A 576716-nucleotide genomic window follows, 5' to 3' on the forward strand; every position below is an offset into this window, starting at 1 on the left:
CGAAAGAGCGGTCCAAACGTTCAAGTGTGGCATGAACAAGCAGACCTCGGGGTCTCTTGACGTATGTTTGCCATGCTTCCTTTTCTGACACTGCTCCATGCCGCATGCCCAATATCGGTGGAAAGGGACGCAGCAGCCGAGAGCAACTGGGGCATGCCCGACCGGTCCACGTGTGCAACTTTGAAGTTCCAAGTGGGTTCCTGGCATTATCATTCAGCAGACCGGGCTGTCGTACCGGGTTTGTGTGCAGGACCAGGAATTGAACTGGCACCTCGATCACCTCCGCCGTAGGGGTCCTGTGATAGGAAATCCCCTTTCGGATGTAGCGGGTCAACTCCAGGCCGCCCTGGCACCGGCGGTTTTGCGAGCGCCATTCCACAGGGGACTTGAAGTTGAGAGGCAGGATGTCGATAATTCCGACATTGCAATAGAGGTACAGTTGTCAGACGTTTACGGTAGGGTGTACCCTGACCAACCACCGACAGTGGTGCGGCTGCGACGTTCGACAGGGAAATACAAAGAACAAAGAAAAGTACAGTACAGGAACAAGCCCTTCGGCCCTACAAGCCTGTGCCGACCATGCTGCCCGTCTAAACTAAAATCTTTTACACTTCATCATCATAGAACTTTTCCGGGGTCCGTATCCCTCTATTCCCATCCTATTCATGTATTTGTCAAGATGTCCCTTAAATGTCACTATCGTCCCTGCTTCCACCACCTCCTCCGGCAGCGAGCTCCAGGCACCCACTACCCTCTGTAAAAAACCTTGTGCATCTCCTCTAAACCTTGCCCCTCGCACCTTAAACCTATGCCCGCTAATTGACCTCTCTAGCCTGGGAAAAAGTCTCTGACTATCCACTCTGTCTATGCCCCTCAAAATATTTGATGCCAGCACGCTATACGCTGCCTGGCCCTGCTCTGACAACACCCCAGAGGCAGCCACGAGCGAAGAGATGCAGAGCTCCTCCTTTTGTCGGATGCGTTTACGGACTGGGGAGGGGGCGGGGAGAAATGTTGTAACCCCCATGGAACTAGGCTGATTAGGCTCCCCATGAGTATGGTGGAGTATGAGCATCCCTACTGAAGGGCGGGGCCCCCTTCTAAGCGGGAGAGGAAATCAGAGTATTTAAACCCAGCCCGAGTGTGGATCAAGCGCGTGAGTTGCTGGCGGGACCTATGCACTTTCATACTTCTGCTAATCAACCTTTCGTTCCCAACGCTTCCCACGTGGCTGCTTGTGTGAACTCAACATTCCCCAATAAGACTGACTTCAAACCCAGCAGGTTCAAAATCTAAAGTTTGGCTCTGCCATGTGACTTCCAGTAAGTCAGAGCCTTTGCCTTTCAGTTTCTTCACCATCAATTAAAACCATCACAGTTCAAAACAAACAAACAGATCTTCCTCACACACCATGTGGATCAGGTGATTTCTTGGAAGGCAGATTTGCTCCCTGCCCAAGGTGAACCTGTGACCTTGTTTAAAAAAATCTCCAGGTCAGCATTCAAATGTCCAGATAATGCAATGTCTTTCCATATTTAAAAACAATATACCTTCTCCCAACAATCTGGAGGATTAAATTTCTGTGCATTGAGCATGTGCCAATATTGTGTTTACTATATATTTTTACACTCAATCAAATTCTATAGAATCGTCCGTTTCATGTACAATTCCGTCTTTCATTGTTCTTTGTAATGTCAAACACCATTTAAATATTAACACTGTACACTTTAAAGACATCGAAGCAATGGACTGAGTGGGCAGAGGTCAGCACACAGTATCGGACCAATTCCATTCTCTTTCAGCAAGTCTCCGCTGGTTGGTTTGGAGGAGCAGAAGGGGACCTGAGACTGTGAAGCCAAAAAGGAAAGTTAAGTCCTGCTGTTATTCCCATGATAGGGCAATAGACCTTTGGAATAGTGTGTGACACAAAATTAGATTCAACAATTGCTGCTAAACTGTGAGTCAGCATGTACCTCCACACAAAAACCACCAGGTGTCAGTGCAGCTGTTTTCCTACTGCCAAATGATTGCAATTCTGAGGACTACTTATAAGTGGTTTGTGGGATCCATTAGTCTGAAGTTAGTCATGTTTGAGATTTTAATTTCAAAAATATAGTGCCAATCCCTTGTCTGAATAAGAGTGATTCGATGGCCTTTGATTGGTACCATTTTACCTGCCTAGTACTCAGCTGGTGTCTCACACACACAGAAAATACAAAATTCAGCCGTTACTAAGTTTCGAGTGAAATAACATCCTGGGCCAGAATTCCAAACATCTGACTGCTGTGTAAAATTCAAACAGCAACCTGGGACATTTAACTCCTGTTAGACCCCTGCAGACTCTGGCTGGATGTCTTCAAAAAGCTGTTTCAACTGGTTTGTTTCAGCTTCCCTCTTGTCCTTAGACAAGTCTGCACTGCTTTAAATACTATGAATTGATTTTTTTACTATCCTACTGTGGCAGGAAAATACATTACTTGTGGACTCAGTGTTAGCCAGATCGGAATTCCACTCAAAAGCCTGCTCCATATGTCTGAATGTCTTAGCTCCATCCAGCAAAGACATCATCTCCCCAGGCTGAACACATATTAACTCCGCAGGGACTCTCAAATCAAACAACAGTGCATTAGCCAAGTCTTTTACCACGGTCAATTTCACCTCTGGCTCCGAAAAGCTTTCTGGTCTTGCAAAACAAGATTATTTTTAAAAACATGACTACTGCAGTCAAAGACTCCTTAACCCAGACTTTTGCCCTTAAATTGCCAAATGTTTATAATCCAATGTATAATACCATACTACAAATGTCACAATGTGGAAATTATTTTAACTGTTAAAAGTGAAAAGCTTCAACAAAATGTCTGTTTTCCAGAATACTTAAGTTCTGTACGACCAAAGGACTATTAAAATAAACTTCATTAATGGAATACAAACTATTTCCATTTCTGCAGGTTGTGAGGTCGGTGTCATGAACATACGAGTGTCATTTATTATGCCCTAGGCTCTCAGTATCCCTCCCTACTACCTTATTATGGTTGAGTGCCATCCAGAAAACAATTATCTACTTGCCACAGTAAAGTTTGATAACACTTTTGTCCTTTGAAAACATAGTATCTGCCTCTCACTTGATAAATCTGTGGACAGCAGACTGACCAAATTGGCATCTGTCTTTTCGAAGTTTCAAAGTGTGAAAGCTTAGTGCCATGGTAACATTCACAGCTTTAGAAGAGTAGTTCACATGATAATTATCTCCAGGTTAGTTTCGAACATGTGGCAAAACTTGGTGATAGCCTTCCCGGGAAGCAGTAGTGGCGAAGTCACCTCTCTTTTGAGAACCCCAGTTGGAGTGTTGGGGTCTAATGGTGTTGAGGTACCTGGTAACTGGATGCGACCATCTGTTTTGTCGTCATATCAGTAGGAAAGGTATCTAAGAACCAGCATTTTAAAACAAATTCCAATTAAGGGGCAATTTAGCGTGGCCAGTCCACCTACCCTGCACATCTTTGGGTTGTGGGGATGAGACCCACACAGACATGGGGAGAATGTGCAAACTCCACACAGACAGTCACCTGGGATCTGGTTGCTAACCACTGTGCCACTCTAAAAAGCAGCATTTTCCCATGTTAGATACCGGACCAGACCCCAAATTATATTAGGAAGGCAGATGAGAAACCCAACAATTTTTCAATTTGTAAATCTGTGGGGAAAGGATAGCTCATCCCAGAAGTAATTCCACTGACAAATAGAGATCTTTTATAGGAAAACAAACTTTATTTTTAACACAGGATTAAACACATCAACATCATAGAAAATAGCTTTACAATTGACAGTTGAAACAAGTCTTAAAATAAAAGGAAACACTTTAACTACTAACTTATACATTTTCTACCTCCAATTAAGCAAAGCCCATTGCAGATCAAAAGCAACGTGTAAATAAACTTAGCAAATACAGGAATACATGCTGTACTATTGTGTAGATATTCCCTTTCAGAAAAGCACAACCTGAAAGTCCTTCTCTCTTTGTCAGACTAAAATATCCTACAGCTAAACTGCTCGCTACAGACCTGGCTCCTCCCATTAATTACATCATGTCTATCCCATTAACTGTCTCAAGACCATCTTAAGACGAAACAGAACCCCTGAATTATCTATTGCACCCCAGGGTGCAATATTCCACATGGACCTACAGGGGTGGGAATGCTTGTCTTGTCCCGTTCCTTGCGGAGTACGAGCTCCCCATTGGGGACAGGGTATCTCAATTAACCAATGTATAAAAAGATCGGCCAGTAAGGCACCAACGAGCGAGGAACCCGGTAGGGATCTACCAGTTAGTATTCAAATTGTTTGTGTTAATAAAACTTTGTCTCTTATTTTACTCTGTGTGGGCTCCCCATATCCTTAGTAAACAGGGAACCTTCCAAAATACACAATAGCCCATATAGGTAAACAAATATATGGTTGGAATGATTACCTCACTTTTACGATACATTAATTACAGCCCTAGCAGACATACATTGCTTGCGTGTAGGTTAAACCAGGACTTTTAAAAGTATTACTGCAACTGATATATAATATAATCTATATAAAAAGTTTGCACATTCCTCACACCAAACCAGAATAATATCATGATGCATGGCAAGGTAAAACAAAATTGAGACTCAGTAAGGGACATTCCACTGGGATCAGTTCTGGCACCTTTGTTGTTCGTAGTGTATATAAATGATTTGGAAGAAAATATAGCTGGTCTGATTTGTAAGTTCGCAGCCGACACAAAAATCGGTGGAGTTTCGGAGAGTGAAGAGGATTGTCAGAGGATACAGCAAGACATAAACTGGTTGGAGTCTTGGGCGGAGAAATGGCAGATGGAGTTTCATCTGGACAAGTGTGAGGTAATGCACTTTGGAAGGTCCAATGCATGCAGGAATTACACAGTAAATGGTAGAACTTCTGCGAATATTGACAGGCAGAGCGATCTGGGCAAGCATGTCCACCGATCACTGAAAGTGGCAACGCATGTGGATAAGGTGGTCAAGAAGGCATACAGCATGCTGGCCTTCATCGGTCAAGCATTAAATATAAAAATTGGCAAGTCATATTGCAGCTGTACAGGACCTTAGTTAGGCCTCATTTGGAAAATTGTGTACAATTCTGGTCGCCACACGACCAGAAGGATGTGGATTCTTTGGAGAGGGTACAGAAGCAGTTTACGAGGATGTTGCTTGGTATGGAGGGCATTAGCTACAAGGAGAGGTTAGCTCAGCTCTGTCTGTTGTTGCTAACTTTTGGTTGGCTCTTAATTTGCTCTGTTTCTATAACCTTTGCTCTAGAGTCGCCAGGTATCTTTATGATACTGCCACGAGGTTCAAGTTCAAGTACTGATCAATAACTCAACACACCAATTAGTAAGATTCAAATCAAAACACATTTATTATACACAGTAAATCACTAGTCATGCATAAAACTCTACTTTCTAGACTATTCTTTATCACTAAAACGCCTATACTTAGCTTTGGAACTGGCCCACCAGGTCAGGGGAACAAATGGCTTTTCGTTCGATCTGAGTCTGAGGATTCAAAAGCTGGTATGGACTGGTAGCTAGGAGCGCCTATCTCGCAGCGTGCGTTGACTGGAGACTTACTTGGTTTATGCGGCAGCTTAGACAGTTCACTCTCAAGGGTTGATTCGAGTTGCTGAGTGACCCTGCCAAGAAGGACGAATTGAACTTGGGGACTCTATTTTATAGTCCCCAGGGGCTTCCCACCCTTTGGGGCGGACCCCGTATCTGGTTCCAAGTGATTGGACTACGTTCCGATCACTAGGATCGATTTCTCCAATACTGAGTTCCCTAATCGCTGGGCGGTCCCTGAGTGTCCGTTGGCCTTCCTCTGTCTTGGCTCCTGCTGGCGCCGAGGAGTCTGGCTTGGCCTTATTTACCTGAAATGTTTTGATTGTTCCTGGGGATCGTTCATTAGTCTGCAGATGGCTGAGTTTCAGTGCTGTCTGGGCTTTTGCAAGTTCTAATACACAGGAGACTTTGCACTTGCTAGTTTTTGCCTGTGTTGGCTGAATTTCCCTTTAGTCTTTGTGGATCTCCATTTTAAGTTGGGAAGTGGCCAACCGAGGTGGCTACACTGTTCTCACTGGAATGACAAGAGGTTGAGAGGCGACCTGATAGAGGTTGACAAGATTATGAGTGGCATGGACAGAGTGGATAGTCAGATGCTTTTTCCGAGGGTAGGAGAGCCAAGTACTAGGGGACATAGGTTTAAAGTGCGTGGGGAAAAGTTTAGAACAGGCAGCAAGTTTTTTTACACAGAGGGTGGTAAATGTATGGAATGCACTGCCTGGGGAGATGAAAATCGCTTAAATGAAGTTACTGTGAAAAGCCCCTAGTCGCCACATTCCGGCGCCTGTTCGGGGAGGCTGGTACGGAAATCGAACCGTGCTGCTGGCCTGACTTGGTCTGCTTTAAAAGCCAGCGATTTAGCCGAGTGTGCTAAACCACCAGATGGTGGGAGCAGGTACAATAGCAGCATTTAAGGGGCATCTAGACAAATATATGAATAGGGTGGGAATGGGAGGTTACAGTCTCTAAGTGCATACAGTTTTAGTTTAGGCAGGTACCATGGATGACGCAGGTTTGGTGGGCCAAAGGGCCTGTTCCTGTGCTGTATTGTTCTTTGTTCTTAATAACTTAAATTACAGAACATGGTCAGGAATTCACCCATCTAACATTTACATTTGTATTTTGTGACTCCATGGACTGTGAGATTAAATTAGGAGAACATTAGGGTCACTCTAGAGACAGTGGCGTAGTGGTTAGTAATCCAGAGACTCGGTAATTCTCAGGGGACCTGGGTTTGAACTCCACTAGAGCAGTTGGTGGAATTTGGATTCAATATAAATCTGGAAATACAAGTCCAATGATGACCATGAAACCATTGTCAATTGTCGTAAAAACCCATCTGGGTCACTGTCTGTGCGGTGTCTGCACATTCACCCCGTGTCTGCGTGGGTTTCCTCCGGGTGCTCCGATTTCCTCCCACAAAACCCGAAAGACATACTGTTGGGTATTTTGGACATTCTGAATTCTCCCTGTGTACCCACATAGGCACCGGAGTGTGGCGACTAGGGGCTTTTCACAGTAACTTCATTGCAGTGTTAATGTATGCCTGCTTGTGACAATAAAGATTATTATTAATGTCCTTTCGGGACAGAAATCTTTCGTCCTTACCTGGTCTGGCCTAAATGTGACTCCAGGCCCACAGCAATATGGTTGACTCATATATGCTCTCAGGGAGGGGCAAGAAATGCTGCCCAGCTGGTGACACCCACATCCCATGAACAGATTTTTAAAAACTCCAGAGATGAATCAAGTATGATGGGAAAAATGTTTTACTTGTAATGTTCTTGTGATCAGTGTGAAAGCTGTCATCTAGTATTTGCCTGCTTTTTATAACAAACTCAATGGGGTCAATTGGCTTACAATTGCTTTGATTACCAGATCAATAATATTTTTAAAGTTGATTATAAATATTATGATATAATTGCTAACTTCCTATGTTTAATCCTCATTTGTTTGTCTCTGTGAAACAATTGTTGCAGTGGTTGTACTTGCAAGTCTGATGTTTGTTTAGTATCAGCTTGTTACAGATTTACATTACAGAACACAATGGAAAAGGCTTTGTTTCATTTCTCATGTTTGCCAATACAAACAGTAACAGATGGCAATCATTCAATTTCAATTTGCTGATTCGCATCTTGCCTTGCAATCTTCCGAAGGCATCCTTGGATCAGTGCTCACCTGCATCAGAAATCGATTTCAACTCCCACTCCAGAAACCTGAGCACAAAAGTTTGTCTGACACCATCGAGGAGCGATTAATTCGATGCCCCGTCATGCCCTCTCAGGTCGGTGTAAAAAGATCTAAGAGCACTTTTTGAAGAGCAGCAGGAGATGTCCCCATCAGTGTCTACTCTTAACCAACATCAGGTTATTTGATCATTATCTAATTGCTGTTATTGAAACCTTGCTGTGCAAGAATTGGCTGCCACATTTAGACTCATAGTACAGACCTACAGTACAGAAGGAGGCCATTTGGCCCATCGATTCTGCACCAATCCTCCAAAAGAGCATCCAACCTAGGCCCATGCCCCCACCCGATACCCATAACCCCACCTAACCTTTTGGACAGTTAGGGGTAATTTAGCAAGGCCAATCCACCTAACCTGCACATCTTTGGAATGTGGGAGGAAACCGGAGTACCCGGAGGAAACCCATGCAGACATAGGGAGAATGTGCAAACTCCACACAATCGCCCAAGGCCAGAGTCAAACCTGGATCCCTGGCGCTGTGAGGCAGCAGTGCTGACCACTGTGCCACCGTGCTGCCCCATGCATTATAACAGTTATCATATTTCAAAAGGTACCTTAATGGTTGTAATACTCCTCTTTCTTTAGTGACTTAAGCAATCATGAAAAAAGTTGTAATTAGCCAGTCTGGAAAATATTAAAATTACTGAGCTAGACCACCACCGTCTCAAAATTTGGTTCCAACTCCATCTACAGGTTTGCTGACAATACGACCATAGTGGGCCAGATCTCGAATAACGACGAGTCAGAATACAGGCGGGAGATAGAGTACCTAGTGGAGTGGTGTAGCGACAACAATCTCTCCCTCAATGCCAGCAAAACTAAAGAGCTGGTCATTGACTTCAGGAAGCAAAGTACTGTACACACCCCTGTCAGCATCAACGGGGCCGAGGTGGGGATGGTTAGCAGTTTTAAATTCCATGGGGTGCACATCTCCAAAAATCTGTCCTGGTCCACCCACGTCGACGCTACCACCAAGAAAGCACAACAGCGCCTATACTTCCTCAGGAAACTAAGGAAATTCGGCATGTCCACATTAACCCTTACCAACTTTTACAGATGCACCATAGAAAGCATCCTATCGGGCTGCATCACAGCCTGGTATGGCAACTGCTCGGCCCAGGACCGCAAGAAACTTCAGAGAGTCGTGAACACCGCCCAGTCCATCACACGAACCTGCCTCCCCCACCATTGACTCCATCTACACCTCCCGCTGCCTGGGGAAAGCGGGCAACATAATCAAAGATCCCTCCCACCCGGCTTACTCACTCTTCCAACTTCTTCCATCGGGCAGGAGATACAGAAGTCTGAGAACACGCACGAACAGACTCAAAAACAGCTTCTTCCCCACTGTCACCAGACTCCTAAATGACCCTCTTATGGACTGACCTTATTAACACTACACCCTGTATGCTTCATCCGATGCCAGTGCTTATGTAGTTACATAGTTGTTGTGTTGCCCTATTATGTATTTTCTTTTATTTCCTTTTCATGTATTTAATGATCTGTTGAGCTGCTCGCAGAAAAATACTTTTCACTGTACCTCGGTACACGTGACAATAAACAAATCCAATCCAACAATCTAAAACTAATATCGCAGTAGTTTTGGTTTCAAAACCAAAGTAAAACATCTCATTGACAAATGATTTATCACGAACAAATAAATAACATGCAACTATCTCATTCACAATGTGTTACTGTAATTATGTTGCTTTAAAAAAAAAAGAATTTTTATTCAAATTTTCACAAAATATCAACAACAGAATACAGAAAGAAACAAACCAACAACCCCTCCCCCCCCCCCCGGGTTGCTGCTGCTGCTGACCATCTTCTAACTCTCTGCCAGGAAGTCTAGGAATTTAATAAACCCCACCATATCGTTGATCCAGGATTCCACGCTTGGGGGCCTCGCATCCTTCCACTGAAGGAGAATCCTTCGCCGGGCTACCATGGACGCAAAGGCCAGAATACCGGCCTCCTGCACTCCCGGCTCCTCTGCCACCCCAAATATTGTGAGCCCCCAGCCCGGCTTGACCCTGGAACCTACCACCCTCGACACTGTCCTCGCTACACCCTTCCAAAATTCCTCCAGCGCTGGGCACGCCCAGAACATGTGGGTGTGGTTTGCTGGGCTCCCTGAGCACCTAACACACCTGTCCTCGCACCCAAAGAACCGGCTCATCCTTGCCCTGGTCATGTGAGCCCTATGCAGCACCTTGAATTGTATGAGGCTGAGCCTCATGCAAGAGGAGGAAGAGTTCACTCTCCCCAGGACATCCGCCCACGTCCCCTCGTCAATCTCCTCACCCAACTCCTCCCACTTACCCTTTAGCTCCTCCACCGAGGCATCCTCCTCCTCCTGCATTACCTGATACGTTGCCGAGATCCTCCCCTCTCCAACCCACACCCCCGACAGCACCCGGTCCTGGACCCTGCATGGCGGCAACAGTGGGAACTCCACCACCTGCCGCCGAACAAACACCCTTACCTGCATATATCTGAATGTGTTCCCCGGGGGGAGCCCAAACTTCTCCTCCAGCTCACCCAGGCTCGCGAACTTCCCGACCACAAACACGTACCCCATCCTTCTAATACCTGCCCTGTGCCAGCTCAGGAACCCTCCGTCCATCCTCCCGCGACAAACCGGTGGTTCCCCCGTATCGGGGACCACACCGAAGCCCCCACTTCCTCCCCTGTCACGTCTCCATTGCCCCCAAATTCTGAGGGTAGCTGCCACCACCGGGCCCGTGGTATACCTCGGAGGAAGCGGCAGCGGTGCCGTCACCAGCGCCTCCAGGCAGGTGCCCACACAGGATGCCATCTCCAGCCTCTTCTATGCCACCCCCTCCCCATCACCCACTTACGCATCATCGCCACGTTGGCGGCCCAATAATACCCACAGAGGTTAGGCAGCGCCACCCCCCCCAACCCTGCACCTCTCCAGGAACACCCTCCTCACCCACGGGGTCTTCTGTGCCCACACAACCCCCAAATCGCTTCTATTAACCCGCCTGAAGAAGGCCTTAGGGATCAGGATGGGGAGGCACTGGAACAGGAACAAAAATCTCGGGAGCACCGTCATTTTAACTGACCCTACCCGCCTGGGAGAGTGGCAGCATGTCCCACCTCTTAAACTCCTCCTCCATTTGCCCCACCAGTCTCGCAAAGTTAAACTTATGCAGGGCCCCCCAACTCCTAGCCACCTGGACCCCCAGGTACCTGAAACTCCTCTCTGCCCTTTTTAGTGGGAGCTCACCAAACCCCCTCTCCTGGTCCCCTGGGTGAACAACGAACACCTCGCTTTTCCCCATATTGAGCTTATATCCGGAGAAATCCCCAAACTCCCTGAGGATCCTCATCACCTCTGGCATTCCCCCCACTGGGTCCGCCACATATAATTGAAATTGAATTGACAATTGAAAATCGCTTATTGTCACATGTAGGCTTCAAATGAAGTTACTGTGAAAAGCCCCTAGTCGCCACATTCCGGCGCCTGTTCGGGGAGGCTGGTACGGGAATTGAACCGTGCTGCTGGCCTGGCTTGGTCTTCTTGAAAAGCCAGCGATTTAACCCAGTGTGCTAAACCAGCCCCAGCAAATCGTCCACATAGAACAGCAAATCGTCCGCATAGATCGACACCCGATGTTCCTCCCCACCAGCCCCTTCCAATGCCTCGACTCCCTCAATGCCATGGCCAGGGGCTCAATTGCCAGTGTAAAGAGCAGGGGGGACAGGGGACACCCCTGCCTCGTCTCCCGGTGTAACCGAAAATACTCTGACCTCCTTCTGTTCGTGGCCACACTCGCCACCGGGGCCTCATACGGCAACTTAACCCACCTGACAAACCCCTCCCCAAACCCGAACCTTTTCAGCACCTCCCACAGGTACCCCCACTCTACCCTATCAAAGGCCTTCTCCGCATCCATCGTCGCCATTATCTCCTTCTCCCCTTCCACCGCCAGCATCATTATAACATTCAATAGCCGCCGTACATTCGTATTCAGCTGTCTCCCTTTCACGAACCCCATCTGATCCTCGTGAATGACCTGCGGCACACAGTCCTCTATCCTCGTGGCTAAAATCTTCGCCAACAACTTTGCATCTACATTTAGGAGTGAGATCGGCCTGTATGCCCCACATTGTAGGGGATCCTTGTCCCGCTTTAGGATCAAGGAGATCAGCGCCCGAGACATCGTCGGGGGGCAAAGCCCCTCCTTCCCTTGCCTCGTTAAAGGTCCTTACCAACAGAAGGCCCAGCAGGTCCGCATACTTCTTATAAAACTCGACCGGGACCCATCTGGCCCCGGTGCCTTCCCCGTCTGCATGCTTCCTATCCCTTTGACCAACTCCTCCAACCCAACCAACGCCCCCAGCCCCGTCACCTGCCCCATCTCCACCCTCTGGAATCTCAACCGGTCCAGAAAGCGACCCATCCCTCCCTCCTCCAGTGGGGGCTCGGACCGATACAGTTCCTCGTAGAAGTCCCTGAAGACCCCATTGATAGCCACCCCACTTCGCACCATGCTCCCTCCCCCATCCTTAACTCCCCCGATCTCCCTAGCTGCCTCTCGCTTCCGAAGCTGGTGCGCCAGCACCCGGCTCGCCTTTTCTCCAGATTCATATACCTCCTCCTGCGCCTTCCTCCACTGCGCCATCCTGATGGTCAACAGATCGAATTCGGCCTGGAGGCTGTGCCGCTCCCTAAGCAATCCATCCTCCGGGACCTCTGCGTACCTCCTGTCCATCCTCACCATCTCCCCCACCAGCGTCTCCCCCTCTCTCTTCTCCCTTCTCTCCTTATGGGCCCTAATGGAGATCAGCTCTCCCCTGACCTTCAGCGCCTATTATGTTGCTTTTTTTAATGGTTAAGCAGGTAACACACTTTAAAGCAAGTCCTCTAGTTTTTTGCCAAAGGTGACCAGAAATCCTTTCCATTTGGGGTCCGATTGAAAAAGAAACTGTGGGATACTGCAGACCAATAGATGTGCTGGTTTCACTGTCACTGAATTGCTAAAAGGATAGAATATATATGAAAATTATATTAGTGTATCTCTAAACTCACTTTACCTAAAGACTACTTGATCATGACTCCCAGTATACAGGGTCTGGGAAAACAATGCATTAAAATGCACACAAGGTAGACTGACAATGAGAAACAGGATAGTCGCTTTGTATTTCCTTAATTACTTTTGCCATTGCTGAATCGTCAAAATCAGCATCATGGGGGGTCAATAGTGACTACAAATCTAACTGGAACAGCCACATAAATACTGTGGCCACAAGAACAGGTCAGACGTGAGATATTCTGCTGTGACTTACTCATCTCCTGACTCTTCAAAGGATTTTCACCATCTACAATGCAAAAGTCAAAACTATGATGGAATTCTCTCAAGATGCCTGGATGAGTGCAGCTCCAACATCAGTCAAGAAGCTCAACACCATCCAGGGCAAAGCAGCCCGCTTGACTTGCAGCCCATCCACCATCATCAACATTCACTCCCTCTGCCACTGACACATACTGCCAGCAGTGTGTACCATGTACAAGATGCACTGTAGCAGCTCACCAGGTCTTCTTTGACAGCACCTTCCCCTACCACCGAGAAGAGGTGTGGTGATCCTCAGGTTAAATCACCACCAGTCAGCTCTCATAAAATCAACAGTAGAACGAGGCCATTCGGCCCATCGAGTCTGTACCAGCTCTTGGAAAGAGTTTAAACCCATGCCTCCACCGTAACCCAATACCCACCCTAACCATGTGGACACAAAGGGGCAGTGATGCAGGCCAGCCTCGGGTCCGTACTGAGGGCGCAGGCACACTGAGGCAGTTCAGCGGCAGGGCCGTCCTGAAGGTGCAGGCGCAGTGACGCAGGCCAGACGCAGGTACGGATTGAGAGCGCAGGCGCACTGAGGCAGTTCAGCGGCGGGTCCGTCCTGAGGGCGCAGGCGCAGTGAGGCAGCTCCAGTGAAAGCTATGCTCCGGGCGCGCAGGCGTGATTCGCTGCATTCACTTTCCTCCTCTTCCCCCCCACCCCCGGGATATCCCGGCGCATGCGCTTTGGACACCTGGCGTTGGCGTCACGCAACGGCCCCTCTCAGGGGGAGGGGGCGGGGTAATTGGAAAAAACACCGAGCGGTTTGGGAGAGGGAATGGGGCCGAAAAGCGGTCTCCCTGACCGGGACACAAAGTCCCCGGCTCCTCTCCGCCACTTCACCCCATGCGACAAATAACAGAGGTGCGGAGCCAGGCCCAGGCCGTCCAGTCAGCCGCTTGCCGGCACCGCTAAGGTAAGAGGCGGCGGGGAGTCCGCGGATGCGGCAGGGCGGGCGCTGGGTCCCTGCCCCCGGGATTAGACAGCATTCACTCTCTCACTCAGCCCCGATCCCGGCCTGCCCCGGTAAACAGGTGTCTGCACTGGTGGAAGAAACTGGCAGCTCATTGATAGGTTCAGGTCTGTCTGAGTGTCTGTCTGACTGAGTGTCTGCCTGTCTGACTGAGTGTCTGTCTGTCTGAGTGTCTGTCTGACTGAGTGTCTGTCTGAGTGTCTGCCTGAGTGTCTGCCTGTCTGACTGAGTGTCTGTCTGAGTGTCTGCCTGTCTGTCTGTCTGACTGAGTGTCTGCCTGAGTGTCTGCCTGAGTGTCTGTCTGTCTGACTGAGTGTCTGCCTGTCTGACTGAGTGTCTGTCTGAGTGTCTGCCTGAGTGTCTGCCTGTCTGTCTGTCTGACTGAGTGTCTGTCTGAGTGTCTGTCTGAGTGTCTGCCTGAGTGTCTGCCTGTCTGTCTGTCTGACTGAGTGTCTGACTGAGTGTCTGCCTGTCTGACTGAGTGTCTGCCTGAGTGTCTGTCTGAGTGTCTGTCTGAGTGTCTGTCTGAGTGTCTGTCTGAGTGTCTGACTGAGTGTCTGCCTGTCTGTCTGTCTGACTGAGTGTCTGACTGAGTGTCTGCCTGTCTGTCTGTCTGACTGAGTGTCTGACTGAGTGTCTGCCTGTCTGTCTGAGTGTCTGTCTGAGTGTCTGACTGAGTGTCTGCCTGTCTGTCTGTCTGACTGAGTGTCTGCCTGTCTGACTGAGTGTCTGTCTGAGTGTCTGCCTGAGTGTCTGCCTGTCTGTCTGAGTGTCTGTCTGAGTGTCTGCCTGAGTGTCTGCCTGTCTGACTGAGTGTCTGTCTGAGTGTCTGCCTGAGTGTCTGCCTGTCTGTCTGTCTGACTGAGTGTCTGTCTGAGTGTCTGTCTGAGTGTCTGCCTGAGTGTCTGCCTGTCTGTCTGTCTGACTGAGTGTCTGACTGAGTGTCTGCCTGTCTGACTGAGTGTCTGCCTGTCTGACTGAGTGTCTGTCTGAGTGTCTGTCTGAGTGTCTGTCTGAGTGTCTGTCTGAGTGTCTGTCTGAGTGTCTGTCTGAGTGTCTGTCTGAGTGTCTGCCTGTCTGTCTGTCTGACTGAGTGTCTGACTGAGTGTCTGCCTGTCTGTCTGTCTGACTGAGTGTCTGACTGAGTGTCTGCCTGTCTGACTGAGTGTCTGTCTGAGTGTCTGACTGAGTGTCTGCCTGTCTGTCTGTCTGACTGAGTGTCTGACTGAGTGTCTGTCTGAGTGTCTGACTGTCTGACTGAGTGTCTGCCTGTCTGACTGTCTGACTGAGTGTCTGCCTGTCTGTCTGTCTGACTGAGTGTCTGTCTGAGTGTCTGACTGAGTGTCTGTCTGACTGAGTGTCTGCCTGTCTGTCTGAGTGTCTGTCTGTCTGACTGAGTGTCTGTCTGTCTGACTGAGTGTCTGTCTGTCTGACTGAGTGTCTGTCTGTCTGACTGAGTGTCTGTCTGACTGACTGAGTGTCTGTCTGAGTGTCTGCCTGTCTGTCTGAGTGTCTGTCTGTCTGACTGAGTGTCTGTCTGTCTGACTGAGTGTCTGTCTGTCTGAGTGTCTGCCTGTCTGACTGAGTGTCTGCCTGTCTGACTGAGTGTCTGCCTGTCTGACTGAGTGTCTGCCTGTCTGACTGAGTGTCTGCCTGTCTGTCTGAGTGTCTGCCTGTCTGTCTGAGTGTCTGTCTGTCTGTCTGAGTGTCTGCCTGTCTGTCTGAGTGTCTGTCTGTCTGTCTGAGTGTCTGTCTGTCTGTCTGAGTGTCCGCCTGTCTGACTGAGTGTCTGCCTGTCCGACTGAGTGTCTGTCTGAGTGTCTGCCTGTCTGACTGAGTGTCTGCCTGTCTGACTGAGTGTCTGCCTGTCTGACTGAGTGTCTGCCTGTCTGACTGAGTGTCTGCCTGTCTGACTGAGTGTCTGCCTGTCTGACTGAGTGTCTGCCTGTCTGACTGAGTGTCTGCCTGTCTGACTGAGTGTCTGCCTGTCTGACTGAGTGTCTGCCTGTCTGACTGAGTGTCTGCCTGTCTGACTGAGTGTCTGCCTGTCTGACTGAGTGTCTGCCTGAGTGTCTGTCTGACTGAGTGTCTGTCTGTCTGACTGAGTGTCTGACTGAGTGTCTGACTGAGTGTCTGTCTGCCTGTCTGACTGAGTGTCTGTCTGAGTGTCTGCCTGTCTGACTGAGTGTCTGCCTGTCTGACTGAGTGTCTGTCTGAGTGTCTGCCTGTCTGACTGAGTGTCTGCCTGTCTGACTGAGTGTCTGTCTGACTGAGTGTCTGTCTGTCTGACTGAGTGTCTGTCTGTCTGACTGAGTGTCTGTCTGTCTGACTGAGTGTCTGTCTGTCTGACTGAGTGTCTGCCTGTCTGACTGAGTGTCTGCCTGTCTGAGTGTCTGCCTGTCTGACTGAGTGTCTGCCTGTCTGTCTGAGTGTCTGTCTGAGTGTCTGTCTGTCTGTCTGAGTGTCTGTCTGTCTGTCTGTCTGTCTGTCTGTCTGTCTGAGTGTCTGTCTGAGTGTCTGTCTGAGTGTCTGTCTGTCTGACTGAGTGTCTGTCTGAGTGTCTGCCTGTCTGACTGAGTGTCTGCCTGTCTGACTGAGTGTCTGTCTGTCTGACTGAGTGTCTGTCTGTCTGACTGAGTGTCTGTCTGTCTGACTGAGTGTCTGTCTGTCTGACTGAGTGTCTGCCTGTCTGACTGAGTGTCTGCCTGTCTGAGTGTCTGCCTGTCTGACTGAGTGTCTGCCTGTCTGTCTGAGTGTCTGTCTGAGTGTCTGTCTGTCTGTCTGAGTGTCTGTCTGTCTGTCTGAGTGTCTGTCTGTCTGTCTGAGTGTCTGTCTGAGTGTCTGTCTGAGTGTCTGTCTGAGTGTCTGTCTGTCTGACTGAGTGTCTGTCTGAGTGTCTGCCTGTCTGACTGAGTGTCTGCCTGTCTGACTGAGTGTCTGTCTGTCTGACTGAGTGTCTGTCTGAGTGTCTGCCTGTCTGTCTGAATGTCTGCTTGTCTGACTGAGTGTCTGTCTGAGTGTCTGCCTGTCTGACTGAGTGTCTGCCTGTCTGACTGAGTGTCTGCCTGTCTGACTGAGTGTCTGCCTGTCTGACTGAGTGTCTGCCTGTCTGACTGAGTGTCTGCCTGTCTGACTGAGTGTCTGCCTGTCTGACTGAGTGTCTGCCTGTCTGACTGAGTGTCTGCCTGAGTGTCTGTCTGACTGAGTGTCTGTCTGTCTGACTGAGTGTCTGTCTGTCTGACTGAGTGTCTGTCTGTCTGTCTGAGTGTCTGTCTGTCTGACTGAGTGTCTGTCTGTCTGACTGAGTGTCTGTCTGTCTGACAGGGTGTCTGCCTGTCTGACTGAGTGTCTGTCTGAGTGTCTGCCTGTCTGACTGAGTGTCTGCCTGTCTGACTGAGTGTCTGCCTGTCTGACTGAGTGTCTGCCTGTCTGAGTGTCTGCCTGTCTGACTGAGTGTCTGTCTGAGTGTCTGCCTGTCTGACTGAGTGTCTGCCTGTCTGACTGAGTGTCTGCCTGTCTGACTGAGTGTCTGCCTGTCTGACTGAGTGTCTGCCTGACTGTCTGCCTGTCTGACTGAGTGTCTGCCTGTCTGACTGAGTGTCTGTCTGAGTGTCTGCCTGTCTGTCTGTCTGACTGAGTGTCTGTCTGTCTGACTGAGTGTCTGTCTGAGTGTCTGTCTGAGTGTCTGTCTGAGTGTCTGTCTGAGTGTCTGTCTGAGTGTCTGTCTGAGTGTCTGTCTGAGTGTCTGCCTGTCTGTCTGAGTGTCTGCCTGTCTGACTGAGTGTCTGCCTGTCTGACTGAGTGTCTGCCTGTCTGACTGAGTGTCTGTCTGAGTGTCTGCCTGTCTGTCTGAGTGTCTGTCTGCCCGTCTGTCTGAGTGTCTGTCTGAGTGTCTGCCTGTCTGACTGAGTGTCTGCCTGTCTGACTGAGTGTCTGTCTGTCTGACTGAGTGTCTGTCTGACTGAGTGTCAGTCTGAGTGTCTGTCTGAGTGTCTGCCTGTCTGTCTGAGTGTCTGCCTGTCTGACTGAGTGTCTGTCTGAGTGTCTGCCTGTCTGACTGAGTGTCTGACTGAGTGTCTGTCTGAGGGTCTGCCTGTCTGTCTGAGTGTCTGTCTGCCTGTCTGTCTGAGTGTCTGTCTGAGTGTCTGCCTGTCTGACTGAGTGTCTGCCTGTCTGACTGAGTGTCTGTCTGAGTGTCTGTCTGTCTGAGTGCCTGCCTGTCTGACTGAGTGTCTGTCTGTCTGAGTGAGTGTCTGTCTGTCTGAGTGAGTGTCTGTCTGTCTGAGTGTCTGCCTGCCTGAGTGTCTGCCTGCCTGAGTGTCTGCCTGCCTGTCCGAGTGTCTGCCTGTCCGAGTGTCTGCCTGTCCGAGTGTCTGCCTGTCCGAGTGTCTGCCTGTCCGAGTGTCTGCCTGTCCGAGTGTCTGCCTGTCCGAGTGTCTGCCTGTCCGAGTGTCTGCCTGTCCGAGTGTCTGCCTGTCCGAGTGTCTGCCTGTCCGAGTGTCTGCCTGTCCGAGTGTCTGCCTGTCCGAGTGTCTGCCTGTCCGAGTGTCTGCCTGTCCGAGTGTCTGCCTGTCCGAGTGTCTGCCTGTCCGAGTGTCTGCCTGTCCGAGTGTCTGCCTGTCCGAGTGTCTGCCTGCCAGAGTGCCTGCATGCCTATCTAAATGTCTGAGTGTCTGCCTGCCTGTCCGAGTGTCTGCCTGCCTGTCCGAGTGCCTGCCTGCCTGTCCGAGTGCCTGCCTGCCTGTCCGAGTGCCTGCCTGCCTGTCCGAGTGCCTGCCTGCCTGTCCGAGTGCCTGCCTGCCTGTCCGAGTGCCTGCCTGCCTGTCCGAGTGCCTGCCTGCCTGTCCGAGTGCCTGCCTGCCTGTCCGAGTGCCTGCCTGCCTGTCCGAGTGCCTGCCAGCCTGTCCGAGTGCCTGCCAGCCTGTCCGAGTGCCTGCCTGTCCGAGTGCCTGCCTGCCAGAGTGCCTGTCTGTCAAAATGCCTGCATGCCTATCTTAATGTCTGAGTGTCTGCCTGCCTGTCCGAGTGTCTGCCTGCCTGTCCGAGTGTCTGCCTGCCTGTCCGAGTGTCTGCCTGCCTGTCCGAGTGCCTGCCTGCCTGTCCGAGTGCCTGCCTGCCTGTCCGAGTGCCTGCCTGCCTGTCCGAGTGCCTGCCTGCCTGTCCGAGTGCCTGCCCGAGTGCCCGCCTGTCTGTCCGAGTGCCTGCCTGTCAGTGCCTACCTGCCTGTCTGAGTGCCTGTCTGTCTGAGTGCCTGTCTGAGTGCGTGTCTGTCTGTCAGTCTTTCTGAGTGCCTGTCTGCCAGAGTGCCTGTCTGTCTAAATGCCTGCATGCCTATCTAAATGTCTGAGTGTCTGCCTGCCTGTCCGAGTGTCTGCCTGTCCGGGTGTCTGCCTGTCCGGGTGTCTGCCTGTCCGAGTGTGTGCCTGTCCGAGTGTGTGCCTGTCCGAGTGTGTGCCTGTCCGAGTGTGTGCCTGTCCGAGTGTGTGCCTGTCCGAGTGTGTGCCTGTCCGAGTGTGTGCCTGTCCGAGTGTGTGCCTGTCCGAGTGTGTGCCTGTCCGAGTGCCTGCCTGCCAGAGTGCCTGTCTATCAAAATGCCTGCATGCCTATCTAAATGTCCGAGTGTCTGCCTGCCTGTCCGAGTGCCTGCCTGCCTGTCCGAGTGCCTGCCTGCCTGTCCGAGTGCCTGCCTGCCTGTCCGAGTGCCTGCCTGCCTGTCCGAGTGCCTGCCTGCCTGTCCGAGTGCCTGCCTGCCTGTCCGAGTGCCTGCCTGCCTGTCCGAGTGCCTGCCTGCCTGTCCGAGAGCCTGCCTGCCTGTCCGAGTTCGTGCCTGCCTGTCTCAGTGAGTGCCTGTCTGAGTGCCTGCCTGTCTGTCTGAGTGCCTGCCTGTCAGTGCCTACCTGTCCGAGTGCCCACCTGTCCGAGTGCCCGCCTGTCCGAGTGCCCGCCTGTCCGAGTGCCCGCCTGTCCGAGTGCCCGCCTGTCCGAGTGCCCGCCTGTCCGAGTGCCCGCCTGTCCGAGTGCCCGCCTGTCCGAGTGCCCGCCTGTCCGAGTGCCCGCCTGTCCGAGTGCCCGCCTGTCCGAGTGCCCGCCTGTCCGGGTGCCCGCCTGTCCGGGTGCCCGCCTGTCCGGGTGCCCGCCTGTCCGGGTGCCCGCCTGTCCGGGTGCCCGCCTGTCGGCCGGTCCGAGTGCCTGTCGGCCGGTCCGAGTGCCTGTCGGCCGGTCCGAGTGCCTGTCGGCCGGTCCGAGTGCCTGTCGGCCGGTCCGAGTGCCTGTCGGCCGGTCCGAGTGCCTGTCGGCCGGTCCGAGTGCCTGTCGGCCGGTCCGAGTGCCTGTCGGCCGGTCCGAGTGCCTGTCGGCCGGTCCGAGTGCCTGTCGGCCGGTCCGAGTGCCTGTCGGCCGGTCCGAGTGCCTGTCGGCCGGTCCGAGTGCCTGTCGGCCGGTCCGAGTGCCTGTCGGCCGGTCCGAGTGCCTGTCGGCCGGTCCGAGTGCCTGTCGGCCGGTCCGAGTGCCTGTCGGCCGGTCCGAGTGCCTGTCGGCCGGTCCGAGTGCCTCCCTGTCTGAGTGCCTGCCTGCCTGAGTGTCTGTCGGACTGTCTGTTTGGCTGTCTGCCTGTCTCAGTGACTGTCTGCCTGAGTGTCTGTCTGCCTGAGTCTGTCTGCGTGTCGGTCTGGCTGAGTGTCGGTCTGGCTGAGTGTCGGTCTGGCTGAGTGTCGGTCTGGCTGAGTGTCGGTCTGGCTGAGTGTCGGTCTGGCTGAGTGTCGGTCTGGCTGAGTGTCGGTCTGGCTGAGTGTCGGTCTGGCTGAGTGTCGGTCTGGCTGAGTGTCGGTCTGGCTGAGTGTCGGTCTGGCTGAGTGTCGGTCTGGCTGAGTGTCGGTCTGGCTGAGTGTCGGTCTGGCTGAGTGTCGGTCTGGCTGAGTGTCGGTCTGGCTGAGTGTCGGTCTGGCTGAGTGTCGGTCTGGCTGAGTGTCGGTCTGGCTGAGTGTCGGTCTGGCTGAGTGTCGGTCTGGCTGAGTGTCGGTCTGGCTGAGTGTCGGTCTGGCTGAGTGTCGGTCTGGCTGAGTGTCGGTCTGGCTGAGTGTCGGTCTGGCTGTCTGCCTGTCTCAGTGACTGTCTGCCTGAGTGTCTGTCTGCCTGAGTCTGTCTGCGTGTCGGTCTGCCTGCGTGTCGGTCTGGCTGAGTGTCGGTCTGGCTGAGTGTCGGTCTGGCTGAGTGTCGGTCTGGCTGAGTGTCGGTCTGGCTGAGTGTCGGTCTGGCTGAGTGTCGGTCTGGCTGAGTGTCGGTCTGGCTGAGTGTCGGTCTGGCTGAGTGTCGGTCTGGCTGAGTGTCGGTCTGGCTGAGTGTCGGTCTGGCTGAGTGTCGGTCTGGCTGAGTGTCGGTCTGGCTGAGTGTCGGTCTGGCTGAGTGTCGGTCTGGCTGAGTGTCGGTCTGGCTGAGTGTCGGTCTGGCTGAGTGTCGGTCTGGCTGAGTGTCGGTCTGGCTGAGTGTCGGTCTGGCTGAGTGTCGGTCTGGCTGAGTGTCGGTCTGGCTGAGTGTCGGTCTGGCTGAGTGTCGGTCTGGCTGAGTGTCGGTCTGGCTGAGTGTCGGTCTGGCTGAGTGTCGGTCTGGCTGAGTGTCGGTCTGGCTGAGTGTCGGTCTGGCTGAGTGTCGGTCTGGCTGAGTGTCGGTCTGGCTGAGTGTCGGTCTGGCTGAGTGTCGGTCTGGCTGAGTGTCGGTCTGGCTGAGTGTCGGTCTGGCTGAGTGTCGGTCTGGCTGAGTGTCGGTCTGGCTGAGTGTCGGTCTGGCTGAGTGTCGGTCTGGCTGAGTGTCGGTCTGGCTGAGTGTCGGTCTGGCTGAGTGTCGGTCTGGCTGAGTGTCGGTCTGGCTGAGTGTCGGTCTGGCTGAGTGTCGGTCTGGCTGAGTGTCGGTCTGGCTGAGTGTCGGTCTGGCTGAGTGTCGGTCTGGCTGAGTGTCGGTCTGGCTGAGTGTCGGTCTGGCTGAGTGTCGGTCTGGCTGAGTGTCGGTCTGGCTGAGTGTCGGTCTGGCTGAGTGTCGGTCTGGCTGAGTGTCGGTCTGGCTGAGTGCCCGCCTGTCTGAGTGCCCGCCTGTCTGAGTGCCCGCCTGTCTGAGTGCCCGCCTGTCTGAGTGCCCGCCTGTCTGAGTGCCCGCCTGTCTGAGTGCCCGCCTGTCTGAGTGCCCGCCTGTCTGAGTGCCCGCCTGTCTGAGTGCCCGCCTGTCTGAGTGCCCGCCTGTCTGAGTGCCCGCCTGTCTGAGTGCCCGCCTGTCTGAGTGCCCGCCTGTCTGAGTGCCCGCCTGTCTGAGTGCCCGCCTGTCTGAGTGCCCGCCTGTCTGAGTGCCCGCCTGTCTGAGTGCCCGCCTGTCTGAGTGCCCGCCTGTCTGAGTGCCCGCCTGTCTGAGTGCCCGCCTGTCTGAGTGCCCGCCTGTCTGAGTGCCCGCCTGTCTGAGTGCCCGCCTGTCTGAGTGCCCGCCTGTCTGAGTGCCCGCCTGTCTGAGTGCCCGCCTGTCTGAGTGCCCGCCTGTCTGAGTGCCCGCCTGTCTGAGTGCCCGCCTGTCTGAGTGCCCGCCTGTCTGAGTGCCCGCCTGTCTGAGTGCCCGCCTGTCTGAGTGCCCGCCTGTCTGAGTGCCCGCCTGTCTGAGTGCCCGCCTGTCTGAGTGCCCGCCTGTCTGAGTGCCCGCCTGTCTGAGTGCCCGCCTGTCTGAGTGCCCGCCTGTCTGAGTGCCCGCCTGTCTGAGTGCCCGCCTGTCTGAGTGCCCGCCTGTCTGAGTGCCCGCCTGTCTGAGTGCCCGCCTGTCTGAGTGCCCGCCTGTCTGAGTGCCCGCCTGTCTGAGTGCCCGCCTGTCTGAGTGCCCGCCTGTCTGAGTGCCCGCCTGTCTGAGTGCCCGCCTGTCTGAGTGCCCGCCTGTCTGAGTGCCCGCCTGTCTGAGTGCCCGCCTGTCTGAGTGCCCGCCTGTCTGAGTGCCCGCCTGTCTGAGTGCCCGCCTGTCTGAGTGCCCGCCTGTCTGAGTGCCCGCCTGTCTGAGTGCCCGCCTGTCTGAGTGCCCGCCTGTCTGAGTGCCCGCCTGTCTGAGTGCCCGCCTGTCTGAGTGCCCGCCTGTCTGAGTGCCCGCCTGTCTGAGTGCCCGCCTGTCTGAGTGCCCGCCTGTCTGAGTGCCCGCCTGTCTGAGTGCCCGCCTGTCTGAGTGCCCGCCTGTCTGAGTGCCCGCCTGTCTGAGTGCCCGCCTGTCTGAGTGCCCGCCTGTCTGAGTGCCCGCCTGTCTGAGTGCCCGCCTGTCTGAGTGCCGGTCCGAGCGCCCGTCCGCCGGTCCGAGCGCCCGCCCGCCGGTCCGAGCGCCCCTCTGCCTGTCTGAGCCTCTGCCTGTCTGAGCCTCTGCCTGTCTGAGCGTCTGCCTGCCTGAGCGTCTGCCTGCCTGAGCGTCTGTCTGTCTGAGCGTCTGTCTGTCTGAGCGTCTGTCTGTCTGAGCGTCTGTCTGTCTGAGTGCCTGCCTGTCTGAGTGTCTGCCTGTCTGTCCGAGTGTCTGCCTGTCTGTCCGAGTGTCTGCCTGTCTGTCCGAGTGTCTGCCTGTCTGTCCGAGTGTCTGCCTATCTGAGTGTCTGCCTATCTGAGTGTCTGCCTGTCTGAATGTCTGCCTGTCTGTCTGAGTGCCTGTCTGTCTGAGTGCCTGTCTGTCTGAGTGCCTGTCTGTCTGAGTGCCTGTCTGTCTGAGTGCCTGTCTGTCTGAGTGCCTGTCTGTCTGAGTGCCTGTCTGTCTGAGTGCCTGTCTGTCTGAGTGCCTGTCTGTCTGAGTGCCTGTCTGTCTGAGTGCCTGTCTGTCTGAGTGCCTGTCTGTCTGAGTGCCTGTCTGTCTGAGTGCCTGTCTGTCTGAGTGCCTGTCTGTCTGAGTGCCTGTCTGTCTGAGTGCCTGTCTGTCTGAGTGCCTGTCTGTCTGAGTGCCTGTCTGTCTGAGTGCCTGTCTGTCTGAGTGCCTGCCTGTCTGAGTGCCTGCCTGTCTGAGTGCCTGCCTGTCTGAGTGCCTGCCTGTCTGAGTGCCTGCCTGTCTGAGTGCCTGCCTGTCTGAGTGCCTGCCTGTCTGAGTGCCTGCCTGTCTGAGTGCCTGCCTGTCTGAGTGCCTGCCTGTCTGAGTGCCTGCCTGTCTGAGTGCCTGCCTGTCTGAGTGCCTGCCTGTCTGAGCGCCTGTCTGTCTGAGCGCCTGTCTGTCTGAGCGCCTGTCTGTCTGAGTGCCTGTCTCTGAGTGCCTGTCTGTCTGAGTGCCTGTCTGTCTGAGTGCCTGCCTGTCTGAGTGCCTGCCTGTCTGAGTGCCTGCCTGTCTGAGTGCCTGCCTGTCTGAGTGCCTGCCTGTCTTAGTGCCTGCCTGTCTGAGTGCCTGCCTGTCTGAGTGCCTGTCTGTCTGAGCGCCTGTCTGTCTGAGCGCCTGTCTGTCTGAGCGCCTGTCTGTCTGAGCGCCTGTCTGTCTGAGCGCCTGTCTGTCTGAGCGCCTGTCTGTCTGAGTGCCTGTCTGTCTGAGTGCCTGTCTGTCTGAGTGCCTGTCTGTCTGAGTGCCTGTCTGTCTGAGTGCCTGCCTGTCTGAGTGCCTGCCTGTCTGAGTGCCTGCCTGTCTGAGTGCCTGCCTGTCTGAGTGCCTGCCTGTCTGAGTGCCTGCCTGTCTGAGTGCCTGCCTGCCTGAGTGCCTGCCTGCCTGAGTGTCTGCCTGCCTGAGTGTCTGCCTGCCTGAATGTCTGCCTGCCTGAATGTCTGCCTGCCTGAATGTCTGCCTGTCTGTCCGAGTGCCTGCCTGTCTGTCCGAGTGCCTGCCTGTCTGTCCGAGTGCCTGCCTGTCTGTCTGTGCCTGTCTGTCTGAGTGCCTGTCTGTCTGAGTGCCTGTCTGTCTGAGTGCCTGTCTGTCTGAGTGCCTGTCTGTCTGAGTGCCTGTCTGTCTGTCTGAGTGCCTGTCTGTCTGTCTGAGTGCCTGTCTGTCTGAGTGCCTGCCTGTCTGTCTGAGTGCCTGCCTGTCTGTCTGAGTGCCTGCCTGTCTGTCTGAGTGCCTGCCTGTCTGTCTGAGTGCCTGCCTGTCTGTCTGAGTGCCTGCCTGTCTGTCTGAGTGCCTGCCTGTCTGTCTGAGTGCCTGCCTGTCTGTCTGAGTGCCTGCCTGTCTGTCTGAGTGCCTGCCTGTCTGTCTGAGTGCCTGCCTGTCTGTCTGAGTGCCTGCCTGTCTGTCTGAGTGCCTGCCTGTCTGTCTGAGTGCCTGCCTGTCTGTCTGAGTGCCTGCCTGTCTGTCTGAGTGCCTGCCTGTCTGTCTGAGTGCCTGCCTGTCTGTCTGAGTGCCTGCCTGTCTGTCTGAGTGCCTGCCTGTCTGTCTGAGTGCCTGCCTGTCTGTCTGAGTGCCTGCCTGTCTGTCTGAGTGCCTGCCTGTCTGTCTGAGTGCCTGCCTGTCTGTCTGAGTGCCTGCCTGTCTGTCTGAGTGCCTGCCTGTCTGTCTGAGTGCCTGCCTGTCTGTCTGAGTGCCTGCCTGTCTGTCTGAGTGCCTGCCTGTCTGTCTGAGTGCCTGCCTGTCTGTCTGAGTGCCTGCCTGTCTGTCTGAGTGCCTGCCTGTCTGTCTGAGTGCCTGCCTGTCTGTCTGAGTGCCTGCCTGTCTGTCTGAGTGCCTGCCTGTCTGTCTGAGTGCCTGCCTGTCTGTCTGAGTGCCTGCCTGTCTGTCTGAGTGCCTGCCTGTCTGTCTGGCTGTCAGTCTGTCTGGCTGTCAGTCTGTCTGGCTGTCAGTCTGTCTGGCTGTCAGTCTGTCTGGCTGTCAGTCTGTCTGGCTGTCAGTCTGTCTGGCTGTCAGTCTGCCTGGCTGTCAGTCTGCCTGTGTGTCTGCCTGTCTGTGTGTCTGCCTGTCTGTGTGTCTGCCTGTCTGTGTGTCTGCCTGTCTGTGTGTCTGCCTGTCTGTGTGTCTGCGTGTCTGCCTGTCTGCGTGCCTGCCTGTCTGCGTGCCTGCCTGTCTGCGTGTCTGCCTGTCTGCGTGTCTGCCTGTCTGCGTGTCTGCCTGTCTGCGTGTCTGCCTGTCTGTGTGTCTGCCTGTCTGAGTGTCTGTCTGAATGTCTGCCTGTCTGAATGTCTGCCTGTCTGAGTGTCTGCCTATCTGAGTGTCTGCCTGTCTGAGTGTCTGCCTGTTTGAGTGTCTGCCTGCCTGTCCGAGTGTCTGCATGCCTGTCCGAGTGTCTGCCTGCCTGTCCGAGTGTCTGCCTGCCTGTCCGAGTGTCTGCCTGCCTGTCCGAGTGTCTGCCTGCCTGTCCGAGTGTCTGCCTGCCTGTCCGAGTGTCTGCCTGCCTGTCCGAGTGTCTGCCTGTCTGTCCGAGTGCCTGCCTGTCTGTCCGAGTGCCTGCCTGTCTGAATGCCTGCCTGTCTGAATGCCTGCCTGTCTGAATGCCTGCCTATCTGAGTGTCTGCCTATCTGAGTGTCTGCCTCTGAGTGTCTGCCTGTCTGAGTGTCTGTCTGAGTGTCTGACTGAGTGTCTGCCTATCTGAGTGTCTGCCTATCTGAGTGTCTGCCTATCTGAGTGTCTGCCTATCTGAGTGTCTGCCTGTCTGAGTGTCTGCCTGTCTGAGTGTCTGCCTGTCTGTCCGAGTGTCTGCCTGTCTGTCCGAGTGTCTGCCTATCTGAGTGTCTGCCTATCTGAGTGTCTGCCTGTCGGAGGGTCTGCCTGTCTGAATGTCTGCCTGTCTGTCTGAGTGCCTGTCTGTCTGAGTGCCTGTCTGTCTGTGTGCCTGACTGTCTGAGTGCCTGTCTGTCTGAGTGCCTGTCTGTCTGAGTGCCTGTCTGTCTGAGTGCCTGTCTGTCTGAGTGCCTGCCTGTCTGAGTGCCTGCCTGTCTGAGTGCCTGCCTGTCTGAGTGCCTGCCTGTCTGAGTGCCTGCCTGTCTGAGTGCCTGCCTGTCTGAGTGCCTGCCTGTCTGAGTGCCTGCCTGTCTGAGTGCCTGCCTGTCTGAGTGCCTGCCTGTCTGAGTGCCTGCCTGTCTGAGTGCCTGCCTGTCTGAGTGCCTGCCTGTCAGAGTGCCTGCCTGTCAGAGTGCCTGCCTGTCAGAGTGCCTGCCTGTCAGAGTGCCTGCCTGTCAGAGTGCCTGCCTGTCAGAGTGCCTGCCTGTCAGAGTGCCTGCCTGTCAGAGTGCCTGCCTGTCAGAGTGCCTGCCTGTCAGAGTGCCTGCCTGTCAGAGTGCCTGCCTGTCAGAGTGCCTGCCTGTCAGAGTGCCTGCCTGTCAGAGTGCCTGCCTGTCAGAGTGCCTGCCTGTCAGAGTGCCTGCCTGTCAGAGTGCCTGCCTGTCAGAGTGCCTGCCTGTCAGAGTGCCTGCCTGTCAGAGTGCCTGCCTGTCAGAGTGCCTGCCTGTCAGAGTGCCTGCCTGTCAGAGTGCCTGCCTGTCAGAGTGCCTGCCTGTCAGAGTGCCTGCCTGTCAGAGTGCCTGCCTGTCAGAGTGCCTGCCTGTCAGAGTGCCTGCCTGTCAGAGTGCCTGCCTGTCAGAGTGCCTGCCTGTCAGAGTGCCTGCCTGTCAGAGTGCCTGCCTGTCAGAGTGCCTGCCTGTCAGAGTGCCTGCCTGTCAGAGTGCCTGCCTGTCAGAGTGCCTGCCTGTCAGAGTGCCTGCCTGTCAGAGTGCCTGCCTGTCAGAGTGCCTGCCTGTCAGAGTGCCTGCCTGTCAGAGTGCCTGCCTGTCAGAGTGCCTGCCTGTCAGAGTGCCTGCCTGTCAGAGTGCCTGCCTGTCAGAGTGCCTGCCTGTCAGAGTGCCTGCCTGTCAGAGTGCCTGCCTGTCAGAGTGCCTGCCTGTCAGAGTGCCTGCCTGTCAGAGTGCCTGCCTGTCAGAGTGCCTGCCTGTCAGAGTGCCTGCCTGTCAGAGTGCCTGCCTGTCAGAGTGCCTGCCTGTCAGAGTGCCTGCCTGTCAGAGTGCCTGCCTGTCAGAGTGCCTGCCTGTCAGAGTGCCTGCCTGTCAGAGTGCCTGCCTGTCAGAGTGCCTGCCTGTCAGAGTGCCTGCCTGTCAGAGTGCCTGCCTGTCAGAGTGCCTGCCTGTCAGAGTGCCTGCCTGTCAGAGTGCCTGCCTGTCAGAGTGCCTGCCTGTCAGAGTGCCTGCCTGTCAGAGTGCCTGCCTGTCAGAGTGCCTGCCTGTCTGAGTGCCTGCCTGTCTGAGTGCCTGCCTGTCTGAGTGCCTGCCTGTCTGAGTGCCTGCCTGCCTGTCCGAGTGCCTGCCTGCCTGTCCGAGTGCCTGCCTGCCTGTCCGAGTGCCTGCCTGCCTGTCCGAGTGCCTGCCTGTCTGTCCGAGTGCCTGCCTGTCTGTCCGAGTGCCTGCCTGTCTGTCCGAGTGCCTGCCTGTCTGTCCGAGTGCCTGCCTGTCTATCCGAGTGCCTGCCTGTCTGTCTGTCAGTCTGTCTGGCTGTCTGTCTGCCTGTCTGTGTGCCTGCCTGTCTGTGTGTCTGCCTGTCTGTGTGTCTGCCTGTCTGAGTGTCTGTCTGCGTGTCTGCCTGTCTGTCTGTGTGTCTGCCTGTCTAGGTGTCTGCCTGTCTCTCTGTGTCTGTCTGACTGGGTGCCCGCCTTTCTGTCTGGGTGCCCTCTCGCCTGTCCGAGTGCCCGTCTGTCCGAGTGCCCGCCTGTCCGAGTGCCCGCCTGTCCGAGTGCCCGCCTGTCCGCGTGCCCGCCCGTCTGGGTGAGTTTGTGTGTGTCTGGGTCTCTGTGTGTCTGTGTCTCTGTGTCTCTGTGTGTCTGGGTCTCTGTGTGTCTGTGTCTCTGTGTGTCTGTGTCTCTGTGTGTCTGGGTCTCTGTGTGTCTGAGTCTGTGCGTGTGTCTGAGTCTGTGCGTGTGTCTGAGTCTGTGCGTGTGTCTGAGTCTGTGCGTGTGTCTGTGCGTGTGTCTGAGTCTGTGCGTGTGTCAGAGTCTGTGCGTGTGTCAGAGTCTGTGCGTGTGTCAGAGTCTGTGCGTGTGTCAGAGTCTGTGCGTGTGTCAGAGTCTGTGCGTGTGTCAGAGTCTGCGCGTGTGTCAGAGTCTGCGTTTGTCAGAGTCTGTGCGTCTGAGTCTGTGCGTGTGTCTCATTCTGTGCGTGTGTCTCAGTCTGTGCGTGTGTCTCAGTCTGTGCACGTGTCTGGGTCTGTGTGTGTGTGTCTGGGTCTGTGTGTGTGTCAGAGTGTGTGTGTGTCTGGGTCTGTGTGTGTGTCTGGGTCTGTGTGTGTGTCTGGGTCTGTGTGTGTGTCTGGGTCTGTGTGTTTGTCAGGGTCGGTGCGTGTGTCAGGGTCTGTGCATGTCAGGGTCCGCATGTGTCAGGGTCTATGCGTGTGTCTGAATCTATGCGTGTGACAGAGTCTGTGTGTGTCTGAGTCTGTGTGTGTGTGTGTCTGAGTCTGTGTGTGTGTGTGTCTGAGTCTGTGTGTGTGTGTGTCTGAGTCTGTGTGTGTGTGTGTCAGAGTCTGTGTGTGTGTCAGAGTCTGTGTATCTGTCTGAGTCTGTGTGTGTCTCTGAGTCTGTGTGTGTCTCTGAGTCTGTGTGTATCTGAGTCTGTGTGTATCTGAGTCTGTGTGTGTCTGAGTCTGTGTGTGTCTGAGTCTGTGTGTGTCTGAGTCTGTGTGTGTCTGAGTCTGTGTGTGTCTGAGTCTGTGTGTGTCTGAGTCTGTGTGTGTCTGTGTGTGTCTGTGTCTGAGTCTGTGTGTGTCTGTGTCTGAGTCTGTGTGTGTCTTGAGTCTGAGTCTGTGTGTGCCTGAGTCTGTGTGTGCCTGAGTCTGTGTGCCTGAGTCTGTGTGTGTCTCTGAGTCTGTGTGTGTCTCTGAGTCTGTGTGTGTCTCTGAGTCTGTGTGTGTGTCTGAGTCTGTGTGTGTCTTGAGTCTGTGTGTGTCTGAGTCTGTGTGTGTCTGAGTCTGTGTGTGTCTGAGTCTGTGTGTGTCTGAGTCTGTGTGTCTGAGTCTGTCGTGTCTTGAGTTTGTGTCTGTGTCCGGGTTTGTGTGTGTGTGTTTCTGAGTCTGTGTGTGTTTCTGAGTCTGTGTGTGTTTCTGAGTCTGTGTGTGTCTGAGTCTGTGTGTGTCTGAGTCTGTGTGTGTCTGAGTCTGTGTGTGGCTGCGTCTGTGTGTGTGTGTGCCTTGAGCCTGTCTGTGTGTGTGTGTGCCTTGAGCCTGTCTGTATGTGTGTGTGTGTGTGTCTGAAAGTGCCTGAGCTTGCTCGTGTGTGTGTATGTCTGAGCGTATGTGTGTCTGCCTACCTGTCTGTGTCTCTGTCTGCCTGAGCCTGTCTGCCTGCCTGCTTGGGTCTGCCTTGCCATCCCGAGTCTACCTCTCCCACCAGAACCTACTTCACCCACCCGAGTCTACCTCGTCTGCCTTGCCTGTCTTATGCTTTGTGTCTATCTGTGTGTCACTCTAAACCCTTCTGCAAGACTGAGCCTGTCTGTTTGAATATGTGTGTATTTTCCCATGCACGTTTAACAGATGTACACTTGGCTGGCTCTGCCGTTACATTTGTGAAACTATATCCTTGCCTTTTCTATCCACTTATGCGTGTCATATTGGATGGCTACCTTTGAGAGAGGGACTGCTTGCTTGAAATGACATGTTTGTGTGGGATGTCGGACAGATGTGCTAATATTGACATGAGTTTGAGACTGAGTTTGTATGTGAGGCGATGGGCTCCAGGGCCTCGATCCTTTTGATGCACGGTATTCCCGGTCGGGAACTGGGAATTGGCTATGGTAGGTCCCTGGAGGAATTTACCGAGGAGCAGCCCATTACCAGGCTGCCTACAGGAATCCTGTTTGGTTATGGGTGGTGGGCGGCAGGAGGATCATTGGGAGTGCGTGAGCCTCTGGGTGTTTGCAGTTCCTATTGAGAGTGATAGGGGCTGCTGCTGCAGTTGCAAGATTGAGTGGGGATTAATACAGGGTAGCACAGTGGTTAGCACTGTTGCTTCACAGCACCAGTGACCTGGGTTCGATTCCCCGCTGGGTCACTGTCTGTGCGGAGTCTGCACGTTCTCCCCGTGTCTGCGTGGGTTTCCTCCGGGTGCTCCGGTTTCCTCCCACAAGTCCTGAAAGACGTGCTTGGTAGGTGAATTGGACATTCTGAATTCTCCCTCAGTGTACCCGAACAGGCACCGGAATATGGTGACTGGGAGCTTTTCACAGTATCTTTATTGTGGTGTTAATGTAAGCCGACTTGTGATGCTGATAGAGATTATTATTATATGGAAGTGCCCTCTGAAGAGTTGTAAATGTTTCAATAGCCACAGCTGTCAGGCCATTGTCGTGGAGGAGCATCCCTTCACAGAATGGCCTGAGGTTGTGGCCCTTCACAAAAGCCATGCTGGGCTGCTTTGCAGGATGTGCTCTACCGTACCCCCGCCTGCTCTGCCACTGGCAGGTACCCACCATGCCATCTGCATGCTCCAACCATTTGGGGCTCCCGTCTGCTGTCTGGAAAGTCCAGACGACATGCGAAGCGAAGAGTGCCCATGATTGGTGCTTCAATTGACCCAGTTGGCTTTCTGCTGCTGGCTGATAAGTTGCTGTTGCCTCCCAGAGCCCACTTCCTTAAAAATGGCCCAGGAGGCAGGAACGTACTGACATTATGGCATGCCAACAGGTAGCATGGAATTGTCCACCTCTAAACCCACCTTGCAATGAGAATCCAGCCCTAGGTGTCTCTGGAGTGTTTTGTCTGTGTATGATTTGCTGCATGAGTGACATATACAGCTGTCTGTGTCTATACCTGCAAGGATGTGTGTACAGCTGCCAATGAGGGGGAATGGAACTGTTTGACAATCTGCTTTCAACCCTTCACTGGGCTGGATTTTGCCACGAGCATCAGGAACTGACATCAGGGTCATTTCCAGGTCATGAATCCACTCGAGGCAGTTGTGTTTCTTCTGGTTGAATCTTACAGGAGGTGGCCAATTAGGAGCCTGCCTCTGTGTTCACAATCAAGTTAGGTTCTGGAGGCCGGAGCTACAGACAGCAGCGTCTACTGTAAGGAAGGCCAGCAGCATGCTGTGTGACCAGTGAGTGTGCTACTGAGGCCCCAGCCACTAGGTGAAGCTGCCATCAGTATCAGAGAAATGACTGAGGCCTCAATAGGCCCGTCACAATCTGAGACATCCATCGCCACAATTCCACACTCAGTGGTAAGGTTTTGACATGGGAAGCAGCAACCTTGCCATTTTCTGCTGGGAATACTTGGACGTCTTTCAGCTTTATGCAGTCTTGACCTCGACTGCAGCCACCTCCTTTCATTCTGCCGGTAAAATTGCAGTATAGTGTTAAAGTTGCTGATAATTAGCCACCCAGCCATCTTAATTGGGATCCAAACACTGAGGTCAAACCAAACCCACTCCAGGTAAAAGCATCAGGATTTCAGAACTCTTTGGTAAATTAGCCTGACGCCTTCTTTCCAGGTTCAACTGCACCTTAATAATCCCCTCTCGTGGCCGGGAAAAATAATTGAACCCATCATGTTTGACTGGGTACCTTGCTTTCATGAGAGTAAGATTGAATGTTTGTGTCTTTTTCTATCCACGTGAGGATGAGAGACCATCTTTGCCTGATAGTATGACCATGTGGGAGTGAGTGCAGTTGTGATTCTGCTTGTCTATGGGAAGGATTTAACCTTTGTGAGAATGACATTTACAGTGTTTGATTGCCTGATCTTGCACACTGTGGTGGAATAATCTTTTGAGTTCTTGTGTGGCGCAAGTGAGACTGTATGTTTGAAGGAGACAGGAAGTACATACCTCGTGAGAGAAAGAAGTGTTTTGCCAATTAGCTTGTGACAGTAGTAAGTATTTGTGTGTGATTTTGCATCTATTATGTATGTGTGTGTGCGGAACCAAGTAACTGAATCTGCCTGGCTGTGTCTTTGTATGTTACTTTGTTTGTCTTTTTCCATGCATGTCTTCCTGGCTCTGTGCTTGTGTGTATCTGTATGAAAGTTAGTTGTGCATCCGCATGTGTATGAGAGAGACTACGTCTGTGCAAGGGAGACTTTGCACTTACCTGCACACTTGGCTGTGTGAAAGAGGTTATGTGCCAGTCAGTCTCTAAATGAGACTGTACAGCTGCATGTGTGCGTGTACTTGCTTGTTTCCACATGCAAAATGTGAGACTGTAACTGACTGTGTCTGTGCCTACCTGACACTACGCAGGAGTGATCCACTCTTCCGTGCTTCGTTTACATGCCCGTGTAAGAGAATGATACTGTGAATGAAACAGAGAATGTGCATGTCTGGATATGCCTGTCTGAAACTGCATCTTTGTGTTTGCTTCTTTTTGTTTACAAAGATATGATTTCATTTGTCAGAGAGAGAGAGAGAGAGAGAGTGCATGAAACTGCCCACCTTTGGAAGAGTGTGAGATTGCATTCTCGGCTATGTGAGAGACAGCGAGGTAGGGAACCTGTTTTCCTGCTTGCATGTGAATGCGAATAAGATTGTAAGCACTGATTTTTTTTGTGTGTGTGCTCATGTGTCAATGACTTTGCAAGGAAGGTACGAGTAAATGTAATTAGCTGGTCAGATCTTATTTTGAATATTGCCGAATTTCACGTGAGAAGTACATTGGCTATAAAACCTTATATCTGGCAAAACTCTGCAGCATGACGGATTAAGTAAACAACATATTCTGTAGTGCTGCAAGTGAAGGTGGATTTGGTTGAAGTATTTCAAGTAGTAAAGGGAATTGTGAGTAAATGGGGAATGGTTCTCTATTTGGGTAACAAGGGGGTATGTGTAATACTTCAACTAAGCTGGTTCGAAGCATATCCTGGGGAATATTCTTCATGCCTAAGGGTTGTGGGAAGGTGAAACGCATTGTTGTAGAAAATTGTGGATGCAGAATCAATTGACATGTTCAAAAGAGGAAGCTACTTGGAATTCAGGATGTTAAGGGATATGGAAGAAATATGGAACCTACCTGAGCTAGCTGGCCGGGTGATTTCTGTACCCATGTTCTTCGCCTTCCTGAAGAAAACAAAATTCTCCTTTTCCTTTGATTTTCTTTGGGTTCCTCAAGCCCTAAACTAATAAGTAACTGACAGTAAGTGATACTACGTCGTCTTCACAACTGTTGTGGTGCACAAGGCCCAGTTAATGGAAAGTATGCAAGGTGTCGCTATTTCTCTCTACCTGCTCTCATTTGTGAGGAGACTGACATCTTGACCGAGGGCTTTCACATGTTAGAGCTGGGAGGGAGAGACCATATCTTTGTCTCGTTGCTCCAAGGTGCTCGAGTCCACTGTGCCACCAGCTCACCTGGATTCCTGAGATACAATTGCTCTCTTAGCAATTCTGGCAGAGCAGAGCACGCATATTTCTGAAGCAGGTTAGAATCGTGCTATCTTTTACAATCTCCGTAGCGAGCTAAATTTGTCTTTGTATCAACCCATATAACCCATATAAACCAATGTTCATGAGCCATATGTTCTATTTCAGAACATCCTTATTATCTGGTTAGTCACCATCACATGGATAATTCATTTTTGCGCATAAATGTTCCATTTAAGGCTCTTTCAGTGTAAGGAATAAAGTCTTTGTGAAATGACGCTATTACAGCACATTAGTTGCTATTGGAAGCCTGAGATTAATGAGGAAGGTTTTGTGCAAACACACTGGTTAACATTCCACCCACAGCCGGTGTGAGACTATTGCAGCACTGTACAGGCCCTCACTCTGATCTGCTCTTGTAAGTGTGCGTTTGAATTTTTTTTTAATGTAATGTGATACTTTTCTTTTGTGCTTTATGGATGAAGTCTAGAACAGCTGTGTTTACAGTTTTAATAAATTGCTTCAGAATCAATAATTATCTTCAAATTGTTTTAACTTAAGAGGCACACATTAAGCTATTTTGGAAATGATTTTTCTTCTATTGATCTTTATTTTAAAATCTAATTCTAAAATGCACAATGTTTTGAGTACATCTTAGTGCCCCATAAATAACCTTACAATCTTACAAGACAGAAACAGGCCCCTTTTTTCTCACTCCTTTACTGGTATTTTCTGCATATGAGGCACTTGAGTTGAAATCTGTTCTGCTTGTTCCCGATTAAACCTTTAAATTTCTCGTTGTCAAGCAACTGTCCAATTTGTAGTCGACAAATTCAAAGATTTGCTTCTACAACTTGATGGAAAATTCCATATTCTCATCACCATCTATGCAAAGCTGTTTTTACAATATCTTTTCAGTTATTTTTGCAACCATAAATTTGTACCCTCCTGTTGCCAACCACTGGAAATAATTAATTGCTTTCCTCACCATATCATAACATTGCTGAATCTTGAAGAACTCTATCATCTCTTTACCGTCACAATTTTTAAGAAGTTGTTACTTCTCTGTTCTCTTAATAATCGTAACCCATCTTCCTTGTCATGTCACATTTCAGTGGCAACGATGGATCCATGGGTAGTATTCTTGCCTCAGTTAGAATGAAGGCTGTGGGTTTAAGTCCCACTTAAGAATTTGAGCACAAAATCTAGGCGTAACAGTCCAGAGCAGTTTAGAGGGGGTGCTGCAGTATCGGAGTTGCTGTCTTTTAGACGAGAGGTTAAATGAAAGCTCCGTCCATCTTCTCAGGTGGACATAAAAGATCCCGTGGTACAATTTCAGAGATGAACACCCTTGGTGTCTTGGTGAAAATGTAACCCTCGACCAATGACCATCTTATATTGCGGCTTGTGGGTGTCACCTTTCTTGCGCCACAGCAGCAGCTACACTTCAGAAAGTGATCCAATTGGCTGACTAGCTCTTTGGGATGCCCTAGGTTGTAAAAGATGCATTAAAAAATGCAAGCTTTTCTTCCTTCCAAGTGAATGAACTCTGCATCTTTTATGTGCTTTCTATAATGCGACACTCCAGACAACTGCCCAATATTCTTGTCACGTTACATGATATTTCAAATACACACCTCCATGATGTTCGGGTTACAAGTTTGGGCTAATGCTTATGATTGAAGTCCTGCTCTCAAGCTTAAGACAGCAAATGCATTGGGAGATCTGTAGTGTTTTATAGTACGTACCAGCAGTGCCAGTTGGGCTCCATAAGCAGCAGTCAGAAGTAAATGTGTTTTAGCTTGTGTTTTAGGCTTAGTGTAGCACTGAGGGAATGTTGTATTGATGAAGCTATCATTCGTTAGTTGATAGAGTAAACTGAGATCCTGTGTGCATGTATCAGTTAGATTAACCGATCGTTGATCTCACTGACTGTAGAACTTTGCTAATGTAGAATGACTACTTCATTTGTCCACTTGATAGTTACCGCACTTCAAACTATTTGATTTGAAAGCGCTCAGAAATATTTCAATCTGATAATGCACGATACAAATGGAAGGATTATTACAGTATTATAGAGTCATAGAGAGTCACAGTTTTTCCAGCACGGAAAGAGGCCCTTCAGCCTATAGTGTCCGCACCGACCATCTGGCATCTATCCACTCTTGGCCCATAGCCTTGTATATTGTGGCATTTCAAATGCTCATCTAAATACTTCTTAAATATCGTGAGGGTTCCCACATCTACCACCCTTTCAGGCAGTGAGTTCCTGATTCCAACCACACTTTGGATGAAAATATTTTCCCTCATCTCCTATAAATCTCCTGCCCCTTATCTTAAATCTATGCCCCCTGGTTATTGACCCCTCCGCTAAGGGGAAAAGTTCCTTCCTATCCACCCCTCATAGGTGTTGTCCTATGGTTGAATAGCCTACACATACATCTCTCAAACCTCACCTGTAACTAATATGCAGTTTGATGGGGTACCAGAGGGTGACGCACTCCTGTGGAAATAAATCCCACCGCCAGAAGGGTAGAGAGCAAAAATAATGAGGGTAAAGAAAATCAGCAGCGGAATAGATTTCCAAATCTGATTAGAAAGCTAGTAGTTTAACTTCAACAGGTTTCTCCAAAATTTGGGAGCAGTGCATCTATTGAGGAACATTTGCCATGATCTGGAAACCACGTATCATTGCCTTTAATTTGCAAGTAGTAATAGGATTGCGTTGGGGAATTTAGAGCCCTCTACTTTCTAAATGTGACTGAACTGGGAATTATTTGTGAGAATGGAACATTTCAAATGCTTTCTTAGAAAGGATCCTTTTTCTTCAGTCAGTGTCTTTTATTAGTGTCTATTTCTAAAAGATTTGCTCTTGCTTAATTGAAACCAAAAGCATGTACTTTGTTAAACATTTTTTGTTCTGTTGAAACCTGCAGCCGTTACAGTCTGAAGGTTTGAAATTTAGGGATAATTTCTGAAATAATCAACTTATGATAGCACAGTGGGTAGCACTGTTGCTTCACAGCTCCAGGGCTCCAGGTTCGATTCCCGGCTTGGGTCGCTGTCTGTTCGGAGTCTGCACGTTCTTCCCGTGTCTGCATAGGTTTCCTCTGGGGGCTCCGGTTTCCTCCCACAAGCCCCAAAAGACGTGCTTGTTAGGTAATTTGGACATTGAGTTCTCCCTCTGTGTGCCTGAACAGGTGCTGGAATGTGGCGACTAGGGGCTTTTCACAGTAACTTCATTACAGTGTTAATGTAAGCCTACTTGTGACAATAAAGATTATTATTATTAGTAGAATTATGGTAACTAATTTCTGATTGCGGAAGGCATGGTCTCAAATTTAAACATATTGTCTTGTATCCAAAACTCTGCTTGCTGGTGGTGTGAGAAAGTAACCTCATGAAAGCAAAAATGAATTGTTCGATTGTGTTTTGGAATATAATGTGATGGGGAACTTTTGCATTACAAAGTCCAATGGGGCCTGGACCATTTGTTTGCCACCATTGTGTCTTAAATCCAGTTTGATAGAATTTATTAAATTTGAGTTGACCATGTTAAATGATCATTGCGTGTTTCGGAGCATTTCAGATTGAATCCAAATTGGGCTTCATTCTTATTATAATGCACTCCACAAGAGTTAAGAATTCTGAGCATTATGACCAGGTGTGTGGTATGATGAAGTTCACATGTGGCCGGCTTCTGGAATCTAAAAAAAGTTGGGACTCAGAAGTGCAGATGCTGGTGAAACAAATTGTTCATGATGAGTGTGTGTACCAATCTTGGCAGTTAGTCCTGAGATCTCAAAAAGAAAACGAGGTGGTGGCGTAGTGGGATTGTCACTGGACTAGTAAACCAGAGACTCAGAGTAATGGTCTGGGGACCGGGGTTCAAATCCCGCCACTGCAGATTTGAATTCAATAAAAATCTGCAATTAAAAATGTCTAATGCTTACCATGAAACCATTGTCGGAAAAATCGATCTGGTTCCCTGATGTCCCCTGGGGAAGGAAATCTGCCATCCTTACCTGGTCTGGTCTACGTGTGACTCCAGACCCACAGCAATGTGGTTGACTCTCACCTTCCCCCTGAAGGGCAGTTAGGGATGGGCAATAAATGCTGGCACAGCTCCCGACACCCACGTCCCATGAACAAATAAAAAAAATATGTATGAACTCGATATTTTGTGATTCAGGGTTGAGGTACTTAAAAAGGAAGAAAGGGGCTGCGCAGGGCTATGGAAAAAAGAGCATAAATGTTGAACGAACATGATGGTACTTTCAAAGCAATAGCAGAAGCATGATGGGACATATGGCCCTCTTCTGTGCTTTGCGAATCTGTGATTTGAGTCAGAACACCTCTTTTATTTTATTTTTTTTTAAATTTAGAGTACCCAATTAATTTTTTTCCAATTAAGGGGCAATTTAGCGTGGCCAATCCACCTAGCCTGCACATCTTTGGGGTTGTGGGGGCGAAACCCATGCAAACACGGGGTGAATGTGCAAACTCCACACGGACAGTGACCCAGAGCCGGGATCGAACCTGGGACCTCAGCGCCGTGAGGCAGCAGGGCTAACCCACTGCGCCACCATGCTGCCCCAGAACACCTCATTGACTTTTCATGACGATGCTTATGGACAATTAAAACAACCTTTTCCGTCCCTCGCTGCTTCTCATTTTTTCCCCTGTCCACCTATGTTTTTTCTCTTGCATCTCATTTCTTTATTCTTTCCCCGAGCCCAACATTACCCAGAGCTTGCTGAATAGGACATCTCGGTACAGCATCTTCACTCCACTCTCCTTGAGAGAAATTAAGAATAACAATGAATTAGGACGTGCTCCAATTAAGCACAACTGCAGACATTGAATAAGTCGCTAGTTGAAACTCGGGTCGATCAATGCCCACTACTTTGATTGTACAAAGAACGTTCTGTTGGCTGTGAGGCACAGTTTGAGGGTTGTTGCAAAGTTTTCTTTCTCCATTATAAATAAGAAATTACATTTTATAGCTTGGGTGGGAAGCAGTATAGATATCTCTCTCCTCCCCTGCTTTACCGCCAAGAATAATATTGTTCAATTGCTATTCCAAATGCGCGGAATGGGAAACCAACACTTCACCTACCAACCGGGTTTCTCAAATTGCTTCATTTTAATATCAAACGTTGTAACATATTTCACAGTGAAATTGACTTTCAAACCGGGAAACATGGGGAACATGGTTTTGAAAAGGATGCAAGGATCCTCAATAGGGAGATTGTGATTTTAAGAAAGGGTACAGTTAAAGAGTTAAAGACATATTTCTGATGAAGCAAGCTCTGGTGTGTCCAATTGAATAGTTGGGATAGAGCTTTGCTGGTAGGTGTTGAGCTATTTCTGGTGTAAAACAGCAGGTCTTGATATTTTAGTTTCATTAAGGCATTTAATATTTTTAACTATATTACGACATCATCTGAACTGGTACTACATTTTGGTTCAATGGTATTTGAAATTCTGCTCTGCACTTTCTATCTAAACTCCACAATAACACAGCATGGCAAATCCCTATGTTAAAAGTATAATATGTATGCAAATTACTGAAATTATGCACCAAATCCAGTACCTTGATTACCCAAATGCAAAGCTGAAGGACATCTGCAGATACATTTTGGACGACTTGATTTGAAGAAAAGCATATTGTTTGTGAAAAGCAAAGTACTGCTAAGTTATTTTTGTTGATTATATTTTATTGCTTTTCCTTTTCCAAGTAATGTTAGAAATAATCATGTTTACCAAAATACCCGACCCCCTTTTAATACATACATAAAATATTGACTTCAGGAATTGGAAGATTCAATAATATTCAAACTACACACACAATCAAATATACACAACCTGGGGGTGGTGGGGTGGGGGTGGGGGGAAATAAGACATAAAATAAAACAAACTAACAGAAACTAAAGATTATTATTTCTTGGCTCCGATCAGTTCACTTATTCCTTTTCTCCAGCTGCACTAACAAATGGGCACAATTTTGTATGTTTTCTCAATCAGTAGCTCTTCGTATTTTAAAATATGAGCAGGTTTCTCCACTTTTTACATGAATGGTCATTCCAAATTAATCTTTCCACGGTTGTGTTTTCCCATTGAGAAGCATCTACCAATAATTTAGCTTTCCATGCCAATTTGATGAATCTCTTTGCTTTTATTCACAAGGATGTGTTTTCTTCTTCAGTGTGCTCTCTTGTGCTGGTTATAATTCTGAACTTACTGGCAACCCTCTCGATTCTGCCAAGTGGCCACTCTTCAACTGTGATGTCAGCAGGCGTGCCAATCACAGAGGGCATCATGGCCAAGTTGAATTTTGTTCTTGCCAAAGTCCACATATGTGCACTTTTCAGCAGGAATCAATAGCAATTGAAAGCAGGAATCATGGTGCCTTTTCTTTCTTCCTTGGTCTGCCCTTGGAGCACAGTGGTTAAATGTAGCATCTCACGCACAGAGGCTCATTGTAGCACGCTTGCTACTCTCTCTTTTTCTCTCTCTCTCTGTGGTAGACCCTTGAAGCATGGAGGACATTTGCCAGTCTACAGCCCGTGGCAAGAACCTGTGTGTGGAGTCTTTTAACGTGGGGAGGCTGGGTTACAGTTGACTCTTGCTCTTAATGCCTTCCGTAGACATATCGGAAGGATTAACAGGCTGATAATTAACTGGTTTGACCACATTATGAACATAGCTTCTGTGCCATCAAGTTCTGGAGTGGGATTTAAACCAGGAGCTTCTGGCTCAGATGCAGGGATGCCATCTACTGCGCCACAAAACCGTGCTACTATCTAGACAGTCAGCTCAACAAGATTGAGGATTAAACCTTATGGTCTACATGGCTTAGTGTGTTGAACCATTGGTGGAGTTGGAAAGAACCTTCTGCAATCGTATGCTATAACATTATTTGTGTGGTGGAGATCCATATTTATATTTACATATTGATCCTTATTCAATTAGACTGTGAAATTATTTATGCTACGGCTGCACAAAGGGAAAAAATTCCCCAATGAATATCAAAATAGTGCATCATCTGCATCCCTCTCAAATATTCAAAAGCTTCATTTTCCTGGAGCACGTGGGGCACAATGATATGTGTTGTCCCCACGCTACTGGATGCTCCTGTTGTTTTCTGTTTGAATATGTAAATTCTAATGGCAAATCATTCCGCATTGGCTGGTGCACTCCCGCTATCACATAATAAGTCACTGCACTTAAAGGTGATTCATTTGCATTTAACATGCGTTGTGTGTTTCTGAGTGACACGATGATGTACCATATAATTGAAAGTCTTTTAACTGGCATCTTTATCCTTTTGTTATAGAATGAGGTTTGCCTACCTTATGAAATTTTCTAAAGCTCTGAGATCAGAGAGCTACCTACCTGCTTCAGGCCATTTGGCACATTGTGGTGGAGTCTCAACATCAGTTAACATTGTTTTGGTGTTGCTGTTCCTCTTATAGGGCACGGTCTGTTACTGGCACATATTCATCAAGGCATTCGGATACATTTGTGGGGGAATTGCTTCAGTGGCAATGTTATAAGTGCTGTTGAAGGGCGGCACAGTGGTTAGCACTGCTGCTTCATGGTGCCGAGGTCCAAGGTTCGAATCTGGCTCTGGGTCACTGTCTGTGTGGAGTTTGCACATTCTCCCCGTGTTTGCGTGGGTTTCGCCCCCACAACCTAAAGATGTGCAGGGTAAGTGGATTGGCCACGCTAAATTGCCCCTTAATTCGAAAAAATGAATTGGGTACTCTAAATTTATTTTAAAAAGAAGCACTGTTGAAAGCTGGTGGGTTTTTCCAGTCATACACCATTTTTCTCTCTCATGGACCATATCTTTAGTGGCCTATTCCTTTTCCTATCTAACATAGTGATTGGTACATGAAGTGGTGGAGGGCGCAGTGTGCGCACAGAAGAAAAGAAAGGTGGAAGAGAAAAAGGTAAAGCAATAGAAAAGACAAAAACAATACAGACTTGAAGAGGAATAAAGAAGAGAGAACAAGGGGAAAAGGAGAGGTTTATTTGCTACCGTCAACTGAAGGTCTTTTATTGCAAATTATGCGTTTAGAGAAAGTGAAGCGGAGATAGATTTTGTTTCAAATTACCCAAATTGATTGATCTGGTGGGAAGTGGGTGCAATGTCATTGGGTTTTCTTCACTCATTCCCCCTCATTCCAAGTGTTATGGCTTCCATTTGCTCCTGGAAATTAAGGATACAGGGACTAAATACTGTGTAAGAAGTTATATACATATTGAGCTTCAACAATCTTATAACTGAAAATGTCACAAACCTCTTGATAAATGGCTCAAATGATGATTAAAATAATACGTTTATTGTGTAAGTTTTGTTTTTGAAATTTCAACTTCCTTTTTGTTTCTGCTTCAATTTTTAAAAATACTAACCAAGTATGGCTTAGTCCTCTGCATTAAATTTCCGAAACATGATCATGAGGATCTCAAGACAGCAGTACTTTATAGCACTGCTGCCTCACGGCGCTGAGATCCCGGCTCTGGGTCACTGTCCGTGTGGAGTTTGCACATTCTCCCCGTGTTTGTGTGGATTTCACCCCCACAACCCAAAGATGTGCAGGCTAGGTGGATTGGTCATGCTAAATTGCCCCTTAATTGGAAAAATGAATTGGGTACTCTAAATTAATTTTTTTAAAAGGCAGCAGTACTTTCAGTTTACACTTCGCAATTTCAGAATTTTTAACAAATCGAAATTTATCAAAATGGTAAACGATGATTTAATTAAATTGCGAGTTCTATATTTCACAGAAAACAGTGCTTAAGTTTCACACTTTAAAAACCCCCCAAAATTGTCATATTGTCATTTGTGTTCCTAAGATCTTTATAATAGCCCCATCGTATTCCATTAGGCATTGCTGAAGTGATTGATATATTGCATCTATTTGACATTAGTAAGCTATGAATAGTTTCATATTTTGCCCTTTTTCTGTTTCACGTGTGAAGGTGTACAGGAAAATGATGACATACTTGGCTGACAGGAGCCAGGTAGGAAGCTACAGAGCAAATTGGAAAATTGTTATTGGGAGAATTTACATGAGCTTTAGAGAAGCAGTTTGTTGAATTTATATCGTAGAGATTAAGCACACCCAGAATGGGTTAAATAGTAAACACAATGAATATCTGATCTATATTGGCCAGGAATGTTGTGCTTTGGATGAGATGGTCTCAGTTCGAGAGGGCAGCACGGTAGCACAGTGGTTAGCACAGTTGCTCCAGGATCCCAGGTTCGATTCCTGGCTTGGATCACTGTCTGTACGGAGTCTGCACCTTCTCCCCGTGTCTGTGTGGGTTTCCTCCGGGTGCTCCGTTTTCCTCCCACAGCCCAAAGATGTGCAGCTTAGGTGGATTGACCATTGTAAATTGTCCTTAGTGTCCAAAAAGGTTAGGTGGGGTTACTGGGATAGGTTGGAAGTGTGGGCTTAAATGGGGTGCTCTTTCCAAGGGCCGGTGCAGACTCGATGGGCCGAATGGTCTGCTTCTGCACTGTAAATTCTATGATTCTGAATTTGCTCAGTACCTCTGGGTTAAAGATGTAAATGCGTTTGCTTGGCATGCAGTGGGACCACGATGCCTGACCAGTGAACGAAGACAGAAAATGAAATAAGATTTGCATTTATATACTCCATTACGTGCCCACCAGTGCCATTGAAGAATTGTAGTCATTGTCGTAATGTAAACACAGCGGACAATTTTGCATTCCGCAAACTCCCACAAGCCCCAATGTATAAATGTCCAGATTTGATTGTGCTCTTTCGTGAAGGCATATATAATTAAATAGCTTGCTAATGTGCATTGTCCTGGTGTACACATTAGTAATGTCCACTTGAGTGGCACAGCAGGGAGGCATGTGTGGAGTCATACCTGATTTGTTAACTTGCTTTCATTGAAGCATGAGGTTTCTCAAAAAGTGGCATGCTAGATCTCTTTTGCAATATACTTTGTGTGTAAATTCTGTTATATTTTAAGAACTTGCATTTACTATAAATAGTGTCCTTCATGTCCTCAGACATCCCAAAGTGCTCCAGAACCAAATAAGTACTTTTGAAGCTGGTCGCAGTTGGAATGTAAGGGCATGCAAATGGAGCAGATAATCTTCTTTCGTGGTTTAGGTTGAATGATAAATTTGGTCAGGGCATTAGAAGAATTTGCCCCTTCCACATTGAATTGAGCCATGGGATCTTTTACATTCAGTTGAGAGGGCACTTGGTGCTTCCGATTAGTATCTCATCTGAAAGACAGTACCTCTTTTGGCGGGGCACTCTCTAAGTACTGCACTGAAGTGTCAGCCTAGATTATACGCTCAAATCAGTAACTTGGGTCTGGAACGCTCAACCTTCTGATTCAGACAGGAGTGCTACCATATAGCCAACATTGACGCAAAGTTGGATTCTCTGTCTGTACAGAACAATTGTTGTTTTCCATTGCGACGAGAATACTATTATTTTATATGGATTTAAATCTGTGGTTGAACTATTTACAAATAAACCCTGCAATGTTCAGTATTTCTAGTTGAATCGGAAATGCCATTGGTTTACTGGTAAGCTCTTTTATGGTTCGGGGATCTTTCAAAATTGTAGGAATCTTGTTATTGTCATTCTCGTGAATATTCTGCAGTTTACTTCATTATGACCCAAGAGTTGTGAGTTATTAAGCACACTTGCCACTTGGACCTTCCTTTCTTGTTAAATAACAAGAAATCAGAGCACAATCAAAAAAACTTGAGTTTGACTGTGTGTTGCAAGTTAAGTAAGTAATTTCTGAAAAATGATTGATATCATAGAATGGTTGCAGCACATAGGAGGCCATTTGGCCTGTTGTGTCCATGAAGGGTGTGTGCAAAAGCAACTCCGCTCGTCCCATTCCGTTGCCTATGCACTGTAGTCCTGCAAATTAATTCTGATCAGATATTATCTAATTCCCCGTTGAAAGCCACAATACTCTAAATTATTGACCCTGGCGCTGTGAAGCAACAGTGCTAACCACTGTGCTACCGTGCTGCCCAATTGGATCTACTCCCATTTCACACTCAAGTGGTGCATTCCACATCCTAACCATTCATGGTGCAGAAACAAAATTCTCCAATGGGAACCGTTTCTCTCAATTTACTCTGCCCAGACTCCTCGTGATTTTGATGATCTCTATACTGCACCCCCCCCCCCATCTTCAATCTAACCATGCAACTGTAGTCCAGCATGGTAGGGCAGCATGATGTCACAGTGGTTAGTACTGTTGCTTCACAGCTCCAGGGTCCCAGGTTTGATTCCCCACTGGGTCACTGTGCGGAGTCTGCACGTTCTCCCCGTGTCTGTGTGGGTTTCCTCCGGGTGCTCTGGTTTCCTCCCACAAGTCCGGAAAGACGTGCTGTTAGGTAAATTGGACATTCTGAATTTTCCTTCTGTGTACCCGAACAGGTGCCGGAATGTGGCGACTAGGGACTTTTCACAGTAACTTCATTGCAGTGTTAATATAAGCCTACTTGTGACAATAAAGATTATTATTATTTAGTCCCTCATTCCCCTCATAAATCTTTTCTGCACCCTCTCTTCACATCTTCCTATAGTGTGATGCCCAGAATTGGACATCACCATGCAGTTGAAGCTGAACCAATGTTTTATACAGTTTGAGCATAACTTCCTTGCTTTTGTATTCTGTGCATCTATTTATAAAGTGTAGGATCCTGTATTCCATATTAATCACTTTATCAACCTGCACTGCGACCTTCAATGATATGTCCACATATACCCCAAGGTCCGTCTACTGCTGTACCTCCTTTAGAATGTGCCCTTTAATTTGTACAACCTCTCTTCGTTCTTCTTAGCAAAATGTATCGCCTCACAGTTCTCTGCATTAAATTTGATTTGCCAGTGTGTTCCACAAGCCTGTATATGTTTTCAGAGCTCCCAAAACATCCAAGTTTTGTATCATCCATTAATCTTGAAATTGTACCCAAGGTCATTAATATAGATCTAGAAAATAATAGTTCTAAAAACGCCAGGGAACACCACTATGTACCATCCTCTAGCCTGGCAAACAACTGGTCCCCACTACTTTGTTTCCTGTTACTCAGCCAGCATTCTATCCGTACCTTCTGTCACTTTCATTTCATGGGCTTTAACTTTGCTGACAAATCTATGATGTGTCACAATCTCAAACACTTTTCAGAAGGCCATGTGCACCACATCAACTTCATTCCCCTCATCAACCACCTCTGTTATCTTTTCAGAAACCTTAAGCAAGTTAGTTATAAACACAACTTGGCAGAAATAAATTTGTGTACGCTTTCCTTAATTAATCCACATTTGTCCAAGTGACTCTTAATTTTGACCTGAATTATCATTTCAGAAAGCTTTCCTAACGCAGCTGTTAAACTGAGTGGCCTGTTATTGCTGGCCTTATCCTTCTTTACACCCTTTCTAGAACAAGCGTTTTGGGCCAGGGTTTAGAGAACACCAAAGTATATCATGGAGTTCACCTGACCTACAACTGTTTATAGATTTTGGTTATGAGGAGCACAAGGGCCTACTCTTCAGGTGTTATGCAACAGAGGCCTTGAGCACTTTTAATCAAAAACAAAGTTTATTCTACAAATTCAGTTAACATTTTATAAACACACACAATCAGCATTTTTATCAACTACAAACATGCATCCCACACACAGCTACAGTACTCTATATTTAACCCTTAATAACTTCCCTTTCTCTCATTCACTCAAGGAACAACATCCATAAATCAGACAATCCCTTTTTCACAAAACAGTAGGTTTGAATTCTTTACAGAAAACAGGTATCACTTTTAAATTATCAAGCGATCTGGACACCTTCTAACACATAGAGAGAGAGACCAAAATAAACCTTCTTTGGCTGAATGCAGCTCCCAACTGTTTAAACCGAAAGTAAAACACAGAGCCACAAACAGCTCCCAGCTCAAAACGAAAGTAAAAGACAGAACAACAGCCCAGCTCCATCCACACAATGCCATCACTGAAGCTATTTGATAAACACACATTTCCTAAAGGGACATTCCCATGACACAAAGGTGCAACACTCTGACGCCACTAAGGAGGATTGGGAGATTATGATCAGCCTCTCTGCAATTTCCACCCTTACGTCCTTTAATATGCTTGTGTACATCTGATCTGGTTCTGGAAATTTACCAACTTTCAGTACCACTATTTCTAATATGTTCTCTTTATCAATTTGTAGCCCATCCAATGCCTCAACTACCTTCCCTTCCACTGTGGCTTTGGCAGCATATTCTTGATAAAGACAGATGCAAAGTACTCATTTAGTAACTCAGCCATGCCCTCTTACATGCATGCCTAAATCTCCTTTTAGGTCCCAAATTGGCCCCAATCCTCCTCTTATTACTTTCTATTATTTCACTTTCCCTCTGAACTTTCTACATTCAGCCTGGTTCTCACTTGTATTATCAACTTGACATCTGCCAACTTTCCTTTCCTGGCGTTGCATACTCTGCATAAAAATCTTTTTATTTGATTTTTAACATTTTAAGCATGCAACCCAACAAAGCAAAACCCCACAATAAACCCCCGCCCCCCCCCAACACCACTAACACCCCAATAAACAGGACGTCAGCCAGGCGAAGGCTAAAACATCTGCCCCCGCTCCCGTCTGCAGCTCAGGCAAGCCTGACATCCCAAATATGTCCCCTAGGGGACTGGGTCCTAAATCCATAGGCAAGATCGCTGACATGGTGCTAAAAAATGACCTCCAAAATCTCTCTAACTTCAGGCAGGACTAGAACGTATGTACATACAAAGACCCCATATGCTCCATCGCCCCCTCACTATCCCCTTCCACTCCACAAACGTAAACCTCTCCAACACCGCAAACAAATACATCCACTCTACACGGTCAAACACCTTCTCCGTGTCCAGCACCACCACCACTCAGTCGGTTCCCGCCCCGTATGGGGAGAGCAACAGATTTAACAAACGGCGCACGTTTAAAGACAACTGCCTACCCTTTACGAACCTTGTCTGATCCTCCCCAATTACCTAAGGAAGGCACTCTTCCAAACTAACAGCCAGCACCTTGGCTAGGATCTTGGCATCCACATTTGGCAGAGATATCAGCTTATACGACCGGGTCCTTGTCCTTTTTTAATGACAATGAAATGGATGCCTGTCCCATCGTCTCCAGGAGTGCTCCCTTAACCACAGCACCTTCGAACATTTCCACCAACAGCGGCGCCAACCTATCCAAAAAATTCTTATGAAACTCTACTGGAAATTCATCCAGCCCGGATGCCTTGTCCCTTTGCATCTTCCCAATCGCCGCCCGAGCCTCCCCCATCCGTGGGGCAGCACGGTATCATTGTGGCTAGCACAATTGCTTCACAGCTCCAGGGTCCCTGTTCCGGCTTGGGTCACTGTCTGTGCGGAGTCTGCACATCCTCCCCGTGTGTGCGTGGGTTTCCTCCGGGTGCTCCGGTTTCCTCCCACAGTCCAAAGATGTGCAGGTTAGGTGGATTGGCCATGATCAATTGCCCTTAGTGTCCAAAATTGCCCTTAGTGTTGGGTGGGGTTACTGGGTTATGGGGAAAGGGTAGAGGTGTTGACCTTGGGTAGGGTGAATATCCGACTCGGCCCTGCCCTGGCGGCTCCGACCTATACAACTTTTATAATACTCCTCAAAAGCCTTGTTCACCTGCTCTGGCATCACCACCAATTCCCTCGCCCCCATCCCAGATCCAAACAATCTCTTAATCTTTTTTCAATTATTGTCACAAGTAAGCATACATTAACACTGCAATGAAGTTACTGTGAAAGCCCCTAATCGCCACATTCCGGCGCCTGTTCGGGTATACTGAAGGAAAATTCAGAATGTCCAAATTACCTAGCAACACAACTTTTGGAACGTGTGGGAGGAAACTGAAGCTCCCGGAGGAAATCCACGCAGACACGGGGAGAACGTGTAGACTGCGCACACCCGCCGAACTGCCTTCCATGTGGACAGAAGGTCAAACCATGCCTGCAACTCCTTCCTCCTCATCAGGAGTTCCAGAGTAGGATCCTCCACATACTTCCCAACTACCTCCAGAATTTCTTCCACCCCTCTGTGGTGCAGCTCCCCTCTGCCCCCCTGTACACCTGAGCCGTAAACGAGATGATCACTACCGCCTTCAGCGCCTCCCAGACCCCTGATGGCGAGACATCCCCGTTCGTGTTAAACCCTACATAGTCACCAATCACCTTTCCACTCTTTACACAAATGTTCGGATCCGCCAGCAGTCCTACATCCAACTTCCACGCTGGCCTCTGTGCCGGCCCCTTCTCCAGGAGAATACTCTGCTTCCCTACCCCCGACAGCAGAGACTTCCCCATAATAAAGTCAACCCATGAATACATATTATGCACTGACGAAAAGAAAGAATACTCCCTACCCCATAGATGCAAAAACCTCCATGGTTCCACTCCCCTAATTCCTTCAAAAACGAAGCCAACATCCCCCCACCCCCACAATCAGTCGTGATCAATATTCCTGGCCCTGCCCAATAAGTGGGAACAAACCCTACCCTTGATCACCGTCAGCCAACTACCCAACTCACCCCCCCCCCACCCTTCCCAGAAGCCCCCCAGCCACTTTCTCTTGAAAGCGCCTGTCCCTGCATAGTCCTCAACCCCCCACCATTCACACCTCCCAGGCCCATTGAAACCTTCCACACAGGTTCCAACAGCTGTGGCCCCTTCCTCCACCTCGCTCCCATTCACTAGCCAACCTGCGTGTACTAGTGAGGTGGCCCCTGCCAGAGCCCCCCCCCTCCCCACACACACACCCAGTCTCTCCAGCATCCCCACAAAACAGACCCTTAAACAGAAGGAAACAAATCCCAACGTATAAGATCCAAACAAAGCCCATTCCCGGTCCTTCAGCCTTCAGGAATGCCTCCTCAACCGTCTCGAAGTAACTCATAACTTAGCCAGGTAGACCACTCAAAACTGCATGTTGCTCTTGTACAACGCCGCCTTGGCCCTACCAAAGACCGCCTACCGTCTTGCCAGCTCTGCCGTGAGATCTTGGTATATGCCAATACCAGTGCCTTCTCACCTCACCTCCCGATTCTGCTTCGGCCATCTCCGCACTTTCCCCTTCCCCTGGTAGCTATGAAAGCAGACTATCACAGGTCTGGGTGGCCCATTCGTCCGGCTTTGGCCGGAGCGACAGGTGAACTCTATCCAGCTCATAGAGAGACAGGTCCTCCTCCTCCCCCTACCACTTGCCGAACATCTCTGCAAAGTTCTCCGTCGGCTTCCAACCCTCCAGCCCCTTGGGCAGTCCCACGATCCACAGATTCTGCCTTTGTGACCTGTTCTCCAAGTCCTCAACTTTGGATCTCAGCCCTTTATTTTAAAAGAATAATTTAGAATACCCAATTCATTTTTTTCAATTTAGCGTGGCCAATCCACCTATCCTGCAACCTTTTGAGTTGTGGGAGGAAACCCACGCAAACACGGGGAGAATGTGCAAACTCCACACAGACAGTGACCCAAAGCCGGGATCAAACCTGGGACCTCAGCGCCGTGAAGCAGCAGTGCTAATTCACTGTGCCACCGTGCTGCCCTGGATCTCAGCCCTTTATTACTCTCCTGCACCTTCCGCAGCTCCTCACCCATCGATGTGAATGGGTCGCTGTGCTGGGAAATGCCTCCTCCACTCCCTTCAGCACCTCTCCTTGCTCCCGCACCGCCCTTGACGTCTTCCTCAAAGCCTCCTTAATCGGGGCCAAGGTATCATCCGCCAACTCCTTGAGCGAGGCCATCATCTCCTTCCGATGCATATCAAAATGGTTGGCGAACTGATACTGAAACTCCACTTCCATCACTTCAACCAGCCAGCCAGCGTGTCCACTGTCATGGGCGCGGCCCCATCCGGCGAACTTGCTCCCGCCAATTTTTCTCCCACAAAGTTCTGCACCGAACCTGAGCTCTCAGGCAGACTTGCACCTTTTTTCCTCGTATTCTTCTGGTTTTCGACATCCTTTCGTTGCCGCAACCTTTCTAGAGTTCAATCACATAAAAAATTCCCCCCAAATCTGGGTGAGAAAGACCAAAACCGAAAGCTCCAGCAGGAGCCGCCCAACGTGCGACCTCCACCTACATGTCGCCACCGGAAGTCCACACTGGAATGTCTTCAGCTGATGAATCCGAAGATTACTTCTGTTTATTGCAGCAAGACTAATCGTAGAAGTATATTTGCCTTGCTTATTGTTGAACTTTTGTAGATTTGAAGAGGGATACTGTATTTAAACGAGTGCTTGGCTGGCAGTCAGATTAAAGGCTGTGGGTAGAACGTGATTGAAAACTTTTCACAAAGCAGGAAGAAATCTGATGGTAAATGGGATGCATTTTGGGAAAAGTTTTCTCCTTCCATCGCACTGTTTAATATTTCAAAGTAACCAAGATGCTGTCCTGAATATTCAAATGAAGAATTTCACTGTTTCGTAGGCACTGTAGCACAGTGGTTAGCACTGTTGCTTCACAGCGCCAGGGACCTGGGTTCGATTCCCAGCTTGGGTGACTGTCTGTGCAGAGTCTGCTCATTCTCCCCATGTCTGCGTGGGTTTCCTCCGGGTGCTCCGGTTTCCTCCTACAGTCCAAGGATGTGCGAATTGGTGGATTGGTCATACTAAATTGCCCTGTAGTGTCCAAAGGTTAGGTGGGGTTGCTGGGTTACGGGGATAGGGTGGAGGTGTGAGCTTAGGGTGCTCTTTCACGGGCTGGTGTAGACTCGATGGACCGAATTGCCTCCTTCTGCACAGTAAATTCTATGGTTTCACTTGAAGATGGATTTTGCAAAATGCCCCCATTTTCTGCAAAATGCGATACTATGAAATTTATTTTTCCAATGGAACCTTTATACACGCTGTGTTAGAAGCTGATGATTACCAAAACTAGTGAGGTGAGAAGGTTTATTCATTACTGTGAACAACACTGGGTCAAATGCCCATTTGCAGCTTAGAGTAGTACTGCTAAACTAATTGCAGAAAGCTGCAGGGATTCATCTTTTGTCTTTGATTCAGGACTCGGCGCATATTGCAAACGGACAAATTATGCAATGGAAATGAATGCCAAATTGTTCACTGAAGTGTACTGAGTGGGTTTAACTTGGAACTGAAACATAGGTACTATACAGTACACTAACAAAACATCTATTGTCTTAAAAATATATTGAAGGGCTCTATCGAGCACTTTCTGATGCTGGCAGACAAGCTAAGTCATTGATCTGGACGCTTGTCAGTAAGCAGCATTGCTATTAAGGTTCTGCGTTATTCAAGTTTGAGCACAGAGATATTAAGGGAACAACTTTTCAAGGAAAAACTTGGATTACCATATTGCTTTTGTGCGTTTCGGTCTGACAATGGAAGCTGAAATTTGATGATTATGCCATTGGCATTTATTAAAGTTATAACACAAGGCCTCACTTGATTTATGTCATCCTCTCTGGCATCACTTTTTATAATGACGGGCCTGCGTTTTGTGTTTTCATTGGCCTTAAGGCTCTTAGACACTCAGTCTCCTGAGAAGAACATTACAAAGAGTTTCTTCAATGAAACACTTAATTGATGTTCTTTACTACGATTTTTCATTGTTTAAAAAGAACTCGTAAATATTTTTAACCAGGTCTGATTTTTTTCCCCCAGTAGTTCCTTAGATGTGTATTAAAAGAGAATTATGTTCTTTTGAAAATGATCCCACAATATTTGATTATACCTTAAATACCTGTCATGCTATCTGTTCAATCCATTCAAGCTGCTGGACATAGACCAAAGTCATCCAACTCTATTTCCATTACCAACCTTTTATATTGAAGCCGCTTGGGGGTGGATGGGACAGACATAAAGCATGAAATCCCGACAGTGCAGAAGGAGACTATTCAGCCCATCGAGTCCGCACCAGCCTTTCGAAAGAGCACCCTACCTAGGCCCAATCCCCACCCCATCCCCATAATCCCACCCAACCTTTGGATACTTAGGGGCAATTTAGCAAGGCTAGTCCACCTAACTTGCACATCTTTGAACTGTTGGAGGAAACCAGAGCACTCGTAGGAAACCCACGCAGACACAGGGAGAATGTGCAACCGCCACACAGGCAGTCACCTGAGGTCAGAATTGGAACCGGGTCCCTGGCACTGTGCCACAGTGCTAACGACTGTGCTGCCCGGGGAGAGTGGAGGCTATTCATCTTGACCCATCTTTCTGTTTCTTCCAGCTGGGTACAAAACAGAATTGATAGGTTTTGGAGAGCAAGTTGCTGGGCATCTGAAATTAGTTAGAGACTCCTGCAGAGAAAAATGAAAGTTAAATAAAATTTGATGTAGCTTTAGTTTGAGATGGGGTAGACTTAGACAGATATTTCACATGTAGAAAATATTATAATGATTTGGCAATAAGTTTCAGTTGAAGAAATGGCCTATTGTTTACATATTTACGGATAAAGCTCAGGGCTGTGAGCCAAGGTAGTTTTAAAGGCAACATTCAACATCTTGGACATGAAGAGCATTGATCTGTACCTTGCCCAGATCCTGTATAATTCAGAATTGCTAAATATGGTTAATGTTATCGACAGCCCTGAAGTGATAAATTAGCAGGTCAAACAATTTGGTCTGTTCCTCATATACAGCCTCTGATGCTGGTCTCATGGGGAAAGTCAGTTTCTATTTTAAACTTATTTCAAAATCATTTGCATTTCCATATTCTAACACACTCACTGCCAGAAAATCTAATTGGTATCAGATTGAAGACCGCATGATTTTATGTCATTTTGGGAATTTTGCAACATTGTTTTGATAGAATTTAATATGGAGCATTTGAATTACCAGCCAATAAAAATGGAAAAACAGTTTTTGGCAGTTGTTCCAGTCCAGTTCCTCGTCATGCGAGTTACACATGGTGCGATTACACTTAAAAGATTTAGTAAACCTTGCCGCAGTGCCTTGTTATATCTCATGTCCAAAAGAGCTCTTCACACCATAAGTTATTATAGTGCAGTAATTTGGAATTGCATCTTTTAATGTTTGACTGTGTTTACAAACTATTCTTCTCTTTAACCTTCTATTTTCCAAATTCGTTGAACAACACAAATTTGGGCCCAACTTTCCCACCGCTCCATGGTTGAACCTATTGAATCCACCCTCATGCCTCAGCACTGAAAGAGCCCTAACTGAAATCGCAAAAAAATGTTTGGTATTTGTGCAGAAGGTGTATTGTCCTTCCTTATACTTCCGAACATCTCTTGTCTGACAGAGAGGATTACCCACTGTTACCTATTCAGTTGTAGCCAGAGAGCTACCCACAATAACTCTTTTTCAGCTCCCACTCAGAGGACCCAAAATCTATCCGTAGACCCTCAAGTTTTCCTCTACGTCCTTCTTCTTGGCAACAGCATTTGCATGAAGACTAATGGCACCCAGCTCTACTTCACCACCATCACCACCTCGCAATCCCTCCATGTCGGACATTCAGCCCTGGAAGGGCTGCAGTTTCTTTCAATTAAACTTTGGGAAGACAGAACCTATTGGCTTCTGGCACGAACACGGCTCCCATGCCACCACTTCCATACACTTCCTTGGCCGCTATGTCAGACTGAAATGCCAGTCAGCACCCTCTGGTTCATTTGACTTTAGGCTGAGCTTCCTCATGCATAGTCTCTTCATAAAGGCTGCCAAGTCCACTTCCATATTAAGACCTATCTCCTTATGTCACTCATCTAATGCTGAAATCCTCTTCCGTGCTCCTGTTACCACTAGACTCGATTATTCTAAAATCTCCTGGTTAGCTTTCCATTTTCCTTCCTCCACAAACTTGAATTCAAGCAAAATTCTGTTGCTTGTATCTCAATCTGCTCCAAATTGTTACTTCCAAATTTACCTATCGACTCTATGCTTGTGGGCTTAAATTGGCCCCTGGTTTACCAGTGCCTCAAATTCAAAAGTACTTTATTGGTCATAAAGGCCAAGGAATGTCATGAGGTTGTGAAAGACACTAAATAAATGTAAGCTCTTCTATATCCAAAGACGAGAACCAAGGAGTTCCAAAGAAGAGTCCTATTGGACTTGAAACATTCTTTCTGTTTCTCTCTCCACAGATGTCGCCAGATGTGCTGAGTTTTTCCAACATTTTCTGTTTTTATTTCTCTTCTATATCCCTTTTGGCTGGTTGTTAATTTTTATCTGATTGCCAAGGGATGTTTGGCACCATATAGTATCTCCATGCTTTATAAGGTCCTTTTCAGTTTTTTAAAACATCTTCTAGATTGGCGAATGGAGGTAATAGAACTAATTGTTTCAGGAAAAACTGGATGCCGTAGCTGGGTGATGGAATTGTTAGGTTCTGTTGGATGAAGGAGCAATGATGAGCCAAACAAATTTACTTCTTGGTATTTGTAATGTATAGACCGTTTTTGTATTTAGCTATAATCTGCAACAAAAATTGACTCAAGTCTTCAAGAAATTTGGACATGTATACTTTGTTTTGTACTGTGACCTGTCAGTGTTTACACCTTGATTTATTTTTTATTTTATTTTTCCAATTAAGGGGCAATTTAGTGTGGCCAATCCACCTATCCTGCACATCTTTTTTGGTTGTGGGGGTGAGATTCACGCAGACACGGGGTGAATGTGCAAACTCCACACGGACAGTGACCTGGGGCTGTGATCGAACCCAGGTCCTTGGTGCCGTGAGGCAGCAGTGCTAACCACTGCACTGCCCTACACCTTGATTTATAATGTCAATTTTGTTCTATTTTCTGGCAAATTTCTATGTCATTGCCAGGTTTTTGATGGATATGCGCTCGATACCTTTCTCTGTGCGAGTGAATGTTCCTCATTGCTGCTCATGGTGAGCCAGAGGATGTGTTGTGTAAAGCAGGAGCAATAGAATATAATTAGGTGTTTTATTAAGGCTAAAGGTGTGATTATTTAATCCTGCTATGTTGAAATGATAGTGACTTCACCTATGAATCGGGTTGCAGATGAGAACTCTGGGTTTATTTAATTAATAGGTCAATTAAATTGAAGATTGTGTGGAACCTACAAGTTTTTGGACAGAAGCATTGCTTTGTATCTGCAAGAATAATAACTAAGTGCATGCAGTAACAGCCCTAATTATAAGACTTATTGTTTAAACCTTCCTATCTAACTTCAAGCTACTCTTCTGTTGCCATATTTGCACGTATCCGTGTAGTCTGCTGCAGTTCGTTGGAAAGTGGAAGTCAAGGCTGCAAATCAGTCATGTAGGAAGAATAATGCAATCAGTTGTGATAGATTTGTTTTTTGCTTATATTAGAATAAATTTGCAGTGATAGAAAAGCGTTACATTAAAGAATGTCATGCATGATTTTTTAATACAGGATAATAATAGCATTGCAAGCTATGAGTCACAGATATGCTGCTTTATCTAATCTAGCATTGAATATATTATTGGGGGAGGCTGGTCTATAATGTTTCAGTAAATTTAATTGTATTTTGGGTACCAAAATAGATGGGGCTATTTGCATTTTAAGGTTGAGATAATTTAATTAAGTTCACATATTTATTGGAATTATTCTATATATGTCTAGTACTGAATTGTATATCTTTTTTTAGGGTCAAGATGGATGAAGATAATGGGGTAGATGTTACCTGTTGCTGGGGGCCAGGGGAAGGCAGGAATGGAGAGTAGAATCTTTATTGACTCTGCTTCCCCCTCAAAGTTTTGTAAAATAGTTTCCCAATCAGCTGTGAAAGTCTTGCATTCAAAGTATGTACTATGTCTTTACTGTAATTGTCGACTGTGCCTGGAATTTTCTGTGTATTTGTGCCCAGTTTCACAAATCAAATAAATGGGCCAAAAGATCACAGTAATTAGGTGTGAGTTCCACATCGCAAGTACAATACCCCTAGATCCTGATATTTTATGATAATCTGTAGATCTTTCTACCCGAACGCATGATTATGTAACAAAGACTTCCCTGACTAAATATTGTGGTATCTGTTTGGGAGTTCTACCCCAGTATAAAAAAAGTTCCCAAAAGCCAAATTCCCATCTGTGACTATAATAATAATAGTACGAAGTCTTACAACACCAGGTTAAAGTCCAACAGGTTTGTTTCGATGTCACTAGCTTTCGGAGCGCTGCTCCAGCAGCGCTCCGAAAGCTAGTGACATCGAAACAAACCTGTTGGACTTTAACCTGGTGTTGTAAGACTTCGTACTGTGCTCACCCCAGTCCAACGCCGGCATCTCCACATTATAATAATAATATTCTTTATTGTCACAAGTAGGCTTACACTGCAATAAAGTTACTGTGAAAAGCCCCGAGTCGCCACATTCCGGCACCTCTTCGGGTACACTGAGGGAGAATTTAGAATGTCCAAATTACCTAACGGCATGAATTTCGGGACTTGAGGGAGGAAACTGGAGCACCCGGTAGAAACCCACGCAGACACAGGGCGAACGTGCAGATTTCGCACAGACAATGACCCAAGCCGGGAATCGAACCTGGGACTCTGGCACTGTGAAGCAACAGTGCTAACCACTGCGCTACCATGCCGCTAACTAGTAACTAGCTTGAAGTTGTTGAAGTAGTATTTCCTTAAATGTGGTGATTTCAGAGTCGGCCATTTTGTCCCTCAAGCCTGCTCAGCCATTCAATAAGATCATGGCTGATCTGTTTGCGTTTCAAAATCCCATCTACCCCCAATAATCTTTGATTCTCTTGCCTAATATGAGTCTATCTACCACCGCCTTAAAAATATTCAATGATCCCGGCTCCACCGTCTTTCGAGGGAGGGAGTTCCAAAGTCGCACACTCCTCTGAGAAAAAAAAATCCTCATCATCTCTGCCCTAAAAGGGCAACTCATAATTTTAAAACAGTGAACCCTAGTTCTGGATTCACCCATAAGGGAAGCATCCATTCCACTTCCTCTTTATCAAAATCATTTCAGTTCTTTTATACTTCAAATAAGTCACCCCTGACTCTTCCAAACTCCTGGAAACAAGCCCAGTATGCCTCACTTTTCCTCATAAGGCAACCCACTCATTCCAGATACCAATCTAATAAATCTCCTCTGAACCACCTTCAAATTCAAAGCATTTATGTCCTTCCTTAAATAAGGAGAGCAATTCTGTACATTGGTTTCACCAGTGCCCTGTATAACTGGACTTAATACTCTGCTTTTTAATTCTTCCTGCCAAGGGGAACAGCTTCACATTTTCCCACATGATACTTTATCTGCCATATTTTTGCCTATTCACTCAAGATATTTATATCCGTCTGCAACCTCCTACTGTCCACTCCTCAACATACTTTCCTTCCTATCTTTGTGCCATCTGAAATTTTAGCTACCATGCCTTCAGTCTCCCCCTTTCTCTCTCTCTCGCCCCCACCCCACATCTAAGTAATCGATACAAATTGTAAAAAGGTTGAGGCTGCGGTACTCTACTCGTCACATCCTACCAATCAAAAAAAGACTAATTTGTGCATACTCTCCGCTTTCTGCCAGCCAACCAATCTTCCATCCATGCCAATATGTTAACCCTTACACCATGAGCTTTTATATTCCACAATATCGTTTGATGTGGCACCTTATCAAATGGCTTCTGGAAATGCAAGCACAGCATGCCTACAAGCTCCCCTTTATCTCTTGCGTTTGTTACCCCATCAAAGAGCTCCAATAAATTGGTTAAACATGATTTCTCTTTCACAAAACCACACTGTCTCTTCCCAATTACCTTCAATTTTTCTACATGCCCAGCTATAACTTTTTAATGATTGATTCTAATATCTTTCCCATGACAGATATCAAACTAACTGGCCTATAATTTCCTGTTTTCTCTCTCCCTCTCCTCTTGAATACAGGGGTTATATTTGCTTGGTGGGGGGGGGTGATTTCTATGAAATTTTAATGATGGGAAGTGCTCTAGATTATAGGACCACAGCCCCTCTTGCCTTGGAGGTGGAGCTGGGAACCAATTCTGAGGGACCAGTTTTAAAAGAATAATCTATGGATAAATTCAATTGTGACAGGAAAATGGGATACGTAAAGTAAATTAATTACTTGCAAGATAGACTGTTAGTGTAGATCGATAAGGGATGCATCCATAATACCTGTTCTGGCTAGACAGCTGGCTCGTGATGAGAGTGAGACCAACAGTGCAAGTTCAATTACCATTCCGGCTGAGGTTGTTCATGAAGGCCTTTTCAACCTTGCTCCTTGCCTGAGGTTTGGTGATCCTCAGGTTAAATCACCTCAGATTAAATCACCACCAGTCAGCTCTCCCCCTCAAAGGGGAAAGCAACCTATAGTCATCTGGGACTATCGCAACTTAACCTTTACCGTGCCTGTACATCATCCCAATTCTGATGAATGGTCATCAAACTGAAATGTTAGCTATATTCTTTCTCCATAGATGTGGCCTGACCTACTGAATATTTCCAGCATTTCTGTTTTAATTTATGGTATGTAATAGACGTCGTTCCAAGTTGAGCTAAGTTGCGTTCTTGTCTGTTTTGTCATTAACCTATATCTTTAATGTGCCTCTTTATTTACATATTGGATTGGATTGGATTGGATTTGTTTATTGTCACATGTACCGAGGTACAGTGAAAAGTATTTTTCTGCAAGCAGCCCAACAGATCATTAAGTACATGAGAAGAAAAGGGAATAAAAGAAAATACATAATAGGGCAACACAACATATACAATGTAACTACATATGCACTGGCATCGGGTGAAGCATACAGGGTGTAGTATTAATGAAGTCAGTCCATAAGAGTGTCATTTAGGAGTCTGGTGACAGTGGGGAAGAAGCTGTTTTTGAGTCTGTTCGTGCGTGTTCTCAAACTTCTGTATCTCCTGCCCGATGGAAGAAGTTGGAAGAGTGAGTAAGCCGGGTGGGAGGGATCTTTGATTATACTGCCCGCTTTCCCCAGGCAGCGGGAGGTGCAGATGGAGTCAATGGATGGGAGGCAGGTTTGTGTGATGGACTGGGCGGTGTTCACGACTCTCTGAAGTTTCTTGCGGTCCTGGGCCGAGCAGTTGCCATACCAGGCTGTGATGCAGCCCGATAGGATGCTTTCTATGGTGCATCTGTAAAAGTTGGTAAGAGTCAATGTGGACATGACGAATTTCCTTAGTTTCCTGAGGAAGTATAGGTGCTGTTGTGCTTTCTTGGTGGTAGCGTTGACATGGGTGGACCAGGACAGATTTTTGGAGATGTGCACCCCTAGGAATTTGAAACTGCTAACCATCTCCACCTCGGCCCCGTTGGTACCCAGTCCTTAGCAATAGTGCAAAGAAGTTCATTGAGACTGATGTCCACTCTGACCGCTAGAGCCTTGAGCATTGTTGATGAACCAGAGCTTTTCTTTCTTGAAAACATAGCTCACAATGGATTGCCTAGACCTGAATGCGACAAGACAGCAATTGTGAAAAACGATTAATCGATGCATTAAGGCCTCAGATTAAGTTTCGAAGGACAAAAGTAAGGCAGGCATCAGGATACATTTTTTCTATGAAGTGTAGCAAACAGCTGAATGAATCGTGGGCTTGGTGGATGAGATGATTACATTGGTTTGCTAAAGTAGGAATTTTGAGTTTTCAATATTTCACACTGCATTAAAAATATATTTGAGTATTTTCATTCTTGGTTCTGTAAAGTTGCCGAGAGTTTATTATCAAAAGGTTCCTGTCCTTATAAAATGTTATTCTTCAGATTTGTTCTGCTTGCAATTTAGTTGCAAATCATTTATAATATTGTTTCGTATAAGTAAGCAAGTGACTATGCTGTTAACTGAAACTGGAATTTAAAAAAAATTTAGAGTACCCAATTATTTTTTTGTTCCAATTAAGGGGCAATTTAGCGTGGCCAATCCACCTAATCTGCACATCTTTGGGTTGTGGGGGTGAAACCCACACAGACACGGAGAGAATGTGCAAACTCCACACGGACAGTGATCCAGGGCCGGGATTCGAACCCTGGTCCTCAGCGCTGTAGTCCCAGTGCTAACCACTGCGCCACCGTGTTGCCCTAGAAACTGGAATTTTAATGTAGATGTGCAAATGTCATGGAATTAGCCTCCCCTATACCTGCTGCATCCTTTCAAGGAGTATGATGAAGGAACAAAAGCAGTAGACTTTGTTTTACATTTAGAGTACCCAATTCTTTTTTTCCCCAATTAAGGGCAATTTAGCAAGGCCAATCAACGTGCCCTGCACATCTTTGGATTATGGGGGTGAGACCCACGCAGACACGGGGAGAATGTGCAAACTCCACACGGAAAGTGACCCGGGGCCGGGATCGAACTCGGGTCCCTGGTGCCGTGAGGCATCAGTGCTAACCACTGCACCACCATGCCACCCTAAAAGCAGTAGACTTAATTTACATGTTTGTTATCATTCCCAACTTGGACTAATAAGGATATAGACAAGCTAAACTACTCGTTAAGTCATTAGGACTAAAACTAAATAGGTAAAATATTGATAAAGAAATATTTAAATGTTTATTAAATTATTGAAATGCAGTTTTTATTGGCAGTATGTGTATTACAAAAGTTATATATAGGTTTAACATCTAACGAATCAGTCAATGTGAGTTTTAAAATATTTTGTCATGTGCGAACAGCCAGACAATTGTGGGGAATTGATAAGATTCCTATTCCCAGCAGGTTTAATGTCTGCCATAAATCTGGCTGCCCTTAAATCATAGCATGCCTATTTCAGTGTTTCTATTCTCAAGAATTACTGTAAGCTTGTTGTTGGTTTAAATTTGAGCAATTTTCTAGTGTTGCACATAAAGGATTGAAACTATTATCAGCACAAGACAGTTTCAAATACAGACTGCTCCAGCCTCACTTAAAAGTAACCTAGCTGTGGTCATGTTCATTTGTGGAGGGTGGAGGTGGAATAATTCGTTTGTGATTTTTGTTTTCAGCAAAAAGTCCCAAGTAAGTGGTCCCATTGAACTATGATAAAATATATAAAATGTGAACTTGGCTATATGTGCAATAGTTCAGGCTCCACACGCCCCGTCAGAAAGTTGTAATTCTACACCAGTTTGTTAATTGCTAGCTAAGGTCATAGTGAGTGTCTGTTGCTCTGTAGTAGTGGGCCAACAGGTTCTACCACTGGAAAAATGGAAGGACTGGCCAGGAACAACAGACCTTTGTCTAAACTTAGCTGTCCCAAGTGCACTCAGAGATCGAATGGACTATCAACAAATGATCCAGTGCCTGAAAATGTACCTCTACATGGTTAATGGGGAGGGTAGAAAAATGGGAAATTGACATTTTCGTTTTGCATATGTTAAAATTGAATGACCATTTAGTAGTTGTTAATGGAGCTATGGTATTCTGTTTATTTATACTCCTTAGTTTCTAGTAATGTGATAACCATTTATCATATATTGGAATACAAATGTTATTCCATGTGGATGAGATAATAACTTGAGTGACATTATTGTGCTGCTAAGAGCCACTGGCAGAAGTGGAAGAAGAAATCAAACCTTTGTGCACTTGCTTGCTACACCATCCAGTGGCAGCAGTAACCATGGTAACTTGAGCCTAATTACTCTGTGATTTCTGTGGTGCTTGAACTACAATAAAAATTTGTTCAGTGCGGCTGACATAACCTATCAATTGAGTATCCTCATGGTGGTTCGACATCCCCCGGCATCCTACCTGTCACCATGGCAACTGACTGTACATATTATTACTATACAATTCAAGGTACAATATCAGCACCTGGAATACATGCATACAAAGATATGGTGAGAGCGGCACCGAATGAGTATTGGCACTTTATTAACAATGGACTCATCATTAAAACCTTGTATCACTGCTGTACAGATCATTTTTTGACTTGGACAGCTAGAGTCAGCATCAAGCACCTCCAGACCAGAAATAACATAGGCCACAGCAGAATAGTCTGATCAATTGGTGTGGGATTGCTTAGCTCTGCCCGTAGTATTTCCAGCTTGCATATGGTCCTGTGTTGTGGCTTCGGTAGCTTGGCACTTCATTTTTGAGCATGCCTGGTGTTGCTCTGGGCATACTGTTTGTACACAGCGAGTAGGGCATTACCTCCAATTCTGGGCACCGCACGTCATGAAGGACATTTTTGTATTTGTAGAGGAGATTTACTAGAATGATATCAAGAATGGCAAACTTCACCTGTGAAGAGCCATGAGAAACTGGATATGTTCTACTTAAGAGTAGTGAGGTTGAGGCAAGATTATAATAATAATCTTTATTAGTGTCACAAGTAGGTTTACATTAACACTGCAATGAAATTACTGTGAAAATCCCCGAGTCGCCACCCAGAGGAAACCCACGCAGACACGGGGAGAATGTACAGACTCCGCACAGACAGTGACCCAAGCCGGGAATCGAACCTGGGACCCTGGCGCTGTGAAGCAACAGTGCAACCACTGTGCTACCGAGCTTTAATTTAGGGATTGAAAGCTGTGGGGTTTGTTAAATAAATACAAATATTTTCACTTGCAGGAGGGGGAGGGCTGGCAACCACAGTACACAGATTTAAGATGATTCGCAAATAAGACCGGGGAAAGATGAGGAAAAACATTTTTATGCAGCATGTTGTTAGAATCTGGAATACAAGAATGTCAGAAGCAGAGAAAGTTAATAACTTTCAAGGAGGACTTAGATTTAGTCTTGAAAAGAAGACATTTGAGGGGTTGTGGAGAAAGAGAAGGATAGTGGGGTTAATTGGGTGGCTGTTCGAAGAGTCAGCTCTTACCCATTGGACCAAATGGTTGTTTGTTACACTGCATAATTCTGAAATTCTCAGCACTTGCATTCTGATAAATTCCAAAGTATGAAGCGTTTTAATTTTCTGCTACACTCACTTGTCCTTCCATTTCTGGATTTTATCAGAATCTGTATTGCTAACCTTTTGATTTAACCAGTAGATTTTGACTTTTCGGCTCCCTCTTGCATAAATTCACATTGTCACTTGAACACTTGCCTTGTCGCGTTTACCCTGATTAAGGTATGAAAAAGCTAATTAATTCTTAGTCATAGGAGAGTGAGCTAATTAAGTTGCTGTCACATACATAGTCATTTAGTATGCTGTTGGTCTTCCTGTGTGGCTGTGTTGTGGTGCCCAACATTTTTGCAAGCACGCAGGACAGCCTCAATGTTTTGATCAACGTGCATGCACAGAGTAGTCATGTCATTACCATGCATTGCAAAATCACTGCAAGATGGGGAGTCGGTGGTATGTGTGCAGAGATGGTGATGTGGTGGGAATGCCACTGGACTAGTCCAGAGACCCAGCCTAATGGTCGGGGGACATGGGTTTAAATCCCACCATGAATTCAAATTCAATTAATCTGGAATTGAAAATCTAGCCTCGGTAATGGGAACCATGACAACTATCAGCAATTACTATAAAAGCCCGTCAGGTTCACAAATTTCCTTTATGGAAGGAAATCTGCTGTCCTTACACAGTCTGGCCTACATGTGACTCCAGGCCCACAGCAATGTGGTTGCCTTGTAACTACCTTCTGAAATGGCCGAGCGAGTCGCTCAGCTCAAGGGCAATTAGGGATGGGCAATAAATGTAGGCCTTGCCAGCGACCCCCTCACCCCATGAAAGAATAAAGACGTCAAAAAAAGATCTCTAAGCTATGATTGTCTCAATAAGATAACTGGCGGTCTGGGAGGCTCACTGGATAGTCTGCCTCAATACCAGTCTGAAAAAAAAATCCATCAAGTTTGTGCTGATGTGGCTGCATTTCGAGAGCTTATGGCTGCACAACAATGCATAGACATCCTGATTTTCACTTGGCGGTTGTCGTAGATAGTCGTGTCGACAAATGGATGACCTGTTTTATAGTATTTAAATTTATCCTCGATTAACATGTAAAACCCCGCTTATTGAAATGCTAATGTTGTATGGCACCAGTCCCTTTGTTTTGAAGCTTTAGTCAGAGTACTGGAGCTCTGTTACAGGGATGCAGCCAAGTTGTTGCTGAAGAACTCAACTCAGTCACAGTACTACTTCAGTGGAATTTAGCTGCCACTTCAGGCTGCAAATCTTACAGTTTAAAACTTTACATATCACAAGATTGAACTGAAAACGCAGTTCCTCGGTGCAGCTGAATTCTGAAAATCTTCAAGAATAAATAGCGTTGTGGCTTAAATGGTGACAAGGTCCCAGTTTCCAAGTGGAGGAAAGAAGTCATGAATTGAGCCCGAAAATGTCCTAAACTCTTCATAATATCACCCAATCTCCGTGTCAATTAACTCCACTCTGCCAGTCAATGAGTTGGGATGGGGTCTTAAGACATGGCTGATGTAGGTGCCCAAAGGGCAGCACGGTAGCATTGTGGATAGCACAATTGCTTCACAGCTCCAGGGTCCCAGGTTCGATTCCGGCTTGGGTCACTGTCTGTGCGGAGTCTGCACATCCTCCCCGTGTGTGCGTGGGTTTCCTCCGGGTGCTCCGGTTTCCTCCCACAGTCCAAAGATGTGCAGGTTAGGTGGATTGGTCATGATAAAATTGCCCTTAGTTTCCAAAATTGCCTTTAGTGTTGGGTGGGTTTACTGGGTTATGGGGATAGGATGGAGGTGCTGAACTTGGGTAGGGTGCTCTTTCCAAGAGCCGGTGCAGACTCGATGGGCCGAATGGCCTCCTTCTGCACTGTAAATGCTATGATGAGGTGGGCAGAATTGCCCAGTCATCTCCATATTGAACACAAGTTGTGCTACTGTGTGCAGCCATCTGCTAACTGATTCACTGGGGTTGGCTGTACTGCAAAGAATGGTAGAAGCCAAGCACAAGATTAAAAATGCAGTCAAAAATTGTGAGCAAACATCTGTGTGTATCGAATGTTTAGCCTGACAAGAGGATGTTGTACATCTGTGGTTTTAACTATTATGTTAAATAATAGTTAGAAGCAAGTACTATGTTGTTGATTTGTTGATCATGCTCCTGATTTCTGGCTTTGGTGGGTAGTACCCAAGAATGGTGAAGTTATACAAATTGTGTAGGAATTACATGTTTCTGCAGGCAACACGTGGATAGTGGTGGGAAGGAATGTTTTAACAGGTAAGATTGTTTAAGTTTCAGGTATATCTTGAAGAGGAAAGAAGAATAATTCTGTGCAAAGTACTCAACCATCTGAATTTCAAACATTTTGTGGTAGATGTTCCATGTGAATTTTCCAACAAGCATACTTTTCTTACAAAATAAGAGCAGAGGTAGGCCATTCGGCCCTTCGAGCATGGTTGATCGATTTTCGTTGAGTTCGCCATTCCTCACCTACCCCCCCCCCCTCAATAACACTTGATTCCCTTGCTCAACAAGAATTTATCTACCTCTGTCTTCAAAATATTCAGTGAATCCTCTTCCACCGATTCTGAGATAGAACATAGAACATAGAACAATACAGCGCAGTACAGGCCCTTCGGCCCACGATGTTGCACCAAAACAAAAGCCATCTAACCTACACTATGCCATTATCATCCATATGTTTATCCAATAAACTTTTAAATGCCCTCAATGTTGGCGAGTTCACCACTGTAGCAGGTAGGGCATTCCACGGCCTCACTACTCTTTGCGTAAAGAACCTACCTCTGACCTCTGTCCTATGTCTATTACCCCTCAGTTTAAAGTTATGTCCCCTCGTGCCAGCCATATCCATCCGCGGGAGAAGGCTCTCACTGTCCACCCTATCCAACCCCCTGATCATTTTGTATGCCTCTATTAAGTCTCCTCTTAACCTTCTTCTCTCCAACGAAAACAACCTCAAGTCCATCAGCCTTTCCTCATAAGATTTTCCCTCCATACCAGGCAACATCCTGGTAAATCTCCTCTGCACCCGCTCCAAAGCCTCCACGTCCTTCCAATAATGCGGTGACCAGAACTGTACGCAATACTCCAAATGCGGCCGTACCAGAGTTCTGTACAGCTGCAACATGACCTCCCAACTCCGGAACTCAATCCCTCTACCAATAAAGGCCAACACTCCATAGGCCTTCTTCACAACCCTATCAACCTGGGTGGCAACTTTCAGGGATCTATGTACATGGACACCTAGATCCCTCTGCTCATCCACACTTTCAAGAACTTTACCATTAGCCAAATATTCCGCATTCCTGTTATTCCTTCCAAAGTGAATCACCTCACACTTCTCTACATTAAACTCCATTTGCCACCTCTCAGCCCAGCTCTGCAGCTTATCTATATCCCTCTGTAACCTGCTACATCCTTCCACACTATCGACAACACCACCGACTTTAGTATCGTCTGCAAATTTACTCACCCACCCTTCTGCGCCTTCCTCTAGGTCATTGATAAAAATGACAAACAGCAACGGCCCCAGAACAGATCCTTGTGGTACTCCACTTGTGACTGTACTCCATTCTGAACATTTCCCATCAACCACCACCCTCTGTCTTCTTTCAGCTAGCCAATTTCTGATCCACATCTCTAAATCACCCTCAATCCCCAGCCTCCGTATTTTTTGCAATAGCCTACCGTGGGGAACCTTATCAAACGCTTTTCTGAAATCCATATACACCACATCAACTGCTCTACCCTTGTCTACCTGTTCAGTCACCTTCTCAAAGAACTCAATAAGGTTTGTGAGGCATGACCTACCCTTCACAAAGCCATGCTGACTATCCCTGATCATATTATTCCTATCTAGATGATTATAAATCTTGTCTCTTATAATCCCCTCCAAGACTTTACCCACTACAGACGTGAGGCTCACCGGTCTATAGTTGCCGGGGTTGTCTCTGCTCCCCTTTTTGAACAAAGGGACCACATTTGCTGTCCTCCAGTCCTCTGGCACTATTCCTGTAGCCAATGATGACATAAAAATCAAAGCCAAAGGTCCAGCAATCTCTTCCCTGGCCTCCCAGAGAATCCTAGGATAAATCCCATCAGGTCCCGGGGACTTATCTATTTTCAGCCTGTCCAGAATTGCCAACACCTCTTCCCTACGTACCTCAATGCCATCTATTCTATTAGCCTGGGGCTCAGCATTCTCCTCCACAACATTATCTTTTTCCTGAGTGAATACTGACGAAAAATATTCATTTAGTATCTCGCCTATCTCTTCAGACTCCACACACAATTTCCCATCCCTGTCCTTGACTGGTCCTACTCTTTCCCTAGTCATTCGCTTATTCCTGACATACCTATAGAAAGCTTTTGGGTTTTCCTTGATCCTTCCTGCCAAATACTTCTCATGTCCCCTCCTTGCTCGTCTTAGCTCTCTCTTTAGATCCTTCCTCGCTACCTTGTAACTATCCATCGCCCCAACCGAAACTTCACACCTCATCTTCACATAGGCCTCCTTCTTCCTCTTAACAAGAGATTCCACTTCCTTGGTAAACCACGGTTCCCTCGCTCGACGCCTTCCTCCCTGTCTGACCGGTACATACTTATCAAGAACACGCAGTAGCTGATCCTTGAACATGCCCCACTTATCCAGTGTGCCCAACACTTGCAGCCTACTTCTCCACCTTATCCCCCCCAAGTCACGTCTAATGGCATCATAATTGCCCTTCCCCCAGCTATAACTCTTGCCCTGCGGTGTATACTTATCCCTTTCCATCATTAACGTAAACGTCACCGAATTGTGGTCACTGTCCCCAAAGTGCTCTCCTACCTCCAAATCCAACACCTGGCCTGGTTCATTACCCAAAACCAAATCCAACGTGGCCTCGCCTCTTGTTGGCCTGTCAACATATTGTTTCAGGAAACCCTCCTGCACACACTGTACAAAAAATGACCCATCTATTGTACTCGAACTATATCTTTTCCAGTCAATATTTGGAAAGTTAAAGTCTCCCATAATAACTACCCTGTTACTTTCGCTCTTACCCAGAATCATCTTCGCCATCCTTTCCTCTACATCCCTTGAACTATTAGGAGGCCTATAAAAAACTCCCAACAGGGTGACCTCTCCTTTCCTGTTTCTAACTTCAGCCCATACTACCTCGGAAGAAGAGTCCCCATCTAGAATCCTCTCCGCCACCGTAATACTGCTCTTGACTAGCAGCGCCACACCTCCCCCTCTTTTGCCTCCTTCTCTGAGCTTACTAAAACACCTAAACCCCGGAACCTGCAACATCCATTCCTGTCCCTGCTCTATCCATGTCTCCGAAATGGCCACAACATCGAAGTCCCAGGTACCAACCCATGCTGCCAGTTCCCCTACCTTGTTTCGTATACTCCTGGCATTGAAGTAGACACACTTCAAACCACCTACGTGAACACTGGCCCCCTCCTGCGACGTCAAATCTGTGCTCCTGACCTCTATACTCTCATTCTCCCTTACCCTAAAACTACAATCCAGGTTCCCATGCCCCTGCTGCATTAGTTTAAATGGAGGGTTCCAAAGTCTCACAACTCTCTTGAGAGGAAAAACTTCCCCCCATCACTGTCCTATCATGGCGACCCCTAATTTTAAACTCGTTCTGGACCCACCTACAAGAGAGAGCATCATTTCCACATCTACCTTGTCAATACCATATACCTCAATCAAGTCACCCCTCACTCTTCTAAGCTGGAGTGGAAACGAGCCCAACCTTCATGGGACAACCCACTCATTCCAGTTATCAATCCAGTAAACCTCCTCTGAACTGTCTCCAACGCATTTGCATCCTTCCTTAAAAAACACCAAAACTACCCATAGTATTCACGATGCAATCTCCCCATATTCTTGAAACCCTAAAAATGAACAATTGGAAGTGGTTACTTACATTTACAAGTGTGGCAGAATGACTGCTTTCTTTAGGCCCCAATAAGCTTATTTAGGCTCCAATAAGCTTTACGCAGCAGCCATAACATGAAATAACCGTACCAGAGTCACAAACGACATCCTCTTTAAGCGTGATCATAATGTAATATCTCTCTTTGTCCTTTCCCACTTCTTTGCAACCTTTGATGTGGTCTGTCACACATCCTCCTTCAACATCATTCATTTTCTACATTCTATGCTACAGAAGTGCAATTTCTTGTAAAGTCGAGCATGCGAATAAACCAACATTGCTGTAAGTATGCCTACATAGTTACATACAAAGTTATTTTGCTCAGCTCATGGAAAATAAAACAGAAGGTATTGCCACTTAATGTTTACCTCTTTTTTTTCTGGGTCTGCTCTTGGGGTGTCGCTGAGGCTGCCAATGTCACCCTCAGAAGTGGTGGTGGTGGTCTTTCTGCTTGAACTATTACAGTCTTTGTGATGATTATTCCCTCACATTGGTGTTCAATAGGGAGTACCATGATGTGAAGCTGTTACAATAATGGAACAGTGACAAGTGCCCAAATCATAGTGATGTGTGATTCGGAGAATACGTCAATATCTACAGTGTGTTTTATTTCTTTCTGCTGCAGAAGCTGGTACCGGCCGATACTCGTGATAACACCAAGCTGACTTTCAACAATTACTGATTCTTAAATATAGCTGATAGCTATTACTGATGTTTCCTTACTTTTGAATAACTTATGACCACATTAATAAACAGCTGACTGTCATACATACTTTGGAATAAATTATACAGCCTGCATATTCCAGAGCCACCTGGCTTTTCCATCAACTTTTCAGGCCATTAAATAAAACTTGCAAGAATGAAATTAAGCTTGGTCCAAGACTGTGGTTGCAGGTGGATCTTAAATTCTTATCTTCCTTGCAGGGAATAGGTAGAAAACCATAACTAAACAAAACAAATAGTTTTGTCATGGTTACAATTTCTACTGTATATGCAATATCCGTGGAATTTCTACATTGCAGAAGGAGGCCATTCCTCCCATCGAGTCTGCATCGACTCTCTGAAAGAGCACCCCACCTAAGCCCACTCCCCCACCCTATCTCCTTAACCCCATCTAAACTGCACATCTTTGCACACTGAGGGGATTTTTTTGTTTTTAGCATGGTCAATCCACTTAACCTCCACATCTTTGGACTGTGGAAGGAAACCCACGCAGGCACTGAGTGAATGTGCAAACTCCACACGCACAGTCACCCAAGGCAGGAATAGAACCTGGGTCCCTGGCACTGTGAGGCAGCAGTGCTAACCACTGTGCCACCTGCTGCCCAATATCACAAGAATGACAGCAGGAAAACAGAATTTAAGCGTGCAAACCTCGAATTAATTACCAATTTCAGTGTTATCTTGGTAAGAATAAAGGAGTTATTCCTTGTCCCATTTGGACAACAGAATTTGTTGCAGGAATATTCTTGTGTTCCACGAATAGCAATTTCAATACAGCCGATGTGTGGCCAGCAGGATCGAAAAATGATTGACCAGTGGAGCACAGACAGCTTCCTCCAAAACAAGATTATATGGGGGTAGGTTTGTGAACAAAATGGGGAAATAAATAAGCTGGAAAAATGTTCTTGGTGTTCAGAGTTAAAATGTATACTGGCATGGACACAAATGCAGCAAATGAAGAGATTAAAATGTAGTTGTGTACTTTGATTATTCCACATGGTAATATGATGGATTACGGTCAATATGGTTTTTGGACAAGGAGAGAAAAATACTTTCTCTGTAATTGAATGATGGCAAATAATGAAAACTGAAAAGGTATGAGGGTCAACAAAAAGAGTCCAAGGTACACACTGAAAACCAAACAGTGGAAGCGATTCACTCTTGGCAACCAATAGCTTGGAGCACAAACTGAGTACTGAACTTAATATAGTTCCTGCCTTTCTTTGTCTGATACACCTTTTAAGATGAATAACTTCATGGAGGCAGAGGCTTTTATATTTTATCGCTTCGACCTTTTGAATGGTGTTGCAATTATCTTAGCAATCTGCAAAGTAAAATAAGTAAACAAGTTGGTGCTTTTACTGAACCGTTTTACAAGGAACTGGAGTCTTGTCAGTGTTGCTGTGGTCTCCTTGTGTGTACCTAATAACCCTCTTGTAAGGAAAGACTGGTGAATTATGTCTTCTGCTCAAAACTGCACTACATATTTTCCTATGGTTAACATTAGTGCTTCTGATAAAGATTGTGGGCAGATATTATCTGAACTGATCGAGTAAGATTTACTACTTTTAAAGATCTTTGGGATGAGATGTGAAGAATTGGCAGAAAGTAAAAACCTTTTTGTTATTTTACAGTAAGTTTAAAGTATTGCCATTTCATGCACTTCAAATAGAACTTTTTTCAATCTATGACAAACTGCATATTTAAAAAAAGAAAACTATAATTTGTATTTGCTCCCAAGCATTTGTCTGTAAATTTATGTAATCTTGTAGAGGGATTCAGATTAATGTAAAAGCATAAATTGAACCATTTCTATTTGTCACCGATCATAATTTCTGTGTGTTTGGTTTTATATATATTATATATACATGGGGCGACACTGGCACAGTGGTTAGCACTGCTGCCTCACGGCACTGAGGACCCGGGTTCGATCCCGGCCCCGGGTCACAGTCCCTGTGGAGATTGCACATTCTCCCCATGCTGAGTGGGTCTCATCCCCACAAGCAGGGTTGGCCATGCTAAATTGCCCTTTAATCGGAAAAAAAGAATTGGATACTCTAAATTTAAAAAAAATATATATATATTTATATATATATACATTACAGCAGTTTCTAGGTTATTTTTGTAACAATGGGTGTTATGGCAAGCATATGGCAAATGTACACTAGGTTGCAGATTGGTCAAAAACTTTTCAAATTCCCCTCTCTTCTGGAACTTTGCAATAACACTTGCTGCTGAGAAGACAATTGATGTGTTTTTAGCCGACACTGCTTTGCGTTAGGCCATGAATGACTACCAAAAACGGGCTTAAGGAGTAACAGCAACACAGCTGCCATGGGGAGTTTGATAGCACTGGGCATGATTATATTGAACTTGAACCGGTAAAAATAATATTTCTCTGTGTTCATAACTAAATAATTGTTTTTGTATTTGTGTTGTTATGCCGCGGGTTGAGGTATCAGGCCTGGTAGAGTATTGGTTTCGCTTGTATAGTTCAAATCTGAACCTGTATGTTATGTGATCTTCAATGATGAGTTTTGAACATACCATCCACCTGAATTATGGAGATCATTGTGGAATAAAACCTTTGTATATTCACTTTTCCCATTTAAGTAAATTTAAATTTGAATTCCACGTGCTTTTATTTGCCTAAGTTATCCAGGTGATGGGGCTCAAATTACTTTCCTACCAGCTGTAAAAACGTAGTTTGATCATTTATCAAGAACGTGCTCTTGTGCGTATGGTTCAGTGGCTCATTGGAGCCATGAATATCAGTAGGCGTTCATTATTTTAAAAAATAAAAGAATTATGAAACCAGTGTTCACCTTTGACGTAAATATACTGTGGGAAAAAAATATTTAATTTTTTTTTCTTACCCATAAGTTAGGATGTTCTCCAGTTTACCACACTCCAGGCAAAATACAGATTTGTAGAAGCTATTTTTTATTTCCCCTCTAGTCTTCATATGAAGAAGATGCCCTCGCCCCAGCCCTCATGGCGCCGAGGACCCGGGTTCAGTCCCAGTTTACTGTCCGTGTGGAGTTTGCAAATTCTCCGCGTGGCACCCCGCACAATCCAAAGATGATGTGGAGATGCCGGCGTTGGACTGGGGTGAGCACAGTACGAAGTCTTACAACACCAGGTTAAAGTCCAACAGGTTTGTTTCGATGTCACTAGCTTTCGGAGCGCTGCTCCTTCCTCAGGTGAATGAAGAGGTCTGTTCCAGAAACACATATATAGACAAATTCAAAGATGCCAAACAATGCTTGGAATGCGAGCATTAGCAGGTGATTAAATCTTTACAGATCCAGAGATGGGGTAACCCCAGGTTAAAGAGGTGTGAATTGTACCAAGCCAGGACAGTTGGTAGGATTTCGCAGGCCAGATGGTGGGGGATGAATGTAATGCGACATGAATCCCAGGTCCCGGTTGAGGCCGCACTCATGTGTGCGGAACTTGGCTATAAGTTTCTGCTCGGCGATTCTGCGTTGTCGCGGGTCCTGAAGGCCGCCTTGGAGAACGCTTACCCGGAGATCAGAGGCTGAATGCCCTTGACTGCTGAAGTGTTCCCCGACTGGAAGGGAACATTCCTGCCTGGTGATTGTTGCGCGATGTCCGTTCATTCGTTGTCGCAGCGTCTGCATGGTCTCGCCAATGTACCACGCTTCGGGACATCCTTTCCTGCAGCGTATGAGGTAGACAACGTTGGCCGAGTCGCACGAGTATGTACCGCGTACCTGGTGGGTGGTGTTCTCACGTGTAATAGTGGTATCCATGTCGATGATCTGGCACGTCTTGCAGAGATTGCCATGACAGGGTTGTGTGGTGTCGTTGTCACTGTTCTGAAGACTGGGTAGTTTGCTGCAAACAATGGTTCGTTTGAGGTTGGGGTTCAGGGGCCACTGTCGTACTGAACAGAACGGACTACTGCAAAGAAGTATACCGACAACTGAACAACCAAGAACACTACAGACAGTTACCCGCAGATCCGACCAAGCAACACATCCGCCAATTTAACAGACTGATCAAGACCTTGGATCCAGATCTTCAGAGCACCCTACGTGCTCTCATCCCACGTGCGCCCCGCATTGGAGATCTCTACTGCCTCCCGAAAATACATAATGCCAACACACCAGGCCGCCCTATCGTTTCAGGCAATGGGACCCTGTGTGAGAACCTCTCTGGCTACATCGAGGGCATCTTGAAACCCATCGTACAAGGTACACCCAGCTTCTGTCGCGACACGACGGACTTCCTACAGAAACTCAGCACCCATGGACCAGTTGAACCAGGAACATTCCTCGTCACAATGGACGTCTCGGCACTCTACACCAGCATCCCCCATGATGACGGCATTGCTGCAACAGCCTCAGTACTCAACACCGACAACTGCTAATCTCCAGAAGACGCAATTCTGCAACTCATCCGCTTCATTCTGGATCACAACGTCTTCACCTTCGACAACAAGTTCTTCATCCAGACGCACGGAACAGCCATGGGGACCAAATTCGCACCCCAATACGCCAACATCTTCAGGCACAAGTTTGAACAGGACCTACTCACCGCACAGGACCTTCAACCGATGTTATACACCAGATACATCGATGACATTTTTTTCCTTTGGACCCACGGCGAAGAATCACTGAAACGACTACACAATGACATTAATAAGTTCCATCCAACCATCAGACTCACCATGGACTACTCTCCAAAATCAGTTGCATTCTTGGACACACTCGTCTCCATCAAGGATGGTCACCTCAGCACTTCGCTTTACCGCAAACCTACGGATAACCTCATGATGCTCCACTTCTCCAGCTTCCACCCTAAACACATTAAAGAAGCCATCCCCTATGGACAAGCGCCCCGTATACACAGGATCTGCTCAGACGAGGAGGAGCGTAACAGACATCTACAGACGTTGAAAGATGCCCTCGTACGAACGGGATATGGCACTCGACTCATCGATTGACAGTTCCAACGCGCCACAGCAAAAAACCGGACCGACCTCCTCAGAAGACAAACATGGGACACAACCGACAGAATACCCTTCGTCGTCCAGTACTTCCCTGGAGCGGAGAAACTACGTCATCTTCTTCACAGCCTTCAACACGTCATTGATGACGATGGATATCTTGCCAAGGTCATCCCCACACCCCCACTACTTGCCTTCAAACAACCGCGCAACCTCAAACGAACCATTGTTTGCAGCAAACTACCCAGTCTTCAGAACAGTGACAACGACACCACACAACCCTGTCATGGCAATCTCTGCAAGACGTGCCAGATCATCGACATGGATACCACTATTACACGTGAGAACACCACCCACCAGGTACGCGGTACATACTCGTGCGACTCGGCCAACGTTGTCTACCTCATACGCTGCAGGAAAGGATGTCCCGAAGCGTGGTACATTGGCGAGACCATGCAGACGCTGCGACAACGAATGAACGGACATCGCGCAACAATCACCAGGCAGGAATGTTCCCTTCCAGTCGGGGAACACTTCAGCAGTCAAGGGCATTCAGCCTCTGATCTCCGGGTAAGCGTTCTCCAAGGCGGCCTTCAGGACCCGCGACAACGCAGAATCGCCGAGCAGAAACTTATAGCCAAGTTCCGCACACATGAGTGCGGCCTCAACCGGGACCTGGGATTCATGTCGCATTACATTCATCCCCCACCATCTGGCCTGCGAAATCCTACCAACTGTCCTGGCTTGGTACAATTCACACCTCTTTAACCTGGGGTTACCCCATCTCTGGATCTGTAAAGATTTAATCACCTGCTAATGCTCGCATTCCAAGCATTGTTTGGCATCTTTGAATTTGTCTATATATGTGTTTCTGGAACAGACCTCTTCATTCACCTGAGGAAGGAGCAGCGCTCCGAAAGCTAGTGACATCGAAACAAACCTGTTGGACTTTAACCTGGTGTTGTAAGACTTCGTACTATCCAAAGATGTGCAGGGTGGGTGGATTGGCCACGCTAAATTGCCCCTGAATTGGAAAAAATGTTTTAAAAAATATTTCAATGATATACTCCTATTCTGATTCAGAGTTGCACTTCTCACATAACCCCCATAATACCAAGTATTGTAACTTCAGAGAATATCATAGAAATTACTTATTTTTACACATATATCACCTTGTGACAAGTCCCATTGCATCATATATGAAACTTTGCTTCTTGAATGATGCCCCAGTATATTGTAAATCACTTGCTAATAAGTAGATTTTGTGTTAACTGGAAGAGTAATTCAGTAATCCAGTGGTTTCATTTTGTTTGGCTTTGGTATATATTTAGAGGCAGTTTTTAGATAACATTGTATTGAATTTCATTACAGAAAGAAGCATGAATGACACTACTGTTACACTAAGAAATCGGAAAGTTGCAACCTGAATCTTCCCAGACCAAAGCAGAATGTGGTAAAAGCAGCATGGCTGAGGATTGTGTTGGTGGGTACTGTATTTGTTGTTCATGTTTTGAATGTTTAGCACAGCTGCAATAGATTTAAAACAGTATGTTACTTAGTGCAAAGCTATGTTTAAATGATGCAAGGTTAGAAATTCATACTGCAAAAACTAATTGATATTTCTGTTTGATGAAATGATGGCATATTTAAATAAGTATTATTTCTGTTTTGAAGGTTACAATCCACATTCAGTGCTGGGAATTATTTTGTGTTCCCAGGAATGGGGAGTGCTGGCAAGGTTGTTAAGGTGCACCTCAGTTTTAAAATTTTCATCCATGTTTTCAGATTCCTCCATCGACTCGCTCCTCCCTAAGTCTGTAATCTCCTCCAACTCCATAACCCTCCTAAATATATGCTCTCCCCTAATCCTGGCCTCTTGGCGGCACAACAGCACAGTGGTTAGCACTGTTACTTCACAGCACCAGGGTCGTAGGTTTGATTCCCGGCTTGGGTCACTGTCTGTGTCGAGTCTGCACATTTTCCCGTTTCTGCGTGGGTGTCCTCCGGGTGCTCCGGTTTCCTCCCACAAGTCCCAAAAGACGTGCTGTTAGGTAATTTGGTCATTCAGAATTCTCCCTCCAAATACCCGAACAGGCGCCGGAGTGTGGCGACAGGGGGGATTTTCACAGTAACTTCATTGCAGTGTTAATGTAAGCCTACCTGTAACAATACTTTTGTTGCTTTGAGCTTCACTGCTTGTTCAGGCAGTGTTCGAACAGAAAATCAAACAAATCTATGTTTGATGCTCCTGTATTATAAAAACTGTTTACCATAGTTTGTGATGAAGGCATAAGGATGGATTTAATTATGTAGGTAAATAAACTTAATGATAATTTGGTGAATGCTGATAGGATCACCGCTATGTATTTGTTCCCTTTATTCACATAGTATGAGTAATGTATTAGCAGAGTTTGAGATGCTAAGGCCAAACCTGATTGTATACAATGAAATACAATGTTCTAACTTGCTCCCTTTGTCCAAGTGCAGCTTATCCTATGGAGTCATGTTTCGCAGATTACTTTGCGAATGAGAAAGGAGACCCATGGGTAAATGTACTGTGTACAGTGGTGCCTTGATACTCTGCTACAATGAGGAACAAAGACTTACAATTATGTAGTGCCATCCACATCCTCGAGATGTTGCAAAGCACTTCCCAGACAATGCGTTATTTTTGAAGTGCAGTATACCCTATTCTAAGTGCGGTCTCATCAAAGCCCTGTCCCATTGTAGCAAGACTTCTTTATTCTTGTTCTCCAATCCTCTTGTCATTTGCTTCCCAGATTGCCTGCTAACTTTTTGAGTCCCCTATAAGAGTATGGAGTCTTCGGCGCCACTGTGCCGCCCCTGAATTTATTTCATTTTATTAATTCTATTCTGGATGGATGTGGCGGTCGATGCCGAGCAGGCGGCAGCCGTGACAGAGCAGAGGTCTCTGCACATTTTAATAGGGAGATGCTGTCGAAGTCTGTGGAAATAGATTCTTTCCATTAGTCCTGACTGTGGACATTTACATCTCTTTTTTTAAAGCACCTTCCTGACCGGGTGAGAAGCAGCACCTGGAATGGTTGCTGCTGAAGTGCAACCGAGAAATTGACCTGGAAGTGCCTGAGTCTCTTGCTCCAGAGCTGCAATTACAGTTCTGTTCAATTAGGAAATGTTTGCCAATTTATTTATCTTTTTATGTAAATCCATCAACAGTTGATACAGTAAACATGCGGGGAGGGATAATGCACAATAGCCAGAGCCAGAGAGAATGTTACTTTTTCAGTGAAATTATTTTATGCTTGATGCTTGTCTGCCAGTTTTGAGGTGATTCTTAAATGAGGATCGTCTCTTTTTAAAATTTTCAATACATGTCTGGGATGCTTTTGTTAAATTTTTGTTTTTAGAAATTTAGAGTACCCAATTTTTTTTTTTTCAATTAAGGAGCAATTTAGCATGGCCAATCCACCTATCCTGCACATCTTTGGGTTGTGAGGATGAGACCCATGCAGACACGGGGAGAATGTGCAAACTCCACACGGACAGTGACCCGGGATCGAACCCGGGTCCTCGGCGCCGTGAAGTTAGCAGTGCTAACCACTGTGCCACCGTGCCACCCAACATGTATTGGATGCTAAAAGAATAGATGGGTCTGTAGTTGGATTCTTTTATTACAATATTGAACACAGAGGCTTCCCCATCTGCCATGTTCCATAAATTGGTAATAAATACAGTAACTGCACAAACCAATGCTGCCCTTGCATTTCTGAAACCTATCTACCCAACTCCCATTGTAATGTAAGTCGTCCGTTTGTGATTTCACCGTTTGCGAGGTTTCACTGGAGCGTAAACACTTTTAACTTTACGTTTAAGTTACAAAGTAGCCAGAACCTTCAAGGGACAATTACGTACGCATTAACCGTCTCAAGTTATGCTCCACACAGTGTCAAACTTAAGAGTTCATGGCACCAGCTGTCACAGGGAGACTTTCGTGTTGGGCTCTGGTTCCAGATTTATGCCACATGTTTATTGGTGTTGCAAAATGGAAGCTGTTTTCAACAACATTGAAATTGTAGTGTTGTGCACAAGTTTACAACACGAGCTAAACCTTTATGTTTGCATGATCTTTGGATACAACTGCATGATGCTGATGGCACCAAGCCACGTGATCCGGTGTGCAGTTTAGAAATAGAAAATAAACAGATCTAGAGAAATTGTAAACTGGTTAACCAAATGCCAGATAGTATTTAATATGGAGAAGTTTAAAGTAATTAATATTGGCTCAGGGCCCTGGGCTGTATATAATGGATAAGTATTCATTGTTATGGGCGGCATGGTTGCACAGTGGTTAGCACTGCTGCCTCACAGCTCGTGGGACCTGGGTTCAATACTCGCTTTGGGTGACTGCCTGTATGGAGTTTGCACTTTCTTCCCATGTCTGCGTGGGTTTTCTCCGGGTGCTCAAGTTTCCTCCCACAGTCCAAAGATGTGCAGGTTGGGTGGATTGGCCATGCTAAATTGCTCATTTGTGTCCAAAAAGGTTAGGAGGGGTTATTGGGTTGCGGGGATAGGGTGGAGGTGTAGGCTTAAGTAGGGTGCTCTTTCCAAGGGCTGGTGCAGACTCGGTGGGTTAAATGGCCTCCTTCTGCATTGGAGGGAATCTATGTTTGATATGGAAAAGGCAAAATATTTGTGAATTAGGTAAATCAGGTTGAGATGCATCTCTAGTCGCAAATCAAAGGAGTTTATTATAAATCACTCCAATAATTGCTGAGGCTATATCTTCAAAATCCATGGATTTACTAGAAAAATTATTAGTAAAGAATTATTCAGATAACTTTAAAACTTAAACCTCCTATTTATAAGAATTTGAAAACATAGAATAATATTTACTGAAGAAGATGAAGGGATGAAGGGGCAGCACGGTAGCATTGTGGTTAGCATAATTGCTTCACAGCTCCAGGGTCCCAGGTTCGATTCCGGCTTGGGTCACTGTCTGTGTGGAGTCTGCACATCCTCCCCGTGTGTGCGTGGGTTTCCTCTGGGTGCTCCGGTTTCCTTCCACAGTCCAAAGATGTGCAGGTTAGGTGGATTGGCCATGATAAATTGCCCTTAGTGTCCAAAATTGCCCTTAGTGTTGGGTGGGGTTACTGGGTTATGGGGATAGGGTGGAGGTGTTGACCTTGGGTAGGGTGCTCTTTCCAAGAGCCGGTGCAGACTCGATGGGCCGAATGGCCTCCTTCTGCACTGTAAATTCTATGACAGGGTAAATGCTGGGAGCAAAAAAAAAGGATTTACTAGGATGTTGCCGGGACTTGATGGTTTGAGTTATAAGGAGAGGCTGGATAGACTGGGACTTTTTTCCCTGGAGCGTAGGAGGCTTAGGGGTGATCTTATAGAGGTCTATAAAATAATGAGGGGCATAGATAAGGTAGATAGTCAACATCTTTTCCCAAAGGTAGGGGAGTCTAAAACTAGAGGGCATAGGTTCAAGGTGAGAGGGGAGAGATTCAGAAGGGCCCAGAGGGGCAATTTCTTCACTCAGAGGGTAGTGAGTGTCTGGAATGGGCTGCCAGAGGTAGTAGTAGAGGCGGGTACAATTGTGTCTTTTAAAAAGCATTTAGATAGTTACATGGGTAAGATGGGTATAGAGGGTTATGGGCCAAGTGCGGGCAACTGGGACTAGCTTAATGGTAAAAACTGGGCGGCATGGACTGGTTGGGCCGAAGGGCCTGTTTCCATGCTGTAAACTTCTATGATTCTTCTATGATTCTATGTGATTTTAAATGATGAGAGGAATGTTTGATATAGATGGTAGTTTTTAAATCAATTTTGTTTGTGAGACTGAGAAACATAGGTTCAAATTCAATCTGAGAGATTTTTGGTCGAGCTATTAATGGAAGCCTCTTGAATATCTCATTTATCGAAGACCCTGAAGAACCATATTACATAATCCAATTGGCTGTCGTGCTTTTACATAAAGAAAGGCTGCTTGTCATCGTCCCTAAATTTGCATTTTGCTACTTTAAACCTGTTTCCCCTGCTTTATTCTAAACCAATTTACCGCATTTACTGATTCTGTAGACTATCTTAAAAACCTCGAGGATCAGTTCTGAGATCTCTTTCTTTTTTTAAATAAATTTAAAGTACCCAATTCATTTGTTACCCAATTAAGGAGCAATCTAGTGCGTCCAATCCACCTGCCCTGCACATCTTTGGGTTATGGGGGTGAGACCCACACTGGGAGAATGTGGAAACTCCACACGGACAGTGACCCGGGGCCGGGGTCAAACCCGAATCCTCGGCACCTTGAGGCAACTGTGCTAGCCACTGTGCCACCGTCCCGCCCTTCTGAGACCTTTTTCAAGGCTGAAAGGCTCTTGAGTTTCTTCAGTCTTTACTTTAATGAGAGACCCATTAGGAATCATCCTTATGGCTCTTTTATGCACTGCCTCCAATCCAGAGATTTCACAACAGAGTTGCAAAAGTTGCAAATCTTTGAAAGGGTTTGATTGGCAAGCAATGAGTAGGGAAATGAACTCTAACATAGTCCTCCTCTTTACAAAATGTCTGGAGCATGACCTTGTCATTACCAACAATCTATTCTACCAGAGCGACAAGAACAAAACCTCATGGCAACACCCAGACCCAAACACTGATATCTGCTCAACTGCATCATTGTTTAAATAAGGGACCGCAGTGATGTCCACACCAACTGTGCCATGACAGGTGCCAACGATAACTGCTGAACAAATCACCAGTTTATCAGATCTATCATCTCCATCAGCTGGGCTCCCAAACAACAGGAAACCGGCTACAAGAAAATGAACACCAAATGCATAAAGAACTCCCTGAGTGGCTCGTCTTAGTCATTCACTGCCAACCTCCAGCCACCAGGAGCTACAGTGTGCTCTTGGTGCCTGGTCGACTCTACGGTCCACCATAACAAACACCTGTGAGGAGGAAACATTGTGACTGGTTGGATGAAAGCGAGCAAGATGTATAGAACCTAACTAAGCCTAAATGCAAAGCTTTCGCAGACTGGAAACTTCACCACATCTCGAGAAAAATAGCATTCCACAGGTGCCTGAAGGCAATGTTGTAGCATGAAACCTATGACATAAGAAACAAATGGTGGATAAAAAGAGTACGAGAGATCGAACAACTCACAGATACAAATGGCATATGTCATTTCTTCAATGCTGTCAAGGTGACCTCAAGCCTGAGTGTTCAAGGGCCTGCTGAGAGACTAGCACACCAGCATGGAGAGGAGCTCATAAAGGACAGGCAGGCAGTGCTTGGCAGAGCGAATGTTTTGAAGAATTCTTCATTGACTTGAATGCAGGGAGGTGGTGGCATAGGGGTATTTTCACTGTACCAGTAATCCAGAGGCACAAGTAATCCAGGTTCACATCCCACCACGGCAGATGGTGAAATTTGATTGCAGATTAAAATATGGAATTAAAAATCTAACGAAGACCATTAACCCAGTGTTGGTTGTCATAAAAACCCACCTGGGTTATTAATGCCTTTTGGGGAAGTAAATCTGCCATCCTTACCAACATGTGACACCAGATCCATAGTAATTAAATGCACTCCGAAATGGTCGAGTAAGCCACTCCATTCTAGGGTAATTAGAGATGGGCAATAAATGCTGGCCCAGCCAGCCAGCGATGTTCACATCCCAGGAATGAATGAAAATCACTTGATTCCTCAATATCCCGTCTGTCTCCGTCTCTCTGGGCCACCATAGTCCAGAGAAAAGTTGAGAAACAGCAAAGTAGAGGGAATCCCTGCTGAAATTTTGAAATACCCCTGACAAAGCTGTACAACTTCATAACCCCTTCATCTGGGAAAAGGAGTGCCCGCCATGGGAATCTCAGGCACGCTGTGATGGTGACTGTATACAAGAAGTGAGACAAACCTAGTTGGAATAACTACAGAGGAGTCTTCCTGCTGTCTGCCACATAGAAGATCATTGTCAAGGATCCTCCTCAACTGCCTACTCCCAGTGGCAAAGAGTTCCCTCCAGAGTGGCTTTTGTCCATCGAGAGGTGCCAGAGAAATGATCCTCATTGCAGAGCACAGCAAAAAATTCAAGGAACAGCACCAACTCCTGTAAACCTCACAAAACACTTTGACTCTGTCAGCCCTGAAGGCTCATGGAGTATCCTCCTCAGGTTTGGCTGCATTCAGAAATTTGTCACTCCGCCTACTCCATGATGACATGCAGGTCTTGATCCCCACCAGTGGAACCACTCCAGATCCTTTCTCAAAGATGCCCGAGGTCGAACGAGGCTGTGATATTGTACATGTCTTCTCCATCTGCTTGCCTCACCTCCAGCAAATTATCCACGGGCATGGAGATAATTTACAGAACAGACAGGAAACTGTTCAACCTACAATCTGCCTGCAATCCAAAACTAACTTCATTAATTAAGCTTCAGTGTGCAAGTGAGACTAATGGTCACTGTCGACCGCTTTTTCAGAAGTATACGAGAAAATGGGCATTTTGATAATCACCCGAAAAAAACTAAGATCCTCCAGCCAACTCGTACAGCATGACATCTCTCCCTCTTGATTAATATTAACGGTGAGATTCTGGAAACTGTGGGGCATTTTCCATATTTTGGGAGCCTCCTCTCGACAATGGCAGACAGAGATAACCCAATCATCGCCCCCAATGTGCCAGCTCAGCCTTCGGCCAACTGAGGTAAAGAGTATTTGAGGGTCAGGATCTGAAACCCGAGATTACGGTCATGGTTTATCAGACAGCAGTGATGCCTGCACTTTTACACGCTTGGGACAGTTGGATGACCTACAGACCTGAAAGCAATGGAGCACCGTTCATAGAATATGTGTTTTCACTATTTTCCTTCCAATGTATGGTACTTTATGTCTCAATCAATTCATCGTCTATGTACATATTTTGTCCACCTTATTCTGTATTGTGTCCTTCATTTACACTCATTCATTTTTCATGGAAGAACATTGTAGAGGGCATGTCGCTTGTATCTTTATTAAATGTTTGCTGTAATGTGCTCATACTGTTCTGAACCTATTTGCATCTTTTATTATAATTTCCGTGTTACCTCTTGAAACTGAAAGAATTTCTCGTTGTTTCATCTTGTGTTCATTTTTGTCTGTCTCTATTTGCACTTCTGACCATATCAGCATATTCTGATATCCATCCTACTGATCCCTCTCATGTTTTCCTTTGAGGAGCTGTAGAGCTAATTTTTTCCTCATTATTTTGCTTTTGATATGTTAATCCATTTGCACTCCTGCTTTATTGGTGCTTGTTGATTCCAGGTATTTGTGTACCCTGCATGCTGCACTTTGGGTCTGCTGGATATTTCATTTCTTCTCTACTAAAGAGTTATTGAACAGTCTACACAAGCTACTAATGTTGTTATCCACTCATTTCTTTGATATTCATGAATTTACGATAGTTTTGTATTGGAGGTGTAGAAGCAGGTAGAGGATATGGGCTTTCTGAAGGTGGTTAGTTATAGAATACCTACAGTGCAGAAGGAGGCTGTTCGGCCCATCGAATCTGCACCGACCCTCTGAAAGAGCACCCCACCCAGGCCCACTCCCCCACCTTATCCCCGTAACCCTGTAATCCCTGGCTACCAAGGGGCAATTTAACGTATCCAATCCACCTAACCTGCACACCTTTGGATAAGAGTGGACTAAAGGAGCATGTGATTAGTTGGTTTTGCATCTGGATGTTTTAAATGCAAAGTATTCAATTTCCAAACAACGACACTCCTTGTCTTGATGAATATGAATGTCACAACAAAAATTTAACATTTTATGGAGATTTTAACTTGGATCAATAACTGATGGGTTAATGAGCGCTGTGAACCCAGATCTTTGGGTCAACAGAATACAACAGTTCAGAGCTAAACAGTGAATATCCTAGAATTTCCAAATGATTGCATTGCATCATCTTGGAAGTTATAGCTATTCGCTTCAAAAGATTTCCAAATGCCCTCCAGTCACGGTTATGAAGGCAACCATAATAACCAGTATATACTTAGGATTTGTGCGGAGTGGTGTCAGTGAGTCCTAAGGGCGAAGCTTGAACAACATTTTACACAAGAGTTGTGATCTGGAATAAATTGCCGAAAGGATAGTGGGACCAGACTCAGTAGTAACATTCAAAAGAGAGTTTGATAAACAGTTGAAGGAGAATAATTTACTGGGCCATGGGGAATGGCAGGAAGTGGAATTAATTGGACAGCTCCACCATCGATCTGGCACTGTCATGATTAGATGAATGGTCTCCATCTGTGCTGTATGATTCTAAATAGTATCTGATGTGTTGGAAAGCACGGGATTAATTCACTTAATGGGCATTTCTCATTGCATGCTTTATTTCCATGAAATTAAATTTACTGAATGAATGGATAGAACTTTGAGTTTTTCCTTATGATAGAATAAAAATGAAATTAAATATACAACTCTTGCAGGAAAAAAGGACTGGGAATAATAAAATGACAACCTAAAAATATCAACAGTTCAAATTGAATGAAGTGGGATTTGTATTGGCTGGTGGTAGAAAGTATTATATTTGCAGCAGATCAGAATTCGTTTGGATGAAACGCCCTCTTGCTAGCTTGTTTTCTGATGTTGTTCCAGCTTGTGATGGCAAGCAGTGTTCCTGTTATATATCTGAGGATCAGTGCATATAAAGGATGGTTTTCAGCTTCTGCCTTTTATTTAGATCAGGGCTGAATAAAGGCATGAAGCATAGTCACTGAGTTTGAATAAGCGTACGTGCCTACTTCCTGTCTGCTTGTTTGATGTGCCTGCCAATGTATGACGAATAGTCTCTGGCAATCAGATGAACAAGAAACTGTTAGATTTTGTTCGAAAGGTGCTCAAAAGGTCCATTTTGCCCATTTAATCTTGAAATTCAAAACACAGAGGGAAGGTTACTTGCCGATTTTGCCTCTGCTAGCTCTTTGCTCGAGCAATCTAACCAATTTGATTATCCTTATAGTCATGCATCTTCCTTTTGTTTTAAATATTTATCTACTTTCCCTCAAAAGATGAAATGATCTTTGCCTTAACTACAGTCTATGATAAAGTATTCAATAATTTAATAATCATCACAGGTCTTCCTGCCAATTCAGAAACACAGAATTCCTACAGTGCAGAAGGAGGCCATTTGGCCCATCAAGTCTGCACCGATCCTCTGATAGAGCATCCTACCAAGGTCCATTCCCCTGGCCTATCCTTGTTTCCCCTCCTAACCTGCACATCTTTGAACACTAAGGGGCAATTTAGCGCGGCCAATCCACCTAACCTGCACATCTTTGGACTGTGGGAGGAAACTGGAGCACTCTGAGGACCATGCAGACGGAGCGAATGTACAAACTGCACACAGACAGTCACCCAAGACCAGAATTGAACCCGGGTCTCTGGTGCTGTGAGGCAGCAGTGTTTACCACTGTGCCACAGTGCTGGACAGGGGAGTGTGATCTTTCTGCATTTGAACCAAACTCCCTATATATCATAAACGTTAGCTCAAAACATTAGCTCTTTCTCTCCCTAGAGATACTGCTGACCTGCTGAGATTTTCCAGCATTTTCTCTTTGGTCCCTACATATAATTTTGGTACATGTTAGCACTTTACCGTCTTTTGTTGCTGTCAAGATGTTACTGCCTGATATAATATGTCAATTTGCACATGCAGAATGGACACTTGGTCACATTTGCTCTGGATGTATACGTCTAGGGCACACAGCTACATTACAAGAGACTGATGACACGACTTACATTTAGATGAGCACTGCTGTTTGGCCACTCACCCAAGATCCAACCTGTAGTCTAAATAGCTCTTCAAACTTCCTAATTACCTACATTTCTGGGTCTCCACTGTGTGCAAAATGTTAAATACTTACTGAATGATTGATTGATTGTCACATGTACCGAAGTAAAGTGAAAAGTATTTTTCTGCGACCACAGAACGCACATAGTAGACAAAAAGAATAATTGACAGAGTACATCAACAAATAGTGATTGGTTACAGTGCGGAACAAGGAACCAAACAAAGCAAATGCTTGAGCAAGAGCAGCATAGGGCTTTGTGAATAGTGTTCTTACAGGGAACAGATCAGTCCGAGGGAGAGTCGTTGAGTCTAGTAGCTGTCGGGAAGAAGCTGTTCCTATGTCTGGATGTGCGGGTCTTCAGACTTGTGTATCTTCGGCCTGTTGGAAGGGTCTGGAAGAGGGCAAAGCCTCGGTGGGAGGGTCTCTGACAATGCTGTCTGCCTTCCTAATGCAGCGGGAGGTGTAGACAGAATCAATCGGAAGGTGGCAAGCTTGTGTGATGCGTTGGGCTGAGTTCACCACACTGCAGTTTCTTGCGATCTTGGGCCAAGCAGTTGTCATACCGGGCTGTGATGCAGCCGGATAGGATGCTCTCTATGGCACACCTGTAGATGTTTGTGAGAGTCGATGCAGACATGCCAAATTTCTTTAACTTCCTTAGGAAGTAGGGGCGTTATTGGGCTTTCTTGACTGTTGCAGGGGAACTGAGTGTATTCTGTGGAGGTGGCAGATTGAGCAAATGAAATCCTGAAGGAAAAAGCGTCAATAGCTACATAGTGTTCAGGAAACAAATTTTGTATGAACTAGAAATACTTGACAAAATATAAAGTGTCTATCTCTGTAGACTTCCTGTTTGCTTCTGTATCTAAATTGGACAGTGAATCCTGTTAATGGTCTATATAGTCTAGTATTGAAATCACACAAGATTAATTCATGATTATATCGCCCTTCAAGCATGTTTTCAAGCAAGTGGATTCAGTTTATTCCTGCAATTATAGAACATAGAACATAGAACAATACAGCGCAGTACAGGCCCTTCGGCCCACGATGTTGCACCGAAACAAAAGCCATCTAACCTACACTATGCCATTATCATCCATATGTTTATCCAATAAACTTTTAAATGCCCTCAATGTTGGCGAGTTCACTACTGTAGCAGGTAGGGCATTCCACGGCCTCACTACTCTTTGCGTAAAGAACCTACCTCTGACCTCTGTCCTATATCTATTACCCCTCAGTTTAAAGTTATGTCCCCTCGTGCCAGCCATATCCATCCGCGGGAGAAGGCTCTCACTGTCCACCCTATCCAACCCCCTGATCATTTTGTATGCCTCTATTAAGTCTCCTCTTAACCTTCTTCTCTCCAACGAAAACAACCTCAAGTCCGTCAGCCTTTCCTCATAAGATTTTCCCTCCATACCAGGCAACACCCTGGTAAATCTCCTCTGCACCCGCTCCAAAGCCTCCACGTCCTTCCTATAATGCGGTGACCAGAACTGTACGCAATACTCCAAATGCGGCCGGACCAGAGTTCTGTACAGCTGCAACATGACCTCCCGACTCCGGAACTCAATCCCTCTACCAATAAAGGCCAACACTCCATAGGCCTTCTTCAGAACCCTATCAACCTGGGTGGCAACTTTCAGGGATCTATGTACATGGACACCTAGATCCCTCTGCTCAGCCACACTTTCAAGAACTTTACCATTAGCCAAATATTCCGCATTCCTGTTATTCCTTCCAAAGTGAATCACCTCACACTTCTCTACATTAAACTCCATTTGCCACCTCTCAGCCCAGCTCTGCAGCTTATCTATATCCTGTAACCTGCTACATCCTTCCACACTATCGACAACACCACCGACTTTAGTATCGTCTGCAAATTTACTCACCCACCCTTCTGCGCCTTCCTCTAGGTCATTGATAAAAATGACAAACAGCAACGGCCCCAGAACAGATCCTTGTGGTACTCCACTTGTGACTGTACTCCATTCTGAACATTTCCCATCAACCACCACCCTCTGTCTTCTTTCAGCTAGCCAATTTCTGATCCACAACTCTAAATCACCCTCAATCCCCAGCCTCCGTATTTTTTGCAATAGCCTACCGTGGGGAACCTTATCAAACGCTTTGCTGAAATCCATATACACCACATCAACTGCTCTACCCTCGTCTACCTGTTCAGTCACCTTCTCAAAGAACTCAATAAGGTTTGTGAGGCATGACCTACCCTTCACAAAGCCATGCTGACTATCCCTGATCATATTATTCCTATCTAGATGATTATAAATCTTGTCCCTTATAATCCCCTCCAAGACTTTACCCACTACAGACGTGAGGCTCACCGGTCTATAGTTGCCGGGGTTGTCTCTGCTCCCCTTTTTGAACAAAGGGACCACATTTGCTGTCCTCCAGTCCTCTGGCACTATTCCTGTAGCCAATGATGACATAAAAATCAAAGCCAAAGGTCCAGCAATCTCTTCCCTGGCCTCCCATAGAATCCTAGGATAAATCCCATCGGGTCCCGGGGACTTATCTATTTTCAGCCTGTCCAGAATTGCCAACACCTCTTCCCTACGTACCTCAATGCCATCTATTCTATTAGCCTGGGGCTCAGCATTCTCCTCCACAACATTATCTTTTTCCTGAGTGAATACTGACGAAAAATATTCATTTAGTATCTCGCCTATCTCTTCAGACTCCACACACAATTTCCCATCCCTGTCCTTGACTGGTCCTACTCTTTCCCTAGTCATTCGCTTATTCCTGACATACCTATAGAAAGCTTTTGGGTTTTCCTTGATCCTTCCTGCCAAATACTTCTCATGTCCCCTCCTTGCTCGTCTTAGCTCTCTCTTTAGATCCTTCCTCGCTACCTTGTAACTATCCATCGCCCCAACCGAAACTTCACACTTCATCTTCACATAGGCCTTCTTCTTCCTCTTAACAAGAGATTCCACTTCCTTGGTAAACCACGGTTCCCTCGCTCGACGCCTTCCTCCCTGTCTGACTGGTACATACTTATCAAGAACACGCAGTAGCTGATCCTTGAACAAGCCCCACTTATCCAGTGTGCCCAACACTTGCAGCCTACTTCTCCACCTTATCCCCCCCAAGTCACGTCTAATGGCATCATAATTGCCCTTCCCCCAGCTATAACTCTTGCCCTGCGGTGTATACTTATCCCTTTCCATCATTAACGTAAACGTCACCGAATTGTGGTCACTGTCCCCAAAGTGCTCTCCTACCTCCAAATCCAACACCTGGCCTGGTTCATTACCCAAAACCAAATCCAACGTGGCCTCGCCTCTTGTTGGCCTGTCAACATATTGTTTCAGGAAACCCTCCTGCACACACTGTACAAAAAACGACCCATCTATTGTACTCGAACTATATATTTTCCAGTCAATATTTGGAAAGTTAAAGTCTCCCATAATAACTACCCTGTTACTTTCGCTCATATCCAGAATCATCTTCGCCATCCTTTCCTCTACATCCCTTGAACTATTAGGAGGCCTATAAAAAACTCCCAACAGGGTGACCTCTCCTTTCCTGTTTCTAACTTCAGCCAATACTACCTCGGAAGAAGAGTCCCCATCTAGCATCCTCTCCGCCACCGTAATACTGCTCTTGACTAGCAGCGCCACACCTCCCCCTCTTTTGCCTCCTTCTCTGAGCTTACTAAAACACCTAAACCCCGGAACCTGCAACATCCATTCCTGTCCCTGCTCTATCCATGTCTCCGAAATGGCCACAACATCGAAGTCCCAGGTACCAACCCACGCTGCCAGTTCCCCTACCTTGTTTCGTATACTCCTGGCATTGAAGTAGACACACTTCAAACCACCTACCTGAACGCTGGCCCCCTCCTGCGACGTCAAATCTGTGCTCCTGACCTCTATACTCTCATTCTCCCTTACCCTAAAACTACAATCCAGGTTCCCATGCCCCTGCTGCATTAGTTTAAACCCCCCCAAAGAGCACTAACAAATCTCCCCCCCAGGATATTTGTGCCCCTCAGGTTCAGATGTAGACCATCCTGTCTGTAGAGGTCCCACCTTCCCCAGAAAGAGCCCCAGTTATCCAAAAATCTGAAACCCTCCCGCCTGCACCATCCCTGTAGCCACGTGTTTAAATGCTCTCTCTCCCTATTCCTCATCTCACTATCACGTGGCACGGGCACCAACCCAGAGATAACAACTCTGTTTGTTCTGGTTCTGAGCTTCCATCCTAGCTCCCTGAAAGCCTGCTTGACATCCTTGTCCCCTTTCCTACCTATGTCGTTGGTGCCAATGTGGACCACGACTTGGGGCTGCTCCCCCTCCCCCCTAAGGACCCGGAAAACACGATCCGAGACATCACGTACCCTTGCACCTGGGAGGCAACATACCAAACGTGAGTCTCTCACGCTCCCACAAAATCTCCTATCCGTGCCCCTGACTATAGAGTCCCCAATTACTAATGCTCTGCTCCTCTCCCCCCTTCCCTTCTGAGCAACAGGGGCAGACTCCGTGCCAGAGGCCCGTACCCCATGGCTTACCCCTGGTAAGTCGTCCCCCCCACAAGTATCCAAAGCGGTATACTTGTTTCTCAGGGGAACGACCGCAGGGGATCCCTGCACTGACTGTTTTTTCCCAGTCCCTCTTACAGTTACCCACCTATCTCCAATCTTTGGTGTAACTAATTCCCTGAAGCTGCTATCTATGACCCCTTCTGCCTCCCGAATGATCCGAAGTTCTTCCAACTCCAGCTCCAGTTCCCTAACTCGGTCTTGGAGGAGCTGGAGATGGCAGCACTTCCTGCAGGTAAAATCAGCAGGGACACTAACTGCATCCCTCACCTCAAACATCCTGCAGGAGGAACATTGCACTCCCTTCCCTGCCATTCCTCTAACTTTCTACCAAGATCTGGCTAACAACTAAATTAAATTTTTATAAAAAATAATAATAATATAATAAAAATATGGTACTTACCTCAGACCAATGGGTTTTATTATTAGGTTAGAGGAGGAGGGCGGGTGGGAGACACTACACGTGTAGTGTCTCGGGTTTCCTCTCCACCAGAATTTATTGGTGAGGGTCTTCCCAGACGTCCGCGGGTCGACTTCCTGATCCCGCCTAAAAAACTAATTAAAAAAAAAAAAGAAAAATTCTCAGCTCCTGCTGAAATTGACTAACCAGCCAGCTCCACTCCCGCCGAAATCGACTGGCCTGCCCCTGCAAAGACAAGTGCTTTTAAAGGTTGACTTACCTCCCAGCAACCTCCTTCCGCAATGCTCCCGCTGAAATTGACTAACCAGCTGCTCTCACGCCGCCGAAATCGACTGGCCTGCCCCTGCAAAGAGAAGTGCTTTTAAAGGTTGACTTACCTCCCAGCAACCTCCTTCCGCAATGCTCCCGCTGAAACTGACTCACCACTCACCAGCTGTTCTCCCGCCGAAATCGACTGGCCTGCCCCTGCAAAGAGAAGTGCTTTTAAAGGTTGACTTACCTCCCAGCAACCTCCTTCCGCAATTATTTGTAATGGTATGGCATCATTGGTCCTCCCTGCAAATCTGCTGTACTGTCAAACACACTGAGGTACTCCAATTTGGGATTAGCAGGAGTGAGCATGTAGACAGGCTGATCTCTCAAAATTAACCATCCAATCAAAAAGAAAATCTCGGATCATTACTGTGAAGTTTTTCTTTAGAAGCAACACAATCCCAATGCGTGATCACTGTTACTGCGTACTGATCAAGGTGACGTTGTCTATGCCCAATCAACAAGGATTTGATGTGCATTCAGAGCCATCGTCTATATTCCCATGTTGGTAGAAGTGGCTGCAATGTTTCAAAGGCGCAATGGTCGATTTCGCAATCATAGAGGAGACACTTACTCCTGAGCAAAACTACTACAACTCCGCAAAAGATTAACTACTTCACGCCCAAGGAAACACCAATGTACGAAACAATTGTCTTCCAACATACTAATCAAGAAACAAATAAGACAATTGATCGGTATTGCAAGCAATTGAGGCAACTAGTAACTAAATGTGACTTTGGTAACATTGAACACATCAAACCAGAAATCAAAACAAAAATAATCAAAGTGAACACTTTTAAGTGCTAGAAAATCTCAACAGGTCGAACAGCATCGGAGGAGAGAAAAACACTATTGACGTTTTGAGTCAAATATTCTTTAGTCGTCGGTTTTCCTGCCTCCACAGATGCTGTCCGGCACTTTCGCTTTTTATTTCAGATCTCCCGCATCCGCGGTGTTTTGCTTTCATTACAAATTATCAAAGGTTGCTTCTCTAGACAACCATGATGAAAAGCACTCGAGAAAGACAGAAAGCTGTCGGAGCTGACGGGGTTTGTGAGATCACGATCGCTTTCAGAGTCCAGAGGTACTGAAATAACTACGACATCCCAAGTTGAACTCCTGTGAACACAGTTCATTGCTCAAATGCCAGGGAAACACCTACAAAGCACCAACAGCAGTGTCACAGAGATGCGACTAGTTCAAACAATGTTTCCACAGTGATGGTGCTTATTCACAAAGGACCCTTCTATTCACAAACGGTGTGTGAAACTTGTGGAAAATCCAACCACTTTTCTCATGTTTCTCACTCAGCAGCAAAATCAACCACTGAGACCAATGCCACCTGTAGAGTACCATATGTACCACAACAAACGGGCAAGGGAATGTAGCCAATGTCATGGCTGATGATCCGGAATACACATACCAACATATCCTCGAATTGCATGTTGACCACTTCACTCAAATCGGCAAACTGAAAGGTGTTGCATTCAAGCTTCATGTAGACCATAATGTGCCCCTACTCGTGCATCAGAAGTGACAAATCCCATTTCATGTCAGAAAGCAGGCAGAGAAAGAACTCCAGCGCTTACTTGACTTTGATATTATTGGTAAAGTTGCATATGAGTATACCCCATGGGTCTCAACCATAATAATAATCTTTATTATTGTCACAAGTGGGCTTACATTAACACTGCAATGAAGTTACTGTGAAAATCCCCTAGTCGCCACGTTCCGGCGCCTGTTTGGGTACACAGAGAGAGAATTCAGAATGTCCACATTACCTAACAGCACGCCTTTCGGGACTTGTGGGAGGAAACCGGAGCATCCGGAAGAAATCCACGCAGACACAGGGAGAACGTGCAGACTCCGCACAGACAGTGACTCAAGCCGGAATCAAACCTGGGACCCTGGCGCTGTGAAGCAATAGTGCTAACCACTGTGCTACCGTGCTGCCCTAAAACAAGCCCCATGCAAGTCATTAAGAAGCTCGAGGAGAACCAGATTAGAATCTGCACTGCTCTGCAGTCACCAAACCAAGCCCATACAATGAGAAAGGTACTTGATATTGGCAATCAATGATATCGTACCCAAACTTGATCTCAATGCCAGTCACCATCAAATTGAGCTTGCAGAGGAATCGAGATATCTTGGTGTTCTCCACTCACATTGGACTTTTTCGATGCAAGAGGCTCAACTTTGGAGTCTTTTAAACAGCTGAGGTATTTCAGCATGTAATTCAGTCTGCACTTCAAGGACTTGAAAGCATGTTGAACATCAGTGAGGTCATTCTCATCTACAGTCGCACTGAAAACGAACACGTGGCACGCCTACAATGTCTTAGTGACTAAACTCACCTTGAACAAATACAAAAGCTTGTTCGTTCAAAGCAGAATCTGATTTTTCAGTCATGTGTTCAACAGTGAAAGAGCATGACTTGATCTGTGGGAGGTTGAAGCCATTGTAAAATGCTGTGGACCCGACAAACGTGCAGGAAGTGTTGAGTTGTGAGGACTGATCACATATTGTAGTTGCTTAATTCCTGACCTTGCTACATTATCTGCATCCCCACACCTCCCCCTCTGCACTTTACGCGATCTGACAAAAGAGACCACTAAGTGAATCATACAGACAGGCTGTGCACCAGATCAGATGTCAGCAATGTTGCAAGTTGCGTAAATGCGTATTTTGACCTGAGAAAACCACCCAGCTAGTTGTGAATAGAAACCCAACTGGCCAGGTGCAATTATTGTGCAGAAAGTCAAGGCAGGCAACCCATTAATCGATGCAATGGCAAGCAGATCACTAATGCCCCTAGAGCGATGTTATTTGCAGACAGAGAGAGAAGCAACCTCTTATTACATGGGGTTCTTACGCCTTCATCGCCACCTGCATGGAAGTGAGTTTGAAGTAATAACTGATCGCAGACCACTGAATAGCTTGTTAAACAATCCACATAGCGAAACATCCACTCAACTAGAGTGTTGGCTACTCAAGCTACGGCTACTCAAACTACAAGAGTACGAGTTGCATGTTAAGTATCAACTAGGCCAGCTCAACCCAGTGGATTATCTTTTGTGACATCCATTGCCGGCAGCCAGTCCAACTAGGTATGAAGGAAAATTTGTTGAACAATATCTGAACAATATGTGAGCCTAAATGTGATGCCAAAGTCACTAACACTAGCTGACATCAAAACGCAATAAACAAAATGAGACATTGCATCTGTGTAATAACGGCTATAGAATTATTAAACTGCAAAGACATGACTCTTAAAAGATGTGTTCGCATGACTCTAGAAATAAAATCGCTCACCCACTGCAAGGTCTTCACAATGTTACAAATGAACTTGCCATTACAGCCACATGGACCTTGTGCTATGAGCAACTTCATAGAATCCATATAGTGCAGAATAAGGCCATTTGGCCCATCGAGTCTGCACCGACCCTTCGGAAGACTACCTAGACCTTATTCCTGCAATCCCACCATAAAGGGCAATTTAGCATGGCTAATCCACCTAGATAAGGCTGACACATTTGCAACACTCTTCAGTCAGAAATGCCAAATGGATGATCCATGACTGCCTCCTCCAGAGGTTTGCAGCATCACAGATGTCAATCTTCAGCCAATTTGATTCACTCCATGTGATATCAAGAAACAGTTGAAGGCACTGGACATTTATCGATATTATGGGCCCTGACAATATTCCAACAGTAGTATTATGGGCCCTGACAATATTCCAACAGAGTGAGTGAATATATCGCTATTCTTTCATTGTCACTGGATTAAAGTCCTGGAACACCCTCCCTGCACTGTGTGTGTACCTGCACCACGTGGACTGCAGGGGTTTAAGACGGCTGCTCACCACCAGCTTCTCGAGGACAATTCGGGATAGGCAACAAATGCTGGCCTAGTTGGTGACACCCACATCCCATGGATGAATTTGAAGATAAATTCTCCATGGATTAGGACAGGATTGAGGAAAGTTACCACTTATGATCAATTTCTGCTAAAACAATGTGCAACTGAATGTTGGAAGGGGTCAGGGTTTAGTCTGCTCATTTATGGCTTATGTGGCTCTGCTGCAACTTTTGAAAAATGTTATTAAAGAACAAGATAATAGAAAACCACTGGTTGACTGCATATTGTACAGTTTCCATTGCAGTTGGAAACTTTCGAACTAGGTTTGAACAATACATGATTGATTTTTTTCAAATCAAATCAGACTGAATAAATAACCGATTCAACTGAATTAGCGGGCAGTCTGATGGTTCCCGCAAGTCACTTCTTTCGATAAAATGTGGACTCCTTCCAGTTAGCATTATAATTGCAGTCCTCTGCACACAATACTAAGCCACTGAATACTCCAGAAGCACTGACATTTTGGCTTCCGCTGTACTGGGCAAGCTTACTGTAAAATACGTTTGAATTGAAAAAAACACTTTTCAAATTATTTAAGAACCAATGTGTAGAGAGGAGCAAACCCAGGTGTTGTTGGGTGCTCTGCTTACCTGAGAAGCAGACATGGCCTCCCAATGCATTTGGATAGTCATTAATTATTGTGTTGTGCAATGCATGTCATACACAATGAGATATTGGCTGTGTATATCACAATTCAAAATTGTGTAAATAATGGAATTTGTGCCAAGATTCAACTGAACTGTGCTTTCATTGTTTATGCTGTCTTTTTTTGTTTATACATCTTACTACTATTGAGGATCTTATAGAGTCACGTTAACTGGAGAAATACTGACCATTGCAATTCCAGTCAGACGTCGGAAAAGACATCAATGGTAGGCATAAAAAGTCTTGGCGTCAGAGTAATTATCAAATCAACTTTAATTTCTAGTGCTGTCTGCCATCACCGTTGTTATCAAAATTACCCACAGACTGTTTAACAGACTAAAATCATCAGCCGTATTCAGCCAAGTTTCTCTTTTGTATAAATAATGCAGATGAAATCCTTTTGATATTGGTGCATTTCTTACCGTGTTGCTCAACTTAGTCTGAATCTTTTTAATGCAAACTTCAAATCATGTGCTTGCAGCCCTTGGGCAGAGTGTGTTTCAGGGGGTGAAACCACTCTGCTAACGTTTGGTAAAACTTAATGTTGGAAAACAAAATAGATCTCAATAGATTTGCCGTATGACATACTTTGATTTGAAATGCTTTTGCTGTAGTTTGGCCGTTATAGCCTTAATCCAGCATTTTTACACAGCTCAGAAGTTCCAAATTTTCTGTTTTTTAAAAAAAAGTATATTGAGTAGGATCAATTTAGAAGCAGACACGACATAGTTACAAATAATCGCACACATAAGGTGAAGTGAAAAAGAAAGCAGCTCAACATACCTGGGAACAGAATGGGACAGACAAACAACATCACAACTGGATTGGTACTTCATTGAGGGCTGTTTAGCACGGGGCTAAATCGCTGGCTTTGAAAGCAGACCAAGGCAGGTCAGCAGCACAGTTCAATTCCCGTACCAGCTTCCCCGAACAGGCGCTGGAATGTGGCGACTAGGGGCTTTTCACAGTAACTTCATTTGAAGCCTACTTGTGACAATAAGCGATTTTCATTTCATTTCATTGGGCGAAACCGAATATTCCCGCGATCCCACCAGAAACCAAAGGAAGAGCAGGATAAAGTCATAAAAAAGTGCCAGGACGGTGTGCACCCTCCAATGTCGCACCTCCGCAACCCTAACCCATACCAACCCACAAATCCCTCAGCTCCAGCACCATCCCAGGGATCAGTAATCCAACTGCACCCATGCAAAAGCCAAGAACGAATACATCAAAAAAAGAAAATCCACGCGAACCCCAGCTTTAAGGGAAATGACACACTTACCCCAGAATGCAATCTAACCCCCATCCAGGTCCAGAAGAGAGCCAACATCAATCAGATAGCCAGGAAACTATGAAGGGATGACCGGCAGGAACAAGTCCAAGTTGTCTCAGACTCCAGGTCTCCCCTAGAAGAAGAAGAAGAAGAGAGAAAAGACATGAGCTACCAGAAACCAACTTTTCAGATATGAAGAACTTCGGACCCAACCCAGGTCCTGACTCATCACAGCCCTTGTGGAGCATCCAGCAACCGAAGGGGATGAGACAGCCCGACCAACTAGCAAACAAAACGCCCCGAAAGGGAACGACAGGATAACCATGGGGCCCAAAACTTGACAAAGGATAATCACTCTGTACACAGTCAAAGGGGGAGCCCGCACCAGGGAGAACGGGGATGACAGGACTCCTCATGAAAGGTGCCTTGGGAGTAAGGATCGACCACCCTCCTCTCCCACGGCAGCATGGAACACACCCCACCAAACAGGCCCGCCCAGGAGAAAAGCCAGTGCCCCGGTAAAACGAACACTCCAAGTGAACCCATTCCTAATCCGTCAGAACACAGAAACCCAGGGCAGCACGGTGGCGCAGTGGTAGCACTGCAGTCTCTCGACGCCAAGGTCCCAGGTTTGATCCCGGCTCTGGGTTTGCACATTTTCAACGTGTTTGCGTGGGTTTCGCCCCCACAACCCAAAGATGTGCAAGGCAAGTGGATTGGCCACACTAAATTGCCCCTTAATTGGAAAAAATGAATTGGGTACTCTAAATTTGTAACAGTAAAGAACACAGAAACCCAGCTGGTCTGAACATGGAGAGGATTAAACCTCACTTCCAGGCAGCTCAGGGGAAAAACAAAAATAAGGTGAGAGATGCAGTGAAGGACTTGGTCTTCGAGGCCTTCTAAACGAGAAAAAGAAGAAAGAGAAAGAACCATCAGAACTAATCACGCAGATAACAGGGAAACAGCATCCAACCCAGACCCTACACTTCTCGGGCTACTGCTCAATAGATGCCAACGAGGAGGAGAACTAACCACCCAGTCAACACTGGGGCATCGCACCTACTCCAGGGAACAAAGGATGTCACCTCAGTGCATGCAGCACTCAGCCCACCCCAAGTCTCCATGTACCGGGGGGGGGGGGGGGTTGCCAAACCCAGCCTCACCAAATCCTCCCCTCACCCGCTGAAGGTGTCCGCAGGAGAGAGCACTCGGGGATAACAGGATACCGACCATGGTGTTGTGCCTGACCTAGCCCAGTACCATCCTAAAACAATAGCAAAAGAAATTATGTCCCCAGGACCTCTCACACAACCCCAAAACGTATACCCCAGCGAACCCGCACCTACCCAACCCAACTAGGGCAAGGCGCTACTCGCACTTAAATAAGGCAAGAAAGGATAATACTCCAGCCTAGCCAGGAGGGGACCCCAGTCCGGAGAAAGAACCATCAAGGCACCCATCAATTGGTGCATCCTGGGAGCAAGGGTCGATCCTCCTCCCCCGTAATCCAAGAGCCCCCCCCACCGCCAAACAGAGGCGACCCATGGACCCCCTCCTCTCCCATTCTCACCCTTCTCTCCCATTCTCGACCACGGATAACACCTCCACTTCAGTCTGCTCTAATAACAGACAAGACACTCATCAGTCCGCTAGTACTGAAGACAGCTAAAGAGAGAGAACCATGTTTTGAGGAAAGAAAATATGCTGCAACTGTACAGGACCCTAGTGAGACCACATTTGGAGTATTGTGTGCATTTATGGTCACCTCATTATAGGAAGGATGTGGAAGCATTGGAAAGGGTGCAAAGGAGATTTACCAGGATGCTGCCTGGATTGGAGGGTACGTCTTATGAGGAAAGGTTGAGGGAGCTAGGGCTTTTCACATTGGAGCGAAGGAGGATGAGAGGCGACTTAATTTAGGTTTATAAGATGATGAGGGGGATAGATAGAGTAGACTTTCAGAGATTATTTCCTCGGGTGGATGTAGCTGTTACAAGAGGGCATAACTATAAGGTTCGTGGTGAGAGATATAGGAGGGATGTCCGAGATAGGGTCTTTACTCAGAGTGGTTAGGGTGTGGAATGGACTGCCTGCTGTGATAGTGGAGTGGGACACTTTAGGAACTTTCAAGCGGTTATTGGATAGGCACATGGAGCACACCAGAATGACAGGGAGTGGGATAGCTTGATCTTGGCTTCGGACAAAGCTCGGCACAATATCGAGGGCCGAAGGGCCTGTTCTGTGCTGTACTGTTCTATGTTCAACCTGAAGGAAGAGTCGGACAGAACCCAGTTCTCCCCAGGATAACAAAAAGTCTGTACAGGCCAATGAATGATAAAAGCATGAATTCTTAAATTCAAATCAAAGAGTAAAACAAAATCTGGAACGAATTAGCTTTAACTAGGGGAGCTATCCACGATCACAGTGAGGGCGAATTAACCCCACCAACCCCAACCTTCCACCCTCTCCCCGCTCTGGCTCTACTCATCTTCCCTCTAAACAAAGGGGGTGATGGCAAAGAACACCCCTCTCCCTCAACCACAAGGATCATAAGATACTACAAGCATGATTACATTTAGGATTAAAACTGTACGCACACCCCATTTTCCATATTCGACTAAACATGAATTTGCGTAATCAGGATAACCAGCGGTACAGGTCACCGCCCATATTGCACATTCCCCTGGCAGGAAAAAGACAGCATCAAGCAAACAAGGAAGTGATTAATAGGGATCAATGTCCAGGATCTGGCGGGGAAAAAGACAGCATCAAGCAAACAAGGAAGTGATTAATAGGGATCAATGTCCAGGATAACAGCTGAATTGCAGGGCATTCCTCAGGAAAAAGACATATTGCCGGACACAAAAGAAAGCAAAAGCCAAGGATAAAACAGGATCAGTGAGCTTCAGGGTCTTTCAAGGATTCCAGTGACCGAAGCATGAGACACCATTACTTCCACCACGCTGTCTCACCAATACCCAGCCCGTCAACAGCCTAGACCCTGGATGGGGGGGTTCAGCCACCCTCAACCCCTCAGGACGAGCATCAGGAACTGGACAATACAGGACAGTGATCGGTAGGCCAAACCGACCCCAGGCCCTGAAGACAGGATATGTTGTGCTTCACTGACTCTGATGCCCCCAGCCTCCAAATCAAGATTATGAAACATGGCAGCCAATTTTCAAACTCACTCAGGGACTCTTGCGCCACCTCTCGCTAGAGACTGGGCTCAGTGGCATGCCCCTCTACAGTCCCCTATCCTTCTCCAGAACCCATCAGTATGCACGACAAGCCTTGCAACAGGAACTCGATAGTATGGAGATGGTCCCCCACCAGGGAAAGTGCTATCTCAAGTGTAAGAACCACCTTGTGCGCCTCCATTGCCTCCATGAAAGTACGCCACAACTCTTGGAAGGCAGTGAGTCTTGATGACCTGCACTGTAGAGCCAGGCCAACATCTGTTTAATATTGGATGGAAAAGGTTTAGTGATCTAGTAAGACAGTGACAGTGTAAAGAGTGTGTTCAGAGTTTTCTTGCACGAGTAGTCTGAAGTGTGAATAATGTTTTTAGTGCAAATCCATCTCCAGAGTTTTCTTAGATCTTGAGCTGGGATGCATACAATACTGATAACATTGCTGATCTTTTGTCATACTAGTTAATTGCTTTTAACTTGTGCAGACTAATCTAGAAAGAATCAACAATATGTACTACTTCATTACAAAATTTGGGTACCCAAGCATGTCAATATATCTGACCTGTTAATTCTAAAAGAGACACAGATAAGCAAAGATTAGCAAATGAAATGAAATGAAAATCGCTTATTGTCACAAGTAGGCTTCAGATGAAGTTACTGTGAAAAGCCCCTAGTCGCCATATTCCGGCGCCTGTTCGGGGAGGCTGGTACGGGAATTGAACCGTGCTGCTGGCCTGCTTTCAAAGCCAGCGATTTAGCCCTGTGCTAAACAGCAAGAACTTTTCTCTGTTTATCCTCTGCTGGACAAAAATGGACTGAGGGAGTAACTACATCTTTCGGATGACATCAACAGTAATGTACACTCCAGCTGCCATTAATGAACTACAGGTAAAAGGAATTTACAAAGATTAAGTTAGTCAAACAACTAAAATTAATGGAAATGTTTAAGAAAACTTTAATTGAAATTCTGACTTTGCTGAGGAGTGCTCACACTACACACAATAATACTTTAGCTCTGCTAAGTTAAGGTAATTCTGTTATCTCTGTTCTTAGTGATCAAAAGCCAGTCAGAATTTTAAGTCAGAAGTGCAAAGTTTTTTGGAGATGGTACATAAGTAACAATGCTTATGTGTAATCCAAGTGTTAAGTCTGGTGGGAGAAAGCAGAAATGTGGGATGTAGCTGAAAGTAAAAATTACCTTCAAATTAGTAAAGAACACATTCGGCCACTTCACTGAAGATATACCTCAAGAAAAACGTGTGCCTATGGAAGAAAACTGATAGATTATGTGCAATGTAAATTATAGATGTAAATAAACATTTGTAAATGCTGCATGCCTCTCTGCTGTCTAACCTGCAGAAGCTTAACTTTGAGAATTAGCTATCGTGATCCCTGAAATTCTGAATATTAATGTTCACTAAGACATTGCTGTAATTAAGTTACAATTTACTAAAATATTCCTTGGCTCTGATGCTCTAATGCTGGAACAAAGTTATTTAAAATTGCACTAGATGTGCTGTTGTACTTCTGAAACCAGATTGCTCATTGTTTGCAATTGTATTAACCTTGATTACGTGGAGGTATGAAATCAAATAGCTTTATTAATATATCAGATCATGATCTATTTCTTCCTTAATGACTTTGTGGTCAGCTAATGTTCTGTATTTTTGCAGTTTGCCGACCTGGATCTCTTTAATTTGTCTCTGTTTATGAGAGTCAATTGATCTGGATTAGGTTTCAGAGTAAAATCCTAAACAGAACTGCCAGCTTGATTTTCCAACAGACACTGATAACCCAGTTAAAGCTTCATATCTCTGCAGTGCCAGACTTGCAGATTTTGGAATGATGAATGAAAGTCTCTGTTTTTGATGTTATTGACAGAATGGTTCAGAAACCTATCTTCTTGTGGAGCCTTTAAAGTTTAAATAACAGTTGTCTTTGAATATCTTGGAATAATTTGTCCAGATAATGAAACTAATGAGAGGCCCTATAGTTGGAAGCATTGTAGCCTGTCTGAATTTGTTCATCACTCAGCGTACTGGTTTAGACATGTCCTCTGGATCTTAATGTACCCGACACTACCAAATCACCCGTGTGAAATAAAACAAGGTAAGACTTGCCTCTCACACACTAGATATATATTCTTCACAACAGTAATCTTGAGGTCCAAGGTGTCACCAAAGTTGCAGATTAACTTGTTTCTAAACACTTGCAATCAAAATTAGGATTGATGAAGAGAGTTCTGTGAAAATTAATGATCTGAAATTCGTTAATACAGCAGTGAGATTGGCCGATTGCCTTGGTTTTTTTTAATGTAGGGCACTGAGTCTAATGTAAATCTAATAATCATTGTGTGTGTGTCAGTGAAGTCATTGAGGGTCAAGTTGTGTAGTGGCATCATCAATTTTGGGACGCCTGATTTTAATCCTTTGAATGAAAGTGCTGTTGTAAGAATAAAGTGAATTCAGTTATTCAATTTTGTTTAAATGTAGCTGATAAAGAGCACAGTAACTTTTTAGCTTCAGAACATTCATCGCCAAGCCAGAAGGCAGCATATTCAAAGCCAAACCATGATTCATATTCTACTTCGCCTGCTTTTGATAAATTTAATGGTCTCAGTCACATCACTGGAACTATTGCATGACACGCCAATCCTTGTAAACAACAGACTTGCTTTGAGGAGCTGCCTCTGCAACATTGAATTGCAATTTTGTATATTTCAAGACATAATATTGAAGCGCAAAGTTGATGCAATACTTTTTAAAATGGTTAAAATATCAATAGTTCTGCATCAACATTCAGAAGCGTGTGCAGTTTAAAATTTGCCAACTCTGAATGGTAAACTGAACAATGATGGAAATCTTTGTTAATGATCTACATGTTATAGTTAGAACTTACAGTGCATGTGGTTGCTGACTCTGTTTTTCCACCACTACTAAACTTAACTGGAACATTGAGAATTCCAACATTACATTACGGTCCTGGTTTTTGCTGTTCCTAAATAAATTTGTCTCTGTTCCATTGGCTCACATACAAAATGCTTCACTTGGTGCAGGTGAGACAAGGTGTTTACTGATTAATCGACCTGTGCTCTCCACAGCTTATTCAACTATTTTGGTGCAAATCAAATAACCAAGGAAACTAAATCAAACAAACTGAGGGACGAATTAAAGGGATAGCCCCTCAAAGGCATGCTGCCGTAAACAAAAACAAGTCACAAGTGAAACTTGGAACATCAAACCAAAATGTGGGAATGGGGTTGATAAGGCACACTGGTTACTGCTGTGCCCCCCTGACACGGAAGGCCTTGACAGTGCCGGTGGATCCCGCATGCTCTCCTCTGCTGGGCCATGAATGTAGCCGCGGTAGATGGGCACACAGTCAGGTCAGATGACCCCCTCGGCCGCACGCTGCCTGGACCGGTTTATGGCCCGTTCGGCCAGGCTGAGGATCAGATTCACGAGGAGGTCGTCCTCCTTCCCCATTACCTCTTCACACTCTGTAAAGCAGCAAACTGCAACAGCCAGGAATTGAACCCGGGTCAACAGCTTGGAAGGTGGCTACACTCACCACTATAGCACAATCTAGATCTTATAGAGCTGACTAATTTTGTTGTTATCCATAGAAGGAAAGAATCAATTTGTGTCATTTAATAGAAATTTTGTGTATATAATAGCAGCATCACTCCGCTTTCACCTCATTGAAAATATATTTTTAGCTTTGCCTATTCATTTCTTCTCAATTTACCGAATTGTTTTTGCAGTAGATGTTTCTGTGCTTTTCAGACTGACCAGTTCCCATCCAGAACAAGCTTTGTATTGCCAGTTACATTTCACATGTGTAATTACATATTTGGATAAGTGAACTAGAATCCTGGTAATGTTTATAATTGCAGATTACTGTTAAAAAGGCTATGGAAGGTAACACTATAATAAAACCAAAGTGCTGGGGAAGTAGAGGTCACTCAGAATCAGAACAAGTCAGATTCCATTTCAGCCATCATTTTCTGATAGTTTTCTGTTTTCCAAAGATAGTTTTTCTCCACACAGTAATTTGGGCTGCTATCTGTAATATATTAAAAGCCTTACATATAGCATGCACTTCTGTCAGGCATAGCTCCTTTAAGTTATCCCATTTTAAAGCCAGACTTGCACTGACATAGCATCTTTCGTAACCTCTGAGTGTCCCAAAGTGCTTTACAACCCATCAAGTACTTTTTAAGCGTAAATGAATGTTGCCATAGTTCCCGAGGACTGTAGACTGCTCTCCACTTTTGAGAGAGAGCTGACTGGTGGTCATTTAACCCAAGGGTCATAAGAATATAAGAACTAGGAGCAGGAGTAGGCCATCTGGCCCCTCGAGCCTGCTCCACCATTCAATGAGATCATGGCTGATCTTTGTGGACTCAGCTCCACTTTCCGACCCGAACACCATAACCCTTAATCCCTTTATTCTTCAAAAAACTATCTATCCTTATCTTAAAAACATTTAATGAAGGAGCCTCTACTGCTTCACTGGGCAAGGAATTCCATAGATTCACAACCCTTTGGGTGAAGAAGTTCCTCCTAAACTCAGTCCTAAATCTACTTCCCCTTATTTTGAGGCTATGCCCCCTAGTTCTGCTTTCACCCACCAGTGGAAATAACCTGCCCGCATCTATCCTATCTATTCCCTTCATAATTTTATATGTTTCTATAAGATCCCCCCTCATCCTTCTAAATTCCAGCGAGTACAGTCCCAGTCTACTCAACCTCTCCTTGTAATCCAACCCCTTCAGTTCTGGGATTAACCTAGTGAATCTCCTCTGCACTCCCTCCAGTGCCAGTAGGTCCTTTCTCAAGTAAGGAGACCAAAACTGAACACAATATTCCAGGTGTGGCCTCACGAACACCTTATACAATAGCAGCATAACCTCCCTAGTCTTAAACTCCATCCCTCTAGCAATGAAGGCCAAAATTCCATTTGCCTTCTTAATCACCTGTTGCACCTGTAAACCAACTTTTTGCGACTCATGCACTAGCACACCCAGGTCTCTCTGCACAGCAGCATGTTTTAATATTTTATCATTTAAATAATCCCTTTTGCTGTTATTCCTACCAAAATGGATAACCTCACATTTGTCAACATTGTATTCCATCTGCCAGACCCTAGCCCATTCACTTAGCCTATCCAAATCCCTCTTCAGACTTCCAATATCCTCTGCACTTTTTGCTTTACCACTTATCTTAGTGTCGTCTGCAAACTTGGACACATTGCCCTTGGTCCCCAACTCCAAATCATCTATGTAAATTGTGAACAGTTGTGGGCCCAACATTGATCCCTGAGGGACACCACTAGCTACTGATTGCCAACCAGAGAAGCACCCATTAATCCCCACTCTTTGCTTTCTATTAATTAACCAATCCTCTATCCATGCTACTACTTTCCCCTTAATGCCATGCATCTTTATCTTATGCAGCAACCTTTTCTGTGGCACCTTGTCAAAGGCTTTCTGGAAATCCAGATATACCACATCCATTGGCTCCCCATTATCTACCGCACTGGTAATGTCCTCAAAAAATTCCACTAAATTAGTTAGGCACGACCTGCCCTTTATGAACCCATGCTGCGTCTGCCCAATAGGACAATTTCCATCCATATGCCTCGCTATTTCTTCCTTAATGATAGATTCCAGCATCGTCCCTACTACCGAAGTTAAGCTCACTGGCCTATAATTACCCGCTTTCTGCCTCCCTCCTTTTTTAAACAGTGGTGTTACATTTGCTAATTTCCAATCCGCCGGGACCACCCCAGTGAAATTTGGTAAATTATCACCAGTGCATTTGAATTTTCCCTAGCCATCTCTTTTAGAACTCTGGGATGCATTTCATCAGGTCCAGGAGACTTGTCTACCTTTAGCCCCATTAGCTTGCCCATCACTACCTCCTTGGTGATAACAATTCTCTCAAAGTCCTCACCTGTCATAGCCTCATTTCCATCAGTCACTGGCATGTTATTTGTGTCTTCCACTGTGAAGCCCGACCCAAAAAACTTTTTCAGTTCCTCAGCCATTTCCTCATCTCCCATTATTAAATCTCCCTTCTCATCCTCTAAAGGACCAATATTTACTTTAGTCACTCTTTTTTGTTTTATATATTTGTAGAAACTTTTACTATCTGTTTTTATATTCTGAGCAAGTTTACTCTCATAATCTATCTTACTCTTCTTTATAGCTTTTTTAGTAGCTTTCTGTTGTCCCCTAAAGATTTCCCAGTCCTCTAGTCTCCCACTAATCTTTGCTACTTTGTATGCTTTTTCCTTCAATTTGATACTCTCCCTTATTTCCTTAGACATCCACGGTCGGTTTTCCCTCTTTCTACCGTCCTTCCTTTTTGTTGGTATAAACCTTTGCTGAGCAATGTGAAAAATCGCTTGGAAGGTTCTCCACTGTTCCTCAACTGTTTCACCATAAAGTCTTTGCTCCCAGTCTACCTTAGTTAGTTCTTCTCTCATCCATTGTAATCTCCTTTGTTTAAGCACAAAACACTAGTGCTTGATTTTATCTTCTCACCCTCCATCTGTATTTTAAATTCCACCATATTGTGATCGCTCCTTCCGAGAGGATCCCTAACTATGAGATCCTGAATCAATCCTGTCTCATTACACAGGACCAGATCTAGGACCGCTTGTTCCCTCGTAGGTTCCGCTACATACTGTTCTAGGAAACTATCGCGGATACATTCTATAAACTCCTCCTCAAGGCTGCCTTGACCGACCTGGTTAGACCAATCGACATGTAGATTAAAATCCTCCATGATAACTGCTGTACCATTTCTACATGCATCAGTTATTTCTTTGTTTATTGCCTGCCCCACCATAATGTTACTATTTGGTGGCCTGTAGACCACTCCTATCAGTGACTTTTTCACCTTGCTATTCCTGATTTCCACCCAAATGGATTCAAACTTATCCTCCATAGCACCGATGTCATCCCTTACTGTTGCCCGGATGCCATCCTTACCTCACCACACCCCAGGCGAGGGCCAAGGTTGAGAAGTCAGGGCCTTCATGGATAACCTCAGCCGGTACGAGAATTGAATCTGCGATGTTGGCATCCCTCCGCATCGCAAACCAGTCGTCCAGCCAACTGAGCTAACCGACCCCCAACTTTTTAAGTACAATCGCGATTGGAATGCTTGACGCATATCAGGCAATTTGTGCACAGCAAGATGCAAGTAGAGTAATGATCCCCCCCTTGCTCCAGCGCATGTTCTCAATGCTTTGGAGAAGCCCCCAATTTCTGTTGTTATATGCCTATTGTGTTGATATCAGTCTATCAATCATTCTTGCCCTTCACCCAACCACCTGCTTGGCCAGTCTGCATTTATGTTTTTTCCCTCCTCCATCTTGTTGTCTGTCCTTCACTAGTTCCAGTTCTGACAAAGGGTGTATAATAAAATTGCAATTTATCTGTTCTCTCCGTGGATGCTGAGCTATTGCTGTGTTTCAATTCTCAGCAGGGCAGTTCTTTCCTTTTTATTTTTCCCAGTGGGTTTACTGTAATTTACAGTACTTTGTGCATTTATAATATCAGTAGTAATTAGTTAATCATGATCCAATTGTTTTCAAATCCCCAACTCCTCACTGTGAGCAACCGCATGAAAGTCTGCAAATACAGTAAGAGATTAGTGATCTAGAAAGAAATTAGGACCGAGTTGTTTTAACTGGTTTTCCATCATTAGTATTCTATTTTTAATTTCTATTTCAGTTTTTTCAACTTGGCTATTAAAATATTTGTTTAAACTAATCGACTCTGATAGGGCCCTACAATCCCTGAGTGTCCACACGCTCTATCTTCTCCTCATGCCAATAAAAATGTAAGTTCCCCTTTCGGAGCATCTGTAAGGAAAAGTTTATTTTGTTAGACATTGAGTATATTCAGGGCTGAGATAGATAAATAGTTTTCTGAACCTTAGGGAAAATGAAGGTATATGGGGACCATAGAATCATAGAATTCACAGTGCAGAAGGAGGCCATTCGGCCCATCGAGTTTGCCCCCACTCTTGAAAAGAGCACCCCACTTAAGTCCACACCTCCACCCTATCCCAGTAACCCCACCTAACCTTTTTGAACACTAAGGGCAATTTAGCATGGCCAATCCACCTAACCTGCACATCTTTGAGTTGTGGGAGGAAACCGGAGCACCCGGAGGAAACCTGTGCACACACAGGGAGAATGTGCAGACTCCGATAGACAGTGACCCAAGCTGGGAATTGAACCTGGGACCCTGGAACTGTGAAGCAACTGTGCTAACCACTGTGCTACTGTCCTGCCCGTACAAGTGGGAACGTGAAACTGAGGTCCAAGATTAGTCATGATCTTATTGAATGGCGGAGCAGACTCGAGGGGCCGTATGGTCCACTCCTCCTTTTTCTTACGTTCTTAGTTATGGCTGAGTTCAAAGGCGGCATGTGGCGCAGTGGTTAGCACTGGGACTGCGGCGCTGAGGAACCGGGTTCGAATCCCGGCCTGGGTCACTGTCCGTGTGGAGTTTCCACATTCTCCCCATGTCTGCTTGGGTTTCACCCCCACAACCCAAAGATGTGCAGGTTAGGTGGGTTGTCACGCTAAATTGCCCCTTAATTGAAAGAAAAAAAAATAATTGGTTACTCTAAATTTAAAAAGGAAAAGTTATGGCTGAGTTCTGAATTGGAGTAAGCATTTTAACATAACTTCTCGGGCTGGGTGCTGAAACATGGTTTCCCTGTTCTACCCCTCTCTCAGAGAGCGCTATTGGGAAGCTAACACCAAATCTCTTTGAGTATTCTCCACACACAGGAGTAAAACCTAACTTGGTCAGTTCTGGTAAAAAAAAAACGTTATGCATACATGTGAAAATATTGTGAGTGTTACCAAAAGGCAGACCCACCTGTGATCATGCACTCTACTACCCCTGCAAACCCCAGGGCCTGGTCCAGCCCGTTTACCACTGCAAAGATTGTATCCTTTGCTTCTCTTCTATTTCTCACCACTAAAAATGGACAGCACCTTGAGACTTTGTGCAAGGATAGGGTAGCATATAAGACAAAGTTAAACAGCTAGCACAGCTTTCAAATAGGGGAAATACTGCTTAACTAATTAATCTTGCGTTTTTCGAGTGAGGTCTAACATGAGCATATGAAAAGCCCTATCATGTATTGTACCTGGACATTCAGAAAGTCTTTGACCAAGTTACCCATAAAGACTGAGAAATCAGCTTGAAACAGTAGTTCAAGATCAAACCTGGAAGTGAAATTGGCAGAAGTATTTTTAAGGGAATTATGGTGAGAAAGGGATCTGAAAAGTATGAAATTAAGTGCCCCACACACTTTCTAATCGTATAAATAAGTTAAATGACTATAGAAACACAATGCAATTTGATTTTGTTTGTTGACCATTGACTTAATGGGCCATTGGCATCATTTTGCTGCGTCTGTGGCTTTCTTCAAGCCTCCCTGAGTGTGCATCTCACTCAATGTTATCCACCCATCTAGTTTTTCTTCTTCTATCTCTGTATTTAGCCTCAATTTCTTCTTCAGTTTTGCCAGGACAGGTTGTTGGCTCTTTATTTCCAGTTTTCATACTTGACTGTCTTTCTCTCTTTACTTGTACTTTGCAACCCTTCTGATTCCATAGGAACAAAATAGTAGTCTGGGGATGTATTCTTGTCACTGACTTTGTAGACCCAGTTTGTCATTGAATTTAGCTGCTTAAATGCAAGGAGTTGGTACATGGACTTTAGTTTTTCAGAATCGGAACTAAAGCAAGAAAAGTGTGTAAGTGGCTTTAGATCACAGAATTGATACAATGCTATTCAGCTCATTGTATCTGCACCAGTTCACTGAATGAGGAATTCACCTAATGTCATTCCGCCACCACCTCCCTATAATCCTGCACACTCTTCTTTTTCAGACAGAAGTCCAATTCTCTTTTGAATGCCTTGATTGAACCTACCCCTACTCGAGTAGTGCATTCCAGACCGTAACAGCTCACTGTGTGAAGAAGCTTTCCTCATGTCATCTTTGCTTATTTTGCCAACATAGAACATTACAGCGCAGTACAGGCCCTTCGGCCCTCGATGTTGCGCCAACCTGTGAAACCACTCTAAAGCCCAAATGCACTATTCCCTTATCGTCCATATGTTTGTCCAATAACCATTTGAATGCCCTTAGTGTTGGCGAGTCCACTACTGTTGCAGGCAGGGCATTCCATGCCCGTACTACTCTCTGAGTAAAGAACCTACCTCTGACATCTGTCCTATATCTATCTCCCCTCAATTTAAAGTTATGTCCCCTCGTGCTAGACATCACCATCCGAGGAAAAAGGTGCTCACTGTCCACCCTATCTAATCCTCTGATCATCTTGCATGCCTCAATTAAGTCACCTCTTAACCTTCCTCTCTCTAACGAAAACAGCCTCAAGTCCCTCAGCCTTTCCTCATAAGATCTTCCCTCCATACCAGGCAACATTCTGGTAAATCTCCTCTGCACCCTTTCCAATGCTTCCACATCCTTCCTATAATGCGGCGACCAGAATTGCACGCAATACTCCAAATACTACTGCCCTCTCGCTCTCAATCCTTTCATGCGTGGGAGCAGTTTCAACCCAGCTACCCAGTCAGTGGTCAGTAAGTTTGGCTTCAGTTCCAGTCAATATATGGTTGATGTTCACATACATGATTCCTGGAGGAATCTGCTTTTCTAATAACCCAACTTGAGCCTCTATAGACAGAACTATGACCTAAGCTCACCCAACAGGGCAGCACTTCCTTAGTACTGTACTGAAGTGATGAGTTTGATCTGATGGAAACAGCCTTCCTCTATATTGTAAAGTAGGACTACTGGCAAGTAATATCTAACATGAATGATGTTCAAGACCACCTGCCATTCATTGATTTTTGATAATCGCAAAGTAATGATTTGATTTCATTTTCTATATTTTAATATCAAGCACCCAAATAAATCAGGCAATGTATTTTACTATTTAAAAAAATACTTTGTGTATCCACTCATTTTGAGGTAGCACGAGTGCAGGGTTTTTCAAAGTGGGGGTCGCGACCCAGGGGTGGGTCACGGGTGGGTGTCGGGAGGGTCATGGAGCAGTCGGTTGTGTTGTTCCCACAGTGTTCCCAATCACGGGAAAAGCTCCCAACCACCGCTCCCGCCTTTTAAATTGAGAATGGCGGCCGCTGCCGCCCTTTTAATGAAAAGAAATGGCAGCAATGTGCACGTCACACGCCCTCTACCTATACTTGTTGTCAAGCATTCACTATGTATGTGCTTTTGGTACCAAATCAAGGAGGAGAGCTTCTTCCATTTTCTAGCTGCTGGAGAGCAAGGCAAGAGGACTGTGAAGATGATTCATTTTGTTACAAGAGAGGGATGGAATCTACTGGAGAGAGCTGCTCAGGAGAACCCAGGGCAGGACAGAGCAGTGCTAGTGTTAGCTCTGTACAGAGTTCCAGGGCCTCTGATTAACAACCTACAAAGAAGAAACTTAACTCAGGAAGAAAGCAGTATAAAAATGATTTCTTAAAGTATGGTTTGTCAACTGTGCCATGTAATTAAGGATGCAAAGCTCATGTGTGTTATATGCAGGGAAGTGTTGGCAAATGAGAGGAGAGTTCCAGATTTTGAAAGAAAAGTGGTGGGCGAAAAATTCCTTTTGAGGTTGAGATCCTTGAGTCAGTTATTAACTTACAGCTGACTCCAAATGAAAAGACTACGCTGCTGTACCTGACCTGTGACATCACTTTAAAAACACGGCAAAAGCCCATGAGGTTGTCAGCATTTTGGAGTACACTTCCCAAGAGTAACCAGTGCTGAGTAAAACAAGCATTTTGTTGTTATTGCCCTTCACGTCGACCTACATGTACAAGGTTAGATTTTGGTTTTGACAGAGATGAAAACGGCACAAAGGAACTGGCTAAAGTCTGCACCTGAATTGTGCATTGCCCTCTCCTCCTTTGAACCTGATTCAAGTGAGATCTGAGGACCAACGGGGCTCCCCTTTTACATTAAAGGCAAGTGAACGTGGCGTGGGTCGCGAAGATCGGCGGTTGGCAAAAGTGAGTCCTGGGAATAAAAGATTGAAAAACGCTATGAATGGGGACATGGGTAAACCATAATGCTACTGATCTTATTTTGCAAGCATAGGGTACAGAGGGTGATAGAGTGGTTTCACACTTCACAGCACCGTGACTGAACAAAGTCAAGGCCATTGGGAACGAATAGAGAGCAGTTGTGCATTCTTAACACATTAACTTATTCTTGCACATATGAAGTAAGGGCACATCCACCTGAATTAAGTGTCCTTTCATTTGTGCAAGGGCGATGGATTTTTTGCCCTATCAGTTCCCTCTAACCTTGTTTGAATCTAAAATGCAACTCCGTTTGTTTTTAAGGATCACACATATGCAAGATTGCTTAAAGCAAGACCTAACCTGTGGCAATCAGTTGGGAAATTTCCATGCCCATGAGGCTTTTACTGTCTAATTCCCTCGATTAAGGTGCTCCTTTCTCAAATTGTAATCTGTGTGATAGACACACACGTTATTCATAAGGGAATGGTGTATGCATGAAATGTGGCAGGAGAAAACTGGTGTCTAAATACTTTGTTAAATTTCTATGCAGGGTGCTGTAAAAGTAGTGCTGTAGCAGATTGCTGCACCTGTAAGTGTCCCTTCGTGTAAGTTTTATCCTCTTTTGTATTTATACTGTTACACTGAAGAAGTAATTGTTTTATTGTGTACTTTGCCCTCTCTGACAGTTACTGGCCACACAGACCCATGGGAAAGAACAACCACTGAGGTTCAGTGTGGCAGATTCATATGATGCCTTCTATGTTCAGGCATATTGTTTTCACTGGTGAAATGTAAAAGGACTTTGTAAATTGGGTCTCTTCCAGTTTCAGTCTTGCATTCTGGTACCCCACAGCAAGCTGGACTGCTGCCAACTCATCTGATTCAGTGTGTAGATAGCCACATGCAGTAAACTGAAGTGTTTGTCTGCCACCTAAAGCTTTGAACACCAGATCTCAGCAACTGGTCTATGTGACAACTGAGAACTGTTACCTATGAAGGAGCAGATATATATTGAATTGAAAAAGGCAAACAGGATGTTCTTCAATGACTGTTGAAAAAGATGTGTTTTAAGAATATATACAGTGAATTAATTTCCTCAAAAACTGATATTCTGGACGAGATGGAACGGCCAAGCTGCACCCGTGAAGTAGCTCGCCACGGCACAGCGTGGTCGACAGGAGCCAGGAGACGGTGGGGGGGGGGGGAGTCTGGGATCGCTTTGGGGGCTCCAGAGATTGGGACGCTATTTTTAAATGTTGTCCTGATCTCTCACTACACTGAGGAGTTCCGGTGAGCGGAGCTCCACAGTGCAGAAAATGGGGGCTATATGCGGCCTCGGCCGCATGTTCCCCGCTGATGCCCCTATCTAACCGGGTGACATTTTGTAACGTGTTTCTCGGTGCTCCGAGCACCGGGAAACACGCAGCTAAATGCAATTTTTATGGGACTTTATTCCCATTTAGTTAAATCCTGCCCTATATCTTTATTTCATTCACTTGAATGAAATTCAATGGGAACTAAAACATTTCACCGTGTTATCAATTTACACTGTAGATATTGTTTAGTGTTGTACATATGTTGGTTAAACTGTTGTGATCATTTTTCTTGAAAGGCTAGTGATATACAGTGGATGCATTGACATGTCTATATAGTGGTTAAATATATATATTTCATAGAATATACAGTGCAGAAGGAGGCCACACGGCCCATCGAGTCTGCACCGGCTCTTGGAAAGAGCACCTTACCCAAGGTCAACACCTCCACCCTATCCCCACAACCCAGCAACCCCACCCAACACTAAGGGCAATTTTGGACACTAAGGGCAATTTATCACGGCCAATCCACCTAACCTGCACATCTTTGGACTGTGGGAGGAAACCGGAGCACCCGGAGGAAACCCACGCACACACGGGGAGGACGTGCAGACTCTGCACAGACAGTGACCCAAGCCGGAATCGAACCAGGGACCCTGGAGCTGTGAAGCAATTGTGCTATCCACAATGCTACCGTATATATATATATATATATATCATTGCATGTTGACTTCAACAGAATTATTTAATGGCCAAATCTTGCTGGGGTGGACTATTTGTGGTGTGCCCAATTAGACATTTTTTCTCACTTTTCAGTTCAAAAATATTTGTGCCATAACTTGCTCGAAGCGCAAGCTGATGAAAGCACAAAGCGGGCAATGGAGCATCTGGGACCTTAGCGAGCGGTGGGACCAATAGTGTAACTCCTTGATGAGAATTAAGGATTGATAATTGACAATGGAAATGGAGAGTAAATTAGAGTCTAATCAGATAAATAAAGACAGAGAAAGGGATACTGGATTATCACAGAGAGTGTGAGAAAGGACAGTAAGACAAGAGTAAGTTATATGCTGAAATGTTACTGAATACTTTGCCATTCTGGGCCAGAGTAGTTCATTGACATTAACAATTATCACTTTGCTATTAAGGTTCCTGCACCCTTAATTAATTAGCTTTATGTGGCGAGTGTGTAAAGCAATTAATGTGCAAATCCACCAAGTTCTTAAAAATAATGGGTAGATTAAAACAATTGCAATCACCAAGGACAGGGTACTGAGAAAATTGCGAGAACTAAAAGTTGATAAGTCCCTAGGTCCTGATGGGATTCATCCGAGGGTCTTAAATGAAGCAGCTGATAAAATAGATCCATTGGAAATGTCCATCAGATTGGAAAATAGCATATCTGACTTCTCTGTTCAAGAAAGGTGCCAGACACCACAGGCCAGTTATCTTACATCTGTTATTGGAAAATGCTAGGATCTATTATTAAGGATGATTTAGCAAGGCATTAAAAAAAAATCTCAATGCAGTCAGGCATCGTCCACATGGTTTTGTGGAAGGGAAATCATGTTTGACTAAGTTATTGGAGTTCCTTGAAGAAGTAGCAAGCAACATGGATGGAGGGTGTAGCCATCTGGGATGGCCACGTCCCGATTACAAAATGGACACTTGCAAAGAATGCAGGGAAAATTGGACAATGCTAAGAAACAAGCAGGTGCAAGCTCTGTCTGTTGATTAGAACCTTAAACTCTCAGACAGGACAGAAACTACCAAGCAATCTACATACTAATGAGCCATCTCCGGGGACAAAAGGGAAACATTTAGATACACAATGTTAAGGCAGACTCCCCGGCGCCAGAAGAGGCTAAGACAAAGCAGACTAACAGTCACCAGGACACACCCAGCGATCAGGGAACCACCCCCCTATTGGAGGAAAATCGATACGACTGATTGAGAAAGACCCAATTAGTTGAGGCCAAGTTCAAGACCCGCCCAAAAGCGTGCAAAGCCCTTTTTGTATAAAAGATATTCCCCAAGGGAGAATCTTCCTCCTTTGGCTTTGGCTCTCAACGAAGAGAGAGACCAGCCCAGCAGCTACAGCAAACCAAGTAAGTTCCAAGTCAACGAACGCTATGCGATAGACGCTCCTAGTTGCTACCCTGTAAACAGCTCAACCCAGCAGCCTCAGAACCGAGCAACGGCCATTGTTCCTCTGACTGAGTGGGCACCCGAAGCTAAGTATAGGCTTTCATAATAGTGGTAGTTTAGTTTGTAGAGTGTATGCATGAGCAGATTTCACTGTGTGTAAATAAATTAGCATTGCTTTTGAACTTACTAACTGGTGTATCAAGTCATTGATCAGTATTCAGTTTTGAACCTTGTGCGGTGTCAAAAGATACCTGGCGACTCTTGAGCAAACATAATTAAACAGAGCCAAATTAAGAGCCAACCAAACATTAGCAACAAGGGGAACCTATGGATGTGCTGTACTTGGATTACGTAGAGGTTTGGTTAGCTAACAACGGACAGGAATTTGGCATAAATGGGTAATTTTTAGGTTGGCAAAATGTGGCTGCTCGAAGGGCTCCTGATTTGCAAGTTCATATGTTCTTAGGGCAAGTTTCCATTTGTGCAAAGCAAACAGTGGAATAGTGTAAATTGACTGTGTTGGCCATTCTCAACTCATTGTATCTCTTAATCCCTTGAACTTGCTGTCCGATTTGCAAATAAATAAGAGTTCATCAATAACACCTTTATTGTTCCAGCAACATTGGCTTATTTTTCTGGATAAGGCAGAGCAAAATTTATGAAATGAACTGAAAATCGCTTATTGTCACAAGTCGGCTTCAATGAAGTTACTGTGAAAAGCCCCTAGTCGCCACATTCCGGCGCCTGTTCGGGGAGGCTGTTACGGGAATTGAACCGTGCTGCTGGCCTGCCTTGGTGTGATTTCAAAGCCAGCGATTTAGCCCTGTGCTAAACAGCCCCTATGCTGTGGTATTTAACACATGCATTCTATTGTGTGGCGATGTACAGAAGTTAAAGTGGACCCTGTTAAGCTGTGCACTTGCATGCATTTGTGATGCAGAGCAGTGCCAACAGCACGGGTTCATTCCCATACCGGTTGAGGTTATTCATTAAGTCCCTTCCTTCTCAACTTGCCCCTTGCCTGAGATGTGGTGTCGCTCAGGTTAAATCACCGCCAGTCAGCTCTCAAATGGGAAAGTAGCCTATGGTCCTCTAGGACTGAGGTGACATTTACATTTTATTTACAGCTAGTTACGATGCTGTTACTTCTTCTCCAGAGAAAACTCACAGACTCCTGGAAGCAGGTTATCATGAAGCTGCTAGCACCGTGCATGAGGAGGTTGCTGTCCTTCATTGACAAACCTACTGTCCAAAAGAACAAGGAAGACTCATCTGAAGCTTTTGGCATTAATTACTGAATATATGTGTCCTCTGTCATAACGATGAATTCTTTGTGTAGAGAATTAAACATTTTAAGCTCTGGCTAGGCAATATTTTATTAAAACAACTTAAAAAATGTAGCATCTTGAAAATTATTCAAAATCATGTGGGGTTCGGGCAGAGGAAATAGGAGAAACTTCCTACTGGCAGAAGGGATTAGCAAAAGAACCAACAGCGAAATGAGGAAAAACCTATAATCAATTGCTTGAGAGTGTGGTGGTGGCACATTTGATCATGGCTTTCAAAAGGGAATTTAAAGAGAAAATAAATGCAGGGCTTTGGGAAAAGGTAAGAAAGTGGGACTGACCGAGCAGTGAGCTGGCAAGGAAAGGACAAACTAAATGTCCTCTTTTTGTGATGTAAGCATTCTATGATTCTACCTCTGTGGTCGGTAATTGTTAAATGTGAAGTCAAGGAGTCCAATTCTTATCAATTTCACTTGGTGAACAAGAGCCTTGGTGAATGTCAGTAATTTGGCATTGTGATAGATCTGATCCATCTCAGAGGTGAGGCTAATGCATTTGCTGCTGAAGCCTTAAATAATACCTGCTGAAGCCATGTAATCTTTAAACCTGTTTTATGAAGTAATATTACAAGTTATTAGCTATTGTGGCACCATAAGGATCAGAAATCATTATCTCAGGTCTACATGCTGGAAATGCACACCATGCCATTGAAGATGGCTGCTATTTGAAGTATTGAGAAATAGATAACGTGAATGTTTTCTTACATATCCATGAAGGAAAATCTGTTCACCTGTTCAAACACAGTCATCTTCCTCTTCTTTCAGGTGGTAAATTAATATGATAAAAGGCTTGCATGTTATCTTGGACAGTTTGTTAATGCATTTAAAATTGGAATTACAGCATTGTGCAAGATGTTACAGGTCACTGTTAAGCTATGTTAATGATATATTACAGAAGAAGTTATGTGGCTGAAAAGAGAGACATGTTGCTGAAGGTTTGTGTCTTGCACTGTTTCGGACAGACACAATAACGTCCTGATGCATGTAAGATGAAAAGCTCTTTTCTGCAATATTCAAGAAGAGGTTACGTTAGGTTTAACGTGCAATCTTCCCTTTTTGAGACAAAAATTACTATATCTTATAATTTGTGATTTAGAAGTGCGGACTATGCACAGCGACACTCTGTCCTCAGCTCCAAATACACATATATTTTGCACAGTGCTACTTTTAAGAAGTATTTGGTTAGTTATTCCATGATACTCTCAAAAAGCTCATCTACAAGTCAATGATTTAATGAACACAGTCTCACACTTGTAGAAGTGGATTGTCTGAATGATAATGTGTGATTGACCAGACTTGTAAAAGAACCATAGTATTGACCAAATGATCACTATTCTGGATTGGCATAAGCATTTTAAATGCTCGCACAATGGTTTAACAAGTGTTTTCTTCAGTTACGATGTTAATTTTTTTTTGTCACCAGTGGTATTCATATGAGAGGGAATGAGGGAGAAAATAGAGTTGTGATTAAACCGTGTACCCTGAACACCATCATTTATTGAAGACCTGTTTTGGTGTATTATTCACTGGTTCTTGCAGCTACTGTCTTTATTTCTCCTAAATTTGTTCTGCATACAGATTGGAAGAATGAAAGAGAGCTTTTGCTCCAGATAGGAAAAGTAGACATTCATTAAGATGGCATCTCTACCTATTTAAAAATATATTATTTGCTGTTTCATCACAATACTCAACGTTCAATATTTGTGGCATATTGAGTCAACGAGTGAACCTTTCATGGATGACGTGCTAGATTGCTTCTGTTGAGTGATCACAGCACTTCTACGTGTTTGTCCTTAGTCCCAATGGTTAGTACGTTTAGGGTTGCTACCAGAGCTGCAGGGATGTTCTTTAGATGGGTTACAGGAGGCTCCAGATATTTGGTATCAAAACATACATGGGGAATTTTGTTCACATATAGACTTACCACTGACAGTAGATCAGGAATGGGAAGCAGAATTGCTTTTGATTCAGCCCCAAGCAGTGTGTTGTTTTTCTCAAACCGACTGTGTCCTTCTGCCTCCACTTCAAAGGGATGCACTTGAAAGACTATGGCTAGGAAGTAGCTTTGGAGTTTTCCTATGTTAGAAGAGAATCACTAACGCGAAGGCAAGGTGCAGTCTGATTCTTGGTGAGCTTCTGGATGCGACAAAGTCCTTTTTGTCCCTCGAGATAGATCATTGGGCATAAGTAAACAATATAGTGGGTTGTGACCCCTCATTGAAACCTTGCCATTCAGTATTCTATAAACATCATGCAGCCAGTTGGATTTTTGATAGAGATGGTCATATACACATAACCGTGTTAGCTCAGACTCTTCAACTGATGCTATTCAAAGTTTCCAACCATGCACACAGGTGGGAATATGGTCATTTTAATTAATTTAATTTGTAATTTTAATATATCATAGATTGCAAAAGTGTACGTTGCTTCACAAATGGGATTCCCACTGTCATTGGATTGACTTTACTCTTTCCTTAGCATTTTTGGTACATTTATTTATGCAGTATGTGGAAGTAAATATTATGAATATATTACACGTGCAATTATGAAATTAATTGCATCTCTGTTGGTTGACAGAAATTTTCAAGGACGTGATTGGCTGCATGAATCCAGGTGATCTGTTATATCATTCTGACTTGTATCGACATCTTTAATGCATTAATATTTGCTGACAAAGACTACTTCATCTTGGTAACTGTATTTTCCTTGTGGGAAATCACATCTCTTTCACATAAGAATCAGTGCACCAAATGGAAGGAGCCATGCAGTTAACCTATGAGTTCTGGGCAATGTTGATGCTTTTGCTGATAAGTAGCAAGTAACATACCCGTCAGGCATCGACTCTCCAACAAGAGAGAATCTGATCATTTCTCCTTGATATTCGTTGGCATAACCATCACTGAATCCCACTATCAACATCCTACGGGTTAACATTGATCAGAAACTGAATTGGGCCAGCCATACCAAAACTGTGGCTACAAGATCAGGTCAAAGGCTGGGAATTGTACGATGTGTAACTCATCTCCTGACTCCCTAAAGCCTGCCTGCCATCTACAAGGCACAAGTCAGGAGTATAACTGGACGAATGCAGCTCCAACAACACTCAAGAAGCTCAACCCCATCCAGGGAAAAGCAACCAGCTTCACTCCCACCCCATCCACCACCTTCGACATTCACATCCTCCATCACCGCCGCACAGTGGCAGCAGTATGTGCTATTACCAGATGCACTGCAGAAATTCATCAAGGCTCCTTCGCCAGCAGCTTCCATGCCCGCGGCTTCTTGGATTGGATTGGATTGGATTGGATTGGTTTCTTGTCAGGTGTACCGTGGTGCAGTGAAAAGTATTTTTCTGCGAGCAGATCATTAAGTACATGAAAAGGAAATAAAAGAAAATACATAATAGGGCAACACAAGTTCTACAACTTAGAAGCTCAAAGGCAGCAGATGCATGGGAACACCACAACCTGCAAGTTCCCATCCAAGTCCCAGACTATCTTGACTTTGAACTAGATTGCCGTTTCTTCACTGGCACTGGGTCAAAATCCTGGTGCTCCCTCTCAAAAAATGTGGGTGCACCTACATCACATAGAGCGCAGGGGTTCAAGGCAGCTCACCACCACCTTGTCATGGGCAATTATGGATGGGCTACAACCGCTGGCCTTGACAACAATGTTCACCCATCTCATGAATGAATAAACAAAATAGAATCTTGGTTGATTTGGTCATTTTTGCACGTCTGCCTCCTTTGGAGTTGGTGGATGGGTATGTGGTGTTTGTAGGATATAGCATACGTGATGCCAACCCGCTGAATGTACATTCAATGAACAACTTGGGAATGTTGTGAAATAAAATGCAAAGGTCGTGTTTGAGTGAAAGTACTTTGCCATTGGATATTCAGTTTATGATTGTACCATGAGTTGAACTGGTAGCTATGCTATATATCATTCCAATTTTGCTTTAGTCTTGGGTGTTGTAAGTTTGGAAGGCACTTGGAAGCAGAACATATCTTTACATTTTCTACAGAAAATTTCTTTAACATACTATCAAAACCTGCTAGGCAGAAGAAAAGGACAACTATCATTTCAGTAGCTGGTTGAAGTTAAATCTTTATTGGTTTATGATTTTTTCTGCTGCAATATGCACAGGTGATGCCCATAAAACCACTTCTTCCCTGCTTATTAAGATAAGACAATGACTTAAAAATACGCAAGTCAAAAATACAACCCATTACAGAACTAGACTTCACTTTATAGCTTGAACTTTAGCCATTCTGCTGCTGCTTGTAGCTACTCCTACCAGACGATCTGCTGTCATGGGATGTCACGCTCGTCTGTCTTGCGTCATCCTCACACATCCACTAGTAGCTAAATCTACTTGCAGTCCGTAATCCAACTACATCCAAATCGACCTCTCTTTCTGCTACCTCTACTTTGCCCTCTGATCAGCTCTGATCAATTGACTGAAATACTGAGAATTTAATTTCTGGATGTCACATTTTAGTTATTTTTTCCCCCTCTTCATTTGCTTTATAGTCTGGGTATAGAGTTTTAAAAATACATACATTTGGAGTACCCATTTGATTTTTTCCAATTAAGGGGCAATTTAGCGTGACCAATTCACCTAGCCTGCACATCATTGGGTTGTGGGGGCGAAACACACGGGAAGAATGTGCAAACTCCACACAGACAGTGACCCAGAGCCGGGATCGAACCTGGGACCTCGGCGCCGTGAGGCAGCAGGGTTAACTCACTGCGCCACCGTGCTGCCCTGGGTATAGAATTTTAAGCGTGCATCTTAGTATCTATTTCACAGCTTCTATTTTCTTCCACACATCTTTACTCGTTGCTCACATTTCTGAGGCAGACAGGAAAGTTGATAGAACGCAGCATTTTATAAGTATTTTTCCTTTGTACAAGCTTGAGTTTTCTTGTTAACACTTCCGTTAGCCATATAAGCATGCGCAAGAACATAAATAACTTCTTATTGCTGAGAGGTGGCTGTGCTGTTAAACACTGTTTACAGAATTTTACTTAATAATAATCTTTATTAATGCCACAAGTAGGCTTACATTAACACTGTAATGAAGTTCCTGTGAAAAGCCCCTAGTCGCGAAACTCCAGCGCCTGTTCGGGTACACTGAGGGAGAATTCAGAATGTCCAATTCACCTAACAAGCACGTCTTTTCGAGACTTGTGGGAGGAAACCGGAGCACCCAGAGGAAACCCACGCAGACACGGGGAGAATGTGCAGATTCCGCACAGACAGTGACCCTAGCAGGGACTCAAACCCAGGTCCCTGGCGCTGTGAAGCACCAGTGCTAAGCACTGTCCTACCGTGCCGCCAAACTAAGCTACCGTGCTGCCTTCTTCCGCCTGCAATTATTTTATGGCCAGCTTTAAAATATCTATGCACTGTGTCCTGAGTAGTGCATGAGATTACTCAGCTGATAGATGTGGTGAATGCAGAGTGGCTAATGTTGCTTATCTTGGGTATTAATGTGTGCAGCTGCTAATAGTAATACTACCTTGAGTCCCAAGGTGCTGGGTTTGAGCCCCACTCCAGAGTCGCAACATGCAATGCAGGCTGGCACTTTGCTGCAGTTCTGTAGGAGTACAGCACTGTTAAATGGAATAACAAACCAAGGCCATATCTTCCCTCCTCAGCTTGATGAAAATGTTCCCATGGCATCATTGGAAGCGGAAAAGAGAAGCTCTTGCTATCCTCTGGCCAACATTTACTCCTGAAATCACACCATTGAAACAGATTATCTAGTAATTTGATATTGTTTGTGAGATGCTGGTTAGCTTCAATATTGTCTTATATTACAACAGCATTTACACATCAAAAGTATCTATTGTGGAGGAAGAGTTTTATGTCTGAAGTTGTATTCTTCTTTTCCAGGATCTACCTACAGTGTGCTGTCAACAATGCCTTCCGACTCAGAAAGCAGCAGCTCCCTCAGCAGTATTGGTAAGTTCTCACCCTTTCTCTGTGATTGTCCTGATTTTTCTGCTCATTTACTCAGTCACTTTGTCTTTGTCAAATGCAGACCAAATACAACCATGTGAATAGGTGGATGAGAAAGACCCATCCATCAGATGGTGCGGCCCTGTCCACTGTAATCATACTCCTACTGATGCAACTCTTCAGAGAAACAAAAACAAACTTGGCCAATCCAGAGCAAGCTGTGGGAAATTCCTCTCTCACTCTAAAACGGCCCCAGGAAACCACAGTTCTTCATGCTGCATCACAATTTAAACTACCCATCATCCAAAGCCTCTTCAACCGATAAATGTACTCTTTTTTTTTCAGAACTTGTGAAGCTCCCTTTTAAAGGATTGTTGTCGATTACATTGCATGCTCTGGAAGTTTGTTTTAGAAGGCAATAACTGTGCAAAAAATAAGTAGTTCCTGCCATCTGACCTAACTCCCTGTCTTTCGATTATGGTCTTGTGTAATTTTTGATCTTATTGATCATATCTGTTTAAAATAACCAATCAAATCTAACAATTTAGAAGGACTTGAAGATTCTGGAGAGGGTACAGAACAGATTTGCTAAGAATGGCTCCTTGGATAAGGAGACTGTTTGGATAGTCTGGGATGAATGGGGTTGTATTCCTTAAGGCAGAGAAGGCTAGGGACAGTTGTGAAAGAGGTGTTTCAAATCATGAAGAGTTGTGGGAATCAATCAGGAGAAATCTTTCCCAACGGCTGAATACTCAAATGTCACAGATTTTGTGATGGTGATTGGCAAAAGAACCAGAGGCGACATGAGGAAAACCTTTTTTTATTGCACAATGAGTTGTTTGGATTTGGATGTAGTCCTTGGTGGGTTGGTGGATATAGATTCAATAGTTAGACTTGCAAGGGAATTACACACATACTTGAAGAAGAAAAGAAAAGCAGAGATATAGAGAAAGAGTATGGGAGTGGAATGGACTGGATTGCTCTTCGATGCAGACTTGATGGGCCAAGCGGCTTGCTTTTTGCTGTACCGTTCTATGAGCTCCAATTAGTCACTCGAGACCTATTTATACATCTACCCTCAACAGTTTTATAAACGGGGGTACCAAGTATAAAATGCTAAACCAATACAAGTTTTGGCCAGACTACAGTTGGAATTCTGGGTCCAGTTTTGGGTGCTTTACTTTGCAAAATATATTGAGGCCAGTAGACATGGTATAGAAGAGATTCATGAGCATGATTTTAGGGCAGGCTGGTTCAATTTACGAAGCAGGAGCCAGATAAACTGGAACTCTTTTTGTTAGAACAAAGAAAATTAAGTGATGTAACAGTGGAGTAGAAAGTTACAAGAGACTTTGATCAGGCTGGAAAGTAAAACTTTCCGCTAATCATTGTGTTTGTATTTAGAGGACATTGATTTTCCATATTTCCATAATTACGAAAATTAAGGGAGTTTTTTTTTGCCTAAATGATTGTAAAGACATTACATTTTTGAACAGATAGAAGCAGAATCCATATTAATAGTTTTTTTTAAATGTCTGTGTATTGGAATTAATTTTCTTTTACAAAAAAAATCACATCAAACAAACAAAAGCAGAAAAACAGCTATAGATATCAATGTACATCAGGTACAACACAAAACAATACTCATTGCATAGTTAGGAACATATAAGACCAGATGAATCCGAGACAAAATCCCCAACGAGTAAATGATCTGTCTGCACTCAAACAGGAATACAGGGAACATTAAAGACTTGCATCTCACCCATAGCTTCAAAACCAAATGGCAGAAAAAGAAACAATACTCGAGAACCCCAGTACTAAGGGGAAATTGACCAATTGAATCCCCTCAAGAGCGGCTCCACCAAAAAAAACAGGGCTCCACACCAACTCCCTCCGGCCTCCATTCTATTAAAGCATTTCATCTCGAATCAATAATGCTGAAACATTGATCAACAACACGGTACAGAGAAAAAACTATGCAGACCAAGAAGAGACAAAAAAAAGAGATATGTACCAGGATTAAGAACAAAGATTGAAAGATAAGGCAGCACGGTAGCACAAGTGGATAGCACTATGGCTTCACAGCGCCAGGGTCCCAGGTTCGATTCCCTGCTGGGTCACTGTCTGTGCGGAGTCTGCACGTTCTCCCTGTGTCTGCATGGGTTTCCTCGGGGTGCTCCGGTTTCCTCCCACAGTCCAAAGACGTGCAAGGTAGGTGGATTGGCCATGATAAATTGCCCTTAGTGACCAAAAAAAAGGTTAGATGGGGTTCTTGGGTTACGGGGTTAGGGCGGAAGTGAGGGCTTAAGTGGGTCGGTGCAGACTCGATGGGCCGAATGGCCTTCTGCACTGTATGTTCTATGTACTGTATAAGCAGAGTCGGAGCTCGCAATAACGCAGCCGCTCCTGCGCTCACGGCACCTGACCCCACATTAATAATTTTTAAAAATGAAGTAGTTAAATATTTGGAAAAGAAAGATTGGTGGGGAATTCGCTGGGATTTATAACCGAGTGGAGCACTCTACAAAATGTAAAATTCTGTGATTTGTTACGATTTTATTTTATGAAAGGTCGATCTGCCACAGTGAATTTGTCACAGGATTTTGTTTTTACAAATTTTACATTGAAAAGTAAACATGCAGTATATTTTAAGATGAGTATTTCTTTTCTTATTATTTTCAAATCCAGTGCCCTGTAACTTTGCTATTTAACTAATGAACTGGAATGATTTTCAAAAAACTTTCTTGCAGGAAGCATCTATGGTTTGAACTTGTCTATTTATTGATGTTGGAAAGCTGTAACATCAATTGGTGTGCCTTTTTAAAAAAAGAAAGACCAAAGTTGATTCTTGCGAAATTATCGTTGAAAAATACTACGTAAGATAGTGGTCAAAGTAAATTCACTAAGATTATTTTATTTCAAATAAGCAGCTACATTTGAAAGTTGAGGCAATTGTGCAAACCAGCTGGTTGAAACACATTTGGGGAAAAAGCAAGTTGCAAAGTAAATCAAATAGAATGCATTTAACACTCTGTAACACTCTGTATAAAAGATCTTTTGGACTAAAGACCTTTGAAGAGCATGATGATTATATGCTATAATGATTATTCTTATTGAGAAGGGAAAAGTTGATGATAAATGTTACATTTTGACTTTGGGTTTTTGTGCAATATGACTTTTCCCCAGCAAAGTTAACAAACTCTCATTTCAGTAAAGTCTACAAGGGGTGATTATGGGAGGGGACAACTATATTGTGGTTATCTTGATTGTTCTTTTTAAAAGATTTGACAAAGGGCTTCATCTTTTATTCCAAAGTTAACAAAAGCTTTGGTATAAGAAATGTTGGTGTTAATATCTTATTTCTACAACTGCAAATACAAATATTGTGTGATGCCAGTAACTTAAGCAAAATGAAAAGAATAGCTTCTCTTTGAACTTAAACAGAAGAAAGCTAGTATTTATGCAGCACCATATCATATCTCAAACTCTTCACATAAATTTTCCAGAATGGTAACGCTGGGAACTGAAGCGCCCATTTTGTACCGACAACTTCCTGTAAACAGCGATAAGATTAATTTATCTGATGGCTGAAGGAGGAATTTTAGCCGAGATTGATTAAGGACTGAGCACAAAATATACACCATAATAGTTCCCATCGCTTATTATCCCTTTGCTTTATAATATACTTGATATATTATTCGCCTCAGAGAAGTTTTGGACTTGAAAATTTCTCGAGATTTGGCTTAATAGTCATGAACTGCAACAATTATGTATTTTTATAAGCTTGTGAACCAGCGGACTAAATCAATATATCTAACCTTCAGCTATGTCAAAATTTTTCTAAGCAGTTATCCTTGTTAGTAAATCAATCGAGGCCCCGTCTACATATCTCCGATCTTTTCCCCATCTGAAACAGGCAATGCTGGGCAACTGGAGACCACTGCCGGGAAGTGCCACTGGCACTCCTGTAAGATTGGAAACACCTCACAATCAGGGTTGAGCTTCAGGGGAGGGAATGTATGGGGTAGGAGAGGCTTAAACTTGTTGCACGCAGAGGACTGCTCTGTCTAACAGAAATAAGTTTTTTAAAAAGCTTGCCTTATTGGGCTTCTGGTCCTAATTTAACTTCCTGCCAGGTGGTCTTGGCAGGAAAGTGACAATTCTCTGTTTAAGCTTTAAGAAAAGTAGACTGATCCTGATTAGAAGAGCAGGTTAAAATTGTAGCCTGCTGGAACAGAGCAAGACCCAGCAGGGGAGTCCCTTGGGTGATCATCTACTTTCTACCACGGCAGGGCTAAAATTGCTCCTGAAGTGTTGTTTCAGCAAATCATTTGCATTTATTTTCAATTAGTTTTGATTGTGGAAATAATAAACACAAGTCTTTTGCTACCGTCTGCCTTGAATAGGTACAGGCACATCTGGGAAAGCTGCCTCTCCTCCACCAATACTCATGGATACCAGGCAGATGAGTGAGAAGTTAGAAGCAATAGTGTTCCAACTTCGGCAAGTCACTCGTGAACGGGATGAATTACGCAAACAGCTAGCACTTTCTTCTCCTGGGTCTACATTCGATGATTGCAGGTATGATTCTTGGACTCTTGCGTAAGTGAAGGTTCTTTAAAACTCGAAAGAGCAGTTTTGATAATGCATATAATTATCTGTATTTTTTAAGTGATCACGCATTTTGTAATACATACAGGAGACATTCCTTTCAAATGTAATTTCTTTACTATATTAGACTTGGTAGAGAGAATTGCAAATTCTACCTTGTTAATGGTTGCACTTGGAATCATGTGACACCTGCTGATCAGTATATTTTCTTGTGGTAAGTGAAGATCCAAAGAAACTCTAGGAAACATCATGCCCCACCTCGCCATATTTCTGCCTTACCCCGCCGGCAGGATGTTCCGTTACGCCGGCCGGTCAATGGGGTTTCCCATTGTGGGGCAGCCCCATGCCGCCGGGAAACCCACAGGCACCGGCAAAACGGAGCATCCCACCGGCACAGAATTCCGCCCCATAAATAGCATTCAGCTTACCCATTTTCACAGTCCTTGACCGTTCCATCTTGTGTGGCTTCTCTCTTCCCATTTCCCTGATCACAACCAATGCCATGTCTGACCAAATCCCATAGCTACTCCCTCTCATCTCTTCCTCAGTCATTCACGTGATGCATTCATATAGACTTCAACATTTCCTCAGCTTCAACTCTGTGCATTCGTTCATAAATGGTAAGATGGGAAGTTGAGCGTGAGAATTGCATTTGCTTACTTTACTTTTTAGATTGATTATTTGCTAAAGTAGTGTGTAATATGGGTGAAAACACCGGATTCAATGAATCATTAAAGAAAGACTGGTAACAAAGAATCGAGTTTGTCACCACGGTCAGCTCAATCAATTGGCATTAACTGCAGACATGCTGAAGAATGCAAGCCCTCCCAATAATGAACCGTTTCAATCGGGCGCATTGTGGTGAAAAGTAAAGAGAACCCACCTGTGTTCGGGACAGAGTGCTAGGTTAGATCAGGTACACCTAAATTGTGCCAATCCTCCTCCTCAGCAATTATCCTGATGAAATCAAAGCAACACTTGCAATCACGGGCCAAAAACCAGAAGCCGTGCTTTGATCTCATGCCAGAATTTCAAATCTTGGTGAAAGAGAGTGCTGAAACAAATGGTGGTCGACCGTTGTTAGCTAAATACACGCAAGAAGTACAATTGCTTGTCTAATGTGTCAGGCATTTTTAAATTAAAATTAGTGTATATGTCTAAAACGTTGTCATAGGAATGCAGGATTTAGGAGCAGGAGTAGGCCATTTGATCCTTTGACCCTGCTGCACCAGCTTTGATCCTGTCTGCCTGTATATCCCTAGTCTATCAAAAAAAAACCTCAGCCTTAAATAAGTTCAATGACCCAGCTTCCACTGCTCTCTGGGGGAAGAGAACTCTAGACGAAAAACCTCAGCGAGAAAACATTCCTTCTCATCTCCTTCTTAAAAGGCAAACCTCTTATTTTTAAACTGTGCCCCCAAGTTTAAGTCTCTCCCACAAGAGGAATTATCCACCTAGTTATCTACCCTATCAAGTCCCCTCAGGATCTTTTATGTTTCAATAAGATCACCACTCATTCCACAGCGAGACCTGTAGCCGGTCAGCCACTTCTATTGGATTACATCAGTTTCTCGATCACATAAATTATTTGTGAACTCCAGGAGCTGCCAGGCAAGAGTAAGACTTTCCAGTGCAAGCTTTGTGAGTCTTCCCAGGACAATTGCCTTGATTAACCAACTTGTGGAAAAGCACTGTTAACACTGGTAGATATTACTTCCTGAAATGCTATTTTGAGTTTCACATTTTGTTGGAAAGCAGAAAAATGATGTGCACACTTGCAATGGATATAATACTGCAGCGGATCAGATTTCTCAGCATTCGGACCATTATTTCAGGAGATGTCACTTGTGCTAACTGAATGTATTAAGCATTGATGGGGTATAAGATATGAAAGGCACTTGGTGACAGAAAAATCTAATTCTATACTGCAGTCTATAATGTTGTTCACTCAAGGTCAACTTTAAATTCAAACATAATTTTGGCAGGTGGATTTTCTGTGTTGGGAGTCAATTTTATTCAACTGGTACCTGGCGGGAGGGGGGGGGGGATCTTTGAGTGCTAACATTTAATTTTTGTTAGCAAAGGGTGTGCAGGAGTATAGGTCTATGGTGGGAAATTGCTGATCAGTCATGATCCAATTGCTCGAGGGACATAATGACCCACCTCTGCTCATAATATTCTTCAGTCTTCATTAGAGTGATTCCTTGATTTTGCTGCTGCTAATATCTTTTTTTTTAGACTTTTAAATCGATACTTTTATTAAATTTCAGTTTCACCATCTGTCATCGGCAGATTCGATCCCAGATCCCCAGAGCATTAACCTGGGTCTCTGGATTACTCGCCCAGTAACAATACCATTCCTCCAATGCCTAGCCCACAGTGTTGGCAGAATACGATGTCCAGTGTTGTGTTCTGTGATCTTGTCTTGCAATGATTCTACAGAACTGCTGGTTACTTAGCCAGAACGATGATTTATTAATGTACCCGTGGTAAGGTAATGATCAGAATGCTATACAGACCAAGTTATCACAGAGTTACATTAGACTCTCTTGGAACTACACTGACGTGCGACTGTCCTCGTTTATGCCTTACAATCTTCTGCTGGTAGATGGATATTACCTGACTGATGTCTGACACCACCTGCTGGTGGGAGGTCACACTGCTGAGTAATAATAATCTTTTATTGTCACAAGTACGAAGTTACTGTGAAAAGCCCCCAGTCGCCACATTCTGGTGCCCGTTCGGGTAAGCTGGTACGGGAAATGAACCTGTGCTGCTGGCCTTGTTCTGCACTACAAACCAACTGTCTAGCCCACTGAGTTAAACCAGTACATGTAACATTATGTACAGGCTTATTATCACAACTTGTAACTTCTCAAAATTATCGAGTAATTTAGTTTTTCAAACAAATTCTGATCTGCTGCTAATATCTTAATACTTTCTCTCAACAGACCCAGCCCAAAGCCGAGCCATGACTATGAGAGATTGAAGATGCAGTGCATGAAAGCCATGTCAGATCTGCAGGCTCTGCAGAACCAGCACACAAAAACGCTGAAGAAATGTGAGGAGGCGGTCAAAGAAGCGGATTTCTATCAGTAAGTGCAACATCAATTTGTATTTGTGCAGTACCTATGACGTATTAAAATGTCCCAAGGGACTTCACGGGGACATTACAAAACATAATGTGATACTGAACCACAAAAAGAGAGATTAGGGCAGGTGACCAAAAGTAGTGTAGAGGAGGAAAATGAGGCAGCGAGGAATGGGGAGAATATTCCAGCGCTTGGGGGTCTGGAAGGCTCAGCCAGCTATGGTGACATGATAAAAATTGGGGATATTCAAAAGGTCTGAATAAAGGAACACAGATAGGGCTGTGGTGCTGGAGGAGATTAAGAGCTAGAGCACAGCGAGGTAATTGAAAATGAGAATTTCTCATCGAGACGTTGTTTGAGCAAGCGCCAGTATAGGTCAGCGGGTACAGGGGTGATGGCTTATCGGGACGTGCTGTGAATTAAGAGATGGGCGGGCAGGGTTCTATATGACCTCAAGTTAAAGAGGGTGGAAGATAGCCCAGAGTGTGTCGGAATAGTCAAGTCCAGAGGTAACAAAGGCATGGGTGAGAGTCTCGGCAACAGATGAACTGAGACGGGGTGGACTTGGGGTGGTGTTGGGGAGATGGAAATCGGTGGTCGTAGTGCAGTCAAAGCTCATCTCTGAGCCAAATATGTCATTGAGGCTGTGAAGAGTCTGGTGATTACTCTTGACGGCATCTGCATTTGCTGAGACTTTCCACAAAAGCAAGGCTTTGCTTCAACCTCCTGCTGATGTCTCAAACAAGCAAGCTTGTAACTCCAATTTGGAAGTATGCAGCAATTTGTATATCTCGCCTTTTCATTAGAACCAGTGCAGGAGAGAAAATTGATTGGGGCAGGGCAAGATGTTTGAGGCGGGGGGCCCTGAATATGAAACCTGCAATGGAGCAGTAAGGCCAACAAGAGAACATAAGCAGTCTTAATTAAAATCATTTTAACATCAGTGTATTATCCCCAGCCATTTGAGAGTCTTCAGTGCACCTGCGGTAAACGCATGATGCATTAAATCATTCTTTATTAATGTAATTAAAAATTAATTATACTAAAATAAAATCTATTTTTAAGCGCTGTAATCCTTCAATAATTTCACTAAATAAATTTCAGTGCTAAGCCAGGAATTGAATTATACATATGACCTAAAAGATTAGATTTAGTAGAATGATCTGTGCAACAGCAAACCTTGGAACATCTCAGAATTTCTGAGAAATGAATATCTTTCAATGGAAAAGCTCCTTGGAGTATCGAAAAATACGTTTTTTTTAAAATAAATACGTCAGTGGAGTGGAATTAAATAAATAAATCATGGCAAAGCTCTGTGCAGTGTGAGATAATAAAATATGAACAGAAAAGTTATTGGGAGGGAGCAACATTAAATATATATCAGTAGAAAGCAGGAGAATCAAATTAGTAGCAGCATGGGCCGTTTGGCCAGTCACGCCTGCTCTACCATTCAATGAGATCCTGGCTGATCTGATAATGGCTTCCATGCAACGTTTATGTCTACCGCGGTACCCTTTTTCATAGAATTTACAGTGCAGAAGGAGGCGATTCGGCCCATCGAGTCTGCAACGGCTCTTGGAAAGAGCACCCTACCCAAGGTCCACACCTCCACCCTATCCCCGTAACCCCACCCAACACAAGTGCAATTTTGGACACTATAGGCAATTTAGCATGGCCAATCCACCTAACCCGCACTTTGGACTGTGGGAGGAAACCGGAGCACCCGGAGGAAACCCACGCACACACTGGGGGAATGTGCAGACTCCGCACAGACAGTGACCCAAGCCGGGAATCGAACCTGGGACCCTGAAGCTGTGAAACAATTGTGCTATTCACAATGCTACCGTGCTGCCCCTTTGTCTCTCATTAGTCAAGAATCAACCTACCTCTTCCTTAAAAACATTTTATTGGTCTCTGGGAAAGAGAATTTTACACATTCACAATCCTCTGTCTCAGAGAAGAAAATTCTTCCACATCTCCATTTGAAATGGGAGACCCCTTATTTTAAACGATGCCCCTCAGTTCTGGTCTCTCCCAAGGGGAAGCATCCTTTCAGCATCTATCCTTGACTCCCTTGTCTATCTAGAAGCTAACTCAGCCTTGAATAAATTCAATGACCCAGCTTCCACTGCTCTCTGGGGAAGAGAATTCTAGAGTAACAAACCTGAGCGAGAAGATATTTCTTCTCATCTCCTTAGTTTTAAACTGCCTCTGAGTTCAAGCCTCTCCCACCGAGTTATCTACCCTATCAAGTCTCCTCAGGATCTTTTATGTTTCAATAAGATCACCTCTCATTCATCTAAACCCTAACAAGCTAAATCTGTGCAACCTTCCCTCATCAGGGCAGCACGGTATCATAGTGGTCAGCACAATTGCTTCACAGCTCCAGGGTCCCAGGTACAATTTCCGGCTTGGGTCACTGTCTGTGCGGAGTCTGCACGCTCTCCCCGTGTGTGCGTGGGTTTCCTCCGGGTGCTCCGGTTTCCTCCCATAGTCCAAAAGATGTGCGGGTTAGGTGGATTGGCCATGCTAAATTGCCCTTAGTGTCCAAAATTGCCCTTAGCATTGGATTGGGTTACTGGGTTATGGGGATAGGGTGGAGGTGTGGACTTGGGTAGGGTGCTCTTTCCAAGAGCCGGTGCGGACTCGATGGGCCGAATGGCCTCCTGCATTGTAAATTCAATGAAATAAGAAAAACTCATTATCCCAGCAATCAGAGGCCACAACTGTACATAATACTCGAGATGTGGTCTCACTAATGCTATGTACAACTGGAGCAAATATTCCTACTTTTATACTCCATTCCCCTTGCAATAAATAACAACATTCCATTTGACTTCCTAATCACTTGCTGCACCTGCTTTTTGTGATTCGTGTATCAGACCACCCAGATCCCTCTGTACGGCAGAGTTCTGCAATCTCTCTCCACTTAAATTGTATACTCTCAGTACTCTTTTCCCTGGTGATTATAATTGTTTTAAGCACCTTGCCCCCTCTCATTTCTTGATTTATAACTATTTCTGAGATGTTATTTGTATCATTTACAATGAAGACAGATGCAAAGTATCTTTTCAATTCAACTGTCTCTTCCTTATTTTCCATTATTAATTTCCCTTATTTTCCATTATTAATTCCCCTTTTTTTCCATTATTCCTCTTATTTTCCATTATTAATTCCCCAGACTCACTTTCTAGAGAACCAATGCTCATTCTACTTTTTTTTCTTTTTAAAATGTTAATAACAGCTAATAATTTCTGGCTAACTTTCACTCGTACTGTAATTTCTTCCTCTTTTTTAAAAGTAACTCTTCCCGAACAGGCGCCGGAATGTGGCGACTAGGGGCTTTTCACAGTAACTTCATTGAAGCCTACTTGTGACAATAAGCAATTTTCATTTCATTTAATTTTTCATTTCATATTCTGTCCAATCTTCTGACCTGTCACTGAACTTTGCAGAACATTTTTTTTAAATTTAGAGTACCCAATTCATTTTGCCTAATTAAGGCACAATTTAGCATGGCCAATCCACCTAGCCGGCACATCTTTGGGTTGTGGGGGCGAAACCCACGCAAACACGGGGAGAATGTGAACTTTGCAGAACTGTACAGAATTTTTGTTTCAATTTGACACTATCTTCAGCTTCCTTAGTAAGGCATGGATGGTGTGTCATAGACATACATACAACCCCTACAGTGCAGAAGGAGACCATGCAGCCCCTCAAGTTCGCACCGACCCTCCGAAACAGCAGCTCACCCAGGATGAGTCCCCCATCCCCGCAACCCCACCTGGCTTTTGGACACTGAGGAGCAATTTAGCATGGCCAATCCACCTAACCTGCACATCTTTGGACTGTGGGCGGAAACCCACACAGACACGGGGAGAATGTGCAAACTCCACACAGTGGGTCACCCGAGGTCAAAATCGAACACGGGTCCTTGGCGCTGTGAGGCAGCAGTGCTAACCACTGCCCTTACCCAGGAGCTTTTCTCCTTCCAGATTGTATCTATGCTGAGCATTCTGAAATTTCTCATTCAAATGCCTGCCACCACATCTACTCATCCGTAATCTAATTTTCCGGTTTGCTTTAGTTAGGTCTTTCTTCCTACCTTCATAATGTCCTAAATTCATAAATTTAAAGCTCGAACCGTGGACCTCCTTTTCCCTCCCGTGAAGTATGAGGTAATATTCATTAGAGAAGCAAAACCACGAAGGGAAATGCTCTTCCAAGAGGCCGTTGATGTGGATCCCTGGATTCAGATTTATGTCCCAAAAAATAAAATATTGGGCAATATTTGTATTATGTTCCAATTGATGGGAGATGTGCTTGCAAGCTGCCATGCCGTATCTTAACCCACTTTATCACATGCTTAAACATTTGCCTTATTTTCCGTCGGGGGGGGGGGGACTATCACTGTAAAATGTGTGGGCATATTTCAGTAAGGTGATAATAACTGGCTAACCTCGTACATCTCATTTTCTGTCATTGCGGCCTCATTGCCGCTCAGTAGAAATCATATCCATGGTTGCTAGGCGATGAGCAAATGAAGGAAACACATTTGAAAAGGCAAGCATGTTTTATTTGAATTTGTTCTTGGGATATGAATGATAGTGACAAGGCATTATTTATTGTCTATTCGTACTTGCCTGGAGGGCATTGGGAGTCAACTACATAGTGCAGAATGTATAAACCAGACTGGGTAGATCCCTTTCCGCGACAATACAATAGCTTTCATGGTGATGTTTTCTGGTGTCGGCCAACAAATGACCAGATTTATCAAATTCAGTTTCACAACTTGCCACGAAGAGACTTGAACCCTTAGCCCCTGGACATTCAATCCAACGGCGTTTTTAACTTGGAGGAAAGTTATACGAATTACCTTGGCTACAAATGAAGCTCCACATGATTAATGGGAATCAAACTTAATATTTTAAGAAAAGGAAACAAAGAGAGCTCTCTTAGCTTAAAAGAAGTGGAAACCATTCCAGACAAAAGGTTTGAGGAGAACCATCATTTTCAAAAATTGAGGATCGCTTGAGAAAGGAAAGAGCCACATCTCGCAAACCCCCTTGATTTCTTTAAGTATGTCATCAATTAAAATTGACCACTGAGCACCTTGTATATAGTTTATTTATATCTTCAAATAATCTACAATAAATTCATTTGAAAGTCATTCCTGGAAGTTTAAACTTAAGATGTGTGACGAAAGAGATTGGATCAAAAAAAGTGAACAGCAAATAAACATGGAAAATGTCACGGCAGATAGCGGGGGGCAGGAGGATGGGGTTAGAACTGGGACTCTATCAATTTTTATATTTATGGGTGTGACCTGGGTACAGAAACGAGCCTGTGTTAAATTTGCGTGACCGAAATCAAGAATGCAGTTAATGATGTGAAAGAAGGGGTGGCACAGTGGTTAGCACTGCTGCCTCACGACACCGAGGACCCGGGTTTAAATCCGGCCCTGGGTCACTGTCTGTGTGGTGTTTGCACATCCTCCCGTGTCTCCACCCCCACTACTCAAAGATGTGCAGGGTTATTTGGGTACTCTACGTTTATATTTAAAAAAAGGAAAACAAAAATGATGTTAAAGAGAATTTAGATTAGCTGCATAATTGGGGGAAAAAATATAGAAAAGTAAATGTAGTAATAAATTTAAAGTCTACAAAGAGGCACATCTCATCAATTTCTGCAAACTGTTAAATGGTATGCATAAATTGAAACCAGAATATTACATTAAGGTAAATCGGGCTAATACATCCAGATTAAAGGCACAATTTAAAGGCATCAATTTAAACTAAGGCAAAATGCATTTAAAACCAGCGTTAGAAAAAATTATCTCTCGTAATTCTTTTAAGAGTAATCAACATTTAACATGATCTGCCAAGTGAGGTGACAGAACCAGCCATTAGGGATATTGAAAATGTGATTCAATGCTGGTCTTCCAGTGAGTTTATCAGAAGCGTAAGTATTGATGGACTGAATGGCATTTTCAGCTCCTTGACTTATTTCCTGTATTCTTCTAATGTCCCTGTGTGTTTCTGAAGTTCGTGAAACTGAGGTCAGAATTGTGGCAGAATTCATTAATTTAAACATCCCCTACAGAGAATAGATCACGTGACATCCTGAGTAAATCCATAAAAAGCTATTCTGAAATGCTGCCAATATTTTATGCAAATTGTGGTGAGAGACATCAAATTCAGCATGGCCAAAAGCCAGCAAATTCAATTTTTTGCTACAATTGCCAAGATATGGTTATATCTTCATAAAGAGTCTTCATATTTTGAATCCACATTTCCGTAGTCCTAGCACCTCAGATGGAAACTGTTTGAATTCTAATGTTACACAACTTCATTGCTAACAAAATCCTGATACGCTGTAGATCATTTTTTTAATAAACTGAAATGGGTGGGAAAGAAACATTGTTTGCTATGTGCAGAGTAACTAAATTCGAGAGAGAGAGAGAGAGACAGAAAGAGAGAGATTACTGTATGTATGTGAGATTGTGCATGGCCAATCTTTGTTTTGGATTTGTATGTATGGGGCATCTGTATACTTGTCCAGATAATGGTTAAAATTCATTGGAGACCTCATTCACCTTGGTAATGTGTTCCAATTATCCATTATTCCCGATAATTATTGTGCTTTTTTTCCATTTTGGAAGCTGTGGCAGCACGGTAGCACAGTGGTTAGCACTGTGGCTTCACAGCTCTAGGGTCCCAGGTTCAATTCCCGGCTGGGTCAATGGCTGTGCGGAGTCTGCATGTTCTCCCCGTGTCTGTGGGTTTCCTCCGGGTGCTCCGGTTTCCTCCCACAAGTCCCGAAAGTGCTGTTAGGTAATTTGGGCATTCTGAATTCTCTCTCTGTACCCGACAGGTGCCAGAATGTGGCGACTAGAGGCTTTTCACAGTAACTTCATTGCCTACTTGTGACAATAAAGATTATTATTATTATGTTAATATGTTAATTTGCTAGTGCAAATTCTCCAATTGTCAAAACAAGAAGCTATCTGGTTGTCAGGTCATTTTATCATAAATTATAGTTGCAAAATATTGCTCCCAAGTTAATATGGCACACAGAAGTCACAATTATTGTATTGCTGTATGTAGTGCTGTGTATAAACAAATCATTCAGATTGTTCATTGGCAAGTTCGAGTCGTCTCATTCCCTTCTGCTAGTTACAAAATAAAAGAAATCTATGCAAGACTTTTCCTTCAGTAATCTGTGACGCAGTACCCCATAATTATATTTTCAATTCCCTGTAATTATCCATTGTAATGTATTGCAAGTTCTCATTCGGTCAACTATAATAATGAACCATGGCATTATCTTAACCCTTTGATAACTTTAGTAGATTCTCAAATACAATGCCATTCAGCCTATCGTGCATGTTTTGAAAGATCTATTCAATAAATCCCACACCCTGCCCTTTCTTTATAGCCCTACACATTTTACCTTTGCAAAGGTATATTAAGGGTGCAAATTGAACTGTAATTAAATGTTCTTTAGTGTTGCTAAGTGTTACCTTGTTGAGTATGACAGAAATTGACTACTGTTTGCACACTGATCTGGAATCAATTATTTGGAACTGCTGTGGAGCTGAGACAGCATTAGCAATATTTACCTACACTAACTGTGTTCTCATCTTTTGCCCTATTCTGGGGCACCATTCCTCTGGGTCCATGGGGGCCTTGTCCATTCAGTGGTTATGCATATGTCAGCAACGGGTAGTAGCAGGGTCTAAAACTATTTTTGAGGGCTATTTTCGGGGAGGAAAACACTGCCTGTCTTAATTTTATTGAGGGCTACGTTTTGATTTTGGGGGCTTTTCCTTTGGCTTTTGGGGGCTCCTTTTTCATTTTCGCTCACTCCTTTACTAGGTGATGCAGTCACATGGTGACATTGCCTTCTATATCTGCGTTGAACATTTTTCCTCCTTTGGATAGATAGCACAACTACCAAATGGCCAAGGTTTACCGACCAGCCCGCCGCGTGGTTTTCGGCGGCGGAGGCGGCCCAACAGCGGGATTTTATGGTCCCGCTGTTGTCAACGGGATTTCCCATTAACTGCGCCTCCGTCCCGGAGTCCGCCGCCTTCGGTGGACCCGGAATATTCCACGGGCGTGAACAGGTGGTAAATTCCACCCTATAATCTTACATTCTTCATAACATTTAAGTTGTTCACAATAGTTGTTCAAACTGTTTATAAGATACCAGAAAGCAAGATTTTAGTACACTAGTATAATTTACACACTACTACAAAAGTAATAATCAATTCATATCCTTCCAAATCTCTACTATTATTACTTACTACTGTCAGTATGTGCCTTTGCTCACCAGCCTTCTGGCTGCTTCCAGCTCACTGGTCCTCCTGAACCATATCCTGCTATCCAGCCCTCCTGCTCACTGGCTCTCCCAATCCTCTCCCAGATGCTGACCCTATTATTGTTTCCTGATTGCTGCCCTTCTTGCTGCCTTTCTCCCAAGTCCTGTCTGTGAACGAAGGTTCAGGAGAGGGGCACTGAACAGGAGATGAATAGGTGCTGAGTGGGAGGAGGTTGAGAACGCCAGCGCACGTGAGGGGGGGGGGGGGGTTGGAGCATGTCCACCATCTGCGAGGCGCAAGTCAGGAGTGTGATGGAATACTCTCCATTTCCCTGGATGAGTGCAGCTCCAACAGCACTCAAGAATCTCAACATCATCCAAGACAAAGCAGCCTGCTTTAATGGCACTCCATTTATCACCTTAAATATTCCCCCTCCACCACTGATGCACAGTGACTGAAATGTGTCGTATCCACAAGATGCACTGCAGCATCTCACCAAGGCTCCTTCGATAGCACCTTCCACACCTGCAATCTCTGTAAAAGGGCAAGTGCAGCAGATGTACAATAACACCACCACCTCCTCCACAATAGTCCTCAACACCGGGGCCCCACAAGGCTGCGTATTTAGCCCCTACTCTACTCCCTGTACACACACGACTGCATGGCAAAACTTGGTTCCAACTCCATCTACAAGTTTGCTGACGATACGATCATAATGGGCCGGATCTTGAATAACAACGAGTCTGACGGGAGATAGAGAACCTAGAGGAGTGGTGTAGCGACAACAATCTCTCCCTCAATGCCAGCAAAACTAAAGAGCTGGTCATTGACTTCAGGAAGCAAAGTACTGTACATACCCCTGTCAGCATCAACGGGGCCGAGGTGGAGATGGTTAGCAGTTTCAAATTCCTAGGGGTGCACATCTCCAAAAATCTGTCCTGGTCCACCCATGTCGACTCTACCACCAAGAAAGCACAACAGCGCCTATACTTCCTCAGGAAACTAAGGAAATTCGGCATGTCCACATTAACCCTTAACAAGTTTTACAGATGCACCATAGAAAGCATTCTTATCCGGCTGCATCACAGCCTGGTATGGCAACTGCTTGGCCCAGGACCGCAAGAAAGTTCAGAGAGTCGTGAACACCGCCCAGTCCATCACACAAACCTGCCTCCCATCCATTGACTCCATCTACACCTCCCGCTGCCTGGGGAAAGCGGGCAGTATAATCAAAGATCCCTCCCATCCGGCTTACTCACTCTTCCAACTTCTTCCATCGGGCAGGAGATACAGAAGTCTGAGAACACGCACAGACAACTCAAAAACAGCTTCTTCCCCACTGTCACCAGACTCCTAAATGACCCTCTTATGGACTGACCTCATTAACACTACACCCTGTATGCTTCATCCAGTGCTTATGTAGTTACATTGTATATGTTGTGTTGCCCTATTATGTATTTTATTCTATTCCCTTTTCTTCCCTTATAATTAATGAGCTGTTGAGCTGCTCGCAGAAAAATACTTTTCACTGTACCTTGGTACACGTGACAATAAACAAATCCAATCCATCCAATCCATCTGCAATTTCCCCTCCAGTCATACTCCATTCTGACTTGGAACTGTATAGCCATTCCTTCACTGTTGCTGAGTCAAAATCTTGGAATAGCCTCTCTAATGGCACTGCATGTACCTACACTATGTGGGTTTCCTCCGGGTGCTCCGGTTTCCTCCCACATGTCCCGAAAGACATTAGGTGAATTGGACATTCTGAATTCTGTATCCAAACAAGCCCCGGAATGTGGCGACTGGGAACTTTTCACAGTAACTTCATTGTAGTGTTAATGTAAGCCTACTTGTGACAATAAAGATTCTTATTATTATTATGGTTGAGACCCATGGGTACACTCATGTGCAACTTTACCAATAATATCAAAGTCAAGATTATTATTATTATGTGTACTGCGCAGTTCAAGAAAGCAGTTCACCATCACCTTTTCAGGGGAAGTTATGGATGAAGAATAAATGTTGGCCTTTCCAAAATCACCACAAAGAGTAAATGAAAAGGGCTGGTGAGCCGGAAGGGGGGTCGGAAGGACCAGATGGGTGGGAATGCTTAAAGGGTTAGGGGTAGTGGTGGCAAATAATGCTGTGGGGAATATCTAAAGAATATACTGAGCATGTGCAGTTACATATGAGTTCCTCTATCTGTATGAGGGTGACTATTCTCTTGGTATTATATATTTTGTGAATTTTCAGTAATTTCTGTAGCTTTTGAGGCTGAATTTGCCCACCACCCCTGTGTATTTTCAGTGTAGTGAGATAGATTTCTTTCTTTGAAGGTGATTATTGAAAGAATCTGGTTACTGCTATGGTCATTTTCAAAATAATATGGTGATCGTTTGCTTATTTTGTAATTTGGTGCTAGTTTTGTTGGAGTTATAACAGATAAGACTTGTCTTTGAGGGTATTTTACATTTTGGGCTGTATAAAATTGACTTTAATCCAACGAGACAGCTGGTTGCTGGTGTGTGTAATGCATACAGGAGTAACCAACTGTGCAAAGGGTCAAAAGTAAGTTACAATACTTTATTGACCCTACAGAACCACTTCAACTTGACAGTTTGTTTTTGACTGTAATACTATTTGCAGTCGCTGGTGAGCAAGGGAAAATGCACTGCCAGCAAGTACAGACAGCCAGAAACAATGTCTACTTCTTGTTTATATTGCTGCCATGAAAACCACCTCTTTAGCTTTGTCTCACAGTTTCCAGTGCTGCAGGCATCAACAACGGCACTGAAGAGTAAATGCATCACACCGTTTCCTGTGGTTCACTGTGCAATTACATTGCCTACGAATGCAGCAGAGAGAGATACTTTACACACATGGTGCAGTTTTACACATTTAAATAGAAGAATGTGCACAGTTTAAGACTGAAGTTATTTTGAGACCTAGGATCAGTATAGTATTTTGTTTGGAAGTCTGATTTTTTTTTTGGTTTTTTTGTAACACTTAAACATGCCATGGGTTCAATGAAGAGTGCCAGAGTGCATGCCAGGAGCAGTACCAGACATACCTAAAAATGAGGTGTCAACCTGGTGAAGCAACAACTCAGGACTACTTGCATGCCGCTTGTATTAATGTGACCATTATAGCTGTAGAGGTACTTTGTAATCTGTATTAATTTTAAAATCTGTGTGTAATTGTTAAGATAATGGGGGGGAAATAAAGATGTGTTGCATCATAATCTCATTTTTTAATCTTTAGTAAATGTTTTTTCTCTTGATGTTAAAATTAATTAGCAGTCCTGTGTCTCTGTTCCTCCACATTTTATGAAAAACAAGTAAAAGTCACGGTCTTTTGAGCCAGGGTTCTGATCTGGAATCTTCCTGTCCAGTTATACCAAGAACTGGGATTGTAAAAAAAGGTGGGGGCTCTTGTGGGATTTCAAAACATGGAGAAAGGGTCATTGGATGATGATTAGTAGTAATTCGTTGGGATATTTTGAAACGTGGAAAGCAAGTTAGGATACTGAATAGTAAAACTTTGTTCTGAGATTTATTGTTAACAATGCCAGCAGCGTGGGTTCAATTCCCGTACTGGCCTCCCCGAACAGGTGCCGGAATGTGGCGACTAGGGACTTTTCACAGTAACTTCATTGAAGCCTACTTGTGACAATAAGCTATTATTATTAAATGGTGGGATCTGTGAACCCTTAAAGACTAAGTGCGGTACTGAGGTGTTGGGCATAGGAATTGGAGATACTGTGAGGTATGTTCTATAGGTTAGAATCCAAAAATGGCATTAGAAATTGCTATGACTTTCCTAAAGATGGAACATTTAACTCTGACCAGTTTACAGAAAGTAACCAAGAGTTGGTTAATTGGCAGATAAACTGGAATTAGAATATTTGCTGGGGTATTGAAAATTGAGATTATTGAGGAAAAGGATGTGGAAGCATTATTTATTTCTTTTGAAAAGGTAACTAAACAGACGAAATGGCAAAAAAGAATCTGGACATTACTTTTACAAAGTTGACTGGTAGATAGAGCTAGTGAGGTGTATGCGTCTGTGTCGGAGGAAGAGGTATCTGTCTATTATGATGTAGTCATGAAAACTAACCTTTGTGCATATGAGTTGGTTCCTGAGGCATATAGGCCAAAATTTCGAAATGCAAGAAAACAGCTTGGACAAACTCAGATTGAATTTCAGAGAGTGAAGCTAAATAATTTTGACCATTGAACACGGATGTTAATAGTGGAGACACAGATGAACCTCTTAGGTGTATTTTAGAAGAATTTAAAGATTCATTCCTTTCGTCATGAAATGCATGTTGAGGAACAAAAGGTTAAAACGGCTAGACAGACAGCAGAGTTAGCTGATGATTGCAACCTAGTCCAGAGAACCGAACTTTTTTCCCGTCATCCTTTTAAACACGAGAAGGATAGGAAGTAGGAAGGAGAAAATAAAACAAATAGTCAAGAAAGAGCTGCAACAGTTGGGAATGATGAGCACATTTCATTTCAGATTAAAAAGGAAAGTGCTAAAGGTGAAAATGAAATTCGGAGGCCGAAGTGTTTCCATTGTGTCAAAGTGGGACACATTCGGGCAGATTGTTGGAAATTAAATGGAAGACCAGTTGCTGTGGTAGGAAAGGAGGCACCTGAAAAGGAAATGGCTGTTAAAACTGTAGCAGTGGTACAGATGAAGCATGCTCCTTCAGAGACAATGAGAAAGGGGATAGAACTCAAGATAGTTCAGAAAATTATTTGTGTACTGGTGAAAGAAATAAGGCTGTTGGACATTCTGAATGTTTGGTTTCAAAGGAAGAAGTTTTCCTTTACTCAGCTAACAAAATAAGTAAACAAATTAAATTTCAAGGGATATGGGAGCAGATCAACCATTGATGGTAGCTGATGATATAATTTGCATTCCAGAATGTTTTCTGAAGGAAGAGGTATTAGTAAGAGGTATTAATGGAAGGGATGAACCTGTTACTTTGTGTAAAGTCTATTAAAAAGTAATTTTGTAAATGGAATTGATACAGTGGGAATTATTCCTAAATTTCCTACTGGAGGAATGGATTTCATCTGTAAATTATCAGACGCTTCAACCAGTTTATTAGTAAAAGTGCCCTTATTTGTGAGAGGAACAAAGGACAAACACATGTTCAGGATTCAACCCAAATTTATTCACAAACACAATAAAACAGTTGTCCTTCCAAATTATCCCAAATATTACCTGCCCAAGATTGTAAAAGTACCTGTAACGATGAACTTGATTGAGCTGCAGGTCCAATTCGCTGAGCCTCAGTGTCTAAGGGCCCTCGTCTGCGAAGGTGGGTCCCGCTCGCCTCCTCCATTTATCCTATGGTCCGCCGTCAAGTCTTCGTTGCAGAGGGTCTCTGTTTTTCCTGTTCTTATCCCCCTCTTCGTACCCTTCCAGAAGTTTCTCTGACCCTCAGCCAATGAGTCACTGGGCGGGGGTTGCAACACACAGTGGAGTTACCGATTGCAACTCTGCAGGACACCAGGGATACCCCACCCCCTTAGGGGTCCATCCTCCATGTGTCTTGTCTGCATGTGGTAGGCGGCATGGTGACACAGTAGTTAGCACTGCTGCCTACGGCACTGAGGACCCGGGTTCGATCCCGGACCTGGGTCACTGCCTGTGAGGAATTTGCACATTCTTCCCGTGTCTGCGTGGGTTTCACTCCCACAACCCAAAGATGTGCAGGTTAGGTGGATTGGCCACACTAAATTGCCTCTTTATTGGAAAAAAATAATTGGGTACTCTAAAAAAAAATTTTTTTAAATAAAAAAGTATTGTCTGCATGTAATCATATAAGATAGCGACAGGATCTTCAGTTAGAACTTGGGGAACTTTAGGCATCGGAAATATTTGTGAGGTATCATGGAAAATATCTCGAACAAGAAAAGGAGATTCTGGTAAATCAGAATAATTGGTTGAATGTAGAATTGAAAAGCAAAACAAATGAACTGTTCGAAATTTGTTGTGTGAAGAACAATGAGATTTTTGAACTTCAAAGCCAAATGGAGCAAATGAAGTGAGAAGAATTGTTCCTGTGAATAAAAACTCATTGTTGAATACCGAAACAGTTGAGCAAAGGACTAATCCAAGTAATATTACTGATGTATCAAGGTCAGAAGGAACAATAAGAAAACAACTGAAGTATCTGCAAAATTGGAAATTGAAAGGTCAGGAAGTACTGAAATTGCTTTCTGAGTCAATGACCAAAGACTCTGACTTAAAAATGCTTGTCATTGATACTACACAAGATATAGTAATTGGCTTCAATTCCAGTTGTGATTCTATTGTGCTTAGAGAAGGTTACGGCATGAAGAATAAATAAAAGGCATTGCTTAGCAAATGGAGGCTCTTTTAAAGTAGGAAGGCTTTTTGTTTTGGGTTCAGCTGAATTTATTGGCAGTTGATAACAGGACACCATGGAGTGAACTGCTCTCAACTCTGCCAGAAGAAAGGCTGGACACAACAGGAGCTGCGAAGAGGCAAGCTTCCCAAAGAACCAGTGACAGTCCAAATAAACAGGGAAGTGGGACAGAAGGAATATCTTAAGACTAACTGAAGTTCAGAGAACAGAGACAAAGGTATTGTTCAGAAGAATCAAGGAGAGTAAACAAAGTGTTCAGAGTTGAAGATACAATTGCAATAACCAGATTTAAAGTGGGACGCAGACTTCAGAGTAAATCAACTGTCTGATACCATTGCACTAAAGTCTAGGATTTGAGAGTTAAAGTAATTGTTAACAGTTTGCACAGCAGTCAAGGCAAAGTAATCCTAAAGTGGTTGGCGTAAAACCTGGGCTGGACTTGCTGTTAAAAGTGGAGAATAAGTTTTATTTTTAGGTGTCATTTGGAAAGCCTGCACTGCATTTCGGTATGCAAACCGCTGGGGAAAGCATTATGGTGAGGGACAATCTTAAAGTGTGTTTTTGGAGTGCAGTTTGGAAAATCTCATTTGACAATCATCTGGGAGGATTCTGAGGAGAAATCTACAGACACTAACTTGGGTTCAGAGCGGAGTATGTGTATTTGACCATGGTCATCTTTATGTGCTTAAAAGGGACTTTATATGTTAATGAGACCATTGTATCTTAAGATGTACTTTGTAATCTGCGTTAATCTTAAAATCTGTGTGTAATTGTTAAGATAAGGGGGGGGGAAAGTATCAATCCAATTTTTTCATGTTTTCATGTGTTAAAACTAATTGACGGTCCTGGTTTCCTGTTGTTAAAACTAATTGACGGTCCTGGGATTCGGTTCTTCCATGTTTTATAAAAAAAGAAAAAAGTTATGATCTTCTTAGTCAGAGTTCCAATTTGGAATCTCCCTGTCCAGTTAGAACATCAACATTTTACTTGAATTGATGTAAATTGAGAGAGGTGGATACTCAACGAGACCTTGGTGTCCTCGTACATCTATCGCTGAAAGTAAGTGTGCAGGCAGTAAAGAAAGCAAATTGTATGTTGGCTTTCATAGCAAAAGGATTTGGGTATAGAACTAGGGATGTTTTACAGCAATTGTACAGGACGTTGATATGGCCACACATGGAATTTTGATTTTTTTTTTTCCAATTAAGGGGCAATTTAGCGTGGCCAATCCACCTACCCTGCACATCTTTGCGTTGTGGGGATGAGACCTGCGCAGGCACTGGGCGAATTTGCAAACTCCACACGGACAATGACCTGGGGCCAGGATCGAACCCGGGTCCTCGGCACCGTGAGTCAGCAATGCAAACACTGCGCCACCGTGCCACCACATGGTGTCCTTATCTGAGGAAGGATGTTCTTGCTGTAGAGGGAGTGCAGCAAAGGTTTACCAGGCTGATTCCTAGAATAACAGTACTGTCATGAGGAGAGATTAAGTCGGTTAGGATTATATTAATTGGAGATTAGAAGAGTGAGAGGGGATCTCATAGAAACTTATAACATTCTAACAGGATTAGACGAGATCAATTCAGAAAGAATGTTCCCAATAGTGGGATGTCCAGCACTGGGGATCATAGTTTGAGAATAAGGGGTAAATCTCTTTGGACTGATGTGAGGAGAAATTTCTTCACCCAGAGAGTGGTGAATCTGTGCAATGCACGACCACAGAAAGTAGTTGACGCCAAAACATTTGTGAGTTCAAGAAGGAATTAGTTTTAGCTTTTGGGCCTAAAAGGATATTGGGGGGAGGAGGCGGGGGGTGCGGAATCAGGGTATTGAATTTGATGATCAGCCATGATCATAATCAAAGGCTCGTAGAGCCAAATGGCCGCCTCCTGCTTCTATTTTCTATGTATGTTTCTATGTATGGAACACATCTCATTTAGCTTGTCCATGTTTAGCTTGAAAAGTGGAGGCTATACTGTTATTTAATTGTAAATTATTTACAGTTATTGCATTTTGTTACCCATTAAACAATAGGTTTGATGGGTGGTGCAGCAAGGAAATCTTCCCGCTACTTATCAAAACACTTTTCTTCTTACTCCTTCAGCACATTGCACAGTCGCCTGCGAAATGATCAGTCACAACTCAAGGAAGAAATGGAGATCATCAAGAGGGAGAACACCCAGTTGCTACGGGAACACAATCATGTCCAACAGACCTGCGAGGAGCTGAAGAGGCTCCACGAGGAGGATCAGAAGGAGATCACTGACCTACGCAGTCAGCAGCAGCAAGTAAGAGTTGAGCATCCAATGAGGCATATTCTTCTGAACCGTATGATTAAAGTTGCCTCTCAGTTATCATCTATTATAATGAATTATATTTCAGAACAGTCGGGATCATCTGTCATCTATTTTGTTTAGAATTCCCCCCTCCTGCTGAATGTGCTGGTAGTGAATTGGAACAATGGGCAGAAGGCTGTCCAATGCCACATAAAGGGTAGGGAAGGAGTTTGGTCTGGAATTTTTCTTCTTTGGCTGCCAGTAATTATTTCTGTTACCTGGTAATAAGGCAAAGCCAAAAGACAGTCTTCAGCTACTTCCTTTTGGAACTCTGAAGGATTATTGATCATTTGTTCTGGGCTATGGAGTATCTTTCTGATGTGTATTATGTTTTTATCCTGAGCCAACAAGGTAGAGCACAATGAGGCTGGAAAATGTGGTGGGGTTGCAGGGACTGGAGCACTGAAAGGCTGAAGAGTAAGGGGACAGAATTTTGTTTTTAAATTTAGAGTACCCAATTCTCTTTCTTTCCAATTAAAGGGCAATTTAGCATCGCCAATCCACCTACCCTGCAAATCTTTTGGGTTTTGTGGGTGACATCTATGCAGACACGAGGAGAATGTGCAAACCCACACGGGCAGTGACCCCAGGACCACGATCGAACACGGGTCCTTAACGCTGTGAAGCAACAGTGCTAGCCACTGTGCTGCCCGTGGGGTGGGGGGGGGGGGGGCAGAACAGAATTTTAACAAACCTTGAGGGGCAATGCATTTTGCTTTGTGATTTTCCTTTCAATAGCTTATTAACCGTTAGCACAAACTCATAATGCATCAAAACAGTAAAAGAAAGAGTCTTAGTTACACTAATTTGCATCACAGCTGACACCCAAAGTGCTTTGAGAGGTCCATCGCTTCCATTTAAGAAGTTAAACATAACTCGCAAGCCCACTTTTCTACCAGGTTTGCCTGTTGAAAAGTACTGACTGGATGGCGTGCTGTGGGCATTTGAGAATTTATTTTCCTGGATCTCACTTCCAATCAGAAACTCCATCTGGGAGAGTCTTTGTTTCTATAATTAGAACATGGGATGACTTCACCAAGTGGTGATTAACAGCAAGATTCCTGGTTTTCAGTTTGTAAACACAGCCTCAGTCAGAGTACAAGGAAATGGGCTTAAGCTGCACTTTGGGAGTTGCATACAATCAGGGACATCGCTCCATTCTTGGGGTTGCGCGTAGGATGACAAGTGATGCAATCTGGACGTTCTCCTCCAATACCTGGTGAATCATAGAATCATATAATTTACAGTGCAAAAGGAGGCCATTCGGCCCATAGAGCCTGCACCAGCCCTTGGAAAGAACACTAAGCCCACACCTCCACCCTCTCCCAGTAACCCCACCTAAACTTTTTGAACCCTCAGGGCAATTTAGCATGGCCAAGCCGCCCAACCTGCACATCTTTGGACTGTAGGAGGAAACCGGAGCACCCGGAGGAAGCCCACGCAGACACGGGGAGAAAGTGCAAACTCCACACAGACAGTGACCCAAGCCGGGAATCAAACCTGGGACCCTGGAGCCCTGAAGCGACAGTGCTAAATGCTGTGATACTGTGAATTCATTTCATTTCCTGCTATCATTTTGTAAGAATGTACGCTACTTTAAGTCTCCTTTTTTGGGCACAAAACTGTTGGAAAAACACTCAAAATCCCAAAACCCCACAGGTAGGGGACAAAAGGTAATGGACAACACCTGTTCTGTTGAATAGTAAGTTTAGATCAGGCAGGTTTAAAAACCTGGAACTGCTGAAACATGTTCAATTAAATTGAAAATTGAAGGCCTTGGAAATCAGGGGCCATCAGTGAATGTGGGATTAAAATGAGAAAAATACTGCAGATGCTGGAATCTAAAATGAGAACAGAGGGTGCCGGAAAAGCTCAGTAGGTCTGGCAGCATCTATTAGGAGAGAAGCAGAGTTAACGTTTCGAGTCCTTATACTCTTCATGGGGTGGTAGGGCTGGCATAGCCTGACGTTGTGCCTGGGAGACTGTCGCAATAAACAAGGCCGGCAAATAAATTTAAAACAGTTTGCCATCTGAAAATGGTGATGGGGTTGGTGAATAGATAATGAATGTCTGACGCCTGGGAGTGAGGCTGAGTTCCGCAGCCTGAGTTCCACCTGCAAGTGCTCTAATCTATGTCATTAAAACACGGATCCAACAGACCTTGAGTCTTTGTCATAGCTCAGAGGTTTAAATCAGTCAAAGCAAAACTGAGGAGCTGCTATTGCTGATATTTAATTCAACCACGAAGCATTGTTGTTTGAGTGCATCATACTAATTGGTTCAAATGTCACTGCCATTAATTCACGAGATAGGGAAAAAAACACTTTGCAACAACAAAGGGGAATAAAGCTCAAAAAACTACCAATCGGAAACCACCACAAAACAAACCACTTGACTCACTCTAATTAAAAATGCTTTCAGTGAACCCCAACAGGGCCGGAGGGGATGAGGCACTTCTTAGGAGGGCTGAATTTCCCAAAGCTGGTGCTGGTAGAAGGGCTGGGGGCCCCGATCGGGTTGGAAGAGATAGTGGAGGATCTGAAGGCCATGCAGTTGGGTAAAGCCCAGTGGAGTTCTATAAAAAGTTCTCTGGGATATTGGGACCGTTGTTGATGAGGACGTTCAATGAGGCATGGGAGAGAGAGGTGCTGACTCCGACAATGTCACAGGCCACAATTTCACTGATCCTTAAGTGGGACAAGAACCCGGAGCTGTGTGGGTCCTACAGGCCGATATCCTTGTTGAATGTGGATGCCAAACTGCTGGCCAAAATTTTGTCCTCCAGGATTGAGGATTGTGTCCTGGACGTTATTGGGGAGGACCAGACGGGGTTTATTCAGGTTAGGCAGTTGGTGGCCAATATAAGAAGGCTATTAAACGCGACCATGGTAACCCCGGAAGGTAGGGTGGTGGAGGTAGTGGTCGCAATGGACGCAGAGAAGGCCTTTGATCGAGTAGAATGGGAATATCTGTGGGAGGTACTGGGACGGTTTGGATTTGGGCAGGGCTTTATTGACTGGGTCAGGTTGCTGTATCAGGCTCCTGTGGCGAACATACGGACGGATAGGACAACATCGGACCATATTAGACTGCACCATGGGACGAGACAGAGATGCCCCCTCTCCCCACTGTTATTCGCGCTAGCTATAGAGCCGCTGACAATTGCTCGGAGAGCCTCAAGGGGCTGGTCGGGGGGGGGGGGGGGGGGGGTAGCACTAAGTCTCGCTTTATGCAGACGACCTGCTTCTGTATGTATCGGACCCAATAGAGGGGATGGAAGAAATCCTGAGGATTTTTGGAGAATTTGGCCGGTTTTCGGGGTATAAGCTGAATATGGGGAAAAGTGAGATGTTTGCGGTCCAGGCGAGGGGACAGGAGAGGCGATTGGGAGAGCTGCTGTTTAGATTAGTAGGGGGAAGCTTTAGGTATCTAGGCATTCAAGTGGCGCGGGAATGTGACCGGCTGCATAAATTAAATCTGGCCCGACTAGTAGACCAAATGAAGGACGATTTTCGGAGATGGTACACGCTTCCGTTGTCACTGGCTGGGAGGGTGCAGACGGTGACGATGACGGCCCTCCCGAGATTCCTGTTTGTATTTCAGTGTCTCCCCATCTTTATTCCGCGGTCCTTTTTTAAACGGGTCAACAAAGTGATCACTGGCTTTGTTTGGGTGGGCAAGACCCCGCAAGTAAAGAAGGTAATGCTTGAGCGGAGTCGGGCAGAGGGCGGACTGGCGCTGCCAAATTTTAGTAACTATTACTGGGCGGCGAATATAACCATGATCAGGAAGTGGGTGGTGGGAGGAGGGTCGGCATGGGAGCGTATGAAGGCGGCCTCATGCAAGGGCTCCAGTTTGGAGGTGTTGGTAACTGCACCTCTGCCGTTCCCGCCGGCATGGTACTCCACCAGTGGTGGTGGCCCTGAGAGTCTGGGGCAATGGAGGAGGCAAGTGGGAGCAGATGGAGCATCGGTTTGGTCCCCAATCTGTAATAATCATCGGTTTGCCCCGGGAAGTATGGATGGGGAGTTCCGGAGATGGCGGAGAGCAGGGATTGAGAGGATGAGGGATATGTTTATAGAGGGGAGCTTTCCGAGTATGAGAGCGCTGGAGGAGAAGTTTGGGTTGGCGAAGGGAAACAAATTCAGGTACCTGCAGGTGCGGGAATACCTACGTAGACAGGTTTCAACCTTCCCGCTCCTACCGCTAAGGGGGATCCAGGACAGGGTAGTTTCCAGAGGATGAGTAGGAGAAGGGAGCGTCTCTGACATTTACAAGGAACTTATGGGGTCAGAGGAGACGCAGACTGAGGAGCTGAAGCGCAAGTGAGAGGAGGAGCTGGGAGGAGAGGTAGAGGATGATCTATGGGTGGATGCGTTAAGTAGAGTCAACGCATTCACAACATGTGCCAGGCTCAGCCTGATACAATTCAACGTTGTTCATCGGACTCACATGACAGTGGCCCGGATGAGCAGATTCTTTGGGGTGGAAGACTGGTGTGCAAAATGTGCGGGAGGGCCAGCGAACCACGTCCGCATGTTCTGGACATGTCCGAAGTTTAGGGGATTTTGGCAGGGGTTTGCAGATGTCATGTCCACGGTGTTAAAAACAAGGGTGGCGCTGAGTCCATAGGTGGCGATTTTCGGAGTATCGGAAGACCTGGGAATCCAGGAAGAGAAAGAGGCAGACGGCCTGGCCTTTGTCCCTGGCAGCCCAGAGACGGATGCTAGTAGCTTGGAGGGACTCAAAGCCCCCAAAGTCAGAGACCTGGCTATCTGACATGGCTAGCTTTCTCTGTCTGGAGAAAATGAAGTTCTCCAAGAGAGGGTCAATGTTAGGGTTCGCCCGGAGGTGGCAACCGTTCGTCGACATCTTTGCGGAAAATTAATCGTCAGCAGAAGGGGGGAGGGGAGGGGGTTAGTTTAGCTTAGAGTAGGGGGTTAATAAAGGTGGGACCTGTAAGGGAGGGAGAGAGACGGCTTTTGCACGATGTTCATAGATTCATGTACATTGTTTATTTTGTTGTTGTTGTAAAACCAAAAATACCTCAAAATGTTTCCCCCCCAAAAAAGGCTTTCAGTGGCTGGTGTTTTCACCTGGGCCCCAGTGCAAGCGTAGAATCCCTGCAGTGCAGCAGGAGGCTATTCGACCCATCGAGTCAGCACCGGCCCAAGAACACCCCATCTTGGCCCATGCCCCCACCCTATCCCTGTAACCCAGTAACCCCACCTTTTGGACACTAAGGGCGGTTTAGCATGGGCAATCCACCTCCCTTGCACATCTTTAGGTTGTGGGGGTGAGGCCCACACAGACATGGGGAGAAAATGCTGTCATGTGAGAGTACCTTTAAGAAATGGGTGTTTACAAATGGGTGTGTATATAAATATCTGTAGTGAGAGTACCTTTAAGAAATGGGTGTTTACTACTGCAGTGATGTCAGAGAGTGGGTGGAGCTGGGCTATCTGTCAGCTTTTTACTTTCATTTTAGGCTGTTTGCTGCAGGGTGTGTTTTAGTTTTATTTTCAGTGTTGGAGCTGAAGCCAGTCAGAGCAGGTGTACTGTTGATCTCTCTGCCATGAAAATACTATCTCTTGATCATTTGGTGAATTCAGAATTATAAATGTTCTCAGTACTGAAGTTAAGCCTGATGTCTTTCAGTTTTGAAAGTTTTTTAAGTCTTATGGGTATTAAAAGGAAAGCTTAAAGGATTACTTAGTGTTGTGTTGTATTCTTTGTGGGTTGTATTTGAATTGATGGTTGCTAAGATGTTCACTGTATGTTTTAAAAATGTTAACTTGAGTTCATAGAATAAACATTGTTTTGCTTTAAAAAATACTTTTCCATTTCTGCTGTACCACACCTGTAGAGTGGGCCGTGTGCTCCCCATACCACAATCTATTAAACGTTGTGGGTCAGATGAACTCCAGGATACACTTTGGGGTTCTCTAAACCCTGGCCCATAACAATGCAAACTGCACACAGACAGTCACCCGAAGCCGGAATTGAACCCGGGTCCCTGGCGCTGTGAGGCAGCAGTGCTAACTATTATGCCACCCACACATTTCAGCACACTGAAAAGATACATTTATACAAAAATTACTGCATGAAAAATAACGTAATTCTTTAAAATTTAACTCTAAAGTTCTCCTTTAAAATAATCCCCACTGAAGAAACAATGCCCAATTAGTTTTCAGCACATGTGCCAGTTTATTTTTCTGGGGCTTGGGTTCTGTTCCATACAATCAGCAGGGTGTCGTCAATTAAGTCTTCATCCTGGGAACTTGTAGCTCCTTGTGTTATATATATATTTTTTAATATTTGGAGTACCCAATGCAATTTTTCCAATTAAGGGGCAATTAAGCGTGGCCAATCCACCTAGCCAGCACATCTTTGTGTTGTGGGAGCATGACCCACGCAAACACGGACAGCGACCCAGAGCCGGGATCGAAACTGGGACCTCGGCGCCGTGACGCAGTTGTGCTAACCACTGCACCGCCATGCTGCCCTTATATTATTTATATGTATAATATATACATGTGCATCAGTGAGAAAATCTTTGATTTGATCATTTTCTTCCCCTCCTGTGGAGTACTAAATTTCCACCTCCAACACGATGCCACCACCAACTCCTCCCTTCCCATCATTTCCAGCATTCTGACGGGTTTGTTCGCTGTGCAATACCTTGGTCCATTCCTAAATCACCCCATCCCTTTCCCAGGGCAGCTTCCTATGCAAGCGTAAGAGTTGTCCTTTTATCTTTCTCTCCCCCCCCCCCCCCCCCCCCCCCCCCCCCACCTCATCATTTTCTCCACCATTGCACTTGCTGTATTTCACCAACATTGCTTCCTCGACTAAAACCAAAAACAGGTTTCCTGCATGCACGTAGGCCACCAAATTTTCTCATCACATTTCATATAGCCATCTGCAATTGTGGAACAAGTTGTGACAATTGAAAAGTGCAGTAAAGCACCAGATGAATGCATCACCTTTCTTTGCTTAGCAAGAACAATAACTTTGGCATTGGAGACAATATTGAGAACGGAGAATCTGGAGTTTTTGAGCAGAGAATATTAAACTGTTACTCGCATCTGAAACAAGTTTTGTAAAGAGATAAGTAAATAGTAATGCTGGTGCAGTTCCACCTCCTTTCAGTATTAGTAAGGTGTACAATATTTTCACCTTGTGTTGCTGCATTATAATGATGGGTGAACTACTATTGTGTTTAGATTGAATGAGACTATGATGACCATAAGAAACCACATTCCATTTCCAGAGGTCATTGCCATGGAAGAACTCCTTGTATTCTTACATGCCTAAGTGTACTTTTCAAGAGCTAAATGTTGTGATCCACCTAGCCAGCATTATAAAAAAAGCTTTATTTTTCAGTGGTGTTATGTATCTGAGAGAGACTGCCAAGTATAGCCACTTTAGGACTTAGTAGAATCCTGTTCTTTGTGAAAGAAGTTGAATAATTCAATGCACCATTTTTGTAGATGCTGAATAATGGGAGAAAGAATGGGTTAGCTTTCTATGAAGTGTCAGGGAAGATCTGTGCACAATAGACAATGCATTAATTTTAAATCACTCTTCTATTAAGAAGTCTGATCTATCAAATTGTAATTACCCTTTAAATAATTCATTAGAGAACGGCGCTGGTTGATATACTGGACCTGACATTGTTATTTTAATAAAATTCTATAATTACTCACAATCTGTGCTTTTGACTTTTTAGTGGTTTCTAATATTTAAAAAATATTTTCCTTTTTATGGATTTGGACATTTGTAAATACAGTTTTCCAGTTGGTTCCGAGGAAGGTTGTGAGAATGAGCCCTAGTGATTTGTTCATTTTGCTTCCTTCCCCACCTGTTCCTCTCCCTCTCCCACATATCCAGGCTCCACCTCAGGGGAATGTGTGTTGTTCATTCAAACATGGATTCTTTCCCACTTTGTGTGGTAAATTAGGAATTCCCATTGCAACAAATGATTTTATGTCCAAAATTATCTATCTGGAATCTTGCTTTTACCCTATTTCCTGATATTCTTCTGCTTCGATTTTAATACTTTTTCAGCTTTTACCTAAAGCTGTTAATTGACTCCAGTAGAAGACCATTGCTTAGAGAAACTGGAAAGTCTTGGTCTTTTACTAGATGGGGTAGGGAGAGTGTGACTGTGAACTGTCAAAATGGGGAAATGCTTCCAAAACCAGGCAGGTATGGGGGTGAACAGTGCATTGGTCAATTGTGGAAATGTGAAGGTTAAAGGCTCATCTATGATGGGATGAGAGAACTTCTGTGAAAAACAGGGGCGTGAGAACCTGATTGAAATGCTGACAATGGATAAAACTCTGATGCTGCTATTTTTCTGTTTAGTTTGGGTTAAAAACGTGTTTTAAAATGAGCCATAATGCACGTTTTTAAACATTGATAATTCAGACCTTTTCATTGAGAACTGCACGGGAAATACACAAACAAGGTGTTATCCTCACAGTTAGTCCATGAGTAGCCTGTTAGTGTAGCAGCTCCACCGAGAGATTACTGATGCTCATAGAATCCCTACAGTGCAGAAGAAGGCCATTCGGCCCATCGTGTCTGTACCGACTCTCCGAAAGAGCACCCTACCCAGGCCCCCGCCCTATCCCCACAACCCCATAACCCCACCTAACCTACACATATTTGGACACTTAAGGGCAATTTAGCATGGCCAATCGACCTAACCTGCAAACCTTTGCACCGTGGGAGGAAACTGGAGTACCCGGGGAAACTCACGCAGACACGGGGAGAACATGCAGACTCTGCACAGTCACCCAAGGCCAAAATTGAACCCAGGACCCTGGCGCTGTGAGGCAGCAGTGCTAACCAGTGTGCCACCCCAAGAGCTGGAATTTCCCAGGCTAACGAGAAAAATCATTCCTAAATCTTTTCTTTTCTTTCGGACTTACTTATGATTTTAACTGGGAGAGGCCCATGGGTTTGAAATTTGCATGCAGAATTTGCTTCCAGTCCAATTCTGTCACTGTTTTGCATAGTTTGCCTTGAATTTAGTCCAGTTTTGTAAATCAAATCCAAGCTCCTTCCATGTGTGGCTGCTTCATGACCACGCCATTAAAAACAATGGAGATTACTGCTTTAAACAAGTCCAGGAGTCAATCCAGACCTACATAACGGTGGAAATGTTACTATCAACTGGTGATGCAGAGTACCCATCAGTGATATCCAGCAGATAGGGGGGAAATACATGACTTTGCAGATCTCTCTGTGGCTGACAAAATTGAAAGACATGAAATCAGATTCTTGTAAGTATAATCTTTTTCTCTCTAAAATGCTCAGGACCAAAATACAAAGATCTGGATTTTCCTTCTCTTTGCACGTTACATATAAAAATCCACGTTGGAACAAATGGGTATTTTCTGAGTCCCATATGCTGATTATTCTGAAAATGCAATTTTTCTCTGCATTTAATATAATGATCTTTGAAAACACGCTTGGCTTAAAGGCTTTTTGTCATATGAGCTGAATTAGTTGGAAGGGTTACTTGGCTTGATGTGTTGAAACTTACACATGGACATAACATTAAATAGGGCAAAAGATACTGCCTTTAAGGTTGACATAGTGAAGGGCGGTGTTTTTATTCCTGATAGTGATGCATCAGCTTTGTTTTTAGAGGAGCTGCAGATAGATGACTTTTCCCTTCAGGCCTGAAACACTTAAAGGCCAAGGGAATGATTGAATAAAGCCTGCTTATTCAGGTTCACAGCTTCTATTCATGTAGGACAATGCTACTTGTTTGATGAATGCTTTTTAAGTTCAGATTAGAAAAAGAAAGCCTTTGCAAATTGAATGAAGTGAACATTTTGGAACTATATATAAACATTTAGCTGACACATCTCCAAGGGGTAGATTTTATAGAAAAGTTCATGGTTTGGAAAGAAAGAACTGAAGCAGCGATGTGGCAAAGGTTCTTGGAAATGTTAAGCCTGCGGTTCATTTGATGCAAGGAAAGAGCTTAGTTTGTAAAACCAGCTGCTGTACGTCAAAATAAGCAAAAGTGTGAGTGGAGTTGACTTTGTTTGACTAAAAAGCAATTCCTGAACTCCCAGTGAAAAGTAAACTTTCGGAATCAAAATCAGAGTTTGCAAACAGAGTAACCACTTGACAGGCGCGCAAGTCAAAGACCACTGTGAACTACACAAGTGAGGTTTTGTCCTTCCAGAGGTTGTTTTTCACATTTGGAAAGTTTCTGAAGTTACAATATAATGTTTTTCAGTGCTTGGTGCATGAATTACATATTTTTATCAATGCAAGTTCTTAATGCAAATCAAATCTAACCAAATTTGAGTCTATATTGCAACTTCGGTACAGTGCACATGAAGAATAACTAATTTCTTAAGTGTAAACAAAAACTTGGTGCCATATGTGATAGAAAAACCTTGATTAGTTTGCAGTGGATTATTTTGAGATAGTTTTTTATTGATCTGAAACCATGCAAAGTAAATCTTATAACATTGCCACTCTGTGAACAACAGGGCCAGTAAGTCAGTCAGAGTCAGATTGCCATGCCACTCCTACCTTCTTACTGGAAAACCTCTTTGCTCTGTGTCTTCTGAACGCCGGGCGAGAATGGCAAGGGGCAGCGCATTCCTGAGCCCCTCGGGCGAAGGGTGGCCACACACTTTGTTTATGGCTTTGACAGTTGGGGCGGGGGGGGAGAAGAGGTCAGGCAGATGGTTGGTGGGGTGTTGGAGGTCAGGCAGTTGGGGGAAGCAGGTGTTGGACAATCAGGGGAAGTGGGAGCCAGACAGTGGGTGGAGGGGGTGACAAACAGTCATGGGAAGGGGCTGTATGTCCGGGGATGGGATGTGATAGTGAGGGGCTGATGGGAGTTTGATTGGGGGGGGGGGGAGTAATCAAGGCTGAGGGAGTCTCTTGGGAGGTTTGTGGGTAGTTCCATGGTGGAGAGGGGAGTGAGGGGGGGTGTTGATATCCAGGGGTTGCGGCAAGTCCCTGGAGGTTCAAGGTATGTGTGTGGGAATCCAATGAGGTGCGAGTGTAGGGCTGTACAATAGTTACCCAGAAGATGGAATTTAATTCTAACTCTTTCTGGGTGATGTAACGCAGTTAGAACCATCCAAAGTTTGCAATTTAAATAGCATTTTCAGATGGTTCCCAATGCAGGACAATTTCCCGGTAGCCAGCTAGTGAACCCATGAGCAGCTATTGCAGTGAGTAGCCAGCGCCTGATTAGAAACAGCAGGAAAGTAAGTTTTCTTTGGTCCAGGCTAGGGCGAGAACGAGGCAGAGAGCAGATGGCGTAGTGGCCGTAGGGTTGAAAGAGCAGTGTGAGTGAGAGAGAGGTGTGTATGGTTTAGTAAGTGAGAGTGAGGTGCGTGCGAGGGAGAGCGAGAAGTGTGTGTGCAAGAGACCGAGAGGTGTGGGTGTTTTTTTAAAAACATTTTTATTCGGTCATGGAACGTGGGTGTTTATTGCCCATCCCTAAATTTCCTTGGGGAGGCAGTTAAGAGTCAACCACATTGCTGTGGGTCTGGAGTCACATGTAGGCCAGACCGGGTAAGGAGGCAGATATCCTTTCCTAAAGGATATTCGTGAACCGGATGGGTTTTTCCGACAATGGTTTTATTTCATAGAATTTACAGTGCAGAGGGAGGCCATTCGGCCCATCGAGTCTGCACCGGCTCTTGGAAAGAGCACCCTACCCAAGGTCCACACCTCCACCCTATCCCCATAACCCAGTAACCCCACCCAACACTAAGGGCAATTTTGGACACTAAGGGCAATTTATCATGGCCAATCCACCTAACCTGCACATCTTTGGACTGTGGTCATCATTAGACTTTTTTTTAAATTCCATTTTTTTATTGAATTCAAATTTTACCATCTGCAGTGGCAGGATTTGAACCCTTGTGCCCAGGTCTCTGGGTCTCTGGTGTATTAGTGACAATACTACTACGCCACCGCTTCATTGTGTGTGAGAGGTGTGTGTGAGAGAGAGAGAGAGAGGGGTGTGTGTGTGTGAGAGAGAGGTGTAAATGTATTTGTGAGCTAAACCAGCCCCTTCCATTAAAAATTAATTATAATAAATGTATAAATATAATAAGTATATGCATATAAAAAATAGAAAATACTTTTATTAATGTGTTTTTGCATGTTTGCACCTATTGTGCAAAAGAATCACTTTTTTGTGGTTTAACTTTTCAGTGTAATAAGAATGTTTCTTAAAGGTTCCGTCAATACTCTTGGGAGGTCAAAAGGGTTCCACGGCCTGAAAGGTTTGGGATAAACTAATAAGTGTGTTCTTAGAATTTCCTGCGCCTCAGAACCAGTTACAGGATTAGAGTGCATCTGCCAACCTATAAGTAAAATGAGTGCTGACATGTGGCTACATCCAAATTCAGATTGATAGTGCGACCATTTAATCGGACAAATCAGTCCCTCATGATTAAAATTCCAGTTCTTGTTCCCTAATGTCTTCTCAGCCTACTATGCAGAGGTTTTATGGCTTTTAATTGCTGACCAGATATTGCGCTCCTTTGTTAGTTATTATGAGGATAAATTGAGCATAAATGCTTGTTTGATAACTTGGAAATATATTCTCTCAATGCTATCAAACTATAATTTTGGTTTCTGCAGCACAGGGTCCATCTTTATTATCTAATCTATGTAAAATATTCCCAATTGTTGAAATTTGTTAACTACCGATATTTAAAACAGAGTTGCCCTTTGAAGCAAATTTGCATATTGTTAGACTATTCTGGTAAAGCAAATTTCCTGATTTAAACTATAGACCCTTCTCAATCCCTCGAGACTGAAATAGTATTTTCATTTCCTACTTTTCTGGTTCCAGTCGGGTTTGCCAAGCAGGATAAGCACACCCTGATTTATGGTTCCGCATCTTCTACTTGCTTCTTCTTTTACTTTTGGGCTAGGGTATCAACATTCCCAAAAGATTTTAATGCACCTTTAATAAGACAGGAATACGGTAGCCGCATCTTGAGATTTAAGTAAGTCATAGAATTCCTACAGTGCAGAAAGAGGCCATTCAACCCATCGAGTCTGCACTGACACATCCAACCACCGTGCCACCCATGCTGCGCACTAAAGAATAAATGAACTTTCATTTTTATAATAGTTTATTGCATCTCAGGAAATGTTTCAAAGCACTTCATGTAAGCCGCTTAAAGCTGTTTATAGTTCAAAGTGCTAAAGTTGCTGATCTGTTTTTAGTGTTTTAATTTGAGGGGGGATTGTTGGTTCGGGCACTGGATAAATATTTTTCTTTTTGCATAAATAATACTATAGAATTTTTAATGTGGTACGTATTAAATGATAAGTATCTCCATGTGTTTTCTGGAGAAGACACGAACAGCAAGCTTTCCCTAAACAGCAATAATCAACGGAGAATTAACAAATATTATCTAACTGAGATTAAGCGGTCAAATGACCAGTGTACCCAAAAACAAATAAATTCCCAACAATAGATGATATTTATCTTTAAATTCTGAGAGATGAAGATTAAGGACTGTGAAGTGTTGATAGTAACTAGGATGGAATTGATTAACAATAAGAAGGCTCAGTAGATTGGAACTAGGCTTATTTTCAAAACAGGGCATGATACAGGCCCAAGCGACTGCAAATCCACCAGTATTCATGAGTATTGGGTAAGATAATGGAATAGATTTTCAGGTAGAGCCATTATGAATTACAGAGTAAACCAAACCAACATTGATTAGGTTCAGATCCTGTCTGGCAAACCTCCGCAGACGTGACTATTATTGCTTCTCTGTGTGGCACTACAGCTGGTGCTTGACATCTCAGCAGGTCCTGAATTAACATCTTTAATTTAGGTGGGTGGTGCAGAAAGGCAGGCAAGGCAGTGAAGGAAAATCACTGCAGCAGAGAGAAATGAGAAAAATCTAAGTCACGAGTAACGGAGAAAATCGTGACTGAGAAAGATATAAAGAGAGGAAGGCACAATTGGAGAGACTGAATTGAGAATTAGGTCACCATCCAGTTCCCGTAATTTATTTCTGGGCAATTACTTGCGGGTTGGCCATTTCCCCGGGCTTGGCTGTCTTTGAGGAGTTGGAGATGATTTTTGTTTGCCAGAGGTCTCTTTAATTGACCACAGGTATTCCTTTTCCCTCTCCAAGGAGTTGGAGCAAAGGGGTGGCTAGCAAATGGGATGAGCTTTGCAGAAAATAGGGGCAAGCACATATGGGCCTGAAAGATCATTTTCTTTTTCTATAAATGTAAACTTAAAAATATTATTTTGTAAGAGGGTGGCACAGTGGTTAGCACTGATGCCTCACAGCACCAGAGATCCAGGTTCAATTCTGTGTGACTGTCTGTGGGGTTTGCACTTTCTCCCCATGTCTGGATGGGTTTCCTCCTGGTGCTCAGTTTTCCTCCCACAGTCCAAATTTGTGCAGGTTAGGTGTATTGGCCATGATCAGTTGCCCCTTAGTATACAAGGAAGTGCAAGTTAGGTAGGGTGCTCTTTCAGAGGGTTGGTGCAGACTCGCTAGGCCGAAAGGCCTCCTTCTGTGCTGTAGTTATTCTATGTTTCCTAAGAATGTAACTGAGATGACATGGGATGGAGGTCTGCTCTTTCTACTTGACGGAAGGTCATCATCTGATATTTATTGGTTCTGTCTTAACCCATTTACCACCTGATTTGGGCTGACAACCTATAATCCACATAATTTGCTGCAAGGTGCTGTGGAATGGAAAATCTGATTCAGATTTCTTGCAGATGTTTAACATGTTCACACAAGTGGTGTTCTGGATTCTGTGCAGAGTTGAAGCACATTATTGAAGTGCAGATGGGAACCTTCACCTGAAATTAGCTGTTCCTAACACTGGGGGCCCGATTTTAACTCTGCAATGGGTGAATTTTGAATTGGGTAAAATTGGGCCCTAATTGTTGAAGAAAAAAAAAAGTGTTCCATTTCCCAGGTACTGACATCCCTCCTTGAATAAAAAACATGCTCTAAACACTTTTAGTGCATACCACGCCTTCATTTTCTTGTTATACAGAATTCATATATTCATCATCACCGTACTTTGTCTATACTCACTTTAATATGTACACACAAGGGGAAAATATAGGAACATTTGATTGAGATCTGAAATCTCCACTTCCTGGTTTCAGGCATTTAGAGTGGGTTTGCCCTCCAGCCTATTGAGATAGTTAATGTGAGTCAGAGCTTTTCCACCATCCTTGGCATGAGTGAAACCTTTCAAGAGCCGCTCAAATTTGGAGACAGCTGCCTTTGTATTGTGGCGCAAAGTGAGATATGTGTTTACAGCAAATTAAGACCATGAATAAGCATTTTTGTCTAAACGGTGTACCATGTTAATGCATGGAGCTTCATTGTAGCTGACCAAATAAAAGAATTAAAGTCCAAAAGCTCAATGCAGACAGAAATTAATGCATGATTTGTGAAGTGCTGAGATTGTAATTGATGAATTATAGTTGATTTTAAAGGGACTTTATGAGGTGGAACTGGGGAAGAGCCTTCATTGAAATACTGTGTGTGACAGGCAGCTGATGCAGATACATCCAGGCGTTGGAAAATATGTTCACATTGTTTCTTTTCTGTAATTTTTTGTTTAATTTTGAGCTGTTCCCAGTTACTGAGCACCAGACGGTGCAATCACATCTCGATTGGCCACATCTGATCTGGCACCAGACCTTTAGCCTTGGTTGAAACTGCCGGTTAAAGGAATGTTTAGTTTGGCACGGGGAAGTTGACATTTGGACAGTCCTCTTATAGTGCATGCTGCCCTCTACTGCTTTGAAGTTGGTTACTGCACTGATTTAAGTGTGGCACCATCTGCTGTCTATTTTGAGACCTGCAAGTTTCACTGTGGTTATTGGGATAATTGCTTGCCCAAATTTATTTTTTTTCTTCCGTCCAGTATATTTTAACATTAGTGCATTGATGCATGTATGATTTGGTGTGAGTGACCTGAGCAATTCCAAACTTTAAAGTCCTATGACACAGTAATTCTCCCCAGTGTCCTGGCTAATATTTTTTGTTGTTGTTCTTTTAGTTTTAAGATGCGAGGGGCAAGGTTTAGAGGAATGTTTTTTACAAAGGGTAGTGGGTGCCTGGAACACGCTGCCGGAGGGGGTGGTGGAAACCGGGGCGATAGTGATGATAGGGACGTCTTGACAAATACATGAATAGGATGGGAATAGAGGAATACCGACCCCGGAAGTGTAGAAGATTTTAGTTTAGATGGGCAGCATGGTAGGCGCAAGCTTGGAGGGCCGAAGGGCCTGTTCCTGTGCTGTACTTTTCTTTGTTCTTTGTTCTATTTATCCCTCGATCAACATCACTAAAACGAGATTATCTGATCATTATCACATTGCTGTTTGTGTGAGTTTGCTGTGACCAAATACATTACAACAATTGGAGATGACACTTCAGAAATACCTCATTGTGAAGCGATTTGGGACATCCTGCAGTTGTGAAAGACGCAAGACATTATTTCTTCTTCCTTTGTTCAGTTGATTTTGGCAGAAACTCAGTCTCGTAACATCTGCAGAGTGGTAATCTGCGCCGGATTGCCACTCCCGCCAGATTTACCTTCACTGGGATTCTGATGCCCCTGTCTCGCCCAACCTTCCTCACTCAGGCTGGATGAGACAGGGTCAGCGAAGTGCACTCCCGGCTGTATCGGTGTGGAGTAACTGGGGCCAGAGAGGTAAGTCACTCTCCCTTTTAACAACAGTAGCTGCCATAAAGGGAAGGTTTATAGTGAGCAGTTAAGTTATAAAGTTTAGGGAGGGACTGTACAGGGAAAGACAAAGGTTACATGTGGAATTTGACCTGCTGACCACGGGTAAGGCAGAGGCACAGTGGAGGAGGGCACAGGGAGTGCAGTATGAGTATGGAGAGAAGGCGAGTCGGTTACTGGCCCAACAATTGAGGAAGAGGGGAGCGGCGAGGGAGATAGGTAGGGTGAGGGATGAGGAGGGAGAGATGGAACGGGGAGCAGAGAGAGTGAATGGGGTGTTTAAGACATTGTATGAGAGGTTGTATAAGGCTCAGCCCCCGGAAGGGAAGGAGGGAATGATGCATTTCCTGGATCAGCTTGAATTCCCGAAGGTGGAGGAACAGGAGAGGGCGGGACTGGGAGCACAGATGGATGTGGAGGAGGTGTAAAGGGGATTGGGAGCATGCAGGCAGGGAAGGCCCCGGGACCGGATGGGTTCCCGGTGGAATTTTATAGGAAATATATAGACCTACTGGCCCCGCTCTTGATGAGAACCTTTAATGAGGCCAGGGAAAGGGGGAAGTTGCCCCCGACTATGTCGGAGGCGACAATATCGTTACTTTTGAAGAAGGATAAAGACCCGCTGCAGTGTGGGTCCTACAGGCCCATTTCCCTTTTGAATGTAGATGCTAAGCTCCTGGCCAAGGTAATGGCGACGAGGATAGAGGATTGTGTCCCGGGGGTGGTCCATGAGGATCAAACTGGGTTCGTTAAGGGGAGACAGCTGAACACGAACATACGGAGGCTGCAAGGGGTGATGATGATGTCCCCACCAGAGGGGGAGGCGGAGATAGTGGTGGCGATGGATGCCGAGAAAGCATTTGACAGGGTGGAGTGGGACTACCTGTGGGAAGTGTTGAGGAGATTTGGTTTTGGTGAAGGGTTCATTGGATGGGTACAGCTGCTATATAGGGCCCCGGTGGCAAGTGTGATCACGAACAGGCAGAGGTCTGACTACTTCCGTCTTTATAGAGGGACGAGGCAGGGGTGACCCTGTCTCCGTTACTGTTTGCATTGGTAATTGAGCCCCTGGCCATAGCACTGAGGGGCTCCAGGAAGTGGAGGGGAGTACTCAGGGGAGGAGAAGAACACCGGGTATCATTGCTGGAACGGATAAAGTTTGCACTAAGGGGTTCGGCTCAGGGGTTCACCAGGCGGTGGCAACCGTTCATTAACTACCTCGCAGAACGATAAAGGAAATGGGAAGGTAACAGCAGCAACCCAGGGGGTGGGGGGGGGGGGGGGGGAGGGCCCAGGTGGGTCCTCAGGGGTGTTTTTGTAAAGATATTGGTACTTGGTTATGTATATTGAATTGCTGATTTTATTATTTGGGAGAGCTATTATTTTTGTTATGGCAGTTGCCATTTAGTTTATATATTATTTATTTATTTGTTAAAATACGGTCACGGTTATTTATATTGTTTTGCTGTTGTAAAAAGGGGAAAAACCTTTGTACTGTTTTGTTTGGCCGAAAAAGTTGAATAAAATATATTATTAAAAAAAATTTAAATTTTTTTTAAAAAGTTATAACGTTTAGGGAATGGGACTGAAGGGGGGGGGTCAGGTCAGTCAGGGAGGGGGTTCGGTTCGGGGGTAGGGAGGGTTCAGAATGGGTGGGAGGAGACTCGGTCGGGGATGGTGGGGATCCCCTGGGGTAGTCGTGTTTGTGCGGGGTGTCCCGTGCAAGGCTGGGTCTGAGTGTTTAAATAGTTACTCTGGAGTTAGAAGTGATTTTTTTTCCCTCTAACTCTTTCAGAGTAACTATCAGTAAAATTAGCAGAACCATCCAAAGGTTAGCAATTTAAATCGTTTCTGTCAGATGATCAACAGCCCAGCACAATTGTCCAGAGGACGTTAACGCTTCTGGGCGAGTTGTTGGTAAGCCCTTACGTGGGAACTTCCTAGAGGGATTCCCAGCATCATTGGGACGCTGGCGAACCAGGAAGTTAAGGCCATTGTCTTTTTGCCTTTATCACACTGGCAACCCCCCCCCCCCCCCCCCCCCACCTCCCACCCCAACTGTCTTGTGCCTCCTGTAAACTCATTAGAGGTTGGTTTGGAAAATGGGCAGCAGGTCTTCTGCGACTTTGGGGAAAACAGGATTTATGTTTTCCAAGTCTGCTTTCGATAGTCCTAAAGATGAAGGGAAGTACAAGACAGCCTATAGACAGAATAGCGCAACACACAGAGGTCAGTTTGGTGCCTCTGTCCCAAGACTCGGGTTAAAACGTACTGCAGATGTTGCAACTGCTTTAGATAATTTTACATTGAGGTTTACTTTGATTTTCCTAATTCATCTGGTTGCAGATTATGCATAATTAATGTCATTGTTGTTATCAAATACTAATACAAGCACCTCGTCTGTTTTATTTAAAAAAAACTCAGTTCATTACTTCAACAGATTGAATTTCTGTTTGGGATTGTTACTGTTGTTATATGTTTGATATCATGTGTCGAAACGTGACACTTGCATCCTCGGTTGTTCTCCTTAGCCAGGCACACACCTTTGACTGAGCTTGTGGTCAACGCAAAGAGCTGAGAATGGTTGAAGAAGCAATTTGTTTCAGTGGTATCATTCAAAATGCTGCAAAGATACCAGAGTTGGCATTTTTATGAATGAAAATGAATGCATTGAAGAGCTGATACTTTGTTGTAAAACCTTAGTCAATTTAGCCTTAACTGGAGGAGAAGGCAGCTTGTTCTGCTTACATTTTCAAATGTTTTAAGTGAGATAAAACACTGGGTTGTATAATGTAGCTGATAGATGGTCAAAACTGAACCAGACAAAATGCTGTAAACCGGTTAGCGATAACCCATAGAATGAGTATCTGCTTAAAAGAACCATAATGCGGCATAATATTTATTTGAAGACTTACGTCCAAAGAAATCTGATTTGCTCTGTTAATCTCGCAGTCCTTTTGCATCCGGTGTGAGTTCTTTACTCGAGTACATAAGTCTTTACTAGACCTTTGCTCTAGGTGTTGCTAATTTGTGAACATTGGCATTGTCGGCAGGCCTGTGGAATACATCAAAGATGCCCCTGATCCTGTTCCAAACTAGTTCCCACATGCCTGTTGCCTGATGTTGCCTGGTATGGAGGGCATTAGCTAGGAGGTGATGTTAGATAAACTTGGTCTGTTCTCACTGGAACAATGGAGGTTGAGAGGCAACCTGATAGAGGTGTACGAGATTGAGTGGCATGGACAGAGTGGATAGTCAGATGCTCTTTCCTAGGGTAGGAGAGTCAGGTACTAGGGCACATAGGTTTAAAGTGCGTGGGGAAAAGTTTAGAACTGAATTGCGAGGCAAGTTTTTTTACACAGAGGATGGTAAATATATGGAACGCGGTGCCGGGGGAGGTGATGGGAGCAGCTACGATCGCGGCATTTAAGGGGCATCTAGACAAATATATGAATAGGGTGGCAATGGAAGGATACGGACTCCGTAAGTGCAGACGGTTTTAGTTAGGTAGGTACCATGGTTGCCGAAGGGCCTGTTCCTGTGCTGTATTGTTTTTTCTTCTTTGTACATGGTGCACAATTCCTCATGCCAACTCCTGCTAGGAGTCTGTAGTGGCCAATTTGTCCTAACCAGGGCACTGTAGTCATTTGTGGGATCTCTACCCCAAGGTTGAGATCAGGCAACTCAACACCAACCAAGGAGAAAACTTGAGACCTTCCTGGTGCATGAAGACCAAAGCTGTTGTCTTTACTCTTCAGCCAGGAGGAATAATTTTAAGTAAACTATGGTTAGACTTGGACACACTTCATTCAATTTAATTCGAATTTTGTTTACCACTGACATATTTTCAAAGCTCTGGGCCCATTTTTTATTTATTTATATTTTGTTGCCAGTGCTATTGATTAACAGAGCAGGTAAGTTGGTGAGGGCAGAGCAGGAGTGAGAATATGCCTATTGAGTTTTGTCCCTCTAGAAAATCATGTTACGATGGACAACAGAGACTGCCATTTTTTCATTATATTCCACTCTCTATGAATACCAAGGCCACATTAACAATTGTTTTTTAAAAACATAAAATTTGTATGGGAGCTAAGTGGGAAACAGAAACTTGTTGCGATGTGGCCGATCAGTGGCAGAATAATATGCCACAATATCTTGTAAACGGCTGTTCAAAATATGTTGGACCGTGATGAAATCCACCAGCATTGTTAGAGCTTTTTAAAATAATAAGACACCAGAATAAGTAGCTCTTCAGATTTGGGCCAGAATGAATGGATTCAATTTTCTTTGGTTATTTGCAGGTTATGAGGGAAAATGGCTCATCTGAGATTCTAAATAAACTATACGATACTGCCATGGACAAATTAGAAGGTTTAAAGAAAGATTATGATGCACTAAGAAAACGGTACAATGAGAAGATTGCCAATCATAACACTGACCTCAGCCGTCTGGAGCGGGTGGAAGAGGACAATCGGCGCTTTCAGAAACAGAACGAGATGCTGATGAAGCAGACAGACGCTGCTGTTGTGGAGAAAACATCAATTCAGCAACAGTACTTATCTATATTGAAGAGGTGAAGGACTAATCTGACACACAAAATTTGTTGTATATACCCCTCCCAAGAAAATGTGGGGAGCGATTCTCCGAAATGGAGACAGAGTGCGTGCTGTCGTGAACGCCGCTGCGTTTCACGGCGGCGCGATACGGGCGCGGGCAGTAGCGATTCTGGCCCCCACAGGGGGACAGCACGGCGCTGGAGTGGTTCATGCCGCTCCAGCCTCCCTTCCCAGCAACAAATGGGCGCCGCGCCAACCCACGCATGCGCAGTTGGGCCGCGCCAACCCACACATGTGCAGCTGGGCTGCGCCAACCTGCGAATGCACGGCGACTTCCTCAGTACGCCGGCCCCGACGCAACATGGCGTGGGGGTTCAGGGGCCGGCTGCGTAATAAAATAGCGCGGGGCGTGGAGAGGCTGGCCCGCCGAGCGGTGGGCGCCGATCGCGGGCCAGACCCCATCGTAGGCCCCACCCCGATTAAGGAGCGCTTTTCCCCGCCCCACAGGCCGCCCCGACCTTACGCACAGAGTTACCGCCGGCTGCGAGCAGGGGTGAACGGCGCCGATGGGACTCTGCCGTTTCTGCACGGCCGCTCGGCCCATCAAGGCCGGAGAATCAGCAGCCCGGCCCCGGACAGCGGCCCGCGACCGGCACCGCGCCAAATGCGCCGGCGCAAATGGGGGCGATTCTCCGCTCCTCGGAGAATCTCCTGCCAGCGTCGGACCGGCGCTACGGGAAAAAATGGCGCGGACAGCAATTCTCTCATACGGCGCAGCATGAGAGAATCTCGCCCGTGGTATGAGGGAGGCAGAATATGAATCCATTATAAATTGCTCAAGGACAATCTTTGACAATCTAGTTTTTTGAGGCATGTTTAATATTGCATTTTTGGAACACTGAACTCTAAGAAGGGAGGGTGGTATCAGAGATTACATTGTGTAATGGAACAGGTGAGTGTGATGGTGTGATTATTTTTAGTATTTTTATTTTTGCAACTGTTTAGATGTCTTATCAGTTTCAGGACAGTGGAGAAAAACAATTGACTTACACCCTTAGCATATGATTTTATTCAATTGTGGCTTTTCAAGTTTCCAGTATATCTCTCCCGTCATCTCATTTTCAAAAGTAGTTTTAAAATGTATTTATTTATTACAATTAAGGGGCAATTTAGTGTGGCCAATCCACCTAACCTACACATCTTTGGGTTGTAGGGGTGAAACCCATGTAAACACGGGGAGAATGTGCAAACTCCACACGGACCCAGGGCCGGGATTCGAACCCGGGTTCTCAGCCCCATAGTCCCAGTGCTAACCACTGTATGTACCGCCCCTTCATCTCATTTCTTTAACTTAAACTTAGGAGATTCTCCCGTACTCCACCTGCCAGTGACCTACCATTCTTAAATTTGATGACAAAAAAACAATTTTTCAAAATTAAAATATACATTGAGTAATAGCAAAAATGTATTGCTATAGACTTGGTGAGTTTCACGAAGTCCAAATGGAACTTATAATTTTGAGGTGTGGTAAATGGTACATATGATATCAAGGAGTGGTTCTCGGTATTTTGCACAACAGAGTTCTCAGCCTTGGATATGTTGCTCCTGTGAGGGTTAGAGCAAAAGTTCACACTGCTGCTCATAGTGAAGGAGAGAAAATTCCACAGGAAGCTGGAAATTGTACAGGTTTGAATAAATGCTGCTATTGGTGTATGAGCTGCAGAGTACAGATTTCGGAGTTTTTTCACTCCTTAGGTGATCCTGTTTTTCTAAACAGAATGGCAAGCATTTTGTGAAAACCAACATAAAAACCACCCGTCTCTTCATAGTGCATGAAATATGATTGCAATAAGAATGCTGTTTGTGAGAGCATTCATCTATAAAGGCTATTTCTTCACTACAAGGATTTTATCATTAAATATTGTGTTTGGAGTGTAAGTGATAGAAGAAGTGGGGGCCGAGATTTAAAAAATGAAAAACTGAAATGATAATCCATTCTGAAATTCTTTGTATTTCCACTGAACCTTCTAAAAACATTATTGTTTGAAATGCTAAAGAAAAAGTAGAGAATACATATATTTGTTCCGGCAAAATGATCTTCGTGGTAATTTTAATTGGAAAAAAAAAGAACTTCTCTACTTTTGAATTTGTTTCTAAAGGTATGATTTAATACAGCACGAGTTGAGTAAAACAACGGTACAGAACAAAGAGCTCCAGAGGGAAATGGAACGGTTACAAAGTGAGGTGACTCGATACAAGACATTACAGCTGAAAGCAGTAAAGGATGCAGAGAAATACAAGGAAGAGAGGGACACGGTACTGAATGAATACCGCCTGGTTATGAGTGAAAGAGACCAAGTACACAAAGAGATTGACAAGCTACAGACAGAACTAGAATTGGCGCAGGGTCATCTAAAGAACACCTCATCAGAGAGAAAAGTGGCTGGTGAAGAACTTGAAGCTCTTCGTCAGGTAAGGCCAAACAGGATATCCTTTCAATTCGCCCCCAGTTTCTTTCCTTACTTCCTTGGATAGTCCATTTTTCTGACTATCCACAGTCCTTCACCTCGGTTTCTCTATATAAAAGAAGTGGTGTGATATTTTACTGTTTTGTTGTTCTCATTCATGCCACGCATTTTAAGAAGTGAATTGAAAATCAATCTATGGTAGTTTACTCAGGTTTCTGGATAGCTAATAGTCGCAAGTTTCTCTTTTCATCATTTCCCATGGTAAGCAGCTGTGGCCCAACAATTTTTTTCAATAAAACTCTTCATATATTATCAATTAAGAAAATTAGGTAGAGCAGCTTGTTGGAGACAACTTCAAAGGAAAGTGGCATCCTTATATCTTCAATCCCCGAATAAGCAATCTGCAGTTTCTGACAGTAGCAGTTTTGCATTCCCAAGGATATTGACTTTTCAACCTCTTCACAATTATAATTTGGGTGGAGTTTAATCTTTTTAAAATAGTTAGTATGTTAGAATAGAATACTCCAACCAGTATTGTTGAGAACTATCCGATCGAACGGTTGAAACCAACAATTACAGTATGGTTCAAAAATTATGTAGTGAGCTTTATCTTATTCTGAAACTCATTGTGATTAGTAAAACACGCAGCAGTCAAAATAAAAGCATCTAATTAGAGCCATAGAATTTGAAATTATTTTCGGCACTTATAATATCCAGTTCCCAAATTCAGCCTTGTGACATTAGAACATTGATTAAGGGAAAACAAATCCATTATTTTAGGTGTGCTACTTGCAGCTTAGCAAAGGCCTTTATTAAAATGTGGCTCAATTAAGTTATGACTCATTCCACTGACACTTACTACGATTTTGCATGAAAGGTATTTAGTTGAGAACTTTGAGAAGTACATACTAATATTTTCTGCTTTACTGAAGCAACAAATTTATATTAGCATTATCACATGACCTCCATCCTTCGTCACCTTCCAAAAATAACATAGCCTTGAAGCCAAACATTGGGGATCACTTTGAACTGTGCTGTCTGGGTTGTAGATCACCAGCCCATTTTAGGAGATGCCTGATTTTATTCCCGTTGAAATTAGAGGGATTTAATTGGATGGGTTTTGTCTCTTCTTAACTAATAAAGCTGAAAATTACTCAATTTTATTTGCATTGGCATCCCACGCCATCTCTTGCAGCCTGCCCAAACATTTTGATATATGCATTTTGGAGAATTTGCTATTTGCACTCGTGGAGTTGTGTTTGTCTTGTAATGTGGATGAACATTTGATTGCTGGTCTGTGGTCTCGTATCTACTCGTACTTGTTCTGAGCTAGTTGGAACTTCATGCCGGAGATATAATCATTCCAATTATTTTGTTGCAATTGTTCAAAGTTCCATCCGTTATCCACCCCATCCAAACTCATTGATGTATGTAGAGCCTTTAAGACACGGTGGGGTTTGAGTTAATCTCCGTACCATACATTGGACTGGATCTTGTTGGATTGGGAATTTCATGGCACAACCTGGTTGTTCGACACTTTCCTGCACCCCTCAGCTCAAATCTGTTTTTGACTTGCTGGAAGTGTGAGCTGATAACATGTGGCAAGGGCAACATGCTGTCTCGACCTCAATTCGTGGGGTGGGGGGTGGGGAGTGGTGGGGGGGCGAGGGTTGGGTTGGCACAGTATATCTCCTTAATCAGTGGAATTGAAAAATTGGAGAAGAAACAGATAAATGACAAAAAAGAATGAATTAGAATCCAATCAGATACAGAAAGAAAGATAAAGAACATAGAACGATACAGCGCAATAAGGGCCCTTCGGCCCACGATGTTGCACCGAAACAAAAGCCATCTAACCTACACTACACTAAGAAGGAGGCCTATGTGAAGATGAGGTGTGAAGTTTCAGTTGGGGCGATGGATAGTTACAAGGTAGCGAGGAAGGATCTAAAGAGAGAGCTAAGCCGAGCAAGGAGGGGACATGAGAAGTATTTGGCAGGTAGGATCAAGGAAAACCCAAAAGCTTTCTATAGGTATGTCAGGAATAAGCGAATGACTAGGGTAAGAGTAGGACCAGTCAAGGACAGGGATGGGAAGTTGTGTGTGGAGTCTGAAGAGATAGGCGAGATACTAAATGAATATTTTTCGTCAGTATTCACTCAGGAAAAAGATAATGTTGTGGAGGAGAATGCTGAGACCCAGGCTATTAGAATAGATGGCATTGAGGAATGTAGGGAAGAGGTGTTGGCAATTCTGGACAGGCTGAAAATAAGTCCCCGGGGCCTGATGGGATTTATCCTAGGATTCTCTGGGAGGCCAGGGAAGAGACTGCTGGACCTTTGGCTTTGATTTTTATGTCATCATTGGCTACAGGAATAGTGCCAGAGGACTGGAGGATAGCAAATGTGGTCCCTTTGTTCAAAAAGGGGAGCAGAGACAACCCCGGCAACTATAGACCGGTGAGCCTCACGTCTGTAGTGGGTAAAGTCTTGGAGGGGATTATAAGAGACAAGATTTATAATCATCTAGATGGGAATAATATGATCAGGGATAGTCAGCATGGCTTTGTGAAGGGTAGGTCATGCCTCACAAAACTTATCGAGTTCTTTGAGAAGGTGACTGAACAGGTAGACGAGGGTAGAGCAGTTGATGTGGTGTATATGGATTTCAGTAAAGCGTTTGATAAGGTTCCCCACGGTAGGCTATTGCAGAAAATACGGAGGCTGGGGATTGAGGGTGATTTAGAGATGTGGATCAGAAATTGGCTAGCTGAAAGAAGACAGAGGGTGGTGGTTGATGGAAAATGTTCAGAATGGAGTGCAGTTACAAGTGGCGTACCACAAGGATCTGTTCTGGGGCCGTTGCTGTTTGTCATTTTTATCAATGACCTAGAGGAAGGCGCAGAAGGGTGGGTGAGTAAATTTGCAGACGACACTTAAGTCGGTGGTGTTGTCGACAGTGTGGAAGGATGTAGCAGGTTACAGAGGGACATAGATAAGCTGCAGAGCTGGGCTGAGAGGTGGCAAATGGAGTTTAATGTAGAGAAGTGTGAGGTGATTCACTTTGGAAGGAATACCAGGAATGCGGAATATTTGGCTAATGGTAAAGTTCTTGAAAGTGTGGATGAGCAGAGGGATCTAGGTGTCCATGTACATAGATCCCTGAAAGCTGCCACCCAGGTTGATAGGGTTGTGAAGAAGGCCTATGGAGTGTTGGCCTTTATTGGTAGAGGGATTGAGTTCCGGAGTCAGGAGGTCATGTTGCAGCTGTACAAAACTCTGGTACGGCCGCATTTGGAGTATTGCGTACAGTTCTGGTCACCGCATTATAGGAAGGACGTGGAGGCTTTGGAGCGGGTGCAGAGGAGATTTACCATGATGTTGCCTGGTATGGAGGGAAAATCTTATGAGGAAAGGCTGATGGACTTGAGGTTGTTTTCGTTGGAGAGAAGAAGGTTAAGAGGAGACTTAATAGAGGCATACAAAATGATCAGGGGGTTAGATAGGGTGGACAGTGAGAGCCTTCTCCCGCGGATGGAAATGGCTGGCACAAGGGGACATAGCTTTAAACTGAGGGGTAATAGATATAGGACAGAGGTCAGAGGTAGGTTCTTTACGCAAAGAGTGGTGAGGCCGTGGAATGCCCTACCTGCAACAGTAGTGAACTCGCCAACATTGAGGGCATTTAAAAGTTTATTGGATAAGCATATGGATGATAATGGCATAGTGTAGGTTAGATGGCTTTTATTTTTAATTTCATTTTTAAAGAGATGGAAAGAAAAACTGGATTGCAAGAGAGAGGAAAGGAAAAGTAGGAAAACATTTTAAAATATGATGTTTTAAAAATCTCTAGCAACAATTGACTACATGTAGGAGTAAGATTGTCCCCTTTCTGGGCCAGCGAGGTTGAATGGTTGCCTTAAAAAAATCATGAAAGGTACTTAATGCTCTTTTTCTTCCTTTACTTTCTATGACAGTTTTAATGGACAATTGATGTCCAAACCCAGCAAGTTCTTCAAATTACAGGGAGGCCAAGGGCAAGATGCTCATTGTGCAAAGCAAATAACAGAGTGGAGTAAACCAATCAGCAAGTCCTGGAGATTCACAACTCATGGTTTACCTCTTAATCCCCGAACTCTGTGGCCGATTTGCATATCAATAATGAAATGCAACGTTAACACACCATTATTTTTCCAACAAGATCCATCCCAATGAACTGAAGTCATAGAGCAGATGCCATTCAAGTTTTGTTTTATTTTTTGGTGTCAGTGGACATTGTGGCAAACTAGAATGAATGGCAGGCACGCATGGCTATATTTCATGATGCAAACTGTAGTGATAGACTTGACTTCACTTGAGGTTACAAATGAGTGTGTTATTTTGTATCTTTAGGTCACAATGGTTGGGCAGGTTTGCAGCGCAAAGCAGTCAAGTGGCTTGAATAAGTTCCACCTCAATGTAATAAAATTGTCATATTGATGTGTTTCAATATTCAAACTACGTGATGGCAGTATATTGAATATTGAAATATAATGATTGGTCAGAAAATTGGGCATTTAATAAATTGCTGGAATTGCAAGTTTATCAAAGGATTAAAAGAATATGCTTTTGAAGTAAAATAAGAGATGGCACAATGATAAGTCCTCTGTGCGGCGCAGTAGTAAAAAATACCCCTGTTTCTGGGGTTAGTTGTGGTATTGACAGCCGAGGCAAGGGTCAGAAATCCCCCTCTATGACCATGGAAAGGGCCAGTCATTGTGCATTCACCAGCAGTTTGACAGCACATCAGCTTGAGTGCATTACGCACATGGCCTCTCAACCAGAGAGGTATACTCAGGAGGAAGACGTGAAATTGAAGGTGATTATTTATTGCTAAAATCGAAAGAGTAAAAAGAAATCCAAAAATAAAACACGGTCACAGATTAAAGGAGAGAAACAAAAGAAAAATCAAGCTGGCCTTTCACATAGCTATCAGAGTAGTTCAACCACTCAATATGACATTGTGCCTTTAAATGTTTGCAGGCATGAGATGTCAAACTCAATAACATATTTTGATTCACATTTCTCTTGAAAAGGGGGAGAAAGTTTAATGTAAAGTAATCCCTTCCTGACATAAACAACTGAATCCAACTAAAACGGTCACAGAAATGTTGCAGAGTGCATTGGCTGAAAATACAACTGTATTTGGATTCAAGGTGGGAGCACATGCAAGACAGTGTTTTTACATTCTTGGATTAAAACAGTGATGTGATTTGTGTGTTGCGACTAAATTTCAGGAGCTTCATTCTGCGTTGGTAGAACGAGATCATGCTATCTGTGAGAGGAATGAACTGCTGGAGAAATACTGCCATGAAGTGAAGGACAAAGCAGAAGCTCAAAAGGAGCTTGATCAGGCTTGTAAGGATATTGAGACTGTGAAAGAAGAGAGAGATGTTGCTAGGAAGGAAAGAACAGAAGCTATCATCCAGAGAGATCAGTTGCTGCGGGAGTACTACCAGGCCCGACAGGTGAATTTTGCCCTTGTATGGAGTTGTTTCGTTCACTGCTATCTATTATACCTTTCCTTTTAATCCTGAATACCCCATTGCATTTTTGCACGCATTATAAAAACTAGAAGTTTTAAATGTCGCCTTTTTAAAGGAGAATTTCAACTCTTGACAAATCACTACACAGATGTAATGTATTGCTGGTTTCTTAGAACTGGAATTTGCCTTTCAAGAAAATGAAAGTTCTGAAGTAGAACTAGAATATTGGCTATCACCACTGTCTTGTTCGTTATACCCCATTCTGCCGAGAGCATAAGGGAGCTGCTTACTATCAAGTACCTGGGAAAGGGGACCAGCTAATAGTACTGCAGAAATGCTGCTCAGTTTAGTCAGAAATCATCAAAAAATGTTGTCCTCCTTGGGCTAAATCCAAACATTGGCTGTCAGGAAATTTTGTCCGCAGTCATATTGGAAATGACAGAAAATGCAAAAACCAATGGGAAAATTCAGCAACCGTTATCTTTACCTTTGTTGAGTTACTGTCCACTCTGAGTACGGATTAAACTATACATATAATATATTGTATATATATTTATATATATATGGTAATGCAGGCACTACCTATCACTAATGCCTCCCTGTTGTGAACCCGCAAGCGATAGCAGTTCATATGTTCCAATATGTTTGGAAACACTCTTGCAATGGTTTAAATTGTTTTTCTAACCATTGGATATCCATTGTAACTGAACTGAAGCAACAGTCATTACCCACAGTTTACTAATATTTAAATGTTGGAATATCTTTCAGCAAGTGGTAACTTCTGAGTCAAAATATTGTGGGTTCAAGTGCTCTCCAGGAACCTGAGCCCAAAATCGAGGCTGATATTCCAGTGTGATACTGAGAAAGATACTCCCCAAAACAGGTTACCTGGCCATTGTCACATTGCTGTTTGTGTGACCACCTTCTGTGAAAATTAGCTGCCGTGTTTCCCACAATGGTAGCTATACTTCAAAAATGCTTCATTGGCTGTGAAGATGTACGGAGGTTGTGAAAGTCACTAAATAAATGCAAGTCTTTCTTCACAATAAATAAGTCAAATTGAGTAGGAGCCCATGACAGACCGAGTCCCCAAAGCTGTGAATTAGTCTTGGTTTGGAGGTTTCTGCTTTAGAAATTGAAGTTCAGATGAGAAAGCTTTGAACTGGACTATATTTCGCTGTAGAAGTAATGTAGAAGAGGAAAATAATACTTGTGACAAAAAGTTACAGTACTTATCTCAACTTCAGCATTGGCATGCATTGTCACTGCTTGAAAAGGATGATATTTATGGGTGTGGGTTTGTTTTGTTGTTGTAGTACAATATTCCTCCACTATGAAACACCAGATCTTCTTGAAGTCCCTTTCCCTGAGTCTTTGGTGCTGGCATTATCCTCATTAGCTGGTGTCCCTGGTCAATTTTCGACAATAGGCACTTGCTGAGGTTGCCTTCTTCCAACTCATGGTTTCTGACAATTGTTTTGATGGGTGGACAAGAGTGAGTCTTGTAGATGGAGTTTTATACCGTGTCCACGTCTGTCTGTGCCAGACACGGCATGAAAGCTTTAAATTCTCTCTTAATGGCTGTTTCCAAGAATTGTTGATTATGACTACAACAACTTTGTCCATCATATGATATTGAGTTTTACCAGAAGATTGACATCCTGTGCAACCTCTAAAGAGTGATGATAGCAGCTGGTACTTCTGTCTCCTCTTGACCCTTTCCCGAACACCCTCCAGGAATGATGTTGTGTTGAGGGAAGAAGAAAGTACTTCAAATATTCCTGCTATGAAGAAATCTGTTTGTCTAGTATTTCGGAGAAACACCCAATGTGAAGATGGTCTTGTCTAGAACTCACTACTTCATTAAATATGGATTCTTATGACTGCCTCTTATGGATTCAGCTATTCTGGAAACAACCAGGCATTCATGCCATCATTAGACTGGGTTTTGCAAGGCAACTAGAATTCTTTGATGCCCAGTGCTGTGCAATTTTCAGTCTTCATTAACTGTAACTTATATGTCCAATTTGTCTTGCAATATGGAAGGAATAGACGATGCCAGTTGTTCTTGCATCCCAATGTGACTGACTCTGTACATGCAATGTTTTGATGGGTAGCCCTTTCTAGAATAGATTCATACTATTACTAGCCTTCAAATCCTTTGGTAATGGGTTTTCTTTTAATGGACACCCATTAGATGATTGCTTCTCCAGGAGAACAGGCAATGTAGACCTTTTTTCTCCTTATCCTGGGCTTCCGATGATTTCAGCACTTCCGTTCAATCTTATTTGGGGTTCCTTCTGCTGAACAATGGGTCAATTAAGGAGCATGACCTTTTTCTCTGATCTGTGCCATTTTTAGCTTTGCCTTTTGCAAACGTTTTTGCAGCTTTCTGATAAACAGTACATCATTCTGCAATCCTTTATTTTGCTACCATCCCATTCCTATTTGGTGGTCACTCTGCAACCAAAATAAGATGTACCGCCTTCTATCATTCATCATGTTTATCTGTCTAAAAGAGCATTACTTTTATTTTTTGCCACCCGTGAGGGAAATAGACAAGGGTGATGAAGTTGTGGGATACGTACGGACAACCTGTTGTCCTGGCTTCACAGAAGGTGGTAGGTAATTAGCCATAGTCCTTGAAGGACCAGAGGCATCTCTCACCCTTGGAGAGAAACAGAATTGGTTATGTATGGCTTGAGGAGCACCTCTTTGTAAATGTGGGGCAGGATGAGGAGGCTGGTCTCCATGAACTACTATTCGGAGGAATCCTGCTGAGTATTTGTGGCATCTTCTATTTCTATTCCAGATTTCTGCATTTGCAGTTTTTCTTTTTAATTATCCTGCTCATTGTCTTCTACTCTTCAAGTGATAATAGTATGAAAATTTCCTTTACCTTAAAGACAAAAGTAAATACTTACAGAGTCACATTATTCAGTTATTTTAAATTACATTGATCCATTAGAAGAAATAAGCAACTTTTGTGAATTTTTAGTAAGCATAAATTCATCAAATGCTGTTTGTATCCACTGATCTCAGTGTTTAAAAGTAGTTTATGTCAATCAGTAATCACTTACGTTGGTTAATGAACAATAAATACCTCAAGTGATCACTAAGTACAAATTGTGTGATCTCAATGATCATACAATTAGGCACTTACTGTGGCAGTCTCGGTGTAACATAGGTATGGTTATTTTGCCTAGCCACTATTACAGTTCTTCCGAAACTCAGCCAAAACCAAAACAAACCCAATTGAAATTATTTTTCCTTAGATTTGTCGCATTTGATGCTTCTGGGTCTTGCTATGTACAAAATGGTTACTGTGTTTGTGCATATAATGGCAGTCTTTCTCCCCCCAAAAATTAACTGTGAATAAATCGCATGGGGAGTTCCTGAAGATGTGAAAGACACCAGACAAATGACAGTTTTTGTTCCGTTTCTTGGCTAAATATCACAACGATTCGTCCAACACCAGCATTTGGAAAGCTGTCTCATTGCTCTTGTGAAAATGATGTAAATTAATCATCAAAATTAACACCAGTGACCAAAGAACGACTGAATAAAAATATCTTGTCCTTAGCAAAATTAAATGTTTTTTTTTACAATAGGCTTCCTGTTTAATTTTTAAAAATATGTGAACATCTGGCATATCCTCAGATCTGGCACTGAATAACTCGTTTCTGTTTTTTGACATATTGTACAAATGTTGTTTTTTGTTTTGTTTTTCTATATTGGTTCACAATAGTAGATTTTTAGATCACTAAAAATGTTCAAAGCAGCACAAATTGTTTAGTGTTTGAATTTACAGAAACAAGATTCAGCCACATTGGACATGGAAAGGGCCAGTAAGGAAATTGAGATGCTTCGGAAACAGTGTGAGGCAATGTCCCAGGAACTGAAGGAAGGAATACAGGAGGCAGAAGTAGCTAAACGTAGGCGAGATTGGGCATTCCAAGAACGGGATAAGATAGTTGCAGAAAGAGAAAGCATACGGTGAGTGTACTTGTGGGTCATTTGCATTTATAAATTAATTACCCGTTTATACCTCTCCTCTAAGAGTTCCAGTTTTCTACTGAGAAGGCAGTAATGCGTCCTGGATATAGTTCCAGATGTTCTAGCAAAGTCACCAGATCTTGGGTCTCTGGATCATCAGAGACTTGACCAAACAGCCCAAGATGGGCATCGGAACCCCAAGTCACGCATCTTGACTCTGGGAATTGCCCTGGAAGCTTGAACTTCGGTCAGGCAATTCCCCAGTTCCCAGGGCCCTCCAAGAATGTCCCCGAGTTGGCGAGAATCGGAGATTTTCGATAGTTCCAACATCCTTACCTGGATGGTTAACCAGACAACATTAGTCAGAAAAATCCTAGTCTGACTCCTGGATAACTATACAACTGACACCCCCAATCACTCACATTAAAGCCCCCAATTCCCCACCCCCCCAACTGTCCTTCGACCCCCGACTAACTCCTCCTGACCAAGCCACACCACCCTGACACAGCCTCACCACCCCCGACACAGCCTCACCACCACCGACACAGTCTCACCACCCCCGACACAGCCTCACCACCCCCAACGCAGCCTCACCACCCCCGACACAGCCTCACCACCCGCGACACAGCCTCACCGCTCCCGACACAGCCTCACCGCCCCCGACACAGCCTCACCACCCGCGACACAGCCTCACCGCCCCCGACACAGCCTCACCGCCCCCGACACAGCCTCACCACCCGCGACACAGCCTCACCGCCCCCGACACAGCCTCACCACCCCCGACACAGCCTCACCACCCCCGACACAACCTCACCACCCGCGACACAGCCTCACCGCCCCCGACACAGCCTCACCACCCCCGACACAGCCTCACCGCCCCCGACACAACCTCACCACCCCCGACACAGCCTCACCACCGCGACACAGCCTCACCACCCGCGACACAGCCTCACCAGCCCCGACACAGCCTCACCAGCCCCGACACAACCTCACCACCCCCGACACAACCTCACCGCCCCCGACACAACCTCACCGCCCCCGACACAACCTCACCGCCCCCGACACAGCCTCACCGCCCCCGACACAGCCTCACCGCCCCCGACACAGCCTCACCACCCCCGACACAGCCTCACCACCCCCGACACAGCCTCACCACCCGCGACACAGCCTCACCACCCCCGACACAGCCTCACCGCCCCCGACACAACCTCACCACCCCCGACACAGCCTCACCGCCCCCGACACAGCCTCACCGCCCCCGACACAACCTCACCACCCCCGACATAGCCTCACCACCCCCGACACAGCCTCACCACCCCCGACACAGCCTCACCACCCCCGACACAGCCTCACCACCCCCGACACAGCCTCACCACCCCCGACGCAGCCTCACCACCCCCGACACAGCCTCACCGCCCCCGACACAGCCTCACCACCCCCGACACAGCCTCACCGCCCGCGACACAGCCTCACCGCCCCCGACACAGCCTCACCACCCCCGACACAGCCTCACCGCCCCCGACACAACCTCACCACCCCCGACACAGCCTCACCACCCGCGACACAGCCTCACCGCCCCCGACACAACCTCACCACCCCCGACACAACCTCACCACCCACGACACAGCCTCACCGCCCCCGACACAGCCTCACCACCCCCGACACAGCCTCACCGCCCGCGACACATCCTCACCGCCCCCGACACAGTCTCACCGCCCCCGACACAACCTCACCACCCCCGACACACCCTCACCACCCCCGACACAGCCTCACCACCCCGACACAGCCTCACCACCCGCGACACAACCTCACCGCCCCCGACACAGCCTCACCACCCCCGACACACCCTCACCACCCCCGACACAGCCTCACCACCCCGACACAGCCTCACCACCCCCGACACAGCCTCACCGCCCCCGACACAGCCTCACCACCCCCGACACACCCTCACCACCCCCGACACAGCCTCACCACCCCGACACAGCCTCACCACCCGCGACACAGCCTCACCACCCGCGACACAGCCTCACCAGCCCCGACACAACCTCACCACCCCCGACACAACCTCACCACCCCCGACACAACCTCACCACCCCCGACACAACCTCACCGCCCCCGACACAACCTCACCACCCCCGACACAGCCTCACCACCGCGACACAGCCTCACCACCCCCGACACAGCCTCACCACCCCCGACACAGCCTCACCACCCCCGACACAGCCTCACCACCCCCGACACAGCCTCACCGCCTCCGACACAACCTCACCACCCCCGACACAGCCTCACCGCCCCCGACACAGCCTCACCGCCCCCGACACAACCTCACCACCCACGACATAGCTTCACCACCCCCGACACAGCCTCACCACCCCCGACACAGCCTCACCACCCCCGACACAGCCTCACCACCCCCGTCGCAGCCTCACCACCCCCGACACAGCCTCACCGCCCCCGACACAGCCTCACCACCCCCGACACAGCCTCACCGCCCGCGACACAGCCTCACCGCCCCCGACACAGCCTCACCACCCCCGACACAGCCTCACCGCCCCCGACACAACCTCACCACCCCCGACACAGCCTCACCACCCCGACACAGCCTCACCACCCGCGACACAGCCTCACCACCCACGACACAGCCTCACCGCCCCCGACACAGCCTCACCACCCCCGACACAGCCTCACCGCCCGCGACACATCCTCACCGCCCCCGACACAGCCTCACCACCCCCGACACAGCCTCACCGCCCCCGACACACCCTCACCACCCCCGACACAGCCTCACCACCCCGACACAGCCTCACCACCCGCGACACAGCCTCACCAGCCCCGACACAGCCTCACCACCCGCGACACAGCCTCACCAGCCCCGACACAACCTCACCACCCCCGACACAACCTCACCACCCCCGACACAACCTCACCGCCCCCGACACAGCCTCACCGCCCCCGACACAACCTCACCACCCCCGACACAGCCTCACCGCCCCCGACACAACCTCACCACCCCCGACACAGCCTCACCGCCCCCGACACAACCTCACCGCCCCCGACACAGCCTCACCACCGCGACAGAGCCTCACCACCCGCGACACAGCCTCACCAGCCCCGACACAACCTCACCACCCCCGACACAACCTCACCGCCCCCGACACAACCTCACCGCCCCCGACACAGCCTCACCACCCCCGACACAACCTCACCACCCCAGACACAACCTCACCGCCCCCGACACAACCTCACCGCCCCCGACACAGCCTCACCGCCCCCGACACAACCTCACCGCCCCCGACACAGCCTCACCACCCCCGACACAGCCTCACCACCCCCGACACAACCTCACCGCCCCCGACACAGCCTCACCACCCGCGACACAGCCTCACCGCCCCCGACACAACCTCACCGCCCCCGACACAACCTCACCGCCCCCGACACAGCCTCACCACCCCCGACACAACCTCACCACCCCCGAAACAGCCTCACCACCCCCGACACAGCCTCACCGCCCCCGACACAACCTCACCACCCCCGACACAACCTCACCACCCCCAACACAGCCCAACCAGCCCCCACCACCCAATTATTCCCCAGATCCGACCTGACAACCCTTCCTGACCCACCTGCATGCTCGTCCATCCTACCAATCTACCCACCCACCATCCTCTCAACGTACCCACTTACCTCCCCACCCTGTGTACTTACCTCACATCCACCCACGCTACCAATTCGCTCATTCATTCTCTCACCCATTCGTTGACATTCCCACCAGGCATTTAAACTTCCCTGCGGCAGCTAGTGCCATGAAAAGTGAGTGTGGCCTTTGCACTGATTCTCTTCTCTCTCTGTGATTCCCTCGCTGAGGGAGTTTTGGAAGTCTGGCCTTTTTAAATCTGTCCAGGTAAGTGGGTAGCTTTCTGCCTGATCAGCATCGGGCACAGCAGTTCCAACGTTGACCGGATGATTTGGGCCATCATTTATAATGAAGCTTTGGGAATGATTACTGGCAGGCATTTCAGCGTGGAGGGCGGGAGAGAGTATGACAACAAAGTCCACTTCACACCTAGGGTTGCCACCAAGCGAATCTTTTCACCAAGTCAGCCAGGCTATTGAAGCTATCGACTGTTTTAGCAATAGAGTAACTATTTTTTTAAAATGAAATTGTTGAAGTTTTCAACATGGAGTCTCTAAAAATAAGGGCCCTTCTTCTGTTAATTGAAGCTGCCCATTGTCAGCAATTTCAGAATCCTATCCTTATCTAATATTCATGTACTGGAGTCACTGGGTAATTTGATTTTTCCTTCCCTGGCCTTATGCTATTGTGACTAATTGTAGCTAGCGTCCTTACTCCAGCCGATACCAACTAGTATCACAGATTAGGAATTAAAATTAAGACTTTTTGGTCTGTATGCTTCAACTATTCACATTGTTGCAGAGGGGAAAGCTTCTTAATTGTATATATTTTTTAAATACATCCTAGCTACCTTGAAAAAATATTGTTAGGTGAGATAAATCTTGCTGTAAAACCTTTTTGTTCAGCCCCTGAAGCACTGACATGGATAGAATTTACACAGTAACTTCATTGCAGTATTAATGTGACACTAATAAAGATTATTGTTATTAACTAATTAACAGATTTGTGACTTGCTCTATTATTAAATCGTTTTGACATTTTGGTCATGATTTCACATTACGTTGTAGCCATTACTTTTTTTGCACTGTCTCTCCTCCGTTTTCACTCTTTTGTGACTTGCTTCTCTTCCTCCCCCCCCCCCCCCCCCCCCCACAGACACACACACACACCCCGTCCAACTCTCTTCTTGCTCACACTCTGTTTCCTCCCTCTCGTTTTCCTCTCTCGACATACTCCCTTGCTTCCTCTCTCTCTATTAATCTCTCAATCACACTCTGTCACTCTCACTCACACCTAGATTTATTGCATAATGTGATTTTGCTGATCGCATGCACAGTGCTCCAACCTCTGCCGTCTTCAAACGGTCCTTTGCGGTGAAGCTGCTTCACAACAGTGTCCACTGCCTTTTAACTGCATCGTTGCAACTTACCCCAGTATATGAAGCCAGGGTTATGTTAAAGTGAAACACAAGCTGAAAAATTGTCTTGGGCAACAGATTGTTTTTAAAAAATGATCATGATTTGCCATGTCACTCGGACCCTAGTTTTCAATCTTGCTCTAACCTAAGTGTTGTCTATAACTGGTGTGACAGAAGTTTTGCTTTAGCTCATCCAGAATGTTTGACATTATTTGTGTAGAACTTTATGTGATAACTTACGGCGGGAGAGGGACAGAGCCGTGAGTGACCTGGCTGAAGCTCTTCGGGATCTAGATGATATGATGAAACAAAAGAACGATGCTGTACGTGAACTGAAGGAACTGAAGTAAGTAGTGATGCCTTCACCTTTAAATCGGGTTTAATTGATGCCATTCTGCTCTATTGATGGAAAACAGGGCAGCACTTACCTCAGGTTTCATTTTTAGAATGAAGAGATGGTCGAACAAATGTCCTGAACCTCACCTAATAACATCTTTGGCTTTCAACTAACTTTTCTTTTGCCTAATGATAGGGAAGTGACCAGCCGCAGTGTCCCAAACCATGTCTGAGTAATTGTTCAGTTGTTTTAGAATACAAGAATTGCTGGGAAAAATGGAAGGCTTCTGTTTCTACAATAATACTAACCTTGCTAATGGGCCCATTGCCTAAGTCAGTATAACAGTGCTCTAGCTGTAGGACTTGGCAGCTCTCCAGATTAGCTTCCAGCTGTCTGCAATTGATTGACGGGGTGTACCTCTTCTTTTCAGGGTTAACAAAAAACATTGTTTCTTTTAATGGTGGCACAATGGTTAGCACTGCTGCCTCACAGGTGCCAGGGACCCAGGTTCAATTCTGACCTTGGGTGACTGTGAGGAGTTTGTACATTCTCCCCCCCCACCTGCGTGGGTTTCCTCCGGGTGCTGCAGTTTCTCCCACAGTCCAAAGATGTGCAGGTTAGGTGGATTGGCCATGCTAAATTGCCCCTTAGTGTTCAAAGGTTTGGTGGGGTTACGGGGGATAGGGCAGGGCCGTGGGCCTAGGTAGAGTGCTCTTTCGGAGGGTCAGGGCAGACCCGTTGGGCCGAATGGCCTCCTTCTGCACTGTAGGGATTCTGTGAGTAATTTGCAGTTTAGCTTTCAATGTTTATTGGAACTGGGCTGTGCATTGGAAGTACATCACAGCCCTCCCTTTTAAATTATTGATTTAAGGTTATTGATTGAAAGAATTGATGCAGAATATATTCAGGAAAAGTTAACTGACAAAAGTCTCTGTTGCATAATTGCTAAAACAATACATAGAATGATACTGCATAGGAGGCTATTTGGCCTATGGTGTTGCCTCTTTGGCAAAGCTATTCAATTAATCCCACTCCACTGCTGTTTCTCCATATCCAATTGTTGTTTTGTTACTGTTGCATTTGCTTCCGCCACCATTGCCGATAGTATATTCCTTCAACTCGAGATTTGAAGACTCTCAAGATCAGGGTCTTTGGTACAAAGCCGGAACAAATATCCTGACAAATTTCAAAATTTAAAAGAGATTGATTCAAAGACGATGGCTAAATTGAAGCCTTGAAATTGCTTTCTGGGTGGCAGCACTATGGCGCAGTGGATAGCATTGATGCCTCATCGCGCTGAGACCCGGGTTCGATCCAGGCCGCAGGTCCAATCCCGGCCCAGGGTCACTGTCCATGTGAAGTTTGCAAATTCTCCTCTTATCTGTGTGGGCCTCACCCCACAACCTAAAGGTGTGCATTGTCAGTAGACTGGCCACGCTAAATTGGCCCTTAATTGAGCGATAGGGAAAAAATGAATTGGGTACTTTAAATTTTAAAAGATTGTCTTCTGTAGCCAGAAATGATCGTAGTAGTTTATTGAACACTGTCTGAGTATGGGGCGATGAAATTAGCAAGATGATGTAGTACAATAGTAAAATGTATCTAGTCTGGAAGGTTTTAATATAACTTGTTTAAAGACCATGGAGCCCCATTCATCCTCCATTTTCTCAACAAAGCATTGAAGTAGATATGTTTTGGTGATGTTAGCAAGAGGATCCTTTTTTGGTTCATCAGGAGAGAGTGAAATTCAGGAGATGGTCTTTGACAAATATTCAGCGTTAAAAATACACCCAATATCCATTTTGTAGCAGTTAAACATCAACACTTGTTCTTAAATCTTTGATCTTAAATAAAATATATTTCTTTACAGTTTAAGACAGTGTTGCTCATGTATTTGCTTTATTTGATGGGATTACAGATGAATAAAGCACTTTTCAGAAATAGTTCAATCTTTCTTTTCTTTTAAATCCTGAAATGTAATGTTGCTGAAGTAGATTTCATATGCTGCAATTTTGGCAATAGCAATATTTTATACGAACCATTCATGTTTACCAAAATAAAGCATTGTGTGGTGAAGCTTAACTCAGCTTTAAACGTGTTGCAGATTCTGTGAGGATTAAATAAGGATTTACTTGAAATAAACCTTTTTAACTTAGTAACCCAGAAGCTAAAGTAACAGCTACATCCTGCTGGATATTAAAGATCAGTATTTTAAGCCTTTACATTGTTTCTGAGTAATTCTGTGTAACTCAAAGGAGGATCAAGGCTTTCATTGTGCTCATTGTCATTTACTAGCATGCTTGATATTTTGTAATATTGGTGGTTTAGTGTTCAATCTGAATTGCTTGATGGTGACCTTAAAATAAATTGACTTTAAATTAAAGGCGCTTTGTATTTACAAGCCTGAAAACATGTTTTGAAATTACACAAGTATAATTTAGGTCCACAGGCTTTTGGTTTCACATCCTCCTGCCTACATATCTTTTAATTTCCTTTGTAAGAAGAGTGCTTCCTATAAAGGAGTCAGTGGCACCCCAGCAGTTTGTGGAGCTGTCATAAATCTGCATCATTCAATGATTATGCATAGGGTGCACAGTAAGAAAAAGGCCATTCGGTCCAATCAGTCCATGCTGGTTTATACTCCACTCAAGCCTCTCCCTATCTTACCTAATTCAATTGTAAGGGGAATAGATAAGCGTTTCTGTGGCCTCAGTCGAGACTTCAGGATGGTATGTTGCCTCCCTGGTGCTAGGGTCTAGGATATCTCCGAGAGGCTATAGGACATTCTGGAGGGGGAGAGTAATCAGCCAGTGGCCATGATACACATTGGTACGAACGACATACAAAAAAAGGATGAAGTCCTAAAATCTGAATATAGGGAGTTTGGCAATAAGTTGAAAAGCAGGACCTCAAAGGTAGTAATCTCAGGATTACCACCAGTGCCATGTGCTAGTCAGGGCACAAGAGGATGTATCAGATAAATATTTGGCTCAAGAAATGGCGTGAGAAGGAGAGTTTCAGGTTCCTGGGATATTGGGACCAGGACAAACTGGATGGGCTGCACCTGGGCAAGAGCTGGACTGATGTGCTATGGTGGGCATTTGCTGAAGTGGTTGGGGAAGGTTTAAACAAAACTGGCAGCGAGGTGGAATCTAAGCAAGGCATCAGAGAAGGCGGAAACAAGGATAAGAACAAAAGATAAAAAGGGGAATAAGAAAAGTGCTAGGCAGTGAAGGGCCACAATCAAACAGGACCACGCTGAAAAATAATGGGAACGGGAGAGGGAATGTTAAAAAAGACGAGCCTCAAGGCTATGTGCCTCAATGCGTGGAACATTTACAATAAGTCGGATGAATTAATCACGCAAATTGATGCAAACGGATATGATATAGTCCGGATTACAGAGACATGGCTGTACGATGGCCAGGGATGGGAACTGAACACCCAGGAGTATTCAGTATTTAGGAAGGACAGACAAACAGAAAATTACAGTGAAGTTGTTTTGCTGGTTAAAGAGGAAATTAACCACAATATTGAGGAAGGATATTAGCACGGACAATGTGGAATCTCTATGGGTAGAGCTGAGAAACAACAAAGAGCAGAAAATGTTAGTAAGAATTTATATAGACCCCCAAACTGTAGTGGTGATGTTGGGGGTGGCATTAAGTAGGAAATTAGCCATCTATAATTATGGGTGACTTTAATCTGCATATTGATTGGTCAAATCAAATTAGTAACAATACCTTAGTGGAGGAATTCCTGTAGTGAATACGGGATGGTTTTCTGGACCAAAACATTGAGGAACCATCAAGAGAACAAGCCATCCTAGACTGGGTATTGTTTAATGAGAAAGGATAATTGGCGATCTAGTTGTGCGAGGCCCCTTTCTTCGTCAAGATGGAGAGTGAGCTGGTTGATTCTGAGACTAGGGTCCTGAAACTAAATAAAGGAACTACAGTGGTATGAGGCACGAGTTAGATATAATTCTAGAAATTCACTAGACTCTGGGGTGGTCCCGGCCGATTGGAACTTAGCAAACGTGACACCACTGTTTAAAAAAGGAGGTAGGCAGAAAGCGGGTAATTATAGGCCAGTGAGCTTAACTTCGGTAGTAGGGAAGATGCTGGAATCTATCATCAAGGGAGAAATAGCGAGGCATCTGGATGGAAATTGTCCCATTGGGCAAACGCAGCATGGGTTCATAAAGGGCAGGTCGTGCCTAACTAATTTAGTGGAATTTTTTGAGGACATTACCAGTGCTGTAGATAACAGGGAGCCAATGGATGTGGTATATCTGGATTTCCAGAAAGCCTTTGACAAGGTGCCACACAAAAGGTTGCTGCATAAGATAAAGATGCATGGCATTAAGGGGAAAGTAGTAGCATGGATAGAGGATTGGTTAATTAATAGAAAGCAAAGAGTGGGGATTAATGGGTGTTTCTCTGGTTGGCAATCAGTAGCTAGTGGTATCCCTCAGGGATCAATGTTGGGCCCACAATTGTTCACAATTTACATAGATGATTTGGAGTTGGGGACCAAGTGCAATGTGTCCAAGTTTGCAGACGGCACTACGATGAGTGGTAAAACAAAAAGTGCAGAGGATACCGGAAGTCTGCAGAGGGATTTGGATAGGCTAAGTGAATGGGCTAGGGTCTGGCAGATGGGATACAATGTTGACAAATGTGAGGTTATCCATTTTGGTAGGAATAACAGCAAAAGGGATTATTATTTAAATGATGAAATATTAAAACATGCTACTGTGCAGAGAGACCTGGGTGTGCTAGTGCATGAGTCGCAAAAAGTTGGTTTACAGGTGCAACTGGTGATTAAGAAGGCAAATAGAATTTTGTCCTTCATTGCTAGAGGGATGGAGTTTAAGACTAGGGAGGTTATGCTGCAATTATATTTGAGAAGGTGACCGAACAGGTGGACGAGGGTAAAGCAGTTGATGTGGTGTATATGGATTTCAGTAAAGCGTTTGATAAGGTTCCCCACGGTAGGCTATTGCAGAAAATACAGAGGCATGGGATTCAGGGTGATTTAGCAGTTTGGGTCAGAAATTGGCTAGCTGGAAGAAGGCAAAGGGCGGTGGTTGATGGGAAATGTTCAGCCTGGAGTCCAGTTACTAGTGGTGTACCACAAGGATCTGTTTTGGGGCCACTGCTGTTTGTCATTTTTATAAATGACCTGGAGGATGGCGTAGAAGGATGGGTGGGTAAAATTGCTGATGACACTAAAGTCGGTGGAGTTGTGGACAGTACGGAAGGATGTAACACGTTACAGAGGGACATAGATAAGCTGCAGAGCTGGGCTGAGAGGTGGCAAATGGAGTTTAATGCAGAAAAATGTGAGGTAATTCATTTTGGAAGGAATAACAGGAAGACAGAGTACTGGGTAAATGGTAACATTCTTGGTAATGTGGATGAGCAGAGAGATCTTGGTGTCCATGTACATAGATCCCTAAAAGTTGCCACCCAGGTTGAGAGTGTTGTTAAGAAGACATACGGTGTGTTAGCTTTTATTGGTAGAGGGATTGAGTTTCGGAGCCATGAGGCCATGTTGCAGCTAAACAACACTCTGGTGCGGCCACATTTGGAGTATTGCGTGCAATTCTGGTTGCTGCATTATAAGAAGGATGTGGAAGCATTGGAAAGGGTGCAGAGGAGATTTACCAGGATGTTGCCTGGTCTGGAGGGAAGATCTTATGAGGGAAGGCTGAGGGACTTGAGGTTATTTTCTTTGGAAAGAAGAAGGTTAAGAGGTGACTTAATTGAGGCATACAAGATGATCAGAGGATTAGATAGGGTGGACAGTGAGAGCCTTTTTCCTCGGATGGTGATGTCGAGCACGAGGGGACATAGCTTTAAATTGAGTGGTGATAGATATAGGACAGATGTCAGAGGTAGGTTCTTTACTCAGAGTAGTAAGGGTGTGGAATCCCTGTCTGTAACAGTAGTGGACTCACCAACATTAAGGGCATTTAAATGGTCATTGGATAAACATATGGATGATAAGGGAATAGTGTAGATTGGCTTTAGAGTGGTTTCAAAGGTCGGTGCAACATCGAGGGCCGAAGGGCCTGTACTGCGCTGTAATGTTCTATGTTCTATGTATACGGTGTTAGTGAGGCCACACCTGCAGTATTGTGTTCAGTTTTGGTCTCCTTACCTGAGAAAGGACGCACTGGCGCTGGAGGGTGTGCAGAGGAGATTCACTAGGTTAATCCCAGAGCTGAAGGGGTTGGATTACGAGGAGAGGTTGAGTAGACTGGGACTGTACTCGTTGGAATTTGGAAGGATGAGGGGGGATCTTATAGAAACATATAAGATTATGAAGGGAATAGACAGGATAGATGCGGGCAGGTTGTTTCCACTGGCGGGTGAAAGCAGAACTAGGGGGCCTCAAAATAAGGGGAAGTAGATTTAGGACTGAGTTTAGGAGGAACTTCTTCACCCAAAGGGTTGTGAATCTATGGAATTCATTGCCCAGTGAAGCAGTTGAGGCTCCTTCATTAAATGTTTTTAAGATAAAGGTAGATAGTTTTTTGAAGAATAAAGGGATTAAGGGTGATTGTGTTCGGGCCAGAAAGTGGAGCCATGAGCTCATTGAATGGCGGAGCAGGCTCGAGGGGCCAGATGGCCTACTCCTGCTCCTAGTTCTTATGTTCTTATGATGGATTGTAAACTAACTAAAAACTTCTATAGGTATGTGAAGAGAAAAAGATTGGTGAAGACAAATGTAGGTTCCTTACAGTCAGATACAGTAGATTTTATAATGGGGAACAAAGAAATGAATGACCAACTAAATACATACTTTAGTTCTATCTTCCCAATGGAGGACACAAATAACGTACCAGAAATGTTGGGGGAACACAGGGTTTAGGGAGAGGGAGGAACTAAAGGAAACCAGTATTAATAGGGAAATGCCATTGGGGAAATTGATGGAATTGAAGGCCAATAAATCCCCAAGGCCTGATATTCTACGTCCTAGAGTGCGTAAGGAAGTGGCCCTAGAAATAGTGGTTGCATTAGTGGTCACACTTCCAAGATTCTGTAGATTCTGGAACAGATCCGACAGATTGGGGGATAGCTAATGTAATCCCACTATTTTAAAAAAGGAGGTAGAGAAAAAACAAGGAAGTAAAGACCACTCAGCCTGCATCGGTAGTGGGGAAAATGCTATGGTCCACTATAAAAGATTTATCAGCAGAGCACTTGATAAACAGTGGCAGGATCAGACAGAGTCAGCATGGATTTATAAAAGGGAAATATTGCTTGATAAATCTACTGGAATTCTTCGAGGATGTAACTAGTAGAGTTAATGAGGGGAACCAGTGGATGTGATTTATTTGGACGCTCGGAAGGCTTTCAACAAAGTCCCACATAAGAGATTAACGTATAAAATTGAAGTGCGTGAGATTGGGGGATAATGTATTGAGATAGATAGAAAACTAGTTGGCAGACAGAAACCAGAGTAGCAATAAAAGGGCCTTTTTCCAAGCGGCAGGCAATGACTAGTGGGGTACCGCAGGGATCAGTGCAGGACCCAAGATATTCGCAGTGCATATTAATGATTTAGATAAGAGAACTAAATATAATATCTCCAAATTTGAAGATGACACAAAGCTGGATGAGAAGGTGAGGATACAGCAGGATATAGATTGGTGGATGGTGTTGCGTTGTCCTTGGGTGACGTTCGGGGCTGTTTTGTGAATGCGACTGATGAATCTGGAATTGAAGCGACTCCTGACGGCTTGAGCATACATGTCGAGTCTCGGGCAGCGGCCTTCCAGAGGGGTCCAATTTGACTCTTTCCTCTTCGGTTGCTGCACCGCAGATCTCTCGATCTGCTGTTCTGGTTCATTGGTTGTCTCATTGGGTTTGCTGTCAGCCACTTATGGTCTGTGGAAGAACCCCCGGAGCCTCATTCGCCTGATGAATTCCTCCGTGTCTGCCGCGTGACTGATTTTGGTGGTGGTGCAGAAATTGAGCCCTCTGCTGAGGACTTCGAGTTCGTCTGGTTGAAGGGTGTAGTCCGACAAGTTGACAATAAATTTCCCTGTATTGTTTTCTACAGTGGTTCCGGGGAAGGCTTGGTTGCTGCTGGTGGTGATGCCGAGTTTCTTGGTGTGCATATAGGTGGCGTAGTATCATTGTCTCATCTGTTTGGCGATGTTCCGCAGCTGGTCTGCTGCGTCCTGAGCGCAAGTTGAGAATATGGACTCTATCTTGGTTTCCAGGTTGCGGCGTCTGCTGTAGAGCTGGTGTACGAGGTGGTTGAGGAGTTTGAGAGAGGTGCGACGTTTATAGCCAAGTTCCGCACACATGACTACGGCCTCAACTGGGACCTTTAATTCATGTCGCATTACATTCATCCCTCACCATCTGGCCCAGGCTTGCAAAATCCTACCAACTGTCCTAGTTTGAGACAATTCACACCTCTTTAACCTGGGATTACCCCTCCCTCTGGATCTGTAAAGACTTAATTACCTGCAAATGCTCACATTCAAAGTATCGTCTTGCATCTTTGACTTTGTCTATATATATGTTTCTGGAACCTACCTCTTCACCGTCTCCACGCCAGCCCAGAGAAAAGTACCTGCTGATTTTCCTTTATTTGCTCTTGGGATGTGGACACTGTAGGAGTTTGGCCCAGCAATATATTTCCAAGTTAAGATGGTGTGTGACTTAGATTGAAACCTTCAGGCGGTAATGTTCCCATGCATCTGATGCCCTTGTTCTTCTAGGCGGTAGCGGTCTCATGTTCGGAAGATACTGCCAAAGGAGTGTGGGCAAGTTTCTGCAGTGTGTCATGCAAATGGTGCACACTTCAGCCATGGTGTACTAGTGGTAAAGGGACTAAATGTGCAAGGGATGCAGATTAAGAGGGCTCCTTTGACCTGTCAGGTGTTGAGCTTCTTGAACATTTTATAGCTGCACTCTTCCAGGCAAGTGGAGAGTATTCCATCACATTCCTAACTTGTGCCTTGTAAATGAGTTATTCAGCTAAATATATCCAACCTCTAACCTGCTTTTGTGGACACAGTATTTATATAGCTGGTCCAGTTACATCTTTAGTCAATTTCCTCTGCTGATTCGTTTTTTTTAATATTCATTCGAAGGATGTGGGCTTCACTGGCGAGGCCAGTATTTATTCCCCATCCGAGATTGCCCCTGAGTAGGTGGTTGTGACCTGCCTTTTTGAACTGCAGCAGTCCTTGTGGTGTAGGTGCACTCACAGTGCTGCACATTCGGAATGCATGCATCCAAACACAAGTTTGCAGTTGCGCTCACTAACATCTGATTGGGTGGTGAAATTTCAGTAATTGAAGCTGACAAGATTTAAACATTATGCATGAAAAGGTAATAACCAGAGTTGTATTTTTTAATTTTAAAGTTTAAAATGAACACTCATTATCTGCATTATGCTACAGGTCTTATTTTGAAGTATAATCTTTTGCATAAATCAAACCTGAAACCGCAGTGCAGAAGGGATTCTATTTTAGATTTAAATTGTGATTCACGTGGACTAAAAAAGGTCTGAATTTAGTACTGAATTCTTACATGGCTGGGAGTTCCAACATCAGTGTGATGAATGTAGGATTTTCAGATATATTGTGTGATGGTTATTTGGTGCAGTAAGGGTTTGAAAACCTGGGCTAGAGTGTGTATAACTGCTGCAGTAGTGTTTTTAAAGAATCCTGGTTTGAAAGATTTTGGGAGCCAGAGGTGCAATTAAAGCATTGTAAAAGCTTGGACTAATGGAGTTTTGTTTGGATTAAGGGGATTCCATTCAGGGTTAATTAAATACACTGGCCGGGGTTCTCCATTCCTGCGCCAAGTTCTGATGCCGGCGTGAAAAGCGGCGCGAACCATGGCTGTGACTGCAGCTATCCAGCTCTGAAAACTAAACTAAAACACACCCTGCAGCAAACAGCCTAAAACGAAAGTAAAAAGCTGACAGACAGACCAGCTCCACCCACTCTCTGATATCACTGCAGTAGTAAACACCCATTTCTTAAAGGTACTCTCACATGACACCAGGTGTTTGTTGTCAGACTTCTTAAAGGGGTCAACGGTCCTCGATTGTCAGGTATTCACCCCTATCTAGGGGGCTAGGTCGGCTCTGGAGTGGTCTCAGCTGCTCCAGTCGGCACGGCCAGCACGAGTCCATGCATGCGCTCGACGGCCTGCGCAGGTCCGCGCATGCACACCGCGGCCTGCGTGGGTTCCCGTCTCCGCGCCAGCCCATGGGCAATATGGCGGAGCCCTACAGGGACCCGGCAGGGAGGAACATAGGCCCCCACGGAAGTAGCCCGCCCACCATTGGCCCCTGATTGCGGGCCAGGCCACCATGGAGGCCCCCACCGGAGTCGGATGCACCCGCACCCCCACCACGACAGCCCCCGCAGACAGAACTCTGAGGTCTCACCGTGTGGGACAATACGTGACCCACGGCAGCAAGATTCGTCCGAGTTCGCCGGGGGGGGGTACTTTCAACGGCCCCCGACTGGCGCGCGGTGGCGATCCCGCAGGCGCCTGAGAATCGGCGCCTGAGAATCAGCGAGCCAGCGTCAGGGCGGCGTGGAGCGACTCTCACGCCCCCCCCCCCCCCCGGGTTTCTCCGATCCTGTGTGGGGGTCGGAGAATCCCGGCCACTGTGTTTCAGCTTGGTACGGTGATGTAATCACTGGGAGGAGCTACGGTACCAGGCAATTTGCAGAAAAGCAGTTTAGTTATGTTTTACATTGCAGCGTAGCATGGTGGCGCAGTGGGTTAGCACTGCTGCCTCACGGCGCCGAGGTCCCAGGTTCGATCCTGGCTCCGTTTGGACTTCCGTTTGGAGTTTGCACATTCTCCCCGTGTCTGCGTGGGTTTCGCCCCCACAACCCAAAGATGTGCAGGATAGATGAATTGGCCACGCTAAATTGCCCCTTAATTGGAAAAAATGAATTGGGTATTCTAAATTTATAGAAAAAAGAAGAAAAAAAAAATGTATTACATTGGGATGTGAGCAGAAGTCAAACATCTACTCTCACTGCAGTTCAGTAAAATATTTGACTGAGACCCAGACATCTCTGTACATCTCAGCAATATTTGAAAGTGGATTGAGGGCTGAAATGGTTTTGTTATTTGAGTGGGAATAAGGATAGCAGTTAAGAGTTATTGTGGCACTGTTGTTTAAGGGGTAATTGCACTGTATTTCTCTTGTGCAATGTCAAAGATCTTTTAATGCTGTGTTAGTAATAAAGTTTGTTTTAATACACCATATCCCTATTTTGTGTGAAATCCCTCCTGGAGTGAGGTGACCTTTCCTCACAGTGTTACAAGATTAAATAAAATATTGCAGTTTATGTCCAGCACCCTGGCCATTGTTGGGGTCTGGACTGGGATTGTAATATCAGTATGAAGGACTGAGAGGGATACCAAGCCATATTTCTGTGGATCTCATAATTTAGCGCTGGATGAGACTGTAAAATGACAGTTCTCTATTGCTGAGAATTAGTGGGAAATTTAAATCTAACTCAGCCTGCAGATTCAGGTGAGATGCCTGTTTTGCATTCTATCTATTGACTTCAGTGGAAAGTGAAATCAATGGATCAGTGAAACAGGATTCTCACCAAATCCACACTTGTTCCCACAAGACAGCTTAGGTTAAAGTTACTCCCTTCGTATTTTGACTCTTGTTCAGGTTGCCGATATGGAAAAATCACTTGCTTTATTTTGTGTTCTTCTCTTTGAGGAGAGCACTCGACATTGCAGGAGTTCGCTCCTTGTAATTTCCACATTTCCAGATTAAATTTTGTGCTGTTGTGGCAAGTCCCAACTGATGTGCATTTCTTTTGGCATCACAGTTTGCAATTATTTTATAATTTATAATTATAAACATAGTTTATAATTTCAAATGTAGAAAACTGCACATCAGACAATGCAACAAACCTATAACACAAAACAGAAACCAGTTAAAGGTCTTAGACAGTTCTTGACATCAGGGTGTCAGGTATTTAGACAATGAGGTGAGCGGAATAGCCTGTTTAATTCCTATTTAATATTTTGAACCCGCCATTATGTTGTATTTTCTAATTTTTCGTCCTTTGTTTCAGGGAGAAGATGGAAACCCAGCTGGAGAAGGAGGCTCGGATTCGGCAACTTATGGCTCATAATTCCCACGATTCAGCGATTGACACAGATTCCCTTGAATGGGAGACCGAAGTAGTTGAATTTGCAAAGGACAGGGTGTGTTTATAGACTTTAAAAGTTAGTGGTGGGATAATTTTGCCCTCGTTACTGACCAGACCAAATAATGATCAAGTCTAAAAACTAGAATGGACACACTATATACAAAATCAAACTGCTTAAATAACATGTCTGAGAGAAGTGCCCTTACTGAATCGGTGGACTTTTTAGTATAACCTGTGTGTGAGATGTATAATTTGTGCTGAATTATGATTAACTGTGTGCTGTGGATCTGACCTGAGTTTTTTGGAGATTAGTTTGAATTATTCAGCACTTTTCAATTTAATTTTTACGGGATGTGGGCTTCACTGGCTAGACCAGCATTTGTTGCCCATCCCTATTGCCCTTGAGAAGGTGGTGGTGAGCTGCCTTCTTGAACTGCTGCAGTTCATGTGATATAGGTGCACTGACTGTGCTATTAAGGAGGAAGCTCCAGGACTTTGACCCAGCGACAGTGAAGGAATAGCGATATATTTCCAAGTCAGGATGGTGAGTGACTTGGAGGGGAATCTGTTACCCTTGTCCTTCTAGATGGTAGTGGTCGTGGGTTTGGAAGGTGCTGCCTAAGATGAATTGGTGAGTTCCTGCAGTGCATCTTGTAGATGATACACACTGTTGCTACTGTGCATCGATGGTAGAAGGAGTGAATGCTTTTGGAAGGGGTGCCAATCAAGCGGGCTGCATTGTCCTGGATGCTGTCGAAGAACCCATAATCTCCACAACTATCACTCAACACTCTTCTGTTCTGGTCATCCAACTACCAGGGCTCTGTTGAGGCATTCAACAGCTCCCTTAATTCTGCCTTTGATGCCTCACTCGACTCCTTGCAGCCCCCAACGCAGACACCATCTCCCACTCCTGCTGCTCTGAGCCAACATGTTGTATCATGTTATTAAGGTGCAAAGCCACCTGAAAGACAGACATCCAACCAGTGCAAGACTGTTTCCAGAAGCTCCACGGGTATACGTCCATACATCAAAATCAGTGAACTGCTAAGGAGCTTTTAAAATTTTTCACCATAACATCTTACTGTTAGCAAAGTATCATTTCTCCTGTCCATTCTCTGGTAATGTTTAAATTGTAACCAGCATTTAGATGCCCATGAACAGAGCTTTGTGCATGGCAGAAAGCAAACATGTGCAGAGCTCCACAGCCTCACAATATGGGAACAGGCAATGTCCCTTGGGTCTGCCGTCGCTCTCTATTCACATGCATACTACACAACAAATTTGCGATGGAAATATTCTGCTCTGTCCTGATGAATGTTTTTGTATTGAAGAATCTGTTACTGCATATCTTGTAGTTGTAAACTCAAGGACCTGTTGAATAAACTGCAAATCTTTTTCCTGGTGTAGGATGACATGGATTTGAAGGCTTTAGGTTTTGATGTAGCTGGAGGGGTTGATGAACCTTATCTACCTGGAGACTCCGGGATATTTGTTATTAAGGTAGATAAAGGGAGTATTGCAGATGGACGGTTAAGGTATGACTAGCTAATTTCTCATTTTCTGAGACTAAGATCTCATTTTGAATGAAAATTAATTTTTTTGGAAAAGCAAAGTTATTTCAAATGGTGCTGAAGTTGTCTTTCATGCTTTTGTTTGCTGCATATTTTTTATTTTAATTTTAGGGTGAATGATTGCTTGCTCAGGATAAATGATGTAGATCTTACCAACAAGGACAGAAAGCATGTCATTAAAGCTGTACTAAATGGCGGTGGGGTCATTAATATGATAGTTCGAAGGAGAAAATCCCTGGGAGGTAGAGCCATCACTCCAGTTCATATCAACCTCGTGGGTCACAAAGGTAATTTAAGTGTTGGTGTCTGTGTCTAGAGCAGTTTCTAACTCCCCAATAAAACTCCACCTCACAGCAATTGCTAATTAACTGCTGATCCAGATGACGGAGCGTTGTGTTTTTTAAGAATGTATTTAGAACAAAAGCAAATGAAATTTATGACAAATTGCATTACCTGAAATTTATGTGTTTTTCTCATCGGCACAACAAATAAATAACCTTTATTGTCACAAGTCGGCTCGCATTAACACTGCAACGAAGTTACTGTGAAAATTCCCTAGTCGCCACATTCCGGCGCCTATTCGGGTACACAGAGCGAGAGTTCAGAATTCTCAGCTGCTACAGGAATTGAACCCGCTCTGCTGGCCTTGTTCTGCATCACAAACCATCTGTCTAGCTCACTGAGCTAAACCAGGCCTCTTAAAGTCAATTTCAGGAGTGGGATGTATCTCCACTGCTGTGCAATGCCCAGTAGGTTTGCGTGTTGTTTACATTGATAATATATTTACACATTTGCAACCCTGACTTGGGACATGTTAAATAGGCAGGATTCAGTGACGTGGGGAACCAAGAAATTAGGTGTTAATTTACAGCTGCAGTTCTGTTAGAAGAGAAATGCACATGGCTAACCTAAGGAGGGTGAACTTCTGCATTGAGAATAGATCTGACAAGTGGGACCTAAGGTCAATCCATTAGCTGGTTGTCAGGCACATGTTTAACTTGCATCCATCGTTTAAAGGAATCAGATATACTGAAAATGAATGATGTTCCCATACAGAAAACAACTCATTTTAAACATATACTAATGACCAGTTGTTGTGTTGTAAACAGTTCAAATTCAAAGTACATTATTCCATCAGGCAAAATGTTGTAAATTGAATCGTTCTTTGAGATGTGGGCATCACTAGCTGGACCAGCATTTGTTGCCCATCCCTAATTGCCCTTGAACTGAGTGGCTTGCTCGGCCATTTCAGTGGGGGGCAGTTAAAAGTTGGCTGCATCGCTGTGAGGATCTGGAGTCACATGTCAGCCAGATCGGTTAAGGACACCAGGTTTCCTTCCCTGAAGGACATTAGTGAAACAGACATTTTGTTTACGACAATCGGCAATGTTTCATGGTCATGATTAATTTACTTTTTAATTCTAGATTTTTAGTGAATTCAAATTTCACCATCTGCCTTGGTGGGGTTCAAACCTGGGACCTCAGAGTATGATCCTGGCTCTCTGGATTGCTAGTCCAGTGACAATACCATTATGCCACTGCCTCCCCCATATATAGCAGAGGTGTCAAAATTATAAACTCTAATCCTTTTCCACACCATGAGCTCTGACAATCTTGTCCGAGAGCCTTTGATGACTCTGTTTATTTGCACTTCTGTTTCTTACCTGCAGATTTGTCCAGTTTGAAGATTTTGGGCCTGAAAAGTTGGGAAGGGCTGTTTTTAGTGCAATTGTCTCATTGTTAGAGAAATGTTAAATCAATACGCCTCAATCTTTAGATCTCCAACTTGAGCTCTTTGAAATTAATGGGAACATTCAGTTATGTTTTATGAGCCCTATGAGTCACCATAATATTTGCCTAATGGCCTATGAAGACAAAGAAAGGTTGGAGACCACTGATATACAAGAGAAAGTTGGTTTTTTTGATAATAGTATTTGATGTTATTTAAAGTACAAAGGCTTATTTTGATGTTTGAATATCGGGTGAGTGGCTAATACTGCGCTAATTGTGCGTTTTTCTCTTTTGCAGACATTGGAATCAGCTTGGAGACAGGAGTATATGTAGCAACTGTTGCTCCTGGCAGCTCTGCTGCAAGAGAAGGATCCTTAACAGTGGGAGATAGACTCATTACAGTTAGTAATCCAAATTTACGACTGTGTCTAAAATATATGCAGTTTTTTCCCTCTAGCGCAACAGCTTGTTGGAGCTGCAACATGCTGTGCCTTGGAAGCAATAGGACAGAAATTCTGTTCCCTCATGTCACTAAGTTTCCAATCTCAGGTATGCTACTGGGGGAGATAGCAGGTGAAGGTCAGCCATCCCCTCTACATTAGGGTAAGGAATATATGTGTGGACTAATGCATGTAGCAACAGATGATCACCAATGTGTGCATAGCACGAAAGGTCTGCATTGAAGAAGCTGAAAACGATTGAAGTGATAATTTCTCACACTCTGAAAGCATTTGGCCAATGGAGATAATTATTAATAAGCCAATGTACAGATCAGTGTAGTGGGGCGACACAATAATTTCAGAGTACGGTGTCCGAGGACATGGATTGGGGCAGCACGGTGGCACAGTGGTTAGCGCTGCTGCCTCACAGCATCAGGAGCCTGGGTTCGATTTCGGCCTCAGGGGACTATTCAGAGTTTGCACATTCTCTCCATGTTTGGTGGGTTTCCTCCGGGTGCTCCGGTTTCCTCCCACAGTCGAACGATGTGCAGGTTAGATGGATTGGCCACGCTAAATTTCCCCTTAGTGTCCAAAGGTTAGGTGAGATTACAGGGATAGGATGGGGATTGGGTCTGTGTAGGGTGGTCTTTCGAATGGTTGGTGCAGACTCGATGAGCCGAATGGCCTCCTTCTGCACTATGGGGATTCTATGATTCTATGACTTAGAAAGAGAATTAGCAAAAAGTATTCAGGATAATTTGGTGCCTTAGAGTGAAGAAGGAATCAACTCCGAACATATTTTCATTGGAGAACAAGCTAAGGAAAGACTTGATACATAAATGGATGGTATGGAAGGAAGCAGGCTAATTATCATGGATACTTAATGCGTTAACTTAATTCTCATTATTTGTCTGCTAGTGGAACCACTAACATGTTGTAAACTGCAGGTGGACTCTCACAGTTGATATAATATGCCCGGTGCTTGATTATTAATTTATATTTTTCTTTCACAGATAAATGGTATTGCACTAGAAAATAAGTCACTGACAGAATGTGAAGCTTTGTTGCGAAATTGCAGGGATTCTGTCAGTCTTTCACTGATGAAGGTATGGTTCACGTGGCAAGTTTTTAATATTTATTTTAATTTTATTCTTTTGTGAGGAATATGTTGGACAGGTCCAAAATGTACTTTCTGAAGTTCTTGCTGTCTTTAAAAGCTCCATCTGTAAATTATCTTTCATTGCTTTGCTAATGTATTGTTGCTTTATTTGTAAAGCAGAATAAGTATCAACCCATTTCAGATATAGCTAAAAGAATTATATATAAATTATTTAAATTCCAATTCTCAGAATGCCGCAGAGGTGACTCTATGAAAATTGTAGGATGATTTGTTTAATTTACTTGGGGTTTCTTTGCTCATATAATGCCCATCAATTTCACCGAACCTAGTCCATGTAATTCTCAACGTGTCAGGAGACTTCACCCTGGACCTTGTGGTAGTTACAGATGAACAATGTGCAACTTTTAATAGAGTCATAGAACCTTACAGCACAGAAAAGGTCCATCGCATCTGCGCCCGTCAAAAACAACCACCTCACCGTTGTAATCCCGTTTTCCTGCAGCTTTGCATGCCCTGGGATCGCAAGTGCACATCTAAATACTTCTTAAATGTCATGAGGGTCTCTGCCTCCACCACCCTTTCAGGCAGCAAATTCCAACCCCCCCACTACCCTCTGGATAAAAAAGGTTTTTCCTCACATCCCCTCTAAAACCCCTGCCCTTTACAGCCATAACAGATGTGTCCCTTACAGCGTGGATGTACAGAAAAAGTGAACTCAAAGACAAATGAAAATAGAAGTGCCCATTTACCACATCAGTTATTTTACGTAGGTATAGAAAGACTAGGTTTTGGAACACCTAATTCCATTACACAGTAGACCTCCCTGACCTACTCACTCACTAGGTTACATGTTTAGCTTAATATTTTCCTGGGTAAGTAACAGAGCAATCAAGTCTCTTAGTTACTTGTTAGATCATCTTGGCAAATGATCAACCCACGCAGATTGTTTAATACAGAGTATCTTTCATACATTCTCAGTAGTTAGGGGCATCCAGCGATAGACTTGTTTGTCTTCCTGGACAATCAAAAGCTCATAGATTTCAACTGAAAATTGAGTACATTTGGCCACTTAACCACTGTTTACTGATCCACTATACATTGTACGAGAGGGAAGTTATACAGGTGTAGGTTACCCTCTTTAAGAAGGGAGTGAAGTTCGGGATGCTGTACCCAGCTCGTCTGTGGGTCACACATGAGGAACAGGACTTCTACTTTGAAACGCCAGACGAAGTATGGACCTTTATTAAAGAAATTAAGCAGGAGGCAAATTAAAAGACACTTAAGCCTTGGAGAAGTACTGTGGCAGCGATTTGTGCTGGATTGTATACATTTAAGTAGCTCTATGTGAAATAATGGGCTGTGTGGATGGTTAAAGGTTGATCTGTCTTGCAGGGACCTTGTTAGGGGGATGGGCTTTGAATTTAGTTCTGCTTTTTGGGTGACGATTTTTCTAAAGTGACTGTTTCTTCACTGTTTTTTCTGTTCTTTGTTTACTGGGGAATGTGATGCTTTTAAAATGTTTATTCATGTGGGGGGGTGGAGAGGAGAGTACAATAGGGAGACAGACTGCTTGGTGCCAGGGGCGGGAGCTATCGAGTCAACATGGGTCAGCTGACTGTCGGAAGCACAGTGGGGGGTAAGCAGGTGTTAAGCTGGAGCTTGACTCGGGGGATTGGGTTTCTAGTGCTGTTGCTAGGAGGGGGGGGGAGCTGCTTTGCTGATAGGGGAGGAACTGTTACTAGGGAACAAATGGGAGGTCGGGAACGGCGACAGCTCGAGTGGGGACTCGAGGAAGCAGAGGGCGCAAGCTCAAGGCTGGCCTAAAAAGGGTGATGGCTAGTCGGCAGGGGGTGGGGGGGGGGTTGGAAGCCCCTGGACGGGTTTTGAGGAAGGGCTGGGTTAGCCAAGTGTTCCACTCAGGACTGTACTCAAAGACCAGGGGGGATAGCGATCTTGATCAGCAAACGAGTGGCATTCGAGGCAGGGAGAATCGTGTCAGACAAGGGGGGTAGGTACATAATGGTGAGTGGGAAGCTGGAGGGGGTGTGAGTGGTCCTTGTGAACATGTATGCTCCGAATTGGGACGACGTGCAATTTATGAGGCGGGTGTTAGGTAAGATCCCAGACTTAGAGTCACAATACCTGATCATGGGAGGGGACTTCAACACAATCATTGATCCAGAATTGGACCGGTCAAAATCCAGGACAGGGAGGAGGCTGGCTGCGGCAAAGGAATTGAAGGGTTTTATGAAACAGATGGGGAGAGTAGACCCATGGAGGCTTGCACGGCCGAGGACGAAGGAGTTTTCCTTTTTTTCACATGTCCACAAGGTGTAATCTCGCTTCGACTTTTTTGTTCTGAGCAGGGCGCTAATATCGACGGTGATGGATACTGAGTATTCGGCAATTGCAGTGTCGGATCATGCCCCGCACTGGGTGGATCTACGGGTTAGTGTGGAGAGAGAGCAACGCCCGCTGTGGAGACTGAATGTGGGGTTGCTGGCAGACGAAGCGATCTGTGGGCGGGTTAACAAGTCCATCCAGAACTACTTGGAAACAAATGATACGGGGGAGGTCTCTGCAGCGACGGTCTGCGAAGCTTTGAAGGCAGTAGTCAGAGGGGAATTAATCTCGATACGGGCCCACAGAGAAAAGGTGGAATGGGCTGAGAGGGATAGATTAAAGGAGGAGATACTCCAGGTGGACAGAAGATACTCGGAGGCCCCGGGCGCGGGGCTACTGAGGGAGCGGCAGAGGTTACAGATGGGGTTTGGGCTGTTGACCATAGGGAAAGCAGTGGAACAGTTGAGGGAGGCAAGGGGGGACGATCTATGAGTATGGGGAGAAGGCTAGCAGAATGTTGGCGCACCAGCTCAGGAAAGGAGAGGCGGCCAGGGAGATAGGTAAAGTAAAGAGTAGAGATGGGAATACTGTCCTGGACTCAGCGGGGATGAACGAGGTGTTTAAGGACTTTTACAGTAAATTATATGTGTCAGAACGCCCTGCTGGGGTGGAGGGGATGAGGCAATTTCTGGATCAGTTGAGGTTCCCGAGGGTGGAGGAGGACCTGGAGGAGGGGCTGGGTCCCCCAACTGAGATTGAGGAAATAATCAAGGGGCTGGAGGGCATGCAGTCGGGCAAGGCCCCGGGACCTGACGGCTACCCGGTGGAATTCTATAAGAGGTTTTCAGAGATATTGAGCCCACTGCTGGGGAGGACATTTAACGAAGCAAGAGAGAAGGGAGTCCTCGCCCCAACAATGTCGCAGGCCTCGATTTCTGTTATCCTGAAACGGGAGAAGGACCCGGAGCAATGCGGGTCATACAGGCCGATTTCTCGACTGAATGTGGATGCCAAACTGCTGGCTAAGATACTGGCCACGAGGATAGAGGACTGTGTCCCGGGGGTGATAGGGGAAGACCAGACGGGATTTGTTAAGGGCAGGCAACTCAAGGCCAATGTTCGAAGGCTTTTAATGTTATTATGATGCCCTCAGAAGGAGAGGAGGCGGAGGTGGTGGTAGCGATGGATGCGGAGAAGGCTTTTGATTGGGTGGAGTGGAATTACCTGTGGGAGGAGCTGGGAAGGTTTGGGTTTGGTGAGGGCTTTATTGACTGGGTGCAGTTGCTCGATCAGGCACCAGTAGCGAGTGTGTGTACGGACCGGCGGAGGTCAGGCTATTTTAAATTACACCGAGGGACAAGACAAGGGTGTCCGCTCTCCCTGTTACTCTTTGCTCTGGCCATAGAGCCATTGGCCTTGGCATTAAGAGCCTCTAGGAACTGGAACGGTCTGGTTCGGGCGGGGGTGGGGGGTGGAGCACCGGGTCTCGCTTTACGCAGATGACCTGCTCTTGTACATTTCGGACACGTTGGAGGGGATGGGGGAAGTAATGCAAATCTTGGGAGAATTTGGCAATTTTTCGGGGTATAAATTGAACATGGGGAAAAGCGAGATGTTTGCAATCCAGGAAAGAGGACAGGAGAAGAGACTGAGAGAGCTGCCGCTTAGAAAGATAGTGAAGAGCTTTCGATATCTGGGAATCCAGGTGGCCCGGAAATGGGAGGTACTACACAAGTTAAACCTATCCCGGTTGGTCGAACAAATGAAAGGGGACTTTAAGAGATGAGACATGCTCCCGCTATCACTGGTGGGGAGGGTACAGACCGTAGAAATGACGGTCCTCCCCAGATTTCTGTTTGTCTTTCAGTGCCTCCCCATCTTCATCCCTAAGGCCTTTTTCAAGCGGGTGAATAAGATTATTTTGGGCTTTGTGTGGGCGGGTAAAACCCCACAAGTGAGGAAAGTGTTGCTGGAGCGCAGTCAGGGGGAGGGTGGGTTGGCGCTGCCAAACTTCTGCAATTACTACTGGGTGGCTAATGTAGCCAGGTTTAGGAAGTGGATAGTGGGGGCGGGGGCGGCATGGGAGCGGATGGAAGCAGCGTCATGTAAAGACACCAGTCTGGGAGCATTGGTAATGGCACCTCTGCCGTTCTCACCGGCCCGATACTCCACAAGTCCGGTGGTAGTGGCGGCTCTGAGGATCTGGGAGCAATGGAGGAGATATAAGAGAGTGGAGGGAGCATCGGTTTGGACCCCGATTTATAACAACCACAGGTTGGGCAGCACGGTGGCGCAGTGAATAGCACTGCTGCCCCACGGCGCTGAGGTCCCAGGTTCAATCCCGGCACTGGGTCACTGTCCGTGTGGAGTTTGCACATTCTCACCGTGTTTGCGTGTGTTTCGACCCCACAAGTTCTTCGGGGTTGAGGATAGGTGCACAGCAAATCATGTCCATATGTCTTGGGCATGCCTGAAGCTTAGAGGGTTTTGGCAGGATTTTACTAAGGCAATGTCCACGGTCTAAAAATACGGGTGGTGCCGAGTCCGGAGGTAGCGATCTTTGGAGTGTCGGAAGATCCGGGAGTTCAGGGGGCGAAAGAGGTCAACGTCTTGCCCTTTGCCTCCCTGGTAGCCCGGAGACGGATCTTGTTAATGTGGAGGGACTCGAAGCCCCCGAGTGTAGAGACCTGGGTTTCTCAGTCTCGAGAAAATAAAGTTTGCCTTACGAGGGTCAATGGTCGGGTTCTCCCGGAGGTGGCAGCCATTCGGCGACTTTCTCGGGGGAAATTAAAATGTCAGCAGATGCAGTATTCCAAAGGTGGGGAGGTGGGGGGGGGGGGGGGGGGGGGCGGATTGTTGTTGTATGGTCGAGGTGCATGAAGATTGGGCTTGGGGTGGGGGGGAAATGTTTATTTTCCCATGTTGATGTCATTGTTTGTGTTACTGTTATAAAAATTTTCAAATACTTTAATAAAATATTATTAAAAAGAAAAAGTGTAAGTTTAGGAAGGGACGGGATACTGTGTAGAAACGATAACACCAACAAAGAACCATTAGTGTATTAAAGGTTAATCCAGGCTTAAAAGGCATTATGTTCCAGTTTGTGGGAAATGCAAGGCTGGTAGATGGTGGAGTTCTCAAACACTGATCGAAATTACTACACTGACTGAGCTATAAGACATCACTGAAGCTTTGGCAAATCAATCCTGAAAGCTGGTGTTACAGCAGCTCTGCAGGAGTCTCCCCATTCTAAATCTACTCGACTTGAACATGCTCCCAGATGTGTGGAAAATGTCAAACATCTCGCTTGAATGATCAAATTCATACAATCCCTACAGTGCAGACGTAGCCCATTTGGCCCATCGAGTCTGCACCAACATCCGAAAGCGCTCCCTACCTAGGCCCAATCCCTGCCCAATTCCCATAACCCAACCTAACCTTTGGAGCAATGTAGCATTAACAATCCACCTAACCTGCACATCTTTGGACTGTGGGAGAAAACTGGAGCACCCGGAGGAAACCCACGCAGACACAGAGAGAATGTACAAACTCCACGAAGACCAGTCACTCGAGGTCAGAATCGAACCCGAGATCCTGGAGCTGTGAGACAGCAGTGCTAACCACTGTGCCGCCTGTAAGATCCATGCTAGATATATTGACTGTCTTTTTTTTTAGAAAACATTTTATTGAAGTATTTATAATTTTAACATTTAAACATTCTAAACAGCAGTGTGGTCCGACACCCGCAACAACATCACAATAACATACCCAACTTCCCCCCGCCCTACCTCCTGACTGCCTGTATATTAGATTCCCTATCCTTATTCTACAATGCCATGCCTCCCTACCCCGCCCCCCCCCCCCTTCTGCTGACGGTCAGTTGTCCTTAAAGAAGTCGATGAACGGCTGCCACTTCCGAGCGAACCCCTGAATTGAACCTCTTAATGCAAATTTAATCTTCTCCAGCCTGAGAAACCCTGCCATGACATTGACCCAAACCCCCGACTTTGGAGGCTCAATCCCAACAAAATCCGTCTCCGGGTCACCAGGAATGTAAAGGCCAAAACGCTGGCCTTTCTCCCCCAATGGGCTCCTGGATCTTCCGACACCCCAAATATTGCCATCTCTGGACTCTGAGTAACCCTCCCTTCCAGGACCTCTGACATGACGTCCGCAAATCCCTGCCAGAATCCCCTCAGCTTCGGACACGCCCAAAACATATGTACGTGATTCGCCGGGCTTCCCCCACACCGCCCACAATTGTCCTCCACCTCCTCAAAAAACCTACTCATCTGGGCCATAGTCTTAAGAGTCCAATGGACCACCTTGAACTGGATCAGGCTAAGCCTGGCTCACGACAAAGATGAATTGACAAGGCCTTTTCCCACAGTCCGACTTCCAACTCCCCTCCCAACTCTTCCTCCCACTTCCTCTTCACCTCCCCGTTTGGGACCCCTTCTCACTCAATCAATTCCTTATATATTTCCGAGACCCTCCCCTCCCCAACCCCTGTTTTTGACATCACCTTATCCTGTAATCCCCTTAGAGGGAGACGAGGGAAGCTTGGAACCTGCCTCCGGACAAAGAGGAATCTGCCTCCAGACAAAGTATATATTGCTTGTCTTGAAAGGTTACCTTTGCTCTTGGAATGTGTCCTGCATACATCAATCTCACCCTGCATCGGGTGTAACATTGGAGTAGTAGTTTGTTTCAGCTTTGTTTTAGATCAGAGTAAATAGATATAACAATTGTTGGTCCTGTGGCTGCATACAATATAACAGAAAGCAACACTGCATATTTGCTCAGGACATGGTTTCCCCAGAAACTATCAAGCTAAACCTCCTTGGTAGGTAATGTGTCTTATTATGTTGAAAGCACACTTGTGTGCCATCATTATATGTTGAATGGTTATACAGATCAATTGCATTGTATTTAAATTGTTTGTAGCAAAGATGAGCTCCTCATCAAAACCAAATTTTTCAAGGAACGAATTATAATTCTGTTAACTTCCATAACTCAGTTGAAATTTGTGGAACTTTAATTGTGAACTTGAATAACTTTGTTTTAAAGTACCATCCCCACCGCTTATTCCACCCATCGCCTTTACCGGACAATTAATAATGTGTTTTGAATTGTCATAAAATCACTTACAAAGGCTTCACTTACAATGTATTAAGTATAACAGTTATTTTGGTCAGACTCAGCTTTTTAGTCAAATTTACAGATTGCTAAAGTGCAATTATCTCAAACCTCTGTACTTCGTTTTAATACTTCTGCAGAGTAAACCTTTTGTTCTTCTGGTTTGGCATATGTACATGCATTTTATACTTGTATTTGGATATGAGCTTTAAAACTGTTTTAGATATTTATTGTCTGAAGTGTGGAGCTTTGAAAATATCTCTTTGATATCATTTCCTTCAGAACAAACGTTTTTGTTGCATTTAGCCATGATCGGAAGGAAGCTGTTATAAATTACCACGTGGTTATTTTTTTTCCAGCTTATATATCTCCTTTAATTAAGTTTAGAAACACGTATATTTAGAAACATCATACGTATCATTCGGTAGACTTGTGTCCATAGCAATATTTGGTAAGTTTCAAGTAGATAAGAATTACCTTCTGCATTGAAATTTAAATATTCTGTTAATCTTAATTTTTAATCTAATTATATCTGATGCAATCTCCTTAACTGTTGAGGCAACATTTTGGAGCACAAATATTAAAAGGAGGATCTAGTTGAGTATTGTGGATTACTGAAAATGTGTGTTTATCGTTTTCCATCTTTGAAGGTGGTTCCTCAGAGTTCCTCTTGGAGTGGACAGAATATACTTGAAACACTAAAGGAGTCTGAGAAATCTGGTAACTGTAGGATTCATGAGTCAGAAATACAGGTTCCTAATACTCGAAACTTGAAACACAACAGTTCAACACAGACTGACATTTTCAGCACAGACTCAAGCATACTTGACAGCAAAAATGATAGAGCTGATCATGAAGATGGCACTTATTGTGAACACAAGCAATTTTCAAGCTGTCCTTTGCAGCCAAATACACACAGGACAGCTGACCATAACTGCCACAATTATTCAGACCACAAAGCTGGTCCTTTTAGCCCAGAGATCTTCTCTGATCGAGGTTATGGGATTGCAGACCACAGTAAAAGACGCTTCACCTTTGACCCAACAGTTACGGATTGTGTGGTGGTAGAGACTGATGCAGAAAAAGGGCATAATTCTAAACACAGTGGTGGCACCTGGCCAAAAACAATGGTGGACGTTTCACCTTCTGAACCTGGGAAACTCTCCATATTCAAACTGCCAAAACAAAGAAAGCCCATCTTTGATTCAGACACCTTCAAAAGGCCACAGACTCCTCCAAAGATGGATTTTCTCTCTGCAACACAAAAACAGACACATTCTTCGCAGTCCTCAAAGGGTGAATCCAGTTCAACGCCTCCCACACCTCCGAAGAGAAGTGATTCATTCAAGTTTAAACACAAACAACAAACTAGCTCTGCTTCAGACTCTACTATAACTACTGGTTCACCTCCAACCAGCCCCACGGGGCCTCGGTCCCCTGTCACTGTTAGAGTAAACCAGGAGACAACACATGAAACTCATGATAGAAAAGCAGGCCACTATCAACCTACGCAGTACTTAGAGGGAAGCGCTTTAATGCCTTCAAGGACTTCTGAGGAGGCGGAAGGTAACCAGAGAGTTGAGGAAGTAGAGCCAGTGAACAGACGTCGACCAAAATCTGCTCCTGCTCTAAGACCAAGCAAACTTGCTCCCTTGATCTCTGGACTGTCCCCTCAGGTACGTAACGGCATTTGATCTGTAAATTACATACTTCGGCCTTTCTAAAGACCACCGTGAATGGAGATGATCAAAAATGTGATATTCACAATCTTAATTTTAAGGTCACCATTCTGGTGTTTTATGTGGAAAGAAAATTGAAATAGGGACTGGTATAGACATGTCCTGAATGATAGACTAATGTCTCTTGAGGGGGTGCATGTTGGGTGTCAAGCCTCCCTATAAACAAAAATGTCAAACCTAGCACTGACAAACCATTTTCAATTTCCTTACGAGCGTTCAAAAGAGTGGAGTCTTCATGTGTGCGGAAAAACCTGCCAAATAATGAAAGATGAGTGTGATAGTTGCTCTTTATACTAAAATGGAGTTTGACATAGTCAATTATTCGGGGGAGGTGAATTAACAAGAAAACTGGGTGAGCAATCTTAACCAGTTACTTAATGTGATCGATAATGTGAGCAGTGCGGAAGTGGCTGCTGGGAGGTAAGTCTGTCCTTTAAAAGCACTTGTCTTTGCAGGGGCAGGCCAGTCGATTTCGGCGGGAGAACAGCTGGTGAGTCAGTTTCAGCGGGAGCAGTGCGGAAGTGGCTGCTGGGAGGTAAGTCTGTCCTTTAAAAGCACTTGTCGTTGCAGGGGCAGGCCAGTCGATTTCGGCGGGAGAACAGCTGGTGAGTCAGTTTCAGCGGGAGCAGTGCGGAAGTGGCTGCTGGGAGGTAAGTCTGTCCTTTAAAAGCACTTGTCCTTGCAGGGGCAGGCCAGTCGATTTCGGCGGGAGAACAGCTGGTGAGTCAGTTTCAGCGGGAGCAGTGCGGAAGTGGCTGCTGGGAGGTAAGTCTGTCCTTTAAAAGCACTTGTCTTTGCAGGGGCAGGCCAGTCGATTTCGGCGGGAGAACAGCTGGTGAGTCAATTTCAGCGGGAGCAGTGCGGAAGTGACTGCTGGGAGGTAAGTCTGTCCTTTAAAAGCACTTGTCTTTGCAGGGGCAGGCCAGTCGATTTCGGCGGGAGAACAGCTGGTGAGTCAGTTTCAGCGGGAGCAGTGCGGAAGTGGCTGCTGGGAGGTAAGTCTGTCCTTTAAAAGCACTTGTCGTTGCAGGGGCAGGCCAGTCGATTTCAGCGGGAGTGGAGCTGGCTGGTTAGTCAATTTCAGCAGGAGCTGAGAATTTTTTTTTTAAATTAGTGTTTTAGGCGGGAACAGGAAGTCGACCCGCGGACGTCTGGCAAGACCCTCACCAATAAATTCTGGTGGAGAGGAAACCCGAGACACTACACGTGTTGTGTCTCCCACCCGCCCTCCTCCTCTAACCTAATAATAAAACCCATTGGTCTGAGGTAAGTACCATATTTTATTATATTATTATTATTTTTTATAAAAAATTTAATTTAGTTGTTAGCCAGATCTTGGTAGAAAGTTAGAGGAATGGCAGGGAAGGGAGTGCAATGTTCCTCCTGCAGGATGTTTGAGGTGAGGGATGCAGTTAGTGTCCCTGCTGATTTTACCTGCAGGAAGTGCTGCCATCTCCAGCTCCTCCAAGACCGATTTAGGGAACTGGAGCTGGAGTTGGAAGAACTTCGGATCATTCGGGAGGCAGAAGGGGTCATAGATAGCAGCTTCAGGGAATTAGTTACACCAAAGATTGGAGATAGGTGGGTAACTGTAAGAGGGACTGGGAAAAAACAGTCAGTGCAGGGATCCCCTGCGGTCGTTCCCCTGAGAAACAAGTATACCGCTTTGGATACTTGTGGGGGGGGGGACTTACCAGGGGTAAGCCATGGGGTACGGGCCTCTGGCACGGAGTCTGTCCCTGTTGCTCAGAAGGGAAGGGGGGAGAGGAGCAGAGCATTAGTAATTGGGGACTCTATAGTCAGGGGCACAGATAGGAGATTTTGTGGGAGCGTGACAGACTCACGTTTGGTATGTTGCCTCCCAGGTGCAAGGGTACGTGATGTCTCGGATCGTGTTTTCCGGGTCCTTAGGGGGAGGGGGAGCAGCCCCAAGTCGTGGTCCACATTGGCACTAACAACATAGGTAGGAAAGGGGACAGGGATGTCAGGCAGGCTTTCAGGGAGCTAGGATGGAAGCTTAGAACTAGAACAAACAGAGTTGTTATCTCTGGGTTGTTGCCCGTGCCACGTGATAGTGAGATGAGGAATAGGGAGAGAGAGCATTTAAACACGTGGCTACAGGGATGGTGCAGGCGGGAGGGATTCAGATTTCTGGATAACTGGGGCTCTTTCTGGGGAAGGTGGGACCTCTACAGACAGGATGGTCTACATCTGAACCTGAGGGGCACAAATATCCTGGGGGGGAGATTTGTTAGTGCTCTTTGGGGGGGTTTAAACTAATGCAGCAGGGGCATGGGAACCTGGATTGTAGTTTTAGGGTAAGGGAGAATGAGAGTATAGAGGTCAGGAGCACAGATTTGACGTCGCAGGAGGGGGCCAGTGTTCAGGTAGGTGGTTTGAAGTGTGTCTACTTCAATGCCAGGAGTATACGAAACAAGGTAGGGGAACTGGCAGCATGGGTTGGTACCTGGGACTTCGATGTTGTGGCCATTTCGGAGACATGGATAGAGCAGGGACAGGAATGGATGTTGCAGGTTCCGGGGTTTAGGTGTTTTAGTAAGCTCAGAGAAGGAGGCAAAAGAGGGGGAGGTGTGGCGCTGCTAGTCAAGAGCAGTATTACGGTGGCGGAGAGGATGCTGGATGGGGACTCTTCTTCCGAGGTAGTATGGGCTGAAGTTAGAAACAGGAAAGGAGAGGTCACCCTGTTGGGAGTTTTTTATAGGCCTCCTAATAGTTCTAGGGATGTGGAGGAAAGGATGGCGAAGATGATTCTGGATAAGAGCGAAAGTAACAGGGTAGTTATTATGGGAGACTTTAACTTTCCAAATATTGACTGGAAAAGATATAGTTCGAGTACAATAGATGGGTCGTTTTTTGTACAGTGTGTGCAGGAGGGTTTCCTGAAACAATATGTTGACAGGCCAACAAGAGGCGAGGCCACGTTGGATTTGGTTTTGGGTAATGAACCAGGCCAGGTGTTGGATTTGGAGGTAGGAGAGCACTTTGGGGACAGTGACCACAATTCGGTGAGGTTTACGTTAATGATGGAAAGGGATAAGTATACACCGCAGGGCAAGAGTTATAGCTGGGGGAAGGGCAATTATGATGCCATTAGACGTGACTTGGGGGGGATAAGGAGAAGAAGTAGGCTGCAAGTGTTGGGCACACTGGATAAGTGGGGCTTGTTCAAGGATCAGCTACTGCGTGTTCTTGATAAGTATGTACCGGTCAGGCAGGGAGGAAGGCGTCGAGCGAGGGAACCATGGTTTACCAAGGAAGTGGAATCTCTTGTTAAGAGGAAGAAGGAGGCCTATGTGAAGATGAGGTGTGAAGTTTCAGTTGGGGCGATGGATAGTTACAAGGTAGCGAGGAAGGATCTAAAGAGAGAGCTAAGACGAGCAAGGAGGGGACATGAGAAGTATTTGGCAGGAAGGATCAAGGAAAACCCAAAAGCTTTCTATAGGTATGTCAGGAATAAGCGAATGACGAGGGAAAGAGTAGGACCAGTCAAGGACAGGGATGGGAAATTGTGTGTGGAGTCTGAAGAGATAGGCGAGATACTAAATGAATATTTTTCGTCAGTATTCACTCAGGAAAAAGATAATGTTGTGGAGGAGAATGCTGAGCCCCAGGCTAATAGAATAGATGGCATTGAGGTACGTAGGGAAGAGGTGTTGGCAATTCTGGACAGGCTGAAAATAGATAAGTCCCCGGGGCCTGATGGGATTTATCCTAGGATTCTCTGGGAGGCCAGGGAAGAGATTGCTGGACCTTTGGCTTTGATTTTTATGTCATCATTGGCTACAGGAATAGTGCCAGAGGACTGGAGGACAGCAAATGTGGTCCCTTTGTTCTAAAAGGGGAGCAGAGACAACCCCGGCAACTATAGACCGGTGAGCCTCACGTCTGTAGTGGGTAAAGTCTTGGAGGGGATTATAAGAGACAAGATTTATAATCATCTAGATAGGAATAATATGATCAGGGATAGTCAGCATGGCTTTGTGAAGGGTAGGTCATGCCTCACAAACCTTATTGAGTTCTTTGAGAAGGTGACTGAACAGGTAGATGAGGGTAGAGCAGTTGATTTGGTGTATATGGATTTCAGCAAAGCGTTTGATAAGGTTCCCCACGGTAGGCTATTGCAGAAAATACGGAGGCTGGGGATTGAGGGTGATTTAGAGATGTGGATCAGAAATTGGCTAGCTGAAAGAAGACAGAGGGTGGTGGTTGATGGGAAATGTTCAGAATGGAGTACAGTCACAAGTGGAGTACCACAAGGATCTGTTCTGGGGCCGTTGCTGTTTGTCATTTTTATCAATGACCTAGAGGAAGGCGCAGAAGGGTGGGTGAGTAAATTTGCAGACGATACTAAAGTCGGTGGTGTTGTCGATAGTGTGGAAGGATGTAGCAGGTTACAGAGGGATATAGATAAGCTGCAGAGCTGGGCTGAGAGGTGGCAGATGGAGTTTAATGTAGAGAAGTGTGAGGTGATTCACTTTGGAAGGAATAACAGGAATGCGGAATATTTGGCTAATGGTAAAGTTCTTGAAAGTGTGGTTGAGCAGAGGGATCTAGGTGTCCATGTACATAGATCCCTGAAAGTTGCCACCCAGGTTGATAGGGTTGTGAAGAAGGCCTATGGAGTGTTGGCCTTTATTGGTAGAGGGATTGAGTTCCGGAGTCGGGAGGTCATGTTGCAACTGTACAGAACTCTGGTACGGCCGCATTTGGAGTATTGCGTACAGTTCTGGTCACCGCATTATAGGAAGGACGTGGAGGCTTTGGAGCGGGTGCAGAGGAGATTTACCAGGATGTTGCCTGGTATGGAGGGAAAATCTTATGAGGAAAGGCTGATGGACTTGAGGTTGTTTTCGTTGGAGAGAAGAAGGTTAAGAGGAGACTTAATAGAGGCATACAAAATGATCAGGGGGTTGGATAGGGTGGACAGTGAGAGCCTTCTCCCGCGGATGGAAATGGCTGGCACGAGGGGGCATAACTTTAAACTGAGGGGTAATAGATATAGGACAGAGGTCAGAGGTAGGTTCTTTACGCAAAGAGTAGTGAGGCCGTGGAATGCCCTACCTGCTACAGTAGTGAACTCGCCAACATTGAGGGCATTTAAAAGTTTATTGGATAAACATATGGATGATAATGGCATAGTGTAGGTTAGATGGCTTTTGTTTCGGTGCAACATCGTGAGCCGAAGGGCCTGTACTGCGCTGTATTGTTCTATGTTCTATAACCGTTTAGATGAGAAATTAAAACCGAGAATCAATGGAAAAAGACCAAAGTACACATCCCCATCTAGGAAGGCCACATGGCTACTATCAGGTGAAAATTTGGCAACATTTGGAATTCTTAGGGTAGTTGGTGTTGTTGAGTGACTTTTGATATAGAGTTAGATTACAGATCAACTATGGCCTCATTGAATGGTGGGGTAGGTTCATGTGACCTACTTTTATGCATGCGTTGCTTTTAGGTAAAGGCATTGGCAATAGTCAGCGATGAGAGACAATTCATTTATAATATCTACCTGGGCATCTTTTGAACTGACTTCCCCAAAGAGGGGTATTTGACCTATTTGGCTTAGTTAGATCAGTATAGATGCAGAAACAACTGGAGGAGATGGAGTAGGAAATCTGTGTTGCTGTTCAGACTGAAGTCATCAAGAGCAGACAATGTCAAATTAACGGGATGTGACAAACACAAGAAAGAGCTTCATCAACAGTGCGCAGTTAGGTGGTGTTGGAACCATTCGGAGATAGAACCTGACATATTTTTGATCACTGTAAATAGTGATACCTGGACAGGTTTGAATTTTTTAAGGACTGTTGTAAGAGATAGGAATGCGTACATATGACCACGATGCAAAATAATCTGTTTTTCTTGCCAAGTTCCTCCCCTACCTCATTTCCTTAAAGTGCTGATTCCTTGTTGGGGTACAGTTCCACAGGTACAATTTATCCACGGTACTTCATCATATAACTGTTATTCATTGTAAGTCTGGGTAATGAATTTTGGCATGTTATTTAAACACCAGAACCAATCTAGGAAAACTTCATAGAGTGCAGAAGAAGGCCATTGAGTCTGCACTGACCCTCGAAAAGCGCTCTACACAGGCCTGTACCCCTGCTCTACCCCCACAACCACACACGTTGATTATGGCCAACCCACCCAACTTGCGCACCTTTGCACACTAAGGGGTAATTTTCTAGCATGGCCAATCCACCCAACCTTCACATATTTGGATTTAATTCTGAGCAAGGTGAAAGATGTGCTGCTAGAACTTCCATAGGTATTCTGTGGTGGGAAATCAGATAATCGGGAGAAGCGGAGTGAAAAACTAAGGCCGGAACCTTCCGGCCGTTCAAGTGGTGGAATCATCTGTTCCAGTCAACGTCGCACCCCTGCTGCGGGTTTCCTGGTGGCGAGGGGTACATTCAACGGGAAGCCCTGTTGACAATGGCAGGACCCGAAGATCCCATAGCTGGTCAATGACGGGCCACATCTCGCTGCAGCAGGTTTGTGAGGTAAATCCTGCCCTAAAAGTCAATCTCCTGCTGAAATTATGGCAGGAATTTGGGAGAGTCGAGCAGGAGATCAGGGCCGAACATTTTTTCCAGCAGCGTACACAACTTTTGCCATCTAAGTAAAGTATGAAATGGGGGTTGGTTATATCAGTTGTTTGGACAGTTTCTTTGTAATGCGGAACAACGCCAACAGCTCGGCTTCAATTCCCGCACCGGCTCAGGTTATCCATGAAGGTCCCACATTTTCAACCTTGCCCCTTGACTGAGGTGTGGTAACCCACAGGTTAAACCACCACCAGTCAGCTCTCTCTCAAAAATGGAGAGCAGCCTATGGTCCTCGGGCACAATGGCGACTTTAATTTTCATTTCACTTTCAAAATTAACTCTACACATTGTTCACAATGATGTTTTGGGATGCAGGATTAAACAGTGGAAGTTGACCTGGCCTGTTATCAAAGTTTGTCTTCATGCTCTAGAAACAGGGATATAAATGCCATGTGGTGTGATGAAGTATTTTTGCAATAAAATAAAATTGAGTGTGTCCAGAATTTGGTAAATGTGTTTGTGCACCAGTGAGTGAGCGTTCCGAGCTGGAAATACACAAAATGTAATCCATTCATGTCCAATCATCCATAAAGCAATTTCTGCCTTCAGAATTGTGTGCCACAGACAGGTACCCTGTATAGTGATAAACTGGCACTGAAGCAAATTCGTTGTAGGAGGTTAATAAACACAATGCCCTATGGAATAGCAACCTCATCCCACAGGAAAATAGCAACTCCTATTCAAACGTGCTTGTCTAGCTAACCTTTGAGGCTGTACCTGCTCTCAGATATGCAGTGATTTCTATATAATTAATTGTTAAAGCACAGCGTTGACTTTTTTTTTGAACGAGAGGCCTCAACAAAGCACACATTTAGTCAAAAGTAGATTTCTGGGGAACTGGAAAATTAAGTGCAGCTCGAGGAGCTGAGTTAAGCGCAGCTTTACGGTCATCATTACCCACAGCTCAAGTGCTTTACAAAGCAGTTAATATCTGCTTTATGTTTGAATTTTGTTCCTTTGCATTGTTATATTTCATACATTTGTGTAACTTGTTTGCCCAATGACATCAGCAATACTTGATATGAACGATTGTTCAAAATTGAACAGAAATTGATGAGCAAAAATAGGTGGATTTTAAAGTTTGTCACTCATTACCCCTTTGTTCATCGATTACCCACAAGAACAACTTAAAAGCACGACAATAGCCAGCAAGATTTGTATTGAAATGAAGTGATACAAATTGGTTGCAATAACTTGGAAAAATGCAGCATGGAAGCAGCTGAGATTACAGGTGGAAAACTGCACAAGAAACAGGCAGAATTCTCTGAAAGGGGCATTTAAAAACTAAGAAATGGATTCATGCTGCAAAGATGTAATGGAAATGATGTTGAGGAAGATGGAGGGATGTCATAAATAGGTTTCCATTATAGTAAGCTCTAGAGTGGTCGGAGGCCTGGGGAAGTTCAGAAACTTCCAAATATTGAAAGGGGGGAAATCCTGAGGAAAATCAATCAGGGTCATGCACGCATACTTGCTGGTTGAAGAGAAGCAATGACATCGGGCATGAATGGGCTTCCATTTTAGCACGGTAATAACGTTGGTGTCACCAAGAGAGAGCCGGAGAGGTGAAGTGATGAACGTGCAGTCTAGAAAAGGTAACGAGCTGCAGGTAAAATATTTAAAAAACAAGTTAAGAAAATAACCTGGGAGCCCATTCGTCGTCTGATGAGGAATTGTTATACTGATAATTATATTGATAATTTGAGTGCCGTTATTGATATTCACAGGAAAGTGTCGACTCTCACTCGCACTATGACAGTCATGCATCTTGCTCACCAATTCTCAAATACAATACAAGTGAAGAGTGCCTGTCTTTGGAATTACATGAATGGCACCGGTACACACCAAAACGCTCACATAGGCACAGTGGTGGCTATGTGTCAACAGTCTATAATGGTCCAGCATCAGCAGGTTGGTTTACAGCAAGAAACATTTGGGACATCTGGTGCTATATTAAGAAACATGCCTGTTCCCTCATTTGGTTCATTTTAGCATTTTGAATCGCATTCCTGATTCATTTCTTTTCTGAAATGTCATTTTTTTTAAAACTGGCGTCAAAACCTTTGGAGAGGGAATTGAAGATGAGAGTTATTGTTGATCAGGAAATTTAAATTATTCTGTCAAATCTAAATATTGTTGGCAAGCCAAAGTTCCAGTTAAAGTAGTGGATGCTCCGTTTGAATGCAATTATGTAGAGATGAAAAATATTGGATCCTTCGGTTAAGCAATGTACGTAACAAATATAACCAGATAGAGTAGGCCTCTAGCCTTGATGCAGATACACATCTTGCACCTATAGCAGTGTATATGTAGTAGGCGAAACTGGATTTCAGTTCAAATAAAAAACTTGGAAATGATGTTTATTGCTACAGATTTATTCTAGATGCATTTTGGAAGGAAGAACAGGGAGAAGCAATAATATCTGAATGATGCAATTTAAAAGAGGGCGCAGGAGCAGAGAGATCGAACAGTTCACGTACACAACTCTTTGAGGGTGGCAGGACAAGGAGATATGGCTGTTATCAGCCTTCTGAATTTTCAACTTTATAAACAGTGGCAGAGAGTACAGAAGCAAGCTAGTTAAACTTGGCACTGCTTCGGCCTCCGCTGAGGTATTGTGTCCAATTCTTCAGAGTGGATGTGACAGCCTTCGATAGGGTGCAAAGGAGATTTACCAGAACTGGCCCAGGGCCAAGCACCATCATTGGGAGAGACTGGAAACGCTGAGATTGCACTCCTTTGAGCAGGGAAAATCTGACAAGAGGTGTTCAAAGTAATTGATTTGTTTTATAGAGTTAAGGAGAAGCTCTTCCATTGGCAGGAGGACCAAGCGTTAAGTTCTCACTGGATGCCACCCTTTCTGCACCGTAATTACATTTTTCAAATTGAGTAACAGGATGTTTGAACTGTTGGCTTCCTGTGAGCAGTGCTCACTTCTTCTGCTTCAGTTTGTCGCCTGCTTTTCATTTACGATTATATAAATGAAGGTGTTTGTTTTGGCGGTGTGGCCATTTAAATTTAATTTCTACCTTTTATACATAGGCAGTGTACAGCGAAACTTTGTGCCTTGTCCAGCCGTGACAGCGGTCCTGCGGAATCCAAATGTTCCTTTCTTCACGGTTCGCAGTCGTATGGTTCACAGTGGAAACTATCCTTCCATGGCTAGTCAGATGTGCCACCCCCATCCACAGCACAGGTATTAATCGATTTGGTTAGCAATCCAGATTCCCTGGGCAATTTTTAAAAGGAAATATAACAGAAATGCTCCTATAATGCACTTTCGATTCCTAACGAGCATATATTCCCAGAAGAAGGGTACTTCTGTACAAGTTTTAAAAATGAAACTGTTAATCTGCCTGTACAGCAATGCTAAACTTTATTAGTTAAAGATATGTGTATTTTAACACTGATTATAGCACGAGGTTCTAGGGTTTAATTTAATGTAAGTAGCTTAAAACTGGAATTTGTATATCATTATTGTGTTCAAATAATATGCAACTGAGAAGTTTATTGTACAAACCTTTTGCAGGACATGTGCAACATTAAAAACCACGTTAGAACCAAATTCTGGAACAAGTATTGTATATCGGGTCAAAAAACTTTTTTAAAAATGGGTGGGGCAGGTGTTCCATTCGGGGCTAGATGCGAAAAACAGGGGGGTGGCTATATTAGTGGGGAAGCGGGTAATGTTCGAGGCAAAGACTATAGTGGCGGATAACGGGGGCAGATACGTGATGGTGAGTGGCAAACTACAGGGGGAGACGGTGGTTTTGGTAAACGTATATGCCCCGAACTGGGATGATGCCAATTTTATGAGGCGGATGCTAGGACGCATTCCGGACCTAGAGATGGGAAAGCTGATAATGGGGGGAGATTTTAATACGGTGTTGGAACCAGGGCTGGATAGGTCGAAGTCCAGGACTGGAAGGAGGCCGGCAGCAGCCAAGGTACTTAAAGATTTTATGGAGCAGATGGGAGGTGTAGACCCGTGGAGATTTAGCAGACCTAGGAGTAAGGAGTTCTCGTTTTTCTCCTATGTCCATAAAGTCTACTCGCGAATAGACTTTTTTGTGCTGGGTAGGGCATTGATCCCGAAGGTGAGGGGAACGGAGTATACGGCTATAGCCATTTCGGATCACGCTCCACACTGGGTGGACTTGGAGATAGGGGAGGAAACAGGAGGGCGCCCACCCTGGAGAATGGACATGGGACTAATGGCAGATGAGGGGGTGTGTCTAAGGGTGAGGGGGTGCATTGAAAAGTACTTGGAACTCAATGATAATGGGGAGGTCCAGGTGGGAGTGGTCTGGGAGGCGTTGAAGGCGGTGGTTAGAGGGGAGCTGATATCAATAAGGGCACATAAAGGGAAGCAGGAGAGTAAGGAACGGGAGCGGTTGCTGCAAGAACTTTTGAGGGTGGACAGACAATATGCGGAAGCACCGGAGGAGGGACTGTACAGGGAAAGGCAAAGGCTACATGTAGAATTTGACTTGCTGACTACAGGCACTGCAGAGGCACAATGGAGGAAGGCACAGGGTGTACAGTACGAATATGGGGAGAAGGCGAGCAGGTTGCTGGCACACCAATTGAGGAAAAGGGGAGCAGCGAGGGAAAAAGGGGGAGTGAGGGATGAGGAAGGAGAGATGGAGCGGGGAGCGGAGAGAGTGAATGGAGTGTTCAAGACATTTTATAAAAAATTATATGAAGCTCAACCCCCGGATGGGAGGGAGAGAATGATGGGCTTCTTGGATCGGCTGGAATTTCCCAAGGTGGAAGAGCAGGAAAGGGTGGGACTGGGAGCACAGATCGAGGTAGAAGAAGTGGTGAAAGGAATTAGGAGCATGCAGGCGGGAAAGGCCCCGGGACCGGATGGATTCCCAGTCGAATTCTATAGAAAATATGTGGACTTGCTCGCCCCGGTACTGACGAGGACCTTTAATGAGGCAAAGGAAAGGGGACAACTGCCCCCGACTATGTCTGAAGCAACGATATCGCTTCTCTTAAAGAAGGAAAAGGACCCGCTACAATGTGGGTCCTATAGACCTATTTCCCTCCTAAATGTAGATGCCAAGGTCCTGGCCAAGGTAATGGCAATGAGAATAGAGGAATGTGTCCCGGGGGTGGTCCACGAGGACCAAACTGGGTTTGTGAAGGGGAGACAGCTGAACACGAATATACGGAGGTTGTTAGGGGTAATGATGATGGCCCCACCAGAGGGAGAAACGGAGATAGTAGTGGCGATGGATGCCGAGAAAGCATTTGATAGAGTGGAGTGGGATTATTTGTGGGAGGTGTTGAGGAGATTTGGTTTTGGAGAGGGGTATGTTAGATGGGTGCAGCTGTTGTATAGGGCCCCAGTGGCGAGCGTGGTCACGAATGGACGGGGAACTGCATATTTTCGGCTCCATAGAGGGACAAGGCAGGGATGCCCTCTGTCCCCATTATTGTTTGCACTGGCGATTGAGCCCCTGGCGATAGCGTTGAGGGGTTCCAAGAAGTGGAGGGGAGTACTTAGGGGAGGAGAAGAGCTTTGTATGCGGACGATTTGCTACTATACGTGGCGGACCCGGCGGAGGGGATGCCAGAAATAATGCGGATACTTGGGGAGTTTGGGGATTTTTCAGGGTATAAATTGAACATGGGGAAAAGTGAGTTGTTTGTGGTGCATCCAGGGGAGCAGAGTAGAGAAATAGAGGACCTACCGTTGAGGAAGGTAACAAGGGACTTTCGTTACCTGGGGATCCAGATAGCTAAGAATTGGGGCACATTGCATAGGTTAAATTTAACGCGGTTGGTGGAACAGATGGAGGAGGATTTCAAGAGATGGGATATGGTATCCCTGTCAATGGCAGGGAGGGTGCAGGCGGTTAAGATGGTGGTCCTCCCGAGATTCCTCTTTGTGTTTCAGTGCCTCCCGGTGGTGATTACGAAGGCTTTTTTAAAAAGGATTGAAAAGAGCATCATGGGTTTTGTGTGGGCCGGGAAGACCCCGAGAGTGAGGAAGGGATTCTTACAGCGTAGCAGGGATAGGGGGGGGGCTGGCACTACCGAGCCTAAGTGAGTATTATTGGGCCGCTAATATTTCAATGGTGAGTAAGTGGATGGGAGAGGAGGAGGGAGCGGCGTGGAAGAGATTAGAGAGGGCGTCCTGTAGGGGGACTAGCCTACAGGCTATGGTGACAGCCCCATTGCCGTTCTCACCGAGGAACTACACCACAAGCCCGGTGGTGGTGGCTACACTGAAGATTTGGGGACAGTGGAGACGGCATAGGGGAAAGACTGGAGCCTTGGGGGGGTCCCCGATAAGAAACAACCATAGGTTTGCCCCGGGGGGAATGGATGGGGATATGGAATGAGGCAAAGAGCAGGAATAACGCAACTGAAAGATCTGTTTGTGGATGGGAAGTTCGCGAGTCTGGGAGCGCTGACCGAGAAATATGGGTTGCCCCAAGGGAATGCATTCAGGTATATGCAACTGAGGGCTTTTGCGAGGCAACAGGTGAGGGAATTCCCGCAGCTCCCGACACAAGAGGTGCAGGACAGAGTGATCTCAAAGACATGGGTGGGGGATGGTAAGGTGTCAGATATATATAGGGAAATGAGGGACGAAGGGGAGACTATGGTAGATGAACTAAAAGGGAAATGGGAAGAAGAGCTGGGGGAGGAGATCGAGGAGGGTCTGTGGGCAGATGCCCTAAGCAGGGTAAACTCGTCGTCCTCGTGTGCCAGGCTAAGCCTGATTCAGTTTAAGGTATTACACAGGGCACATATGACTGGAGCACGGCTCAGTAAATTTTTTGGGGTGGAGGATAGGTGTGCGAGGTGCTCGAGAAGCCCAGCGAATCATACCCATATGTTTTGGTCATGCCCGGCACTACAGGGGTTTTGGATGGGGGTGACAAAGGTGCTTTCAAAAGTAGTAGGAGTCCGGGTCGAACCAAGCTGGGGGTTAGCTATATTTGGGGTTGCACAAGAGCCGGGAGTGCAGGAGGCGAGAGAGGCCGATGTTTTGGCCTTTGCTTCCCTAGTAGCCCGGCGCAGGATATTGCTAATGTGGAAAGAAGCCAAGCCCCCGGGGGTGGAGACCTGGATAAATGACATGGCGGGGTTTATAAAGCTAGAGCGGATTAAGTTCGTCCTAAGGGGGTCGGCTCAAGGGTTCACCAGGCGGTGGCAACCGTTCGTCGAATACCTCGCAGAAAGATAGACGGAATGGGAAAAAGAAGGCAGCAGCAGCAGCCCAGGATCGGGGGGGGGGGGGGTGGGAGGGGTGGGGGTGGGGGTGGGGGGGGAGGAGGAGGAGGAACCAGAAGGACTCTCAGGGTTGTTAATATATACTGTATAGTATGTATAGGTCGTTGCTACAGATAATTATATATTGGACTGTTAAATTATATTTTTGGAGAGTGTTACTTGTGACAAGGCAGTTGCCAATTAGGGCTAGTTTTCATTTTTGTTATTTATTATTTATTCATTTTTTGTTTATAAAATAGGTCATTGTTATTTGTGTTGTTATAATATTGTGTAAAGGATGCACAATGTACTGTGTTGGTTGACCAAAAATTTTCAATAAAATATTTAATAAAAATTTTTTAAAAAACTTTTTTAAAAATCACTTACAGTTTGTTTTCCTCCTGTTTAAAGTAGAACAAGGAACCATTCACCAACTGAAAGTTTTAATGGTTCTCCACGGACCCGACATAGGCCTCAGAGTGCAATTTGCTTCCCAGAATCTGTGCATGCCTTTGACAGTTTTAGGTGAGAATACTTAAAACGTTCAGTATAGATATGGTCTGGCTAAACCAGACTTATCAAAAAAGTTAAAATGCCACAATGTGTATCGTGTGAAGCAGCTGTAAAATAGGACCTTAAAATAACAAAGTATTGAATGTACTGCTACAACAACAACGTAGGATTTACAGGATAACTTTAATCTTGAAAACATCTTGTGCTGCTTCACAAATGTAATCGAAAAGGAAATGAATGCTGAAGAAGATTATGGAAGGTGATCAGAAGCATAGTCAAAGAGGCAGGTTGTAAGGAGGGCCTTAATGGGGAGGGGAAGCGATGAGGTTTACCTTTGACCTGAAAGTTAATTAGACTAGCTTTATTAATACTGTGGCAACAAGCGCAGGTCAGAGGGTGGGAACTCTGTAGCGAGTAACTCACCTCCTGACTCTCCAGTGCTTGTCCACCATCTCCAAGTCAGGAGTGTGATGGAATACTCCCCACTTGCCTGGATGAGTGCAGCTCCAACAACGCTCAAGAAGCTCAACACCATCCAGGACAAAGCAGTCCGCTTGATCGGTCTCCCATACACCACATCAAATCATCCACCCTCTTCACCATCAACGCACAGTGGCAGAATGAAGTGTCATCCACAAGATGCACCGCCAACAAGTTGCCAAGCTCCCTCAACAATACCCTCGAAAAGTGGCAACGGTTGGTATCATGACCGATACAGGCTTGGAGGGCCGAAGGACCTGTTCCTGTGCTGTATTGTTCTTTGTTCTAAACCCGTGACCTTCACCACGTGGAAGGACTTGGCCAGTGGACACATGGGAACACCACTATCTGCAAATTCCCTTGCAAGCTCCACACACCATCCTGACTTGGAAATATGTTGCCTTTCCTTCACTGTTTTGGGATCTAATGGAGGATGGGGACCAGTAAAAGGAGCAATGGAATAGATGAGTCTGGAAAAGGATAGGTAAGAGTTTGAGCAGCAGGTGCAAAGAGATGAAGGTAGGAAGTCTTTCTAATGGAGAGGAGGCTGATGACTGTCATCTTATAAGGGAGAAGGGACAATATTTGAGATGGGACAATTGTTTACATGTCAACTAGCTTGGGTGCCAGGGATAAAGTTGAGTGATCAACAGTTTAGTGGGAAGCGATTCAAGGAAGTAGATCTGCTGGACGAGATCTGATCATTCCTGCAACTCAAGCTACAGAATTGGTTGTAATAGTTAGATAAGATCTCTGGAACTGCTTGGTGGCGAAATGGAATGATGATTGGCGTTGGACACACTGCAAAAAGAGGATTAAACTGATGTAATATTATCATTTGTAAATGAATGTTTTGGGTTTGCACTCTTGAATAATTTTACTTGCTAATGTAAAACGAGAATGGAATTCAACTTATTATTTTGCTTCCCAGCCCACAACATCATGCCCATCACAGCTTGGACTTGACTGGCCCAGATCACAAACACTCGAGTGATTTATCGGAGTCCTCCAGAAGCACAACATCCCACGGGACTCAGTCTCTGCCTGCTAGTGCCCGTATTGGTAACTCTTCACTTGCTCGTTTGATTGTTTTTTGGAATACTGTCAGATTTCTTTGCAGATGGGTGACCATTGAACCATCCCTCTTGGTTTCTCAGCAGGTTCATCGAACAGCCTGGCTTTTGCTCCAAGTAAAAGTGGACGTATTCGAATCCCATCAAACACCCGATACCCTCGATTGACAACAGGCTCCGACAGAGGTAACGCATGATTTAACTGTTACGCATTCTGGTCATTTTGCTTGCCCCCAGCCCCCGTGCTCCCTCTGGAGCACAGGAAACAGAGATGAGTAATTTATCAAGTGAATGGTGTGTGTGGTTACGTTTTCTTCAACCGCAGCAAATGACGGCTGGGTGGCACAGTGGTTATCACTGCAACCTCACAGCTCCAGGGTACCAGGTTCAATTCCAGCCTCGGGTGACTGTCTGTGTGGGGTTTGCACATCCTCCCCGTGTCTGTGTGGGTTTCCTCCGGGTGCTCTGGTTTCCTCCAACAGTGCAGGTGAGGTGGATTGGCCATGCTAAATTGCCCCTTCGTGTCCAAAATGTTAGGTGGGGTTACGGGGATAGGGTGGAGACGTGGACTTAAGTAGGGTGCTCTTTCCAACGGCCGGTGCAGACTCGATGGGCCGAATGGCTCCTTCTGCAATGTAAATCCGGTGATTCTATGACCATATAGAATAGTTTCTAACACCTTCAAGGGTTTGCATTGGGAAATTATGGCCATAGAGGTCTGTATTGATGCATTTTGAGTTTAATTACAAGTAAATTTGCTATTTGAATTACGCCCAGGTTATAAATCATGCATTATTAAAAGTCCTTGTAATTGTTTTGATGTTGCTTCAGTTATGATACTGCAGACAGTTGGCAGCTTGCTCATATCTCTGCAACACGCCGGGTAGGTTCAGGCTTAAATTCTTCAATTAATTTTAATAGGCTTATTTGCACACGTTCCAGAAATGGTTTTACTTTGAGCCTGCCAAATAAATAGAGCTATACAGCGTGGACTATACCAGATGTTCATAACCTTCCTAGTGTGCTATTGTTTTCAACTGCAACAAGTTAAGTCAAGTTCTTGAGGGTCTTTTGTCTACCCAGTTTGCTCAGTCAGATTTGTGACTTGGCTGACTCAGTCCAGCATGAGTTGGATGTGCTCATCAAACCATTGCCCTTAGTAATGGCCTCCAGCCTTGCCAGCCTAGTCAATTAAGAATAATTAAATTATCTCTCAGAAGGATGATGGACATGCTTGTGTTTAAGTATTTTGTGTGAATAAATCGGGAAAGCATTTTAATTTCCTTAAATCAGATCAATTTAATTCTTAATTTTTCTATATTTTAAAAATATTCTTTCACAGGATTTAGCCATCGCTGGAAAGGCCAGCATTTATTACCAATCTCTAATTACCCTTGAGAAGGTAATGGTGAAGAGCTACAGTCCATGTGGTGTAGGTACACGCATAGTGCTGTTAGATGGAAATTCCAGGTTTTGACCCAGCAACTGTGAAGGAATGGCAGCATGGTGGCGAGGCTTGGAGAGGAACTTGCAGGTGGTGGTATTCCCATAAACCTGTTGCCCTTGTCTTTTTAGGTGGTAGAAGTTGTGGGTTTGGAAGGTGTTGTTGAACGAGAGTTGCTGCAGCGCATCTAGTAGGTAGTACACACGGCTGCCACTGTGCACCAATGGTGGAGGGAGGAGGCGAATGTTGAGCGTGTTGGATGGAGTGGCAATCAAGTAGGCAGCTTTGTCCTGGATGATGTCCAGCCTCTTGAGTATTGTTGGAACTGCACCCATCCAGGCAGGTGGAGAGAATTCCATCCCACTCCTGACTTGTACCTTGTAGATGGTGGACAGGCTTTGGAGAACCAGGAGGTAACTTACTCTCCACAGCGTTTCACACCTCTGAACTGCTCTTGTAGTCCCTCTATTTATATGGCTAGTTCAGTTCAGTTTCTGGTCAATGATAACCCTGAGGATATTGGTGCATCAAAAGCAAATTGTGGACGTGGCAGTGTATGGAAGGAATGGAATGACTTCTCTAGTACTTTACAATCATTTTATTTTCTCATTGGATGTGATATAACTGGTTACCCTTTCTGTGTACGTCTAGTCTTGAGTTGCTATGGCAATGTTTGGCTTTGAAGAACATGGACCAGGACTTAAAACCTTGCTTCTTGCCTCACCAATGTAATGACATACACATTTCTAATGTTTCTTATCACACATAAGTCGTAAGGCACCTGCGCAAGAAAAAAACATCAGCCTAGATACTTTTAAATAGGTCTGTTGTGCTGCAACGCATTTAAAAAATATATATCTTTTATTCTTCTCCTTTTTCACATTTTCTCCCAAATTTACACCCACCAACAATAATGAGTAATAAATATGTCAATTCCTATGTCAATAACAACGATCCCATCCTCCCATCAAACCCCAAACATTAGCCCGCATGTTCACAAAAACAAATGACAAAAAGGAATGAGGGATCACCCATAGTCGCCATTAACACACACAGCCCCCCTCCCCCCAACCCTCCCACCCACAGGCCCCAACTAATGTTCGATGTTATCCAGTTCTTGAAAGTGCATAATGAATAATGCCCATGAATTGTAGAACCCCTCCATCCTTCCCCTCAGTTCAAACTTAACCTTCTCAAGAGTCAAGAATTCCAACAGGTCCTCCCGCCACGCCAGGGCACAGGGTGGAGAGGTTCCTCTCCAACCTATCAGGATCTGCCTTCGGGCGATCAACGAGGCGAAGGCTACAACATCTGCCTCCGCACCCATTTCCAAACCTGGCTGGTCCGGCACCCCGAATATGGCCTCCCGGGGGCCCGGGTCCAGTTTCACGTGCACCACTTTAGAAATTACCCTGAAAACCTCCGTCCAGTAATCCTCTAGCTTTGGACAGGATCAAAACATATGAATGTGATTAGCAAATCACCCCCCCCCACCCCCCGCAACGTTCACGCACATCTTCTACTCCTTCAAAAAATCGGCTCGCCCTCGTGAGGTGTGCTCTGTATACCACCTTCAGCTGTATCAGCCCCAACCTCGCGCACGAGGTGGAGGCATTCACTCTCCGGAGCACCTCACATCAGAACCCCTCCTCCATATCCTCTCCCAACTCTTCCTCCCACTTTGCTTTGATCCCTTCCAGTGGTGCCTTCTCCTCTTCCAAAATAGCTCCGTAAACCACTGACAATACCCCCTTCCCCAGTCCCCCTATCGTCAGCACCTCCTCCAGCAATGTGGAGGCTGGCTCCACGGGAAGGTCTGTATCTCCTTTCTGGCAAAATCTTGAATCTGCATGTATCTAAACATTTCCCCCTGCTCCAGCTCATACTTCGCTTCCAGCTCCTTCAATCCTACAAACCGACCCCTAAGAAACAAATCTTTTAGTGTCTTAATCTCCTTCTCCCATTTCCGAAAATTTCCATCCCACCTCCCTGGTTCAAATCTGTGGTTCCCCCGAATCAGCGTTTCCCTTGACCCTGCCCCCAACCCGAAGTGTTGGCGAAACTGCCTCCAAATTCCCAATGAAGCTATTATTACCGGACTCCCTGAGTATTTCCCCGGGTCTGTCGGGAGCAGCGGTGTTGCTAGTGCTTTTAATCCCGACCCCCTGCACAAACTCTCCTCCATTCTAACCCACTGGGAATCAACCCCTCTGACCCAGCTCCGCACCTTCTCCACATTCGCCGCCCAGTAGTAATACATCAGGTTCGGAAGACCCAAACCCCCTGCCTGCCTCCCCTCTGTATCAGCACCTTTCTAACTCTGGCCACCCCTTGCTCGTCTCAGTTGGCGCACCGACTTCCTGCTAGATAGTCGGTTAAAGCTCGCCTGTAGTTCCTTCCTCTTTTCCAGCTTCGCCGGGTCCCCATCTTCTGCATAACTCCTGTCTACCTCCAACATCTCATCTATTACCCTCTGCCGCTCCAACCTCTCCTCTTTGTCCACCCTGGCCTTAAACAAAATCACCTCACCCCTCACCACCGCCTTTAGAGCCTCCCAGACAACTGCCTTCAACACCTCACCCGTACAGTTGAAACCTACATATTCCTCAATTACCTTTTCAATTTTGATGTGGAGATGCCGGCGTTGGACTAGGGTGAGCACAGTAAGAAGTCTTACACCAACAGGTTAAAGTCCAACAGGTTTGTTTCAAACACTAGCTTTCGGAGCACTTTTCCTAAGGAGCAGTGCTCCGAAAGCTAGTGTTTGAAACAAACCTGTTGGACTTTAACCTGGTGTTATAAGACTTCTTACTGCTTTTCAATTTTGTCACAGAACCCTTGGTCCCCCAAAAGTCCCACATCTAATTTCCACCCCGGCCTCTGCGCTACCCCCTTCTCCAGTCCCATATCCACCCAATGCGGAGCACGATCTGACACTGCAATTGCCGAGTATTCCGACCCCTTAACCCCAGCCAGCAAAGCCATCCCCACCACGAAAAAGTCGATCTGCGAGTATATCTTATGGACTGCTGAGAAAAATGAATACTCCCGTTCCCTCGGGTGCAGAAACCTCCAAGGGTCCACCCTTCCCATTTCCACCATTAGCCCAGCCAACGCCTTCGCCCCCCCTGATGGGATCAGCGAGCGCAGCCGTGACCTGTCCAACCTTGGCTTCTGCACCAATTCCAGTCCCACCCCCCCACTATCAGTTCATATATGTCCAAGTCGGGGATGGCCCCAAACACCTTCTTTGCGAATCCCTCATCTCCCAATTGGGACCGTATACTTAACAGCGCCACTAACCTCCCCTCCAGCGCCCCTGTCACAATCACATATCTACCCCCCTGATCTGCCACCATCTTCTCCATCTGGAAGCGTACTCTTTTGCTGACCATTACCACTACCCCTCAAGCCCATCCGTCAAATCCAGAGTGAAACACCTGACTAACCAGCCCTTTTTAAGTCTCACCTGGTCCTTCACTCTCAAGTGAGTCTCCTGCAGCATTGCTACATCGGCTTTCAAACTTTTAAGATGCGCAAGCACCCTTGACCGGACCTCCTAACCCCCTCACGTTCCACGTGACTATCCTAACTAGGGGTGTCCCGTCCCGTTCCCCCCCCCCCTTATCCACCATCATCATACCACCGGGCCCTGCCCCATGAGCCTGACCCGCCCATATCCGTTATTAACATCGAAACCCTTCTCTCCCCCCCCCCTCCCCCCCCCCAAATAAATCCCCCCTACATTTTGTCTCGAAAAAACATCTCCAGCATCAATCCCTTCCCCCCCCCCCCCCCCCCCTCGCCCCGTAGGCCCAGCTAACCAGGCTCCAATGTCCGCAGCTCTCCTCTCACCTCAACTCCGTTCATTAGCCGACTTTAGTTAGCTAGCACGGGTGGCTCCCCCCGCCAAGGTATACCATCCCCTCCCACCCAGTACTGCAACGCATTTTGATGAGAAAACAGTTCATAAAACTGACATATAATGAAGAATCGGTTGTGCTATGCTACATGTTGATTGATTTGCTTATTATTTGTTTGGTAGATTCTGACTTGCAATGTGACACAATATTTTAAAGAACATGCAAGATAAAAGTTGCCGATATTGTTGTCACTCAAGAGTTTACAATACTTAATGGCCCATAACTTTATGGTTCCTAGCATCGGAGTTAGGGGGTACCACACTGATGGGCTGGGGATTCCCTCCAGAAAGTTCCCATGTAAGGATTTACCCAGCAATTGCCCAGATGTGCTGAATTCCTCTGGACCATTGCGTGGGCTGGGAACCATGCAACAGAAGCAATCTAAATTGTTAACTTCGGATGGTTCTGCCAGTCTTACCCTCATAGTTACTCTGAGAGAGTTCGAGGAATAAAATCACTTCGAACTCCAGGGTAACTCTAGAGACACACGTACATCCCCGCAAACATAATCCACCATCCCCGACCCCCACTCCCCTGGCCCCCCCAATCCCCAGTCTCAATTGACCCTTAAACCTCTCCTTTACTGTATCTAATGCCACAAAACTGGGAGTGGCTTAACTCATTGCGCCTCAGTTACTCCACAACGATCTTGCCGGTGGTGCAATTCGCTGATCCTGTTTCACCCAGCCTGAGTGAGGAAGGTTGGGCGAGATGGAGTTTCAGAATCCCAGCGAAGATAAGACTGTCGAGAGTGGAAATCCGCTGACGATTACCATTCTCTGGAAGTTACAGACCTCAAACTGACCATCAGGTGGCCTTTTGTAGTAAACCAAGAATTAAAATTTTGGTTGCCTTTTTATTTCACAAAAAAGACTGTTATCCCAAATCGGAAACCTGACAGAAAAGAAGGGCTGCTGCTTTTCAAATATTGAGAAGAATCGAACTGTTGAAGACACTGCGCAAATTTTCTATCACAGATGTTCAACTGAGTTGGTGCTTGTGACACGCTTGAGACTAAATTGAATATCTCGCTCGGCAATTACTGCAGGGAACATAGAGAAACTTGTTCTATATTTTAAACAGTGGATTTCTAAATAACCCACTCCCGTGTCAATGTGTTTATAATCAGGTTCAGAGCGCAGCAGCCCCAGTTTGATTACACCCCCACAGTCACCAATGAACCTGGAGACATCTTCATTTGGCAGCAGCCAATCACAGAGTTCAATTTCTTCTCTAACTAAGATCTCTATCAGCCCTGTATCAACAGGAGAACACAGGAAAGACAGGTATGGATGGTGTGTCCTTATTGTGCATTTTGTATTTCAAATTGTATGACTTCCTGCTTCGCTTCCTATTGTTATTGTGGTCACACTTAATAGTATTCACTGAAATATACAGAGCATTGTAAGCACAGGATTGTGTGTGACATAAATGGACTTTGCCTAGAGATTACAGCCTTACCTTTCAACAGCAGTACATCAAAATGCACGGCTTACGACAAGTGTTATAATTGGAAAGTCAGTCCATCGCTGCGAAGAGTAACTCGGACAAAATAAATATGTTACTGACAAAACCATCCTAGGTTCGGGCTTTAATTGAGTCCTAAATTAAATCCTAGCATTGGCATTTACAAGTAGAAACTTAACTGATTTGAATTGAACCCATTGTATTTGTTTTATTTTCACTGTCCAAACTGCCATCATGATACTGCGAGGATCAGACTCCGTACCTATATCAAAAATTCAAACATTGAACAATCTGTTGCTGATTACTGTTGCTGACCTACATCAGGTGACAAAGTGAGACTACAGGGAGGAACGTCATGTTTTTGCAAAACATGGTTTGTCAGTAATTGCAGAGTTGAAGTGCCTTCCTTTCCTTGTTTTGATAGTGATTCTAACTAAACTGTGGGATGTTACTGGTTTTCAGTATATATGTTTGAGCTAAATGTTCAGACGTATAAATAAACTGCTGGTACAGTTAGGCCAGCATGTCTCACAATCCACAACTATGAGGGAAACTATGAGTAGAATTCTTACAGCACACTATGTAATGGTTGTATTATGTCTACAGCATTCCAGAATGTTCTAATTTAGCTTCCAATGCTAACGTTTTGATGAATCGGTTTAATAACAGCAAAGACCATGAATTTTGGTATTTTGAGGCGTTGAGTAAATTAATTTTGTTAATACTGTAACATTTCTATCTATGGGCATAATTTCAAAGTGAATTGTGATTCTCAGATGCAGAATTATTATGGGTAGCAATGTGTGTTTTTTAATCTGCTATTTCCCTGAGGTTAATTTTATTACTTGAAATATGACATTAAATAGGTCGCAAAGTTATACTTTATAATCATATTCTTACCAGTTGATTAAGTTGGACAAGTTTGTAATTTAGAAATAACTTTGTGTTTATTACTGTTTCTTATATTTTTCTCATTCCTTACTCAACTTTCCAATGCGTGAAATTTTTAGGCTTTTTGAACACTTCTTTCTCTACGACTGTTTTTCTTTAATTCTGACCCTTCTTTCTAGATACCTATTCCGTAATAGGTCCTTTCTGAGAATTCCTCTCACTCCTAGGCCTCGATTCTCATCACTGCGGAGTCTGAGGTTGGCCTGTTACAAATTAACTTGCTTTCTACTTTCCTGTTTGTGATTCTCAAGATTTGCTTTTTCGATGTGTCATTTCCCATTTCGCTCTGACTGCTTTGGAAGCTCTTGCATGGCACCTTTAATTCCATGCAAGGTTGGTGTTTGCTTGAGGCCTTTTTGTTTGCCTGACAGCAGCTAATTGAACATTTAAATGACTGAAAAGTGAATGAAAGTGACTTCTATAATTCTGTTGTTATGTCCAGTGGTGCAAGGACACTGTAGTGATCTCTGTATATGTATATATATAAAGGGTTAATGTGTAGTCAGTCCAGTCAGATGATCACTAGAGGGCAACACTAACAGGGGGTATAAATACAAGCTCAATCTGTTTTCCCGCGTTGTGTTGTGACTAGAGAACAGTGCAGACTTAGCTCAGAGTGCAAGTATGATATTCTAGTTTAATCAAATTCCATCTTGTTTAATTTAATAGCTAGTAAAAGTATTAAAGAATCAAACTCACAAGTTAATTGATTAGTTACTCAATAAATTATTTGTTATCACTGGACGACTTTGAGTATTCAGCATCAAAGTTGAGAACTTCTTGGCATAAACAAATGAGTAACACATATTACTTCAAGTAATATAACAGGCATTAGGAACAAAAGGCAAATTTCGCTATGACTTATTGGTGGACTTGAGGGTGACCTCATCATTCCTATGTTGGATAGAAACAGCAGGCACTCAAACAGAACCTAGCGATAGCCAAATAAATTAGCATTGATGCTGTATTAATAACAGAATATTCTTTAGTGGCTCCATTTCCAACTCTACATTTATTCTAACTTTGTTGGCCATGCATAAAAGCAATTAAGCAAAATTTAATTTGCATTTACACATGGAGGAATTGGGAATACTCGACAGGTCAGACTGTGTCTGTGGGGGAAAGAAATTGAGTTAACATTTCAGGCCGACAACCTTCCGGCAGTGCATGCCATTTAAAAATCCTTTGGCTTATTAACTTATTAACATCAACATTTTCAAATAATTTAACTTAATATGCAAAAAAAACATTATTGCCTGATTGGATTATTTAGAGTTGCATATCAATACACAGAACCACAAATTAAATAGTTTGGTTCCAAAGCTTGAAAAAGCCCGTAAACATGTTAAAATCTTTCAGGGTTTTACTACTGGAAAGAGAATGGCATTGTATGCATCAGCTGCCAGCTTTTCTTCTCGTTCTATTACATATTTTGATTCTTTCTGGTGTGGAATTAACATGACCAAATGGCAACTTTGATTTGCACATAATGTACTTTAAACAAAATTGGTTCTGCTGGAAGCTGGTGGAAGACACATTTTCCAGTATATCTTTGCCCTGTTGGCTGCTGTCAGGATAGGCACCGATATCTCAATGACATTTGTTGCTCTCGCGGCTTCCTTCCACCATGATTGTCACGTGCTATGCAGTATACATTCTGTTCAATTTACCTTGAGCTCAACTCATTAAAAAGTTAACCAAGTACAGAATACATTGCGAGGCTATGCATTTTCTTCTGTACGTTCCTGCTTATTAAAATTAAGGACGATTGGATGGGAAAAGTTGTAAGCAGAGAAATTTGTTTGAGTAGTGCTGCTTAAGCAGACTTGCTTCTGTTCACTGGAGCTGGTACCTTCATGGCATTCTCCAGTGACATGAGTGAAGAATGCAGTTTTACTTGCCTGCTCCTGGGGAATTGACATAAGTCTGCATCATGCCACAGCACACGAGAAAATTCCTTCCCGTACAGTTTACCTCAGGTGAAATGTTCTCATCAACAATGTGACAATAGGTCATATAGCCTCTTGTGCTAGCCTTTCTGCTTGTAATGCACTCCTGTCCATCCGGCACAGATTAAAATCTCATTTTGAATACCAGTTCAATTTGTCATCAGTTTAAAAATAAAAACTGAAATGCAGGTGCTCTGTTACCTTGTTTGATTTCCCATAAAAACTTTAGATTTCATTGAGTGTTATACTTAATGGAATTCAAAATGGTTTTATTTTTAAAGGCCCTATCTACAAGAACCCCGTCATGTGACAGTACAGAAAGGAGCTGAGCCCCTTGGAATCTCGATTGTAAGTGGAGAAAATGGAGGGATATTTGTTTCCAAAGTAATTGGTGGCAGCATCGCTCATCAAGCAGGACTTGAATATGGTGACCAGTTACTTGAGGTAAAGGCATCTGACTGGTTCATTCTGATAGCAAAGTTAGCTGATGAGAATGAGGAAAATCTTATACATCTGAAGTCTTTTGTTGGTTTGCATAAATTTTACATTTGTGGGGAAGGGGACCGTCCCAGTATATGTCAACATCCAACTGCGATTCCGTTCAATCAGTTTGCATTATATTGACAGAGTATTGGTTATCCTTTAATGTTTTGGCTGGGCTTGTGTGTCTGCCATTTTGTGGGATTGGAGTAGATTTTTGCAGCCACCAGTGAAAGGTGGCAGGTGGGTCCTCTTTGCCTGGGTCATCACTCATTTTGGAATTTTAAGACGGGACACTCCTCATTTTTAAATTATCTTCACTTTTATTAGGGTTGTTGAGATGTTCCTTGTGATTGGGGTCTCAACGAAGGTGGCTCAAATTGTGTAGTTTCTTCTTTGCAATTACAATTAGAAGGTGCACATCACCTATTCAGATTATAATATTCCCACAGCACTTTATCTCTGTTTGCTTCAGGTTCTACTTCTCCATTGCATGGAGCTGCATCTCCTTGCTTTTCTTTTGTTTTCCTAAGTTGGTATTGAGAAATTCCTGGATGTACTACCAGGCGTTTTGCAGAAATCATTACTTTCTGATGACAGTCGCATTCCCTGTCCACCCCATATTCCTTCAAAGCTTTTAAAGATACTAATTTGTACTGATGGTTCGTCAACGAATACGGTATTGGTGCTCCCTTTAAACATGTCTAAAATCATGTGAGACCAAGTCTGGTTTACAGTGCAATTATTTTCCTGTTTTTCCAAACACTTTGTGCTTCCGCACGTTTTCCCAAGAGCCATCGCTAGAAAATGGGGTATGAATTTGTTTCCAGACTATCTCCAGTCAAGAGCTTTGGCTGCCATTACCAAGATTGTTGAGCCATCTAGGCCCATTCCACTTGCTGATTTTACTTCTTCCAATGTTCCATAGCTACTCAGCAGAAACCGGCTGCTTAATGGCCAGGAGCTTAAAGTATTTGCCATTGCAGGATATGTTCATGCTCCAAATACTCTGAATTATAGCATTCCTATTATTGTTATGTAAGTTTGGCTTAATGGTCACTCTCTTACCATTGAGCAAAAGATTAAATACCACTGCAAATAACCTTGAACCAAAACTTTGAACTTCATTGAGCAGGTGTGCTCTTTTAAAAGCTGTCTTTAAAGAACGATTAAATTCATGTCACATCCACCTGTTCAGATGAAATGAATGGCCCCAGATATTGTCTTTCTATCATCTGGCCAATATTTATCTTCAACCAGCAAAACAGATTCCAGGGTAATTTATCTCACTAATGCTTGTGGTATCTTATTATATGAAAATGGGCTGCTGAGTTTTCCTACTTGATGGAAATAGTAATTAATTGGCTGTGAAGTGCATCGTGATGCCTTCATGAAAGATGCAGCAAAAACACAGGTTCTTTTTCTCTTACTCTCTGTCATTTGTTGTCGACTGTTCGGTTTTCAGAAAGCATTCTTTGTTGCATACATAGCAGTGGAGGTGATGTTTTCATATTTTTTAACAGTACAATGGTATTAATCTGAGGAATGCCACAGAACAACAGGCCCGATTAATTATTGGACAGACAGAGCCATGCGAGACTATCACCATCTTGGCGCAATATAACCCACATATGTATCAACTGGGTAACCACTCACGTTCCAGGTGAGACTTCAATCCTATGAATTAGAGCCTAGACTTGTACACTGATTTCTCTAAGCAATGCAGTAGGTTACTCCCAATGGTTGCACTAGAAATGGACATGTTTAGCTTTTCTTGAATATGTACTTCCACCTTGGGTCATCTTCAGCTATTGCCAGGTCAGCCAGGTTTTAAATGAACGTTAAACATTTTATGTGATTTTAGTGCCCTTTATTCAGGCACGTTTCCAATTAAGTTAGGCTGATGTATAAATTAGCAAACACATTTAATTTTTTTAAAAAATCATATTCATCAATTTTGCACATGTTTCTATAGAATATTGAAAACATACATTCTTCTGAAATTTGCGTCATAAAATAACTTGAATTAGAGTATTAATGATATAATTCATACAAATAGTGCTTATGGATTAATTATGCTGCTGACATTGGATGTTGTCCCTCATTTTGTTTCCAAGTTGATACTGCAGCTTTTGCCCATTTGCCCTGTGTCATTTTCAGTGGGTTTTCGAGAGAGAAAAATCTACTGCACAGTGGTGTTGCTATGGTCTGCACTTCGTTGCGGCCAAGGTATTGATTAGTAACTGTGGGACTTGTGAATGTGTATGATAACTATTGCTAGTCTTCTATGCTGGTATCCTTTAGCCCTTCTAGATATTTTGATAGCTGATGCCTGTATGATTCTGTGTTGCTAGTTCTCGTCTGGAACCAATAAGCAACCATTCGACTCCCCAAGGCAGTGGAGCAACAACACCCGACAATCACTCCATAATTGACGCTGTGAGTGAACAGGATGAAGGAACAATAACCCCACCATCAAAGCAAACCACCCCAACGACTAGCCCACGTAACTCGATCAGGTCAGTTGTGAACAGAACAGTTCTACGGCACTATGACTGAGGTGTCTTCACTATGGGGCAGCAATAAAACTTGGCCTTTTTACTCCATTTGGATAACGCAGATGATTTTGGCTGTGGTCAAAGTGGATTTTCTGTGAGCTTTCATGCATCTATTTCTTTTGCCAGTGAACCACCGTTAGAATAGTTGTGCTACTTTGAAGAGAATGATCAGATTTGGTGTTAGGCAAGCAAAAAACAACAAGAAAATGTTTAAAATAGGGCATTATTCACTGGTATTCAAAGCTATGAGGGAACTAGGTAAAGTAGATAGGGAGGAACGGCTTCTGTTGCTGGCAGGATAGAAATCTAGAGAACACCAATTTAATGTAATTGGCAAAAGAAGAATTGGCGACAGGAGGACAGTGAATGGTTAGGATGTGGAATGCACTGCCCGAGAGACTGGCCGAGGCAGATTCAATCGAAGCCTTCAAAAGAGAATTGGAAAGTTATCGGGAGAGAAAAAAAAATGGCAGGGTTACAGGTAAAAGGCAGTGGGATTAGGTGAGTAGCCGAGAGCCGGAGCAGACGTGATAGTCTGAATGACCTCCTTTTGTGCTGGAACTATTTTACGATTTTGCAAATTTATGGTTCAAAACAGAATTAATTTTCACAATATTGCAGAGAATGTACCATACTTTCCATTCAGCATTCATTTAGTGAAAAGCTAAATATTTTCTGCAGCTCTATATATCCGTGGCTAATGTTATATTTTTCTATTTTAAACCCGGGTTTGTTTTTATAGTTCAGATTTTATCTAGGCTACATTGCAAAGCTTGTAGCTTTTTCTCGTCTGGTGAGAGGCATCTAGAATCAGTTTTGGGCAACTCAATATTGTGGTCTCATTAAGATCGATGAACCTGTTCCAAGAAGGAAATTCCTTCTGGTTGGTAATGTTCTTCCAGAGGAAGAGATCATATTCAAAGAGTTTTGAATGTTTGGATGTTTGGTGAGGACTGGACATGGCCTGGCTGTGATGCCTCCACGAACCATACTGTCCAGGCTCACACTAAGAATTGCCCTTTGATCAAGATACTGGGGGGCTACCGGTGCCGGTAACTGTACCCTATCGTGGCACATGGTATTCTAGGTGTAGAGGCAATAATTGAGGGAGGGGCAAAACATACTGCTAAATGCATTGATGAATTTGATGTTCCAAAAAAGTTAAGGGAAAATGGCTTGTTAATTTTTTTCAGCAAAGAAACTGATCCACATTGACCAGGGATATCCCCGATTTATCTCAGTTCTATGCTGAATTATCATAGCTGGAGCAGTAGGACAATTGGAGTCAGTGCAGCTAATCAAAGGAGGGTAAATCAACCAGAGTGACCACTACTGCCCTATTGCATTAGTCCTTGCTGGATTGTGTGTTTTCCTTAGTTGAACGAGAAAATGTGTGGAACTGTGTCGCAGTCCTTGCTATTGCCAATGGAGAATTGCTGACAAATCTGTTGAACAATACCACAGTGAGCAACCATTGTCTTTTAACAGAAGACAAGAAGAAAATTTACAAGATGAGAAGTAAAGAATGTTTGTAGGATTAACAGCTAACTTGCTGTGATTCTGTTGCTAGTTTTCAGGAAACGATTTTTTAAAAAATCTGCAATGTTTTGATACTAAATATAAAGCAAAAAAATTATATTGGGCAAAAGGATTTTAAAAAATCATTGTGTACTCCTTCATACATTTCTTGGCAAGTTGCTTCTACGTGTATCAACATTTGCCTACAGATAAACATGTTCCTTATTTTTCTTTTGTGTACTTTTAATTCAACAGAAAGTCAGTTGATTCAACCAATCAAATTGCCGAGCCAAGATTTCTTTTCCTAAAGAAAACTCAGATGGAATTAGGGATTCAAATTTGTGGTGGAAATTTGTACGGGGTTTTTGTGGCAAAGGTGGAAGATGAAAGTCCAGCAAGTGGCCCTGATGGGCTGGTGCCTGGGGATAAGTTACTGGAGGTAAGAAGGCAGAAGGATTTGCAGCATTACTCAGCACCAACGATTCACTCAACATTCCTGTGATTTTTCTGATTTTTAATAATGCCCATGATTAGTGAGAGTAGTGAGGCCGTGGAATGCCCTACCTGCTACAGTAGTGAACTCGCCAACATTGAGGGCATTTAAAAGTTTATTGGATAAACATATGGATGATAATGGTATAGTGTAGGTCAGATGGCTTTTGTTTCGGTGCAACATCGTGGGCCGAAGGGCCTGTACTGCGCTGTATTGTTCTATGTTCTATTCTTTGAACATTAAAATTTCCCGCATGAATCACATGAGCAGTTAGAGCACAGGCTTTTTCACCAGGGTATGGGAAGGATGAAATTCAAGTCAAGAATGATGTGATCTTCAGATATGAAACTTCAAGTCATCTCAGAGTGAAAAGGCTAATTTCTAGCCAGCTGATGTTATCTAACTCTACACAGAGTCAAAATGGGACCTTTTGAGCTTTGTGGGTTGCTTACGCAGTCAGTAAAGCAATGGAGTTGTTGTGATAACACTGCATACAAACTTTTGAGTATAACAATTTTAGTTCAGTAGCCAAGTGACAATTGCCCTTTACCTTTCACACTCTGGTTTCTTTTTGTAAGTGGTCACATTTAAACACTGCACATTTGTGGTGCATCTAGCCAAGAAGTGAGGTGACCTCACCCAACTATAGATTACCCCTTCTCATCAGGGTTATCATTAACCCGTAGTGTGTCAAATAGCACTTAGAAATGTTATGCAGTCAGACACTATCTTGCCTCCTAAATAGCATAGCATGCTTTCAAAAGATTTCCCCCCAAACTTGACAAATGACTCTGAACCTTATCAGTGTTCTTATTCTTTCATTAATGCTGCCGTGTTATATAACTCCTCTGTTGAAGTGTTGATCCTGGCTTGCTTTGCTGGACAGTGCACTTTGCCTCCTTACCTTGCAAACCCTTATTGTATGAAAAATAAGTTACCTGAGATTTCAGAGCCAGGTACCAAAAAGTGGATAACAGTGGGTTTACTCTATTTATCATAAATGTGGCTGTGCTGCCATGAAAAAATCAATCTGGTACAATGCTCAGTTATTTTTCTTGCAAGACAAGAAAGCCACGGAAACAAGTTACGTCAGAGTGCACCTGGGGCAGTTTGCAGATTAATTAGGCAGAGAGCTGTCATTTAACCCCAGATCAATATCACCCAAATAGATTATCTGGTTGTTTATCCAATTGGCTTTCAGGAACATTTCCATTTTACAAACAATTCAATCAGTTTAATACCAAACAGAATCTAATTGATTAGTTTACTGATTAATATATATGTATGCGAGAAATATGAATGATTGGACAGAAATTTGGCTGTTGCCCTGGAAATTTGGATAGGCTGGCAGATCGATATCATTTTCAGGCTAGAAGAGATAATAAAACAACAGCCTGGACCGTTACCATTGGCCAAAAACTGAACTGGACCAGCTGTATAAGTACTGTGACTACAAGAGTGGGTGAGAGATTGGGCATTCTATCGCAAGTAACTCACCTCCTGACCACCCTGTCTACAAAGCACAAGTCAGGAGTGCGATGGAATACTCTCTCTTGCCTGGAGAAATGCAGCTCCAGCAACACTCAAGCAGCTTGATACCATCCTGGACAAAGCAGCCCGCTTGATTGGCATCCTCTACACAACTTTCAATACCAGCAGTTGTGTAGCACCTACAAGATGCATTCCAACAGCTCACTAAGGTTCCTGCAATAGCACTTCATGAACCCATGAACTCTACCACCTAGGACAAGGATAGTAGATACCACCTACAAATTTTCCTGCAAGCCGCACAGAATCTGATTTGGAATTAAATCGCCGTTCGTTTGCTATTGCGAGATCAAAATGCTGGAACTCCCACCCTAAAAGCACCTACATCACATAGACTGCAGTGCTTCAAGAAGGTGGATCACCATCACTTTCTCAACTACAGGTGAGCAATAAAAATGCTGGCTTAGTCTGCGATGCCCACCTACAACAAAAGAGGTAAAGAAAAATCCAAAAATTAATATTTAACCAGTTGATTGTACCCAGAGGAGTAATAGAACAAATTCATTAAGTTAACTATCAAGTAACAAACTCAATATCTCTCATTCCAAGTGTTCTGTTTAACAGCAGTATCTCTTGAGACATAATTTGAAGTCTTTTTTCAAAAGAATATAATTAGTTCATTTCTTCGGATACAAATAGAACATGCTATCACAGCAACATGGAACCAGTTTGTGACACTTCTCCATGAAGAAAATAACTTCTGATGAGCCAGGTGATCATCTTGCAGTCTGTATCAAAGACTTTGTTTGGGAATGTCCCTTTATTTCTTCATGCGTTTCATTTTTGGATTCCCTGCATTTTCTGTGCGGTGGTCTCCTTCCTTTAGGCACAAAATTTTAAGTAAATGTATCGTTGAGTAGAGATTAGTAAATTGCTTAGCGAAGTTCACCCCCTCTGCTGCTGAATACCACCCATTACAACATTTGTGGAATTTAGTGTGTCTAGTTTTCACCTCTTGGGGCTTACCTGGCGCAGGAACAAGTGGCCTCTTTCTGTGCTGTAAACTTTCTATGATTTGTTCTATGTCGGAGCCTCCTACATCGGACACCTGCGAGGCAGACACCTGACAAATTATGTGCTTTTACTAAGACTTATTGTTCCGACAGCTCGGGGCATGTACTGCAATGCTGTTATTGTTCTCCAAGCTGGCATGGAGCCCAGGTCATCAGAATGCTCCATTAATTTTTATACTAGTGAATATTTCCTTTTTGTTCGTGAAGACTGAATGAATGAATGAGAAAGTTATTAAAATTTGAGACTATCAATACTCTCATTTTTAAAAAGGTTAAACCTCCACCAGCAAAACTCCCTCAGGATTGTCTTGTTTCTTTCACCGAATTCATGCTGCTTGTACGTGATTATTGTTTATTGTTGTGCATCAGTCTTCTTACTAGGAGTATTCCCTGATGCCTCTCACTGGTTAAGTGTTAATTGCACTTCAATGAGGCTTCATTGTCTTGTGAATTGGAGAAGATTACCAGAGTTCCTATGCAACAACTTCTGAAAGGAATATTGCCTCAAGTGAAACAACAGCAGCTCCCATCAAGGCTGCAACAGTATAGCTGCCGCATTTGCCTACATAACCGAAGTCACTGCATTCCCAATGTAACTGATTGTGTCAACCATGGATATACAGAACTTCTAAAGAAATAAATAGACACTGCAAGCCATCACGGCACATCCTGTACCTGCATCCACCAAAAAATGATGAAGGGCTTCTAAAGATGTTTAATGAAAATAAACATACTTGAATTTTAAGTATAAACACTTAATTTATGCATTAAAATCTGCCGGAGGCAACATCCTTCCATCTGTGTAAGATGTTGGACATGCAGTTGGGGGATGGGGTAGCTTCATAGGCTGCACATTTGCTGATGGCTAAAAAGACCAATCCATGAGAGGCAGGCTCTGCCACGTAGGAAGTGGCTAACAAGTGTCATTATGGGTTGTCTGTGGTGTTGGCACTTGCTGCTCTGCTACTGATTGTCATGGTGGTACATGTCAGCCCGCAAGTGATGTTGCCATTTTCCTCTATTGTCAGCTGGTGTCTCCCAGGTGCAAGGATAATTTTTAGGGCCTTTATGTCACACTCGCAAGCTTCCGTGAAGCGGAGCTTTAGGCATCCTACTGGTCGTCTCATTCTGGCCACCTTGCCAAACAAAAATCCTTGCTACGTGACTGTGTTCCATCCTGTTAAAAATGCCTGAGCCTCCAAAGTCACTTCTGCATGTTGAGTGTCAAGATACCTGGGTGCTTCACTTTTGAGAGGACTGCCACATTTGTGATTTTTGACCTTCCATGAGATGGGCGGCACGGTAGTACAGTGGTTAGCACTGTTGCTTCACAGCGCCAGGATCCAGGTTTGATTCCCGGGCTGGGTCAGTCTGCAGGTTCTCCCCGTGTCTGTGTGGGTTTCCTCCCATAAGTTCCGAAAGACGTGCTTGTTAGGTGAATTGGACATTTTGAATTCTCCCCCTGTGTACCCGAACAGGCGCGGAGTGTGGCGACTCGGGGATTTTCTCAATGACTTAATTGCCGTGTTAATGTAAGTCTACTTGTGACAATAATAAAGATTATTATGATTATTATTATTAGATGCCCAGAATGTGCCACAAATGAATAACTTTCATGCATTAAAATATCTTCCACTTAATCTAGCAACAGACCATACAGTCCACAGGGGGGCAGTAGGACATAACTTTCCCTAAAATAAAAAATCTTAACTGTATAGCAGTTTACAAACTGCGTCCCGACTACTGATCGGACAATTATATTTATTCACTTTGCACTCTGATATTAGACCTGTCTTTGTGTGCACTCTGTGAATGCTTGGTAGGCTGGCCTGATGGCTCTTTGATACTACATTGACATAACCCTTAAGAATGATTAATTTTTGTATTGCTGGTTTTTGCACATTTAAAGCTTTCCGTTTTAGTGATTTATTATCATCTTTGATTAATTCCGAGACAAAGCCATAATTTCATTTGCCTTAGATATTTTATTTTTATCAGAAGTCATTTGGTGATTATTTAACTGCATGAATAATTTGTAAAGTTATGCAGCTGTCATTGCTCAATATCAGCGCATTTATCAGCTTTTTTCTATAGCACTATTCATACCTTCCTTTTGTTTATGTTTGTCATTGTTTGTAGTGAGATCAACATAAAGGCCTTAGAGAAGGTATGACAAATATATTGATTTTGGTCACTGCAGTAATTGTGGCAATGTCCTGTGAAAAGATAGTTGGCCCCTGTTTACCATATAGTTAGGAAAAATCTGATTTCTAAAGTTTTTTGCTGAGAAAAAAGTGAAGTCATTCTACATAGCAGTTCATAGATTGCAGTTGTATTTTGCCTAACTGTTGTCTTCCTGATACAGCCGTACAGTTTTATGTGTTTAAAGTCTTGTCACTACTGAAAATATAGCTTGCCGGCATAATTTCACATCCTGTACAGCCAAGAGAATTACTCACTGTTTTCTGGGGGCATATTTCAGTAGCAATAAATAGTGCATCGAAGCTGGATAGGAACAATATTCCTAAGTGTAAGTTTCCCTTTGCTTCGGGTTTAAATCCATATTTGTATCAAATGTTTTACCATAGCACTAGAAGTTGTGGTGAAATAAAAGCTTGGCTTTTTGCAGAACAACCTCATGAAAATATACTTATCGTGACTGTTTAGATGATTTGGAGCAGGAGCAGTCCACTCTCGCCACCGTACTGGCAAGGGAACAGTATGCAACCCAGGGAAATGAGAGAGCTGGCGAGGCAACAAAAACATTCAACTTCAGAGAAGTTTCAAGCAACCATGATAGTTTTCAGCACCATTTTTTTTTTTAATGACACAGGAAGTTTTATTGTCACCCTATTTGCTGGATTGCAGTTGAAGCCAATGTTAATTCTTGATTGTAATTATATTTCATTTTCATTACAGTACAATGGCACTGACATGCGAAGTGTGACAGCTGAACAGGCCTATGTTGAAATGCTAAAACCCACAGAGGCAATCTCTGTGAAGGCTCAGTACAGGATAGAGGAATTCAACAAGATCAGAGATGAAGCTGGAGATGGATTCTATATCAGGTATTGTTTGAGGAAGTCAACTGAAAGTTTCTGACAATCATCACATGGAAAAAGTCAGCACTTTATGGACAAATTCTGAAGGATGTAGAGACAAGCAAAAACGATAACTGAAGACATAGAAGTGATGAGGGTTGAGCAACAACAATAATAATAGTAAGACTGTCAAGTAACACAGCAATAGGAGCCATTAAGTCACTTTTATTTAGTGTTAGTTCTGTACACATGCAATAATTTTACACAGAACAATGTTAATTCCAGTTTTTCTATGTTGAAAAAATTATGTTTTATCTTTCAAATACCTCGTACAAATGTATAATCACAGGTGTTTTAATTGACAATCGTTTTATCTTCAGTTGTCTTATCGCTTCATTTTTTTTTAAACTTTGTTTCAAAAACCCGATGCTCATGTTTTAGTTTTACTCATCAACCTAATCCCTCATGTGTCTGAATAATGCATTTGGCAGCAATCATTTGAGTTGCATGGGATTTCTCTCTGCTTGTTCCTCCAGAGCACTTTACGATCGAGTTGCAGAAATGGAACACGATCTAAGTTTTAAGAAGGATGATATTCTTTACGTTGATGACACTCTGCCGCAAGGAAATTTTGGTTACTGGATGGCCTGGCAATTGGACGAAAATGCTCAGAAGCTGGAAAGAGGGCAAATCCCCAGCAAATACATGTAAGCATGGGAAGGGATGAAAGGAGAGTGTGAATAAAGAAGTTTTTTTTAAAAATGCTTACACTCTGAAAATGAGAAATGCACTGCGTTTTGCTTGTGTTTTTCAAAAAATATAAATATCAGTGGCATCACGCTGGCTTCCATGTCAGAAGGTTGTGGTAAGTGTCGCTTCAGGGGTCATCTTCTAGTCTAGTCTGACAATTAGGCAGAGGGAGTGCTGCACTGTTCTGAGTTGCTGACTTTTGAATGAGATATTAACGGCAAGGCTCTGTTTGTTTATATGGATGTAAAAGTTCCCATTGCCGTTTTTTTTAAGAAACATTGGGGTGATCTGGTGTTTGAGCCAATGTTCATCACTCAATCAGCACATCAAAAAAATGGAGAATGCAAACATTTATCTCTGTTATTGTGTTGCTTTGTACAAATTGGCTGCCGCATTTTTAAGATGATAACTGTCCCTACTCTTTCATCTAATAAGAACATTGAAGGTGAAGTTCTTTGAGACAATCTGAGAATGTAATAGGCACTATATCAATGCAATTATTTGTGCTGCCTATTTAAAATAAATTCCAGGGACCAAAGCTGTCAGTACAAGCTGCTATCTTTTGGCCTCTCCTCAGTTCCTGGAGTCTGTGACCACAACGAATTTCAGAATGAAGCATTTCAATGCAGTCCAGCAGTTGGACATGGTAGTAAATAAAGCTTTAACTACAGTATTAGGAATGCCTCAGGTTTTCAAGGCTGTTACTTTGAGTCACTCTACAAAAAAGATTTCCTGGCTGAGTACAATGGATCCTATGGCTCAGCCAGTCTCAATCTGTCGCATTTTCTGTATTGTAACTTTCTGTATGAATTTGTTACTTGGCAAATAGGGTAACAGATTGAAACCTGGATTTCTAAACAGCATTCTCATGATTTTGTAGGATGATTAAAAGGCGCAAGCTCTCTAGACTTCAAAATTCCCGTTGAAAGAGATGATTTGGCGTTGAGTGGCTGTGTTTTTTAAAAGTTCAATTTTAGCTCAAGTTACATGCTCCACCTGCACGATGGTTTCTGCTTATTCAGAAAGCTTGTAGGCATATGGTGGGAAGCATGTATCTTTTCTGCTGCTAAAATCGTAGAAAGATGAATTGTTCGGTTTGTGGGCATGCTGTGCCAAATATGTCCTAGATTGCCATTTTAAATTTAGTATCCAGTCAAAACAGTGACTGACAATATTGCACATAGTTCCTGAGGCTTAATCGGCATATAGCAACACCAACCTACATCATCATTGTACAGCCTAAACACATTGTTTGCCAGAGGTAAAACCCCAGTGGAATATTCTGATAAATTGACTTGTGATAAAAATTTTGTGTTGCTTTTAATGGCACGTGATTTGGGACCACATAAAGTGGCACCAATAGGGAAGTGACTGCCCCCTTCAGCTAAACCTGAGCACAGATTACATTATTACCATATCCAGAATTTAACGATGAATAAGATGAAAGCAAGAGTCTTGAGTGCTCAAAGTTCTTGCGAATGAAAGACCGTGCCAGGGATCATTTCAATATTGTTAAAGATTTCAGTAATGGTGGCCTGAATGCCAGAATCCTTCACATTGTTGTTATTTTGTGTGTGATCGGATCACTTGGGATTGTTACACCTTGTTCAGTATTGATTTTAAGGTTATGACCTTTATTATAATTGTAGTGATCCAGAGGGAAGTAGGCTATGACCTTTGTACCCAATTCATTTTTTCCAATTAAGGGGCAATTTAGCGTGTTCAATCCACCTATCCTGCACATCTTTGGGTTGTGGGGGCGAAACCCATGCAAACACAGGGAGAATGGACTTTTGTGCATTCTACAAAATTAAGTATCAGTTTGCATCATTTTGTAGCATAGTCACCTCTGAGTCAGTAGATCTTGTACTCAACCCTAATCCAGGATTTGCACACATCTTCGAGGCTGACACTTCATTGAAGTACTGAAATCATGTTCAGCGGTCAGAGGTGCCACTTCAGATTTTAAACTGATGTATTGTCTGTCAACACAACTGGACAGGAAGAATTTTGTGGCACTTTTCTATGCAGAAAAGGGCCAGCAAGTTCTCATAGTGCCCTGACCTGCTCTTATCCCGCATTAACAGAATGAAATTAGAATAACTAGTCATTTATCTCATCATGGTTTATGACGCCTTCGCTTCGTTTGCCTATACCGCAGCCGAGATTATGGGCTGTAACCTCTGAGCTCCACGGCATCATGGGGGGGGCGGGGATACCCCAAAGTTGCACTGCAGAGTCTCTTTCAGAGGTTCACAGGTAAGGTTTGAACAGCAGTTGTTCCCTTTGGCGATTGCCCTGCGCTGGGAATCATCCGAAAATCCAATTTAAAATGTTAGCAGCAACACGATGGCACAGTGGTTAGCGCTGCTGCCTCCCAGCGCCAGGGACCAGGGTTTAATTCCAACCTCGGGTGACTGTCTGTGAGGAGTTTACACCTTCTCCCTGTGTCTGCATGGGTTTCCTCCGGGTGCTGCAGTTTCCTCCCACAGTCCAAAGATGTGCAGGTTAGGTGGATTGGCCATACTAAATTGCCCCTTAGGGTGGGGTTACAGGAATAAGGCAGGGGATTGGGCCTAGTTAGAGTCGTCTTGAAGGGTCAGTGTAGATCCTGCGCTGTAGGGATTCTATGATTCCAAATCACTTGCTTCGGATTGTTTTAACTGGACAATATCAATAACTTCCCAGAAAAAGTTAGGTTAAACCTCTCCTAACTACTGGATAACTATTGTGCAGACCCATGGGACATCCCCATGCCCCCCCCCCCGACTACTACCCCCACAGGAATACCCCACCTACCCAAGCTCCCAGGGGTCTCCCCACCCGGACTGATCTCCGCCCAACACCCCTCCCCTTCCCTTCAACCCCACCCCCATCCATCCCTGAAGGGGCTACACCAACAGGAACTCCGTAACCCACGAGATTCCTCGACCCCAATGGGGACACTCGCTGCCTCCAGCACCTCCAGGGGGCTGGCCTCCTTGCATTTGACAAGCTACCTAGTCTCTAGGCCCCAGGGACGCGTTGCACTATTTAGATTTTGTCTGACCTGTGTCAGAAGGTTGGCCGATACAGGATGGAATGTGGAGTGGCGATCTCATTCTGGTTGCTAGCCAAGGATGTACAGGTCCATGACAGAAATAATTTGTGATGTTTTCCTGTGCCACTGGATTCAATTCTTTGTTTAGAGTTCTCATTTCAGTTTTTAACTATGGCATGCTGCTAAATTGTATTCTGGCAGGATGGATCAGGAATTTTGCAGAAGACATAGTATGTCAGAGGTCAAGGATGAAAATGGCTCAGTGAAGACTCTGTCAGCGGCGGCCCGAAGGTCATTCTTCAGACGAAAGCAAAAACATAAAAGGAATAATTCAAAAGATGGAAAAGAGATGTTGGCCCTCGATGCCATAAGCACTGATTCTATCCCTTTGTTGGAAGGTATTTATCTTGTTAATATTATATCGAGAAATGAGCAACCAACTCTTAAGCGTGAGCCATGGCTTCATGTGAAAAGAAGATTGGGAACGCCCAACTTCTGAGGGAGTGTTGGTTGCCATGCCATCCAAGTGCATTAAATTGTGAGAAGTGGGATCAGCTTTAATTCACTGTGGTGGACCCCGGGCAGCAGCCTCAAAGAAAGACACTTTTGGGGGCTTCCCGCGCTCCTCCATCTTTGCTGGAGTCACACCCTGCACCCGGTGATGTGGCAGCCTGCCCCCAAAGATGCTGCTCCCCGCTCCCAATTATGTCACATGCCCCAATGGTGTAAAATGCCGCCCACCATGACATTAATGCCCTCCTGATCCCGCCCACCCTCAGCTCAATTGATGGAAGGCACAGAAACCCCAAATCACTGCTTGTCAGACTGATGTGGTGCTCTTTAACGTATGACAACAACAAACCTGTACTAATTGATAAATTTAAATCCAATCCTACCTGTCATCAGCATGGCGGTAGAGATGGTCAGTATTGCAATCTGTGTGTCTTGCGACGAGCAAACATGAACTGGCTGATGAGCAACCGGGTGGAGAATTTAGCCGATGATAACTGCAGCACAGCGCAGGAGAGCGCAGTACAGAATGAGCCAGAAAAAGTCCAGTGCACCCAACAAAGTGGGGTGTGCAGTCCAAGTCAAATATCAGTGGCTGTGCTGGCAACTATCTGGCAGGATTCCGTTCTTTAATTATGCAGAAGAATAATAAGAGACTTTCTCAAAGCTTGTATAGAGCCATGGAGGTTGGCGGTTACTCATCTGTTATAACTGGCTGCATGAGGCCATCAGCCACAGTAGGAGACCAGCTTACATCCTCTCTTGAAGGACAGAGTTTTAACTGGAGAACATGGTGGAGGGACACATTTTTACATTTTCTTGCTTCATCAGTTGTTTGCAATGCATGGCAACTTAGATGGCTTTTATTCTGCACTTTTTCATAAGTTCACAAAATCATCAATCACAACATCGTAGGCAAAATCTTGTGAGGATGTATTCTCAATTGTCAGTATTGCTGAACTTCTCAAATGGTCTTGACTCACAGTACTTCGCAGATAATTTTTAATTCTTTTCAACAAGAAAGCATTTGTGGCAGGTATTAAAAAGATGTTCAGAATGCTTTCCACATTTGGAAAGGTTGCTTGCAAACCATCACGTACAAGTCTGTACAAATCAGCTAATGTCTGGAAGTACAGAGCTCATAATTATCGATGAAATGAATGAATTGTTTCACTTCATCTTCAGAAAGATTTGTGCCTATGTCCTCCCGGTAGAATTCAAGAACTTCACACTGCAGCGGCTCTCAGCATTCTCATCCAACGTCAAAAAACAGGCAAAATAATTCAACGGGCTTCTTCTCAGATTCACTTCTACTCTGCATTTGCACCATTATTTTCATTTCATTATTGTGTCATAAATAACATTGACAGTCTCAATGATGATCTTTTTCCCTTTTAAATTGATATCATTGTCTCTATTTTCACCAAAAAATTCTTTGTTGATGTTCGACCTTCTGTTTCCACTGAGGCATAGTCATTTCAAATTTCCATGACAAAGCTTCTGAGGCTAACAATTGTGAAACAGTCAATAAAGTTGTATCAGCATTTTGCACTGATTATCTGGCAGCGTTAATTCTTTGAAGTAAACATTCCATAAAACAGTAAAACTGCCTGGTGTACTTTTCAGACTTCTCTGCTAAGGATTACGCTGCAACTTTCGCACGCGGTTTCTCTGAATTTGAGGTGGCTATGTTTGAGAAGGTTTATTTTATATCGACAAAGTTCAGTCTCAAACCCAGAATAGCATCTGCACGAGCGGACCACCTGGTGTAACAAATTCTTTCGACCATCAAATGTTTTCCATGTGCCTGCTCCAAGCACGATTGCTGCATATTCCACTGATGGGTGAAAAGAAGCATACATGTTTTGAACAAAGTAAAAGAAAATCTACAGCTGCCTCACACGATTCAGTTGCAGCATTGCCGATTAAATTCAAGGAGTGACCTGAACATAGGATGGACAATGCACAGGGGCTTCCATTGTTCAATTTTGCTTGTAGACCTGAACATTTCCTGCCATATTTGCAGCATTATCGTAGCTCTGCCCAAGACAATTTTTGGTGACCAAATCTAAACTTGAAATGATATCCAAAACTGTAGTCTCCAGGCACCCAGGCGTGTAGGATTGTAGCTGCAGAAATCGCTCTACAACTTCACCATCGCTAGTCACATATCTTTTAATTAATGTTAATTGGTCCACGTAACTCACATCTGGTGTTGAATCAACTATTATGGACTAGTATTTGGCATCTTTGACTTCATTAGTGAATTGGTTTCTGCCATTATAGTGATGAAGTGATCGTAGGTTCAGTGCGCTAAAAAGTTGGTCTTCACTGAGCCACAGTGCTGCTAAGTTTTCGAACGCTCTTTGAGAAGTTCATCAAATTTACTGAAATATTCAAGGTAGGCTTTAAAAATTACCTCTTCGACTTGACACTGATGACTCATCATGTCCTCTCAGAGGTAGTCCCAAGGAAGATAGCAGTTTAACTGTGACAACAACACATCCCAACATTTTCCTCCAATAAGAATACTTCATTTCAAATAACACAGAATCAATTCTTCCAGATAATTTACATCTTTGAAGGAATGCACACATTGTTTTAATATGACTTTTGGAAGTTTCATGATCAGCAATATCTCTTTCAATATTTCTCCAGTTTGAGTACCCGTCGACAGATGATTGTTTCCCTTTACTAGGGTCAGGGAATAATTTGCGAACAAATCAGTAGACAGTCTGAGGTTCCTGAAAAATCAAACAATTTGTCCTTTCTGTCACGCCATTTTTCTTCACCCTCAGAAAATGGTACTCATGAAGACTTCTAAACTGCTTTTGGCCTCGAACCTCAATCTTTTCTCAAATTTTCAATGTTACCTATGCTCTCTGGTCTATTTATTACGACATATTCAATCATACCCAGTGGAACAAATTTTGACCATAAGGCAGTGTTTTCAGGGTAGGTTCAGCCCCTCACTTCAGCAGCAGAAGAACAAAGATCTTGAGTAGTACCTTATACTTCCATTTCCATTTCAGAGTCCACATCTTGTTTTTGAAGAGAGGTATTGTCTCCAGAAATCGGCAGGTCGATGACATCAGACAAGTCACCAAAACCTTTTATGGATGTTCTTGTTGAGGATCAATATTCAGTTTACGCACTGCTCAATACTTCAAACCTTTTAAAGTAAAGTGCCAAGTTGTCTTTTTGCCAAGCTTCATCCTCTGCCTCGTCTTCAACCTCTGCGTTTTTTTGACTTCCAGATTCATAGTGTCTCTCCACATTGACTGGAGATGATAGGTCTTGATTTCAACGATTCACCAATAAGTCTTCAGAATCTTCTGTCAAGTGAAGCCTCCTTAAGCAAAAGCAGACGATTGTCTAAGCTGCTCAGTGACAAATTAAACAAAGCTTGTGAGTTGTAGGGGGCAGTCGACCGGAATTGTGAGAAGAATTGGTGTAAGGATGGGCCTCTCGCTCGGATGGCTGGACCTCGGCCCTCGACAACCAGATGTGCTCCTGGCTGGCTGCTGGCTATTTGGCCAGGTAGCCTCTGTTCATTTTGGTTGCCCGCCCGCACTGCTCAGCCCTGGCCTGGAGGCCAAAAGTCTCCCCATAATAGCCGTTGGCCATCGCCGCCTCCTCCTCACCTCGCTGAAGGCATGGTAGGCCCGCACCCCGTTGTTAGGTCGGCGACCTCACCTTTGCCTCAGGCTGCCCGCCAGATCGAATGCAAGAAACCTGGCTACTGCTTTGCACCTTTACTCAATGAAAGTTCAGGCACTTCACAACAATTCAAGAGATGTGTCTGAACTGATCTAAGTTTCTCCTCGCCTCTCGACGTCTGACAAGGTTTTCCTGTTCTGAAGGGGAGTCCACCAGTCAGGGCCCACTGTATTGCTGCTGAGCAATCAGCAGATTTAGAGCTACAAAGACTGTGATTGGTGTTCCCACCACAACAGTCACCTCTCCATATGAGCCCTCCCTATTGGCTGGTGCCCTGCACTACAGCGCTGTGTGTTTCATTGAAAGTCCGCCTCTTCTCAAAGATGTAAGATTATCATATTGTTACCAAACTATTCTTTATCTAGTTGTTCTGCCTCACTTACTAAATACAGCTCTGATTTGTCAGTTATTACTGCTATTTTGGTTTTTTTTTAAGGCTGACTGTATATTGGAATTTATTTTCACTGTTAGATTGTGGAAGTTTGGCATATCAAAGAGTGCAGAAGATAGAATGCATCTCGCCAAGGCCTGTGCTTATCTTGGGACCATTAGTGGATGCTGTGAAGGACATGCTAGTTAAAGATTCCTCCGGAAAGTTCTGCAGATGCCCACTCGGTGAGTGTAAATCAACAGATTTGCTTTAATTTTCAAATATGTACTTGTGGTTTCTTCGGAGATTTATCTGAATGTCTTCATTCATACCTCAAAGTATTGTTGCATTACTTAATTGAAAATGTGCTCTCTGCAACAGCTGGGGAAAAGAAAACTGTGTTGAGGTACAGTGACATTACTAGAAATCAATATCAAAGCAGACCATGCGGAAGTGCTCAGCGGGATTTGGCTGTGTCTGTGGGGAGAGGAACAAATGTAATGTTTCAGGTTGCGACCTTTCATTCAAACCCTTTCAATAAGTTTATCTTGTAACAATATGGGATTTGGCCATTTTTTTAAAACCCGAAGAGTTCCTTTAAGGATCTTTTGTTCATTATATAGCTGAGCAAAGAATACTTGGGAGTGCCCATATATCAGGAGGCTTGAGTGGACACTTAAGATTTATTGCAAGATGTTAATCTAATTTAAAGGAGACTTGGATGATTTGATAAGCAGCAAGGGTGCAGACGAAGTGCTATCCTCAGTTACTGTTCATATTTGACCTTGCTTCAATTTTTGTGGTCCTTTCACTTTATTATTGTACTAGCACCACCAGTTTGCAAATTAAAGCGGCGAATACAATTTCTAAAGTCATCTGCGGTATGTGGGCATCCCGTATGGTGCCCATCCTCAATTGCCCCTGAGAAGGTGACGGGAACCACTTTCTTGAACTACTGCCGTCCATGCGGTGAATGCCCGCCCACACTGCCCCAGCGTTTGACCCAAAGATATGTTTCCAAGTCCGGATGATGTGCGATTTGAAGGGAAACTCATTAAGGTTTTGGTGTACCAATGCATCTGCCGCCCTTGTCCTTCTAGTTGGGAGAAGTCATGGATTTGGAAGGTACCTGTCGAGTTCAATTCCCACTTGGGTCGCTTCTGTGCAGAGTCTGCGCGTTCTCCCCGTGCCTGCGTGGGTTTCTTCCGAGTGCTCCGGTTTCCCCCCACAAGTCCCGAAGGACATGCTTGTTAGGTGAATTGGACATTCTGAATTCTCCCTCTGTGTACCCGAACAGGCGCCGGAGTGTGGTGACTAGTGGCTTTTCACAGTAACTTCACTGCAGTGTTAATATAAGTCTACTTGTGACAATAATAAAGATTATTATTATTAAATTGCTAGTTTTCAATCTACATTAAAATCATATCAAAAAGTTTTTCCTTCAACTGACAATTTTCTCTGCTGTTTGCAAAAGTCTTGATCGTATAATAGTAGTCATTATTTTGTATAATTTGACTGTAATTCCATTTACCACATGAAGCCAGTGCAATCATTCTGCAGTTTAAAGTACATATTAATAGGAAATGCACAGGAAGCTCCAGCATTTGAAAAATAAAGTTATGTCAGTATTTCAGATATAACCTTTCATGAGACCTAACTGGTACCATAGTAAATAATGTTGCACTTGTACCCCCAAGGTTCGTGTTTAAATTTCACAGTGACACATTGTGCTGGAGATCTGTGGGCTGTCACAAGCTTAACAAAATATATTGATTGACTTTTTGCACAGTTGGTTCTTTATTTCAGCTTTTCAACACAGTTTTTAAAAAAACACTTGTTGGTGCTTGAATTGGAGTATTCGTTTGAAGGAGTAATGAACATTTTCACCTCTGACTGTTGCCTGTTAGCTTTGCTATCCCATTAGTGTTCAGATGTCAGTGAAGTCTCGGCGATAGCTGACTAGATGAGGTTATATGATGAGCTTTTGGTATTAGACAAATAGATTTGCTCCACATACTAATTTGTGTTTCCATTTTTCAATTCAGAGGTTATGAAGGCTTCCCAGCAAGCCATTGAACGAGGAGTGGCAGACTATCTCTTCATTGATTACAAGAGGAGGAGTGGCCATTTTGATGTCACAACTGTTGCCTCCATTAAAGAAATAACTGAGAAGGTTCCTCTCTCTATTAATTTCTATGATTTATATAACTTGATCATTTATACTTCAGGCTGGCATCACAAGGCATACTGTCAGTTCAAGAGAGATATCAAGTTGAGTTATAGCAAATCAAAAGTTGACGGTGACATGGCAAAGCCTAGCCACTTGTTAGGAACACACCTCAGTGTTGTTACAATTGGAAAGCCGATTGTTTCTAATAACATGGCACATCAAGGTATGGGGTGCAGTGTCAGATCACATTGATGAACCAGAATCATGATCCCAACGGTGTTACATGTTGTAGGCCTCATAAACCCTTTCCATTTTGTGCACCTTCCATTTTCATTAACTTTATTTTACTAAGTTTCTTGTTAACTTTGCTTTCCCCATTCCCTTCCAACTGTTGTGACTGGACTTCAACCTTCGATATTCTGAGCAATTGCTGTTCAAAATAATAGGGTAAATTGACAAACATATGGCCAGGTGGAGAACATATCTTTTTCTGCTATCTCATTTTTTTCTTCTTTTTTTTGCCAGTCTGGCCCAGTTTATCCCAGTCTGGCCCAGTTTGTCCCAGTTTATCCCAGTCCGGCCCAGTTTATCCCAGTCCGGCCCAGTTTATTCCAGTCTGGCCCAGTATCCCAGTCCAGCCCAGTTTATCCCAGTCCGGCCCAGTGTATTCCAGTTCAGCCCAGTTTATCCCAGTCCGGTCCAGTTTATCCCAGTCTAACCCAGTTTATCCCAGTCCGGCCCAGTTTATCCCAGTCCGGCCCAGTTTATCCCAGTCCGGCCCAGTCTATCCCAGTCCGGCCCAGTCTATCCCAGTCCCACCCAGTTTATCCCAGTCCAGCCCAGTTTATCCCAGTCCGGTCCAGTTTATCCCAGTCCGGTCCAGTTTATCCCAGTCCGGCCCAGTTTATCCCAGTCCGGCCCAGTTTATTCCAGTCTGGCCCAGTATCCCAGTCCAGCCCAGTTTATCCCAGTCCGGCCCAGTGTATTCCAGTTCAGCCCAGTTTATCCCAGTCCGGTCCAGTTTATCCCAGTCTAACCCAGTTTATCCCAGTCCGGCCCAGTTTATCCCAGTCCGGCCCAGTTTATCCCAGTCCGGCCCAGTCTATCCCAGTCCGGCCCAGTCTATCCCAGTCCCACCCAGTTTATCCCAGTCCAGCCCAGTTTATCCCAGTCCGGTCCAGTTTATCCCAGTCCGGTCCAGTTTATCCCAGTCCGGTCCAGTTTATCCCAGTCCAACCCAGTTTATCCCAGTCTGGTCCAGTTTATCCCAGTTCTGCCCAGTTTATCCCAGTCCAGCCCAGTCTAACCCAGTTTATCCCAGTCTGGCCCAGTTTATCCCAGTTCCGCCCAGTTTATCCCAGTCCCGCCCAGTCTAACCCAGTTTATCCCAGTCCGGCCCAGTTTATCCCAGTCCGGCCCAGTTTCTTTTTCTGCTATCTCTTCAACAATTGTCATCACTTTCTGTTTTTTTATTGCTCTTCCACCTACGATTTAGCAAGGAAAGAATATATGATTGCATCAGTTTGCATTTTCAGGCCAGTTTCTGTAAGGTGCCTTGCATAAACGGATTTGGTAAAAAAAATTGTCTTTGCAAGCCTTCTCTAAAATGGTTTGTTTAATGAAGAATGCAGATTTCTCGGTGGGGGGGGGGGGGGTGAGGAATACTTATAAGACCATAAGATGTAGAAGCAGAATTAGGTCATTCAGCCCATTGCATCTGCTCTGCTAATTTTTTCCTCATTCTCCTGCCTTCTCCCCATAACCCTGATCCCCTTATTAATCAAGAACACCAGATTTGTGCTTGAAGTGCTGTTATCTACAGGGGTACAGACCAAGAGCTGAAAGGTGGAATTAGACAGAATTGTTCTTTCTTAGAACATAAGAACTAGGAGCAGGAGTAGACAATTTAGCCTCGAGCCTGCTCCACCGTTCAATACAATTCATGGCCTCATCTCCACCATCCTGCCCGTTCTCCAGAACCCTTCAACCCATTGCTAATTAAAAATCTTTCTATCTCCTCAAATTTACTAACTGTCCCAGCATTCACCTTACTCTGGGATAGCGAATTCCACAGATTCACAATCCTTTGGGAGAAGTAGTTTCTCCTCATCTCTGTTTTAAATTTGCTATCCTTTACCTTGAGACTGACCTCTCATTCTAGAATAACCCACAAGAGGAAGCATCCACTCCACGTCCACTCTATCCGTATCTTTTGTCACCTTATGTGCCTCATTCCTTATTCTTTACACTTCAAACATTCTGCATGTAACATAATGCAACCAGAAGAATTGCTGTTATGAATTTGCACCCGACACAAGTGACTTTTCCCTTACGGCCGCTGAGAAGACTAGTCTCGTTAGTTCTCTAATACTCTCTCCTGCCACAGTCAACATCAGTGACTAGCTCTGCAAAAATGCTATCACTGCAGAGTTACTTTCTACTTTTGATTTTGGAGAGCTCTTTAAATGTTTTCCCCGCCTATTAATACTTTTGGGCTTTGTGGGAATTAAACATTTTTAAAATTAGGGTTGGTTTTAAGAAGATAAATAGTGAAACATCTTTCCACTCATTGATTAACAAAAGGGCATGAACTCCATATTATTACCAGAAGAAGGAAATTAGAAGATTATTTTTGTCAGGGTAATTGGAACTTTGCATCCCTGGTCACAAGTAGCTATTTTGAGGTGGAGTACATAATGATCTGAAAGTCATTGGATAAGTATTTGAAAAGAATATAAAAAGATGTGGAGAATGGGTAGACACATGAAAACGGAATAAAGCGTTTCAGTTAAGAAACAAGTAGTTGTTTGGTAGTATTGCTGAGAAAAGACATTTGTCGAAGCTTTTTGTCTTGCACTTATCAAGACTATCGCAAGAATGCCAATGCCGGGGGAATAAATTGATACAGTGTAAAGTTGTTGTTGTTTCTCCTAACATTGGTATTCTTGCGATTGCCCTGGTGAGTACAAGATGAAAATCTTTGACAAAATGTATTTTTGCAGCAATACTTAAGAACCAAGAAATGACAGTGCGGTTTTCCTTCTGTGCTGTAGTTTTGGATTCTCCATTCCCCTCTGACTATCTCACCCAATGAGTTTGGGGCCTATGAATTCTGCCAACGTTTTCCCCAAATATCAAAGCAACGTAAATTCAGTACCATCGACTAGCACTGAAATCGCAAGGAACAAGTCAAGTTTGGGAGCAGCACGGTAGCACAGTGGTTAGCACAGTTCCAGGGTCCCAGACTCGAGTCCCGGCTTGGGTGACTGTCTGTGCGGAGTCTGCACGTTCTCCCTGTGTCTGTGTGGGTCTCCTCCGGGTGCTCCGGTTTCGTCCCACAGTCCAAAGATGTGCAGGTTAGGAGGATTGGCCATGCTAAATTGCCCTTTGTGTCCAAAACGATTGGGTGTGGTTACGGGGACAGGGTAGAGGTGTGGGCTTAGGTAGGGTGCTCTTTCCAAGGGACGATGCACACTCGATGGGCCAAATGGCCTCCTTCACTGTAAATTCTATGATTCTATGAACACCCAGAACCTCCTTTCCAGGTGTTTACAGCAAGAAAAAAACATTTGGAGAAAGCTTTGTTTTTGTCTCAAGCCCCGAATATTTTATCATGCATGACAAAGGAATAAGCACATGAAAAAGACACATATGTTAAGAGCAGAAGTTTAGACAAACCCCCCAAACTGATGTGACAGCGCTACATATAACTACACTTGGAAACCCCTCTCTCGTTACTTCAATGCAATAGATTATTTGCACCCAGTTCCTACATCTAGTGCAGTTTTGAGTTATCTGGCAACCACCACCTCACGACGTGCTACAGAATTAAATGAGTCCACAATCAAATTGTAATGGGGGAGTAAAGCAAACTGTTTAAGGTTATATTAGTTCTTTAAATGAAGTTTTATCTGATAAGATTGTGAATGAGGCCTTTGAAAGCACACACGATTTGACTGCTAGTTGATAACTCTCAATGCTTTGGAACTGACATTCCACTCTACAGAAATATCACACACAATAGATATATATTAGATAGGGAACGCTTGTTTTGCAAGATCATTACAATACATAAAAATAAAATATGGTGGCGGCTGGCAATATGTAGTACAGTTGTGATGTCACTGCTGCTTGTATCATTTGATCTACAGTATCAATTCATTGTGACCGAGTCATTGTTCCTTAACTTTGCCCCATAACATTTTTTACTATAATATAGAACAATTTGGAGCCATCTCTATGTCTTAATGATTTATAAAGTTGGATGTTCCAAACTCTGCATTGTCCTGTGCTTAACATCTGTTTCTAATTAGCAGTTTTTCTGAAATTTAAGAAAAATTTAATTGCAGCTATGATTTAAATTTCCTGAAGACATTAAGAAAAGTAAGAACATGCATTTATATGGCACCTTTCACATCCTCAGGATGTCCCAAAGCACTTCACAAGCGTTATAGGTAAATGTGGCAGCCCACTTGCACATAGCACGGTTCTGAAAACAGTGGTGAGGCTATTGACTAGATAACCAACCTTAGTGGTGCCAGTCGAGATGTAAATATTGGTCAGGCCACCAGCAGAACACCCCTGCTTTTGATTTGAGAAGTGCCTGGGAATTCTTAGTATCTGCCTGAGAGGACAGATGGGACCTCAGTTGGAATACTAGTACAGAAGAGGCCCTTCAGCCCATCGCCAGCCCATCGAGTCTGAACCGACGCATGAAAGGTCCTGACCTGCCCACCAAATCCCACTTGGCAGCACTTGGGCCGTAGCCTTGAATGTTAATAGAATTATAGAATACTTTAACAAATGAATTGAAAGATGAAGGTGTAGCTCTCCTTCAGTATTGCACTGAGATGTAAATCTGGATTCTGTGTTCAGTTATGACTGAGCCAAGATGATCCCTGTGCAGACAGTTCTAAATATAAAATGTGACTAGCTGCCATTATGTTTGTTTTCCTTCATTTGCTTTTGACTTTATTCCTAGGACTGCCACTGCTTGCTTGATATTGCGCCCCATGCCATTGAGCGTCTACACCGAATTCACATCTATCCAATTGTCATATTCATACGGTACAAAAACTTGAAGCAAATCAAGTGAGTAGAGTCAATTATTTAACGCATAATGAATAGGTAGCTTTTCTTAAAAGCAATAGACTGCAGATGCTGGAAATCTAAAATAAAAATAGAAAATGCTAGAAAAACAGCATCTGTGGAGAGAGAAAGAGTTAACGTTTCCAAGTCCCAATGACTTCTTCCGAGCAGTAATTCTTCTTTGTTCACATCTAATAAGACTGTAGAATAAACAGAAGAGCACTTGAAAGCGTTTTGGTAATCAGTTGCTGTTGAGGAAAGTCGCCCCCCCTCCTTTGAGGTACCATGCCCCAAGAGGGTATTGGTGACCATGGAATTCCATTGGATTGATCTATGATAATACTTGGCTGATTGGAAACATTGCCAACTATGAGGGTAGTCTTGAACTTCAAAAGGACATGGACATGTTGGTGGATTGGGCAGGCAAGTGGCAGGTGAAGTTCAATGCAGAGCAGTGTGAGGGGATTCATTTTGGCAGGCAGAGAATGGAAAAACAATATAAAATAAAGGGAAAAACCTGAAGGGAGGTGCAGGAACAGAGGGACTTCAATGTAAATGTACATATGTCATTGAAGCTGGCAAGCCATAAAGTATATAGTATCCAAGGTTTTATTAATAGGGGCATTAAGTACAAGAGCAAGGTGGTCATGTTGAACTTGTACAAGCTATTAGTTTGGCTTCATCTGGAGTACTGCGTCCAGTCCTGGGTGCCATGCTTGAGGAAGGATGTGAAGACATTGGAGAGAGTACAGAGCAGATTCATGCGAATGATCCCAGGGATAAAGAACTGTAGCTATGAGGCTAGGATGAAGAGGTTAGGACTGTTTTCTTCAGAGAAAAGAAGTCTTGAGAGGAGACTTGATCCATCCTGAGGGTTATGGACGGGGTAGTGAGAAACCGCTCCTTCTCAAGAGAGTATCAAGAACTGGAGGGCACAGAGTCAAAATAATTGGCAAAAGGAGTACAATTGATGTCAGGCAAATCTTTTTCACCCAGAGGGCGGTTGGAGCCTGGAAATCACTTCCCGGAGGATGGTGGAGGCAGGTTCGATCAAGGAATTCAAAAGGGAATTGGACTACTTTCATGAAAATACAGAATGTATAAAGTTACAGGAACAGGGCTGGGGAGTTGGGATTAGGTAGAATGGTCTTTCCGAAAGCCAGTGTAGACACAAAAGGACCAATGGCCTCCTTCTGCACTGTAAAGATTCTGTGATTCTATGTTTCGTTTATAGAGTAAATGGTGCAACATTGGAGAACAGTGAAATACTCAGCCAGTCAGGTACTAGTAGCTCTGTATCTCTCTCCCCAAATGTTGCCTGATCTGCTGAGTGTTTCCATCAGTTTTGTTAATACAGTACATTGTGCTGTTCATTATTGTTTTCCCTGAGTAAAGTATACCACAGGAAATTACAACGGCATGTCAAATTAATATTAATGCACTGTAGGTGTACCTACACCACAGGGACTGTAGCGGCTGAAGAACACAATTAGGGATGGGCAATAAATGCTGGGCCAACCAGCAACGCTCACATCCCGTTTTTAAAAAACCCACCGAAAACAAATATTGTTTGATTGTAAGAACGTGTGTATATCCTTGTCCTTTTTAAGAATTTCGCTACACTGATTTCATCAAACTCCAATGATTTGCACTGTTATTTACAGAGAGCAAAAGGACCCAATCTTTCTGCGGGATAAAGGTACACAAAAAAAACATTCCAAGGAACAGTTTGAGGCTGCTCAGAAGATTGAACAGGAGTACAGCAAGTTTTTCACAGGTAAGCATTCGTCAGTGCAATTACTCCTGGGGCAAAGTTTGACAAACCCCACAGTTTGACAAATTGAAGGATTGTTGGGGTGTGGTCCGGTTTCAAATTGGGGTTCTGGCCCGACACCTTATCACCATGCATGTTGAAGCATTCTGTATGACATTAAAATTCAATGTCCAAAATGTTTTTCAAGGAACACTTCAGCATCGGAATTCAATACCAATTAGTGTCCCAAATCTCTCTAAAGGTCCAATAGCAAATTCAAGGACTCCTAGTGGTGATTAGTTGTTACAGTTTGAAACTATGACCTGATCAATGTTTACAAAATGGTCAACAACACATGATCTCAATTCTACCTTCAGGTTACTTCTGGCGTTTGTTCATTTGAACGTTTCGAATCCTTTTTCTCGCATTCAGTTTAAAATATCAGCCGCTTTATACTTGACAAGATCTAGCATTCGGGTCCACCCTTAATCTGTAATTTAAAATCGATCGAAATCCATATTATATCATAATCACAGTAAGAAGTCTTACAACACCAGGTTAAAGTCCAATAGGTTTGTTTCAAATCACTAGCTTTCGGAGCTCCTTCCTCAGGTGAATGATTTACCTGAGGAAGGAGCTGTGCTCCGAAAGCTAGTGATTTGAAACAAACCTGTTGGACTTTAACCTGGTGTTGTAAGACTTCTTACTGTGCCCACCCCAGTCCAACGCCGGCATCTCCACATCATCATTGTTCGAGGAAGGATTAAATAAAATGGAGCTAAATTTCAATGCTTTGTAAGAATGAGTTGGATTATCTAGACTTTAAAATCTCCAATTATCTCCCAATTATTATTTAGTATTCTAACATTATTGAAATAAGGACATTACTTTCTTTCAGCACAGTGAGCTTATGTAGTTGCCAGATGTAAAGTGACAAAAAAGCTGAGTGAGTTATATCCTATCCTCACATGAAGAATCATTTGAAAATGTAAGGCCTTTGTCGTGCAGTATCTTGTTGCATTTAATACGAGTTTTTATTTAAGCAGTGACTCAAAACACTCAGACCATCTATGTGCCTGTTTAATTCTTGCTTGTGGCATAGCCCAATCCACAGGCTGAAGTTAAGTTCTAAACCATTTTTGTTTCTCCTTCATTTTTTGTGGGCACTTTTGATTAGCTGACTGCATATTCTCTGCACAGACAGTATGCTAACACTGGATGGCAGTGCCCAATACCATTCTGCTGTAAATTCCCAACTACAGTACGCATCTTTAGAGTATTGTGAAACAAAAAATGCAGGCATCAGACATTAAAGATAATAAAAGTTTAATCAATAATTGTTCATATTGATTTCAGTGGTTCAAAATAAAAACAAAGGGTACATACAGTAGTAATTCAAGGATGCACAGCCTTAGGTTCTATAGACTCATCCCAACAGTGCAGAAGGAGGCCATTCGGCCCATCGATTCTGCACCGACCTCCCCGAAAGAGTACTCTCCCTAGACCCACTCCGCCGCCCTATCCACGTAACCCCGCACATTGATCATGGCCAATCCACCTAACCTGCACATCTTTAGACTATGAGAGGAAACCGGAGCACCCGGGAGAATGTGCAAACTCCACACAGTCACCCAAGCCGGAATTGATCCCAGGTCCCAGGTGCTGTGAGGCAGCAGTGCTAACCACTGTGACACCATGTCATATTCTACCTGCACAGATATGTAATGCTTCCTGCAGTAATGGTGAAAGTAATTTCGCACTGGGCAGACTTGATGTGATTTACTGTGTTAACGATGGTGAGCAGTTCAATATCATGGAGAGGAAGGAGAGAATTAAATCTGTTCGCAAGCACAATGTGTTACTATTGCAACACCAGACTGTAAACTATGCTTTCACTTTTGAATCTCTTCATGTGGAACAATGAGTTTTCATGACAAAATGTTTGCTCTATATGAGAATGTTTTAATGGATTTAATCTACATTTTTGCAAGAAGAGCACACAAGGCTACGGACCAAGTGTTGGAAAACGGGATTCGAATAGTTAGGTGCTGGATTGCCAGCATAGACTTGATGGGCCGAAGGGCCTCTTTTTGCAATGTAAAACTCTATGACTCTAAGAGAACTGCCTCCAATGCCACCACATCCTAAAATAAGGAGACCAAAACTGGACACAATACTCCAGATGTGGTCTCACAACACCCTATACAACCGCAACAACACCTCTACTTTTATACTCCAGTCCTTTTGCAAAAAAACGCTTACATTCCATTTGCCATTTTTCCTTTATGCCTGAAGACCGGGTCGGGCCCGGTAAAATTGCCTGACATTGATTCCTGCATAACAAAAGGGCTATGTGGGCACGGTAACATCCGAGCCATGCCAAAGGAATCATCGCCTTCGGAAGAACAGAGCAAAAATAGGAGAACATTGGAGCTTTAAAAATGTTTGATAGTTACTTTCCTTTTAAGTAAAGATTATATTGATGGTCTTATAGTGATATTCTTGTGAAATTCTACGTTTTCCTTGCATCATTTATTTTCTATTATCACCTCCCTTCGAAATATAAATAATTTTTGTTTTATAAATTTAAAGTACCCAATTATTTTTTTTCAATTCACGGGTAATTTAGCGTGGCCGATCCACCTACCACCCACATCTTTGGATTGTGGGGGTGAGACCCACACAGACAGGGGAAGAATGTGCAAACTCCACACGGACAGTGACCCGGGGCCTGGATCGAACCCGGGTCCTCAGCGCCGTGATGCAGCGGTGCTAACCACTGCGTCAACGTGGTGTCCTCCGAAATATAAATAATGAATAGGAAAGATCTCATCGCATGGCTTAAAAATATGTTGCAGGGAAGTTGTGGAATAGGCTTAATAACCCAGCGGAAAGTAAAGATTTTGAAAAGGTTTAATGCTTGTGATTGCCTCTAGAAACTTTAACCTTGTATCATTGCTTTGTGTCTTTCTGAGATCAAAGAAAAGCTGACAAAATGGACAGCCTCTTTCTAACTATTAATCATTGTGTCTTTTTGCAGGTATTGTCCAGGGAGGCAGCCTGCCCTACATTTGCACTCAGATCATGACAATTGTTGATCAAGAACAAAACAAAGTCCTGTGGATTCCAGCTGGAACTCTCTAGGACCCCACTTGGGCAGCTCAAAGTTCACAAAATGCACCTGTAACTGTTTTAAAGCTGATTATTGCTCTCTTGACTACACAGTAAAAATTCTGAAGATTGCAGATTCGACAGAGTGAGCAGGAAAATATCTCAGTCTGAGAGTATTGGATAAACGCCATTAAACATGCTACTACACGTTGTCCGAGCATCTACTATACTCCTGCAATGTTTAAAAAGTACCCTTCAAATTGAATATATTCAGGACTGATTTTTAAAATATATATATATTTTATTCCGCCTTCTCTTCCCCCTCCCTCCTAAAGATAAATGTTGGAAAAAGTGATGCTGCAACTAAAACTTAGAACACACGTTTACACGTAATATTTCCTGAGTATTTGTTTTAAATGTTTACTTGAATGTTTATATCCTTATTTCTTATTCTTTGTATTTTGGATAAGACAACTCTTCTGAATGGGGTGGAGTTTGTGCATGTGTACAGATGTGTTTTCCTGGTTACATGATAGCGCCCCGTGATTCTACTAGCAGGTTAAACCTAATAAAATTGGTACAGAGTGATCATGTAGTTGGGAAAAGTATTGTGATTGGTACTGTTGGAGTGAATATGATTTTTTTTGTGCACTCCTGTAAGGGGCAGACCACTGCATTTTTTGTTTGTTTCTTTTTGTCTGTCGAAAATATATTTTTCTGCATGGATCTTGATATTTAAACAGCATAATGTATCTGATCATATTATATAAACTAATACATTAATTGTTGGGCCTAATGAAATGTAGCACGGGGTAATGAGCTATTAGCTAGGCCTGGCATGCTGATATGACACTTTCTAAAAGCTGTAAATATTGAAGAAACTCATTCTTGGTGCAATTTTGCAGTATATGTGAGCAGTTTTTTTTAAAAAAGAAAAGTAAAATTCAGAGTGTGTAGCGAGTCAGATAGATTTATTTAACTTTGAAAAACTATTTCCCTTGCTTGGAGGTTTTTTGCCTGAGTAAATGTAGTTATGAGGCAGAGTAAATAATTGTAGTGTTGCCACTGTCTGGAAATTGGTCATTGAATCTGCAATGCAATGCTTATGTCATGTTTTTCTCCCCCCAGTATATTGTGCCAAATTGTCGCCATTTATATCCTCTGTTTTCACATTGCACTTGCAAATCTTTCTGTGTGCCTAGCACGGTGTTGCTTTTGGTCCTCCTGTTTGTGTCACGTTTCTTTTTGACAGTTCTCCACTGTAACTACAGACTTCAATGCAACTGAATCATTCGAGAGACTCCTTACATTTCACAAATTGCCTGGTGCATGACAGCCTTCCGTACATTCAAAGAAATTGCTTGTTTTTTTGCATTCTACAATGAAAAGGGATGTTTTCTTGCACGCGGTTTTGAAGCGAACAAAATTGTTTTCACATTTTGACAATTCGATTTCAAACAAAATGGAAACTAGTTAAGTTAGAATTGAGGCCGGAATTAACATTTGGCCAGCACAAATTTATTTGACTTCACATTCTGCGGACAATTCGATTATTTCTGCAATATCTTGGCCTGGCAGTGAGGAAGCTTCCCTTTTACGTTCAAAGTGTCCACTCATACTGTTGGAATTTTTGTTTTGGCTCAATATGAAAATCCAAACTCACTGATTGGTGACTTGATCCCTACGCACCTACTGCCAGTGTAAGTTGTTGCAGGACACGGTAAAAGAGTGACAGAAATGGTACAGAGCAAACAGGTACTGATGTTTTTTTTTCCCTGTGCTGAAAGAAGAATGTTACTTTGTATCAAATGTAAAACAATTGATTAGTACAAGAATAAAGGTCAATTTCTGATATCCAACATGTGTTTGTTTTCTTTTCTGCTATTCGTTGTGTTTGAGACGGACCGGCTAGATTCTGGGTAAACAGTTTGGCTATCCATGAGGCAGTAGGCTTCGAACCAGTAGAGGCTAGTCATGAAACTTTGCTTTGGACTTGATCTGAAGAGGAAGAAAAAGTTAACCTGATTTAGCCGTGTGTTTTTTCTATTCTCCAGATTTGATTGTGCCTCCATATATTCTGTTCAAAGCCACAGGAGACTGATATCCAAGCCTTGGAGCCTTATTCTGTCATTCAGTTAGATCGTGGCTTCATCTGTATTAGCTCCATCTCCCCGCCTTGGTCCTCTATCTCTCCGTGCTCCTGCTAATAAAAATCTACAACCTCGGTTTAGAAATTCTCAGTTGACCTAATCAGCAGCATTTTGGGCAGCAAACGATTTGTTTTCTGAGTGACTGCAACTCAATGTCATACTTAGTTGCTCCTATAGCAATAATAAAAAAATAATCTTGTTTCACTCTGCTAGGATTCACAGGTCGTAGAGGATTTTGCTGATCAGATTCCCGCAGGGTAGGGCAGAGCTTTTAAATGGCAGCTTCTCATCTAGCCGGCCATGCTCAGTAGTCAGGCAATACATCGTTAGCACTAAAGCTTGTATGCGTCAAAATGGATGCAGATGGACAACGTCCAGTGACGGGGTAGAGGGGGTACTGAGTGGTCGCACATCAGGTCGCTCTTCTACAAACCCAAAAATAGGCTCTTTTACCCAAAATAGCCCGCTAAACATAGAATTTACAGTGCAGAAGGAGGCCATTCGGCCCATCGAGACTGCACCGGCTCTTGGAAAGAGCACCCTACCCAAGGTCAACACCTCCACCCGATCCCCATAACCCAGTAACCCCACCCAACACTAAGGGCAATTTTGAACACTAAGGGCAATTTATCATGGCCAATCCACCTAACCTGCACATCTTTGGACTGTGGGAGGAAACCGGAGCACCCGTAGGAAACCCACGCACACACGGGGAGGATGTGCAGACTCCGCACAGACAGCGACCCAAGCGGGAATCGAACCTGGGACCCTGGAGCTGTGAAGCAATTGTGCTATCCAGAATGCTACCGTGCTGGGTACGGTACCATACAGGGAAGAAGTGTCCTCTCACCCTGGCTAGCAATAATACAAGAGAGGATGCCGAACAACAGTAAGTCCAGAGGCCCTAAGGAGACAAGAAACAAGTGGCCGAGAGGGCAGACGCACGAGGCGACAAAGCGCCGGCCACACCAAATCGAGAAGGACTGGCAAAGCACACACAGGATTCCCCCTCACAAGAGGGTGGATGGAGGAAGTTCCTCTCCAGGGAACTAAGAGAACGTAGGGAAGAGATAAAAACCGAGATCCAAGCTGCAGTCAAGGCAGCAGTCGCGGAGGCCCTGGCAACCATTCAGTTAACCCTGGGCAAGGCAGAGCGATGGCTGGAGGCCCATGGCAACTGAATCAAAGAGTTAGAAAAAGACTCGACAGACTAGAGCAACCTGATCGCTGCCCTGGAGACTGAAATAGCGAGGTTGGTCGCGACGCAGGGAACTCTGAAGGGGAAAGTAGAGGACGAGGAGAACCGGGGCAAGCCGGAGGAGATAGATGGCAGAGACCCCCACGGACTACTATGTGGCCCAGATGCTGGGAAACCTGGTGTGAAGCTTCCCTAATCCGCCAGAGCCCACCAGTCGCTCCAGCCAAAACCCAAGGCTGGAGAGCAGCCAAGGGTGATAATTGCAAAAGGCACCGCTACCAGGACCGGGAAAGAATCCTGCACTGGGCAGGTAGACAAGGACCTGCAACTGGGAAGGGCACCAGATGAGGATTTGCCAAGACATTGGGGGAGACCTGGCTAAGCATCGGGCGGAGTTCAACAAGGCACAGGCGGCCCTGTACAAAAGCAAAGTAAAATTTGGGACGCAGTACCCGGCTAAACTCTGGATCATATTCCAGGATAGGGTGCTGTTCTTCACGACCCCTGCGGATGCGGACAAATTTGTCCTGGAAAATGGGCTGGGAAAACAGCAGCAGAAACAGCGGTGAGAAGATCGCCCGAGGGACTTAAATCAACCTGAGAGGCACTCTGCGCGGGACCGCAATACCTCGTTCTGAAGACGGGAACTAAAGGGTAGGAAGGAAGGAGTGAGGGCAGCGGGAGAGTGCGAGGAGGATGGCAGGAGGGGAAACCTGCCAGATAGCGAGCAAAGGACAGATACAAGCCGACCCCAGGAGGGGGCCCGCCACACTAGCAGGAAAGCTAGCGCCAGTAGGTACGAGCGTGAGGGGGGCCGCCCCGCCTCTCCCGCAGGGGAGAGAGCACCTGGCAACGGGGGGTGTACACAACACCACTGGGGAGACAGTTGGGGGGGGGGCGAAAGGGGAGTAGGGAGGGAAGACAGTAATAAGAGGGGGGGGGGGGGAGAGAAGTCGGGGGGTGGAAAGAATCAGGGGAAACATGGGGACAAGGATGGAAAGGGTATTAAACTGGCTACAACAGGCCACACGTGGCGACTTGGAACACAAAGGCACCGCAAGCAGCGACTTTGGAGGGTCCAGGAACAAAGGGAAACCCCAAAGTGCAGGGGCTCACCCACATGGCGTACCCACAGTTGGTGGCCATGTTGAGTGGCCCCTGGACAAAGGGAAACCCCAGAACGCAGGAATCCGGCCTCATGGTGAGAACGGTTAGGGGGCCATCTAAAAGGTGGTCCTGGGCCCATCCATAAGGTAAGTATGGTTGATCCCACAGGAATGGGGGGACAAAACCCCCCCCCATCAGAATAATCACCTGGAAAGTCAGGGGACTTAACGGCCCAGCGAAAAAATAAAGAGTCTTCCCCCACCTGAAGAGTATGAAAGCTGACATAGTCTTCCTCCAAGAGACGCACCCGAGGGAGAAGAACTGACTGCAGGTGAGAAAGGGCGGGTGGGTCCCACCATCCCTGCTACGGGAGGAGAGCTTGGGAGGGGGGTAGCCATACTGTTAAATAAGAGGACGATGTTTACTTTGATAAGGCTGATTATGGACTCGGGGGAATGGTACAGCATAGCCAGCGGTGTCTTAGACGGGGCACTGGTAATCCTGGTGAACGTGTACGAGCCTATCTGGGACGACACGGAGTTCATAAAGAAGACCATGGCAGAAATCCTCGACGTCGACACACACCGACTTATCATGGAGGGGGGGACTTTAATTGTGTACAGGACCCACAAACACCCACGTCAAACCGAAAACAGGGAGGATCTCTGATATGGTGAAAGAACTCTCCATATTCATGAAGCAGATGGGGGCAGTAAACAAATTAAGATACATGCAAGTTAAAAACTTCTTACATGGGGTACGAAAGACATACCCACGACCATCGCTATTAGAAGACCTACTAGACGCGGACATCCTTGGGAGGGTAAACTGTGAAGACCAGTGTGGGTGACTCTCCACTGGACGAGACGAGGGAAGAATGGGAGGAGGACCTAGGATTTGAAATAGGGTGGGGACCCTGGAGAGAAGCGCTGTACAGGGTCAACTCCACCTCCACTTGCATGAGGCCAAGTCTAGTACAGCTGAAAGTGGTACACAGCTCACTTAAGTTTAGCCACTTCAGAGAGCAATTACAAATCAGCCACTCTTGTGTGGGACTGGAGTCACATAAAGACCAGGTAAGGTAAAGGTGGCACGAAAGGATTGCTAAAGGACTCTCGCACACCACTTGGATTTTTACAACAACCTGTTAGCTTCTTATCCAATAAAGAGGTTATTTGATGTCCACGGTGGTAATAATCTTTATTATTGTCACAAGTAGGCTTACATTAACACTGCAATGAAGTTAAATGAGGGCGGAGTCATGCCCGAGAGAGGCAATCTTCAGGGTATCGGAGCAGCCAGACTCTTTATGGGCAGGGGGGGCCGATGCCCCTCTGCCTCGCTAATCATCCGCTAAAGAATCCTGCTCGACTGGCAATCAGCAGCACCACCCAAAGCTGCAGATTGGCTGTCCGACCTATCGGAATTTCTCCAAATGGGGAAAATTAAATTCACCATCCAGGGGTCTGAAGAGGTCTTCCACAAAACATGGGAGCCATTCACCCAATCTGTTCCAAGACCTGTTTGTAGCCAACAGCAAATAGGCCAGAGGGGGGAAGATCCACAAAACCACAGACACAAACAAAAAGTAGAGGTGGGGGAGCAAAGAGGCACGAAACCCACCCATGCCTAAACCGAAGCAGCACCACGCTACCCCAACAGGTCCAGGTTGGAAGATCCAACAAACAAAGAAGATAAGGCAGATAGCAAGAAGGGGAGAGGGACCAGGAAGAAAGGAGGGCATTGGGGTAGGGAGGCCAGGTCAAAACTAGGCACTTGCTGAGATACCTGAATGGTAACCGATGTATAGTATTTCCGTGTATGTTCAATTTCACCTTTGTGTTCTGTATAAAAAGAAAAACATTATTAAAAAATAGATGCAGATGTAATCCTGGCAAGAAGGAAAGTACTCAAATGAGACCGGCCTTCTCATTCCAAAAGCATCCACGTGAGATGCTGATAGAAATGGAATATGTGCCAAGCGAGTCTCTTGTTTATATATTTAAAGCTTCTTGGCACCAGGGATTATTCCCATGGAGGCTAACAAAATTCAAAGAGGTCAGCAGATCAGAACTAGAAATTATCAACCATTAACTTGACCTGATTAGAGTAAATTCCCTGAAGGGATAGTTAGGAATACTGTTTTTGTTAATTCATTCTCCGAATGTAGATGACAGTAGAAAGGCTGGTATTTATTGTCCACCCCTAGTTGCTCTGAGAAGGTGGGGGAGTGGGCTGCCTTTATAGAAGATTGATACAACTGAGTGGCTTGCAACACCACTTCAGAGAGCAATTACAAATCAGCCACTCTTGTGTGGGACTGGAGTCACATAAAGACCAGGTAAGGTAAAGGTGGCACGAAAGGATTGCTAATGGACACTCGTACACCAGTTGGATTTTCACAACAACCTGTTAACTCCTTGTACAACAAAGATGTTATTCAAGACTCTCAATCTGCACTCTTGCCACTAAGGGGGAATCCAAGATAGGGTCGTGTCTAGAGGATGGGTGGGGAAGGGAAGTGTCTCGGATATTTACAAGGAGCTCATGGGGACGGAGGAGACGCAGACCGAGGAACTGAGGCATAAATGGGAGGAGGAGTTGGGAGGGGAGATTGAGGAAGGCCTGTGGGCGGAAGCACCGAGCAGGGTCAATGGGACTGCAACATGTGCCAGGCTTGGCCTGATTCAATATAAGGTCGTCCACCGGGCCCACATGACAGTGTCCCGGATGAGCAGATTCTTCAGCGTGGAGGACAGGTGTGTAAAGTGTCTGAGAGGACTGGCAGACCATGTCCACATGTTTTGGGCTTGTCCAAAACTTAGGAGATACTGGCAGGGGTTCGAGGACGTCATGTCTAGAGTATTGAACACGAGGGTGGCAATGAGTCCAGAAGTGGCGATTTTGGGGGTTTCAGAGGCTCCGGAAGACCAGGGGGAGAAAGAGGCCGACATCTTGGCCTTTGCTTCCCTGGTCGCCCGGAGACGGATACTGCTAACTTGGAGGGACTCAAAGCCCCCGAAGTCGGAAGCCTGGCTGTCAGACATGGCGAGTTTCATGGGCTTAGAGAAAATCAAGTTCGCCTTGAGAGGATTGTTGTTAGGGTTCGCCTGGAGGTGGCAACCGTTCATCGACTTCTTTGCGGAGAATTAATCGTCAGCGGGGGGGGGGGCGTTTTAGGGGAATGTAGTATAAGGGGTCAATTAGGCAGATCTGGGTGGGGCTACGGCAATTGCACTATGTACTTTGTTTACTGTGCAGTCCTTTTGTTTTCTCGTTCTGTAATTCTACTGTTTACAATGCCAAAAAATACCTCATTAAAATTGTTTATTAAAAAAAAAAGACTCTCAATCTGGAAGGGAAGGTCACCTATCACCAATTGAGTTGAAATTTTTGAAGATGTTGCTCGGTTGGTCAATAAAGGCAGCTGGATCAATCTGGTCGACTTGGATTTTCCAAAAGTCTTTTTGGCAAGATGCCATCTAATTTGTTTAGAAGATAAAATGTTAAGGAGCGACCATCCCTCCATACCGGGGATCATCCTAGAGATCCTTTGCTGAACCGCCTCAAATTAAATAATATCTTTCCTTAACAAACACTTACCTTCACAGGAGCAGGTCAGTCGATTTCAGCGGGAGCGGTGCGCAAGTGATTTCTGGGAGGTAAGTGTATCCTTTAAAAACACTTGCCTTCACAGGAGCAGGCCAGTCGATTTCAGCAGGAGCGGTGCGCAAGTGATTTCAGGGAGGTAAGTGTATCTTTTAAAAACACTTACCTTCACAGGAGCAGGCCAGTCGATTTCAGCGGGAGCGGTGCGCAAGTGATTTCAGGGAGGTAAGTGTATCCTTTAAAAACACTTACCTTCACAGGAGCAGGCCAGTCGATTTCAGCGGGAGCGGTGCACAAGTGATTTCTGGGAGGTAAGTGTATCCTTTAAAAACACTTACCTTCACAGGAACAGGCCAGTCGATTTCAGCGGGAGTGGTGCGCAAGTGATTTCTGGGAGGTAAGTTTACCCTTTTTAAAAAACGCTTCTTTTCTGTTTTATTTTTTTCGACCGGCGGACTTCTGGGAAGACCCCCCCCCGCCCCCCCCCCCCCAACCAATAAATTCTGGTGGAGAGGAAACCCGAGACACTACACGTGTAGTGTCTCCCACCCGCTCTCCTCCTCTAACCTAATAATAAGACCCATTGGTGTGAGGTAAGTGCCATATTATATTATTATTATATTATATTATTAGCATTGTGCAGGTCAAGGTTCGGAGGTGGAGGAGCAGTCTCTGTCAGGGAGAGAACCTGAGAACATCTAAGATGCTCAGAAGGTAAGTAAGTGATTTTTACTCATTTTTACTTTTATACCTTTTTCAAATTGTGTGTGTCGGGGGAAACTGAAGTGACATCACAGAAAAGCTGTGACCTGAGTGGCTGGTTGGGAATCTACACTAAATTAAAAAAATTAAGCATTGGTAACTAATTAAACATAATTACTTAATTATAATTTAGAGGGGTATCTAAGCCAGAGATCAGAGAGTACTATATTTAGCTTTCGCATTTCTATTAGAAATCTAGTGCTAGGAAACAGATAGTTAACAGTAACTTTGAAATTTTAAAAAAATATATTAAAACATTTTTTTTTTTTAATTTTTTTAATTTTAATTAATTGACGCAATGTCAGTTAGAGGGGTGCAGTGCTCTGACTGTGAGATGTGGCAGGTCCGGGAGGCTTCCAGCGTCCCGGATGGCTTCATCTGCAAAAAGCGCACCCAACTGGAGCTCCTCACAGACCGCATGGTTCGGTTGGAGCAGCAATTGGATGCACTTAGGAGCATGCAGGTGGCGGAAAGCGTCATAGATCGCAGTTATGTAAATGTGGTCACACCCAAGGTGCAGGCAGAGAAATGGGTGACCACCAGAAAGGGCAGGCAGTCAGTGCAGGAATCCCCTGTGGTTGTCCCCCTCTCGAACAGGTATACCCCTTTGGATACTGTCGGGGGGGGGGATAGCCTATCAGGGGAAAACAGCAGCAGCCAGAGCAGTGGCACCACGGCTGGCTCTGATGTTCAGAAGGGAGGGTCAAAGCGCAGAAGAGCAATAGTAATAGGGGATTCTATAGTCAGGGGCACAGATAGGCGCTTCTGTGGACGTGAAAGAGACTCCAGGATGGTATGTTGCCTCCCTGGTGCCAGGGTCCAGGATGTCTCCGAACGGGTAGAGGGCATCCTGAAGGGGGAGGGCAAACAGGCAGAGGTCGTTGTACATATTGGTACTAACGACATAGGCAGGAAGGGGCATGAGGTCCTGCAGCAGGAGTTCAGGGAGCTAGGCAGAAAGTTAAAAGACAGGACCTCTAGGGTTGTAATCTCGGGATTACTCCCTGTGCCACGTGCCAGGGAGGCTAGAAGATAGAGCAGCTAAACACGTGGCTAAACAGCTGGTGTAGGAGGGAGGGTTTCCGTTATCTGGACCACTGGGAGCTCTTCCGGGGCAGGTGTGACCTATATTAGAAGGACGGGTTGCATCTAAACCGGAGAGGCATAAATATCCTGGCCGCGAGGTTTGCTAGTGTCACACGGGAGGGTTTAAACTAGTATGGCAGGGGGGTGGGCACGGGAGCAATAGGTCAGAAGGTGAGAGCATTGAGGGAGAACTAGGGAATAGGGACAGTGGGGCTCTGAGGCAGAGCAGACAGGGAGAGGTTGCTGAACACAGCGGGTCTGGTGGCCTGAAGTGCATATGTTTTAATGCGAGAAGTATTACGGGTAAGGCAGATGAACTTAGAGCTTGGATTAGTACTTGGAACTATGATGTTGTTGCCATTACAGAGACCTGGTTGAGGGAAGGGCAGGATTGGCAGCTAAACGTTCCAGGATTTAGATGTTTCAGGTGGGATAGAGGAGGATGTAAAAGGGAGGCGGAGTTGCGCTACTGGTTCGGGAGAATATCACAGCTGTACTGCGGGAGGACACCTCAGAGGGCAGTGAGGCTATATGGGTAGAGATCAGGAATAAGAAGGGTGCAGTCATAATGTTGGGGGTTTACTACAGGCCTCCCAACAGCCAGCGGGAGATAGAGGAGCAGATAGGTAGACAGATTTTGGAAAAGAGTAAAAACAACAGGGTTGTGGTGATGGGAGACTTCAACTTCCCCAATATTGACTGGGACTCACTTAGTGCCAGGGGCTTAGACGGGGCGGAGTTTGTAAGGAGCATCCAGGAGGGCTTCTTAAAACAATATGTAGACAGTCCAACTAGGGAAGGGGCGGTACTGGACCTGGTATTGGGGAATGAGCCCGGCCAGATCCCTCATGGTAGACTAGTACAAAGGGTGAAGTCACACGGGATCAGGAGTGAGCTGGCAAGGTGGATACAGAACTGGCTAGGTCATAGAAGGTAGAGAGTAGCAATGGAAGGATGCTTTTCTAATTGGAGGGCTGTGACCAGTGGTGTTCCACAGGGATCAGTGCTGGGACCTTTGCTCTTAGTAGTATATATAAATGATTTGGAGGAAAATGTAACTGGTCTGATTAGTAAGTTTGCAGACGACACAAAGGTTGGTGGAATTGCGGATAGTGATGAGGACTGTCAGAGGATACAGCAGGATTTAGATTGTTTGGAGACTTGGGTGGAGAGATGGCAGATGGAGTTTAATCCGGACAAATGTGAGGTAATGCATTTTGGAAGGTCTAATGCAGGTAGGGAATATACAGTGAATGGTAGAACCCTCAAGAGTATTGAAAGTCAAAGAGATCTAGGAGTACAGGTCCACAGATCATTGAAAGGGGCAACACAGGTGGAGAAGGTAATCAAGAAGGCATACGGCATGCTTGCCTTCATTGGCCGGGGCATTGAGTATAAGAATTGGCAAGTCATGTTGCAGCTGTACAGAACCTTAGTTAGGCCACACTTGGAGTATAGTGTTCAATTCTGGTCGTCACACTACCAGAAGGATGTGGAGGCTTTAGCGAGGGTGCAGAAGAGATTTACCAGAATGTTGCCTGGTATGGAGGGCATTAGCTATGAGGAGCGGTTGAATAAACTCGGTTTGTTCTCACTGGAACGAAGGAGGTTGAGGGGAGACCTGATAGAGGTCTACAAAATTAGGAGGTGCATAGACAGAGTTGATAGTCAGAGGCTTTCCCCCAGGTAGAGGGGTCAATTACTAGGGGGCATAGGTTTAAGGTGAGAAGGGCAAGGTTTAGAGTAGATGTACGAGGCAAGTTTTTTACGCAGAGGGTAGTGGGTGCCTGGAACTCGCTACCGGAGGAGGTGGTGGAAGCAGGGACGATAGTGACATTTAAGGGGCATCTTGACAAATACATGAATAGGATGGGAATAGAGGGATACGGACCCAGGAAGTGTAGAAGATTGTAGTTTAGTCAGGCAGCATGGTCGGCACGGGCTTGGAGGGCCGAAGGGCCTGTTCCTGTGCTGTACATTTCTTTGTTCTTTGTTCTTTGTTCTTAAATAGGGGGACTAAAACTGCTCTCAGCATTCCAGATGTGGCCTCACCAGCACCTTGTACAGTTGCAGCAAGCCTTCCCTACGCTTGTACTCCAACCCCCTTCAAATAAGGCCAATATTCCATTAGCCTTTCTGATTACCTTCTGCACCTGTGTGTCAGCTTTCTGTGTTTCAGTCAGCACAGTGGCGCAGTGGGTTAGCACTGCGGCCTCACAGCGCCAAGGTCCCAGGTTAGATCCCGGCTCTGGGTCACTGTCCATTTGCACTTTCTCCCCATGTTTGGTGGGTTTCGCCCCCACAACCCAAAAATGTGCAAGCTGGGTGGATTGGCCACGCTAAATTGCCCCTTAATTGGAAAAAAGAATTGGGTACTCTAAATTTCTTTTTAAAAAGCTTTCTGTTTCTTGCACAAGTATTCCCCCGCCCCACCCCAAAGTCCTTTTGTGTTGCAGCTTTCTGCAGTTTATCTCCCATTTAAAGAGTACTCTGTTCTTTTGATCTCCTTTCCAAAATAAACAACTTGACATTTTCCTACATTATACTCCATTTGTCATCTTTTTGCTCACATACTTAACCCATCAATATCTCTTTGCAAACTGTTTGTATTCCTCTCGGAACTTGCCTTTCCACCTATTTTTGTGTTGTCTGCAAATTTCTTCCTCCAAGTCATTAATATAAATTGTAAACAGTTGTGGTGCCAGCACTGACCCCTGTGGAATCCCACTGGTTACAGGTCACCAACCTGCAAAAGAACCCCTTATTGCCACTCGCTGTTTCCTGTCCATTAGCCAGTTTTATATCTGTACCAATATACTACCTCCAACATCATGGGTCCTTATTCGGCCCATCGGCCCATCGAGTCTGCACTGGACCTTGGAAAGAGCACTCTACTTAAGCCCACACCTCCACCCTATCCCTGTAACCCAGTAATCTCACCTAACCTTTTGGAACTAAGGGACAATTGAGCGTGACCAATCCACAAAACCTGCACATCTGTGGACTGTGGGAGGAAACCAGAGCACCCGGAGGAAACTCACGCAGAAACGGGGAGAAAGTGCAAACTCCGCACAGTCACCCCCGACCAGAATTGAATCGAGGACCCTGGAGTTATGAGGCAGTGCTCGCCACTGTGCCACCCTTACTTCTTTTGAATTCAAATTCCACCTTCAGCCATGGTGGGATTCAAATGCAGGTCCCCAGAGCATTACCCTGGGTCTCTGGATTACTAGTCCAGTGACAGTACTCTACTACCTCCCGTGTCTGCATGGATCTCACCCCCACAACCCCAAAGATGCCGGGTAGGTCAATTGGCTATGCTAAATTGCCCCTTCATAGAGAAAAAGTAATTGGGTACACTACATTTTTAAAAAAGTGATAAATGGTCTGTGTCCGCATGCACAGTGCGGTAGTTAGGATCATGTAACAGACTCAAAACTCCTTGAGTTGCAGTGTCTGACTCCCTTTCCCGGGTAAATAATAGACCCAAAGATGGACACATGCATGAATAAACTACATTTGAAGAATGAAAAAGACTATATAAAAGGCAGGTCTATAAGAGACAATGATGCCAAGGGTGAATTGTAGGATTTAAGACAGAACAGATATTCATAGTCAGCATCAACAATGGAAAGTTTAATTGAATACAAACAAATGACCCGAAGCTGCTCAATCCTCATTATCGCAAACAAATTGAACCTAATAAAAAATGTCTTGCCTTTTGTGACTTCCTTATTGTGGGCAAACTGCAGCCCAAACCACGAGCACCACACCATGACGTCGTTTCTTTATTCATTGGTCTTTAAAGAAGTGCGCCCCTTACCTGTGTTTATCCACTTATTCCGGTTACTTTGCCAGTTGTACCTCTGTCAGATCCCGGACTTGGCTCTTGGTAAATTAAACTTACAATCTGTTTGATTTAAAGCCTTTCAGGATACATATGTCTGCCTGACTAAAATAGCTTTACTCGGATTTGCTTGACTATCATACTTCTTTTTCACAATTAGGGAAAATATTGATTAATTGAAGATGTAAAACACAAGCAAAATAATTTCCTTCAATGATGAGTTAGCATCTAATTGTGGAACATTACCACTTTATAACACAATAGAACCATTGAAAATTTACAGCACAGAAAGAGGCCATTCGGCCCATCGTATCTGTGCCAGCCGTAAAAGAACATAAATGAGCCATTCATTTTAATCCCACTTTCCAGCAGCTGGTCTGTAGCCTTGCAGGTTCCAGCATTTCATGTGCGGATCCAGATACCTTTTAAATGAGTCCAGCATTTCTGCCTCAACCACTGATACGGGTCAAGGCGCCAGGGGGCTGTGCCAGGGCACTGCCCTGCCATACCCCTCGCCACTGGGGGCTATTATCACCTCCGAGCCCCCGGCTTAGTCATCGCGACTGGAACCGTTTTTTTGGCACATCGTCGTGATTCCCGTCGGTGTTACGGCACGCGCGGGGGAGGGGGATATCTGGCCACCCCAGAAGCAATAGCATTACACTGTTTCTGAATATTCAAATCAATTCAAATCCATGGTAATCACTGGAGCTGCAGTGGGGAGGGTGGGGAAGGTCTCAAAGTGAGATCTCTCCGCCACAAATCTCCGTTATGGCTCCCTGGCGAGAGTGAGCGGCCATGACGGGATTTGCGCAGTGGCAAAGGGCCCTAAACATTTCTCCTACAGGTTTTTATTCAATCCACATTACCTATGGGGCTGGTTTAGCACAGTGGGCTAAATAGCTGGCTTGTAATGCTGAACAATGCCAGCAGCGCGGGTTCAATTCCCGTACCGACCTCCTCGAACGGGTGGCGGAATGTGGCGACTAGGGGCTTTTCCCAGTAACCTCATTGAAGCCTACTTGTGACAATAAGCGATCATTATTAAAGTAGTGTCAGTAAAATCAAAGCAGTAGTTAGGATGCAGTATGTATAAGTAATGCTGAAGTTAGTGACTGAAGACAGTAAGTCTATTAACTTTTCTTACAACTCCAATCTCTAAATACAATCTCTAATCTGAAGTTAACAAGTGGAACTTCTAAAGTGAAACGATAAAGGAATTGAACACCTAAAATTTAGAATTGTTATCATCTTCATAAAATAGTAAAGTAGCATAATTGGAAAATTGAGCACGCTGGATAGTGTTTGTGTTGTTACTGTCTGTGGTACTTATCGATTAAACGATTTGAGCATTGCTGCATCTTAACCTTACATGTGTAGCCCCTATACAGATAGGAGCTTTAAAACTTAACACATGAAACCAGAAGACTAGCAAAGGCAGTGCACTGTGGGTGAAATTTCCATAAAAGAACTGGATAAGCATCTGATCAAGAATTCAATTGAAAGATGACGATAATGATGGAAAGGGACACGCAAAATAATCAGCATTGCAGAGTAAGTGCATATGGAAAAAGCCATTGGCTTCCATCCAGCAAAATCCCAAAGTCGTCCAATTGTTTAAGCAATTCAAGGGTTTGCAGTTTCACTATTCATATCTGGAAGTCTACCTTCTGTTCTTAACAGATCTAAAAATGCATCGCTGGTGGCCCATGTTTCTCCAACTCATCACTCAACTCAAACATTTGACTTTGGGGATTAACATCACAGCCCTACTCTACATTGCCCCTATTGGTTAAATATGCCCCTTGAGTCTTGACGACCAGAAATTGATGCAGAATTGAAGGGACCAGAACTGATGGCAAGAAGGGAAATGAAGAAAATCACAAATTCTACATTTTCAACAACAGAAATCGAAGTCTTGATGGGACAATTCTAGATCCTCTGTGAATATGATGTAGTGAATGTTTTGATCGAAAGCATGTAACCATAGAGCTATAGAGATAAAATTTAGTGTATAGAATGATACAAGGAAAAAGCTTTTACAGGGACTGAAAACAACAATGAAAGTTTGTGTTAATATAAAAGCAAATTATTGCAGATGCTGGAATCTGAAACAAAAACAGAAAATAATGAAATGAAAATCGCTTATTGTCACAAGTAGGCTTCAAATGAAGTTACTGTGAAAAGCCCCTAGTCGCCACCTTCCAGCACCTGTTCGGGGAGGCTGTTACGGGAATCGAACCGTGCTGCTGGCCTGCCTTGGTCTGCTTTCAAAGCCAGTGATTTAGCCCTGTGCTGAACAGCCCCTGTGACAATCTCACTCCAGGACAATCCAGGCTCAATACTGGACAATCTCAGCAGGTCTGACAGCATCTGTGGAAAGAGAAGGATCTAACGATTTTAGTCTAGATGACTCTTTGTCAAAGATGCATTCAAACTTGAAAGATAAATAAACAAACCAGCTGTGTTTAAACCATCAAGCTGTCAATCAAAGGCTAGTTAAAAGTACTGCACTGAAAAATTGAATGCTGGGCATTTCAAAGGACCTTAGGGGATTTCAAGGCTTTTCAAGTGTTGTGGACTTTCTAGGAAGGCTCTGACACTTCAAAAAGCAGCATTTTTAAAAGCATAAGGCTGAGGGAGTAGATGTGAGGAAAGGGGGAGACTTCCTGGTTTGAATCTTCAATGATCTGTCTGATCTGCTCATCAGCTGTCAGGCAGAGCAGTTCGGAGTGAGAAGGCCACTTCAAAGTTTAAACAGGGCAGACAGGAATGATGATCTTGAACAGAGGACTGCTTGAGATCACCTTCCTAAAAGTGACCTTCAGGTTCCCCAGGGCTGGAAGGGGCAGCCCAGACATGGGACCCCCACCCCGGGCAACAGTCCCAGGGTCAACCCCTTACCCACAGCACAAGCCCACCATTTCTCAGGACACTTGCGGGACCCTCCCTCTGCAGCCTGGCAGCAACAGAGTGGCACATGTGTAATGGGCTAAGCACCTTGACCCCCCCCCCCCCCCCCGATGTGTTGGGTGTTCTGGATCACATACAGGTCACCAACACTTGAAATAGTGCAACACTATTTTATTGAATCATTAACTGTTTAAACATACTCAGACTATGGGTGAATACGATACTAGCTTTAACTAAAGACCTTTGCCTTGTCATAACCAGTCGATGCACTCAGCACATGGTGAATGTCTGTGTTACAGGCTGTGAGCTCTGTCCTCCTAGCTAGCTGCAGCTCGAATGAGTGGGAACTCTGATGCCCCCTGTCTTTATAGTGCGTGTGCTCTCACTGGTGATTGGCTGCGGTGTTGTGTGTTGATTGGTCCCACTGCGTGTCCATCAGTGTGTGTCTGCACCATGATATACTGGTGTATATTATGACATCCCCCCTTTTATAAAAAATATACCTGCGTGGCAATAAATAGTGTATGGTAAATGTTCCTGACTACGTGTGTGCGAAATATTTACAGGACTATGTACATGGAAACTAAGCTATTTACATGGGAAGGTGCCTGGTGCAGAAAAACAGAGTGTCACAAGAATAACGAGATGAACACTATATACAAACCACTTGAACGATTAAACAGAAGAACAGAACAAATCAGAAAGTCCATAAGTCCACAAAGTTCACAAATTAAGTCCCTGAGGTGGACGACGAATTCTGGTTGACCGTCAGGGTGGCACACCACTCATCGTCTGGATCAATGCTGTATACCGACAGCGGCTGGTGTCTTTGCTTCGGGGACAGCCTGTTTGTCGTTACGACACCGACTCAAAAAGGCGCCTTCGGGTCCTCGGTGTCACTGCTGTGTGGGAGGTCCGCATCAGACTCAGTGACCGTGGGTTGAATTGCCCGAACATTCCTGCGAGGCTGGCTGAAGCGGTATGAAGTGGCAGGCTGAGCTGCTCGGCAGAAGGCAGCATAGTGGCCAAGTCTGCCACATCTTAGGCATTGTCGAGATTTTGCGGGGCATTGCCGCTTTAAATGGGCGGAGCCACAGTTGCCGCACGTCATGACGTCAGCACGTTCGCTGCGCCACCGCCCATGCGCAGTGCGGTCATGCATGGTGCGCGCCTGCGCATTACGTTCCTCCACGTTGCCGTCCCCTCGTTTGGTGCGCACAAGCGCGGGAGTCCGCGAAAAGCACGCAAAATGGCCGCCCTCATCCAGGCTGAGACCCTGGAGGTGCTCAATCACTTGGACCCATTCCGCCTCGTGGGGACCTTGCTGCGCTGTTTCAGCTGCTTGTATATGGGAATACCGACTCGTGGCGTTTTCATGTAAGACACAGGTCTCAATGGCGGTCGCTAGGGTGAGTTGCTTTACTTTGAGGAGCTGCTGACGTAGGGGGTCCGACTGAACACCGAAAACGATCTGGTCGTGTATCATGGAGTCGGAGGTGGGCACGTAGCTGCAAGACTGCGCAAGGATGCGGAGGTGCGTGAGAAAGGATTGGAAAAGATCATCCTTACCCTGCAAACGCTGCTGGAACACGTAGCGTTTAAAACTTTCATTCACCTCTACGCTGCAGTGAGTGTCAAACTTGAGGAGGACCGTCTTGAACTTCGTTTTATCTTCATCATCCGCAAAGGTGTGAGAGTTGAAAATGTGGATGGCATGGTCCCCGGCCGTGGAGAGGAGAAGAGTAATCTTTCTGGTATCCGTGGAGAGGAGAAGAGTAATCTTTCTGGCGCCCTCCCTGTCTGTGGCTTCGAGGAAGCGCTAGAAGCGCTGTTTGAAAATCTTCCCGTTGGCCCCGAGGTTGCCGGCGATGCGGAGCGGTGGAGGAAGGCTGATGTTGTCCATGTTGCAAGATGACGGAATGCTGGCGGAAGGCAGATCACTTGCAGGTAGGTCTAAGAAGTGCTAATATACCTCAACTCCTGGTATCATGATGTGTTGGGTGTTCTGGATCACATTCAGGTCACCAACATTTGAAATAGTGCAACACTATTTTATTGAATCATTAACTGTTTAAACATACTCAGACTATGGGTGAATACAATACTAGCTTTAACTAAAGACCTTTGCCTTGTCCTAACCAGTCGATGCACTCAGCACATGGTGAATGTCTGTGTTGCAGGCTGTGAACTCTGTCCTCCTAGCTAGCTGCTACTCGAATGAGCGGGAACTCTGATGCCCCCTGTCTTTATAGTGCGTGCGCTCTCACTGGTGATTGGCTGCGGTGTTGTGTGTGTTGATTGGTCCCACTGTGTGTCCATCAGTGTGTGTCTGCACCATGATATACTGGTGTATATTATGACACCCCCGGGTCCATCGAACCAGGACAGCGAGATTCTCTGCCCAATCGAGATTCCCGATCGTAGCGGTGGGGAGCAGAGCATCCCAGCTAATGTTTTCTTTGCCAAATATCATTGCTATGTTGATGAACTGTGCCAAATAGGTGGTAATATTAATGTAAAGTATTGTGGATAATTGAGCTAAGATTTGAAATTGGCAATAAGGTATTCATTTTGTGGAGAAAATTGGTTAGATTGCTGCTTTAGAATGCAATTGGAGGTTATAGGAATCAATATAGAAAGAAGAAAGTAATCCATTGGTTACAGTAGTTCCTGTGTTGCTAGGAAACACATAACTAGGGCTAACCAGTCAATTTACAAAGATTAGATAAAGAATATATTTTAGTTGTTACCTTTTGGGTATTAGGAAGAAACAGAGCGTTGTTCACCCAGGTGTAAGTATGTAGAGTTGAGACTGTGAGAAAGATGGAACGTTTTTGGCCAAGGTGGAGGGTGTTATTGACTTATGCCTCGCTGTGAGGTTAAAATGCAGGTTTAATTGCAGAAAATGACCCACTCTAATCACTCTGCAGTAATGCAGGGCCCACAGGGGCTGTCTATCCAATGGGTATGAACAACACATGCATTGGTGATTCTATGGTTGATGTTCTGCCAAGTCCACCGTGCTTCGAAACACTGATGCAAGGGGATAGCTATTAGATTGTTCTGGTCGCAGGCAATCCAGGGCAGGATCATTTGAATTGAATGATTTGACTCTCAGCCAAAGACGCGTGTTGTCGATCGCTTTGAAGTACATATTGGATTAGCAGCTGTATTTACATATTCAGCGTGAATGGTTTGCCATCTGATGTAGTTGTGAGATAAATTTTTAATGACCTTTTTTGTTCTGATTTATTTTCAAAGGATTTTGAATGGCATTTACATGGCCAATATTCTGCCTGTCTGAACCCATCAAGAAGCTGGGTAAATCAAAGATGCAAGGCCCCATTTATATTGACAATTGGCACAGGATAAGTCCTTCAGTAGTTCCTGATCTTCCAAGATTGGTGAAATCTGTAATTGAATAGATCTACTGTTTACATTTGCTATTCCATTTTTCTGTGCAAGGTAAGTGTGACTATTAGTTGATAGCCAACGTCATGCTTTTGGGAAGTTTTTTATTGTTCTTTTGCATATCAAAATACTAAACCTGTGAAGCTACATTGTACACCGGGGGATACAATATCATGATGGTTCTCCCTTCAATCCTTGGGCTCACTAATTTACCCAGATATTGGGCAGATATAGATACACTGCACAGGGGCCTACTTACCATAATGATCTGTGAAACTGACGCTAATCGATGAAAGAAGGAGTGTAAAAACCTCAAAAAACCAAGACCATGATATAGTCGGTTGCATTTGGCCTGTCAAGGAACAGCCGAGTTTATTTTTTGTGCACTAACTTGAACTGTTATTACAGCCTCTTGCTTTCTCTCTCATTGAAGATCATTGAAAGTGGCAGGACAGATGGAGAGAACAGCTAATTAAGCATTTGGTATCCTAGGCTTTATTAATAGGGGCGTAGAGTACAAGCGCAGAGAGGCTTTGCTGAATTTACACAAGACTCTAGTTAAACCTCAGCTGGAATATTGTGTACAGTCTGAATGCCACACTACAGGAAGGATGGGAATGCATTGGAGGGGGTGCAGAAGTGGTTCACAAGAATGGTTCCAGGGATGAGAGACTTCAGTTATGAAGATAGATTGGAAAGGTTGGGACGTTCTCCTTGGCGGGAAAAGGTTAAGAAGAGATTTGATCGAGATGTTCAAAATCATGAGGGGGTAGGCAGAGTAGACAGGGAGAAACTGTTCCTGCTCGATAAAGGATGAAGAAGGAGAGGGCAGGGATTATAAATGAGTTGCAAAAGAAACAAATGTGAGAAAAAACTTGTTCACACAAGTGTTGCGCAACATGGCATCATGGTGGCACAGTGGTTAGCACTTCTGCCTCACAGCACCAGGGACCTGGGTTCAATTCCGGTCTTCGGTGACTGTTTGAGTGGAGTTTGCATTTTCTCCCCGTGTCTGCGTGGGTTTCCACCGGGTGCCCCGGTTTCCTCCCACAGCCCACAGATGTGCAGATTAGGTGGATTAGCCATGCTAAATTGCCGCTTAGTGTCCAAAGGATTAGGTGGGGGGTTACTGGGTTACGGGGATAGGGTGGGTGGGAACGTGGTCTAGGTTGGGGTGCCCTTTCCAAGGGTCGGTGCAGATTTGATGGGCTGAATGGCCTCCTTCTGCGCTGTGGGGATTCTAGGATTCTATGAAGTGGTGGGGTCTGGAGTGCACTGCCTGGAAGTGTGGTGGAGGCAGGTTCAATCGAGGCATTCAAGAGGGCCTTAGATACTTATCGGAACCGAAAGAATGTGCGGGGTTAGGAGGAAAAGGCAGGGCAACGTCACTAGGCAGTGATGGTCTATTTGGAGAGCTGGTGGAGACACAACGTGCCGAGTGGCCTTTGCCTGCACAGTAACAACTCTGTGATTCTCTTCAGTATTAATATTTTTTTTAATGCATACTAGCAGATTTTTAATGGTGTTGCTTAATGAGGGTAGGATCATTAACTGTATGCAGGCAGTGCGTCAATGATCATGATGCAGCTGTTTATAACGAGCATGCCTCTTTTCAGGTCACAAGACTTAATTGTTGCAATGGACATTTTCCGAATGACAATCAGAGACTAATCTGCCCTTGGGTTAATTAGTGGGTAATGTCGAAATTTCATCAGTCGAGTGAGGCTGCAGGATCTACAGTGCTAGAGACTACCATTACGAGAAGACTTTCAGGAAATTGTTCTTCACACAGTGGCAAACACATGGAAATGAAGCTGTGTAATTACTAAACGAAACAGTTGGATGCTGCAAATGGAGAGTGGGCGTGGGAGGAAAAGCTTCAAGAACATTCCGAACGGATGGTCTGATATCCTTTGCCTTCTGTAAATGTCTCTCGATGATCAGATTCCTGTAAATCCTGGCTGTGCTCAAACCCACCACACCCCCAGCCAAGGCCAGTGCACTGGAATGGAAATTACCATTCTGTTGTGGCAGGGAGCAATTGGGACGTTTTCCACACGCAGCCATTTTGCAAAATGGGCAGTTTTCTTTGCACCTACACTGTTTACTTTTGGATGGTGATGGGATAGAAACTAGAAAATAGGAGCACAGTCCCTTTGTGCGTGCTCCACCATTCAACAGAGAATGGCCGATACTCTATCTTAACACCGTACCCCCTGTGCTCTCCCTCAACACCTTTGGAGCCTAGAAATCTATCTGTTTCCTTCCGAAATATATTCAGTGATTCGGCCTCCACAGCCTTCTGCGGTAGAGAATTCCACTGATTCACCACCCCCCGCGTGTGTGAGGATATATTTGCAAGGGTAAGAATACCTGAAAATCATGACATGTATTTGGCTTTTAGATGTCTTTTTGAATGTTCAGTGTCGTTAAGCTAATGGTCGGTGCCTTAAAAAAAAATAATTAATTGATCTCGGCAGCCCTTCCGGCAAATATTTTGAGTATCACAGCTGACGTGTTTGGCTCCATGCAAATACCATCGGGAACCCATCACAGAAATGAGTCAAGTGCTGGAAAATCCAGCAGGCGAGCAGATTAGAGAAATTGGAGGCTTCTGCCACGACCCAGTTTGGTGCATAGTCGACTATTTACACAGTTCGGAAACCTCTCTTTGTCACGGTATATTAACCTTTTCTCGTGGGATTTAATTTGGTTTTCAACTCAGACCATGGTCCCCGTATTAATGGGGAGACCAAAAATGGCGAAAGAACTTTAAAAAAGGGATGCACTGCTAACCTTAGCAACAGGGCCTCGTAGACCTGCTTGGATGCCGGTGAAATGGACAACCTGGCCTGTCAGGGGAGTGAGCATGATCAGAAGGAGGCCACAACTGACGACCTGGGGTTAGACCCTTGCAATAAGTTGGTGGTAGAATGGGACAGTGGCCTGTTCAGGATGCGTTGGGAAGGCCAAAGGCTTCTATCAGTTGCCTTTGTGGTTGGCAGCTCTCACCTGAGCTCAATGCATGCATGTTCACTTACGTCTTAAGTGGTGACCAGGAGATGGTTAAATGTCAAAAATGTTGGAAGCATCGTTCATGAAATAAAGGTGCTTACAAGACAAAACAAGGTTAAGCAAAAAATGATCAGCAGCTTAGACAACTGCTACCTTGCTCATATCAGTAGTATTGACAATCCTAAAAACAGTGCTCATACACATAGACCTATATATCTGTTATTGAAACCATAAATTAGCAACTCCTTGAATGCAGAACCCCAAAATTTCCAATCTCGTGACCAGTGACCCCCCCAGCTAGAAACCCACTCAGCGTCACAGATTTGAGACCCACTGAAGTTGAAACCACAGTGGAATGTATGCCCCTTGCATTGATCTTCAAATATCTGAGCAGCTTTCAGATCTTTGAGCTCTCAGAAGTTGTGGCAAATACTATTTTATATAGGTAATCCCGCTAAAAGATTAGGATTTATGTTCCAGTATGCCGCATGTTTCAGATTATGTTTGCAAATGCTTCAGAAAGTTAACATTTTGTGTGTAGGGCCTATTTGAAACGCAAAAGCAACAGCAACTTTGAGGACATTAAAATCTCACAGACTGATTTGGTGAAAATGACTCCTGTCAGAAATGAAGGTCGTTTTACGTCATTTATATTTGTTATTGTGGTTATCGGAAATAAGGTATGGCTTTAAGTGAGCTTAATGTTTGTGTTTCCGTGTTTGTGTATTAAGAAAAGATTGGTCCAGATGCCTGCATTGTAATGACAGTTTTACAAGGTTAAAGCCAGCTATTGCTTAGCAACCAGGGGCCACACTAAGACAGCACGAGTACCTGAGTCAATTGGAACCAGATAAGACCGTAGAAAGCAGCTTTCGCAGAAACTGCCAGATCAGGGAAAATATGAAAAGAAACTGCAGAGGGCAGGTCCCAAGCTAAAGAACAGAAAGTTCCTCAGAAACCAGGGAATGAGACAAAGAGATTTCCAAGAAGACTCTGGAGCCAAAGGAACAAAGAGGAGGAGTCTCAACAAGGTCCAGTTCAGCGAAGGTAAAGCAAGGAGCCAACAAAGGGCTCTAAATTAGAGACAGCTGCCAGAAGCAGATTTTTAAGTCAGCTTGCGAGAAGCCAAATTTCCAAGCAATCAGAAGGTTGGTGAGTCCTTCTTGTGGGCCTGTGAAGCAGTGATGTTCTGTGGGCATGTCCGGGTCCCTGAGAGAGTCTGTGGAAGGTGAAGCTTGAATGAATGTCACGATCCAGGGCAGAGGAGTACCGAAAGGAGAAACTGAAACCCTGGAACTGGATCCTTGGTGAAGCTATCCAAAAGAAAGCATTATTTGAGAGGAGATTCCAACGTGTGTTCTTCGAGGGCAGAGTTTGGGAACACTCATGTCAGAGTTTCATTGAGACCAGTTGGCTTACAGTGTGGCAGGGGTCTGGGGGGAATTGACGAGAAATCCACAGAAGTTGTATTGGGTGGAATATGTCACTAAGTTTCAGGGTGTGGTGTGTCTGATCACAGTTTACTTATTGGTTTACATGGACTGTGTATTTACTGAGAACATTCAAGTAAAAGATAGATTTTGTATCTTGAATTATCCTAACAAATTTATATATATCTATAAAGATATACCTTGCTTAAAGGAGTAGTATATTACAGTTAATCCTTTCTTCTTTAATAAATGTTTTATTCTTTTGTTACAAGTTCACCCACAGTCGTGTGACTCTGTCCTTCCATGTATACAAACAAAAATAAAAGTTAGGATCTATCACGCCGGGTTCCATTCTGGGATCTGCCTTATCTGATTATCAGCTGGGATCATAACATTAACTAATCTATTTTGGTACTGTTGGTTGAGAGAATATCCGCCAGAAACTGAGAGATGGGACAGCTTCCTGCTGGGTAAATTGGATTCCATTTCAACAAATCTTCAGGCAAAGGTAAGCAACTCGTGAGTACTGTAACATAGCCACAGCTTCATTTCGGCATTCAGATCAGAGACAAAGTGTTGAACTTGCTGCTTTCTGATTCGAAGGTTGGAGTACTATAAAGTGAACCAAACTGACATCTTGGTTGATAAGTTTTTGCAAATGTTCACTCAAGGTTAATCTCCCCCAGAGAGCAGAATAACCAGGTGCTTTGTCAGTCAGAATTGTTTGCTGGATAGTTGGACAGCCTCCACTCTGCATGTTGGAATTTTATCAAATAACAGACTGTTTTGACCTATGAATCGGCCTCTCACAGAGTGATGACTTGGTGTTTGAAATTAATTCTTGTGTTCTTGATCAGCAGGGGAATCAAGGGTTCCAAAAATATTCTTTCAAATTTAGTATGGAGAAGCTGATTATCCACTCTATGGTGTAGTCTTAGCATTGTGAGTCATCAGAAAACTGCCTCCTTTAATCTCTCATGCAATTTCTCCCCTTGAGTAGTTGATTTCAATATTTTATTCATTGCAAGTCAGTCAATCTGTTACAATGTGGCTATATTCCCCATACTGTACATATGAGGCAATGTGTTATGGGAGAGATGATGTCAACATGGTACCTATAAATCTCAACCATCATCATTCCCGGGCAGACATAATACTTTAGAAATGTCGTTGACTTAAACCTCAGAGGAAAGGTTGAGACTTGTAGGTATGATGTTGGTATCAACTCTCATAACCCATTATAAGGAATATAGCTACCTCATAACAGATTGACAACACCGAGCAATGAATTGACATATTGAAATCAGTGACTGAAGGGGAGAAATTGCATGAGAGATTAAAGGAGGATATTTTCTTATTTTTTATAAATTTCGAGTACCCAATTAATTTTTTCCAATTAAGGGGCAATTTAGCGTGTTCAATCCACCTAGCCTGCACATCTTTGGGTTGTGGGGGCGAAACCCATGCAAACACGGGGAGAATGTGCAAACTCCACACAGACAGTGACCCGGAGCCGGGAATCGAAACCTGGGACCTCAGCGCCGTGAGACTGCAGTGCTAACCACTGAGCCACCGTGCTGCCCAGAAGGAGGATATTTTCTGATTACTCAGACTACAGCACAGTAGATAATCAGCTTCTGCATTTTATATTTTTAAAATATAAATTTAGAGTACCAATTCTTTTTTTTCCAATTGAGGGACAATTTAGCGTGACCAATCCACCTACCCTGCACATCTTTTTGGGTTGCGGGGATGAGACCCACGCAGACACGGGGCGAATATGCAAACTCCACACAGACAGTGACCCGGGGCCGGAATCGAATCCGGGTCCTCGGTGCCATGAGGCAGCAGTGCTAACCACTGTGCCGCCGTGCCGCCATAGATTCTTCTCCCTACTAAACTAGAAAGAATATTTGCGTGCTCTTTAAGACAGTTTTCCCACAATGCAGAATCTCCAACCTAATCGTACTTGTGTCCAGTATCTGAGCCAATTCTGTGCTTGGTGACGAGAGGCGTCAAGAGTGGCCTGAAGAGATTTCAGGTTCGGAAGAAAATTAATCCTCTTGGCAACTTGTAAGATGGACAACCTATGTCTATGTGAACGCTCTCTCTCCTGAAAATTCAGAGGCTCTATTCCATGTGAGAGCCTTAACTAAAGTCACTTTTACATTGTGCATTCTTTGTCTACATCTCCCGCCATCATATTCCTCAAGCAAGGACCTGGTGTAGTTAGTTGGGAGCCAACATTGCCAAAGGACTCTCCCAAGACCCTGCTGCCAGGCAGACCTGCTATTAATGAAAGGTAATCGTTCCTTTCTTGGTTGCAACGGCCCACTCGCAACCCATGCCCAAGGGAACCAGGAAGTAAAAGTGCCGAAGGATTGCTACAGGCTATTTAAAATATATATATTTTTATTAAAGTTTTCATTTTATAGAACACAAAATAAACAAATCCATACAAAACAAAATATCCTTGAGAAAAAGGAAAAAGCCAAACCCCCCACCCCCCACCCTTTACCCCGACCAGCTGACTGTGACCAATTCCTAAAGATAGAAAACAAAGGTCATGACCTACGGTAGGCCCAGGCCCAGGCCCCACCCAAGATGTCCACCGATCCCACCCCTCAGACAAGTCAAAGAAAAGCCCTTAGTCCCAGTCAGACTTCCCCCCCCCCCCCACCCCCCCACCCACTCCCTTCCCCCTCCCCCCAACCCCCCTCCCTTCATTAGCCGGAAAAAAGCTTTCCAGAGAGACAACTCCCTCCTCTCGTCCCCCCACCCCTCCCCCACCAAACCAATAAGCTAGACTCACTGCACCTTGACCAAGCAGGTCCAGCAAACCGCAGCCCCTCCCCCACCTCATTTCCGTTCACTAGCTGAAACTTTACACCCAGTAACAATAACCCCCGCCCCCCCACCCAGCCTGCATGTTCAAAGAACAAAGAAAAACAATGTGTCCCAGCCTATTCCATCTACAGAAGAGTAACCAAAGTCCAACAGCCTTACACTACTTACACTTCCCCCGGGGCCATACATACCCCATACCGTTACCCTGACCACTACCCCCTGACAACCGCAGCCACCTCAATCCCAAACATACAACAGATACAAACTACAACACATCTCCAACAGTCCCCATTAAAGTCCCAATCGAATCCATTCAATCGAGTCCATGCTCCTTGACAAAAGCCTCCGCCTCCTCCGATGTATTGAAAATATTATCTTTTGACCGAAAGGTCATTCTGAGCCTCGCCGGGTTCACCACGCCAAACCTGACTCCACTCCTGAATAGCATCGGCTTTGCTTTATTAAGACATAAGACATAAGACATAGGAGCGGAAGTAAGGCCATTCGGCCCATCGAGTCCACTCCACCATTCAATCATGGCTGATTTCAACTCCATTTACCCGCTCTCTCTCCATTCCTTGAGAAATCAAGAATTTATCAACTTCTGTCTCACACACTCAACGTCCCGGCCTCCACCGCCCTCTGTGGCAATGAATTCCACAGACCCACCACTCTCTGGCTGAAGAAATTTCTCCTCATCTCTGTTCTAAAGTGACTCCCTTTTATTCTAAGGCTGTGCCCCCGGGTCCTAGTCTCCCCTGCTAATGGAAACAACTTTCCTACGTCCACCCTATCTAAGCCATTCATTATCTTGTAAGTTTCTATTAGATCTCCCCTCAACATCCTAAACTCCAATGAATATAATCCCAGGGTCCTCAGACATTCATCGTATGTTAGGCCTACCATTCCTGGGATCATCCGTGTGAATCTCCGCTGGACCCGCTCCAGTGCCAGTATGTCCTTCCTGAGGTGTGGGGCCCAAAATTACTCACAGTATTCTAAATGGGGCCTAACTAATGCTTCATAAAGCTTCAGAAGTACATCCCTGCTTTTGTATTCCAAGCCTCTTGAGATGAATGACAACATTGCATTTGCTTTCTTAATTACGGACTCAAACTGCAAGTTTACCTTTAGAGAATCCTGGACTAGGACTCCCAAGTCCCTTTGCACTTCAGCATTATGAATTTTGTCACCGTTTAGAAAATAGTCCATGCCTCTATTCTTTTTTCCAAAGTGCAAGACCTCGCACTTGCCCACGTTGAATTTCATCAGCCATTTCTTGGACCACTCTCCTAAACTGTCTAAATCTTTCTGCAGCCTCCCCACCTCCTCCATACTACCTGCCCCTCCACCTATCTTTGTATCATCGGCAAACTTAGCCAGAATGCCCCCAGTCCCGTCATCTAGATCGTTAATATATAAAGAGAACAGCTGTGGCCCCAACACTGAACCCTGCGGTTAAAAGCCGACGCCCCATAGCCAACTCCACTCCGACATCTTGGTATATCCACATGATGATGCTTCCTTCCCACCTTCAGTCCCGATTCACTTTGGCCCATTGCAGAACCTGCTCCTTCTCCTGGAGGCTGTGCAATCCAATAATCATGGCTCCAGGCAGCTCATTCACTTCAGGCTTCCAGAAGAGTACTCGGTGGGCCCGATCCAACTCTGGAGGGGACAATGGCCTCACCACCCCCCCCCCCCCCCCCACCACCCCTCAAAAGCTTGGCGAACATCTGGGAAAGGTACACAGTTGGCTTCGGGCCCACCACCCCCTCCGGCAATTCCACCATCCTGAGGTTCTGTCGCCTCAACCTGTTCTCCAAGTCATCCACCTTTGCCCTCAGAGACTTGTTCCTCTCCTCCACCAGCAACACCTCAGCTTCCAACGAGGTGATCTGACCACCATGCTGCGACAAGGCCGCCCCCACGCCCTTCAGCACCTCTCCATGCTCCTTCACCGCCTCCGAGGTTTTTTTCCAGCTTCTCCCGAATCGGGCCAGGAGCCTCCTCAGTTGACCGTTTAACGGTTTCCATCATCAGCCTGCCCTACTCCTCAAAATGCTTCGCAAACTGTTTTACAAACTCCTGCGCCATCACCACAGTCAGCGTTTCCACGGTGATATGAACAGCCACAGCCAAGACAGGGTCGGCCACCTTCCTTCCTGCTGAGCTTCGCGGGATTTCTGGCTCTGCCGAAGGATTACCCCCTGAAATCTTCTTGCCACCAACCTTCTTTCTCATAAGTTAATTTTTCCCAATTGAGGGGCAATTTAGCGTGACCAACCCACCTACCCTGCAGATCCTTTGGGTTTTGGGAGTGAGACCCACGTAGACACAAGGAGAATGTGCAAACTCCACATTCCCGGGGACGGGATTGAACCCGGGTCCTTGGCACCGTGAGGCAGCAGTGCTAACCACTGCACCACCCTGCCGCCGCCACCAACCTTCTTCATAGATTTCACCATATTTCCGCTGACAAATTCCTTATCTCACACAATGGGCCAGTTTTGACAACCCAAATCCCTGGGAACTGGGTTTAAAAAGTCCCCAAAACAAAGACCATGGTGGAATCTACCTATGTGTGACTGACTCCTACCTGTTGCCACTGGTAGTCTCTGCTACAGGCCAGTTGACCGGGGAGAGAGTTAGTTTGCAGCTGAACCCAATTCTAACCATGTCTGACATCCGCATGTGTATTTTGGATAAATCCAAAACTGAAATGTTAGCTGGCTTTGACTTTTCCTGGTCTGAAGGCACTGAGGTCACTTGTGGAACCCCAGGCCTTGTTCCCACCCAGGCTGAAAGTTGCCATTTGAATGTCAGCTCAGTTACTAGACACTTGCCTCTGAATCACAAGGGTTAAGAAAGCAAAGGGAGTTTCAAGGGATTTATATTTGTTCTGGTAAACATTAGAAATAAGAAATAGTATTAAGTGGGCTTAATTTAATGTTTCTGTTCCTGGAAGGGTACAACCGATAATTAGATTCATGCCGCAATGTGTCATTACGCCTGGTCCACGTTTGTGGAGACCAGTACTAAATGGCATCTTGGCGAGATCTCGCAGGCGCAGTCGCTGAGTCCCCAGCGCTGGGTGAATCCAGCGTCTAGATACTTAACTGAGCCAGTAAGCTTATTTAAATATGCAGCTCTGGGTCTCGCCCAGCCAGGGAAAGATCCAGATCGCTTTGGGCAGAGCAAGTTGGGTGACTCGCGAACGCCCAGACATCCGTCACGAAGTCCGATTTGGGCGGGGCTCTCCCGGGATTCCCCGGTACACCCGGCTCCGCGCCGGGTACAACGGGATCTCTGAACCGCCGCCGATAGTTTGCAACTATTCAGCTATCAAATCTGTGGAAACAGTTAATCGCAGTCTGACAAATACTTTCGCCATGTAGCATCTTCCCTGCAATTCTTTCCCTCCAAATATTTATCTAATTCCGTTTTGATAGCTATTTTCGCACAAAATATCCTTAACTTTTATAACATTTGATAAACATATAAAAAATACTGGCAGCTGGCAGCACCCATGGGTGTTCATGCGATCTGCATTCACATGGGAGTGCCTTTATTGCACTTGTTTATAACCTTGCTGCTCTAGAATTATTTTTACTTGCGCCTCAGGTGGCAGGCGATCTTCTGATCTGCCACCTTTGCCAGTGGCAACAAGCACAAAATTGATTGCAACCAGGGCAGAACGAAAGAGATGAGCAGGGCTTTGCCCACAGTCGTTTATAATAGAGAAATCGATCTTTGCATTCAGCTAACCATTATCTCTCTGAATACCAATCATCAATTTTGCAAAGTGAAAAGTTGCAAGTGAGGGCGGGATTTACTGACCAACCCGCCGTGGGATTTTCGACAGCGGAGGCGGCCCACCAGCGGGATTTCCCGACACCGCCGTGATCAACGGGATTTTCCGGTGATTGCACGCTTCGTTGGCAGGAAACCCGTGTGCCAGCGAGGGACTGCAATATCCTGCCGGTGTGAAGAGTCAGCAGATTGTGCCCTAAGTTTGTAAATTTGGACAAAATAGTAGCTGTGGTAAATAGGAATTACAGAGAAAGCTAGGTAATCAAACGTGCACGATGCATTGTTTATTTACTTTTTAATTCCAAGAGGTGGTTATTTCTGACCAGACCAGAATCAATGGCTCATCCCTAATTACCTTTGACGATGGTGGTGAGCTGCCTTGCTGAACTGTACTTTGTGTGGTGAAGGTACACTCATGGTGCTGTTGGGTAATGAATTTCAGGATGTTGGCCCAGCGACTATGAAGGAACGGCGATCTGTATCCAAGTCAGGATGTTGTGTACCTTGGAGGTAAACCTGAAGATGGTGGTGATCCCATGCATCTGCTGTCCTTGTCTTTCTTGAGGGTAGCGGCCGTGGGTTTTGGAGCTTCTGTCAAAGAATCCTTGCGAGATGCGAAGTTGGGTCTTGTTCTTGGTACATCCACATTGTGCGGGTGGTGGAGGGATGAATGTTTAAGATGGAGGAATGGTGTGCTGAATGGTGTTTGGCTTCTTGAGTGTTATAGGAGTTGCACTCATCCGGGCAAGTGGAGAGTATTCCATCAGATTGTAGAGTTGTGCTATGTTGGTGATGGACAGGCTTTGGTGAATCACACGTGACAGAATTCCCAACCTCTGACCAGCTATTGTTGTTACAGTAAATATATAGCTGGTCAGGTTAAGTTTCTGTCAATGGTGGCGCACAGGATGTTGATGGTGGAGGAATTTGATCATGATGACCAAATAGGCGGCACAGTGGTTGGCACTGCTGCCTCACAGCGCCAGGGACCCGGGTTCAATTCCATCCTTGGGTGACTGTCTGTGCGGAATTTGTACATTTTCCCCATGTCTGCGTGGGTTTCCTCCGAGTGCTCCAGTTTCCTCCCACAGTCCAAAGATGTTCAGGTTAGGTGTAACGGCCATGCGAGATGGCGTCCTAAAGATTAGATGGGATTGCGGGGATGGGGCGGGGGAGTGGGCCTGGGTGGGGTTCTCTTTCAGAGGTTCAGTGCAGACTCGATGGGTCAAATAGCCTCCTTCTGCACTGTAGGGATTCTATGGATCATACCCTTGAATGTCAACGAGAGGTGGTTAGACTCTCCTGTTAGAGATGGTTGTTACCTGACACTTGTCCAGCATAAATGTTACTTGGCATTTTATCAGCTGACCTTTCTGCATGCAAGATTTCATTATCTGAGGAATGAAACATGGAACTGAGTACTGTGTAATCAGCAACGAACATCCCCACTTCTGATGTTGTGATGGAAGGAAGGCCATTGATGAAGTAGCTGAAGATATCTGGGCCTATGATGCAGACTAGCCTGAGGATCACCTGTTGCAATTTATATTACTTTGCTCTTATTTTGTTAAAAGTATATCTGTCCTTGAGCCTACTTTGATCTGTCATTGTATTTATAATTGTATATATATGTTGTGTATATATATATGTGTATATGTAAACACAAGGATAAATAATCATAAATTCAGCCAAGATTGAAACACAAGGAAGATGATGGGCCAATCATGACGCCCATCTGTCCCCTAACCGTGTTAAAATTTAGAGTACCCAATTCATTTTTCCAATTAAGGGGCAATTTAGCGTGCCCAATCCACCTACCCTGCACATCTTTGGCTTGTGGGGGCAAAACCCACGCAAACACGGGGAGAATGTGCAAACTCCACACGGACCGTGACCCAGAGCCGGGCTCGAACCCGGGACCTTGGCGCCATGAGGCTGCATTGCTAACCCACTGCGCCACCCTGCTGCCCTAACCGTGTTAACATTTTAAACAAGTGTGTTTATTAATAACCACCCTATCCTTGCAATCTTGACAGCTAATGTCTGTGACTATTAGCCATATGTGTCACTCAAAGACAATTTGTTTTTTAAACCAACATTGTTCTATTTCCTTTTTCCAATCCACTTGCACCATATATTTCTCCAGCATTTGCTAACCACGAGTAAAGAGTGTGCCCGGTAACCATAACTAATCCTAGTTCCTTGCATAATTGTTCCTTAGTGATTTAATCAAATGTGATTTTGCTACCTTGGTTGAGCATTACGCTCACAGGCCACCCTTGAGGTTTTTAATGTGTATTTTTAATCTTAAAGATTCAGAAACTTGCTAGTAATATACCTACGGAGCAACAGATTTCTAGAACAGAGCTGCCTTATTGCGTGCTTTGCTGAATTTTTATATGCACAGCCAGTACGTAGCTGACATTTGTTTCTTCAGAATTGTCTTCGTGTAAGAGATGCCGTGTAAATTACTTCTCTAAGATAATGATGTCTGCTGTGAACCAGATCATTTGGCTAATACTTCCCACAGGGAACCATTTTACCAACACAAGAATGTAAGAATTGAAGAGAAAACATTAACAAGTCTATTGGAGGAGAGGCAAATGAAAAAAAAAGAAGATTCATCTTACCCCTTGGAGAACAGAGAATGTGCACGAAATGCTAATATTGTGGTTATGCTCTTGTTTCAGTTATTGGAGAGGTCTGTCCAGGCTGTGCAGACTTGGGAGTGAATTTTACAACAGAAAAATTCAGGACGACAGAGCTGCTGGCTAAGCTGATTGACTGACAGCTCTCGAGGGTGGAACGTCCTCTCACTTGGGTACGGAAGTCCCAATCTTGACCCAATTAAGACTGCCCCCAGTGTAAGTTTGTTGTGGGCAGCCGGGTTGCTGGTCAGTGTGGCGCCGATGGACATTCCAGTCGAGGAAACGGTTAACCCATCCTGCAATAAAATCCCCGATATCGCCCCACTCACAATGTTTCGCTTGTTGTAAACCATTGGCTATGATGTTCCACATATTTGTTTTGCACTGAGTGCTGAATTTGGTGCTTTTTGAGTGCGATAGTGAGAGTTTGGTGACCGAGGGAGTATAAGGCTTCATTTTTATCTAAAGTTTAGTCTTTCTTTTATTTAGTTAATTAACTTAAAAGTTGCTGTTTGGTTTAGAAGAAGGTGAATTTTCAATCAGCTTTAAACAGGCTTCTACTTCTAGGCACTTGCAGCTGGAGCTTGTTAATTAGTTAATTGGATTAGGCCAGTTTTTCAGAGGCTAGATTCACAGTATAAAAGTGATCCCCTACAGTGCAGACTTTGTTTGCACTGAGTGCTGAATTTGGTGCTTTTTGAGTGCGATAGTGAGAGTTTGGTGACCGAGGGAGTATAAGGCTTCATTTTTATCTAAAGTTTAGTCTTTCTTTTATTTAGTTAATTAACTTAAAAGTTGCTGTTTGGTTTAGAAGAAGGTGAATTTTCAATCAGCTTTAAACAGGCTTCTACTTCTAGGCACTTGCAGCTGGAGCTTGTTAATTAGTTAATTGGATTAGGCCAGTTTTTCAGAGGCTAGATTCACAGTATAAAAGTGATCCCCTACAGTGCAGACTTTGTTTGCACTGAGTGCTGAATTTGGTGCTTTTTGAGTGCGATAGTGAGAGTTTGGTGACCGAGGGAGTGCTGAATTTGGTGCTTTTTGAGTGCGATAGTGAGAGTTTGGTGACCGAGGGAGTGCTGAATTTGGTGCTTTTTGAGTGCGATAGTGAGAGTTTGGTGACCGAGGGAGTTAGGTGAGGAGGGAGTAAGGTGCTCCTTTCATTTTGTTTCCGACATTTCCGCAAAGAGTGCAAAGAGAGCCAGGAGTTTACAGGAAGTGTAGCTGACTGGGAGCAGAGTCGGAGGGCGGAGATCTAGTTAGTCCACACAGCAGCTATATTCTGTCAGGTAAGAGGGGATGGAGGCTAGGCCAGTTACATGCTCCTCCTGTAGGATGTGGGTGGTGAGGGATACCACCGGTGTCCCCACTGACTATACCTGCGGGAAGTGCACCCAACTTCAGCTCCTCAAAGACCGTGTTAGGGAACTGGAGCTGAAGCTGGATGAACTTCGGATCATCCGGGAGGCAGAGGGGGTGATTGAGAAGAGTTACAGGGAGGTAACCACACCCAAGGTACAGGACAAGAATAGCTGGGTTACAGTCAGGGGGAAAAAAACAAACAGGCAGACAGTGCAGGGATCCCTCGTGACCGTTCCCCTTCAAAACAAGTATACCGTTTTGGATGCTGTTGGGGGGGATGACCTACCGGGGGAAGGCCCTAGCGGCCAGGTCTCTGGCACTGAGTCTGGCTCTGGGGCTCAGAAGGGAAGGGGGGAGAATAGAAAAGCAATAGTTGTAGGAGATTCAATGGTTAGGGGAATAGATAGGATATTCTGTGGTCGCGAGCGAGACTCCCGGAAGGTATGTTGCCTCCCGGGTGCCAGGGCCAGGGATGTCTCGGATCGTGTCTTCAGGATCCTTAAGGGGGAGGGGGTGCAGCCAGAAGTCGTGGTGCACATTGGTACCAATGACATAGGTAGGAAAAGGGGTGTGGAGGTAATAAACAAGTTTAGGGAGTTAGGCTGGAAGTTGAAAGCCAGGACAGACAGAGTTGTCATCTCTGGTTTGTTGCCGGTGCCACGTGATAGCGAGGCTAGGAATAGGGAGAGAGTGCAGTTGAACACGTGGTTGCAGGAATGGTGTAGGAGGGAGGGCTTCAGGTATTTGGATAATTGGAGCGCATTCTGGGGAAGGTGGGACCTGTACAAGCAGGACGGGTTGCATCTGAACCAGAGGGGCACCAATATCCTGGGAGGGAGGTTTGCTAGTACTCTTCGGGAGGGTTTAAACTAATTTGGCAGGGGAATGGGAACCGGATTTGTAGTCCAGCAACTAAGGTAGCCGATATTCAGGACGCCAAAGCTTGTAATGAGGCAGTGGGGAAGGGAACACTGACAAAGGAGAGTATTTGCAGGCACGGAGATGGGTTGAAGTGTGTATACTTCAACGCAAGAAGCATCAGGAATAAGGTGGGTGAACTTAAGGCATGGATCGGTACTTGGGACTACAATGTGGTGGCCATCACGGAAACTTGGATAGAAGAGGGGCAGAAATGGTTGTTGGAGGTCCCTGGTTATAGATGTTTCAATAAGATTAGGGAGGGTGGTAAAAGAGGTGGGGGGGTGGCATTATTAATTAGAGATAGTATGACAGCTGCAGAAAGGCAGTTTGAGGAGTATCACCCTATTGAGGTAGTATGGGTTGAAGTCAGAAATAGGAAAGGAGCAGTCACCTTGTTAGGAGTTTTCTATAGGCCTCCCAATAGTAGCAGAGATGTGGAGGAACAGATTGGGAAACAGATTTTGGAAAGGTGCAGAAGTCATAGGGTAGTAGTCATGGGCGACTTTAACTTCCCAAATATTGAGTGGAAACTCTTTAGATCAAATAGTTTGGATGGGGTGGTGTTTGTGCAGTGTGTCCAGGAAGCTTTTCTAACACAGTATGTAGATTGTCCAACCAGAGGAGGGGCAATATTGGATTTAGTACTGGGTAATGAACCAGGGCAAGTGATAGATTTGTTAGTGGGGGAGCATTTTGGAGATAGTGACCACAATTCTGTGACTTTCACTTTAGTAATGGAGAGGGATAGGTACGTGCAACAGGGCAAGGTTTACAATTGGGGGAAGGGTAAATACGATGTTGTCAGACAAGAATTGAAGTGCATAAGTTGGGAACATAGGCTGGCAGGGAAGGACACAAGTGAAATGTGGAACTTGTTCAAGGAACAGGTGCTACGTGTCCTTGATATGTATATCCCTGTCAGGCAGGGAAGAGATGGTCGAGTGAGGGAACCATGGTTGACAAGAGAGGTTGAATGTCTTGTTAAGAGGAAAAAGGTGACTTATGTAAGGCTGAGGAAACAAGGTTCAGACAGGGCATTGGAGGGATACAAGATAGCCAGGAGGGAACTGAAGAAAGGGATTAGGAGAGCTAACAGAGGGCATGAACAATCTATGGCGGGTAGGATCAAGGAAAACCCCAAGGCCTTTTACACATATGTGAGAAATATGAGAATGACTAGAGCGAGGGTAGGTCCGATCAAGGACAGTAGAGGGAGATTGTGTATTGAGTCTGAAGAGATAGGAGAGGTCTTGAATGAGTACTTTTCTTCTGTATTTACAAATGAGAGGGGCGATATTGTTGGAGAGGACAGTGTGAAACCGATTGGTAAGTTCGAGGAAATACTTGTTAGGAAGGAAGATGTGTTGGGCATTTTGAAAAACTTGAGGATAGACAAGTCTCCCGGGCCTGACGGGATATATCCAAGGATTCTATGGGAAGCAAGAGATGAAATTGCAGAGCCGTTGGCAATTATCTTTTCGTCCTCACTGTCAACAGGGGTGGTACCAGGGGATTGGAGAGTGGCGAATGTCGTGCCCCCGTTCAAAAAAGGAACTTGGGATAACCCAGGGAATTACAGGCCAGTTAGTCTTACTTCGGTGGTAGGCAAAGTAATGGAAAGGGTACTGAAGGATAGGATTTCTGAGCATCTGGAAAGACACTGCTTGATTAGGGATAGTCAGCACGGATTTGTGAGGGGTAGGTCTTGCCTTACAAATCTTATTGAATTCTTTGAGGAGGTGACCAAACATGTGGATGAAGGTAAAGCAGTGGATGTAGTGTACATGGATTTTAGTAAGGCATTTGATAAAGTTCCCCATGGTAGGCTTCTGCACAAAGTAAGGAGGCATGGGATAGTGGGAAATTTGGCCAGTTGGATAACGAACTGGCTAACCGATAGAAGTCAGAGTGGTGGTGGATGGCAAATATTCAGCCTGGATCCCAGTTACCAGTGGTGTACCGCAGGGATCAGTTCTGGGTCCTCTGCTGTTTGTGATTTTCATTAATGACTTGGATGAGGGAGTTGAAGGGTGGGTCAGTAAATTTGCAGACGATACGAAGATTGGTGGAGTTGTGGATAGTAAGGAGGGCTGTTGTCGGCTGCAAAGAGACATAGATAGGATGCAGAGCTGGGCTGAGAAGTGGCAGATGGAGTTTAACCCTGAAAAGTGTGAGGTTGTCCATTTTGGAAGGACAAATATGAATGCGGAATACAGGGTTAACGGTAGAGTTCTTGGCATTGTGGAGGAGCAGAGAGACCTTGGGGTCTATGTTCATACATCTTTGAAAGTTGCCACTCAAGTGGATAGAGCTGTGAAGAAGGCCTATGGTGTGCTCGCGTTCATTAACAGAGGGATTGAATTTAAGAGCCATGAGGTAATGATGCAGCTGTACAAAACTTTGGTAAGGCCACATTGTACTATGTACAGTTCTGGTCGCCTCATTTTAGGAAGGATGTGGAAGCTCTGGAAAAGGTGCAAAGAAGATTTACCAGGATGTTGCCTGGAATGGAGAGTAGGTCTTACGAGGAAAGGTTGAGGGTGCTAGGCTTTTTCTCATTAGAGCGGAGAAGGATGAGGGGCGACTTGATAGAGGTTTATAAGATGATCAGGGGAATAGATAGAGTAGACAGTCAGAGACTTTTTCCCCAGGTGGAACACACCATTACAAGGGGACATAAATTTAAGGTGAAAGGTGGAAGATATAGGAGGGATATCAGAGGTAGGTTCTTTACCCAGAGAGTAGTGGGGGCATGGAATGCACTGCCTGTGGAAGTAGTTGAGTCGGAAACATTAGGGACCTTCAAGCAGCTGTTGGATAGGTACATGGATTACGGGAAAATGATATAGTGTAGATTTATTTGTTCTTAAGGGCAGCACGGTAGCATTGTGGATAGCACAATTGCTTCACAGATCCATGGTCCCAGGTTCGATTCCAGCTTGGGTCATTGTCTGTGCGGAGTCTGTACGTCCTCCCCGTGTCTGCGTGGGTTTCCTCCGGGTGCTCCGGTTTCCTCCCACAGTCCAAAGATGTGCGGGTTAGGTGAATTGGCCAATGATAAATTGCCCTTAATGTTCAAATTGCCCTTGGTGTTGGGTGGAGGTGTTGAGTTTGGGTAGGGTGCTCTTTCCAAGAGCTGGTGCAGACTCAAAGGGCCGAATGGCTTCCTTCTGCACTGTAAATTCAATGATAATCTATGATTAATCTAGGACAAAGGTTCGGCACAACATCGTGGCCCTCCAGCCGGCAACATGGCTCCCAGCCGACTGTGGCGTCGCTGGACACTGTCCGCGGCCACCGCCTCGGGTCCCCGAGCGCTCAGACCACACGTCAACCGCCTGGTCGGGAACTCGGCTCATCGGTGGAGCATCGGGGAGGGCCTTCCGATGACGTGCCGATGCCGTTCCAACGGCGTGCGGCACGCGACGGGTGACACCATTTTGGAGGGGCGGAGACTCAATATCCGGCGTCAAACCGGCGCCGCCCCCGATTTGAGCGTTGGAAGGGATTCTCTGCCCGATCGCTGATTACAATATCGGCGTCGGGCAGTGGAGAATCCCGCCCTATGACTTGACATGTCGTGATTTTATTCCCTCCTTCCTTTAAGGGAAACATCCAGGTTCTGAGATTTGCCCAGTGCTTCAGGTAAATGTGTTGTAATGATAGAACATTTCATGGAACAGGACATTCCTCATTTATTTGCCATCTGTTTGGTCACAGTGCAAACATTTTTTCTTCCCTGGTAACTCAATCCAGAGTTGCAAATTGAACCTCCTAAATCTTCCCCGGAATCAACATTTAGATGCAGTCAATAGTTTGAAGTTGTATACCGTGCTGACTTCCATTGGCAATATTTTCAATGTTTAATTTCTCCAGTGGACAGAATTATCCCCACGGAATTGGAAAACAAGGATCAGGATTGTTTTCTCACGTCCCAACTCCGCCTCCGATTGGAAACTGATTAAAGACTTCACATGGGTGAGCTCTTAATTGGCACCTTTGCAATTAAGGGAGGTAGGCAAGCTCCCAGAAGCTGGAGAGCCTTTTCGGAGGCTTTCCAGGGTCAGAGAAGCAGCTGTTTGTGAAGGAAAAAAACACTAAAACTTAGGAAATTATATATTGGTCCAAACTGGGGAGGGGGGGGGGGGGGTGGGGGGAAGGAGGAGGAGAAGTGGGGGATGGAGGGAGTGGTAGTGGGGGTTAAGTCACCTCTGCTTCAGGTTGTACCGAGGCAGACATGGAGGCCTGTATGATCTGGTAGGTGTGCCCACAGTATCCAGGTCTGACACTGCCTCCAGACCATTGATCGTTCCCCTCCCACTCCCGTTGCGTTAAGAAACTGGAAGCTAGCATAGCACAGTGGCGCAGAGGTTAGCACTGCTTCCTCACGGCACCGAGGTCCCAGGTTCGATCCCGGCTCTGGGTCACTGTCCGTGTGGAGTTTGCACATTCTCCCCGTGTTTGCGTGGGTTTCGCCCCCACAACCCAAAGATGTGCAGGGTAGGTGGATTGGCCAAGCGAAATTGCCCCTTATATGGAAAAAATGAATTGGGTACTCTAAATTTATTTTAAAAAAGAAACCGGAAGCTGATTTAAAATAGATCAGATTCAATTCAATCCAAGATACGAAATTCCCGTTGGAATTTATTGCAACTGCATTTATCAGGATAGTCAAAATCTTCAACAAACGCAAAATGTTCCCAAAGCTGGAAACATGCGATAAAAATAGAAAATGCCAGAAAATGCTGAGCAAGTCAAGCAGTATTGGCGGAGAGAGAGAAACGAGCCATCATTTCAGGTCGATGACCTTGCATAGGAGCTCTACCTTTCATAGATCAACAAATAACTAATTGGGCGCTCATGAAATGAATCATATTGCCACGGCCCAAATGCATGATAATGTAAGCAAGACGTGAAATGTCAGAGATGTCAGCTGAGTGAGTCTCGGAGTTTGGTTGTGACATAAGCATTCAGAAATTAATGCTTGATACCTACTTGCAGATGAGTTTGAATCTGAGTCGATTTATCATCGCACAGCAATGGAAATCAATGCAGATCATTGGGGAGCAACCTCAGAATCTCCTACCACAGCGAAAGGCTATGATTGATAGGATACACAAGAGCAAACATCAAGTGGCCTTAAACAGGAGGAAGGCTGTCAGATCTGCTGGTGAGATGTTCCCGTCATTGACAGATGTTGTCTATAAAATTGGACAGCAATCATTTTTTTTCAAATTGTAACCGGCTCCATTCTTTAAAGCAATGGTGACATGAAGTAAATGCTGGCTGAGTGGACGGATTTAATATATCATCACATTCCATGGAAAATGTTTCTTTGCAGATCAATTTGGAAATAATAAACCTTTTGGACAATAAAATCCTTTGTTCAGTATGATCCGCTTTCTTGCTAATTGTCAAAGTGGCATCTCGTAATAACTTTAATTGCAAAGGAATGCATTTGAAGCCACAAATCGCAAGATTTTGATATAGTTGTCTAAGTGTCATAACCCACAAAGGACTTACAAAGTGACAATGATTAAACTCCCTGTGAGCTTTGCTGGATACGAGCTCCCCTGTTAAAGGGGGCAGCGAACTCTAAACTATGTATAGCTAAACTTCTGTAAAAAGTCAGCCAGTTTGGGAGACTGCATTTGTGTGAATGATAGGTATTGTAATAAAACTTTATTTCACTCTACAACTCGGTGTGGACTCTTTTGAGGTTTACAAAATTAAGATAAATAGCATCTTATATATGTTAAAGACAATTCGCACTTTATGTAATCACGGTGACCACTGAGTTAGTTAAAACCCTTCCAAACCCATGACCTCTGCCACCTAGAAGGATAAGGGCAGCAAATCGATGGGAACGCCGGCCTTCGATTCCCCATCAGTGTCACGCTTCCAGCAATTTGCTTAATGAACAATTGAGTGGAAGGCTAAGGTGATTTTAAAACACTGAATAAACATAATGCGCTACAAAATGCAACGATCCAGTGAATTCTGAGCCAATGTAAGAAGATGATAACATGACAATCCTACATTCGTTGAAGATTTCTGAACTGATCTTGCCAAAGCTGAGTTGGCCTGTTTTTAATTAAAGGTAGGTCCTATGTTCAACTGGATAGTCTATTCTTGGAAACTTGAGTTGACTGGTGCAAGTTTGCAGATAAGTGAAAACAGCCATAAAGAGAATATAAGAGAACTTGGAGGATTTTCACCCAGTGACAATGAAGTAACGGCGATATCATTCCAAGTCTGGGTGGTGTGTGTCTTGCAGGGGAACTTGAAGTTAAATTGGTGAAGGACGAGATCAACACCATTTCCTTCACTCCATGAAATTCAAGGATAGGGAAAGAACCAGAAACAGGGAGATGGAAATGAGGTGAATTAAGGGAAAGAACATTTGGATTAAGAGGAAAAAAAAGACAAGGGCCACATGGTGTAATCCCACTCGTATTAATTCCTCGTACTCCTTTAACATTTCCCTTTTGTAAGCAACAATCTAATTCCCCAATTTATAAGACTCTTCTTCAAAGATTTATGGCAAAGAATCCTATATTCTAACCGGAGGAAGAGTTGAAGAATTGCTTGAATTCTTAGAGCTCAGTCAGACAGAGCTGGACCACAGTTATTGACCACCAGTTCTGTCTGTCCTTACTGGAGACTCAGCATGAAGAAAAACTTATCTGGGCCCCCGGGAAATGCCTTTAGATATATGCAGGTGAGGGCTTTTGTGAGGCGACAGGTGAGGGAATTCCCGTTGCTCCAGGCACAAGAAGTTCAAGATAGAGTGATCTCGGGTGTATGGGTCGGGGAGGGCAAGGTGTCGGAAAGACACCAGGAGTTGAAAGAAGAGGGGGAAGCGCTGGTAGAAGAGTTGAAAGGTAAATGGGAGGAGGAGCTGGGGGAGGAGATCGAGGAAGGTCTGTGGGCTGATGCCCTAGGTAGGGTTAATTCCTCCTCCTCGTGTGCCAGGCTCAGCCTGATACAATTTAAGGTGGTCCACAGAGCGCACTTGACGGGGGCGAGGTTGAGTAGGTTCTTTGGGGTAGAGGACAGATGTGGAAGGTGCTCAGGGAGCCCGGCGAACCATGTCCATATGTTTTGGTCATGCCCGGCACTGGAGGGGTTCTGGAGAGGAGTGGCGGGAGCAATATCTCAGGTGGTGAAAGTCAGGGTCAAGCCAAGCTGGGGGCTAGCTATATTTGGCGTAGTGGACGAACCGGGAGTGCAGGAGGCGAAAGAGGCCGGCATTCTGGCCTTTGCGTCCCTAGTAGCCCGGCGAAGGATCTTGCTAATGTGGAAGGAGGCGAAGCCCCCCAGCTTGGAGGCCTGGATAAATGATATGGCTGGGTTCATAAAGCTGGAGAGGATTAAGTTTGCCTTGAGAGGGTCTGCGCAGGGGTTCTACAGGCGGTGGCAACCGTTCCTAGACTATCTCGCGGAGCGTTAGAGGGAGGTCGGTCAGCAGCAGCAGCAACCTTGGGGGGGGGGGGCGGTGGAGGGGACGTCCTGGGAGGGGCGGAGGGAAAGAGGGGCTGCCTTGGAGGGTGGATGAGCAAGAGATAACATGAAGGGTTGGGAAACTGGCACGTACGGGTGAGGGCCAGTGTACAAAGCTGTGTAAATATATCATTTTGCCAAGTATATATCTTGCTCTGCGCGATTTCTTGTTTTTTTTGTTACGGGGCGGGGGTTATTGTTTGTAAGGGAGAAAAATTGTGTTAAAAAACTTTAATAAATATATTTTTTTTAAAAAAGAAAAACTTATCTGGGAAATGTCTCTGTACAGACTGCAATGCGTCTCATACAGGGAAATGTGCCTTTCTAAAAGAGATCTTTCATCCCTGAGCTGTCAAATGATTTGTGGTTTCAAAAATTAAACTGATCCCTGCCTTTGCATAAAACTCTGACACCTGTCAGGATTAATTTTTAAGGCTGAATAATCAATCTATTTTTACCTTATCGGCTGCATTTCCTTTCTCGCAGACTTGACTTCAGATGATATCAATTATTGATTTGTGCTAGAAATGAATTTATTGGAATGGATCTCGCATTTTTAATATGTCAGCTCTTTCAGTTCTGTGAGAAAGATTTAACTCACTCCTTTATCGCTGCTTCAGATTGTCTTTTCCAAAGCAATAAGTCTGACTCATTTGTGCGAACTTGTTCCTTTCTTTGCTAAAAGAGAAAGGCTCTCAATTCTTTAAAAAAAGAGGCCTTCTTCAAAAATTAACTTTAGGACATATCTGGCGGAAGTAAGTACCTCGCGGTAATGGCCACTTAATAATGAAATAGATAATGACATCATCTTTCCAAACTTATTGCCACTTTGTTAGTTTCATACCAATTGCTCTTCCATATTATTATCAACTGCATTTAAAGCACTGTTTGCAATACTTTTCTGAAAACTCAGTTATGTTTGTTGAACATTGCCAATCTTATGTTCTCCCAATTAATTATTTTAAATCTCAATTGAGCTATGCTCTGTCAATTTTACAAATAAATTATGCCTCAAGCACTTCGTTTCATGTTTCTTTGTGTCAGAGTAGGAAATAAGAGGGAATATTTTGATGGAGGAAACCTTTCCCATCTTTATTGTTTCAACGAAATGCCAGTGATATGTCAAATTGTACAAACAGGGAATACAATGAGAGAGGGCAGGGTGAAAGCTTTGTGCAAGAATGGATGGGAAGACCTGATGATTCATATTGTCATGTAAGAGTCCGTTTAAGAAATGTGTGTTTCTCAAATGGCAGCAGTGATGTCAGAGTGTGGGTGGAGCCGGGCTGTCTTTCTGTCTCTCACTTTCATTTTGAGCTGAAAAGCTGCTTTGTGGCTCTGTTTAGTTTAGTTTTAGATTTGGAGAAGCTGCAGTCACAGCAAGATGTGTATGAACCTCTGCAAGCTAAAGTATGTTAATGTGGTCATTTCAAAGTGGCAACTACTCTCAGTAGAGAATTTAAACCTGCTGTCCTTCTGTAAAAAGGGTTTTTGTCTTATGGATGTCTTATAGAGTACTGTATTCTTTGGGGGTTGTATTTGAATTGATGGTTGCTCAACTGTATGTTTATAAAATGTTAACAGGGTTCATAGAATAAACATTGTTTTGGTTTAAAAATACTCTTCGTTCTCTGTTGCACCACACCTGTAAAGTGGGTCCTTGTGTTCCCCATAATCAAAACATATTTAAATTTGTGGGCCAGGTGAACTCCATGATACACTTTGGGGTTCTCTAAACCCTGGACCATAGCAACATGTTGTGGGGATCTTTCTCCAGGATGGAATAAAATGGTGATTTCACTGTTCCCACTCATTTGTATTTGTTATATGATATAGGCATTTGGCTTGGTTATTTTCGTGTGAAAAGCAACTTCTCAAGTAGCAGTTGACCAGCATCTTGAAACTCCTACGGACTGAGCTGAAGAACTAAAAATCACTGTACTACTTCGCAGGGACCCGGGTTCAATTCCGGCCTCGGGTGACTGTGTGGAGTTTGCACATTCTCCCCCATGTCTGCGTGGGTTTCCTCCGGGTGCTCCGGTTTCCTCCCACAGACAAAGATGTGTCGGTTAGGTTATGGGGTTAATGGGATCGGGAGTGGGTTTGGGTGTAGTGTTTTTTCAGAGGGTCGGTGTAGTCTCGATGGGCCAAATGATCTCCTCTGCGCTTCAGGGATTCGATTAATACATTCTATGAGTACTTCAGCCCCAGCTTCACTGTGTTTTACAACCTTGGATTGAATCATGTTATGCAAATTTAATACTCACAGGCAGGAGGAGGGATCATAAAGTAGTTCTTTTAAGAGACCATCACAGGTGCAATGGGCTGAATGGTTTCCTATTGTGCTGTCAGATTCTGTTGCATAATGAATACGAATCTTAATTCTATACAGCAAAATATAAGCATGGTCCAATGGCCAACAAGGCTTGAGTGCGGCATGGTTGTGCTAACTTTCAAAACAAGAGTGTTTGCAATGATTAGTGACAATGCCTATAAAAAATATATTTGTCAAATTGTTTGTGTAAGTACCCCTAACATAAAGTCGGGACTCGGGTTACAATGATAAGAGCAGCAATCATTGACAGTTCATGGGTCTCCATGAATTGAAATCTGTCAGCTTGTAAACCATGTTTATGAAGAACCCACCCAATAGAAATTGCCATCAATTCAGTTCCAGCATCGCTATATCTCACAAATGTCCAATAAACTGGAACATCAGGACAGTGCAGAGCTGATATTTGTGGGAATGCCTCTTCCAATTTGTCTGGCAGAACAGTATATTCCTCTTCACTACAATACCAATGGAAAGAAAGTCAACAGCAGGGTTGTTGCATTCATTACAGTAATTAAAACTTCATTCTCCAAAAACTGTCATTAATGTTGAGCAATGAAAGACAAAATCCAAAATAAAGGTTAAAGTAAAGTCGCCATAGTTCCAGATGACCGTAGGCTGCTTTCCCCTTTCAGGTGGTAATTTAATCTGAGGGTCATCACATCTCAGGCGAGGGACAAGGTTGAAACGACAGGATCCTTCATGAATGACCTCAGCCGGTACGGGAATTGAACACACGTTGCTGGCCTCGCTCTGAATCACGAACCAGCTGTCTGGTCAACTGAGCTAAACCGGCCCCAAAATCCAAAATACACTGAAATTGATGCACATATCCAGATTGACAGCAAGTTAAAATAAGAGAAAAACTAAATATGGAAAGATAAGTGTTTCCCCCTTCCTGTTGGTTTCAGACAATAGTACGCCTGCTCTCTTTTGTCTCCATCTCCATTCCCTTTGGCCCTGTAAGGCATCTGCCATTCAATCTGTCCTGTCTTCTACCCCAGCACAGATCCTTTCCCCTTGTCCCACCTTCCCCTTTCTCAAAACCTATTGCATTTCTAACAGTTTCTCACTTTTGATGAAAAGCCACAGCCCTGGGATGTTAACTCACTTTCTCTGTCCACAGATGCTGCCTGACCTGCCGAGTACTTTCATCATGTATTGTTTTATTTCAGATGTCCAGCATCTGCTACATTCTGTGTTTTTTTTGTTCCCCTGATCCAACTCTCTTTAATCTTTTCAAGATTATTGTTTAGTTGAGAACAATTCTTTGAGGAAATTAATGTCCTTAATCTATTTGTTGTCATCGCCAATGATGGGGGTGAAATTGGACCTGGGCGTGGAGATGCAATGTTATCTGTTACTTGCTAAGCTCCATTGACTTCAATAAAAGGAGTTATCCTGCCCATGTCAATACCCAATTTCACCCTCGATATCTCCAGGGTGTCACAATTGAGAACAAGTCAAACCATGCGAAACTCGCCTGCGCTATGAATGGAATCACAGTGCAACCTACATATTAATTTAATTCTCTTTCAACATTGAAAATTTACCTTTCTCCATTATCATTTTAATTAGCTAATTTGTGCTCGAACCTGATTGCATAATTGAATAAAGGAGCTCTGTGCAACGTGATCTATGTGGGACAAGTTTAAAATGACAGAGTGACCAGCCTATTCCCATTTGGAATCGGAACATTTTTAGTTCCATTTTTGTTTCAGTGTGGGATGTGATCTATATTCTACTGCTGACACTGACCTTTATCAGGGACGCCTGCTCATGGATACTAATCATACTGCACAGATCCTCATGGGCTGCGTACCAATTTCACATAGCTAATTCCGATTTTCTCAAAATGCCTCGTTAAAACCATAGTCACAGGTTAAAAGATGTAATCAAACAATTTTGCAAGTCTCATGCAACTGCTGTCTTTCCCTTTAAGTGTGGGATCTGTTGGCAAAGTCTGCAGTGGTAATATTGCTTTTCCCTTGTAATGTGTTACAAGGAGTCTTTCCCTCACCAAATGGGATTTATCTGCTTACTTCTTATCATCTGATGTTCTTCCTGCTCTAGTACATCTTCCCTTGTATCGAAAGAGGGAAAACTAAACCACATCATGTTCTCCTTTTCGCTTCTGTTTTCCTCTTTTTGATTCTAATTGGAACTTTTACAATACCCCAGCAGCTCTTTTTTTGAGAGCAATGGTCCTGACAAATTTCATTACCAAGCCGAGATAACGAGCAGCCAACAAAAGTTCTTAGAACTGCTCACCCCAGGGAATAGCAACTGCAATTATCAGGCAAGTTTAGCTTCATTACTAAGACAGCGTAGTTTTGCAGTTCAGGTTATTTCCCCCTTGTGTTAACAGTTTGATGACTGCTTGGTTCCACGCCACATGGTAAGAACTGACACACTCATTGGGTGCAACAGAGTCCCCTGTCGAGTGCGTTCAGCCAGGTGCTTCCCAGCGCCGAGAAAAAACACACTATCAAACGGGATTATGTTGAAATCCGGGGTTTGAGCGGGGTACGGCCCATGGAGGACACACTTAGTCCTGTTCCCTGCACTGAGGAGCTCTGCTTGCCAGAATCCCTTAGTGCAGGGGAGATCGGGACGCCATTTTTAACCCCCCCCCCCATGACCCCTGGAGCTCCAAATCCACAACTCATCTACGAGGGTGTCCTTGGGCCCCTCCCGCATCCCACCTAACACGGGCAGGGCACCCCAAGGCCCAATCCCTGGCATGGGTGCAATGCCAACCTGGCACTGGCAGCCTGTCACTGTCCCTGCCAGCCTGACAGTGCCACCTGAACACCTTGGCAGTGCCAGGCTGACTCCCAGGTGACACGGCCAAGGTGCCAGGTTGGCAGGGTGCCAGTGCCAAGGTGCCCAGATGTCACCAACAGTGCCAGGGTGCCACCCTGCCCAGAGGGCAATCACCTGGGGGCCTCTGATCCCCTGGGAGACCCCAAAAGTGCCATTCTGTCAGGTACCCGTTTGTGGGGACCATTACTGAATGATGCTCACCTAAGGTCTCTGAGGCGAAGGGGTTAGATTCCCAACGTCTCGGGTAGATCAGGCGAGCTGCATATTAGAGTGAGACTAGCTACTCACTCGAAGGTGCAGATTTGCCAAATACTGATCCTGCCCACAATGGGTAGATCCTGGAAGAGGCCTCTCCCGGTCACATCATGGCCGGTAGATCGCGCCCATGGTTATTCTGTGCTGTGCTTGGTTTAACATGATCTGAAAATTATCCCTAATTGCGGCAAACCCAACCCTAGAAGCGAATAGACAATAGAGTTCCATAGAAAATAGGTGCAGGAGTGGGCCATTCGGTCCATCGAGCCTGCATCACCATTTAATATGATCATGGCTGATCATGCAAATTCCGTATCCCACTCCTGCTTTCTCTCCATACCCTTGATCAACTTGTTTCGCATGGTCCCTTCAGCGAAGACTTCATAGCTAGGTTTTACACATGGTTGTACACACTCCCATTGTGCCATTATGAGAGCTGTGTACTGATGAACAAAGGTGAAACCTATTTACCCTGACATTCTTTGTGTGAGACCACAATGTTCTTCAGGAAATGGGTCCTGTTGCTCCTACCAGACCCTTACCATGCAGCTGACAGTGCCACCTGGACACCTTGGCAGTGCCAGGCTGGCTCCCAGGTGACACGGCCAAGATGCCAGGTTGGCAGTGTGCCAGCGCCAAGGTGCCCAGGTGTCACCAGCTGTGCCAGGGTGCCACCCTGCCCAGAGGGCAACCACCTGGGGCGCTCTCGTCGCCTAGATCTTGGAGCAGGATGCGAGAGTCGGACAGATCCGGGGTGTTTTGGAGTAAACCTAAAGGAGAACGCTGTCAGGAGTAACTTTCAGCTATGGGATATCTTTGGAAACTGACTATTGATCATCTTTTGGTGTTAATTATCACCTTAAACACCAATACCTAATACTTCCGTTTCAATGTAAATGTACTCACTTCAAGTAAGTGTGTATTCATTTGTTTCAATAAAAATCCACAGACACCTTTTCAAGGAAACAAATTTTAATCGGAGAAGATTTTCTGCAGATTTGTAAGTCAGACCTAAAGCATCTTACCCTCAGGAGCACTGCAACATAACCACAAATTAGTGTTCTCATTCTGGAAGATGGTAACCTTGGAATATGTGTTGGAAGAGCTGGACTATGGCCACTGAACATTAATTTCCATTTGTGTTTCGTTGTTTATTGGCATGGCTTCAAAACAACAGAAATCCTTTCACACATTGGTGTGTCAACGGATGTAATAGGCCTGATTTTACTGCTGCATAAGTGAATGATTTTTTTGAGCAAATTAAAATCGGACACAATGTGTCATAGTTAAAAAGCCAATCTGTCACTGCTGTTAATTTGGAATGGGTTCAAACGTTGGGTTGTCGATGCATGGCTCTGTTAGAATTAAGATTATATTTGAGGATTAATAGTTGCGGCCATGCCATTGCAAATGAGATGTGATGCACTGAAAATGCAGTAAATATTTGCAGATAGAACACGTCACCATGTTTTCTTTTAAAAAAAAATTTAGAGCACCCAATTCTTTTTGTTTTCCAATTAAGGGACAATTTAGCGTGGCCAATCCATCGACCCTGCACATTTTTGGGATGTGGGGGTGAGACCCACGCAGACACGGCGAGGATGTGCAAACTCCGACAGTGATCTGGGGCCGGGATCAAACCCAGGTTCCCGGTGCATTGAGGCAGCAGTGCTAACCACTGTGCCACTGTGTCGCCCCACGTCATCATGTTCTCAAACCATCTGAGTCTCTCACACAACCAATGATTAAGCGCACTCACTACTCTTATGTAGACAGATGACTTCTGATGTCCCAACAAAGTGGATTATTTTAGCCCACAAATGAAATATTCACTTGTTGGAACTGAATATTTCACGTTCTTGTACTATGTTCCTCCATCGATTGTTATTGGTAGGTGCTAAGCAGTCACATCTGGATGTCACCAATTGGAAAACATGCCCCCTGTATTTTCAGGGTATATTATTTGTATTTCACAGACAATAAAGGCATCCGAATTTCCTTTACCTTGCTTCCATTTTTTCTTTCCGTTTGAATCCTTCAATGTGCTGTCAGTGTGAAATGCTAACATTTACCACATTAGTTGGTTGCACCAAGAGATGTCATTGATGAGGTGGTGTGTCCAGATTGCCAGCAGTGACCTCTTTCTGAATTGCGCTACTGGTGTCACCAAAGAGACACAAACAATTTGCTGTTTTGCCAATCAATTCTTGACCCAAGGAGACATTGTACGCCCTCTATAACCCGCAGCATCAGCAAAACTGGTTTGGAAACCTTCAGGTGGGTTACTCATGGTAGCAGGCATGGTCACATGTACGTTTTATAGAAATGACCGTATGAGAGCACATGTGGTTCAAAATCCTGCCTTTCCAGGTCACCACCTGTCAAAACAGCTACATTTCAAATGAGTGCAGAGGACTCATTATCATTATGATGTAAGTTGGAGTAAACGTCAGTTAACGCAAACCAAGGGCATTATATCTGTAGGTGGTTTGAATTTCAAATCTGCTTCTTCCTGTCATCCTCAGTCAGAAAGTGTTTCAATTGATGCTCCTTTTGCCTTGTTGATTTGCGACACTGGTTGTCAATAGACATGTCAATATTATCATATCTCCTGTCACAGGTGTCTGGTTCTACTGGTTCAACCAAACTGCACTTGTGCTCACCCAAAATGGCTACATTTGTTAATGTTGCAAATCTCCAAGCTTTGTCTGAATGGAAGGCTAATATCCTCCAACAACAATAGTACAAAGTATACACAAGCTCACGAACGGCACATTTACAGCAGAAACCACGAAGCAAAGGAGTTTTTTTTACCACTTGCCCCAACACTTTCTGGCTGGCAGACCAGATATTCCACTCTTTCTATTATTTTCTTTTGGAGAAACATTATCCGGACTCTCAGCAGTTTTCATTTGATTAGATTGTATAGAAGATTTTTGAACATGCTGGAGAAATGTTCAGTGTCATTCAGTAGCAAAAAGATGTATTTCTGATTTGTATTTGTGCGTGGGCTTTTGATGCTGTGTGCGCGCGCACAATTATTTGGCGCCCATCTTTTCTCTTTCTCCTTGCATTTCCTGGACTCCTGGGATGAGAGGGTGGTCCCATAAGGAGACGGAGTTTCGAAGCAGGAGAGGTTACCATATTGAAGTATACAAGATCCTGTTTCCTCACAAAAGTCCAGGACTAGAGATCACAGTCTTAAGCAAGGGGTTGATTATTTAGGAAAGAGCTCAAGAGAAAATTCTTAACTTACATGGTGGTGAATCTTTGGAATTCTCCGCCACAGAGTGTTGTGAATGCTCAGTCAGTAAGAATGATGAAGCCCGAGACTGACCGATTGTTGGACATGAAGCATGTCAAGAGGTATGGGGATAGGGCGGGCAGGTGGAGCTCAAGTAGGTGATCAGCCCATGTCGCCTCCTCCTCATTTTATTTTCTCCTAGGTTTGTCACATCAAATGGTTGTGAATTCTGGAATTTGTCCACACAAAGTGGAAGCGCACACTAGGTCAGTCCCCATCTGACACAACTACCGGTTCAACCTTTTGGATACGCTGTTGAAGAGTCAAATCTGGAATGTCGACCTATTGTCTTGCAGAAGCTGACCAACCTGTTCTGCATCGCCAATATTTTCTGTTCCTATTACACGGACGGCAGGGTGGCACAGTAGTTAGCACCGCCACGTCACAGCGCCAGGGACCCAGGTTCAATTCCAGCCTTGGGTGACTGTCTGTGTGGAGTTTGCACATTCTCCCCGTGTCTGCATGGGTTTCCTCCCACAGTCCAGAGATGTGCAGGTAAACATAGGACATAGAACATAGAACAATACAGCGCAGTACAGGCCCTTCGGCCCACGATGTTGCACCGAAACAAAAGCCATCTAACCTACACTATGCCATTATCATCCATATGTTTATCCAATAAACTTTTAAATGCCCTCAATGTTGGCGAGTTCACTACTGTAGCAGGTAGGGCATTCCACGGCCTCACTACTCTTTGCGTAAAGAACCTACCTCTGACCTCTGTCCTATATCTATTACCCCTCAGTTTAAAGTTATGTCCCCTCGTGCCAGCCATATCCATCCGCGGGAGAAGGCTCTCGCTGTCCACCCTATCCAACCCCCTGATCATTTTGTATGCCTCTATTAAGTCTCCTCTTAACCTTCTTCTCTCCAACGAAAACAACCTCAAGTCCATCAGCCTTTCCTCATAAGATTTTCCCTCCATACCAGGCAACATCCTGGTAAATCTCCTCTGCACCCGCTCCAAAGCCTCCACGTCCTTCCTATAATGCGGTGACCAGAACTGTACGCAATACTCCAAATGCGGCCGTACCAGAGTTCTGTACAGCTGCAACATGACCTCCCGACTCCGGAACTCAATCCCTCTACCAATAAAGGCCAACACTCCATAGGCCTTCTTCACAACCCTATCAACCTGGGTGGCAACTTTCAGGGATCTATGTACATGGACACCTAGATCCCTCTGCTCATCCACACTTTCAAGAACTTTACCATTAGCCAAATATTCCGCATTCCTGTTATTCCTTCCAAAGTGAATCACCTCACACTTCTCTACATTAAACTCCATTTGCCACCTCTCAGCCCAGCTCTGCAGCTTATCTATATCCCTCTGTAACCTGCTACATCCTTCCACACTATCGACAACACCACCGACTTTAGTATCGTCTGTAAATTTACTCACCCACCCTTCTGCGCCTTCCTCTAGGTCATTGATAAAAATGACAAACAGCAACGGCCCCAGAACAGATCCTTGTGGTACTCCACTTGTGACTGTACTCCATTCTGAACATTTCCCATCAACCACCACCCTCTGTCTTCTTTCAGCTAGCCAATTTCTGATCCACATCTCTAAATCACCCTCAATCCCCAGCCTCCGTATTTTTTGCAATAGCCTACCGTGGGGAACCTTATCAAACGCTTTGCTGAAATCCATATACACCACATCAACTGCTCTACCCTCGTCTACCTGTTCAGTCACCTTCTCAAAGAACTCGATAAGGTTTGTGAGGCATGACCTACCCTTCACAAAGCCATGCTGACTATCCCTGATCATATTATTCCTATCTAGATGATTATAAATCTTGTCTCTTATAATCCCCTCCAAGACTTTACCCACTACAGACGTGAGGCTCACCAGTCTATAGTTGCCGGGGTTGTCTCTGCTCCCCTTTTTGAACAAAGGGTGGATTAGCCATGCTAAAATGTCCTCTTAGTGTCCAAAGATGTGTAAGTGTGGTGCAGGATTAGGGCAGGGGCTTAGATAGAATGCTGTTTTGGACCTGAGGGGTTGAATGGCCTCCTTCTGCACTGTGGGGATTCTATGGACTTATGAGAATATGTCCGGTGCCACTTATGGTCTTCTGTCTTTTGCACTTGACTTCTCCTGAAAGGGAGAAAATTAAACTTTGAAATCTTTCCCAAAGCTTTGTATTCTGGCCCCGTTATCACAACGAGGTGGCTTCTCAACACACAGTGTGATGTGTTATGTACTCTGGGATAACACAGGCTGCAACTGGATGCAGCTTTAACCAAAAGATACTCCAGACCTTGAAGTTAGTTCAATCTGATTTATTGAACCAGTAGCACAGTTAGCACAGTTCCCTGTGAGTTTGACTCTCTGCTAACCTAAGTATGGTTACTCTGTCTGTCTGGACCAGACTAGCTCTTAGCCACGTGCTGGAGGTGTGATACTGTACATACACACCGACTCACTCTGTAGATGATCAACAGTGGAAAGAGGCGGAATGTGAGTGCCTCGTGCCTTTTATAGTGAGATACCACCCCTGAGTGTCCTGCCTGCTCATTGGTCATGTCCTGTTCTCTGTGTTCATTAGCTGCCTGTCTGTGCCTGTCCGTATATCATTATCTGCATATCATGACACAGTGCTCCTGCCAAATCTGTCCAGCTGGAACTTGGTTTTACTAATCGCAGAAAAAAATCAGAAGGAAAACTGTTTAACTTGAAGTAGCATCATGTTTCCTCCTAAAATTATTTCCTAGAGTAGGATGAAATCAGAGGGTATGATATTGGTGTATAACATGCACACATTCTATAAGATGTCTTGTTATTTTAACATTGACACTATTTCATTTTATTTTAAATTGGATCATGCTTTGTTGAAGATCAGAAGAATTTCACAAAGCTTATGAAAGCTTTATTTCCTGTATCTGAAGCGTTGGTACAAAAAGAGTAAATGGTATCAAGATACAACACCAGGTAGCAAGTGTATTTGCAGTCAAATAATAAACACAAGTTCAAATATCCTTTGCCTGCCTGTGTCGAGGGGAAACTGGGACCGATGTACTTTCTGGCAATGCAGAGTGGTGTTGAGAAGGGTTGTGGGAACCAATATTTACTTTTGAATTACTTTGTTCAGGTGTTTACCAACTAATTCAGACAGGATGCAAATCATTTGAGGTGTTCTATCCACTTGAAGTTGGGTTTGGAAAATGTTCCAAGCTGACAATATCATGATATTGTTACTTATTAGTTTAACCAGTTCATGGGCATTAATTTTGTCAATTGTTTACTATTTAACCGTTATGTACTACCAAATGAAGTATTCCAACAATTGTCAAAATGGGTGGGTGCAAAAGATGGTGCTGAACTAGGTTTTGGGTAAATAAAAGTACCCCTGCTCTCAAACTTCAATTGCCAAGCACGTAGGGGAAAAGTGGGTATTGTAATGTGGCCAGTGGCTCCCATTCTGTCCCTGGGTAGAATTCTGCACCTTCATTGCTCTTCTTTTCACGTTTTAAATTTATAAAAACCTAGGTCCCACCGACCAGCTGTGAAATATTAAACTGGCTTCACTCCATACGAGAGCCATATTAATTCATGGAATTGGGAATCAGTGTCACCTGAACTTATAAGAACTAGGAGCAGGAGTGGCCAATTCAGCCCCTCAAGCCCACTCCGCTATTCAATACAATCATGGATGATCTGCTCTCGGCCTCAGCTCCACTTTCCTGCCCGTTCTCCATATCCCTTCAACCTGTTATGAATGTAGGAATTTCAGATATATTCTTGGAATTTGGTGCAGTAAGGGTTAAAAGCTTGCGTCACTGTGTGTATGACTGCTGCAGAAGTGTTTTTAAAGAATCCTGGGTTGAAGGATTTTGAGAGCCACGGGGGCAATTAAAGCATCATAAAAAGCTTGGGCTAATGGAATGTTGTTTGGATTAAGGGGATTCCCTGTGGAGTTAATTAAATTTCAGCTTGGCAAGATTGTGTAATTACTGGGAAGAGCCAAGGTATCAGGCATTTTGCAGCAAAGCAGTTTTAGTTGAGTGTTTGTTGGAGATGTGAGCATATAAGAACATAAGAACTAGGAGCAGGAGTAGGCCATCTGGCCCCTCGAGCCTGCTCCACCATTCAATGAGATCATGGCTGATCTTTTGTGGACTCAGCTCCACCTTCCAGCCCGAACACCATAACCCTTAATCCCTTTATTCTTCAAAAAACTATCTATCTTTATCTCAAAAACATTTAATGAAGGAGCCTCTACTGCTTCACTAGGCAAGGAATTCCATAGATTCACAACCCTTTGGGTGAAGAAGTTCCTCCTAATCTCAGTCCTAAATCTACTTCCCCTTATTTTGAGGCTATGCCCCCTAGTTCTGCTTTCACCCGCCAGTGGAAACAACCTGCCCGCATCTATCCTATCTATTCCCTTCATAATCTTATATGTTTCTATAAGATCCCCCTCATCCTTCTAAATTCCAACGAGTACAGTCCCAGTCTACTCAGCCTCTCCTCGTAATCCAATCCCTTCAGCTCTGGGATTAACCTAGTGAATCTCCTCTGCACACCCTCCAGTGCCAGTACGTCCTTTCTCAAGTAAGGAGACCAAAACTGAACACAATACTCCAGGTGTGGCCTCACTAACACCTTATACAATTGCAGCATAACCTCCCTAGTCTTAAATTCCATCCCTCTAGCAATGAAGGACAAAATTCCATTTGCCTTCTTAATCACCTGTTGCACCTGTAAACCAACTTTTTGCGACTCATGCACTAGCACACCCAGGTCTATCTGCACAGCAGCATGTTTTAATATTTTATCATTTAAATAATAATCCCTTTTGCTGTTATTCTTACCAAAATGGATAATCTCACATTTGTCAACATTGTATTCCATCTGCCAGACCCTAGCCCATTCACTTAGCCTATCCAAATCCCTCTGCAGACTTCCAGTATCCTCTGCACTTTTTGCTTCACCACTTATCTTAGTGTCGTCTGCAAACTTGGACACATTGCCCTTGGTCCCCAACTCCAAATCATCTATGTAAATTGTGAACAGTTGTGGGCCCAACACTGATCCCTGAGGGACACCACTAGCTACTGATTGCCAACCAGAGAAACACCCATTAATCCCCACTCTTTGCTTTCTATTAATTAACCAATCTTCTATCCATGCTACTACTTTCCCCTTAATGCCATGCATCTTTATCTTATGCAGTAACCTTTTGTGTGGCACCTTGTCAAAGGCTTTCTGGAAATCCAGATATACCACATCCATTGGCTCCCCGTTATCTACCGCACTGTTAATGTCCTCAAAAAATTCCACAAATTAGTTAGGCACGACCTGCCCTTTATGAACCCATGCTGCGTCTGCCCAATGGGACAATTTCCATCCAGGTGCCTCGCTATTTCTTCCTTGATGATAGATTCCAGCATCTTCCCTACTACCGAAGTTAAGCTCACTGGCCTATAATTACCCGCTTTCTGCCTACCTTCTTTTTTAAACAGTGGTGTCACATTTGCTAATTTCCAATCCGCCGGGACCACCCCAGAGTCTAGTGAATTTTGGTAAATTATCACTGGAGCATTTGCAATTTCCCTAGCCATCTCTTTTAGCACTCTGGGATGCATTCCATCAGGCCCAGGAGACTTGTCTACCTTTAGCCCCATTAGCTTGCCCATCACTACCTCCTTGGTGATAACAATCCTCTCAAGGTCCTCACCTGTCATAGCCTCATTTCCATCAGTCACTGGCATGTTATTTGTGTCTTCCACTGTGAAGACCGACCCAAAAAACATGTTCAGTTCCTCAACCATTTCCTCATCTCCCATTATTAAATCTCCCTTCTCATCCTCTAAAGGACCAATATTTACCTTAGCCACTCTTTTTTGTTTTATATATTTGTAGAAACTTTTACTATCTGTTTTTATATTCTGAGCAAGTTTACTCTCATAATCTATCTTACTCTTCTTTATAGCTTTTTTGTAGCTTTCTGTTGCCCCCTAAAGATTTCCCAATCCTCTAGTCTCCCACTGATCTTTGCTATTTTGTATGTTTTTTCCTTCAATTTGATACTCTCCCTTATTTCCTTAGATATCCACGGTCGATTTTCCCTCTTTTTACCGTCCTTCCTTTTTGTTGGCATAAACGTTTGCTGAGCACTGTGAAAAATCACTTGGAAGGTCCTCCACTGGTCCTCAACTGTTTCACCATAAAGTCTTTGCTCCCAGTCTACCTTAGCTAGTTTTTCTCTCATCCCATTGTAATCTCCTTTGTTTAAGCACAAAACACTAGTGCTTGATTTTACCTTCTCACCCTCCATCTGTATTTTAAATTCCACCATATTGTGATCGCTCCTTCCGAGAGGATCCCTAACTATGAGATCCTGAATCAATCCTGTCTCATTACACAGGACCAGATCTAGGACCGCTTGTTCCCTCGTAGCGTCCATTACATACTGTTCTAGGAAACTATCGCGGATACATTCTATAAACTCCTCCTCAAGGCTGCCTTGACCAACCTGGTTAAACCAATCGACATGTAGATTAAAATCCCCCATGATAACTGCTGTACCATTTCTACATGCATCAGTTATTTCTTTGTTTATTGCCTGCCCCACCATAATGTTACTATTTGGTGGCCTATAGACCACTCCTATCAGTGACTTTTTCACCTTGCTATTCCTGATTTCCACCCAAATGGATTCAACCTTATCCTCCATAGCACCGATGTCATCCCTTACTGTTGCCCGGATGTCATCCTTAAATAACAGAGCTACACCACCTCCCTTATCATCCACTCTGTCCTTCCGAATAGTTTGATACCCTCGGATATTTAACTCCCAGTCGTGACCATCCTTTAACCATGTTTCAGTAATGGCCACTAAATCATAGTCATTCACGATGATTTGCGCCATCAACTCATTTACCTTATTCCGAATACTATGAGCATTCAGGTAAAGTACACTTATTTTGGCTTTTTTCCCTCTGTTCTGAATCTTAACACCTCGATCAGTAACCTCTCCTAAGTTATATTTCCTCTAAACCTTTCTCCTAATTTACCTTGTCGTTGAACCCATACCTTCATGTAACAACCTGCCGCTTCGCTTACCATTAATGTTTTCACTTCCAGTTTTATTCCTTTTAGTATTCCTGGTCCTATTCACTGAGCTCCCCTCAGTCAGTGTACCTTGTACTGTCGCCCTTTTTGATTTTTGACTAGGGCTTCTCTGCCTTACACTTTCCCCCTTACTGCCTTTTGTTTCTGTCCCTGTTTTACTACCTTCCAACTTCCTGCATCGGTTCCCACCCCCCTGCCACATTAATTTAAACTCTCCCCAACAGCTCTAGCAAATACCCACCCAAGGAGATCGGTTCCAGTCCTGCCCAGGTGCAGACCGTCCAGTTTGTACTGGTCCCACCTCCCCCAGAACCGGTTCCAATGTCCCAGGAATTTGAATACCTCCCTCTTGCACCATCTCTCGAGCCACGCATTCATCCTATCTATCCTGACATTCCTACTCTGACTAGCTCATGGCACTGGTAGCAATCCTGAGATTACTACCTTTGAGGTCCTACTTTTTAGTTTAACTCCTAACTCCTTAAATTCAGTTTGTAGGACCTCGTCCCGTTTTTTACCTATATTGTTGGTGCCTATATGCACCACGACAGCTGGCTGTTCACCCTCCCCCCTCAGAATGTCCTGCAACCGCTCCGAGACATCCTTGAGCAGGAGTGAAGTGTCTCAGTTCAGTTGAAAGATATGTCTGTAGATAAATTAGCAGTTTCTCTCCAGGCAATTCAGAAGGGTGGGATTAGAAGGTGAGCTGAAACAAGCTGAACCAGCTTCTGAAGAAATACAGCCAGAGTTTCTGCATGGTTCTGACAGGATTCAGGTATTTTCTTTAAAGCAGTCTCAAATACATCTCTAAAGCAGGTATTCCTGAGTGCTAACTGTGGATTGAGAGCTGAGAATTTTTGTTGTTGTTAGAGTGGGAATAAAGGTAGCAATTAAGGGTTACTGTATTCACTGTATTGATTAGCATTGTATCATGTGGGTGTCCCTTTAAGAAAGGTTTCAGTTTTAGTTTGACTGCTTTGGACTGCAGAAGGAGAAAGAAGTGTTTTCCCTGTTTCTCCCCGTTTTAATTTTGAAAGCTGTTCCAGGAAAAAGCACGTTGGTTGTGGCTAACTGCCTTGGTACCTTTAAAGATAGACTTGCTTTCCGGAAGGGGTTGAGTCTGCTGGTTGGACCTGGTTCAGAATTTCAGGAAAAGGACCACTCCCATTCAAGTGAGAATAGTGAAGGCTTTTGTGCGCATCCTAGCCAAATTCAACATAAAGGTTGTAGGTCTGGTGAACTTCATAATACACTTTGGAGTTTCTAAGCCCTGTTCCATAACAATTGTTTACGGGGTGATTGTAAGCTATTTTTAATATTGTATTAGTAATAAAGTTTGTTTTAATATCATAGAATTTTAATAGAATCATAGAATTACAGAGCAGAAGGAGGCCATTTGGCCCATCGAGTCTGCACCGGCTACTAGGCATCCTACCTAAACTCATGCCTCCACTCTATCCCAATAACCCAGTAATCCAACCTAACCTGTAAGGACACTCAGGAGCAATTTAGCAATGAGCAACCTGCACATCTTTGGACTGTGGGAGGAAACTGGAGCACCCGGAGGAAGCCCACGCAGATAAGGGGAGAACGTGCAAACTCCACACAGTCACCCGAGGCCGAATTGAACCCAGGATGCTGGTGCTGTGAGGCAGGCAACAGTGCTAACCATTGTGCCACCATGGTGCCCCAAATATACTGTTGCTTGTTTTAGCCTTAGTTTACTTATTCTTATTCTGTCACCTTTGCTCATGAGTCGCCAGGTATCTTTCTGATACCGCCACGTGGTTCAAGTCCAAGTAATGATTAATAATGCAACACACCGCTTTAGTAAGAGTTAAATCAACGCTCATTTATTATATACAGCAATTAATACTTATACAATAATCCTACTTCTAGACTACTACCTACCACTAAAGGCCAATACTTAACTTTGGAAATGGCCCACCAGGTCAGGGAAACGAATGGTCTTTCGAATTGGTTCTGAGCTTGTGGGATTCAAAAGCTGGTACAAGTCGATAGTCAGGAGCGCCTATCTGGTAGCGATCACTGGAGTAAAACTTACAGTTTCTTGTAGAAGGGTCTCGAAGGTTGCGAGCAGGAAGAGAAGGGTCGAGTTGAACTTTGCCCCTATTCTTATAGTCCCCAGGGGCTTCCCGCCTCTCGGGGCGGACCTTGTACCTGGTTCCAAGTGATTGGACTTTGTCCCAATCACTTGGTTCGATATGCTCCAATACTGGAGCGATTCCTTGATCGGGGGGTGGTCGTTTACCTTTCTTTGTGTTAGCCCCTGCTGGCGCCGAAAGGTCTGGGTCGGCCTTGAGTTGCTAATTTGTAGCAATTGTTCCCGGGGATGGCTGCTTAATATGCAGATGGCTGGGTTGTTGTGATGTTGATGGCTGCAGGTATCGGTCTGGACTGACTTCCCCAGAGGCGAATACACTGTTTTACCTGCAGCTGTCCATTTGAGTCCTGTTGGCTGATTTTCCCATCAGCCTCTTCTGTTCACCATTTTAAATCGGGGTTTGACCATTCTAATCGGGAATCAGCCATTTTACGTGGCTACACCCCTCCTTGTGATCCTAACGCGAAGCGTGAAGGATCACATCACTTTGTTACTTTCCATTCCCTGACCGGGGGACACACCTCCTACATGGCCTCTGCTCTGACCCTAGCTATGCACAAAAATTTTTACCTAACAACTCTAAGGGCGTTATGTCAGACAGGGACATGCATTACAAAATAACAAACTTGGAACCTCTAATTTATCCTTATTACACTACCCTCGCTAAACATTCCATTATTCTATCTTCCCTAATCATACAACAAAAAAATCACAACATTTCATATACTCTTTCCTGGCTTGGCAGTCAAGCTCAGGATCATACATTTTTTTGTTCATGAAAAGTTTTGTACATCTCTTTATTTACAACAATAAATGCAAGTGAATGCACTTTATTATTTTATTATAGATCGCGGGGGTCTGATCCTATATACCGGGGTTCGAGCGCGGTACGCTCTCCTTCTCCATTTACTTAGGCGCATAGTCTGTACTGCACAGCAGAGTATCGCCAACGCTAACAGTGCTTCGATCACGTAGGACAGGGAGTACCAGGTTATGAACCTGGCACACCAGGAAGATGCAGTGTCGCTGGTGACTGGGCTCTGGGTACTGCGGGGCAGTGAAACATTAACGGCTGGGAGGTTTGAAGTCATGGGGTTCGCGTTCACGCACAACCAAATGTCCATAAACACAAGGGTGATCCACTTGAAGGAAGTCCTCATGGCTGTTCTCGGTCCTTTTCTTTCTTTTTGTTCTTTGTTTTCTCCGGTCCTGGAGCTTCTGGAGTTCTGTAAAAACAAGCATAGTATCTGTAACTATCTTTGTTTAATATCCGGTATGCTAGTGTGCCTGTCCTTTGGTGCCAATTAGTCCCTTATAATTGGTCACTATGTGTGACTCCCTCATTTTTTTCAAAAACAAATTTTAGGACACGGCACACTTCCCAATGGCGGACCAGTGCTGATTTACCATCCAAATATTCCAGGATGTAAATAGCAGATGGCGGACAACCTAAAGGTTCCCTAAACAAACCAAAAAACTTTTTGAAATGAAAAATGTCAAATGAGGTGCGTATGAGCCGCGACGGGTAAGATTTGGATGGAGTCCCCGGGTAGGACGGCTACCAATGCCATATCTCCCCCACCCGAGCGTGATTGATCAACGGGCGGTCCCCAGGCAGGGCGGGTCTCACGCTGTTTCTCCACTGCCTGAGCAACCGACAACAACAGGCAAAAATGTAGTCATCGTGGTGGGGCTGCCACAGTGGTTCTATCCCTTGAACCAGAAGAGCAGTTACGATCGGGCGTCTGATACCCGAACAAGTATCAGCCGCAAAGCTAGTTCCACTGAACAAGCGTGTGGTCTCTTGACCAGTGTCTGTAGACAAGCTAGTTCCGCTGAACAAGCGTCTGGTCTGTTGACCAGGTATCTGCAGATAAGTTGGTACCGCTGAACAAGTGGCTGGAAAAAAAATTCTCCTGTCGGACGAACAACACAAAACAAACGTACAAACAACATAAAACATCCTGCAGGTTCCATCAGGAAGGACAACACTTTTCCCAAGCGTTTCCTTTAAACATCATGTGGACACCTCAGTTCTCAGTTGCGAACAGGGTCGCAAAGGGGTTGGCGGTTTGGGAGTCAGACCCGAGGTCGTCACCTTCTCCCGGGTGCCAAACTCTGGAGTGGATTAGGGCTGAAAGGGCTGCTTGGTGTGAGTTGGGGTTGCTCTCGTCGTTGCGGACGCGTCTGTAGGAGTTGTCGCGGTGCCAATAAGTTGTGTCGAGTTGTGTGGGGACAAAATCGGGGTCATCCGTGTGGTTCGGTGGTCGGTGGTGGGATTTATTTAGAAAAGTGATCAGGAAGGGATCACTTGGATCGAATTCGGAGTTGCTGGGTGTGGGTCCGGTTGCATGGGGATAGTAGGGAGGCCATCGTCCGAGTCACAGTCGCTGTCTCTGCTGCTGCAGTCTGTGGGCGTTCCGGGGTGGAGTGTATATTTCGGGGGTGGAGTCGAGGTCGAGTCCGTGGCTGGGCTGGACGTGGTGGGGGTTGGTCGGGTTACGTTGGCTGTGGGCGGGATGTGGTCTGCTGCGTCAAGCATGACGTGGTGTGCGTGGTTCGACTGTGTTCCATCAGCCTTTAACTGGTTTATATGAAACCACGCAGTCTTACCATTCGGGTACTTTAGTTTGTAAACGGATGGGCTTACTTTATCCGCAATGGAATACAGACCCGAGTATTTTGGTGACAGGAATGTGCTGGGGTTATATACGGACAGCATCACTTATTGTCCGATATCGTACTCTGTTACATGCACTGCCTTATCGAAACAAGCCTTGCTCTGTTTCTTTTTGGTGCCCAATTTTACTGTGGCTGCTAACTGAGCTGTTTTTACATTAGCAACTAATTGCTCCACGGCTTTCTCGTGGGTGAGGGCCGTTACTTCGGGGCTGGTCAGTTCTAAACCTAACAAGTATTCTGTCCCTTTCATGGGGTGTCCGGTCATGAGAGTGTGTGGGGTGTAACCTGTGGATGTAGAAACAGTGTTACGCAAATCTGGCCTTTGCGTCCCTAGTAGCCCGGCGAAGGATCTTGCTAATGTGGAAGGAGGCGAAGTCCCCCAGCGTGGAGGCCTGGATAAACGACATGGCTGGGTTCATAAAGCTGGAGACGATTAAGTTTGCCTTGAGAGGGTCTGCGCAGGGGTTCCTCAGGCGGTGGCAACCGTTCCTAGACTATCTCGCGGAGCGTTAGAGGAAGGTCGGTCAGCAGCAGCAGCAACCTGGGGGGGGGGGGAGAGACACGTCCTGGGAGGGGGAATACCTGGGAGTGGGGGGGGGGGGGGAATGGGGGATTGCCTGGGAGGGTGGATGAGCAAGAGATAACATGAAGGGTTGGGGAGACTGGCACGTACGGGAGGGAGCCAGTGTACAAAGCTTTGTAAACATATCATTTTGCCATGTATATATCTTGCTCTGTGCGATTTCTTGATATTTTGTTACGGGGAGGGGGGGGGTTATTGTTTGTAAGGGAGAAAAATTGTGTTAAAAAACTTTAATAAATATATATTTTTTTAAAAACAGTGTTACGCAAAAACATCAGCGCAAAAGGGAGGACTGAATCCCAAGTGGTGTTGTTCTGCTGGACCATTTTTCGGAGGGTGGTTTTTAGGGTCCGATTCATGCGCTCCACGATACCACTCGACTGTGGGTGGTACGCAATGTGGAATTTTTGGGTGATGCCAAATATCGTGAGGATGTTCTGCATGACACGTTCCGTAAAGTGAGAACCTTGGTCCAATTCAATGCTGCGGGGGAGTCCCCATCTTGTAAAGATGTGGTGGGTTAGGATCTTGGTTGTAGTTTTCGCGGTGTTGGTGCGGGCTGGAAATGCTTCCACTCATTTTGTAAAGGTGTCTTTGACCACGAGTACATATTTATAGCCATTCCTGCAAGGGGGCAATGGACCTATAAAATCAATCTGGAGGTTAGTCCATGGGCCGTTAACGGGTCGGGTGTGGCTGAGTTGGGCCTTTTTGGCATATCTGTCGGGGTTGTTCTGTGCACAGATAAGACAATTCTCAATGTAATGGCTTACATCTTCCTTGAGATTTGGCCACCAACAAAGCTGTTTGACGTGGGCTGTAGTGGGATCAATTCCCTGGTGTCCATGACCATCATGGAACAAACAAATCAATTTGTTCCTGTCCTGTTCAGGAACTACATAAAGGGTGTCCTTTAACACCACACCGCCATGTGTGGTCAGTGTATTTCTGAACCTCTCGTAGGAGGCTGGAAACTTTACTTTCACAATCTCCGAGAGATTGGTGTCCTACTTCTGGGCCTGTATTAGATCCTCTATTCTAGTCTGTGTGACCTGAACTGCACTCACTGGCGCGCTTTCGGGGGGTTTCCAAAAATACCCATGTCTGGAACCTGCTTTAGCCAGTGCGTCGGCTTTTACATTTCCAGGGGGGGAGGAACGATGGTGGCTACAAACAACAAAGAACAAAGAAAAGTACAGCACAGGAACAGGCCCTTCGGCCCTCCAAGCCCGTGCCGACCATGCTGCCCGACTAAACTACAATCTTCTACACTTCTTGGGTCCGTATCCCTCTATTCCCATCCTATTCATGTATTTGTCAAGATGCCCCTTAAATGTCACTATCGTTCCTGCTTCCACCACCTCCTCCGGTAGCAAGTTCCAGGCACCCACTACCCTCTGCGTAAAAAACTTGCCTCGTACATCTACTCTAAACCTTGCCCCTCTCACCTTAAACCTATGCCCCCTAGTAATTGACCCCTCTACCCTGGGGAAAAGCCTCTGACTATCCACTTTTATGATCCCAAAGGTCCTGTTCTGGGCTCTCTCTAAAATATGGTGGAGTAATGGGGCTGAGGGGAGGGGTTTCCCATCTGCGGAAACAAATCCTCTTGCTTCCCACAGGGGCAGAAATTCTGTAAGGCTGTTACAGACATAGAGGCTCTCCGAGTATATGTCTGCTGGGCTGGGGAAAGAATCTGGGTGCTCAACGATGTATGCGATGGCTGCAAGCTCTGCTGCCTGCGCGCCTAAGTGTCCGGGTAGTTTTAACGCTAGTTCCTCAAGGGCGCGTCCCTGCACGTCCTCAACATAAATCCCGCAACCTGTTATGCATTGCCCATCTAAGACTGTGGAAGATCCATCCACATAAATCTTAATGGGTTCACACTTGTCCGTGTGCGGGGATGCTTGGTAGAATTTCCTATCTTTCTGGGGGGTGTTTTTGCAATAAAGGGGCCTGTGTTATGGTGTGGAGAGATGATCGCACATTCATGGGGGTTCCGGGGTACTGTAAATTGTCCGCTAAGTAGGTGTGTGTCTTTGCCCGTTTTACTGTGATGTCCCGTCCCTGCAAGAGAAGGGTCCATCTAGCTGCTCTTATTTGGCTGACGGTACCGTCCTTGAGTCGTCCGTCCAGTAAAAGTTGGGTGAGGGTGTGTTTGGTCAGAATGGTGATGGGGTTCAGTCCGGTAATGTCGGAAAAGTACTGGACTGCCCAGAAAACTGCGAGCAGGTGCCTCTCACAGGCTGAAAATCCCTGCTCCACAGCATCTAAAAGTCGGGAGGCATAAGCTACGGGTCTTAACTGGTCATGCCGTTCCTGGAGGAGCACGGCTGAAAGGGTGCGGTCTGTGGTCACTACCTCTATGGCGTAAGGGGAAAGCGGGTCTGGAACTTGTAGTCCAGGGGCGGCTATGAGTGCCTATTTTAACGAGTCCACAGCATCCGTATGCTGCGGAAGCCATTCCCAGGGGGCTCCTTTCATTAGGAGGTCTGAGAGGGGCGCTGCCTTGCTGGCGAAACCGTCAATGTGGTTTCGGCAGTAGCCAACCAGTCCTAAAAACGACCGGAGGGCTGAAACGTTCTGGGGAAGGGGCAATTTAGCGATCGAGTCAATTCTTTTATGCTCGATCTCGCGTTTACCATGCGTGATAATTGTTCCCAAATATATCACTTTTTCTTCCAAAATCTGGGCCTTTTTGGGGTTGACTTTACAACCAATGGAATGTAACAATTCCAGGAGTTCGGACAGAAGCTCAATGTGCTCTTCCTTGGTGTCTGTAGTAGATCGTCTACATACTGTACCAGACATTCGGAGTGAGAAAATGTGGCTAGTCCATTTGCCAGCTGTCGGTGGAAAATGGAGGGGGAGTTGTGGAAGCCTTGTGGCAGGCATGTCCACGTGCACTGCTGCACTTTAAAGGTGAAGGCAAATTTGTACTGGCACGCCTTTGCCAATGGAATGGACCAGAATCCATTACTGATGTCCAGAACCGTGAAATAGCGGGAGTTGAGTCCCTGTTTGAGCATGGTCTTGGGACTTGTTGCTACGGTGGGGGCTGCTGCGGGGGTGACTTTATTGAGTTCCCGATAATCAATGGTCAGGCGCCATGATCCGTCGGGCTTTCTTACTGGCCAAATCGGGGCATTATTAGTAGAGGCTACTGATCTTAGTACGCCCTGCTCTAATAAGCTCTCTATAACTTTTAGGATTTCTCCCTCTGCTTCTAGGAGGAATCCGTACTGTTTTGGGGGTCTAGGGTCAGGTCCTGTTACTTGTACGGAGCTAGTCATCCGTCCACAGTCGTGCTTGTGGGTCGCGAATGCTGCCCTGTTCTTTTGCAGGACTGCCCTAACCTGCTTGTCCGTGCTAAGCGTGGTCGGGTTGAACCAAAATTCGCCTACTGCGCTAATTTTGTTCATGTAGTCCCCTATGTTGAGCGTTGCGGGGGCTCTAGCGGATTTTGCCATCTTCCAGACACACTGGTTGACTGGATCGAAGGATAGGTGGTGGGAATTCATAAAGTCAATTCCCAGAATGTGTTCTGCTGTGTGGGGCAGGTCTACTAAAACTATGGGGTATTTTGTGGTAATGTTTCCTATTTGAATGGGTACAGGGGCCGCGATGTGTCCCTGTTGTGAGTGGCCTGTAAAGCCGCTGAGGGTGATAGTGGCTGTAGTGGGCCACGTGTCCTTTTGAAAATGGGTGGAGGAATTTATGGTGGTGCGGGACCCTCCTGTGTCCCAAAGAAATTCGATGGGCTGTCCCCGAATTTCCGCTGCGACTACTGGCCTGACCTATTCCAAAGGGTGTCGCAGACCCAACTGGGGGAGCCCATACACCGTCAGTCCATTCCGGTCAAGTCCGTCTGATCCGAACGGGCGCTAACGCTATGGATGGGCTCTCTGTCTTTTTCTTACTCAGAGTGCCTGTCTGTTGGGCTCTCTGTGGCTTTTTTGGGGCATTGCATTCTTTTGCGAAATGTCCCAACTGTCCGCAGTTGTAACATTCTTGTGACTTTGTTGGGGGGCTGTTCTTTCCCCCATTTACCCAGGCGGGGTTGTGAGGTGTCGCTTTTACTGCCTGCATGACTGCGGCGGCCTGCTTTTCTTCGGTGTTTTTAGCTGTGGGTTTACTCTGAACAGACTGCTCCCAAACACGGGACAATCTTTTAACGACCCACTTCTCGTTATGGGCCTGCTCTGAGGGATCATAACTATTACAGGCATTCGGTCCTGCATCTGTGGCATGGGAGATAAGGGTGCGGGTCCACTTGGCCATGTTGTCTGGGGACAAATGGGCACGGTCTACGTCTCCAAAAACGGCTGCGAAGTAAATCCACAGGCGTCCTGTGAACGCTGTGGGGTGTTCAGACTTTTTCTGCCTACACTTCTTTAGGCCATCTACAGGGTCACCCCGGTTATACCTGATCGCATCCAGGATCGCGGTATGCATTTCTGCAAGGGTGCCTCCTCCTACGTTCTGTGGGTCGGGAAGGGCTGCTGCTACCGATGGATCTAAACTTAGAACCATGAGCTTTACATGCTCTCTCTCATCCAGGCCGTACATTTTCGCCTGATGTTTGACGGTGGCAAAGAAATGGTGGGGGTCTGCGGCGGGAAGGAACGGTGTGATTTTTGCACACACGTCCCGTAATTGGGTCACTGTTAGGGGGGTGGAATATAGAAATTCCGGCTCGTCCGATGTGGCTGTGCGGTGGGTGGTTACAGGGTTCATTGGAGCCTGAACTATCTGCTGTGTGGGGGGTTGGGGTGCTTTTCTCCTTTGGGGCTTTCCCTGCGCACATGTTCCCTGAACATATCTCTGCGCCGTTTCTTGTAACACTTCCCAATCAGAACCATCTTCCTGGTCTAATTTTTCCCCAAAGGTTTCCTGAAATCCTTTCTGGACAGAAAGCAGTGATTGCAGGTCTGCAATCTGCTTCCGGCACTTTGCATGGTCTATTGTGCTCTGTCTTTGTTCTGTGGTGGCAGCGTGGAGCGCTCTCAAGGCTGCCTTGAGATCACTACATTGTTTCTGTAGGTCTCCACCTGCTTTTCTGTCTCTTTCCTTACCAGGACTGCACGTTGCGTGGCCTGATAGGTTTTTTCGTACTGTGATTGGAAACTGCTTAAATGCGCTAGACAAGACTGGTGACCCCGTTTGGCGTCAGCCACCGCTTCATCCTTTGCTGCCAATTTCCTTCTTAACTTTAAATTCTCTTTCTCAACCTCGCATACATCGACTTTGCTCATCCGATGTATGCCCTCTACTTCTTTGCGGAGCGTCTTGACAACCTCCTCTGTGCCTCGCAATTGTGCCAAACAGGACACGATTGCCATCGGCTTGCGCTAATTTCCGAAAATACAGACGTTCCACAGTTTTGACGCAACAAAAATCTATCAGTTTTACCTCATAGCCCTGTTAGTTACGCATGCATACACACACTTCCGAATTATGACTATTAATCAGAACCGCTTGAACACTTGTGGTTTTCTGTTTCCAATTGGATTCTAATTCAAACTTTCTTGGGTTCTCCCGGAATGGTTTTCCACTTCTAGATCGGGTCCCGTCAGGATGTCGCCAAAATGTTGCTCGTTTTAGCCTTAGTTTACTTATTCTTAGTCTGTCACTTTTACTCATGAGTCGCCAGGTATCTTTCTGATACCGCCACGTGGTTCAAGTCCAAGTAATGATTAATAATGCAACACACCGCTTTAGTAAGAGTTAAATCAACGCTCATTTATTATATAGAGCAATTAATACTTATACAATAATCCTACTTCTAGACTACTACCTACCACTAAAGGCCAATACTTAACTTTGGAAATGGCCCACCAGTTCAGGGAAATGAATGGTCTTTCGAATTGGTTCTGAGCCTGCGGGATTCAAAAGCTGGTACAAGTCGATAGTCAGGAGCGCCTATCTGGTAGCGATCACTGGAGTAAAACTTACAGTTTCTTGTAGAAGGGTCTCGAAGGTTGCGAGCATGAAGAGAAGGGTCGAGTTGAACTTGGCCCCTATTCTTATAGTCCCCAGGGGCTTCCCGCCTCTCGGGGCGGACCTTGTACCTGGTTCCAAGTGATTGGACTTGGTCCCAATCACTTGGTTCGATATGCTCCAATAATGGGGCGATTCCTTGATCGGGGGGTGGTCGTTTACCTTTCTTTGTGTCAGCCCCTGCTGGCGCCGAAAAGTCTGGGTCGGCTTTGAGTTGCTAATTTGTAGTATTTGTTCCCGGGGATAGCTGCTTAATATGCAGATGGCTGGGTTGTGATGTTGATGGCTGCAGGTATCGGTCTGGGCTGACTTCCCCAGAGGCGAATACACTGTTTTACCTGCAGCTGTCTGTTTGAGTCCTGTTGGCTGATTTTCCCATCAGCCTCTTCTGTGCGCCATTTTAAATCGGGCTTTGACCATTCTAATCGGGAATCAGCCATTTTACGTGGCTACAATACCATATTCATAGAATCAGAGAATTTACAGTGCAGAAGGAGGCCATTTGGTCCATCGAGTGTGCACCGGCCCTTAGAAAGAGCACCCTACCTAAGCCCACATCCACACCCCATCCCCATAACACAGTAACCCCACCCAACCTTTTGGGACACTAAGAGCAATTTAGCATGACCAATCCACCTAATGTGCACATCTTAGGACTGTGGGAGGAAACCGGAGCACCCGGAGGAAACCCACGCAGACATGGGAAGAAAGTGCAAACTCCGCACAAACAGTGACCCGAGTCGGGAATCAAACCTGGGACCCTGGAGCTGTGAAGCAACTGTGCTAACCACTGTGCTACCATGTCCCCTGGGGCAGTTAAGAGTGGGGGGTGGGGGGGGGGGGAAATTGGGGTTGGGGTTGTGTGTTGTAAAAATGTTGAAAATTTTAATAAAAATATTTTTAAAAATACTATCATGCCTATTTATTTGTGAAATCACTCCTGGAGCAAGGTATGCTTTCCTCACAGTGTCAGTCTTACAGAATTGAAATAAAATATTGGGGTTTCTGCCTAAAATCCTATCCACTATCCACTATCCTATCCTATTACGAATTAACAATTTGTATCTCCTCCTTACATTTACTCAATGTCCCAGCATTCACCACACTCTGGGCTAGTGAATCCCACAGATACACAACCCTTTGAGTGAAGCATTTTTTTCCTCATCTCTCTTTCAAACCTGCTACCCCTTATCCTAAGACTATGACCTCTCATTCTAGATTGCCCCCAAGAGGAAGCACCCTCCTGATATAAATTTTAAGCAAAGCTGTTTTGCTTGTGCATAAACACAACATTGGTACATTAACGACAGCCTTAAAACTGATGTTTGGCCTCATTCTAACTCGATTCAATATATTTCCAGTTCTGCAGAATTTATAAGTTGTTCAGGAATCAAATAGCAATTGAAGAACGCTTTCCCAGTTTTCAAGCCTTTTTTTTTCAAGAAACACAAACTCTCTAAATCTATAATTGACAAGCTGGGAATGCTTTTTAAATACTTGTTTTTATTCGTTCGTGGGATGTTGAGGGAAAGTTAAGAATCAACTTCATTGCTGTTGGTCTGGAGTCACATGTAGGCCAGACCAGGTAAGGACGGCAGATTTCATTCCTTAAAGGACATTAACGAACCAGGTGGGTTTTTACAACAAGTGACAATGGTTTCATGGTCGTCATTAGACTGTTAATTTCCGATTTTTATTGAATTCAAATTTCACCATTCGCAGTGGCAGGATTCGAACCTGGGTCCCCAGAGCATTACTCTGTGTCTCTGGTTGACGGGTTCAGTGACAATAACGACACCGCCTCATCGCATGTCAGTATTTAAATTTGAGTCGTTTAAAATGAAGCCTATCCTTGCAAAGTGGGCATATTGCTCTTGTTGGTTTGTGAGAAGTGCACAATGCTTAAACAAAAAAAAAAGTAAAACTTTGGAAACTCTCTCTGCAGGTCAGGCAGCACCTGTTGAGGCCAGTTAGTCTCCTGTATGACTCTATTCCTTCACCAGCGGCAGTGCGATGCAGCATAGCCACCAGATGGCGACAGATGTACTATGCTTCAATAGCAAGTTGTAAATTCCTCCTTTTCTTCACGTTGGGTTGTTGAGATGTCCAGGGCACATTGACAAATTAATTTAAACACCATTCAATACTGGGGTAGAATGAAGTGATCTAAATACGATTTGTAAAATCATTTAGTGTTTTACAACAGACTTTGATTTCAGAGGGTTGCATTTGAATGCAATGGTCATTTTATTTGGAGAGTTCTTTCCAGCAACCATTCATAACTCAACTTTGACTCAGCGTAGCGGTGCATCAATAATGTGCGGTGGTCTCTCTTTTTCCCCCCCAGACTGCAGCATTTAGTTCGCCATTGCTGACTGTTTTAGATATTGTGCCCGTGGAACCTTTTGTTTTATTGTTCCTTACGATTGGTGTAAGGTTGTGAAAACACGTTGACTAAAACAAGCAAAACCGGCATTCACCCCTCGTTTGCAGGGGGCATGGGCCTATTTAAGAGGTGCACTCTCCGATATCATTGATTTGTGCTTGTTGGGTGAATTGGACATTCTGAATTCTCCCTCAGTGTACTCAAACAGGCACCGGAGTGTGGCGACGAGGGGATTTTCACAGTAACCTCATTGCAGCTTTAATGTAAGCCTACTTGTGACACTAATAAAGATTATTATTATTACGCCCAATTTCAGAGATACTTAATGCAGAATGAATGACGAATGTGATTCCTTCCTACAACATTTCCGAGTATTATTACCGTGTGTGTGTTGCTGTTCCCTCGAAGCATTCTTAAAATGCCTATGTGTTCCTTGGGTCAGATGTCTGTTTATTTCCCGGGCTGAAGAATAAGATCAAAGTAAGGGAAACGAGCATTAAGTGTAAGGGGTTAAAATGGTGCTAACTGTGCAGATGCAGTCACGTTGCGAGACGGTGATGATGTGGGGGTGATCGATTGCAACAACCTTGTGTTATCAGCCCGCTGAACATGCACAATAGGTAGCAGAATCTTCCAGATAAACATCGCCTCCGCCTCTCCAACATCGCCACTGATCTGTCATCGTGGGGAAAGGCATCCGCAATTCATTCAGATGTTATTCCCCTCCCCGTGCTGAATTGTGTGTGTGCCAACACAACGACAGCCTCGTTGTGTTACGGAGAAGCACCCAGACGTCCGCGACCTGTCAAACACTGCAAACAAAACCGATTGTCCTGCAACGATCTTTATCATAACTACCCTTGATCACCATCCATTAAGAAATCGATAGGAAAACAACACGCGCAAACGGTGTTCAGCTTCTCGCTCAACGCGCTGCCTAATTCACTAATTCTCCGTTTTTTTAGAATCTCAGACAATCTGAATCTGCCTGGCGTAGAAATGAGGTGTTATCCATCAATTAGCAGGAGAAATCTTAGCGGTGTGTGTGTGTGTGTGAATATCTGTGCTAAGTGTGTTGAAGGGTGAAACTGCAAATGCATTATTGCCAATATGATCATATATAGAGCTGAAAGGCAGAGAAAGCTCTGACAATTTTATGGGGGCATTTTTGGAATAATTTATTTGGGAGTCATCGAGGAAACATAATTAAATATATGATAGTGTAGAGAATTGAAAAGCAGAAACCGTTCTGATAATTATTGGGGGATTTTAAAAAATAATCATTTAGTTGGGAAATGTTGAGCAAACGTAATTAAATACATAGAATGAAAAAGCGGAAACATTTCTGATAACGTTATTGGGGACATTTTTATAATTATTGAGTTGAGAGGCATTGAAGACATAGAATTAAATATACGATCATATATAGTGTTGAAAAGCATAAACAGCTCTGACAATGTTACTGGGGGAGGCCTATTTAAAAATGATAATGATTGAGTTTTGGAAATAGAATTGAGTAAAGGGGCTGGGGGAGATATTTAAAAAATGATAAATATTGAGTTGGGGAAATAGAATTGAGTAAAGGAGATGGGGATAATGATTGAGTTGGGGAAATAGAATTGAGTAAAGGGAAGGGGGGGAGATATTTTAAACATAGTTAATGATTGAGTTGAGTAGAAGGGGATGGAGAGATATGTTAAAAGTAATAATAATTGAGTAAAGGAGGTGGGGGTTAAAACCATAGAATTGAATGAAAGGGATGGGGGAGATATTTAAAAAAAAATAATGATTGAGTTGAGGAAATGGAATTGAGTGAAGGGGATGGGGGGAGGTATTTTTAAAATGTTAATGATTGAGATGTGGAAATAGAATTGAGTGAAGGGGAGGGAGGTATTTTAAAAATGAGAATGATTGAGTTGTGGAAATAGAATTGTGTGTGTGTGGGGGGGGGGGGGGGAAGAGGTATTTTAAAAATAGTAAAATGATTGAGTTGAGGAAACCGAATTGAGTGAAGGGGACGGGGGGAGGGGGATAAGGAGGTGATTAATGCAATCAGCAGAGAGAGAGAGAGTGCTGTGCTGGGAGCTGTCTGTACCAGTGCTGAAAGTGCTGCTCCTCTTTCACTCAGTCAGCAGCAGCAGTCAGTGTGAGCGGGTCTGCCGGAGGGAGCGGTCGGGGGGGACCAAACCCATCTCCTGGCTCCATCACCTTCTCCAGTGGAAAAAACATTTCCTTCTGAACAACAAGAGGAGGAGGGGGAGGAGAAGAGTTAAGAAATCCACCTGTGATATTCGGTGTGTGTGTGACTGGAATCCCTCCCGACGATGAAGGGAAGAGGCGAGAGCAGCAGCATTAGGATCACATTTGACAAGAGAGGAAAAGAAAGAAGATCCAGCCACCGCTGTCTATAAATATATATTATTTTCTCTCTCTCTGGAAAGCAGTCTCCCCCCTCCTCCTCCAGGATTATAAAGCTGACTGAAGGGAATTTGCTGTGGGGATTATTAATTTATCCGTGCGTCAGTTGTTGTGAGGAGAGTGAGGGTGTTTTTTTTGAGGAGTGAGGGTGTTTTCTGAGGAGCAGCTCCTCTCTCTCTCTCTGACAGACATTCAGCTGCCGGTTGCCATGGCGGCTCCGGGCCTGGCGGAGGGCGGCCTCCTCCTCCTCCCCCGCTGCCGCCTCTCCCGCTGCCCCCGCTGCTGAACCATGGCCCGGGGCAACGCCTCCTCCTCCTCCTCCTCCATCACCACCTCCACCCGCCGGCTCCCGGCGGCCCTGCTGAAGATGGATCCTGTCATCATCCCCATCGACGCCGAGGCGATCTGCGACAGCAACGACCAGCGCATGTGGTGGGCCTTCCTGGCCTCCTCCATGGTCACCTTCTTCGGCGGCCTCTTCATCATCCTCCTGTGGAGGACCGTCCACTACCTGTGGGCTGTCTGCTGCCACTGCGGCCTCAAGAGCAAGGTAAAGGGTTGGGGTGGGGGAGGTAGGGTAACTCTACTCTTTCCCTCTTTACACTCACTCATTCACTCTTCACTCACTCACTCACTCCTTACTCACTCATTCACTCACTCACTCCACTCACACACTCCCTCCTTACTCACTCACTCTCCCTCCTCACTCACTCACTCTCCCTCCTCACTCACTCACTCTCCCTCCTCACTCACTCACTCTCCCTCCTCACACACTCTCTCCCACCTTACTCACTCTCTCCCTCCTTACTCACACACTCCCTCCTTACTCACTCTCTCCCTCCTTACTCACTCTCTCCCTCCTTACTCACTCTCTCCCTCCTTACTCACTCTCTCCCTCCTTACTCACTCTCTCCCTCCTTACTCACTCTCTCCCGCCTTACTCACTCTCTCCCGCCTTACTCTCCTTACTCACTCTCTCCCTCCCTCCCTCCTTACTCACTCTCTCCCTCTCTCCCTCCTTACTCACTCTCTCCCTCCTTACTCACTCTCTCCCTCCTTACTCACTCTCTCCCTCCTTACTCACTCTCTCCCTCCTTACTCACTCTCTCCCTCCTTACTCACTCTCTCCCTCCTTACTCACTCTCTCCCTCCTTACTCACTCTCTCCCTCCTTACTCACTCTCTCACTGCCTCCTTCCTCCCCACTCACTGCCTCCTTCCTCCCCACTCACTGCCTCCTTCCTCCCCACTCACTGCCTCCTTCCTCCCCACTCACTGCCTCCTTCCTCCCCACTCACTGCCTCCTTCCTCCCCACTCACTGCCTCCTTCCTCCCCACTCACTGCCTCCTTCCTCCCCACTCACTGCCTCCTTCCTCCCCACTCACTGCCTCCTTCCTCCCCACTCACTGCCTCCTTCCTCCCCACTCACTCACTCACTCCTCCGCACTCACTCACTCACTCCTCCGCACTCACTCACTCACTCCTTCCTCGCACTCAATAATATCAATCTCATTTTAAACTCTGCACTTAATTAACTGTTTTTAAAATTCAGCTGGGGAGTCTTCCCTGTGTGTGTATCCCTCTCTCTGCATTGAACAGGTTGCACTTGTTTTATTCCTCTTTCCCATCTAGTTTCTGAGGGAGAAATAGACATGGAAAAAATGCTTCTGCTATCCACTAGGAGTCGTGAATATAACCAACATTGGTGCTTATTTTAGAGGTTGACTTCCCCCGCACAGGATTTTAATGTTGCTAAATAACTGCATGTGCATTTTAAAAATAAATTATTGCGCCGATTTTAAAATTTGCTAACGATCAGCAAGGATTCATATGCCAACCTATATAGTTTGGATTTGGATTTTACTAAGATTCCACTTGTGCTGAAATAATCCACTTGTGGGTCTTGTACTGAGGATTGGCAGGACTTGATCAATGCATTGGTAGTCGTTTAATGTCTGGGATTCATTTGGTGAAAAGATTTAAGGGAGAAAGCTTCAATTTGGATGCTCAACAGATTGTTTGTCCTTCTCTTTCCTATTCTGAAGAGTGAAGCCACAGATTATTGTTGGAGGGTCTCCGAGGTGACGCGTGTCAACCTCCAAACATAGAATCCCCTTGTAGAATCCTGCACCCTTTCAATGGCAATGCTAAGCCTCCATTTCTTTCTCTGGGTGAATATAGTCATATTCCCACTCACTTGAGAATATGATGGCAGCCAGACATGAAGTGATATAAAATGAGATTTGTGCATTGCAGCTTTGGTACTTCAGCTGCAGGTGACAAGCTTGCTAGGTTTAATTACAGGAGGGTCGCTCTCCTGGTTTGCCAACCCTTTCATGGTGTTGTGGGTGAGCATTTTTTCCTGCACCATTTGAGTTAAATTTCATTCCCTTTTTGACCATGGCTCTCCAAAGAAAGTAACAATTAATTTGTAGTATTTTGTGCAGGTGTAAAGCTTTTGCCAGAAGTCATTGCTTTCACCAGAAACAGTCAAAACTTGACCTCTGCCGCGAAGAGAGTATCTTTGTCCAGTTTTTAAAAATAAAGCATTTAATAAACTGCAGTTCTAAGTCTTACCTGGAGTAGCCAGTACCGGTGGTAGAATGAAGAATAGAGGACGGTGAGCTCATTGAGTCAGTCTCTGAGCCCCTCACTACTTGACACAGATCGGGAATGGAGTGGAGCAGGTGTATGTGTGATTCAAAGCTGCCCAAACAAAAGCAAAATACTGCAGATGCTGGGAATCTGAAATAAAAACGGGAAGTACTCAGCAGGTCAGATAGCATCTCTGGAGAGAGAAACGTTTCCGGTCAATGATCTTCCATCAAAACTGCCCAGCCAGAAGATTGGGAGAGTTCCTCCTGGTGTTACGATTTTAAAAATATAAGCGGCATTGAAATACAACACCAAGTTAGCATTTCCACATTTGCAAGGTACCATTAGAAGACTAACCTTGCAGCCCATTAAAAATAGACTAGCGAAAAATATATTTGAAAAGGATACTAAATGGAGCCTCGCCCTGTAAAGAGATGTAGTGGGAATACTTTGATCACTAAAGGAACACTGGACTGTGTGACAGTCAAAGTACGGTTAGTGTTTAGGCTGGGGGGAATCGATTTTGCACTTGTTTACTCCTGCTGTTTATGTTTATATCCTTTCTTATAACCTCATTGTATGTAACACTTTAAAAACAAACAAATGTATGGCATTGCAATAGCCTCATTGTTTTGAAAGTGCAACACAATGTATGAAATCACAATTGCATTACGGAAACAAAACAACACATTGATCTTGAAATTACCGTGCAAAGTTAACTCTGCGAGATTGATGGTGAGGTTACTATCAACAGTAGGTTGTGGGTTTGAGCCCCCCTCCCAAGACCTGAGTTTGTTCTCTACTGAAGTTTTAGTGTTGTGGTGATGCTGAACATCAGAGACACTTTGTTTTTGAAATGCTAAAGTGAAACCCTGGCTGACTGCTCCCTTGGTGATATTAAATATTGGTATTTGAGGAAGAACCAGGACTTCTCAAACTTTGGAGATCGCAACTAAAACTACTGTTACCGTAACTGGTTCTTATGTGCCAATTTTGATTATTGTGTTTGTCTAAATGAAATGAAAATCGCTTATTGTCACAAGTAGGCTTCAAATGAAGTTACTGTGAAAAGCCCTTACTCGCCACATTCCGGCACCTGTTCAGGAAGGCTGGTACAGGAATTGAACCGTGCTGCTGGCCTACCTTGGTCTGCTTTGAAAGCCAGCGATTTAGCCCTGTGCTAAATCAGCCCCATATCAGTAGGCATTGCCTTTTCCAGTGAGTTCAGAGCTGTTATCAAATACAAACCGTTAAAGGTGGCACGGCAGCACTGTTGCTTCACAGTGGCAGGGACCCGGGTTCGATTCCCGGCTTCGGTCACTCTCTGTGCATTCTTCCCGTATCTGCGTGGGTTTCCTCCGGGAGTTCCGGTTTCCTCCCACAGTCCAAAGATGTGCGGGTTAGATGGATTGGCCATGCTAAATTGCCCTGTAAAGTTAGGTCGGGTTGCTGGGTTACGGGGATAGGGTGGAGGTGTGGACTTGGGTAGGGTTCCCTTTCAGGAGCCGGTGAAAACTCGATGGGTCGAATGGCCTCCTTCTGCACTGTAAATTCTATGATTCTATATGCTAAGGCTCCTGCAATTTTTTCTGGAGTTAATCAATAAGCATAATTAAATTTATGGGTTAATTACTTATCAGTTTAATATCTGATTTAAATTTGACGCATTGTTTGTTGGTGGAGGGAGCTTTCAAAGTGAACTACCTACCAAGCTCCTGGCCAGGAAATGAACGTAGCTTGAAAAGATTATTTTCTGTTCTTAAAAATTGGCTTTGCTGCTGCTGAGGAAGTTTTTAAAAAAAAAAGTCATGGGATATGAGCTTTGCTGGCGAGGTGAGCTTTTGTTCCCCATCCCTAATTGCCAAGGCTAGACGCACCCTTTCAGAGTCTACCACATTGCTGTGGATCTGGAGGCACATGAAGACCAGACCAAGTAAGGATGGCAGATTTCCTTCCCGAAAGAAAGAGTGAACCAGATGTTTTTTTTGCGTCAATCAATAGTGGTTTCATGGTGATCGTATTTGAAACTAGCTTCTTTCAATTCCAGATTTATTAATGAATTCAAATTCCACCAGCTGTCATGGTGGGACTTGTCCCCAGAACATTAGCCTGGGCCTCTAGATTACTAGTCCAGCGACATTACTACCACCGCCACTTTCTCCCCCTTCCACATTAGTAACCAGTATCACCATTGAACCATTTATGTAAATCTATCTCTGGTTAGATGGGGGATAAAGCCCTTCCTACACCACCCCAATAATATGCTTAACTCACATTCTTTAACTCCTTGTAACATTTCCATTTGTCTCTAGTTATTATTTCGTTCTGTCTGCATGGACCTTTGTGCCATGGGGCTTGACCATTGGGGAGTTGCATTGTGACTCTTCAAGTTCACCTTGCTTTGATACTCTAGGAAGAAGACATCAGTTTTTGAATCGTCTGGCAAACCACACCAGATTTTGGAGGTAAAAAGATGGTGTGTTAACCTTATCCCTCCATGTCGTTCTTCACCATTTCTTTTGACTAAGATTTTGATTACCCTTCTAATTTCCCCCCTTTTTGACTGACTGTATTCAGTTTTGTCTGATTACAACTGTGAATCACCTTGAGGTATTATAGTATGTAGAATTTTTTTTGTTTTGTTGTAACCACTGCTCTAGCCAAGCTCCCAACTGCAAATAAATATTTAAAAGAAAGATTTGTTTGTTCATTTATTTATTTGTGAATCCACTGCTAAAAGTTAAACATTGAATATTGTTCCGGTGATAAAACCCAGGACAAGTTTTTAAGGTTTCATGATATGGACTTGATAACAAATCTGGACAGTTTGAGCTAACATGTCGGAGTATCTCTAGTATGACCTTCACGATGATTTGTATCGATAAACAAAAGCATCAACATAAGGATGTGTAAACGTGCATTTTTTTTGTTAGGTTATGCAAGGCTGTAAGTCACGGAAATAAGAGCATGGAATCTGATAAGCTGTCACTGTAATTCACTCTCTTACGCCAGCGGGACAAGAGTGCACTTCAACAGGGGGTGGTGCAGTGGTTAGCACTGCTGCCTCACGGTGACAAGGACCCGGGTTCGATCCCAGCCCCAGGTCACTGTCCGTGTGGAGTTTGCCCATTCTTCCCGTGTTTGCGTGGGTCTCACCCCCACAATCCAAAAAGAAGTGCAGGGCAGATGAATTGACCATGCTTAATTGGAGCAAAAAGAATTGGGTGCTCTAAATTGATATTTTTTAAAAAAGAATGCACTTCAAATATTCTTTACCTCGACCATTTAAGACTGATCTAAATATTTTTATAATTTCTATTATTGCAAAATGTATCTATGAATAATTCAATATGCAGTCTATTGATGGTTCAGTGAGTAAACACAGGACCCAGGGGGCTGCTGAGACATTTGGAATAAGATCTGCCCTAGATTCTGTCTGGTTTACGCTGTGAAGTTGTTTTAAGCCAGGACGACAGTGGGCTGCTGCAGGGTCACTGACGTTTGAAAGGGGAAAAAATAAACCTGCTCCGGTTCATGCTTCCGATCCCAATTCACTGACCCCCCCCCCCCCCCCCCCCCCCCCATGGAAGTTGTATGTGTTACTTTGTGTGGGGGCAGAATCCGGCCCCCGCTGAGTTGCCCTCCTTAGAAGTTAGTACTCGGCTACACTTACAGCTAGATTTTCCGCTTTGTGCCCATTTCCTGGTCTCAGTGCAACAAGTGGAGGGCATCAAATTGAAATACATCACATTGCCTGTTGTTAACTACCTCCGTCATGTTCGAAACTGCTGACACCTATATGCAGCAGCCAGTTAGTTTTGCTCAGTGATGTGCTACCAGGAAACAATGGATGGTGTAAATATTAATGAAGACTTTCACCTGCTTTATTAATATTCTCCAGCAGATTAAGTTGCTATGATTGACCCTTTAAGCTGATGCAGTGATCATGATGCTCGCCTCAGTGCTGAGCTCCTCGGCACAATTGGAAATACTGCTAGAAATTAACGTGAATGGGCTTGATCAAGGGAAATTCAGCAGGGGACCAGCCCTGACCACACTTAAAGCTGCCAACCACACTGGTGAAGGAAGTCCTAGTCTTGTTCTGCAGGCTCACAGGTTGGAGCGAGGCGTCAGATGATCGCTGCCACCCATGAAACTGTATTTTGGAATTAATCCATACCTTGAGGGGGAAAAGCTCTCGAGGTGCCAGTAAGATGAAGATCTGGCCCTGGCCCATTACGTTTTATATTTTGTGTCAGGTTATGGAACAATTATTGTAATTGATTATGCCAATAAATCGTACATCTTTAAACCAGGTCCTTTTGAAAGTGAATTTCCTTGAGCAGCAAGACACCAAATATGTATTATGAAGATCATAGGTAATAAGGATTTTTCTGAAAGTTGAGAACCAAGAGTGACTCAGTTGCTTTGTTGCCTGTACTTATATTTCTGGTTCCTGTGTGGATTTCAAAAAATGGTGCTCAGTGCCCAAGGGTAGTACTGCTGCTCTGTGCTGCTTCACACAGGACTGAAAGAACAGGTTGCATGACTGTGTTCATGTATTTGTTAGCAATGTCATTTGGGTCACTTTGACAACATTCTATGTGTTCTAATTCATTGTTCTGAATATCAAAGAATGACTACTTCAAGATGAATGCAAAATAAATTGCTCCCCCCCCCCCCCCACCACACACGCATACTAATTTTGATGCGTTGTATTGTATGATTTGTTCATTGTCTATGAATGTTTGATTTATTCACTGTCTATGAAGCAGAGTTCACTTTGAATCGATGGCAGCTTAGTCATCAACACAGTAAAGATACCATAATATGCTTGTATCTTTTTTTGTGAAGACCCATAAATCAAGGACACTGGTTACACTGGAAGTCATCGACAGCCTCTACTAGCACGTAAACAGACTGAAGATTTTACAATCCTAATAATAAACACTTTGGGCGGAAATCTCCAACTCGCGCTCTGCCGGTATCGGAGTTCCTGCTGAAGTGGGACTCCAGCATCTGGGAGAAAATGGGATCGGCCGCCGATCCGTTTCTGATGCCCCGGCCCCCAGCTGGTGACGGGATTGAGGTTTGTGCCCTGCGCCAGCAGGAGGATGCAAAGAGGTCTTTGCATTTGTATCCACTTAGCGGACGAGGCACCTGGGCCTGGGTGATTCTCCAGTCCTCTGGGCCTGGGTGATTCTCCAGTCCTCTGGGCCTGGGTGATTCTCCAGTCCTCTGGCTGGGAGTCAATTGGGTGAGAATGACTACAGGTATGGACCAGGGAGGCCCTGATGTGGTGAACCTCGTGGTAGGTCAAGGGATAACTCATTAAGGAGTTGCCCCCAAAGTCCATCTGAGGTGCCCCCCCCAAAATAAAGAGACCCATGTCTGGAATCATAGAATTTACAGTGCAGAACGAGGCCATTCGGCCCATCGAGTCTGCACTGGCTCTTTGAAAGAGCACCCTACCCAAGCCCACACCTCCACCCTATCCCCATAACCCAGTAACCCCACCCAACACTAAGGGCAATTTATCATGGCCAATCCACCTAACCTGCACATCTTTGGACTGTGGGAGGAAACCGGAGCACCCGGAGGAAACCCACGCACACACTGGGAGAACGTGCAGACTCCGCACAGACAGTGACCCAAGCTGGGAATCGAACCTGGGACCCTGGAGCTGTGAAGCAATTGTGCTAACCACCATGCTGCCCTCTGGGATCAGCCCAGATAGAGGCAGTGGAAATGAAAAATTACTGTTGTAAACCTCACCTGGGCAATACACCTGCTGGCACAGACACAGGAAGCACCATGTCAATCCTGGAAAGAGAAGACCAGTCAGCTGTGCTTAACCTCCCTCCGATCCTTGAGCTGCAAGCCATTCATTCATTCATTTTCCTTACTAGGCTGTGATTGACAGCTCCCCACTCTAACCACAATGTTTATAAGCATTACCCACTTCAAACAATTGCTCTCAATTTCCTGCTGACCACTTCAAAAATCAGTCCAGCATGAAGGGAGGCGATTGGAAAGCACTTAATTCTGTTTGAATTGGGGGCGAACCTGTCAATCAAAGGTGATGTTTCTAAACATTGCAATTAGAGTACTTCAGAGTTACTCCGAATCACCCCCCTAATGGGAGGGGAAGGGGTGGGGCAGGAAATCCGGGGGTGGGCTGAATCATGATGCGGGGAGTGGGGGGGCTGAATTACAATGTGTGGGGCGGGGTGAAGAAGAGAAAAAGAGTGGCCAGTTCACAGGACCTGGCTAGCGGGCTGCCTGCTCAGATGGCGGCCCATTAACCGGATTCCCTAGCGAATCCTTCTCAATCATCACCATGTAGAAATTTGCTTAGCTAAGAATTGGGAATCACTCCCTGAGTGCAAATTACGTGCAATTCAGCTCCGGCAAGAGACCATGGTCTCCCAAATGATACTCCGGTTTCTGAGTCACAAGGTTTTTGGTCCAAGTCCAATTTCCACCATGCTGGAGTTTCTGTAAGGTTGCATGAGTATTTCCAGCACAGTTCAACCAAACCAACTGGAAAAAATGGAATTTAAAGTGCAAAACATGTCCAGCGCAAATGAAGTTTGCACGATATTTTTGCACTGGTTTATAAAACATCACACTGGAAGCTGGCCACGTGCTTGTATCGAATTAATAACCAATGCTCGTTTCCACAAATTCTCTCTGTTAACGGCCTTCAAAAAGATTCTTAAAATTAACCTTTTTTTGAACATGGGTGTATTAATAGGCAATTTATAAAACCTTTTAGTTATGAAGAAACCAATTTCTGTAGGCTAATAGAACTAATAAAGTCGCTTTCTTGGCTAACAGCTGCACTGTTGGATGTTCCAGCTGTTAGTTGGGTGAGACATCAAATCAATGGGCTGGATTCTCTGGCGGGACCCTCCGCTTCGGCAGTGCACTCGCGCCCGTGAATTTTCCAACGGCGTAGGGGTGCTCACAGTGGGAAAATCGCATTGGTCGGCTGCCGGGACGGAGGATTCCGCTGACGGTGGGGTGAAAACGGTTGCGGCCGGACGGAGAAACCTACCCAATGTTTTTTGACATTGGGGATCCTATGGAAGGAGGTGCAAAGGGTGGTCCTAGTTTCCTGACCTCCATTTATCACTCCCAACTCCACCACCAAAACCAGGTTGTCCGGGTAATTGTCACATTAATGTTTGTGGGAGCTTGCTGTGTGCAATTTGTCTGCCATTCTTCCTCCTTTGCAACAGTAGAAAACCCCTCTAAAATAATTCTTTGGCTGTGAGGAAACGTGGGATGCTTGGAGGATTTGAAAGGTAAACTTTTAGAATCCGAGCTCTTCCTCCTGCCACTTAAAAGAAAAAGACGGTACCAACTACCAGGGAATGAATCCAGGCACTGATGATGGATTTGTAAGATACAAATCATAGACTGCTTGAATTTCAGTCTTGCTGTTTATCTTGTTATCTGATGTTGCAACAAAAGTATATGCATGTTAACCTTTATCCATTTAAATCTAAAGTCTGTGACATCAACATAAATGCGATAGTGCTGATCATGCTCATTGAGTGTAATGTCTCGGTGTCTGTATGAGTGCTTTTATTGAAATTCTCCATAATTGTTTGAAATTCTGCTACAACTCCAGTATAAGTTGTACATCGTGTTTATTTTTTGTGCTGTTTGACTATGGTGCATTTGTTCTTTGGTAGCACAGACAATCGACCCATGCTCAAGATTTTGGACTATGTGCGCCAATTCAGATGTGCATGGGGTCAGGGGGAAGATGCTAACATAATTTCATGTGTGACTCTTGCTGTGGTGATTTTGGCTCTTGTGGTTTCTCAGTCACTGTATCAGCTCGTTCATTTTCACACAAGGCTGCAATCCTGATCGACACCATGTCTCAAATATCACGTACTGTCAATGGATATGTTTATTTCATTAACAAATAACATTTAAAGTTTTGTGTAGCTAACCTAATAGTTTTATTTAGATAGACTAGGAAGAACCAGTTGGAAATAGATGCAAAATTGAAGTGGGTGAAAGGGATTTGGTTTTTGTTTTCAAAACTAAACAGTAACATTTTGTTTGTTTTCATCTTTTGAATGTTAAACTTGTGTTTCAATTGGAACGACATCGGATAGAAAGGAAACACAGCCAGTCTTGGGAGTGCCTGTTTTCTTTTGATTGAAAATGTGCCTGTGCTGGCCAAGCCTCTGATATGTAGTTCTGAGTATTCTGACTGCAGTAATTCAGTTGTTGTAATTTCCCAGCAGGTTTTCATTAAATCCATTCCACTGCAACCTTAATGCTAAATGACCACCCTGTTGAACTCTCCACCTAACAAGTGCCTAACTGGCATTCCCTGGCTCCCCTCTCCCTTCTCCTCTGCCCACTTACCCACCTGCCCCGGTTTACTAGTAATTGGTTGATGAGTGTCTGGCCTGGTGTAAGTATCCCACTGCTTGCCAGTATGCCCTCACTGGCCATTTGAGTGTTGAAAGCAAGAACATGTGGAGAAAGATACAAAAAAACACAATCATAGGCTAATGTAAACATCGCCCTTTTCCTCAAGCAGGCTGGAATGCCAAGGGAAGGAAATGACGTTTCCGTTTAGATTCCATCTGGAGTTCTGCATTCAGTTCTGTGCACTTCACATCAGAAAAACATATTGGGTTTGGGTAGAATGATACCAGGGCTTAAAGGGTGCGTCATTAGGGCAAGTATCCTAAACCTGGCTTGTATTCCTTGTGAGTACAAAAGATTGATTTGCCATATAATAGAGCTGTTTAAAATTGGAAAGCAATTCAATAGGATAAAGATGTTAAACTCCAGAAAACCTTTTGGTTAAGGATGATACTGGAGCCAATCTTTACTCTGCCTTGCACTTGTTGACAGAATGAAATATTAAAAACATATACCTGCCAACTCAACACCCACCGTTTTCAGAAAATGTCTTGTGGTCATTTGAATTAATGCCCTCCACCTGCATGCAATTAAACACAATTCATAATTAATAGACTTTTCTGGTCATATAATCCTGAAACACCGAGTATAATAAAATAGAGCTAGGTTGTTCAGGCATGAAATGGAGAAGCACTTTTTCACATAGTGGTTAGAAACCTGGAACTTAGTTGTTCCAATGGAATTGGGACACTGGGGGTTAATTGAAGCTTTCAGGATTGATAAATTTGTGTATTAAGGAATTTGGAACAAAGGTGATCAGTGGGTTGATGTACTGATCAATCTCTTGTGGATCAAAATGGAAATTAGGAATGCCAGTCAAGTCTGTCAATTTTCAGGAGCTCCAGTCAGCTCCTTGGAGGCTTGAAGTTAGGATCTTGTTGGTACTAATGATTTGCACTTGGCTGTTCAAGTCCAAAAGATGTCACAACGTTTTTCAACATTGGTGATCAATATGTTCAATTTCTTTGACAGCAGGTACATAATTTGTAATTATTTTCTAATTGTATTATCAGCAATGCCATGCTGATACTTTACCTGCATACCTACCACTTTCAATTAATTGCTTTCTGTGGCCATAACATAAACTTTGAAAAGTTGTCCACGATGAGCTGACCCAAGTTAGACCCAGGAGTAATACAGACTAAACTGTAATTGTGGCTAAACTGGGATCAAATTCCTGAATTGTTGGGGTGTTAGCATGGTGCTCTGGATATAGCGAGCTAGAATTCAAGCTGAGCTGTAAGGAGGCATGAATATTAATTTGAGAATCGGAATATTTATAAAGGATGTCTCTAGTGGATTATGTGGCTAGAGTAGAGACCATTATATAGGAAACAGATCCAGTTAGTGAGACGAGTAGGTTTGCTGGCTGTACAACCCTTCCATGCTTTTCGGAGACCAGTGTGTGTCCATCTCCTTTGATCATCCCAGCCCCTTGACAAAAAAAGACAGCTTTTATAACCCACATGAGACCTACGGGGTTGGAGCAATCAGTCTCCCTGCGAGTCTCACCAAGTACAAGCTCTCCCACTAAGGGGATGGGGAGCCCGAGGACATTCATGATTTAGTTCTACAAGTTGGCCAGGTATTTAACCAACATACCCTGCTGGGATCTGATGTACATTGTAATTATAATTGCTTCGCAATAAACAGGTTTTCTTTCATCTACTCTATTCTGACTCATCTGTGGCCTACTAAACTAACCTCTCGTTTGCCTCGTTTAGCTCTGTTGAGGTGGGAGGAAGGACAATAGGGTTTCTCTGGAGCCTGTTCTCGGGCAACACACCATGCAGGTTGTATTGGAAGGAGCTTGGGATATAATCAATTTTTTCCTTGGGGATGGCAATTGAATGTTGGTCAGAAAATAAGAAACAATTTGGGAGTTGAGTTTTTCGTCAGCATCTGTAGTGTTTGATCAGAAGCAAGGTGCTGTTGTTGGAGATACCTACTCTTGTCAGAAGTGGACACCGGTCACTTGATAAATGATCAATATTAGAAAAATGACCATCTCAGCTGAACCTTTGATGCATTTTCTCAGTAGCTCATGATTTGAGAGTAGACCTGCAAGATTCTATTCAAAATCACATGGCCAGGAAATGCCCTTGAGACAAATTGGGAATGAGGTTTATCATTGAGCACAAAATAATCTAGGAAGTATTCATTAGGGTATGTACTTTTAGAAAGTAAGCTCAATCTGATTCATACATCCGTGTGTATAATAAATAAGTGGAGATAATACTTGAACACAGTTTGTGTTTTTTTTATTGCTCCTAAAAGTCATCCTGAATTACCCAAAAGTGACGTTTTGAGATGTTTGCAGTGTTTATTGCCTTTGTGAAAATTGACTCAAAATGAATCATTCATGGCTGGTGAGCTGTGGCTCTTCACTCTACGAACTGTTAATTCAGGTTACAGTGAGACAGCTAACTGGCAAAAGTAAAAAAATCTAATGTGCCATCTGAATAGTGTACACGATGGGTTCGGCAGCTGCTTAGCCTGTCTAATTTATCCAAACGTCGATTTTTGAATCCGAAACCCACAGTGATTCTGAAAGGACTTGCGCACTTCAAAACATTTTTTATTTTGATCTGTATTGAATGCTTGCTGTGGAGGCAGCAGTTCTAACCACTCTGCCACCATGCTGCCCAAAAAGGGTTAGATTTTTATTTTCTGTGTCAGGATATGAGGAGCAGAAGCACTTAATTGCAAAACAATGTACAACTTAGACTTGATTTTCTATCCTGTGTATTTCACAGAATTAGAGAGTACCAGCTGTTACGACAGTCTGGGCTAGTGCACGGTCAATTCCAGCCCCACAGGCCCCAGAGACCCAACAGAAGTGAATTAATTTGTATATTTTCCTGAGATCCTTGACTGCCTCAGTGACTTAGTCATCAGATTTGTAAGTAAAACACAAAAAAACTGTTAATTTACAATGAGACGTGTTAAACGTGTATTGACGATAATAGAACCAATGGTCTGCTCATCTAATTATTCCCCAAACCCTGTACCACCCTGCACCCAGACAACGAAAGACAGGGGGTTAGGGTTGGATCAAAATAATGGTGATCAAACTGGGTACGAGAGATTTGAGGATCTTCATTGCTGAGTTTCGGTTCTTGTAGGTAGCGAGGTGTTGAAAACCGTCGGTTATAGAACATAGAACATTACAGCGCAGTACAGGCCCTTCGGCCCTCGATGTTGCGCCGACCTGTGAAACCACTCTAAAGCCCATCTACACTATTCCCTTATCGTCCATATGTCTATCCAATGACCATTTGAATGCCCTTCGTGTTGGCGAGTCCACTACTGTTGCAGGCAGGGCATTCCACGCCCTTACTACTCTCTGAGTAAAGAACCTACCTCTGACATCTGTCCTATATCTATCTCCCCTCAATTTAAAGCATGTCCCCTCGTGCTAGACATCACCATCCGAGGAAAAAGGCTCACACTGTCCACCCTATCCAATCCTCTGATCATCTTGTATGCCTCAATTAAGTCACCTCTTAACCTTCTTCTCTCTAATGAAAACAGCCTCAAGTCCCTCAGCCTTTCCTCATAAGATCTTCCCTCCATACCAGGCAACATTCTGGTAAATCTCCTCTGCACCCTTTCCAATGCTTCCACATCCTTCCTATAATGCGGCGACCAGAATTGCACGCAATATTCCAAATGCGGCCGCACCAGAGTGTTGTACAGCTGCAACATGACCTCATGGCTCCGAAACTCAATCCCTTTTGCCAATAAAAGGTAACACACCATACGCCTTCTTAACAACCCTCTCAACCTGGGTGTCAACTTTCAGGGATCTAGGTACATGGACACTGAGATCTCTCTGCTCATCCACACTGCCAAGAATCTTACCATTAGCCCAGTACTCTGTCTTCCTGTTATTCCTTCCAAAATGAATCACCTCACACTTTTCTGCATTAAACTCCATTTGCCACCCCTCAGCCCAGCGCTGCAGCTTATCTATGCCCTTCTGTAACTTGTAACATCCTTCCGCACTGTCCACAACTCCACCGACTTTAGTGTCATCTGCAAATTTACTCACCCATCCTTTTACGTCCTCCTCCAGGTCATTTATAAAAATGACAAACAGCAGTGGCCCCAAAACAGATCCTTGTGGTACACCACTAGTAACTGGACTCCATTCTGAACATTTCCCATCAACCACCATCCTTTGTCTTCTTACAGCTAGCCAATTTGATCTTTCAGTATATGACTTCAGTTAGAACTTCAGGATGTCGGGGTGGTACGGTAGCACAGTGTTTAGCATTGTTGCTTCACAGTGCCAGGGACCTGGGATTCCCAACTTGGGTCACTGTCTGTGCGGAGTCTGCTCGTTCTCTGTGTACATGGGTTTCCTCCGGGTGCTCTGGTTTCCTCCCAGAAGTCCCAAAACCGTTGGGACTTGTTAAGTGAATTGGACATTCTGAATTCTCCCTCTGTGCCCGAACAGGCACCGTAATGTGGCGACTCGTGGATTTTCTCAGTAACTTCATTGCAGTGTTAATGTAAGCTTATGTGTGACACCAATAATTGTTATTGTTATTATTTCCTCTGGGGTGTCCCCTTCACTTATAGCAATCGAGGTCTTCACGCTGAAGATTGCCCCCCTCGGTTCAATCCAAGCCTGACTGGTCTCTACCAGATTAACCCTCCGCCTCACTGAGGTAAGTTGGAAATTCCCCACATGAGAGTTTAAAGGGGGTTCGTTGAACCACTGGCCTTGCCTGCAGCTGCTGCTGGACTGAACTTTCTTGAGTCAATCTGACTGTAGAAAGAGAAAGGTGTTTACTTTGCACCTTCAGACAGAGGCCCATCAGATCCAAAAGATCGGGACTTGTACTCTGCAGCTTCTTGATCCAACTTTAAACTAACTTAGAAATCAGCAGTCACATGGAGAAGGCCTACAGCTCAGCTGAGGAGTAAAGAGTCTCCGACTGCAGGTTTGAGAGAAATCCACCCCTTCCAGGGGGAGAGGATGTGAAGCCTTTTTCAGCTCTGTCCAAAATGAAACTAAAACCTGAGAGCTAGCCTGCCTTTCTTTGCAGAACGTTCTGGAAGAGCCCACACCGATCAGTGTGCGACGTGCAGCCCATCTGGGTTCTCAGTGCGGTTCATGAGGCATTTAAAAAATATATATATTTAGAGTACCCAATTCATTTTTTCCAATTAAGGGGCAATTTAGAGTGGCCAATCCACCTACGCTGAACTTCTTTGGGTTGTGGGGGCGAAACACACGCAAACACAGGGAAAATGTGCAGGCTCCACACAGACAGTGACCCAGGGCTGGGATCGAACCTGGGACTTCGGCACCGTGAGACAGCAGTGCTAACCACTGCACCGCTATGCTGCTCTTGAGACATTTTGTTGACCGTTGCCCATTCGCAGGGTTGTCACATTCTGCTGATTTCCACCTGTGTAGCTTTTTTCTTACTGGTATGACTGAAGTGCAAACATAAAGCAAGGATAAGTGAAGTGAGGTGCGTGCCGATTGCATAAAACGGAGAGCCCCCTCTGCATCCAAGCGTAAATATTTATTTTGCTTTTACCATTTGAAGTTGGTAGTTCTATTAGTATGTAAATAATTATGCTTTTTCTATCACTCATTATGAAGTATTTGGCGTGTATTAAATGTATTTAATCTCTATTTATGGCCATGATGTGGAGATGCCGGCGTTGGACTGGGGTGAGCACAGTAAGAAGTCTTACAACACCAGGTTAAAGTCCAACAGGTTTGTTTCAAATCACTAGTTTTTGGAGCACTGCACAAACCTGTTGGACTTTAACCTGGTGTTGTAAGACTTATTTTTTTATGGGGTGAAAGCTAGTGAACAAGCCTGATTTTAATCTTGTGGCCCGCTGAGATGAAGATGGCCCACTCACTAGCCCAGATTGACCATCACTGCACGAGGTTCTTCTTCTGATATCCTTTCTCTGGAGGCCAGCTGTCACAGAATGGCCTGGTTAACAGCAGCTTGGAGCAAGGAAAATAGCGCTGACCATTTTTGAGTAGATATCTATGAGGAGCCATCCTTGGCTGTTTCCAGCATCTTCACTGAGATGTTCCACTTTGGCCAAGAAAAATACATTGTGTTTGCGCTTGTTCTTCTTTGAACTTATGGTTACATGACAGAAATACTTCATTTGGGATGTAAAGGACTGGATTCTCTGCCCCGCCACGCCACATTTCTGCCCCGACCCGCTGGTAGGATTCTCCGTTACGTCGGCCGGTCAATGGGGTTTCCCATTGTGGGGTAGCCCCACACCATTGGGAAACCCCCGGGTGCCGGCAAAACGGAGAATCCCGCCCAAAGTATTTCGGGACGTCATGAGGTTGTGAAGGGTGTTGAATCACTATTTTTTAAAAAAGTAAATTTTCAACCCTCCTTCACGCTTTTTGATTTGACAACTGCAAAACGTTATAGGTCGGCTTCCCATTTTTGATTCTCTATAAATTTAGGCTCATCAGTTTACACCAACACCTGTTCCCCATCATCCCTGGGTTTGTTGACCCGACCTTCGCTTGAGCAACACCTTCGGTTTTCAAATTCTTATTTTCCTTTTCAAATTCTTTCATGGCTGCATCTAATTCTGGCCTCCTCTTCAACACCCCCAATTTCAATCACTCCCTCATTGCTGTTTGTAATGTCAGCCACCAAGGACCTAAGGTCAAGAATTCCCTCACTGGACCTCTTCTGCTCCATTTCTCTCTCCTCTCAATAAAACCTACCTCTTTGACCAAGCTTTTGGGCATCTGCCTTAGTATCTCCTGTGGCTCGGTGTGAGAGCAGAAAAGGCTGGTTGGTGTTGAATCTTGTGGCTTGCATTTGTGGCATTGATGATTAATGCACAGTACATTCACTTTGCATTTGGTTTAGCCAAATTCTACTTGGGTTAATAAGAAAGCATGTAATTTCAGTTACAGAAATTGAAGACTATGGTTATCACGATCTTAAAAATAACACTAAACCCATGCTAAGTTATTGAAATATACAGCCAAAATATTAATTGGAAGTTCATTTTCCCTACAATCTGAAAAATAATTCTAGGAATGTTGGAGAGCATAATTATTGTGACATTAAGATAATTTATGCACCCAAAGCCGAATTAATTTTTGGTGAATAGAAAATTAATGTTGCTATTTATCTATGTGTTTCAGTAAGTCCATTAATAGACTGGAGATAGAATATTCCATAATATATAAAAATACAGTTGTGTACTGAAAATGTTGGGTCCTGGTTATCAGCTGAGTGTTATCACTGAAATAAACTTGCGGTGATACAGCTCCTGGTAATCATCATTCTCCATTTTAATACCTTATTAAAAGCATGCTTTATGCCGTTTAATTATGTTAACCATACCTATGATCTTAAATAGGAAGAGGCCTATTAAATACCAGCTGCTCATTATAATTTAAATTTCAAGTTTTTCGGGGCCTGTTGTGGTCCAAAGCACTGTTTCATGGAAACTGCTGGTACCTTGGATCACCTCATTTGTATTCCCAATACATGTTGAAGTGAGTCACCATTAATATGACTCATTGTTTAGACCCATCTCCGTTGTGCTTATGCCAAGATTTTGTGCATGTAGTTTCAGGCCTGATAAAAACGGCAAAATCTACGCTGTAATTTTGTAATACAATTGTTTTTATTCTCTCACACAAAATTGTTTACTGAACTCTGAATTTGAAACAAAAACTGATTTTGAAAATTGTTCCCAACAGCAGTCTCAACAATATATACTCCGCATTAGGCTGCGCTGTTACATCAACATGTACTAGATTTTCTGTTTGAGGTTCAAGGGGAATGTTTCTGTTCTCTTGAATGTTTACCTTTCATTATTCATCTTCCTCGGAGGATTAAATACATTGAGAATTCATAACGGCAATATCTTGGCGATGCTCAGTGAGTCACAGCCTGTTCTTCCATTATATGATGTTCACTGTCAAAACTGACACATGAAGATTCAAGGTTAGATTGCATTCAGCATTTTTTTTACTTCATCTGATCCTTGTGTCTAATGTATCTCGCTCAGACACTCGTAAGGATCCTTCCCTCCTTCACAGCCAGGAATGTGTGAAATGGGAAGATGAGTCATTGACTTGCCCTTCAACACCCTACCAACGTTGACAGTGAAGCGTAGTCTCTCGTGGGTGTTTGTTAGTTTGTTTTTGTGCCTCTCTCTCTCTCTCTCTCCCACCCCTACTCTCTCCACCTTGCCCTGGGTGGAAAAAGTATATTTTCTGATTGGCAGGCAATTGTCGTTTCAAACACAACATGATCATAAATAACCACCATTGGGACTCCAGAGCCAAAGGTTTGTTGGAGGTGCTCCGCTTTGCCACCATAACTAGGCGGCAACATTGAAAAATACTCCTGTTATGTTGGTGGCTATTCTTTTCAAACAGTGGATGACATAGATGATCCTATGATTTCCAGTATCAAAAAATGCACTTTGAAATTGATAGGAAGGCTACGTATACTGAATGAAGTTATTGAGAATGTGGATGTGTTGTGAAACAAAGTAGCACTTGTGTGTTTGTAGAAAATGGTAGGTGTTGTCTGGATATACGAAAAAGTTAAATATTGTAACCTACACTGGGAATTTTCTCAGGTCTGTTCCCACTCTTACATGGGCCATGTAAGAATGGAATCCTCCTGCACTCTTCCTGATTGGCTGACCAATGTGCTGTCATTTACCTAGTTTGGGGACTGTCTGTCTTTCTCCTCACACTTATTTACTATCCTGGGGACTGTCTGTCTTTCTCCTCACAATTTAACCACTCGCACTTATTTACTATCCTTCTTTGAGTTACCTGTTGTAAATATTTTTATCTGGGAACATTTTAATTTCTGACCTTAATGTGTTCATGCATACATATATATTAATGAGTTAGTATTTCTGTTAACGTTGACTTCTGGCTTAAGAGAACACAATGTTCTTACTTAGGTTAGGAGTAAAAGTTTAAATATATGTTGCTACTTGATCTGCATCCTGTGTACAGTTTTGGTCACCTTAAGGAGGGAATATGCTTGCAGTGGAAGCAGTTCAGAGAAGGTTCAGCAAATTTATTTTCTCAATGTGTCATGTGCGGGCAGCACAGTAGCATTGTGGATGGCACAATTGCTTCACAGCTCCAGGGTCCCAGGTTCGATTCCGGCTTGGGTCACTGTCTATGCGGAGTCTGCACTTCCTCCCCGTGTGTGCGTGGGTTTCCTCCGGGTCCTCCGGTTTCCTCCCACAGTCCAAAGATGTGCAGGTTAAGTGGATTGGCCATGATAAATTGTCCTTAGTGTCCAAAATTGCCCTTAGTGTTGGGTGGGGTTACTGGGTTATGGGGATAGGGTGGAGGTGTTGACCTTGTGTAGGGTACTCTTTCCAAGAGCCGGTGCAGACTCGATGGGCCGAATGGCCTCTTGAACTGTAAATTCTATGATAATCATTGGAATTGTCCACCCCAGAGAACATAAGAACATAAGAACTAGGAGCAGGAGTAGGCCATCTGGCCCCTTGAGCCTGCTCCACCATTCAATGAGATCATGGCTGATCTTTTGTGGACTCAGCTCCACTTTCCGGCCCGAACACCATAACCCTTAATCCCTTTATTCTTCAAAAAACTATCTATTTTTTATCTTAAAAACATTTAATGAAGGAGCCTCTACTACTTCACTGGGCAAGGATTTCCATAGATTCACAACCCTTTGGGTGAAGAAGTTTCTCCTAAACTCAGTCCTAAATCTACCTCCCCTTATTTTGAGGCTATGCCTCGCTATTTCTTCCTTGATGATAGATTCCAGCATCTTCCCTACTACCGAAGTTAAGCTCACTGGCCTATAATTACCCGCTTTCTGCCTACCTCCTTTTTTAAACCGCGGGGTCACGTTTGCTAATTTCCAATCCGCTGGGACCACCCCAGAGTCTAGTGAATTTTGGTAAATTATCACTAATGCATTTGCAATTTCCCGAGCCATCTCTTTTAGCACTCTGGGATGCATTCCATCAGGTCCAGGAGACTTGTCTACCTTTAGCCCCATTAGCTTGCCCATCATTACCTCCTTGGTGATAACAAACCTCTCAAGGTCCTCACCTGTCATAGCCTCATTTCCATCAGTCACTGGCATGTTATTTGTGTCTTTCACTGTGAAGACCGACCCAAAAAACCTGTTCAGTTACTCAGCTATTTCCTCAGCTCCCTTCTCATCCTCTAAAGGACCAATATTCACCTTAGAACAGTGGAAGCTGGGTCATTGAATGACTGACTGAATGAAGCAGATTTTTGATGAAGGAGCTGGGGGCAGGCAGGTGGAAGTGAGGCCACAGTCAGATCAGCCTTGCTCAGTCAGATCTGCCATGATCTTATTTAATGGTAGAGAAGGCTTTAGGGGCTGAATGAGTTCCTCCTGCTCCTGTTTATGTTCATTTGCTGTGACTTTTCTCTTTGTGCTTTGCCACTATTAAGCTTGCACTTTCTTTTTTGTTGGTCTCAAACAAATTTGCTCACGAGCTCCATGACACTAAATCGACTGTGCCAGTATGGTGTAGTATTTGTGACATACAGGACACGCACGGCATCCAGGGCAGCACGGTAGCATTGTGGATAGCACAATTGCTTCACAGCTCCAGGGTCCCAGGTTCGATTCCGGCTTGGGTCACTGTCTGTGCGGAGTCTTCACATCCTCCCCGTGTGTGCGTGGGTTTCCTCCGGGTGCTCCGGTTTCCTCCCACAGTCCAAAGATGTGCAGGTTAGGTGGATTGGCCATGATAAATTGCCCTTCGTGTCCAAAATTGCCCTTCGTGTTGGGTGCTCTTTCCAAGAGCTGGTGCAGACTCGATGGGCCGAATGGCCTCCTTCTGCACTGTAAATTCTATGATTAAAAACCTGACTGGTCCCGTATTAACAATCGGTATGAGTGCAAACCTTGCAGCATTGAACAGATCCCATGGGTGGTTTGAATTCCATTCAATAGACCTGGCTACTAATTGATGTAGTCTTCCTCTGTTTTCTTTTACTCTTGCTGATTTTTATTTTTCATGTGCTTTGCCAGCTCGATTTGCTTCTGCCAGTGTGACTGTCACTTTTTACTCTGGCCAACATTGATGTTGGGCTCTTACTACGTAGGACAGGAAGATCACAGAGCAAAATAAAATATCCAGCTTTCTGATGCTACAACTGTGATTTATTCAAAACACATGTGATTTTACTATTTTTTATGTACTTATTTCTGTTGAAATGTGCATTTTCAAGGTGAAGATGCCAATGCAGTCGAAGACTCTCTTTCACCACTGGGGGTGGGGGGGGGGGGAAATGCGGAGATTTTTTTTTTGACGGGAAGATGAAAGCCACATTCATCAATAAATGTTTTCAGTATTGGAGATTAAGTGACTTGATTGGAGTAACCACAATTCACCCCACGTGATATCAAGAAAAGGCTGAAGGCACTGGATACTGGAAAGGCTTACCATGCCCCTGGCTAAGCTGTTCAGTACAGCTACAACACGGGCCTCTACTTGGTAATATGGAAAATTGCCCATGTATGTCCTGTACACAAACCAGGACTAATCCAACCTGGCCAATAACCGCCCTATCTACTCTGTCACCAATAAAGTGATGGAAGGTGTTATCAACAGCGCTATTAAGTGGCACCTGGTTAGCAGTAACCTGCTCACCGATGCTCAGACACACAAGACAAACATACGGTAGGGGGGGAGGGAAACGATTAAAAATAGCAAGGATTAAAAGGGTATGAGAGATCTGAGGATCTTCATTGCTGAGGTTGAGGTCCTTGTAGGCGGTGATCTCTTCAGAATGCAAGGTGTTGTAAACCATTGGCGAGTTCAGATCTTTTAAAGACTACACTCTACCAACTGCTTGCCTGGTCTCTGCAGAGATTGTGGCTGTACCGTGAAGAATTTTCAGACTGGGCTTTTCCCAGCCATTCAGATAGAGGACTGAACTATAGACCTTGTGAGACAACCTTCTTGCAGTCTTTCAAACCAGTAGTTGCCTTCACAGATCTGGTTCTGGCTGCAGTCTTTTAAAAGGACTGCCTTCCACAGGTCTAGCTGGGAGCCTCTTAATTCACCTGGCAGACAGAAAGCTGAGAGAGAGTGCCCTAAAGCTGCTTCATGATTGGATCTTTCACAGAACTGAATGGGGTTTGTTCCAGAAGTTTTTGAAAAGCTCCACCAATCCCAAATTCGAATTGGTCCAAGGCCCAGATTGCAAATGAGCTGATTGGCTGCTTGCCAAGCCCATTAAGAATGCCTTCACAGGAGACTTCCGGTTGCGGCTATGCGGAGCTAAGCCGCACGATTCGGCAGCTCCTGCGAACACGGACTTTCGGGCTCGATAGAAGAGTCCCAACGGAACTCTTTTCACAGCCAACCTGTGGGGAAGAGAGGAGAGAGGTCCCCTACTAACTTGTATGGACCGGACCCGCAGCGAAACGGCCAAAAAAGTGGCATTGGAGCAGCGGGAGAAGAGAGGGAAAACAAGCAAAATGGCGGCGGCCAGGGACAAAGAGGAGATGCAGGAATTCATCAAGCGCTGCTTCGAGGAGCTGCGTAAGGAGATGGTGGCGCCTATGTTGGCAATAATTGAAGGACTGGGGGCAACCCAGAAAGCCCACGAGGTGGAGATCCAGGACAAAGTGAGTGAGAATGAGGACGAGCTCTTGGGCCTGGCGGTGAAAGTGGAGCGGCACGAGGCGCTACACAAGACGTGGGCGGGAAGACTCGAAGACCTGGAGAACAGGTCGAGGAGGAATAATCTGAGGATCCTGGGTCTCCCAGAAGGAGTGGAGGGGGCTGACGCCGCGGCATACGCGGGCACAATGATCGGGGCGCTGATGGGCGCGGAGGCCCCTCCGAGATTGCTGGAGCTGGAAGGGGCGCACTGAGTGCTGGCGAGGAAGCCCAAGGCAAATGAGCCGCCAAGGGCGATGGTGGTGAGATTTCACCGGTTTACGGACAGAGAGAGGGTCCTGAAATGGGCCAAGAAGGAGCGGAGCAGCAAGTGGGACAGCGCAGAGATCAGAATATACCCGGACTGGAGCACGGAGGTTGCTAAGCGGAGAGCGGGTTTCAACCGGGCCAAAGCGGTGCTGCATCGGAAAGGAGTGAAATTTGGAATGTTGCAGCCAGCACGACTGGGTTACACAATGGCCAACACCACTACTTCGAAACGCCCGAAGAGGCATGGACCTTTTTATACTAACTGAAAAGTTGGACTCTAATTGAGGGTTTGTGAGGGTGGGGGGTGTTTGAGGGGTGGTGGTGGTGGTGAGAGCCCCTCCAATCCGGCTGATAACGTGGAACGTGAGGGGCCTGAATGGGCCGGTGAAGAGGGCGCGAGTGCTCGCGCACTTGAAGGGACTGAAGGCAGACGTGACTATGCTCCTAGAGACACACCTGAAGGTGGCGGACCAGGTTAGGTTAAGAAGGGGATGGGTAGGACAGGTATTTCACTCGGGACTGGACGCGAAAAATAGAGGGGTGGCAATTCTGGTGGGAAATCATGTGTCATTTGAGGCCAAGACTATCGTAGTGGATAATGGAGGGAGATATGTGATGGTGAGTGGTAGGTTGCAAGGGACGTGGGTGGTGTTGGTAAATGTATACGCCCTGATCTGGGATGATGCGGGATTCATGAAGCGCATGTTGGGGCGCATTCCGGACCTGGAGGTAGGAGGACTGATAATGGGAGGGGACTTCAATACAGTGCTGGATCCAGCACTGGACCGCCCCAGATCAAGGACGGGAAAGAGGCCGGCGGCGGCCAAGGTGCTCAGGGGGTTTATGGATCAGATGGGGGGAGTGGACCCATGGAGGTTTGCAAGACCGCAGGTCAGGGAATTTTCATTCTTTTCCCACGTGCACAAGGCCTACTCCCGGATAGATTTCTTTGTTCTGGGCAGGGCGCTCACCCCGAGGGTGGAGGGGTCGGAGTATTCGGCCATAGCCGTTTCGGACCATGCCCCGCACTGGGTGGAAATGGGGCTGGGAGAGGAGAGGGACCAATGCCCACTGTGGCGGCTGGACGTGGGACTGCTGGCAGATGAGGTGGTGTGTGGGAAGGTGAGGGGGTGTATCGAAAGGTACTTGGAGGCCAACGACAATGGGGAGGTGCGAGTGGGGGTGGTATGGGAGGCGTTGAAGGCGGTGATCAGGGGAGAGCTAATCTCCATCAGGGCTCATAGGGAGAAGACAGAGGGCATGGAAAGGGAGAGGTTAGTGGGGGAGATTTTGCGAGTGGACAGGAGATACGCAGAGGCCCCGGAGGAGAGATTACTTGGGGAAAGGCGACGACTCCAGACGGAGTTTGACCTGTTGACCACGCGGAAGGCGGAGGCACAGTGGAGGAAGGCGCAGGGGGCGACCTACGAGTACGGGGAAAAGGCCAGTCGGATGCTGGCACACCAGCTCCGTAAGAGGACGGCAGCGAGGGAAATAGGGGGAATCAAAGATGGAGGGGGAGCCACGGTTCAGAGTGCAACGAAAATAAACAAGGTATTCAAGGCCTTCTATGAAGAGCTGTACAGATCCCATCCCCCAGGGGGGGGGAAGAGGGGATGAGACGATTCCGAGACCAACTGCGGTTCCCGAGGGTGGAGGAGCAAGAGGCGGCTGGTTTGGGGGCACCAATCGGGTTGGAGGAGCTGAGTAAGGGTCTGGGGAGTATGCAGGCGGGGAAGGCCCCGGGGCCGGACGGGTGGACCAGTATGTGGACCTACTGGCCCCGCTACTAGTGAGGACCTTTAATGAGGCAAGAGAGGAGGGGACCCTGCCCCCGACTATGTCGGAGGCGACAATTTCCTTGATTCTGAAGCGAGACCAGGACCCACTGCAATGTGGATCGTACAGGCTGATTTCGCTCCTCAATGTGGACGCTAAGTTATTGGCAAAAGTGCTGGCCACGAGGATTGAGGACTGTGTCCCGGGGGTGATACATGAGGACTAGACGGGATTCGTAAAGGGCAGGCAATTAAACACTAACGTGCGGTGGCTCTTAAACGTGATAATGATGACGTCGGAGGAGGGAGAGGCGGAGATAGTGGCAGCTATGGACGCGGAAAAGGCCTTTGACCGAGTAGAGTGGGAGTACCTCTGGGAGGTGTTGCGTAGGTTTGGGTTCGGGGGAGGGTTTATTAGCTGGGTTAAGCTCCTTTACAGTGCCCCGGTGGCGAGTGTGGTGACGAACCGCCGGAGGTTCGAGTACTTTCGGCTGTACCGAGGAACGAGGCAGGGGTGCCCCCTGTTGTTTGCATTGGCGATCGAACCCTTGGCCATAGCACTGAGGGAGTCTAATAAATGGAGGGGGGTGGTCCGCGGGGGAGAAGAGCATCGGGTGTCGCTATACGCGGATGATCTGCTGCTGTACGTGGCGGACCCAATGGAGGGGATGGTGGAGGTCATGCAGACTCTGAGGGAGTTTGGGGAGTTCTCGGGCTATAAGCTCAATGTAGGGAAGAGTGAGCTTTTTGTATTACAGGCAGGGGACCAAGAAAGAGGGATAGGAGACCTACCGCTGAGGAGGGCGACGGGGTGTTTTCGGTATCTGGGGATCCAGATAGCCAGGAGTTGGGGGGCCCTACATAAACTGAATCTGACGAGGTTGGTGGACCAAATGGAGGTGGACTTCAAAAGGTGGGACATGTTGCCGCTTTCGATGGCAGGTGGAGTGCAGTCGGTCAAAATGGTGGTCCTTCCGAGGTTTTTGTTTGTGTTTCAGTGCCTTCCCATCGTGATCACCAAGGGCTTTTTCAAGAGAGTAGGTAGGAGTATTATGGGGTTTGTGTGGGCGAATAAGACCCCAAGGGTAAGGAGAGTGTTCCTGGAACGCAATAGGGACCGGGGAGGGCTGGCGCTGCCAAACCTAGGGAGCTACTACTGGGCAGCAAATGTGGCGATGATCCGCAAGTGGGTTATGGAGGGAGAGGGGGCGGCATGGAAGAGGATGGAGATGGCGTCCAGTAAAGGAACGAGCTTGGGGGCGTTGATGATGGCACTGCTGCCGTTCTCTCCATCAAAGTATACCACGAGCCCAGTGGTGGTGGCAACGTTAAGGATCTGGGGCCAGTGGAGACGGCACATGGGTGCAGTGGGAGCCTCGGTGTGGTCCCCGATCAGGGGTAACCACCGGTTTGTCCCGGGGAAGATGGACGGGGGGTTCCAGGGCTGGCATCGGGCGGGGATTAGAAGAATGGGGGACCTGTTCATTGACGGGACATTTGCAAGCCTCGGGGCACTGGAGGAGAAGTTCGAGTTACCCCTGGGAAATGCCTTTAGATATATGCAGGTGAGGGCTTTTGTGAGGCGACAGGTGAGGGAATTCCCGTTGCTCCCGGCACAAGAAGTTCAAGATAGGGTGATCTCTGGTGTATGGGTCGGGGAGGGCAAGGTGTCGGAAATACACCAGGAGTTGAAAGAAGAGGGGGAAGCGCTAGTGGAAGAGTTGAAGGGTAAATGGGAGGAGGAGCTGGGGGAGGAGATCGAGGAAGGGCTGTGGGCTGATGCCCTGGGTAGGGTTAATTCCTCCTCCTCGTGGGCCAGGCTCAGCCTGATACCATTCTGGAGAGGAGTGGCGGGAGCAATATCTCAGGTGGTGAAAGTCCGGGTCAAGCCAAGCTGGGGGCTCGCAATGTTCGGAGTAGTCGATAAGCCAGGAGGCGAAAGAGGCCGGAATTCTGGCCTTTTTGCGTCCCTTGTAGCCCGGCGAAGGATCTTGCTATTGTGGAAGGAGGCGAAGCCCCCTAGCCTGGAGGCCTGGATAAACGACATGGCCGGGTTCATTAAGCTGGAGAGGATTAAGTTTGCCTTGAGAGGGTCTGCGCAGGGGTTCTACAGGCGGTGGCAACCGTTCCTAGACTACCTCGCGGAGCGTTAGAGGAAGGCCGGTCAGCAGCAGCAGCAACCCTGGGGGGGGCGGCGGGGAGGGAGGGGGGGGATGAGAGATTGTTTGAGGGGATGGATGAGCGGGAGATAACATGGAGGGTGGGGGAAACTGGCACGTGCGGGCGAGAGCCAGTGTATAAAGCCATGCAAATATACCATTTTGCCATGTGTATATACCTTGCTCAGTGCGATTTTGTGTTATTTTGTTACGGGGGGGGGGGTTATTGTTTGTAAGGGGAAAAAATTGTGTTGTTAAAAAATCTTAATAAATATATTTTTTAAAAAAGGAATGCCTTCACAGGCTGTTCCAGAGTGTGCTGAATCAGAGGGGATCTGCCGGATCAGTCCGCACAGCAGCTTGCAGCGAGGGCTTCGGTTGAAAACCAAAAGTCAGTGATTTTAAAGCCAGTGAGCAGGACGGGCATTAAATGAGCGACACTAAACAAACCAGGATTTTAGTGAGTTCTTTTATTGTTTAGTCTTTATTTAACCATACATCTGAAACGTGAAGAGGAACCAGTTAGGGATTTTTACCAGCACACGTTCTATAAGTTGACTCTCATTGTTTTGAGTGTTAATTAACATAATTATTTTTTTCTTGGTCAGCAATGCTGCTGGGTTTGACCAAATGGAAGGGTTAATTGACAGATGAATCAGCTCAACTACATGGCTCTCAAACTGTGAAGCACATCAGCTTAAAGAAAAAGTGAGCAACATTCTATTTAAGATAAATTGTGGTGTTGTAGAACTAAAGGCACAAATTGAACAAATAGTGGCTTCATGTATCTTTTGTTCACTTGATTGTAGTCATTTCAACATGTGGGTTTTTCAATTAAAAAAAAGTGAAAGCACTCCTTGCTGCACCATTTACATCCTTCTGTAAATTTCTAGTAAATGATCCTTGATAAACTGCTTGTTATATGGTGTAACATATGACTTAACTGCAATTTGTTTATATTTTGTCACGTTGAAGGACAGTGGAAAGAAATATGCTATTTGATCACTTAGCTATGGTTGACTTGCTTTGAATGTGCTAGCAAGTAATTCCATGGTTTTCAGGTGGCATCAACTTCATATTGAAGTGAACTTTAGCTTCCCCTCATGCTGGGGCAACAAATATGTAACGTGGTGACACCAATTTGTGTTTAAATGCATTACCGGGTCATCTGTGCACAACATCGCTGAGAACAGTGGCACTTGATTTTCCTGACTCTACTCCTTCCCTACAATTATAATAACAGGTGCCATCCGAACACCATTTCATTAGCTTCTGCACTGAAGGAAAAGCATTGCTCTGAGTCACAAACACAGATTTTTTTGCTTCCCAACAGCAGAAGTAAACCAAGGTTATCGTTCAATGGATAGACGATCACCGGGTAATTTGCATCCTTGCTTCCAGCAGACGTAAATTTCCAGGCAGTTTGTGCATGTCTAGGATCCCTTTTCCCAAAAACAAAACCTGATTTATTTTAATTATATGTAAGTTTCTGTTACGATTTTTCATCCAGATCAACTTTTGATTGTGGGACAGTTCTGCAGACGGCTACTGTCCAAAATCTGAAGTAGCCTATACAATGATTGTTGGATGGCTAATCAACCAGGTTGGGGGTACAACACTATAGCTTGATTTTTTTTTTGCCCACAGAAAAAAACAGAACTCTGCTTTCCAGCAGGGACACTGGATTTCAGAATAGGAACTGTAAGGATGGCACGTGGCACAGTGGTTAGCACTGCTGCCTACGGCGCTGAGGATCCGGGTTCGAATCCCGGCCCTGGGTCACTGTCCATGTGGAGTTTGCACATTCTCCCCGTGTCTGCGTGGGTTTCACTCCCACAACCCAAAGGTGTGCAGGGCAGGTGGATTGGCCATGCCAAATTGCCCCATAATTGGGGGAAAAAATGATTGGATACTCTACATTTATGGAAAAAAAAAAGAATAGAAATTGTGGGAGGTTTTTCCCTTCTCTACCTTATGGGTACTAAGGTCGATTTTAATGCCTCTGCTGTGATTCTGCAGGAGACATTGAGCTCCGAATCTGTGGGACTCTCCCACGCAATCTGTGATGTACTTCCGTTTATAGACCAAGTCATTGATGAGGCTGAGCTCATTAGTGAGTATCCATACTTGCAACATGCAGGTCGCTATTTCTGGTTGAGCAAAGCCCCAGAGTGGTAAGTTTCCATTTTGAATTTGAAGGTGTGGAGTTTCACTTTCCTATCAAGTTACACTGAGTTAATTCTGAACATTCCAGACGCTGACTAAAGAAGTTAGAATTAGAAGCCTAGGAGTAACTCGCATTGGACCCCTCCTCTCACTCTTGGGAGGCTTAAAGAGGGGAAATAAATAGTGAAACAAAGGGAAAAGACCACAAAATGCTCACCTTAAAAAAAACAAAAAAACTATTGAGACAAAATATACGACGGGGACATTCGATCTGGCGGGCAGCCTGAGGCAAAAGTGAGGTCGCCGATCGAACATCGGGATGTGAGCCTGCAAAAGCCTTCAGTGAGGCAAGGAGGAGGTGCTGGCCAACAGTTGCCGAGGGGAGCAGCGGGGTGACTCTTGACCTCCAAGCCAGAGTTGAGGAGGGCGGGTGGGCAACCAATCAAAAGGGACAGTGGCCACCAAGCCAGATAGCCAGGAGCACATGTGGTCATTGAGGATTGAGGTCTGGCCACCCTAACGAGGGGCGAGCAGAGCAGCATTTGGGAGGTGCGCAGGAGCAAGGGGCCAGTCAGGGAGCAGGGCTGGGCAGCAACCAGATTGGGCGGTGAGGGTCAGCGAAAGCAGAGGCCAGACCAGCTAGCCAGAAGCATGCACGATTGTCGAGGGTGGATGGGGTCAGGAGGGCATTGATGTAACTGAGAACAGAGTTCAATGTTACCAGGAGGTGAGTGTGGCGCTGGTACCCCAAAGGTGTAAGTCCACCTCTGCCTGTATCCCTGCACATTTCTTTCCACTCAATCATAGTATCATAGAATTTTTGTAAACCAGACTAAAGTCTCCAATTAGACTAATTAAAGTCTGAACTTCTTTAACGACCATGGACACGGCAAACCTCTCGCGTGCGGTGACCTGAAATCGCTTGATGTAAATTTGATGATGCAGATCTAACTAAATTTAACTTGACAGACTGAATGGATTTGACTCCTGAAAGCTTTCAGTTTTTCCAGTAGATCAGCATGCAAAAGTAATTGTCCAAATATTGCATATTTGAATGGCACATTACTCTGAATTATTGCTGTTTCACCTCCTTTCCTAGCTCCACGTTCCCACTATTCCTGACTGTCCTTCCCCATGAAGGGGGGGTAAGCCCAAATGCTTCATGTGCACCATTGATTAAAAGCAAGAAATCAAGAACTTCAATTTCTGCAGTGCTTTTCAGAACCTCCACTTTTAACTTTTTGAGGTGAAACAATGGTTGCAATGTACCTTTAGACTGACTCCATTATTCCATTAATGTTTTTCATTGAATGTAGGGCAGAACAAATTAACAGCCAACATGACATTATTTAAATATTCAGTCAAGTGAACAAATCCAGTGTTCATTCAGCTGAATAAATTCATTTGATCTAATACCCTCTTCTCTGCGTTGCTGATTGGAGATTGAAGTGGACCCTGACACCTTTTTACAGGTTTGTCCTTCAGATAATGTTTCGGTGTCTGATATTGAGTCATTATCATATAATTAAAATTAATAAGGTATTATGAAGTATTTGCACCATAGAAACAGGCTGTTTAGCCTAACCCGTCATTGCTGGTATTTATGCACCAGTATCCTCCCACTCTTCTTCTAAGTCTATCAACATATCTTTCCGTTCCTTTCTCATGTGTTTTTTTAGCTTTCCCTTAAATTGCCATTTATGAATTCTTAATTTTGTATCTGATCTGCAAAATTGTTCAGAAGTATTTGAAACTAAGTGCATCTGATCAATCTTGTGAATGAAATGTGACTTCATTACTTTGCCTTGGTTGTCACGGAGAGTTGGATATTGTAGCACTACCTGCAGTGGGTGTGGAGTGGAGGCTATAGATGGTGAAATTCGTTATGCGAATCAATACCCATGAAGTAACTTCAACTGGAGGAAAACCGATCACTGAATACCCCGAGGAAGCAACAGTAGCAGAGGCTCTCTGACTGTTACCTTTGCACAGACTTTCGGAAAATTTGTGGAAGACTAAAGGGTGGAAAATGTCACTGAAGATACTGAGAAGACAAATTGCTGACCAAATACCCCCTCAAGGTGATAAATCACAAACATTTATAATAAGGGATGGAATTACTGGACAATTGGGGAAGCATCAACTAATTGGGGTTAGAGATAATTTACCCTCCCTCTAATTTTCTTTCTTCGTGTGTATGGCCTCTATTCATTTTTTTTTTGTGCAACCACTTGTGTGTGGTAAGTTGTGCATGGCTTGCAAGGGGACTTTGTGTAAAAGCACACTTGCAACGCTTGAAGGGAGCATTGATCAGAGAGCACAGATTTTAAAATGTAAGTTATATTTGAACAAGTTTATTGAAAGGTTCAAAGAAATACCGAAAGGAAATATAATGGAAATGGAGTTGATGTAGTTTATATGGATTTTCAAAAAAATATTTGATGAAGTAGCACGAGCATTTTACCATGCAGGGCAATTATGAGGAAGATAAAAGCACATGGAATTAAGGGAAGTATATTATGGTTGGATACAATTTGGGGGCAGAAAGCAAAAGGGAGAGATGTAGTGAAGTTTCTCAGATAAGAAAAGGAAATTGTGTTTCATTGTGTCTGTCTTGGGCTGTTCCTATTTCACATATAAATGATGTGGACTTGACCATGAAGGGAATAATCTCAATTGACTGATACCAAATTGAGGTGGTGCAAGAGGGTGTACCGAATAGTGAAAGACAACATGAGGACATAGAATAGCAGGTTGTGCAGATGCACTTCCGTGAAGAGAAATGTAAACTTAAGATGTTTTGGATGTAGGCATAGGGGCAGTAAATACATTGCAGGGAAGCAGATGGACCTATGTAAGTGTGCAGATACACAAGTGGATAAGTTAATAAAGCCTTTTTTAAATCTAGAGGTATAGAATAGAAAATCAAAGGGGTAATGTTGATTGTTTAAGACCTTAATTAAATCACAGTTAGAGTTCCGGTTGAGCCCTGAGAAATGGAATTCGAAAAATAATAGGAAAAGATAGAATACAGATTGTATTCTAGTGTACCAACCACACATCTCTTCTGTCCTCAAGTCTGGAAGCACCTTTTATTAAAAAACAAAACAAAACTCTTGTCCTTTCTTTTCAAATCCATCCATCCTTCTGTATCTCCTGTAACCCTGCCCAGCCCTACAACCCTTAGGTATCTGTGTTCCTCCAATTCTGGCCTCTTGAACACTCCCAATTTGAATTGCTCAAATGTTAGCAGCCAAGCCTTCAGCTGCCTGGACCCGAAACTCTGGAATTCTCCTTTACCTTGTTTATCTCTCTTCTCCGTAAAGACACTCCTTCAAACTTACTCTGACCAAGCTTTTGGTCATCTGCCCTAACCTTGTGTGGTATCGTGCCACATTTTGTTCTGTAGTGCTCCTATGTGATGACTTGGATTATCTTACATTATATAAATATAAGTTGTTACCAGAGAGGAGGGATGCCAATGATAGAGAGAGAATTAAGAAGCTTGGGCTTTTTATAAAAAAAAACAAATTGCCTGAGAATGTTAAGGGGTTTACTGATGCAGGATTTGTGAAGGGTTCTGATTTATTTCACTTTGTTTAAAAGGGGATAAATTAAAGGTTTAAAAAAAATCTTTACACAAGAGTGTGGACAGAATGTGAATGCTGTGCCGCCAAAAACTAATTGAAACGCAGTAAGTTTCTCCTTTTGAAAAATATATGGGTAGCAAGCTGTGTGTGTGCACGCACATGTCAGGCGGGTGGGAGGGGAAGGTGGGTGAACCTGTATTAACTTGGTGGGACAAATGGCATGTGTTGGTACTTTAACATTCCGTGATTCTATGAACCAATATGGATGCGAGAGAAACCAAGTTTCTCATCAAAATCTCAGACACGTAAAACCTCAGCTCTCTAATGTATATTGAATCTAACTGCCTCATTTGTAGTGGCAAAGAGTGGATAAACTGGCTAGAATGAACAGGCGATTTCACCTCCCAATTTTAATCACTGCAAAATATTATCAAGTGAGAGAACTTGGAACAGCTGAGCTTGGCCCTTTCGCCGAGATTTTGTTCTATTCTGAATTTTGTAAATAAAAGAGTTCCCTTCATTAGAGTTGCTGGCAGACTTCGTACACCAACACATTGCAGGGAATTAATATAACCATCTGTCAGCCTTTTGCAGCATGCTTCAGACCTTGTCGCACTTGATTTAGCCTCAACAATCTTGCATGTTGTTCTTCAAATTAAGCCCTTATTTGGGGAGTGAGATCTGCATGATCACCAGTACAGCTTTATATTGATGAGAGCAATTTTTATTTTTTTTCATATTCTGTGATTCTTGAGCATGGAGACTGTAGATCTGTGTCACAGAAGGAAGTCATTTGGTCCATATGCATTCCAGCTGTAAAAGCACTATCTAGTCACATACTGCCTTTGAGTTAAGGTTTGTAACCTTGAAGGTACAAATGATCTTTATTAATATCACAGGTAGGCTTACATTAACACTGCAATGAAGTTACTGTGAAAATCCCCATGTCTCCACACTGTGGCGCATGTTTGGGCACACAGAGGGAGAATTTAGAATGTCCAACTCACCTAACGAGCACGTTTTTCGGGACTTGTGGGAGGAAATCTGAGCACCCGAAGGAAACCCATGCAGACACTGGGAGAACGTGCAGACTTTGCACAGATAGTGACCCAAGCCGGGAATCGAACCTGGGTCCCTGGCGCTGAGAAGCAACAGTGCTTTCCATACAGGATCCTGTACATGTTACAGGATCTCTATCCAGGTGATTAAAAAAGAAAATGCAATGGGGTTTACTGCCTATTCCACCTTTTTCAACCAGTGAGTTTCAGACCTTCGCCATCCTATGGGTGAAAGGAATAACTCCTCATCTCTCCTCTAATACTTCTACCCGTTACTTTATTGATCTCTTTATTGATTGGTTATTGATCTCTCTGCGTTCAGAAATATGTTATTCCTGTCCATTTCCTACCCTCTGCATGATGTATGGTTGCTGAGGTTTAACTAGTGTTTTATACAATTCTAATATAACCTCCCTGCTGTAATATTCTAAGTATCAACCAATAAAGCAACATGTGCATTTGTCGTCTTTTTAAAAAAATATATATTTCATTCAAATTTTTTTTCCGGCCAAACAAAACAGTACAAAAATGTTTCTCTTTTACAACAATAAAACAATATAAATAATAGTGACTGTTTTTAACAAATAAATAAATTAATATATAAACTAAATGGCAACTGCCATAACAAAATATTAACTCTCCCAAATAATAAAGTCAAACAAGCCAATATTCATATCCAAGTAAAAATATTCATACAAAAACACCCCTGAGGACCCACCCGAGCCCCCCCCCACCCCCCCGGGTTGTTGCTGCTCCTTTCCCAGTTCCTTTATCGTCCTGCGAGATAGTCAATGAACGGTTGCCACCGCCTGGTGAACCCTTGAGCCGAACCTCTTAGTGCGAACTTTATCCGTTCCAGTTTTATAAACCCTGCCATGTCGTTTATCCAGGCCTCCACGCCCGGGGGTTTAGCTTCCTTCCACATTAACAATATCCTTCGCCGGGATACTAGGGACGCAAAGGCCAAAACATCAGCCTCTCTCGCCTCCTGTACTCCCGGCTCTTCTGCAACCCCGAATATAGCCAACCCCCAGCTTGGCTCGACCCGGACCCCCACCACCTTCGAAAGCACATTTGCCACCCCCACCCAGAACCCATGCAGTGCCAAGCATGACCAAAACATGTGGGTGTGGTTCGCTGGGCTTCTCGCGCATCTCCCGCACCTATCCTCTACCCCGAAAAATTTACTGAGCCTTGCTCCGGCTATATGCGCCCTGTGCAAGACCTTGAATTGTATCAGGCTAATCCTAGCACACGAGGACGAAGAGTTTACCCTGCGTAGGGCATCTGCCCACAGCCCCTCTTCGATCTCTTCCCCCAGCTCTTCTTCCCATTTTCCCTTCAGCTCATCCACCATGATCTCCCCCTCGTCTCTCATTTCCCTGTATATATCTGACACCCTATCATCCCCCACCCATGTCCCCGAAATCACTCTATCCTGAATCTCCTGCGTCGGGAGCTGCGGAAATTCCCTCACCTGTTGCCTCACAAAAGACCTCAATTGCATATACCGAAATGCATTCCCCTGGGGCAACCCATATTTTTCCGTCAGCACTCCCAGACTCGCAAACGTCCCGTCTAGGAACAGATCCCTCAGTTGCACAATCCATGCTCTCTGCCATGTTCTAAATCCCCCATCTATTCTCCCCGGGACAAACCTATGATTATTCCTTGTCGGGGATCGCACCGAGGCACCCGTCATTCCCTTATGCCGTCTCCACTGCCCCCCAAATTTTTAGCGTTGCCACCACCACTGGACTTGTGGTGTATTTCTTCGGGGAGAACGGCAACGGTGCCGTCGCCAATGCTTGTAGGCTGGTTCCTTTCCAGGACGCCATTTCCAGTCTCTTCCACGCCGCTCCCTCCCCTTCTCCCATCCACTTACATACCATTGAGATATTGGCGGCCCAATAATAATCACTTAAGCTCGGCAGTGCCAGTCCCCCCCCCCCCTATCCCTGCTACGCTGCAAAAAAAACCCTCCTCACTCTCGGGGTCTTCCCAGCCCACACAAAGCTCATAACACTCTTCTCAATTTTTTTGAAAAAAGCCCTCGTAACCATCACCAGGAGGCACTGGAACACAAAAAGAAATCTCGGGAGGACTACCATTTTGACCGCCTGCACCCTGCCCACCAGTGACAGGGACACCATGTCCCATCTCTTAAAATCCTTCTCCATCTGTTCCACCAGTCGTGTTAAATTAAGCCTATGTAGGGTTCCCCAGTTCCTGGCTATCTGGATCCCTAAGTACCGGAAATCTCTTGTTACCCTCCTCAGCGGTAAATCATCTATTCCCCTGCTCTGCTCCCCCGGATGCATCACAAACAACTCTCTCTTCCCCATATTCAATTTGTACCCCGAAAATTCCCCAAACTCCCTGAGTGTCCACATTATCTCAGGCATCCCCTCCACTGGGTCCGCAACATACAGCAATAGATCATCTGCATACAATGATACCCGGTGTTCTTCTCCTCCCCTGAGTACTCCCCTCCACTTCCTGGAGCCCCTCAGTGCTATGGCCAGCGGCTCAATTGCCAATGCAAACAGTAACGGAGACAGGGGACACCCCTGTCTTGTCCCTCTATGAAGACGGAAGTAGTCGGACCTCTGCCTGTTCGTGATCACACTTGCCACCGGGGCCCTATATAGCAGCTGTACCCATCCAATAAACCCTTCTCCAAAACCAAATCTCTTCAACACTTCAACAGGTAGTCCCACTCCACTCTGTCAAATGCTTTCTCAGCGTCCATCGCCACCACTATCTCCGCCTCCCCCTCCGGCGGGGGCATCATCATCACCCCTAGTGTTGATTCCCAAATTTCTTTCTCTGTCAGTCTGGCCTCAATAAAAGTTGAGATGGATTCGCATGTAAAAAGAAGTTATTTATTTAGCTTGCAAGCTTGATTCATTTCATAGAAATATAAGAGACATCCAGTTTCCTATATCCCAGAAAGCGAATGAACAAAGAAACAAAGGGATCTCTGCAAATCAATTCAAATGGGATCAAGTTTCACATACTCGACGCCCATAGGTCAGCCTATATCCCTCCTGACCTGTTTGATCTATTCTGATTGGCTCACTTCCAATCCCTTTCTCTGGCCCCTATCAATGCAGCATCACTCTCATAGACACACCTCTTCCTGCTTTTTCCATGCGGTCTCAAATCCCTTTCTCCCTAACTGCCAGAATCAAAGTGGCTTATTTCTACATTACATTAACTAGTATCTCGAAAGTAACTATTTTATATCACATTCGTCATTCCCTCCTTTTATCATTCCATGATAACCGAACTATCCAATCCATAGCTACGGTTCCTCATCTAAAAGATCCGTCGCTGCATTTCCAATTCCTGTCTTAGCCCCCCCTTCATCTGCCTCACCCTCATGGATTTTAACAGTTAAATTTTTTTTCCGGTGATTGGGGCGGTGATCTGATCCAGTGCACCCCGCATTCTACCCATCACACATTTAAGGATGGCCAGGCCCACAAAGATGCAGCCGATAGCTACCACTAGATACATGGCCATATTTATCAACCAGTCCTTCCATCCTCCAAATCCCCAGTTACCCCAAGAGCCAGGATCCTGCATCCCGTCCAAGTGATCCCGTATGCGATCCATAAATTTAGTAATGTTAGCGGTCAAGTCCTGAACTCCCATGATACACTTGCCCTGTACTATGGCGCATACCCCACCTTCACGGGCCAGAAGATAGTCAAGAGCATACCGGTTCTGCATTGCAAACAACCGTAGCTGAGACAACTCCTTGGTTATTGCCCAGAGGGCTCCCAAGGTTTACTACCCGGGTTTTCCTCAGTTTGGCCTTTAACTAACTTAAGTGTATCTCCCGGTAACCTACGTTCTAGCTGTACTTCCCTTCTCATACGCCCCGTCCTCTCTCTAGTCCCTTTCTATTTCTCATAGCCTCTTCCTACACTCTTCTGACAGCCTGATTTTACCTTTATTGTACCACTCTTAACACATCCAAAATCAAATTTACATGTATTCCAAAAACAAGGCAATGTCCATATAATGTTCCCTTCCTATCGCCGGGACCGGTGCAACTGCTTCATGACTCCTGCATTCTCCTTAACTTTGATGACCTTCCATGAGTCGATACCATGTCCTCGTATATGGGGGCAGCGAAGAACATCACCTTTGCATATGAGAAGGGAAGTACAGCTAGAACGTAGGTTACCGGGAGATACACTTAAGTTAGTTAAAGGCCAAACTGAGGAAAACCCGGGTAGTAAACCTTGGGAGCCCTCGGGGCAATAACCAAGGAGTTGTCTCAGCTACGGTTGTTTGCAATAGGTGATGTATCCTTGTAGATTGGTTGGGGCTACACAGATACATAATATTCCCCTTTTCCATGTCCATCGCCAATAACACGCCAAGCGAAGTGAGGCCAAATATCAGACAGACGATGCGTAGCCACTCCATCATGCTCCACACCTGTAAAATAGCACTGGAGAAGGGAGGCAGGTTAGTATCCGACCTTTTACAGTAGTGGAGATGGACTCAATTTACAGTGATGTAGGTGGACCCAAGCACTTCGCCCCTCCACTTTAACTGCTGTGGGGGTGGTAAGGAGAACTTGGAAGGGCCCGTCCCATCGCGGCTCCGACCCCTTCCTAGTCCAATTTTTGACCATGACATAACTACCGGGCTGGACTGAAAGTGAGCTAGGTACTGGGGCAACGGCTGGTGAGCCGCGCGGACTTGGCCATGGAGTTCCTTGAGCACTTGCGTAAGGGCTAGAACATAGGCGGCCATTTCTTCAGTCATCTAATGAAACTGAACCAGTCTGGGAACCTGCAGGCTCCAGGGAGTTCTAAGAGGCCTGCCATAAAGAATCTCGGCGGGAGAGAGCCGGGCCGGTCCCGCAGGTGTGACCCGCAGCTGGAAGAGGGCAACGGGGAGCAACTTAAGCCATGTCAGTCCCGTGTCTGCTCTTAATTTAGCCAATTTAGTTTTGAGGGTCTGATTGTGTCTCTCAACCACCCCGGCCGCCTGCGGTCTGTAAGCACAGTGTAACTGCTGCCGTATGCCCAACTGGGAGCAAAACTCCTTGTTAATTTGTCCAATAAAATGAGGCCCATTATCAGAACTTAACTGAGCTGGTATACCGTACCGGGGAATGATTTCCCTCATCAAGACTTTAACCACAGTAGCAGCTTTATTATCGATAGTCTGATACGCCTCGACCCATCTGCTGAACACATCCACAATGACCAAAACATATTTGTAACATTGACACCTTTCCAACTCAATGTAATCCATTTGGAGCGTCTCAAAGGGACCACTGGGCAACGGGGTTTGCCCCTTCCCACAAGGGATACCTTTTCCGGTGTTATATTGCTGACAAATCAAACACCGATTACTGATACTTTGGGCCAACCCCTGCATTTTAGGGTGCCACCAAGTGTCCAGCAACAAATCACTAGTCCCTCGAGCCCCACAATGAGTTGCAAAGTGTACACATTCAATGACCCATAAAGCCAGCACATCAGACATACAAGTCTGATGTGCAGGCGTGGTCCATAAAGAGGAAACAGAATCATATGTACAACCTAACCGTTTCCACATTTGTTTATCACTCTCAGGAGCGTCCTCCTGTAACCTTATGACGTCTTGGATGGTTGGCATTGACTTGTCAGAAGCAGACATATTTATAGTAGATCGTTTAGTCTGACTTAACATCTTAGGCACCATCACTTGCTGAATTTGCGCGGCTGTCCGCGCTGCACAATTTGCTCGTTCATTACCAACGTCAACTGGGGTTGTACCATTCGTGTGGGCAGCGCATTTAATAACGGAAATCTGCGCGGGCATAAGGAGGGCCTGTAGTAGGTCATTAACTAAACCCCAGTGGGATATTTGACCACACATAATCATGTCGGGTTGTTCTGACGAAATGTCACTCAAATCGCCCCTTATTGTGGTAGTTTCCTGAATCAAGGCTAAACAGTCATGGCCAGGTGCGTCTTCATGGACCGGGGGACCACTAAGAAAACAGGCTGGATTGATAGTGGTACAGTATTTAAATGTCAGACGTGGATTGTTCAAAAGGTATATCTCATACCTATTCTGACGAGCTGCGGTAAGATGCTGAGTCTGCAGTTGCCTCAGTAGTGCGATGACCGAGTGGGAGCTATACACCGTAATATCCTGTTGGAGGGTGAGAGCATGTAACGGCTATGCGATGGCATTGATTGAACGTAAATCCTGTACTAATCGGTACTGGTCTGGTTTGGCTGGCTTAGGCACAGCAAGTATGGGGGTGTTACATTCTGATTGGCAAGGGACCAAAATACCCTGTTTCAACAGCTCTTGAATTAATTTATCTATTGATGGAGCAGCTTGAGATTTCAGGGGGTATTGTCGAATGGAAGGTAGCTTTACATGATCCTTAATCATCACCTTAATAGGTGTAACATTTGTCTTTCCCACTTGTGATGGGTATTCCGCCCAGACCTGTGGATTGACATATTCCAACACATCATGTCCCCTGTGATGCTGCAGTCGAGTGTTAATCGTTTCAGGGACCTCAAAATATTTTATGGTAGTGCCGTCCGGCATGACTTGAAGTGCGTAGTCTGTTGGATCCGAATGATCCACTGCCCTCCTGACCATTCGCCCCATATCCCTGGCATGGTACTGGTCATGGACCTGACGTGTAATATGAGGGCTTACCGAAGCTGACTGTGGCCATAAATGTGGTGATATTGTAACAAAATCGGCTGTACCTTCTTTTCCTGTGGCTGTAACCTTGACTGGCCATTCGGTCTCAAGTAATGGCCGGTATTTGTCCTCCAACTCCCTGTTTCGTCCAGTTCTGTCATAGGCCAGGGTAACGTGATGCAGTGACTGTTCAACGTCTAACGTCCACCACTGGGGGGTGATCGAAATATAGCACTGTTGTCTCATCCTCCTCTTCGCTGATCCACCCACCCAAAGTCACTATATTGGAGCTCCTGCTGGTAAACTACCATTTCTGCCGCTTGTTGGGGTCGCAGATCATCCTTTTTCATTACATACTCAGTCTTAACCTTTGTAACTGAGCCTCCTTCTTGGCCTACACCCTCCTTCCAGTAAAATCTGACTGCCCTTGCCATCTGGGAAGGGTCGTTCTCTGTCCAATTCATGTTATTACATTTCACAGCAGTAACCACAGAAGGTGGTAGGCAATGCATTAACATAGCACAGTATTGAGGGGAATTCTGACCATTTTGATACAGCAAATCGCCTGACTGCCCCCGGTAGATTTCATTAAAACGCTCCAGAAATTCCTCTGGCTCTTCAATCTTCCTAGGTTTTAGGTCTAAGATAACAGAAGGATTTATGGGCCTTTGAAATGTGCTATTCAACGCATTCAAGATCTGTGTCCTTTTCTCTATTTGCTCTCTTTTTTTTTTAAACTTAAAAATGTTTGAAAATTCAAATTGAATTACTGCAACTTGCAAGCTTAGCTCTGATCTCAACTCAGAACTAAATTTACAATTTGCTTACCACAAACTTGTATAACATTTACAACTTAATTATTTCTTTATCTTAACAATTTTTCTTTTAACAAGTTTTTTTTCTTTTACATACACAAGTATTAGCAAAATCAACTATCATCTCCAGATTGACACTTTTTAAAATGGTGTCCATGATCTTCTTTAAGTTTCTATTAATCTACAGATAAAATGAGATAAACCTTATTTCAAGTAAGTAAAACTTAAGATTCTGGCAATTTCAATCAATTGCTTTCGAAAATAATAACTTTTATCAAAGAGGTGGAGAAACCCACTGGTTTCCTTTAATTAATTCAAAACGTAACTTTGCTGGTGTTCACTGACTCAAAGGAAAGGTATCCGATTACACTACGGCTGCTGCTGTTATCTCAAAGCCTGAGTGAGAAGCACTGTCTGTTTTCAACTTCGCCTGCTGCTGTTAACCCTTTGAGAGACTTCTGCTTCAACCAATATGCAGCATTCCTCACAATCTCAACTAGACCTCGGAACTGCGTTTTCCGCCAATACAGTCCAAGGAGACAATTTTAGCTTAATCAACTATATATTTAAAACACTCACACATAGAGTTGAACCATCTTCAGATTTAAAAACAGTTATACTGCACTGAACCTTCATTAATGAAGTCACATCAGCCCCTGAACCCATATAATAGACTGAACCTTCATTAATGAAGTCACATCAGCCCCTGAACCCATATAATAGACTGAACCTTCATTAATGAAGTCACATCAGCCTCTGAACCCTTATACTTGGAATTGAATCATCATTTGAGATGTCCCATCAACCCAAAACCCTAACCCAAGCCGAAACAACAATATGAAATCCCATCAATTAAATTGCTAATCCCCAGACTGACCTGTGATTTCGTCGAGGCGGTCTTTCTGTGCCAACCGCGAGTGACCAGACTAATCAGACGATAAGAAGAGGGGAACAATCAATGCGCGGTCGTTTTCCAGTTCTACATTGAGGGTCCTTTGTTCCCCATCCTCCTGTTCATAATCAGTCTAATTCTGATTTCGCAGTTGGTTCAGGATCGCCCTGAGAAATCCCGGGTTTCGGCACCAAATGTTGATTCCCAAATTTCTTTCTCTGTCAGTCTGGCCTCAATAAAAGTTGAGATGGATTCGCATGTAAAAAGAAGTTATTTATTTAGCTTGCAAGCTTGATTCATTTCATAGAAATATAAGAGACATCCAGTTTCCTATATCCCAGAAAGCGAATGAACAAAGAAACAAAGGGATCTCTGCAAATCAATTCAAATGGTATCAAGTTTCACATACTCGACGCCCATAGGTCAGCCTATATCCCTCCTGACCTGTTTGATCTATTCTGATTGGCTCACTTCCAATCCCTTTCTCTGGCCCCTATCAATGCAGCATCACTCTCATAGACACACCTCTTCCTGCTTTTTCCATGCGGTCTCAAATCCCTTTCTCCCTAACTGCCAGAATCAAAGTGGCTTATTTCTACATTACATTAACTAGTATCTCTAAAGTAACTATTTTATATCACATTCGTCACTAGCAGCCTCCGTATATTTGTGTTCAGCTGTCTCCCTTTAACGAACCCAGTTTGATCCTCGTGGACCACCCCCGGGACACAATCCTCTATCCTTGTCCCAATCACCTTGGCCAGGAGCTTAGCATCCACGTTCAGGAGGGAAATAGGCCTGTAAGACCCGCACTGCAGCGGGTCTTTTTCCTTCTTTAAGAGTAACGATATCGTCGCCTCCGACATAGTCGGGGGCAACTTCCCCCTTTTCCTGGCCTCATTAAAGGTTCTTGTCAAAAGCGGGGCCAGTAGGTCCATGTATTTCCTGTAAAATTCCACCGGGAACCCATCCGGTCCCGGGGCCTTCCCTGCCTGCATGCTCCCAATCCCCTTTACCACCACCTCCACCTCAATCCGTGCTCCCAGTCCTGCCCTCTCCTGCTCCTCCACCTTCGGGAATTCCAGCCGATCTAGGAAATGCATCATTCCCTCCTTCCCTTCCGGGGGCTGAGCCTTATACAGCCTCTTGTAGAATGCCTTAAACACCCCGTTCACCCTCTCCGCTCCCCGTTCCATCTCGCCTTCCTCATCCCTCACCCCACCTATCTTCCTCGCCGCTCCCCTCTTCCTCAGCTGTTGGGCTCGCCTTCTCTCCATACTCATACTGTACTCCCTGTGCCCTCCTCCACTGTGCTTCTGCCTTGCCCGTGGTCAGCAGGTCAAATTCCATATGTAGCCTTTGTCTTTCCCTGAACAGTCCCTCCTCCGGAGCCTCTGCATATTGCCTGTCTACCCTCAGAAGTTCTCTCAACAGTCGCTCCCTTTCTTTGCTCTCTTGCTTCCCTTTATGGTCCCTTATGGATATCAGTTCCCCTCTGACCACCGCCTTCAGCGCCTCCCAGACCACTCCCACCTGGACCTCTCCGTTATCATTAAGCTCCAGGTACCTTTTGATACACCCCCTCACCCTTAGACTTAACCCCTCATCCGCCAACAACCCCATATCCAATCTCCAGAGTGGGTGCTGCTCCTTTTCCCCTCCTACCTCCAGATCTACCCAATGTGGAGCGTGGTCCGAAATGGCTATGGCCATGTACTCCGTCCCTGTCACCTTCGGAATCAGTGCCCTTCCCAGGACAAAAAAGTCTATCCGTGAATACACCTTGTGAACATGGGAGAAAAATGAGAACTCCTTACTCCTAGGCCTACTAAATCTCCAGGGGTCTACTCCTCCCATCTGCTCCATGAAGTCCTTAAGCACCTTGGCCGCTGCAGGCCTCCTCCCGGTCTTAGACCTAGACCGGTCCAGCCCTGGATCAAGCACCGTATTGAAGTCTCCACCCATTACCAGCTTTCCCGCCTCCAGGTCCGGGATACGCCCCAGCATACGCTTCATGAAGTTTACATCATCCCAGTTCGGCGCGTATACGTTCACCCGAACCACCGCCTCCCCTTGCAATCTGCCACTCACCATCACGTATCTACCCCCACTGTCCGCCATTATGGTCTTTGCCTCAAACAGTACCTGTTTCCCCACTAAAATAGCCACCCCCCTATTCTTCACATCTAAGCCCGAATGGAACACCTGCCCCACCCATCCTTTACGTAGTCTAACCTGATCTGCCAGTTTCAGGTGCGTCTCCTGCAACATGACCACATCTGCCTTTAAGTTCTTTAGGTGTGCGAGTACCCGTGCCCTTTTAATCGGCCCATTCAGCCCTCTCACGTTCCACGTGATCAACTGGGTTGGGGGGCTCTTTACACCCCCCCCCCCCCCCCCCCCCCCCCATGTCGACTAGCCATCCCCTTTTCTAACCCAGCTCCTCACCCGGTTCCCACGTACCCGTATATCCCACCGACGGTGCTCTCCCGTCCCGACCACCCCGCCCCATAACAGCTCCCCCTTCCCCTTAGCAGCAGCAACCCAGTTAACCCCCCCCCCCTCCGCTAGATCCCTTTCTAGCGTAGTTGCACCCCCCATGTTGCTCCCAGAAGTCAGCAAACTCTGGCTGACCTCAGCTTCCCCCGTTTATCCTCGGCCCCTCATTGTGCGAGGCCCCCTCCTTCCTGCGTCCCCGTTCCCGCCACAATTACCATAGCGCGGGAGCAAAGCCCGCGTTTCCCACTCGGCCCCGCCCCTGATGGCGCAGTTCCCTTCTCCTTCCCCTTTCCTTCCCACCGGCGCCCACAGTTCCCCATACCCCCCCACGAGGGGAAAAGAGAAAAGTTACAAAATTGAAAAAATCCCCCCCCCCCCCTTCCCCTTCCTCATCCCACATAATCACCCCACCACTTTATTACAGAAGCTTTTTCTCTCGCCAGACTATTCCAGCTTCTCGTCCACTATGAATGTCCACGCCTCTTCTGCCGTCTCAAAGTAGTGGTGCTTCCCTTGGTGTGTGACCCACAGTCTCGCCGGCTGCAACATTCCAAATTTAACCTTTTTGTGGAGCACCGCCTTGGCCCGGTTGAAACTTGCCCTCCTTCTCGCCACCTCCGCACTCCAATCCTGGTACACACGGATCACCGCGTTCTCCCATCTGCAGCTCCGAGTTTTCTTCGCCCATCTTAGAACCATCTCTCTGTCATTGTAGCGGTGAAACCTCACCACTATGGCTCGAGGTATTTTCTCCTGCCTTAGGTCTTCGCGCCAGAACTCGATAAGCTCCCTCCACCTCCAAAGGGCCCGTCGGGGCCTCCGATCCCATTAGCGAGTGAAGCATCGTGCTCACATATGCCCCGACGTCCGCCCCCTCTGTGCCTTCAGGAAGACTCTTAAATTCTTCCTCCTCGAGTTATTCTCCAGGGCTTCCAACCTCTCCACACACCTTTTGTGCTGTGCCTCGTGCGTCTCTGTCCTTACCACCAGGCCCTGTATTTCATCCTCATTCTCTGCAGCCTTTGCCTTCACGACCCGAAGCTCCAACTCCTGGGTCCTCTGCGCCTCCTTTAGCCCTTCAATCGCCTGTAGCATCGGGGCCAACACCTCCTTCTTCAGCTCTTCCACACAGCGCCGCAGGAACTCTTGTTGCTCCGGGCCCCATACCAAACAGCCATGTTCCAATGCCATCTTGCTTCGCGCTTCCCTTCCTTGCCGCTGCTCCAGAGGATCCTCTGCAATCCGGCCGCTATCCTCTCCTTTAGCCATATTTATCCGGGGGGGATTCCCTCCTATTTCACCGCACAATGATTTTGGCCGTTAAAAATTGCCGTTGGGGCTCCTAATAAGAGCCCAAAAGTCCGTTTCAACGGGAGGTGCCGAAACGTGCGACTTAGCTGGTCATCGCCGCACCCGGAAGTCTGCATTTGTCTTCTTGACCACCGTATCTACTTGTCCTGCTAACTTCAGGGACCTATAGGAATGCACTTCCAAGGTCCTTTTGTTCCTCTACACTAATCAAATCCTACCATTTATTGAATATTCACTTGTTAATTCTTCCCAAATTCCTTACCTCTTCTCCAGATTGAATTCCATTTACACTGTTCCGCCCACCTGACCCAGTCCATTGATTTCTTCCTCGCTATCACCACAGAATACCAAACACTTTAATATTTCCCCGCCCCTCCCTATACTTACCCATTCAATATTTCAAAGTCTTCCTCTAACTCTGTTTGCTTCACCCCCTCTCTTGTGAAAAGAGATGCAAATTATTTGTTAACTGCCATGTCTGCCGCTTCCCCAACAAATTAACTCTTTTTGGTTTCTAATTTGCACTATCCCTTTATTTGTTATCCTCTTGTTCTTTTTGTATTTGTAAAACCTTTTTAGGTTTTGTTCTAAGTGTCTAGAGATATAAAATGTCAGGTAGCTGTCATTGGAATCACTTGACCCGCACTGCAACAGAAGTGAAAGAGAACAGAGAGGAAGGTAAGTGGTCATTCAAGATGTAATTTTTGCTCTCGCTTTCACTCTCGTGGTACAATTAGCGTAATGTTGATAGGATTGTCTCCAGAATGTTGCTGTGATTTTGGCTCTTATCCAAACTTGCAGCTGTTCCAAAGTAAAGTATGCTGTCCAAACACTACAAATGAGTTTACTCTTCTCTTGATATAGAATTAAAACACTCAACATCTGTACGAACAGCTTGCTGTTTTTTTTTGTGTGGGTCTAACTTTCCAGCTAGTTATTTCTGTAAACATTGGTTACATTTTCATCCAGTGAATTCTTAGACCCAAGTATCGGGCGGCAAGTTAGCACAGTTGCTTCACAGCTCCAGGGTCCCAGGTTTGATTCCTGGCTCTGGTCACTGTCTGTGCGGAGTCTGCACGTTCTCCCCGTGTCCGCGCGGCTTTCCTCCGGGTGCTCCGGTTTCCTCCCACAGCCCAAAGATCTGCAGGTTAGATGGATTGGCCATGATAAATTGCCCTAGGTGTCCAAAAACAAAGTTAGGTGGGGTTACTGGGTTACGGGAATAGGGTGGAGGTGTGGGCTTGGCTGGTGCAGACTCGATGGGCCGAATGGCCTCCTTCTGCACTGTATATTCTATGATTCTAAAGTAAAATCTCAATCAGTAAGTAGGAAAAATGGTTGCTGTTGATTCACATGCTCCTACTCATAGCATCATACAGCAGGGAAAGGAATGGCCTATCATAACTGTGCCAGCTCTTTAAAGAACGGCCCAATTAGTCCCATCATCCTGCCCTTTCTCCAGAGCCTTGCAAATGTTTTGTTTTCTAATATAAATTCAAATTTATTTTGAAAGTCACCATTGGATCTGCTTCCACTTCCCTTCCTTTCAGACTCCCTCATCTCTTGTCTTTTTTTTTGCCTACCTGCCAGTAGAAACATTTCACATTATTTATTCATGCTTCAGATGAGCGTTGTCACCATGAAATCGGAGCTGCAATCATTTTAGTACAGCTAAGTGGGTTTGCTTGTCTTGTTATCTGTTAAAATCACTTTTTGCTTTAAAATGGATATGTTACAGCAGCAAAACAGACCATTTGGTCCATTGTGATGTTCTGCTCTATGCCCCACAATACCCTCTTCGTGCCTTACTTTATCTAACCCTGCCAGTCTACCCTTCCAGGTATAATGTCTAAGCTGTGTCCATTTTTCACTTCCTTGTATAAACCTAACTTCTCTAATGTGCACTGATATTTAAATCGTTTAGGTTGTATTTGTATGTAACTTTACTGCACCTATTTCTTTGCCTTGATTTCTATTATGCATTGAAGTATGAGAGTGTTGTGAGTGCCTACCCAACCCTAATTCATAGAATTTGCAGTGCAGAAGGAGGCAATTCGACCCATCGAGTCTGCACCGGCTCTTGGAAAGAGCACCCTACCCAAGGTCCACACCTCCACCCTATCCCCATAACTCAGTAACCCCACCCAACACTTAAGGGCAATTTTGGACATTATGGGCAATTTAGCGTGGCCAATCCACCTAACCCATTGGCATGTAGTGTCAGTGGATGTATAGTGCAGTCTGATCCGAGAGATTTGTTTTCTACATGCAACCAGGACTGGAGAAAAATGAAAAGTATTTTCAAACATGCGGCTATTACAGTGTCAGAACAACAAAGTGCAGCTTTTTCATTTATGTTTTAATGAGCTTTCTCTGGCTCTCGCACAATACATCAGCTGCAAGAATAAGGGAATGCCAGCTGAGGAGAGTTGTTTGTACGCTGAATCAGAAATCACCCTGTTACACACTGCACCTCTTGACTGTGCTCTCTTACAGCCTAGGCACACCTGAGACGGATGCTGAAGTTTGTTCTGTTGATATGCGGAGAGGTTGTTTCCCCTTGTGGGAAAGTCAGGGACCAGAGGGCAGAATCACAGAGTAAGGGGTCATCGATTTAAGACCGAGATGAGGAGGAATTTCTTCTCTCGGGAGGGTAGTTGACCTGTGGAATTTTTCATCACAGAGTGCTGAAGAGGCTGGGTCGTAACTAAGCTGAGATACTGATTTTTAATCAGTAAGGAGGTTATGGGATAAGGTGGGAAAGTGGATTTGAGAGTTATCATATCAGTTCAGTCATGACCTCAGTGAATGGTGGAACAGACCCGATGGGCCAAATGGCCTACTTCTACTCCTATGTCTTACTGTCTTGTATTACACAGCATCCCAAAAGGACTTGATTACACTTTTTGTACCTTTAGCTCACTAAGTAAATCTCTGCTCAGTTGGCCAAGGCACTGCTCAGGCCACCAGAGCAGGTCTGAGATGCACCTGTTCGTATGTATCGGTACCAGACCTCAGCTTCCACTTACTCATCAGTGGGAGTAACTGTCAATGGGAGTGATGTGCGCAATTGGAACTTCTATGTCTTGGGACTGTCAGCTGAGCTTCGCAATCACTTTTTGATTGGGATTCAGTGAATTCTATCTGGAAAATGTATTTAACACACAATTTCTTATTCAAAATGGACATTTAGTGAGGGTAAAAATGAAACTCGGTAAAAACAGTTGTTGTCTCCTACCATGCATGTATTGGATTTAGAGGAGCAATTTCAACAGTTTGTATGTAAAATTGTTCCGAGTTTCTTTCTCCTTGACATTTTGAAAAGAAATGAAAATTTATGCTATTTTTACAGTTTTCTACAATAACACAATCAATATGAATTATTTTATCAGATTTTACGCCTGAACATTTTTGCTCTGTAGACTTTTTCTGTTTCAGCATATGCAATTAATATTCATTTTTAAACATGGCAGCTGTGATTAAATAACTTGCAAAAAAATAGTTATAGATTTAAGAATATACTATTTGCAAAAGCAGCAGTAAACCTCTTGATCACAAATGGTGCCAGTTGGTGAGGTTTGCAAACAATGAATCATTCCATCCCATAAGTTGTAAGACTGGTACAAATGTAGCTAATACATATGATGCTGTGCCTCCCGAGTTCCTGTTTGGTGAATACTGACCATGTCGTCAAGTGGTCAGTGCAGCCGAATCATTTCCCTGACAAATTAGCCATTTTAAAATGAATTTTTATCCCTGACTTAAATAAAGTACTATTACATGTATTTTTAGTTTATGCTAAAATTATATTTACATTCTTCATTTTTTTAGAATATTGTTTCTGTTGCACAACAAATCCTGATTAATCTCGGCTCTATGTAGCCCAGAACCCCCCCCCCCCCCCCCCACCCTCTTCTGATTGTTGAGACACTCCTCTACTCAGCTACTTGACTGCTGCTTCCTAGCTTAATTCCTTCTCTCCTCCATGGTCGCAGCCCTGACTCCTCTGCTGTCCGAGCCTGCATCTCCCCTCCTTCCATATTCTAAGTTAGTGATCTGCTCTTTCTAACTGAAATTTCTGCCATTTCCAAGCAGGGCTGCAGTTGAAATCCTGGCTTCCTCATCCTCTCTCCTTTTGATAGGGTGCTGTGACACATTTCTTGCTTCCTCTTTTTAGGACGCAGACTGATAGGGACTGTAAAAGTAACCATAGTTGACTGAATTTATAAAGTAAACGGAGACAGACACTCAGTGAAGGAAAAGAGGATTTCCAGAACTAAATTGAATAAAGTATGAGGCAACTTTTTATTATTGTTCTGTCTTACGAACATCGAATGCACTGCAAGTTGTTGTAATATTTTTTTAGTTCATAAGTTAACAATGTGCCTGGGGTTAAACATGAAAATTAAATAGTTATCGGAATTTCAATGAAACTCTACTGGCTTTTGTAATGAAAGAAATATGAAGTTTTAAAAGAGAGTTGGAGTCCCTACAGCTGATTGTGTTTTCATATTTAAATTCTTGGTAATTATCATATTTGAATTCTTGGTAATCCTTTCAGGAGTAGTTGATTTGGTTAGAGAGGCAGGAATACTCCAAAATACTGGAAAATGTACCGAAGAAAGATTCTGTAAACATGATTTTCTGCGAGGGAGAAGTTTTATAAAATAAAGTCTTGTGGGCTCACATCTTCTCCTTCAATTGAAAATCCACCACTACTGCAACTGCTCTTTCGGCATTGAATAGTTCTTTTCCTGTAATAGAAAAGATTGCATATTGTTCACAAATGCAGCTGCATTATGACAAATATAATATTTAGGTAATGGGAATCTCTGCTCTTGGGGGAGTGTGATATGGCTGGGGTAATAAAATGAAATCTATGCATTAAAAATCAAAACAAATTGAATTTGTGCCTGAGTGAGCTTCACTAATAGGTCACCGGGGGGAACACCAAATTTGATGGCTTAAGCTAAGCCTTCTAAATTACACATCGACTCTTTTAGATACTGAGTGAAAGAGGCCTCTCTGCCTGGACTGGTTGAGTGACAGAAGCAGGTGGTGGCTAGAAAATAGCAAATCCCTGCCCGATAGAAATTATGCAACAACTGTAGCCCGAAAGAAGAGAATTACAGAGAGAGAGCAAATAATGAAGTTTGCCAAAATATATGTAAGGTGTATAAAATTATAAAAGTTTATAAAAATTATCGACAAAGTGGACATAGAGCGGATGCTTTCTCTTGTGGGGAAACCTAGAACGAGAGGTCATAGGTTTAGGTTAAGGGGTAGCAGATTTAAAACCGATGAGGAGAAACGTGAATCTGTGGCATTCACTACCCCAGATGGATGCTGGGATATTGAGTAAATTTAAGGAGGAGATAGACTAAATTCAATTTGTAATGGGTTGAAAGGTTCTGGAGAACGGGCAGGAACTGCAACAGTTCAAAGCGTTGTCTCACCACCACTTGGGATGGGCATAAAATGCTGGCTTTGTCAACGATGCCCACATCCCGTGAACACGCAAGTTTCCCTGATCAAAAGAAGCCAGATAATGTATCTTTGCTTTCATTTTCCATTTGTAACTAGAGAATGAATTTATGAATGACTGATATTCTTTCATTCGGCTGACTCCAAATGAACGATTGATTATTTTAGTTCAGTTACAGGTAAGAGTGAGTAAACACTGACCCTGACTAATCCCATTACAGGGTAATTTGTTTGATGTGGCACTTGCATTTGAATTTTTTTAACACTGTTATTAATGGGTTCAACCTGGATATTGCTGATGATTTGTTGATGTTGAGAGGATGTTTTGGACTGTACTTTGATTTTCAATTATTTTATTTATTGCACAAAAGACTGCAATTATCTCCAGCTTCAGATGATTTCTTGTGGTTTTCCATTGTTCCCAAATGTATAAAGAAAGCTGAAGAAACCAAATAACGCTTAGTAACTCCCATGTGGGTCAATTGGAAAGCTTGGTGCATTAATAATCTTCAAATGCATTGGCCTGTCAACACCATTCAAATATCTAAACTTATTTCTTCCTCATGTTTTTCCTCCCAGTTTTTAATCTGTCACCCTGGTTTTATAATACTAAAGTCTATAAAAGCTTGATGACCTGCAGTAAGAATTTGAGTACAATGTCACTAATGGGTAGTATCGAGTTAAACTAAAAGTGGCATAGGAATATGCAGTTCATAGCATCATAAAATCCCTACAGTGCGGATATAGGTCATTCAGCCCATCAAGTCTGCACTGACATTCTGAAACAGCATCCTACCTTAGCCCAATTTGCCCCCCCTCGCCCCGTAACCCCACTGTAGCGCACAAAGACTCCGAGAGACGAATAGAGTGAAGTCGATGAGGCTTTATTAAGCGTGACTGTTCCCCCGCAGTTCAGTAGCAGACTGGCCTGCGGGGGAGGACTCCTGGTTCTTATACTCCGCCTTCAGGGCGGAGCTAGAGGTCAACGGCCAACCAGGACCCGGGATCTGTCAGCCAATGACATCACGGCTTCACAGTCCCACATGACCCCTAATGCATACTACCACATTCACCCCTTGTTAAAAATTAACCCGGCGGGGTGATGCTTCGCATGGTGGTAAGGGTTTACAAGGCTGGTCCTGGGAGGAAAACTTTCGCATATCATTACAGTATGTACAAGGTTTTTTTGTTTCGAACTATTAACAGTAATCGTCAGGAGAAAAACAAAATGTTCTCGTTAAAAGCCCACATATTGTACTGTTAGATCGACGCCACGAGTCGGTCGGGCGGTCTGGTCGTCCGTGTCAATCGCCTCGGCCCTGGTGGTGGTGGTGGTGGTGCTTGTTCCGGTGTTGTCGTCTCCGGGAGCCTTACGGTTTCAGCTTCGGCTTCACTACTGGTCGGGCCTGGGAGGAGGACCGATCCTCCTGGGAAGGGGGCGGTCGCGGGGTGGGCCGGTGGCAGGGAGGGGGTGATTGGTGTCGGGGGTGTGTGTGTGTTGCCGGCGGGCGCCAGATCTCTCAGGGAGACCGTGTCCTGTCAGCCGTCGGGGTACTCCACGTAAGCGTACTGCGGGTTCGCGTGAAGGAGGTGAACCCTCTCGACCAACGGGTCCGACTTGTGCGCCCGCACATGTTTTCGGAGCTAGATGGGTCCTGGGGCCGCCAGCCAGGTCGGCAGCGACGTTCCAGAGGAGGACTTCCTGGGGAAGACAAGGAGGCGCTCATGAGGCGTTTGGTTAGTGCTAGTACACAGTAGTGACCGGATGGAGTGGAGAGCGTCCGGGAGGACCTCCTGCCACCATGAAACTGGGAGGTCCCTGGACCGTAGGGCCAGTAGGACGGTCTTCCAGACAGTGCCGTTCTCCCTCTCTACTTGCCCGTTTCCCCGGGGGTTGTAGCTGGTCGTCCTGCTCGAGGCTATACCGTTGCTGAGCAGGAACTGGCGCAGCTCGTCACTCATGAAGGAGGACCCCCTGTCGCTGTGGACATATACGGGGCAACCGAACAGTGTGAATATGGTGTTCAGGACTTTAATGACTGTGGCCGCTGTCATGTCAGGGCAGGGGATGGCGAAGGGGACGCGGGAGTACTCGTCCACCACATTAAGGAAGTATGTGTTGCGGTCGGTGGAGGGGTCCTTTGAAATCCAGACTAAGGCGTTCAAAGGGGCGGGAAGCCTTAATCAGGTGCGCACCATCCGGCCTGAAAGTGCGGTTTGCACTCTGCGCAGAAGTGGCAGTTCCTTGTGACTGTACGGACCTCCTCCAAAGAGTATGGGAGGTTGCGGGACTTAATAAAGTGGTAGAACCGAGTGACCCCCGGGTGGCAGAGGTCCTCGTGGAGGGTTTGGAGGCGGTTAATTTGTGTGTTGGCACATGTGCCGCGGGATAGGGCATCGGACGGCTCGTTCAGCTTTCCGGGACGGTACAGGATCTCATAGTTGAAGGTGGAGAGCTCGATCCTCCACCTTAAGATCTTGTCGTTTTTGATTTTGCCCTGCTGTGCGTTATCGAACATGAAGGCTACCGACCGTTGGTCCGTGAGGAGAGTGACTCTCCTGCCGGCCAGGTAATGCCTCCAATGTCGCACAGCTTCCACTATGGCTTGGGCTTCCTTTTCCGCTGAGGAGTGGCGGATTTCTGAAGCGTGGAGGGTTCGGGAGAAAAAGGCCACGGGTCTGCCCGCTTGGTTAAGGGTGGCCGCTAGAGCTACGTCGGAGGCGTCGCTCTCGACCTGGAAGGGGAGGGACTCGTCGATGGCGCGCACCGTGGCCTTTGCGATATCCGCTTTGATACGGCTGAAGGCCTGCCAAGCCTCTGTCGACAGAGGGAAGGTAGTGGTCTGTATTAGGGGGCGGGCCTTGTCTGCATACTGGGGGACCCACTGGGCGTAGTATGAAAAGAACCCCAGGCAGCGTTTTAGGGCTTTTGAGCAGTGCGGGAGGGGAAATTCCATGAGGGGGCGCATACGTTCGGGGTCGGGGCCTATTATCCCATTGCGCACTACGTAGCCCAAGATGGCTAGCCGGTTTGTGCTAAAAACGCACTTGTCCTCGTTGTACGTGAGGTTCAAGGCTTTAGCGGTCTGGAGGAATTTCTGGAGGTTGGCGTCGTGGTCCTGCTGATCGTGGCCGCAGATGGTTACATTGTCGAGATACGGGAACGTGGCCCGCAACCAGTGTTGATCAACCATTCGGTCCATCTCTCGTTGAAAGACCGAGACCCCATTTGTGACGCCAAATGGGACCCTTAGGAAGTGGTATAATCGCCCGTCTGCCTCGAAGGCTGTGTACTTGCGGTCACTTGGGCGGATGGGGAGCTGATGGTAGGCGGACTTGAGGTCCACGGTGGAGAAGACCTTGTATTGGGCAATCCGATTGACCATGTCGGATATGCGGGGGAGAGGGTACGCGTCTAGTTGTGTGTACTTGTTGATGGTCTGGCTATAGTCTATGACCATCCTTTGCTTCTCCCCTGTCTTTACTACTACCACCTGCGCTCTCCAGGGACTATTGCTGGCCTGGATTATGCCTTCCTTCAGTAGCCACTGGACTTCGGACCGAATGAAGGTCCGGTCCTGGGCGCTGTACCGTCTGCTCCTAGTGGCGATGGGTTTGCAATCCGGGGTGAGGTTTGCAAACAAGGATGGGGGCTCAACCTTGAGGGTTGCGAGGCCGCAGATAGTGAGTGGGGATATTGGGCCGCCGAATTTGAAGGTTAGGCTCTGCAGATTGCACTGGAAGTTTAATCCCAGTAATGTGGGGGCACAGAGTTGGGGAAGGACGTAGAGCCTGTAGTTTTTGAACTCCCTCCCTTGAACCGTTAGGGTAACTATGCAGAAGCCTTTGATCTGTACGGAGTGGGATCCTGCAGCTTGGGAAATCTTTTGTGCGCTGGGACGGATGGTCGAAGAACAGCGTCTTACCGTGTCGGGGTGGATAAAGCTCTCCGTGCTCCCGGAGTCGACCAGGCATGGTGTCTCGTGCCCGTTTATCAGCACCGTTGTCGTCGTCGTCTTGAGCGTCCGGGGCCGAGCTTGGTCCAGCGTCATTGAAGCCAAACGTGATCGTAATGTTTGAGCGTCTTCTTCGAACCCCGTGGAGCCGTCGACACTGGGGTCCGTTGTTGTTGTCCAAGATGGCGGCGGGGTGAGCAAGATGGCTGCCCCCATGCATCGCACATGGCTGGGGGGTCACAAGATGGCGGCGGGGGTGGACAAAATGGCCACCCCCATGCGTCGCACAGGTCTGGGGTGGTCCAAGATGGCGGCGCCCCTCCTCCCCTCGTGGTGGCCGGGACCCAAAATGGCGGCGCCTGTGGGGCGCTGGGGGGGTTGGGGAGCATTAGAGACGCGCAGGACTCCCTCTTCTCCGGGGACAGCGGTGGTCGGGTCCCAAAGTGGTTGCGCCTGCGGGTCGTACATGGGGCGCTGGGGGGGTTGGGGAGCGTAAAAGGCTTGCAGGGCTCCTTGTTCTCCTGGGACAGCGGCGACCTCCCGGGACTGGCACACAGCCGTGAAATGGCCCTTTTTCCCGCAGCTCTTACAGATCGCTGTGCGGGCCGGGCAGCGCTGCCGGGGGTGTTCCGCCTGGCTGCAGAAATAGCAGCGGGCTCCCCCGGAGCGACTTGGCGTCTGAACCGTGCAAGCCTGTGGGGTGACCGGGGGGGGGGGGGGTTTGTCGCGACGGGTGCATACGGAGCCCCATGGGCTGCCGCGCGGTCGGGGCCGTAGGCGCGGGCGTTTCGCGCGGCCACGTCCAGGGAGGCTGCTAGGGCCCGTGCCTCTGAGTCCTAGCGACTCTTTTTCTAAAAGTCTTTGGTGGATTTGGGAGGAGTTCATACCTGCCACAAAAGCATCGCGCATTAACATGTCCGTGTGTTCATTTGCGTTCACCGGCGGGCAGCTGCAGGCCCGTCCCAAAATTAGTAGCGCGGCGTAGAATTCATCTATCGATTCTCCGGGACTTTGCCGTTTCGTTGCGAGTTGATGGCGAGCGTAGATCTGGTTTACTGGGCGAACATAGATGCTTTTGAGTGCTGCGAACGCCGTCTGGAAATCCTCTGCGTCTTCGATGAGAGAGAAAATCTCCGTGCTTAACCTCAAGTGCAGGACCTGTAGTTTTTGGTCTTCTGTGACCCGGCCGGTGGCCGTTCTGAGGTAGGCCTCGAAACAAGTCTGCCAGTGCTTGAAAGCTGCTGCTGCGTTCACTGCGTGGGGGCTGATCCTCAGGCATTCCGGGATGATCCTGAGCTCCATAGTCCTTTAGGCACGCTTAATAAATTGTAGCGCACAAAGACTCCGAGAGACGAATAGAGTGAAGTCGATGAGGCTTTATTAAGCGTGTCTGTTCCCCCGCAGTTCAGTAACAGACTGGCCTGCGGGGGAGGACTCCTGGTTCTTATACTCCGCCTTCAGGGCGGAGCTAGAGGTCAACGGCCAACCAGGACCTGGGATCTGTCAGCCAATGACATCACGGCTTCACAGTCCCACATGACCCCTAATGCATACTACCACACCCACCTAATCTGCACATCCCTGGACACAAAGGGATCATTTTTATCAAGGCCAATTCACCTAATCTGCACATCTTTGGACTATGGGAGGAAAACCACGCAAACACTGAGAACGTGCAAACTTCACGCAGTTGCCCAATGCCGGAAGTGATCCCTGGTCCCTGATGCTGTGAGGCAGTAGTGTCGTTCATTGTAGCACGAGATTTTCAATTGTCTGATATCTTAATTTCCACTGAAACAAAATATGTACTGCTAGGAAAACAACGGCAACTATATCCATAGACTATTCCCTTGTATGCTGATGAAGCCATGCAGCTTTATTGTGACAGGACAAGAAATATCTGCTGATGGTATTTTCCATTTTTAAATTGTGAACCTACCCAATTGTGTTGTCATGCTAAGCTGCCAGAGTTGTTAACTGTGTGTAAATGTATGGAATACAAAATGGCTATTTGGTCCATTTAAATTCCTTTACGATTTCCCAACCTTCTCTGTTATAGACTCGATACCCAACTACATATTCTCTAATGGAAGTTAAATAACCCCAAATAATACATGCATTATGTGTCCTTGGTGTAGACACGGTTATTATAGCTGGAGCTGAGTGCTGATGTGGTAAAGTTGAAAGAAATGCTTCAAATCCAAAAGCATGTTGATTTATCGAATAGAATTCATAAGATTCTGTAGTATTCAGAACAAGCTCATTGGGTCATTAGTTATCCAAAGTTAATTGTACTAATTCCCTTCCAAGGCTGCAGTAATGAGTTGGATCACTGTGCGCTGCAGCTTGAGCCTTTTAACATTATTGCTTTTGAAAACCTTAGTGTATTGAGATATTATAGAACCGTCTTCGACACGCAGTGACTTGGGCTTGGTGTCCCACTGGTTTCTTGATATTCTCAACGCACTGGAATTGATGGGAAATAAGCTACTTAGATTTTTAAATTTGCCTTGGCAGTGGGAAACTGAAGGTGATAAATGAAGCTCTGTGTGGAGATCAGTGACAAATGGAGTTCTGTGGCAGTGTCTTCTGGGCATCCTGGTGTTAACATATTGCTAAACAACATGGATGGGACTACTACTATAATATAACACTTGGTGACACCGAGCTGCGGTCCTAGGGACTAATAAAGGGGTGATTTATAGAATTCAAGTGTCCTTGATGAATTAAGCAGATGGGGTACAGAATGGCAAATGGATTTTAATGTAGATAAATAACACCTGTTGGAGGATGAGAAGTAGAAATGCTTGCACAGCCAGCAGAGTAGCATCTGGATGTGACTGTCAGTAAGAAACATGTACTCTTGTATGCAGTCAGAATTATTATTCCTCTGAAACTGACTAACTCCAAGAGGCACAGAATAATGTTGAAATCCAGAAATTGCTATCTGTGTTCCTCCACAGGGTAAGCTGTTGAAGTCCCCCTGCCTGCAACAATTGAAAATCATTGAACTGGCAAGAGCTTTACTCTTAGTTTTGCTGTTTTTGCACCTTGTTGAAAGAGCTGTAACTAACTGGGCTTTTAGCGACATACTAAGTACCCCTAAACACCTTCACTGGCTCTGAAAAGCTTTCTTTACATTTATGGAATGTCAGAGTTCTTAACTATATAACATTTCTGCATTCATAATGTCTTAAAACTTTGTATTCAGATAGGAACTAAAAATTATAAGCAATCAATCGCTATTTTAATTTTGCTACTGAAATGTTTCAAAAGTGAACTGCTTTTAGCTTCCTGTCTGTAGAATACTGCAGTGTGATTGACTGCATAGCCTGTTGTTTGACATCGCTCTTGCTGTTGCCAGGAGATTTCCTAGACTTGGTGCCAGATTGAATTGCCTTTGAGAAGCAGTAAGCCCCTTGTTACAATCCCTGTAGAAACCACTAACATTTTAAAAAGAAATTTGAACTTCCAGTTAATGGCTGAAAAGGATGCTGCAAGATTTTGTGGTTTAAGATTTTCACTGTAGCAAATGACTAAAAACACTGCTAACTAAATACTATTTTTGTTGCCAACTTATACTTTGAACTACAGAAAGGAATGTTCCTCATTCTGTCATGGGGATGTCACTTTAAGAAATGTTTGTCTGCTTAAGTGGCTGCAGTGATGTCAGAGTGTGGGTGGAGTTGAGCTCTGGCTCTGCTTTTTAGTTTCGCTTTGAGAAAAAGCTTGGGTGTGTCTGTGTTTTTTGGTTTCATTTTAGTGTTGGAGCTGAAGCCAGCCAAAGAAGGTGTAATTTTGATCTCTCTGCAATCTAAAGACTATCACTAGATCATTTGGTGAATTCAGAGTGATAACTGCTTTCAGTAGATAATTTAAGCCTGACGTGCTTCTGTAAAAAGGATTTTTGTCTTATGGATGTTAAAAGGACAGTTTGAAGATTACTTCGATTCTTGTATTCTTTGGGGGTTGTATTTGAATAATGGGTGCTAAGATGTTCACTGTATGTTTTAAAAAGGTTAGCTGAGTTCATAGAATAAACATTGTTTTGCTTTAAAAATTACTATTAGAATTCTGCTGCACCACACCTGTAAAGTGGGCCGTGTGCTCCCCATACCACAATCTAGTAAAAGTTGTGGGTCAGGTGAACTCCATGATACACTTTGGGGTTCTCTAAACCCTGGCCCATAACAATTCATACTTATTACACGTGGCATCCTCACTGGTGCTGTCACCTGGGCTAGTAATGCAGAGCAGTGGTTTTTCAAACTTTTTCCCCCAGGACCCACTTTTACCAACCAGCGGACCCACGCTGGCCGATGTTTGCGACCCATGCTGATCAATTAAAGGTCCCCAGTTAGAAACTCGACAGAAACATTTTCCACACCCCTATATCAAACAGTCCACAGTGGGTTTGGGCTTTCCCGAACTTTTGAGAACAACAACTCCAGGAGTTTTCTAAATTAACTATCCGCAGTAAAGCCCACTCCAGTGATTCTTCTTGCTCTCGCGTATATGCCCATAGGTTTGGAGCCAGCATGTTTATTTACTCCTGGCACAGCTGCCCTTGCCTTGCTGTCCCTCGGTGTGAGAACATCGCACCTTGCTCTCTGGACTTAGCCAGGCTTGTGACAGGCAACATTCAGAGCTGTCACATGACACCCTCCCCTTATTTTCACCTAAATTTAAAGATATGGTGCAAAACTTTATCTTTTAAATCTTACTATTACGCACTTGACGAGATAGAATCATAGAAGTTTACAGCATGGAAACAGGCCCTTCGGCCCAACCAGTCCATGCCGCCCAGTTTTTACCATTAAGCTAGTCCCAGTTGCCCGCACTTGGCCCATAACCCTCTATACCCATCTTACCCATGTAACTATCTAAATGCTTTTTAAAAGACACAATTGTACCCGCCTCTACTACTACCTCTGGCAGCACATTCCAGACACTCACTACCCTCTGAGTGAAGAAATTGCCCCTCTGGGCCCTTCTGAATCTCTCCCCTCTCACCTTAAACCTATGCCCTCTATGATGTGGAGATGCCGGCGTTGGACTGGGGTGAGCACAGTACGAAGTCTTACAACACCAGGTTAAAGTCCAACAGGTTTGTTTCGATGTCACATCGAAGCTAGTGACATCGAAACAAACCTGTTGGACTTTAACCTGGTGTTGTAAGACTTCGTACTATGCCCTCTAGTTTTAGACTCCCCTACCTTTGGGAAAAGATGTTGACTCTCTACCTTATCTATGCCCCTCATTATTTTATAGACCTCTTTAAGATCACCCCTAAGCCTCCTACGCTCCAGGGAAAAAAGTCCCAGTCTATCCAGCCTCTCCTTATAACTCGAACCATCAAGTCCCGGTAACATCCTAGTAAATCTTTTCTGCACTCTTTCTAGTTTAATAATATCCTTTCTATAATAGGGTGACCAGAACTGCACATAGTATTCCAAGTGTGGCCGTACCAATGTCTTGTACAACTTCAACAAGACATCCCAACTCCTGTATTCAGTGTTCTGACCAATGAAACCAAGCATGCCGAATGCCTTCTTCACCACCCTGTCCACCTGCGACTCCACCTTCAAGGAGCTATGAACCTGTACTCCTAGATCTCTTTGTTCTATAACTCTCCCCAACGCCATACCATTAACTGAGTAGGTCCTGGCCTGATTCGATCTGCCAAAATGAATCACCTCACATTTATCTAAATTAAACTCCATCTGCCATTCGTCGGCCCACTGGCCTAATTGATCAAGATCCCGTTGCAATCCTAGATAACCTTCTTCACTATCCACTGTGCCACCAATCTTGGTGTCATCTGCAAACTTACTAACCATGCCTCCTAAATTCTCATCCAAATCATTAATATAAATCACAAATAACAGTGGACCCAGCACCGATCCCTGAGGCATACCACTGGTCACAGGCCTCCAGTTTGAAAAACAACCCTCTACAACCACCCTCTGTCTTCTGTCGTCCAGCCAATTTTGAATCCAATTGGCAACCTCACCCTGGATCCCGTGAGCTTTAACCTTCTGCAACAACCTACCATGCGGTACCTTGTCAAAGGCTTTGCTAAAGTCCATGTAGACAACGTCTACTGCACTGCCCTCATCTACCAACTTGGTCACCCCCTCAAAAAACTCAATCAAATTTGTGAGACATGATTTTCCACGCACAAAGCCATGCTGACTGCCCCGAATCAGTCCTTGCCTCTCTAAATGCTTGTAGATCCTGTCTCTCAGAATACCTTCTAGCAACTTACCTACTACAGACGTTAGGCTCACCGGTCTGTAGTTCCCAGGCTTTTCCCTGCTGCCCTTCTTAAACAAGGGCACAACATTCGCCACTCTCCAATCTTCAGGCACCTCACCTGTGGCTGCCGATGATTCAAATATCTCGGTTAGGGGACCCGCAATTTCCTCCCTAGCCTCCCACAACATCCTGGGATACATTTCATCAGGTCCCGGGGATTTATCTACCTTGATGCGCTTTAAGACTTCCAGCACCTCCTCCTCTGTAATATGCACACTTCTCAAGACATCACTATTTATTTCTCTTAGTTTCCTAACATCCATTCCTTTCTCCACCGTGAATGCCGATGAGAAATATTCATTCAGGATCTCGCCCAACTCTTGTGGCTCTGCACATAGATGTCCTTGTTGATCCTTAAGAGGCCCTACTCTGTCCCTAGTTACTCTTTTTCCCTTTATGTATCTGTAGAAGCTCTTTGGATTCTCCTTTGCATTATTTGCCAAAGCAATTTCATGTCCCCTTTTTGCCCTCCTGATTTCCCTCTTAACTCTATTTTGACAATCTCTATACTCTTCAAGGGATCCACTTGATCCCAGTTGTTTATGTACGTCATATGCCTCCTTTTTTTTGACCAGAGTCTCAATATCTCGAGTCATCCAGGGTTCCCTACTTCTACCAGCCTTGCCCTTCACTCTAAAGGGAATGTGCTTACCCTGAACCCTGGTTAACACATTTTTAAAAGCCTCCCATTTACCAGCCGTCCCTTTGCCTGCCAACAGTCTCCCCCAATCTACCTCTGAAAGTTCCTGTCTGATACCATCAAAATTGGCCTTGCCCCAATTAAGAATTTTAACTCTTGGGCCAGACCTATCATTCTCCATAGCTATCTTAAAACTAATGGAGTTATGGTCACTTGTCCCAAAGTGATCCCTCACTAACACTTCTGTCACTTGCCCTTCCTTATTTCCCAAGACGAGGTCAGGTTTTGCCCCCTCTCTAGTCGGTCCATCCACATACTGAATGAGAAATTCCTCCTGAATACACTCAACAAATTTCCCTCCATCCAAGCCCCTAATGCTATGGCTGTCCCAGTCAATGTTGGGAAAGTTAAAGTCCCCTACTATTACCACGCTATTATTCTTGCAGCTATCTGTAATCTCCTTACATATTTGCTCCTCAATTTCCCGCTGACTATTTGGGGGCCTGTAGTACAGTCCTATCAAGGTGATCTCTCCCTTCTTATTTTTCAGTTCCACCCATATAGACTCAGTGGGCGAACCCTCGGATATATCCCCTCTAAGTACTGCCGTGATGTTCTCCCTAATCAAAAACGCCACTCCCCCTCCTCTCTTACCTCCTGTTCTATCCTTTCTATAGCATCTGTACCCCGGAACATTGAGCTGCCAGTCCTGCCCCTCCCTTAGCCATGTTTCAGTCATAGCTATAATATCCCAGTCCCATGTGCCCATCCATGCCCTGAGTTCATCCGCTTTGCCCGTCAGGCCCCTTGCATTGAAATAAATGCAGTTTAATGTAGACTTTCCTTGCTCTCTGCCCTGCTTTCTCTGGTCATGCTTTACACACTTTCCCTTCCTGCCTTTTGTTTCCGTCCCCACTGACTTCCTACATCGGTTCCCATCCCTCTGCCACATTAGTTTAAATGATCGGTACATCTTTGCAGGCAGCTTTCTTCAAGGCTGTTTTTGGGCGCCATTGTTTCACTGCTGACTGCAAAATCCAGCTCTGTTATTCGTGGATAATCATGCACTTGTATTGCAGATTATGCAAGGTTACTTCTACTCTTTGTTGATGTATTGGCAAAGCAAATTCTAAAATTGTCCAAGTTCATAGGATATAAAAAAGATCTTTATTCCTTTCTCAGTGTTACAAGGCTGATGAACAGTGTGGACAGGGCAAGCCCTTCCATCTCCTTGCTTGCTCCAAAAAATAATTCAAATCGAATCCAATTCATGGTCCCCACAAAAAAGATAGACTAGATCCAAGCTGACAAGAATGGGCATTACACCTGATCTCATGCTTGATCCTCGCCAAGAGACCAAGAAGAGGTACTGGAGAAAGATGAGGGCACATATTTATGTTTGCTTACTGCTATTTGAATAAAGGAATAAAGGGTTATGGTGTTCAGGCGGGAAAGTGGAGCTGAGTCCACAAGATCAGCCATGATCTCATTGAATGGCAGAGCAGGCTCGAAGGGCCAGATGGCCTACTCCTGCTCCTAGTTCTCATGTTCTTTACAAGGTAAGGTAAATGGGGGAAACCACTTTATAATAGGGCTGAATTTCCACTAATGCTAGTACGGTTTGGAAAATATCCCCAAATTACTACATCAGTTAATTTATTTGGGAAATAAGTTGGGCAAATGTTTGTTTAAGAATAAAATTGCAAGGTACAAACAAAAGAATTGGACCAAATAATCAAATATTCCTGGGCACATGATTGTTCTTGTGCAAGTGATTCTTTCATGGTTTCAAGGGGGGGGGGGTTTAGTTTAGAGTGGGGGGTTAATAAAGGTGGGACCTGTAAGGGAGGACGCAGGCTTTTTGCGCTATGTTTATAGACTTGTGTATATTGTTTATTTTGTCATTGTTGTAAAACCAAAAATACCTCAATAAAATGTTTATTGAAAATTAAAAAAAAAACTGTGTCTGGCTTTTGCTCCTGACATCCCTAAAACTAGGATTTTTTTGATATTGCGAGGTGAAAGATTTGCTGAACCACAATCAATTTGCATTTTGGGGTTATAATTAACTTGAAAGTCATAAGTCCCCGTGGTGGTAAATCTGAGAGAATATGCATGCCCTCGGAATTCTCATTAGAGCAGTCTCTAAAGGACATTGGCAGGATAGATTCATCAGTGAACAATTTGTTTTCTTAAAAGATTTCAGTTTTGGAATAAATCATCTTTTCTAAAGATTGTTTAGAACACAAAATCTCGATTAATATTGTCCTGGTGGGTGTTCAACAGATATAGGCTTTAAGTAATGTACACAGATCTCCAGTAGAACTGATGGTTGATAGGCCACTGAAGTAATTTTTGCGATGGGCACAATATAAGCTGTGCCACAGGGGCTGATGGTGAAGAATGGGCCTGCATATTTCTATGCGGATTGGAGGGACATTCATGCTACTGTTATATCAACAACCATATTTTTCTTAAACTCCTATTTTGGAAAAGACTTCCTTGGGTTGCAATAGCAATCACCATTTGGGTCTCAGCCCCTGGAGTAAATTGGACTGACATGCTTCACCAATGGCTCCTCAAGATGCAAGCAGGATCCTACAACAACTGTAACAGCCTGATTTGCATACTTAAACAGCCTCTGACCTATTTTAGGCTTGGTGTCCATATTAAGGTCTACCTGTAAGTTGATTCAAAAGGAAAAATGGGCAACGTCTAAGCAAGATATAGGAGGCAGGCAGTTCCAAGTCAGGGATGAAAAGTTTTGCAATTTTGGTTTAACACTATCCAAACATGTTGAGTGAATAGGCAGCAGCTGCATACCTAAATTGACACTTTGATGAATTTATTGTCTACAATTTATCCGATTTAAGATGAAAAGATACAAAGATTTACCATCAGTTGGCAGTTCAGTGTATACTTCAACTGTTCTTTTAGCCTGACAATAGAATGATTTGGGACATGAGTTAATTAGACATGAGCATAAAGCCCAAGGGATTGGTAGTACAACTTGAAACTCTGCCATCCACCTGAAGGTTTGAATGATAATAGGACTATATATCTGCCACATGATGAGAATTGCTGCTTTGAAGTTGTTCTGGAGATACTCGCGCATTTTGCCTGGAAACGGTGTATAAAAACAGGTTGAATGCACCTTCCAGTGGGGAGGATTCTTGTCTTTTATTAATCTTTGTTTCCTTGTTAAGTGATGGTGTCGCCTGGCAGCAACAGTGAAACAAATTTAACAAAACATAGTGGGATGCTACCAGCTCAGCAGCAGGTAGAAATCTGCCTAGAGACAGCAGTGGCCAGTATTGAAAAGGCCAGATGAGACACGTCTCTTCCAATGACGAGGTTCAAAGGCATTTTAAACCAGAATCAGATGTGAATAGCTTGTGAATAGAAGCAGTTTACCTCGACGATTGGGGAGATCAATGAAGTATACATATGATGATGTCTAGAGACAAGTAATTTGATAGGGACAGGCAGCCAAATACACAGAAGGCAAAATCAAAGTGGAGCAAGGTATAATTGGAAGGGGCTGTTTAGCACAGGGCTAAATCGCTGGCTTTGAAAGCAGACCAAGGCAGGCCAGCAGCACGGTTCAATTCCCGTACCAGCCTCCCCGAACAAGCGCCGGAATGTGGCGACTCGGGGCTTTTCACAGTAACTTCATTTGAAGCCTACTTGTGACAATAAGCAATTTTTATTTTCATTTTTTCATTTCATTGGCAGGACCTCCAGAAGCAAGGCAGGGTAGTTAACACCTAGCAGGCTCAGAAGCAGACAAGCCAGTTTCCACCTAACAGCCTAAAGGCAATGTTTTACATCTAACAACCTCAAAGCCTTAGAGCCAAGGCATTGCAGGAAACCTTCATAAATTTATGGCAGTTTAAATATCTTTGCTGGAACAGGTCAGGACCTTTCCCAGACTTGATTATCATCCCTGTGTTGTGTGGTAACTATAAGCTGGTTATACCTTGATTTACTTTGGATGTTGGCTTGGGGAAACTGGGAAGCCTCGAGGAGTTCCGGGATCATAGATATATTTTGGAACAAGGCATATGTTCTGCATAAGCTGTGTGTGTTTAGTAATTCATATGCCTTAATTGAGTAGGTTGTCCTGTTCGTGTGTATTTGTCTTTGCTTTAATAAATAGTCCTTAATTGTTACATGACAATTGGGCTGTTTATTCTCACTGGGGTTTCCACTTTCCTCCTCGCTTCAAAACAAAACTTTACACCCTCATGAACTGGTGTACCAAGTAGGGATATCCTCGCGGATAACATCAGCCGGCTTCATGAAAATAGGAATTGGGTTGTTGGCTGATGACTGGCAATTGACCCGCATGTCGCAAATAATCCATCCAGATGCCTTCGAGGGGAAACCAGATAGTTGCCGGAGATAAAAGGAATAGAAGCTCTGGCTGAAATATAAACCAAGCAGTATTTTTCCTTCTCTAGAAAGCTTTGCTGGTCTGATTAGATAAAGTAGTATGGGAAGAGATTGGTCCAAACGACCAGTTTCTGTGCCGCAATGTATATATGAATTCATCACTCGGAATTATGTGCTGCCATAATATGCTGCTGTATTCTAAATAGCATAGAACATGAAATCAGTGGATAATGATACTTGCTGTTTCCTGTTGCCTTTCTTGAAGAAACTATTGCAAAATTATAGGAATTAATTATGAGCTTCAGGTTTATTCGCATCTCCTACTGCTCGATCAATCAGGAAGAACTCCAATACAAAGACTTGTGTAATTTGTATCATACTGCAGAACGGTTCATACCTCAAACATTGTTCTGTTGCCTCTTAATGAATACAAACAGGAAGTACCGTTCCCCAGTGCACTAAGGTAATTGCAACTGAAGTAATGCGCATAAGAACAGTTAATGTACTTGTACTGCATTACTGAACTGGATTTTCTGATGGGTATTGGGATTGCACCATCAGCCCCACATGAGGGCTTCAGTCCACCAATGTAATTGAGGTGCCTGGGAGCTGACCTCCTAATTTACTGCCTTCGAGTAGGCTCGCAATGCTCGAGGCTCAATCAGGACGGGTTGGCTGCTGCTGAAGCAGGCACTAGGGTAATTCAACATGCAGGTGTCCTTGGCATGATTTAGAGGTCCAAAGCCAGTTTGTGCCATCAGGTTGGATCTATTCATTCATGTGACCATGTGGCCTATCATGCTGGTGACCCTGTCACTGGAGCCTGGAGCTTCCAGCTCTGCTGACCCCCTGGACTGCCACACAAGGCAGGGGGTCTCCTCGATATCGGCAAAATGGTCAGTAATTGATCTATTTGGCTGCCCGTTTCCGTGGATTGGGCTGCAGTTGTTTCCCAAGTGCGTCTGTCTGAAAGTTCACCGGAGGCATTGAGTGTTGTCCCATTGCAGCTCCCTTATTTTCACAGGCCTCCCCCACTTGCCTGCCTTCAACCCTATTTCCATGAGGTCAGAAAAATTCCGACCACTTTGCTTTCATACCAACATTAACCTGTTTACACAGCAGCAAACTAAGCATTTGGAATGTAGCTTTGTCTTTGCAATAGAACAGCACAGTGCAGGCCCTTCGGCCCACGATGTTGTGCCAACCATTTATCCTAATCTAAGTTCAACCTAACCTATACCCCTTCAATTTACTGCTGTCCACGTGCCTGTCCAAGAGTCGCTTAAAAGTCCCTAATGACTCTGACTCCACCAACTCTGCTGGCAGTGCATTCCACGCACCCACCACTGTGTAAAGAACCTACTTCTGACAAATGTGCTCATGCACATTTTCTCCTCTTCAAGGTTTTATCCAATTTCCTTTTTGGAAGTTGTACTGTGTGCTTCCTCCACCCTTTCAGGCATCATGACTCGCTACTTGTTTTTTAAAAATCTGTTTTTCTCCCCCTGGATTTTGTTTTGACAATTGTCACAAAGACTGGTAATAGTAATTATCACACTTGTAATTATTTTGGAATGTTCATTTCATTGCAATATTGATATTGATGCATGATGATGAAGCTCTATGATGAAGTTGGTTGAAGGTGTCATAATATGCACCCATGCACATCATGAGGTAAAAACAGGCAGTGACAGACACCCAGGTGAGCCAATCAACATACAGGACATAACACAACCAATCACCAGACAGAACACCAGAGGGGGACTTCCAACTATAAAACACACGAGGCATCAGCACTCCGCCTCTTTCCATGGTGACAGCTGTAGTGACGGGGTGTATATATCAGTCAGCACCTTCTACACGTGGATCAGAGCTAGCCTGGTCTAGTTAGTTAGAGTTAGTATACTTAGAGTAGTAGAGAGTCAACCTACAGCCAGCTGTGTGCATTGTTATAGAAGTTCGATAAATCGTATTGAACCAAAGCCTACGTTTGATGTATGCTTTACAGTTTATTTGCATCGTGTTGCAGTCCGTGTTACCCCAGGGTGAATAACACGACAGGAGGGATTTGATTGGCCAGAATAAGAGAGGTTAGTGAGGAAGTAATGGATTCTGCGTTATTTTTACGCATGTTCACTGAAAGCCAGATTCCATAAGGAAACCTGCACTAGTAATGGATCAAAAGTTTATCTTCTGAAACATTTGGAAAAGAGGGTCACAAAGTGAGCAGTTAACAGGATCTGTGCTGGAAATATCATGGGTTCTCAAAGTTAAAATGCTGATCTCTCAGAATTAGGAGAATAATACCATCTTGTTTGTGCAATTCGGATTAAATTACCAAAGCAAAGTTGCACAGCAGGTTACTCGAATTTGTTCTGAGTCAATTGTATGAAATAATTTTTGGATTTTCTTTGCCAAAATTCTTTAATTAATATTGGAGGCTATATATGACTTTAAGACCCATTGAATTCTGGCCCGCAACTGCCTCTCAATTTGAGGAGGATGTTTACTAGGGGTCACGGGTTTTTGCCATGTGCTATGGGCCAGGGTTTAGAGAATCCCAAAGTGTATCATGGAGTTCACCTGACCCACAACTTTTAATAGATTGTGGTATGGGGAGCACACGATTCACTCTACAGGTGTGGTACAGCAGAAAATGGACCAGTGGTTTTTAAAACAAAACTATGTTTATTCTATGAACTCAAGTTAACCTTTTTAAAACAAATAGTGAATATCTTAGCAAACAGTAAACCAAGTACACCCCCCAAAGAATACAACATTAACCTGTATGCTGTCCTTTTACACCCAAAAGACTTAACAAACCTTCAAACAGGAGCACATTAGGTTTACATTTAATACTGAGACCTTTTTACAATTCGGAGTTCACCAAATGATCCATAGATAGTCTTTGGATGGCAGAGATCAACAGCAGTGCAGCTCACTGAAAAAACACACCCAAGCTTTTCTCAAACTGAAACTAAAAAGCAGAAATAGAGCTCAGCTCCACCCACACTCTGACATCACTCCAGTAACATGAGCAGCTCCATTTCTTAAAGGTACATTTCTTAAACACCCATTTCTTAAAGGGTACTCTCACATGACACACGGGTCTTGATATGACTGAACAGGCAAATTCTCAACCCACATATCGTTGTAATAATAAGATAATCGCTTATTGTCACAAGTAGGCATCAATGAAGTTAGTGAAAAGCCCCTAGTCGCCACATTCCGGCGCATGTTTAGGGAGGTCGGTACGGGAATTGGACCCGCGCTGCTGGCATTGTTCTGCATTACAAGCCAGCTGTTTAGCCCACTGTGCTAAACCAGCCATGTAACAGGAAGTCCCATGTGTTCGTGAGATTTGGAGTGCAGGATTTTTTTTCCTTTTCTTTCCTCCTTTGCCCCCTCTTTAACACTGACGATGCGTGATGCATCCTGATGGACAAATATCACCATTCCGAACTAAAAATAAACAATAATGGAGAAACATCAGGAGGTCTGGTAGCATCGGTGCAGAGAGAAACACAATGTTTCAAGCCCGTATGATGACTCTGTCATTCTGAACGTTTGGTAATAAGTAATGTAGGGCTAAATGATTGAATCAAACTGGCCAAAGGCTGAACCGTTTATCTAGGAAGCCCCCGAACAGCTATCGATCAAATCCAATTCAAAGACTGAGGAGGTAAAACAAATTGTACCTGTGATGCTGCAGTGATCAGAGATTTTGGCCGACTGTGAACAAAAGAGACCCCTGATGGGCCAGCAATCTCAACAATTAGCTCGTACCTGCTAACTTGCCTTGTCTAACAATTAAAGGGAAAAAGAAAGACTTGTATGTACATACCTCCTTTCACATCCATAAGACCTCCTAAGGCAGCGTTTTTCAAAGTGGGGCTTACGACCCGTGGGTGGGTCGCGGCATGGTGTCAAATGGGCCACTAAAAAGTTTTTTTTCTCTGGGTAAATGTTCGCTGCAGTACAGTGCATGGCTACCTGAGGCTGGTATAGAAGCTGGTGCTGTGGACCACCTTGCCTCCCTGGGTGACTGTTACAGTCACCGCCACAGCCTCCAGCAGCAACTCTCATTTCTGCAGCAGCTGATCGGTTAGGTTAGTCAGCACCTGCCAGTAAAACTGAAGAATTTAAAAGAAAAGTCAATTCTCTTTGAATTTCTTTCCTGAAGATACTCCTCCACAGAGTTGCTTTCCAGTAGTGCTTCATGCTCTTTTTTTTTTTTTACAGGCCTGCATCTCCCACCCAAACCCAAATGATGATAATAATGTTGGCTTACATTAACACTGCTTGCTTACAGGAATATGTTTCCACAAGTGCCCCAGTCAACAACTCCCAGCCGGAGGACGCCCTTATACAAGATTTAACAGATAATTCTTGTGTATCCTGTGGGTCTCTCCCCACCTTTCAATTGGTCCATTGTTATGAAGCTGATTCATGTTTGCCCCATTCTGAGCTCTGCTCTGGGGGGACGGGTGTGTGTTTGGGAACTCCATCCACCCCAGTCGGAGGAAAAGTCCGTCTGTTTATTATAAATTATTTGGATCTCTAAATAACAAATCTAAAATGTTTTTTATTGACCGTTTTTACATTTAAAAATGCAGAAGTACCAATACTGAATGCGACATTTTAAAAAGTAACTATGGAGAGTCTGTTGTGAATGTGGGGCGTGGGCCGTGAGAGTCGACCATTTTGTAAAAGTGAGTTGCTGGAAAGAAAGTTTGAAAACCACTGTCCTAAGTGCAGTACAATCTATGAAATCCTTTCGACATGTAGTCACGCTTGTAGTGTAGGAAACATTTTTTAAATTATAAATTTAGAGTACCTAATTCATGTTTTCCAATTAAGGGGCAATTTAGTTTGGCCAGCCCATCACCCTACCCTGCACATCTTTTGGGTTGTGGGGGCGGAACCCATGCAAACACGGGGAGAATGTGCAAACGCCACACGGACAGTGACCCATGGCCGGGATCGAACCTGGGAGCTCGGCTCCGTGAGACAGCAGTGCGGATCACTGCGCCACTGTGCTGCCCATGTTGTGTAGGAAACATGATGATTCATTTGCACACAGCCAGTACGCACGAGCAGCAATGTGATAATGACCAGATAATCTGTTTGTGATGATAATTGAAGGGTAAATGTTGGCCAGAGCACCATGGATAACGTCCATGCCCTTCCTCACGATAGTGCTACGGGGATCTTTTACGTCCCCCCTCGGGCAACAGACAGTTTAACATCTCCAAACCAGGGCAGCATTCCTCCCTCAGTGGCCAACGGCTGAGCTATTTATCAAGAAAGTCCCTGAATAAATGTCAGTCAAATAGGCATCACAGTGGCAGCCGAGATTATTGTGCTCGAGTTCCTGGGGACAGTGGAACCTGAATTCGCAGCCTCTGACGGAAATTGAGTGGTACAAATTGAGTCACAGCGGACACAAGTTGCCAAATGGAATTACATTCTGCAAAGGATGCTTAACTTGGTGAACAGTGTGTCATATTAGATCACCTGATTTATTATTCAAAGAAATGTCATTTATTTTACAGGCACTGATTTTTGTGAGCTACTACTAATATCTCAAACTCAAAAGAAATTACTGTTGTAATATGTCCATTTTATAATAATTATGGATCACTGTTCACCATAGGATATAATTAGAGTCTGGGTTGTAAAAAAAATAATTGATTAGCATAACAAACAAAAATCCATCAATGTGTGGCAAGAATGATGAATACTAAAAGCATAACTTTTCATTTCTATTTAAAAAATATTTTTATTTTCCTTTTTCACATTTCCTCCCAAATTTACACCCAACAATAAACAACAATCAGTAACGAATGCAGTGTCAATCCCCATATCAATAACCACGATCCCATCCTCCCACCAAACTCCCAAACATTAGCCCGCATGTTAACATAAGCAAATGACAAAAAGGAATCACAAATCACCCATTGTCACCATTAACTCTGCCCCCCCCCCCTCCCTAATGTTCGATGTAATCCAATTCTCGAACGTGCATAATGAATAACGCCCATGAATTGTAGAACCCCTCCATCCTTCCCCTCATAACTTTTCATTTCTAACACCATTGTTTGGCTTGTTCTTCGTAAATCTTATTATTGTGCATTGTTATTTGGTTGTGTCTCTGGGTGTGCTTCGACTGTAACTCGGACAATGATGCATCTGACCCATCCCCAAAATGAAGAGACTTGAGATTGCAAGCTTGGTTAGTTATTTGCTGTTCTTGCATTAACCCATTAACCAATGGTGTACTGTATTTATGATTTGGCACCATGTTACAACTGTTATTACAGAAGTTTCTGATTCTTTCCATGGGTTCTTCTGCATTGACTGAGCAGGCAAGTGGAACCTCAGTTTAACGACTTGTTTGAATAAGTGCTTCTGCTGTGTCGGCAAAGCTACCTAATATCTATATTTCACCAACATTCATGCAGGTATTGCTCGCTGAATCAGTTGTGACCCGCTGAATATTCCTGATTTTAAAAAAATTAAATTAAAATGGAAATAATTTAAGGATGTGTCTTGAAGATTTCCAGTGATGGGATTGATTAATTCCTTTGGCAGCTTGCTCCATTATGGGATCGTCCTTGGGAACAAAGATTGTTGATACACTTGCAAACAAATGGTCTTTGCAGTTTGTGTGGATGGCTGGGGCTACCTCATTTTTTTTTCTGTCATTGCCAGAGGGCACCAGTTACATCTGTCAGTTCCCACCAGTCCATCCCATAATTTATAGAACGTGATCAGTATTATTCTCCCTTCTTCGCTGTAGTGATTCCATTCCAAATCTTTGACCCAGGATGTGACAGTGTATTTCCCACACTGATTCACGCATGTCTTTAGGTTGCTTCAATCTTATTTACATCCCTCGCCATATAAGGACCCAACAAACGACTTGCATACTTGAGGATTGAATTAACAAATATTTGGTAAGCTAGAACTTCTTTGTTGCAATACCAAAGATTCCTCAGACAATCAAGAAGCTGGTTTGTTTTGGATGTTCCCTGCTGAATGTGGAAACCCCATTGAAGATTGTTTTTAAGCTGAACCCTTGGGTATAGTTCTGCATCTACCTGTTGGAGAATTTGACTACAGAACATGAAGCTGGACCTGGATCCTTTTTGTTGGCAATGCACATGACACAGAGCATTTTCTTTGGCATTGAATGCTGCCTCCCATTGGTCATGCCATTTGCTACAATTCCACTTGCAGTGAATTGACGTGATCCTTCTCCCAATGCAACGTTCTGTTTGTCATCAAAATCCTAAGGTATGCTTCTGTAGTCCAAGGTCAATGGCAAGGGAACTGTGACATTGTTTTTGCAATGTTTGCCTTGAACATGAAACTATTCTGTGTGAAGGGTCTGCAGAAATGAACACGGTTAACTTTTCCAATGCGGCAGAGGCCGGTTAGTGGGAATGTATCTTTAAAAGGAGAAGAAATTGTTTCAACGCAAATTTATTTTCTCGGCAGTCTACAGGCTTTTCTTAATAGGAGCAATTGGATAACGTTTTGGTTGCTATGGAGATGTTCCTATTAAGAGACTGCACTGTACACTGCATTTTTAAACAGTGCAGTTACAGTACTATGCTATACTGGTAGCTATCTGCATCATATGCATATCATTTATGCATTTTGCAGAGACTGTAAATCATTATGTGACGAAAAAAAACTAGATTAGCATCTTTGAAGTGTGATCTGTCGAATTAAAACGTGAACAAAACCTGCAATCCCGTATAAATGTTAAATCTTGGGTAACCATGCAGGTCTTGCCCAAATACTTGATGTCGAAAAATAACCTATATTTGGATATGCATATAAATGCTGCAGTCAGTCTTCAGATCACTCTGTGAAGCTGTGAAAACATGAGAAATAGGAGCAGGGGTATGGATGTATGTGTCACCTGTAATCTTTTGCCACTTTACAAATGGCTAAACAGGATGTGCCCTGTGCAAATAAAAATCACAAGTGGTTGCAAGGACACGATGATCCATTGACACGATGATTAAAGGAAACATTTATAATTCAGAGACAAAAGGGCTTTTTTTTTTGTTGGAGCTCCGTATCTCATTAACGAACGATCTTTTCTTCGGGTGGCACAGTGACATTCAAATTTGTTTAGCAGTCAGCTGCTGAATTTAAGTCCGCTGCATGAATCATTAATTTGGAGGCAGATGTGTTGCAGCTCCTTTTCCACGACTGTTAGACTCTGAGGCAGCATGTATTAGAAAATGCCCTATAATTTTCTCATCGGTACAAGACTATTAATGCACTGGAGAAATATCTTGGTTGTACTGTTAAAGGTCTGAACTTGTCAAAAGCTGTGATCAGTTGCGAATATATGCATAACTTTACTAAGGAGAAATATAAATTTGTTTTCAATTTATCAATTATTTGAGCACCATGATGCCACTATATTGGGTAACGCATTGCGAGATGTATCATGTTGCTGAAGATGAGTTTTTGCAGCTAAGAATTCTCTGTGATAATGAATTGATATTTTTAGAATTTATTGTGGCTGCTTTTTGCCCCGAACTGAACAATCTTGGCTTAAGTTTGTAAAACATTTTTTTTTTTTTTTTTTTTTTTTTTTTTTTTGCTCCTTTATCGCTTAGAATGCTGTGGCGTTTTAAGCACCTTTTCAAAATCCAATTTGTCAGCATCCTTGTGCCTGGACTTGTTACTTTTTATATCATTCTGCAGAATTCTTATCATTAATTCATTTCCGCCTCATCCTTTCTTGACATTTAATGGACTCAGTGAGATTAGTGAGAGTTTGACGGTTCAAACCAAATTACATGACTTGAGGACACACCTTTTCTGCTCTGAGACAAGTTTGAAGTTTTGCTTTCTTCAGCACACTAATGTATAATCTCATTTGTTATTTTGGCAGAACAATTTTATCCAGTTGTTTATCAGGATGACATTTCTTGCGTTTGGATTTCCCTGCAGCACCTAATCTGAATCGACTTTTCAAATTGCTTATGTTCTCTATAGGGAGAAACAGTCTAGCCCTCTTTCTGTGAGAAAACATTTTGAAGGATAAGCAGATGTACCCTTGCTTGCTTAACCAAAGGGCATCTACGATATGTCATTTGAAAATATTCTTTAAAATGATCTCTGTTTCCCAACACTTTTTTTTTAACATCTAAATGGATCCATACTTTAGTATTTTCCCTACCTTTCGGAATCATTTTCCGAATGGGTATAACTTTGCAAGTTGATTTTCAGCTCAGCAGAAGTTGGAAAGGCACAGCCTTTAAAAAAAGACCACAATGAAATTTGACATGCATCACCAGTGCATTCCGTCCTTTTTTTTTACTGGTGAAAAATGGGAAGTGAGTTTGCAGCAAAGAGAATCCCCAATTGCTTTGCAACTCTGCTTTCCCTGATCCGTCAAACGATCAGGGAGTTGGGTTATGGAGTGAGGGAGGGTTGCTAGAGCATGAATGCAGTACGAGAAAGAATGGCAGAAGTGGAATCCGTAGAAAATCTTGGAAGAGAATCGCTAAATTGTTGAGGCTCTTGAAGACTGGGAGAAATAGCCATGGCAGAGGGTTTTAGCGGGAGTTCCAGAGTATTTGCAGGTCAGAGTGGGATGCTGGTGAGGAGAACCACAAGGTTCTGGAGACATAGCTGAAGGGTTCAACAGTAGTGGGTGGGGGGGTGAGATGAGGACCATGCACGTTTCATCTTAGGCATGTACATGACCATCAATTTCTTTCATATGCTTACAAACCTGTACCAAAATTTCGTCGAAGCATGACTTGTATATAATATCCAGCTCCTCCTCTTTTCAAACAACAATTTTTATCCTGAATAAAATATCCAGTAAACTTCAATGATTTCTAAGGATGCAAATGTAGAGCTTGGTTTGTATCGGTGCAAAGTCTATCTTCATAGTTGGCTTATTGTCAAATTGGCACTTCTTAGAGATGCTGCTGATTTTTTTTGGCTGCGTTTCTCACCTTTGAAAGGTGGTTGAACCATGTTTATAATTGTTTATTTCTTTGCCAAAATGGTATCACAGCAGTTGGTACTGTCGTAACATTAAGCCTCTGTCTGAAACTTGTTCTGATTGGCATTCGTTTGAATTAGGGGATTAGTTATAATCTAAAACATGGATCTTCTAGGCCATAAATATTCACTTCTCTAGAGGCCAAAGGCAATGAAATATTAAATTCAGATCATTGGCTGGCTGTGTGGCTCTCTGTTGAAGTTACATCTCAAATTATTAATGACTTGTAATCTTTTTGTTTACTGCAGCAAAGCCTTGTAGCTGCGAATGGAGGCATCTTGAAAAATGAATCTTTAGAACCATGTTTTGTTGGACAGAAAGAGAAATTTCATTCATTTCTTTGTCAGTTGTGTAACTGACTTTTCCACACGACATGATGTATGCTGTCAGTATGCAACTGGAGGCGATGTTCCTTGACTATTGCTGAGAGTATTTTTTGCTTTGCATAAATAGCTATTGTTAAAACCTGTTCCAGCTGGATAATTTTATACTTCTTGCTGTTTGATGTCTCTGTTATAAATACTTCCACGGTTGTAGTTAGATCTCTATCAACCACTGTAATGTGTTCAAATTGGTTGATCAATTCACAGTTTGAATTTTCAAGTGAGTTCTGCTCTACTCTAGTTTGGTATCAGTATATTGCAAAATGTTGAAGGATATTATAATTCTCAAACTTCTATTGGGCAGCTAGATGATGGCTTAAAAATACAGTCAAGTGAGTTGAATGTCATTTATGCTGACCGTAAAATGCTACTGTGTACTTTTAAAAAAGCATATAGTCTGATATTTAACTATTCATGAATTGATAAAACAGATAATCAATTCTCTTGACGAATTACTTCCCGATGTGATTTGAAACATTGTTTGCTTGATCTAGAATCACTGCACTCGTGTTCTTGCAGAAAGAGATTCAGTACAATATTTTGTGAAAATTTAATACCTTTCAATATGGAATTTTTCCTTTTTAATCCTGATCAAAATTCATCCCGAATGTTATAAAATGAGGAATTTTGAAGTGTGTTGATCAATGTCGTCAATCTAGACACTCTCTGGACAACGCAACAGGTCCTTGTTCTGCCATACAGAGAATGAACAACGTTTTGTGAAAATTGGCTCAAAAGAGGCAAAGGGAAACGGGAAGGAGTTGGCCAAAGGATTAGAACAATTCTTCTGCAATATTCAGAAGTATTGCTTTACCGGAGGTGCTAAACTGCTCTTAAAATGATTACATGTTTCGTAGACCTTTATCGCTGGAAAATTCTCAAACAATTTTAAGGGTTCACAGCTTAATAGAAAATCATATATCTTTTCAATACGTTAGTTGGAATTAAGATAAATTGCAGGGTTTACTTGTGGGTTATCTGTGAACTTGGAAGTCACTGTATATTTCTCATAGTTAATGTGTACTAGAGAAGAAATTCTCTTGGTTTATGGGCAGAATTTTTCCCAATGAAACTGTTTGGGTACTCATTTATGCCGCTGTTACCTCTAGATCTGACTATTCGAAGTCTGATTTTGGTCTCCACATTCTACCTTATGTAAACATGAGCTCCTCATCCGCAACTTTGATTCCTGTCTCTGAAACCTGTCCTGTTCATGAAAGACCTGTTCATATATTTGTGAGCAAATGGTGTCCTCTTGGGCATCCTCAATGTTAATCACTCAGTGGTGGATATGCCTTCAGTTACCTTGGATATGAACTCTGGAATTTCCTCCCTACCTTTCTCCACTATAAGTGCTGGAAAATGGGATTAGAATAGTTGGGTGGTTGTTTTTGACCAGCATGGATGCGATGGGCTGAAGTGCTATAGATCTCTGACTCTGTTCGCCTTTTCCTTCTTTAAGACTCCTTAGAATCTCCCTCTTTGACCAAACTTTTGATCATCTGACCTAGTGCCTCCTGCATAGAAGCCCTACAGTGCAGAAGGAGGCCATTTGGCCCATCGAGTCTGCACGGACCCTCAAAAGAACACCCCACCTATACATTACACCTCCCCCAGCTTAACCCCATTTAACCTTTGGACACTAGCTTGGCCAATCCACCTAACAAAAGAACAAAGAACAAAGAAATGCACAGCACAGGAACAGGCCCTTTGGCCCTCCAAGCCCGTGCCGACCATGCTGCCCGACTAAACTACAATCTTCTACACTTCCTGGGTCCGTATCCCTCTATTCCCATCCTATTCATGTATTTGTCAAGATGCCCCTTAAATGTCACTATCGTCCCTGCTTCCACCACCTCCTCCGGTAGGGAGTTCCAGGCACCCACTACCCTCTGCGTAAAAAAACTTGCCTCGTACATCTACTCTAAACCTTGCCCCTCTCACCTTAAACCTATGCCTCCTAGTAATTGACCCCTCTACCCTGGGGAAAAGCCTCTGACTATCCACTCTGTCTATGCCCCTCATAATTTTGTATACCTCTATCAGGTCTCCCCTCAACCTCCTTCGTTCCAGTGAGAACAAACCGAGTTTATTCAACTGCTCCTTATAGCTAATGCCCTCCATACCAGGCAACATTCTGGTAAATCTCTTCTGCACCCTCTCTAAAGCCTCCACATCCTTCTGGTAGTGTGGCGACCAGAATTGAACACTATACTCCAAGTGAGGCCTAACTAAGGTTCTATACAGCTGCAACATGACTTGCCAATTCTTATACTCAATGCTCCGGCCAATGAAGGCAAGCATGCCGTATGCCTTCTTGACTACCTTCTCCACCTGTGTTGCCCCTTTCAATGACCTGTGTACCTGTACTCCTAGATCTCTTTGACTTTCAATACTCTTGAGGGTTCTACCATTCACTGTATATTCCCTGCCTGCATTAGACCTTCCAAAATGCATTACCTCACATTTGTCCGGATTAAACTCCATCTGCCATCTCTCTGTCCAAGTCTCCAAACAATCTAAATCCTGCTGTATCCTCCGACAGTCCTCATCGCTATCCGCAATTCCACCAACCTTTGTGTCGTCTGCAAACTTACTAATCAGACCAGTTACATTTTCCTCCAAATCATTTATATATACTACAGAGGGCAGTGAGGCTATATGGGTCCCAGCAAAGGTCCCAGCACTGATCCCTGTGGAACACCACTGGTCACAGCCCTCCAATGAGAAAAGCATCCTTCCATTGCTACTCTCTGCCTTCTATGGCCTAGCCAGTTCTGTATCCACCTTGCCAGCTCACCCCTGATCCCGTGTGACTTCACCTTTTGTACTAGTCTACCATGAGGGACCTTGTCAAAGGCCTCACTGAAGTCCATATAGACAACATCCACTGCCCTACCTGCATCAATCATCTTAGTGACCTCCTCGAAAAACTATCAAGTTAGTGAGACACGACCTCCCCTTCACAAAACCGTGCTGCCTCTCACTAATACGTCCATTTGCTTCCAAATGGGAGTAGATCCTGTCTCTAAGAATTCTCTCCAGTAGTTTCCCTACCACTGAAGTAAGGCTCACCGGCCTGTAGTTCCCAGGATTATCCTTGCTACCCTTCTCAAACAGAGGAACAACATTGGCTATTCTGCAGTCCTCCGGGACATCCCCTGAAGACAGCGAGGATCCAAAGATTTCTGTCAAGGCCTCAGCAATTTCCTCTCCAGCCTCCTTCAGTATTCTGGGGTAGATTCCATCAGGCCCTGGGGACTTATCTACCTTAATATTTTTTAAGACACCCAACACCTCGTCTTTTTGGATCTCAATGTGACCAAGGCTATCTACACACCCTTCTCCAGACTCAACATCTACCAATTTCTTCTCTTTGGTGAATACTGATGCAAAGTATTCATTTAGTACCTCGCCCATTTCCTCTGGCTCCACACATAGATTCCCTTGCCTATCCTTCAGTGGGCCAACCCTTTCCCTGGCTACCCTCTTGCTTTTTATGTACGTGTAAAAATTTTCCTTAACCCTATTTGCCAATGACTTTTCGTGACCCCTTCTAGCCCTCCTGACTCCTTGCTTAAGTTCCTTCCTACTTTCCTTATATTCCACGCAGGCATCATCTGTTCCCAGCCTTTTAGCCCTGACAAATGCCTCCTTTTTCTTTTTGAGGCCTACAATATCTCTCGTCATCCATGGTTCCCGAAAATTGCCGTATTTATCCTTCTTCCTCACAGGAACATGCCGGTCCTGAATTCCTTTCAACTGCCACTTGAAAGCCTCCCACACGTCAGATGTTGATTTGCCCTCAAACATCCGCCCCCAATCTATGTTCTTCAGTTCCCGCCTAATATTGTTATAATTAGCCTTCCCCCAATTTAGCACATTCATCTTAGGACCACTCTTATCCTTGTCCACCAGTACTTTAAAACTTACTGAATTGTGGTCACTGTTACCGAAATGCTCCCCTACTGAAACATCTACCACCTGGCCGGGCTCATTCCCCAATACCAGGTCCAGTACCGCCCCTTCCCTAGTTGGACTGTCTACATATTGTTTTAAGAAGCCCTCCTGGATGCTCCTTACAAACTCCGCCCCGTCTAAGCCCCTGGCACTAAGTGAATCCCAGTCAATATTGGGGAAGTTGAAGTCTCCCATCACCACAACCCTGTTGTTTTTACTCTTTTCCAAAATCTGTCTACCTATCTGCTCCTCTATCTCCCGCTGGCTGTTGGGAGGCCTGTAGTAAACCCCCAACATTGTGACTGCACCCTTCTTATTCCTGATCTCTACCCATATAGCCTCACTGCCCTCTGAGGTGTCCTCTCGCAGTACAGCTGTGATGTTCTCCCGAACCAGTAGCGCAACTCCGCCTCCCCTTTTACATCCCCCTCTATCCCGCCTGAAACATTTAAATCCTGGAACGTTTAGCTGCCAATCCTGCCCTTCCCTCAACCAGGTCTCTGTAATGGCAACAACATCATAGTTCCAAGTACTAATCCAAGCTCTAAGTTCATCTGCCTTACCCGTAATACTTCTTGCATTAAAACATGTGCACTTCAGGCCACCAGACCCGCTGTGTTCAGCAACTTCTCCCTGTCTGCTCTGCCTCAGAGCCACACTGTCCCTATTCCCTAGTTCTCCCTCAATGCTCTTACCTTCTGACCTATTGCTCCCGTGCCCACCCCCCTGCCATACTAGTTTAAACTCTCCCGTGTGACACTAGCAAACCTCGCGGCCAGGATATTTATGCCTCTCCGGTTTAGATGCACCCCGTCCTTCTTATACAGGTCACACCTGCCCCGGAAGAGCTCCCAGTGGTCCAGATAATGGAAACCCTCCCTCCTACACCAGCTGTTTAGCCACGTGTTTAGCTGCTCTATCTTCCTATTTCTAGTCTCACTGGCACGTAACCTATACATCTTTGGACTGGGAGGGAACTGGAGCACTCTGAGGAAACCCACGCAGACACGGGAGAAAGTGCAAACTCCACACAGTCGCCCAAGGTCGGAATCGAACCCGGGTCCCTTGCACATCACACATTCTGTGGCTTGGCATCATATTTTGTTTTACACTTCCTGTGAAGCACCTTGCATTAAAGGCACTGAAGTAGCAGTTGTTATTTAAGCATGACTAGTGGGGTGTACAAACACAAGTAAAACTTTATATCAACGTCTGGTTGTTAGCTTGGGGTCTCCCTAATTTCAATATTTAGATATATTTTATCAAAGTGTTTCAGTGACAGTTTGATGGGTTTTATACAATAATTAGACTAATTATAGCCCGTGGTCCTATTAATGCAGTCCAAGAGCTGTTGGAAATTATAAGCTGTTACCGTGAGCTCATTCTTTTAGTACGAAGTCTTACAACACCAGGTTAAAGTCCAACAGGTTTGTTTCGATGTCACTAGCTTTCGGAGCGCTGCTCCTTCCTCAGGTGAATGAAGAGGTCTGTTCCAGAAACACATATATAGATAAATTCAAAGATGCCAAACAATGCTTGGAATGCGACCATTAGCAGGCGATTAAATCTTTACAGATCCAGAGATGGGGTAACCCCAGGTTAAAGAGGTGTGAATTGTACCAAGCCAGGACAGTTGGTAGGATTTTGCAGGCCAGATGGTGGGGGATGAATGTAATGCGACATGAATCCTAGGTCCCGGTTGAGGCCGCACTCATGTGTGCGGAACTTGGCTATAAGTTTCTGCTCGGCGATTCTGCGTTGTCGCGGGTCCTGAAGGCCGCCTTGGAGAACGCTTACCCGCAGATCAGAGGCTGAATGCCCTTGACTGCTGAAGTGTTCCCCGACTGGAAGGGAACATTCCTGCCTGGTGATTGTTCCCTTCCAGTCGGGGAACACTTCAGCAGTCAAGGGCATTCAGCCTCTGATCTCCGGGTAAGCGTTCTCCAAGGCGGCCTTCAGGACCCGCGACAACGCAGAATCGCCGAGCAGAAACTTATAGCCAAGTTCCGCACACATGAGTGCGGCCTCAACCGGGAGCTGGGATTCATGTCGCATTACATTCATCCCCCACCATCTGGCCTGCGAAATCTTACCAACTGTCCAGGCTTGAGACAATTCACACCTCTTTAACCTGGGGTTACCCCATCTCTGGATCTGTAAAGATTTAATCACCTGCTAATGGTCACATTCCAAGCATTGTTTGGCATCTTTGAATTTATCTATATATGTGTTTCTGGAACAGACCTCTTCATTCACCTGAGGAAGGAGCAGCGCTCCGAAAGCTAGTGACATCGAAACAAACCTGTTGGACTTTAACCTGGTGTTGTAAGACTTCGTACTGCGCTCACCCCAGTCCAACGCCGGCATCTCCACATCATTCTTTTAGGGAATCCTTTCTGTTATCTTGACAGAGTAGAGATTGCTGCATTGGAATAACTTATCAAATCCATAAAACCTGAGACCAACATTAAATAATTCATATGTGGTTCAGCTATTACCTACCAGGCAGATCTGCATAATTAATGGGATGGTTTATTGACGGCAGAATTTCCTGCTAAAGTTGTGCTATTGAATCATCATGTGCTTTGAAACTCTTGGGCTAACCTTTGGGATGTGGTACAAAACAACCGAATAATGTTCAGTTAGTGACTTTTCACTTGCCGGTGTAGACGTTCTAGAATCTAATTTATTAAATGCATAGAAATGGGAAGTCGGGCAACTCACTTTTATGAATCCATGGTGAAACTTCGGGCATGATTTAACTAAACGTGAACAAAAGTCCCATTGTGAGTGTGACAACCCACATGTTTCCTGGCTCTTGCAGCACCGAGAAACAGCCTATGTTTCCAATTAAGGGGCAATTTAGCGTGGGCAATCCATCTACCCTGCACACCGTTGGGATGCGGGGGTGAAACTCACGCAGACGCATGGAGAATGTGCAAACTCCACATGGACAGTCACCCGGGGCCTTGATCAAACCACTGCGCAATAATGCTGCCTACATCCCGCTATTTAACGTGCCCCAGTTCGATCAAGCACCTCAGTGGGAAACGCGTGGCAGAGGCTGCACATTGCCCCGTTTACTGCATTGAAGAGCTCTGCTCACCGGAACTAATCAGTGTAGTGAGAGATCTGGACCCCACCTCCAAGCCCCAACTCACTGAGGGGGCCCTTGGACACCCCCAGCTCAATCGCCGCTGTACAAAAAATGCCACCTTGGCAGAGCCAACTGTATACACTCGCAGTGCCCTTGCCAGCTGTCAGTGCAACCTGGGCACCATGACAGTGCTCGGCTGGCACCCATGTGGCACTGCCAAGGTGGAAGGCTACCACCCTGCCCAAAGGGCAAGCACCTGGTTGTCTTCCGATCTCTTGGGAGACCCCCACGAATGCTGTTCCGTCCAGTCGTCGTTTGTGGAGACAAGTACTGAATGGCACTCATCCAAAGTCTCGGAGGTGAAGGGAATCGATCCCAATGCCTCAGGAAACTGCATATTACAGCGAAATTAGCTGTCTCGCTCTAATATGCATACATACCAAAAAGTGATCCCACCCACAATGGGCAGGATTCTCATCGCAACGTCTCGCACGATAGTGTTAGATCTTGCGCGGCGTTGCGAGCTGGGTCGATCTGGAGAGCGGGGTCTCCTGGCTTCTATCGGCCACAGCGCGCTGCTTTTCAGGCACCCCGTGGCCCTTTGATTGTGCCCTTCATCTCTGAGACCTGGGTTTTAGTCTGGTATGGACTGATAGGCTATGTTAACTCCCTGGATGCTCCTGGGAAATGTGTTCAGTAATCTGAACCCAAGAATATAATTTGGCACTGGGAGATGATGGTGTAGTGTTACTATCACTGGACTGGTAATCCCAGACTCTGAGAACAAATCACCATGGCAGCTGGTGAAATTCAATGAAATTGTCTGCAATACAAAGCTAGTCTCCGTTTCATGATTATCATTGATTGTTGGAAAAACCCATCTGGTCCATGATATGGAAATCTGACGTCCTTACCCAGTCTGGCCTACATGTGGCTTCAGATCCACAGTAATGTGGTTGACTCCTAACTGCTCACTGAAATGGCCAAGTACACCTCCATTGAAGGACAGTGGGCAGCAAATGCTGGTCTTGCCAGCAATACCCACATCCCACAAGAAAAAAAGAATAGCGCTTAAAGATGGTAAATATATAGAAGTGTGAAGGTGGGCAACCTGCTCATATGACCATGCTGATCTGGCATAGACTAAAAGGGTTTGTTAGCTGCCTGCCTAAGCAAATTCACCTCTAGATTATAGTGGGTTCTCTCCTGGAATTTAGTACGTTTTTGAGACCGAATAGAAAAGCTTTATTTTGAACCTGAACTCTGCTCACTTAGTCATGCTTGATGACCAAGCAGATATACCTCCACTAATTACTTTCAGTTTGCACCAAAGCATTTCTATCAGAAGAACAAAGAACAAAGAAAAGTACAGCACAGGAACAAGCCCTTCGGCCCTACAGGCCTGCACCGACCATGCTGGCCGTCTAAACTAAAATCTTCTACACTTCCGGGATCCGTATCCCTCTATTCCCATCCTATTCATGTCTTTGTCACGATGCCCCTTAAATGTCACTATTGTCCCTGCTTCCACCACCTCCTCCGGCAGCAGTTACAGGCACCCACTACCCTCTGTAAAACAAACTTGCCTCGTACATCTCCTCTAAACCTTGCCCCGCTCACCTTAAACCTATGCCCCCTAGTAATTGACCCCTCTACCCTGGGGAAAAAGTCTCTGACTATCCACTCTGTCTATGTCCCTCATAATTTTGTAGACCTCTATCAGGTCTCTCCTCAACCTCCTTCGTTCCAGTGAGACTAAACCGAGCTTATTCAACCTCTCCTCATAGCTAATGCCCTCCATACCAGGCAGCATCCTGGTAAATCTCTTCTGCACCCTCTCTAAAGCCTCCACATCCTTCTGGTAGTGTGGCGACCAGAATTGAACACTATAATCCAAGTGTGGCCTAACTAAAGTTCTATACAGTTACAACATGACTTGCCAATTTTTATACTCAATGCCCTGGCCAATGAAGGCAAGCATGCCGTAGGCCTTCTTGACTACCTTCTCCACCTGTGTTGCCCCTTTCAATGACCTGTGGACCTGTACACCTAGATCTCTCTGACTTTCAATACTCTTGAGGGTTCTACCATTCACTGCATATTCCCTACCTGTATTAGACCTTCCAAAATGCATCACCTCACATTTGTTCGTATTAAAGAAGAGATGGAAGTTTTGTTGGAATGGTCCATATCTCAGCTTGGAGCAGTGATGTGGCAGTATTGACATTCTGCGTAGATATATGGGGCGAAATTCTCCGGAAACGGCGCGATGTCCGCCGACTGGCTCCCAAAACGGCGCAAATCAGTCGGGCATCGCGCCGCCCCAAAGGTGCGGAATGCTCCGCATCTTTGGGGGCCGAGCCCCAACCTTAAGGGGCTAGGTCGGCGCCGGACGAATTTCCGCCCCGCCAGCAGGCGGAAAAAGCCTTTGGTGCCCCGCCAGCTGGCGCGGAAATGACATCTCCGGGCGGCGCATGCGCGGGAGCGTTAGCGGCCGCTGACGGCATTCCCGCGCATGCGCAGTGGAGAGAGTCTCTTCAGCCTCCGCCATGGTGGAGACCGTGGCGAAGGCGGAAGGGAAAGAGTGCCCCAACGGCACAGGCCCACCCGCGGATCGGTGGGCCCCGATCGCGGGCCTGGCCACCGTGGGGGCACCCCCCGGGGCCAGATCGCCCCGTGCGCCCCCCCCCCCCAGGACCCCGGAGCCCACCCGCGCCGCCTTGTCCCGCCGGTAAGAGAGGTGGTTTAATCTACGCCGGCGGGACAGGCATTTTAGCGGCGGGACTTCGGCCCATCCGGGCCGGAGAATCGCGGGGGGTGGCCCGCCAACCGGCGCGGCGTGATTCCCGCCCCCGCCGAATATCCGGTGGTGGAGAATTCGGCAACCAGCGGGGGCGGGATTCACGCCAGGCCCCGGCGATTCTCTGACCCGGCGGGGGGTCGGAGAATCTCGCCCATTGTTCTTTTATGCTTTTTATTCATTTATGACAATAATTGCCACCTCAATCCTCTGATTGTAATAAGGTAATTTTCATAAAGATATTATTGCATGCAGTTTTGTTGTCGTTCCCTAGTGAGGATATACTCCATTGGAGGGAGTGGAACAAAAATTCACTGGATTGATTCCTGGGGTGAAAGGGTTGCCCTATAAGGAAAGATTCAGAAAAATGAGAGATGATCTAATTGCAGCATATAAATTTCGCAGAGGGCTTCACGCAGTATTTGCGGAGAGTGTGTTTCTCCTGGCTGGTGAATCTAGAACCATGGGCCATAATCTAAGGATCTGTGGCCGACCATTTAGGACTGAGATAAGGAGATATCTTTATGCTGTGTACCGTGAATCTTTGGAATTCTCTACAGGGCTGTGGAAGCTCAGTCGTTGAATATATTCAATTGACCAATGTTTGGATACAAAATAAATTGAGGATGAAGGAAAAGGACAGAAGATATAGTTGATGTTCTGCCATTATATTTAGTGGGGGAGCAGGCTTGTGTCGCTTATTCCTATTTCTTTTGCTCTTAAATTAAATAATTGAGATTCTGCCATTTTACCCACTATCTCTTGCTCAAAGTGTTGAGAAACATTCATCTAAATATTTTTACCATTTATTAAAAAAAAAAAGATAATTCCACAAGACTCTCTGGCTATTGAACTTCACTTGTTCTTTAGCACATCAATATCATTGGCATCTCCCAGATCAGAATACGTATCTGAATATTCATTATTTTGTGCTGCTTTAATGCACTCTTCCTTGCATATTTCAAAAAGTTGTTCAACAGACCTACATGGTGGGAATGTTACTTAATGCCACTGTGATGCCCAGAACTGCACATACTGTGCTCCAATTGAGAATGAACCAGTTTTTAAAATCAGTTTAACATCCTTGCTTTTGTACTCTGTGCCTCGATTGATAAAGTCTAGTGTACTGTTTTAGTAACCACACTCTCGACCTGTCCTGCCATCTTCAGTGATTTACTCTGTTATGACCCCAGCTGATACTACTGGACAGTAAGATCCCAGAATAGAATCCTGGCGCACGAGGCTAACTTTTATTTATTGTTTAGAGGCATGGATGCACAGAATCATAAGACTGCCAATTCACTTTTTAAACAAAATAATATAGCATTTATTAAACATGAAAAGATTGACTATAATGCAATAGTCCTTCACCTCACCTATATCAGATGTACACAGATTTTTAAGGATAATACAACTTACAGAATATATCTTCTACTGTAATGTTCTTGGTAAGTACACAGTCCATGTAAACCAACAGCCCAACTGTGGTCAGATACACCACATTCTGAAACAAAGTGACAGATGCCACCCGACACAACTATCTCATCAAATTTCTCAGATGCTTATCGCACAGCCGACCGGACTCACTGGAATTCTGGCTCCACACAAGTATTTCACAACTCCACTTTTGAAAAGACACACGGTGGAATCTTTTAAAAAAATATATATATTTTATTCAAAATTTTTTGGCCAAACAAAACAATACAAAGGTTTTCCTTTTTTGACAATGAAACCGTATAAATAACAGTGGCCATTTTAACAAATAAATAAATAATATGTAAACTAAATGGCAACTGCCATATCAAAAATGATAACTCGCCAAAAATAAAATCGAGCAATCCAGTATACATAACCTGGTACAAATATCTATACACAAACATCCCTAAAGACCCGCCTGGGCCCCCCCCCCTGGGTTGCTGCTGCTACCTTCCCATTTCCTTTATCGTTCTGCGAGGTAGTCAATGAACGGTTGCCACCGCCTGGTGAACCCTTGAGCCGAACCCCTTAGTGCGAACTTTATCCGTTCTAGTTTTATAAACCCTGCCATGTCATTTATCCAGGTCTCCACGCCCGGGGGTTTGGCTTCCTTCCACATAAGCAATATCCTTCGCCGGGCTACTAGGGACGCAAAGGCCAAGACATCAGCCTCTTTCGCCTCCTGCACTCCCGGCTCTTCTGCAACCCCGAATATAGCCAACCCCCAGCCTGGCTCGACCCGGACCCCCACCACCTTCGCCACCCCCACCCAGAACCCCTGCAGTGCTGGACACGACCAAAACATGTGGGTGTGGTTTGTTGGGCTTCTCGAGCATCTCCCACACCTATCATCTACCCCGAAGAATTTACTGAGCCTTGCTCCGGTCATATGTGCCCTGTGCAAAACCTTGAATTGTATCAGGCTTAGCCTGGCGCACGAGGATCAAGAGTTTACTCTATGTAGGGCATCTGCCCACAGCCCCTCTTCAATCTCTTCCCCCAGCTCTTCTTCCCATTTTCCCTTCAGCTCATCCACCATGATCTCCCCCTCGTCCCTCATTTCCCTGTACATATCCGACACCCTACCATCCCCCACCCTGAGTGATCCCTGAGATCACTCTATCCTGAACCTCCTGCGTCGGGAGCTGCGGGAATTCCCTCACCTGTTGCCTCGCAAAAGTCCTCAGTTGCATGTACCGAAATGCATTCCCTTGGGGCAACCCATATTTTTCCGTCAGCGCTCCCAGACTCGCAAACGTCCCGTCTATGAACAGATCTCTCAGTTGTACAACCGTCGCTCTCTGCCATGCTCCAAAGCCCCCATCCATTCTCCCCGGGACAAACCTATGGTTATTTCTTATCGGGGACCACACCGAGGCTCCCGTCCTTTCCCTATGTCGTCTCCACTGCCCCCAAATTTTTAGTGTTGCCACCACCACTGGACTTGTGGTGTATTTCTTCGGGGAGAACGGCAACGGCGCCGTCACCATTGCTTGTTGGCTGGTACCCTTGCAGGACGCCGTCTCCAATCTCTTCCACGCCGCTCCCTCCTCTTCTCCCATCCACTTACACATCATTGAGATATTTGCGACCCAGTAGTATTCACTTAGGCTCGGTAGTGCCAGCCCCCCCCTATCCCTGCTACGCTGCAAGAACCCCCTCCTCACTCTCTGGGTCTTCCCGGCCCACACAAAGCTCATGACACTTTTCTCAATTCTCTTGAAAAAAGCCTTCGTGACCACCATCACCGGAAGGCACTGAAACACAAAGAGGAATCTCGGGAGGACTACCATTTTGACCGCCTGCACCCTACCCACCAGTGACAGGGGCACCATGTCTCATCTCTTAAAATCCTCCTCCATCTGTTCCACCAATCTTGTTAAATTAAGCTGGTGTAAGGTTCCCCAACTCCTGGCTATCTGAATCCCTAAGTACCGGAAATCTCTTGTTACCTCCCTCAGCGGTAAGTCATCTATTCCCCTGCTCTGTTCCCCCGGATGCACCACAAACAACTCACTCTTACCCATATTCAGTTTATACCCCGAAAATTCCCCAAACTCCCTGAGTGGTGCATTATCTCAGGCATCCCCTCCACTGGGTCCGCAACATACAGCAATAAATCATCTGCATACAAGGATACCCGGTGTTCTTCTCCTCCCCTGAGCACTCCCCTCCACTTCCTGGAGCCCCTCATTGCTATGGCCAGGGGCTCAATTGCCAATGCAAACAGTAATGGAGACAGGGGACACCCCTGCCTCGTCCCTCTATGAAGACGGAAGTAATCAGACCTCTGTCTGTTCATGGCCACGCTCGCCACCAGGGCCCTATACAGCAGCTGTACCTATCCAATATACCCTTCTCCAAAACCAAATCTCCTCGGCACCTCCCACAGATAATCCCACTCCACTCTGTCAAATGCTTTCTCGGCATCCATCGCCACCACTATCTCCGCCTCCGCCTCTGGTGGGGGCATCATCATTACTAGCAACCTCCGTATGTTCGTGTTCAGCTGTCTCCCCTTAACGAACCCAGTTTGATCCTCGTGGACCACCCCCGGGACACAGTCCTCTATCCTCGTCGCCATCACCTTGGCCAGGAGCTTAGCATCTACATTTAAGAGGGAAATGGGCCTGTAGGACCCACACTGCAGCGGGTCTTTTTCCTTCTTCAAAAGGAGCGATATCGTTGCCTCCGACATAGTCGGGGGCAGCTGCCCCCTTTCCCTGGCCTCATTAAAGGTTCTCGTCAAAAGCGGGGCCAGTAAGTCCATATACTTCCTGTAAAATTCGACCGGGAATCCATCCGGTCCCGGGGCCTTCCCCGCCTGCATGCTCCCAATCCCTTTTACCACCACCTCCATCTCAATCTGTGCTCCCAGTCCCGCCCTCTCCTGCTCCTCCACCTTGGGGAATTCCAGCTGATCCAAGAAACACATCATTTCCTCCTTCCCTTCCGGGGGCAGAGCCTTATATAACCTCTCATAAAATGCCTTGAACACCCCGTTCACTCTCTCTGCTCCCCGTTCCATCTCTCCCTCCTCATCTCTCACCCCACCTATCTCCCTCGCTGCTCCCCTCTTCCTCAATTGGTGGACCAGTAGCCGACTCGCCTTCTCTCCATACTCATACTGTACACCCTGTGCCCTCCTCCACTGTGCCTCTGCCTTACCCGTGGTCAGCAGATCAAATTCCACATGCAGCCTTTGTCTTTCCCTGTACAGTCCCTCCTCCGGTGCCTCCGCATATTGCCTGTCCACCCTCAAAAGTTCTTTCAGCAATCGCTCCCTTTCTTTGCCCTCTTGCTTCCCTTTATGTGCCCTTATTAATATCAGTTCCCCTCTAACCACCGCCTTCAACACCTCCCAGACCGCTCCCACCTGAACCTCTCCATTGTCATTAAGCTCCAAGTACCTTTTTGATGCACCCCCTCACCCTTAAACATACCACCTCATCCGCCAATAAGCCCATATCCATTCTCCAGAGTGGGTGCTGTTCTTTTTCCTCTCCTACCTCCAGGTCTACCCAATGTGGAGCGTGGTCCGAAATAGCTATGGCCGTATATTCCGTCCCTGTCACCTTCGGAATCAGTGCCCTTCCCAAGACAAAAAAGTCTATCCGTGAGTATACTTTGAGAACATGGGAAAAAAATGAGAACTCCTTACTCCTAGGCCTACTAAATCTCCAGGGGTCTACCCCTCCCATCTGCTCCATGAAGTCCTTGAGCACCCTGGCCGCTGCCGGCCTCCTCCCGGTCCTGGACCTCGATCGGTCCAGCCCTGGATCAAGCACCGTATTGAAGTCTCCCCCCATTACCAACTTTCCCGCCTCCAGGTCCGGGATACGTCCCAACATACGCCTCATAAAATTTGCATCGTCCCAGTTCGGGGCATATACGTTCACCAGAACCACCGCCTCCCCTTGCAATCTGCCACTCACCATCACATATCTACACCGACCATCCACCACTATGGTCTTTGCCTCAAACAGTACCCGTTTCCCCACTAAGATAGCCACCCCCCTGTTCTTCGCATCCAAACCTGAATGAAACACTTTCCCCACCCATCCTTTACGTAGCCTGACCTGGTCTATCAGTTTCAGATGCGTCTCCTGCAACATAACCACATCTGCCTTTAATTTCTTTAGGTGTGCGAGTACCCATGCCCTTTTAATCGGCCCGTTCAGCCCTCTCACGTTCCACGTGATCAGCCGGGTTGGGGGGCTCTTTACCCCCCCCCTTGTCGACTAGCCACCCCCTTTTTTAACCCAGCTCCTCACCCGGTTCCCACGTACCCGTGTATCCCCCCGACGGCTCCCTCCCGCCTCGACCACCCCATCCCATAAAAGCTCCCCCTTCTCCTTAGCAGCAGCAACCCAGTTAACCACCCCCTTGCCCCCCCCTCCGCTAGATCGCTTTCTAGCGTAGTTGCACCCCCCATATTGCTCCCAGAAGTCAGCGAACTCTGGCTGACCTCGGCTTCCCCCCTTGTCCTCGGCCCCCACTGTGCGAGGCCCCCTCATTCCTGCGTCCCTGTTCACGCCATAATTACCATAACGCGGGAACAAAGCCCGCGTTTTCCACTCAGCCCCGCCCCTAATGGCCGGCACCCACAGTTCCTCATACTCCCCCCCCCCCCCCCTCCCCCTTTTTCCCCCTCGCCCCACATAATCACCCCACCACTTTGTCCCAAAAGTTCTTTCTCTCGCCAAACTATTCCAGCTTCTCGTCCACAATGAATGTCCACGCCTCTTCTGCCATCTCAAAGTAGTGGTGCTTCCCTTGGTGTGTGACCCACAATCTCGCCGGTTGTAACATTCCAAACTGGATCTTCTTTTTGTGAAGCACCGCCTTAGCCCGATTAAAACTTGCCCTCCTTCTCGCCACCTCCGCACTCCAATCCTGGTATACGCGGATCACCGCGTTCTCCCACCTACAGCTCCGGGTTTTCTTTGCCCATCTGAGGACCGTCTCTCTGTCGTTGTAGCGGAGAAACCTCACCACTATAGCTCGAGGTATTTCTCCAGCCTTTGGTCTTCGTGCCAGAACTCGATAGGCTCCCTCCACCTCCAAAGGGCCCGTCGGGGCCTCCGATCCCATTAGCGAGTGAAGCATCGTGCTCACATATGTCCCGACATCCGCCCCTTCTGCGCCTTCGGGAAGACCCAGAACCCTTAAATTCTTCCTCCTCGAATTATTCTCCAGCACCTCCAGCCTTTCCACACACCTTTTATGCTGTGCCTCGTGCGTCTCTGTCTTCACTACCAGGCCCTGTATTTCGTCTTCATTCTCAGCAGCCTTTGCCTTCACAACCCGAAGCTCCTGCTTTTGGGTCTTCTGCTCCTTTAGCCCTTCAATCGCCTGTAATATCGGGGCCAACAGCTCCTTCTTCAACTCCTTTTTCAGCTCTTCCACACAGCGCCGCAGGAACTCTTGTTGGTCCGGGCTCCATAACAAACGGCCACCTTCCGACGCCATCTTGCTTTGAGCTTGCCTTCCTTGCCGCTGTTCTAGAGGATCCTCCGCAATCCGGCCGCTATCCTCTCCCTTTTCCATGCGTGTCCGGGGGGATTCCCTTCTGGTTTACCGCACAGTGTTTTTGGCCGTTTAAATTGCCGTTGGGGCTCCTATTAAGAGCCCAAAAGTCCGTTCCACCGGGAGCTGCCGAAACGTGCGACTTAGCTGGTCATCGCCGCACCCGGAAGTCCACACCGTGCAATCTTAACAGAAATGGTGCTTTTTCTCAGATCCTTCACCAAGCATCCACTTCCAGGATTTCAATATCTCAGTATTTCACTGCCTCGAATTGCTGCATGTACTCCACATAATCTCTCCGGTATCCAGCTATGCCAACAGAACACCAATGCTTCACAGGCTAAGGTATCACCAACCTTAGGATTACTTCAGATATTGGGCTTCTCACTCGCCATCTTCACCAGGTCTGCACCTTTCCGCTCTCTCTTTAGCTGATAGTTGTGAACAGTTTCTTGTTCCGATTCCGGCCCTCTTTCCTTTTGGCTTCAGTCTTCCTGGGACTTCACTTTCATTCCTGGTTTCTAGAACTATCCATTCTTTAACTTCTGGGACTTGCTTTCTGCCCCTTACTCCATTGTCCTGCCTCACTGTTGGCAGTTTCTGTGAGAGCTTCTTTCTTTCCAGGTACCTGGGTCCAGATTAACACTAAACCCAAAAGTTCTTGTGAACCTAAGGTAGGCCCTGATTGCTAACCAACGGCCTAGTCTTTCTTTAAATTCATGATGTGATCTCTTAATTCCAATGCGGGCAAAATTTAAAATGAAACTACAACCCACGGATATGCAACCACATTTGTTTAACATGAACCTAACCAGTTTTAATCTTTTTTTTATCACCTAAATACTAAAATTAAACTCCCTTGAAGCTAGGACCTATTTCTAATACAGAAAAATACAGATATGGATTATTTAAGACTACCTCTGTTTACTGATGAGATACACATACTCTGCTGTACCTTTGTTGAAACACATTTTTAGAATTCTAGCCTTTATATGGCGCCTCCACCTAGTTCCCAACAAAACTAATTACTTCACACTTCTGTGCATTAAATGTCATCGGCTTCTTCTCTGCCCATTCCCTGACCTGCTTATATTCATTTAATGTTTTAAAATATCCTTCTCACAGTTCACAAAACTTCTAAGTTTTATATCACCTGCAAATTTTTCAGGTGGCTTGGCTAAATGAGAAAAAGGGCAAACGAGACATTGGAGCATTTGTAGAGAGAAACAGTTAACATTTTGGATCTAAATGGTCTTTCTACAGTCCTGTACAAGGATCATTTAGATCCAAAATGTTAACTCTGTTCCTCTGTCCACCGATGCTGCAAAACCTGCTGAGTTTATCCAACATTTGGATTTCCAGCATCCGCAGTGTTTACTTATTTCAGCGAGACGTTTGTGTTTGTATTTGTGAAATGATGGTGTAAAATCAGAAATGGTCCGACTGTTATGATTAGATGTTGGTTAAAATTAATGGACAGTGTTGGAAACTGGTGCGGAGGCAGATGTTGTAGCCTTCGCCTCGTTGATTGCCCGAAGGATTGGAAATGGGTTCGGAGGCAGATGTTGTAGCCTCCGCCTCATTGATCGCCCAAAGGCGGATCCTGATGGGATGGAGAACAACCTCTCCTCCCTGTGCCCTGGTGTGGCGGGGGTCCTGTTGGATTTCTTGACTCTTGAGAAGGTTAAGTTTGAACTGAGGAGGAGGATGGAGGAGCTCTACAATTCATGGGCATTTGTCATTATGCACTTTCAAGAAGTGGATAACATCGAATATTAGTTTGGTGGGGGGGAGGAGATGGTTAGGAGGGTTGGGGGGAGGGGGACTGTGTGTGCTAATGGTGACTATGGGTGATTCCTGATTCCTTTTTGTCATTTGTTTATGTAAACATGCGGGCTAATGTTTGGGGTTTGGTGGGAGGATGGGATCGTTGTTATTGATATGGGGATTGACATATTCTTAACTGATTATTGTTTATTGTTGGTGGGTGTAAATTTGGGAGAAAATGTGAAAAAGGAGAATAATAATATTCAAAAAATTAATGAGTAGCACGGTAGTACAGTGCTTCACAGCTCCAGCATCCCAGGTTCGATTCCGGGCTTGGGTCACTGTCTGTGCGGAGTCTGCAGGTTATCCCCGTGTCTGTGTGGGTTTCCTCCAGGTGCTCCAGTTTCCTCCCACAGCCCAAAGATGTGTAGTTTAGGGTGGATTGGCCATGATAAATTGCCCTTGGTGTACAAAAGGGTTTGGTGGGGTTACTCGGTTACGGGGATAGGGTGGAGGGTACTCTTTCCAAGGGCCGGTGCAGACTCTGCTTTGCTACATGTAAAAAAACATGTATTGTCTCAAAATTTACTAATGATACAAAGTCGGATGGGAGGGTGAGTTGTAAGCAGAGATGCTTCAGCAGGATTTGGACAGGCTGAGTGAGTGGGTACATGCATGGCAGATGCAGTATAATGTGGATAAATGTGAGGTTCTCCGCTCCGGTAGCAAAAATAGGAAGGCAGATTATTATTTGAATGGTTGTAAATTGAGAGAGGTGGATGCTCAACGAGACTTTGGTGTCCTCGTGCATAAGTTGCTGAAAGTAAGCACGCAGGTACAGCAGGCAGAAAAGAAGGCAAATGGTATGTTTGTCTTCATAGTGAGAGGATTTGAGTATAGGAATAGAGATGTTTTACTACAATTGTATAGGGCATTGGTGAGGCCACACCTGGAGTATTGTGTGCAGTTTTGGTGTCCTTATCTGAGGAAAGATGTTCTTGCTATGGAGGGAGTGCAGCAAAGGTTTACCAGGCTGATTCCTGGCATGGCGGGACTAAATTGGTTAGGATTATATTCATTGGAGTTTAGAAGAGGGAGAGGGGTTCTCCATAGAAATTTACAAAATTCGAACAGGATTAGTCGGGGTAGATTCTGAAAAGAATGTTCCCGATGGTGGGGGAGTCCAGAACAAGGGATCGTAGTTTGAGGAAAAGGGGTAAACCTTTTAGGACTGAGGTGAGGAGAAAGTTCTTCACCAAGAGAGTGGTGAATCTGTGGAATTCATGCCACAAAATAGTTGAGGCCAAAACATTGTGTAATTTCAAGAAGAAATTAGATCTTGGGGCTAAAGATTTTGAGGGATATTGGGGGCAGGTGGGATCAAGGTATTGATCTTGATGATCAGCCATAATCATCATGAATGATGGAGCAGGCTTGAAGGGCCGGACAGCTGCCTCTTTCTATTTTCCATGTTTCTAAGTATTCTATTAATTTCGAAGACTTCTTCAAAAATTTGTTTTGGCAAACGTGGTTTTTATTTTTATTTTCTCCTCTCATTTCCTGTTCAGCTTAAAGGATTGAAGTGAACATAGATTTAAATGGTCAGGAATTGATTGGCAATAGTTAGAAATTTAGATAGTGATCGGAAGATCTCACATTGAAATTCCAATTCGTTTTATCCCTGTGTGTTTTGCACCTTTTCTGTGTCGCGATGACCACAAGTGATTAATGTTATTCTGTTCCTCACTGATGCTGAAAATGAGCGTGCCCACAATTGCATTACCGGTGGAAGCAAGAAATGAATCAATGATTATGATTGCGGTGCTTGAGGAAGTGTTTTCATCCTGGCGAGCTTTGTGTCGCTATTGAATTAGATACTATTACAATCATTGAAAGCAAAGCTGCTGTTCCCATCCTGTTACAAGACCATAATATTGGAGGAGTCATTTTTCCAATTTGTACTCCCGATGGGGAGCCCAGCCTATTGGAAATTTGTGTACATGCTGCGTGAAATGTTCCAGCCATTAATTTCCAATGGCCAGGAAGTCATGCCCAGCATGTACCCGAATTTTCAATCTGCATTCCTAGTGGATGGGACTCCCTGCCGGGAGAATGAAGTCAGAAAATTGCCCCTTATTATTATTCTTGCCATTTGTATTATCCATACCCAGCCATCCAGAATGAGAAACTAAAAATCACTGTTCGATAATTAACCCTCTGAAATAAATGTTTTTAGAAAATTATTCAGGGGGAGGCAAAGGAAGAATGATTTGAAAATGAAATCAAAGATATTTGAGTTGATGCATTTTTGTATTACTAGATTCTAGATATTGATTCTGAGCATACATTCAGAAGGATAGATTGATGAGTTAGCTAGGTATAACTACAAAACAAACCTGAAGATTCATGTTCGACACAAAACGTTAACTGTTTCTCTATCTACAGATGCTGCCAGACCGAAGTATTTCCAGCACTTTGTTGTTGTCTCAAAATTCCTATTGCCTTTGTCATCTGCAGGGCATTCTCCTGTGCACTTTTTCAGGCATGGGTGTCATATGAATGCTTTGTGTTCATTCACTCTTGTTGACAACAATAAATTCTAAGTTGAAATTAAAATCCCATTTCATTAATTTTTATTATGTTTATTACTCGAGTAGTAAATTAGACTAAGTTGAGCCTTTTTTTTTTTACAGATGTAATTGTGATAATCTTTCAGTTCACTTCCAGATGCTTGGCTCGGTGGTCTTCAGTTACAATTTCACATGTTGATAATTTGCACAGTTGTTTGAGTGAAAAAGAAGCCTGATCACATCATTCAAAAGTTCATTTTCTGAAGGATGCTATTTCTACATGCTAATTTCAAGTGTTTTATATTTGAAGCATTGTTCTGCTGGAGAGGCAAGGCAGGACGTTCGTTTAACCAGGGCCTGATTCTAACCCAAAATCCAGGGACTGGGATAAGTAAACAACAGGAGCATTTAAAAAAAATAAATTTAGAGCATCCAATTAGTTTTTTCCAATTAAATGACAATTTAGCATGGCCAATCCACCTATCCTGCACATCTTTTGGGTTGTGGGGTGAGATCCACGCGGACATGGGGACAATGTGCAAACTCCACACAGACAGTGACCCAGAGCCGGGATTAAACCTGGGAATTCAGCGCCATGAGGCAGCAGTGCTAACCACTGCGCCTCCGTGCCACCCTAACAACAGAAGCAGTTAACAGAACCACTTTCGCAGTGATGGGGGATATGCTCATTTCTTTCTCAGTCGTCCAAAGATTGTGCTAGTACATTGGAGGTGATTATGAATTGATTATGAATTTCATCGTCTGTGCCTTTACCCGGACAAGACTCCCAAGGTATGGTAAATGTCCACATTTTCTAGGATATTGCCAATTATCTTAATCAATGAGGTTAGAGGGAGGGAGGGAATAGGGGTGGGAAAGGTGTTGCGGTAGCTGGTTCGAAGAGGACTTTGTTTTTTCTGGGTATTTAATGAAAGACCCACTTTCTTGTATGCTTTGGGGGAGTGGTCGACAGTGAGCTGGAGCTCAGCTTGAGTGAGCACACACCTGCATACTGGAGATCAATAACTGAAGTTGGATTGACGTTGGTTTTTGATTGAAGGAATATGGGTTGGTACAATGACGAGAGTACTTGAAGGTCAGGATCTCAAACCTGAGCCTAAGGTCATGGTTTACCTGGCAGCAGCGATCTCCAGACTCCTATATGCTTTGGCAACCTGCAGTAGGCTCATCAAAACAATGAAGAAGTGCCACCAGCATTACCTTTGTAAGATCCTCCAAATCCATTGGCAAGAAAGGGACACGCACTTGGACTGATTGCCACTGGGATATGACATGGAAGGACCACTAATGCAGGCGTCCTTGCTGCTCCACTGGGTGGAAACGGTAAACTCTCTGTGGAAGAGTCACATCTCCTTCCATAGGTGATGTCCCAAGGGGTAAAGGGAGCAGACTGGCTGCAGTGTCCTCTTGAGCCCATCTGCCCTGTATTGTGCCGTTAATGACCCAAAATCAGCTCTGCTGCGCAGGGCATGGTTTTTATGCTTAACGCCAGACTCTTGAAGCAACTGCTCTACTAGCAACTCCATTGTGGCAGGAGGCTCCCAGGAGAACAATGGAAACTCTTTATGGATGCTTTCTGGAATCCCTAAAGAGGGCAAAACAAATCCCCTCCAACTCATGGGAGCCCCTGGCCTGTGACTGACCAAAATGGAAAAGATTCATTCGGGAAGGTACCAACACATTGAGGGGCTTCGCAGAGGTGAAGTTTAGGCATCAGACAGAGTGCACAATCCTCCAGACAGTTCATCTAACTGGGACCAAGTCAAAGATTGCACATTCATCTCCAAACCCGTTGAACCACAGTAGAAGCAAGTCATCTTGATCACAAGGGACTGCCTAAGGAGATTGAGGAACACAAGCTGGGACTGGTTGCCACTGGGAGATGAGGATGGAAGTGCCATTGATGCAGGCGTCCTTACTGCTCCACTGGGTGGAAAGGGCAAAGGTGATGCCACAATGGGGAAGGGAACAGACTGGCCGCCTCGCTCCATTAGAATTCATCAGTGGGCAGAAAGGGGTTGGATTGATTTCTGCATCACATTCCTCCCGCCCAGATGATGCAGATTCCACTCAGCATGTAGGTTGTAAACTTCAGACCCATATTTGTACATCTACATTGGATAGAACACTTTCCTAGGGGGTGATTTTGCACCAGTGAGAATGGCAATGTGGGTGCATAATCCCCCGATACCTCAGTGTTGATCAGGGCAGCCTTTAAAGATGGCACCCCATCGTCCTGCCCGACTGACTGCGTAAACCATGTGCCCATGCTCTCCCCGCCCCCCCCGACCCCCAAATTTATTTTGTCAACGTGGCTCAAGATCTGGTCTGAGAACTCGACCGTGCATCTGGAGAGATGCACACCGGTTTTAAGTCCGAGCCTGACACTCTGACAAATTAGGGGAAAATTCCACCTCTAATCTGTAATGTATAAATACCTCATTCAAGTGTGTCCCTTTTTATTGGTGCTTACACACTGCTCACTTCCCTGGTTTGGTAAACTGCTCCTGAGATTCTCCAATTTTCATTCACCTGGCTATTGGCTTATCAGGGTTTGGGGACTAAAAGTGGATATCAGAAAATCAAACAACTTAATACAAGTAGCTTTGTTTCCTAGTAGCAAACCCATGGACTGGCTTTTAGCCAACGTTTGCTCTAAGGTGCACGGCCATGTAACAATCCAGAGCTTACAGCAAAGCGGGGCAAACTGGTTGTGCATGTGTGACCACATGCTGCCTTAAAGGGTGCTGCGCAGTGCAACAAATAGACAGCATGCAGCAAAGGGCAAGTAGAGGGAAAGTTGATTTTGATTCTCCATTGGATTATATGGATTTTTTCACCCTTGTTGCTGTATGCTCCACCTTACCCTCCCACTGGGGTTGTGGACACAGACATTTTCCTGGAGGTAACAATGCGCGGTTTCCTGCTTGTAACTGCCCCACCTCTACATTCTTGCATTGCCCGCGCAACTTGTCCCATCCTCGCTGTGTCACACCTTCGTACCCCACCTGAGTACCTTTGGGTCGGCATGTACAAGATGGGCCAAATGGACCCCTTCTGTGGTGTGTCATTTCTATGGTCCAGCAGAAAGTAAATGGACTCTTCAGTACCTCCTTCATTTAAAAAAAAAAAAAAAAAAAAAAATATTTCACGAGCTGTGGGCATTGCTGGCCAGGTCCGTGTTTGTTGCCCAATCCTAATTACCCTTGAACTGAGTGACTCACTTTCATAGGGCAATTATATTTGTTGAGGGCAATTGATTAATTGAATTTAAATTCCACCAGCTGCCGGGGTGAGAATTTAGCCTGTGTCCTCCAGAGCCTTGGCGTGGGCCTCTATACGGCTAATCCAGTGTCATTATCCTAACACCACTGTCTCCCCTGCCTCCACCCCCAAATATACTGATGGCCAATTGGACAATCCTTGGCAAACTAATAAACAAAGAAAATTTAAACACTCTGTTGGTAGTCCGCTGATTATTCTCCTGGATCACTCCTGGCAGTTTCCTAAATCTTGGAGACTCCCAGGGTAATCCTGGACAGTGCAACTCTATCTTTCACTTATTTGTTCAGCTGATCTTTTGTGTACTCAAACAGCTATTAATATTTCAGAGGCTCCAATTTCAACTCTTTCCATCTACAAATCTTGCTCACTTAAATCATCCACCATCAGATAAGACCTCAACAGGTGCTGTTTGACTCGGAGGCTGCTCCCTTTTAGAGAAGCATAAACATAGTGAGCACATAATCATTGCAACAGATACAGAAAACCCCGACACCACTTACAAACATGCTGCTGGATTTCTGAAGAGCTATGTTTTTTTTTGTTGTGAGATTTTGTTCAAGAAAATGTTTCCTATCTGCTGCCTTGGATGATGGTAGAATGTACCAAATATTTTAGGTGCACAAAGTTCAGCTCCTTGGCACAATGGAAAGAATAGTCCAGAAAATTGCTCAGAAAAATATATTGTAAATTAATATTTTATGAAAATGGCCAATGTTAAGTATAAAAGAAAAAATGGTTAAATCCTGGGTGGCAATGTTTGCAGTTGCAGTGAGATCAGATAGGTCACACATTTGACACTGGTACTTCCTGAGAACATAGACTTAGTGAAAACTGTCTATAGTGCACAGTGCTCCAATTGACAATGCAATCGGAGAATTCTCCAAGCAGGCTTGCTGCCACCTGCAATTTCACTTCTTGGAAACAGCATGGCCTTGTATGGGGAAACAGCATGGCCTTGTATGGGGAAACAGCATGGCCTTGTATGGACACAATGTGCTGCATTATTTCATGATTCTCTGATTCAATGGTTCTTTGTCCAATAGATATGGAGATCTAGCAATGGACCGGAAACTTGTGCAGTGCTGCTCCAGTCGTGACCTTCTGATACAGGCAACAAAGTTGTGCTGAGAAATAAGCTCTTTATCTGGCTTTGAGGAGCACGCAATGTGGGAGAAAGAGCTGGCTCTTTATCCAAAAAGGCTGCACTGTCCCCTACTTGGTAAAATGAGCATGACCATTGTATTAAGAGCTGCTGTATTAATAACTATTAAGGTTAGAAGATGGCTGGCAGGGAGCTACAAAGCAATAACTCAATTGAACAGCTTTTGTTAGCTACATTTTCTCCTGCGGATTTCCTTCAAGAACTCTTCCAGCTGTCTGCACCCATTTGCTTATTTCATTGGAGTTTGAATGTGATCAGAAAGTTCAAGAGCTGACTTCTTCCCACTGGTGGAAGCCGTTTACCCTTGGGTGGTGCAAGTGGATGAGTGAAATCAGCATTGAAGAAGCTTTGATGGGGTCAATGACTTTGCCTTTTGATAATGAGGTAGACCGTGGCAAAATTGAACAACCCACTATTGCCTGCAGTAACTTAATTAACATTCATCGCTGGTTTGGGAAAGCAGGGAGACAATTCAAAGTCTGGAGTTGAACATTGTGCGGAGGTTGATGTCATCACGAGCGAAAACATCTCTAGTAATCGGTGCTAGTAAACCACTGTCCTGAAGCACCTTGGCGACCACCATATTATCTCTGAGTTACTGATTTGTTTCTGCCCATGTGAATGTTTGGGTAATGGATGTGGAAAACAAAAGGGAATGGTGACTTTTGTACACTATTGTGGTTTTGGATCACTAGAACTGAAACACCCTCATGAAATTTTCTACCATTCAAATTTTGAGTCATTAAAGAAAGAAAAACTCATGTTGCCCTCCAGCCATGCCAGTAGGTTTTAAGTAACACCAGTGTTACAATGCTTAAGAAGTGACAGCTAGTGCCACAGTAACATAGTGGACTGGCAGCAATCCAGCAGTTTGTTATCTTACATGACTTTTATACGAACCTTATCTTCCTTATATTGTCTATCTTTTGAATCATCCAATGTCTATTTTCAAAAAAACCATGAGAAGACAACGTTCCAAGTGCACACTTTGATAAACAGGAGATGATGACATGGGATACTATTATTTTATTGTTTTGTGCAGAAGGAAATATTGGCTCTCCTCTGTTTGACCATTTGCTAAAGAGGTGATCAGCTGTATTTCTTTGCATATATCATTGAAAAATGTTAGTGGAGAATTTTGCTTGGTCTGTCCAGTACAACATTGCTACGGAGACATTAAGAGCTTGCACAGCTGGTGTGGTTTATATAATATGCAAAGGAAACCCAACTCGATGCCCTACATTATCCTTGAAAGGTACCAGTCTTCAGCCAATTAGATTCACTACAGATAATACAAAGAAACTGGATACTGTAATGGACCCTGATGATATTCTGGCAATAGTACTGAAGACTTGCGCTCCAGAACTAGCCGTATCCCTAGCCAAGCTATTCCACTACAGTGGAAGCACAGGCATTTACCCCACACTGTGGAAAATTGCCCGCATATGTCCTGTCCACAAAAAAGCAGGACAAATCCAACCCAGCCAGTTACCCCCATCAGTCTCCTGTTGATCATCAGTAAAACGTTGGAAGTGTCATGCACCGTGTTATTGAGCGGCACTTACTCCACAATAACCTGCCCACAGACGCTCTTTGGATTCCACCAGGGCCACTCGGCTTCTGACCTCACTGCAGTCTTGGTCCAAACATAGACAAAAGAGCTGAACACCAGAGGAGAGGTTAGAGTGACTGCCCTTAGTTAATGGAAATCCGGGACAAAAGTCTCCATTTGGAGCCATACTTGACACACACATGTTGTGATTGTTGGAGGCCAATCATCTCAGTGCTGGATCTTCACTGCAGGAATTCCTTTGGGTCATGTCCTAGACCTAATCATCTTCAATGTTTCATCAATGACATTCCCTCCATCAAGGTCAGAAGAGGGAATGTTCATGGATGACTGTACAATGTTCAGCGTAATTCGTGACTCTTCCGATATTGAAGCAGCCTGTGTCCATGTGCAGCGAGATCTAGATAATATTCACGCTTATTCTTTTTAATAAATTTAGAGTACCCAATTATTTAGCATAGGCAATCCACCTACTCTGCATATCTTTGGGTTGTGAGGCTGAGACCCACGCAGACCGGGGGGGGCGGGGGGGAGAGAATGTGCAAATTCCACATGGACAATGACCTGGAGTCGGGATCGAATCGGGGTCCTTGGTGCTGAGGCAGCAGTGCTAACCACTGCACCACCGTGCCACCCAATTCAGGCTTGTTATGATAGGTGGTAAGTAACATTTGTGCCGCATAAGTACTGAGCTCAATATTTTCAATAAGAGCGAATCTAACGATCTCTCCTTGAGATCGGTAATCACCGAATTACCATTAACTAAACTCTGAACTCACCCACACAAATTCCAGGGCTACAAGAGCAGGTGAGACCGAGAATTATGCAAGGAGTAGCTCACCTTTTGACTCTCCAAAGTTTGTTCAACATCTGAAAGAAATGAAAGTCACCATAGTCCCCAAGGACCAGAGGCTGCTCTCCTTTAGCAAGACTGGTGACTGATGGTGATTTAACCTGAAGGTCATCACACCTCAGGCAAGGTTGAAAAGGCGGGACCTCCATGAATAGCCTCCACTGGTGTGGCAATTGGACCCTGTTGGGAATCACTCTGCATCACGAACCAGCCGTCCAACCAACTGAGCTAACAGTGTATTGTGGCGAATACCTGCACAGTTTGAAAGAAATTAACTCTTGTAAGCCCAATTATCGGAAGGTCGATGAACTACCATCTACAAGGCACAAGTCAGGAGTTTGATGGATTACTCTCCACTTGCCTGGATGAGTGAAGCTCTTGCAAAGGAATTTGACACCATCCAGGGCAAATCGGCAAGCTTGATTGGCACCCCATCCATTGCAATGAACATTCACTCCATCCATCACCTACACAGTGGCTGCAATGTATACCATTGACCAGATACTCTGCAGCAACGCACCATGTCTCTTTCGGCAGCACTTTCTAAACTTGCAACGTCTGCCATCCAGATGGACAAGTGTGGCAGATGCATGGAAAAGCCCACAACCTGCAAGTTCCCATCCATGCCGCACACTGTCCTGACTTGCAACTATATCGCTGATTCTTCATTGTCGCTGGGTCAAAGTCCTGGAACTCCTGTCCTAACAGTACTGTGAGTGTTTGTACAACACATGGGACTGCAGCAGTTATAGAAGGCAGCTCACTATCTTCTCGAGGACAATTTGGGATGCCAATCAATGCTGGCCGAGCCAGCGATATCCACATCCCATGAACCGATAAAAGCATTCTTGACTTGGGAGTAACTCTTTTTATATTTTTAATTAAAACACTAATGCCTATCACATGATTAGAACTGCTTTCATTGCAGTATTTACAAGGGGTCACCAACCAGTTTTTGATTCCATGAAACATTCTTTGAAAACCGTGATCAATATGAAATTCAAGGCTGACCAAAGAAACTCTATGGTTAAGTGCCCAAACTTCAGAAGCATTATGTAGATGAGAATGGAAACCAGATGAATACTTAACAACGAAGGCCTTAATTTGCACCAATTGTCTGTTATTCCGAGAACTTCCCTTGAAATCGATAGAAATCCAAGGATTTATTTTCATCTTTTTGCAGTATGTCACATAGTAAAGGACAGTAAGAAGTCTTACAACACCAGGTTAAAGTCCAACAGGTTTGCTTCAAATCACTAGCATTCGGGGCACTGCTCCTTCTTCAGGAGAATGAAGAAGTCGCATTCACAAGACAGCCCCGAACGTCACCCAAGCACAACGCAATGCCATCCGCGCTCTCAAGACCAACCACAACATCGTCATCAAACCATCAGACAAAGGAGGGGCCACCGTCATACTGAACAGAACAGGCTACTGCAAAGAGGTATACCGACAACTCAACAACCAGGAACACTACAGACAGTTACCCGCAGATCCGACCAAGGAACACACCCGCCAACTCAACAGACTGATCAAGACCTTGGATCCAGACCTTCAGAGCACCCTACGTGCTCCCATCCCATGTACAGCCCGCGTTGGAGATCTCTACTGCCTCCCGAAAATACACCAGGCCAACACACCAGGCCGTCCTATCGTATCAGGCAATGGGACCCTGTGTGAGAACCTCTCTGGCTACATAGAGGATATCTTGAAACCCATCGTACAAGGAACGCCCAGCTTCTGTCGTGACACGACTGACTTCCTACAGAAACCCAGCACCCATGGACCAGTTGAACCAGGAACATTCCTCGTAACAATGGACGTCTCGGCACTCTACACCAGCATCCCCCATGACGACGGCATTGCTGCAACAGCCTCAGTACTCAACACCGACAACTGCCAATCTCCAGGCGCAATTCTGCAACTCATCCGCTTCATTCTGGATCACAACGTCTTCACCTTCGACAACAAGTTCTTCATCCAGACGCATGGAACAGCCATGGGGACCAAATTCGCACCTCAATATGCCAACATCTTCAAGTACAAGTTTGAACAAGATCTCCTCACCGCACATGACCTTCAACCGACGTTATACACCAGATTCATCAATGACATTATTTTCCTTTGGACCCACGGCGAAGAATCACTGACATGACTACATGATGACATCAATAAGTTCCATGGACTACTCTCCAAAATCGGTTGCATTCTTGGACACACTCATCTCCATCAAGGACGGTCACCTCAGCACTTCGCTTTACCGCAAGCCCACGGATAACCTCACGATGCTCCACTTCTCCAGCCCTCTGTCTACACAGGATCTGCTCGGACGAGGAGGAGTGTAACAGACATCTACAGACGCTGAAAGATGGCCTCGTACGAACGGGATATGGCGCTCGACTCATCAATCGACAGTTCCAATGCGCGACAGCAAACAAACCGCACCGACCTACTCAGAAGACAAACACAGGACACAATCGACAAGAGTACCCTTCATCGTCCAGTACTTCCCCGGAGTGGAGAAACTACGACATCTTCTTCGCAGCCTTCAACAAGTCATCGATGAAAACGAACATCTTGCCAAGGTCATCCCCACACCCCTACTACTTGCTTTCAAACAACTACGCAACCTCAAACAAACCAAACTACCCAGCCTTCAGAACAGCGACCACGACACCACACAACCCTGCCATGGCAATCTCTGCAAGACGTGCCAGATCATCGACATGGGTACCACCATTACACGTGAGAACACCACCCACCAGGTACGCGGTACATACTTGTGCGACTCGGCCAACGTTGTCTACCTCATACGCTGCAGGAAAGGATGTCCCGAAGCGTGGTACGTGGGTGAGAATATGCAGACGCTGCAACAACGGATGAACGGACATCGCGCGACAATCACCAGGCAGTAATGTTCCCTTCCAGTTGGGGAACACTTCAGCAGACAAGGGCATTGAGCCTCTGATCTCTAGGTAAGTGTTCTCCAAGGCGGCCTTCAGGACGCGTGCCAACGCAAAATCGCCGAGCAGAAACTTATAGCCAAATTCTGCACACTTGAGTAAGGCCTCAACCGGGACCTTGGATTCATGTCGCATTACATTCATCCCCCACTATCTGGCTTGGGCTTGCAAAATCCTACCATCTGTCCTGTCTTGACTCAATTCACACCTCTTTAACCTGGAATTACTCCTATGTCTGGATCTGTAAAGACTTAATTACCTGCAAATGCTCACATATATATATATTTCTGGAACATACCTCTTCATTCACCTGAGGAAGGAGCAGTGCTCCGAAAGCTCGTGATTTGAAACAAACCTGTTGGACTTTAAGCTGGTGTTGTAAGACTTCTTACTGTGCTCACCCCAGTCCAACGCCGGCATCTTCACAACATAGTAAAAGCACACCCGTTCCCTCGCTCTTCAGTTTCCTGTGTTCAAATTAGGTGTTGGTGCACAGTTCAAAATTGATTTTCCTAGTGTGGAGAATGCCTGCAGAGTTTCAAAGAAATTAACTCTTCTACTAAGCACCAAGGAGGCTTGTGAACTACACCCACCTCTTCTGGGCTTTTGCATTAGTAACTATTGCAGGAAAAGATAGCAGTTTGAAGGAAGTAGCTGCTCTAGGTGGCTCTGCGCCTTCTCGATGGTAGTCCTCACGAGTGCACAAACAGTAGAATCTTTTACCTGCACGGTTGCCTCAGTTCATAAAAAAAACGGTGGTTCTCGTTGCCAGATGGTTCTCGTTACCAATCAGCATGGCTCCTTATTTTTGTAATAGATTGCTGTTCCATTGACATTCTTGCCACTCTCTGGTGATTTTCCAAGATGTCCTCAAAGGCATCAAGCGGCAGTGGCAACGAGTCTGAATTGCCAGGGCAGGAGGTAGAAGGAAGGCTAGCAGATTCTCGGACTTTGAAGGTTGAGCTTGTCTGTACAGTTAGCAATGCATAGCTGGCTTCTACGGCCCTCCACCCAACATTGTGATTGGTCCACAGGCAGAAAATGAAAAGTTGCAATTTTGACTTTTCGTGAACACGAGTTATTAACACTGACGTTCAGCAAAAGGGTGATAAACGGACAGATCAAATGCACTGTTTTTCATGGCACACTGCAGAAAAGTCTCAAGGGGACATTTCAAACCACTATGGTAACCCGTCCTTCCTGAATTGCCACTGATGAGCAACCCTCTTATCAGTTTGAAGAATGAAACTGAAAAATGCAAAATGTGCTGGCATTGCTTTTAAAATTTTATTGATTTGACTTAACCAAAGGAGCAAATCACGGGGGGACTGGAGAAGGGGGTAGTATCGGCGGCTTACGGGGCTATTTTGGAGGAGGAGAAGGCGCCACTAGGAAGGGATCAAGGCAAAGTGGGAGGAAGAGTTGGGAGAGAATATGGAGGAGGGGTTCTGGTGTGAGGTGCTCTGGAGGGTGAACGCCTCCACCTAGTGTGCGAGGTTGGGGCTGATACAGCTGAAGGTGGTGTCTAGAGCTCACCTTACAAGGGCAAGGATGAGCTGGCTCTTTGAGGGGCTAGAAGATGTATGTGAATGTTGCGGGGCGGGTGGGTGGTGCGCAGACCACGTTCATATGTTTTGGTCCTGTCCAAAGCTGGAGGATTACTGGAAGGGAGGTGTTTAGGGTAATCTCTAAAGTGGTGCACGTGAAACTGGACCCGAGCCCTCGGGAGGCCATATTCGGGGTGTCGGATCAGTCGGGGTTGAAAACGGGCATGGAGGCAGATGTTGTAGCCTTCGCCTCGTTGATCGCCCGAAGGTGGATCCGTTAGGGTGGAGATCAACCTCTCCACCCTGTGCCCTGGCGTGGTGGGGGGACCTGCTGGAATTCTTGACCCTTGAAAAGATCAAACTTGAACTGAGGGGAAGGATGGAGGGGTTCTACAATTCATGGGTATTATTCATTATGCACTTTCGAGAATTGGACCACATCGAACATTAGGGGGGTGCTGGGAGGGTTGGGGGGAGAGTGACTGTGTGTGTTAATGGTGACTATGGGTGATTCCTGATTCCTTTTTGTCATTTGTTTATGTTAACATGCGGGCTAATGTCTGGGGTTTGGTGGGAGGTTGGGATTGTTGTTATTGATATGGGGATTGACATTACATTCGTTAGTGATTAATTGTTTATCGTTGGGTGTAAATTTGGGAGAAAATGTGTAAAAGGAGAATAAAAAATATTATAAAAACTAAATTAGCAAATCATAAAATCATTTATCATTTTCAATCACATGGTGCAGATGGTTAACCCAAATGGAACTCCCTTCTATGGCTTCAATACTCCATATATAATCATCCTGCCATCTCTCGGGATAAGCTGTGATTATTCAGCTCTGGCAGTCTGCCCAGCAGTTCCACAGTGGCATCAGAAGTAATCAGAGTCCATCTCTTGGCACTTGCAATGACTTTGCCATTTAAAGTTGGAACTTTAGTTAGATGAATAGAATTGGACAATTTCCCCCCCCTCTTTTGTTACCTAACGGGACAACCACCTGGTTGCTAGAGACACAGTATAAAGATAACACAGTATAAAGATGAGCCAGTTTACAGTGCAGACTTTGTTTGCACGGAGTGCTGAATTTGGGTGCATTTGAGTGCTATAGTGAGATTTCGGTGACTGAGGGAGTTAGGTGAGGAGGGAGCAAGGTGGCCCTTTCATTTCATTTCCTCAGAGCGAGAAGGGAGCCGGGAGTTTACAGAGAGTGCAGCTGACTGGTAGCAGGGTCGGAGGGCGGAGTTCCAGTTGGTCCACAGAGCAGCTACATTCGGTTTGTTTTTTTGGGTGTTTTAATTTTTATTTTTTGTGTTTGTTTTTTTGGGGGGCAGCAAGATATCATTCTTTACTTTTGCAGAATAACCAATTTTCGTGGGTTTACCTGGGAGAGTAGCAACAGTATATATATATTTGTTTTTTCAGGGCTTAACGGGTGTTTAATCTTTCTCTTTTTTTCCCCCCTCCCCCTTTTAAATCTCGTTGTGATTCAGATCAGAGGGGCTAGAGGCTAGGGCAGTTGCATGCTCCTCCTGTAGGATGTGGGTGGTGAGGGATACCATTGGTGTCCCCGCTGACTATACCTGCGGGAAGTGCATCCAACTCCAGCTCCTCCGAGACCGCGTTAGGGAACTGGAGCTCGAGTTGGATGAACTTCGGATCATCCGGGAGGCAGAGGGGTTGATAGAAAGGAGTTACAGGGAGGTAGCCACACCCAAGGTGCAGGACAAGAGTGGCTGGGTTACAGTCAGGGGAAGGAAAACAAACGGGCAGACAGTGCAGGGATCCCTTGTGGCCGTTCCCCTTTAAAACAAGTATACCGTTTTGGATGCTGTTGGGGTGGGGGGGAATGACCTACCGGGGGAAGGCCCTAGCGGCCAGGTCTCTGGCACTGAGTCTGGCTCTGTGGCTCAGAGGGGAAGGGAGGAGAATAGAAAAGCAATAGTGATAGGAGACTCAATGGTTAGGGGAATGGATAGGTGATTCTGTGGTTGTGAGTGAGACTCCCGGAAGGTTTGTTGCCTCCCGGGTACCAGGGCCAGGGATGTCTCGGATCGAGTCTACAGGATTCTTAAGGAGGAGGGGGAGCAACCGGAAGTCATGGTGCACATAGGCACCAATGACATAGCTAAGAAAAGGGATGAGGATCTAAAAAGTGATTTTAGGGAGTTAAGTTGGAAGCTAAAGCGCAGGACAAGCAGAGTAGTGATCTCAGGATTGCTACTGGTGCCACGTGCAAGTGAGGCAAGGAACAGAGAGCGAGTGCAGCTGAACACGTCACTACAGGGCTGGTACAGGAGGGAAGGCTTCAGCTATGTGGATCATTGGGATATCTTCTGGGGACGGTGGGACCTGTACATGAAGGACGGATTGCACCTAAACTGGAGGGGCACCAATATCCTGGGTGGGAGGTTTGCTAAAGCTCTTCGGGAGGGTTTAAACTAGTTTGGCAGGGGGATGGGAACTAGAGCTGTGGATCAGAGGATAGGGTAGCTGTTGAACAGGCAGAAATAGTATGCAGCAAGTCTGTGAGGAAGGATAGACAGTTGATAAGGCACTCAGTGGAATGGGTTAAAGTGTGTCTGTTTCAATGCAAGGTGTGTCCGGAATAAGGGAGATGAACTTGGAGCATGGGTCAGTACTTGGAACTACGATGTTGTGGCCATTACGGAGTCATGGATTTCACAGAAGCAGGAATGGTTGTTAGATGTTCCGGGGTTTAGGTGTTTTCAGAATAATAGGGAGGGAGGTAAAAGAGAAGGGGGAGTGGCACTGTTAATCAGGGAGTGCACCACAGCTGCAGAAAAGGAGGTAGTTGAGGATTTGTCTACTGAGTCAGTATGGGTGGAAGTCATAAACAAGAAAGGAGCAGTGACTTGAGTTTTCTATAGACCACCCAATAGCAGCAGAGAGGTAGAGGAACAGATTGGGCGGCAGATCTTGGAAAACGTGCAGAAGTAACAGAGGTGTTGTCATGGGTGACTTCAACACCCCTAATATTGACTGGAACCTCCTTAGTGCAAATGGTTTGGATGGAGCATATTTTGCTCCATCCAGGTGTGTACAGGAAGGATTCCTGACTTAATATGTAGATAGGCCGACTAGGGGGAGAGGCCATATTGGACTTGGTGCTCGGCAACGAACTAGGCCAGGTGTCAGATGTCTCGGTGGGAGAGAATTTCGGTGACAGTGACCACAACTCCTTGACCTTTACCATAGTCATTGAGAGGGATAGGAACACACAGTATGGGAAGGTATTTAATTGGGGGAGGGGAAATTATACTGCTATTAGACAGGAGCTGAGGAGCATAAAGTGGGAACAATTGTTCTTGGGGAAATGCGCAACATTAATGTGGGGATTGTTTAAGGAGCACTTGCTGCGAGTGCTGAATAGTTTTGTCCCACTGAGACGAGGAAGGAATGCTAAGGTGAAGGAGCCTTGGATGACAAGAGAAGTGGAGCTTCTAGTCAAGAGGAAGAAGGAAGTTAACGTAAGGTTGAGGAAGCAAGGATCTGACTCTGCTCTAGAGGGTTACAAGGTAGCCAGGAAGGAACACAAAAATGGACTGCGGAGAGCCAGCAGGGGGCATGAAAAAGCCCTGGCGGGAAGGATTAGGGAATACCCCACGGCCTCACTTATGTGAGAACTAAGAGGATGATCAGAGTGAGAGTAGGGCCGATCAGGGATAGTGGAGGGAAATTGCGCCTAGAGTCTGAGGAGATGGGGAGGCCCTAAATGAATACTTTGCTTCAGTATTCACTCGAGAGAGGGACCTTGTTGCTCATGAGAACAGTGTGAACCAGGTTAATAGGCTCAAACAGGTTGATATTAAGAAGGAGGATGTGCTGGAAATTTTGAAAAGCATCAGGATAGATAAGTCCCCTGGACCTGACGGGATATACCCAAGGTTACTACGGGAAGCGAGGGAGGAGATTGCTCCGCCGTTGGCGATGATCTTTGCGTCCTCGCTCTCCACTGGAGTAGTACCGGATGATTGGAGGGAGGCGAATGTTGTTCCCCTGTTCAAGAAAGGGAATAGGGAAATCCCTGGTAATTACAGACCCATCAGTCTTGCGTTTGTGGTGAGCAAAATATTGCAAAGGATTCTGAGAGATCTGAGAGATAGGATTCATGATTATTTAGAAAAACATAGCTTGATTAAAGATAGTCAGCATGGCTTTGTGAGGGGCAGGTCATGCCTCACAAGCCTCATTGAATTCTTTGAGGAGTGATGAGACACATTGATGAAGGTCGGGCAGTGGATGTGGTGTATGATTTCAGTAAGGCATTTGATAAGGTTCCCCATGGTAGGCTCATTCAGAAAGTTAGTGGGCATGGGAGACAGGGAAATTTGGCTGTCTGGATACAGAATTGGCTGGCCGAAAGAAGACAGCGAGTGGTAGTGGATGGAAAGTATTCCGCCTGGAGGTCGGTGACCAGTGGTATCCCGCAAGGATCTGTTCTGGGACCTCTGCTCTTTGTGGTTTTTATAAATGACTTGTATGAGGAAGTGGAAGGTTGGGTTAGTATGTTTGCCGATGACACTAAGGTTGGGGGAATTGTAGATCGTGTTGAGGGTTGTTGCAGGTTACAGCAGGGCATTGACAGGATGCAGAGCTGGGCTGAAGTGGCAGATGGAGTTCAACCTTGATGAATGTAAAGTGATTCATTTTGGAAGGTCGAATTTGAATGCTGAATACAGGGTTAAAGGCAGGATTCTTGGAAGTGTGGAGTAACAGAGGGATCTTGAGGTCCACAATTGATGGGGTGTAGATCAGGCTGATCTTAGATTAGGATAAATGGTCGGCACAACATTGTGGGCTGAAGGGCCTGTACTGTGCTGTACTGTTCTATGTAAATTGAGACAGGTGAGGAATCGCATTTATTGTGTTGGAAGATTCAAATGGACAGACTCTCTGCTGTTGTTCTCTGTATTTCAAGGTGTCTTTGTTCGCGTGGCATGACCGTGGAAGCTGTCGACTTTCTGATGTGATCATTTGACTGGTGCGTTCTCTATGGCTCTGCACATAATGTCCTGTCAAACTCTGGGACATCTTAAAGCTCATTACTGATATCTGATTAAACAGACGTTGACTGATGCCACTGCTCCTCAGGACATTTACTTTATCTTACCCCTCGCCTGAATAAATAAATTGGTGCTGAGACTCCTCTCCTCTTCCTTTAACACATTTAAAAACAACACAACCCTGAAGTAGAATCAAGCAATTTGTTGCAGAGTTTCACAGAAAAATGGGTGAAAAACAGCAGGCCTCTGAGACAAATGATGAAATGGTACAAGAATGGAAGGTTCCTACTGATTAAGAAGTCTGGGTGACCGCTGTCATGATATTCAAGTGAACATCACAGCACATAGACACATACATAGTGATGGACAGATCAACGGACCAATTAGCGCACAACACGACAGCCAATCACAGACAAGAGCATACACAGTACAAAACAAGGAACACAACACTTCCTGGTCAGTCCAGCAGGAGACGGCTCAGGGCAAGGACCTCTAAGCCAGACACTCAGACAGTCACCATGTGCTGAGTACCAAGTTTGTTATATAAATAGTTAAAAGAAATAAAACTGCGTTGTACCAATCGCAACCGTGTTGGTTCGTCTGTGTCTCAGAGTACCCAACACTTCAACCGCTCCAAGGGGTTTTCATGGCTGGCAGGATATTGGAACCTTTTCCAACCGGTTACATTCCTTTCTTTTGGTCAGGAACACAGGAAATTCAGCTTCAGATGGACCAACCAGATTACCTGCTGTAGTAGCCCCACACTCCAGGCCAAACTCTTGCCGTGTTTCTTTTTCACCTTTTTACCCTGCAGGGTTCGAGCAGATGACTTGTTTAAAAACAAGAACTGGCCTTTGTATAGCGGCACCTTCAATGCGGTGAAATATCACCAGCTGCGTCACAGGAACATAAACAATATTTAATGGAAGAGAAATACAGATGGCGGTCATTCAGCAGATTCATCCAGAAAAATTGGTGCTCTCCATCATGCCACCCACTTCAACCTTGAATGAATGTGAAGTTCTCACCGTTACAATCTGCATGACATCAACCGTAAATTTTTCTTTCACCAATTTGTCCTTATGACCACTTGTTCAAGTCGCTAGATTTACCTCGAATAAATGTTTAAATCTGTATCTAATGATCCTCACAGTCATCTACTTTGAAGACTAAAGAGCCTAACTTAACCAGTCTTTCCTCCTATTTCAAAGCTTTGAAACAGATCATTAGGGAAATGGGTCTTCCTTTCACTGACTATAGCTTAAATGTTCTGCCTCTCATGATAGTAACCAAAATAAATATACACAAAGCATGATCTGTTTGTTGAGGGGACTGTACAGCTTTCGGTGTCACTTCCTCCAACTTACTGACCTAACAATGTAATGCTGTTATTTTGTTTACTGCAAATAATTTGGCATGTGGTAATGCCAAGTCTACGATCATCATCCCTTGACTTCACCTGCAACCTTTTGTTGATAATATAATGTGAACCATGACTTGCATCATTGCATACTCCTCAACATGGAGTGACACTTAACACACAAACAACATAATCACTGTTCCATTCATGGAAATTTTCAGTTGAGCAATCGCAAAGGAATCATAAGTAATGTTAACACTGCTCAAAGGCGTTTTGTTCTCACTCTCGTCCATTTATATTGGTGAAATTGGTTGTGCTAATCCTAAAGTAACCATGTTGATGGAATTCTTCTGTTCTATGTGGTTCAAGTCAGTTCAGAAATCTGAAGGCAAGGCCATAATTTAACATTATCATGCTCCTAGATTAAAAATTAATTTCAGCAAATATTGACCAACTGATGTATGTAGGTGATTTATTTTTGAAACAGCAATGCCTGTGTTTAGCTTGTTTGTCTTACTGGTGGACAATGTTCAGTCTTGGATATGGTAGACTGTGTGTATGATATGGGAGATGATTGTTATGTAACCTGAAGATGTAAGCACCTTACTGTAATTCAGTTTTTTGTGTTAACAGAACACACAAAGTTACCAGCTGAGTGAATACTGTTCGTCATAGACAGACACTGGCAATTCTGATTTTTCGAGCTGTCAGCCATGGCTCAGTTGCTAGTACAGTCACCTCTGATTCACGAGGTTCCAGGTTCAAGTCCAATTCCAGGGCATGAGCACGAAAATCCAGTGCAGCCCTATGGGGGTATAGCATTGTTGAAGGTGCATTCTTTCTGATGAGATGTTCAATTGAGAGCTGCCTGTCTGCTTGGGTGAATGGAAAAGTTCCTATGGCATTACCTCTAAAAACATCCTGGGAGTTGGACCAGAAGAATAGATCAGAGGCTGTCCACTGGCTGCAAGGGTCCAAGTCAGGAGTGTGTTGGAATACTCTCGACTTGCCTGGGTGAGTGAAGCTCCAACAACACAAGGCTTGGCCCCATCCAGGACGAAGCAGCCCCTCTTGATTTACCCTCCATACACTCCCTTCACCATCGAGACGCACAGTGGCAGCAGTGTGTTTCATCAACAAAATGCACCGCAGGAACTCCAGTCTCCTTCATCAACATTTTCCAAACCCACTACCATCTAGAAGGACAAGGGCAGCAGTTGCTGGAAGTTCCCATCCAAGCCACACACTATCCTGACCTCTTACGGAACGGCTGAAGTTCCTGCTGAGCAAGCCAGACCCCACTTAGTAAGGATGAAAGGAATTGCGCAGTTAATGTGACACACACTTCTGCAGTGAACCTGTAATTTAATTGGGATTATTGTTGAACGTGAAATGGGAATGGTGAATGTTTTGAGTGTGAGGGTGGGGAATGCAAGCAGCAAATCTGAGGACTAAATTCAAGAAATCAGTGGGTGAAATGAATTGGTTACAACTTCATCTCCGGCTTTAGATAACATTGCTACAAGTTTGCAAGAGGATGGTCATAATTGATTTGTGCCAAGTAAAATAAGTTAAATGGAGTGAACCCTTTGATTGTAAAGAGATTAGTAGTTTATTTTATGAAGACAGATTCTGTATGTGGTTTTCTTTTCTTTTACTGTGCTAATTTATTTAGTATTATGCAGAACATCAGTTTAATCCCAACACTACCCTTGCCTAATGTTGCTGTCAAATTGCATCAAAGATATTAGCTAGCAGACATTTGAATGAAAAGGCAACCATAATTCATTTGAACATCTCTGATGAGGGTCATAAACTACAAGAGTAGCATTTAAGCAATTTGTGAATGTCGGTAAGGCAGCAATTTAATCGCAGGACTCTGCTGATGGCTATTGGTTTTAATTTCAGTTTCTTGCACAATCATGAGATGGCATTCTTCAGTACAGAGTAGAAAACAAATCGCCAATTGGCAAATAGCTGATCGAGACTTGTATCATGAAGACCTCATAGGTTTCTGGTAGTGAATTACTGGGAAATAGACTCTTTAATGTTTTTCAATTTGATCTGCATAATGAATATCTGGGATCCATTTCAAAGCTTTTAAGAGCTGAAACCCTGTTTTAGTGCTTGCTGGCATGAAGTAGCACTGCCGTGGAGTTAATCAATGGTCCTAAACTGCTGATCCTCTTCTTTTCAAATGAATACGTAGACAATCAACAGCTATGGACTTGGACATTTTTCAACCTGCATTCCCTGGGATTTCCACTTCAGGCAGACCAAAGAGCTTTGTTAGACTACTAGGCCATTGTCCTTGACACCGCTGCTGTATGGCACAAAATCCTGGGTCCACATTAAAGCTCTGGAATGCTTCCACCAAAGTCCCTCGAGGTCCATCATATGAATCTGTTGGCAGGGCAGAATTACAACCAGCAAGGTCTTTCATAGAACTGGGTTCAACATCAGTGAGCAGAGCTCCTCGTGTGGAAAACGAGGCAACGCGATTGGCATTCTAAACACACTCACTTTGGGACTTTGTTCCCATTTAGTTTAATCATGCCCAGTGTTTTTGAGAATTTTTTTCCCGGGACCCATCTTTACCAACCATCCATCCTTCGAGACACACAGTGGCCGAACTTCGCGACACACCATTTTCACTTAACTTTTTAATGCGACAGGTAAGCCTGCTTGGTCCTCACGATCTCGCCTGCTTTGTCATTCAATGTTACATTTATGCTAAGGACTAAGTTCTCGCTGCATCCTTTGGAAAAAAAATCAAAAGGTGCCCTCGAACACAAATTTTGAGGGTTTTAATCTTTCATTTACCAGTACCTCCCTGAATATACCATAGATGGGCTTTGCATCCTGATTTGCACTGACACAATTAATAAAGCCATACTTCAAGAAATCATCTTTATACTGCTGTGTTCCCGATTTCAGCTTATTCTTAATGGGGCATTCATCAGAGGCTCTGGAGATCACACCAGCACTGCTTTGTCCTGCCATGGACTTGCCTGGGAAGCTCTCTCCAGCGGATTCAGTTGTGAGATCCTGGCCTGTTTGTGTCTCTGGCCCTCTCTTCCTTGTTACAAACAGATCCATCTTCAGTTCTTTACTTCTGTTGCTTGCTTGCTGGCAGCTATAAATTGGAGGAATCTCTCCTCTGTGATTTTGTGGCCAAAGCACGGATTGCATCGTACGTGCCGGGTGCGTGACCCCACTGCCGCCACGTCTGGTGGAAGACTGCCATTTTAATTTTTTTTAAATTTGGTCCTGTGACAGCGCGCTGACATCAGGAGGAGATGGTACTGGGACAGCGTGCTGACCTCGGGAGGTGGCAGTCTGCCCTGCTGGGCACCAGGCCTGTGCACGGCCGGATCCCCCTGAGGGATGTATGCGGACAGCATTCTTTTTTTTTTATACAGCACATGGACTCCCATGAGTTTGTGAAGACTGAAAAGTTATATCACACGTTTTAGTGACACAATTTCAGAGGTTTCAAACATTCACACAGATCCTTAAATTCCACTTGCCCAGCCCCAGAGAAGAAACACCCATCATTTCCTTTATGTGATTGCAGCTGGTGTCTTCTTCTTGGATCTCGGTTTGAAGAACAAATAAATTGCTGTAATCCCTGTATATGGAGCTATCACATAATTCCTCCTCCTTGTGATGGCATAGGCATTGAAGTACTTGTGGAAGACAGTGAGCTGGTGCTGACTGCCAACATTGTGACCCGCCATTCTCACCCCTCCACACCTCTCTCGGGGTCCTTCACTGGCACCGAGCTCCAGCGGTCCCACTGCCAGAAGTGCTGCCCCCCACCTCCTCCTCTTGGTCAGCGGAACAATGGGATGCCGGCTGTGTCGTTGGAAAGCTAAGCACCCATTGGATAATCTGAGTGCCAGTTGGATGGAGCAAGGCAAAATGCTGTGGCCGCTGGCTATAGCGGCCAGCATTCTCAACCTAAAGCCGGTCGCGGACATTGGGAGCTTCTCCTGCAATCGGGAACACCACACCGATTGCTCAGTGACCCTCCCGACACCCACCCGTCTGTTGCGACCCTGTTTGGGAGAAATCCTGACTTAGAAAATAGTGATTTGCTTTTTTGAATTCACTTTCTCAAAAGGATGCAGATGTCAGGAGGAAGTATCTATCCAAAATAATCTGAGTTATATAAATTTCATTGTTTTGAGTTAATTATGGGAATATTTGTGCAGTAGACTGGGTGAAAAGAAATTATAACCAACAGAGAGGGAAATATTTCATGTCATCATTCCAATTTGGAGGTGAAAGGTGAAGGTAGCAAACTCACAGCATCTCATTATCTTCACTCAATTATCTGCGACCTTGTACTGTTGTGTAGCATAATTGGAAAATCTCAAGTGCAACTGGAGAAGAATTTACCCCACTGGAGAATTTGATGCATTGTATTAGATACAAAGGTCAAATTTGCATAATGCACTTTGTCAGTACAACCTTGCAACCAGAGAGAGCACCTGGTGGAATTAGACAAGTTAAGAGGTCAAACGCTTAATTCATGAGGTGCCAAATTCAGTGACGTAAAGTTTCTCTAATTTACTGCAGACTGTACAGAGTGTGCATAAGTCTGGTACTTCAGAGTTGTTGATTTAGACACAAATTAGTCCCATGCTGAAACCAGTGATCCTATTTCCTCTTTACTTGATTGCTTGTTTAAAATGGGTACTGCTGAGATTTCAAACTTGCTGATTTTAATTCTTTAAGCTGCAAACGATACTTTAATAATGTGCTAAAGCTCTTTTTTTCCCTTTGTTTTGTCTGATGCTTTCAGACACAAGTGTCAGCAGTGGTTCAGTTCTTAGTACTCTTGCCTCTGAGCTGAGCAATGATTTTGAGTTCAAGTCCCACTCTAGCACTCGGCACAGATCCAGGCTGACACTCCAGTGCTATGTTGAGAGTGCGCCGCACTGTCAGAGGTGCTGCTGTTTGAGTGAGATGTTCCATGAAGGTTGTGGTTGTCCTCTCAGGGGCATGCAAAATATTCCAGGATGCTATTTTGAAGAAGAATGGTGGGAAGGGACGGGGTGGGAGTGGGGGGTTATTCCCAGTGTGCTAGTCCATATTTACTCTTCAAACAGCATCATAAAACAGATTATATGGTAATTTGTCACATTGCTGTTCGTGTTCGACTTCTGTATTTCCTGCAGCACTTCAGACACAACTGCAGAGTACTTTGGGACATCCGGAGGTGATGAAATGCAAGTCTTTATTGCTTTCTTCTTTCTTTCCGGCTGCATTTTTGCATTGTTGAACTCCTTTTGTAACTGCCTCATTCCACTGAGCCCTGCTAATACTAACCATGATGTTCAAGAACAAAATAGTTCATTTTCCAGTAGCTGGAAACCCAAATGTTTAGATATTCCCACGTTGTCGAGATACAAAAGAGCTATGGTAACTATTTATGGTTTATGAAGGGAACTGTGGTTGCTATTTGTGGTTCATGAGGGAAGCTATCTTGGTGTTGGGCCATCTGCTCGTGTCGGCCCTACAGACAAAATTTATCACTGACTGCAAAGGTCACAACAGCAATGGAATATTTTGCACCTAGGTCTTACCCAGCCACCATTGCGGCATGAATCATGCTTCAATCTCCTACTCCATAATACAGAGCCTCGTTTGCCAGGAAACCACTTTCATTAAACATTAATGCCCTAAACAAGGCGTGCAAACCATCATATGCTCCAAACTGCATAATTTTGCAACCCATAGAGAACACCAAGCAGGAGGAGGATCATGAGGGTCACCTTGATGCCTGACCGCGGGAGAGGAGCGAGATGAAATGGCTGAGTACGCAGACAGAAGATTAGTGTATCAGTTCCTGCTTTCCAGGACTTTTAATTAACACTGTGGAATGAGATGGACAGTCCTATGGTCTTCAATTGATTTTATTGGCCCCAGAAAGTAATATGCTGTGCTCCACTAACACCATCTACCTGCAACTCTCCATCTCCTACATTAATGAACCAGACCTGCCTTGGCAGCCTTGCTCAGGCCTGAGAAATTCTTTCCCCCCACCCCTCCTTCCGCTCAACTGACCTTTGGATGTAAGAGATAGCAATAATTCTATCTCCTGCCATGTCAGCTCCATAGAGGCTCTCTCAGGAGAATTTCCCTCCGCTTCAAATATCGTTCCCCTTTGCACATCTATTTTGGAAGAGGAGAAGGCACCAATGGAAGGGATCAAAGCAAAGTGGGAGGAAGTGTTGGGAAAGGGTATGGAGGAGGGGTTCTGGTGTGAGGTGCTCCGCAACGCGAGCTTGGGTGAGCTGGAGGAGAAGTACGGGCTCCCCCCGGGGAACACCTTCAGGTACTTACAGGTAAGGGCGTTTGCCAGACGGCAGGTGGTGGAATTCGGCAGGTGGTGGAATTCCTGCGGCTACTGCCGCACACAGTACAGGACTGGGTACGGGGGGGGGGGGGAGAAGAGAGAGATCTCGGAAACTTACCAGGTGATGCAGGCGAAGGAGGAGGCCTCGGTGGTGGAGTTGAAAGGTAAGTGGGAGGAGGAGTTGGGAGAGGAGATCGAAGAGGGGACGTGGGCAGATGCCCTAGGGAGGGTGAATTCTTCCTCTCCGTGCGCGAGGCTCAGCCTCATACAGTTTAAGGTGCTGTACAGGGCACACATGATCGGGACAAGGATGAGCCGGTTCTTTGGGGGTGAGGACAGGTGTGTTAGGTGCTCAGGGAGCCCAGCAAATCACACCCATATGTTCTGGGCATGCCCAGCGCTGGAGGAATTTTGGAAGGGCGTAGCGAGGACGGTGTCGAGGGTGGTAGGATCCAGGGTCAGACCGGGCTGGGGGCTCGCAATATTTGGGGTGGCAGAGGAGCCGGGAGTGCAGGAGGCGAAAGAGGCCGGAATTCTGGCCTTTGCGACCCTGGTAGCCTGGCGAAGGATTCTCCTTCAGTGGAAAGATGTGAGGCCCCCAAACGTGGAATCCTGGATCAGCGATATGGCAGGGTTCATTAAATTGGAGAGGGTGAAATTCGCCTTGAGAGGGTCGGTACAAGGGTGCTTTAGACGGTGGCAACCGTTCTTAGACTTTCTGACAGAACGATAGACATTGGTCAATGGCAGCAGCAGCTTGGGGTGGGGTTCCTTTATTTTTGTTTGTGTTATTTACACTGGAGGGTCTGAGGGGGTGGATACACCTGTTGTCTTAAGTCGGGGTGTTAATGTTAATTTATTATTTATGTACAGGGGGGGGGGGAGAGGTTTGGGGGGGTTGCTTTTTTAGATTGTGTTTTGTGCTTAACCCTGTTGGGTTCTTTTTTCTTTCTCATGGTGTTATTGATATGTTCTGAAAACCTTTAATAAAAATTATTTTTAAACATTTAAAAAAAAATTATTGTGGAAAAAATTTGTTATACAGAATTGACCCTCAGAGAAACAAAGCTCACAAGGTTTCAGTAAAGGCTGCACCAATGTTAATGCTGTAAAAAAAAAAAACAGCAACCAACATTGCAAAACATAAAAATACCCACACCACTTATATTTACTAATTAATTTTGGGCTTATTTTCTCTAAACATCCATTATCTTTTCCAAGATGTAATTGTGCAGCCTGAAAAGCTCCTTTGAGGCCTCTTCCTCAATAATAATCATAATCGTTATTGTCACAAGTAGGCTTAATTAACACTGCAATGACGTTGCTGTGAAAACCCCTAGTCACCACACTCCGGCGCCTGTTTGGGTACACTGAGGGAGAATTCAGAATGTCTAATTCATCTAACAAGCACGTCTTTAGGGACTTATGGGAGGAAACCGGAGCACCTGGAGGAAACCCACGCAGACATGGGGAGAATGTGCAGAGTCCGCACAAACAGTGACCCAAGACGGGAATCGAACCAGAGACCCTGGCACTGTGAAGCAACAGTGCTAACCACTGTGCTACTGTGCCGCCTGCAACCACTTTGTCTTCAATCGATGGGTGCACCATGCTGCAGAAAGGGAGGGGGAAGAGGCAAAAGATGAGCACTAGATCTTGAAACCATTAAAATTACAGCTGAGGTCACAGCAGTGACATCTATCGCAGGGAGAAATGAGATGTTAAAGCAGATGGATATCTACAGTGAATTTAATCGAAGAAACATCAGTGCTTGTAGAAGGCTACTTTTGAAAGTGCTCATCTTCTTTGGTGAGAGCGGGGATTTTGAGTCATGTGTACTTGTGAAGTATTTTGAAGGGTGGACACACAGGACCAGATAAGGACTATTCTCATGCAGCACCAACCAGGGACTTGACCAATCCTGTATCCTCTGGCCTAATACGTTTGACTATTGCCGCTCAGTGATCACCAAGCTGCCCTCCAATTGAACCTGTAGAAGAAAAAAAAGTAATAGTGCAATGGAGGGAGAGAGGGGAAGTTGATGCAAGTTAGGTATGGAAAATCTGGGGGTGAGTTGCTGAGAGGGGAGGGATATCAGAACATGTACCCCAAAAACATCAATCCCAAAGTGAAAGAGGCCTCAGAGTATGAACTCCAAAACACCAGCTCCACGCAGAGACACACCCAAGACATGAAACTTCATAGAAACTCTGTCACACTTCATACTTTCAATGATACAACTATGAATATGCAAATAGTCAGGTTTTGCACTGATAATTTCATTTTCTATCAGGCTAGTGATGAAATTGCCATTAAAAAACATAATTCTATATTCGTAAGGCTGGAGATCTTAGAATCATAGAATGTACAGTGCAGAAGGATGCCATTCGGGTCTGCACTGGCCATTGGAAAGAGCACCCTACTTAAGTCCATGCCTCCACCCTATCCCAGTAAACCCACCCAACCTTTTGGACCCTAAGGGACAATTTAGCATGGCCAATTCACCTAACCTGCACATCTTTGGACTGTGGGAGGAAACCGGAGCACCTGGAGGAAATCCACGCAGACACTTGGAGAACGTGCAAACTCCACACAGGCCTGAGGTCGGAATCGAACCGGGAACCCTGGAGCTGTGAGGCCTCAGTGATAAGCACTGTGCCATCGTCTAATCGGCAAATAAAAACTGCAGAAAAGGTGTTGAACCTAAATATTACTGCACAGAAAATCCTGCCCAGGGCTTATTTATAACTATCAACTTTGATAGTTGTCAAATAAGAGTACAGCATATCTAAGTTTTACTGTCCAATGGTATGTTAAACCTTTCGATGTCTCATTCTGATTACTTATATGACAAAGTGGGGTTTGCTGGTGAGCTTTGAAGGATGTAAACAAATGGCAATCAATCCATGTAAAATACTTCTATCCCTGGTTATTCCTTGTTGAACTTTTTCAAAATTATGAGGAAGCATTTTATTTTAATTCAACTTTGTTGAGATGCGGGCACTCCAATTGTTATCTGGTTAGGGACCAACAATGTTTTGTTCAGAGAAGACTAAACGTTTGAGATTCAAGACACTAGTAAAGAGAGTAGGGCCACACGATTCCATGGGTTTTGAATAAACAGAAATAAACTTTACTTTCCAAGGTCAAAAAGACAAAACAATTTACAAACCTCTATCTTATACTTTATCATTCAGGATTAATGTGAGGTACCTGCGAACTATGAGGCAAGGTGTGGTCGAACACGCCATACTGTACAATATATAGCAAATGGTATGAAGACGGGTCCCACTGAGATCTTAGCCGCCTACCCAGAGGTTGAAAAACGGAGTCAGCCAATCTCATTAAAATTCTGTGCCTCTCATAAGGGACTCCAAACTTTTCACTTTCGATGATCAAGCCTCTGAATTCCCTTAAAGCCACTCCAAATTGGATTACCTCAATCACTGCCCAGCTCCCAGTGTTTCAATCTCATCCCCCCAAGACTGTGTTCCCCTCAATTTCCCAGTCTGCATTCCATCCTCTGTTTACTGGTGCACTTTTAATTTCAGCTCTTTAATAGCTGACTTGCTACACTAAGGTTGACAGTGCCCCCTGGACTTCAGCAAGATCCAACCTCCCCAGCTACACCAAGCTATAAGTGACTCCCAGGGCTTCTTCTCCGCCCTAATCCTTTCCAGCACTAAGCCGGTTACCCTGTCGCTTTCCCAGTTTCCCAGAAATGCACAGAGCTATCAAAAGGTTTCTGGATCGCTCCTGAGCTTCAACTACACCGAACCCTCCAACAATAACATTTTTGCTGCCTGGAGCCTGCTAGCAGTATCACCTTTTCGGTATGACCCTTTTTCTCTCTGCTGCAGAACGCTCACTCCTGCAGGAAATACGGATACATTAAAAACCTAGAACTTCCTTAAGCTCAACCCATCTCCAAATTGACAAAAGCCTTCCAATAATGAATTGTAACTCCCAATACAAAACCACAATCTGGACTATATTATTTGTTTTTTAACCAGCAGTGTGGAAACCTGGATTCATTCTCCAGCTAAGTAAGCCCACTTGCTGTTTTACGATTTTGCCTTTTTAGCTTTCAACCCTTTAAGTCAACATGTCCCCAACCTTTTACGTCTTCAAGCTGCTTCTACAGTTGATGTTAATCTTCTAAAAGCTATCTCTAAAATATCACTGTGAACCATGAACTATTACACAATCATATTCCATGAAAATTCTTTCTGGTTGTAGTTCAAAGCATCCTACGCAAATTAATTTGGGAACTTTGGGCCCAGATCCTCACGGATGTGGGAGTACAGTGATAAGCTGAACACAATTTAGTTTAGGTGGGCTTTAGGCATGATTGGTTTGGAAAACAGGAAAATTCCCACTGCTTGACACTGGTTTCGCACAAATACCTTTTCCACTCCAGAGACTTGGGTTTGAATCTGTCCCAAAATCTTGACCCATGCTGATCATTTCCATTTGACGTATCACTGGCTTAGATTGTTGTCTAGCTGTTTGAAATTTGAACGTTAATGGTAAGTTGAACTGCGGGATAATATGTTTTGTTGGTGGTGGTATATTGAAAAGATTATGCTTTTCCTGATCAGTCCCTGACAGTTTCTTGGAAAACCCAAGTGAAGGGTCAAGGCTCATGGTTCAGAATTTGGGGTAAATCGGAAGTATTAGTTACGGGACATGTCCAACATGGGTTAGAAAGGTCTAGAGTGTAGCCGGAAGAGATGAATTCCGTTCAGAGGCAACTCCTTAGCATCTTCCTTCGGTAAATCTACTCATGAAATTGCACCCGTCATCTATAAGAAATTATACCCGCCAGAAGCTGGAATGCCTGTCTTCGACCATTTAAAAGGGTTCAAATTCGGAGCAAAGAAAACCTTGAATCACGTTCCTATTGATAGAGACCAAGTTAACAAGTTTTGTGGGGGGGTTGCATTTCACACACTGCTGTAGGGAGGATTTGGGAGAAGCGGAACCTGTAGTAGGAAAGATCACCAGACCTGAAATGTTAACTCAGTTTCTCTCTCCACAGATGCTTAATATTTCCAGCCTTTTCTGTTGAAGTAAATTTTTGCAACATTGAAAGCCTCCTGCTGGGAAGCATTTTGCAAGAATGAAAATTCATAATGTCAAACTGCACTTTCAGATGGTTGATAAGTGACTTATTCTCCGTATCGACATATTGTTTGCCTTCACTCGGACACTCGGTGGACTTGTCATTTTGCTGAGAAGAGTGCAGGTTAACGTGCCAGATGTTGAATTGTCACTTCATCAAAAATGTAATAATGTGACATGTAGTCCTACCTGAACCTTGAGAATACACACTTCGACGGGATGACTGTGGGGCAGGGTGTTGGAACTGAATCTTGTCAAATCTGAACTGAACTGTTTACTTTATTTCAGCAAGAGATTTCAAAATTCGGATGTTGGGAAAGTGAAATGTCCACAGGAAAGTATCTAATTGCAGATATTGTTATTCTGGCCTTTTCCCTTTTGTGGTTTACACATGACGGATGATCAGCACCTTTTTAAGTTTAGTACAGAAAAAGTGGAATCAATGTGCTCCACAAAAGAAATGGCTGGTCAATGAGGACACTGCACCAGATGGGGCATGTGTTGACAGACACATAGCATGCCCGAAGAGACGTGAGCTGTCAAACAGAGGAATCATCAACAATGTGAGACTCTTAGGGCAGTTGCAGTATAAAATATATGATCTTCCAGATGTCTTGGATGTGGCACATTCAATAGAGGTTCTGGGGCTGTTTCTAAATGGATCAGTTTGGTCTAACTAAGAAGTTGTACTTTACCTGTCTTGATACAGGACAACAAAGTTTATTGCAGTTCTCTTGTCATAATAGACATCTTTGGATGCTGTCCAATTCTGCTTTAAATCCACATGAAATGAACTTACTAATGATTAGGCTCCTGATTGAATTATCGCCAGGATAGAACAAAGAGTGCCAAACAAATCATATCATCAAGAGTCATCGAAGCAAAGCTCATAATGGGAAGGATATTTTCAATGGTGGTTTTCCACTTTGTATCATGTTTTTCTATAATTTATATGGATTAATGCTCATGTGCTATCACCTCAACTTTCTGATATGGATATGTCCAGAAAGGGTGCAACAACGACTTCAGTGGATCCACTTCAGTGGAGAGACAACACTGGTCTTTGAGAAATGTACACTTAATCACATCTTTCTCAGCAATGTTGTAATAATTATACCAATGGTAAAGAATTCATACCTCAAAATTCTAATATTGTATCTGGCATTACTCAATTTATACACACGGGGGAAAGTACAATTTATTTTAGTGAAACAGTTGAATATATTTGCTACATTTTGGAATTAAGAAGAATGGTGTAGCTTATGAAAATCAAATCCTTGCTTCTAGTGTTTCATTAAATTCATTCAAGGGGGTAGGATTGGATTGGATTGGATTGGATTGGATTTGTTTATTGTCACGTGTACCGAGGTACAGTGAAAAGTATTTTTCTGCGAGCCGCTCAACAGATCATTAAGTACATGAGAAGAAAAGGGAATAAAAGAAAATACATAATAGGGCAACACAACATGTACAATGTAACTACATAAGCACTGGCACCGGATGAAGCATACAGGGGTGTAGTGTTAGTGAGGTCAGTCCATAAGAGGGTCATTTAGGAGTCTGGTGACAGTGGGGAAGAAGCTGTTTTTGAGCCAGCGTTTACTGCCCACCCCTAATTGCCCGTGGGAATGTGGTGGTGAGCTGCCTTTTTGAACCACTGCACAGCCGGCGGGGTGGACGATCCTGCCATCAGAATTCTGCTGCTTATCGTTTGCATTGATGTACTGGGCTCTTCCATCATTGTGGATGGGGATATTGGTGTAGCCTTCTCCTTGTTTAATTGACTACCACTATTCATGGCTGGATATGGCACGACTGCAGAGCTTAGATCTGATTTGTTGATTGTGGCATTGCTTAGCTCTGTGTATCACTTACTTGTGTTGTTTGGTATGCAAGCAGTCCTGTGTAGTTACATCTCATTTTTAGGTACACCTGGTGTTGCTGCTGGCATGCCCCCCTGCACTCATTTTTAATTTAAAAAAAAATTGAAACAGAGTTGATTCCCTGGCTTGGTGGTCATGGTAGAGTGGGGGACATGCCGGTCCATGAGGTTAGAGATTGTGGTTGAGTACAATTCTGTTGCAGGCCTAAGTGCCTCATCTTGCTCAGAGTTGAGTTGCTAGATCTGTCTGAAATCTATCCCATTTAGTGGTAGTGCCACACAACACAATGGAGGATATCCTCGGTGTGAAAACTGGACTTTGGCTCCACAAGGACTGTGTGGTGGTCACTCCTACCAGTACAGTCATCATCAGATGCATCTGTAGCAGGCAAATTGGTGAGGATGAGGAAATTGAAGTCCCCCACCCGGAGTATGTTCTTGCCACCCTCCGCGCTTCCACCATGGGATGTTCAACATGGCACTGATACATCGGCTGAGGGGAAGGCGGTACATGGTAATCAGCATGTTTGATTTAATGTCATGAGACTGGATCTGGAGTAGATGTTGAGGGCTCCCAGGACAATGCCGTCTTGGCTGTATACCAATGTGCCACCACCTCCGACTGGCAGGACAGAACCAGGGATGGTGTTGGTGGTGTCGGGGACAAAATCATTAGTATGACCATGTCAGGCTTGACTGGTCGATGAGACAACTCTTGCACAGGCCCCTGATGTTGATGGGGCTGCGTTTGCTAGGCTAATGCTGGGTGGTCAGCCTGGTTTCATTCCTTTGAAACTCTTAATGGTTTGATACAACTGTGACTCGCTAAGCCGTTTCGGAGTGCATTTAAGAGTTAACCCCATTGAAATGAAAAATGAAAATCACTTATTGTCACAAGTAGGCTTCAAATGAAGTTACTGTGAAAAGCCCATAGTCGCCACATTCCGGCGCCTGTTCGGGGAGGCTGTTACGGGAATTGTTGCAGATTTGGAGTCCCATGTCGACCAGACCAGGTGAGGGCAGATTTCCTTCCCTAAAGGACATTAGTGAACCAGATGCGTTTTTAAGACCAGCAACAATGGTTTCATGGTCATCATTAGATTTTTAATTCCAGATTTTTATGGTTAAACTATCTATTAAACCCAGCTTCCATTCATGGGAGAACACGGCACAAAATTCCCTTTCGATCCAACACAAATGGTGCATGTTATTCAACCTTGTACTCATGTTTTAAGAATTGCTTATGTTGAAGTATGATGTCCAGCAAAAGGCATATCATATTGATAACTTTAAACCTGGATTGTGCTCAAATGAAATCTTCTGGAACTGCCTTTATTTATTTAAAAAAGGTTGCTGATGACATGTTAAGATGGCTTTCACCTGAGTCAGGTGATCGTCTCAACATCAACACAGACTATCAGATTTCTGAAAAGTTCTGAATTGAATCATAATGGGTGGGGGGCTTGCCTTTTAATGGACATGCTTAAACAGCACTATTTTTGGATTTCACGCCTGCCATTCTTGAAGCTTACCCAAACACCAAGTCAGTGGACTCCTGGACTCTGTTTTCTGGCTTAGGATGTAAGCAGCAAAGCTGACGAGACCAGCCATCGACATATTAAGTGTGACGGACCACTATTTATCCTCTGTTGAATATTCGTGCCCATTGACCATGTGACTGAAACTGGTTCTCTGATTCCGAAATCCTTTTATCCCAGAGCTCAGAGACCTGGGGCAGTCTGCAGAATAATATTGACAAGACAACAGCTGTAGAGAAAGGCTGTGCCTTTTAAGAATTCAGGCTCAGCATTCTTTTAAAGAGCCTCTCAGCTTGTTTTCAAAGCTCTGAGTTCACCTGTAAAGAAATTGGGTCTCCTGAAAGAAGGAGTGCCTGTCTACGTGAATTATTGACCAGTCTTTTCTTTGAAAGAGCCCTGCATTCAATCTGGAATTCCATCCCAGCTATCTGAACCAAAATGAAATACATGTCAAGAGTGGGGAAAAAGCTCCCTTCTTCATTGGACTCTCAAAGACACATTAACTGTTGATTTGATGCATGTAGAAATGCGCTACCATCTATAATTCTATCATTCTTGAGTTTTGATGTGTGAAGACTTAGGGGTGCTTGTGTAAATAAACAACCCTCTTTGTTTCTGCTCTTGGAAGTATGTTGCTGGTACCGTTTTAAATTGACCGTCTATTAAGGGGGTTTAAAAACATGCACATCTACCTTTTCAAACCTAAACGTAACTGATTATGGACAGAATGGAAGAAAATTGGGAAGTTTTAATTTCCCTCCAGTATAGCAGGAGCTGCTATTCTTTAATTTTAGGCAGTTGTTAATGTTTTCAGGAATTACTGTATTATTTCATCAACTCACTGATATTCACTTCCCAAGAGTCCTTTCAATTGTAGGACGAATTAGATTCCAAAGAAAGATGCATTGACCTTTTTTTGAATGCATTCTATTTCAATGGTTTTACAGTGGTGACCTCTTTATAATCTCTTTTCACTGCTATTTTAATTCAACCTATAAATAAATCTGACCCAGTTTTAACGTGTACATATTGGCCAAAAGGCTTGTTATTTTCTATCTTTTGGAGAAGATGGGGGCATGCAGTGGGCAATCACACATGATTGCCAAGATGCCACTACACTATAGCATGGTGGTGGGGGATTGTATTTTGAATCCTGGTATTCTATACCATGGGTGCAGGTCATAGAGCTGCTTTGCTCTATATCATAACCACAAGGTAAAGTGTTGTGAAGAAGCCAAAATGGGGATACTAACTTACATCCACTTTTTCCCCACCATTTTATTGTCATGTGATCATAATACGCCAACAAAAGAGAATTCATCTCCCCTTGACACTCAGCAGCATTACCATTGCTGAATTCTTCACTTTCAACATCCGAGGGGCTTTACCATTGACCAAAAACTTAACTACACCAGCTATGTAAATACTGTGGCTACAGGAGAAGTCCAGATGCTGGAAAATTCCATGGTAACGCACTTCTTGCCTGGATGAGTGCAGCCAACAACATTCAAGAAGCTCAATAACAATCTAGACAAAGCAACCCACTTCATTGGCATCTCATCCACCACCTTAGACAATCGTTCCCTTCACTGACACACTGGCAGAAGCGATTTCCATCTACAGGATGCACTGCAGCAACTTGACATGCCTCCTTCAACAGCACCCTTCTAACCCTATGATTGCATTCAAATAGATTAAGAGCAAGGGCAGCTGATGCATGGGAGCACTACACCTTCAAGTTCCCCTCAAAATTGCACACCATTCGTGACTTGGAACTAATATTGCCATTCCTTTAGTCTTGTTGGGTCAAAATCCTGGGACTCCCTCCATAACAGCACTGTGGGATGAACCACACCAGATGGACTGCAGTGCAGACTGCTAACCGTTTACTTTCTCCAGGACAAGTAAGGATGGGCTGCAAATGTTGGTCTTCCAGTGACGTGCACAGCAATGTTTTTTGAAGCTTTACTGCCACCACTTTCATTTCTGTCACCGTCCTTTAAATCCACTTTATTGGAAATGATTGGGCTTTCATAGATTTTTATCAAGCTAGACCCAATCACACAGCAGAAGGACAGAGACTAATCATTGATCAGTGCAGTAAGACCAGATGGCATGGTGGATTCATACTTGATGATTCTCATAATTATGCTCGTTTTAAGTAGGCTTCACTTTGCATAACGCTACACTAGTCAGCAATGAGCATTCCTGTTTTCTGCACAGTGACATTTTAAGTTGCTGGCAAGCAGATTGCTTGTTACAGAACATACACATCACTAAACCTGTTAAATATTCTTTCATCATTTAGTCAGAGCTAGAGGGGTAGAGATAGAAATGGGAGCTTTTGAAACCTCCATTCTAATTACTCTGCATAAGTTGTTCTGTAAGTTGCCAGCACAACTATGTCTGGTCAGGGCTAGTAACAAAGTTGATAGTCTAAGGGAAATTTGTGGTAATTCAAATAATAAAGGTCATAATTGGTTCCTTAATCCCACAACTGGATGCTGGATTTCTCCTTATTTAGTACCCTGAGAAGTAAGCAACTTGACACCTAAATGTCCAGCTCTGACCTGTAACCTGGCTAGTGAGTGCTCTCTTTATTTTGAATTGGTCCATCCTGGAGTCCCACCTATGGCCACAGAAACGCCTGTCTGTTCCTGTAACCAATTAATTTCCTATCGCTAATGCTCTTCCTTTCTTCTTCCTCTCCTCCTCTTGTACAAATGAGCTGCTTATGGTGCCACAAACCTGGCTCTAACTGCGCTCCTCTAAAGAATCAGCAGCCTTACAAGCTTCCAAAATGGAAAGCCAATTTCTGAGCGGGGCTCCTGCGCCGACTGCCTCATGCTCACCCTCTCTGCCTCCATCCCCTTAAGCTGCAGTGTGACCGCCTCTCTGATTGTGCTATCCACGTAGCACTCAGCCTCGCTGATGCGCCACAGTGACCCCTGCTGCCTGACCCACCTGGCCTGGCTGTCACTGCCCCTGGAAAATACTTGTGGCCCATGTTGATTTAAATAGATTTGTTGGAATTCACTCTAGGAAGGCATCATGGGCGATGAAACTAATCCCTGCTTGAGACTGAGACGGTTGCAACACAGGAGAGGCTGAAGGAGAGAGCCAATTTTCATTTTTTTAAAATTAATAAATCTCGGGGTTTGTGACCGCAGATGATCTCTCCATGATTGATTGCACTCCTCATTGGGGCTGTTTAACATTTAAAACACCATCCACGCACAAGGAACATGCTGGCATTCCTTACATCCTGTGTTGCTATGACAATAATGGAAAATATGAACTAATTGCGTCACTTCACAATTATCATGCTATTTGAATACACTTGCCCACACTTCGGCTGACACATTCAACAGTTATCATTCTTCTGGTGGTGATCATGATTAATGGGGAAACGGTGCCCTGGACAAGTTTCTATCCTTTTGCTTACAGCAGATCCAAGGGGCTTTTCACAGTAACTTCATTGCAATGTAAGCCTACTTGTGACAATAAAGATTATTACATTTTAATAATCCATCTGAATTTGGACCGAATTCCAGTGAAGAAAACCAAGCTATAATGTCCTGATACTGTAACTGATAAAGCAATTGACTCTTCCTTTTGTGCTGCTAACACAATAGACTGTGAATATCCTGCTGAAACTGGTCAGAATGTATTTTTTGAGTACTGTTATGACTGAATCACAAAGGGAACATATGCAGCCATGGATCAAAGAACCATGAGATTGATCCCTCCATATGATGGTTGACTGGAGATGTTTGAGCTATTCATTCTTCAAAGGAGTAAACTTGGAGGCAGCATTATTGCTATACTGGACACTTGGCTAAAGGAGGGGCAAAATTCTAAGACTTAAAAGATGGGTGTCCTATCAAAAATGTTCTGGTTCAAATTGGTGAAAGCCTGATTTACAACCAAGTTCTTTTATGTAAAAGATAATTAACTGTTATGGCTGAGGAACTTTTGCCTTAATGCACTTGTTGAATTTGGGGTCTGAGTGTGATGCTGCTTCAAATCGTTACTCTTTAGGCTTGTAAGGTTCTAATTCCCCCAGTGTTACTGTCTAAGGCAACTATAATAGTGACACATCTATATCCGCCCTTCTAGTTTTCAACTGGATAAAAGAAAATTACTGCGGATGCTGGAATCTGGAGCCAAAAGGAAAATGCTGGAAAATCTCAGCACGCCTGGCAGCATCTGTAGGGAGAGAAAAGAGCTAATGTTTCGAGTCCAGATGACCCTTTGTCAGACCTGCTGAGATTTTCTAGCATTTTCTTTTTGGCTTCTAGTTTTCAATTTCATTCAGAAAGAGACACTTGCCCATTTCCTTTTAATAGAATTAATCGGCATGGAGTGAACTGCTTTACTGGAAATCCTAAGTGCTTTGTGGCAATAAAACAAACCTTCCTTCTAAATTCTGGCTTTGCTTGAGGCTTGTTGATTTTACACCCCTGCCATCCAATTCTCTGATTGAAATCTCAAGTGCTCTATCCAGGTCTCTCATCGTTTTAAAGATTATATCAAGTTGTTTTCAATAAAAAATGATTTCAGTTTTGTGCCCCAGGTACTGAAGCTACCACTGCACTTTGCTATCTGCCCTGTGGTCAAAGTCCTTTTAAAATTATGTGCTCAAAACTGCTCACCAATGTTCCAAATTTTGCCCAACCAGTGATCTGTGCAAGATTGAAATGATCAATTTTGATTTATAGCCAAAAGTCCACCAGGGTGGAGTACGATTATTCCTTTATGCTTATAAAAAAAACTAATCTTTTTATGGTGGCACAATGGTTAATCTGTTTTTAACTGCTTTGCATTGACTAGATACTTTGAGCTAGTAGTTCAATGCAGCTCGATTTCCATTCATGGTGTGAATATCTGTACAATATAGCCATAATTTTAAGAATGACCCATCTTTCAGCTCTTAGTAAGTTTTTATGCCAGATGGGAAATAGGAAAATAAATAGAAAAGAAGGATTTTATTAAATTTCTACCAACCTGAATCGACTATATTTGGGGTCTTAGTGTGATGCTGCTTCAAATCAATACTCTTTAGGCTTGCAATATACGTGCAATATAGTCTTCTTTAGAAGATGTAGGTGATAGACTTGGAATTACAGGCGAAGCAAAGATTGAAGTGTCCAGGAAGGGGAAATGGTGGGGTTAAACTGTTTATGCTTCAGTGCAAGGAGTATTACAAACAAAGTAGATGAGTTAAGGGCGAAGGTAGACACATGGCAGTGGGATGTCATTGCTATATCGGACACTTGGCTAAAGGAGGGGCGAAATTTGCAGCTCAATATCCCTGGTGATGTAGTCTTCAGACACAATAGAATTTTGAGATAGAAAAGCAGGGGGAATAGCACTAATGGTTATTAAAGAATCAATTCCAGTTGTGAGACGGGATGACATACTAAACAGGTCAACAAACGAGGCTTTATGGCTTGAACTTAGAAATAAAAAAGGGGCAGTCACATTAGGAGTATACTGCAGACCCCCAAATAGTGAAAGGGAGATAGAAGAAGTTATTTTAGACAAATTTCAGCCTGTAAGAACAAGGCAATAGTAGTAGGAAAACTTAACTATCCCAATATCAACTGGGGTTCAAACAATATAAGGGGAACTGAAGGAGAAAAATTCATGCAGTGTGACCAGGAAAATGTTTTCAACCAATTTGTGACAAACCCGACGAGAGGAGATGCAATTCTAGACCTAGTCTTGGGGAACGGACGAGGGAAAGTGGGTAAGGTGAGGGTTGGCGGCCATATCGGGGATAGTGATCTCAATGCAATTAGATTTAGATTTATCATGGAAAAGGACAGAGATAAAGCAGGAGTAAAAATTTTGGAACTGGGGAAGGCAAATTTTGCAGGAATGAGAAGGGACTTGGCGGAGGGAGATTGGCCAGCACTGCTAGAGGATAAATCAGTGGGAAGCGTTAAAAAGTGAGATCCTAAATGTACAAAGTAGACATGTACCCTCCAAAATAAGAGCAGTACTTCCAAATCTAGAACCCCCTGGTTGCCTAGAGGAATACAGGGGAAGATCAAACAGAAAAAGAAAGCATACGATAAGAACTAAGCAATGCAGATAGCCTAGATGAGAATAGGAAGTGCAGGGACGAAGTAAAAAAGGAATAAGGCAATCAAAGAGATAGCAAGTAAAGAAACCCAAAGATATTTTACCAATATATAAATTGTAAAAGGTTAGTTAAGGAAAAAGTGGGACCTATCACAGATGATGAAGAAGGAAACTTCTGTGTACATCAGAGGCTGTGGGAAGGATGTTAAATTGATATTTTACCTCCGTGTTTACAAAGGAAATGGCTGATGCAGATATGGTGGTCCAGGAGGAACTCTGTGTGGGATATTGGACGGGATGATCGTAAAGAGAGAAAGTACTCTAAGGATTGGAGTTGCCAGGGCCAGGTGGACTGTTTCCGAAGCTACTGAAGAAGGTCAGGGAGGAGATGGCAGATGCTCTGAGGATGATTTCCCAATCCTTATAGTTACAGGGGATGTACTGGAGGACTGGAGATATGCAAATGTGGTTCCATTGTTTAAAAAGGGATTGAAGGAAATGCCAAACAATTATAGGCCAGTTAATCTTGCGTCAGTCGTGGGCAAATTAGGAGAATCAATCCTGAGAGAGAGGATTAACTGTCACATATAAAGTCAGGGATAGTCGGCATGGATTTGTTAAAGGAAGGTCTTGCCTCACACATTTGGGAATTATTGAGGAAGTGACAAGAAGGGTTGATGAAGGTAGTGCAGTGGATGTTGTGTACATGGATTTTATCAAGGCGCTTGACAAAAGTCCCACATGGCAGATCGGTCAAAAAATGTACACGGATACAGGGCATTGTGCCAAACTGGATGAAAAGTTGCCTTTGTAACAGGAAACAAAGGGTAATGGTCGATGGCTGCCCTTGCAAATGGAAAGTTGCTTCAAGTGGTGTTCACAGTGCTCGGTGTTGGGACCTTACTGTTTGTATTCTATATTAACGGTTTGGACTTGAACGTGGGGAACATGGTTGGAAAATTTGCAGACATGGGGCAGCATGATGGCACAGTGGTTAGCACTGCTGCCTCACCGTGCCACAGACCTGTGTTCGATTCCGACCTCTGGTGACTGTGTGGAGTTTGCACATTTTAACCGTGTCTGCATGGGTTTCCTCCAGGTGCTCCGGTTTCCTCCTAGAGTCCAAGATGTACATTAGGTGGATTGGCTATGCCACATTGCCCGTATATGGGGTTACGGGGATAGGATGGGCATTGGACCTGGGTGGGCTGCTCTTTCAGAATATTGGTGCAGACTCAAGGGACCAAATGGCCTCCTTCTGCACTGTAGATAAGGTTGCAAAGAAAGCGTATGGACTGCTGTCCTTCATCGGCAGAGGCATAGAATATACAAGTAAGGATATAACACTAGTGAGGCCAGAACTGGAGCATTGTGTGCAATTCTGATCACATTACAAGAAGGGCGTAATCACTCTGGGGAGAGAGAGAGTGCAGAGGAGGTTTACAAGAATGTTGCCCAGAGCTAGAAATGTGTAGATATGAGGAGAGGTTGGATAGGTTGGGGTTATTTTCCTTGGAACAAAGAAAGCTGAGAGTTGATTTAATTGAGGCGTCCAAAAGAGAGAGTGGACAGAATACAATTGGTTCCCTTAGTGGAGAATTCTAGGACCAGGGGACATAGATTCAAGATAAGTGGCAGAAGGTGTAGAGGGGACATGGGGAAGAACCTTTTTACGCAGAGGGTAGTGAGAGTCTGGAATTCGTTGCCCGATTTGCAATCAGAGACCCTAAAGTCTTTTTAAAAAAAAAAAAAAACCTGGATCTGCACTTTAGCGCTGTAAGCTACAGGGCTATGGACCGGGTGCAGGAAGGTGAGAAAAGTCACTTGGGTGTCCTCTGGCTGGCATGGACAAGATGGGCCTCCTCCTTCGGTGCTGTAACGTTTCTATGGTTCTCTGACGAGAACTTTGTTTTTCTTGGCGGCAATATGTACCAATAGTTGTCAGCCATATTCAAATGAAATGAACATCCCCTTCTATACCATGGAGAATCACAGCTGCTGCGGATGTTTGAAAACTATGCGCAACAGCTTGATGTCTTATGATTTTTGGAACATGCATTTGATTTGAGATTTCCATGGCAATTTTCACTGAAAAGGAGAATGAGCTGTTAGGTTCAAATTGGAAGAGTGGAAATAAAAAGAAATGTGTCCATTTACAGGCAGTGTTAAATTGCCTCTTTGTGCTTGAAGCACGGTATTATTAATGAAGGATAAAGCAGGAATGCCCTGAACTCTGGAATTTCTTCTGTGCCTCCCTGTCTTTCTTTCCTCCTTTTTAAGGTGCTTCTTAAACCTTCCTCTTTGACCAGGCATTTGATCATCTGTCCTCACCCAACGTGGCTTGATATCAAATTTGTTTAACACTGTGCTGAAATTGTTTGGGGCATTTTACTTGCATTTAAGTGCTGTGACAGTTGAAGTGCTGTGTTGGCGGCGATTCAGCATGAGCATGAAGGTTATGGAAATTCACAAGTTGATTGCTATCATGCGGGTGCACAGTCTCCTTAAATTCAATCACTTTTATTCTGAAAGCAAAAACCACAGCTGCCTTCCATTTTCTTGCCACGGGGTCTGTGCAAGTTCCTGGTGAAGATTTAAACTGCCATTGTTCAGAGAGCAATGTCTAGTTGTTTTCAGGATATGATTGACACTTTTGTGGTATATTCTTTACACTTCATTCATTTCCCCATTACTGGGGCCCCCGCAAGGCTGCGTACGTAGACCCCTACTATACTCCCTATACACACACATGACTGCATGGCTGAATTTGGCTCCAACTCCATCAACAAGTTTGCTGATGACACGACCATAGTGGGTCGGATCTCGAACAACTACGAGTCGGAATACAGGAGGGAGATAGAGAACCTAGTGGAGTGGTGTAACAACAACAATCTTTCCCTCAATGCTAGCAAAACTAAAGAGCTGGTCATTGACTTCAGGAAGCAAAGTACTGTACACACCCCTGTCTGCATCAACGGGGCTGAGGTGGAGATGGTTGACGGCTTCAAATTCCTAGGTGTGCACATCACAAAATCTGTCCTGGTCCACCCACGTTGACGCTACCACAAGAAAGCACAACAGTGTCTATACTTCCGCAGGAAATGAAGGAAATTCGGCATGTCCACACTGACTCTTACCATCTTTTACAACACAGTAAGAAGTCTAACAACACCAGGTTAAAGTCCAACAGGTTTGTTTCGAATCATTAGCTTTAGGAACACTGCTCCTTCCTCAGGTGAATGAAGAGGTGGGTTCTAGAAACATATATATAGACCGAGTCAAAGATGCAATACGATACTTTGAATGCAAGTCTTTGCAGGTAATTAAGCCTACAGGTCCAGACGGAGCAACTGGAGAGAGGGATAATCACAGGTTAAAGAGGGGTGAATTGTCTCAAGCCAGGACAGTTAGTAGGATTTTGCAAGCCCAGGCCAGATGGTGTTTGGGTTGGGGGGGGGTGGGGGAAGAAGAGACGTAATGCAACATGAATCCTAGGTCCCGGTTGAGGCCGTACTCGTGTGCGGAACTTGGCTATAAGTTTCTGCTTGACGATTCTGTATTGTCGCGTGTCCTGAAGGCCACCTTGGAGAACGCTTACCCGAAGGTCAGAGGCTGAATGCCCTTGACTGCTGAAGCGTTCCCTGACTGGAAGGGAACATTCCTGCCTGCCGATTGTCGCGCGATGTCCGTTCATCTGTTGTCGCAGTGTCTGCATGGTCTCGCCAATGTACCACCCTTCAGGACGTTCTTTTATGCAGCGTATGAGGTTGACGACGTTGGCCGAGTCGCACGAGTATGTACCACGTACCTGGTGGATGGTGTCCTCATGTTTAATGGTGGTACCCATGTCAATGATCTGGCACATCTTGCAGAGATTGCCATGGCAGGGTTGTGTGGTGTTGTGGTTGCTGTTCTGAAGGCTGGATAGTTTGCTGCAAACAATAGTTTGTTTGAGGTTGCGCGGTTGTTTGAAGGCAAGTAGTGGGGGTGTGGGGATGACCTTGGCAAGATGTTCGTTTTCATCGATGACTTGTTGAAGGCTGCGAAGAAGATGTCGTAGATTCGCCGCTCCGGGGAAGTACTGGATGACGAAGGGTACTCTGTCAGTTGTGTCCCGTGTTTGTCTTCTGAGGAGGTCGGTGTGTTTTTTTGCTGTGGCGCTTGGGAACTGTCGATCGATGAGTCGAGTGCCATATCCCGTTCGTACGAGGGCATCTTTCAGCATCTGTTACGCTCCTCCTCGTCTGAGCAGATCCTGTGTATACGGAGGGCTTGTCCACAGGGGATGGCTTCTTTAATGTGTTTAGGGTGGATGCTGGAGAAGTGGAGCATTGTGAGGTTATCCGTGGGCTTGCAGTAAAGCAAAGACCTGTAGAAGTAATTACCTGCAAAGACTTGCATTCAAAGTATCGTATTGCATCTTTGACTTTGTCTATATATCTGGAACCCACCTCTTCATTCACCTGAGGAAGAAGCAGTGCTCCGAAAACTAGTGATTCAAAACAAACCTGTTGGACTTTAACCTGGTGTTGTAGGACTTCTTGCTGTGCTCACCCCAGTCCAACGCCGGCATCCCCACATCACAACTTTTACAAGTGAACCATAGAAAGCATCCTATCTGGCTGCATCACTGCCTGGTATGGCAACTCCTCGGCCCAAGACCGCAAAAAACTTCAGAGAGTCGTGAACATCGCCCAGTCCATCTCACAAACCCATCCATTGACTATCTACACCTTCCGCTGCCTTGGGAAAGCGGGGAGCATAATCAAAGACCTCTCCCACCCGGCTTACTCACACTTCCAACAGGCAGGAGATACAAAAGTCTCACACTTCCAACGGGCAGGTGATACAAAAGTCTCACACTTCCAACGGGCAGGTGATACAAAAGTCTGAGAACACGCACAAACAGATTCAAAAACGGCTTCTTCCCCGCTGTTACTGCTGACTCCTAAACTACCCTGTTATGGACTGATCTGATTTATACTACACTCCTGTATGCGTCGCCTGATGCCGGTGTCTATCTTGTGTTGCCCTATTACACATTTTATTTTCATGTACTGAATGACCTGTTTGAGCTGCACGCAAAAAAATACTTTTCACTGCACCTCGGTACACGTGACAAACTATTCCAATGTAGAACATGTAAATGTAGTAAGAGCTTCTGCGGGGTGTATGAAATGGCTCGTAGAACATACAGTGCAGAAGGAGGCCATTTGGCCCATCGAGTCTGCACCGACCCACTTAAGCCTTCCCTTCCACCCTTATCCCCGTAACCCAATAACCCTCCTAACCTTTTTTGGTCACTAAGGGCAATTTATCATGACAAATCCATCTAACCTGCACGTCTTTAGACTGTGGGAGGAAACCGGAGCACCAAGAGGAAACCCACGCAGACACGGGGAGAACGTGCAGACTCCGCACAGACAGCGACCCAGCGGGAAATCAAACCTGGGACCCCAGCGCTGTGAAGCCACAGTGCTAGCCACTTCTGCTACTGTGCTGCCCAAATGGCACATATGTTGAGATTGGGTACTTTGTGGGTTCTATAACAACCACTGGTGTTTCCACTCTTTAAACATAAAAGTAGTCCCTGATAGCATAAGAATGAATTGAAAATTCCCTCAACCAACTTATGATACGTGACTGACTGACGCTGGTACATTCTGACCATGCTTGTAAGGGATAACGGTAACTATGATTAAAGCTGTGGAGAAACTGGTTTGGGGGCGCCGATTGGGCTGGAGGAGCTGGTTAAAGGATTGGGGAGCATGCAGGCGGGGAAGGCCCCGGGGCCGCATGGGTCCCAGTTGAATTTTACAGGAAATACGTGGACCTGTTGGGCCCGTTGCTAGTGAGGACTTTTAACAAGGTGAGGGAGGGGGGGGGGGGACCTTATCCCCGACAATGTCCAGGTTCGGGGAGGGGTTCATCAGTTGGGTCAGGCTGCTATATAGAGCCCCGGTGGCGAGTGTGGCTACGAACCGGCGGAGGTCGGAGTACTTTTGGTTGTACCGGGGGACGAGGCAGGAGTGCCCCTTATCCCTCTTGTTGTTTGCACTGCCAATTGAGCCGCTGGCCATGGCACTGAGGGAGGCCAGGAAATGGAGGGGGTTGGTCCGGGGGGGGGGGAGAGGAACACCGGGTGTCGTTGTATGCCGATGACCTGTTGTTGTATGTTGCGGATCCAGTGGAGGGGATGGCGGAGGTCATGCGGATCCTTAGGGAGTTTGGGGACTTTTTGGGGTATAACCTCAACGTAGGGAAGAGTGAGCTCTTTGTGGTGCACTCAGGGTACCAGAGAAGGGGGATAGACAAATTGCCGCTGAAGAGGGCGGAAAGGAGCTTTTGGTACCTAGGGATCCAAGTAGCTAGGAGTTGGGGGGCCCTGCACAAGCTCAATTTGACGCGGTTGGTGGAGCAGGTGGAGGAGGATTTTAAAAGATGGGGTATGTTGCCACTCTCACTAGCGGGTAGGGTGCAGTCAGTCAAAATGACGGTCCTCGCGAGGTTTCGCTTTGTGTTCCACTGCCTTCCCATTCTGATCCCAAAGGCCTTTTTCAAACAGGTAAGCAGGAGCATCATGGGATTTGTGTGGGCGAATAAGACCCCGAGGGTGAAGAGAGTGTTTCTGGAGCGTAGCAGGGACTGGGGGGGTGGGGGTGGGAGGGTGCTGCCGCTGCCGAATTTGTGTGGCTAGTATTGGGCAGCCAATGTGGCGATGATCCGTAAGTGGGTAATGGAGGGAGAGATGGCGTCCTGTGTGGGCACCAGCCTGAGGGCGCTGGTGACTGCACCGCTGCAGCTCTCGCCGACAAGGTACACCACGAGTCCTGGCGGCGACGCTGAAGATCTGGGGGCTGTGGAGGCGACACAGGGTACAAGGTGGGAGCCTCGGTTTGGTCCCCGATTCGGGAGAACCATCGGTTTGTCCCGGGAAGGATGGATGGTGGGTTTCGGAGCTGGCATCGGGCAGGGATTAGAAGAATGGGGGACCTGTTCATTGATGGGATGTTTGCGAGCCTAGGGACGATGGGGGAGATGTTTGGGCTACCCCGGGAAACGCTTTCAGGTAGATGCAAGTGAGGGCGTTTGTGAGGCGGCAGGTGAGGGAATTCCCGCTGCTTCCGGCACGGGATTCAGGACAGGGTGATTTTGGGTGTATGGGTTGGAGAAGGGGGGGGGGGGGGGGGTTTCTTTTGGGGTGGCGTTTGGGTGAAGGTGGGGATTTTCCCCTATTTGTGTTTTAAAATGTTATATGGGGGGTTATTGTATATGGGGGAAATCCAATGTATAATTTCTGCTTGGTGTGTTCTTGTTTGTTTCTTCTTGTTGGGGTGGGGGGGGGGGGGTTTGTTGAAAATTTGTTGAAAAATTTGAATAAACATTTTTTAAAAGCTGTGGAGAAAATCTTGGCTGACAATAGAAGTGGAAAAGCCTTGGAAATAAGCAAAGTGATCCTACAATCAAACTCCTAAGGCTGTCAGATTTGACCTGGACCTGGTGTTTGTCATATGAATGGGCACTCACGAGTGAAGAGCTGGGTTGCTGAGTGTAATTTCATTTGTGAATGGTGATGGTGGTGATGATTCCTCATTAGTGGATAGCTTTACCAGCTCTGTCACCAGTGAGTTTCAGTGTAGTAGCCTGATCTTCAACTCTTTCCCTGCGAATTCCCTCCTTCTGCAATTGACCGCTTCCGTGAATATAAGCGAGCATGTGCATTGAGTAACGTTTATTGCACATCAGCTATTGGAGAATCGCAGCACCTTATTTACTGCCCCAGCAGACCTGTCTGGGAAATTGGCATCATAAATTTGGTGCTGCTGGTCCCATCTGCAGTGGGCACTTGATTCTGCTACTGCGTTCCTGGTGTAGCCTCGGTGCTGCAGGCTGTCAGTGGAAAACTACTGGCGTGAAAGATCGTGAATTGCCAGGCTGCCCTGCTCCCACAATGAAGAGCCACATCAGATAGAAGCTGTCACCGGGACCGACAGTGAGAAGATCAGTAAAGAGATTTTTGGAATCTGTGAACTGACTGGAGCTGAGTAGAGGCCAAGTGGAGAGCAAGGTGGTTCAGGACATCAAGCAACGTGTCACATTCTTTGGAGGCCGGGCAGCTGCAAAAGCCATTCCTGTGTGGAATGCTGAGGTCACTGATGTAGCATTTAAAATACCTTGTCCATCAACAACTGAGGCTCTGTCTGCCCCTTTCGGTGAAGGTGAACAAATTTCTTAATGTAATTGGAGTATTGCAACACCTGGTCCACATTTGTCCAGCAGTCAATGCCGCCATAAGCAAATTTTTTATAGGCACAAAGGAACAATCGTAAGCCTTTTAGGCTGTTCCGCCTGTCAATGAAATCATGGCTAATCTGCAAACTAGCTTAATCTAACTGCCCAGAAACCCTTAATACCTTTTATTAGCAACTGCTGTTTACAGAAACGAGTTCCCCACTTCTACCCGCCTTTCCATGTCGAAGTGTTTCTTGAGTTTCAATTTTGGCTTTAATTTTGAGGCTGTGCTCCCTCGTCCTAGGATCCTTAACCAGCAAAATTAATGGGCGGGACTGTCCGACCCCCCGCCGAGTCGGAGAATCCCGGGGGGGGGGGGGGGGGGGGGGGGGGCGGGGTGTGAATCCTGCCCCCGCCGGCTTCCGAATTCTCCGGCGCCGGGGATTTGACGGGGGGCGTGAATCGCTCCGTGCCGGTCGGCAGCCGCTGGTAGTGGGCCCCCGGCAATTCTCCGGCCCGCGATGGGCCGAGTGCCATTCCGTTTTCGGCCAGTCCCACCGGCGTAAATTAGAGTAGGTACTTACCGGCGGGACCTGGCTGCGCAGGCGGCCTCCGGGGTCCTCTGGAGGGGGGAGGGCGCGGGGGGATCTGGCCCCGGGGGGGGGGTCCCCACGGTGGCCTGGCCCGCGATCGGGGCCCACCAATCTGTGGGTGGGCCTGTGCCGTGGGGGCACTCTATTCTTCCGCGTCGGCCGCTATGGTCCTCCACCATGGCCGGCGAGAAGATGAACCCCCCCTGCGCATGTGCTTGGATGACGCCAGCACACGCTGGCGCGCCCGCGCATGCGGCATCATGTGCCGGCCGGTGGAGGCCCTTTGCTGCTGTTTGACGTGGCGCCAAGCCCCTTCCCCGCTGGCCAGCGCGGCGCAAACCACCCCAGCGCCGGCCTAGCCCCTGAAGGTGCGGAGGATTCCGCACCTTTGGGGCAGCCCGACGCCGGAGTGGTTCACGCCACTCCTCGGCACCGAAGTTGCCGCCCCGCAGAATCCCCCCATTATCTATCAAGGAATCACAGAATAGCACTGTCGAGTTTAAAATTACTGGAGACTACTGTGAATGGTTAGAGCCTGTAACTTTGCCAATTATATTACCCTCATGAAATTCAAAATAACAAATTGTTGCTAATTTGTGTGTTGTCTTTTAATTTGGCTCTGTTTAATTACGTTTGCTCCAGAGTCGCCAGGTATCTTTCGACACCGCCACAAGATTCAGAACCGAATACTGATCAAAGACTCGATACACCAGTTAGTAAGTTCAAAAGCAATGCTCATTTATTTACACACCGTCAAATCTACTCATGCATAAACTCTACAAACTAAACTATTACTAAAGCCTATACTTAGCTTTGGGTGCCCACTCAGTCAGAGGAACAATGGCCGTTGCTCGGTTCTGAGGCTGCTGGGTTGAGCTGTTTACAGGATAGCAACTAGGAGCGTCTATCTCGTAGCGTGCGTTGACTTGGAACTTATTTGGTCTGGTGTATCTGGTGTCGCTGAGAGCCAAAGCCAAAGAAGAAGGATTCTCTCTTTGGTGAGTGCTTATGTACTCAAAAGGGCCTCGCGCGCTTTTGGGTGGGCCTTGAACTTGGCCTCAATTAATTGGGCCTTTCCCAATCATTCGTATCGATCTTCCTCCAATAGAGGGGTGGTTCCCTGATTGCTGGACGTGTCCTAGGTGACCGTTAGTCTGCTTTGTTTGAGTCTCCTCTGGCGCTGGGGTGTCTGCCTTAACATTGTTTATCTAAATGTTTCCCTTTTGTCCCCGGAGATGGCTCATTAGTATGTAGATGGCTTAGCAGTTTCTGTCCTGTCTGAGGGCTAAGGTTCTAATCAACAGACAGACCTTGCACCTGCTTGTTTCTCAGTATTGTCCAATTTTCCCTGCAGTCTTTGCAAGTGTCCATTTTGTAATCGGGACATGGCCATCCCAGATGGCCACAGTATGAATTGCAGTTATATTTGTGACCCTCACTTGGTCAGGGTCAACCCACAGGTACTTGATGAATAATAATAATGATCTTTATTAGTGTCACAAGTAGGCTTACATTAACACTGCAATGAAGTTACTGTGAAAGGCCCCTAGTCGCCACAATACGTTGCCAGTTCGCGTACACGGAGGGAGAATTCAGAATGTCCAATTTACCTAACAAACACGTCTTCCGGGCTTTGACGATGAGTCATCCAGACTCAAAACGTTAGCTCCCTTCTCTCTCTACAGATCTTGTCGGACCAGGTTGTGATTCATTGGCGGAAGATGGAGATCCAACAAAGTGAAGTGAAATGTACAAGCTGAGGCAGCAATGCAAAGTGATAGACTTGTAGGCTTTCTTTTAAATGCTGCAATTGGAGTTCTAACATCTGACACAAAATTGCAAGAGATCTAACAGCATGTTGGGGTATTATGCTGTGCAATTTACAGAGGTATAATTGTAGGAAGTGTAGGAAACAGCTCTGACATATAATGTAAGAAATAGTGTATATATTGTGTCATCAGGCTACTGCTACAGCCCTCCTTTATTTAGTTTAAGCTCTGTGTAAGCATTAAAAATATTAAGGTGCGCGTACCTTCTGTGGCATGTAAGTAATATAAACCGCTTTTGGCCCTATACTTAGGGCTGCTCTTCAGGCATCTGGAGCCGTTTCTTTTATGGGGCCGGGTTAATGCCCGGGGTTTGTTTCTTGTTTCTCTGGGGGGGGGGGGGGGGGGGGGGGAGGAATTCTTTGGGGGCTATAAAGGCAGTTAAATTGGGCTTTCCATGGGACGACAGGGGCCCGAATAACGAGACAACAGGATGATCGGAGATAGAGGCGGGAGTGTCTGGGGTCAGCATGGGTCAGCTGACTCACGGAAGCGTAATGGGGAAGAATTAGTGTTAAGCTGGTGCTTGACTTGGGGGATTGGAATTGTGGGGGTGGGGGGGGAGATGTTGCTTTGCTGACAGAAGAGGAGCCAACTTTGGGGAACAGATGGAGAGTCGGTGGGCAGGGGGGGGGGGGGGGGCTCCAGTGGGAGGACTCGAGTAAGCGGGCTCGTGGCTGTCCGAAAAGGGGGGATGGCTAGTCGGTGGTGGTGGGGGGGGGGACCCCTGTCCAGGCTGATCACATGGAATATGAGGGGTCTGAATGGGCCGGTCAAGAGGGCTCACATGTTCTAGCACCTAAAGGGGTTAAAGGCAGACGTAGCCTTGCTACAGGAGACTCATTTAAAACTCGCAGATGAGACAAGATTGAGAAAGGGGTGGGTGTGCCAGGTGTTCCATTCGGGGCTGGATTCAAAGACCAGAGGGGTGGCAATTCTGGTCAGTAAACGGGTGGCATTCGAGGCAGGGAGTATTGTGGCTGATAAAGGGGGCAGGTACATAATGGTGAGTGGAAAGCTGCAGGGGTCCTGGGTGAACGTCTGCGCCCCAAACTGGGATGACGTGGAATTCATGAGACGCATTCTGGGTAAAATCCCAGACTTAGAGTCACATAATTTGATCATGGGGGGTGACTTCAACACAGTCATTGACCCTGTATTGGACCGGTCAAAGTCCAGATCAAGAAAGCGACCGGCAGCGGCTAAGGAACTGAGGGGTTTCATGGAACAGGTGGGGGGGCGTAGACACATGGAGATTCGCTCGGCTGAAGGCGAAGGAGTTCTCTTTTTTTTCTCCCACGTTCACAAAGTTTATTCTCGTATAGATTTTTTTGTTGTGAGCAGGGCGTTAATCCCAAGGGTGGAGGGGACGGAGTACTCTGCCATTGCAGTCTCTGACCATGCTCCGCACTGGGTGGACTTGCGACTCGGGGAAGAGAGAGGGCAGCGCCCACTCTGGAGGCTAGATGTGGGACTGCTAGCGGATGACGAGGTTTGCGGGCGGATAAATAGGAACATCCAAAACTACTTGGAAACAAATGATACGAGAGAGGTAACAGCGACTATGGTTTGGGAGGCTCTGAAAGCAGTTATCAGGGGGGAGTTAATTTCTATCAGATCCCATAGGGAGAAGAAAGAGCGGAGAGAGAGAGGCTAGTCGAGGAGATGCTTAGTAGACAGGAGTTACGCGGGACCCCCGAGATGGGGCTACTGAAGGAGCGCTGGAGACTGCAGGCGGAGTTTGATCTGCTGACCACAAGGAAAGCGGTAGCACAGATGAGGAAGGTAAAAGGGGCAGTCTGAGTATGGGGAGAAAGCGAGTAGAATGCTGGCACACCAACTTCGTAGGAGAGGGGCGGCCAGTGTAATTTGGGGAGTTAGGGGTAAGGACCCAGAGGAGGTGAACAAAGTCTTTAAGGCGTTTTATTGTGAACTGTATGAGTCAGAACCCCCGGCGGGAGGGGAAGGGATGAAATGAAATGAAAAATGAAAATCGCTTATTGTCACAAGGAGGCTTCAAATGAAGTTACTGTGAAAAGCCCCTAGTCGCCACATTCCGGCGCCTGTTCGGAAGGCTGGTACGGGATGAAGCAATTCATGGATCAATTGAGGTTTCCAAAGGTGGAAGAGGATCTGGTGGAGGGACTGGGGGTCCCGATTGAGTTGGAGGAGATTATTAAGGGCCTAGAGAGCATGCAGTTGGGCAAGGCCCCGGGGCCGGATGGCTATCCTGTAGAATTCTACAAGGAATTTTCGGAACTGTTGAGTTCACTCCTACTAAGGACCTTTAACGAGGCTAAAGAGAGAGGAACCCTCCCCCCAACAATGTCACAGGCCTCGATCTCACTCATTCTCAAACGGGAGAAATATCCGCTACAATGTGGGTCCTACAGGCCGATATCACTTTTGAACGAAGGTGCCAAATTGCTGGCCAAGGTTTTGGCTACTAGAATAGAGGACAGTGTCCCAGGGGTGATAGGGGAGGATCAGACCGGCTTTGTTAAGGGCAGGCAACTGAACACCAATGTACGGAGGCTCCTAAACGTTTTTATGATGCCCTCAGAAGGAGGGGAGGCAGAAGTAGTGGCTGAGATGGATGCAGAGAAAGCCTTTGACCGGGTGGAATGGGAGTACCTGTGGGAAACGCTAAGAAGGTTTGGATACGGTGAGGGATTCATAGGGTGGGTCAAACTACTTTATCAGGCCCCCGTAGCAAGTGTATGCACGAACCGGGTGAGGTAGGAGTATTTTAGGCTTCATCGAGTATCGGGTCTCTGTCTACGCGGATGTATATTTCTTGTATATTTCGGACCCACTCGAGGGCATGGGGGAGGTTATTAAGATTCTGAGGGACTTCGGTAACTTTTCGGGGTCAAATTAAACTAGGGGAAAAGCGAGATGTTCGTGATCCAAGCTAAAGGGCAGGAGAAGAGACTGGGAGAGCTTTTGCTTAAGATGGTAGAGAAGAGCTTTCGGTACCTAGGAATACAGGTGGCTCGAAACTGGGATGCCCTGCATAAGCTTAACTTATCCCGGCTGGTAGAGCAGATGGAGGGGGACTTTAAAAGGTGGGACATGCTCCCGCTTTCTCTAGCGGGGAGGGTGCAGACCGTTAAGATGACGGTCCTCCCCAGATTTTTGTTTGTCTTCCAGTGCCTTCCCATCTTCATCCCTAAGACCTTTTTTAAGTGGGTGAACAAGATCATTTCGGGATTTGTATGGGCAAATAAGACCCCGCGAGTAAAGAGACTGTTTCTAGAGCACAGTCGGGGGGGGCGGGGGGGGGGGGGGGGCTGGCGCTGCCGTATGTTTGCAGCTACTATTGGGCACATAATATAGCCATGATTAGGAAATGGATATTGGGGGAAATGTCGACGTGGGAGAGGTTAGAGGTGACGTCATGCAAAGGCACCAGCTTGGGGAGACTCTTAACGGCACCTCTGCTGTTCTCGCCGGCGCGCTACTCCTCAAGTCCGGTGGTGTCGGCGGCACTAAGGATCTGGGGTCAGTGGAGAAGGTACAGGAAGGCGGAAGGAGCCTCGGTGTGGACCCCGATACGCAACAATCACAGGTTTGTTCCGGGCAAGGTAGACGGAGGGTTTCAAAGCTGGCATAGGGCAGGTATTAAAAGGATGGGGGACCACTTCATAGACGGGACTTTTCTCAGCTTGAAGGCGCTGGAGGAGAAATTTAATCTGCCCCCTGGAAATGCCTTCAGATAACTTCAGGTACGTACCTTTCTCAAAAAACAAGTGATGGCATTTCCGTTGCTACCTCCACGTCGGATACAGGATAGGGTGGTCTCTGGCACCTGGGTAGGGGAGGGGAAGGCGTCGGACATCTACCAAGAACTACAGGAGACGGAAGGAGCCCCAGTGGTGGAACGTAAGGGCAAGTGGGAGGAGGAGCTAGGCGGGGAGCTGGATGCGGGCCTGTGGGCGGATGCTCTAAACAGGGTTAATTCCTCATCATCATGTGCCAGGCTTAGCTTAATTCAGTTTAAGGTGGTCCATCGGGCACACATGACGGCAGCGAGAATGAGCAAGTTCTTTGGGGTTGAGGATAGATGTGCGAGATGCGGGAAGCCCAGCGAACCATGTTCTGGGCATGTCTGGCTCTCAAAGGATTCTGGCAGGGATTCGCTGAGGCAATGTCCAAGATCCTAAACACGCAGGTGGTGCCGAGTCCGGAGATAGTGATCTTTGGTGTGTCGGACGATCTGGGAGTTCAGGAAGCGAAAGAGGCCGAGGTTTTGGCCTTTGCCTCCCTGGTAGCCCCGAGACGGATCCTTTTAATGTGGAGAGACTCGAAACCCCCGAGTGTGGAGACCTGGGTTTGTGACATGGTTGGGTTTCTCAGTCTTGAGAAAATAAAGTTTGCCTTGAGAGGGTCCATGATGGGGTTCTCTCGGAGGTGGCAGCCATTCCTCGACTTTCTAGGAGAGCAGTAAAGGTCAGCAGCAGCAGCAATCCGGGGGAGGGAGTTTACTTACTACATATTCTTTTTTTTAATATAATGTTAACATTCACCTTGTTTTGTTAAATGTTGTTAATGGTTATGTTAAAATTTTGTTTAGATAAAAACCTGAATAAAAATAATTTAAAAAAATCTATAAACCGCTTTTGAGCAGAATGCAGTTCATTTTGCTTTTGCTTATCAGCTGCACCTTTTGTAATTCAACCCTGAACTAAAAGCAAAATTTCATTCAGAACTCTGGAATATCCTCCATTGTGGATTTAAGCCACAGAATCCACTATCCAATTTACACCAGGGGCTGGTTTAGTACCAGGGGCTAAACAGCTGGCTTGTAATGCAGAACAATGCCAGCAGCGTGGGTTCAATTCCCGTACCGGCCTCCCCGAACAGGCACCGGAATGTGGCAACTAGGGGCTTTTCACAGTAACTTCATTGAAGCCGACTTGTGACAATATGCGATTATCATTATTTTCATGTAAACAACTTATGTTTTTTTTTCTCCCCTTGGTCTCCTCAATTTAAGTGGATGGGGGAAAGTGACCCCTTCTACACCTTCAGGTGCATGAAAGCAAGCTTCAAAGAGGAGCTGTTTTTCAAAATACAATGATTGCATCTCAACTTATAGTGTCTGCGTAATTGCAGTAGTATTTCTGGTTGCCTAGTATGATGACTTAGAGGAAAATTAAGTTGTTATTTTTCACGGTGTTCACATTACTCTCCCATAGGCAACTTGCATTTATGAAATGACTAGTTTCAAGATGTTTGACAGAAGAATCAGTCATGGTGGCACAGTGGTTAAAACTGCTGCCTCACAGCACCAGGGATCCGGGTTCAATTCCGGCCTTGGGTGATTGTCTCTGTGACGTTTGCACTTTCTCCCCGTATCTGCATGCGTTTCTTCCGGGTGACTTCACAGTCCAAAGAGATGCGAGTTAGATGGATTGGTCATGCTGAATTACCCCGTAGTGGCCATAGATGTGCTGGTTATGTTGGGTTATGGGGATAGGATGAGGAAGTGGACTGAGGTAGATTTAATGGGCTGATTGGCCTCCTGCACTGGAGTAATTCTACTCTAAAAGATAACAGGTGGGCCAGAAAAATTACCAAATGTGTAATCAACTAGGTGGATCCTGAGAAAAGTTTTGAAGGTGGACAGATATAGCAAAGCAGAATGACTGATGAAAAGTTTCCAGAAGTTTGGGCCAAAGTAGCTGAAGACTTTGACCATGATGCTGAAGGGAAGGGAAGTGGAGTGGATATGCAAGAGTCAGAAAAGAAAAAGGAGCAGCACATTGGCGCAGTGGGTTAACCCTGCTGCCTCACGGCGCTGAGGTCCCAGGTTCGATCCCGGTTCTGGGTCACTGTTGGTGTGGAGTTTGCACATTCTCCATGTATTTGCATGGATTTTGCCCCCACAGCCCAAAAGATGTGCAGGGTAGGTGGATTGGCCATGCTAAATTGCCCCTTAATTGGATAAATGAATTGGGTACTTTAAATTTAAGAAAAAGGAATGTCGAGGGAGGTCACAAATATCGGGTGGATTGACCCAATGCCGAGGCTGGACTTCAGTTTCTTGAGTCAATTGAGGGTAACAAGAACAGAGATGAGGGGAATAAAAAGGACTTTAATGCAGGACAAGATGTGTTAGGGTTTGTTTGGATGTGTTCGGTGATGCTATTGGGTTCTATTTGGGAGGCCAGTGGTGAGTGTATTTTAGAAGTTGAGCCTGGGTGTGACAAAAAGGTGGAACTGAGCAACATAATTTCTTGCAAATTGAAGACAATACTGCGCAGTAACTTTATTGCCTGAGCCTCCAGAACAGTGGAAGAGGAGGTAAGAACCCTTGCTTCTGGGCAAGAGCTTGGATGGGAATAACTTTCTTGCCGATGTTTACTCTTTCAAAGCATCGACTTCCTTGCTTGGCTGTTGTTCGGTGTATAAGGACCTTCTAGTACTTTGCTCAAGTGGCTGTCGTTCACATCTGAGTTTTGACGATGAGTGCTCTTGATCATTAGAAGAGTCACAGCTGAGCCGGACCTGTCCTCAACCAGTCTACCCACATGTATTCCCAGCAGGAGCCACTGGAGACTGAGATCATCTGATTGTTGAATGTTGCCACAAGTATCATTTAAGAAACTGAAGTAGAATCACGTTAACGTGCAATTGATTCTGTGGCGACACGTCATTGTTCAAGTTCGGTGTTGATCATTTTGACACCATGTAGGTGCCTAGCGAAATTTGGAGGCAAAGAACTTTAGATGTATTCATACAGTTCCATTTGAATAGCATTGAAGATGGGTTTAGTTAGTCACAGATAACTGTTTGCAGCAGCTTGTTGGTTTGGATACATCTGCCACTTAATTGAACTAGAATTTGTGAAATTGCCATACAACAAAATCGAGTTTGATGTGGAAAACGTACTTAAAATTAATTTTTACAAGTGTTTTGAACGCAATCGTCAGTCCAAAAGAAAGTAACCAGCATGAGGCAAGATAATTAGCATGCATAAAAATCAGTGGATTTTCTTAATGTTTTCTCAGGAGTGTTTTTCACTGGTCTTTAATCTTGATTAATTTTCCTGTTGGAAATGTTGGTGAAAACAGGATATCTGATTGACTTCATGCTTGGCACAGGATTTGTTTTGGTCTTCTCCAATAGCAAGCCTTATTGTTTTGGAAGGAGTCTGATCTTACCACATGCCTCTATGGCTGACCTCCAGTAATTAAATGGCAGGTCTGTTCTGACTTTATCCTGTGTTCGCTGTAAGACATTCAGCTTTGAACTTCACATTGTTTAAATATTTATATGAAGAAAAAAGTCACACCAATCCTTTTCAAAAAAAGGTGTTTGAAACCACTGCAGTGGAGACCTCAGTGTGGTGCCAATTAGGTGAAACGCAAGGGAAGATTGCTCACATTTGAAATGGCCAGTTCAGATAAACCCTCCGGTTTTGAGCTAACCCACTAATTTACTCCTTAATCTTTTGGAGAACTAACTGGGCTTTCATGATTCTCTCATTAATGATTTATTATTCTCTTTGCCAGCCTTGTAATCAGTGTAATTTATGAAATCTCTCCAATGATGAATGGATGGATGGATGGATAAATGCAACAAATTCACTTCAAAAACCATTTGATTTTGGAACACTAATCTGCTTTTATCACAGAGTTCCCATTAGAAGTACTTCTAAATCAGGCGCACCACAGGCCAGTAATGGACTTAAACTATTTGACGTGGTTGGTTCCTAGTTTGTATATTTATTTTCATAAATTTAGAGTACCCAATCCACCGACCCTGCACATCTTTGAGTTGTGGGGGTGAGACCCACACATATGGGGAGAATGTGCAAACTCCACACGGACAGTGACCCGGGGCCGGGATCGAACCTGGATCCTCGGGCGCCATGAGGCAGCAGTGCTAACCACTGCGTCACTGTACTGCCCCTTGTTTGCCATACTTTTGACCCCTCCAGCGTAAGTAGAATGTTTAAGACAGAATATTGAGTGGCTTTGTGCTGTGCTCTGATAGAAACCAAGAACTGCTTGAGATGCATACGGTCTAGCATGCAATAGAATAGAAGGGAGCTTTCATTCCCAGACTGGCTTTGAAACCATGCCCAAGAGGTGAAAGGCTTGTCTTCTCATTGATTCTGTCCCTCTGTCCCTTTAGATTGAGATTTAAAACCATCTGCTCATGTAGCAATTTATTGCTGTGGTAACCTTCCCTCCAATTCGCAGGTTCCTTCTTGTGCGTGGGTGTGTTGGGAAAAAGAAGTTGGCATTTTTGTGCACAATTTTGCACCGAGTTCCATTTACAGACTTATTTCCTGTCAAAAACGGAATTTGATTCAAATAACATTTTTTTTTGTGACAGTTACCATGGAGTACTGTGGAGGTTTTTTTTCAGGGAACTGCTGTTTCATTCTAAATATCTTAACACATTTTGAGGCTAATCCCATGAGATGGTTTATAGAATAAAATTAGCTGCAGGGTGTCAATGTTTTCTCGATATCTTCATGGCTCCCTTCAGCTGTTTTATGTATTTTTTTCTCTTCGCTATATGACTTTAATACAACCATTAAGAATGTTAGGATGACACAAATTAGTTTAAACACAAGATATATCTATTGAAGCTCAGACTGAACAATGCAAAAATTCTTCGTATTTTGAACAAGCCTCTTGGCACTCTGCTTCCTTCACTGTTTCTTTGTGATACCAGAATGGGAAAAATAAAATTTTAAATATGTGCAAATATTTCACTTAATCATGTTTATCTTTACGCTGTTCGACTAGGCCATAAGGCCTTCCCGAGAAGGTCAGCTGCAGCTATCTCCAATGTTTTTTGCTATACTCCCCACCTCTTCCCAATGCCAGCATAAGGCTCTACAGGTGGGGGTGGCCGGGGGGGGGGGGGGGGGGGGGGTGGGTGATTCTTTCGGGGGGCGGTCAGGCTATGGAAATAGCCTGAGCCCTGAAATTTTGGTGTACTCCTCCCTCGAGTGCAGCTCCATCTATTGGCAGAGCTAAAGAGGAACATTACCTCTCTGCTTAAATGTAAAGGAGGAAAGTAGCATTTTCATATGGACCTCCGATTGGGGAACGAGGAATTTCCTCTTGGAACAAAAACCATGTAGCGATTGTATTGCATGCAAAAGCAAATTATTTTGTAGAAATTATTTGATGTGGTTATAAAATCGCTGACTGCATTGCTGATCAATGCCGTGTTAACCCTGGCGCCATGTGTGTAATTGTGGATGTCAGCTGGGCCCTGAACTGGACTCGGTTGTGATGTATTCTCCACGGTCAGTCTGCCAATATCAACTTAAACTTACAAGTAAAAGAGAAACCACTTGGGTGATGTTGTGGTGTGCTGTTGATGCCCATGGATTCATACAGCTGGAGAAATCATTGCTTTCAAGCAAGCAAGCAGAGCAAGAAAGGCTTGAGGTGCATGTTTTCAAATCATGTTTTGTTACCAAATTAGCAATGTTATGACATCAGCTATCATTAAGATTGGAAAAGTGCAATTTCTTTCTTGCCTGAGAACTGTTTGCAACTTTAGATATCATCTTACGATCAAAGAGCAACGTTGGAGGATAAGAATGTATTGAGGATTATATCGGTCTTTAACAATGTGTAAACTGTAACTCTTTAAAGTTCTGTTCAACTTGAAAATTAATGAAGCCAACAGGGGGCATGTCAGAAATTTTCAGCATCTTTCACCTTTCCCACTGATTCTGCTGGAAGCAGAGCTTTAGCATGTAGGGAAAGGTTTTTTAAAACTGGGTTTAGATCATGGAACAAATGAGCTAAAGTTTAGCTTTAGTTGAATTGAAACTGGGCTCAGTGAGCTAGACAGCTGGTTTGTAATGCAGAACAAGGCCAGCAGCGCGGGTTCAGTTCCCGTACCGACTTACCCGAACAAGCGCCGGGATGTGGCGACGATGGGCTTTTCACAGTAACTTCATACTTGTGTCAATAAAAGATTATTATTATTATATTGTCAAAGTTTCAAGTTCACCAGGTTGCATTTCATTAAGAATAATCCGTCATTCACATTGTTTCCCTTACCCTGATATTAATAGTGTCAGAAAGATTACTTGGCATCTGGGTCTGTCATTTTTAAGGTGTTAATGTATTCAATTTTGCAGATTGACAGATTAAACAAATTTCTAATTTCTAATTTGACCCAACAGTGGTCACATTGAAAGGAAGACTGTTAATGTGTCATGCTTAACACCTGCATCAATAAAAAAATATCTTTTGACATTTGAGGTATTGCCATTGCTTCTCAAATCCATGGCAGGAATGTGACTTTAATCACAGATAAATATAATGTAGGGAAGTCTATGAGACAATGGTTTCTATAAAAGCCAGACAAATCAGGAAGAATTTTGGTCTGAAGAGAATATTGAAATTCTTGTGGACTGATGCAGCCCTTGTTTTCTTGCATCATCAGTATTTGCTGTGTTCTTCGGCTTATGTGAAATCATTTTACTTATATATTTGACTATGTTTAACTTGAATGCAGTGGTTTGACAGTGTGATATTTATAATCTTTCTAATTGGAAGAGGCCATGGTGGACTTCACACAAATGATCTCTGGTAGATTATACCCTGAGGAAGGACGAATTGTCTGGTGGAGCTATCGCATTCATAGTACACCCAAGTTTTAGCTCATGGAAACCTTCTGTTGCTTTGACACAGAGGTTGCGTCCATATCCTCCAGCATTGACATGTATCTGTTCTGTGAATGTGAGGGCAAGAGGAGCCTCGTGCCATATATTTAAAAAACTATATTTTTATTAAGTTTTGCATTTTTATACTTGTACACACACAGAAAAAAATTGGAGATGATTACAGTTCACATGTTGTACCTTTACGTGTTCCACCCTCATCCCCCACAACCTTGGACATTGCCTGAAAGAAGGCTGTCCAGAACTCGACAAGCCTGGGGCATGCCCAGAACATGTGGGCGTGGTTGGCCGAGCCTCCCTGGCACGGTTCACATTTGTCCGCCACCTCTGGGGAGAAACTTACTTATCTGGGTTCTTGTTAGGTGTGCTCTGTGCACCACTTTAATCTGCATGAGATTTAGCCTTGTACAGGAGGGGGTCAGTTTGGTCCTGTTCAGTGGTTCGCTCCAGAGTCCCCACCTTACTTCTGTCCCTAACTCTTCCTCCCATTTCTCCCTTCTTCCGTCCAGTGGGGAGCATGTCCTTTCTAAAAGTTATCCATATATGTTCCCCTTTCCCAGATTGTCCACGTCCAGTAATTCCTCGAACGTTGTGTCTCTCGGGGCCCGAGGGTACCTCGTCGTCTCCTTGCAGAGAAAGTTTTTGATTTGCAAATGTCGGAGTTCCTGTCCATTCGGTAGTTTCAGTCTCTCCGTCAACTCTTCTAGGATCACTAGTCTATGGTTGCTGCAGATGGGGGCCATGGCAAACACCTCGGTTAGTCCGGAGTGTCGCCTCATCTGGTTCCAGGTTCTTAGTGTTGCTACTACCACTGGGCTGGTTGTGTGTTTTACTGGTGGGGATGGGAGTGCTGTTGTGGTGAGGGCCCGGAGGGCCATCCCTGTACAGAAGGGCTCCTCCGTCCTCACCAATTCCATGTTTGTTTCCTTCACCCGTCCCTTCACTCTCTCGGTCGTGGCTGCCCAGTGGTAAGATTGCAAGTTTGGGCAGGCCAGGCCTCCCATGCTCCTTCTTTTGCAGTGTGCTTCAGGGGTTCTCGGATTCTCCTCTTTATTCTCCCCCTCCCCCCAAAATAATTAATTTGTTCAGCTGATTTTTATCAGAAATATTATTTTAAATTCTGGATCTAAAGTTTGTGTTTGAACAAACCTTTCCGCAACTATTAGTAATTGCCAATAACAATACTTGGTGTTGGAGTTGTGTAAAGGTCTAAACAACTGTAGCTCCTAAAATTGGACAAAATTGTCAACCTAATATTGCTCAAACAATATTGCTGGTCAACTTTCTTGGATTTACCTGAGCAATTATATCTTCCAACACCATTTGATGAGGGAAAATAATACCTACTGGACCAATAATCAAAATCTAGACTGAGTTCAACTTTAAAAATCATGTAATTACCAGCCGAGGAAAACAAACTAAATAAACATGTTGAATGCAAATGTTAATCTCAACCAAGGTCAATTTTAAGCACCGGGAAATTGTACTGGTGAATCTTAGACATTAGGACTCTTTTGAGGAGTGATTTTTGGCACGCATCATAGTTTAATTCCAATTTCCATTCTGATAAGAGACGCCTCCGAATATAAATGTCCTTGTGTGCTTGGGTTTTATGAACAGTCCGAAAAATCAAATATTCTCAGAAAACTAGGGCGTACTCTAGCGGCTGGGTTGCACTCAAGCAAGAGCGCAATACATGGTAATCCCGGGAGAGGCCTCCCCTGGACTTCCCAGCCGCCTTTACGCCTCGTGGGATGTATCCAAGTCCCGCGAGGTGTCTGAATCAAAAATCTGCTCAAAAGAGACGTGACCAAACGGCGTGTGCCTATGTAGGTTTTAAACCTACGAAAGCAACCTTACCCGGGATCTACCGGCCTCCCTTGGACTACCAGTCTCCCCAGCAAGGCTGCAGCCGGGCGCAGTTCAGTACTGGTCCACACAAACGTGGACCAGGCAGAATGGCACCCGGGGGGGAGGGGGGGGGGCCTCCTGGGCCATCGGAGGCTCTTGGGTGGCCAGAGATAATGCATAGTGGCCTCCTGGCCCTCCCCCTGGAACACTGGCACCGTGGCACTGCCAAACTGGCTGGAGCACTGTCAGGGTGTCAGTGCAAGGGTGCCATGGGTCAGGGCCATGAAAGGAGGGTGGGGGTGTGCAGGGCAGGTAGGTAGGGGCCTCTGGGAGGTTGGGGGGATGTCAGGTGGGGGTCCTGGAGGGGGCCCCTTAGCAGGGTTTCCTCACTTGGTGTGGGGTAATTCCCATGTATGTGGGGGGTGATGTTGCCCATGGGTGGGGGGTATGGGGGACCCTCAAGCTCACTTGGAGATCGACGCATCCTTGCATGATGAATGAGTTCAGCTCCACAGTGCTGAGCCGGTGGGAAACGCCCTACAAAACCGGCCACAAATGAACTTAGAGATGTTTAAGAAATGTTTAATAGAATCATAGAAGTTTACAGCATGGAAACAGGCCCTTCGGCCCAACCAGTCCATGCCGCCCAGTTTTTACCATTAAGCTAGTCCCAGTTGCCCGCACTTGGCCCATAACCCTCTATACCCATCTTACCCATGTAACTATCTAAATGCTTTTTGAAAGACACAATTGTACCCGCCTCTACTACTACCTCTGGCAGCCCATTCCAGACACTCACTATCCTCTGAGTGAAGAAATTGCCCCTCTGGGCCCTTCTGAATCTCCCCCCTCTCACCTTAAACCTATGCCCTCTAGTTTTAGACTCCCCTACCTTTGGGAAAAGATGTTGACTATCTACCTTATCTATGCCCCTCATTATTTTATAGACCTCTATAAGATCACCCCTAAGCCTCCTACGCTCCAGGGAAAAAAAGTCCCAGTCTATCCAGCCTCTCCTTATAACTCAAACCATCACGTCCCGGCAACATCCTAGTAAATCTTTTCTGCACTCTTTCTAGTTTAATAATATCCTTTCTATAATAGGGTGACCAGAACTGCACACAGTATTCTAAGTGTGGCCGTACCAATGTCTTGTACAACTTCAACAAGACGTCCCAACTCCTGTATTCTGTGTTCTGACCAATGAAACCAAGCATGCCGAATGCCTTCTTCACCACCCTGTCCACCTGCGACTCCACCTTCAAGGAGCTATGAACCTGTACTCCTAGATCTCTTTGTTCTATAACTCTCCCCAACGCCATACCATTAACTGAGTAGGTCCTGGCCTGATTCGATCTGCCAAAATGCATCACCTCACATTTATCTAAATTAAACTCCATCTGCCATTCGTCGGCCCACTGGCCTAATTGATCAAGATCCCGTTGCAATCCTAGATAACCTTCTTCACTATCCACTGTGCCACCAATCTTGGTGTCATCTGCAAACTTACTGACCATGCCTCCTAAATTCTCATCCAAATCATTAATATAAATCACAAATAACAGTGGACCCAGCACCGATCCCTGAGGCACACCACTGGTCACAGGCCTCCAGTTTGAAAAACAACCCTCTACAACCACCCTCTGCCTTCTGTCGTCCAGCCAATTTTGAATCCAATTGGCAACCTCACCCTGGATCCCGTGAGCTTTAACCTTCTGCAACAACCTACCATGCGGTACCTTGTCAAAGGCTTTGCTAAAGTCCATGTAGACAACGTCTACTGCACTGCCCTCATCTACCTTCTTGGTCACTCCCTCAAAAAACTCAATCAAATTTGTGAGACATGATTTTCCACGCACAAAGCCATGCTGACTGCCCCGAATCAGTCCTTGCCTCTCTAAATGCTTGTAGATCCTATCTCTCAGAATACCTTCTAGCAACTTACCTACTACAGATGTTAGGCTCACCGGTCTGTAGTTCCCAGGCTTTTCCCTGCTGCCCTTCTTAAACAAGGGCACAACATTCGCCACTCTCCAATCTTCAGGCACCTCACCTGTGGCTGCCGATGATTCAAATATCTCGGTTAGGGGACCCGCAATTTCCTCCCTAGCCTCCCACAACATCCTGGGATACATTTCATCAGGTCCCGGGGATTTATCTACCTTGATGCACTTTAAGACTTCCAGCACCTCCTCCTCTGTAATATGCACACTTCTCAAGACATCACTATTTATTTCCCTTAGTTTCCTAACATCCATGCCTTTCTCCACCGTGAATACCGATGAGAAATATTCATTCAGGATCTCACCCAACTCTTGTGGCTCCGCACATAGATGTCCTTGTTGATCCTTAAGAGGCCCGACTCTGTCCCGAGTTACTCTTTTCCCCTTTATGTATCTGTAGAATCTCTTTGGATTCTCCCTTGCATTATTTGCCAAAGCAATTTCATGTCCCCTTTTTGCCCTCCTGATTTCCCTCTTAACTCTATTTCGACAATCTCTATACTCTTCAAGGGATCTACTTGATCCCAGTTGCTTATGTACGTCATATGCCTCCTTCTTCTTTTTGACCAGAGTCTCAATATCTCGAGTCATCCAGGGTTCCCTACTTCTACCAGCCTTGCTCTTCACTCTAAAGGGAATGTGCTTACCCTGCACCCTGGTTAACACATTTTTAAAAGCCTCCCATATACCAGCCGTCCCTTTGCCTGCCAATAGTCTCCCCCAATCTACCTCTGCAAGTTCCTGTCTGATACCATCAAAATTGGCCTTGCCCCAATTAAGAATTTTAACTCTTGGGCCAGACCTATCATTCTCCATAGCTATCTTAAAATTAATGGAATTATGGTCACTTGTCCCAAAGTGATCCCTCACTAGCACTTCTGTCACTTGCCCTTCCTTATTTCCCAAGACGAGGTCAAGTTTTGCCCCCTCTCTAGTCGGTCCATCCACATACTGAATGAGAAATTCCTCCTGAATACACTCAACAAATTTCCCTCCATCCAAGCCCCTAATGCTTTGGCTGTCCCAGTCAATGTTGGGAAAGTTAAAGTCCCCTACTACTACCACCCTATTATTCTTGCAGCTATCTGTAATCTCCTTACATATTTGCTCCTCAATTTCCCGCTGACTATTTGGGGGCCTGTAGTACAGTCCTACCAAGGTGATCTCTCCCTTCTTATTTTTCAGTTCCACCCATATAGACTCAGTGGGCGAACCCTCGGATATATCCCCTCTAAGTACTGCCGTGATGTTCTCCCTGATCAAAAACGCCACTCCCCCTCCTCTCTTACCTCCTGTTCTATCCTTTCTATAGCATCTGTACCCCGGAACATTGAGCTGCCAGTCCTGCCCCTCCCTTAGCCATGTTTCAGTCATAGCTATAATATCCCAGTCCCATGTGCCCGTCCATGCCCTGAGTTCATCCGCTTTGCCCGTCAGGCCCCTTGCATTGAAATAAATGCAGTTTAATGTAGACCTTCCTTGCTCTCTGCCCTGCTTTCTCTGGTCATGCTTTACACACTCTCCCTTCCTGCCTTTTGTTTCTGTCCCCACTGACTTCCTACATCGGTTCCCATCCCCCTGGCACATTAGTTTAAACCCTCCCCAACTGCACTAGCAAACACCCCCCCGAGAACATTGGTTCCGGTCCCACCCAGATGCAGACCGTCCGATTTGTACAGGTCCCACCTCCCCCAGAATCGGTCCCAATGTCCCAGGAATTTGAAACCCTCCCTCTTGCACCATCTCTCAAGCCACGTATTCATCCTAGCTATCCTGTCATTCCTACTCTGACTATCACGTGGCACTGGTAGCAATCCTGAGATTACTACCTTTGAGGTCCTACTTTTTAGTTTAACTCCTAACTCCCTAAATTCAGCTTGTAGGACCTCATCCCGTTTTTTACCTATATCGTTGGTGCCTATATGCACCACGACAGCTGGCTGTTCACCCTCCCCCTCCAGAATGCCCTGCAGCCGCTCCGAGACATCCTTGACCCTTGCACCAGGGAGGCAACATACCAACCTGGATTCTCGTTTGCGTCCGCAGAAACGCCTGTCTATTCCCCTTACAATTGAATCCCCTATCACTATAGCTCTGCCACTCTTTTTCCCGCCCTTCTGTGCAGCAGAGCCAGCCACGGTGCCATGAACCTGGCTGCTGCCACCTTCCCCTGGTGAGCCATCCCCCCAACAGTTTCCAAAACGGTAAATCTGTTTTGGAGGGAGATGACCGCAGAGGATCCCTGCACTGCCTTCCTACTCTTCCTCTGTCTGTTGGTCACCCTTTCCCTATCTGCCTCAGTAATTTTAATCTGTGGTGTGACCAACTCACTGAATGTGCTATCCACAACTTCCTCAGCATCGCGGATGCTCCAAAGTGAGTCCATCCGCAGCTCCAGAGCCGTCAAGCGGTCTAACAGGAGCTGCAGTTGGACACACTTCTTGCAGATGAAGGAGTCAGGGACACCAGAAGGGTCCCTGACTTGCCACATCTCACAAGAGGAGCATGACACGGGTCTGAGCTCTCCTGCCATGACTTAAACCTGAAGTTAAATTTGAACTACACTACACAGCTAAGAGAAAGTCAAAGAGAGAGAAATCACTTACCAGTTACAAGCCAATCACTTACCTGCTGGCTGTGATGTAATTGCTCCAGAGACTCCCTCACAGCTCTGCTTCTCTGCACCTCCTTCAGGTGAGCACCAAATTCCCTTAACTAGTTAATTAATTTACTTAATTAATTTGATTTTTTTTTTTTTTTTTTTTTTTTTTTTTTTTGTCACTCCCCTCTTACCCGAACTCAGCCTTACCCAAACTCAGATACACTCTGTTTGCCTCCAGCACTGTTTCTAAAGGCACTTCAGCCACACCCTTTGTATCCTTCCTGATTTACAGTCAGCCAATAGGCCTGCTCCCAAAACTGATCTCCCGAAACTAACAGCTGACCTGCAAGGTAAGGAAGTTGTTAAGCAGTACTTACCTCACCCACGCCGCGACCTTTTAAACTGTCCCCTCTGCCTCGCAGCTCCCGCGCTTTTTGAAACTCCCGCGCTGTTTCCAAGGTCCCGGCTCCCTCTCTCTCCCGAACAGCTGACCTGCAAGGTAAGGAAGTGGTTAAGCAGTACTTACCTCACCCACGGCGCGCCCTTTTAAACTGTCCCCTCTGCCTCGCAGCTCCCGCGCTTTTTGAAACTCCCGCGCTGTTTCCAAGGTCCCGGCTCCCTCTCTCCCGAACAGCTGACCTGCAAGGTAAGGAAGTGGTTAAGCAGTACTTACCTCACCCACGGCGCGCCCTTTTAAACTGTCCCCTCTGCCTCGCAGCTCCCGCGCTTTTTGAAACTCCCGCGCTGTTTCCAAGGTCCCGGCTCCCTCTCTCCCGAACAGCTGACCTGCAAGGTAAGGAAGTGGTTAAGCAGTACTTACCTCACCCACGGCGCGCCCTTTTAAACTGTCCCCTCTGCCTCGCAGCTCCCGCGCTTTTTGAAACTCCCGCGCTGTTTCCAAGGTCCCGGCTCCCTCTCTCTCCCGAACAGCTGACCTGCAAGGTAAGGAAGTGGTTAAGCAGTTTCCATTAAATTCTGCCCCTAATCTTCAAACACAACTAAGTAAATGGATGCCCTATGACCTTGTGTGTAATGGGCGTATATTCTCAAGAATCAAGACGAATGAGGGGTGAGTGATCTCACTGAAACATATGAATTTCCTAGTGGGCTTAACAGTGTAGGTGCTCAGAGGCCGTTTCCCCTATCTGGAAGGGTTTGAACTAGAGGCTACAATTGCAACATAGGACAGGGATGAGGAGAAACTTGTTCATTCAGAGGTTTGAGAATCCTCATAATTCTTTACCCCAGAAGGTTGTGAATGTTCAAGTCATTGAGTATGTTTAAAACTGAGATCACTAGATTGTTAGATTCTAACGGAATCGAGGGATGTGACAGAAAATTGGAGATGATGTAAATGGTCATCTGTGTTCTTGGTGAATGGCAGAGCAAATAAAGAGGCTGGCTGGGCTGATCATATTGTACCTTTTATGACTGGAAGGATTTAATTCAATATACAAATTAAAAATCCCAAAAAGTTGCATAATTTTTGGATTGTACGAATTTGACTTGGAAGGCATTTTTGACTTGTGTTGTTGCTATAAAGTGAGATGCAGCTTACCAACAATTAACTCCCAGGGATAGACAAGCCTGTTAGAATGTTGTTTCGATTGGGATGAATGCTCGATGTCCCAGCCCTTATAGCCATCATAAATCTGAGTACCTTTAGCATTGAGACAATAGGAAGTCATTAAACATCTCCCAACAGTTTACATCCTGATGCCAGAAAGGTCTTTCATTCAGTGTGCCTAGCTGGCCGACAGTCCCGGTGCTGTGAACTGCCTGCCACATTTTCTGGGGGTGTGTGTGGGGCACTCAGTGATGCTGCAGAGGTAGAGGGCTCATTGAAGGTGGAAACGTGATTGACTAGCAGCTTAGGTGATCTAATCCTGATAATAAGGATTGCACTCGAACCGACCAAGATTGCTCAGAAACCCGAGGTTGAGATGCAACCACTTTTAAAATTAGCAGCAAACTGCAAGAAAGTGGCAAAAATGTTGGCACAACAAAGACTGCTGCAGAATCTGGGGAAACTTTAAACATTTGTGCACAGCTATGTGGACCTTCCATTTCATTCACCATAACTTAATCGAACTACTCATTTTGTGGAGGATTAAGACCTCAAATGACGCATCATTTGAAAAATGGTCACATTTATAAGTGTTTTATATTTAAACTGACATGAAGGGCCACTGGATAATGGGATACCCCCTGCTTGTTTTTATACACAGGCAATTTAGTTTAACTTCCACCCCAGCTGTCATAGCAATGGTGAACTCCTAATGTCAGCCAAGCAATTGAATCTACAGAATTGCCAGTAGTCCGTGCCGATCATTTGAATAGACGCACAGATTGTTGTTTGATATCAACATCATTTGAATATGTTGGTATTTTCACATTATGCCCTGGTGATATTGACACCGGATGTAGAAATAGATAAGCATGTCAGTGCAGCCGCTGTGTGAGAAGAATTTAGAATTTTAATGGTTTGGCTAAAATTTGATGTTAAAGGGGAATGCAAGAACTGGCTATGAATTTAACACTAATGACTATAATTATAATTGAGCAAGGGAAGTTTAAATCACCCAAATTGCAAGCTATAGTATAAAACAACGGTAATATTAACACCTCAGCTAGACAGTTTCTTCTAGAATTTAAATAGATTCCTCGCGTAAACCCTCACTAGATATTCTCTCTGCTCCCATGTGTGGTCTTTATGTACCTTTACATAAAGGGAGCAGTGGTTTTCAAACTTTTTTCAGATGACCCACTTTAACCAAATGGTTCACCCATGTAACCCAATAATAATAACTAGCTAACTAAATCGAATTGTGGTGAAATCAAAAGGCAGTGTCATGAGAAAATGATATTTCATGCACATTTCACTGTTACATTGCCACATTCACTTAATGTGGCAGGTGAGCCTGCTTGCCCTCACGATCTCACTCCAATCATGTTCACAGGGTGAGAGGACGCAGAGTTCAACCGGTTACTTGGGCGTTGCCTTCACCTTTGCCAAAACATAAAATCCCACCTCGCATATGTAGGTCGTTGTGAAGGGCAACAGCAACAAAATGCTTGTTTGACTCAATACCGGGTACTCCTGGGCGATGCTAATCCAGAATGATGACGAGCCTTCAGGATCTGTGGTCTGTTTTAAATGTGCTGTCACATTTCAGGTGCAGCAGCTCAGTCTCTTCCATAGGAGTCAGCTTTAAGTCAATCACTGACTCTGCGTTTTCAAACCTGGTCAGTAGGCTTATCAGCTGCTGGTGTTTCTGACTCTCTGTTTCGGATGACAAAACAATCCATGGGTTACATGCAGCTTGTCATTACATGTGTAGTATAGAACATGTTTAGCACAGGAAGAGTGTGAATCAATTTACTAGAAAGGGAAGGAAAATTGGTGCCAATTGCACGTATCAGGCACATTGACTTGTTTATTGCCTAATATGGTCATACTGTGTACTGCAAAGAGAATATGTATTTCATTTACACAGAGAAAAAAGGTCCGAGAACCTTTTGTGAAATCAATTTTGATGATCCATTTTTTAACATCCCGCTGCTCACTCTGCTCGTGACCCCCACTTTGAAAACACTGTTCTGGAGGATAACTTTACTACTCAATATCTGGTTCAAGATAACATGACCCTGGAATCAATATAATAGCCCCCTTGCTGCATGTGCTGGCTATTATGAAGTGTTGCAATTGTGAATTTTTGTCGAGTTTTCAAAAGGCATATTGAAAATCATTCTAGACCGATTGTAAAGTAATTAGCTGGGTTATTTTACATAGAATGTATGGATAAGCAGACATTTATTCACGTCACTCTTTTTGTACAAAAACTGCAACTCAGTCCCTATTACAGGCTAAAGTCAGTCGCTATTTAAATCCTTTCACTGTCGCCAAACTGTTTACTTTCAGATTAATTAACATAACATCATCCATCCATGTGTTCTCTGCCTAAAGGCAAGTTCTCGGCTCATTGTGTGCTGATCCTGAACTGTTTTTGTGGCAGCTTTTGTCTGTGGTGGTTTGCCATTGCCTTCGATTCCTCGGGGAAGAGCGGGGAGGCAGGTCCCAAGTCTCAGCTGGAACGGGAATCAAACCCATGCTGTTGTCGTTATTCTGAACCACGCGCTAGCCATCTAGCTAACTGTACTGACTGGCGCCCAATGAGCATTGACACAGTGCATTTGTGTCTTCTCATCATCTTGAGTGCATTCTTGAGATTTATTGCTCTAACCCCCTTGTGTCTTTATAAATTAATTTCCTGTTGATTATGTGGAGGAAGTGTTTTTTTTTTTTACATCTTTCACACAATGTCGGTATATCTGGCCTGGCCAGCATTCATTGCCCATCTATCGAGAAGATGATGGTGAGCTGCCTTCTTAAACCACTGCAGTCCATGTGGTGCAAGTACACCTCTGTGTTAGGATGGAAGTTCTAGAATTTTGATTTAAATGACAGAGGGAATATTTCCAAGTCAGGATGGTGCGTGACTTGGAGGGGACATGGTATTCCCATGCATCTGCTTCCCTTGTTCCTCTAGGTTTTAGAGGTGGGTTTGGACGGTGCTGTTAAAGGAGCCATGGTGAGTTGCTATTAGATGATGAAATCTCCTTGGTGAATTTTTAATTGGATTAGCTCAATTTAGTTGAAAAGCTTCTTAAGAACAGGAAACACAAAGTGTAGCAGTATGTGGAATATTGATGGATGCAATCTGATGATTATCAATGAATTCACCCACTGAGCAAGTTCCTCACTCCAATATGTCCATGGCCTGAATTTTGTGATGAGAATGACAGCAAAACCGTCAGCGTTCACTGTTGTGACACTACTGAAACTGGCAGCAACTTCTGGAGCCCACATATGAGCAGACTAATATAGAAAGTGGTGAGGAGCTGGAATGCACTGCCTGAGTGATGGAAGCACATTCAATCGAGGCAATCAAATTGGATTATTATCTGAAAGGAAAATATGCAGGGCTACAGGGAGAGAAGACGGGGGAGTGGAGCTGGCACCTCCAGAGGGGCAGCATGAACATTTTGTAGCACCCATTCTGTGATTCTATGAAATCCAGATGTTGCTGTCACTGATTCAAAGCTTATCCAAAGGTTGTGCTGTTAAGGCACCCTCCGAGTACTCTTCATGGAAATCAATTAAATTAATTAGAACTTCCACTCTTGTAAACATTCTTCAAAATGTCACACCTTATTGAATGAGGTGTAACTGGAACTTCATAATTACTGTTGAACTGGCCCTGAAAACCCAATTTTACATTTTGTGGAATGTCAAATTTCTCCACTATTAGAATTTACAGTGCAGAAGGAGGCCATTTGGCTCATCGAGTCCACGCCAGCCCTTGGAAAGAGCAGCCCAGCCAAGCCCACACCTTCATCCTATCCCCGCACCCAGTAACCCTTCCTAATCCTTTTTCTGGACACTAAAGGCAATTTAGCATGGCCAATCCACCTAACCTGCACATTTTTGGACTGTGGGAGGAAACCGGAGTACCCGGAGGAAACCCACGCACACACTGGGAGAACGTGCAGACTCCGCACAGACAGTGACCCAAGCTGGGATTCGAACCTGAGACCCTGGAGATGTGAAGCAATAGTGCTAACCACTGTACTACCCATGCCGCCACTACTGAAATGCATTTTAAAAAATTCTTCTTAAAAGTTTTTTTTTTTAAATGTTCGCTTTTATCTTAATCCAATTATTTATTTCACTCTGAAAGTTTTTAATTAACAGTTAGGGATAGTATGTGCTTTCAGCCTCCTGGTTTGCATTGTGTGAACATTGCCATGTGGTTGCTTGCTTGCTGACATCACTGTTGCTACATGCCAAGTCATTCCTTGGACTTGGTGCCAGATTTAAACTACCGTCAGGAATGGTACAAAAATCACAAGGACTTTTGTGACCCCCCTTCATCGAGGTCATAGGTGAGTGTAAATGTTCTTTTCAGCTTGGAGTTGGAGTCGGGTGGCCTGAAATAAGTTGTTTTGCAACCAGGACTAGACAGGGTAGATGCAGAAAGGATGTTCCTGATGGTGGGTGTGTCCAGAACCAGGGGTCACAGTCTGAGGATATGAGGTAGACCACTTAGGATAGAGGAGAAATTCCTTCACCCAGAGAGTAGAACCTGTGGAATTCATTACCACAGGAAGTAATTGAGGCCAAGACATTGTATGTTTTCAAAAAGCAGTTAGATAAAGCACTTAGGATGAAGGGGATCAAAGGATATGGGGGACAGTGGGATTAGGCTATTGAATTGGATGATCAGCCATGATCATAATAAATGGCGGAGCAGGCTCAAAGAGCGAAATGGCCTCCTCCTATCTTCTATGTTTCTACGTAACAGGATGGCATTGTCAAGGTCATGTTGCTGAGCTATTATTTTCCTTGTTTCGCGCTAGATTGACGGAGTACAAACGAGCTTTTTTTTTTTTGCATGTTAATTTGGTTCTTTGGTTTTAAACATTTGCATGAGTGAACATGAGCTTCAAGTCTAAGAGCAACTCCTTGCATCGACACAATTAAGGCTGGCCATTGTGTCTGCCAGTACAACTGCTGTCAAAACATACAGCATGTGCTGTATGCAAGATTGTTCGCGCTGTGAGCTCCAAGTAATTTCTTGATGGAAGCATGTTGATTGCATCACATGTTATTGAAATCCAACCCTGACTGGTAAATCTGGGTCGAACCTGTGCTATTTTTATTCATACACCATGGCTTGGAGAAAATAAATTGGATTATGTGCATGTAAAATATAAAGTTTTTGCCACAGGCACCTGATCAGGCAGACAAAAGATTTAACATCTCATTCAAAACATGGCATTGTTGGCAATGCAGCTCTCTGCCAGGACTTGCTTATTTATATACTAAATTCGGGAGTGGGCCTCAACTATAACCTTCTGATTTACAAATTAGAGTGGTCTTTGAATATTCGTGACCCACCATCATTTCCTAACATTAATTGCTTGCAATAATCATGAGCCAATTTAATAATGACTGTCCCAGCCTTGTTTTCTGAGATTTTGGGAAGGTTCACTCTTTACCTGGCGAGAACGTTTACTATTTCACCCAATTGGAACAGAAACAACAGTGGGACATTTTCTTCCTCATCTTTATTTCTTTCCACTTTGCAAATATTGAGTGCATTGTGGCTAAATTGAGTTGACCGCTGCTTGGTGGGAATGATGGCCATTAACTTGCAGTTTGAATGATTGATTGTAAGTGGTTGAAATGTTTCGTTGAGGTTTTTCACATATTTAAGTGTCTGTTGTGCCCAGAGTGTTCAAGCTGGTGAGTCTAAGTCAAAGACATGAATATTATAGTGTGCGTGGCTCAAACACATGACATGTTAGCTGTTAAATTTCTTTTATCATATTATTGATCTTGTAACCATGTGAACCCATTGAATTGTGTAGTTCAGAGACTTGAACTGAAGGTAACTATTGTACATCTATGGGGGGAATGATTAGTCCTTCAGCTTGCTTCTGGTTGCATTCGGAACTTGTATGTATGTTTTTTTGGTGCTTTCTATTCAGCTGTTCTTGGATGTATCCCCCATGCTGTGGGGTTCAAAGTCAGCGTTGCACTCTATATTATCACCTGTTTTCGGTTTTTGATACATCAGGTTGACAAAGCATCTATTGCTAGCAATTGGTATGTTTTGCTGAAAATTGCACTTGGTTTGACTGAGACACAGCAATTTCTTCACAGTTTACACCTATAAACACAAATGTAATAATGCAGACTTGCAGCTGTTTAATTTAACAGTGAGGTGGAATAAATATTCTCTGGAATTCAGCACAAGAAGTGAAGTCACAATTCTCTTGGGAGATGGTTGGCTTCCTGAATCTGCAGTTGAGAGATCTAGCGAACAGTTATCTTTAAGGTTATTGGACCAACTTTCTAACAATATGATCTATAAAATGGCAACTTTTGAATTTCTGATGTGTGTATGCAGTGGGCTTCGATTGGAAAAGTAGCCCTTAAGAAGCTTGTAGTGGGGTACAGTTTCATCTTTATGCCCTTGGTGTGAAGTACAATCTGAGTATAGCACAGGGAGGAAAGTCAGGTTTACGGTCCATGGGGCAAAGTTTAGAGGAGATGTGCGAGGCAGGTTTTTTACACAGGGTGGTGAGTGCCTGGAACGTGTTGCCAGGGGAGGTTGTGGAAACAGATACATTAACGGTGTTCAAAAGGCATCTCGACAAATACTTGGATAGGATGGGTATAGAGGGATACGGTACTAGAAAATGCTGAGGATTTTGGCTAAGGGTGGTATCATGACTGGTAGAGGATTGAAGTGCCGAAGGGCCTGTTCCTGTGCTGTTCTTTGTTGTAACATCACCACCTCTTAATAGCTCCCATAATGAAATGAACATAGAACATGGAACATACAGTGCAGAAGGAGGCCATTCAGCCCATCGAGTCTGCACCGACCCATTAAGCCCTCACTTCCACCCTATTCCCGGAACCCAATAACCCCATCTAACCTTTTTGGACACTAAGGGCAATTTAGCATGGCCAATCCACCTAACCTGCACGTCTTTGGACTGTGGGACGAAACCGGAGCACCCGGAGGAAACCCATGCACACACGGGGAGAACATGCAGACTCTGCACAGACAGTGACCCAGCGGAGAATCGAACCTGAAACCCTGGAGCTGTGAAGCCACAGTGCTATCCACTTGTGCTACCGTGCTGCAAATTAATGGAAGGAAATTTGGATAGATTTAGTTAACTGCGAGCAATCCTTACTATCTGACCTTTTCCCCCCTCTGCTCCATACAGGAATTGGTGAGAACAATGTCTGTCATCCTCAATTGTATGAACAATGCCCAAAAATGTGTCTCCCAGAACATACTGTTCATTCTTAATTATCGCTTGCTTCTTGCAGTTGCTGGGGGAAGAGGTGAAAGCTGGCCATCAATAAATCATTTTAAACCACGATTGTGGGATATGGTGAAATCTGCACCGATTTGATTTGATTGCAGCCCTGTAATCACTCCCAAGGGATCTGTTACTCTGTATGAACATTCTAAAATCATTGATTAAATTAAAGCCTTGTAACTGACTCTTGGACATCTGTAGTTCTCTGTATGCAGCATTTCTTGCTTGATGGGCAACAAATGCTAGCCAGCGACGCCCACTTCCCATAAATGAATCTTAAACTTAACTTTCTTGTAACACTCTGCCATTATTGCCGATGTATTAATTTTGGAACAGCCAGTTTTATTTGAGGAGCAGTTGTTCTGTGTAGTAAGTTTTTGCTGACCAAATAAATATTATAAAATGAATAATGGAGTGTTACGTTTTGCCTGATGGAGGCGGATCATTCTAAAACTATTTGGATATTTCTTCCATTCATGCAAATTGAAGGAAAATCAGATGGGTTCCTCTTAACCTTTGTGCGATCCTCTCTGCAAGATAATTCTTTTTGTGCTCTGCAAAGGCAGTGCGTAACATCCAGGCAATAGAAATGAAAATCTACATCAAATTATGTGCACCAAATGTCAGGGTTATTGTCGAGGAGATTTAACAAATATCAATGATTTAAAAGTTTTTAATCTTTAAATGAGATGAAATCTCAGATGCTTTCTTTTTTTCAACTAATTAATTCTACACTTGCAGTCCTTTTAATGTTCTATCGTTTGTCCACCGATATGGTCAGAACATTTAATTGCGATGTGCATGGGCTTTGAGTGGGGCTATAACAAATTTAACCATTCACGTTAATCTGGATAAGCAGCTGGCTATAACATTAAAGGATTATGGACATAACGGTGTGCATTCCCTCAAGAACTGCAACTTGTGTTTATATAGCACCTTTTAACATGGTCGAAAAAATTTGACGTGAGCCCGATGTTGTGTTAATCACCCTGGGGTAACACGGACTGCAACTAGTTGGAGTCCAAGTTGGGAATGAATTTTCCCAAGACGTTCACCATTCCGAGGAAGCGTAGTACTGTCTTCTTGTCTTCCGGGGTCTTCATGGCATTAATGGCCTTGACCTTGTCCGAATCTGGTCGCACACCCTGCTGGGATATCTGGTTGCCCAAGAACTTGATGGTTGACATGCCAAAGGAGCACTTGGCCTTGTTCAGCTTGAGGCCATTTGCATGGACGCGTCGAAAGAGATGAGATATGTGTTCCTCGGGGGTCGTGGACCATATGATTACATCATCTACGTAGACACGCACACCCTCAATGCCCTCCATCATCTGCTCCATGATCCTGTGAAAGATTTCAGAGGCTGAGACAATGCCGAACTGCATACGGTTATAACAGTACCTGCCAAATGATGTGTTGAATGTGCAGAGCTTCCTGCTGGACACGTCAAGTTGTATCTGCCAGAAACTACGTGATGCATCTAGCTTCGTGAAGAATTTGCCGTGTGCCATCTCACTGGTCAGTTCCTCTTGCTTCGGGATCAGGTAGTGTTCCCGCATTATGTTCTGGTTAAGATCTTTGGGATCTATGCATATCCGCAGCTCTCCTGAAGGCTTCTTCACACAGACCATCAAGCTGACCCAGTCAGTCGGTTCCGTCACTTTGGAGATGATGCCCTGGTCTTGGAGCTCCTGTAGCTGGGCCTTTAAACGTTCCTTCAGAGGAGCCGGCACCCGGTGTGGTGCATGGATTACAGGCGTGGCATCAGGCCTGAGTAGGATCTTGTAGCAGTATGGTAGAGTGCCCATTCCATCAAACACATCCGGATATTGAGCAAGGATGTCAGCCTGAAGATCCACATTGGAAGAAGACATGGCATGGACTCGCTGTACGAGGTTGAGTAGCTTGCATGCATGGACACCGAGCAGGGATGCCTTATCAGGCTTGACGATTTCGAATTGCAGTATGACATTGATGGGCTTGTTGGAGACGAATAGATGACAAGATCCTCATGCAGTTATGGCATTGCCATTATAATCGAGGAGCTGGCAGGTTGGCAGAAGAATTTTGGGTCCCTTTATAATGCGGTCCAAATCGGCTTGAGAGATGAGATTGGCAGAAGCACCAGTGTCCAGCATGAACTGGATGCTGCAGTGATTAACTTGTATGACAGCACGCCATTCGTCCACGGAATCCACATTGAGGATAGATGGGTGTCTTGCTGAATTTGAGGAGGCATATCTACATGTAGTGATGATGCCCACACGATAGGGGGACTCCAGGCAGTCGTCCTCTGGATCCGTAGTGCTACTAGGATCAGAATCCAGTAAACCTTGCTGTACACATTGAACGTGCTTGCGTTGGAATTGGGGTTGCTGGCCCTCGACTGGTGGTGCAGACCTGCACAAGGCTGCATAATGTCCAGGCTTCCTGCAATTTAAACATCGCCCGCCTTTTGCAGGGCATTGCCTTTAAGTGGGCGGTGCCGCAGTTCGGGCACGTCATGATGTTGACGTCGTTACGCTCCGTGCGTCGTCGCACATGCGCAGTGCGGTCAGTTGACGTTCGCACCTGCGCAGTTTGGTTTTAGGCTGCTTCGTTCTCCCGTTCGTGCTGCACAGGCGTGGGGCCCTGGGAAAAGTGCGTGAAATGGCCGCTTTCATCGATACTGAGGCGCTGCATCTGAGCGATGGCCTGTACATTCTCTGCCTCGTGGGAGGCAAGTTTTTCATATTCTGCCAATTTGAAACAGGAGTATCGATTTCTCGCATGCTCATGCACTATACACGTCTCGATTGCGACTGGCAAGGTCATGTGCTTAATTTTGAGGAGTTGCTCCCGCAAGGACTCTGAGTGCACCCCAAACACGATCTGATCCCTGATCATGGAATCAGCGGTTGCACCATAATTGCTGGACTGCGCTAATATACGGAGATGAGTTAGAAAGGATTGGAACGGTTCATCCTTACCCTGAAGGCGTTGCTGGAAGATATAGTGCTCAAAGGTCTCGTTTGCTTCAACTTCACAGTGACTGTCAAACTTCTCCGAAACGGTCTTGAATTTGGTCTTGTCCCGGCTGTCGGTAAAATTAAGGGAGTTGAAAATCTGGATGACTTGGTCCCCCGCAGTTGATGGGAGCAGCGTGATTCTTCTGGCATCGGACGCATCCTTGAGGTCAGAGGCCTCAATGTAGAGAAGGAAACTTTGCTTGAAGGCCCGCCAGTTGGCGCTGAGATTGCCGAAGATCCATAGCTGTGGAGGGGCCTGGATTTTCTCCATGCCGCTGGAAGGCACTTTATCTCTGTATCTCATTATGTGTATGACTGCATATCATGACACCCGAGACATTAGGTCAGCTTGGGCAATGAGACCAGTTGTGAGGAATGTCCTTAAAAGAGGAGAGAGACCGTGCAAGGTGGGGAAGCAGAACGATTCATAGAAGGAATTTCAGAGCTAAGGGCCTTGAAAGTTGGAGGAGCAAGCACTGATGATGGGCAGCAGCCTGCATGTATCGTCCTCTAGGCCCTTCAGGGAAAGGTGGATCATATTGGATGGTTCCCCGAGCAGACTGAGCCATTTGGCAGAACACCAAGACCTAGCTTGGCTGGTGGTTAGAAGGGCACTCCCCGTCAGATGCTTCATGCACACCCAAAGTCTCAGAGCCTCCGCACGCTATCCTTGAAGAGGCTGCAGGATGTGCCTTCTCAGAGGCGGTCTAGTGAGAGATGCAGTGGTATTTGTCGAGGCTCATTACGAGCAGTTCTGTGATGCAGGACTCTGTGCTCTTTGCCTCTACGGGCTGTTCCCAGCTCGGTGAAAGACAGTATTTGGTCTGCCCTAAACCTGCTGATTTGCCAGTGCAAAGAATTGTCCTCGACCGAGTGTTGCAGACTGGCACATTCCAAGGTCCAGGACTATGTGCTGAGTGATGTATTCAAGCTTGAGGAAACCATCGCCAAGGCACAATGGAGAAAGGCCACTTTCAGGCTAATGTAGCTCAAGGGGCTGGTAACTGTGTAAAACCCCTCAGACTGTGTGATTAATCCTAACCGTACGGAACGGTATTGTAGCAACCCCAAGTGCACCATGAGCAATGTATATATTTTGAACAGAATTGTACTCTCTGCAACGTAAATATTTAAATCATTGTAATGTTCTCATTACTGAATTGAAGCACCTCAGCAGAGCGCATTGTTCTTGATTAATAAGGGGATCAGGGTCTACGGGGAGAAGGCAGGAGAAAGGGGATGAGAAAATATCAGCCATGATTGAATGGCAGAACAGGCCCGATTGACCGAGTGGCCTAATTGTGCTCCTATGTCTTATGGTCTTATGGTTTTAAAATAATTTTTAAAAAATCAATCGAGTACCCAATTATTATTATTTTTTTTAAATTAAGGGGCAATTTAGCGTGGCCAATCCACCTACCCTGCATATATTTTAGGTTGTGGGAGTGAGACCCTCGCAAACCTGGGGAGAATGTGCAAACTCCACAGGGACAGTGACCCAGAGCCGGGATCGACCTGGGTCCTCGTTGCAGTGCTAACCACTGCGCCGCCCTGCCACCCTGCAGAGTGCATCTTATCTCTGGAGAAAATTTGAATATCGCTGCACTTTACTGTTATGACAATTTTAAATGTTTTATGTTTCTTTCAGATATTTTATCAATAAAGTATATTTTTGCAACCAAAAGAAAGTCAATGAAATAGTGGCTGATGTGGTGATCATTTAGAATAGTTGAATTTGGAGGCGACAAAGGCATGGGTGATGATTTCAGTAGGAGTTAGGACTAGCGAGCAGGGTGATAATACGCAGATGGAAGTAGGCATCTTGGTAACTTGTGTCAAGGCCAGTTAGAAAGGCGAGATTGCAATCTGGTTTAGTGAAAGAGAGTGGCCATAGAGACTGATTGGCTCGCAAGTGGAAACTGATGATGTTATGGATAATGTTGCTGAGGGGTGACTTAATGTGTGTGAGACATTGGAAGATGAGGAATCTGTCGGTGGGAATCTGAAACTTGCTGCGTGAAAGGGCGGTGGAGGCAGAGACCCTCATTATATTTAAGAAATATTTAGGTGTGCACTTGCGATGTCAAGGCATCTACAAGCTATGGGCCAAGTACTGGAAAATGGGATTAAAATGGCTATTTTTGACTGTGCAGAAGCAATGATTCGAAGGGCCTTTTCTGTCCTGCAGACCTCTATGACAGTCTGCACAGCTATTTTTGTCCTTTGGAGGTGGGGCAACGTTTCAATCCACAAAATAAATCAGGGGATCCTTGGGCAACCATCCTGTGTTTAATTTCTTTTTGAACAATGATTTTAAAGATTCGCAGTATCATCTTTTATGAATAAAGTATATTTTTGCAACCAAAAGAAACAACAGATGAAATAGTGGCTGATTTGGTGATCATTAGAAGGGTTGAATTTAGAGATGACAAAGGCATGGGTGACGATTTCAGTAGGAGTTAGGACTTGCATTGACACTATCTTCACATTTATGTCAGAAACTCTTTACGGAAACTAGCTGTGCTGCAGTGATACCCTTCCCCAAATGGGGCACCTCTGTTTCCATTATAAATGTGAACTCTTGAATTTATAATGGAAAATAGGGATGTATCATTTTAAAATGGAGACTGAATTATCCATGTGTGAAAAAAAACCCACTTTGACAAAGAGTTATCAGACTCGAAACGTTAGCTCTTTTCTCTCCCTACAGATGCTGCCAGACCTGCTGAGATTTTCCAGCTTTTCTCTTTCGTTATCCATGTGTGCCCTGGTCTAATTATTCCTTGTACTTTAGCCCCACTTCATCTGTTTCTTCAGAATTATTTTGTGCAGGAAGTTTGGTCACTTAGAAAACAAAACCCTATTTAAAATACTGCTTCGATGTAAGGGAAGTTAAATTTCACACGCAGTATTTTTTGTCTGTTCAGTTAAGTCCCTTCTGTGACGGCTCATGAGTTGGAATATTTAGATATCTAATGAAATTGAAATAATGCAGGCAATAATCAATATTGCACAATGCTTGACCATAGGCCATACTTCTCAATCGAGCTTGAGGACCAATTGAAATTTGCATGTCGACGGCAGGTTAGCGTTCAAGTCACACAATCCGCTCCACATGTATTAACAACTCCGTAACCTTGGATCGAACTGTGTGTTGTAAGGCAGGTTTCTGTTCCAACACAGTGGCGCCAAGGAATAGTGGGAGGTAGCTTCCCTGTTTGTTGGATTTGGAGAGTCCATCTTGACTAGACCTGCAACAAGATAATAGCAAGACGTTTTGAACTGGGATGGAACGAGATATTGATGATTCCGTCTAAGCTTATGCTTGGCCCTGCACCAAAACAGCACTGGGAACAGTGGTGCAGGGGAGGACTTTTAAAACAGTTAGAAATAAAGTAAATGTGTAATCAGTTACATTACCCGAGGGGATATGACACTATCTATAATTCAATAATTTGTTTAGATCAGAGTTGTCAAACCATTCGATTTGTTTCACTGTCGTGTCCATTTCAATTGAAGCTTTGACACAATGATACAGCGATGATATCTCTTCCCAGTAGCACAAATCATTTCATTCTTTGGACGAGTCGATGTGCAAATAGTTTAACATTAAAAACAAAAGAGACTTGAGGGCTAATGTGCTCGTGCAGAGACGACACCCGGCCCAGATTGGTGTCCTTTGTGTGACATTGAAAGCTGTGTATCAATCTCTGTATCTGAATTGAGTTCCTGAAAACCTGCAGGGATGGATATAAACAGCTCAGCAGTCAGATGAGCGATGCTTCAGACTCTAACTCTAGTATGTTAAATGCATATAGCTCAACGTTTAAAGGCAATCATAGCTTTGCCAGGAAGGGATTGTTTTGGCAAAGGAGCAATAAAGACAAAGCACGGAATGTTCTGATTTTGGAGTGGTGCAGTGAGCAGAACCCACCAGTGCACCAGCAACTCGGGTCCTTCAAAGTGGCGCCCTGATTTTTAGAAACTGAAAATAGAAACACCACCCTCTCACTCATGCAACTGCCACCTCCCCCAACCACGGAACTCCACTGCTCCTAACAACATCATGGTGCCCAGGCACGGCCTGGGGGCAGTTCCAGGGTAAATCCCGGGCATGACCATCTAGTTCCAGGGTAAATCCCAGGCATGACCATCTCTGCCCTGGGGGCTGAACTCACCTGTGCTCCTCCAGTGAGTTCTGCTCACCAGGTGCGGGTCGTGGGCACCTGTCATGATTCACGTCGACGGGGCGGCACGATGGCAGCAGTGGTTAGCACTGCTGCCTCACGGCACTGACGACCCGGGCCACTGTCCGTGAAGTGTTTGCACATTCTCCCCGTGTCTGCATAGGTGTAAACCCAACAACCCGAAGATGTGCAGGATAGGTGGATTGGATACGCTAAATTGCCCCTGAATTGGGAAGATTTTAAAGATTGACGCCGCTGTGCCCCAATGTGAATGGACAGTCCGATGGAGGTGAGGGTCTGCCAGGTGTAAAGGCCTGATAGTGATATTTAAATCTATGCAAATGGGGGGTCCCGACTTTCAAAGTTGGGATTTCTGTTACATCATTGGAGGAGGGGTGGGTGGGGGGGAAACGGGGAGCAAACGATCGACCAGGGAAATCTCACCGGTGTAAAAGCCATTTTGGGAGTCCCACAGGTTTTTCCGCCTCGGCCGCTGCACCCTCCCCATCCCCCTGAAAACGGGAGCAAAGAATCCTCCACAAAGTATTCCTTTTCCTTGAAATGGCAGTGGTAATGCAAAGAAGTGAATTAACTTAAAAACGCTCTTAGTCACCAATGATGCAATTATATACCAGAATTTCCAGTTGCCCAGTTTCAATCTCTAGAATTATATTGATGTTGTATTGGCTTCACAATGATTGGAACGGTTTGGCTGCTTTTCAAAGTGGTAGAATCTTACAGCACAGAAGGAGACCCTCGACCCATTGTGCCTGTACTAGCTCTTTGAAAGCAATCCATTTGACCCCATTCCCCCATAACCTTGCATTTTTTTTTTACTTTTCAAGCATTTATCCAGTTCCTTTTTAAAAGCTATTTAAAAACTTGCTTCTACCACCCTTTTTCGGGTAGTGTATTCCAGATTACAAAAACTCTTAATATAAGTTCTCGTTTCCTTGTGTTAATTTCAATAAATATCTTAAAACCTCGTTGTCTGGTTACCAATTCTCCTGCCAGTGGAAACCATTTATCCTTATTTGCTCTCTCTATTTGCATTGTGGTATAATCAATACAAGCTCCAGCTACTTAATGAAGAATGTTATTGCTCCAATTCAAAACTAAATATCAGCTTTTCTCCCGAGGGGGAAACCCTTCGTAAAGAAATGAGATTGTTTTTTTTCCCCACGTCTATCATGGGACGCTCCTATTCAACTAAGTCACCAAGGCAATATTGAAAAGCTTTACATGTGGATAGATGCTTTTGTGAAGAAGGCTCCAAGTTGGTGACAGACGTGCTTAATGGATATTGACATATCAGATTTATGTAATAAACAACGTTTTTTTTGTTGTTGTAAATGTTAACCATGCACATCCTTTCAAAACCAAACAGGGTGGCTGGCAGGAATAGTTGACTTATAACAGAGGAAATTGACCTGGAAACTGACTAAGTGTTAGATTGGTGAAGAAGCCAGAGGCTACAGCTCAAATATACTCCAAAATGAAATATTGTGATTGTATTTCAAGATGCATTTTATTTAATTGTAGGTCATCAGTTGGTTTAAGCGAGACTTTTTTCATTGCAGAATGGGTGTTTTTAAATTAGAAGTGTAATTAGAACCGTCTGCCAAAATCTGGAGGTGTATTGTGCAGGGAAATGACTGCAACGATTTGTCAGAGGCAGCATGTGTGAGGGTCCAAGGATTGGATTAGGGTTACATGCCACGGGGCCAAATCTACCAGCATCAGGATTGCCCCGATGTACCACCAAAGATACGCATTGGGAGTCTGCGGATGACCTGATGCGCTGACCTGTGTGGGAATTGCCTGGGAAGCTTCAACTCCTGATGTGCAAAGATGTGCAGGTTAGGTGGATTGGCCAAGATGAATTGCCCTTCGTGTCCAAAATTGCCCTTAGTGTTGGGTGAGGTTACTGGGTCATGGGGATAGGGTGGAGGTGTTGACCTTGGGTAGGGTGCTCTTTCCAAGAGCCGGTGCAGGCTCAATGGGCCGAATGGCCTCCTGCACTGTAAATTCTATGATAATCTATGATAATTCCCCTGCTCCTGGAGACTCCCGGCAAATGTCTCTGACTCTGATCTGGAGTTGGAGACTTGAGGCAGGTCCAATAGGCCGGAGAATCGCGGGGGGGGGCCCGCCAACCGGCGCAGCGCGATTCCCGCCCCCGCCGAATATCCAGTGCCGGAGACTTCGGCAACCAGCGGGGGCGGGATTCACGCCAGCCCCCGGCGATTCTTCGACCCGGCGGGGGGTCGGAGAATTTCGCCCCTGATCCCAGCGAATCAGACGCCGGTGGGGCCGGGATTTGGGTGGGCTGCGTGCTGGCCCTTTTGCATGACCTGGATCCTTCCTGGCCCCTGCGTTCCAGCAGGAGCGCAAAGTTCCCGCGATTCTCCACCTGCGGCAGCACTTAGTCCCCAGAACGGAGAATCCAGCCACTAGTCTGGAAGGGCAAAGGCCAGCTCCACAGAATCACCGTGAACTTTGAAAGCAATTTGCTGTCTCACCACAGTGTAATGCCGCGCGCGACATCCTTCATGTCTGACCTGGAGTTGTCAGGCTGCAGAGCACCTAGCCCACATTCTACTCTGGAAATTGGTCTCCGTAAAGAACTGTCAACAAGAGAGTGGCTAATTCAAGACTGCTAATTTGTACAACCATTCACAGCGTGTATAATTTACATTTCCTTTCAGTCCTGGGGCCAGAAGTGCATGTGGTAAAAACATATTCCATTACTTAAATTGCATGCTATGTGGAAGACTCCACAAGACAAAAGCTATTTATATTTGTTTGTTTTTTCACACCATTTCACCTCACTTCAGTTTATAATTATATATTTTTTTCACAAGCAGCCTCCCAGCGCAAAGCAAAAAAAAAATTAGACGCTAGAAATCTGAAATAAAAAACAAAAATGCCAGATACAACCAGCAAGTCAGACAGTGAGAGATAAACAGCTAAACTAAGGTTTTGGATGTCAGGCCCTTGGCTACAGCTGGAAAATAAACTTCCCAGTGCACAAGCATTTAAAAAGGGAGCGAGGGAGCTTGTTCATCTACATTTTATTTGGGTTTTCATGGTGGGTTATCCACCTGAACTGTTCAAATGCCTGTGCCCTCCACAGATGCGGAGTGCTTCCAGCAATTTCTCCTTTTGGTTTCCAAGAATCAAGCTGTTGGTGGAGTTTTCCTGCACTCTTTTGGAATGTTGATGACACAGCCTCTTGATACTTTATATTTTACCAGTGAGCCAGCTGATCAATTAAGATAAAATCTTATCTATCCCCACCTGCTGTCTGCTTCGATGACAGCGCTGCTGTACTTTCTGTGAAATGTGTCAGATTGCAGATGCATCTATTCACTTATTTTGAGGTTTTTTTTATTGATTGACAGGCAGTTTAACAGCGGAATTAAAACATTATCGAGGCAAATGCACGCAATGTCAATCAAAGGGCACAGCTCCTTTCAGCGTCTTCGTAGCCTTCTGTCCGTGAATGCATTTTGTTTGAAGGCAGTTTGGAAAAGCAGCAACCTATACTGCCTCCAGGATACGAGGGTCTGAGCCTCTGCGTTTATGGCGATTACTTGCTCTGTGGGAAAGCCAAGGAATTGGATCTGTAGTTGCTCAGTCGATATGATGATCTAAACATAGATTGGCACCATGCTGATTTTAGAAGGAAAACAATAAAACAAGAACATAAGAACTAGAGGCAGGAGTAGGCAATTCAGCCTCTCCAAGTCTGCTCCACCATTGAATACGATCATGGCTGATCTCCTCTCGGCCTCGACTCCACTTTCTGCCTGTTCTCCACAACCCTTCAACCCATTACTAACTAAAAACCTGCCTATCGTAAATTTGCCCAATGTCTCGGCAGCCACAGCACTTCTGGGGTAATGAATTCCACAGATTCACAACCCTTTGAGAGAAGTGATTTCTTCTCATCTCTGTTTTAAATCTGCTACCTCTTATCCTAAAACTATGACCCCTAGTTCTAGATTGCCCCACAAGAGGAAGCATCCGCTCCTTGTCTACTTTGTCAATATCTTTTATCAGCTTGTGCACCTCAATTAGATCTCCCCTCATTCTTCTAAACTCGAGAGAGTATGGGCCTAAACTGCTTCATCTCTCTTCAGAAGACAAACCCCTCCTCACTTGATGAACCTCCTCTGAACTGCCTCCAATGCAACTACATTCCTCCTCAAATAAGGGGACCAAAACTGTACACAGTACCCCAGGTGCCTTGCACAGTTGCAGCAACACCTCCCCACTTTTATACTCTATTCCTTTAGCTATGAATGCCAAAATTCCATTTGCCTTCCTTACCACCTGCTGTACCTGTTACTAGTTTTCTGTCCCATGCTAGGTTTCTGCGATTCATGCACGAGGACACCCAGATCCCTCTGCAGATGTGGTGCCAGGTCCGCCGCAGATTCCTTATAAAATTCTGCCGGGTACCCATCCGGCCCAGGGGCTTTCCCTGACTTCATACCCCTGATACTATACAGCACCTCCCTCAGCACTCTGAAGTTTCTCTCCATTTAAATTGTAAATTGACGTTCCATTTTGTCGACCAAAATGGATAACCTCCCAGGGGGAAGGGAGTATTCCTTCTTTTCACACGTCTATAAGGTGTATTCGAGGATTGATTACTTTGTAGTGAGTTGGGAGATTTTGGTTGGGGTGGAGGGGGCAGAGTATGTGGGGATAGTTATCCCGGACCATGCACCCCACTGGCTGAATATACGCCTCATTACGGGACGAGAGCAGAGGTCGGGGTGGAGGTTTGACTCGGGGTTGTTGGCGGATGGAGGTTTTTGTGATAAGGTGCGGTTGGCGATTATGGATTATGTGGAGTTTAATCAGAATGGGGAGGTGTCGGCGGGCATTTTTTGGGAAGCACTGAAGGCAGTGGTCTGGGGAGAAATGATCTCATTTACGGTTTGTGCTAATAAGGAAAGGAGGGTGGAACATGACCGCCTAGTGAGCGAGATAGTGGAGGTGGACAGGGAATATTCGAGGGTGCCCACCGTGGAGGGATTGGCGAGGAGGAAAAAGTTGCAGGGGCAATTTGACAATGGGGAGGGCGGTAGGGCAACTGCGTAGGGCAAGAGGGGTGCAATACGAGTATGGGGAAAAGGCGAGCCACAAGCTGGCGCACCAGCTGCGGAGGCGGGCTGCGTCCAGGGACATATTGAAGATCCGGACTGGGGCTGGGGATGTGGTGTCGGAGCCAGGGAAGATAAATGAGGCATTTGGAGAATATTACCAGGGACTTTATGAGGCAGACCCAGGAGGAGAGGAGGGGGCATGGGGTGGTTTCTGGACGAGCTGGAATTTCAATGTAGTTACATTGTAAATTTTACCTTGTGTCGCCCTATTATGTATTTTCTATTATTCCATTTTCTTCCCGTATACCTAATGATCTGTTGAGCTACTCGCAGAAAAATGCTTTTCACTGTACCTCGGTGCATGTGGCAATAAACAAATCCAATCCAATTTCCCCAGGTGGAGGAAGCAAAGAGGAAGGCGTTGGAGGAGCTCCTGGGCTGAGGGAGGTGCTGGATAGTATCAGGGGTATGAAGTCGGGAAAGGCCCCTGGGCCAGATGGGTACCCGGCAGAATTTTATAAGGAATTTGTGGCGGACCTGGCACCACATCTGTTGGGGGCGTTTAATGAAGCGCTGGAGAAGGGGGAGTTGCCAGAGACGATGAAGCAGGCAGTAATCACACTAATCCCCCAAAAAGGGAAGGATCCGGTGGAATGTGGGTCGTATAGACCCATATCACTATTGAACACGGATGTAAAAGTATTGGCCAATTTGTTGGCAGGGAGGATGGAGGATTGTGTCCCGGGTGTGGTTGTAGAAGATCAAACCGGCTTCGTGAAGGGCAGGCAGCTCGCGAGTAATATAAGACGCCTGTTGAATGTGGTGATGAATCCGTCGAGAGCTCTGGTACCGGAGGTCGTGATGTCCATGGACGCGGAGAAAGCATTTGATCGGGTGGAGTGGCGGTACTTGTTCGAAGTTTTGGGAAGGTTTGGGTTTGGGCTGAGATTTGTGGCATGGGTGCGGTTGCTGTATGTGGCGCCAAGAGCGAGGGTGAGGACGAAGATATGAGCTCACAAAGCTTTGACTTACACAGGGGTACGAGGCAGGGGTGCCCGCTGTCGCCGCTGCTGTTTGCGCTGGCCATAGAGCCATTGGTGATGGCTCTCAGGGAGTCGGCAGAGTGGCAGGGGATAATGAGGGGACAGAGGGAGCATTAGGTGTCACTCTGTGCCGAAGACCTCTTGCTGTATGTTTCGGATCCGTTGGAGAGTATGGGAAGGATTATGTGCCTGTTGGGGAGGGTTCTTGGGATACAAGCTGAATGGAGGGAAAAGTGAGGTATTCCCGGTGAATGAGCTGGCACAGCGGGCTAATTTAGGGTGAGATGCCATTTACGGTCGCGAGGGATAGATTTAGGTTCTTCGGGATTCAGGTAGCGAGGGAATGGATGGGGCCCAATAAGTGGAACTTAACGAAGCTGGTGGAGGAGGCCAGGGAGGATCTTAAGAGGTGGGATACACTGCACTTAACATTGGCGGGGAGGGTCCAAGTGGTGAAAATGAATATTCTGCCGAGGTTCTTGTTTATCTTTCAGGGTCTCCCGATCTTTATACCAAAGGCCTTTTTTTGGAAAGTGGACACAATCATCTCTGACTTTGTATGGGTGGGGAAGGTGCCGAGGGTGGGGAGGACCATGCTACAGAGGCAGAGGCAGCAGTGGGGGTTGACGTTGCCAAACTTGCTTCATTATTATTAGGCGGCGTATGTGGACAAAGTGCGGCGGTGGTGGGAAGGAGAGGGGGTAGACTGGGTTAGGATGGAGGAGGAATCTTGTAAGGGGTCTAGTTTGAGGGCTATGGTGACGGCAGCATTGCCAATGGCTCCGAGTAGGTATTCAGGGAGCCCAGTGGTGCAGTCCATGGTGAAGATATGGAATCTGCTGAGGTGGCATTTTAGGGTGGAAAGGATGTTGGTGCTAACGCCGCTGTGCGAGAATCATGGGTTTGAGCCTGGGGGATGGATAGTGTATACAGGAGGTGGAGGGAAGTGGGGCTGGTCAAGGTGAGGGATTTGTATTTGGAGGAAGGGTTCACCAGTCTGGAGGAGCTAAGGGAGAGGGTAGAGCTGCCGAGTGGTAGTGAGTTCAGGTATCTACAGGTTAGGGACTTTGCACAAAAGGTCTGGCAGGGGTTTCCGAGATTGCCGGGATACACCCTGCTGGAGCGACTGCTGCTTCTGGATGTGGAAGGAGAGGGAAGAATTGGGGATATATATAAGTGGCTGGGGGAGCAGGGAGGTGGGCGGGTGGTGAAGATCCAGGAGAAATGGGAAGTGGAGTTGGGAATGGAGATCAAGTGGGGAGTATGGAGTGAGGCACTGCGAAGGGTAAACGGGACCTCCTCTTGTGCAAGGCTGAACCTGATACAGTTTAAGGTGGTGCACAGGGTGCATATGACTCTGGCGAGAATGAGTGGGTTCTTTCAGGGGGTAGCAGATGAGTGTGGGAGGGGGCCAGCGAATCATGCGCACATGTTTTGGGGGTGTGAAAAAGTGGGAAGATTCTGGGCGGAAGTGTTTGCGGTCTTAGTCAGGATAGTAGAGGAGGGAGTGGACCCGGACCCTTTGGTGGTGATATTTGCGGTTTCAGAGAAGCCGGAGCTCCTGGAGAGGAGAAACGTCGATGTCATGGCCTTCACCTCTCTGATTGCACGGCGACAAATTTTGCTGGAGTAGCGGTCGGCATCGCCACCGGGGGTAGCAGCATGGTTGGGTGACCTGTATGACTTCCTGCGGTTAGAGAAGATAAAGTATGAGTTAAGGGGCTCAGCAGGTGTGTTTGAGAAAAGGTGGGGGATGTTTGTGACCGTGTTTGAGGAGCTGTTCGTCGCAGAGGGGGTGGGTGATGAGGAGGGGGGCGTGAAAAAGGAGAAAAATCTGTACAAACTGTATAGTTGATTGTTGGGAAGAATGTTTCCCGGGGTGTTTACTATTGCTGTAACCTACTTTGATACAAGTTTGAATAAAATGCGTTTTTTTTAAAATGGATAACCTCCTACGTTAAACGTCATCTGCCAAATTTTGGCCGACTCACCTAACCTATCTGCATCCATTTATAAATTTGTTATTTCCTCATTGCAACTTACTATCCCATCTATTTTAGTGTCACTGGAAAATTTGGCTATAGTACCTTCTATCTTTACATCCAAGTCATTAATATATATTGTAAATAGTTGGGGCCTGAGGACTGAATCCTTCGGCACCCCACTAGCTACATCTTGCCAGCCTGAAAAAGACCCATTTATCCTAACTCTGCCAGTTGTCGGTTAACCAGTCTTCTATCCAAGCTAATAAATTATTCCTAATCCCATATGATCTTGCCTTGTGTATTATCCTTTGTGCAGCACCTTATCAAATGCCATCTGTAAGTCCAGATATACTACATCTACAGGGTGCCCTGGTGTTGCCCGGATATGGTGCACTGTGCGGACACATTCAGCACCATTAAGTGTGCAGTCTGCCCTACTGGTAAAGACTCCTGTGCAAGCGATCAGAATCTCTGCATGAAACGTACCTCTTGCATGTGCAAGTAAATAAAAATTGTTTGTGGTCTACTTCCCAAAATTGAGTTTCTCTGTGCAATGGGCCTACTGTTCTCAGGATAACCATGCATCCTAAATGCTTCCAAATGTTACATTTTTAAAACAACTTAGCTGAATGAGGAGCTGGGAGGAGCAAGAGAGCTGTAGATTTTCAATGTTTCTATGTGGTAAGTCTTTTGTACTTTGCATTTGGATAAATAATTGACCCTAACTGTGCTTTAAGCTCGAAGGAGCTATTTAAAAAAAAAAAAAAAAAATCTTTATTGTCATTAGTAGGCTTACATTAACCCGGCAATGAAGTTACTGTGAAAAGCCCCCAGTCGCCACACTCCGCCGCGTGTTCGGGTACATGGAGGGAGAATTCAGAATGTCCAAATTACCTAACAGCACGTCTTTCGGGACTTGTGGGAGGAAACTGGAACACCCGGAGGAAACCCACTTGTATAGCTTGAGGGCTCCACTCCACATCAAGGATGGCTGACCATGAGTGTCTCCCACTCTTATAATCAGCCTTTGGCGTATTGGAAGGATTTGCAGGTTTACAATCAACCTGTTTGACTGCATTATGAATGCACCTTCCTTGGCCATCATGTCCTGGGGTGGGACTCGAACCTGGAGTTTCTGGCTCAGAAGCAGGTACATTTCTTGCTGCGTCACGACACCTCCTCAATGCAATAACCTGTTTGAATTAAAGTTGGATTAGCTTTCAAGGTTAAATTTTTCATTTTAACTGGCGAGATTTGCCATTTGGAGTTCTGTCTTTCGCTGTTGCATTAAATTTTGTTGTTCAGATTTTCTCCTTGAATTCTGCAGTTTAGTTTTAATCTTTCATTACCACCTCGCCACCAGCAAATGCTTCTATTTTGCTGCAACCCTTGCTTTCCATTTACCATCTGTTGAGAGCCCTTAACGTTGTCATGGTACAAGACAAGTGGAGTACTTTCCACTTTACTGGTACTACTTGTGTGATACAAAGAAAATGTGCTGTACATGTTAGTGTGCTGATAAGCTTTATTTGTTTTAGAATGAATTATTTTATGTCGGCTAGGTTATTGATGCTTAAACATGGTGTTACAAAGCCTTGGATTGTCTTGCAAGTTCCGTTAACTTCTGTCAGGTGAAGATGTCTGGAAAGTTGATCGCCTGTTTCAATTGCTCGGCGTTTGTTTACCCAGCCAGTCTTTCAAGCCAAGTGTCATGTTCACTTAGTTGGCAATACTCTTGTCTTTGAATCAAAAGTTATGTTCAAGCCACACAAATATAATCTCTGTGAGCATGGGAGCTGACACTGCATGTTGGAGGTGACATCTTTGGGATGAGGCTCTAAAGCCATGGTATCATTTGCCAGTTCAGGTCAGAGTAAAGAAATCCTACGCAATCTTTGAACAAGGGCATCACCGTCAATATTCATCCCTCGATCAACATTGGAATCGAGGTGGGTAAATGGGGTCAAGGTACAAATCAACCATAATCTAACTAAACGGCAGAACATACTCGTGGAACTGAATGGCCTACACCTGCTCTTTATTCCTATGTAACATCACATAATTATTGTCTGTAGGCCCTTGTCATGCAAAAGTTGACTTGTCACATTTGTCAACAAAATAAAAGTAGTTAGATTTTAGTCATTCATTGACTGTGAAGTGCTTTGAGGTTTTGAGGATGTGAAATCTGTTATGCAAATTAGTTATTCCTTTTGCTTTTTAAATTCTACTTGTGAAAACTTTAGATCTGAGGAAACCATTCTTCAGTGCCAGTACAGACTTTTTAGTGGGTTGTTCATTATTGGCAGCAGATATTAAGTTTCTTTACTTTATAGGATTATTAGCTGTAATCACACAAGTACCTCATAAAATGACACTGCTTTGACTAGATTGGATGTGATATGTTAATACAAGCAGAGCCAGCTGGTGTGATTTACTATGCTGGCTAATTTTGCTTGTATATCCAGCTTCAGGCTAAACACGCGTCTTTCACATGGCATGTCCAATAGCCTGGGCAAAGTACTCTGTGTTTGAAAGACTGGGCAACTGGATTTAAAATTCAAAAACTAGCTTCTCTAGACTGACCATGTCATTCATATGTCTGACAACAGACCCCCCAAAACAACTATTCTGTACTAAACCTGGTTGCAGTAGGAAGCCCCCCAGGAGGACAGTGGATACACTTCAGAGATATCCACAAAACATCCCTGAAGAGATGAACTATCTCTAACGAGTCATGGGAGGCCCCAGTTTGTGACTGACTCAAGTGTGGACGGTTGATTCGGCAAGAGACCGAATGGGTCAGGAGACTTCATCGGGAGCACACAGAGGTGTAGTCGAGGCATTGGAAAGAACATACAAACCTCCAAAACCTCAGATACCCTACCTTTTATGCATTACAGTTTCTCTGTGGCAGAGTCTGCAGTTCGCGCATCGAGCACAGCAACCAACTCTCAGCCATTTGAATTGGATCTTCAATTCTGAGGGACTGCTTAAGAATTGAGGGGACTGCTTAAGAATTGATTGAACACATTATACAGGATGCGTCAGATGAATTATGGCGTCCTTTTCTGGAATTCTTCAGTACCCAGCAAATGTGATTTACCAACATAAAATTGACAAATCTACCCAACACCCTGATGGTTGAAAATCAAGATGTGACATATCTTCCCACATCCCTACTGCCCACCCCCACAGCAACTTAATCTCCTGGGAGAAACAAAAGGAAATAAATAAAATCCCTGGATCAATAAGTGGAAAAATACCCTTTAAAAAAATTTCTCTCTGATTCTCTCAGGCAATTGAAACCAGTTTAGGAGATCACACGGACCAAGTGTTATCTACAACGATGGCTACCTGCCACGATGCAATCTCTGCCACAGTCAGGAACCAGTCCGGCTCCCAATTGAAGATGGGCAGAGAGTCTACACTCACCATAATAGTGATAATTCCCAAAGATGCTGCGAAAAATATTTCTGTTCCTGCTGCTGAATTAGAGGAAACCTATGAAATTTGCTACATGGATGTTCATGAATGCATTAGACATTCACTGCCTGAAAGAGATCCTGCATATTCCTGTGCCCTGACCTGAAGCCTCGTTTCATTCTCTGCAATCCCGTATCACTACCCATTGCGCAGTCAGTTTCGAACTCAGCACTTCAAAATCACTCAAGCGTGAAGTGTGTGTGTGTGTGTGTGTGTGTGTGTGTGTGTTTGGAAGGGGGGGGGGGGAGTTCCCTTCAGTTAGGGCACCTGTTTGGGGGGGGGGGGCTCCTATTCAGGGGATCTCTGTGTGGGGGCCTTATTCAGGGGGTCTCGGCGGGGGTGGGCATCCCCCTATTCAGGGGGGTCCATCATAGAAGAATCTGTATCCCTACAGTGCAGAAACAGGCCATTCAGTCCATCGGATCTAAACGACCCATAACCCCACCTAGGGGCAAGTCTGAATCTAACCCGGGTCCCTGGTATTTTGAGGCCTCGAGATGGGGAATAATTACCTTGCTCTTCTTCAAAATCATGCCATGGGATCTTTTATGTTCACTCAGACAGCAGAAGGGACCTTCGTTTAATGTCTTATCCGAGAGGCTCTGATTATGGAGCACTCCTTCAGCACTGCATTGGAGCATCAGCCTTCATTTTTGTGCGCAAGTCTGTAATCGGACTTCCGCAGAATCCCAACAGAGGAGAAGGGGGTCATTCGACTTTAGTGAGTCTGTAGCGACCTCAAAGTACACCCTACCTAGGCCCACACCCCTGCCTTAGCCTCGTAAACCCACCTAACCTGCACATCATTGGACAGTGGGAGGAAACCGGAGCATCTGGAGGAAAGCCACGCAGGCTCGGGGAGAACTAGCAGACTCCACTCAGTCACCCGAGGTTGGAATTGGATCCGGGTCTCTAGTGCTGTGAGGCAGCAGCGCTAACCACTGTGCCAACGTGCTACCCAAATTCCTCCAGCTATTCAGGGGTTGGCTGTTGGGGATCCTGCTTTCAGCAGGTCTCTGGGGGGGGTCTCCCTATCCAGGAGGACACGGGGGTTCTGGTAGGGGAGGGGTGGGCACGTTGTGCAATGTGGTGGGGAGAGTGGCTCCCACGTGGAGTTTGGCAGCAACTACCTTAAGGAGTTACTCTATTGGCCCACAGCGAGCTCCACCACATGAGATCTGTGCTGGTAAATACCAGTGGTGATCCCCGCCCGGGTGATTCCCGGCCCAGAGGACCGGAGAATCCTAAGGGCCCGGAAACTCTGGTGCTGAGCCCGCTAAGTGGATGAAAATGGATCATTAGGATCCATTAGCACCCTCCCACTGGCATGTGGGCACGAGCTCCGATCCCGCCAGCAGTGGGGGGGGGGGGGGGGGGCGCAGGGCAGCATAGTGGTTGTTTCGGCGCCCGGTGCAAACCTTGATTTAGGCCTGATGCCCGATTCTCCGCCTGATCGCGATCCGCATTCCCGACATCACGGCGCGGAGAATCCACGTCATTACCTGTTGAAGTTCAGGTAGATCTGTTGTAAAATTGGCCAGTAGTATTATCATCAAATGGAAAATACAAATGAATAACATTCAGCAGTATGTCCATGGCATTAATCCCACAGGCTGGAAATTGTGTGGGTTCAATGACAGAAGTATTAATTCTGCCCAATGAGTAACCATACCAACTGATTAGAAGCCTGCCGCAGCACTTTATTTTGATGGAAACACCTATTGTTTGTCCCAGAGCATTGAAGTACAATGTAGGGATCCCCCAATGCCTTATGGAGAAGAAATCTAGCTTGAGATGGGGTTGATGGTTTTTTCAGTGTCCCAGCAGTTTCTGGGGGGAAGAAAATAGGGGGAATGATTTGGGTTTTCCCTTGCTTTAGTTTGGGCCTTTGGCTGACATGAAGCGAGTGGGAGGAGGAGCTGGGAGGTGAGATAGAGGATGGTCTATGGGCAGACGCGTTGAGTAGAGTCAACGCGTCCGCAACATGTGCCAGGCTCAGCCTGATCTAATTTAAGGTTGTTCACTGGGCTCACATGACAGTGGCCCGGATGAGCAGATTCTTTGGTGTGGAGGACAGGTGTGCAAAATGTGCGGGAGGACCGGCGAACCATGTCCACATGTTTTGGACATGTCCAACGCTTGGGGGATTTTGGCAGGGGTTTGCGGACGTCATGCCCACGGTGTTAAAAACAAGGGTGGTGCTGAGTCCAGAGGTGGCGATTTTCAGGGTGTCAGAAGACCCGGGAATCCAGGAGGAGAAAGAGGCATATGTTCTAGCCTTTGCTTCCCTGGTAGCCCAGAGACTGATACTATTAGCATGGAGGGACTCCAAGCCCCCGAAGTCGGAGACCTGGCTATCGGACATGACTAGCTTTCTCTGTTTGGAGAAAATCAAGTTCGCCTTGAGAGGGTCATTGTTAGGGTTCGCCCGGAGGTGGCAACCGTTCGTCGACGACTTTCCTGGAAATTAATCGTCAGCAGACGGCGGGGTGGGGGGGGGGGGAGAGGGGGAGAGAGTAGTTTAGATTAGAGTAGGGGGTCAGTAAGGGTGGGACCTGTACGAGAGGTAATGGCTTTTGCACTATGTTTATGGTTTCATGTGTATTGTTTATTTTGTTGTTGTTACTATACCAAAAATACCTCAATAAAATGTTATTTAAAAAAAAAAAGTTTGCAGATGACACAAAAATAGGTGGGAAGGCAAGTGGAGAGGATGGCACAAATATTCTACTGAAGGATATAGACAGGTTAAGTGCTTGGCAGAAGGAATGCAATGTAGGAAAATGTGAAGTTATTTACTTTGGCAGGAAGAACAAAGGAGCTGAATATTATTTAAATGGAGAAAGACTGCAGAACAGAGCAATTTGGTGGCCACTGTGCATAAATCATGAAAAGCTAGCATGTAAGTTCAGCAAACCATTTGGAAGGCAAATGCAATGTTGGCCTTTATTTCAACGAATGGAGTATAAAAATAGGGAACACTTGCTAAAACAATACAAGACACTAGTTAGACCACACCTGGAACTGGCACACCTGGAACTGTCAACAGTTTTGGTCCCCTTATCTAAGGAAAGATATACTGGCATTGGAGGCAGTCCAGAGAACGTTCACTCGGTTGATCCCAGGAATGGTGGGATTTTCTTCTGAGGGGAGGTTGAGAGATTGGGCCTGTACTCATTGGAGTTTAGAAGAATGAGTGGCAACCTTATTGAGATGTATGGGCTTCTCAGGGGGTTTGATGGGGTCGATGCTGAGAGGTTGTTTCCCCTTGTGGGAGAGTCTAGGATCCAAGGTCATAATCACAGAGTAAGGGGTTGCCTATTAATGGTAGAGATGAGGAGGAATTTCTTCTGAGGGTATTGAATCTATGGAATTCTTCACTGCAGAAAGTTGAGGAAGTTAGGTTGTTAACTATACTCCAGGCTGAGATGGACAGAAAATTAATTAGTTCGGGAATCGAGGATTATGGGGATAAGGCAGGAAATGGGTTGAGGATTATCAGACCAGTTATGATCTCCTTGAATGGCAGAGCAAATGTGATGGGCCAAATGGATCCTGTCTTATGGTCCAAAGAAAGTGACCAATACTGTACACAGTACTCCAGATGTCTCCACATAATGAAGCATAATCTTCCCTACTCTTCTATTCGATATTCCTTGCAATAAATAATATTCTATTAGCTTTGCTAATTACTTGACTGTTAATGTAACTGCTGTTTGGAGAGATTCTGCAGTCTGACGAAGAATGCCTTTTTGTGACCAACTCCAGACTCCCAAGTGACATACCATTCTCAATTTTAACCTGCTTTACCCAGCAGGTGATGAGGATGCCTAACCAAAGTCATGAGGGTCCTTCTTGCACAAATGTATCAAATCCTGTTCATGTCATTTGGGCTGGACTGCAATTATAACTGCTGTCCTGAGCCAGGGAACTGCTGTAGATTTTCCTCCAGTTGAAGACACTGGGAAGAGGAGTCCGGGCCAGAAGTATGCCCCGAAGGCTAATATCAGGCAGATGAAGATGATCAAAAGTAATCCTAGTCAAGTTGCTTAGATCTGTGTATGGTGTGTGTATGGTGTATGTTTGTGTGTGCGGTCGGTATTATCACAATAGAGGCAATCCTGATGTCTTAATAACACCCTTGTAGTATTGTATAATTGTACCGGTGGCCTAATATATCAGTTATGCTAATTTGGATACTAAATGCAGGACAGCTTTAACAAATAGAGACTAGATAAACACATTGGAATGTTGAACAGTATTGATTCTGGCATCCAGAAAATTCTGCACATTTTGTTCAAAGAAACTAATTAGTATTCTGTCTTGCGAACTTATTAAAATGTACATCAAGTGAAATGCTTGTCGGCTATGGAGATATAATGCACATAACTGGGTAAACTCAGTATATAGACAATAACACATTGATCTGTTGCTTAAACCAGAACTTTCATCATAACTGAAGACTAAAACAGGTGTGTTCTGATTTATAGCCAATGGAACCCAACTGGACAAGGATTTGTTTTCAATCAAGCTAAAATAAGTTTAGAAATCAATTTGGGACTAGAAGGGGGGAGGGAAGGAGGAGGAGAGGAGGTCTTGTTCCTTGGGTTGAGAGGTCACTTTTGGGGCTCTGGCTGTTTGCATCTAGTTAAGGGATATTGTTTGTGTTTATTTTGCTTTTTTGTAGTTTTGTATAAAATGTTAAAACTTGTAAAAACATTTTCAAAACAAATACATCAATTTGGTGTAATTGTATTAGAGAAACTATAATTTTTTGGCTAAGAGATGATCCTGAACGATGGGAGGCCATGAACCTATTGTTTTTTTTCCGAATTGCTTCCACCAAGAAAAGCAAGTGATAGTTATTTATCTAAACCACAGTATTGCTATTGGTTTTGCCACAGGGTATTCCGGTCATCAAATGTTCTTTCACTCAAATTCCTCCAATCTCATATCTACACGGCTCACCTTGTTGAGAAAGCTCACTGCTGGACAGAGAGGATATCAGAGCCAGTTCAGTTTCCTCCCACAGTCCAAAGATGTGCAGGTTCGGTGGATTGGCCATGCTAAATTGCCCTTGGTGTCCCCAAAAAAAGTTAAGTGGGATTACTGAGTTATGGGAATAGGGTGGAGGTATGGGCTTGGCTGGTGCAGACTTGATGGGCCAATGGCCTCCTTCTGCACTGTAAATTCTATGAACCTGCCAAGGAGCCAATTTAATTGGATTGGAAAAGTTTTGTAGACTGCAAATGAGTCTGAACTGAGTTAGTGAAAAGAAAACTTGGTTTATTGCAAAGTAATTATATTTACAATTTACATCAGATCCCAGCCGGGTCTGCGCTGTCGGCACCATTCCTGGCCCACTTTATACAGATCTTATTCGCAAATAATCTAGGGCTCCCTATCCCCTTAGCTGGGGAGCTCATATTTGGCGAGACTCACCGGGAGATTGCTCCAACCCCCTAAGTCTCGTGTGGATTATAACCAGCTCAGTGACAGCAATTACTTCTTAACAAAGGAGCTTTCTTCATACTCGATGAAGATATTCCATGTGGGTGTTGGTTAGTTGCAGCTACTGGGCTAAGGTGAAGCAACCCCTAAAGCTCTTTCATTTCCTGGATTGACTCCAGGCGATTGATCGCCACATGGTGAACTGTTACCTGAGCCAAGGTTTCAGGAAAATGTGCCAAAAGGAGATCAATTACTTTTTTAGTGGCTGGGTTAAGGACAGGAACAGGAGCAGACCATTCAATCCCATGGACCTGTTGCACCAATAGATGGCTTAAAATAAGTAAACTGACAAGAAAATAAATAATTCTAATTGTATGTAATAACTATCCTTTTTTATATTTAAACAAAATCTTTGTTATATTTGTCGATTTGAGGCTTCAGCTGTCATGTAAACTGCAGACATGTTTTCTCTGTATTGTAAAGGAATCCACATTCATATATATTTGGTTTGCCAATTAAGTCCAGCTCAATTTGTGAGTTGGTAGCTGCAAGATTTCGCCTCCATTGTTTTTGATTATTAATTTAATCGCCGCAGATTTATGACTGGGTGTTATCAGGATCAGGCCGGGATATGATGGTCACACGTGATCATTGTTGGGCTATTGGAACTCTGTTTGTTCTGGGGAAAAATAACAATCAATCAGCTGTGTGCCGTTGTATTTTTTTTAGTTGAAGCATGATGATCAATACCAGCGAAACCTGAGCTTAAACCATTTCCGCACAGTGGAGAATGTCCCATAGTTGCTCTGGAGAATGAGGGATGTAGGTGTTTACTTCAGCCCCATGTCCAGGCAAATAAATATGTTTGGTGTCTTGGCGGACCCTTTAGCAGTCAGTGTGCAAGTGTACAAATTTATCCATTGGACTGAACCTCATGTGTAACTTTGTCACTCTCTATGCTGGTCAATGCTCATTTATATTTGGAGATTTGGTGAAGTGTTGTTGCTTTATTTGAGATCCAAGGAGTCGTAAGCTAATTGCTGCAGTTCCAACATTGCTCCTGTTATTACTGACGATCCATACATTATAGCCGAAGGCATGCCATGTACAAGGGTGATATTATGCCATTATACGAAAGACCAGGGGCGAAATTCTCCCCCAACGGCGCGATGTCCGCCGACTGGCACCCAAATCGGCGCCAATCAGACGGGCATCGCGCCGCCCCAAAGGTGCGGAATGCTCTGCATCTTTGGGGGCCGAGCCCCAACATCGAGGGGCTAGGCCGGCGCCGGAGGGATTTCCGCCCCGCCAGCTGGAGGAAATGGCGTTTGTTGCCCCGCCAGCTGGCGCGGAAATGCGGCACATGCGCGGGAGCGTCAGCGGCCGCTGACAGTTTCCCGGCGCATGCGCAGTGGGGAGAGTCACTTCCGCCTCCGCCATGGTGGAGGCCGTGGCGGAGGCGGAAGGGAAAGAGTGCCCCCACGGCACAGGCCCGCCCGCGGATCGGTGGGCCCCGATCGCGGGCCAGGCCACCGTGGGGGCACCCCCCGGGGCCAGATCGCCCCGCGCCCCCCCCCCCTCCCCCAGGACCCCGGAGCACGCCCACGCCGCCTGGTCCCGCCGGTAAATACCAGGTTTAATTTACGCCGGCGGGACAGGCAATTTCTGGGCGGGACTTCGGCCCATCCGGGCCGGAGAATTGAGCGGGGGGTCCCGCCAACCGGTGCGGCCCGATTCCCGCCCCCGCCCAATCTCCGGTACCGGAGCCTTCGGCGGGGGTGGGGGGGCGGGATTTACGGCAGCCAACGGCCATTCTCCGACCCCGGCGGGTGGTCGGAGAATGACGCCCCAGGAGCGAAATTCTCCATCCCGCCCCGCCACATTTCTGCCCCGACGGCGGGATGCTCCGTTACACCGGCCGGTCAATGGGGTTTCCCATTGTGGGGCAGCCCCACGCCGTCGGGAAACCCCCGGGCGCCGGCAAAACGGAGACTCCCGCCGGCGGAGAATGACGCCCCAGATTTCATTCTGAGTGGTTTTGCAATGATTTCAGTGAAGAAATGACAAAAGCCAGGGTGATCTGACTAATCTGCAACAGTACAAAACTAGATAATGTGTGTCGATGTTCACACTTCAGTTTATAAGGATTAGTGAGTGCATTTACAGTGCTCTAGGGTACTAAGCATGAAAGGAATTATGACCCATGGATTGAAAATCAGGAGAGAAAGAGTAAATTACTGAAAAGCTTCAGCATTGCTGATGAACAACATTGCTTTACCAAATTCAGAAGCAAAACACTTGAAGAAATAATGGAAGGGAAATAAGTGTTGGCTCGACTTGCACTTTTATTTATTGACTTTCAGTGTTCAGTTGCATGTCTGGGAAGTTCATGCTTGAATTAATGTTTCATTCAAGCTGTTTGCTGGCCAGCCAGGACTTTCCAACTGGAAAATGGTCCAGTGGAAAATTCCTGGAGTCATTTCCCGTAATTTGGATTGAAGGTTGCAAGTGAGCAACCCGGTGTTTGAATTTATTTGTTTTGATCTTGAGCATTTTGCTTTTCTGCAGATCCTACTTTCGCCCTTTTGGTTAACTTGATTAAGGTTCCATGAAGAGTTTATTGCCGTTGCATTCTTGCCATTTGTCCTTGACGTTTCCAAATACTCATGTCAATTCTGGTGTCAGATGTAACAGTCAACATGTTTGCACTGCTTGTTGCCTCCTGTGTGTGGAGATACGATGCGGTGTCTTACATTACATCCAAGCACAGCAGCTGTGTACCTTCCAGGTTCCCTTCCCTCTGGGTGTTGCTTCAGAACGAATAAGTCATTTTTAGCGAGCTGATTCCATTTTGGCTTGGGATAATGTGATGAGTGTCAGGCAAGATGCGAGTTACTTTGCTGAATGTTGACGCTGCTTTACTGATACAAAAAACACCCATTTGGGAGTTTGGAATGGGAGCATTAACTATTTTTGTGTATGTGTGGGACCATTTTCTGCATTTGAAAAATTTCCAGCAACTATACCCATTACTGTTCAGCATGTCCATGATCAAAGGACTGCACAGTATTATGCGTTGTTGGTTTTCTAATATCTATGTTAATCTTTTATTATGGATGGTATTCAACTGAGGTGGAGGGGGGCGGGGGGTGGGGGGGCGAAGAGAAATGTTGAGGAATAAAACTGTTGCAGAAGGAAAGTAATGAATGAATTCATGTAATAAGTGAATTACAGTGTGAAGAGTTCCAGATAGATTTTTAGTTAATCTAAATTGATTAGAATTCCTACAGTGCAGAAGGAAGCCATTTGGCCCATCACGTCTGCACTGACCGTTTGAACGAGCACTCTACCCATGCCCACTCCCCACCCCCCCCCATCCCCGTAACCTCATCACCTAACCCGCACATCTTTGGGCTGTGGGAGGAAACCGGAGCAACCTGAGGAAACCCACGCAGACACGGGGAGAACGTGCAGACTCCACACAGTCACCCAAGGTCAGAATCAACCCCAGGTCGCTGATGCTGTGAGGCAGCGGTGCTAACCACTATGCCTTTGTGCCGTCCCAATTCTGTGGTAATTTCTAAAGTGTAAGTATTCCAGTGCAGGCCTGAAGACTTTCACACTGTTTCATGCTTGGTCTCACTCTGTCTTGTCTATTAACTACAATCAGTGTACCTCAAAGTAATTTCTTGTATATGATGTGCTTTGAGACATGTACTAAGTAAATACTCGTCTTTCTCATTTGTTACTGTCATATAAACAGTTTATTCTTTCGCCGGTTGCCTAGCTGTTGGAATTTAGACTCTCCCAATTATTTCCTACACGTGCACAATGAAGTGTTCAGACCCATGCAGGCTAAATTCTAACACAGCCCACAAGCATGCCATGAGTTCAAGTGGCATACCAGGATAAACAATGGCATTTTCCATGATATTCTGAGGCAGAATTTGAAAGGATGGCCCACAATTCACTGCTTGCCACTCCAAAAGGCAGAGGCCATCTTGCTGACCAATTGTTTGAGCTGAAGGTAACAGTCAAATTTATTTTTCAGATTTTTAATTAAAGAGAAAGATGAACAGAAGTACAGTTTTTGACGTAAACAATATTTACAATCATGTCAAAAACAGCATCCCTTGAAGCTCCTTTCTTTTAATGAACCTTTAATGACCCAGTGGTGGACATGCTGCCCCCATTTGCAATTGTAAGGTTGTCGAAATAATTGGTTAAAGCAAAGGAGTTGCAAAATTGAGAACAGGGCGGCACAGTGGTTAGCACTGCTGCATCACAGCAGCAGGGACCCAGGTTCAATTCCGGCCTTGGGTGACTGTGTGGAGTTTGCACGTTCCCCTCCATGTCTGCGTGGGTTTCCTCCGGCTGCTCCGGTTTCCTCACACAGTGCAAAGATGTGCCGGTTAGGTGAATTGCCCATGCTAAAAGATTTCCCCTTGGTGTCCAGGAAGATGCAGGTTAGGTGGGGTTACAGGGATAGGGCAGGGCTGTGAGCCTAGACAGGGTCGGTGCAGACTAGATTGGCCAAATAGCCTCCTTCTGCACTGTAGTGATTTTATGGACTTGTAAGAATGGAACCTAGCCTTTGACACCTCCGATCAGACATTAGCCTACGAACTTGCCTTAATTATTTTTTTGAAATCATATTTTGGGAGATTGAAAGTGAACTCCCAGCATTTAGATGGACTTTGTTTTACACCTGACTGATTTTAAGTGGTCCGGTCTTGAGTTTGATCCTTAGTGCCCATTATGGACCAGCAAGCTTGGCGTGAATCAAGAGTTATAAAGTTTAACAGAATTTCTCATGTGATTAACAGCAACATAATGATTTCCCTCTAGTTGTTTGGCTTTACTTGATAGACACCCCAGCTCCAACTCTCTTCACCGCCCCCCCCCCCAAAAAAAATAATGATACTGGGAATATGTGTGAACAGTTTTATCTTGGACACCCAGGCACAGGAATTATTTTCAAATGCAACTTAACAGTGTTGCTTTAAGTGCACACTACATTGACCAGTTTAAAATTTTACTTGGAAAATATATCATAGATTTTTTTTTTGTTTTGGATCCTGTTATGACCATAGCTGGCTTTATTTGCTGAGCAAGCCAGATCCCAGAGGGAAACCTGTCTTACTGACCATAACCTTTTCATTTGTATTTCATTTGTATTTTGAAAACAAAGAAGAAAAATGACTGACCCCAAAAGCATAGAATTCCTATTCCAAACTTTGTGTTCAATCCCTCGTTTGCCTATTCCTCAAAATAGGCTTGTACTGTATTTCCGTCTCTGTTCCTCCCAACTTCCAAACTTTTTCCAAGGAGCTTGTTGCTTATTCCTTAAGACTTTAATTTCATCTCCAACATCAGTGCATATTTATAGGTGGTTGTTCAGTGCAGTACTGCTTTGTCAGAGCTATCTTCTTTCGGAAAATATGCCAAATGGATTCCTTTCTGCTTGCTTTTTTAGATGAGTGTAAAATAAAGTTGTAATGGGAAGTAGTTGGGATTGATATTCCAGAAGGTTCTTTGTGATACTTTCACAGTAACCACAAGAACCCCCTTCTGTTCATCTAGGCAATACCTGAGAGATTTTTCTTGTAGATACACACATCTGGTGCAGAGCCTCCCCAATAGCAGGAAATCTCCATGATATTCTGCCTATTGATGCTGTGATATTTCATTTTATTATTGTGTTATTGTGGTTTAATATTGGTTAATGAAATGTGTGAGGACACAGTGGTTGCATATTCCATTTTATTACATTTTCCTTTTCCAATTTCCTCTTTTTAAAAAAATAAATAAATAAATTTGAGTACCCAATTCTTTTTTTCCAATTAAGGAGCAATTTGGCGTGGCCAAATCAATCTAACCTGCACATCTTTGGGTTGTGGGGGGAGACCCACGCAGACACAGGGAGAATGTGCAAACTCACGCGGACAGTCACCCGGGATCGAACCGCCGTAGGCAGCAGTGCTAACGACTGCCCACCATGCTGGCCTCCAATTTCATCTTTAGTGAACAACTGCATGCTAGTAACCTGATCCACCAGTTGGTAACTAGTTCCTAAGCATTACTGATCCTAAGCTCTGTCAGTCATGTTAAGTAATGACAGGCTGAGAAGAGAAATGTTCTGAAGCTCCCACAGTGATTTATATGAAATTGTAACAGACACTGAATTTCGCAGTAGCTCTTTTTGATTGATTGTGAGAATGCTATAGAAGGGAACTCACTGACTGTCTTTCTCAAGGACCACAAGTTCGCAGTTCTAATATATAAAACTTGGTTTACACTGCTCAGTCTAAGAGTCTTGTTTGCATGGATTGATGCCTGATGTGAAACCTTGACAGAAAGGTGTTCTATAATGCAACTGCAGTCCAATTGATATGGGAAATGTTTTCCACAAAGTCCAATTGATATAGGAAATGTTTTCCACGATATCGTAATGCAGAAAGTTGGAAGCGGGGAAGGTAAATTATGGGAACAAAGTCCCATTGTGAGCGCGTTTAGCCACGTGTTTCCCAGCACTCGCAGCGCCGAGAAACACAACGGTATAAAACTGCACCCGGGTTAGATATGGGGCCCCTGGGGAATGCGCAGCCGAGGACGCACATAGCCCCATTTTGTGCAGTGAGGAACACGGCTCGCCAGAACACCTCAGTGTATTGACAGATCCGGAACAACATTTTAAAATGGTGTCCCAATCTCTGGAACCCCCAGGGTCCCCGGACCTCATGCCACACCAGGCCCAATTACTGCCATGTAAAAATGCCAGCGTGGAACTTTGGCAGTGCTAGGCTGGCACCCAGGGTACCACCCTGTCCAAAGGGCTTGCACCTGGGGGCTTCCAATCGCCTGGGAGTCCCCCATGAGTGTTGTTTCGTCTGGTCCCCATTTGTGGAGACCAGTACTGAATCGAGCTTGCCCAAGGCCTCGAGGCAAAAGGAATAGAGCCCAACAACCTGGGTACCTTGTGAAACTGAACATTAAAGTGGGACTAGCTGTCTCGCTTCAATATAATCATAATCTTTATTAGTGTCACAAATAGGCTTACATTAATACTACAATGAAGTGAAAATCCACTAGTCGCCACATTCCGACGCCTGTTCGGGTACATTGAGGGACAATTCAGGATGTCCAATTCATCTAACAGCACGTATTTTGGAACTTGTGGGAGGAAACTGGAGCACCCGGAGGAAACCCACGCAGACATAGGCAGACTCCACATAGACAATGACCTGAGCCAGGAACCGAACCAGGGACCCTGACACTGTGAAGCAAGCTGCATGGCTGTTTGATCGCGCCCTATATATTTCTGAATATTTACTCATCGTTTGCATTGTTGGATTGCAAGTGTGTTTAAGGGGATAAGAAAGATAATGGGCTGGATTATCCGCCGGCGGGATGCTCCGTTTTGCCAGCAGCCCACTGGCGGAGAGGGGCTGCCCCACAATAGGAAACCCCATTGACCACCCGGGGTAACGGAGCATCCCGCCGGCGGGGTAAAACAGAAATATGGCGCGGCGGGCGGGGAATCCAGCCCAATGTATTCCCAGATGTGTTACTGTGTGTCAATACTCTTTTATTCGGCGTCCTGTGTGGGTACGAGTCTGGGGGCGCTGGCAACGTCGCCGTTGCCGCTCCCTCCAAGGAGGTATACCACGAGCCCGGTGGTGGTGGCGGCCCTCAAAATTTGGGGGCAGTGGAGGCGGCATAGGGGGGAAGTTAGGGCCTCGGCGTGGACCCCATTACGGGGGAACCACCGGTTCGCCCCAGGAAGAACAGGTGGAGGGTTTTCGGGGTGGCACAGGGCAGGCATACGAAAGTTAGGGGACCTGTTTGTGGACGGGAAGTTCGCGAGCTTGGGTGAGCTGGAGGAGAAGTATGGGCTCCCCCCGGAGAACACCTTCAGGTACTTACAGGTAAGGGCGTTTGCCAGACAGCAGGTGGTGGAATTCCCACGGCTACTGCCACACACAGTGCAAGACAGGGTGATCTCGGGGGGTGGGATTGGGGAAGATCTCGGAAACTTACCAGGTGATGCAGGAGGAGGAGGAGGCCTCGGTGGTGGAGTTGAAAGGTAAGTGGGAGAGGAGATCGAAGAGGGGACGTGGGCAGATGCCCTAGGGAGGGTGAACTCTTCCTCTTCATGCGTGAGGCTCAGCCTCATACAGTTTAAGGTGCTGCACAGGGCACACATGACCGGGACAAGGATGAGCAGGTTCTTTGGGGGTGAGGACAGGTGTGTTAGGTGCTCAGGGAGCCCAGCAAATCACACCCATATGTTCTGGGCATGCCCAGCGCTGGAGGAATTTTGGAAGGGCGTAGCGAGGACGGTGTCAAGGTTGGTAGGATCCAGGGTCAAACCGGGCTGGGGGCTCGCAATATTTGGGGTGGCAGAGGAGCCGGGAGTGCAGGAGGCGAAAGAGGCTGGAATTCTGGCCTTTGCGTCCCTGGTAGCCCGGCGGAGGATTCTCCTTCAGTGGAAAGATACGAGGCCCCCAAGTGTGGAATCCTGGATCAGCGATATGGCAGGGTTCATTAAATTGGAGAGGGTGAAATTCGCCTTGAGAGGGTCGGTACAAGGGTTCTTTAGGCGGTGGCAACCGTTCTTAGACTCTCTGGCAGAACACTAGACATTGGTCAATGGCAGCAGCAGCTCGGGGGGTGGGGGGGGGTTACTTTATTTTTGTTTATGTTATTTACACTGGAAGGGTCTGAGGGGGTGTATACACCTGTTGTCTTTAGTCGGGGTGTTAATGTTAATTTATTATTTAGGTACAGGGGGGGAGGGGTTTGGGGGGTTGCTTTTTTTAGATTGTGTTTTGTACTTACCCCTGTTGGGTTCTTTTTTCTTTCTCATTTTGTTATTGATATTTTATGAAAACCTTTAATAAAAATTATTTTTTAAAAAAAATACTATTTTATTAAATTGGAGTAGATTTTTGTGGGGTGGTCAATAATGAGGAGGGTAGCCTTAGACTGCAGGAGGATATAGGCTGGTCAAATTGGCTGATCTTTTGCAAATGGGATTCAATCCGGATAAGTAAGTGTGAGCTGATGCACTTAAAAAAAAAAAAAAATTAAAAAAAATTGTTTGTGAGATGTGGGTGCACTGGCTGGGCCAGCATTTATTACCCATCTCTGAAAGCATTTTTAAGAGTCGACCGCATTTCTGTGGATCTGTTGGCCAGACCAGGTAAGGACGACAGATTTCCTTCCCTAAAGGGCGTTAGTGAACCAGATGAGTTTTTGAGACAATTGTTAATGGTTTTGTGGTTACCGTTAGACTTTTAATTCAAGACTTTTTTATTGAATTCAAATTTTACCATCTGCCACGGCAGGAATCGAACCCAGGTCCCCAGAGCATGACTCTGGGTCTCTGGATTACTCATCCAGCAAAAATACCACTGTGCCACAGCCTCCTTGCAAGTCAAACACGCAAGAGAATAGATGATGAACGGCAGTACCTTGGGAAACACCGAGGATCCGAGGGACCTTGGTGTACATGAACATTAGTCCCTTAAGGTAGCAGGGCAGATGGATAAAGTGGTTAAGAAGGCAGATGGATAGCCGAGGCATAGAGTTTAAGAGCAAGGAGGTTATGCTGGAACGGTATAGAACGTTGCTTCGGCCACAGCTGGAGTATTGTGTGCAGTTCAGGGTTCCACATTATAGGAGGGATGCGATAGCACTGGAAAGGGTGCAGAAGAGATTTACTAGGATGTTGCCTGGGCTGGAGAGTTTTAGTTATGAAGAGAGATTGGATAGACTGGGGTTGTTTTCTTTGGAGCAGAGGAGACTGAGGGGGACATGTTTGAGATTTATAAAAATTGAGGGGCATAGATAGACGGGAAGAAACGTTTCCACTTGGTGGCTGGATCAGTGACTCGGGGAATAGATTTAAGGGGCAGGAGTTTTAGAGGGCTGTAAGAAAAGTTTTCATCCAGAGGGTGGTGGGAGTCTAGAACTCACCACCTGAAAGGGTAGTGGAGGCAGAGACCCTCATATTTAAGAAACATTTAGATGTGTACTTGCAAGGTCTAGGCATACAAGGATGTGGGCCAAGTGCTGGAAAGTGGGATTAAAATAGTTTGGTGGTTGTTTATGACTGGCGCAGACGCGATGGGCAGAAGGGCCTTTTCTGTGCTGTAGACCTCTATGACTCTCAGGGGAGAAACATCAATGCAGACCAGTTCAAAATAGCCAGAATCCAGTTCTACTGATACCAGTTCTGCTGGAACTCCACTTTGGGAAACACACAACTGTCAACCTTATTATACACTCCATCCTAAATGTTTATGCCATGAGGAGAAGTTGTGTGAAGTCCCCAGTTAATCCTCCAAGCCGGTAGTGGACCTTGAGAGTTCACTTATCCTTTGACCTCCATGTTTAACAACAATTGGTTGTTTTCCACAGGTGATATTTTCAAGATCCCATGGTCACAGAAGCCATCATGTTCCATTGAATGGTTGTCCAATTAAATTGTTGGTGGGACTGTGTGGGGAAAGAAATTACCATTATTTTAAAGTCACAGCTGGTTGTCTCCGAGTAAAGGGTCGAACGTTCGAAGCATTTTTAACAAATGTATCTACTGTCTTGAAATCTGTGCTTTTAGGAAGCCTTTTTTCTTTTGAGAAGAGTCTGAATTTCTGTTTCTGTTGGAAGAAATACCAGGAGGACACTTTTCAGCATAATTCGTATTTTGGGTTAAATGCTTGCTTGCTGTCATATCCCGCACAGGACTTGCAAGGTGGGAAGGATTAGCTTCCCTGTGGTTCTCGTGGAATACGAGCTCCTCCACTGAGGGGTGGGGGAACTCCATTCAGCTCTGTCATAGAGTCATAGAATTTACAGTGCAGAAGGAGGCCATTCAGCCCATTGAGTCTGCACCGGCCCTTGGAAAGAGCACCCTACTTAAGCCACCCGCCTCCACCCTATCCCCTTTATCCATGTAACCCAGTAACCCCACCTAACTGTTTTGGACACTAAGGGCAATTTATCATGGCCAATCCACCTAACCTGCACATCTTTGGACTGCGGGAGGAAACCGGAGCACCCGGAGGAAACCCACGCAGACACGGAGAGAACGTGTAGACTCCGCACAGACAGTGACCCAAGCCGGGAATCGAACCTGGGACCCTGGAGCTGTGAAGTGACTGTGCTAACCACTATGCTACCGTGCTGCCCGTATAAAAGGTCGGCCAGTGAGGCACCAGCCGTGAAGAGAGCATCTCCCAGGAGTTGTACGTGACGTAACTGTAAATAAACCAAAGATCTTTATTCTTCCTCGGTGTGGACTCCCCGTGTCCCTTTTAAACTTACAACAGATAGTTTTGCCCAAGATCTTTTCGGAAAGGTGGTGCCCCTTTGAAGAGTTAGCTTGGGTTTTAAAGAAAGAGAAAGTTAACATGTCTTTGGTCAGTTTTTCCATTGGCTGTCATGTGATTTCACACACAACAAAGTACTTTTTAAAGTCACATCTGTAACGTAGGGAAATATTGCGACAATTTTGTCAACATCAAGGTCCCACAAACAACGTGAGATAAATGACCAGTTTTAGCAATGCCTGTTGAGGAATAAATGTTGGCCAGGCAAACACCTTCCTATCCCTCTTCTGATAGTTCACACCATCTTTTAGAGGGCAGGCGATGTCTTCGCTCAATGTTTCGTCCGAAAAACGGAGCCTCCAACAGTACAGTACTCCCGTAGCACTGCCTTGATTTTTTGACGGCGTCTTGAACCCACAACCTACAGAATCGAAGATCAGTGCTGGCAGCTATCTGCAGCACCTTGTAACAACACAGCAAGTCGACAGAGTGGTTTTATGACTGGTCTAGCGTTGGACTGTATCTCTTTGGTGCTTGGGACCAGCACTAATTAGTTATGCAAATTACACCACAAGATTCCATTGTAACTCTATGCACGACTGTCAAACCCTTTGTTTAGTTTTATTTATAATTTCTCAGGCCAAGGAAATGAAGCACTGCGCTGATTTAGGGCGCTGAATTATTGACTGGCTCACAAAATGCTGCATAGATACTGTCACTGTGGGAGTCATGCTGTCTGTCATTGATTCACTTCTGTTCTGGGAAGGTAGAGGTAGTGAACTCTTTATGTTCGAAGCACAATAGACATCAAATGACTTTGTGTAACATATGTTTGTGTTGCTGCATGGGTGTCTCTTGTAAAATGCTGAAATGCTCCACGTTGCCTATATTTTCTCAAGTTAGCACCCCTCTCTTTCTCCCCCCCCCCCCCCCCCCCTCCTGCTGAAGCTGTTGTTAAACGTGACAATGATTTTTCCCCTTCACTGAGCTGATGTGATCAGTATAAAATGAACGCTATATGAAGTGGGTGCAAATGGCTTCAAATTTACTTGGCTCCAAGTTGTGGGTTGAGCATGTTTCCTGCAAAAGCCAATGAACTGCTTGTGAAACGTTGATTTTATTGTGGGGCTGCAATGGAGTGGAGAGAAAGCAGGGTTTTACTTTTCTTTTCCCTCTGACTCACTGGGTAGTAGAAGGTGGGCTGTTTGGACCTGGCTCAACTTCCTGACTGAAGCATCATGTGACAATTGTTGGGATTCATTTTGAAGAAACTGCTTGAAGCATGGTCATGCTTCCCCATCATTTCAAAGATCCCTCAAAATCTTCAGTCACACTTTTGTTTTACGATTTCTTTCTCTCTGAAGCTAGATTTACTGTATATTTGCTGTGTTCTTATGTGCATGTAAAGAAAAAAACGTTTTTTTAAGCAGAATTTGGTATCTAAAAAGTATATGGTCTTTTTCCTTGCCAGAAAATGAGATTTATTTATTATTAGATCTTTGGTTTTAGAATGCAAAAGCAACAACTTGCATTTGTATAGAGCTTTGGACTTGAAAGAGGTAGTAGTGCCGAGAGGTTTAAGGAGTAAATTTCCGGAACTTGAGAGTCTAGGCAGCTGAAGGTACGACACCAATGGTGGAGTAATTTAAGAGACCAAAATACGATGAATGCAGTGATTTGGGGGGTGGGTGTCTATGTTCTATGGATGGATTTGAAAACAAAAACGAGAATTTTAAAATCAAGGCAGTATAGCACACTGAGCACGGGGGTGATGAGTGAATAGGACTTAAGTTAGATATGGGCAGCAGAGATTTTGATCCGCTACAGTTTATGGAGAACTGCAGATAGGCAGCCAGCCAGTTGCACACTGGTGTGCAATAGCAATGGCACGTTTCAGCGGACAAAAGTTTAAGTCTGCTTTTGGGCACATTTGGGGTGTTTCTCAGCTTCTGCAATGCCAAGAATCATTTTTGGGGGGGAATTTCTACCTGTTAAGGCCACACCTAAACAGATTTCCCGCTGGCAAGCTGATTTTGCTGCAGGAACACTGTTCGCAGATCGAGTTGCCATTTTTTACACCGGCCCCAATTTTTCTCTCCCCCTCTCACTCCCCAACATTGTCGAGGCACACCAGCCTGATACCACCCTGGCATCATCGCATGCCAGTGGAGCACCCTGCCTTGTCTCCAAGCACATGGGATCTCTAGTGCAGTGTGAGCCCCCCCCCCCCCCCCCCCCCCCCACGTGCCATTAGGCTTGGTCTGCGTTTGTGTGTACCTGTACTAAATGGTGCCCTGGTGAGGTCGCGCAGGTGCAGCCATTGAGCCCCAGGCGCCGGGTGAATTCGGTGTCCGGGTATTTAAATGAGTCTGTTGGCTAATTTAAATATGCAGATCAGTAAGAACGAGATCAAGATTGCGTCAGGCAGAGTGAGTCGAGTGACTCGTGATTGGCACAGAATCCCGTGCTGGCACACCCAGCTTCATGCCGGTTGCAAGGTGATCGCTGAATCACGCCTGATCATACAGGCTTCACCCAAGAGTTACTTTGCTGTTACAAGCTGTGAAAATGCTCAATATCGGAGATTGTTGCAGATTGAAATATCTTCTCTGTTACCCACTAGGAAATGTTTAATTTCATTTGTTTCTGGCATTTAATTATTGCAATAATGAAATAAATGTAAAAAATAAGTACATTGGTACTGACCTGGTTTTGTAGTTGTAATAACAGTGAACCAATTGGTGTTTGCCATAGTTTCTCACAACCTCATTAGTATAATGCAGAAATACAAAAGTTGCAGTCAGTGATTTTGCACTTCTCCAGACGGTACGCCGTTAAAATCCTTTCCCAGAGCGCAGTCATGAATCAACCGGTGGATTGAGAAAGTCATCCATATTTGTGTTCTCTGTAAAAGAAACCCGTGGAAAAAAAATCACCTTGTATAAGGTCCAGGGCATACAAGGCTATGGGCCAAGTGCTGGAAAACGGGATTAGAATGGTTAAGTGGTTGTGTTTGACCGGCGCAGATGCGACGGGCTGAAGGGCCTTTTCTATGCTGTATGATTCGATGACTCTGAAGTCTAACTGGCTTTTTAACTACCTATCAATTTTGGAATTATTATAATTAATAATAGTGATTATTACTCTAACCCTTAAAGAATGTTTTATATTTGTTGAATGTTAAATTATGATTCAAAAGGGCAGCAAGGCGGCGCAGTGGTTAGCACTGCTGCCTCACGGCTCCGAGGTTTGATATCCCTCGTGGAGTTTGCACATTTTCCCCGTATCTGTGTGGGTCTCACCCCCACAACTCAAAGATGTGCAGGGTCGGTGGATTGGCTACACTAAATTGCCCCTTAATTGGAAAAAATGAATTGGGTACTCTAAAGTTAATTAAAAATTTAAAAAAATTATGATTCAAAAAACCCTTTTTATTTTTAGCTTCTAACTGAGTCCGTACAGCCTCCCCGAACAGGTGCCGGAATGTGGCGGCTAGGGGCTTTTCACAGTAACTTCATTTAAATCCTACTTGTAACAATAAGCAATTTTCATTTCATTTCATTTTTCAATCAATTATTTTTTTTCCATCTGAAAATTTAAATTGCAGTTGAAGGTGTCTTGAACCACACTGATGTTATCTGCGAGGATATCCCAACTTGCAATACTGATTAGCAAGGGTGTATAGTTTTGTTTTTGGAATGGTGTGAGGAGTCAAGTGAAACCCAAGTGAGAATAAGCAGTCTAGTTGCCATGTAACAATGATTAAAGACTGTTTATTAAATTTAAAAAAGATAAACACACAGGCACAGGACCATTCTACTCTCGGACAATTAAGTATGTGAATTACTCTACACCGTTTTGGTAGAACGTGCTCCTTGTTCCGAGCTATGTCTACGACCCCTGAAATCCTTAAGACTTCCTCTGTTCCCAAACAACATCCCAATTAAATAGGTTACATCCAGTTTATAATTAGCACAAAGTGCAAAGATAATGATCAAGCCTGAGAAAGATCTTTGCCCGTTCCAGCGAAGGTATTTGAATTCCCTTTACGAAGGTTTCTGCACTGACTTGCTCGAAGACTTAGAGGTTGTTAAATGTAAAGCTTGATCTCCCGGCTGCTACCTGGAAGCTGGCTTGTTTGTTTCTGAGGCTGCTAGATGTCAACTGGCCTCCTTTGCTTCTGAGGCTTTTGACCATTATACCTTTGTTCCACTTTGCTGCCTTCTGTGTAATTGGTTGTTTGCTCCTATCAAATTACTTAATCAACACATTCGCATATGTATATCTCATTGATCTCCCAGTCGTCTAGCTGATCTGTTTCTACTATTATGAGCCAGGGTTTAGAGAACCCCAAAGTGTATCATGGAGTTTCCCTGACCCACGACTTTTAATAGATTGTGGTCTGGGGGGCACACAACCCACTCTACAGGTGTGGTACAGCAGAAATGGAAAAGAATTTTTTAAAGCAAAACAATGTTTATTCTATGAACTCAAGTTAACCTTTTTAAAACATACAGTGAACGTCTTAGCAACCATCAATTCAAATACAACCCCCAAAGAATACAACACTAAGTAATCCTTTGAGCTTTCCTTTTAACATCCATAAGACTTAAAACACCTTTTACCAGAAGCACATTCGGTTTACATTCACTACTGAGAACATTTATAATTCTGAATTCACCAAATGCTCAAGAGCAAGTCTTTTGATGGCAGAGAGAACAGCAGTACACCTGCTTGGTCTGGCTTCAGCTCCAACACTGAAAAAGAAACTAAAACACACCCTGCAGCAAACAGCCCAAAACATAAGTAAAAAGCTGACCGACAGTACAGCTCCACCCACACACTGACATCACTGATAAACACCCATTTCTTAAAGGTACATTTCTTAAACACCCATTTCTCCAAGGTACATTTCTTAAACACCCATTTCTTAAAGATACTCTCACTAAGAGGATTCACACCTGATCCTATCTGCTAATCTCATTACTGGGAAAGACGCAACCCATCCTGTCCTTGTTGCTGGGCAGATTTCTACTAGTTGTTGGGCATATTGCACCCTATTATTGCATGATGAAGGATAATCATTGCTATGAACTTCCTGGGTTGCTATCGATGAGAATCTTTCAGTGTGATTGGCTGCTTACCCTGCGAACTGATAACCACAGCTGGTTATCAGACCCCGTTGACTTGGAGCCAGATTTGGAAAAGGGGAAATTCACAACACCGAGATTGCTAGAGCATCATGGAAATTTCATTGAGGCGAATGCTGAGCACTGTTGGTTCGCTGCTGACTGCAAAGCCCTGCCCAAAATGTTTATGAAATACCTACAAATATCATGCTGCTCCTTGCCCCCAAATGTCATTTGAGCCCCTGTGTTATAATGACCGTTGCCTCCAGGTTACAAAATAAAGACTGAGTTATCCTGTGACTGTGCAGAGCCCAAGCTCACCAAGTTAGGGTCGGTGCAGACTTGTGCACTGTAGGAATTCTATGGTTCTATTGTAGAGGAGTGAAGCTCGCATGATCTAAACAACTGGCTTGTTGAGCAAAGTTCAGTATTTTAAAAAAAGAATGAATGGTAATTTTTTCATATTCTTTTTTAAAAAAAAAAAAAATTTTCATTGATAACAAACACAACATCAAGGTCAAACAGCCCAAAAACCAGCTCATACATTATAACAAATATATTTTATAAAAACCACAACTGAACTTCACTCCCAACAGGCCCTCCAAAAACCTACCCCAACAATAATACTAACTGTCCCCCTCCCTTAACCGGAAGATATTCACTCTTCTCCAAGTTCAACTTATAGCCTGAAACAGAGCCAAAGTTCCACAGTAGCTTAATAATTTCATCCATAGAGGAGACTGGGTCCGTAACGTACAAGATCAGGTCATCAGTTTATGGAGAACGCCCCCCCCCCCATTCACCCAAAGACTTTGGCATTATAGCTAAAGGTTCTATCACTTGCGAAATCAGGAGCAGCCACAATGGGCACATCTGCCTTGTACTCCTATCCAGTGGAAAATATCCCAAACCAATGCATTGTAGGGCCTTTATACAACAGGCGAACCCGTGAGATAAACTTCTGTCCCAGTCCAAATCTCCCAAGCACCTCAAAAAATGTACTCCAAATACGGCCAGCGTGGTGGTGCAGTGGTTAGCAGTGCTTCCTCATGGCCTCGAGGACCTGGGTTCGATCCCGGCCCCGGGTCGCTGTCCGTGTGGAATTTGCACGTTCTCGCCGTGGCTGCTTGGGACTCACCCCATCAACCCAAAGAAGTGCAGGGTAGGTGGGTTGGCCATGCTAAATTGCCCCTTAATTGGGGAAAAAAAAAAGAATGGACTACTCTAAATTTTTAAAGTTACTGCCACTTCGCCCTGTCAAAGGCTTTCTCAACATCCATAGATATGATCACCTCTGGTTTGGGTGCTGGAGAAGTGGTGAGGACAACATTAAGAACCAGCCTTATATTAGCCGATAACTGTTGCCGCTTCACAAAGCCTGTCTGGTCCTCTGTAACTACCTGAGGACACGGTACTCCAATCCCAATACCCAGCGCCTTAGCCTGTAGCTTGGTGTCCACATTCAAATTGGATTGGATTTGTTTATTGTCACGTGTACCGAGGTACAGTGAAAAGTATTTTTCTGCGAGCAGCTCAACAGATCATTAAGTGCATGAAAAGAAAAGGAACTAAAGAAAATACATAATAGGGCAACACAAGCTGTTTTTGTGTCTGTTCGTGCGTGTTCTCAGACTTCTGTATCTCCTGCCCGATGGAAGAAATTGGAAGAGTGAGTAAGCTGGGTGGGAGGGGTCTTTGTTTATGCTGCCCCAGGGAGCGGGAGGTGTAGATGGAGTCAATGGATGGGAGGCAGGTTTATGTGATGGACTGGGCAAATGAGAGATGGGCCTATATGAGCCACATTCCGTTGGGTCCTTATCCCTTTGCAAAATGAGGGAGATGGTGATCTGATCAGGCAATGTTCCCCGAGCTAGAATATTGAGAGCCATTGAACAAATCTACTACCAATGGCACCAACTGGTCCTCTTCAAAACCTCTTCTAAAACTCAAGAGAAACCGAAGAGAAAATGCTGGAAAATCTCAGCAGGTCTGGCAGCATCTGGAGGGAGAGAAAAGAGCTAATGTTTCGAGTCCAGATGACTCAACTGGAAACCCATCGGGGCCAGGGGTGTTACCTATTTGCATCAGCCCAATGCCCCTCAGTGCATCCCCAGAACTTAACTCCTCCCTACTCTCTCTTTCCACCAGTGGGAAGGGCAACCCACTCCCCAGGGGCTCTGACCTATAAAGATCCCTATATAAAGCTTTAAACGTCGCATTAACCTCTCTGCGAGTGGGAACCAAGCTACTGCTCACAACCTTGCCGGGTACACCCCTGAACCAAACTCCCTCTTGTACAGAACGGCCTTAACCTTATTAAAGGCTGCCCACCTGCTTGCCAACTCAGTCCCCACTTCCTGATAATGCCTCACAATGTTTCCTTCTCACTTGGAGTCACGGTGCTCTTTAGGAACCTCTCCTTCTAGAAGCTGTGGAACTGAATGATGATTGCTCGAGGTGGCTCATTCGGCCGAGGCATGAGACCACCATCATCCATCATCTTCCAAACATCTGCGACAGATATTCAGTGGGATTCGGTCTCTCAACCACCTCTGACAACCTCACGACTCCTGAGGTTCTGTTTTCTTGACTGATTTTTCAAGACCATCGATTCAATCTCTTATCCTCAATGGCTTCCATCACCATCTGTCTCCCAACAATGCAAGCTGCTAGCCGTGTCTCGTCAGCGCCTTCTCCATATCATCATGCTTCTTTACCACCCTGACTGTCTTATCAAGTTTTACCCGAACGGGGCCCAGTGCTTTCTTGATTGCTTTACGCAGACGCTCTGAAACCAACTTCCACTGCTTGTCGAAGTGTTTTTCAAATTCCTTTGTGAGCACACCCGAGAGCATGTCCGCAGTTATCCGGGTGGCTGTCGTCGACATTGCTGCCATTTTCTCAGCTGAGGAGACGTGCGAAGCCTCCGAGTTTACCGAAGAATTGTCCACTGTGGGTTTCTTGTTTCCTTTCCCTTTTCCTTTGCACATGTGTTTGGTGCGGGAACCCTGTAGTACTGATTCAAAGTGCTTTCCTGCAAATGTCTCCCGAACAATCGGACAAAAAGGCCTAAAAAACGCGGATCCTGGTCGGAGCTACCGAATGAGCGACCTCTCCCCTCTCCCTCACATGCCGCCACCGGAAGTCCAATTTTTTCAGATTCAAGAATTTCCTTGGGAAAATTACTTTTTTATTTAAATCCTGTTTTCCATGTATTAATGTTTTCTTTGGTGACTGACTGAATATGGGGATGAAAAAATATTTGAATCCTGTTTTCCGTGCTTTAATGTTTTAATAGTTCAGTCTAATAGTGAGAGTTATATTGTGTGATTGGGTATTTTTATTTAACAGGGAGACCCTGTGCTGCCAAGGTGAGCTGCTTCAGGCTCAGGACCAAAACCAGAGTCTGAAGGTGGCTTCCTTTTTCTCCTCACATTTAATAACTTCAATGAGCTCTGCAGGTGACCGGGCAGGCCATTTTTTTTGGATGTTTATATTTGGCAATATTGTGACACATGGCGGTATTATTAAATGGCGACTGCATGTTGCCTGTTGTTTAGCTGCTTGGATCGATGATTTATTAAATTACCTTTCTGACAGATCTGCTGTGCACTGTCTGGCACAAGAGGTGTACTGGCAGTTTTATTTTCCTAAATCAATAAAAGGTTTAGCATTTAAAGATTTTCAGTGGCATGCATGTCACATTTTATTTGAAGACAATGAAATTGCATGTGCTTGTGCAATTTCCGATTATACATTAAGGAAGCAACAAAACTGATTAAGCAATTTTAGTTAAATTGATAGTTATGTTTGATCATGAGTTATAATAAGTGGCCTTGTGCAAAAAGAAAGCTTTTTCCTTCATGTAGAACCTTTCACAACCACAGGAAGTTCCAAAGTGGTTTATGGCAAAGTATGTATTTTTGAAGCGTGGTCACTGTTATAATGTTGGAAATGGGCTGGATATTTGTGTGCAGCAAGATCCCATAAACAGCAATGTGATAATGGAGAGATGTTTATTTTTAAGTGATGTTTCTTACTTCACTAAGGAAGGGTTTAAGATCTTTTCTGTACTTGCCGCCCAGTAACCCCTCTTTCTCCATTCACACCAACCATGATGAAGGTGTTGTGTGGTTAATCAATTCCCAAGCCTCTGTAAATGTCCTGACGTATTTGCGCGGATGGCTGAGGTATGACCTGCTGTCTCTCTACTCTGCTCCCCATTGAGTCTGCAATGCCACATCAAAGAGCAATCCAGTTAATCTGACTCTCCAGCCCTTTCGTCCACGTTCCTCCAATTTTTTTCTCCTTCAGATATTTATTCCATTCCCTTCTGAAGGCTACTATTGAATCTGTTTCCTATCTGGGTGCATTCCATTTCAGATCCTAATCTCCCTTTACAATCTTGCCACCCCCGCATTCTGTACATACCTTCCTCTGCCTCAGGAAGGCAGACAGCATTATCAGAGACACCTCCCTCCCAAGCATTGCCTTCTTCCATCAGGCAGAAGGTAGAGAAGTCTGAAGACCCGTTTAGCACAGGGCTAAATCGCTGGCTTTGAAAGCAGACCAAGGCAGGCCAGCAGCACGGTTCAATTCCCGTAACCGCCTCCCTGAACAGGTGCCGGAATGTGGCGACTAGGGGCTTTTCATAGTAACTTCAATTGAAGCCTACTTGTGACAATAAGCAGTTTTCATTTCATTTCATTTCATCCAGACATAGGAACAGCTTCTTCCCCACAGCTACAAGACTCCTCAACGACTCCCCCTCGGACTGATCTGTTTCCTTCAACAACACTATTCACGACGCCCTATGCTGCTCTTGCTCATGTATTTGCTTTGTTTGGGCCTTGTCCCGCATTGTAACCAATCACTGTTTGCCGATGTACCATTTGTCAATGTTCTCTGTTGATTATTCTTTTTGTCTACTATGTACGTACTGTGTACTTTCCCTCGTCCGCAGAAAAATACTTTTCACTGTACTTCGGTACATGTGACAATAAGTCAAATCAAATAAAAAGCTTCTCCTGAAACTGATTTGCTTTAGCCAATCACCTTGAATCTGTGGTCTCTGGTTATTGACCCTTCAGCCACTGAAAATCTTCTTTATTTACCCGATTTTATTTTCTCTTTTATTATATTTATTTACCGTCATGCTTTTAAATACCTTTATCAAAACTCCTCTTGGACATCGAAAGCTAGAGAACGCTGCTTCCCCAGTCTATCCATGTAACACTAATCTCTCATTCTTGGAACCATTCTATTAAATCTCTCTCTATACCCTCTCCAAGCTCTCATTCCTTCCTAACGTTAGGAAGCTGAGCTATATTTCAGATTTATACTTGAACATAGCAACTTATATTAATAAAACACCAGCACCCTTAACATAATAAAATGCCCAAAGTCCTTTCATGAGCAATATAAAACAAAATATGACATCTAGCCGCATAAGGAAGCATAGGACAGATGACCATAATCTTGGTAAATGCAAAAAAGAGGTTGTGAATTAAACACGTTCATTGAAGCAGCATCTTTCGTATCAGTCAGCACCACAGCAGAGACGGTTGAATTATTTAAAAAGTACACAATAGTTTGATCTCTTCTTTAAATTTAATGTTTCTTGACCCTTGCTATTAAAACCTGTGCCCCGACCACATTTCAGAATGCGTAATTGATATCCTTCAGTAGAGAATCATTCACTCGTGAGACATGCACAGATGTATCCAATTAGCTGTTAACTCCTATATTTGTGTTGTGTATTGTGGAAGAATGACTGCTCAGAAGAATGACAACTCTTCCCGTTTCTTTCTTCCTTCCTTCACCATCCCCTTTCTCCATTTATACTTTTGAGCCAAACAAACTTATCTATTTTAGGTGGGCCACTGCTTATCACCTGTCTTTAACAATGCAATTGGCGTAACAATGTAATTGCAGATACATTGACATCGTTTCCCTTGTACACAGCGGCTATCTAATTATGAACGTGCAGTAGATAATCTTTATTGTCACAAGTAGCTTACATTAACACTGCAATGTGGTTACTGTGAAACACCCCTAGTCTCCACATTCAGGCGCCTGTTCGGGTACACAGAGGTAGAATTCAGAATGTCCAATTCACCTAACAAGCACATCTTTCGGGACTTGTGGGAGGAAACCATAACAACATTCAATCACTTTCCTAATGCTTGCTCTGTAAATATGACCAACTTGGAACATCTTTCTACATTTTTTTCAGTGGTGTTGGAAAGGCCTTCCACATTGCCATACCCTCCAAGAGCCTCCTCTTTCCATTAACATGACCGCTGGCTCACTGGCCACAGGAGATGTGTATTTGCCACGGCTTGTGTGCAAAGTTAATCGAGTCCGCCGCACATTGCTACAGATGCAAAGTAACATTGAAAATAAAATGCTGGTCATTTCCTTCTGTTGCTGATCTTCAGAGATAATTGTTCTCCATTCTCCAGGCGCCCAAGAGGGACTGACCTCGAATAGATCTCTGCACGTCTAAGTAGACCCTGTGACTTTGCAACACTTGGTGGCACCTGAACAGTGATGCGACCATCAATTCACTCAAGGACTCGCGGCGGAATAAAACAGTGGTTTTAATTAACTATCAACTTTGCCTGCCTGCGACTGGAACATACTGAGGACAGTCCCACAGGCCAGCTACTCTTATACTCCTTCAAAGGAGCTGAGCCCGTACATGCTCCAACATCTCCCCCTGTGGGTGAAGCCATACAATGGCCCACAGATAAAACCCACAGGGTTAATAACATAGAACATAACTGGTGAATTAACTGTATTTACATTCACCACAAACAGCAGAGTAAAATCATGTTCCTGCTCTAAAATTTATGCTCTTGGCTACCAGAGCAATAGATGTTCAGTCTCTTAAGGAGCAAGAATCAGCCAAGCTGAGTACATTATACACTAGTTAAGAAGCTTGTATTTGCTGAAGAATCTTTAATATAGAGAAAACATTTTTTTTGCCAACAATTTTTAAAACCTAAATATTGTGGAATGTGAAGCCTGATGTGAAATTTGTCCCAATGTAAATATTAAACCTTGTGAAAGAACAATGTTGAAAGTGCATTCCGAGTTCTCTGACAATATTCATTCGAGGATTTTTGTTTCAAAAACTGCCATGGGACAGTCTATTTATGCCTAATCTATGAGTGCTCGATTCAATGAAACAATATCCCATCCCCCAGCATTGAAACGCGAGCCATAATAGATACCATCTGCGGTTTGGTGAAGATGACCAAGGTTCAATAGAACTCAATGTGGTCCATGGATACATGGTGAAACCAGTTGTGCACCAATGTTTTGAGATCTGCAGTCACTGGATTTGAGGGAGCAATGGTGTGGGTCGCACCATAGGAACTGTGGGAGAGAGTGATGGTTTGATAGTGGAAAGGGGCATAAAAGATAGAAGAGAGAGACTGTTTAAGCACAGGTTGAAAGTGTAGTGGTAATTTGGGAATTGGTAATGATAGAAAGACCTTTTAGAAAATAATGCAAATCCCTGAACTCTGGGTCACACACTGGAAACCTTCCATAATCCTCTTCATGTATCTGCATTTCAGCATTTAAATTATTTTCCTAGATAACTCTTTGCTCTGTTCAAGTGACTGAACATTGTCAGTTCAAAATTCTACAAGTGGTTAGGTTCTAATACTGCACTGGTTTTTGCTCTTGTGATAAGTCAAAAGCATTTTATTTGTAGCTCAAGATGAACAGCTGGCTGTTTAACCGGTGCACATTTGCTCATTCATGGCAATGATTTGGGGGCAGTTCTGGGGGTAATATATGTCCTGAACACCAATAAGCGAGTAGTTGAAAAATTACTGGGTGGGATGGGGGGCAAATTTCAGATACTAAAAGTACAACCTGTTATTCTCATTGCTGTGAGCAATTGAATAACCAGTCCCGTGAGGCTAACTGTTTGGGAGAAAGCCATTGGGTAAAATTTAGCTTTATTTACAGGGAAGATGCTGTGCTCCATTCCTCAAGAGTAAATGAGATTTCTGTGGGGATCCCCAGAGATGCCCTGTTTGTTTCATTATTTGTAGCATATTTACTCACCACTGAGCTGCCTGCATCTCTCTGGTTTCAACAAGATCGTATTTCTTGGTTGTGTAAGGTACGGAAACACCAGCGTTCGGTTTCTGCCAGTCTCCATTAACACTGGCTGAGGTTATGTGACCTGTTAGCAGTGATCTGCCACTATGCTGATTTTGGATATTCTATTCCAAAATTTATATATATATAATATAATATATATTATATATATATATATATATATATATATATATATATAAAAATTTAGAGTACCCAATTCATTTTTTTCCAATTAAGGGGCAATTTAGCGTGACCTAGTCACCTAGCCTGCACATCTTTGGGTTGTGGGGGGTGAAACTCACGCAAACACGGGGAGAATGTGCAAACTCTACACGGACAGTGACCCAGAGCAACCTGGGACCTCGGCGCCATGAGGCAGGCGCTGCCGTGCTGCCCCTAAAATCATAGTCTTCAAAATGTGACCAGAAATCAGTATTGAGGGCTGTTAAGAGCTTTAGATTGGTCGAACTTTCTGCAGGCTTGTATGACGAAATGAAATGCGTGGTTTTCAAATCCGTATGATGGATAAAGCACATGGGAAATTAGAATGGGCAAGGAGAATGATGGTGTGATAAACAACTGACAGCTTGAATAACTGCCGGAAGAGTGACAATTATAACCTCAAGGCGTCCCACAGCACTTTACAAAACAATGAAGTACATTTGAAGTATATTCACTATAAGATTGTAACCTGTGCAAAATGTTGATGGCTAACACCATAGATTTACAAGCTTTGGGTACTGTGTCTCATTCTTTTTTTCTTCCACACCCCAACTTTCTTTCTCCTTTCCCTCCCATCGTCTCCCTTCTTCCTCTTCCTCGAGGTATTATTTGAGCCAACTTGCCATTTTTAAGTCACTAAAACGCTAGCAACAGAAATAGTCCCACCACTGACCCTTGTATCAAAACATGAACATCCAGCTCCCAGCCAGATGTCGTGAGTTGCAGTTTCCTTTCTACTTACTTTATAACTTCTGATAAGTAGACTTATTTGTTTGGCAGGATTAGCTGGCATCCAGGAAAATGGTCAATTCACGGAGATGTTGCAACCAAAAGGGGGAAGCTTAGCAGGAAGCTGGATTGAAGAGAATTAAGCATAAGAAGACTGTGTTATGTTGTTGATGGAGCCATTCTGTAAATAGGAGTTTTTTTTTGGTAGGCTTCTATTGAGCTGAGTAAAGAAACACCGGCTGAAACTTAACAATAAAATAAAGGTTCAGGAAACCTTTGCACACTGTTCAGTGACAAGGAAAAGTTTGACTTCCTCCCAGAATCCATCTCCAATTTTGCAGCATCAACTTTCCAAGTTGCAAATTACAATAATGCCTGTTCCAGGGGTAGATCGCATGTCCCCTGGATCGGGATGTCTGCAATATAAGCTTGCCGACCAGCAGAATCCATGCACACTGAGTTCTACTGTCCCCAATTTGTCCTGTTTCTCCTTCGGTCAATCGGCAGCCATGCGAGTGCCAAAATAAATCGGTTTGTGTGCAATGCAAGCACACAGCATGTGTGCACGCAGGCAGATATTTTTGACATATTTTGAGTTTTTAGCGCAGCAGCTCACTAGTATTATCTAGAGAGTTTTATTAAGCCTATCCACAGGGATTGAATGCTTTCTTTTGACTTAGAAATTCTGGCCTTGATTTTTACTTTGGTTGAATGGGTGGCTAGGTGAGTTTGGAAACTCAACCCTTGCTCCAGAAATGAGGGCTGGGCTATTTTAACTCCCAGCTCATTAAGAACCTTCAGCCCATTTCTGATCCGGAATAGTCTGGAAGCCGTTGGGAAATGGCAGGCAATTATGATGCCCAGAGATTGGTCATGGGCACATGGTTGGTGGGATTGGGTGACAGGGGCATCACTTTGTGAGAGTGTTTGTGTTCAGAATATGGAGCAGCCCAAGTTGCTAAAGGTCTAATTCTCTGGCGTCTCAAATAACTAAAGGAAACTTCTCCTTTCTCTAATATTTTCAGGACTAATCCTCATCCAGCCTGGTTTAGCCCAGCAGGAAGATGGCAGTGGATTGCCAGCCAAGTCCTGAGTTAATATCATCAGGTCCCAATGTGCATATGTACAAGAAAGACCCCATGGAATTGGGAGATACCCTCTTTCCATCTCGGGAAGGCAGACTGGCAAATAATCTGGGCAGTTGTTGCCCAACTGTCCACCTTCTGACAATAGATGGAGCTAAAATTACTCGTTATGACTTGGTGTTCCCTTTTATGGTAGTGGCTGGGATCATAGAAGCAGCACAGAAGGGAAACTGGCATTAATTAGTGGGCAAAACAGCTAGCTTGGAATGCAGAACAATGCCAGCAGCGCGGGTTCAATTCCCGTACCGGCCAATAGGGGCTTTTCGCCGTAACTTCATGGAAGCCTACTTGTGACAATAAGCGATTATCATTTTTATTATTATTATTAATTGTGAGAACCTGGGGCGAAATTCTCCCCCAACGGCGGGATGCCCGCCGACTGGCGCCAAAGCCGGCGCAAATCAGACGGGCATCGCGCCGGCAAAAAGGTGCGGAAGTCTCCGCATCTTTGGCGGCCTAGCCCCAACATTGAGGGGCTAGGCCGACGCCGGAGGGATTTCCGCCCCACCAGCTGGCGGAAATGGCGTTTGTTGCCCCGCCAGCTGGCGCGGAAATGCGGCGCATGCGCGGGAGCGTCAGCGGCCGCTGTCAGTTTCCCCGCGCATGCGCGGGAGCGTCAGCGGCCGCTGAAAGTTTCCCGCGCATGCGCAGTGGGGAGAGTCTCTTCCGCCTCCGCCATGGTGGAGGCCGTAGCGGAGGCGGAAGGGAAAGAGTGCCCCCACGGCACAGGCCCGCCCGCGGATCGGTGGGCCCCGATCGCGGGCCAGGCCACCGTGGGGGCACCCCCCGGGGTCAGATCGCCCCGCGCCCCCCCCCAGGACCCCGGAGCCCGCCCACGCTGCCTGGTCCCGCCGGTAAATACCAGGTTTGATTTACGTCGGCGGGACAGGCAATTCCTGGGCGGGACTTCGGCCCATCCGGGCCGGAGAATCCAGCGGGGGGTCCCGCCAACCGGCGCGGCTGGATTCCCGCCCCCGCCCAATCTCCGGGAGCGGAGACTTCGGCGGGGGCGGGATTCACGGCGGCCAACGGCCATTCTCCGACCCGGCGGGGGGTCGGAGAATGACGCCCCTGATCTCTGTTCTGCTCGCTTACACTATTGTTGAGGTCCTGGAACTAGGCACCAAGCTGAATCCTGCAACCCTAACCAATTTGTGCTGCAGGCTGCTGCCTTTGCTGTTGATTTTTGGTTCCCTGAGAAGGCAGGTTCTAAGCTTTAGCAAACACTGTGCGAGATGAGGATCTCTCTTGATTTTTAGTTGCATTCCCTTTTGGCTACTGTTATTACAAGTGATTACAGTAAGAAAAATGTGGCATTCTTTAGAAATATCCCTCCATCCATTCTGTCTTACTGCTGGTGGAAACTAAAACCATACATTTTCCTGTTTGCTTCTTTCAGGATGCGCAGAAAATTGGTGTTGGCTCAGGTAACCAGCCAGATGATGCTCTCCAAGACCTGGACGAAAAGGAAGAAATACCACAAGGGGAAGTGGGCTGGATGACCTCTGTAAAAGACTGGGCAGGTGTCATGATATCTGCCCAAACTCTCACTGGCCGAGTTCTTGTGAGTCTTAACTTTTAACCTTCACTCTTTAGAGTTGTGGTGTACGAGATTCAGCTGCATTTGTTGTGTTGACACCAGGTAGTGCCTGTGCTGTCTACTACTGGAGTTAAAATCTATTAAATTGGCTGGTGGTAAAATGTATGATTATGCCATGAAAATGAAAACCAAAAAAAGGGAGCCTGGACACCACGGAGTTATTTGCACATCATTTTGTGTTTTTTAATGCAGCATTCAAAAGCAGAGATTATAAGACGAGATATAAAAGGTGAAAGAGTGCAATGTTTTGTAAAGATTCCTGATCAGGATCCTGATAAATCTTTCTCGAGGCTTCTGAGCAAAATGCCGTCACGCATTACTCTTGCAGTAGGGCAGATGTTAGATGAGGGCAAATTTGATTTGGCATAACTGGGGAAATTGAATGTCAAAATGCATCACCCTCCTGCAAACTTTATTTGAGAAATCCGCCATCTGCACTTCTAGCATTTGGAGATGGTCAGTCGCACAACACAAAATGTATTTGCATTTAAGAAGCTGGATATTTGCGGGCCAACGAAGGCTGGGCACAGGGGTCGATCCCTGCACCAGAATGGGTAGGCCATTCTGGCTGATATTGAGCCTTAACCTTCATTTACATTAGACTGAGATCAGTCAGGAAAAGTTGGGAGAGTCAAAGGCAATCGTTGGAGGCGATGCAATGGGGAGAGGGAGTAGTTAGTGGTTATCAGGGGGGGGGGGAGAGAGAGATGTTTGGGGAGAGGTGGGGGAAAGGTGCAATCTGAACTATCAAGGCAGGTGGATGACACAAGGGGGCTGATTGGAAGTTGGGGGGGATGGTGGCAGTCACATGAATCAGGGGCGGAATTAGGAGAGGGGGAGATGATTGAGGAAAGCGTTCAAGCGTTGGATGATAGCTGAAGACTGGCAGCAGCCTGTGGTTTTAATATGGATTTGGGAGGAGCACATCCGTATCTGGAGCACATCTGGATCTGGGAGGAGCACACTGTATCTGCTGCACTCCTGTATCTGCATCTGCTGCACTCCTGTATCAGTATCTGGAACACTCCTGGATCTGGGAGGAGCACACCTGTATCTAGAGCACTCCTGGATCTGGGAGGAGCACTCCTGTATCTGTATCTGGAGCACTCCTGGACCTGGGAGGAGCACTCCTGGATCTGGAGTATTCCTGGATCTGGGAGGACCACTCCTGTATCTAGAGCATTCCTGGATCTGGGAGGAGCACTCCTATATCTGTATCTGGAGCACTCCTGGATCTGGGAACAGCATTCCTGGATCTGGGAGGAGCACTCCTGGATCTGGGAGGAACACTCCTGTATCTAGAACATTCCTGGATCTGGGAGGAGCAATCTTGTACCTGTATCTAGAATATTCCTTGATCTGGGAGGAGCACTCCTGGATCTGTATCTAAAGCACTCCTGTATCTGGGAATGTTTATGGTAGATTATGAACACAATGGGGGCAATATTCCGCCTGCATTAGCCATCAGCCTGAACCAGGACATGGTGCAAAATGTGACATGGTATTGAAGGCTCCTCGTCAGTGGTTAACAAGAATTCTGCCACGGAAGGTCGGGAACCTCATTTAAATAGATTAGCACCTTATTAGTGAGTCCTCTCGCCGAGACCCCCACTCACTGAATATTTAGCGGGCGCCAGCGTGACATCACATCGCCGCGATTTACAACAGCTCGATTAAAAACGAGAACATGGGAACCTCACCGCTTAAGGGTATATTGGCGGTGAGTGCACGGGTCGCCATCACCCTCCATGGTGCCAGTTGCACCATGGAGGCACTATTGGGGGCACCAAAGAGGAAGTGGGGGACCAAGTCAGGGCCAGGGGGGTGGGCTTCAGCCTTGGCAACTTTGTGTGGTTTGGGGAGAGTAGGGGTGGACATCACAGGCCTTAGTGGATTCCCACAAGTGCCTGCGCCATGCAGCTGAAGCCCTGTTCCATGGAGCTCATGCACTCAGTCATGGTTGTCGGGTGTGAATATTAATGACAGAGTCCCCCAACACTTGGTAGCTCTACTGAGAGAAAGCCAGCACAAATCACAAATGCAGACCTAAAATTTAACAAGCCCTTCCGTGTGAAGTTAAGGCCACATATTATTGAAGAAAGCAACGAATTTCAACACTAATGTTTTTGGTTTCAGGTGATAGTTGTAAC

At 45.1% G+C, this 576716-nt stretch overlaps 2 protein-coding genes and 1 long non-coding RNA gene across 24 annotated transcripts in view; 2 read left to right on the forward strand and 1 right to left on the reverse strand.

Annotated features, from left to right (window-relative positions):
• Positions 1 to 13923: 13923 nt before the first annotated feature.
• On the forward strand, positions 13924 to 273384 carry dlg5a (discs, large homolog 5a (Drosophila)). Of its 12 annotated transcripts, none has more exons than XM_072491581.1 (36): positions 13924 to 14153; positions 77295 to 77406; positions 124895 to 124963; positions 129367 to 129541; positions 132523 to 132666; positions 149503 to 149686; positions 170797 to 171068; positions 173211 to 173523; positions 178795 to 179025; positions 182840 to 183039; positions 188311 to 188436; positions 200531 to 200663; positions 202019 to 202146; positions 202294 to 202469; positions 204211 to 204314; positions 205367 to 205459; positions 213606 to 214631; positions 223057 to 223240; positions 224372 to 224525; positions 228974 to 229087; positions 230487 to 230617; positions 230713 to 230814; positions 237125 to 237281; positions 238533 to 238610; positions 240644 to 240806; positions 242366 to 242505; positions 243197 to 243361; positions 245174 to 245357; positions 250892 to 251040; positions 251550 to 251720; positions 255005 to 255201; positions 259505 to 259648; positions 261449 to 261576; positions 266555 to 266664; positions 268326 to 268438; positions 271455 to 273384. In XM_072491581.1, exons 2-36 carry the CDS (start codon positions 77388 to 77390, stop codon positions 271556 to 271558), a joined length of 6081 nt encoding a protein of 2026 aa, XP_072347682.1. In that variant the 5' UTR covers positions 13924 to 14153; positions 77295 to 77387; the 3' UTR covers positions 271559 to 273384. The 12 variants fall into 12 exon arrangements, with proteins under 12 accessions (XP_072347682.1, XP_072347685.1, XP_072347686.1 ...); XM_072491584.1 differs by having other exon boundaries at positions 230716 to 230814; XM_072491585.1 differs by having other exon boundaries at positions 230487 to 230611.
• Positions 273385 to 346838: 73454 nt separating this feature from the next.
• kcnma1a (potassium large conductance calcium-activated channel, subfamily M, alpha member 1a) overlaps positions 346839 to 576716 on the forward strand; it is a 1078085-nt gene continuing 848207 nt past the window's right edge. For 7 of the 10 annotated variants that reach the window (XM_072491597.1, XM_072491596.1, XM_072491598.1 and 4 more), the window contains exons 1-2: positions 346840 to 347692; positions 574366 to 574530. In XM_072491597.1, coding sequence (XP_072347698.1) covers positions 347432 to 347692; positions 574366 to 574530 — 426 coding nt within the window. In that variant the 5' untranslated portion in view covers positions 346840 to 347431. Of the gene's footprint in view, positions 347693 to 574365; positions 574531 to 576716 lie in introns of all 10 variants that reach the window. The other 3 variants (XM_072491599.1, XM_072491594.1, XM_072491595.1) reach the window with 1 other exon arrangement.
• LOC140403568 (uncharacterized) overlaps positions 528116 to 576716 on the reverse strand; it is a 79924-nt gene continuing 31323 nt past the window's right edge. Inside the window, exons 2-3 of one of the 2 annotated variants that reach the window (XR_011938353.1) lie at positions 560327 to 560525; positions 528116 to 528266 (exon numbers count right to left, since the gene is read on the reverse strand). This is a non-coding gene — a long non-coding RNA (uncharacterized lncRNA). Of the gene's footprint in view, positions 528267 to 555123; positions 556788 to 560326; positions 560526 to 576716 lie in introns of those variants that run through there. The other variant, XR_011938352.1, reaches the window with a different exon arrangement.

This window comes from Scyliorhinus torazame, chromosome 28, assembly GCF_047496885.1.
Source record: "Scyliorhinus torazame isolate Kashiwa2021f chromosome 28, sScyTor2.1, whole genome shotgun sequence".
Taxonomy (NCBI): domain Eukaryota; kingdom Metazoa; phylum Chordata; class Chondrichthyes; order Carcharhiniformes; family Scyliorhinidae; genus Scyliorhinus; species Scyliorhinus torazame.

What these genes read in the sequence shown, in the direction of transcription:
- dlg5a (XM_072491581.1), top strand. An exon ending in TGGGAGATAGACTCATTACA is followed by an intron (nt 204,315 to 205,366) that starts GTTAGTAATCCA and finishes TTTCTTTCACAG; the next exon opens with ATAAATGGTATTGCACTAGA. An exon ending in TTCTATCCCTTTGTTGGAAG is followed by an intron (nt 255,202 to 259,504) that starts GTATTTATCTTG and finishes TTTCACTGTTAG; the next exon opens with ATTGTGGAAGTTTGGCATAT.